At 41.4% G+C, this 576,716-nt stretch overlaps 1 protein-coding gene across 2 annotated transcripts; it reads right to left on the bottom strand.

Annotated features, from left to right (window-relative positions):
* Positions 1-144,188: 144,188 nt before the first annotated feature.
* CDH7 (cadherin 7) lies at positions 144,189-378,527 on the bottom strand. Of its 2 annotated transcripts, none has more exons than XM_075270715.1 (12): positions 378,502-378,527; positions 338,254-338,609; positions 201,888-202,182; positions 200,751-200,870; positions 192,617-192,784; positions 186,356-186,543; positions 175,526-175,779; positions 164,673-164,809; positions 160,672-160,793; positions 159,577-159,691; positions 153,258-153,509; positions 144,189-144,884 (listed from the first exon to the last, which is right to left on the bottom strand). In XM_075270715.1, the coding sequence occupies exons 2-12, from the start codon at positions 338,461-338,463 to the stop codon at positions 144,391-144,393; spliced, it is 2,355 nt and encodes a 784-aa protein (XP_075126816.1). In that variant the 5' UTR covers positions 338,464-338,609; positions 378,502-378,527; the 3' UTR covers positions 144,189-144,390. The 2 variants fall into 2 exon arrangements, with proteins under 2 accessions (XP_075126816.1, XP_075126815.1); XM_075270714.1 differs by lacking the exon at positions 378,502-378,527 and adding an exon at positions 378,121-378,226.
* Between the last annotated feature and the right edge of the window lie 198,189 nt (positions 378,528-576,716).

The following is a 576,716-nucleotide window of genomic DNA, read 5'->3' as shown; positions in this document are numbered from 1 at the left end:
TCGGAATAGTTAGCAGGCGATCCAAGTGCATGTGTCAGAAAGATTATGAAGGTTTCCATTGTAGCAAGTGCAATAAGTGGAGGGTAGCCAAAAATGCTATAATTGAGGGAGAAATTCACGGCACCTCACAGGATGATCAGTTGAGTTTGTTTTTTGCCACAGTCACAGCAGACGGCAAGTCCCACACCAAGGTTTCAATCAAAGCTGAGCTTGACATAATTTACCTTTGGGCTAAAAATCTCTCTGTGAAGTATGTCAACATCATAAATGGTCGGCCGAACTTTTACTTCAGCATTATTGATAGGTGCCTACTGTTTATTATATAAAACAATAATGCATGTTGGCAGGGTGGAGACATGCTAGAGACATGCTAGAGTGCTTTTACCAAGGTGGAGACATGCTAGAGTGCTTTTACCCAGGTGGAGACATGCTAGAGTACTTTTGCCAAGGTGGAGACATGCTAGAGTAATACCTGATGGGAGTTATAGTAGGGCAAGGAGTTCTGACAGGGATCTGGTTACCTGGAGACTAGGCCTGAATAAGTTTCTCCTGTCAGTTCCTCCATTGCTCCTCTTGGCGCGGCTGGAAAATGTTCTCACAGAGACGCAGCAACGGATTCGCTGTCTTTGGATGAGCCTGGGGTGATAAGCAGTCGTCCAAGGGTTTTAATGGCCGACTGTTGACCCAGAATCCAGCTGAGGTGCAGGACAACTCTGCACACCTTCAACTCCAATACTCAACTGCTAATTCTGAACCAAGGAGACAGGTCTCCTACAACCTGTGATTGGCCAGGGCTGAACCAATGTACTGGTTTGAACTTCAGAGGGGGAAATCCAGGGAAAAGCTGCATTATATTTACCATAGAACATATAAGACAGGACATACCAACATAGCCCAGAAGCACAATATACAAACACAGAAACAGCAGATCCTTCTGGGATGCTGCATATAGTGGAAGGTTACCTTATTCTGTGCTTGTTTTATAGTCACAGCTGGTCGTGTATACATTGATGGGTAAGGGTCACTGCATTTTGACAAGTCAATGGAGAAATGATTCTGAGTATAGTATGCCAGTGGTGCTCTGGTGCTACTTTTATTTCTTCTGTTGATAAATTTGTAAATAGCTGTGCACAACCTCTACCCCTAAAAACAAAAATGACTGGATGTATATATTTATTTTGTTTGATCGGACCGTACTCTGACATATTGTATTTGCTGATGGTTTAGTATTTTGTGCAGAATATCAAAATAAGACAATGTCGTATTCCCTGACACATTTCATTAATGTGTCAGAATGTAATAAATTAATGAAAATGTCCACTGCTAGATTGCATTCTGACACTTGCTGTAAAAATATATCAAGAATTCTGTCACAGAGGTTTTAGACATATGACATATTTGATTCTTCAGTCAAATATTTAAATAACTATTGTAAAAATAAGGTTTTTGATTGATCTTTTTGTTGTTTAATCACTAATTTTGTTTCATCTCGAATGAAGGTATGAAAAAAAGCTTAAAATAAATAATATACATTGTTTTCCTCAAGTGACAAATTTCGGAAACATACTGCTGTTTTTCAGTCAATGTGGCAGTCACTAGTCGCGTCATTCAGTAGAGGAGATCATAAAACCGTCTCTGTTAGGCCTTCGAGTCGTGGACAGTTAGTGACTACTTATCTATTCATTTTGATAGTAAAGATTTGCCTGCAAAAATGTGTCAAAATAGCTTTCGTTTGATGAAACACATTTAAGGTACTGAAAAAAAAGATAGTGGTGGGATTGTCACTGTGAGTGAATGGTAATAAAAAATGGACATATAAATATACATTATTGAAGATATACCTAATTCAGTTAGCCAATGCATTCCATCTCTAGACATTAGTATAACATAGAAGTGATATAGTAAGTTGTATAGTGGGCCCCCAGAATGAATTCCACTGGTGGGCTCTAGGTGGGCTTCCCAGTCTGACACTTGTTGTAGTACAGTGCCTTACAAAAGTATTCATACCCCTTGAACTTTTTCACATTTTGTCACCTTACATCCACAAACATAAATGTATCTTATTGAGATTTTAAGTGATAGACCAACATAAAGTAGCGTTGATGCCAGCGTTGATTGGCCAGTATGCAGAATCAGTATACAGAATCAGCAGAGCTGAGTGTGTGCCGAGCTTGCACAGCAGAGCCGACCGGCACACGGCGTAGTTGAGCAGAACTGGCTCAACACTGCTGAGTCTGCACAGCAGAGGTGAGTGTGTGCACTCGCTCAGCACGGTTGCATCACCACATACTCATAGGAATGCATTGGCCAGGCGGAGTCTAAGGTCGGACCTGAATGGAGACTGGTGTGGAGCGATCTTAGACTCCGCCTCCTCCGGTAGAGCCAGCGCTGATTGGCCGAATTCTGAAGACTGGCCAATCAACGCTGGCCAATGCATTCCTATGGGTATGCGGTGATGCAGCATAGCTGAGCGAGTGCACACACTCACCTCTACTGTGCAGAGACTCAGCAGTGTTGATTCAGTTCTGTTCAACTACACCATGTGCCGGTCGGCTCTGCTGTGCGAGCTCGGCACACACTCAGCTCTGCATCACCGCTGGCATTGGCCAGCGTTGATTGGCCAGTATACAGAATCAGTATACAGAATCAGCAGAGCTGAGTGTGTGCCGAGCTCACACAGCAGATCCGACCGGCACACGGTGTAGTTGAGCAGAACTGGCTCGACCCTGCTGAGTCTCTGCACAGCAGAGGTGAGTGTGTGCACTCGCTCATTTCAGCTGCATCGCCACATACCCATAGGAATGCATTGGCCAGCGTTGATTGGCCAGTCTTCAGAATTAGGCCAATCAGCGCTGGCTCTGCCAGAGGAGGCGGAGTCTAAGGTCGGACCTGAATGGAGACTGGTGTGGAGCGATCTTAGACTCCACCTCCTCCGGCAGAGCCAGCGCTGATTGGCCGAATTCTGAAGACTGGCCAATCAATGCTGGCCAATGCATTCCTATGGGAAAAAGTTAGCTTGCGAAAATCGCAAGCTGACAGGGATTTCCATGTAATAAAGTGACTTATATGCCCCCAGACATGCTTCCCCTGCTGTCCCAGTGTCATTCCAGGGTGTTGGTATCATTTCCTGGGGTGTCATAGTGGACTTGGTGACCCTCCTGAGACGGATTTGGGTTTCCTCCTTAACGAGTATATGTTCCCCATAGACTATAATGGGTTTCGAAACCCGTTCGAACAGTCGAACAGTGAATCGGATTTCGAACTTCGAACATTTGGGTGTTCGCTCATCTCTAGTCCTTCATCCTTGTCCATCACATTATGCCCTTCCGTACTGCCACACATATTGATACGATTACCACCACTGCCATCACTCAGACATACATGCCATGTGGCCTAGTTCATCACTGCCACACATGTTGCCACAGCAGACATCAATTTCCCGGGAGTCACATGGTTTTTGATCCCTTGCAGCTGGTCACATGACCACTGATGCCATTTCCCCCGTTTTTAAACCGTGCACCCGGCAGAAGCACATTACAAGAGTAAGCATCGCTCTCAGAAGCACATTCTCCTTCACATAACATGCTACACAAAGGCAGCTTTCTCAGGCTACCAATCAACATGTTCTAAGAAGAGGACAGCTTCAGCAACTCTGCTTCTGCCTGGGAGAAATCAGTGGGGACTCAGAGAGCAGCAGTCCCTTAGTGCATTATATGTGGTAATACAGAAGAGGTTAGATAAGCTCAACATACACTGGAGCGCAGAAGAGAAGCTTTAAGCTCGGTGTCTGCTAAGGGTCAGTGAACTGCTTCAGTGAAGATGATTGATATCAAGCACTGGTAAGTAAAAGCTTCAGAAAGGTGCTGGATATCAATCACCATCAGTGATATATCTGTGTGCAGAGTTGTAATGACTATGAAGCTGTGATGGAAGTGAGGATTATTTTGACAACTATTGTAATGTCAGACATATTAATACAGCTATCTGTATATGCCTCATGGACACATTTATATTGGACACACATAGCAAACTGACACATACGTTTCATAATTAAACCCCTTCCCCATATTCACTGCAACTCCTCCCACTAAACAGGCAACAACCATTCTCCTATCCTCCATAATGGCATACAGAGTGTCTCCATCTGGCAACAAGGGATCATACGGTCACAGCAAGTTGCCCCCCATCCACAGGATAGAGGGTAACTTGTTGATCTGTGAGGTCCTCACTGCTGAGACTCCCAATGATCACTAGAACTGCTGGGACCTTCACCGATCATCCCAGTTTAAATGAAGCACCTAGTCTGACAGCAAACTCAGTTCCATTCAGTTCAATAGGAGTGCTGGAGCTTGTCGAAACACTGCACTCATCATCAACAGCAGTCCCATTGAAAGAAAAGATGTCCTACTGTTCCAGGTATATTCCATATGACCCTGCGTCACTGTGTGTAGGTTCAAAATGAGCTCTAGGTCCATAGAGGTGGATGTCCTGTGTCTCTCATTGTCAGTGTCATTTTCACTACTCTCAGGTCTACAGCTTTAGGGTTATGCATGTAGTATTCCCAAATCATCATGATATAGATATGTTGAGGTCTGAATATATTTAAATATCTAATAGCAATTTAAGGGTCTTGTCTTGTGTCATAATATAGGGGATCTGAATATATTTAACCATGCCCTTTTATATAAGCAGTGAAGAGGAAGCGAGCCAGCTGGGGCACCACACGGGAGGAAGGCGCCTTTCTCTGCCCAGACGACAGACCATCGCGGGAGAGAGGAGAGGTGAGTGATGGAGATTGGGTTTGGCCCCGATAAACTAGGTAAATACTACTGGGGTCCGGGAACTCTGCAAAGATGCTGCTTTACACCGCCATGCCTAGGCCATGCCCCAAATGCACACATTTTTCTATGTTTTTGCACAACAGTAGTCACTGTTGTATGAACGTAGCCTTAGGGCTAAGATACTGCAGGCAAACACCTTTTTGCCTAATAAATGATCTATTTTGGAGCATTTTAAATGTTATAATTCCTAAAAATAGGTAGCAGCACAGAGTATGGTTAAACTAGGAGTTTATATCCACTGCTTTCCACCTTTTTTTTTATATAGATATACATGTCACGTTCACTTTGACATAACTTTGCTTTTGTTTGCCTTAGAAAGCCTTAATGGACATCATACAGCAGCATTCATTTCACTGTCAGTTATTGGGGGCTACTCACATGACCGTTATTTTGTGGTATCCTATTATTCATACACTTACCAAACACACTGGCAAGCGGTGTGCAGTGAAAGCACATGGACCCCATGGACTATAATGGTGTCGGTGTGCTTGCCACGAGATCTCCACAGGGAACATGCGGATAGGAAAGTACTTCAAAATCTACTTTCCTGTCGTATGTTCCGTATGGAGACTTCAAGGCAAGCACACGGACCCCATTATAGTCTATGGGGTCCGTGTGCTTTCACTGCACACTGCTTGCAAATGCGTTCGGTAGTCCGTTCGGGTGGTCCCCATGCAGACTCCCCGAACGGATTACTGAACGCAGATGTGAAACAAGGATGAGAGTGTTCTACACTATGTTTTAAGCAAGTTTAAAATATGGTTCATGCCAAACTTGTTCAACTCGAAACAAACCTTGAACCTGAAATAAAATGAGAGGTTCACTCATCTCTATCTGAGACATATAGATCTGATACACCTATGTCTTGCTATATGCTTTTACTGTGCATATTGTATACTTTTTTCATATCACAATACACAGATTTTTTTTTCTTCTAACAACATTTTGTAGAATATTACCAAGTTCCAAACCATGCCACATTGCAGATAAATATTATGGAGTATTACTTCCAGCCAGGTAATGTATGTCTCACGGAGGCGATATATTATGTTACTTCATTTTCATAATGTTATATTTTCTATAAATGTATTATATGCATGTTGCATTATCATGTTACACATCAGTTCAGCAACATCTCTATGAGTTGTGGAAAAATGATCTATTTCTCCAGCCTATGAAAAAACTGGGAGAAATTTAGTCCCATTTGGTTAACCTCCTTACTTATTTTAATCTATCTTATTTTATTCATTTTCTTTGAGGATGTTCGCTGCTTTCATACCTTAATTGAGACACTTTTTGTTCCTTCATTCAAAAGGAAGAGCTCCTTTGGAGAAAAAGGCAAAGATTGCTTGTGTTGTTAGTATAATTATCTATAGAAATATTTTCTATGTCCTCTAAAGGTTAAGATGAACATTACCTTGGAATGTACAGAAGAAAAAAGCTGATAGAAGATGAATTCCTCTTTTGCATGCACTACAGTAAAGAACATCATTGCCTAAAATCAATGTGCTACATTGTGAGAAGAAAATGTGAAAAAATGTAGCAAGATGTTACAATGTTACATTTTCTATGAATGTCATAATAACATTCTTTTACTATACAGGCAAAACTAGCCATAAAAATCATCACCTTTTGTCATAGGTCAGGGGCTATTATACTATTCAGTGACACCATACACAGTAAGAAAATGTATTTACTGACATACTGTACTGTATCTATTCCACCCTACATTGTATACAATATTCATGCTTATACAATCACTATAAAGGTAGATTTATATGTGTATGTCCTTGTGATGCTCAATAGAGTTCAATGTTTTCCTGATCATGGCAAGTTTGTACATTTGTAGAACAAGTAACATAAAGTGCAACTGTTCTGCTAGGGATATGAGTTTTAACTTGAAGAGGTTGTCCAGGATAAACTTTTTTCTTCTTTTTTTTTAATATCAGGATGGGGAAGGTGTTTTCTTGCGGCGTGTTCCTGCCGCACCCTGAAGTCCTGGGTTCCTTTTCTTAGGCCACTGATTAGCCAATCAGTAGCCTCGGAGGCCTAAAGAAAGGGACTCAGGACATCACAGGTAATGTGTCCAGAGAAGACTTTTTTTTACTATCATTCATAATGTTATGTCAGTCCAGGTAGCTGCAACGGGGCTAAGGAATAGCAGTAGGGAATCTCGCCTTGCACTACTGCCACTAGCTATCCCGGTCCCTGCCTCACGGGTGTAGGTCGGCTGTTCTCAGGCTAAGCCTGACCCCGACAGCTCCTCTCTCACTGATACCGTAGGCCTAGAGGGAAGTGGGAGAAGGAATGCCCTATAAGATCTCTAGGGACTGGAGACTAAAGGGGGTCACCCCTAACGAACAAGTGAAGCTGCTACTGACAGGGATGGACAAGGGTGTGCGCTGACTAACAACAGAAGCAGCACACAGGAAAAATGTGGGAAAGGATTTCCCCAAACCAATATGGGAAGGTACCTTACACTAGGAAACAAACACAGGGAAACTGAGTAGAAATCAAAGGATAAGGCAATTCACTCACACAGTCAATTATACACAGAGGTAGGGATGGTGAACACAGAAGGGAAAACTCTCACACCAACTAGTTCACCCAAACCTCCCAAAAACCAACCACGGAACTTCCTCTTCCTTCCGTTTGTTACAGCTCCCAGAAAAAGAAGCGAAATGCTTATTCTTTAAGGCGGATTCTCCTCTTGACATCCGCCTGAAGACACTCCCTCCCGACTAGGCCCATTAATTTGGGCCTAAGCCGGAGCGGACTGTGCGACTGGATGCCAGTGCAGTCCACTGGCATCTAGTCGCAGCTACCTGTATTTCATTCCAGAACCTGAGGCGGCCTCAGCCTCAGGTTCCCGACCAAAAAACCCCATATGAATGTACCCTAAGACCTATGTATTCTTTCAGCTCTGCTAGCGTGCAGAAAGCCATTCCTGGACTTTTCGAACTACAGACTTATAGATGCAATATGTTTTCCTTACATAGCAATATATGGAAGTATATTGTAATAATATATATAATAAATGGAGAGACCTCTTTCAACTACAAAAAAAATGACAGCAAAATTATACAAACTTTTAAGAAATGTACCCCTACGTGAAAACCATAAAGACCATACAGATAAAGTTTGCCCTGCCATTTGGAATTGAGCGATCTAACAAGTAGTAAAAATGCATGTTGTTCTAAGAGCAAAGACAGATTTTTTATTTTTTTTTAATCAGCTGTGATTTATAAGCTACGCCGCGCGTATTTATAGGTATGTGCTTTTAATTACATAGCAAAAATAATGGCATGGCTAGAGACATGTTCTGTGAATTAATGACTCTCAAAGGATTTTCCATTTATAGCACTATATCACAGAACATTTCGAAGGTTTTCTACCCAATCGAAACAATGTGGCTCAATGTGTATGCAACAAGCTCCATTCGAAGAAATAATGTTTCTATAGTAACCATATCATTATACATTGCAGAATGTTCTTACGATTCACATGCCATTTTGTCATTTTACAACTGTTACTGAAAGTGGCTATAATGTGTATGATTATAAATATAGTGCCTTTTTCCGTGTGGCTCACAATTTGTATGCATATTCAATGAAATCAATAGATGATCCAGACTCTCATAAACAGCGTGCTTTTTATTCATGGGTTAGCGCATCAAAGACAGGATCTTGTGATAGAGTTAGAGTTTGCTATGTAAAACGGTTACTATTTCCGGCTCATGACACATTTTAATATGTACCTTAGAACTTAATATTGGTTTTGATGGGTTCAGACAGTAAAACCAATTTTATTCGGTAATGAGAATGTGTGTAAAATAATACAGTTAATTGAGACGGGGAAGCTGCTTAGTATCGGAGAGGAGAAGGTAGAATATGGCGATGGCTGATCCTCGCAGCCTTGATTAGCACATTAATTAGAAGGCAGGTGTTCCTGGACTGTGTAAATTGCCTGTGTAAAAGGTCAGGAATGTGGAGCTGTCATTTCTCCACTGAGTATTGATTATTTCACAGCTACTCACATTTTTAATGTCTTTGCCCAAGGAAATTTACTTTTCTTCTGCATATCATCCACTTCACACCATCACCACCTAAGACAATATATCACAGCCCAATCATTTCTGTATAAGCGTTCATTGTTTTGTGCACCAGGATGCTATCGCAAGGGCTGTTTTGATGAAGTTTTTGATGCAGCGGCTGAACATGTTCGAATACGTGTATCTCAAGTTAAGCTGATTTTCTGAACACAAAAAGGTTTAATGACATGCTATCACAAAGCGATATGCTAACTATCCTATTTGTGTGAATGTTCGACCACCCAGGGAGGGAAGGTGAATTGCTTCCCTATATATTTAATAAGAGAAGAAAGAACACCGCAAAAGTCAATGAAAAATGCTGTGGAAAAAAATAATTGCATTATTTCCCACAGCAGTTTTTAACTGTGTTTCGCTACATGGTACCTTAGCCTTAATATGACATTGGAATAAGGACCCTTTGGGTAAATCCACGAGTTGCAAATTTTCTGTCATAGATTTTGCTGTAATTTGAAAATTGATTATTCCTCATTTTTAAAGGGATTCAATCATTAAAATGCAATTTTTTCTTCCTAACACATTGGAATAGCCTTAAGAAGGGCTATTCTTCTCCTACCTTTAGATGTCTTCTCTGTGCCGCGTTCTGTTTTCTTCTGTATGCAAATGATTTCTCTTGCAGCACTGGGGGACGGTCCCCTGCACTCAAACAGCACTGGGGGCGTCCCCAATGCTACGAGAGAACGCTCCAGCGCCGCCTCTATCTTTGCCTGGAACGGTCTCTCCCTGCTTCTTCTTCCACAAGAAAACTGCCACGGGCATGCGCATTCGGCTCTGCCCGAGGTCTGATGGCAGAGCCGACTGTGCATGCCTAGAAGTTTGAAGCCAGTGCTGAAAGAAGACGCAGGGAGAGGTCATTCCAGGCGAAGATAGAGTTGGTGCTGGAGATTACTCTCGCAGCATTGGGGATGTCCCCAGTGCTGTTTGAGTGCAGGGGACTGCCCCCCCCCCCAGTGCTGCAAGAGAACTCATTTGCATACATATGAACACCCGGATTTCTACCGAACAGCACCTCGGAGAAGACATCTGAAGGTATGAGAAAAATAGCCTTTCTTAAGGCCATTCCTATGTGTTAGGGAGAAAAAAATTGCATTTTAATGATTGAATCCCTTTAAGTTTTTTTTTTTTTTTTTTCATAGAACCATTATTATTTTTACATGAACTTCACTGCAGATTTCATTGCAGATTTTAGGTTTCCCATGCAAATCCTATTGGAAAAATAATATGAAATGAAATATGTGACATACAGGTATCAAAATTTAACTTCACCATCTGACAAGAAAAGCCAATGAAAGAGTTGTGTTCACACTCTGTGCCACAGTATTGTGCTGCATCCTGTTGGAGGGAATCAGAGAATGGAAATAGTAGCACTTGTCAGCAATGGCCATACACAGTCCTCCAGCTCGGCTCCTTACTCGGTGTAGTGATGTGGGCACCTGCAGGGTACCTGATGGTGGTGGTGGTTTTCCCCAAGTCACTTCCAGTTGGTGTTAATCTTCAACCTCAGAGTCAGTTCATGGTGGTCAGAGGGGTCCATGTTGGTAGCTGAAGGAATGACTCAGAAGAGAGGAGTTGCAGTTTAAAAACTAAAATAACTTTACTGAAGAAATGTAAAAGCATTGTAGTGGAAAATCTACCACAGGATGTAGTTATAAACCAGGTAACAGTTCTCAGCAAGGGATGCCTGGTATGTGTGTGTCCAAGTCTATTGCCTGTTATTTCCATCTTCTGTATACCTTTGTTCTGGCCTCTACCACTATATGGTGACTGAATAAATAAGTCTCAATGATTCCTAGTCTTCCTGTGGGGATGCAGGGTCCAGTCTATGAGGCTATTTGATAGCCTTCACTTCTCCTTTTTGCAGCACTTCTCTCTTGGCTGCAACAATAAGAATGATGAGCAATGGTTTCCACTGACTTCAGTGGGAGGCTTTTTTTCAGAGCTGATTCTGACGCGGATTCCACACCAAATTCTACGCCATTTTCCTCCATGTGAATGTACCTAATGGTAAAATATATTACAAATAACAAAGATATGCATACATACCAGTATGTTAACGGGTGACATTTAAAATTTTAGGTGCACATTTGACATGAACACCAAATTTGTTGTAGTTTATGCATATTAATCCAAGGGTATAGCTATAGGGAATATTTAGGCCTCTGGGTCACATATGTGTTCTGGATATTGAATCTGGCATATATTTAGACTGTCTAAACTAGAGGTGCCAAGTTTCACCAAGATGGGTCAAAGATTCACCAATGTCCAGTTGTAACTATTATAGTAAATCTGACCCACAGTTATTACTTTTTTTTCATCTAATTTATTTTCCTTAGAGCAAAATCAAAGAGTAGATCAAAACCATAAAAGATATATACTTTTTTCGTAGCATTTTTAATTTAACAGGCAACTTGCTAAATAAATAAGACTAACCTTTAAAAAAGTTGCTTCCAAACACAGAACAGTATACATGAAGTTTTGATGCAGTTTTCTTGACCACCCAAGACACTACACCACATGACACAAGATGGCTGCTTATAATGTAGGGTGTTGTAATGTTAACCATTTGTGGCGTTTTGCCATTTTGAGGTGGAAGTTGGAAGGTGGAAGTTATTTGTTGACTGATTATACTAAGTAGATATTGGTTGGGAATGTATCAAAGTCCATCAGTTTGTGTACCTGAACCGTTGCCTTGTCTACTGTTTCCTTTGCTAAAGCCACCTTATACAAACTTGATAGCTCCTATCTGCTGTATATTTCATATTCTGGCACATAGACTAGCTGAGATGCTGCAAAATGTCATACACATCATAATAATCTTCATGCATATCAGGCCGGCACAGGTGATGATTAAAATGGGCAGTCTTAATATATCAGCCCCATAGTTAAACTGCAAGGTGTTACATAGGTTGATCTTTGGAAGTGGTGAGTCTTAAGATTCTGGTAATGGCATCAAAGCTTTTTTATCTCAAGCATTGTTAGAGCATAATCTTATTTTTCATTTCCTGATAAAACCTAAACAGTTTCTGCACGTCTGTAGGTCTGTTCAGTTTCTTGTTGAACTGCAGGTCCAAATTATTATTAGTTTGTGCAGTGTACTCGAGGGAAGGTAACACACAAGTATATGAGCTTGTGTATATTGGGACTTTTTTGTTAATTAAAGACAATATGAAGTCTTTATAGTTAGAAAAGAGGAGATGTCTACTAACCAGAAAATATCAGATCCAACTCATATCGATATATATCATCAGGAGACATTCCACCGAAAAAATCATATAATGCCTGGTGTGGGGGATGTAGCTCGGTATAAACAGTGGTGCGGACCCAAACAGCCAAGACAGGGACACAAAATGTCTAGCAAACTGGTTTATTTAGAAAAAAACACAGAAATAAATAAACCTTGACTTCAGGCACAAAATGAGCAAAACAAAATACAGCCTTAACTTCAGCAAAAACAAAATATAAACCTGCTCATCTGAGCGGCTTACTTCCAGCCACACAAACAAAACAGGAGCAATATTGTCTCACTAGACTCGGGGTTACAGGACAGACCCACACACCTCCTTTCACTCCATGAATCTGCATTGGAGTGCAGGATCTTCAGCCTTTTCTGGCCCAGTAATGAGCCAAGGGATCACACGTGAGCTGAGCCTACTCCAGATCTGCCCTGGGCCACACATATGTCAGAAACCTGGGGGAGATATAGTGAGATCCCAGCACCCTGCCTGTCAACTTCTCACATTGGGAAGACACAATATGCACAGGTTTGGATTACTAAATAGAAATATTGTTTTACTGAATACAAAATGGAGCCGGTGTACAAAAGTCACAGTTCATGCATACTTTAACAACGTGCCCATTAAGTGCACTAGCTCTGCTAGTATGCCTGGACAAACAATGTTGCTTATCCTTTGCTGTTTGATCCATGTGATGTGTCTTGCAGTATCTATGAATCTCAATATATGCCTAGTACTTATACTTTTTAAATGCTTTGCAAATTTATGAATTTTGGATTCTCTGTTTTCTGTAGTTTGGGTCACTTTGTTAAGGAATGAAGATCCATGCCATATCTTAAAATCAAGACATTTTTACACTTAGTGTTTAGTAAGTGTTTCTATCAGCTCTTGTATCAATTTATTGATGTAGTTGACAATAATGTTTTACTCCTCTGATTTTTACATCACCACATTGCATAAAATGGCTCCATGTGGTGAACCAATGCAATGCATATGAGTGAATAAAAGATAACAGTACGATCTATTCATGAACTATACCAGGGTTATGCCTATCTTCTTACTTTCAGATGTGATTTACAAATGTGAAAAACAGAGGATGATTTATTTTACTACTATTCACAGCTCTCTGTATTTGCTTTCCTACTGCACAATGTGGTGTCCTGAGAGCATACACTGCTTTGTAGTGCAGGGCAATGAGACATGTGGCAGGGCAGCAGAGGGCACACAGCAGAGCACCGTCTGTGCACTAAAATATAAATGATTGAAAATGGGATTAAAATACTTACTATTACCAAGAAAACCACATTTACTTATACAAAGATAGGATAAGATGCCAGTTCCCATTAGAATGCACTCCTATAATTTGTAATATACAGGAATTATCAATAAATTCACAGCACAATATTTGCAACACACAAGATATTTCCTGGACCACTGTATATATATATATATATATATATATATATATATATATATATATATATATATATATTTTTAAATCCAGTGTTCCAGGCCCTACATTACATAACACATGGAGTTGAATAGATGCCACAGTATGCGTACCAGAGTGCTGCCAGTTTCCCTTCTCATCGCCTGCGGCTGTAGAGAAAACTGTTTCGGCAAACTGACTTTTAACAGACTAGGTTTTGCTGTGCAATGTCATACTGCAGCAAGTTACTAGATTTAAAGGGATTCTACCATTAAAATCACATTTTTAGTCGATCACACGTAGGAATAGCCTTAAGAAAGGCTATTCTTCTCCTACCTTTAGATGTCTTCTCCGCACCATTGTTCGGTAGAAATCCCGGTTTTCGTCTGTATGCAAATGAGTTCTCTTGCAGCACTGGGGGCGGTCCCCAGTGCTCAAACAGCACTGGGGGCGTCCTGAATGCCGCAAGAGAAATCTCCAGCGCTGCCTCCATCTTCTTCAGGAACGGCTTCTCTGCGCGTCTTCTTCCAGAGCTGGGTTCAAACTTCTAGGCCTCGGGCAGAGCCGACTGCACATACCTGCAGCCACAAGAAAAATGGCAGCTTACACAGTAAGTAAGCGGCCATTTTCTTGTGGCCTGTGGTTGAGATGACCGTCTTATGAGCACACACATGCTATTGCTTTTTACTGCCATTTTTACTGCTTTAGACATAATGGTACATTTATTATCAAACTTGGGGAACTACTATGGACTACTGTATATTGACAGCTGCCAGAGGGTTAAGGCAATGTACTGGAAACTCACTGGGGATTGTATTTACAGACTGTCCACACTATTAGTGATTGTGTTGAAGAAAACATAGAAAATTTTAAAAAGCGAAATAATATATTTTCTGGGACAGAAAAAATACAAAATCTTTCAAACAGTGGTTGAGGACCTTTTTGAACCTTTATAGGAATATAACTCGTGACAACCCCACTTGTGTTATATGACAGCCAAATAACATTGGTTCTTCTCAAAGCTCAAATACTTTTTGAAAGACATAAAAATAAATTTACAAACATGAAAAATGACAAATAAATAAATAAATAAATTCCCAGAGAAAAGAACAGATCCCATTTACCCTTCATATGATTGAAATGGACACATAACAATTTGCGTTCAATCTATGCTAGTGAAGTGTTCCGCCTCCTGTCATCTCTTAGAATCCGCGAATATGCACTGCAACAATAGATGATAGTATAGCAGTTTATTTAGGTTTATTTCACATTTTGTGTGCCCAGTTGATTGCAAAGGACGGCTTGTTTACTTCCTGGTGTCTCAATCAGGTCAATTGCAGAACAGTAGCCGAGTGATTATTAGATGACAGACAAGCCAGCCTGTGGGAAACCAGTCAACATAAAAGCAGATTGGTGAAGAAGTTTTCAATTAATATGACTGAGAAGCCACACAACTTTCTTTGTATATTACTAACTAAAATGTGAATGGAAATAACTGAAGAAATGTTCAGACAAACAGAATATCCGCCAAATGAATCCAAAACAATCATCCAGACGTAATTTATATTTCCATAAGCCTGATTATGGAGCGGGTTTTGCTTGCAGTAGGTTTCCTTAGAATTGTGTCTCTTGGGTATCGTATTTGATGGCCTTGAAAAAAATCTGTTCATACAAGGTTAAAACAGCATTTGCAAGCTATAAAAGGCATTCTGACATTGTATTCTCATTTATTTCTCCTTATTAGCTTGAAAAAGGCAAGATATAGATATGGCAATTATATTAATCCCCCAAGGGAGAATAAAACAAATGATAATTTATATTAGTAAATTATGATGCAGAGGATGTTACAGTTATATATCTAAGCAGCAGTCAGTGCATATGGTTATTTATACAAGGTTTTGGAGGAAAACAATTTTAGAATAATGTTGTGTCTGTCTAGTTCCAGGGTATTTTATGTATTATTAGAACTTTATTAGATTTTTTTCAAATGTGTTTTTTCCCCATCACTAAAACTACTTAAAAAAAAGTTTAGGACTCCTCTTGTTATTGAGCTTTTATTTCCATTGATGTTTATTGTAAGAGAATACAGCACAGTGCATGGTGACAATGTAAGATAAAAAGCTAAAATAAATACTGTATTCTGCTTACAACTTGCTTTTCTTTGAAGTCTATTTTTGACGTCGACCCCACACGGGTGCATTACAAAAAACATTAGCTCATGCATCCAGTGTTGCTGGTGAATTTGCAGGGTTGATCATTTTACTAAAACTTATAATTCTTATGCTCTTGTTAAACTATAACTCTTAATATGCCATGATATTCACAGATTGAATGTTGTAATATCACTGTTTGACTTCTAGCAGATAATGGTCACATTGAACTTTGCATATAATAAATTGTGCAGAGGAAATACATAGGTCTCCTTATTAGTATGCATATGTATCTATTTCTGTCCTGTTTAATAAAGTATCAAATATGTGATATTCCACTCTAGTCCAGCAGCAATTAAATTATCTTCCTGGTTGCAGCAATAATAAGCCCTTATATGGCAGACCCATACAGTCAATGGGAACGTTTTATTTTAGATTTTATATTAGTTTCTATTTTATATCTGTGGTTTTCTTTTTTTCTTTTGTATTTTATTTTTTTTTTTTATTGTGAAAATTTTAAGAAATATGAGTTAAAAAGAAAACACAGTCAAAGCCTGTTCACCAGCTTGCTGAAGAATACAGGAAGTGAGACAGTAGGCAAATTGCTGAGAGAAGGAGAATGGAGATGGGAAAACATCTTTGAGTATAAGATGGGTGGTTTACTTTCTGTGATTACAAACTATCAAAGAAAATCCATAACAATATTGTAATGTGCAAGTTGGAAGTGAGACTCTTATGGGGAAGGATAGTGTTGAGGTCCAGGGTGCTGAGAAGCTTGGGGAGTACTGGATAATTTAAGTTAGGGGTCAGGACCAGACAACTATAGGTACTACAGCAGTGGCCTTATCACCCCAACTACTTAATTCAGTCACACTGTTATGTCACGTGAAGAGGTGCAGAAGGATGTACCCTGAGGCCTCAGAGCCTTTCAGAGTTTGTACAGAGTGAAGAACCAGAGAACTAGTGTGGAAAAGTACCATGAATTAAGTCTTTTTCCTAGGCCAAGCCTCTTATTTTGGGCCCTCTAAAGTAGCCCAGGCCCACGGAACAGAAGTTCATATGCAAAGGAAGAGGACTGAAGTAGGACTACTTGCTGTTGAACTCTTGGGCTGGAGGATTATTATCAAGTTGACAAAGACTGTTAAGTGTATTTGTTAAGTTCAGAAACAGGAAGGGGCAATGTGGTAGGCCAGTTGTTTTAAGGGTCTGGCAGCCTTGTCAAAATGCCTGGGTGGAGCAGTCAGTGGTGAGAAGTCTCCTGTGCTTCATGAGGAAGGTACAATGAGTACATACAGTTGTTAGTAAGCTGGAGGTGGCCAACATAGTTAAGCCTTGTTTGTGGTTTGTAGGCAAGTCTCTGTTTGGCAACCCAATTCAGATCTGAATTGCCCCAAGTGCAGAACTGTTTATTAGATAGGGAATTAAATCCTATATTAGCAGTTTTTTCTGCTTTCCAGCAGTTTAAAATACTGACTTAATTTAACTGGCTGTATACCTGAAAATCCCGAGGGTGAAGTGACCTGCAAGTAGAAGTTATGTTTAAGTCTGGTGCTCCTCTATAGTCAGATTTGAGTTTGGCATTGTTGAAGGCAACATAGGAGTATAATAGGTGTATACCCAAGGGAGGTGTAAAAAATTAAAGACACAGATCACCAGGTGCCTCAAGGAGGCCCAAAAGAGGTATAAATATATATATATATATATATATATATATATATATATATATATATATATATATTTATATATATACCGTATTTTTCGGACTATAAGACGCACTTTTTTTCCCCCAAATTTGGGGGGAAAAGAAGGGTGCGTCTTATAGGCTGAATGTGGCGCCTGGCATCCGCTGTAATAGAGAGGCGAAAGCCGGCAAGTGATAGACGCCATTACAGGTGCCGGGGCCTGCGACATCGCTGCCCTGCCCTGCATGAAGCCAGCAGCGGGAGGAGTGATGCTATTCCGCTCCTCCGTCCCCCCGCCGCTGGCTTCATGCAGGGCAGGGCAGTGATGTCTCAGGCCCCGGCACCTGTGATAGCGTCTATCCCTCCCCGGCATCCGCCTCTCTAGTACAGCGGATGCCGGGTCAGTATCGGCGGCCCCTTCTCCCCCGGGGCCGGTCCCCACCGGCCCCGTACCTGTGAAGTTGCAGGCCGGCTCCTGCGCGGCGATATCGCAGGAGCCGACCTGTTCGGGTGACAGCCGGGAGCCTAATGAGGCTCCCAGGCCTGTCACTGCTATATATTAGTATTGCGGCTGGGTCTATGACCAGCCGTAATACTAATACACAGAATGTCCCATAGACGGCAATACAGTTGTATTGCCGTCTATGGGACTTGCAATCAAGTGACCGCAGGTTCAAGCCCCCGGGGGGGGGGGGGGGGAATAAAATAGTAAAAAAAAAAAAAAAAAAAGCTTTAAAAATATGAAATAAATAAAAGTTCTAAATCACCTCCTGTCCCTAGAATATATATATATAAAAGTAGAAAATCATATATCATAAACCACTGGGTTTTTTTTTTCAATAAAAGGTGATCTAAGCAATAGATATTCCCCAAAATGGTATAACTAAATTAGATACGCACCTCTTCACACAATACCACACAGGGGAGGATTAGATACACGTGTCTTCACACAGTTGTACACGCCATAGGATTAGATACACGCGTCTGCACACATTACCATATGCCGTAGGATTAGATACGCACCTCTTCACACAATACCACACAGGGGAGGATTAGATACACGTGTCTTCACACAGTTGTACACGCCATAGGATTAGATACACGCGTCTGCACACATTACCATATGCCGTAGGATTAGATACGCACCTCTTCACACAATACCACACAGGGGAGGATTAGATACACGTGTCTTCACACAGTTGTACACACCATAGGATTAGATACACACGTCCGCACACAGTACCACATGCCGTAGAATTAGATACACAGATCAGCACACAGTACCACATGCCGTAGAATTAGATACACGGGTCTGCACACAGTCCCACACACCAGAGGATTAAATACGCACTTCTGCACACAGTTCCACACACTGAAGGATTTGATACGTGTGTCTGCACACAGTTCCACATGCCGAAGGATTAGATACAGGCGTCTACACACAGTTCCACACTCCAGAGGATTAGATACGCGCATCTGCACATATTTGTACACGCCATAGGATTAGATACACGCGTCTGCACAGAGTACCACAGGCCTTAGGATTAGATACACGCGTCTACACACAGTTCCACACTCCAGAGGATTAGATATGCACGTCTGCACACAGTACCACATGCCGTGGGATTGCATACACGTGTCTGCACACAGTTCCACACGCCGTAGGATTAGATACGCGCCTCTTCACACAATACCACACAGGGGAGGATTAGATACATGTGTCTTCACACAGCTGTACACGCCATAGGATTAGATACACGCGTATGCACACAGTACCACATGCCGTAGGATTAGATACGCGCCTCTTCACACAATACCACACAGGGGAGGATTAGATACATATGTCTTCACACAGTTGTACACGCCATAGGATTAGATACGCACGTCTGCACACAGTACCACATGCCGTAGGATTAGATACGTGCCTTTTCACACAATACCATAAAGGGGAGGATTAGATACACGTGTCTTCACACAGTTGTACACGCCATAGGATTAGATACGCGCATCTACACATAGTTCCACACGCCGAAGGATTAGATACGCGCCTCTTCACACAATACCACACAGGGGAGGATTAGATACGTGTGTGTGCACACAGTACCACACTTTGGAGGATTAGATACATGCCTCTGCAAACAGTACCACAAGTCAGAGAATTAGATACGTGTCTCCGCACACAGTACCACATGGGGGAGGATTAGATACGCGCGTCTGCACACAGTACCACACGGGGGAGGATTAGATACGCGCATCTGCACACAGTACCACACGGGGGAGGATTAGATACGCGCATCTACACACAGTTCCACACGCCGTAGGATTAGATACTTGCATCTAAACACAGTACTACATGGGGAAGGATTAGATACAGCTTTACTCCAGGTATCCATAACAACTGATCACAGGTTTTTCACTGACATTCAAAATGAGATACACATAATCACATGATGCTTATGGACATACACACAAACCACATACAAAATACACCAATGCAAAATTGGACAATTCTTATGGGGCCACTACACAAACATAAAATGTAATATATCCGTGCGAAGCCGGGTCCTCCCTCTAGTATATATATATATATATATATATATATATATATATATATATTTTTTTTTTTTCACACTTCCCTTAAGCCTAAAACTATTATAATCATGGGTCTGAAGTGACCCCAGAGTATAATAATTTACTGCAAATCATGTTGTGGCAGCCATTTTAGTTAGACCAAGATGAATTTCAAATTGTTTGCTTTGGTTATGTCCTTTGTTAAAAAAACTAACAATTTGGAATATTCAGGTCAAATCCAGTTTCCAATTCGCCCAACACTAATCTTGAGTATGCCAATTAATTTCTGTTTCAGTCAATCAAAATCAATGACTCATGGTTCAAGTAATCTTTTTCTAAGTTTATTTTTTCTCCCACTAGGCTACAGTTAACAAGCAATTACCTCCTTCTTACCACTGTTCTTACTGAATTTCACAGCATGAATGGCCACCACCTGTAGAGATGACTAAGATCTGCACAACATCTTTGCAGACAACGCAAGGTTTAGGATCCTACAATGCACAAACAAAAGGATATAGGGACAAAAAAATGCTCATTAAACTGTCAACATTCTTAGAGTTCTTAGTATGTATGGCATGGAAAAGCTAAACTGAAGATAGAAAATGTTCCTGTATAAGGAGATATTTAGTCCACAAGATACTGTAACACTGGTGCTCTGCTCTCACAGACCTCCCAACTTTCAATGCGCCTCTAGCTCATCCTCCATAGAATTAGCGACATACAAAAGTTCATTATGGGTAGTAATTAAATCTGCCATTTTATTTTCAATGTGGGACGTGTGGTCTCCTAAGGATGCAACCTCCTTTTCTATTATTCCTAAGACTATATAAAGGAAACTAAATTCAACAAGAGTCTCATAGTGGCTTGTATGATAGAGGCAGCTGTGTTAGCCTCATTGTTACAGGAGCGGCATTAGGAAGAGTCTAGGAACAGAAAAAGGGGAAGGTCTCCTTTAGCAGCCCCAATACTGTGTAGATGGTAATGAACGAGTTAACACATAAGGTAAGTCAAACAATTCTCATGTAGGAGTAAACATGGTCCGCAAGGATAGATGGATACTTGTGTTGATCCATTGTGCCTTCCACAATGATGAGTGCACTCAGATGGCTGATGACACATGCCTTCTGTGATTGGTTATTTAAAGTTGACGTCAAAAGTAGGCAGTGGTCACATTAATATGACTGGACTATGTATGATTAATGATTGGTCATGGGTGTCCACTATGGGGCATAATACTGTGTGCAGGGGCCACTATGGGGCATAATACTGTGTGCAGGGGCCACTATGGGGCATAATAGTGTATATAGGGGCCACTATGGGGCATAATACTGTGTGGAGGGGCCAATATGGGGCATAATACTGTGTGCAGGGGCCGCTATGGGGCATAATAGTGCATGCAGGAATGCGGGGAGGATGGGGTCGGTCAGTCAGGAGCTTCGGCATTGGTGTGGGGGGCCCATGTCAAAAGTTTGCCATGGGGTCTCGCCATTCCTAGTTATGCCACTGGCCCTGATACTACTGGACACATCTTCCAGTAGTTTTTCTCCTACTACTTGTGCATGTGCAGGCAATACCCCTTTGTCTCGCAGCAAAAGCTCATGTTCCCACTGTGCAGGGAAGCAAAGCGTGCACAATTATCCCAGTTTAAAATTTCATCCTATCGACATATATAAAAAGTCTACATCTAAGAAAACAATTGTAATGTGATCCTACAGCATAGCTTTCATAATGAAGATAATATTGAAATGGGTGAACCCCCAAAAATACAATGAAATAAGCTTATAATAAAGATAATAGCCTAGAAGACATAGCAGAAAGCTTTTTTTGCCTATTGCAAAATGTTAGTGAAAGCAAAGTTCATATTAGGGATGGTCCTTGGAACAGCATATATACACAAGTGTTGATTTTTTTTTTCCATGGATGAGATGTTTCCAAGACAATACAATCAATCCTCAAGCCTATACACTTTAATGTTTCACCTTCTACACCCTGAAAACTTTCAACCATTGGATGCTTCAAGATCCATTGGGAATAAAAGCCCTAAATGACGATTAAGTCCCACAATATGAGCAAATGAAGGATTATATAAATAGAGTTTTCAATAAAATTGAATAATGTTCTGTTTTCCAACTCTGAACAATGCACAACTAAAATCTATTTTCATGATCAATATTGTAGTGAATTGCATTATTTCTTATGAAAGTGAAACAGTTACGAAACCCTCGCCATAAATAATTTATGAAATGTCCTTACAAATTTGTGTATTTTAAATAGCTGTGCCCTTGACAATTTTTTTCTCGTACCTTGTATCCACTTTGATGTGTGACTTCCTTGTCATGGGCAATAATGTTTCCATAGTAACAAAATTGAAATTTGCTATGGTTTATTGACAGATATTGTTTGTGTTTTACAATGTATCTCTAGGAGGAATTGGAGGTGAAACCATTTAACATTTGCAATTTATTATTAGATTTATTACTTAGTGTATACCCATCCCATTTGTTGACTTGTTTGCTTTGTAGGTGTTTACTTTTACAATCTTGTAAGACAAGTTTACAGGGTTAATTGCTGACAATCTAATTAGCTATTTTAGTCATCTTCCATTGTTTTAGTATATACACTAACAAATCCCCGAAGCCCATGAACATTGATATTCACTCTTTTGCCTTCGTCTCTGATATACGTTCCTCATTGTGCAGTGCTGTGCACTTCTGTATTCTCCTTCAATACTTTAGCAGGATCATAGACATTTTGCGTTCCAATTGTCTTCTAAAACTGTTTTGTCATTGCAGTCTGTGCCCTATTTCTAAAGATTATTTATTGGCTCAGATTTTGGTCGGATGGAGCCAAAGGCCTTCCAAGTCATATTCATTTAGTGGAGAAATCAATGGCGTTGACATTATTTAAAGAGACATAAGTGATATTCATTTTCAGCACTTCATGGCGTGTTCACATGGAATTATCTGGCTCATGCCAGTGAACAATGTTTCATTTTTGCAGATTAAAAAAGTAAAATAATGTTCAATATATTTCAAAAGTGCAGACACTGTACAGTAAGGGGGGGGGGGGGGTCATAGTACTGTTGGATATCCATTATGATAGCATGATAAAAAAACAGACACCTATCATAACAGACATTAATGGACGCTAACTAATGTTAATGTGTCTGTTTTTTTATCAGATCCATTTAATGGATCAGTTATAATAAAGAACACATTATCAACAGTTAGTGTCTGTTAGAATCCACTTTTAGTTTGTGGTTTTTGATATTGCAACATGTCTGATGCATGCAGAAGACGGAAACCTGATAATGGACTGCCGAACGCAACTGTGAACCTAGTGTAAGTTAGTACTTAGTTTAAAAGGGTATTCTAATGATAGAATCCCTTTAATAAATAACTATATTTCACATTAAATTAAAAAAAAATCAGAACAGATTTTTAGAAATCTATGTTGTGCCATTTCTACTATTATCCTACCAAATAGCATAAATAATTTGACAATTGGGTGTTGCCACTTAAGGGTGTGCCTTGTGTCTGAACACTCTGACCCAGTCAAGTCAGTGCTGACTATGTCAGACTGTGAAGGACATGCAACATTGGCAAGGTATTGTATCACCAATGTTCTCAATGTATACATAGAGAGGTGGAATGACACAACACAGAGCTTTATGATGCTATTTAATAGGAGACAAAACATTAGCTAAGACATGTATGTAAAGAGTGGTGACATTTTGTGTAGGCAGTGAATTAGAAGAATTCAGAGAAAACAAATTCAGTTACCATGAACAAAGTGCAAATATATTTTCTATTATATGTATAAAATACAGTCATGGCCAAAAGCTTTGAGAATGACACAAATATTATATTTTCACATGATCTGCTGCCCTCTGGTTTTTATGTGTGTTTGTCAGATGTTTTTTATCACATACAGAAATATAATTGCAATCATATTATGAGTAACAAAAGCTTATATTGACAGTTAGAATGAGTTAATTCAGCAAGCCAATGTTTGCAGTGTTGACCCTTCTTCTTCAGGACCTCTGCAATTCTCCCTGGCATGCTCTCAATCAACTTCTGGACCAAATCCTGACTGATAGAAGTTCATTCTTGCACAATCAATGCTTGCATTTTGTCAGAATTTGTAGGTTTGTGTTTGTCCATCCGTCTCTTGATGATTGACCACAAGTTCTCAATGGGATTAAGATCTGGGGAGTTCCCAGGCCATGGACCCAAAATCTCTATGTTCTGTTCCCTGAGCCATTTAGTTATCACCTTTTCTTTATGGCAAGGTGCTCCATCATGCTGGAAAAGGCATTGTTGATTGCCAAACTGCTCTTGGGCGGTTGGGAGAAGTTGATCTTGGAGGACATTCTGGTACCATTCTTTATTCATGGCTGTGTTTTTAGGCAAGACTGTGAGAGAGCCGATTCCCTTGGCTGAGAAGCAACCCCACACATGAATGGTTTCAGGATGCTTTACAATTGGCATGAGACAAGACTGATGGTAGCACTCACCTCGTCTTCTCCGAATAATGACTTTACCCCAGATCTCAGCAGTCCACTCCCTGTACCTTTTGCAGAATATCTGTAACATCTCTGCCTGTTCGGGTCACTGCACCACCCTCTGCTCGCATGCTGTGGCGCAGGAGGCGGGTGCAGTTTGGTTCTTGGATTAAAGTTTTTGGTCGCGCTGTGTGAACTCGGCTCTAGTTCTGTGATTGCATTTGCACCATACCCGTCTTCTGCCTATGTTGCCTCTGTCCATTAAGTGGTTAATCTGGCCTTGCCCTGTGATTGACAGCTGCCTTTCTGTGAACTCCATGGGTGGGTTCTTCCTCCCTATTTAGCCTTGGTTCCCATTCACACCAATGCTTGTTATTGCCGTGTGCATACCTGCTCTTACTGTCCCTGTTTTGCTTATACTATTATACTTGACCTTTGGCTTTCCTCATTGACTATTCTCTTGACTCCGATTTGGCACTGCATCGCTCTCCTGTTACCGAACCCTGGCTAGCTGACCTTCCTTTGTTGTTGTTCGTCTTGTCTGCGTTTTGTGTTTCATGTATTCAGGGAGGGACTGTCCTCGTGGTTGTCGCCTATTACCTAGGATAGGGCCTGGCAATAGGAAGGGAAAGCGGGGGGCTTCAGCTTAGGGCTCACTGTCTCTTGTGCCCCTCCCAGGGTTTAACAGTTCTGGGAATTGCTGTCTTAGCAATTCCCTTACAATATCAGTCTGACCCTGATGTTTTTTCTGGAGAGAAGTGGCTTCTTTGCTGCCCTCCTTGAGACCAGGCCTTGCTCCAAGAGTCTCCGCCTCACAATGCGTGCAGATGCACTCACACCTGCCTGCTGCCATTCCTCAGCAAGCTCTGCTGGTAGCCCGATCCCGCTGCTGAAACACTTTTAAGAGACGGTCCTGGCGCTTGCTGGTCTTTCTTGGGTGCCCTAGAGCCTTTTATCCAACAATGGAACCTCTCTCCTTGAAGTTCTTGATGATGCGATAGATTGTTGACTGAGGTGCAGTCTTTCTAGCTGCGATACTCTTCCCTGTTAGGCCATTTTTGTGCAGTGCAATGATGACTGCACATGTTTCTTTAGAGATAACCATGGTTAACAGAAGAGAAACAATGATGCCAAGCACCAACCTCCTTTTAAAGTGTCCAGTGGTGTCATTCTTACTTAATCATGACAGATTGATCTCCAGCCCTGTCCTCATCAACACCCACACCTGTGTTAATGGAGCAATCACTGAAACGATGTTAGCTGGTCCTTTTAAGGCAGGGCTGCAATGATGTTGAAATGTGTTTTGGGGGATAAAGTTCATTTTCTAGGCAAATATTGACTTTGCAAGTAATTGCTGTTAAGCTGATCACTCTTTATAACAATCTGGAGTTTATACAAATTGCCATTAGAAAAACTGAAGCAGTAGACTTTGTAAAAATTTATATTTGTATCATTCTCAAAACTTTTGGCCATGACTGGACATCTACCGCACACCGTGCAGTTCAGAACTGGGCATACACAAGCACAAATCTTACAAATCTGGATTTTAATATATTAAAACAAATGTGTCATATTGTTAACATGATTGTATTAGAGTTAATTTTGCATTTTTTTTAAAAAAACTTTTTATTTCACCATTCACAGAGCTATATGAAGGCTTGTTCATGTACTTTGTACTTTGTAATGGTACTATTTAATATTTTGCACCAATGTAAATATTTTGCACCACTTTATTGTAGTATATTGGGAATTGTTCGCTTATATTACAGGCTGCCCATGGCAGCCTATGATAGAAATATAGTGACAACAAGTCTGAAAGCCCTCAATATGCTCCCGACTGTCATAAAAATGGATCACTAGCCTCAGGCTCCACGGGGCAGTTATCTAATGCACTATGGCAGCACACACATGCCACTGTTCTTCAGATGCCTTTGTTACATTTAACTGAATCATCTAAAGGGTCAATGTCTTTGATCAGAGTAGAATCTGATCATGAGAGTTGCTGTCATTTCTCTAAGTCCCTGTTCACACGGGGCAAGAGGGGGCGGATTATGGTGCTGAATCCACGTCATAATCCGCCCCCTCACAATAGAGGTCTATGTAGACCGCTAGTTTACTTTTTTCTGTGAGCAGCACGTTGCCCTTTCTTCAGGCGGACTCTGTGGCTGATTCAGCCCCGGCGTCTGTCTCGTGGCAGCACCCCCTAGGCTAGGCCCATTCATTTGAGCCTACTCTGGAGGGGGAAGCCGCGACTGTCGGAAGCCACGACAATCGTGGCAGGTGCATTTTGGCCTGAGAGTGATGCGGTTTCCCACATCACTCTCGAGGCCAAGATCCGCCAATCCACTCCCTGTGTGAACGGGGCCTTATATGTTTAGTTTTGCACCTATGTGTTTATTGTTTTGGTCCATCAGAGGACCAGAAAAAAAGAAACATGTGCCAGTAAAGCAGCAGACACCAGTGGTGCCTGTCAGACCCCATTGCCTATAATGGGATTTGGCGAGTGTTCATTCTTTTAAACTGAAACTGTTCCAACAAAGTTGTGAACCCAGCCAATGTCGAGTTGGCGCCATATTTAAACTTTTGATATCTGCCGTACTATATTGTATTAGTTGAATATTCACCATTTACATAAAGGTTAATTCTGCTAATGTTCCAATAGATTTTTTTGGACATGTTACGTCTTTGGTTGATCTGTTTCTTATGTCAGTAAAAAATGTGAAGATTGTGTTACTTTCTTACATTGTTTTATGTTGTATTATCAACACTACACCCTGAATTTGTTAATACATATTTGTTAATATTGTATTTGAGCGATCCCTTGGAATTTTGGGGAAGATTTATAACTAGGGTTGAGCGATCGTGTTCGGAAAAGATCGGATTCCGATCGGCGATCGAGAAAATTTCACGATCGCGATCGGAATTCCGAACACGATCTATTTAGGTGGGATTGAGATCGAGGATTATTTCCCCACTATTTCCCCTTAGCCTTAGCCACACTGAGTATATAGTGTATACTCAGTGTGAAGGCTCCGCTGCGGTTCCATAGGAATGAATGGAAGCCTCTGGCACACAGCCTTAACCCCCTGTGCGCCGGCTGCCTTCATTCATTTTAAAGGGAGACTAAACTAACATATCTCGTAGCTACTTACCTCCAGAGATGGCTGCTCCGCTGCTTTTCTCGCTGCCACTCCATGCTGCAGTCTTCTTTGCCTCACTGCCCCACCTCCCAAGTTAGTGTTTAAAGAGCTAGGAAGACGGGGCTTGTGGCTTAGGAGAGTGTGGGCGGGTACAGGGCGGGGAGACGTGAAGTCTCCCCTCCCAGTACCCGCCCACACTCTCTTAACCCGCCCACACTCTCCTAACCTGGCAGGGAGGGGGCAGCGAAGGGAGAAGACAGCAGCATGGAGCGGCAGCGAGGACAAGAAGAAGGAAGGCACCGGGCACCGGACCAGCCATCTCTGGAGGTAAGTGGACACCAGGGGGGACTAAGTAGCCAGAGGATTTAAAAAAAATCCTCTGGCTACTTTAGTGATTCACTACACAGCGTGGATTCTAACAATTGTTAGATTCCATGCTGTATAGTGAATAGGATTGCTTTTAATATCTGATCTCCGATTAATAAAAAAAAATCCCATTGACTTGCATTGGGATCGGAATTGGGATCGAGATCGGGTTCGATTGAAAAATGATCGGAAATCGGATTTTAAAATAGATTCTGAAAAGTCAAGATCAGCTCAACCCTATTTATAATATTTTTTACAATGTCAGCACAGAATATATTACAGCAAGGTTTTTAGGGGATGAGTTACTGGTGATGCATAGTAATTTTAGAGAAAGTTATTAAGAATTCCGTGATAATTTAGTACATTATGATAATAATGACAACTTTGCTCTCATAATTGATTTTGTTCATTAGAACATGCGCCTTTCTTTGTACTCACATCTTCAGCTTCATGTCTAGTGTAACATTGAGCCAGGTTGATACATCTTTAGAGTCATGTGTAAAAATGGAAATGTCACGGTAGTGCCTATATATTTAAGGGTAGCATAGAGGAATAAATTGTGCATGAAATAAAAAAGATAACTTCATTACTGAAAGGCGGAAAATAGAACACATGAAAATGTACCATGAAAAGATGTTGTGCTTCATCTGTCAGTACTTATGGAAGAAAAAGATAAAATGTGCTCTTCAATTTAATGTTCGGTTTTGTGCATATCGTTTTCTATGCAACTACATTGGATATAGCACAGTATATTTTCTAGAAACTGAATTAACAAAATAGAGACGTGTTTCAGTATTTTTACAGTGTCATGTAGGGTAAAGTTATTGACATATTCAGATAAATGAAATCTATGGTTATTGTAATAATAAAAGAATAAATGTTATATTATATAAACTGAAAATACACCTAATTCTGTCCAGAAATGTATAATAGATTTACAGAACAATACTACTACTATTACTAATAAAAATAATAAAAGAACAGTGATAATATGCATTCTGGTACTGTCATCCTTGGGCGATAATGTGGGTGACACCTGTGCTAATGGGATTGTCTCAATGATCAGATGATTGTCATGGCTCTGGCTTCAGAAACAATGGACAATCAATGTCTATCACCAGTGAATTCTACGATCTGCCATGTGTTTCATCTGCTTTGAGAATTATGTGATACATGCTCTGCCTCAATATTTCAAGTTATGACAAACAGGGCATATGGAAATGGTCTTCATGAAACAACCTTTTTCATTTCTGATACTGAATAATCACTCTTTATGTGGCACACAATAGGAATTGATGGGTCCGCTGTACAATATGTCTCTAACTTTGTATCTGTGAATATGTAAGAATATGGGAGACTTCTGGCGCATTTCTTCCTATTTTATGCCTTTTTTGGTCTGTGTCTGAGTTGTTAGGAAGCATGTTCCATTTTTCTATTGCTTTCCAAGTAATACACCTTATTTTTTAAAAAATGTACTTGTAATGTGGACCCAGTTTAGATGGTGCATAGTTGTTCGTAGTGGCATAACTAGGAATGGCAGGGCCCCGTGGCTAACTTTTGACATGGCCCCCCTTCCTGACCGACACCAAAAACCTCGACCGACCGACCCCTGATTCCTCTGCGCTCTATTATGCCCCATAGTGGCCCCTGTACACAGTATTAAGCCCCATAGTGGACCCTACACGCTGTATTATGCCCCATTGTGGCCCCTTCATCGAGTATTATTCCCCTTTGTGGTCAACCATGAACAATTATTATACTCTGGGGTCTTTTCAGACCTATAATAATTGGAGACCCGGGGGGGATACAAACATAAAAAAACACTATTACTTACCTATCTCCCACACGGCTGTAGTCTTCAGTCGGCCTTCTTTAATGACGTACTCACGTCACATGACCGGGGATGCAGGCCCCGGTCATGTGACATCAGGGACGTCACACAACTAGGCCCAAAGCCTGCCCGGAGCATGGAAAGGTAAGTAACAGAGTTTATTATGTTCCCTTACCTCTCCCGGACCTTCGATCATTATACTCTGGGGTCTGAAAAGACCCCTGAGTATAATGATAGTGCTTGTGAGGCCCGCGGTGTCACTTACCGATCCCGGGTCCTGCCAGGATAGGTAACTAAATAGGGCCTGTTACTGGCTAGCATAACTCCAGCCGGTAACGGCCTATTAAAAAAAGTAAAAAAAGGAGGGGTAGCAGCTGTCGCCGGCCCCTAATGTCCTGGGCCCTGTGGCAGCCGCTACCCCTGCTACCCCGGTAGTTACGCCACTGGTTGTCTGACCAATTTACTATTTGCAACTTTTTAAAAACCAAGTTCAGAAAATGTCAGTCTACTCATAAAAATACCCTCATAATAAATCAACCTCAGAGAACCTACAGATCTGTTTTACAGAACAATACAGGCATTTTCGGACCACCAGTGAGGAGCCAAAGAGCCCTAAAAAAGCTTAATAGGGTATGCTCCAGCAACTGAGATAAGGTGTAAGGACAAAAACGAGACGGAACTTTGAATTACATGAATTATGTGTGATTACTTGAGAGAGGCCTGATTGAAGTCTCACCAGGGGGATCACATTTTTAGAAAGGAGTCATGAGTCCTGTTTGAATAACTAATCTGTTCTTCAAATCTCATTATCTGATTTGCCTTAGCAACCCATTCTTGTAGTGTCGGGGGATCTTGCTTTAAGTATGATGGTAATATTGGTACAATTGGATATGTTTGTACCCACTCTGCTGAAATCCCAACTATGTTCACGGCCTCTGCTTACGGCCAATTCTGTGAGTTTTATACTCAGTTATCTTCATTATTCCCATAGAGATTGAATGAAAGGGAAACACACAAGAACACCTGCTGCTCCATCCAAATGGGATCTATGTGTATGTGTATATGTACAGATATAGGGGAAACTAATGTAATAGACATGAATATACACCTTAGTGTTCCTTGACTGGATATGAACAGGAATCTAATATCCTCTCATAGGAGCTTTGGCCAGTCTTTGTATCTACAGTGATGATGTGCTCATTTACACAAGTGACTGTTGCAAACCATCCTTGAGCTGATGTTTTATCCAGTAAGTAACGAATCCTTTGCTATTTTATGTTACAGATGTAGCAAAATTGAATATTACAGATAATACTCTAACTACATATGGCACAAGCTGTTATGGGTTTTGTTTTTGTGTTATTTATGTAGATTGTGAGCCCCACATAGAGCTCACAATGTACATTTTTCCCTATCAGTATGTTTTTTTGGAATATATATCCATGCAAACACGGGGAGAACATACAAACTCCTTGCAGATGGTTTTTTGCCCTTGGCGGGATTTGAACTCCAGGACTCCAGCGCTGCAAGGCTGCAGTGCTAACCACTGAGCCACCGTGTGGCCCCATTGTTTTTGTGTTATATAACAGCACAGCATGTTACTAGTGTGTAGTGTTAGACTTACCTACAACTGTATTTCCCCTAGTTAACTTGAGCAACTCTTTCAAGCAGGCTATACACTACACACGCTATGCCATCTGATGTCTCAGAATTCAAACCCATCCAAGTAAATTCATGAATAGCTTGGTCAAATGTGGAAATGTTCTGAATGGGCTGGCTGTATACTATACTCATTTTGCGATCAATTATATCATATAATGTCCCAGATTTCCAACCCACCAAAGAGCATGCATACAGAGCTTGTTCATACATGAACATATTTTCAATGGGTTTCAAAGGTAAACAAAAATAATCTGCTATGTTGAAGTTCAATTACCAGATCCTTTCCCCTACCCTTAAATTAAGTAATTCTTAATACATCTAATGACATGGAACAAATAAAATAAGATCACTAAAAAATGGTCATCCAAAAAATTTGATGCAAGCAATAATGTAGATGATTCTTTGAGAATACATTATTCTTATCTTATGGCTGTCAGAGGTGTATAGAAAAGTTCTAACTTCATTATTGAGCTGGCAGAGTCCTTTAAACCCTATATGTTTCCAATCTGCCTATGTTGCTCTATCTGATGATCTGATGCCCAGTGCTGCAGTCATGTTGCACACTTGTGATTCACATCTGATCCTCTACAACAGGGGTCTCAAACTCGCGGCCCCCGAACAATTTTGTGCAGCCCGCACAAGCCTAGGGACGCCGAATCCGAGTTGAATACATTGCGAGATGATTATATCCACTAGCCGCTACATTCCGGCTAGTGGGCATATAGGTGCGATGTGATGACGTCACATCATCACATCACGCCTACAGGTCTATTAGTGAAACTGCAGAGCGCGGCGGCAGAGCGTTGGATGGTGAGTATAAGTGTTTTTTTAGTGTGTTAAAGAGGACCTTTCACCATTTTGCCCACAGGCAGTTCTATATACTGCTGGAAAGCTGACAGTGCGCTGAGTTCAGCGCACTGTCGGCTTTCCCGATGTGGGCCCAGTGTGAAGAGCTTACGGTCCGGTACCGTAGCCCTTCTATGGTCAGAAGGGAGTTTCTGACACTCGCGCTGTACTGTGGAGCGGGGAGGAAGCGGCGTTCCTCCCGGCTCTCACAGCACAGCGCGATTGGCTGTGCTGTGAAGAAGGACGTCTCTGACTGAGTGTCATAAACTCCCTTCTGACCATAGAAGAGCTACGGTACCAGACCGTAAGCTCTTCACACTGGGCCCAGATCGGGAAAGCCGACAGTGCGCTGAACTCAGCACACTGTCAGCTTTCCGGCAGTATACAGAACTGCCTGTGGACAAAATGGTGAAAGGTCCTCTTTAAACATTGAGGTGGAATGAAGGGGCTCATGACACTGGAGGCAGACGAAGGGAGGGGGGAGAACGGCATGACACTGGGGCAGAAATAGAGGGACATGAATCTGGGGGAAGAGATGGAGGGACATGAATCTGGGGGCAGAGATGGGGGGACATGAATCTGGGGGCAGAGATGGAGGGGACATGAATCTGGGGGCAGAGATGGAGGGGACATGAATCTGGGGGCAGAGATGGAGGGGACATGAATCTGGGGGCAGAGATGGAGGGGACATGAATCTGGGGGCAGAGATGGGGGGACATGAATCTGGGGGCAGAGATGGGGGGACACGAATCTGGGGGCAGAGATGGAGGGACATGAATCTGGGGGCAGATGAAGGGTGTATATGTAACTGGGGGAAAGATGGAGGGGGGACATATGAAAAATGAATGGGCGGAGTCAACATAAAAGTGAATGGAGCTAAATTTGCCGCGGTGCGGCCCGCCAACTGGCTGGGATCTTGCTCTGCGGCCCACATGCTGAGTTGAGTTTGAGACCCCTGCTCTACAAGTAATAATTGCCAGCATTTCCATGCTGAAGTTACTGTCCAGAAGTTATGCTGTGATAAGGGAAGCTTTTAGGACTTTTATCATAACTTTTACCTACAAAATTTAACTCTTTATAGTGATGACAGTAAATTGCTAGCAGAACTTGCTCGCAGAACTCCCTCCCCTGCCATCCCCTTAAATCCCCTACTTCCTAGGTTTTCTCTGTCTCAGCAGCGAGCCTAGCTAGACATAACTCAAGCAGTTTACAGCCCTCTACTACACTAAGCTACTGGATAATTTACACATGCACCAGGGGTCCAGAAAATAAGACATGCTGACTATAAAACCATATAAAACCTAATGTTTTGTTGAAAAACCATATAACTGTGTAGCCCTTGTGATCAGAAGAACTAGGAAAGCAAATTTTAATATGTTTACGTGTATATATAAAAAACTACTTTGTTTTAGGGAAAAGAAGAAACATTTACAATTTTGTTTTGCACTTTTTATACCATTCTTCAACTTCTAGCAAAAAAAAATATTCAACTTAATTAACAAATAAGACTAGTTATTTCAAGTCTTATGTCTCCTGAAGACATGGTAAAACAGTTGGGATTTGCAAAGCCATTAAAAAGATATTGCTGTATATAACAATGCATACAAAAGTGCTAAATTTGGCCTGAGCATTGGGGCATCAATGGCTCTTGATTCTGAAACGGTTAAAAGTTAAAACTCTATACACAGATGCAACACACAAAAAAAAACTGTATTTTATATTTAGAAGAAAATAACTTTTTTTTTTTTCCTTCTAACAACAACCTACAAACACATTTCAACATTTCTGTCAATTATCCAGCAGCCACAAAACCTGGCCTCAACTGGTTTCCCTCCACTACATCTACATCTATGTTCATTTTACTTTGTTGGCAATGACTACACCGAAATACAGTATAGCAGGTGTACACAATTAAAATATATACAGAGGAAAGATTATGGTATATGCCATAAATACACTGTGCATGGGCTAAATTGCCTACTAGAGCAATAGATTCACATCTTTACACGAGTTTTGTATGAGGTCTGAGTCATTAAAAGCACATTATGGTAGGTCATGCTGTGTTGGCTGAGAATCTACAGCATTTCTTGACTACTCGTAATGGCTATATCATGCAAGCTACAAAACTGCAACTGTGCAACTAGCTACCCTGAATACAACATACATATATTATCTTTAGACTCCCTGGTTTATATCATACGCGCTGTATAAATGTAGCCCGCTATATCTTCAGCTGCAAAACTACAGCTTATTCTTTGACTGCCATCACTATGGGAGGCTTATTTAATGAAAATACATCTTTTAAATAGCTCTCGGATTCAATGGCCCTCTTTATTACAGTCATCTTTACACTGTGTTAGTGAGGCAGAATTGGAAAGTTATTACATATTCCAGTAAACTATTAAAATGATTGCAATTTTCAGCTGTATAAGTATAATATAGGCTCAAAACAAATAGCGTGTAATTGCAACCAGTTTGCATTGCACATGCACAAACATACACGTACACATACACACATATCCACATACACGCACACACAGTTACATTTTCCTATTTGACTTCAATAAATCAATAATAATAGCAATTATGATAATAACAACAAGTATAATAATAGCACTGTGTAAATATATACTGAATCATGAAAAGAAATCCAGCTCTAGATTTTTGGCTGAAGAAAATTGGAGCCATTGCTTTTTGTATATAATTTATTGGGAAGTGACATTTTGACAGTATGCCAATCATCAAGAAGTAAGAATGAAAATAACTGTTAGATTGGCATAGTCCAGGTCACAAGAGACTACTGTAAATGTCATGAACTGGTGGAAATAATAATCTTCAAACTGATGTGGATCTTGTTGCATTAACTAGCACTGGGACATAACATTTCATACCAAAAATATTGTGGCAAAATACTAATTAATGCTTACTCTTCCCCATAGACTGACATTAGAACAGGAGTGTAATGGTTAATAGGCGAGGATGACTATTTTATAGAAATACATTTTAATACAAATTTACCATGAACCATTATAACTGGTGAATTCACACTATATGCAGCATATATTCTAATTACATTGTTCTTATAGATAGTCGGCCTTAGTTGACATATATACAGTAGATAGAAAAATTGTAATAAAAACAGAACTGAGGTGTCTCACAGATGAATTTGTTATTTAACTCTTTTGGCTATAAAGTATAAAGCGTTAAATCAACTGCTATAAAAGCACTGCAGGGTCCCTAATACTAATAGGCGAACCTTGTGAGTTTTGTTTTGCGAATTTATTTCAGACCAAACCAGGAATAATGGAAACGTATGTTTGTTTGTTTGTTTGTTTTAAATATAGTCTGGGGTCTGTTTAGGCTCTATAGTATAATACAGGCCCTATAGTATTTTTTTGTATTGCAAAGAAGGTGGATCACAGATGCTCCATCACAGAATCCTCCCCTGCTCTTGTTCTTTTATTGGGCCATCCGTCATCTTTATTTGGGTCTCATCAGACACATGGTGATGACAATGTCATCCTACTTTAATGCTGCATCATCATGTATGCTATAGTGTCAAAGTCACCTCTCACATGACCTCTGACACTGAATCACAGGCCCTTGCAGTGACCTGATGGATGAAAAAGAAGGTGGGTGACCTATAAGATGACCAGAGTGGTAGGGTACAGTCAAGAAAATGTGAGAATTTTTTTGTTATATTTTACACACTGTCCTCTAAAATGGACAGCTGGTTGGCAGTGATTTTGCAGGATTCATGGAAGGGGAATCTAAAAAAAAATCTCAGGATTGGTAGAACCAAGAAGTTTTGGAAAATATATAATAAACTGGCTCATTGAAAACTGTTTTGCCAATCAATAGTCTGTACCATGCTTTAATAACCCATAAATACTCCATGTGCCCCTCTATGGTGCCTTTAAAGGGGCTCTATCATTAGGAAAAGTCATTTTTAGATAAGCAAATCCTTCCATAGCCTTTAGAAAGGCCATTCCATACCTACCTTTTGTATGTGAATTGCCTCAGTGATTTTTGAATGAGCCTGTTTTTGTTCATATGCTAATTAGCCTCTTGGTGCACCCCGGAAGTCTCCTCGTGCACCCTCTGCTATTCTTTCCTATGTATGTGTACATCACAGGCTGCTGATGATGACTTCCTGTTTCCTGTTTGCACACACAAATAGGAGAGACTAGCAGTGAGGAGTGCTGCTGGGAACTTCCTGTGCTGGAAGCTAATTAGCATATGAATAAAAACCACTGAGGCGATTTACGTACAAAAGGTAAATCTGGAATAAATAGACTCCAAACAGTAAAAGAAAGGCCAGCTACATCCAGATTGACTTCAATTGTCTCGGTACTCCAATACATATAAAATATAACTTTTATTCCATTTTCGTTAAAAAGTTACATAGTAACTAAATACATGTTCACAGAAGACGGCGACGCGTTTCGGGTGTGTCACCCTTCTTCCCAGCTCAACTGCTTCTACTAACACTCTTCCCTATATACTATAAAATCCACATGAACACGCCTACCACATTACATGTTTAACCCACTATGAACCATACATAATAATATGCATACATCATAACGCACATGCATTAACAGATGAACAATAGGTTATCCATATATGTGTATAATACATAATATCAAAAAACATTTGGAATATTCAACATTTAATAATCTTAAGTACCGTATCACTACCGCATATTCTCTATTTCATGGTATCTACCACACATCTCGTATACTATGTGTCCATACTCACCAAAAACGCACTTCCGCTAAGAGCTTCCATTGAATACTATGCTCCTCATTATTCCGGGATAACCTGACATGTGCAGATATTCCAACAAGAAACTTATTGTGGAACAGGAGAAAGTTAAAATTGATGAGATCAAAGTGGAGTTAACTAATATTGAAATACAACTCAAAGAGTATGAACGGGACTCTAATTATGCTGTGTTGAAAGATAATATTGTTAAAAAATTGGATAATATGGAAAAACAGATTATGATGGTGAAAAAAAGAAAATTTAAACGGGACACGGATGATTACACTACAGGTTATGTGTACCCGATGAGAATGAATAATAATACACCTAAATCTATACTAAAAAAGAGGCATAACTTTGATTATCAAAGGAGGCGTGTTTCATTTAGCTCCTCAGAAGTTGGTTCAGATGTGTCTACTTCAACTTATAATGACAGCACCGGTACCAACTCTTCGGAACCTCTATCCAATATATCTACTCCTTATAGGGAAAAACGGAAATTTACCAGGTATAACAGCGGAGCAAAAAACGAGTTAGGAGAGCTGGACGCAAACACAGGACAAAGAAAAATGTATATGACCCGGTCGAACAGGTGGTCACGACACAATCAGTAGTACAGTCGGATAATGTTTTGAATTTGTCATCACAAGTTTTTTCCAGGGAAGAGCTATCCATACTTGCTCGAGGTCTGAATTTTGTTCCTACACAGAACTTTGACATTTTTTCTACAATTTTGGACGTTAATAGGTTTATTAGATCCCTGACAATTAAAAGACATTTTTTTGATAAAGAATGTTATGAGGAATCAAATGTGGTTAAGGATGATGTGAGTGTAGAAGATGGGGCTGGTAATAATATGTTTAGCAACATGTCATTTCAAGAACAAGTTGCATTGCTTAATCTGACACATTTACAGGAGGAGAATGGTCCTTTCAACGATCAGTCAATACATACGGTGGGGGCCCGGGGAGTTAATTCTAATTTTTATCCCTTGGATTCTCGGGCTCCCGTCTACAGTCTTTTCCAACAAGCTGTGGAACGGGACCTCGAGAATCTCAGGGATAGTATGGTCAGACAAGTGAGAAATAGAAAATGGGACAATTTATCCGTCACTGAGAGAATTGTGTTGTCCAAACTTAAGTCACGTGAGGGAGTAGTATATAAACAATCTGATAAAGATGGTAAGGTCGTTATTCTTGATGAACAACATTATGTGGAGGGATGTATGAAAATTTTGAATGATAAGAAGGTGTATAAAGTACTTGATCGTAATCCGACTGAAGAAATAAAAATGAAATTGACAGGGATAGTGGAGGAAGGGATTAGATTAGGTATCTTTACAAAGGAACAAGCTAAACATCTTATTCCTGATTATCCAATAATGGCTATCCTTCATGGCCTTCCTAAGACCCATAAAAGTATTTTCCCTCCCCCCTTACGCCCCATTGTAGCGGGTATTGATTCACTTAATTCTAAACTCTGTACGTGGGTTGATAGACTTCTACAACCCTTGGTACAGAGAACACCTGGTTTCTTAAGGGATTCTAAGTCAGTTTTGAATGAATTTCGAGACTTTAGTTGGGAATCGGACTATGTTTGGCTTACATGTGACATTGAACAGTTATACCCCAGTATTCCACACGATGCTGCCATAAGGGCGTTGCAACATCATTTATTTAAGTACAGTTGTTTTTCCGATGTACTTTGTGAGTATATAGTACGGGTCACGTTATTTTTGTTGGAACATAATTTTTTTGAGTTTAATGGGAAATATTATTTGCAGATTAGGGGAGCACCCATGGGTGCCCCCTTTTCACCGACCATTGCTAATCTTTTTTTGCATGGTGGGAGGAAGAATTTATTTTTTCAGTATGCAACCCGTATTATGGCAGCATCGTGTGGATGGGGCGTTATATTGATGACCTCTTGGTGGTCTGGAAAGGAACCAAAGAGAGTATACCCCAATTTATTGAATATCTTAATGATAACTGTATTAATCTGAAATTTACATATGCATATGATACGCATAGTGTCTCTTTTTTGGATATACAGTTATTTGGTGACATGAATACGGGTAAGGTACAAACCAGCCTTTATCGTAAACCTACAGCTGGCAATGGGGTTCTTTTAGCCAGTAGTCAACACCCCAAACATACTTTGATGGCAGTGCCGGTTGGTGAATTGGTCAGAACTCGAAGGGCATGTTCTACTGAAGCCCACTATGTACATCATAAAAATATTACTATAAATCGTTTGAGGAACAGGGGTTATCCTTTATGGAGTGTAAAAAGAGCAGAAAAAATTGTTGAGGCTAGAGATAGAAATTCTCTGTTGAGTGAGACCAATAATAAGAACTACAAGTATAAATCTAGTCAGGTTGTGTTTTCTACACCTTACAGTAGACAGTTTACAGATATTAAGTCCATTTTCTATCGGAATTTACCTATTCTCCTACAAGATAATATCACGAGTAGCATCCTGAGCGAAGGAGTACATGTAGTGGCCAAAAAAGGGTGTACATTGGGTAATAGGTTGTCACCCAGTTTATATCGGAATAATGAAATGAGGGCCACTACATGGTTGGACATCTATGGCTTTTACAAATGTGGAGGAGCAAGATGCAACATGTGTCGGTATGCTCATAAAACAAAAAAGTTTAGCAGCTCCGATGGTTCAGATGAATTTAGTATTAAATCATTTTTGAATTGTGCTTCTGATCATGTCGTATATATAGTAGAATGTACCGCATGTAATCTTTTATATGTTGGTTGCACAATAAGACCTGTGAAAAATAGAATTTCAGAGCACATTGCACAAAGTAATGGTAGTCGAGACAACATCTCCGGAGTGTCACGTCATTTTTTTGATGTGCACAAGGGAGATATCAGGCACTTGCGGTTTTATGCAGTGGAGCACGTTACCCGTCCCTTGAGGGGGGGTAACTGGCGTAAAAAACTCCTTCTGCGGGAAGCCTATTGGATCATGAGGCTGAAGACACGTCAGCCTCATGGTCTAAATATCCGATCAGACTTAGCGTACATTTATTAAGATTTGAATACATAAATTATACTTTGGTAGGATTTGAGTTAAAGTGTAATGTCTCTTTAGGAGAGATTAATATGTTATAAGTCTATATTTATGAGATAGGGATGCCGATTTTGGAGTTGAGATTTATTCTGTAGGATAAGTGTGTAGATAGTACACTATGCAGCTCTAGATTTCAAACTTTACCGGGCTGTGTATCATGTGATAGGTCATGTGACTTGTTGGAATATCTGCGCATGTCAGGTTATCCCGGAATAATGAGGAGCATAGTATTCAATGGAAGCTCTTAGCGGAAGTGCGTTTTTGGTGAGTATGGACACATAGTATACGAGATGTGTGGTAGATACCATGAAATAGAGAATATGCGGTAGTGATACGGTACTTAAGATTATTAAATGTTGAATATTCCAAATGTTTTTTGATATTATGTATTATACACATATATGGATAACCTATTGTTCATCTGTTAATGCATGTGCGTTGTGATGTATGCATATTATTATGTATGGTTCATAGTGGGTTAAACATGTAATGTGGTAGGCGTGTTCATGTGGATTTTATAGTATATAGGGAAGAGTGTTAGTAGAAGCAGTTGAGCTGGGAAGAAGGGTGACACACCCGAAACGCGTCGCCGTCTTCTGTGAACATGTATTTAGTTACTATGTAACTTTTTAACGAAAATGGAATAAAAGTTATATTTTATATGTATTGGAGTACCGAGATAATTGAAGTCAATCTGGATGTAGCTGGCCTTTCTTTTACTGTTTGGAGTCTATTGATACTGACGGGAGGAGTCCACCTGTTTGCCTAAGCTCTTCAGAGGACTTTTGTATCGGGAGATATATGGTGAGCTGGATATTTCTATTTCTTTCTATTGTAAATCTGGAATAGCCTTCCTAAAGGCTATGCATGTATGTGCTTAGTTAAAAATGACTTTTCCCAATGATAGCGCCCCTTTAAAAGAGTATATTCACATATGGTAGATTTTTTTTATAAACATTTATGTGGCTGACCTATTCAACAAATCTGTTGTGTATATATATATATATACCTTTAAGGCCCCAGGGCCATACCTAGAAACAAATGCCTCAATGAGGAAGGAGCCATGCAAGAGCTCCGAAACGCGTAGCCATGCTATACTGATTTTTTCCTTATGGATATGAGAAATATTTTTATGGGAACTAAATAAAAGCTTGATTTTATTCATTATCACTTGTCTAATGCTGGATCTATACCTTTCAACATCTGTGCATTGCTTCAACTGGTTGGAGTCCACCTGCGATCCGTGCATCTGGAGGCGGCACCAGAGAGTTCTCTGGCAGCATTGGGGACACCCCCAGTGCTGTTAGAGCAATGCATACCGGCGAAAACCGGTATTTCTATGGAACGGCGGTGTGGAGAAGACATCTAAAGGTAGGAGACAAATAGCCTTTCTTAAGGCTATTCCAACATGTTAGGGACAAACAATTACTTCTGAATGATAGGATCCCTTTAACTATATTATACCTGCGGTAAGAATGGAGACATCTTGTGTCATGCTCCGACTGAGGAGGGAAATAGGACTGAGCCTGTATAGCAGTGCTAGGAGGTTGAGCAGCTCTATAGCTCATAGTGTATGTTCCCAACATATTACCAAACAGGTTCTATGCAAGAATTACATATGAAAGATAAGATACATAATGCTTTATATTGGAATCAGTTTTCCAATAAAAGCACTCAAATCTTAATTCATTATTTATCTGTAATTTTATATATGTATTGTGAGGAAAGTAGCTCAGTAGAAGCAGTGGTGTGGACCCAACCAGTCAGAGACAGGGACACAAGTCTTGCAGCAAAGCAGTTTATAAAAAAAACTGCAAAATAAATAAATCTTTACTTCAGGCACAAAAATGCAAAATAAACTTCCTGCTCATCTGAGCGCTAACTAATCAGAAAAATACTAACTGTATGTGTGGCTTCCTACCAGCCACTTGAATCAACCAAAAAAACACTGTACCATATAACAAGGTTTTCAGTGACAGGACAGACCCAGTCACTTCCTATCCTCTCAGGATCTGCCCTGAAGTGCAGGCTCTGCACCCTTTTATGGCCCAGTAGTGAGCCTATGACCCACACCTGGGGCTGAAACCTATTCCAGATCCGCACTGGACCACATATAAATCAGGAATCTTGGGCTAGTAAGGGAATTGTTAGAGCAGCAATTTCCCGGTAGCTGCTGATGAACCCTGGGGGGAGGGGCACAAGAGACAGTAAGACCTAAGCTGAAACCCCCTGCTGTCCCTTCAGCTTGCCGGTCCTATCCTAAGCAATAGACGGCAACTGGTCAACGGGCCCTTCATATATATGACAACACAGAACGAAGATAAGGCAAACAACAAAGGGGGGTCAGCTAGCCAAGGGTCCAGTAACAGTCAAGCAATACAGTACAGAATCAAAATCCAAAACAATAGTCACAAGGGTAATCCAGATGTCAGAGGTCAGTAATAATGGAAGAAGAAGAGGAGTTTAGCAGGGACAAAGTCACAGGACAGAGTCTCAATAGCCAGCGAGTCTGTGCGGGTGGATGGCATGTATAGAGAAAGCCCTAGACTTGATTGGAAGACAGGCTGTCAATCACAAAGGCAAGGCTAAAGTTAACCATTTGATAAACAGAGAGGAAAGGGTGCAGGAGTCGGGTGTGGTGGAAATTCAATTACAGAGGAGGGGAAATAGAGCAGTATTCACACAGTGCAATGAAAAATTCTAAGCAAAGAATCAAAATTAGCTCGCCTCCTGCGCAGCAGCGTGGACGCAGAGGGTCGCGTAGACACCTGAACAGGCAGAGGTGTTACAATACCATTTGCATTTGGATACAATTCCACATAAGATAGTTACATGAAACAGTACGTTACCAACTTGCAATGTTACTTGCTGTAGCTTCTAAGCACATTCCTTCATGTCAGTTCTTAATGTACAAAGCAACATATTTATTCCTGAAACACAATACTCTTCACAGACATAATGTAAGCACTTTGTCACCCAGTCATTAATAAAGTAAAATAGACTTATATGAAATCTATAAAGCCATGTTTACTAACCAATGTGTTACAAGCTGTGACCAGGCTTCAAGCAACTGCAATCATTATTGTGTGCTCATGGCAATCTGTAGCTGCAGAAGCTCGTGTAGTCTTATTCCAGGTTGTAGTCTGAATTATCCCCATTGCATTAACTTGCAGAAACATAAAACAGACTAGCTGCATAAATCATGTACTTTGTAGTCATGTGCAATGACTAGTCAAAAACCAGTAGCAAAATCAGAAGCATACATTTCCCTATAACCAAAAGAGTCCAAAAACAAGACACAATACATGGACAGGATAGTATCTATCTTCACCTCTTCTAATTTCTTTCTAGCTTCTTATATCTAACTTACATTATAGTCATGAGCTACATTCTTATTTTTGCAGGATGTGGACCTGTGGTGAGATTTATTTAATGTATACAGTAGCACTCAGAAGGGAGCATTACTGCGCATGCCCAGTATGTGTATGGTTGAGATTACAGGTGCTGGAGTCGGTTACTCATACAGAGGAGGAGGACTTCTTGGAGCACAAGCTACAGATGGGGTGTTATCAAGGTATGACGCAGGGGGGTGCACGGAGGCTTGGGGAAACGCCCAGGGTGCACAGAGAGGCTCATTTACATATCAGTTTTACTGATACGTAATAAAAACTGGGGGGTCTTTTCACAATCGAGTAGTAGCACCTGAATAGCCTTTTTAAAGGCTATTCAGGCATATGAATATCTCAAATCACAAAATGTGAATGATAGTCCATAGCCATAGTCCAAAGTCCATAGCCTTTAAACTCATCAAAGGCTATGGACTTTGCTGTTGGAGAATCCCCAGGTCATAGTCTCCAGAATAGTTACAGATCAGCAGCAAACCACTTATGCAGATGTTGTACAGTCAGTAACATAGCCATGTTTCAAAGACATGTATTCTGCATTGTATTATTAACAATGGAACATGGAAACCTATGCCACAGCTCATATTGCAGGAAACCACAAGTGTCACATTGTATGGGGCTAACTAGCATGAGGAACCAGGGCAGAATAAATATATTTTTCAAATCAAAGCTTCTGAGGTTCTCCCATATGTACCAAACAGATAATAGTTGATGTAGACTCTTGCATGACACTATATAAATAATTACATTAGATAACAGATTAGTCTATTCTGTAATGTTATAATCTATTTGGTCCCCATGTCGAGTTCTACAATAACGACAAAAATAATTTATGGGGTGCAATAATTTCTTCATCTCAGTATTTAGGTATTGATGTTCGCTATAAGTTGTTGTAGTTGTTTGTATAGGACCTTGTGTAAGGGTTGATAAGATAATGAAATTAACTTTATGCAAACAAGAAGCCACAAGAACACGTATACTACTCTTCCCTAAGACCATCAGATTAGTGTTGCGACAATCTGCTATAGGACTGTTTTTGATGATATTGAACAAAAGAACTGGTAGATCTGTTTTGCATTGAATAGCGGTATATTTATTGCTATTGTTTGGCACAAAAGTTTACAAAAGTAAAGACAAACAATTTTTGCGAACCTTGGCTGTGACATGTTCCGTGTGTATAATAAATTCACCAATGTTTTCAATTCTCTGATCAGTTTGTCTTTTGACTGCAATAAAAATGCCAACATTTTCCAAGAGCAAGCACACTGACATTCTGCTGCTAAATAGAAGCATATTAAAATATTTCTTTGAACAGAATTTGTTGTGTCAGCATCCATCTTGTTTTGTAATTCACCTTGGTATATTCAGATATGCCTACAATACTTTTACTTTGTCTATGCTTCCAATGATTGAGTGTGACATGCAAACCTGATTAAATGCATTAACCTCTGGTTTCCCTGCTCACTTCTTATCATCCGAAAACAAAAGAGACATTTATGGACATATAACATAATTAAGTTGAAAGACATCTAGAGTATATCATTTAAGACTCCAAATATAAAGTTTATATGGTGTGTTGTCCTATGAAATCCTTGTAAAATTCTTACAATTCATCAGTGTTGTTTTAATTCTAAAGTAATGAATACATGTACAACACAATGTCGCCTTTAATGAAAAAATGTATGCAAAAAATAAATTACTTGTATTAAGTATATATTCCAATTCATATAATATGTATGTCAGTCACTGTTTCCCCAGAGTCACATCAAGAAAACAAGCTGCCTTTTAATGTAATTTCTATAATTATGTCTCACCACAAACATGTTTCAACCTATCAAAATATCCAATTATTATTAATTATATTTGTTTCATTAACTTGCTGGGTTATTTTAATAAACAAATTAATTTGTTCCTTGGCTTATTAATTGTGTTATAACATAAACATTCATGACTGATGTCTCTTATAAAGAGACATTTTTATTGAGTTACTCGGCAACATGGAATCGGTGTCATCTTGCTAAAGTGGTGCAAAAAGAGCTTCCCTGTAAAGAGTTCTCGCGGGCCACTTACAAGGCAATTATATGGAAAAATGGCTGCAGATACGTTCATTCCTTCATTACATTTTACTGCTACACTACAAATGTATGTGCTGCTTCAATTCACTATATGAAAAAGCAATGAGGAAGTTTTAGGACTTATTCATAGTAATTCAGTAAAAATATCCAGGTGAGCGAAGTGTTAAACAACAATGGGAGTGAATGTGTGTATTCACATGTTTTTTTGTAGACAGAAAAAGGAACTAACACATTGTTAGAATTGCTCGGAGGTAATTCCCAATAATAGCTGCTAGAGAAAGGGAAGACAGAGATAGTGAGCCCTAAACCTAGGCCCACCCCATGTCCCTACCTATTTACAGCAACCGTCCTAATGACAGGGACAACTGGATGACAAACCCTACTCTAAATAAGTGATATACAGAACAGGACAAACAGAGGAGGAGTCAGCAAGCAAAAACAGTACCAAATCGCAATCCAAAAGAGCAGTCAAAAAGCCAAAAAGCAAAGGTCATTAAATACAATACAAGAGCAAGGTAAACACTTAGCAAGGTCAGAGACACAATAGCCAACAACCATGCTGCTGGCAAGTTTAAGGAAGTCCAGTACCCGCCCAAGGCTTGATTGGCTGATAAGCTGTCAATAACAAGCACACAAACGTTAACCCTAACACTGTCTACACAGAATGACAAGAGTCCGGGAGTAGGTAATCATGAGTGGACACACCTCCTATGCCATATAATAAAGCCAGAGAATGGTGCAGAAGTTCGACCAGGTGAGGACGTAACACACATTCTATATTTGTCTGTTTCTTTAGGCACATGGACCCAATGGAAATGAATGGGACAAATTTAACAGATGTAAAACGGATTGATGTCTGAGTTATGTCCAGTAAAATGCATCAGTGGGTTGGGTGAAAAAACTCTGACCAGTGAATTTCATCCGTTTTTTAAACTGTCCATTAAAAACTCATGGAAAATTAATGACAACATAAAAAAAAGTACAAATGGACATGGAATAAGTGCAAAATGAATGCACATTGGCCACAAAAAATAAACTAATGTGTCAATTTTTTCATGGCCAAAAAAGCTTACAGTCATATGAATATCTGCTTACTCAGCTTGTCTCATATAGCATTTACACAGTGTAAACGTAAATCAGGCACTGTGATGTTTTTGATTCCCCAATTTCCAAACCTCCATAACTTAAAAAAAAAAAAAAATTCTGATCACAGAGGCATGTGAAATCTTAATGTTTACATGACAGATTGTTCTTCATAATAGTATTATTTATTATTCTGTACAATGTATGGGGAAGTTAGAAAAAAATTCTGAATGGTGTGTAATTGGAGAAAAAGGGCATTTGTGTGTCTTTCATACGGGCTTTGTTTTTACTGCATTCACTTTCACCTGTAATCTATGTTTTGGTATAATTCTGAGAATACCACATTTTTATAGTCTTATTTACATGCACAGTCGGCTCTGCCTAGGCCGGATGCCTAGGCAGAGTGAATTCCACCTGGAAGAAGACGCAGGGACGCAGCGCGGAGAAGACTTCGGAAAGGTAAGAGAAGAACCAGCGTTGATTGGCAGAATGTATAGCATTCTGCTAATCAACGCTGGTTCTGCATCGAACATTAAACTTCGAACAGCTAGCAGTGTTCGATCGAGTACGAGTATTTCGAATACCGTAGTATTCGATCGAACACCTACTCGATCGAAAACTACTCGCTCATCTCTAGTCGCCATATTCTGACACCCGTAATGTCTTACAGGGTTGCATAGAGCATTTTTTAAAAATATTTTTTGTGGGGCCTGGTGTCCTTTTTAGCTACACCATTTTGGGTAAAAAATATGCAAATCTATTCTCCAGGATGTAATTAGGATAACAGTGCCTCTGTATGCTGCCCTCTAGGGACAGGCCCCTTAACATCATGCATGACTCAGTTAAAAAGCCTACCAATCATGATGCGGAGTTTATTGCCATGATTAGTTTATTGCATAATTTATTGCATGATTAGTAGGCTTTTTAACTGCGTCATGCATGATGTTAAGGATGTTGCCCTCTAGAGGGCAGCATACAGAGTGCACTGTTCCCCTAATTACATCCTGGAGAATAGATTTGCATATTTTTTACCCAGAATCCCTAGCGGAGCAGGAATGACTTGTAAGTCTCCGTACGCCTATGTAGGCACACACTCTCCCTAATGTGTATCATTTTGGGTAATGAATATTGCTTTGATCACTTTTTATTTATGTTTTCATCAGAGGCGAAATAGCGAATAAATGGCGGTTCGGCACATTTGATTTTTTTTTTCTTTACTGCGATAAGTTTGTAGACCAGACATTTTCAGGCAAAGGGATACCTAATGTGCTTCAGAGTAATTTTCTACTTTTATATATATTCTAGGGAAAAGGGGGGGAGCCTTAATATCCACAATCATTTGTGCTGGGTCTATGCTGTATAATACAGCAAAGACCCGGTGGCTATTTTAGCGGCTCAGCTCCTGAACAGCCGCCATATTTAAAAACCCAACATCCTCCACACTATTATAGCACATGTAAGGAAGGGGTTAAAGTGTAAGTAAAAAGTGAAAAACATAAGTGTGGTTCAATGCAGGTTTTGGTGCAAAATTAGATTGGTAAAATTACTCTTATGTAGTTAAGAACTTGTAAGAGGATCTACAGTCTACAGCAGCCATTGTATAGTTCAGCATGATAGGTATGTATAGAGTATACAGGCATGTACTGATCGAATTCCTTTCATGTAAATTCCAGCAGTTAAAAATTGACAAAAAGATCTATCATTAAGCAAATCAGTGCAAATGACTGCAACACATTTTCCAATTAATATATCAAAGTTGACTGAAAAGAGAATGTCACATTGAATGGGAATAAGGAAAAAGGGGAATAAGGAAAAAAGGCATTGTTCTTCATTTGACTTTATACTGAAAAAATGTTGAAATAAACAAATAAATGATACGTTGAATAGAAAGCGAGACAGTTGTCTTGGAAAACTGTCATGTAACAGAATCTACTATATACTCTCACTGTATCTGCATCCTGCTTTTGCCCTTCTGTAATATTATTACAGCCACATTGCAGAGATGCATCAAATGTGACTAAAAAAAATTACATGACTTATCACTTCATCTCATATTAAAAAATAAAAATAAAAAATGCAAATTAAGACAAATTCATCAATTAGTCGCAAATGCTATGGAAACCTGGTATAATTTATCATTTTCGTTTATCTTTTGACTCAACTCTTTTTAGACAAAATGAGGCAGATTTATTATGTCTTATACACCAGTTTTCATAAAGCTAAATAATCATCATCATATACATCAGTAATCTGGTAGAAATTATGCAGGAAATTTACGCCAGTTATGATCTAGCATAGATTTTTCCTGCAGCTGCACAACCCAGCGGAGGGGGCACCTCATGTATAAGGAGCTGTGCCAGTCTTCGTTACCCTATCCCAATGAGTGTATGATGCAACGTTAGAAGTTTTACCTGGGTTGAGTCATTTAAACTATTCTCATCTGCTTCATTTCTGAACATTCTGTGCATCTTGACTCATTCTAGTATTGATTTGATGTGCTGACTATCTGAACTTGCAATTTTAGCTCTACCTAAATACACCTAGGAGTTCCTCTTCTTGTTACCATTGGATTTCTATTGAAAACTGTTCAGGTATGTCCTAGGGATACCTTGCATCAATTTCAACCAAACAATTGACCCAAAAACTGCCTGGCAAGTTCAGTTCACTCTGCCATCCCATGTATTATCTGTTGCACTACAAAACAGACCCCTTTTTACGCATGGCTGTGAAGATTGGCAAATAAAGTAGATAGACTACAAGCTTCATTGTATTTACAGGTATATGACTAAGGTGGTCCTATCCATGACCAGTTTTACAGGGGAAAATATATATACATATATATATATATATATATATATATATATATATATATATATGTGCCTAAATACACATACAACAACCAGCCAACAAACGTATAAAATAATTTTTTTGCCGTATAGTGACCGCCATTTTTTCACTATTTTGCTTTGATAAAAAATTTAAATAAAAAGTGATCAAAGTAATGGACATTCCCCAAAATGGTGTAACTAAAAACTGCACCAGGCCCCACAAAAAAAGAAGCCCTATGCATTCCCAAATACAGAAATATGAAAAAGGTATGGGTGTCAGAAGAACAACATTATTTTGCAAAGATTTGGATTTTTATTAAGGGGTTAAAATGTAAATAATATTATATAAATTTGGCATCCTTGGAATCGATATAAAACATAAAATATAGGTGAGATGCCATTTTGGCTTAACCACCGTAAAAACAAAGTTGGCAAATAAGTCACAGAAATTTTTTCTTTTTCTTCAATTCCATCCTATTCTGAATGTTTTTCAACTTTCTGGTACATTGTACAGAATAATAAATGGTACCATTATGAAGAATAGTTTGTCCCATATGGCTCTACAAACTGAAAAATCAAAAGTTTGGGGCTTTTGAAGGCTGAGGGGGTTAAAAATGAAAATCTGCCTCTAGCAGAAAGTAGTTTAAAGGGTACCTAGCCAGGTTAAAGGTTACCAGGGGTTAAAAGGTTACCGGTCATATTAACTGTTGCCAGTTGAACTGTTAGGTCTGTGACCACAAGAAAAGACACTTGTCTTCTTTGTATTGACCTGTAAATTAGTGTGGCTTTCTACATTTGATTTAACATCCTGAACCAAATAATTACCTGGGTAATGGAACTAATTAACTCAAATTAACAGTCACAAAAGAAAAATGTTTAGCACATAGGTGGTTAATATGTGTCAGTGTGATCATTTTAACTGTGTATAAAGCTGATTATGGAATAATGTACCGGGAGTACGTCTAGATTTTTTTGTGTATTATTGATCCCATATTTCAATAGTGTAGGCATAATAATGGAGCCTGTCATGGTTGCTTAGTCTTGATCTTTTCTCTAAAGTGACTCTGGTATTGTCAATCATTGGTTTAACATGGATTCCAATTGTTTAAACCCTGCTTGAAGTTGTTGGCCTGTCTTGTACATGACATGTTTAACACTATTGTTGATTGATTTCTGTTGGTGTCCCAGTTGGTATGACCATAACAAAATTTATCATCCCTGACCTTTTACTTAGTCACTCTCAACCATTTCCCAGCTTGCCATATTGAAGACATAATTGACAACTGTTTGTATGTTTAGTCTATTTCACAGTGATATAGCGCTGAAAAGTTTCCTGTTCAGTATCTGTAAGCTACTATTTCTAAAGGAAAGAGATTCTGTAAGTGGTGATCATACACACCCTAGCTATTTTGTCTTAACCTGGAATCATGTCTACACTATGCATCTGTTCATACTGTAGCATACAACCTACTTTTTATCAAATGGTTTTGCTATTATGTATCTTAACTAAAACATTTTTTTTCTTTTAAAAATGTGGCCTTAAATTGTGTCTGAGAAATCTTATTGTGAAGAGTAATGTAATAACTAGCATAATTTCTTTAAATGTTTTCTTTTTATATATGTGTCTATCCTTAAATGGGTTCTCCCATCTCAGTCTTTCTCCAGGCTGCATGCAGTGTATGCTTCTCACTTGCTATAATTCTCACCCCCCTTCCTCCCTCTTGCTAAACGGGCTGGAGAAGTCTCACAACACTTATACAGATGAAATAATATGCAGATTCTTGTACAGAAGGCCCCTGTGTTACCTGTGTGTTTACATAGAGACATAACAGACTTGGCTTTATCAGCAAACTGCAACTAGCTGAACTGATTGTCCTGCCTTCACTGAGTAAGTGACGTCACTTGTCCTATCTCCCAGGTCCGTGATTATAGCAACGCATTGTAAACTGGGAGAAATAAGGTCACATAGCAGGCAAACAAAGCAGAATTTCTAAAGCAATATATATTGGAAAAGTCTTCAATTTACATAAGCTATCAGTATAGATAGGATTCTTGAGATGGGACAACTCCTTTAACTTTGCTTGGTCAAGGATTTCAATTTCTTATGAAGTACAATCAAATTTCTCAGTTTGATATAATATTTAGAGATGAGCGAACAGTGTTCTATCGAACTCATGTTCGATCGGATATTAGGCTGTTCGCCATGTTAGAATCGAATCGAACACCGCGTGGTAAAGTGCGCCATTCCTCGATTCCCCTCCCACCTTCCCTGGCGCCTTTTTTGCTCCAATAACAGCGCAGGGTAGGTGGGACAGGAACTACGACACCGGTGACGTTGAAAAAAGTAGGAAAAACCAATTGGCTGCCGAAAACATGTGACCTCTGATTTAAAAGAACAGCGCCGCCCAGGTTCGCGTCATTCTGAGCTTGCAATTCATCGGGGACGGAGGTTTCCGTCCATTTAGCTAGGGCTTAGATTCTGGGTAGGCAGGGACAGGCTAGGATAGGAAGGAGAAGACAACCAACAGCTCTTGTAAGAGCTAAATTCCAGGGAGAAGCTTGTCAGTGTAACGTGGCACTGACGGGCTCAATCGCCGCAACCCAGCTTTCCCAGGATCCTGAATGGAATACACTGACAGTGTATTCCCGTATACCCTATATATACCCCCGATCCCCGTTCCAACGGTGTGCCCCCCCCCTTCACCCCAGAAATAAGCTGCAAGTCCCCTAGCAATAGAATTGGGGCTATATACACCCACTATGTTTGCTACTGCCATATAGTGCCATTGTCTGACTGGGAATTCAAAGAATATATTGGGGTTAAAAATACCTTCAAGTCCTGCCACTGCCATATAGTGCCATTGTCTGACTGGGAATGCAAAGAATATATTGGGGTTACAAATACCTTCAAGTCCTGCCACTGCCATATAGTGCCAGTTTCTGACTGGGAATGCAAAGAATATATTGGGGTTACAAATACACTCAAGTCCTGAAACTGCCATATAGTGCCATTGTCTGACTGGGAATTCAAAGAATATATTGGTGTTACAAATACCTTCAAGTCCTGCCACTGCCATATAGTGCCAGTTTCTGACTGGGAATTCAAAGAATATATTGGTGTTACAAATACACTCAAGTCCTGCCACTGCCATAAAGTGCCAGTTTCTGACTGGGAATTCAAAGAATATATTGGGGTTACAAATACCCTCATTTCTTGCTACTGACATATAGTGCCAGTTTCTGACTGGGAATTCAAAGAATATATTGGTGTTACAAATACCTTCAAGTCCTGCCACTGCCATATAGTGCCATTGTCTGACTGGGAATTCCAAGAATATATTGGGGTTACAAATACCTTCAAGTCCTGCCACTGCGATATAGTGCCAGTTTCTGACTGGGAATTCAAAGAATATATTGGTGTTACAAATACCTTCAAATCCTGCCACTGCCATATAGTGCCAGTTTCTGACTGGGAATTCAAAGAATATATTGGTGTTACAAATACACTCAAGTCCTGCCACTGCCATATAGTGCCAGTTTCTGACTGGGAATTCAAAGAATATATTGGTGTTACAAATACCTTCAAGTCCTGCCACTGCCATATAGTGCCAGTTTCTGAGTGGAAATTCCCCAAATAATTTGGGGATTCATTCACCCTACATCTCAGGCTCTTGCCATATTCACCCAGGTTGTCAGTCCTGCACCAGCTTGTTCCCAGACAGCTCGGCCCGAAAAACACATTACCTATATAGAGGATTTGGACAATGAAGACAACATGTTCTAAATCTAAAGTCTGCACCTTCTCCTGAATTAAGTCCCCTAGCAATAGAATTGGGGCTATATACACCCACTATGTTTGCTACTGCCATATAGTGCCATTGTCTGACTGGGAATTCAAAGAATATATTGGGGTTAAAAATACCTTCAAGTCCTGCCACTGCCATATAGTGCCATTGTCTGACTGGGAATGCAAAGAATATATTGGGGTTACAAATACCTTCAAGTCCTGCCACTGCCATATAGTGCCAGTTTCTGACTGGGAATGCAAAGAATATATTGGGGTTACAAATACACTCAAGTCCTGAAAATGCCATATAGTGCCATTGTCTGACTGGGAATTCAAAGAATATATTGGTGTTACAAATACCTTCAAGTCCTGCCACTGCCATATAGTGCCAGTTTCTGACTGGGAATTCAAAGAATATATTGGTGTTACAAATACACTCAAGTCCTGCCACTGCCATAAAGTGCCAGTTTCTGACTGAGAATTCAAAGAATATATTGGGGTTACAAATACCCTCATTTCTTGCTACTGACATATAGTGCCAGTTTCTGACTGGGAATTCAAAGAATATATTGGTGTTACAAATACCTTCAAGTCCTGCCACTGCCATATATTGCCATTGTCTGACTGGGAATTCAAAGAATATATTGGTGTTACAAACACCTTCAAGTCCTGCCACTGCCATATAGTGCCAGTTTCTGACTGGGAATTCAAAGGATATATTGGGGTTACAAATACACTCAAGTACTGCCACTGCCATATAGTGCCATTGTCTGACTGGGAATTCCAAGAATATATTGGGGTTACAAATACACTCAAGTCCTGCCACTTCCATATAGTGTCATTGTCTGACTGGGAATGCAAAGAATATATTGGGGTTACAAATACCTTCAAGTCCTGCCACTGCCATATAGTGCCAGTTTCTGACTGGGAATGCAAAGAATATATTGGGGTTACAAATACACTCAAGTCCTGCCACTGCCATATAGTGCCATTGTCTGACTGGGAATTCAAAGAATATATTGGGGTTACAAATACCCTCATTTCTTGCTACTGACATATAGTGCCAGTTTCTGACTGGGAATTCAAAGAATATATTGGTGTTACAAATACCTTCAAGTCCTGCCACTGCCATATAGTGCCAGTTTCTGACTGGGAATTCAAAGAATATATTGGGGTTATAAATACACTCAAGTCCTGCCACTGCCATATAGTGCCAGTTTCTGACTGGGAATTCAAAGAATATATTGGTGTTACAAATACCTTCAAGTCCTGCCACTGCCATATAGTGCCAGTTTCTGACTGGGAATTCAAAGAATATATTGGGGTTACAAATACCCTCATTTCTTGCTACTGACATATAGTGCCAGTTTCTGACTGGGAATTCAAAGAATATATTGGTGTTACAAATACCTTCAAGTCCTGCCACTGCCATATAGTGCCATTGTCTGACTGGGAATTCCAAGAATATATTGGGGTTACAAATACCTTCAAGTCCTGCCACTGCGATATAGTGCCAGTTTCTGACTGGGAATTCAAAGAATATATTGGTGTTACAAATACCTTCAAATCCTGCCACTGCCATATAGTGCCAGTTTCTGACTGGGAATTCAAAGAATATATTGGTGTTACAAATACACTCAAGTCCTGCCACTGCCATATAGTGCCAGTTTCTGACTGGGAATTCAAAGAATATATTGGTGTTACAAATACCTTCAAGTCCTGCCACTGCCATATAGTGCCAGTTTCTGAGTGGAAATTCCCCAAATAATTTGGGGATTCATTCACCCTACATCTCATGCTCTTGCCATATTCACCCAGGTTGTCAGTGCTGCACCAGCTCGTTCCCAGACAGCTCGGCCCGAAAAACACATTACCTATATAGAGGATTTGGACAATGAAGACAACATGTTCTAAATCTAAAGTCTGCACCTTCTCCTGAATTAAAATGAAGGCAGCGTTTAACTTTCAAATAGCACTGCACAAAGGAAGATCTTATCAGCTTGTCTCATGACATGCTACTAAAAAGTGTCATTTGTGTATCTTAATGTAAATATAGTTGTATAAGCTTTTTGGGTTTTAGGCACTGCCAAGTTATTTATTACCACCCGCTCCCTTATAATGATGATGACGCCAAAGTCACTGTGGGTGTTCAGAGCTCACAGCTTTGGTTGACATTTGTCTTGCTCTCTGTCGGTACCAGCTGTCTTTTTGGATACCGTAAAGTTATGTTGACTTTATTAACAGCTATAGAAGCTTTAGCCAGGTTGTGACGGTGTGTAACCCTAACAACACTAAGTGGGATACACATTAATAGTCAGTCTATGTACGCTAAACGTATCACTGAAGTAATTTTTTTCCCTCTCCCCTAATATAAGAAAGGAACAGACATTAGACCTAGACCGGGGTTCGAGGCTTGTAAAAATCCAGTATTATTTGTTCTCCATGATGTGAAATATGTGTTAGACTCTTGAAAAGCAACCTAAGATGAAGTCAGCCATGTGTGCCAGTGTGTTACTTGGCATGCCTTTGCTGGCCCCAACTGTAAGGGTCACTCCATTTCCTCCATTTTCCACTCCCCTTCACACCATTTGTGGTGAAGCAATGGGATGCACTGAAGTGCACCCTCTAGCCTCGTGTGGGACAGGGACATAAGATGCCACTCCAACCCCCTCGTCTTCCTCCGCCAGCCAACGGTACGAAGATGAGAGGAGTGTGCTCTGAATGTTTTCTGCCTAGCAGAGGCTAGTTCTCACTTACGAAAATGGCCCCACTTTGACCTGTATATCAGGCACAATGGTGTAGGTTTCAAAGAAACATGGCACCAACAAGTTGAAAAACGTGGGCCATGCGTGGACCGTGTTTGAGTCTGGCAAGCTCCAGATCTGCTACCAGGTTCCAGCCATTATCACAGGCGCAAAAATGCCAGGCCCCAGGTGTAGCAGGGAAAAAAAAAATGCCATCTCAGCCAGGATGGCATCCCTGACCTCGGAGGCACTGTGCTGTCTGTCCCCCAAGCTGATCAGCTTCAGCACGGCCTGCTGACATCTCCCCACACCAGTGTTACAGCGTTTGCCGCTAGTAGCTGGGGTGGAGGTTGCAGCATCGTAGGGTTTCAGTCTACTCCTGCCATGAATTTTGGCCTGGGAGAGGAGATAGGCCACCCCAGTTTGCACCCGGGGACCAGACTCCACCACATTCACCCTGCCTGTCATTAAAGATAAGCACTGCAGAATCCCTGACCACAGGCGCTTGTCCATGTGTCGGTGGTCAAGTGGACCTTGCAGCAAAGCGCAGAGCTCTGGGCCCGACTGATGTTATGGGACACATGCAGGTGCAAGGCAGGGACAGCACACCAAGAGAAGTAGTAACGGCTAGGCCCAGCATAGGGAGGTACCCCAGCTGCCATCTGCTGACGGAAGGCCTGGGTATCCAGAAGCATAAACAAACACCAACATCTCCAGGGCCAGCAGTTTATCGATGAGGCTGTTAAAGGCTTGGGCATGGGGGTGGGTTGTGTTGTACTTCTGCCTGCAATGAAAAGCTTGGGAGATGTGGAGTGGCTGGGAAGAGGCGCATGATGGTGCAGGCCAAAAGGGCGCATGAGGGTGAACTCCCCAATGTGTCAGAGATAGGTGTGTAGGTGTCCTTGCATCATATACTTGCACCATATTTGGCTTTGGAAGTTAATTTTGTACCAAAAAGTGGTTAAGACAGCGATCCCTCAGCTACTCCCGTTACACTGTCTATTGACAACTCCAGCACTGAAGTTACCATCTGTGGAAGTGGACCACCACTTCTAAGATCCCAAAGGAAGTAGGCAAGAGATGTGCAGTGCAGAAAAAAGATGAGAAAATAAGTGTAGGCTGTAGAGCACAGAGGGATCGGAGAGGACAGAGCTGGTGTCGGCCAGGTATTCCCACAACATGCGCCTATACTTGTCCTGGTGACACTAGGCCCCTGAGTGGCAGTAATTTGTCCAGGGGGCCATTAACGTGTTCCAGACCTAGGAATAAGTCTTCCAACAGGGTAGAGTTTTGCATGCCTTTGCTTGTACCCACTGTTTTTGCTGCTTAGCTTCCCTCCACATCTACACTGCTTTCACCCCTAAACATCACCCCAGTTTATGCATCTGCTTCTACCCTGTTTTTTTGTTGAATTAGCTTCCCTCCACATCTACACTGCTTTCGCCCCTAAACATCACCCCAGTTTATGCCTTTGCTTCTACCCTGTTTTTTTGTTGAATTAGCTTCCCTCCACATCTACACTGCTTTAGCCCCTAAACATCACCCCAGTTTATGCCTTTGCTTCTACCCAGGTTTTTTGTTGATTTAGCTTCCCTCTACATCTACACTGCTTTAGCCCCTAGACATCACCCCTGTCCATGTGGGGTCGGTGGCCTCGTCATCCACCAACTCCTCTTCCAATTGCGCACTGCCCCCTTACTGCAAACCGCACAAAACCACAGCTTGCCCTGATGACAACTGTGTCTCATGATCCCCACTGAGGTCCAGACAAGTCGGTGGCGGGTCCAAAACCCCAAAATTGGAAGGAAATGGCGGATGCTGCAGTATTTCTAACACCTGTTCCTGATGCTCGGGCCTGGTCTGTGTTGTACCCTGCACCCTGCTTAACGCAGCTGCCATATCCGGAGTTGTGATGAGCGCATGCTAATGTTTCGTGTCCAGTGCAATGGATGGGATGGGATTTCACATAAGTCTGCCACCCATGGCCACTCATGGTTGAGCAACTGAGGGAGTTGACTTTGACGAACCCGAGGGTTTTGGAGTTGGAACTACATCAAAGGTCTGTGCTGCTCACACACTCTGCTCAACACATGATATGTTTAGTGCCAGCAGTGTGGAGACGTCGCACAATGTTAAATATCTTGTATTCGCCGGTGAGACTTGTGTCCACTGTTAAATATCCGTACCTGGCCTTGAAATTGTGGGATAGACTTGTGTCACGTGTTGTAGGCCATATCCACGATAGGAAGAAGTCAGCTTGTTATAAATCAGTGTAGAGGTTTATTAATATCTTGAAGGAAAACACAGGAACAGGGAAAATGTCCAAATAACACAAATATCAGTCAATTGTCAATAGCTTACATCTTCAGAGAAGTTAAATCATCTGGATATCTTGTAGTTACAGCTTTGTTCATGCTTGTCATCTGGTTGGTGGACTTGGGCTGGTTACGACGTCCATGGATGTCCATCTGCCTGGACCACCCACCCTGGTGTTCCCAAAGACAGACCTCCTGGTCTTCCCCTGGTCTTCCCAAAGACAGACCCAGACATGTGTATTTCTTACTCATTTATATTCATGAGAGTGGGTGTTACCTTCCATCTTGTAGCTATGTAAGGAGATTTCTAAAATAGTGTACTCTAACCGCACCCATGTTCCAAGAATATAAGACTATGATGTCAGTAGAGTGTTAACCCCATGTCTGCTAGAGAATATTGTAAATATATAATATTTAACATTTCCCCCTTTTGAGAGTGAAATATCTGTTTGAACTCTCAAGATATACCATACGACAATATTCATACAATTAGATTATATCTTCTTTCTTCTTTGCTGAATACTGGAACTTAATTTTCATTAATTGTCCATATAACAATAATTTCATCAATTTGCGATACATTTTGACATTAATAAACGTTATGGTATGTTATGGTAAACTGTGATCAAAGATGTAAACAATTTGATCCACTATCTAACCTACACCTGATGAAGGCTCTTCTTTCATCGTCTGGTCTTCTGGTCATCTCTTTTTCCGTCATAATAGAAGGCTTATTACCACAAATGTAGTTCTTGACTTAAAGTCCTTTAGATTTCCTCCGTGTTGTGCAGATATTATAACAATGTCCATTAAAGTTCATATTATGAAGATATTGATATAACAACAAAGTCCATATGTTATGTTTCACTTTACCAAGACATAGACTGTAGAGGAGTTTCCTTCTGTAATTCCCTTGACCACCTGTCACTGTACAATCATGTGACACTTCTGGAGCAATACTGCAAAAGCAAGGCAAGTGTGAATTCTGACATCATCCCTGCTGCTTGTCAGTAAGGTTCAGTCCTGGAATCTCAGTCTCTTGGATACACAATATCTGTGTTCGGGTTCTATCATTCACAACCCTTTTGCTCACCAAACAACCTGAAGTCTTGAAATAGAAAGGATTCCACCAAACATTGATGAGGACGTCTTTATATCTGTCCAATCATCAGCTGATCAAAGGTTCCAACCTCCAGTAATAATTTTTAAACACAGTCCTTGGCATAAGCTTAAGCATATAGCATCATACCTTCAGATTTTGTCTTTTCCCGCACATCTTCTTCTTGTAACTGTTAAAGTCTTTTTTATTAACATTTGATATCAAACTTTCTCATAATCTTGGACTTGATTGAAGAAAAGTTTTCTTTCCCTAATAACTAAGCCAAACTAGGCAATTTACTAAACTATAATATCACAGTGTACCATACCATTCATTTATATATCATACTTCTCTTTATATTGTATCAATATTTATATTCGACTTACAGAAATATTGATATTCAATACATTTATCAAACTATCTGATAATAGTACTTTGGATACAATAATCTATATAAACATCATATATCAACATATATATCTTTATATCTATATGTATGAATATATATGTGTACTTTACTTGTGATGACAAATTGCAACATGACTTTGAAATATAATGTGATTTCATTATTAACTACCATTCTATAGACAATCACTATATTTATTCTTCAGTTAGAACTTTTCACCAATTATACTAAACATATATTCCTATATGAATGTGTTATCATACTTATCATACATTTTCTAAAGTTTAGTCACTTTATTTACCTTTTTTAATAAGAAATAATTTTATTTTGAACATTACTTTATTAAATATCATTGTGTTCTTTATCTGAGACACAATATTAACCCTTTATTCATAAAACGTATGTGCCTAAAGTTTCCTCTTAACACCTCGTCTCTTCACAGACTCCTGTGACCTTTTTCACCTTTCAGATACCTCCAATACCAAGAATAGAGACAAGACTTAACTCACTTGACTCTGTCTTAACTTAACTGTATATATTCTTGTGTACTGGCTGTATGTGAACACCATATATATGAAATAAGTATATAAACATAAACTTTTCAAAATATGTCACATCCTATAATCAGAAGTTTAAAGAATAAACCAGAGACTATCTCTCTTGATATCCCATATCCTTTGATGATATTATGCTTCTCCTTTCATGAAGATGATTAGCTTATCTCATTTGCATATAAGACATATTTTTCCCAATGTTTGTTTTCCCAATGTTTGTTTTCCCAATGTTTGTTTTCCCAATGTTTGTAGATGTTGATGTGTGTAAGTGTATGCAAGTGTGTGTGTACATGTAAGAATACATAATGAATAATAATACAATAAATCAATACTGGCTATAGCTAACTAGATTTTCCACCATAACTAATATATTTATTATCCCATGATCCAATTACCCCAATAAACCTTTATTGTTTGTCAGGTTTGAACAAATATATTGAAGAGCTATCAATATCTTAGTCAAAAGCTTCTTCTTTTGCTACAAAATATTCACAAACTAAAATAACCTTCACCCTAGTGCATCTGTCACCTTTCCTCAGCTCATGTGACTTAAACACTTGGTATAAACATATGAGGTTCCTTTCAATGGATTTCAAATATATTTGCTGATTTCCCAATTTAATATAGAGGATCACATAAGATAAAAAATAGAAAATAGAAATAGACGTCTTTGCTGGATAGATGTTTCTTTTTCCTTGTTGGATGCATCCTGATTTTCTTAGGCCTATTTGTGATGTCACAGATCTGTTGTATACACCAGTCGACACATAACACTTAGCACTTATACTGACCAGCCCATCAGGGTCACAGGTCACAGTGTGTTGCTGTCAATCAACTGACCACATGAACGGACATTGATTCACAATAAGTAAGAGCTCCATGCCTAGTTGCATGCCTTTAAACAAAATGGATTATAACTTGAAAATCCTAAAAACATGGACTTTACATGAAACTATTGAAAAACATGCTTAAGGTAAGTTATAACTTCTATCACTTATCATGCATTGTTATTAGTCACACCATGTTAATCTCTTTACTCATTAATAGTTAGACACTCCATGCATTCTTTTGGCTAGAAGGAAAGAATGATGAATGAATGGACATCACTGATTGAACTGATCCATTTTTCCATATATCTATATCTGAAGAGAAAAAATAGATAAACTTTAGCAAAAAAACAAAATTATATAATAATGATTTTAACCAATGGACAGTTTAATAACTTTATGGATTCCTAATACTATTTGATCATATTCATATATTGTACATATATTCATATACATGTCATATATTCATATATTGTACATAACATGTTCCTCCTCTCTCTGCTTCCAGAGAGTGGGCTATGACAAAAAGTCTTCACCACACATCAGGCTCTCCTCCTGTGTGTAAATATATATTATGATTATGATCCAAAGTATTATTCACAATAGCATAATTATGATTATTTATAAACATTATCACATAATCATGTGGATTATACCTGATCATTGGACTTCTCCTCATATAAAAGGGATTTCTCTTTACATAGCCAAATAGTACGTAAGTAAATCTCAATAGACAGTCATTCCTTCAGAGATACTTTTAAATTTGACCCCTGACCTCCTTTCAGATATATATTTTTAAGTTAAACCCATGAACTTCCTGTCAACACGTCCATCCATAATAGCCTCGCCAGGTCATGAGAGAATGCCAAGCTTGCCCTTTTCCTAAGAATATAAGACAGGTCAGATGCCATTGGGTTACTGAAAAGATCTGACATTTTGGAGACAACTGGTACATTCCCAGATACAATCTTTTGACTATCAATAGATTTGGTTGGCTGCAATTCTTTAATTTCAGTTAATACTGGAATTTCAATTTGTGGATTTTCCTGCATGGCATATGGTTTATATGCAACATGTAATTTCCTACGTTTCTCATAGATTTTGTCACTTTGGCCAATACCTTTCCTCCTACAAATAGGGGACACTATAACCGGATTTGACAGATGCCTTTTAATAGGCTTTGCTTTTTGCTTTGGACATACTTGGTTTGCTTTTGCCATTTGTCTCTCATGTGTTCTGGCCATGTCCAATAAACTAGCAGCTTCAAATAAAGTCTTCTTATCTGAGGCACTGGCAAGGGTGACTGCATCCAAGAATTTGAACTTTTTAACAAAACTTTTCACCATAGATGAAGAGTTCACCTTTTGAATGACAGTTTTGCATGTCCTTTCAAATTTAGACATGAATGCATATGTACATTCTTTTCTGCCAATCTTTATCTCATTCAGTATGTCAGATGTCGGCATGCTGTCACCTCTAGTGCACCAGATTAGTTTCTTTAATCTCTCCACATCACTGTCTTTTAACCATTCATTTGACTCATTATCATAAAACATTTAAGCAGACAAACGTTCTGTAAAATCAATAGGAAGCCATAATTTAAACATTTTGTTTTTTTGTTCATTAGATAGATCAAATTTCTCTGCATGGCTTTCAAAAATTTCTGAGTTTCTACACACATGGATCTTTACATCATATGTGGGAATGGCTTTACTCAGATTGATCAAATATTCCTGAGATTTTAATTTCAATTCAGTTTCTTGTATCTGTAATTGCTTTTCATTTGCTGACATATCTATATCTGTGCCGTTACGAAGGTCACCTTGGATATTAGGACTGGAGATGACCTCTGCTACAGACTCTATTTCTTCCACCTCACCATCTATGGCCATTACTGCCACGTGGTGCTCTTTGTCAACATGTTGAGATTTCTCATTATCTGTCTGAACAGATTTATGCATACTATTACTTAATTTCTTTTCTGTTACCATGTCATTAAAAATCTTTACCAAAGAAGCTATATTCCTAAATACCTGCTTCTCTTTTGTAGAACAAATTCTATTTTCAATCTTAGAATTTGCCTGCTCACATTGTGTATACAAATCTTGCCATATACTCTCTATACTGTCACTAGACACAATTTTAAACTCAACGTTACACTTCTTAGACAATGACTCTAATTTTTCCATACTTTAAAAGTAAAATCTTTACTCACCACTGTAGAAAGCTTCACCTTTAGCTTGTCCTTGGAACAACTGGTCCCTGTCATCAGAACGTCTCAGTACGTCTGGCACTTGTGGTCCTTCTGTATTTCCTCACAGGCTTTCCTCACACAGGCTTCCGTATCATATAACACGTACAACAGTCATCTGTATCTCACCAATATAAGTTCTTTTTCGAAAGTCTTCCTGAATCTTGCAATTCATACAACTTGCAAAATACTCCTCTCTTCCCCCTTAATTGCAAGTGAACGGAACGAGAAAAACAGGAAAAAAAACGACCGTGCTTGGCTCGCCACTGTTAAATATCTTGTATTCGCCGGTGAGACTTGTGTCCACTGTTAAATATCCGTACCTGGCCTTGAAATTGTGGGATAGACTTGTGTCACGTGTTGTAGGCCATATCCACGATAGGAAGAAGTCAGCTTGTTATAAATCAGTGTAGAGGTTTATTAATATCTTGAAGGAAAACACAGGAACAGGGAAAATGTCCAAATAACACAAATATCAGTCAATTGTCAATAGCTTACATCTTCAGAGAAGTTACATCATCTGGATATCTTGTAGTTACAGCTTTGTTCATGCTTGTCATCTGGTTGGTGGACTTGGGCTGGTTACGACGTCCATGGATGTCCATCTGCCTGGACCACCCACCCTGGTGTTCCCAAAGACAGACCTCCTGGTCTTCCCCTGGTCTTCCCAAAGACAGACCCAGACATGTGTATTTCTTACTCATTTATATTCATGAGAGTGGGTGTTACCTTCCATCTTGTAGCTATGTAAGGAGATTTCTAAAATAGTGTACTCTAACCGCACCCATGTTCCAAGAATATAAGACTATGATGTCAGTAGAGTGTTAACCCCATGTCTGCTAGAGAATATTGTAAATATATAATATTTAACACACAACAGCCGTTGTTCCAGCAGGTACAAGCGTTGTAGGAGTGCATAGAGGCTAGCAGCGGCAACTATAGACTTTAAAAACTATCCGCACAAGCGCCACACTTTCACCAGTAGCTCAGGAACATTGGGGTACCTTTTTAAAAAGATTAGCAGCAATGAGTTAAAAACGTGGCCCAGGCATGGAATATGTTGCAGGCTGCCAAGCTACAGAGCCGATCCCAGGTTATGGCTATTATCACACATGACAACATGCCTGGGCCCAGGTGCAGTGGCAAAAACCACATTGCCGTCTCATCGAGGATGGCATGACTCACTTTGTAGGCAGTGTGCTGTCTGGCCCCCAAGCTGATGAGCTTTAGCACGGCCCGCTGACGTCTCCCCACACCAGTGTTGCAGCGTTTCCAGCTCGTAGCTGGGGTCAATCTAACAGCAGAGGAGGGTGGTGTTTCAGCCCTCCTCCCAGGAATGTTGTGTTGGGAGACAAGTCAGGCCACCACATTTTGCAACCCGGTCCACGCCTCAACTACATTCAACCACTGTGCCAAAATTGAAAGGTAGCGTCCCTGTCCGCATGCACTTGTCCATTCGTACCTGGTCAAGTGGAACTTTAGGGCTAAGCGCTGAATTTAGGGGCCGCCTCATGTTTGGGGGAAAGTGCTGGTGGCCAAAAAGGGCAGAGTGTCCCCCAGCCGGGACTCCAACATCTCCTGGGCCAGATTTCTTGAGATGAGGCCGTTGAAGCCTTGGGCATGTGGGTGGGTTGCGCTGTACTTTAGCATGAAATGAAAGGCCTGGGACATGGGGAGTTGCTGGGAAGAGACGCATGATGGCGCGGGCAAAAGGAGAAGTGGCAGGAAAAGGTGAGAATGAGGGTGAACTCCCCAAAGTGTCAGAGGCAGATGTGGAGGTGTCCTGGCTGCTGGTCTGGACTGCAGCGCCAGCCCTGTCAACAGTGGAAGAGGCAGTGGCCGCAAGGCCAAACGACGATTATCCTGCGCTTGCTCTCACCCACTGAGCCCAGGGCTTGCCATCCAAATGATGGCACCTGCAAGAGGTGGTGAGATTCCTCTCTGCAGATTTCCAACCCATCTTGGACTTGTAAATTGCACTAAATTTGTCATGTAACTGACATGTATATGATGAGTCTATCCATTGTCTGTTCATTTTGGTGAAAGTCAGCCTGTCAGCTGACAGACAGCTGTGCTTGTCAGTGATGATGCCACCGGCTGCTTGTACCCCCAGTTTTTGCTGCTTAGCTTGCCTCCACATCCACACTGCTTTTGCCCCTACACGTTACCCCTATCCATGCCTGTGCCTCTAGCCATAAGTCTGCCAGCCATGGAAACTCATGGTGCAGAAAGTGTTGGAGCTGACTCTGAGGAACCCTTGGGTTTTGTAGCTGGTACTCCATCAAAGGTCTCTGCTGCTCACACACCCTGCTCAACATACGGTATCTAGGGTTAGAGCGTGTGGTGACCTCGCACAACAGTAGGTGCTTCAGGCAGATGTAGGCCTTGCTGGAGTGTATTGCGGCTAGCTCCAGGTACTGTAGACTTGGGAAAGTGGGTGTCCAAGTGCCGCACTTTCACCCTTAGCTCAGCTAATTTGGGGTATGTTTTTAAAAATCGTTGCACCACTACATTGAACACGTGGGCCAGGCATGGAACATGTTGGAGGCTGGCAAGCTCCAGAGCCCTCCAACATGACAAAAAAGCCTGGCCCCAGGGGCAGCGGGGATAAACAAATTGCCATCTCATCCAGGATGGCATCCCTGACCTCAGAGGCAGTGTGCTGTCCGTCCCCCAAGCTGATGAGCTTCAGCCCAGCCTGCTGACGTCTCCCCACACCAGTGTTGCAGCGTTTCCAGCTCGTAGCTGGGGTCAATCTAACAGCGGATGAGGAGGGTGGTGTTTCAGCCCTCCTCCCAGGAATGTTGTGTGGGGAGACAAGTCAGTCCACCACATTTTGCGACCCGGTCCATGCCTCAAGTACATTCAACCACTGTGCCAAGATTGAAAGGTAGCGTCCCTGTCCGCATGCACTTGTCCATTCGTACCTGGTCACGTGGATCTTTTGGGAAAAGCGCTGAACTTAGGGACCGCCTCATGTTTGGGGAAAAGTGCTGGTGTGGACGGCACAGTGAGGTGGCGCAGTAGCCAGCAGGCCCAAAAAGGGCAGAGTGTCCACAAGCCGGGACCCCAACATCTCCTGGGCCAGAATTTTTGAGATGAGGCCGTTGAAGCCTTGGGCATGTGGGTGGGTTGTGCTGTACTTTAGCCTGGAATGAAAGGCCGCATTGCAAAGTGTGTCAACCACACTCAGTTTGTCCTCGACCTATACATTTAGAAATTATCTCCCCCAGCGAGGAACGTGGCCTCGATGGGGAAATTTTTGTAAGGAAGCTAGAAAAGAGGGCATCTTGGGCCTTGCTGGCTCAGGTCTAGCTTCTGTCATGCAGCTGTCTTCTGCCTCTGGACATCCCTTTGCCTCTAGCCACCTTTTTCCCTGCTTAGCTTGCCTCCACATCCACACTGCTTTTGCCCCTAGACATCACCCCAGTCCATGCCTTAGCTTGTACCCCCAGTTTTTGCTGCTTAACTTGCCTCCACATCCACACTGCTTTTGCCCCTAGATATCACCCCAGTCCATGCCTCTGCTTGTACCCCCATTTTTTTCTGCTTAGCTTGCCTCCACAGCCACACTGCTTTTGCCCCTAGACATCATCCCTATCCATGCCTCTGCCCCTAGCCATAGCTCTGCCACCCCTGGAAACTCATGGTGCAGAAACTTTGGGAGCTGACTTTGAGGAACCCTTGGGTTTTGTAGATGGAACTCCATCAAAGGTCTGTGCAGCTCACACACCCTGCTCAAAATATGGTATTGTAGGGTTTCAGCGTGTGTGAATGACGGACAACAGCCTGTGTTTGGACAGATGTAGGCCTTGTTAGAGTGTTTTTAGGCTAGCAGCGACTCCTGTACACTTGCAAAAGTGGGCGCACAAGCGCCGCATTTTCAACAGTAGCTTCGGTACATTTGGGTATGTTTTCAAAAAACGTTGCACCACTAAGTTAGACGTGGGCCAAACATGGAACGTGTTGGAGGCTGGCAAGCTCCAGAGCCGCTACCAGGTTCCAGCCATTATCACAGGCGTAAAAATGCCAGGCCCCAGGTGTAGCAGGGAAAAAAAAATGCCATCTCAGCCAGGATGGCATCCCTGACCTCGGAGGTACTGTGCTGTCTGTCCCCCAAGCTGATGAGCTTCAGCACTGCCTGCTGACGTCTCCCCACACCAGTGTTTTAGCGTTTGCCGCTAGTAGCTGGGGTGGAGGTTGCAGCGTTTTAGGGTTTCAGTCTACTCCTGCCATGAATTTTGGCCTGGGAGAGGAGATAGGGTACCTCAGTTTGCACCCCGGGACCAGACTCCACCACATTCACCCTGCCTGTCCTTAAAGATAAGCAGCATCCCTGACCACAGGTGCTTGTCCAAGTGTCGGTGGTCAAGTGGACCTTGCAGCAAAGCGCGGAACTTTGGGCCCACCTGATGTTGAGTGACACGTGCTGGTGCAAGGTGGGGACGCCACACCGGGAGAAGCTTTCCTGAGCCTCCAGCTATTTATACTCTTGGGTCTGAAGAGACTCCGAAGTATAATTTCCCTTCCAGTTCTATCCAAACAAGTTTGGACTGAATCTTCCAAATCTTGCTCCAAGGTTGGTCTTCCAAGGTTAAAAGCCTTGATAGGTTAGTGATGGGCATGTTGTTAAACTACTTTATTGATGATATTATATTTTTGTGTCTGCAAAATCTATAGAATTCACAAATAAAGTGAATAATTGTACAGATAAGGGATCACAGCTGATAACTGGAGACCAAATAAATCAACTGGATATAAAGTGTTTTCTTTTTCTTTCAATTAAAATGTTTCATACATTTTTGTATATTTTTGTTTAATTATTTATGATTACAATATGTAATTTGTAATTCTGTGGTATTTTAGTGATCCAGGGTTGGAGTGCTAGAGATAGATAGATAGATAGATAGATAGATAGATAGATAGATAGATAGATAGATAGATAGATATTTTATTCCAAGGAAATAAAAAACTAAAAATGGTATTCACCTTTAATTACTCACGTCCTTATGTCAGGACAGTAGTCATCCAGAGGACATGAAGATTGAAGATGTAAAATTGAAGCCACACATTAAAAGCCAGATAATTACCTTTTGCTTTTCAAGTGCTGCAGGAGAATGATAGACAGTACTTGGGGGACATCATTTATACAACTTGGATGTACGTTGGCTGGCTAAAAATACAATGGGAGAAGAATAAAAATAAAGCATGCATATGCTAGCACTATATCTTCAATAATGATTTCTCAGTGTAGAGAACATAAATCAAGGAATTCTAAATCTTAATTGTTTTGAAGTATGTCACAGAGCCTTAACATTTTTATTAAACCTAATAGCTATTATGCCATACATTGAAAGGACCTTCAAGCAAAAGATAGATCATAAAATACATTTCTTCCTTGACAGGTAAAAAAATTAAGGCAAGCCATTTTACACATACCTTTCACCATTATGTTAAAGTCATTGAGCTTGACGGATGTACAATGTGAAATAATGAAATAATAAAAACAATGATGAAATTACTTTTTCATGCAAATTCATTCTTTAGAAGGTGGGAGTTAACCTTTGTATACATGCAGTATAAGCCATAAGCAACTTGTACTAAGGCGGGTTATATTAAATGTTTGCATATTTATTTATAGGTATGTGTCATGTACTGTGAATGTTATTTCCTAACGTAATATGATCTGCAATCCTATGGCCACCAGTCACCAAGGTCAATTCTTAGCAAATTCTGAATTTGTAGGTTAGTGGGAACAAAGAGCAGTAGTAAACAGGAAAATCTTTTTGTGTTAAGGCTACACATTCATGGCAAAATTGCAGTTTAGGCCAGGGCCCAATGCACCAGAAACACCGCGATTTGCCCACTGTGGTAGCAATATTATTTATGCAATAGAGCAGAGGGAGAAATCTGCTGTAGTTCTCAAGAAAACCACTCCATAGAATAAGGGTTATTTACCTATCCTGGTTCCAGTAATACATCATCTCTAAAGGTGCCATGAGCAATTCTTTATTCTTCCTATTTAAGAGACCAGCACCCAGAAAATCATCAGCAACTCGTTCCTCCCTTTCAGAAAGTTCCATCCTGACTCTCTTTCTGATTGTTTGGGGACCAACTGGCGGCCCCCACACTAATCAACTGTATGGGTCCACCTCCAGTGTCCATTCTATAAACAATACAGGGCTGAAAATGGGCCGGACAAAAGTATTGGCACCCTCAGCATAATACTTGGTAGCACAACCTTTAGACAAAATAACTGCGCACAACCGCTTCTGGTAACCATCAATGAGTTTCTTACTATGCTCTGCTGGAATTTTAGACCATTCTTCTTTGGCAAACTGCTCCAGGTCCCTGAGATTTGAAGAGGGCCTTCTCCAAACTGCTATTTTGAGATCTCTCCACATGTGTTCTATGGGATTCAGGTCTGGACTCATTGCTGGCCACTTTAGAAGTCTCCAGTGCTTTCTCTCAAACCATTTTCTAGTGCTTTTGAAGTGTGTTTTGGGTCATTGTCCTGCTGGAAGACCCATGACCTCTGAGGGAGACCAAGCTTTCTCACATTGGGAACTACATTATGCTGCAAAATTTGTTGGTAGTCTTCAGCCTTCATAATGCCATGCACATGGTCAAGCAGTCCAGTGCCGGAGGCAGCAAAGCAACCCCAAAACATCAGGGAACCTCCGCCATGTTTGACTGTAGAGACCGTGTTATTTTCTTTGAAGGCCTCTTTTTTTCCCCCTGTAAACTCTATGTTGATGCCTTTTCCCAAAAAGCTCTACTTTTGTCTCATCTGACCAGAAAACATTTTTCCAAAACGTTTTTATCTTTCTCAGGTAAGTTTTGGCAAACTCCAGCCTGGCTTTTTAATGTCTCTGGATAAGAAGTGGGGTCTTCCTGGGTATCCTATCATACAGTCCCTTTTCATTCAGACGGATAGTACAGGTTGACACTGTTGTACCCTCGGACTGCAGGGCAGCTTGAACTTGTTTGGATATTAGTCGAGGTTCTTTATCCACCATCCGCACAATCTTGCGTTGAAATCTCTCGTCAATTTTTCTTTTCCATCCATATCTAGGGAGGTTAGCCACAGTGCCATGGGCTTTAAACTTCTTGATGACTCTGCGCACGGTAGACACAGGAACATTCAGGTCTTTGGAGATGGACTTGTAGCCTTGAGATTGCTCATGATTCCTCACAATTTTGCTTCTCAAGTCCTCAGACAGTTCTTTGGTCTTCTTTCTTTTCTCCATGCTCAATGTGGTACACACAAGAACACAGGACAGAGGTTGAGTCAACTTTAATCCATTTCAACTGGCTGCGAGTGTGATTTAGTTATTGCCACCACCTGTTAGGTGCCTCAGGTAAGTAACAGGTGTTGTTAATTACATAAATTAGAGAAGCATCACATGATTTTTCAAACAGTGCCAATACTTTTGTCCACCCCCTTTTTTATGTTTGGTGTGGAATTATATCCAATTTGGCTTTTTGACAATTCTTTTTGTGGTTTTCCATTGAAGACAAATTAAATGAAGATAATAATACCAAAGAATTTGTGATTGCAAACATTTTCTGGAAGAAAATGAGTATTATCTGACAGAATTGCAGGGGTGCCAATACTTTTGAAAAATATATATATAAAACCTGGACAACCTCTTTTGGGTATGTCCACTTGGTGGAAAATGAAGAGGAATTCCTCTTCATTTTCCACCGCTGGTATTTTCACAGCTGTCTAAGTGTGAGGGGATGCCAATGTAGTGCATCCCATTCCTGATTAGGCCTGGATAAATGGGCTTAATCAGGAGGGAACCTCGAGCTGCGGACTCTGCGCCAAGATAGAGCAGGATGGTTCTTTTTTCCATGTCTTGCTGGAAGTGGAATGTGGATTCCGGGAGGAATCTGCTCTGAATTCAGGAGCGAAATCTGCGGCAAATTCCTTCGTGTGAACACAGCCTTAATGTTTGACTACATGACTACCTCTCTGTCTATCCAATAAAACAATAGATAGATAGAAAGTTGATTGATAGATAAATAGATAGATAGATCATTTAAAACAAATACCGTACTTTGATCCTTAATTTAATTAGATTTACTCTATCAGCAGAAAAATTCAACTATATTATATAAAATATTCATTTGTTATGCAGTACATTATGTGCTGCTGTAAATATTCTCATTATCTCATTGGAAGGCAAATAGTGCTGGGCTTTTTAATCTTTGAATTGGCGTAGAACAGATCGCTCCATTATGCTTTCCTTTCATATACAAGAAATGTACACACTCAGCCCATGAGCTTCGAGCATCTGGATAGCAAAACTATTACAGAAAGTAAGTGCTAATGTTATGTTGTACAAAATAAAATCAATGTCACTCTTCATACTTTGGAAATGAAACAAAAATCGAATACATAGCATGAGCTGCAGTCTTGTATATCAAGTTCAGTATGTCTGTGCCTTTACTACAGATTCCCCATAGCTACAGAAAGATATTTTAACAGATGTTAAAATATGAAAGTTTCTAAAGACAACTTATTCGGTGCTGAAAGTGATATTGTTATGTATTTGGCATAATAAACTGCTCTCATTTAAGCTAATGGGCAGCACAACATAAAAAACTGTTCAATAATTGGAATTCAGAGAGAGCAATCTCTATTGTTTCTGCCCAACAGCATAGCACATCAATTTCTTTCTTCTTGTTATTGAATATTGATGGGAGACTTTCCTTCTGACAGGCAACAAAAAATTAAGTCAGCACTTAGCCAGTCAAATCTGTTGAATACATAAGAAGGTTAATGCCTGAAACTAAGTTTAAATTACTTCACTTTCCCATAGTAATTACATTTTTTGCATTACATTTTGTTTTAGAATGAATATGTTTGATTTCCAGCTCTTGAAGGCCGGTGGGTATGAGATGGAATTCCACCTTACTCTTAACTACAGAAAATTCAGATCAAATCAGCTGTAAGTTAGGAAAGGTGAAAAAGACTGAAAAGTTGCATGGCAGCGACTATAGCCGGAGGTGACACGGAAACAATTAATATGGCGATCAATAAGGAGTTTGTAATGGATTGAGCTCCTATAGGTTCAAAAGAGCAAAGGAGATAATCTTGTTTAAGTGGAACAACACAGAATTCCTTCATTAGCACAGATAACATAGGACAGACAAGCATTTCATTGTACAAAGGAATCTTCTGCATGTTTATAGACATATAGAAGAAAACATTGCTGCCAAACATTGAAATGTCATGTACGAATGTAAATCCTTTGGCCGCAATGTTTTTCCATAAAGAGATTTTACAGATATCCCTCAGGGTCAAGGACCAATCAGGTGGTAGAAGAGTGGGGTCACCCTACTCCTCTACCACCTGATTGGTCCTTGACCCTGAGGGATATCTGTACATTGTGTATTGCGAGCTTTGGCTGACGCAAGGGGATTATCTGCTGCCACCACGTTTGCATATCCACGTGTTTTTGTTGTTGTGCCCTATCACAACTTAACAAGGTAAGAGGCTTTAATTTTTGCCTATTACCGTATCAGTACTGGGATTACTACACTATTGGCACTCAGTGTCTCTCTCTTTTTTTGTTTATTTTCATAAAGAGATTGTGCTAGATTTGGTATTGATATCCTATTCTTAGGCCTTCAATATCAGAGCAGTGGAGATCCAACACCCGGTATTCCCACTGGACCTCTGCCAGGGCCACCACATGTACAGAGTTGAAAGCAGACAACTTCAAACACTGTATAGTGGTCATGCACATATTAAATGCTGCCAGGTGGCGGCATGTTTTAACTTTATTTATAATGGATTTAGCATATATTGGATTTCCACTTTGCTATTGGGTGCATCTGCTGCATTATTTCAATATTAATCTTTTATTTACCCCCCCCCCCAAAAAAAAAAAGTACTTTTTTACAGTACATTTTGCTTCTTTTACCTACACGAAAATTGTTTTTATAGATACTATTACACTTAATCATATTAAAATTAGATTTTCTAGTTCTTCTGGTTACAGGTATTACACACACATATATATTTTTTTAACTATAAATTAGATATCATATGGTTTTATATACAGCATGTCTCAACTTCTGGATCTCTAGTCCATGTGTAAATTACCCAGTAGTTTAGTATAGTAGAGGGCTGTAACACTGCTTGAGTTATCTCTAGCTGCGCTACCTGCTAAGACAGAGCAGATATAGGTGAAGAAAGTAAAGGGACTGACTGGCAGGGGAGCAAGTTCTATTACCCCAATGTGAATAGGAAGATTCTTTCACTTTACTGTGGTCACCTTAAAGAGTTACATTTTGTGATAAAAGTAATGAGAAAGGTCCTAAAATCTTCCCTTATCACAGTGTAACTCCAGACAATGATTTTAGCATGGAGATGTCCATGCTTATCATTCCTACAGGAGCTATTGTAAATCACAGGTATGCAGCTTTAGTTAATGTAACTGTAGCATCGGGTATCAGATAGAGTGATGTAAATAGTCAAAATACCATTAGGAATTAACAAGCTTGTCTACTTTCTAACATTGATGTCCTGACTTTTGGATAGGCCATGAATATCAGATCTGCAAGGCTTTAAGTCCTGAAACCCCTGCAGATCAGCTGCTCTAGGACAGTGTGGCTTCCAGTAATGTTTACACATTGTTCAATCTCCATAGCAGCAGTTTTAAAGGGAGTCTGTCAGCAGGAAAATAATTTTCAGACTAATGACTGATAATCTTGTTATCTGTATTGCATCTCTATTCTTATGAAAATCAGTGTTTAATTCTTAGGCAAAATAGTTGAAAAGGGCTTTAGTGGTATTTCTTCTTCTGCCAGGGATTTACTTTCTGCTTCAACTAACCTCCCTAACTGCACACAAAATGGAAGATGCGGGGCAACATTGTGGCTTAGTGGTTAGTGCTGCAGCCTTGCAGCATGGGAGTTCTGGGATCAAATCCTGCCAAGGACAACATCTGCAAGGAGTTCGTATGTTCTTCCCATGTTTGCGTGGATTTCCTCCAATACTCCAAAGGCATACTGATAGGAAAAAAATATATATTGTGAGCCCTAAATGGGGCTCACAATCTACATAAAAAACAATCAAAGTGGGTGTTGTCACTCAAGCAATGGGGAAGTAGCTGGGCAGCTGTTAGGGGATGATTATCTAGAAGATGGTGAAGCATAAAATGCTGGTTTTCTTGAAAATGGAGCTGCAATGTAGAATAAGAAAGGCATCTTTGCAAAGTGCAGAATCATTTTTACAAGTTACCACCATTAGTTTGATACCAAGTTTCCTGCTGTCAGACTCCCGTTAAGTACTATAGCTCTAGCCCTGGGGAGTCTATATTAAAAAGTGGACAACCCCTTTAACTTGACTTTGTCAATGGATTTCAATGGCTTATGTTGTATGATATCACACTGCAGTATATCATATTCAAGTTAAAGATGTAAATCAAAAACTTACAAGATAAAAGCTTTGTTTCTTACAATGTCATAACTCCGTATCAGAATGGACCCTGGATCATGCCTAACTAGTCTTGTCTAGAGATGAGCGAACACTAAAATGTTCGAGGTTCGAAATTCGATTCGAACAGCCGCTCACTGTTCGAGTGTTCGAATGGGTTTCGAACCCCATTATAGTCTATGGGGAACATAAACTCGTTAAGGGGGAAACCCAAATTCGTGTCTGGAGGGTCACCAAGTCCACTATGACACCCCAGGAAATGATACCAACACCCTGGAATGACACTGGGACAGCAGGGGAAGCATGTCTGGGGGCATAAAAGTCACTTTATTTCATGGAAATCCCTGTCAGTTTGCGATTTTCGCAAGCTAACTTTTCCCCATAGAAATGCATTGGCCAGTGCTGATTGGCCAGAGTACGGAACTCGACCAATCAGCGCTGGCTCTGCTGGAGGAGGCGGAGTCTAAGATAGCTCCACACCAGTCTCCATTCAGGTCCGACCTTAGACTCCGCCTCCTCCGGCAGAGCCAGCGCTGATTGGCCGAAGGCTGGCCAATGCATTCCTATGCGAATGCAGACTTAGCAGTGCTGAGTCAGTTTTGCTCAACTACACATCTGATGCACACTCGGCACTGCTACATCAGATGTAGCAATCTGATGTAGCAGAGCCGAGGGTGCACTAGAACCCCTGTGCAAACTCAGTTCACGCTAATAGAATGCATTGGCCAGCGCTGATTGGCCAATGCATTCTATTAGCCCGATGAAGTAGAGCTGAATGTGTGTGCTAAGCACACACATTCAGCACTGCTTCATCAAGCCAATACAATGCATTAGCCAGTGCTGATTGGCCAGAGTACGGAATTCGGCCAATCAGCGCTGGCCAATGCATTCTATTAGCCCGATGAAGTAGAGCTGAATGTGTGTGCTAAGCACACACATTCAGCACTGCTTCATCAAGCCAATACAATGCATTAGCCAGTGCTGATTGGCCAGAGTACGGAATTCGGCCAATCAGCGCTGGCTCTGCTGGAGGAGGCGGAGTCTAAGGTCGCTCCACACCAGTCTCCATTCAGGTCCGACCTTAGACTCCGCCTCCTCCGGCAGAGCCAGCGCTGATTGGCCGAAGGCTGGCCAATGCATTCCTATGCGAATGCAGACTTAGCAGTGCTGAGTCAGTTTTGCTCAACTACACATCTGATGCACACTCGGCACTGCTACATCAGATGTAGCAATCTGATGTAGCAGAGCCGAGGGTGCACTAGAACCCCTGTGCAAACTCAGTTCACGCTAATAGAATGCATTGGCCAGCGCTGATTGGCCAATGCATTCTATTAGCCCGATGAAGTAGAGCTGAATGTGTGTGCTAAGCACACACATTCAGCACTGCTTCATCAAGCCAATACAATGCATTAGCCAGTGCTGATTGGCCAGAGTACGGAATTCGGCCAATCAGCGCTGGCCAATGCATTCTATTAGCCCGATGAAGTAGAGCTGAATGTGTGTGCTAAGCACACACATTCAGCTCTACTTCATCGGGCTAATAGAATGCATTGGCCAGCGCTGATTGGCCAGAGTACGGAACTCGACCAATCAGCGCTGGCTCTGCTGGAGGAGGCGGAGTCTAAGGTCGGACCTGAATGGAGACTGGTGTGGAGCGATCTTAGACTCCGCCTCCTCCAGCAGAGCCAGCGCTGATTGGCCGAATTCCGTACTCTGGCCAATCAGTGCTGGCCAATGCATTCTATTAGCTTGATGAAGCAGAGTGTGCACAAGGGTTCAAGCGCACCCTCGGCTCTGATGTAGGAGAGCCGAGGGTGCACTTGAACCCTTGTGCACCCTCAGCTCTGCTACATCAGAGCCGAGGGTGCGCTTGAACCCTTGTGCACACTCTGCTTCATCAAGCTAATAGAATGCATTGGCCAGCGCTGATTGGCCAATGTATTCTATTAGCCTGATGAAGTAGAGCTGAATGTGTGTGCTAAGCACACACATTCAGCTCTACTTCATCGGGCTAATAGAATGCATTGGCCAGCGCTGATTGGCCAGAGTACGGAACTCGACCAATCAGCGCTGGCTCTGCTGGAGGAGGCGGAGTCTAAGATCGCTCCACACCAGTCTCCATTCAGGTCCGACCTTAGACTCCGCCTCCTCCAGCAGAGCCAGCGCTGATTGGCCGAATTCCGTACTCTGGCCAATCAGCACTGGCTAATGCATTGTATTGGCTTGATGAAGCAGTGCTGAATGTGTGTGCTTAGCACACACATTCAGCTCTACTTCATCGGGCTAATAGAATGCATTGGCCAATCAGCGCTGGCCAATGCATTCTATTAGCGTGAACTGAGTTTGCACAGGGGTTCTAGTGCACCCTCGGCTCTGCTACATCAGATTGCTACATCTGATGTAGCAGTGCCGAGTGTGCATCAGATGTGTAGTTGAGCAAAACTGACTCAGCACTGCTAAGTATGCATTCGCATAGGAATGCATTGGCCAGCCTTCGGCCAATCAGCGCTGGCTCTGCCGGAGGAGGCGGAGTCTAAGGTCGGACCTGAATGGAGACTGGTGTGGAGCGACCTTAGACTCCGCCTCCTCCAGCAGAGCCAGCGCTGATTGGCCGAATTCCGTACTCTGGCCAATCAGCACTGGCTAATGCATTGTATTGGCTTGATGAAGCAGTGCTGAATGTGTGTGCTTAGCACACACATTCAGCTCTACTTCATCGGGCTAATAGAATGCATTGGCCAATCAGCGCTGGCCAATGCATTCTATTAGCGTGAACTGAGTTTGCACAGGGGTTCTAGTGCACCCTCGGCTCTGCTACATCAGATTGCTACATCTGATGTAGCAGTGCCGAGTGTGCATCAGATGTGTAGTTGAGCAAAACTGACTCAGCACTGCTAAGTCTCTGCATTCGCATAGGAATGCATTGGCCAGCCTTCGGCCAATCAGCGCTGGCTCTGCCGGAGGAGGCGGAGTCTAAGGTCGGACCTGAATGGAGACTGGTGTGGAGCGATCTTAGACTCCGCCTCCTCCAGCAGAGCCAGCGCTGATTGGTCGAGTTCCGTACTCTGGCCAATCAGCGCTGGCCAATGCATTCTATTAGCCCGATGAAGTAGAGCTGAATGTGTGTGCTTAGCACACACATTCAGCTCTACTTCATCAGGCTAATAGAATACATTGGCCAATCAGCGCTGGCCAATGCATTCTATTAGCTTGATGAAGCAGAGTGTGCACAAGGGTTCAAGCGCACCCTCGGCTCTGATGTAGCAGAGCTGAGGGTGCACAAGGGTTCAAGTGCACCCTCGGCTCTCCTACATCAGAGCCGAGGGTGCGCTTGAACCCTTGTGCAGCCTCGGCTCTGCTACATCAGAGCCGAGGGTGCGCTTGAACCCTTGTGCACACTCTGCTTCATCAAGCTAATAGAATGCATTGGCCAGCACTGATTGGCCAGAGTACGGAATTCGGCCAATCAGCGCTGGCCAATGCATCCCTATGGGAAAAAGTTTATCTCACAAAAATCACAATTACACACCCGATAGAGCCCCAAAAAGTTATTTTTAATAACATTCCCCCCTAAATAAAGGTTATCCCTAGCTATCCCTGCCTGTACAGCTATCCCTGTCTCATAGTCACAAAGTTCACATTCTCATATGACCCGGATTTGAAATCCACTATTCGTCTAAAATGGAGGTCACCTGATTTCGGCAGCCAATGACTTTTTCCAATTTTTTTCAATGCCCCCAGTGTCGTAGTTCCTGTCCCACCTCCCCTGCGCTGTTATTGGTGCAAAAAAGGCGCCAGGGAAGGTGGGAGGGGAATCGAATTTTGGCGCACTTTACCACGTGGTGTTCGATTCGATTCGAACATGGCGAACACCCTGATATCCGATCGAACATGTGTTCGATAGAACACTGTTCGCTCATCTCTAGTCTTGTCCATTCAGGCTTTGTCAGGGACCTCCACAGAATAACACTAAGGGCTTGTTCACATCTGCGCCCCGGGTCTCCTTTATGCCGGTTTCCGTTTCCTGCCCGAAGCTGGACAGGAGACAGAAACCTGCAGTCAGTTTTCAAACCCATTCAAATGAGCGCTTTGTGCTCTCCACGGCGAAACAGTTTTTTTTTTTTTTTTTTTATAACCGGGCACAAAGTCGGACATGCAGGACTTTGTGTCCGGTTAAAAAAAAAAAATGGAGCACAAAACGCTCACTGGCGCTCACGGCCGGACATGGTCTGCCAGGTTTTCGTCTTTTGTCAGCAGAAGACGGAAACCTGAAAACGTAGATCGAGCGCTGGTGTGAACCCAGCATAAGCTGCTTTGGAGCCCTACCCTATATACTCTTGTATAGTTTCCCACATTTCTATCTAGCTCTTGATAACAGTTGCTTATTCATTATTTTCATTGTCTGAACCTTGTTTCTACATTTCTCCTGGATTTCTATTTACGTGCTCATTCTCTGTGTGTTTATTTGCATCTTATTCCTGCATTGAGATACCCACTGCTGCACATTTTAGTGCTTTGAAGTTAAAACCTCAGTAAATCCTTTTAAGGTTATTAGAAATATATTGTGTCTGTCAGCAGTGTAATTGTTCACCATTAGGCTGTTCAGCTTGATGGCAATCAAAGGCAAGGTAATAAGTTCAATAAATAAAATTAATAAGATTTACATTTACCTGGGAAGGAAAGCTTCTACTATGTTAAAGCACATCCTTAAGTTGTGGAATAAGAGTTCTTCAAAGAGAAATAGAGGAAGGGTAGTTCAGAGAATTGGTATTATATATATCTTTCACAGTCACTGATGATTATGTTCCATATTTGCTTCATCTGACACTTCCTTATGCGCTGTTATTTCCAGTCTTCATTATTTTCTCTATGCTACAATTGCACTTTTATACAGATTCACTTCCTTTGCATTTCATTACGGCCACTTTCATCACTTACAATTACCTCTACTGGTTTGTCATTTCAGCACTTTCCATATTTGGCTTTTCTATTCAACAGCATAATGATTAAATCCGGTCTATTTATCCGCCTGCCTATCTACTGAACCTATCAATATGTCTTAAATAATGTATATTATTTATCCTTTTATATAAAAAAATGAAAAAACTGATTACAACATATATGTAGTATAATGCAATGGAATAAGAATTTGCTCCCTTCATTACAGGGAATCTATCATTGCCAAAAGTCATTTTACCTAAACACATGTTGGAATAGCCTTTAAAAATCTTTTCTTCTCCTACCTTTCCTTCTTTTCTTCTCCCCAAGGTTTCATCTAAAAATTCTTTCTTTTCTTATGCAAATGAGCAACACAGATCTCCAGGGGCGTTCCTCCAGTGCCCCAAGCACCCCTCGCATCATGCCTTGTACCAGCCCCATTGATGCTTGTGCTTCATATCTCCTCCTCCTTCCCAGAAATTGGGCCAAGCACTAGCCTCTGATGCTACACTGTCAGGCTAAAATCTCCGCCATGCACAATATCACTCTGGGTAGAGTGGACTTATGTTCGAGCGGCCATTTTAATGTGCTTAGTTCTTTTGCAGGCTAAGTACGCTCATGTAGTTGGCCACACCAAAATGGTGTTGTGCATGCCCGGTATTTTAGCTTGAACAGCACGGCATCAGAGACTACTGTCAGTGTATGGTGACTGTGTAATGGTAGATAGCAGCTCTACACCAGTCTGTGAAGACTATTTATGTAAATACAATACAGGAGAAATGTTGTCACTTACAGATGATGTCTTTGTAATTGTTCACGTTTGTCATCTCTTCCATCTACACAGTCATGGCCACTTATACTAGCTATGACTTTTCAACTTGTAAAATTTGTGTCACAGACATCTTTAGCTCTTCACTATTCCAGGCACCCGGCCCATACTGTTCTCACCTACGTAAAATGTCTATATTTTTGCTAGCCCCAATGATAAAGTATGTAATAAAGATATTCCGTGCAACTGAGTAATACCCCATTGTGCCAAGTTATAATGCTCCGATGTACCGTCTTTAATTAATAATATCCCTAGATGAATAATTTCTCCTAATTAATAATGTCCTGTGTACTTCCTTAAATCAATTATGCCAATATGAGCCACCTACAATGAATATTGCCACGTCCCCTATTATTAATGTGTCTTATGTCTCCTTGTATAAATGATGTCCCTGATTCCTGCTTACATAAATTGCACCTTAATGCTCCCCTTGTATTAATAATACCTATTAACAACCTCTTTGTATTAAGAGCATTTTCCAGGCAATGGACAAATCACAGAGGAGGCCAGTAGGTGAAGCATAAAAAAACTAAATCATACTCATCTGTCGCCATTTTCCCGGTGTCTACCATTATTGTCCTTTGAAGTCCTGAAGACGTGACTGCTGAGGCCTATCAGTGGAGCAGGAAGTGAGAGGCTTCCTCCTCCGCTATTCATTTCAACTGTATTGGTGTCATGCAGACACCACACAGAACCAGAAGGGCGCCTCTGATATAAATCTTTAGACATGGTATCACATATGTAATGATCTCATGCAACACTTGTCACAATGCTGTGGCTTTACAAGGAAAGGCTTTGAGAACATATTTGTATTGTACACCTAAATGCAATGGAGATGGAAAAGAGGAGTGCGCACATAAAATATGACTTGCATAGTATGCTATTCTTTTAGATTTAAGGTACCCATATTATGTAGATTAACATGTATGTGCATGAGGATGTCCTGAGCTAATATACAAGCATGAGGATATTTGGAGGAATACCAAACCTTCAAATCCTCAGTATGGTCTGGACTGTCAACAGAAGAACAAAAATTAAAATACTGGACCCCAATGAAAAATGTGTAATAGGTGCCTTCATCAACTATACCATGTGCTATTTATAATACTGGTGTGTGCTTAAATGCCAGAGGGGCTTCAGGCCACCTCATCCCCAGACATCAAATGTGAACTCTTTATGCCCCTATACACCTGGCTGTCAAGGCTTGCTGGGATTTATGGTCGTGCAATAACTGGAGAGTGACAGATTCTAGATGTGCTGTAAGACTGATAACTAAAAGCTTTTAATAGAGCTTCAATTGAATAAAAAGCAAATGCATTTAACAGTGAAGCAGAAGCAAATCTCAATTATTTTCTTCGGAGTTGAATCCACATAACTGTTTGATACATAAGTAACATCTCATGTGATTTAACTCTGCTGAAGGCTTTCATGGTGCAGGTCTAAACCAAATGATTATTCATGTTAATGGTTCTATCAGCGACCTTCTAGATTTTCTTTATGATTATAAAAAGTAAATGCTAATCATTATTCTGTGCTTACAAGACTAGTTATATAGTTTAATAGCTCCTGATATATATATATATATATATATATATATATATATATATATATATATATATATATTGTGTATATATAATATGAATAAGTGGAGAAGGAAATATATTTTCCTTAATAAGATATATTACAAAGTTTCTTATATTCACATGCACTACTCATTTATGAAAAGCTATTGTATAATTGGAGGTCAGTGCATGCACCATTCTTCTATATCACAGCTATTGTTTTGAAACATGAATTACAAGTTTCAGAACTTTTAACTAACTTTCCTAAACACAACATGGTTTTTTGTTATCAAAAAATGATATTTAACTATTATCCTATATGAGGGTGCATTGTAGCCTTCAAGGCTTTTGTTATCATGACATGATATTGTGTTGAATTAGTTTCAAGACAATTCAAAATCTTTACGAAAGTATTAATCAGTTAAGTTCTCGGTTTCTCAGGCCTGGTTCACATCTGCGTTTCGTATTCCATTCAGGGAGTCCACATGGGGACCCCCTGAACGGAATACCGAATGCATTGAGAAGCAGTGAGCAATGAAAGCACACAGACACGATAGACTATATTGGGGTCCGTGCGTTTTCCTTGCGGTGTCCGCATGAGTCAAGCGGAGAGAAAAGTACTTCATGAACTACTTTTCTCTCCTCATATTCAGTGCGGACACGTGCAGAAAACAAACATACCCCATTATAGTCTATGGGGGTCCTTGTGCTTTCATTGCTCACTGCTTGTCAATGTGTTCGGTATACCATTTGGGGGGTCCCTAAGCAGACTCCTCAAACGGAATACTGAACGCAGATGTGAACCAGTCCTGTCCCCGTTTATTAAGGTCAAAAGTTATTTGATTGTTACCTTATGTGAAAGAGTGTTTGGGGGGACTAACAAGGGTAGTTTCTGTATGGGACTTGAGAGCATCACAAATAAATGCATGTTACAAATGTAGCAAACTAAACGGCATCATAGTTGTAAAGAAAATGTATACAATAATACTTGAAATTTTAATTCCTGCCCATTCCTTGCTATCAAAAAAGAAGGCTTTTGGATGGGTACAGATGTGGATAATCTTTTACATAATATAGCACCAGCATATAGGATGTGATTTTTTTTTAAAAATGTGTCTTTCACATGACCATGACTAAATCCAAGACCATTGCATTTCATCGTAGCTCCAGTAAGTAAGCCACTGCAATAATTACTCTATGATGAATTTCCACCACAGGAAAGTCCAACTTTAAGTAGAGTCTATCACCACTAAAGTTGCTTTTCAACCACTTACTGTATGCACTGTTTTAGGGCCATCAGTTGCATAGTGAACTTACGTCAAAGTATGTCTACTCAAATGCAAATAATGAGCTAAAGAGTACACTTGGGCACAGTGATGAAAAAACTGGGGTGGCGCTCTTCTCAATGGCACAAACACAGATGAAGGATGCAAGACACTTTATTGCATCCAATAAAGTGTCTTCCATCCTTCATCTGTGTTTGTGCTATTGAGGAGAGTGCCAGCCCGGTTTTTTCATCACTGTGCCCCAGTGTACTCTTCAGCTCTGCACCACCAACTATCCAGGGCCTCAGTTTGCCAGTCAGTTTGCCAGGGGTGTTTCCGCCCTTCATTTCAGACTAATACGTCTCGTCATTGGACTGTGCACTCCCCAGATATGGGAAGACGGCTATCTTCCAGTCTAACTTGGAAGGGGGTGGACGGAGCTACCGTTTTGATTAATTTACTAGTGACCCAACAGGAGCGCAAACATATCTGTCTTTTTTCTCTCCAATCCACTCATATTCAAATAAGCTTCATGGTAACGGTGTGTAACACAGTTTGCCAGAACACCCATTTTTGCCTGTGGTTACCACCCAGTTCTGCCCACTAATCGGGAGCTACTAGGGGATATTGATAAAACTGCCTAAAAGAAATATTGATCCATCATAGAAAATCACAGCTTTCAATTTGTATTCTGATTTTGAGAAAGGAAAGCTGCGCTGTCATTCATTATTATGGTTGATGATAGATTTCAGCTTCCGGGCCAAATCCTGTCTGATGGCAACCCATTCTTTCCTAACCAGTGCATGGAGATTTTGTTTGCTCACATGATTTTGGGGTTGAACACAGGTTCTCAATGGAATTGAGATACGGGGAATTTCCCGGCTATGAAACCAAAATCCCCCAAAAAACCAATGTGTTGTTCGCTAATCCACTTAGTTTTCAATGTTACCTTGTGACATGGTGCTCAATGCTTCTGCATGGTTGGGGAAAAGTGGTCTTGGAGAAGACTTACATACCAGTCTCTATTCATGGCAATGTTCTAGGGCAAAATTGCGAGTTAGTCAGCCACAGGATTTTTTATTGTTGGTATGACACAGGTCTCTTCCTATGACTATAATTACAGTAGCCACAAGGTGTAACGGAGATAACGTTTGTATACATAACTTTGATTTGTGACATTAATATGAAATCAACCCTTAATAATATAAGAATAAAATACAGAAGTATGTGATAAAGGTAATTAAAGATATGTGATGGGAATGCCCTATTAAGTCCAATCACTCTGCCTGTAGGAGTTATTGAGGCACAAATAAAACATACAGTTGGGATTGTCCACTTTCCACAGTAATGAGCTCAATACATTGTTGTAAAACATATATAAATGAAGTAGAATGGCCAGTATGAGTTATAATCTCCTATTATCACACTGTCTGTAGGCGTTATTAAAGGATAAATAAAACATACAGTAGAGATTGGCCATTCTCTGCTATAAGAAACTAAATACACTGTTGTAAATCATATACTGTATAGTTGAAAAGGAATAGCCAATATGAGTTAGAATATCCTATTATACCACAATGAAAAAGAAACAGCTATTCTCCAATTGTTGAAGGAAAATCAGGAAATCTCTATTGCATGCAGACATGTCAACTCACCCGGGATCCCAAGAGTCTCACGGTTTTCAATTCGCTCACCTGGTCAACCTATGAATAGTCCATTCTCTATATCTCTCTATCTTAAAAAAGTGAATTTGTCTGTCTGTCTGTCTGTTCTTCATGCGCGACCAAACGACTGGACCGATCTTCACCAAATTTGGTACAGAGATACTTCAGGTATCTGGGAAGGTTTAAGATGAGACTCCAACTCGCTCAGAAGTACCGTTGCTGAGATACAGCATTCCCAACACAATGCCCCCCCCCCCCCCTTAGCCAATACAAACCTGCAAGTCTTTCACTCATATTCCAACTGCAATACACACGGTCACTCCACATGTACGATCCAACACTGATATCCAAACTGAGATACATGCATCAGAGGATTAGATACACAGATCAGCACACAGTATCACACGCCAGAGGATTAGATACACACGTCTGCACACAGTTCCACACACTGAATGATTAGATACGTGCGTCTGCACACAGTTCCACATGCCGAAGGATTAGATACATGCATCTGCACACAGTACCACACGTCAGGGGATTGGATACCTGCATCTGCACACTATATCACATGCCAGAGGATTGGATACATGCATCTGCACACAGTTCCACACACCAGAGGATTAGATAGGCGCATCGAGGATTACATACGTACGTCTGCAAACAGTACCACACTTTGGAGGATTAGATACATGCATCTGCACACAGTATCACACACCAGAGAATTGGATATGCGTCTCAGAATTCCAAGAAAATCCAGTAATATAAGAAAAATTGCTCAATACTATATAAACAATTCCAAAAAGGAGCAAAATGGGGAAAGAAAAAATATCTAAAACATAACCTTTAATAAAGTCATTTAAAATATCAAACACAGGTATAAAAGGTGTAGCATTTAGCCAAAATAGCTGATAAACATCTCCACAATGTGGTAAATAGCCACAAAAAGACAAGTCACTACAATATAATTAATTAATGGACACGGCGGTCCCACGTCAGGAAAAGAAACCAGTAATAACTTACCCACTGAGTGTGGTTGACATGGAGACGTGGAGACGTGTATCAAATCCAGGGGGTCAGCATAAAACGTGCTAATAACTAGCAAAGTTGTAAAGAGGCAAGGTATACTATCCCTGAACTGTTACATATCAACAGGGAGGGGACTAATAAGCCCTAATACCTAAACACGGGGTCGCCTCCCTAACTGGCCGGCGCCCCGTCAGGAACCTCACCCTATTACTGGGATCTGTCCCTAATGCGACCCTCCTAGAGTAATATGTGAATAAGAAAAAAGAAGTGTGCGTAGAAATGAAATTACACAATTAGGCATACAATCTCAGCATGCCCAGATAGACATAAATTACTTTAACAAACCCGACATGCATGTTTCGTGGTGCCCAAAGCACCCACTCATCAGGGGTAGTAGTCAATGCCAATAGAAACACGTGAGAATACAAGTACAGATTCACACACACATGCTCACCGTGGGGGAACAATCTACTTTAGTATGTCTAAAAAGTAGCATGCAAACCAACCCTGGTGTAGAGTGGCTAAATAAAGGACAAACTATGTAGCAGAGAATGCACTAATTGAAAAACATTCCCTTCCCACACTCCGGAGTGCCGGACAGTGCGCGTCCTATGTTCCCCTCACCTGGTGAGGTGAGGGGAACATAGGACGCGCACTGTCCGGCACTCCGGAGTGTGGGAAGGGAATGTTTTTCAATTAGTGCATTCTCTGCTACATAGTTTGTCCTTTATTTAGCCACTCTACACCAGGGTTGGTTTGCATGCTACTTTTTAGACATACTAAAGTAGATTGTTCCCCCACGGTGAGCATGTGTGTGTGAATCTGTACTTGTATTCTCACGTGTTTCTATTGGCATTGACTACTACCCCTGATGAGTGGGTGCTTTGGGCACCACGAAACATGCATGTCGGGTTTGTTAAAGTAATTTATGTCTATCTGGGCATGCTGAGATTGTATGCCTAATTGTGTAATTTCATTTCTACGCACACTTCTTTTTTCTTATTCACATATTACTCTAGGAGGGTCGCATTAGGGACAGATCCCAGTAATAGGGTGAGGTTCCTGACGGGGCGCCGGCCAGTTAGGGAGGCGACCCCGTGTTTAGGTATTAGGGCTTATTAGTCCCCTCCCTGTTGATATGTAACAGTTCAGGGATAGTATACCTTGCCTCTTTACAACTTTGCTAGTTATTAGCACGTTTTATGCTGACCCCCTGGATCTGATACACGTCTCCACGTCTCCATGTCAACCACACTCAGTGGGTAAGTTATTACTGGTTTCTTTTCCTGACGTGGGACCGCCGTGTCCATTAATTAATTATATTGTAGTGACTTGTCTTTTTGTGGCTATTTACCACATTGTGGAGATGTTTATCAGCTATTTTGGCTAAATGCTACACCTTTTATACCTGTGTTTGATATTTTAAATGACTTTATTAAAGGTTATGTTTTAGATATTTTTTCTTTCCCCATTTTGCTCCTTTTTGGAATTGTTGATATGCGTCTCAGCACACATTACCACATGCCGTGGGATTGGATACATGCGTCTGCACACAGTATCACATGCCAGAGGATTGGATACGTGCATCTGCACAGAGTTCCACACAACAGAGGATTAAATACGCATGTCTGCACACTGTACCACATGCCGTAGGATTAGATATGCGCATCTGCACATATTTCCACACGCCAAAGGATTAGATACGCGCATCTGCACACAGTTGTACACGCTATAGGATTAGATACATGTGTCTGCACTCAGTACCACATGCCGTAGGATTAGATATGCGCATTTGCACACAGTTCCACACACTGTAGAATTAGATATGTGCCTCTTCACACAATACCACACAGGGGAGTTTTTGATATGCACGTCTACACACAGTTTGAGACGCTGAGAGATTAGATACGTGTGTCTGCACAAAGTACCACATGGGGGAGGATTAGATACGCACCTCTTCACACAATACCACACTGGGGAGGATTAGATACACACATGTGCACACAGTTCAACACGCCAGAGGATTAGATACTCATGTCAACACTGTAGGGGATTGTAGGGTTATAGGTTGGACTTGATGGACTCATGTCTTTATCCAACCTCATCTACTATGTAACTATGTAACTATGTAACTATGTCTTTATACAGTACCACATGCCATAGGATTAGATACTGTGAGGTCAGGTAGTAAAGTGTACAAGCCATGTACAAGCAATCAAGTAAGTGGAAATTGTATCTGATCACCACTTGCATGTCCCTAACCAGACACATCCATAATACTGCTACATATTTGGGGCATGACAAATAAAGAGGCTGCTGAGGCAAATACGGCAAAAGCACCACTATTGCTTCTCTGAGATCCAACGGTGACTGTAACACGTCGACCCGCCACAGACCATGGGAAGGTGGGTGAAACAGAATTTGAAAATAGTAAATATAAAGTGACATATGGAATATCACTTATAGCAAATGGAAAGGAATCAAAGGCAAGCATTACAAGGAAGGATTGAAACAAGAAATGCAGATTCCAACAATTACCCGGAATGTCAGATCTTATAATATTTATAATCATTGTAATTGATATCTATTTTATAACTGTTATCTATTTTATAGGTATTATATATTCTTTTTATTATTATTATTGATATAATTACTTGTGTATAAATGTTACAATCACATTTTTTTTATACAGAAATGGGGGGAGGTAGAGGAGAGGAGACGGACATGATATAGAAACAATCCACATGCTGGCCAGGGCAGGTTGTTCTCTAACTCCTGATATAAATGTTCTATGAGACAATGAGGGCTCATAGGTAAAACGCCTAAGAAAACTGAATACAAAGGAAAGTGTGTTTGGTCAAGTTATATGGACAGATGGCAAGTATTACTTATTTTATTTGTCAATGAAAACATCCAAAATTATAAGACTCATTCATCCCTTTAGGTGCATGTTATCCAAGTCACCTCCTCTAATATCCAGTTTTAGGTGATGGATGCCCCATCCTAACAGCAAGAGATAGTTTAAATTGTGTTTCTCTTTAAAATTTCAACAGCACCCCCAACCTCAAACTATGTTATAATTTCCATGCTCAGGATATGCTCCCTGATACATTCTTTCAATGCCCGATCAGTCTTACAAACATAATGTAAATTGCAGGGGCATCTCAGGACATAGACTGCAGTATTATGTAATATGAATTATGTTCCTGTATTCAGACATCTTGACCTGACCCACCTTATACTGATGCAAAAAAGCCAGAATAATTGTGAGTCAATGATTTCCTCTGAAGCCCTCCATAACAAAAAGCCCCTGCACTTGATGGTTGGAGATATAATATTGTCCTTGTTATAACTGAGAAAAGCTGGATGTATTCTCTCAAATCAGTATTCAAGGTCAATGCGCACCAATGGTGGTTCATTATAGTCATCATATCCTTCCAAATACTTTGTAATGTTGGGATGAACTTTAATTTAGCCTTAGGTTCATTCCTTCTCTCTTTGGGTTGTAACAGGGTAGATCTCTCCATCCTGAGAGCTTGATTGTAATCTTTCCTGATGACGTGCTGAATAGTTCGTTCTTAAAGGAATATTTTCAGCTCTGCCAATCTTTCTTGTAATACTTCAATGTTGAGCAGTTACTGTAGAGGAGTAGGAGTGGAATTGCTCTACAAGATGGGCACTACAGACATCCAGAAGGCTTCTTATGGAATAGATTGGTTTGTATGTTGCTGCTAGAGTCAATTTTAATCATTTGAGGCAGAAAAGGAATCCATTATTCACTGTATTCTAAGGTAAGCTTAAAGGGGTTATCCAAAAATTATCTTGAAATATACCCACAGCAGTGCATGTTTAAAGACCTTGCTTGAACTGTATTATTAACCTAGTTATTGGGAAAGGCTTAAAATGGATTGTCAAAAAATAGATGTGTGACTAACTTAGTTGAAATCAGTGAGGGAGATACTAAGCAATACTGCACCAAATTTATCAAGTGTTTTAGTCACTTTTTATCCAGTTTGCATGAAGTATGACATCAGACAAAGTGGATTTAACTGCAATTGTGACCCCAATGAACAAAGCAAATACCACATTTTGGTGTGTTTTGGGTGTAAATTAAGTCAATAATAGGAGGTGTAAAATTAGACTGTCTAATTATGCGACATATTTATCCAAGAGTATTAGATACTATTGTCGCAACCCAAATGGAGGAATCTGAAGGATGAGAGTTGTAGTGGCGGATGCTGTGCCACCTGCTAGGCCGAGCACACTCCAGCTATCACTTCAGTCCCACTCCTAGGCCAGACATCATCAAGGGTGGTCCTGCAGCTCTACCTGGTGATGGTGGTAGTAGTTTTTGGGAGCTTCCAGTTGGAAAGGGGACCTCTCCTCTCTGAGCCAGTAAGGTGTTGGTCAGAAGAACACTGATGATGAAGGAGGCATGGCTTAGAAGTCCAGAGGTGCAGTGAAACAGGTAACATTTTATTGAGCAACTGGAACAAGGATAATGGCATCTTTCAGATTGGGGAGTAGCCCACTGTCCAATCCCCCAGCCTTGGTTATAGGAGGTTTCCCAGGGATGTTACAGGCTCTGTTATATACTCCATCACTACTCCTCCTCTCATGCCACTCATGAATATAGATGCTGGAGATAGTAGTGAAGCAGAGAGTCCTGACAGGGATATGGTTAGCTTAGTGTTAGGCCCAAGTGAGCTTTTCCTGTCAATATCCTCCACTGCTTTTCCTGCATGGCATGCAAATGTTCAGACAGTGGTATTACCTGTCTCAGGGCTGTCTCTGAATGAGCTTGGAGTAATTAACAATCCTCTTGGGGACTGTGTAGGTGACCGCTGAAATCTAATCCTGGAGCTAGGAGTACCTCTGCACACAGCAGGAAAACTAACTGCTCACTAGCTGAACTGGCACAAGACTGAACTTCAACAGTTACTGTACAGACCTTGGTCTCCCCACAACCCCACTCAGTGGCCTATGAGTGATCATGCTGAACCAAGGCAAAGGTAACACTCTAGCATGCCGCACTTTAATAATTCTGACAAAGTTCAAGGCTGTCTAATCTAAATTGGCACCATCTACCTTTTAGACAGAATTAGGTAATCTGCCTCAAAGTGTTTTAAAAAGGGCAAAAGCATGGCATTTTTTACATTTGTATGAAAAAAGCCTTAAAATCTAGTATTTTAAACACACATGATTCAGGCTTCTCTTAGTGTTGCATATTACCTCATCCATCCAATGAGCAGTTGGAATATTTTAGTTGTACATGTAGTTACACCTCACTGACAAAAGGGGTTATATGAAATTAGAAATGAAGTGCTGCTATTTTTTTAGAAATAGTTCACTTTTGACTATTAGACCTGCTGACCTGCTGATCAGCAACATAGCCTCTGCAGACACCCGTAAACTGCCACATTTGCCCATAGAGTCCGTGCAGTTCCGCAATTCACGGCCATTACGGACCTGTTCTATAAATTACGGACCTTGTTTGGAGCCCGGTACACCATGGATGAAATATCCGCTGGTGTAAGAGACCGCATTGAATATAATTTGTCCGCAAATGATCCGCAATTGAAAATCCTCAATTGCGGACCATTTGCGGATTTACATTACGGCCGTGTAAGACCAGCCTTACAGCCTTAATACATCCCAGTAAGCGCCATTCAAGTGAATGTGCCTAAACTGAAATACCGGACACAGCCTATGCACTACAGAGTTGCTGTTTGGAATTACACAGACTAATTTTAAGTTTACTCTCCTATAGCACCTTCAATATTTGTGGTGAGTATAGTTGTCAGCAACCAGAAAGATATATGGGAGCAGATGGGAAAAAAAAAAAAAAAAATCTACAGCTGGACTACACATTGAAGAAATGTAAGAGAAAACTTGGCACTCAAAGGATTCTTATGCAACATGGTTTCTCATTTATTACATAATCTTGCAATCCATAACAGTAATGTTTTGATTAACTGAACCCATCAACAGATTGCAGTAGGAGCAGAGACAGCAAGTTATAATGGCCAGGTAATCGCTGGTGGCAGGGGAGAAGGCGATAACAATCCTCTGAGTGCCAAGTTTTCTCTTAGGCTCCATTCCCACGGAGTAATGTGCCGCTCATTCTGACACGTAAATACGTGTTACAGTAAGCGCTGTAAAACAGAATCCCATTGACGTCAATGGGTGTCGTCTTACGCGCGCTACACATTGAAATCAATGGGAGACTTACTCCGTGGGAATGGAGCCTTACAATGTACAAAAAGGGTGTGTAACTCTATTTGGGCACCAAAAACCGTGTGGAGTGACTTATATTCCCAAACACTACATATTGAAGAAAAGCTGTGTTTTCTGTTGCATATTTTGCCGTGGCTTTTTGAGCCAAAGCCAAGAGTGGCTTCAAAAGGAATGAGAAATATAAAGCAAGCTCTTATACTTATCCTCAGTGGCGTAACTACCGCCGTAGCAGCAGAGGCAGCTGCCACAGGGCCCGGGACATTAGGGTCTTTTTGGACCCCCGAGTATAATGATCGGCAGCCCGGGAAAGGTAAGCAGGGCCAGCATTAGGGGCAGGGGCCCCCTGTTGGTGGAATACTTTCCCTATTAATATAGGGAAAGTATATGTCCAAAGCTGTAGAAACGGCTGATACACAGGAGCCGATGCAGGAGCTGCAGGTCTAGCTCCACTCAGCGCTCTCAGGACGCTTTCTCTCCCCCCCCCTCCCTTTCTCTGGCTGTCCTCTGCCCACCAATGAGAGGGCTGAGGAGAGCCCAGGAGGCAGGGCTTATCCCTATACAGAAAATGTACCCTGCTGTCCTGCACACAAGAGAAGGAGCAGAAGAAGCTCCAGGAAAGTGAAACTAAAAAAAGAAAACACAGGTACACAGGACATACTGGGGTTACTATGCTTATTAATATCAGGCATTTGGGTTGATTAATTTTGTTTTAGTAACTCCATGTGCCTCATATTAATAGCAATTAACCCCATCATGTCCCTCACATTAACCCCTGTGTGCCTCACCATAAGAGTTACTGATATGTGAGACATATGGGGGAATAATAATGAAGATACTTTATTATTACCTCCATATCTCTCACATATCAGTAACTCTTATGTGAGGTACACAAGGGTTAATGTGAGGGACATGATGGGGTTAACTGCTATTAATATGAGGCACATGGAGTTACTAAATTCAGGTGACGTGATAGTATTAAGTCTTGTAGGGGCCACTGAGGGACATAATACTGTGTGCAGGGGCCACTATAGGGCATAATACTGTGTCTAGGGCCACTGAGTGTCATAATACTGTGTGCAGGGGCCACTATGGGGGATAATACTGTGTGGAGGGGCCACTGAGCGACATAATAGAGTGTGCAGGGGCCTCTAAGGGACATAATAGTGTGTGCAGGGGCCACTAAGGGACATAATAGTGTGTGCAGGGGCCACTAAGGGACATAATACTGTGTTCAGGGGCCACTATGGGTATAATACTGTGTGCAGGGGCCACTATGGGGCATAATAGAGTGCGCAGGAATGCGTAGGAGGGGCTCAGTCGAGATCGCTGGTGTTGGGGGGTCCATGTCAAAAGTTCGCCACGGGGCCCCACCATTCCTAGTTATGCCACTGCTTATCCTTTATGCTAAATATATACTAAATACTCTGGCTAAAAAAACCTTACAAAATCTGTACTAAAAAAACACAGCTTTTCTGTTAGGTGCATCCTCATCTTCAAAACTGTACTTCAATTTCAGTAAAGAAAAGTTATTTTTGTAATACAAAGTTGTACAGTTTTCCAATATACTTTTTCCTACGAACTTTCATTGTTTCAGCACAGTGACAAAAATTCATTCATGGTCATGTGATGGGCACAATATACCATATATCCTATAGTTTCCCCATAGCTGACAACCACATACACCGAAAGAAGTTGTTAAAATAAATTCATTATGTAAAACACTTTGCACATAGATATTCACAAAGAATAAATCGGATATTGAAACAAGACATGGCAAAAGCAAATATAACTTGCTAAAGCAATTATAACCGCATTCAACATAAATGTCAAGGTATAATTAAATAAAGTTTAATTTATTTTTGCCCATTGATTTGCTTGACGAAATTAATTAGTTTCAAAACTAAAAGAGAAATAGGTTACCTATTGCTTTATAGCACCATGTAGACTGCAGTATTATTGCTCCATACAATCCCTCAGCTGTACAGAGCTGTTGTACGGCACCTATAGACTACACGTTGGGCCATGCAATTCATATGCCAACAATTTTATAAGATAGTATACATAAGGTTATTTTTTGCCATATTTGTACAAAATCCAGCATTGCTATAGTATGGAGGAATTCTATTTGCGGTTTCCTGTACATAGGCACTATCCAGTGATACACTAAATACTGTCCTTCTGTACAGCTCTGCCATGTACATGTTGTATAACCATTTCATGTAAAATATAGAACTAAATATTTGACATGCTTTAAGATAATCTACAATTAGAGATGAGCGAGTAGTGTTCGATCGAGTAGGTGTTAGATCGAATACTACGGTATTCGAGATACTCGTACTGGATCGAACACTACTAGCTGTTCGAAGTTTAATGTTCGATGCAGAACCAGCGTTGATTGGCAGAATGCTGTACAATTCTGCCAATCAACGCTGGTTCTTCTCTTACCTTTCTGAAGTCTTCTCCGCGCTGCGTCCCCACGACTTCTTCTGACTGCGCATACACGCGCATGCGCAGTCAGCTCTGCCTAGGCCGGATGCCTAGGCAGAGTGAATTCCACCCGGAAGAGGACGCGGGGACCCTGCGCCGGGAGAAGATTTCAAGCAGAATCCAGCCCGACCGTCACCTGTGGACTTGGTAAGTATGATTTTATCGAATGTTGCCTACCCCTGAAACGAGCATTTCCCCCCATAGACTATAATGGGGTTCGAAATCCGTTCGAACAGTCGAACAGTGTGCGGCTGTTCGAATCGGATTTCGAACCTCGGACACTTTAGTGTTCGCTCATCTCTATCTACGATGAATTAGGAACATTTGCTAAAAATTCCAAACATCCTCCACATGGATTTACAAAGTAAATAGTTTTTACTAAATATACGTTCTTTAGCTATCACTAGACGTTTCTTAGTTAAAGCTGGATAAAGACATAGAATAGTAATAATAGTAATAGTAATAATTAGAGATGAGCGAACAGTGAAATATTCGAGATTCAAGATTCGTTTTGAGTAGAGCCTCAATATTCGACTACTCGATCGAATATCGAATCCCATTATAGTCTATGGGAAAAAATGCTTGTTTCAGGGGAAACCACTATTCAAATAAAGGAGAGTAACCCAGTCCACGAGTAGCAGGAGGAGAGTGTTTAGGAGGAGCGCTGTGCAGTTAAAGCGCACGCACCCCATTATAGTCTATAGACTATTATTATGCTCAGGGTTCAAACGATTATATTGATAATCAATTCTACTTATAGTTTGCAAAGATCTGAGTAATTAACCCTTTACTAATAAACCTATTATATCGTAGGTTGGTGCTGGTTCCAGCTTTAAAGGACCCTAAAATAATATAATCTATCAGTACAGTATACCCAGTCTGTTGGATACTGGATGCAAAGACTAACAACAAGCACATCCCAAAGTATTTACTTCTACATCTAATCTGGTGCAAAAGAAAAGTAATGAAAATCACCAGAGCAACCAAAGTAAGTACTGTCTTTTATCAAAAGTGTCAAAAGTGCTTGTGAATAATGAGAGGCAGAATTGCTCTAAACAAGTATTTCTCTCTTCTTTCTAAAAGTTTTATTTCATTCCTTTTAATTATTTTGAATGCGGTTTATTGACTTAACTTATGTGATGCTGTGAAGTTGTAAAAATACTTATCAGGCATCTGCTCTGTCAAGCTTAAAATATATATTCTAGACTTGCAACTGTCTTCAGCCAATGTTATGAGCTTCATCAGATAAGAACTGTACATGCAAATACTCTCCACTGAGAACTGCAAACGCCTTCAGCTATATTGAAATGTTGTACCATAGTATCATTGGCAACCTATTCATCATGCTCCGGGAAAAATCAGTAACTATAAATTAATCTTCACTTGGTATAACATTGTCTTATCTGTGGATGAAACTTTGTTTTCCAGAATTGATTGTCTTCTGTAGCCTTCTTCACCCTAATTATTTAGCCATGCAGTATCCTGGTTAATATTTATGTCCCTATATACTCTTGACTCTAATCTGAGAGCTGACATACTTGCTGCACTTAAACTAATGATAAAAATGCTCAGAAGTGCATACGTTTTTAATACATTTATTTATGTTTCTAAACCACAAAAACGTAGTTGTAGGGGTGAAAAAAATGACAAAAATGTGACATAAATTTTAAACATACAGAGTACTGAACGTTCCAAAGTTAGTACTTTCTAACCTTTAGGTTATGTTCAAAAGGAAAAAAATGCACTTCAGAAAAACATGAAGTTTATTTTTCCTATTAAGCCTGTATCAAGAGATTCGTTGTGTGCTGCAGATTTTAGTTGTACACTACAGCATTAGATTGCCACTGAAATCACCCCTCTAATAGGGCCAATCAGTGAGTGGCCCCCTGCCACTATTTCAGGGTGGCAAGATGAAACCATGGCAAGATAGGCCCGGATGCTCTTTTTTAAGGATGTTGAACCCTATTGATGGGAACTTAGTGTGATGATATGTATGTGAACATACGCTGTATACAAAATAAAAGTATTATAGTTTATATGTTTTACCATTTTTGTACCTAAAAGAAGGAAAAAATAAATATACTAGGGGGCTTAAAATAACAAACAGCATATACTTACCCATTTGGTTGCGGATCCAGTGGGAAGTTTCAGTTTGGGTCCCTGATCTTCCTGAGCTTTGGCGCCTGCACAGCAGTATATCAGCGGATCGGGGAGCAGTGATACTGTTTTATTTTTATCAGCAGTAATAATATGGAGGAGATGAGTTTTTAAAGATGATGGCCAATCTACAATAGGGCAGGTGCCAAAGGTCTCTGTTGTGTAATACCAATGCCCACAAACAGAGTTAGCATTGTAGTGGCCACAGTACCTTTAGCATTGCAGGGCAGCTTCCGTGTAGCGGGATTGCATTTTATGGAACAAGCAGTCAAAAGATTGCAGGTTCAATTCCCCTAGGAGGGCCGATAAAAATGTTATAAAAATAAAAAAAAGTTTTAAAAAGTTTAAATAAAAAAATGAATAAATGCTCTAGCTCATGTACTAATCTGTCATTATACCTTAGGTACAGATATCCTTAGTATCACCAGGAATAACATGCACTTTACTTCAACACAACTCAATACAATACATAACACACTTATGCTAGGTTCTTATTTGCATTGGAGTCTCCTCCACAGATTCCACCTAGAATTGGTGGAGAGAAAAGTCCTGCAAAGGGTCCGTGGGTGTCTGCAGGTAACCACTTCATATGGGGAGCTAAAGACAGAGAGCCAAATGCTAGTGTAAACCCAGCATTACCGATGTGTCCTGCCTAAAAGTCCTCTTTACTGAACATGACCTGATATATTTGTATCAGGACTATAAACTAGGATATTTGCAGTACTCTGTAATATGACACCAAGGGTCCTAACCCAGTTGTATACATCAGAGGATACTCAGAACTCCCAATAAGATGAATACAAGTCAACAGTTATTTACAGATAAGCAATTCCCAATCAGAGTGATATTTCAGTCCTTGGGACCTTCATCAGACTAGACTTCTACAGAGAATTTGATTGGAGCAGTGTAATGCTGTTGACTGATGGTCAAATGTGCCATTGAGTAGCAATCGAGGCCTTATTCACACATCAGTGTTTTGGTCAGTTATTTGCATCAGTCTACACAGAGGTACGATATCATGAAAAGATTTGCACCTGTTCTTTATTTTCAACCTGCTCACTGATGCAAAACTTTAAACTTCTTTCCTTAATACAACTTGTTTTTGTGATAAGCAATATGCTAGCTATCCTATCTGTATAATAGTACAGCAGATGTTAGGTATTTAAATATGGCAGCCACCTGAGGGCGTGGCCTGGATGCTGAACTGAATGACCAGATAAGTGTGTAGCTCTCGTGTCAGCTGGTTCGACTTAAGAAGCCTGAGGGCACTCAGCCGTCCTCTAGGAAGCAGTCTTATTCCTGGATTACTACCTTCAGAGACAGTTTTGGCCTCTCATGACAGACTCAGTCTTTGCAGTGTGCTGCCCACCTGGTACCACTCTATGCCATGTTCAGACCCTGAGGACATGCCGGTGTCCCCACTGCTAACCTCCTGGGACACTGCTGCTTCTTTCTCCATTCTTCCCTCTCCATCAGGATGCTGGGGATCAAAATTGCTGATGGCCACAGACACACTGCCATCTCCTGATGCCCTGGATTTCTGGTTGTTGGACATCCTTGCAGCCTCCCAGCCTGAACCCCTAAGTATAGCCTCTTTGCCTCTGTGTACAAAAAGATTGTACTCTCTTCTGATGTCTCTCCCCTGGGATCCCTCCTGGTTTTCTGCATACAATATATTCCCCCTTCCCCACAGCACTCTCAAGATTTATCTATGCCTGCCCAGCCTAATCCCTGTCTCCCCTCCAGTCCTCCCCTGGAGCTATCTCTGTTCCCTCTGTCTCCTAGACTGGCTCAGCATGCTGATCTCCCTCTCCCAACTGGAATCTCTGGACCACTTGTTGTCCCCTCCTCTGGCCCAGGGTTAATGGCTGTGGTGGAGAACCCTTGGGATATGCTTACATCATGTCCCACAACTGCCCTCTGTGTCCACCCTCCAAGACTCTTTCTCTCAGTGACAGCACTTTTTGCTGCAACTTCCCACTATGGAAGAATGCAAGTACTTGGTGGATGAGGCAAAACAGATATGCAAAATTGATATAGCTGTGCCATGACTGGAACTATGCCAACATTCTGAGAGTGTGAATACTTACTAGGCAATATATCTTCCACCTGAAAGATGTTGCCTCTTCCCATGCCATCGCTCTCACAGGCACTATTTGACATTTAGAGGACTTGGATAATAGGGGATGCAGGCATAATATTAGAGTGAGGGGTATGCCAGAGGCTATTGGAGAGGAGGACCTTAAAGTTACCCTTGAAGCCATCTTTAATGGAATCCTGGGCAAGCCACAATGTCACTGTATCAAGTTTGACAGAGCGCACAGAGTCTTTCACCCTAAAGGAGTTACACTCCTGCCACTACAAGAAATGTTGCATTCAGGGCATTGAGTTTAAAGAGGTGATTATGACTCAGGCCAGTTCTAAAAGGGACTTTGACAGTGCCCCGACTGTTCTTTGGGATCATCCCTTGCCATACCTTTGGGGCTTCCCTTTTGCTCTGATAGCTAAGATGAATGGCCAATCTGCCGCTCTGAGATCTTCTGCAGGCTTGCCTGACTTTTGTACACTTTGGGTATTCCCCAACCTCCTCTCCAGAACTGGGAGGCTCATGCTTCTCTGCCATCTCCTCCCCGATCTGTAAGACTGCTCTGCAGAAAAAATACAGGCTGCCTTCAACTAACTCCAGACTTCCTTGAGACCCCTCCCTTCCTCCTCCTCGAAGATCACCACATTCATCCATCCTGGACATTCCTGGAGTACTAACATTTTTCCTCATTGTCCTTCCTGGAATTTGCTGAATACATCTGCACCTCTTTACCTCCTTTTTAACTTGACTGTGATTTAGTGATGAGTTCCCCCTCCTCTCCATTCCCGTCCCTGTGGTTACTGTCATGTGTCTCCCCCCACTTCTCATTATTGTCTTCACCTCTTTTTGCGTTTTCTTTTTGCTTTGGGACTTATTTCTCCTCATGTGTTGATGATTGTGCTTTTCCATTTGAGATGTTTGGTTCCTTTGTTATGAGCATACTTGTGTTATAGAATTGGAATTATATTGAAATTTTTAACAAAAATAGAGATCAGCTGAATGTAGACATATCTATAGTTTCAATTAAGTACAGATTTGATTTTACATTTCAATGAGTTACATCTGTTGCTCCAATAAGTTATAACTCCAATATTAAGGTCGTATAACTAAAAATACATTTTTTGTCTTGGCTATAGTTTGACACTAAAGATAAAGTATATGTAGCCTGATGTATTGTTGGCCTTATGCTTCTGTTAAAGGGGTTGTCCAGAAAAAAATGTTTTTGTCCTTGAGGCCAGGGAAGGTGAAAAATAAAAAATAAACATACTCAACTGTCCCTGGCACTCTGGTGTCCTAGGCCTCTCTCTAGTCTCCTGGCACCCTGGGGCTTGTTCCGGTGAAAGTCCTCACTGCACATGATCACCACATACATCACCTGTGATTTCCTGTGTCCTTTACTTAGGCCACTGATTGGTCTCAGCAGTCAGTTCCACCAGAACAAACCCCAGGACTGAACAGTGGCCTGGGACTTCGGAGAACAAGAGACAGGCGAGTATTTTTTTTTCACCTTCCTCAGCCTACACAACCCCTTTTAGTGCCTCACAGGAGGCTGTGTGAGGGCTTGTTTTTTAACAGGGCAAGTTTACATTGGTACCATTTAATAAATATGAGTTTTAAAACATTTTTTGTGGAAGATTACAAAAAAACCCAGGAATTCTACTGTTATTTTACTGCTTCTGATGGTATTCCTTTTTCAGGTGAAATAATGCTTATATCTAGAGATGAGCGAGTACTGTTCGGATCAGCCGATCCGAACAGCACGCTTGCATAGAAATGAATGGACATAGCCATCACGCGGGGGGTTAAGCTCGCCGGCTACGTCCAAGAGGAAGTACCAGGTGCATCCATTCATTTCTATGGAGCGTGCTGTTCGGATCGGCTGATCCGAACAGTACTCACTCATCTCTACTTATATCAATTATATGGACTTTTTGCAATGATTTCTTTATATAATAAACTATTTTAATAAGAAATTGGACATTTTAACCCCTTTGCATCATCTGCTATAAATATACAGAAATTCATTGGAATTTTGTATCCACATGCAATGAGATTTAGGAGTACAAATTAGTTTTCACAGCAACCTACTTGTAGGCTACTTGGCTTTATGCTAGTTGCTGTCAGAACGGCCATTCCGAGATTGTGGAAATCATCGTCCTCGCCTTCTCTAGCATCTTGGCTGCAGGAACTACTCCGCATTCATAGTATGCAGAACTTGCTGGCTGAGGCAAAACACGGTGTTGGAGCCCACCAACAGCCGTGGCTCCTTTGGGATACTTTTTACTGCTTTATTGACTTTTAGTCCGCCTTTGATCCCCCCTCCCTCGTGATACCCTCAGTAACCTTTCCTTTCCTCCCTCCTATATTGTCTCTGTGCCTTCTATTTCTTACTCCTGCTGATTCTTTCCTATACCTCATACTCCAGCAGCTCCCCAGAATTTAAGTCGATGGCTTTGTCTCCTTCCTCCATTCTCCCCTTACTTCTAGTTAAATTACAACCTTCTACTGTTCATCCCTTGTTTGACTGTTTTATTTTTTTATATAAAATATTACTATACTTTAGTTGTGATTTATGTTGTTTTCTCCATTAGTGCAAAACTTTATTAAAAATTTTAAATGAAAAAAAAAGAATGTGTTTTTTTTTTTTTTTTTTCTTTTGTAAAGATGAACATGACTAAAAAGTCACAAAACTTCCAGGGGTGCCACTAGAGAACCAGACCATGCAATTGCTTGGTCACTTCAATGTAGATCTATACTTCATATAATATTTCTGTCCACATACAGTGATTGACATTAGAGATGAGCGAACAGTAAAATGTTCGAGGTTCGATATTCATTTTGAGTAGCCCCTCAATATTCGACTACTCGAATCGAATATCGAACCCTATTATAGTCTATGGGGGGGGGGGAATGCTTGTTTCAGGGGTAGGCAACATTCAATCAAATTATACTTACCAAGTCCACGAGTGAGGGTCGGGCTGGATCCTCCGAGAAGTCTTCTCCTTGCAGCGTCCCCGCGGCATCTTCTGGCTCTGAATTCACTCTGCCAGGCATCGGGCCTACAAGCGGACATGCGCAGTCGGCTCTGCCCAGGCCCAATGCCTGGCAGAGTGAATTCAGAGCTGCACGGAGAAGACTTCTAAAGGTAGGAGAAGAACCAGCGTTGATTGGCTGACTGTATAGCATTCGGCCAATCAATGCTGGTTCTGCATCGAACTTTTACATTCGAATAGCGAGTGGTACTCAATCGAGTACGAGTATTTCGAATACCGTAGTATTCGATCGAATACCTACTCGATTGAGTACTACTCGCTCAACTCTAATTGACATCTGTTTTTGCATGTAAAAACAGTAAGTGTGGGAGGAGAAAATGGGACTCACCAGTTTTCTTTATGAGTCCTCTCATCTTTTAAACCACATTGTGTATAAAAATACTAGGGTGCAACATGGTGGCTCAGTGGTTAGCACTGTAGCCTTGCAGCGCTGAAATCCTGGGTTCAAATCCTGCCAAAGACAACATCTGCAAGGAGTTTGTATGTTGTCCCTGTGGTTGCATGGATTTCCTCCCATACAGCTAAGACATACTGATAGGGGGGAAAAAAGTACATTGGGAGTCAATATGGGGATCAAAATCTACATAAAAAAATAAAATACTATAATAAATTATATAAAGCTATGCTGTAGTTATTAGATGCTACATTTGTATGGATACTTTATGACTTCTGAGTTTTATCAGTCATGTTTTTCTTTCTTCCCACCAAGATGTTGTACAAGACACTGCATGTGCGGTGTGCATTTCTTTGTTTTCTTCTCATCAGTATATCATAAGATGTCATGCCTCTTTACGTGATGTTAATTTTTTCATATTAATAAAAAATGTTCCTTGAATTTCCAAATTACTAATATGTTATTTAGTGTTGTCACCACATGTTCTAAACCTTAAAATATGATCAGTACAGATGGCACTTTAAAGTTCTCCGGGGAGTTTTAAAGCAGATTGCAATTGAATCCTTGACTTTAACCCATTCAGTTATAAAATCATGCAGTGTTACCGCAATATTTACTTCATTTCATGCTCTCATTTAGACAAGCATTTAAACAGATTTTTCTTATTTTTTTTTACACAGCATTAAGAATCTCTGAGTAATAAGAAAACTGGCAGAAATCCCAAAGTTATCAAAATGCGAGAATAAAAACACAAAACTACTATTCTAAATGTCAGCAATTAAAATTAATTAAAAGTCATTAGCTAACACCCTGTTCATTTCTCCCTATTGATGTTTTTTAATTTTCACAGCACAGATTTAGTCATGACTGCAAAGCTCTTGTTATTCTGCTCTAAGAGTACATTTATCTAGCTAAGTAAATATTCTTTTCTCTTAGTTTAAAGGAAGAAATATGCTTTCTTTCATTAAGAGTGCCTTAATATAACACACTATGAATATATGTTTATATAATGAATATACCTTACAAAAATTTTAGGCAGGCAGGGAAAAAATCCTGTAAAGTAAAAATGCGTTTAAAAATAGAAGCTTTAATGGTTTATTTTTTTAATGAGCAAAATTTAAGGAATGAGCAAGAGAGAAATCAAATCAATATTTGGTGCCAGCCTTTAGAGGAGGAGTCCTGGAAGTGATGATATGGCCCCCACAGAGCCCTGACCTCAACATCAAGTCTGTCTGGGATCAAATGAAAAGACAGAAGGATTTGAGCAAACCTACATCTACAGAAGATATAATGTTAGTTCCCCAAGATGTTTGGAACAACTTCCCTGCCAAGTTACTGCAAAAACTGTGCAAGTGTACCTAGAAGAACTGGCAAAGGGTGGTCAGGTCACACCAAATATAGCGGAAGTGTTCATTTTGTTCAATTAACAAATTGAAATGAATGAACAAAAGAGAATCCTAAGTCAAATCAATATTTGATATGACCACCTTTTAAGGAAGGAGTCCTGGAAGAGATGCTATATGGCCCCCACAGACCATGACCATGATCTTAACATCATCAAGTCCATCTTAGATTACATAAAGGGACTGAAGGATTTTAGCAAACCTACATCCACAAATGATCTGTAGTTAGTAAACATACCCTACTTCTTCACCCTATTGTTGGAGAGGTTGTGGATAAATCAACTCACTGTTACATATTTTTTGGAGTTGTCCATGCATTGCTCCATTCTGGCACGCTGTCCTCAATGTACTCAGCATTTATACATGCTATAATATCAGGCCATCTGCCTCACTGGCTCTTCTTGTATTCTCTAGATCTCTCCTCCATCCCATACAATAACCTGTCATTTCCTACACGTGTCTAGACTGCTTATGGCACAACATTAGAAATCATCCTACATCCCCTCTCTTGCTGAACCTCTATCTATAGTTTCTACTAATTTCATGCAGGAACATATGATTGCTTGTCAGAAGGGTAAGCTCAAAGATTTTTACTCCAACTGGTCCTCCTGGCTATCCCACCATCCAATCCCTGGTTCCTAAGGTAGGGGTTCTATCTTCTACTAATATTCTTAGAGCAGCTACTCACCACTCTTCCATCACCTATGCTATACTCCCCATTGTAGAGGTCAAAATATCTAAGAAAAAAAATTATATATATATATATATATATATATATATATATATATATATATGCAAAAGAGCAAAACACAGTGCAGCATTACTAATAGCAGTGTTGCCTCCAACCTTCTCTTCTTCTCATGGGAGGTACAGAACTCCTTTTTCCATCTCTAGCCCATTGGCAACAGGAATCTCTCCAAATTAAATCTCCCAAAACTTGGAAAAACTCTTCCCTCAATCCTACACCTCCCACACTGTGAGGAGCTCCTTTACAACAAAGAGAGCAGATAACAGAAGAGCCTGCTGACTCAAGTGTCAGTTTATGATGTCCCATGTGAAAAACCTGTGGGCTTTTGGTGATGGAGTCATCACATGTCCTACATCCTTCCTAGGCCTGGAGACAGCACTAATAATGCCAGGCTGGTGTTCTCAGCACACTTTTTGCTTTAGAGTCCCTGATTTGTGCTGAAGCTGGCATTGGAAGAGACCTGCTCCTCACTAGACAGTTGAGCATAAGTAAAGTGACACTTTAGGGTATTTTCACATGACTGAGTCATGGATACAATTGATTGGAGGCAGATTGGAGAATTTTTTTTTTTTTTCATGGATTCTTATGTTTCTTTCTTCATATGAATCAGTGTGCAAAACTCAGTATGACCATACCCTTAGCCATTATTCAAATCATGGAACTTAGCAGCCCACCCAAAGCATCAAATTTAGATAAGCGCAAGCATCTGTGGTGAGACCAGTTCTCTGTACATTGCTAGGTACACAAAAGAGGAACCTTGACAATGCAGTGTGATATCTCATTACAGAACACAACTAAAACCATTGAAAAGGCATTAAGAACATTGAGTTAAAGGGTTAAAAATGACAATACTTTACACTATAACCAGGCTAAGCACAGTGGCTCATATCAAGCCTTACAGACAGAAGCCCTGTATAAGACTGCTGACTACAACCATTATGATAATGCTGTATGCCAGCAATAATACATAATTCCATGTATGATACATTCATTTTTCAAATGATCCAATATCTGGAATTGATTCTGGGCAGATTATTAAATAATATATGTGCAGATTATTAAAATTTGATGTATTAACACTATATAACTTAAAATTATGGCTTTAAAATATATCCACTTAAAAATACATTCAGCTAAAGTGATTTTATAGCTGAATGTCGTCCTGGTGTCAAAATGGACTTTGCTACATCTGTGCGTCCAGTATAAAGGAGGTGCCTCATTAAAAGCAACCCTTTGGATCTGGAGTAACCATTGTTGGCGAGGGGTCCAGCTTCTGAAAACCCTGGCAAGCACCTACCATAGCTGAGAGAAACAATGGCTATCTATTGAATTTTTTTAATGGCCACTGAACTGCAGGGTAACTTTATAGCCACTCAAACGAATGGCCATCTACAAGTACAGTCATGGCCAAAAGTTTTGAGAATGACACAAATCTTATATTTTCACATGATCTGCTGCCCTCTGGTTTTTATGTGTGTTTGTCAGATGTTTTTATCACATACAGAAATATAATTGCAATCATATTATGAGTAACAAAAGCTTATATTGGAAGTTAGAATGAGTTAATGCAGCAAGTCAATATTTGCAGTGTTGACCCTTCTTCTTCAGGACCTCTGCAATTCTCCCTGGCATGCTCTCAATCAACTTCTGGACCAAATCCTGACTGTTGGGAGAAGTTGATCTTGGAGGACATTCTGGTACCATTCTTTATTCATGGCTGTGTTTTTAGGCAAGACTGTGAGAGAGCCGATTCCCTTGGCTGAGAAGCAACCCCACACATGAATGGTTTCAAGATGCTTTACAGTTGGCATGAGACAAGACTGGTGGTAGTGCTCACCTCGTCTTCTCCGAATAAGATGTTTTCCAGATGTTCCAAACAATTGAAAAGGGGATTCATCAGAGAAAATGACTTTACCCCAGTCCTCATCAGTCCACTCCCTGTACCTTTTGCAGAATATCAGTCTGTCCCTGATGTTTTTTTCTGGAGAGAAGTGGCTTCTTTGCTGCCCTCCTTGAGACCAGGCCTTGCTCCAAGAGTCTCCGCCTCACAGTGCGTGCAGATGCACTCACACCTGCCTGCTGCCATTCCTGAGCAAGCTCTGCACTGCTGGTAGCCCGATCCAGCAGCTGAAACACTTTTAAGAGACGGTCCTGGCGCTTGCTGGTCTTTCTTGGGCACCCTGGAGCCTTTTTGCCAACAATGGAACCTCTCTCCTTGAAGTTCTTGATGATGCGATAGATTGTTGACTGAGGTGCAATCTTTCTAGCTGCGATACTCATCCCTGTTAGGCCATTTTTGTGCAGTGCAATGATGACTGCACGTGTTTCTTTAGAGCTAACCATGGTTAACAGAAGAGAAATAATGATGCCAAGCACCAGCCTCCTTTTAAAGTGTCCAGTGGTGTCATTCTTACTTAATCATGACAGATTGATCTCCAACCCTGTCCTCATCAACACCCACACCTGTGTTAATGGAGCAATCACTGAAACGCTGTTAGCTGGTCCTTTTAAGGCAGGGCTGCAATGATGTTGAAATGTGTTTTGGGGGATAAAGTTCATTTTCTGGGCAAATATTGACTTTGCAAGTAATTCCTGTTAAGCTGATCACTCTTTATAGCATTCTGGAGTATATGCAAATTGCCATTAGAACAACTGTAGCAGTAGACTTTGTAAAAATTAATATTTGTATCATTGTCAAAACTTTTGGGCATGACTTTATGTAACACATGAGCTGTTCTAGTTCATTAAGACAATAGTAACTAGTACAGAACAGCTCTCATACATGGAAATAAGGGTTTATCCATGTACTCCTAAGCATTGTTTAGCCCCTTAAATATTTTTGTAGCAAAAACTTGAAATAGCATAAAGTAGCAACTAATAGATAATATGTTGCTAATCCCAATAATTTCCACTGCCATTGATCTCTGTATTCTACTTTACAGCAATGATCACCCTGGACACTGACTGCAGCAAACATCTTTGATGATCACTAGAGATGATCAAATTTTACAAAAAATTCGATTCGGCAGCTTTGCCAAATTTTCTGATACGATTCAAACCAGATTGATTTCTGGTGAATTATGTTAAAAAACAGCTGAAGAGAGCCTGTATAGTGGTGTAAAATACTCTGCCTTACAGTGGTCTTTGTCATGTCCTACTAGGGGACCTGAACCAGCGATGCACTGATTGCTGGTTCAGCACTATAGACTGCAATACACATGTATTGCAGTCTGTAGAGGAAATCAGCCTATGTAGATGCATAGACTGACTTCCTCACTTCTGGGCAGGGTCAAACAGGTACTGGGGGCTGATAACAGCTTGAAGTCATTGTCCAGACCACGGCTGCAGAAGATGCATATCGCCCCCCCCCCCCCATCTCACTGTGGGGGGTGCCTAGGGGAACATGTAGCATAGCGGAACCCCTTGGATGTCGCGGTCATGATTGACCTTGGCATCCAAGGGATAAAAACTTGCGATCAGAGCTGTGCTCCAACTGGGGGTTATGGAGCAGGGTGTTAGCTGTCAGTTACAGCTAACACCTGCTCCCGATGCCATGGGAAGGGATTAAATGGCTGTGATATCACAAGGCCAGCTGGCTACTGATTGGCTGCATGCTGGCACTGTGGGTGATTCTTCATTTCCAGAGTTCCTTGTCCCATGTCCTAAAATGCAGCAGCCATTTTATGAAAAAATGTGATTTGTTACCACGAAGCATGAGGAAATCCGGATTTAAAATTAATTGAATATTTCCTGAAATCCGGTCTCAGATAACAGTTCTGTACATGGCCCCTTACAAATAACCAGGGGCTAGTTACATAGATGCACAAAAATATAGAATACATTATATGTATAGGTATGATCATAAATGATTCCTCATTATTTCTGACAGTGAATTACACTAATAACTTCCAGATTTTGCAATTAATCTCCTTTTTCCATAAGTGTAATCTTCATCTAATTGCGGTACAGGTGTGGAACGAACACCTAACAGCAATAAAGACATTTTATTAACTACATTACAGATTTCATAATGACCTTCTCTGTTGTATAGAAAATGAACTAGTAACTGAGCCATATTAAGAACTGATTAATTACTAGTGTTTAGTAAGTGATCCACAAAGGTGCAGAGTCAACAGATCAATTTCTGTGTTGCAGTCAGGATAAATTAGATTAGCATAATTGCATGCACTAAACAAAACATTATTTAACCACTATTCACATTGGAATATACTTTGAATCTCAGGCAAACAGCAAATTTATCTGAATAACAATGAAATATTGTGTTAAATGTGAAGCAATTAAAAATCTGACCGAAATATAAATACGGCATTATCCTTCAAAGTGAACAAAATATTGTGAGCGGCAATTAGTCAAACACAATGCCGTAGAATTATCCTAGCGGAAATAAATGTAATGCAACTTGTACAATGTCTGCTATTAAGATATCTTAACTTCTATGTCGCTAGAAAGTCTACGCAACCAGTAGTGCGTTACCGAGTGATTCTTCTAATTAATGACTATATAAATATTGTGATAAGAAAATGAGGAATATTTACACATTTGCTTTTTTAACAATATAAGGAAAATTAGATGTACGTAGCAACAACAACATGTACCCTATATAAGAATGAAGAGATACCCTCTAGTCTCCTCTCTTTAACCTACGTATGTGTCATCATTTGGTACCTATTGTGGCACCTATAGGAATAAAACAAAGGGAGGGGATTCCAATTGTTCTCTCTCTGTCAGTCCTGGCATCATTAACCATCATAGTTAAAGTGGTTTTCCAGCCCTAAATGGACTTTTCATACTGATGACCTATCCATAGGACAGGTCATCTGTACATGATTTGTGGGAGTCCAACATCCAGACCTTGCACAGATCAGCTGTTCCGGCAGCTTCCAGGCACTGGATGCTGTTGTAGTGGACAAGGAGTGGCTTCAAGTATTAGGAGCAGTGCTGTGGACCATACACTGTATAGTGGTGGTTACAGGCAACTGGAACGATTCTCCTATTACTTGAATAGGAGCAGCCTACATGCACTGCTCATCCACTACAACTGCTCCAGCAATGGGAAGTTGGTGGAACAGCTTATGTGTGCCAGATGTCAGACCCCCACAGATCATATACTGATGACCTAATCTGTGGCTAGGTCAGCAGTATGAAAAATCCATTATGGGGCCAGAAAGTCCCTTTAATGGTTGTATCTGACATTTCAGTTCCTCTTGAGAGTCTCTAGTATTGTCCTATCAGGATTTTTTGGTTTGAAAAGAGAATTCTTCACTTCTTCAGTTTTCAACTAGTCACAGAAAAGCAAATATTTCTCCAAAATTACAAGCCTATAGCCCTGTAGTCACCAAAAAGGGCTAATTTCTATACATAATCATTGCTTTTTGCAATATAACAGCCATGTGTGTATAAAATACCATGGGTAAGCACTAGAGATGAGTGAGTAGTATTCGATCGAGTAGGTATACGATCGAATACTATGGTATTCGAAATACTCGTACTCGATCGAGTACCACTCGCTATTCAAATGAAAAAGTCTGATGCAGAACCAGCATTGATTGGCCGAATGCTATACAGTCAGCCAATCAACGCTGGTTCTTCTCCTACCTTTAGAAGTCTTCTCTGTGCAGCTTCCCCACGGCGTCTTCCGGCTCTGAATTCACGTGCGCTCCCCATATAAATGAATGGGCTGCTTCTTCGCATTCATTTCTATGTGGAGCGTGTGTATGCCGGCTCCCATAGAAAGCAATGGGACTTGCTTTAAACGCTGCTGATTCGGAACGTTCCGAATCAACCAGAGTATCCTCCGTGTGAAGGGGCCCTTAGACAAAAGCAAAAATGCTCTCTATTTAATGTAGTTAAAAAAGTAGATGTAGACCAATGCACACAAGGTACCAATGAACAGGCAAAACCATGTAAAAGGTAATTTTTATTTTCTTTCCTTTGCTTGAGATTTCCAACTGCTCACACTGTGATCCATTGACTATTGCATACGGTATATAGTATTTATTGTCTTATTTATTTATTTTTTCCTTGGTGGGGACACATTTGTCGGTTTGATTTGTCTTATTTTGCCTGTGTGAGTTCTCATTTGTGCATTAGGAGATGTATGACTATATTATACATTCTCATTGGCACCCAAGTAATTTCAGCTCTATTAATATAAGACCATAGAGTCAAGTGTCATTAGCGTGAAGGCTCAGTATTGGTCTTGGCTCAACTCTTGATTGAACAGAAATTGAGATATCAAGACATTAGTTCAGAGACCTAGTGATATAGTTTCCCTTAAACATAGTTAGATTTTTACATACAGTAAATTGAAAAGAAAAACAGATGTCTATCAAGTTCTACATTTCTCAGATCAGTTATGTCTTTTAGCGGTATGCCACACAATATAGGATTGTTCAGCCATATGAATACTACACACCATAAAAAACATTTTTAACGTTATTTGTGATAAAAGGTTTTCACAATATGTCCTTATGCATTGATGGTTTAATGTTCCAAATCTGTCTATTCTGCAGTTCCACAACAGCCTTTGGAATCTTCTCTGGTGTATCTGGCACATGCATGAGCACATCCTGGGTTAACTGCAAATGTGCACAATGTGCAGCGCATATACAGTAAAGCTAGTGTGTACTAACTTCAGTCTCATTGGGATATGTAACTCAGGGCTCCTCTCAGTAAGTATTAACATTTTTATCTAAACACCTCCAGGGAGTATAGACGTGACTGAGAAGGTATAGGACACTAAACAACCAGTACAGAAGGACATGCTGCTGGCATAGTGTCCCCAATCCTACTAATAGATTGTTTTATGCCCCTCTCCACTGTTCTAACCATGTGCCTTAACAAATCCAATAGTATGTTTGCACACAAACATGTACAACATAGAGTCCTTGTAAAAATAGCCTGGACAGTACATTAATTATACCCAACAGATATCTATACAAATGTTATATGTAATGTTTGTCAAAAAGTCTACAGAATGAAAGAGCCCAAACATGACGTGCATGTAATCTAACAAAAGTTATCTACAGTGCTGTACTTTGGTGTACAAGTATATTCTTTTTATAACTTACACTACTTATTTATAATCTATATTGTAAAATTAGAAAAAGTAATCCATTACCTAAAAACCAAGCAATCATGGAGTAAAAATCATATCATATTGTATAGTATTTAGGTATTAAACCGAAGAGATTGTTTAAAAACAGAACAAATCCCAAGTAAAACTGAACATCTGCCAAGATGTTTTGCAGATAAACTAGAGGTTACTGATTCAGGTCAGTGCACAATGCCTTACTTATGTGGCATATAGTCTCTTGAAACCATCTTTTATATTGCCTGCTTCCTTTAATCATCCAGTAAGGTCAGACATCACAAACAAAGTGCAGGTAGAAAAACAAGCTGTTACATGTGATATGCTCTTAGATGTAATGAGCCATTGGCCTCCTGTTTCCAAAGAAGATTGCCAATGTTTTATTAATATAAAGCCAGAGAACAAGGAAGAAATATATACTAACATGTCATAAGGCTTTCCATATTGTGAAGTTGACTTCTAGGTAAGAGCAATGCATGGACCCATCACTGCAAGATAAAATCTTGGCAGGGAGCTAATTTGACAGAGCCCTGACATGGCTGAGCTCTCACTTTCTGGAACATAAACTTGGCAAGAGAATGATTCTACACAGTGAACCTGCAGAGAACACATTGTAATTCCTTGATAAATTGCCATGATTGCTTAGTGCTTCTCTTCGCTGATATATCTGCCCCAAATATATTTTACAATTTTTGTTTCACAGTCTGTAAATTTCCCAAGCTCTGCTCATAAAATGACAGGAAAAAAAAAATCTAACATTTTTTGACTATAAAGCATTTTTAAGGCATATTAAATAATAATGATTTCTGCAAGGTAATCACAGTCTGTAATAATTATGTATTTCCATGTCTTGTGGATTTATGTTAAACCTTTCCACGAATATGATTTCTCCATAATTGGAGCACAAATACATCTCTGAACACCAATTAGCCAAAATACATGATACCTATCCTGAAATAATTACTTAAATATACAACAGCTGTCAGTGACAAGAAAAGAAACCGCACTGTAAGGTGCAAATGAATAATTACAGGGCTTTATGTGAAGAAAAACAATAACAACTAATAAACACAGCTACATGGAGAACTTTTGGGTGTCATTGTCCATCACCCTGACCCGTTCCCGATGGTCAAACTCCATTACCTTCGCATCATTCTCTATGGCCAGGGTTAGACACCATATGACTGATGGATTATACTTTCTCTATATTTATCCAACAAAATGTCACTCACCTAGAAAACAATGGAGTGTTTTATCCATTACTGCAATAAAATTGGACATCTTTGGCTTACGACCAGACTGCTAGAAGGAAACAGCATCCTCCATACAGAAAATAGACTTTATTGATGATAGGAATTTCCTTTATTTCCACTGAACGCTTTCTGCATTCTTGTTCACTGTGAAACATAAGAATTGCTACATTATTTTTAATGATTTTTTTTAAAATCAATATTGTGATGAATATTATTTCACTATATTTGCTGTCTGAGGTGTAGACTACATAGTTTGGTGCAACGTGTGGCCAAAACCTTAACTTTCAGTTCAATAACCTTCACAATCGTACAGCCTTTGACCACCATTGGTGACCAGGTTATAGCTGTTTGCAGCATTGGACAATTTGGTCTTCCCCTTCGTATGTTAAAAGTAATAAATGTTTTCTTATTCATTATTCTTTTATTTATACCCACTTTATGGTGGCTTTTTATTCTTATGCTCTTTACATTTTTCTTTTGTGGTTTCTGTTCTACTGTTATCAATGTTTTTTAGACCGTACAGATATCACTATTTTAATTTGAGGAAAAATGTTGGAAATAGATGGAGAGGATTTGACTTGATATTAATTTTTCCTCAATATAACAGCAGCATTTTTATAGTTATTCAGACATTTATTTTAACCTCTTGCCAACTATCCACTGACTATATATGCCCAGGTTTAAGGGGAGAGACCACCATATAGGTGTAGGACATACTGGTACTGTACTAGCCAGACATCAGTGACTCTACAAAGAGAAGGCAGGGATAGTTTAATACTAGAGATGAGCGAGTAGTATTCAATCGAGTGGGTATTCGATCGAATACTACTGTATTCAAAATACTCGTACTCGATCGAGTACCGCTCGCTATTCGCATGGAAAAGTTCGATGCAGAACCAGCATTGATTGGCCGAATGCTATACAGTCGGCCAATCAACGCTGGTTCTTCTCCTACCTTTTGATGTCTTCTCCGTGCAGCTTCCCCGCAGCGTCTTCCGGCTCTGAATTCACTCTGCCAGGCATCAGGCCTGGGCAAAGCCGACTGCGCATGCCCGCTTGTAGTGCGGGCATGCGCAGTCGGCTCTGCCCAGGCCCGATGCCTGGCATAGTGAATTCAGAGCTGGAAGATGCCGCGGGGACGCTGAACGGAGAAGATTTCTCGGAGGATACAGCCCGACCCTCACTCGTGGACTTGGTAAGTGTAATTTGATCGAACGTTGCCTACCCCTGAAACGAGCATTTTTCCCCCATAGACTATAATAGGGTTCGATATTCGATTCGAGTAGTCGAATATTGAGGGGGCTACTTGAAACGAATATTGATTCTCGAACATTTTACTGTTCGCTCATCTCTATTTAATACCTTTATTGCCTTCCCAAAATCTATGAGCACTCTGTATACAGCTATGGAATCGGCCTTCTTTTTAGCTTGCGCCTAGCTTGACAGTAATGGAATTGCAGAATGTCGGACCCAGATCACCTCTGCAGTGTATAGACGGAATCTGTATTCTTCCTGTAACTAGGGCTAATGCATCAGCTCCAGCTACAAGAGAAATCAGCAGTAAAACAGTAAGGTTAAAATGTCCACCAAAGACGTGAAGACACAGAGGAGGAATAAACATATTGCCAGAATTTCTGCACTCTGCTATATGACTGCAGTTTTCACTCTTTCATTGGCAATATTTATAATTAATTAAGTCTTTTTTTGCAACAGGGCAAATTTTTTTCTTATTGCATTTTAGTGTCAGATTTGGCATTCCTTTAAGGTATAGCTTGCTGCACAGTGATCTGACTGGCCACAGAATGTCTTACATTGTTAAGGATATGTTGGCAATAGGTTCACAACCTACATTTTTCATTATCAGTATGTCTTTAGATTATGGGAGGAAATCCACGCAAACATAGGAAGAACATGCAAACTCCTTGCAAATGTTGTTCTTGGCAGGATTTGAACCCAGGACTCCAGTGCTGCAAACAAACAAAAAAAGATGCTGTGCAGTATGTTTTGGAATCTATAGTATATAATAACATTTTGTTAAGGTTTTTTTTTTTTTTTTTTTTTACAATGGTGGGTGTGTTTTTGTTAACACATATAGATAAAAATGCCATTGTCATGGCAAAAAATTACAAGCTCGCACATGCAGTGTGTTGTAGCCTATAATGCAAAATCTCATTCTCGTAAGATTTTTTTTTGTGGGGGCAATAGTGTTTTTCATTAACAGGACAACATTTAGATTAAATTTCATCTTCTTGTTTTGCATTTTTTTTAAAAGTATTTTTTTGTTAACACATACAGAAAAAAAACAAAAAACAGTCATTATTTATCACTGCAAAACTCCAAGCTGACACATGCACTGTTATGACCCGGTCTCGGCCTGTTAGGTTCAGGCGCAGAGTGTCCAGACGGCATTCAGCGCGTGAATCACCTGATGCATGGCAGGGGAATGTTCACACCAGACATGCTGTTTCTGCTCTGGCACTCGGGCGTGGATCACGTGGTGAGTGGCCTGGTGGATCAGTGCCTGGTGTGTCTTGGCCTCTGAAGGGGTTAAGTTCTCTGCAGTGCTGAATACTTGACAGGCCATGGGCGAGGCCTTCTCTTACTATATAAGGCTGTTGTGCATGCTATCTGATGCCGTCTTAAACTTCTGTTCCTGTTCTCCAGTAATGGTCTGTTGCCTGAAGCTGCTACCATCTGCATCCTGGCCCATCCAGTTTCTTGCTCCTGTTCACACAGTACTGGTTCATTAAGTATTGAGCTCCTATCCAGACATAGTGTTCCAGGCACAGCGAGCCCTAGGTATTTTTCTGTTTGGAGGTTTGGAATTTTTTTGGTAGGGTTTTTTTTGGGTGTGTGATACTCAGTTCTGTTTTTTCCTATCCCTTGCTTAGTTCAGTTATTCTGTGTCTCACGTTTATTTTCTCCCTATGCTTTGCGTTACTCATGTTCACTGTTAGTCCAAGTCTGGACATCTGTGGGGGGCTTGTTCTGTATCTGCCTCTCCTTCGTAAACGTGAAGCTAGACAGGGGCTCTATTTCCCTTTGTAGGTTAGCTACTTCTCCGGCTGTGCTCGTGCCCATTCAGGCAAGTTAGTCGGGCCCACGGCTACTTCTAGTTGTGCGTGGCAGGGTGTAGGAGTATCCACACTAGAAGTCCAAACTGCTCATACTTATTATTATTTTAAATTTGATTTTTATTGAAAAGAAAGAAACTTTTACAATGTAATAGAAAAACAGTTACAAACATAAGAAGAATCGGCATAAGTCCAATCAGTGAAACAGGAATTGCAAGTTGGAACTTCGGGTTGCAACCCAAACACATGGATGACACAAACATGACCAAAGAAACAAATACCAAAGAACCAGATATACAAACTCTACAAAAACACCAATTCTACGAGAAGGAATGAAAGAATGAAGAAGGGAACACAACTAGAGAGGTACAAGAAGAGAAAAGGTAAAAGAAAAAGTAGAAGAGATGGAATAGAGACAGAAGAGAACAAGAAAACCAAACAATGACATAAACAACATAACCACATACCTGAATACAATACTGAAAAAAAAAATAAAAAAATAACACATGATACATCCAAAATAGAAAATAAAATAAAATAAAGCCACCTGGGATAACAACATAGTAGGTAAATAGTGATCAAGGGGTCCCCACGGGAGTAGCCTAAGGCCGAGGAGAAAGAACTCCCTTATTAGACTCCACATACGAAATCCAGAGGGACCACTGGGATTGAAACTTGGCGTAAGTATGGTTTTTGTTGGACAACAGACGTTCCAAAGTGCATGCCAAGTTCACATGGTGAAATAATTCAGCTACGGTCAAGCAGAGAGCAGACTTCCACTGACGAGCGATCATGGCCCGAGCTGCGAGCACGATCTGACCCAGAACGACCTGCGTCTCTATGGGAAAACCACCAACGTCTAAGAAGCATAGGGCAAGACCAGGAGAAGGACTGATATCAAAACCGGCTATGGTGGACATGAAGTGAAATACCGCTATCCAGAAGGCTCGAACCGGAGGGCAGTCCCACCACAAGTGCAAGAAGGAACCTACTTAGCCGCATCCCCTCCAGCAGAGTCTGGAACAAGAAGAATCAATGTGCGCCATTTGGGTCGGGGTCCTATACCACCTCAGCATAATTTTCAAGGCCGTTTCCCAATGAGACGCTCCTCTAGATACACGCTTAACAAACCCAGCTGCCGTATACCAGTCAGACAGAGGGATGGTTCTGGCAAGATCCGTTTCCCAACGGAGCAGATGAAGAGGCTTGACCCGCTCCGGAGGGACAGAGAAAAAGCCATAAAACACAGATAACCCACCTCTAACAGGCGAGGAACGATTCCACAGCTTTAAAGCTAGTCTGGGAAAGGTCAATCTAGAAGGCTCGTAGGAATGAAGAAAATGATGCAACTGCAAATATTTAAAGAAGTCTGTTTTAGGGAGCTGAAACTCTTCTTGTAACATGGCGAACGACTTAAACCCATCATCAGAGTACAGATGGGCCACTTTATAGAGACCCCTAGAGACCCATCCACGGAGTCGCAGCTGGGGGAGAAAAGAGGTCAAATATAATAGAGGTAACTTCGACAAAGGGACCAGGTCTTCCCTAGAGGTATATGACAAGAAGTAACGCCAAGCAGACACTGAGGCCCTAATACTTAGCAAGGGAGGGGAAGTGATGGGGGGGCCCAAATCCTTAGGACGTAAAATACTCAAAAGTGGGGCATCTAGAAGGCTTTCCTCAATTTCAGCCCAACGCCATTTAGAGGTTTCATCCCACCCAACCTTAAGTTGATCAAGAATAGACGCCATATAATATTTTCTAACATCTGGGACACCCGCACCTCCATGGGACCAAGGGCGTGTCATCACCTTAAGTCGGACCCTGGATCTCTTACCCTTCCATATATAATTGGAAAGAATAGACTGAAGCTTAGTAAAATATGAGTCAGGGAGGGGATGGCAACTGTACGAAACACATACAAAATTGGAGGTAACACCATCATTTTGATAATGGCGATTCTGCTAGCCCAAGACAACATCGGTCGTGAAAAGGAGGCAAGGAGAGAAGTAATTTTGGTCAGAAGGGGGATATAATTGGCAGAGAACAGATCCGAACTAGGGGCCGTCAGAGAGATGCCAAGATAAGCTATACGGGAATCATTCCATTGGTAGGGGAATTGAACACTAAGGTCCCGTCTCAACGAGGGAGAGATGATAACAGGCAAGATTTGTGATTTGGAGGAATTTACCTTATAGTACGAAACTTTACCAAATCTCTTTAGGGCCTCCGTAGCAGCACTCAAGGAGGGACCAGGGGAGGTCAGGGCCAGTATGACATCATCAGCATATAGGCCAATCTTGTGCTGTTGGCGGCCCACAGTAATACCCTCGATATTTTCCGCCGACCGAACGGACTCCGCCAGGGGCTCCATCACTAGCGCAAAGATAATAGGGGAAAGAGGACAACCCTGGCGGGTACCATTCGAGATCCGAAAGGGCTCAGACAAAAAGCCCGATGAGAGCACACGAGCTGACGGGTGGGAGTACAGAGCTAGAATAGCAGATTTAAAGACTGGCCCCATACCAAACTTATCCAAAAGGCAGTCAAGGTATTCCCAGTGGACCCTATCAAAAGCCTTCTCGGCATCCAAAGCCAGAAGCAAAGAAGGCGCACCATCTCTTTCGGCTTTTTGAATAAGGTCTATGAACCTCCGTGTGCCGTCTGGAGCCTGCCTACCAAATACAAAACCTACCTGGTCAGGACTAACCAACTGGGGGAGTAGGAGGAGCAACCGCTCAGCAAGAATTTTAGCGTACAATTTAATATCTGTGTTCAGAAGGGAAATAGGTCTAAAATTAGCCAGGACAGTGGGAGATTTGCCGGGTTTAGGGATGGTCACTATAGTGGCTGACAACATTTCTTCCGGGAAGCATTGCTCCTCCGCCGCCTTCCTGAACACAGCTAAAAGATGAGGGGATAAAATATCTGCGTATTTCTTGTAGTAGATCCCCGAGAAGCCGTCAGGGCCAGGAGATTTTAGTGGTTTCAGCGAGGCTATAGCTTCCGTAACCTCAAACAGGGTGATAGGCGAGGCTAGGGAGGCAGACTGCGCAGGGGAAAGGCGGGGCAGGGCCACAGAATCTAAGAATCTATCAATTTCCTCCTTAGATGGCTGGTATGTCTGGGGATCATCCCTAAGATTATATAGTGACTTGTAATATAGGCGAAACTGCTCTGCAATAAGGCGGGGGTCAATTACTTTAGTACCCGAGTCATCCACAAGGTGAGCAATACGGGTTTTAGGGCGTGACTGTTTGACTTTTTTGGACAAAAAGGCACTAGCCCTACTGTTATGCACATAGGCCTGACATTGAAAACGCTTAAAAGCTAATTCCTGTTGGCAAGCCAGAAGGCTCTGCAATCGGAGTTGACATTGCCTAATCTCCGCAGAGACAATAGGAGTGGGATTAAGCTTATTAATAGCAGAGAGGGAGGATAGGGAGCGGAGTGCAGCATCTATGTCCTTAGATCGTTCTTTTTTAGCTCTTGCGCAGGCCTGAATAAGCATCCCTCGCATATAAGCCTTATGGGCATTCCAGAGCACATGAGGATCAGACACGGAGGGGGAGTTGAGGGAAAAATATTCCCTCAGGGCCTCACGGAGGTGTTCACCATAGGAGGGATGATCTAAGATATACTCATTCAATCGCCACTGGGTAGGCATAGCAGTGGAGAACTTCTCATGTAGAGAGAGGGACACCGGAGCATGATCAGTCCAAGTGATCAGCCCAATATCCGTAGATTCTGCCTGCATCAGCCCGATTTTATCAGTAAGAAAAAAGTCAATACGGGAATAAGAGGAGGACGAAGAAGAGAAATAACTATAATCTCATTCCCCGCCATGTTGACAACGCCAGACGTCATAAAGGCCCTGGTCAATCAAAGAGGAAGACAATATGGGTGAGCGTCTCTTGGGGTTGGAAGAGTCTAGAGAATTATCTACCAAGCAATTAAAGTCCCCACCAATAATCAACATACCAGTAGCAAAAGTTCGGATCTTGGAGAGCACAGATTTCCAATATTGCGCCTGGGAGCGATTCGGGAGATAAACAGTTACCAAAGTATATTTTACATTATTAATAAGGCAATTAAGCCCCAGAAACCGACCCCCGGGATCAACTAAAGTGGATTCAAGGGAAAAGGCCACTGAGTCTCGCACAGCAATAAGAACACCCTTACGCTTAGCATTGCAAGAAGCCTGATATATATGAGGGAAAGAGGAGTTAGAGAACTTAGGACTCTTGCCAGCACAAAAATGAGTCTCCTGGAGAAAAAGCACATCGCAGCGAAGGCGACGGGCCTCTCTCCAGATAGAACTCCGCTTACAGGGGCTATTTAGACCTCTAACATTAAGTGAAGATATACGGAGTACCATAATAACAGACTAAGGAGAAATGACGGAGGACCCAGGTGGCTACACCAAAAGACAAGGATGCATAAAGTGTGTATGAACAGGCATAAAAACCATACAGGATTCCAGGTATGAAACAAAAACAAAGAATGCAAACAAAATAGCATAGTGTCAAAAAACACCGAATAACCAAGATTAATCAGTGTGTGTGTGGGGGGGGAACAGGTCAGTAACACTCAGTGAGAGTGAGTATTAGAAAGGCACACAGGTCACCTAAATCAAGCAAAAAAAGTCATATCAACATTAGGCAAGGCGACTCAGTCCGCCGAAGCGGATAAAGGATTCACTTACGACCGCCCACCACAGTCCATTCCTTAGCAAGATGGGAAGGCCGCACTGAGGATTCAGGAACAGATGAGTGAGAGTCAACAGGGGCAAGTTTCCATTTACGGAGGAGGGACATGCCCGCCTCCACATCAGGGACAGAGTAGAAAACCCCATTGCGGGGAATCAGCAGTTTAGTAGGAAAGCCCCAATGATATCGTATGCCCCGGTCTCTGAGGATCTTGGTAATGGGAGCCAGTTCACGCCTAGCCTGCATAGTAGCTGCGGATAAATCGGGGAACAGGGAAATGGATGCAAACGGAGCTGGTAAGGTACCACATTTTCTGGCTTCCGCAAGAATCGAGTCCTTAACTTGATAGAAATGGACCCTCGTTAACACATCTCTCGGGACATCCACAGGAGCAGAGTTCGCTTTTGGAATACGATGGGTCCGATCGAGGGTGAGCTCCAGTTCAGTGAGTCGCAGGAGGATTTTCTTGAAGAGACGCTGGACATAGGCCACCAAGTCCTCCGATGCCACATCCTCGGGGACACCACGGATCTTAATATTGTTGCGTCTAGACCGATCCTCAGCGTCAGCAGCTTTAATTTTGAGCCATCTGACCTCCGCTTGCAGGGTGTTGTGAGCGTCAACCAAGTCATTATGAGCAGATGAGAATTCCTCCATTTTATTTTCAAGATGGTCAGTCCGCTCTCCCAAAGCATCGATATCCTGTCGCAATTTGCCCACCGCAGAGGAGACAGTCTTATTAATCCCCGCCTGTAGCAGAACAAGCATCCCCTTCAATGTATCACACGTTACCGGGTCTGAGGAAGCCGGGAAATCAGAAATGTCCGAATGAACAAAATCAGAGGGAGTAGCAGAGGCAGGTAGGACATCAGCGACCCGTTTACACAGCGGCTCCTTTCCAGATGGAGAACCCTGAGGAGACACAACAAAACTTCTCTTACCGCCATCAACCAGCAGGGGAGGACGCTCAGCTGAAAGAGAGCCCTCTTCAGGTAAAGAGTCCATCAATTCAGACCGTGGAGGCGACTTTGCTGGGGAGCAGGAACCTGATGGTGTGGAAGGCAAAGAATGCGACATGGTGCTCGAGAAGAAGTCAGAAAGCTTCTTAGGGGTTTTGGAGGAGGATGGTTTCTTCCGAGGCATAATAGAAGCAGCAGGGAAGGTCAGAGATGCAACTGAAGCTGGTAGTGCAGGAAGGTAGCTCTATGCGGCAGGAGCAAAGTTCGTAGAGCAGTGCAGGAGGTCAGACAGCAGCAAATTCCAACAGGGCTGTGGGGGCCATATAACAAGAGGCCTAACAATCAGCTGCGAGCTGCCAGAGGTGACACTGTCAACGATTTAGTCTAGCATGGTAAAACAAGTGGCCTGCAGCAGGGACACACAGGCAAATGCAGTTCCACGGGAGCCCAGTGTGAGGAGCCCCCCCTGGTGGTGGAGTAGGGGCTCTGCACTCACAAAGGGCTCAACCAGAATAGGCAGGGAGTAGGCCTAGTAATATATAAAGTCCAGTCCAGGTGGAAGGTGAGGAGCCCCCCCTGATGGTGGTGTAGGGGCTCAGCACTCACTCAAAGTAAAAGCACTCAAACAGGGGAGCAGGAGGCAATGTCCAATAAAGTCCAGGGGGAGAGAGAGGAGCCCCCCTGATGGTAGTGTAGGGGCTCAACACTCTCTCAACCCCCCCTGAGGCTGTAGAACACTAGTGCGTCACAAAATGGCCGCCTTTACCGCCAGATCCGATGCAGGTGTATACAGGACGTACAACAGGTTCCCCACAGGCCAGGAGCAGACGCAGGACACTGGAGGCAGCGTGCAGGGGGCCAGGAGAAACACCACTCACCTCTACACACCAGCCGTAGCAGCAGTACAGGGAAGAAGAACGGGATCCAGCCGCCGCGATCCACAAGAGGGAGCCGGAAGTGGAGAAGGCGCAGCAGGACAGGCCGGTGAGTAGGCCGCTGAGTAGGCCGCAAAGCCTCCGAACCCACCAGGTCCTGGGGGAGCAGGAGAAAACAGCCTAAAACGTTCCGCCAGGGTCCGAGGGTATCCCGCCGGGTGCCACCGACCTGAATCGGGTAAGTAAGATTCGGATGCCGAAGGGAGAAGGCCGCAGATGCCGGGAGCTCCAGCAGACGCGTCCTCTCTCCTTGCCGGCTAGCCACGCCCCCCTGCTCATACTTATTATTGTTTTTTATATATGTCTTCCCTTTACTGGACTGAGAAGTTATCAGTCAGGGGCCAGTCCGTGGTCAGGGATCCCCAGACCATAACATGCACTGTTTACTGTTTCACAAATTGTCAGAATTGGCATCAATCACTATTATATAAACAGTGATGCGAAATGACTGGAAAAAAGAGTAGGGGACAGGCTAAAGTAGTAGTAGGAAACACTTGTACTATTGTCACACCATCCATTAGTGCAAGTACAAATACTAGCGGTAAAATGTGGGGGGCAACATCTACACAACTTCTGGTGTTGGCAGCCCCAAATGTAGCAGAAAGGTTGTTGCACATCTGAATCAGGGTTCTGTGTGTTTCTCTTCTGTAATTTACCATGTTACCTTTCTGCACCTTTCAACCTGGTCTTTGTCATCTTCATTGATACAGATCCCATCCCCTAGTAGTAATTTGGCATCTGCTAAGAGAGATAGTCTTCCTAGAAATACTCCTCTATATACTCTTCATGATCTTCTTGATGAGTTGAATGAGAACAGAGATTGTTTTCTGGGTGTGGAAAAGACAGAGGTTGAAGACATGTAATAGTGAGAGGTGGTGTGAAATTGTGAGATTATAGAGGAATCCCATTGTCATGCTGAGTCCAAAAAAGTGAGGAAAATGATGAAATTCCTGAATCTAATGATGATTCTATAGCAGAACAGACCTGGCCTGGCAATCAGCTCGGGGAGAAAAGTTAAAACCAGAGGAAGAAGGTGGTGGCAGCTGCAATAGTAACCATTTCTTCTGGTGTGCAGCACTGACATTAAAAAAAACCTGCCTAGGGTAAGTCTAAGTCAAGCCTGGTAGTGTTGGTACTGGCAGACACACTTTCACTGCTACTGGTGTTGGTGGCAGCAGCTACCTAGGGCCATCTTCTGTATGGGAATGTTTTATGTACAATACCTGCAAACCAAAATCTATCTTTGGCCATGCAGGCACATATATAGGAACCATACAGGAACTAAGTCTCCCTGTAGTCACATAAAGGGTATCACCAGCTAATTTGACAAAATAGAATTGATAATGATACTGATTGGCAAAGTAAGCAAAACATACTCCTCTCCATGACCTTCTTTGTATTCCGTCCATATCTATACCAAGCACATGGTCATCATAAATATCATTATGATCTCTGCTTCTCCTCCTACTTCACACCAACCTCAGACAGCCATAAGGGAATGTGTGCCAAATAAATAGCAATATTTCTGCAGCCATCCAGCTGGTCCGCAACTTTAATATGCCCCTAGTCAAGCTACTGGCTGTGCAATTGCTGGATTCCACTAAATTTCTGATATCTTGCACATAGTGTTAATGGAGAATACCTAGCTACCATTATTTCTCTTACAAATCTGATCTTGCTTGATATTGCCATGTGGTCCTCTCCTTGGATATGTCCATGTGGGGAAAAATGAACTGCAGTTATAGCTAGGGACAGTACACAGCTTTCATAGACCATTCGGTCAATGTTTTGAGCATCAAGTACCCACCTTGTGGGTGCAGGTCCAGTTTGAACATTAGGCAGGATCCATCCATCTCCTCCAGTACCTCCTCACTGGACCATTTCTTGCCCCCAACTTCACCAGGACAAGCAATTGCTTCAACTCTCCCACCCTCAGTTCATGATTGTAAGGTGAAATGTACATTGCATGGCAAAGTGGCACATGGTAGAGCGCCTTTCTGAGCAGCAGACAGTGGTAAATGATTACTGCATGCGGCAAACCTGCGGGACAATGTGTTATTTAAAAAGAATAAGTGATGTAATCCCTTTTATACATAACATACAGGAAACATTTAGGAAAAGAGGAAAAAGAATAGCAACTTCTACATCTTGGTCACTCTTGGAAGGTAGTCTTTTTCAGCTGGCAGTCAAGGCACACCATCATGACCACTTTGATTGGAGATTACGTGAAGTGTTTGAGGTGACTTGATGACCAATACAGAAACACCTGAAATTTCCAAACAATTAACGCTTTCCCGAAATCTGCAGCAATAGTATGGAAGATGTTGGGAGTATTTAAATATGCTGGCCATTCATTTGCAAACTTGTGTATTTACCCCAAATTTCTCTGACAAGGGGGCATGGCTTATCTAAACAGCTTTGCATTAAGCTGCAACATGGTGCACTGAAATGTGGACCTTGTGGACTTCCTAACTTATGCTGTCCTAGTCACCCAACTAAGTGGCATTAGAAATCCTTGATGCTTATAACACCAAGAGAAACTAAGTTACCCAGTGGGGACTACTTAAAGGAAATATATCATCTGATCCTACCATATCAACCCTGTCAAGCAGATATATAGCAATGTTTAAAACGGTATTCCCATCTCAAGGATCCTATCTATACTGGTAGCTTATGCAAATTGAAGACTTTTCCTAAGTACATTGCTTTTGCAATGCTGCTTTTTTTCCTGGTAGGTGAATTTTTTCCTCCCAGTGCTTACACAAGGTTTCCATAACGCTGAACCTGTGTGATAGGACAAGTAACATCACTCACTCACTGCTCTCACTGTTATCTCCAGCTCTGCCAGCAGGGCAATCAGTTCAGCTAATTGCAGTTTGCTCATAAAGCCCTGTCTGTTATCTCTCTATGTAAACACACAGATAAAACAGCTCTTCTCTACAAGCTTGTGCATATTATTTGATCTGCACTGAGCAGTGCATAGCGTAACACTGAGAACAATTAGTGATGGTATTAGGTAAGATATAAATGGACTTTCACCTTAGAGGGTTGTGTGCTTGAAACAACAACCTGCCACATATTTAATCTCCAAATAATCGAGGTACATGTCAACAGCTGGAGTCAGGACATGCCTCACACAGAGAGAACGCTCAGAAGATACTACAGAAGACCAATTTGAAATCCAAATTTCCACAAAGAGAAAACAAGATCCAGAAGGAAACAGGGCACTGCACAAATGTTGAAAGAAATCCACCATCCTTTATTCGAGATCAATAAAAGTAGAAAACTCCTGTAGGTAATCGCTCAGGTAGATGCTCGGTAGCAGTGCAGGAAACAGGGACACAGACAATGGGTTACACACAAGTTCAGTCTTTAAGCACTTGTAGTGCATTCACTGCCTTTGCAAAGGCACAAAGAAACAAAACAAAAACCTTCTCGGCTGAGAGCTAACTAAACATAAGAAAATTGTCCCCTGACTATACAGGGGCCTGGCTACCAGACTCCCACCTTGGCAACAACAACTAGTGGCACAGTACCTGTGTACTTTGTGCTTTGTAGGTCTGGACAGGTCAGCTCTGTCAGTGTGGTGCCACACTCCTAGTCCTCACACACAGACTATATCAGGCCTTGATTACACAGCTGACCTCCCAAAAGGAGGGTCTTACCAAACACCCTTTAGCTACCTAGCTGGAATATACCTGTCATCCCACACCACACCCTTCACTCTCTCACACACCATAAAAAAATCATTTGGTGAGTGCTGTGCTTTCTTTTTTTCTGGATCTTGTTTTCTCTTTGTGGGAATTCAAATTTGAAATTAGTCTTATGCAGATATATAGGTTAGGGTCACCTGACTCAAACAATATTTTCCTCCTTGTAAATCAGTACCTCTGATGCCTTTATACAGTATTGCTGCTTTGCACTGTTGCTCCAAATATGAAAGTGGCATTGCCCTCATGGATCCAATTGCATCAACAGGGGCACTAACTCCCAAGATGACCCTAACCTATATATCTGTGGAGCTAAAGATGACTTTTCATGTTCTCTGACATTAGCAGTGTTATAGAAAGATGACAGTGTGCAGATGCTGAGTTGTAAGGCCATCCCTTCTGACAGTGCAGGGATATTGGTGCCAAAGCTAATGGCACTGATATCTATAGCACCTGGGAACATAGAAACAAAGCTAACTCTGTGTTGAATTCAATGCACTGTCGACTTTCTAGCAATGTATAATACTACCAATGTCAGAGAATATGTAAGGTCTAGAGATGAGCGAACACTAAAATGTTCGAGGTTCGAAATTCGATTCGAACAGCCGCTCACTGTTCGAGTGTTCGAATGGGTTTCGAACCCCATTATAGTCTATGGGGGACATATACTCGTTAAGGGGGAAACCCAAATCCGTGTCTGGAGGGTCACCAAGTCCACTATCACACCCCAGGAAATGATACCAACACCCTGGAATGACACTGGGACAGCAGGGGAAGCATGTCTGGGGGCATAAAAGTCACTTTATTTCATGGAAATCCCTGTCAGTTTGCGATTTTCGCAAGCTAACTTTTCCCCATAGAAATGCATTGGCCAGTGCTGATTGGCCAGAGTACGGAATTCGACCAATCAGCGCTGGCTCTGCTGGAGGAGGCAGAGTCTAATATCGCTCCACAACAGTCTCCATTCAGGTCCGACCTTAGACTCCGCCTCCTCCGGCAGAGACAGCGCTGATTGGCCGAAGGCTGGCCAATGCATTCCTATGCGAATGCAGAGACTTAGCAGTGCTGAGCCAGTTCTGCTCAACTACACATCTGATGCACACTCGGCTCTGCTACATCAGATGATGTAAATCTGATGTAGCAGAGCCGAGGGTGCACTAGAACCCCTGTGCAAACTCAGCTCACGCTAATAGAATGCATTGGCCAGCGCTGATTGGCCAATGCATTCTATTAGCCCGATGAAGTAGAGCTGAATGTGTGTGCTAAGCACACACATTCAGCTCTACTTCATCCGGCTAATAGAATGCATTGGCCAGCGCTGATTGGCCAGAGTACGGAACTCGACCAATCAGCGCTGGCTCTGCTGGAGGAGGCAGAGTCTAAGATCGCTCCACACCAGTCTCCATTCAGGTCCGACCTTAGACTCCGCCTCCTCCGGCAGAGCCAGCGCTGATTGGCCGAAGGCTGGCCAATGCATTCCTATGCGAATGCAGAGACTTAGCAGTGCTGAGCCAGTTCTGCTCAACTACACATCTGATGCACACTCGGCTCTGCTACATCAGATGATGTACATCTGATGTAGCAGAGCCAAGGGTGCACTAGAACCCCTGTGCAATCTCAGCTCATGCTAATAGAATGCATTGGCCAGCGCTGATTGACCAATGCATTCTATTAGCCCGATGAAGTAGAGCTGAATGTGTGTGCTAAGCACACACATTCAGCTCAACTTCATCGGGCTAATAGAATGCATTGGCCAGCGCTGATTGATCAGAGTACGGAACTCGACCAATCAGCGCTGGCTCTGCTGGAGGAGGCGGAGTCTAAGATCGCTCCACACCAGTCTCCATTCAGGTCCGACCTTAGACTCCGCCTCCTCCAGCAGAGCCAGCACTGATTGGTTGAGTTCCGTACTCTGGCCAATCAGCGCTGGCCAATGCATTCTATTAGCGTGAGCTGAGTTTGCACAGGGGTTCTAGTGAACCCTCGGCTCTGCTACATCAGATGTACATCATCTGATGTAGCAGAGCCGAGTGTGCATCAGATGTGTAGTTGAGCAGAACTGGCTTAGCACTGCTAAGTCTCTGCATTCGCATAGGAATGCATTGGCCAGCCTTCGGCCAATCAGCGCTGGCTCTGCCGGAGGAGGCGGAGTCTAAGGTCGGACCTGAATGGAGACTGGTGTGGAGCGATCTTAGACTCCGCCTCCTCCAGCAGAGCCAGCGCTGATTGGTCGAGTTCCGTACTCTGGCCAATCAGCGCTGTCCAATGCATTTCTATTGGAAAAAGTTTATGTCACAAAAATCACAATTACACCCCCGATAGAGCCCCAAAAAGTTATTTTTAATAACATTCCTACCTAAATAAAGGTTATCCCTAGCTATCCCTGCCTGTACAGCTATCCCTGTCTCTTAGTCACAAAGTTCACATTCTCATATGACCCGAATTTGAAATCCACTATTCGTCTAAAATGGAGGTCACCTGATTTCGGCAGCCAATGACTTTTTCCGATTTTTTTCGATGCCTCCGGTGTCGTAGTTCCTGTCCCACCTCCCCTGCGCTGTTATTGGTGCAAAAAAAGCGCCAGGGAAGGTCGGAGGGGAATCAAATTTTTTGGGAGTTTGCCACGTGATGTTCGATTCGAATCGAACACATCGAACAGCCTGATATCCGATCGAACATGTGTTCGATAGAACACTGTTCGCTCATCTCTAGTAAGGTCCTCTTTAATATGCTTGTGACAGCATCTCTATAAACCCTTCAAACAGGTACCATTTACAAGTAAGAAATGGAATACTGGTACCAGAAATCAAATGGAGATAAAATAAACCAAGCAAAGGCAACTCTAGAGTAAAAAATGTGATAGCACTTAAACTCATCCTATAGATAAAGTACTGGTTTTCTCAAAAAGAAAATGATCCCCTTACCTGGATGGCAGGTTTTTAGTTCCATCGTATTTTGTAAAGGTTTCTTTAAATGTATACAAGTTTGTTCTCTCTTACATGTCCTATAGTCAGGACATGTGTAATACAAGTTAAACAGCTTTTCTCAATACAGCATAACAAGACATCACACAGCATATGCCAAAATATCAGAGTTTGTGTCCGTGTCACCACGCAGTAGGGGAGGGTGAATCGCAGCCTTTCAAATTTTTTGTTAGTTTGTTGAGAAAAACTATCTTTGTATTGAATTTTTTTCAAGACATATTGTCATCTTTAAATCTGAAATCAGATGCATGTGGACATATCCGTACATTAGGAGGAAAAATGCACAAAGCTGTCAGTGTTGCCCATTTATTTTTAATAGTCCTCTTGAAAATTTAAAGCTGTGCTGTCATTGGTTACAATGGGTGATAAACTTAGTATACTATACATGTAACCCCCTCACAGGAGTTACTAATGGTTATTTGGCCATAAGAGTGCCTTACATGTTCTGATTGTTTGTATATGTTGTTATGTTCTTACTAGAGATGAGCGAACAGTAAAATGTTCGATATTCGATATTCGTTTCGAATAGTCGCTCAATATTTGACTATTTGAACGAATATGGAACCCCATTATAGTCTATGGGAAAAAATGCTTCGTTTCAGGGGATCCCATCATTCGACTCAGGAGAGTCACCAAGTCCACTATCACACCCCAGGAAGTCATGCCAACACCCTGGAATGCAACTGGGACAGCAGGGGAAGCATGTCTGGGGGCATCTAACATGCCCAAGTCACTGTATTATGTCGGGATCCCTGACAGCTTGCGATATGCGCAAACTGACTTTTTGCCATAGGAATGCATTGACCAGCATTGATTGGCCGAATGCCATACAGAGTATGGCATTCGGCCAATCAACGTTGGTTCTGCCGAAGGCTGGTCTGTGAGGAGGCAGAGTCTAAGATCGGACCAGAATGGAGACTGCTGTGGACCGCTCTTAGACTCCTCCTCCACCGGCAGAACCAGCGTTGATTGGCTGAATGCTATAACATTCGGCCAATCAACGCTGGTCAATGCAATCCTATGCCGAGATGTAGCAGTGCTGGCACTGCTACACCGGAGATGAAGTAGAGCTGAGTGTGCGCTGAATCCACGGCCAGCACTGCTACATCGGGCCGTGCACTCAGCTGGACTACTCCAAAGTAGCCAAGCTCAGCGAACGGCCAGCTGTGCTTCATCTCTGATGTAGCAGTGCTGGGCGTGCACTCTGCTTGGCTGCATCTCCGGATTAGTCGAGCTGAGTGCATGGCCCGATGTAGAAGGGTTAACCGATGTAGCAGTGTCCGATGTTGCAGTCCGATGCAGCAGAGCTGAGTGTGCAACAGGGTTCAGCTGAACCTGCTGCACATTCAGCTCTGCTGAATCTGATGTAGCAGTGTTGAGTGTGCATTGAACCATGCTGCACACTCAGCTCTGCTGCATCTGATGTAGCAGTGCTGAGTGTGCGCTGATCCATGCTGCACACTCAGCTCTGCCGCTTCTCCATGTAGCAGTGCTGTGTCAGCACTCCTACATCTGAAATCGGACCACAATGGAAACTGCTGTGGACGGATCTTAGACTCCGCCTCCTCCAGCAGAACCAGTGTTGATTGGCCGAATGCTGTACACTGGCCAATCAACGCTGGTCAATGCATTCCTATGGGAAAAAGTCAGCTCGCGCATATCGCAAGCTGACAGGGATCCTGACCAGATAGAGCCCCAAAGAGCTGGGTGAGTAAAATCCCCCCCTAAATAAAGGTAATCCCTAGCTAACCCTTCCTGTAGATCTGTCCCTGTTTCACAGTCACATAGTTCACATTCTCAAATTAATCGAATGTTAAACTCACCATTCATCTAAATTGAAGGTCACCTGATTTCGGCTGCCAATTCCTTTTTCCGTTTTTTTTTTTAACTGCCTCCGTTGTCGTAGTTCCTGTCCAACTTCCCATTCGCAGTTATTGGAGCAAAAAACGGGCCAGGGAAGGTGGGAGGGGATACAAATTTTTACTGCGTTTGCCTCGTGGTATTCGATTGGAATTGAATACCTCAAATGGCCTGATATACGATCGAACAGTGTTTGCTCATCTCTAGTTCTTACTGTATTCATATGTGTTCATTTGTATTCATGTTAAAGCTGTTGTTCTCTGGTTTCACTTGTCCTAGTGAGCTGTGGTCTCCATAGCAACACAAAGTATATTGGGTGTATCTGTAGCTGGAACAGAAAATAGTAATAGCAGAGAGAGGAAGTAGTATTCTGTAAGCAGCCAGGGAAGAAGAAGCAAGTAGTAGTGTGGCAGTGGCCGCCATCTTGTGTTTAAGACACTGTGTGCTGTGATGAAATGCCACAGCAGCAGCAGGGCAGAGAAGTTGTGTGGCAGCGCCCTGCATTACTATCAGTAAGAGGACAGGATTATATCAGGCTAAGCAGAGCTACAACCCTGGTAGCCTACACCGACCTCTACAAGGTAACTGAACTCCTGCAGTAAACCAGAAGTTGGCCCTGCAGACATCTTAGACTCTCTGCTAATGCATGGCAAGGTTTTAGTCAGATACAAGCCACTGTGCCACAGCTCACTGCTACAGGACAAGTGAACCAGCAGATGCCTGTTACAATAAAGCAGTGAGTACTTCAACTGATCTTGACCTGGACATTGCCTTCCTTACAGCTAAGCCCTAGGCAAAAGCTCCTTGTTGGAGGGAGCACTGGCACCCACATCACCATCTCCAGCCCAGGGACCAGCGGGAGTCTCAATACTCCAACTAGAGTCACATATGACTGGCTTTGCCTATTACTCTGTGCACCTCTCCTGGGAGTTCTGGTGCCTATAAGGTTACCGTGACAGTCCAGCTTCCTGCACGGTTCTCCCGGGGTGGTCGCAGTTGGTGTCACAAACAGGATCGCTGTGCCATTGAAAAAGAAGGGAGGCACTTGAGTTGCTGGCAGGAAAAAGTATCTGTGACTGCGAGACTGTACAACATCGCAATCTTGGCCCTGCATCGCACGCTATACCAGAATCTACGGTGCAGGCAAAAACAAGTGAGCCACGTACCGCCAGTATGTTTAGAAACAAAGAAAAAGGGGATTTTGTCAGTTTTAATCACCAAGGGTCCAGTAGTGAGGATGAGGAAGTGGGGTGCAGTGTTTCAACCCCCACAGCTGCAGTAATACCAATCACAATGCCACAATGCCGCTCTACATAGGTGAGCCAAATACCCTAAAGGACTTTAAAGAAAAGATGCAAGAAACTTTCAAAGCTTATCCCCTCACAGCTGAGAAGAAGGTTGCCATGTTAATGGGTCAGATGGAAGGAGCAGCCCTCCGTGAAGTTAAGTCCTGGGATGTTAAGGAGAAACGAACTGTTAAGGAAATATTTGATAAACTGCGCACCATATTTGAAACTAAGACTCTATCAGAACTAAAAGCTCGGTTCATTAGCCGCAAGCAGACTGCAGGTGAAATTCTTAGAGACTATGTGTAACATCTCTGCCTGTTCGGGCCTCTGCACCACCCTCTGCTCGCGTGCTGCGGTGCAGGAGGCGTGTGTAGTTTGATAATCTGCTTAAAGTTTTTAGTCGCACTGTGTGAACTCAGCTCTAGTTCTGTGATTGCATTTGCACCACACCCATCTTCTGCCAATGTTGCCTCTGTCCATTTAGTGTGTGAGTTTGTCTTGCCTGTGATTGACAGCTTTCCTTCCTATCAGGTTCAGGGCAGGTCCTTAATCCCCTATTTAGTCTTGGCTCACAGTTACACTGGTGTCGGTTATTGCCTCTTGCTTGCTGGTATCTCTTGCTGTTTAATTACTTGTATTCTCATCCTTGACCTCTGGCTTCCCTACTGATTATTCTTTTGGACTCTGATTTGGCACTGCATCGCTCTACTGTTGCCGAACCCTGGCTAGCTGACCTCCCTTTGTTGTTGTTTGTCTTGTCTGCATTTTGTGTTTCACGTATTCAGGGAGGGACTGTCTTCGTGGTTGTCGCCTATTACCTAGAATAGGGTCTGGCAATAGGAAGGGAAAGTTGGGGGCTTCAGCTTAGGGCTCACTGTCCCTTGTGCCCCTTCCTCCAGGGTTCACCAGCAGCTTCTGGGGAATTATTATTATCTATTCCCTAACAGAATAACCGGCCTGAAAAATCCTATATCCATTGCTTCCCTACAGATAAGCATGGATCCTATTCAGTGCCTTGCAGCCAAGTTGGAGGGATTGACAGGCCTGGTAGCTGAGCTAGCAAAACAGGTTCAGACCCTTACTGAGCCTGCTGAATCATCCCCAGCTGTTTCTTCCCTTCCTAGGGTTAAGATGTTACGCCCGGATCATTTCTCAGGGGACCGTGAAAAATTTGAGACGGTCAGGGAGTCTTGTGGCTAGTATTTTCGGATTAATCCACATGTTTCTCAGGCCCAAATGGTGGGAGTGGTTATATCTCTTTTACAGGGGGACCCACAAGCTTGGGCCCTTAAACTGCCTGCTGAGGCTGAGGAGTGGGTTGATGTGGAATTTTTTTTTAAGTCCCTGGGCTCTATTTATGCTGAACCAGACCACATTGCGCTTGCGGAATCTCAACTCCTCACCATGCGGCAGGGCAATCGCTCTGCAGAGGAGTATTACTCTGAGTTCCGTAAGTACAGTTTAATGGCAGGTTGGTGTGAGTCCGCTCTTAAGGCTCACTTTAAACAAGGGCTATGTGATCGTGTTAAGGAGCTCTGGGTTGGTCACCCAGATCCCCCTACTCTTGACAAGACCATGACTTTGGCGGTCCGTATTGACCGTAAGATTTGGGAAAATTTGAAAGAGAGAGTAGGGCTTGTTTCCTCCAAATTTTCTGTCTCTTCTTCTCTCTCTCCTGAAAAACTCACTTTTCCTCCCATCATTTCTGGTGAGGAACCCATGCAACTGGGAGCTATGGATGCCAAGACACGACGAGAGCATCGTCTTAGGAATAACCTGTGCCTATACTGTGGTTCTCCAGATCATATCATCCGTGACTGCTCAATCAAACCCCTGACACCAGCGAAAAAACGTCAGTGCCTGAGTGGTAATCAGAAGAACCACTCAGGCAACCAGGTATTTGGTGGAAATAACAATAAAATGATGTTATCTGTGTCTTTGTCCTCTGGAGACAGATCTGTTTCTGGCCAGGCCCTAGTTGACTCTGGGTCTGCAGCAAACTTTATTAAATATTCAGTTGTTGCATCTTTGGGCATTGACCTTTTGCCACTTGACTCGCCTATGACTATTACTGGAGCAGATTCTACTCCACTGGCCAGGGGTAAAGTCCGTTTTAAAAACCCCTTAATCTCTTTGCAAGTGGGTTCTACACAGTCAGAGGTCATAAGCCTTTTTGTTATGGAGAATCTCTCTGCTGATGTTATTTTGGGGTTCCCCTGGCTGAAGCTCCATAACCCTATTTTTGATTGGGGTAAAAAGGAGTTGGTAAAGTGGGAAGATCAGTGCTCATCCCACTGTATTGCTTTACATTCTGTAGATTGTGTCACTGAGGAGAAAGTCTCAGCTACTAAAAGTTGGGAATGCCCCTCCGGTATTAAAACCTGGTGGTATAAGAAATGCCGGAAGAATAAAAAATGTTTGCCTGGTTCTCAAGCATCTGTGGTTCAAGCAGAACCAAAATACAAGGCAGGGAAAACTCAGAATCCCTCTAGAACTGGTTTGTCTGGTGAGGGTCCGGTGGCCTCTCATAAAAGGGGGGTACTGTAACATCTCTGCCTGTTCGGGCCTCTGCGCCACCCTCTGCTCGCGTGCTGCGGTGCAGGAGGCGTGTGTAGTTTGATAATCTGCTTAAAGTTTTTAGTCGCACTGTGTGAACTCAGCTCTAGTTCTGTGATTGCATTTGCACCACACCCATCTTCTGCCAATGTTGCCTCTGTCCATTTAGTGTGTGAGTTTGTCTTGCCTGTGATTGACAGCTTTCCTTCCTATCAGGTTCAGGGCGGGTCCTTCCTCCCCTATTTAGTCTTGGCTCACAGTCACACTGGTGCCGGTTATTGCCTCTTGCTTGCTGGTATCTCTTGCTGTTTAATTACTTGTATTCTCATCCTTGACCTCTGGCTTCCCTACTGATTATTCTTTTGGACTCTGATTTGGCACTGCATCACTCTACTGTTACCGAACCCTGGCTAGCTGACCTCCCTTTGTTGTTCGTCTTGTCTGCATTTTGTGTTTCACATATTCAGGGAGGGACTGTCTTCGTGGTTGTCGCCTATTACCTAGAATAGGGTCTGGCAATAGGAAGGGAAAGTTGGGGGCTTCAGCTTAGGGCTCACTGTCCCTTGTGCCCCTTCCTCCAGGGTTCACCAGCAGCTTCTGGGGAATTATCATCTGGCTATTCCTCACACTATGCTCTGAGCTTGGATGAAGCTGTTTGCGCAATTAGATCCTCATGAGCTGCACAATTATGATCGCACACTGAGGGAGCAATTCATTGAGGGTGCTACACCTGATGCAGTTAAAATGCAACTACATATGCTTAACTCTCAAGACCCTGACCGACCCTTCAACCTATTTAAAGAGATAGCCAGTGGACACAATGCCAGTGGAGCAGCATAATGTGTCCTCAGCTTCTAAAGCACGCCAGCCCTGTGTAATCCAACAACCCATTGCTCAGTGTACACAGATCCAACCTTCTGACTCCAGCATTGAACTCCAAGGACAAATCGCTGAACTTTCCAAAAATCTCATTAAGCTTTGCAAAAAAGTGGATGACCTTCATCTAACACCACCAAGGTCTCCCTCATCCCAGCACTGGCAGGAACCTTTTCGATGTCAGTATTCACGCAGACAGTTATTCAGACCTGATCGCAGGGTCACGGACCAGTTTGATTTGTCTGCAAGGCCCATCTGAAAACGTTGTCATCTACCTGGACATGTTGAACGAGAATGCCAGTCTTTAAATTAGGCCGTCCTTGGACAGAGGACCTATCCCCAGGAGACAACTATCACCATGGTCCACTATCACCTGAATGGGGCCGACATTTCATTGGAGACCGTCCTATCCTTTCCATCAATATGAACAACATCCCACTGACTTCTCTCTTGGATACGGGATCACAGGTGACCACCATGCCCCTATCCCAGTTTGCAAAATATTGGTCTCGAGATCAGCTACAACCATGTAACCCTCATAAGCATGTGACTCTAATTGGCAGCAACGAACAAGAACTTAAACAGGTGGAATACTTCCTAGCCACCCTTAAGATCGGCAAAACTGAACTGAAGGACCAGGGGATTGTCGTTGTAGACGTTGACAAAGACAGAGACACTTCCTCCATCATCATTGGGACCGGCGTCCTAGTTAATTGCTTTGATGAAGCCATTGCTGCCTTGTCTGACACCCTTCAGATTGCCGCTCAAAAAGAGAGACACATCTACCACAAGGCCATTAAGTTTCTCGTCCAACAGCAATAGGTTCAACTTTCCCAAGGTGAGATCGGAAAAGCTAGGGTGACTGACGCTAGACCCATCATATTACCACCCCGCCATGTGATGATGGTCTGGTGCCGGGCCAGGTTTGGTGTCAAAGGCAGGGATTACTCCGTGCTTGTAGACTCAATGCCTCTGGATCGTACAGTTATTGCTGCACGTAGTTTAGCTAAGGTGACCCATGGACGAGTCCCTGTACAACTGTTAAATTTTGGGGATTCTGAAGTTACACTACCTCGGTATACAGTGGTTGCCAAATTATCCAGAGTTCAGTATGCCGATTGTCTCCAGAAAGTCCATTGTGAAGCTCAGATCACCAATTTGCAGCTCACAGATAAAACCATTGGGGAGCGAAAAGAATGATGGAAGGAGATTCACCTTGGAACCCCTGAGATGCCTTAATTTCAGCTGGAAGGAGTATTGAGGGTAGTTCACGAATTTGAACACATTTTCAGCAAGTCCCCTATAGGCTTTGGGCATGTCACTGCAGTGGAACACACAATTCAAACTGGTGATCATCCTCCCATCAAGGAAAGACATAGACCCATTCCCCCAGCACAATACCAACAAGTAAAAGGCTTACTCCAAAACATGAAGGATTCTGGTGTCATAAGGGACTCTGAGGACCTCATCTTTGATTTTTTAATCTAAATCATCACGCTGAACAAAAAGGTTATCTACCCCTGATCTAAAAGATTAACTATAATTTACGGTAGAAATTAGAATAAATCATAGTTTTTCATTTCTGGAATATGGACAGGGAAATATGTAACACATTTCTTAAAAGGCATGTACTTAATAAATTTGGCACATTTTACTCGAACATACTTTGGTTTAAGAGTGGTATATGGAAAGTCAGTCTCAGCTAATCTTTCCCTATGTCTTTCTTTAGAAAGTGAGCCTCCAGAAGGTTGGAAAGTATTTTCATTTAATTTATGAAAATAATATAATGAGTAAAACATATAAACTCACTCCAGATTGAATACATAATGGATCTAAAGTAGGCTATTGAAAAAAGACTAAATTCTGTAGTCTCCAAAACTCATGGGTATATTTAGTACAAGCCTCATTAGCTCAAAGAAGGGTAGTTTCTACCAAACAGATCTGCTGAGAAGTGTCTTGGTCTTTTCTGCATATGGTAAGTTTAACAAACACTGAAAGTTATTGGGTTCCTCCAATGATGTGTCACGCCCGATTCCATTGTCATAGCTTTGATCCATGCTCATCTTCTTCCATTATACATAGTTACATAGTAGATGAGGTTGGATGAAGACATCTGTCCATCAAGTCCAACCTATAACCCTACAATCCCCTACAGTGTTGATCCAGAGGAAGCCAAAAAACCCATGAGGCTCATAGCTGTATAATAATACTGTCAGGATACAGAGTCGCCGCGGTCTCCTTGCTGCGTGGCGTCTCCCTGGGAGACGTGTTAGGAGTTCTATTGGGTGTGCTTAGGTCATTAAGGGTTAATCTTTTCCTTGCTTTCAGTCTCCATGTCATTAGCCATCAGGTGTGTTCTCTGCTGCTATTTAAACCCCACCCAGGCATGGATCCTTGCCAGCCATTCACTTTGGGTTTCCTGGTTCCCCTGCTCAGTCTGTTTCCCTGTCTGTTTGTATTCCATATGTCTCTTGGTTTTTAGACCCGGCTTGTATTTTTGACTCTCCCTTGTCTTTTGATTCGGTACCTTTATTATATCTCCTGGCTTGACCTCTTGCTCGTCTGACCTCGCCTTCTCTTCTGTGTCTTGCTGGGACTTGTGGTCCTCCCTGGTTCCATGCTGTTTAGTCTTTTGTTTTGCATTGTATTTACACTGTGCTTTCTGTTTAGGTGTGACCCCCGTGACTCCAGTCCCTAGGACTTTCAGGGCCTCCTCTTCCCTAATCCTAGCCGCCGGGATAGAAGCGTAAGGAGTCATGGTAGGCGCACTTCAATTAGGAAGTGCATGGGTCTGCCTCATCTCAGATATTACAGCATAGTTATAGCTGCAGGGCCTACGACCCCTTTTGTCATTAGTTGCACAGTGTTGCTTTCCCAGCTGTGTCACTTTGCACTGCCTGACCCTGACTCCAGTCCTTACAAATACGTACTTGTGTAGATTTTTCTTTCTTTTTTTGCTTTGCATAAAAAAACATAATGACTTATATGCCAAATAAAATGATGAAACAATTATGCTCTGCGGTTTGTGTGCCATACAAGGAAAATGGGCCCTCAAGTTTCCATAACAGATTATATTATATATGTTAAAAATATGAAATAACTAGCTTTTACCCGCGACTTCGTCCGCGGAACCCTGACCCCCTGCGGGACGCACCTGGAGCGGAGCGCAGGCTTGTTCCTTTGTCTTGTGTCCGCAGCGGGCGCTTCCTACACTTGAGGGTCCATGGACCCTCGGGGCCAACCTTGCGGCCCGCTGGAACTGTTTACCTTCTCTCCTTCCTGGCGCCCGCAACCCCCCTTTCTCCCTACCCGCTTCCCCTTGGGGTTACTTCTTCCAGCTACCCCGTGCCCCTTTGTTCCCCAGGAACAGGCCCCCTTCCCCCTTCTTCCGTGTTACCTACTCTGGGCCCCCTTTTTCCCCCTTCCTCATGCCGCCTGTCCCCGTGTTACCGACCCCGTGCGGCCCGCTGGAAGTGTTTACCTCCTCTCCTTCCTGGCAGCCGCCACCCCCCTTTCTCTATACCCGCTTCCCCTTGTGGTTACTCCTTCCACCTACCCCGTGCCCCTTTGCCCCCCAGGAACATGCCCTCTTCCCCCTAGTACCCGCGACTTCCTCCGCGGCAGGGTTCCTGGTTTGCGCGACCCACCTTCAGCGCAGGCTGTGGCTCCCCCATGGTGTCCCTTTTGTAACCCCCTCCTCCCTTTGTTTTTCCAGCCCCCCCCCCTCCGACCCCCTCTCTCTTCTGCGGCACCCCAGATTAACTTTGCCCCCCCCTTTTTCATGCAGTCCCCCCCTCCTATGACCCCGCACCTGTGAGGCACTCCTTGTGCCCCCAACCCCCCCCCGTTTAGCAGGCCCCCCTCCCTAAAATAGCCTAACTCCACTGGCATGACATGTAGTGCCCTGGTGTGGAATGATGGTGTGCGAACGCAGACATAGTGTGGCTTAGCGCTAGACACCCGACTGACCTGCAGACTCTGTAGGCCGCAGGCGGTGCGGGACAGCAGGCTTTCTTGACATCGGCGCAGGCGAGCCTGTCCCTGTCCGCGGCAGCATAGGGTGATCTGGCGGTGAACCCTGCATGTCTCCCTGGTGCACAGCCGTTACGGAGCGCACAGCGACGCCATATTGGTTTGTTTGCTGTGCGCCCGATAGCTCCGCCCACACAGAGCAGCGCCAGCCAATGGAGTGAGCGGATGAAGGGCCTGGGATGACGTCATCTCAGGTCCTGCAGCTGAAGTGTCTGGGATGACATCTCTCAGGTCCTTGAGCGAACGCTGAATTGAGAATCACCGTCGGCGGACGTGAATTCCGGTGGAGTACGGGAATACGAAGTAGCCTATCGTTCAATCTGGGACCCAAGGTATGTATGTGTTAAATTTCAGGTAAATTTGTTTGCCTCTTTAGGCGTGATTGAGGAACAAACATCCAAACATCCAAACATCCAAACACACAAACATCCAAACACACATACTTTCACCTTTATAATATTATTAAGATTTACCAAGAAAATTCAAATAATATTAAATAAAAATACATTTAATCCATCATATAGAATGAAAACACCCAAATGCTTAATATCTGAGTCTTGCAAAAGTTATCGAATTAAAAAAATGCATTTTAGAAGTTGAAAGTATTTTTACTATTTGTCCAGTAGTAACCAGTATACAAAGTATGTTTTCCAAAATCAACATGAGAAGGTGCGAAAACAGGGTCAACTCAATAGCAAAACAACAGATAGGATTTGAATGGGAAACAGCCATCACCGTATGTCATTAACAACACAAAAAGTTCCGATTTCAGTGATCGTAAATTAGTAACAGATCTAACAGGTATTTTGGAAAATCATATTTCAATTCATAGTCATCGTCTATAGTTTCTTCTTTTCCAAGGGAAAATAGCGTACAATTATTTGATTTGAATGTCTCATAAATATTAATGGCTCAAAATCAAATGTCCTTGTAAGCGATTTCTTTCTGTATCAATGCCGTTCGATTGCTTTACAGTTCCTTCTCATTTTCCATGCTTCATTTCATTCACATAGGAGTACAGAGGAAAATCAGCACGTTCTGTTGAGACTTATACAGCAAGGCAGCAAAATGGACCTGAATTTTATGTAGATCAGTGCTCCAAAAATGTAACGCAACACTACACATCAAGTAAAAAGGTAAATGTCCTTTATAAATTAGAGGATAAAGGAAAACAAAAAATGCAACTATTAAAGTTACTGCCTGAGGAACCAGCACTCTAAATTTATCATTGTTACATAACTCGGGTATTATTTTTTTCTGATTCTTTAAATAAGGCAATCACAAAATATATACTGCAAAGAGCGTCTTCTCCTAAGCCTAATGTAGGCAATTATAGTACACAAGCTTGCTGAAACATTTATGTAACCAACAAAAAATGATGTAATGTTCATCATGATATTTACAGTCAATATACAAGAATCTGGTACAGAATTGCACACTGGTCCAACAAGTATTTCATTGTTGCCTGCTAATAAAAGAAGTTGACCCGTACAGTACATAGAATGGAAATCAAAAATTTCATTGTGAATTTTAAAGTTATCATAGTCCACAAACAATGCAGGATATAATGTTTGAATTCTTTCATATCATTTTAATACTACTGTATATACAGTGTTTGCAGAGAATATCCGCCATAATGTCTGTCTAATACCTCTGAGATTGTGTACAGCTTTCTGCTGGTAAATGGGGTGTCTGGTTAGCATTCACAGTTAGTAGAAAGGGTAACATATTAAGAAGAAGCAAATATTAGGAAAAGGGGGAGATGCTACCACTTGTAATTTTTCCCTATAGGACCCAGTATGTCCAAGAATCGCAAAGATTGCAAAAGGACGGCAATCTCAGCTATTTTCAAGTGAATAGAGACATGTACAGTCATTTCTCCCTTCATTGCAGCCAGAAGTGACACTTATATCTATCAGGGATTTATGGCTTATCTTATGGATATAGCTATAAATGTTCAGGAGGGAACACCCTTTAAATTTTCTTTATCGAGGAATTTCAGGGGAAATTAACGCTTTTAGTCATTCTTAGCTTCATCGACAGATTACAGCTGGTCAATGGGGATCATAGTAGTGCGATACATTACAATCAGTTTATTAAGAGAGGATTCTTCTCATGAAAAAGGAGTAATAAAAGTAATCAACCCCTTAAAGCTTCCAATGTGGCACTGAACTAAATAAACGTTTAGCCCAGAGTATGTCAATGGCAAGGAAAAGTTATGATCCTAAGCTACAAAATGGAAGGACCAACTTTTAAAACATGAGAAATAAAGATGAAAACCTTTTAATGGACTTAATGAATGACATCACTTTGGGAACGACAGAATTTTGTGCATTGCAAGAAACACAGAAACGTTGGTCAGCATTGTCTTTCGTTATTAGTTTTTTAAAAGTTCTTAAGGGTTATTGGCTTTTTCCTTTGAAAATTGTTCAACGGAATGATCAAAAAAAAGTGTAACAAAAAATGATATCTGAAAAATGTCACATTCACACCATTATATATATATATATATATATATATATATATATATATATATATATATATATATATATATGGACAAATTAATGAGGGAGATTTCAGTTGCAAACACAATGTACACCCATAATTGGTACTTTAGGCAGCATCTGCAGTACAGTATCTTAGAACGTGAGATGTTACTATTCATCAAGAAATATATTACAAGCAGAGTACTAGAGGGGCTTCTGATGGGCCAGGGCTTGAACACAAAGATAGACCCTAAAGGTTGAACAGAAGATGACCACTTATGGAGTGTCATCTTTCATATTCTAGCCTCTTGATCACTCCTGTCCTCCAAAGTTTCAGTTAGTTTTTAATCTGTGAAGACACACTTAAATACACTGCATACATTAGATAGATAGAAAAAACTCAAAGTACCTTGCACATAAAATAAAGTCTACTTTGAAATGACGTCTCTTTAAATGACTTTAGGCTCATACAGAACTTGAATTACTCTGCTTAGACTATAACCTTCTAGTTTTAGAGCCATATATTAGTGCAGTTTACTGCTGTACCAGCACAAGCGAATAATTCTGAGGCTCTGTCATTTTATGCACACCTTTTGCTAGAGCTTATGTAGCTTAAAACATGATGTTCTAGATTTTGGGTCTAGGAGGGTTGTATAATCTAAAATAAGCTTCTTTATACATGACTGAGCAATCTCAAATCAAGAAAGTTGTGGCTTGACCTATAAACTAAAGTCAATATTTCTTTAATTCCCTTTATGGGTAGGGGGTATCTTGATAGCTTGACTTTTATTTTCTACCTATTACAATGATATACCAAATATAATAGAAATTCTATTACCAGGAAAAACAATCTTTTCATTTTTGACCTCACTGTAATTTTGCACAAACCATATACTTTTACATAACTTAACAGTTACCAGAGACGGGAGGGCTGGGAACTGGATCATGTATGGAGAACTATGGTGTGTAATAACAAAACAGTTTATATCTAACAAAAAGACACAGATTAAATGGTATGCACCATGTTCAATTGTTCCAAAGCCACTAAAATAAAATAAAAATTAAATAACTTTCCAAATGTTCTTCATTAAAAGTATATAACCATTTTGTATATAGACCTGATAAGGACATATATAGGTCTCTCCATAGTGTAGACAAGGTCAGATCCTGCAGTCTTTTGTTTCCATCTTGTTAGATAGAAGAGTATGACTACACAGGAATTATTTGTAGTCTGTTAACATGGAGACACATAGGTCTACATAGGAGCAGTGGACATAACTTGGTCGTTTTTGAATCAAGACTTATTCCAGAGTTGCTTCATTTTATATTTTAGATGCATTGCAAAGAATGGTTACCGAAGTACATGAACCATTCTTGTAAAAAAATCAATCAGAACTTTATTTGGATTGGCTTCTGCACAATCATATCTCGAATACATTAGCACTGATATTTTAACAGGGGGATATAAAATTTGTAGGTATTGGTGAAATTCATTTTATACAAAAGTAAATTAATTAAACCGGATTCAGGTCAATGTAGTGCCTCAAGCAGGAGGGGAAAAAAATCCACAAAATTAAAATTCTCTAATGATACATTGAGCACGAATGTACATTTTAGCAGTCAATACTGAGTTTGTTAAGTGCCTTAGATGCATGTATTCCAGTGCTAAGAGTACAAGCTATCTTCAACAGTGCCATACATGTCGGCAAGTCTTTTAAATCGAGGACCCCAGTCACTAAGGTAGTCATAGTTATGTTCAGAGTTTGAGCTGACCGACTCTAAAGAACTGAGAGACTCAGCAACTGAGCCGTTCCCTTCAAATGCATATGTTTGCAAGGAGTCATAAGGTGGAGCACAAGGATCCACATCAGCTTCCTTAAGTCTTTCCCAAATAAATTCCCTAAAGATCAAGTTGTCTGGAGCACTTCGTAGAGATGGTCTGCTTAAGAACTGTATTTCTGGTGTTACATCCCTCCTGCTTTTGTTGTCTCGGATGATATTAAGGTTCCTTAATGTTGTCATGTCAAAGGCTTCCGTGTCTTCTTCACCTCCTCCTTCATCATCATACCTTACGATGTTCTCTCTAACATCTCTTTCTTCATCAAAAATTAAAGGCTCCTTTTTTCTTCTTCTCATAGTGACAATAAGAAGAACAAGCACTAAATAAAAAAAAGAAGACGAGTTAACTTCGAATAGACACTTTCAAAGAAATACATAAAGTCGCTTTAAAATAGCTATCTAAGCTTTGATGCCGTCTACCCCTCATCTGTCTCATAGGATTAGACTGAAACCTTTCAGGATGATGCTCCTGTGTATGAACAAAATTGCCGATGGGTGCTCCATCAAGCAGCAAAACTATGTGAGCCCAAGGTGACATTGAAGCTGTATAGACAGCCCCTAGCAGCAGGGCTGGAGACATTTGCCCAGTTCATAGCGTAGAAGGCAAGAAGACTATTATGCTCGTAAGCCACAATGCCGGGCAAAAATAGTAACAAGAACCATGTGAAAATAATTGGTTTTGTTTACTGCACTTAAATATTTAACAGGACACATACTGTTAAAATATAAGAAAATAGGATTTAATTTATAATGTAATAGCATGCTCGGATAGCTATCATTTCTAGGTGAATTCCTCTATGCTGAATTATTGCTTGGGTTAATATGTGTTTTCACATTTATTTTACACTTTGGGAGATAAATGATCTTAATTTACAATACTTATCTCCTGTATCCTCCTTTGAAAGATTTTCCTTTCTATGTTTAAGCCTATGGGGAAAACTGTTAAAAGTCGGTCTCTGTCTCCATAACAGGGTGAAGCACATTTTTTCCTGCAGCCTCCCTTGACACATATAACAAGCAATAAATTACTTGTCATGTAGTAGCTACCAGGCTTTCCTCTAATGATCCATATATTAGGACATGTCTTGCAAATGTAGAATATTGCTAGATCAGCCTTAATATTTGCTTGAAAAATAATGTAAACACTAGTTCACTTTTAAATTAAATAGAGGAGACAGCGGTTTCAGGCGTATTAGCGGAAAATTTCTGAGATGCTTTGAAGAAATTTCTGTGACCTTTTAAAATGGCATTTAAATGGTTTTATATTGTCTAAATAAGCAGAGGCAGTATCATTTATAATTAAAGAATAAGGTAATTTTCCATGAACATCTCGCCAATTACTTCGACGGAATTGGAATCACAACAAATGCTTAAGACAGTATGTACTCTTTATTTGTCCCAATATGTTACACGCGTTTTGGTGATGGCTAAAATTTAACTTTATAATACAGTATATAAATATTATATTAATATATTCGGCACTAGAATATGAAATACACGGGATGGTGAAATACAGTATCCTGTTTATATTGTCGAAAATTAGCTAAGAACATTATTCAACCATATTTTAAATATTAATCTGCAAATATTTCGACAATAGGGCATGCATTTCTAATTGCAATGTCCTCGTGCTAATCTGCATCACAGTTGATCACCTCTGTATCCGAGAGATAACCTCAATAATCCTCTTACTAAAATGCAAGGATCGCAAAATCAGCATAGACAGTAATGGATTAAATCTGCAATGTTCCAAGGAGGAAATCTAGGCATGGGTCTCTTCCTTTTCTGCCAACAATATTTTCCCTCAAGACTGTACTATAGTAACAAAATCTTTTCATCCTTCCATAATTAATAATAATAATAATAATAATAATAATAATAAAACACTACATCAATATATCATCATCTGACAAAGGTCAGAAGGGGTAATGTGTCACATTAGGAAATAGTACAAGGGCTTATTCGGCCATTCATGAGCTTTTTCACCAATAAAGTCTTACTTGCAAATTTCTTACCCAGAATTCTTAGCATGATCTAATACGTCCTTGTACCATCTCTTCCCAATGAGACATTTTATCACTTCTGATCCACGTCTAGATCTCACACACAGCCAGCCAGCAGCTTGTTCTGCACTAATAGAGGCAACAACCTCAAAACAGCTGTCTGCAGATGGGATCCGCTTCCTTTTGGTGGATGGGGAGCAATTCTAGCTTGGCTATTATTCCCAGATTATGCCTTAAGTTTCGTTGAAAACCATGCATTAATCTATAGGGAGCTACCTTCCGAAAGGTGACACTAGAGCTAATCCCTCATTATTGAGGTCTTATTTGCATATAAAGATACTAATATGTATAATGAAAATCCCTGGTATCCATGTGGAATAGTTTTTAAGCCTACCTGATAATACCGGAAAAAGCAAATAGTAACAAACTATATCCGCTTTATGTAACACTGCTGACTGCAATGGTTCAGTAACTACAGTGGGTTATTCAAGACCTACAATGATCTATTGTTAGGACAGATTATTTATGAAAACAATTAATGGGGTATCTGACACCCAGCTACTATGCATTGTGCGGTGTTGGCAGTAGATGACTCAATACTCTGTGTGGTGGCTGGGCCTACAATGGCATGGCCTAGATACTGCTGAGTTTAAGAAGCTGTCTCCACTGTATGGAGAACAGTTGATCTGTGTGGATTCTGGATGTCAGATCCACCAGCAATCGTATATTGATGATCTAGCTAAAAAATAGGTAATTAATATATCTCTTAATATCATGACTAGCACCGCAGAAAATGTGATTATGTCTGCGCTTCCTGTAGAGTTGCTAGCTGCACAGTGTGATCAAAGACGTGTTGTTACAAACTGTAGTTTAATAAAACCATGGATAATGGGATCTCACTATACTATACAGCAGTGCCGTGGATCTGTGAGGTGAATCTCTTTGGTGAATGATCACTGGCTGCCAATTTCAGGTTCCTGCTAGTTTCACCTTTAGCACAAAGCAGGGACTTGAAACAAGAAACTGCACTGATAATGCCAGTGTTATAGCTGAGTAGACTGTAGCTAGAAAGACTGAGGGACCAGTGCTGACATCTAGAGATGAGCGAGTAGTACTCGACCGAGTAGGTGTTCGATCGAATACTACGGTATTCGAAATACTCGTTCTCGATCGAATACTACTAGCTATTCGAAGTTAAGATTCGATGCAGAACCAGCGTTGATTGGCAGAATGCTATACATTGCCAATCAACGCTGGTTCTTCTCTTACCTTTAGAAGTCTTTTCTCCCTGCGCAGCGTCCTCACGTCCTCTTCTGGCTCTGCATTCACTCTGCTTAGGCATCGGGCCTGGGCAGTGCCGACTGCATGTCCGCGTGGGCGCGGACATGCGCAGTCGGCTCTGCCTAGGTCCAATGCCTAGCAGAGTGAATTCAAGGCCGGAAGAGGACGCGGGGACGCTGCGCAGGGAGAAGAATCCAGCCCGACCCTCACTCGTGGACTCGGTAAGTAGAATTTGATCGAATTCTGCGTACCCCTGAAACGAGCATTTCCCCCCATAGACTATAATGGGGTTTGAAAGCCGTTCGAACAGTTGAACAGTGTGCAGCTGTTCGAATCAGCTTTCGAACCTTGAACATTTTAGTGTTCGCTCATCTCTACTGACATCATCACCAAGAGTCCACATGTTCCTCACCCAGGAGAACTTCAGCTGGAATCTGCAGGATAAATGTTCTAATCTGAATGCTAGTGTATCATAGACTAATACTGGAACTAGGAGGCTCTAATGTCCTTTCTTAGTTGTGGGGATCACCTGCCAGTGTAAGGGGGGTGGAATTGGAAAATAATTTGCTGCAAGTATGGAAAGTTTTATTTGGGAAGACTACTTCTGATACTAATGAGGGGATATTAGGGGACCAATGCTGGTGCCATTGATGCTACACTGTGGTGTTTGACACTTCTACTTAGGTATTTTCTTCTTAATAGTAATATTTGTCTGGCATTGCTATGGTGAGATCTTGTGTTGCACTGTGGTGTTTAGTGAGATATTTTCTACTGTATGCTGAGTTTTGTTGACCCTGGCAAGGCATTTTGCACAGCAATGTGGTATTTGCTTGCCATAGGTGAGATATATTATGTTATCTGTACAGTGGCATTTGTTTGGCACTCCATGGTAGAATTTCTTTGCTAGGTGACAAAAGACAGACTAGTGAAGCCAGGGTCAAAAAGGTTTGAGAAACCCTACTGTACAGATTGGGAGGAGATAGAGATGGTGTTTTCTACTATCTTACTTTACATTGGCACAAATTTGGCCCAATTTTCTTGCAATTTGTTATGTATTCACACTCTTCTAAGTCACACTCCTATTCTTGACACCTTTCAATGCTGTCTATCGAGGCCCATAAAGCATTGATATATAATAATAAACCTGGCATAAGGCTTGTACATCTGTTTTTTTGGTGTAAACTGATCAAGAATACTTATACATTTAGCGCAGTAAATATCCTGCGTCTACAATACTTTGCTAAATGTGAAAAGTATAGAAGAAATAGTAAGTTAATAAATAATAAAGGAAGTTAACAATTTGCTTACAGTGCAAGAAATGACAGATAAATGCATGTTTGACATTTTTCTATATATGTAAATTAGTGATCCAAAACCCAAGTATACACTTCACTACAGTACCCAGGTTTACACCAGCGATAACATTGCTCAGTGCTGAGCTGCATCAACAGACACAGCCATAGTTTGGGTCTTTATGATGTCAAGTAACACAAAGAAGGGGCTGATGACCTTTCCAGAATTAATTATTCTACTTATCAAAGGATCATCAATATAAAACTCTGGAAAATCCCTTTAAGTAGAATGTAAAGAACTACAAAGAGAAACACAAGTGATACTGTAATGTGACAGTGGGAAAATACCGATTACATTCCCTGCTATAGCAGAGTAATCCATTTGTATTGTACATCACTTTGAATTCACTAAATGGAAATCTGATTTATAGAATACTGTATGTATATAAATAGCATATGTACAATATCTTGGTACTAGGTACTAGACTAGAACTATGTGATTGCAAACAATATGATAAAAATTATTAGAAATATCTTGACACTCAGTCTAGAGATTTTTTCACTTGTCTTTTTGTGGTAGCTTCTCCCGCCGTATAACTACTGTCATTGCCTATGACAGGGTAAGTGAATCATCACTCCTGCTGCATTGCCTATAGTCGTAGATAAAAGCTAAAATGGTGATGTTATTGAACACTGGTGTAAAAAGATGTGGCAGGCTGTGGGTGAATTGGATGACTAGCTGACAGGAGCTTTCTGACCAAAGACGATAACATAGCATATACAGTATGGTACTCAACTTTACTGTTAGCATAACACATACTGTAGAGCTCAGAGAAGCAAACGTTCAATGAAATTTTTATTATATGAATTATATGAGTGACTTGGGCTTCTTATATTCGGTGAATCAATGTTTAGCAATGTTTTAGTTGTTTATTTAATAGTAGCCCTAAATGATTTAAAGGGGTTGTCCAATCTCAAGGATCCTATCTATAGGGTTAGTTTATGTGCATTTAAGACTTTTCATAAATACATTGCTTAACAAAACTGCTTTGTTTGGCCGCTATCTTAATTTATTCACTTCATTGTTTACACTGTGTTTCCATGACCACGGGCCTGGTGCTGAGCTTATCTGCTCGGTCCACAAGTGATGTAGCTACCTGCTCTCAGGGAGGTGGGGGGGAGGGGCTGATCCTGTATTTCTGAGCTGTTTGTGTCTCTGCCACAGACAAGTAACTGAGTTCCTGCTCTCAGATAGGGGAGGGGGGAGGTGAGCGCTCCTGCTAGTATTGCTGAGCTGTTTATCTTCGGCTCTTCCATTTATCAGTCGGTTTAATTGAATTTGGCTGATAATGGCTGAGATAGGGAGTCTGTTACCTCTGTATGTAAGCACAGACCTAAAACGAGTTAATGGCAATCAAGTCTAGCTCTGCTATATCAGAAAACTGACTGCAAACATACTGCTATGAAGAGGAGCTAAGCAGAGCAAGTGAAACCCCGCCCACCAATGTACTGAGAAAACCAGAAAGTGAAAAGAGTACACAGCATGCAGGTTGCAGAACAAGCCAGTTGGGAATACCCCTTTAATTCACCGCCACTACTAGGGTGATATTTGGGCCTCTTGCAGATGACCATGGCTGAGATCAGTGTGCTATCTGTGTTTTTACTAGATAGCACACTGACCCAACATTTCTATGGGCCTGAACACATGACCATGAATTACACAGTCATGTGTGTGGGATGATAGTCTGGATCGCAAAATATAGCAGGTCCTATTCCTTCCCTATTTTGTGGTCCTGCTTTCATGGTTCCCATTCATTTAATTAAATCAGAAGCACGGCCGGTGAATGGGAGGCACACAGGAGATATCTGTGCGTCCCCCATGCACTACCCGTGCCTTTAATTTACAGATGGCACAGAAGCACAGGGTCCCCTGCAACAGGCCTAAAATGGAGGTTGGACTCATAGGACCTAAGGCAAGTAAACAAAAGTAAGATTCAGGCTGTTACGGAAATAAAGTTTCTTTAGTTGTAGACTTCGCTGGGTCTTTTTTTGAGCCTCAAAGAATGGCTTAAAAGGAATGGGAGATATATAGGCATATATGTAAATAAATAATTTTTAAAAAAGTATATATCTCCTGGCTTTGGTTCAAAAAACTGCAGCTAAATCTGCAACAAGAATCTGTGTTCCCGCAATGTGGGGCCTCAACCTCACACTCACATCCAGCCATTTATTCTAGAAATTGAATTAGACAGACAATAGACAGATGCCTTACTAAGCATTGTCAGTGTATAAAATACTTAGATATTTGCGCAAGTTTGCAAGTGACAATACAAGTCGTATGGCATGATGTACCTGAGGATACTTATTGGATGCAGTAGTCACGTAGCAGCCACTTATAAAAAATTGGGAGGATTTCTGTAGAGCCTGCACTGAAATAGCGAGGGATTAAGAGATAAACAGTGGGTGGTTTATGTTTTCACTTTTTTTTCAAAGGTTGGATAACTTCCTTCTATAGCCAGTTTGCATTAAGAAATCCCTTAAAGGGATTCTACCATTAAAACCTCTTCTTTTGAGGATAAGACGTTGGAATAGCCTTTAGAAAGTCTATCTGTCTCTTACCTTTAGATGTGATCTCCGTCGCGCGGTTCCTTAGAAGTACCATTTACCGGTATGTAAATTAGTTCTCTCACAGCGATGGGGGCGGGCCCCAGCGCTCAAAATGCGATAGGGGCATCCCCACTGCTGCTCGAGAACATGATCCTGTTACGCCTCAATCTTCGGCTGAATCCTCCCCTTCTCTGTCGTCTTCCTCCTGCATCACCGCCGACGCCTGTGCAGTTGGCTCTGCCAGTGAGACACTAGTAGAGCCAACTAGAGTTCAATGCAGGAGCGGCCTCCTAAAAATGGCCGCCGGCCGGCATTCGCACTCTTCTCTGCTGGTGTCTCACTGGCAGAGCCAACTGCGCAGGCGTCGGAGGTGACGCAGGAGAAAGACGACAGAGAAGGGGAGGATCCAGCCGAAGATAGAGGCGTGACAGGATTGTGTTCTCGAGCTTCAGTGGGGACGCCCCCATCGCATTTTCAGCACTGGGCCCGCCTCCATCGCTGTGAGAAAACTAATTTGCATACCGGTAAAAAACGGTATTTCTAAGGTACGGCGCAACGGAGACCACATCTAAAGGTAAGAGACGAATAGCCTTTCTAAAGGCTATTCCAACGTCTCAGCCACAAAAAAAGATGTTTTAATGGTAGAATCCCTTTAAGGCTGGGACCTGGCATGGCGTAGACCTTACAGTCACTGCAACGTGGAAGTGATTCTAGTGAATTCCATTTACACTTTGCAGAAAAATACATGCTGCGGACAAATTGCAATTTCCAAAACTGTTGCAGTTTTGTCTAAAAAACAAAGCATTTCACATTTTGAAAATTGCGATTTTTTCCAAATTATCATCAAATTTCCATTTTTTTAAGAATAAATGCAGAAAATATTGATTTACTACTAGTATGAAGTCCTGTGTGTCTCGAAAAAACAATCTCAAAATGACTTGAGTTAGTTAAAGCAATTAAGTTAATACACATGTCAATTTTGAAAAATGGGGCTGAGCCCTTAAGGTTTTTTAGTCTGTGTTGTTAAGGGGTTAAACATGGTTATGTTCAATGCAAAACCCATGTAAACAGCTTCAGAAGCAATATAGTACACTGGGATTTGTTGAATCAACTATGAATAATATGTTACTAATAAAGATGAGCGAGTAGTGTTCGATCAAATAGCGAATACCAGTATAGTCTATGGGAGAAAACGGGAATGTTGTTCCGGTTTCCATGAAAACCAAAGTTCGACACATTGGATCCTCCAAGTTCAGGAAGTAGCAGGATGAGGGGCACGAGGAGGTTTTTGAATTGAATTCAATGGAATTTTCCTGCATGGTATTCGACCGATATGAGTATTCGATCGAATAGTAGCATTCGATCGAATACTATTCGCTCATCTGTAGTTACTAACACACTAGACACCGACAACATCTCTGTTATACATACAATCAGGGATTTGGCATTTGATGCAAGAGCAAGTTACAATATATTTCTGATGGTAATGATATGCAAATCAAACACTTACCTAATAAAGTCAATACACAGGCTAATATAGCAATGAGCGCTCCTGTACTTAGTCCTGCTGGTAATGTGTAGGCCTCAGCATTGCAGGTCTGAGCAATCCCATCTGCATCACAATCACAAACCCTGATAGTGAGGGTATTGGTACTACTAAGTGATGGAGAGCCACTGTCCACAATAACTACTGGTAAATAAAACACAGACTGTTCTTGCCTCCGAAATCCATTCCTCTTTGTAAGAATTGATGCTGTATTATCTGCAGTGATATAAATATATATATATATATATATATATATAGTTAGCAAATTCATTTTGTTCAGTACAAGGTTTATGCAATTCATCAATAATACTTAAGAAATTGGCTCCATAAGAAAGGTGTTCACTTTATGTTAAATGTTCTGAGTCTGTGGTGATCCAAAAATCCAATTTTACTGGTAATTCAGAGATTCTTTATTTTGCAGGCATTATCATTGTAAGCAACTTTTCTGATAACTGTATTTATTGTAGAGAGGAGTAATAACAATATGAATTCTTATGATATTATTCAAAGCTTTCATCGCTACTACTGATATATGATTCTAAATAAAAATTTATATATGTTAAAATAGTTATTTAATTATTATTATTACTATTTATAATAATAGTTATTGTTATTATATTGTATTGTTATTGTGATTATTACTGTCATTATTGTCAATATACAAATGTGTATATTTATACAAGTATATGTATTATTTATACAAGTAGTAATAATGATTTTGATGTTGTAATAATAATAATAATAATAATAATAATAATAATAATAATTATTATTATTATTATTATTATTATTATTATTATTATTATTATTATTATTATTATTATTATTTCCACATTACAAATCAGAGGCATGATATATAGAAAAAATAAGACATTATAAAGCATCAAACTAAGCATTCAACAGTAGGATTATGAGCCAAGCTTGTAAGGCCTTACAATCTCGGAGGAAACGACGGTGATATAAGAAGTATTCTTAAATTAGTATTATTACAGTACATTATTATTGAATTTATATTGAGATATTGTTAGTAGTGATATTAATAACTATTTCAGCTATTACCACTATCCAGCTTGCTGTTTAAGGTAAAATGTAAATATCTAAGACATGAGATATTATATACTTGACATTATAGCATAAAATATAGCGCACTAACTTATTTGTCTTAGTCAGTTGATACAATACATTTTGTACAATTGTAGGTGAATATAACATAAACATTAGCCTAAATTAGCATCTACATACTGTTTATAAACATGATATACAGTGTATATATATATAACTTTCATTTGGATGCATTAGGCTTACTGTCACAATCCAGACATGATACAAAGTCAAGCAAATGTCACATTGCAGATCTTCAATCAACAGTGAGGGTGAAGAGGGACAGGCAATTTAGCATTACTTTTGATTTCTCACTTTTTCTCAGCGATGTATTACCCTTTGGCAATGCCAGAATTAATCAAACAGTCTACAGTACAAGAAAAAGAAATATGTGCTCATGTCTTATGAAAACAACAAATCTTATCTGGATATCTATGGAAATTTGGTCCAAAAAAAAAAACCTAATGAAACAGCACAATGGATTCTTCGAGTGGTTAAACAACTTCACATGTTACAAATGTATACTATATGCTCAATAAAAAGAAGAATGCAGAATAGCATTGTGAAGAAAGCCTCAAAGAAAAAAAATATTTATGTGTCTTTCATAATAAAGAGAACCTCGAGCACACAAATATTATCCCGAGCCGGAGAAAAGAAAAAATAAATTGTACTGACAAGAAAAAAAGAGTGATGACTTTTTTCAAAATGATGTCCTTGAAGATGTAATATACTACAGTTGATCTGTGGTTGCACAGAAAACAGTTACCATGACATTTCTTTATTATATGGCCGAGCGGACTGCTGTTTGTAAGAAAAAAAAGTATTAAAAAAAAGAAAGAAAAACCGTTGGAGAGGTTAGAAAAGCAGCAAAACACTAAGAGAAAAAGATTGTACTTTTGATTAAATAATTTTAGGCTGTCATAGTTATTTTGTGTCTAGAAGTCACTTCCATAGAAATGAACATAAAACGTGTCCTTGGATGTCATTATAATGAGTATTCCCCTTTGTCAATACAAGACAACATAATAATTACAGTGGTCGCCAATTAATACTCGGCACAAATTATACTCCAAAAAGATTTTTTTTTTATAAAAGTTGCCTTTATTTCAGTCCATCAATTGGTCATGTCTATAACCTTCATCTTATCTTATGTAAATTCATGTGCAATGATTTTACCTATAGGATATCTAACGCATGAGGTTGATCTGCTGTAGGGTGTTTTACAATTGGGAAAAAAAAAATTATCATTCCTTTCTTCTTTAGAGAAATTTCCATACTTGACATTCCAGGCTGTCTTGTACAAGTATTTCTAATGCAGGTCTACGGTTCATCGGTATTGTAATGAGGACATAGTGTGAAAGTAATGCACAAAGCACACAGGTGTCCACACCAAAAAGAAGTCGCTGGAATATGGATGACAATGTGCGCGGCATAAGAACCAACAATACACCTTGTCTTACAGAGAGCATCATCATAGTCCATGACCCTATAACAAAGTGTCATTGTCATAAACATTGACATAACATAGTGGCAGCAACCTAAACAATATGACTTTTTTTTGTACATTTAAAGGTTATTCTGGTTTTCTAAATCAATTCATAAATTTTAATATCATGTAGATATTTTATATTAGGAATATCCGGAAATTTTCTTACATCAACTCTATGCAAGGCCTTTGCTTGTAGTCTTTAGATGGAAACCGTGACTGTTTACTTGCAGAGGTTGGAAAGGTATTGTAGGAATATGATTATAGGTGGAAAAAGAAGCAACAAAGGTATTATTCATGTATTTAATACCATATAGCAGGTTGATGTATAGCTAATAATAAGGTTCCAGTATAATTTGTCAATTATTGATTAAAATATCTGCATATTCTCGAATTTAATTGTTCAGTGGGTGGAATTACCAGTGATTAGTATGCACATAGATAACTGTGAAAAATTAATGTCATGATTAAGAAAGGGAGTTAGAAACATGTCCACTGCTGCCACCCTCACATGAATGGTGTTACTGCATTGATAAAGTAGAAGATGTCTTGTTACAAGCGCTTAATGTTCGTTCCTTCTCTATGTGACCGATAGACATGACATCTCTGGTGTATGAAGGTCACCCAATAGCTGTTTGAACAACTCATTGTGAAATTCTTAGGCGTCAAACCCCAGTGATCTGGTATGGGATAGGATAGATAATTAATATTTAAGGGGCATCTACCACCAACCCCAAACATATCCAATTGGCACCACCACATTTTCGAGCACATTACCGTGATAAACACCATACCTTTGTTATATATATATATATATATATATATATATATATATATATATGTACAAAAAAAGGTGAAACAACTGAAAATCTGTCTTATAGTCTAGGTTCTTCAAAGTAGCCACCTTTTGCTTTGATTCCTGCTTTGCACACTCTTGGCATTCTCTTGATGAGCTTCAAGAGGTAGTCACCTGAAATGGTCTTCCAACAGTCTTGAAGGAGTTCTCAGAGATGCTTAGCACTTGTTGGCCCTTTTGCCTTCACTCTGCGGTCCAGCTCACCCCAAACCATCTCGATTGGATTCAGGTCTGGTGACTGTGGAGGCCAGGTCATCTGGCGTAGCACCCCATCATTCTCCTTCTTGGTCAAATAGCCCTTACACAGCTTGAAGGTGTGTTTGGGATCATTTTCCTGTTGAAAAATAAATGATGGTCCTACTAAACGCAAATCGGATTGAATAGCATGCTGCTGCAAGATGCTGTGGTACCCATGCTGGTTCAATATGCCTTCAGTTTTGAATAACTCCCCAACAGTGTCATCAGCAAAGCACCCCCACACCATCACACCTCCTCCTCCATGCTTCACGGTGGGAACCAGGCATGTAGAGTCCATCCATTCACCTTTTCTACGTCGCACAAAGGCATAGTAGTTGGAACCAAAGATCTCAAATTTGGACTCATCAGATCAAAGCACAAATTTCCAGTCGTCTAATGTCCATTTCTTGTGTTCTTTAGCCCAAACAAGTCTCTTCTGTTTGTTGCCTGTCCTTAGCAGTGGTTTTCTAGCAGCTGTTTTACCATAAACGTCTGCTGCACAAAGTCTCCTCTTAACAGTTGTTGTAGAGATGTGTCTGCTGCTAGAACTCTGTGTGGCATTGACCTGGTCTCTAATCTGAGCTGTTGTTAACCTGCGATTTCTGAGGCTGGTGACTTGGATGAACTTATCCTCCTCAGCAGAGATAACTCTTGGTCTTCCTTTCCTGGGGCAGTCCTCGTGTGAGCCAGTTTCTTTGTAGCGCTTGATGGTTTTTACAACTGCACTTGGGGACACTTTCAAAGTTTTCCCAATTTTTCAGACTGACTGACCTTGATTTCTCAAAGTAATGATGGCCACTCGTTTTTCTTTACTTAGCTGCTTTTTTCGTGCCATAATACAAATTCTAACAGTCCATTCAGTAGGACTATCAGCTGTGCATCCACCTGACTTCTGCACAACACAACTGATGGTCCCAAACCCATTTATAAGGAAAGAAATCCTGCTTATTAAACCTGACAGGGCACACCTGAAATATAAGGATTGAGAGTTCTTAGTAGTTGATACCTTTTTAATGGCTAACAAAAAAATAATGACATATTGCGAGCTTTCAGAATAACTGATTCCAGGGCACACCTGTGAAGTGAAAACCATTTCAGGTGACTACCTCTTGAAGCTCATCAAGAGAATGCCAAGAGTTTGCAAAAGCAGTAATCAAAGCAAAAGGTGGCTACATTGAATAACCTAGAATATAAGACATATTTTCAGTTGTTTCACACTTTTTTGTTAAGTATATAATTCCACATGTGTTAATTCATAGTTTTGATGCCTTCAGTGTGAATCTACAATTTTCATAGTCATGAAAATACAGAAAACTCTTGAATGAGAAAGTGTGTCCAAACTTTTGGTCTGTACTGTATATGTCACATTTTTAGATTTGGAGGCAAACAACTTGAAGTCTTATGCAAATGAGTCAGTTATTGCACTGAGAGTGGGCCTTCAGCCTTGTGATCACTCATGTCACTGCTCAAGTTGGTGTTGTCATTGTAGAACAATCAACTTTCACAGCACAATGTTGCACAAGCAAGGGTTGTTAGGCGTCAGAGTGACAAAAGCATTGCTCCAGGGAGCTGACAGCCCACACCCCCACCCGGTATACCAAATGACTCATCTGCATAAGACATCTAATATATTATTCTCCAAATCTACAGAAGAGACATACATATCAAAGGTATGTTACTTATCACTGTACTGTGCCCTGTAACACGGTGGTGACAAATTAATATGCTTGAGTTAGGTAGTAGATTACCTTTACATGCTGTAAATCCCCTTTAAATAAGAATATGTACATAGGCAGTTTGAAAAATGTGAGATAGCAAACCCATGTGTTGAACACTGAATATCACTTCAATATTTTGTACAAATATGATCTTATTGAAAGTATCATTTGTTTTTTTCATAAATACAAATTTGTAATTTATTGCTACATTAGTTTTTAATACATGCAGCATTATATTGTGAATTTGTTCAAAGAAATCATCAAGCAAACCATGAAGAATTTATTTAAAAGTTGCCATCACATATGAATTACTCCAGTTCATAGTGATTACACTGAAATTGTTTAAGAATCATTTGCCTAGTGGCTGCTTCAGATGACTCATATTTCATCAACAGATGAAGGCTTGGAGTTTGCCTACTTCTGTTTTAAAGATAAATTGATACACTGCACGGTTGATAGTATTTCCTTAAGGACTCGTTGGAGAAATGATTATCTAAATATTCCACAAAGATGACTTTTTTTTTTGTGATGTTAGAACCTAAGGTCATTTTCAGCATGTAAAATAATCTGTAGCACACACAAAATTAATAAATGAAAGAAAATTCTTAGTATAATATAGTGATGAGACATAAATAGCACAACTGAATGGTGGACCTCTACATCTATTTAAAATCTAAAATATAAATTACAAGTAGAATACAAGCCCTTAAACTATTAAATACAAGCTGATTGAAGAGTCCACTAGAGGGAGCTAACAGGTACCACTTTACTGTTACTAATAGTACAGGGAAAATACAGAACAAGCAGACCACTTTTTATACACCACCTTCAATGAACTGATGTAGTGCAACAAAGTTTTCTTTGTTATTTTACCAACATTATTACCTTTATTGTCTTGTAATGTGAAATTGATGTTACTTGCATCAGGGGGCAAACTAAAGTAAAACCAATGGCCATTTGATGGTTCATCTTTATCTACTGCACTTATTTCTTGAATAACCTGTAAAAAGAAACACACAAAAATTTTAGGGTTTTTTTTGTTCTCATTTATTTAGCTATATCATAAAAAATAACAGACTAACATCCACTGTTATCAGACCATCCCACTCCTACTGTATATCCAAGACTTCTCTCGAGTTGCACCACTTCTCTGGAATGTACTACTTCAGATTCAGAACGCACAACTTCTATAGCTTCAAGTACTACTTCCTAATGACACATCTCTTCAGGCAGGCCTATCACAATTCCTAATCTAAGGGAGCCTTCACACGGAGTGTACGCTCCGCTCATTCTGAACGTAAAAGTCGTTCAGAATGAGCGCATAAAAACCAGCACCCATTGACTTGAATGGGTGCCAACATACGAGTGCTACCCATTGAAATCAATGGGAGGCTTTTTTCCCTATTGCTTTCAATGTGATACGTGCATATACTCTGTGTAAACCCTTTGGCTTACTAAAGTGAACCCTCCTCTGTTGGCACTCCCCAATTATCCCATAAGACATGAGGCCTAATCGGACTATAACCTTGTATTTTCTGGTACCTTGTATCTGTACATTAAAGGATACTGGATGGTGATCGCTCATTCAAGTAATATAACCTTTATCATAAAAATGCCTGGTCAACTGTATAAGCAATGCTACATCCTATGCTGCCTCTGCTACCTATTGTATAACACCTCTACTTAATAAATTGTAAGGCCTTGCAAGCAGAGCCCTCACTCCTATTGTGTGAATTAATTTAATATTATGTAATATCTCATTTTAGCTGTACTTTAACATTACGATTTATAAATTGTTGCGGAATATGTTGGTGCTATATAAACTGTATTGAAAAATATGTCATTAATACATAGAAAAAAAAGAAGTCCTAGGAGAAGAATGGCGCAAGTTGCACATATTGTGCTTTCCCAGAAGGTATATATGGGTATAAAAGTCAGCATGCATCTATATTAATATACTCTAGGTATCAATTGACTTACCTGTCCTGGAGGTGCATTCTCACAAACATTGGTCTCATATTCCATAGCAAATTCAGGAGCATTATCATTGATATCTAGAATGCTAATAGCAACATAGCCTTTTCCAATCTGTGCAGGATTTTCTGTGTAAAATTACAAAAACAATTTATCAGGACAAAGTTTATTGTTTGTTATCCCTATTTGAAAAGACCTCGATTAAGAATTTATCAGCTCACAGAAAAATGTCCTCACTATATCGTAAAATAATCAATGAACCTACAGTGTCTAAACCAATGTTTATCTATACATGGGAGAAGGAATTGGGGGTCACTCTGTCACACAAAGACGTTCACGTCGGGGGCCACACGGTGGCTCAGTGGTTAGCACTGCAGCCCTGCAGCGCTGGAGTCCTGGTGTTCAAATCCCGCCAAGGGCACAAAACCATCTGCAAGGAGTTTGTGTGTTCTCCCCGTGTTTGCATGGATTTCCATCCCATATTTCAAAAAACATACTGATAGGGAAAAATGTACATTGTAAGCTCTATGTGGGGCTCACAATCTACATAAAAAAAAAAAAAAAAAGACGTTCACTTCATCCTAAAACATTCACATTGCCTCTCGACCTTTGTAAAACCTCGATAGAGCCATTATAAATTATTAATCCAATGGTATAAAACTCCTCAACCTCTGTCTCTGTATAAGTTGCGAAACCCATTCAGGTTCATACTCCCACATTTGGTGGAACTGCCACCAAATCTGACCATTTTGGATGAAAATAACATCAAGGAAGTCACCTCCCCAGCTTTCTGACTTAATATTGACTTAGTAGTTTGTACAAGACCAAACAAATTCCTTAAATCTAATCCTTTGTCTAAAAATCTGGATACTCATCTAATAACAGGTATAAAAATCTCTAGAATTTAGCCCCCCCTGGCTTATACAATAAAACCTGGTCCATCATCACCCCCCACTTCTGACCATACCCCATCATTTTACTTTGTTTCTTGTACATATTGTTTATGTGAGTGTTGCTGATACAACCACCCCCCTCCTTTCATGTACATAACCTGATACTTGCTTTCTTTACTCAGCTTACTATGTCATGATTTTGCAAATATGTTTTCTGTTATACTTTATTGGGAAAATCCCAAACATTTTTGAATATCAATCTACATACATATATATTTTTGTCTTAAAGGGGTTGTCCAGTTTCAGACCAATATTAAGAGACAAATGTTATTGTTTATTGTCTGTAATAAGAAATTATACTATTTTCCAATATACTTTTTGTATCAGTTCCTCACCTTTATCTATGCTTGCTGTCAGTCCATGGTCATGTGATATATAGTCCATGGTCATGTGATATACAATCCAGGGTTAGGTGATGGACACACAGGGGCACATTCATTACCAGGCAGATTACTGTACTGTGACTATAATGAGCTGTGTACCTGTGTGTCCATCACCTGACCATGGACTGATCTTTATGCACTGAGAGTAAGCAGAATGAATGACAGCAAGCAGAGATCTAGAAAATAGTCAGAAATTGATAAAGAAAATGTTCGAAATTTTTATTATGCAAACAATAACATTTGTTTCTTAATATTAGTTTGCAACTGGAAAACCCCTATAACCCTTTATTGACATATGATGTAATAGTATATCACAACCAACAAATTATCAAGGTAACTTGCTATGATAGTACGGCATGAGCCTTCTCCCCACTGAAAAACATGCAGCTAAAATTCTGCTCCAACATACTCAATCCAAACTGAGATTGTGGGTGTAAGCCCCTTAAATGTCACTGTCTGCCATCAGCCCCCCTTCCTCCTTCACGGAATGTTAAGGGGGGTTTGCTGATATGTTTTTTAGACAGCCAGGGCTATGACCATTGACCCTGGGATGCCAGAGCAATGTACTTAACCCCTTAACGCTAAATCAAGTACAATGTACATCAGGGAATGTGGTTAGTTCCCGCATTCCCACGTGCATGTACGTGATTGAGATTGCACGGGCTCAGAAGCAGAGCCTGTGCGATCTCCATGGGAGGCCGGCTGTATCTGACAGCCAGGCTTCCCCTGTAGCAGCAGGGACGGTGATTGCACCGACCCCCGCTGTTTAACCCTTAAGGTGCCATGATCCATAGTGATCATGGCACCCTAGGGGTTTGGCCGGCTATAAAGCATGCTGCCGACTGCATAAGGAGTCTGTGTGAGCTGTAATTTACAGCTACATGCTGCTCCTTAATCCCTCCCCCCATCAGAGCGAGCTCCAATGGGGGGAGGGTTAACCCCTTGGATGCTGGGACGAGAGAAAGCTAGTCTATGCATCTGCATATCTAGCTTCCTCTATAGACTTCAATACACGTGTATTGCAAGTCTATAGTTAGTATAGAACCAGTGATCCTCTCTGATCGCTGGTTCTAGTGTGCTTACAGCACAAATGTAAAAAAGTTTTTTTAAAAAAAAAAAGTGTGTAAAACAAACAAAAAAACAAACATAGTTACATTTCTTGTAAATCTGGAAAATCGCTGTTACACTTGTAAGCCTTGTAACGTCCAAAATAAATTAAAATACAATCAAAAGATGATGCTGATATAAAGCAGAGATATGGGAGATAATATTTATTACTATATTTGGGTGGTATAACTATCTGCATGAAAAGCAGAGAATTTCACATTTTGAAAATTGCATTTTTTTTCCAAATTTCCATCAAATTTCCTATTTTTTTAAAAAATAAATAAATACAAAAATATTGATTAGTGTTTACCACTAACATGAAGTATAATGTGTTACGAGAAAACAGTCTCAAAATCACTTGTGTAAGTTAAAGCGTCTCAAAGTTATTGCCATTTAAAGTGACACATGTCAATTTTGAAAAAATAGGCCTGGTCCTTAACATACTTTTGGGCTGTGTCCTTAAGGGGTTAATTGATCCTGCCAATATAACAGGAGGTCAGCCTACCCTTCTACATGGTCTGAATTCCTGTATGCAACTGCAGCACACATTTATTTACACATGCTTTATTAGTTTAGTTTTAGTATTAGTTATACCATTCACATAGTAGATTGAAAAAAAAAAAACATATGTCCATCAAGTTCAACCTTTTTTTCCCATATTTATCAATTGTATGTGAATAATGGTGATCTACAGAGCACAAAAAAAAGCAAAAAATCCCTTAAAAGTGTCTCTGTACGAGGCTAATTCCTTTCTGACCTTCTAAATTAAATGGCAATTGGATAAACCACTGGATCAATATTCTAAATAGTGAAAACCAATAACCCTGTATATTCTGCTTCTAAAGAAAAATGTCCAGTTCTTTCTTAACTGTATCAATACTTTCCACCTTTACCGGTTCCTGTGGGAACATATGTTATATGTTTGTTGATCTAATAGGAAAGTAACACTTCCACATTTTTATATTCTCAAGATTTCAGCATATTTTTTTTCTTAGATTTAAGGACAATCTACACAATCTGTTTAAGAAGCAATGGAAAGTCAAACTAGTGTCTTAAATATAAATAGTAATATCTCAAGTTGTTCCATTTGTGTTCAGATCATTTCATTGTAGCACAATAAACAAGTAAAAAGATATTATATATTATTTCCGTCTGATTATATGTAAAATCAATATATGTGAGCCTTGTAGTCTGTTTATAAGGGACTATCGGACACCTGAAGTACAAGCAGAGCAAGTGCAAAGAAGTCTTACAGTTTATTTTATCAACCTGACTTAGACTTGTTAGAAGAAAAAGAGGAATTACACATTTTTCTCCTTAAACTCGGACCTTCGATACTGAAATGAAATATTTCACACAGAGGCTTTCCAAATGAAATTTTATGCACTAGTTGTCATTTTCTATTAATGCACAATGCATAGTATAATTTAATCTAGCTAATACTATTGTAGCATAGGTAACACAGTCTCTATTACTTGCATTACTAATCACAATAATCAACCAGTAATAAACATTTCAGCGAATTATCATATCTGAATGAATCAATCATAACACATTTACTTACGGCTCTCGATTGCCAGAACTGTAATGTTGTGCACGGCATTGGTCTCTCTGTCCAGGGGCTTAGCAATAGTAATGAGTCCACTGTTGGCATCAATGTTAAAATATCTCTCCAGATCTGTATTACGATCAATTGAGTATCTATTTTAAGGTAAAATAACAAAAATGGAACATTCAATAGTGAAAAAAATTGATCTTTTTGTTACAGCATCAAGCAAGTGACATCATATTAAACATCTGTACTTGCAGGTATAGGGAATAGCTACCAGCTACTTATTTTCCTCAGAACTTGCTGCTTTGGTGCTTCAGCTTAGCTTCTTTATGAGAGAGTTGTAATCTATGACTACAAGTCATAGATTACAACTAAAACCCTGGATCAACGTGTCCTTAAAATCTAGAGTCCATAACTAGAGATGAGCGAACAGTAAAATGTCCGAGGTTCGATATTCGTTTCGAGTAGCCCCTCAATATTCGACTACTCGAATCGAATATCGAACCCTATTATAGTCTATGGGGGGAAAATGCTCGTTTCAGGGGTAGGCAACGTTCGATCAAATTATACTTACCAAGTCCATGAGTGAGGGTCGGGCTGGATCCTCCGAGCAGTCTTCTCGTTGCAGCGTCCCCGCGGCGTCTTCCGGCTCTGAATTCACTCTGCCAGGCATCGGGCCTGGGCAGAGCCGACTGCGCATGCCCGCACTACAGAGCTGGAAGACGCCACGGGGAAGCTGCACGGAGAAGACTTCTAAAGGTAGGAGAAGAACCAGCATTGATTGGCCAACTGTATAGCATTCGGCCAATCAATGCTGGTTCTGCATCGAACTTTTACATTCGAACAGCGAGTGGTACTCGATCGAGTACGAGTATTTTGAATACCGTAGTATTTGATCGAATACCTACTCGCTCATCTCTATCCATAACCCGTAATATTGTTCTGTTTGAGGAAGACATGCAGTCCGTATTTGAACTTGCACAATGAATCCACCATCACCACTTCCTGGGGCAGAGAGTTCCATAGCCTCGCTGTTCTTACTGTGAAGAATCTCCTTCTATGTTACTGGTGAAACTTTCTCTCCTCCAGATGTAGAGGATGTATCAACACAAGTCTATCATAAGTTCACCAGGAATATCATTGCATGGGCTATTTACTATTAGAGCAAGAATACAATGATTATATGTTGTTATGTTTGTGACTACCTAAGTCTCTCCATCTGGCATGGTATACAGAATTATCTCAGAAAACACAAATTTATGTACAAAAGACTAAAGAAGTGATGCAATAATATGCAGTAAATAAACATAGGAGAGTGATCTCGGAGGTTGAGTCTTTAATCTGTTTACAGATAAGCAGTGTATAAGTTTTATTGTCTGCGATGCTAGCTCAAATAGCTGACCTGATCCCCGATATAAAGATCTCCAATAGAGGATTTAGTGCTCAGATTCAATGGAATACAGAGCATGTGAATGTCCCAGGAATCTTAGTTTTGAAACAGAGGAGAAAGCTCAGTGCTCAGACCTTCAGTTGTGTTTTTACAATGACTAGAGCCAGATACAAATAAACAGGGATCCATCTGCATTTGTCATTCTATCACTTGTAAAGTCCACTATTCTGACCCTATGACGAATTAGAACAAGGGACAAAAGAGCGATAGTGTGAATCCACGCTAAACCTAAATTAAGAAACATAAATTCCAAATAAATTAACACAAACTATGTGTGGCCAGTCTGTTGGATTGGTAGAAAGTGTGATTTGCAAACGTTTAAGGCTTTGTTAACACATTTTAATATTGTGTCAGATTAGTTTCATGACAAAACACATAAGGTAACTAAACTCATGATGCGTCTGTTTCAGTCCTGTCACATGTGTGTGCATTGAGCTCCTTGAAAATAGCGCATTCTGATCTTTATAAAGCTTTAAAGAAACGTACAATCAATAGGTCTATGCAGAACATGCTATTCTGCTATGGTTCATTGTCTATAATCTATAGGTAATTAAAGTAAACTTTCAACCTGTATCTTTTAATTAGTACACTTCCAACCTCATTATCAGATGTACTTTATGTAACCATGCAATGAATGGTCAGTACAATTTTATTCTTTTGTTCCAATAGCTGCTTTTAATTTAATCTTAGCTTCTTGTAACAAGTATACAAGCCTTTGTTTTTGGATAATAATATATTTTACATACAAATATCAAAACAGATCAAATAGAACATGTTGATAATACTTATGGCAGAATCATATTAAAGGGATTCTACCACTAAATCGCTTTTCTTGTGCTTTAGACGTCGAAATAGCATTTAGAAAGGCTATTCATCTCTTACCTTTAGACGTGGTCTCCGTGGCGCAGTTCCTTAGAAATACCGGTTTTAACCGGTATGCAAATGAGTTCTCCGCAGCAATAGAAGTGGGCCCCAGCGCTCAAACGGCGATGGGGTCATCCCCACTGCTGGCAGAGAGCTCTCTCCAGCGACGCCTCCATCTTCAGCTGCAACCCCGCCTCTTCTGTCTTCCGTGTCGGTCCAACCTCCGATACCTGCACAGTACGCTCCTGTATTGAACTACAAGAGCAAGAACTGCCTCCCAAAAATGTCCAACGGCACCGCGGAGACCACGTCTAAAGGTAAGAGATGAATAGCCTTTCTAAAGGCTATTCTGATGTCTAAAGCAAAAAATAAATTAGTGGTAGAATCCCTTTAAAATCATTAAAGGTGTCCTACTATCTCATAAAAGGGTGGCTTCATAAAATAACTTTATATTGACTGATCAGCTGTGTAGCTGGCGAAAAATTGGAGCATGTGCCACAAGTGCAGGAAATATTGACAAAGGGGGCACTGGTCCAAGCTTACTGTCTCTTTAAGATGTTAGGTAATGCTAAAATCTTCTGGAGCAGTTATAAATGTATATGTGAAAAGCTACATCATTTACAAATCAGTAACTTGTCAATACACTGGTGACTCCAGCATTATCTGATATCTTAAAGTATCAGAGCTACCAAGAGTTACAGCAGCTGCAGTTGGATTCAGATTCTATGTCAATCCATCCTCCTTCCATTTTGCTGTGACCTCTGCCCACTTACGGCATGCCTGTCCTCCTCCACTTCCTGTGCTGAAGCTTCCTTGAGGAGTATAAGTAACTTATAGAAATCATATCTATCTATTTAACAATCTGGACAGTGATAGATAATAGTTAACATCTTATTTTTATCAATCAAAAAAAATAAGTAAATGAACAAAGGAGAAATCTAAATCAAACCAATATTTGGTGTGGCCACCCTTTGTAGGAGGGGTTCTGGAAGTGATGTTATGGCCTCCACAGACTCTTGATCTCAACATTAGAGATGAGCGAGTAGTATTCGATCGAGTAGGTATTCGATCGAATAATACGGTATTCTAAATACTCGTACTCGATCGAGTACCACTCACTATTCGAATGGAAAAATTAGTTGCAGAACCAGCTTTGATTGGCCGAATGCTATACAGTCGGCCAATCAATGCTGGTTCTTCTCCTACCTTTAGAAGTCTTCTCCTCGCTGTGTCCCTGCGGCGTCTTTCGGCTCTGAATTCACTCTGCTAGGCATCGGGCCTGGGCAGAGCCGACTGCGCATGCCTGCGCTACAAGAAAATGGCCTCTTTGACTGTAAGCGGCCATTTTCTTGTAGTGCGGGCATGCGCAGTCGTCTATGCCCAGGCCCGATGCCTAGCAGAGTGAATTCATTGCTGGATGACGACGCGGGGACGCTGCGCGGAGAAGACTTCTCAGAAAATCGAGTGTTGCCCACCCCTGAAATGAGCATTTCCCCCCATAGAGTATAATAGGATTCGATACTCGATTCGAGTAGTCGAATATTGAGGAGCTACTCGAAACAAATATCGAATATTGAGTATTTAACTACTCGCTCATCTCTACTCAACATCATCGCGCCTGGCTGAGATCACATGAAGAGACAGAAGGATTTGAGCAAGGATAAATCCTTTATGAGAGACATCCAGGAGCAGGTCTACATCTGACTTTCTCTTACCCCTTCCTTTGTGGCTGGCCCAACTTTCAATCTTTGCATTGCAAAGGCTAAAAACTGTGGCAAACCTTCCAGCAATAATTGACATAATGCAGGTTTTTTTTTTTCTGCAGTGTTGAAAGGACTTGTTTAACTGTCATCCACTGCACTACTAATGTACATCACAGCGGGTTAGCTGTAGTATACTAAGCTTTGACTCCGACTCTCGCGTCCCTAATATATTATGGTAACATGGCACTTCTATAGGTATGGGTGCTAGAGGAAGAAGTCACTCCTGATGACCTCAGCACTCCAGTGGATCCAATTGAAGCAAATGACTTTTATTTTACAGCATAGCAATCCATACAAAATGTAACATGTAAAGCTTTGGTCCATCTGGACCTTTATCAGACAATCTGAATAAAAAGCATATTCAGATATGTTCATTGTTCATTTTATTGCATCCGAGCAACATTACAATACAATCTGTAGGATATGCTATACCATATAATAAATAAAAAATGCAATAGAAGAGAATGTCATAACCAGCACAGGATTACATGAAAGTAAGAGGTGCATGATAATAATTAATACAAATAAATATTATCTACACTATTTACTGTAGGAGAACAATCAGGCTGCATTGTTGTACTGTAAAATAAAAGTCTCTTGCTTCACTTGGAGCCACTGGAGTACTGAGGTTCTTATCTGTTTATGATCTTGCGTCCCTGGCATTAAAGAAGTTTTCCCATCTCAGATATCTTTACTGTTATACTCTGTGATCTCTTCGGAGTATAATAAATGGAATCCCATGTGAGGTGCCATCAAATAATAAACACTTATGCTCATCTCATCTTATCTCTCGAGAGGTGAGGTAAGATGAGGTGAGTATAAATGTTTATTATTTAACTGTTCCTCCCCTTGGCCTCTACTTACTATACTCTGGAGGGGGAGGAAGTTCTCTGGTAAGTTGCTCCATTGATACAAAGAAACAGATTTATGCCATGGCCTCATTACATCTAAGTACCCTGTCCTACCATCTAGGGCAGGGGAACAGCGATTGTTATCACAAATCCGGCGGACATTAATCCATTTGAAACTCCCCCTGGTGAACAGCCCATAATAGGGCTAGGGAAACATATTGATGGGAGAAAAGGATGTAGGGCAAACTCTGTATAACCATTTTATTAAGAATAGCGATTGAGTCTAGGTGCACACAATATCAATGAGCCTGGTCCCGTTTGCTTTTAAGTCAGGGTTCTCATTTAATCTATGGGACTCTGATTAGATGTCTTGGTATTGAAGGAGCCTTGGAGTTTTTGTATTGAGGCTTCTATTTGATGTGAGGTTGGGCAGAGACCTGTGGGAGGATTTAAAGTGGTGTATATTTAGACCACACACACTATTGAAAGGTCCAGCCACCCACATTTTGGTGTTTTTAGGACTTAATTTATCCTTGAAATAATTGTTTTAATGGATCCAATAAAAGTTACATTTTAGTTACTCCTTCAGTGAACTAGATTTATGAAATTGTTTTAAAAAAAACCTAGTGTCCCATGGAAAACAATCATAGATCAACTTTTATTTCTTAGGGCACCAAAGTTTCCATATTTATCTGATCTCCAGTTTGTTATAAATTCCAATTTCTTATTTAACCAATTCAACATAATATCACAATAGACAATATCCTTGAAAGACCAAGACTCAACTTCTTCCACTGGGTGTTCACAGAATAGGTTTATATAGGATTATTACTTTGTGATAATGTGTTATATTTAGAAAAGTTGCTTAACTTGTGATATATGTATCCAGAAATGTCCAGCCAATAGGGCAGTCAATGTGGGACATATCTGTATGAACACAAGGCAGAATTTTTATACAGATCTTCCATACCCTGAGTTCTACATTCCATTGCTTTGAATTACATTTCATGTTGATGTTTCTATGGTCAAAACATTTTCTATCACTGATGTGAAATCTGCATAATAGACAATAAGACGTGCCTTGAATAAGGCTTATCTACATGCAGATCTGCTGAAGCTTAATTGACAGATCCCTGGCAGAATTCTGGGTGCTTTTGTGGATTTCTTCCATGAATTCCACTGCAAATATTTCTTTGATGTGTATTTTACTCGTGCAAACATAACCTCATAGTGTATTTAAGCTGCTGCTGTTTTCCTAAATCTGCCTATTGTCTCCAACCTGTTGTTCTTCACCTGTTACAAAGCAGTTGGAGTTTGTCAGAGAGTGCTGAGAATAGAAGTTTAGTAACAGCTGGGTTAGAGATCACTATCCTACTCCCTGGAGTCTTAGCTTTAATAATTTATTATGAGCAAGGAATAAAATCCCAAACAGCTACATGGTATTAGGTATAAATGACTTCAGAATGAATGTTTCGCATATATTGGGTAGCCATCATATTTCATTAATGTTAGCATTATATCCCAATATTTACTTTGCTGTTAAGAAGATCTGATGCGCGGGAATGAAAAACTTAAGATCATATTAAGGGATAGGCTTTCTAAATTGACTTTAATACCTTGCACTTGAAAAAAATGTGTACATACAGTAACACTGTAAGCTGTAATGTATGTTTTAGACTCAATATAATCCATTCCCTGCTAATTCCTTTGTTCATTATGCTGTCATTTCTTGTCCCATGTCAAACAGTAAAAGCAAAAGATAATATATAGTGATTTCACACTATGTAGAACGTTTGCACAGTTGATGCCTTTCTCAATTTCACATGTCAATGTGTCTGCCATTTTGTGGGGAGAAACCTTTTACAAATGAGAAATAATTTAATTTTCTACATGAGCACACGATCAATGAGGCAAAAATTAACGTTTTGAGCCTGAAACATAGATTGTGACCCAAATGTTAAGGCGTGAGCAATGTCTACAATGCTATAAAATGCCTGTTGATGGGTTTTCATTTTCGGCGGTGGTGGTTTATTTTTAGACATTTTATTATAGAATGGTTATTCATAGTCTTATGTGAAAAATTAAATTGTCAACGTAAAAATGAGACCGCTAAATTGGGGAAAAGTTTATTTAACTATACAAAATGGTGATTCAAAATCATAAGGAAAGACATTTTTGGGGGAGGAGTTCCCAAAGATGTCCAGCTGCACAATTGTACATGAAAATCCTACTGGGGCCGTAGGTGTCTATTTTCTCTCTTGTCCTTCCCGCTGGTAGATGACAATGTATGCAGCCTGGTTTATGATTGTCCTTCAGACAGACTGAAAATGGTGGACTTATCTAGGTTCAGCGGAAACAGGGAAAAATACGTTCAGCAATTGGATAATCTCATCTATGGATGATTTTCTAATGGACCTTTATTAAAATTCATAAATAATATAATAATTTCTAAATTATTTCCTGAGATAATCTAGAATATGCATACAGTGCTACAATCCCTGACAATAACTGGAATTAGGGTTGTGATTCAACAATCTTATTACCTATTTTTATCTATAGATTCGCTGTTGAGAAGCTAAAAGAGAGAGCTGACCTTGTTTATGTCATTATAAGCATAGAACTAAATATAAATGCTAGATTATAACAATAACAGTGTAACTTAAACGTTACACCCTTTAATAGAGCAAAGTATATAAAACTTCCTATAAAGAGGTTCCCACAAACATCACTTATTCATATAAGTGATGTCATGAGTGTAGGGAACCCTATTTCCCATGTGTAAATGAAGCAGTAGTGAGAACCTGGTCATTCCTATAGCACTACTGCTCCATTCACATAGAGGATTCAGTGACTCACATCCTTGTGATCACTGGGGGGAGGGGGTGAATCCACCAGCAAAGACATATTTATACCCATCTGCCTTAGTAAATAATTGCATACAATAACGGTATAAAACCATTGGTCATGTGCATCTTTTCTAGTAACTTCATGTTGTACCTCTACCCTGTAATTCCTACTAGCAAAGTAGAATTAAATTGAGCAGATGATATTAATTGGTGGTTTGTTCCTACACAGTCAGTGCTGACAACATTAGGGATACACCTTTTTGACAAAGGAAATGGAATTACTTAGTTGTCAATTTATTCCTAAATCTTTAGGAGAAATAACAGAAATGGCATAATGCTTAAGGATTGTTATTTCATGGGAAATAGAAGCTTTTACTAAAATAGACATGTCAGAAGAGCTGATGAGTCCTTTGTAAGCCATATAACCAGCATGCCCCCTTAACATTTCTTAAGGTTACTTTTTAAGGCCAGGTGGAAAATATCAATTTCTATGGTTTCTTGTTATTTTAGATATATATTTATAGCTGTTTTCCAGTTAGAGTAAGAATTATAGCAAAATAACACATAAAGAGATAAAGTTACAATGAATATAGAACAAAGAACATTCCATTTCATAAACAGGTCCTGTGAGATTAAAAAAATGATGGTATATGTCAATATTTCAGGGATTTTTTTATTTATTTTTTAACAGGTTTATAACTAAAAACTAAACAAAAATTTGGTGTGGGTATTTTTATTTAATTAGAGATGAGTAGTTAAATACTCGATATTCGTTTTGAGTAGCCCCTCAATATTCGACTACTCGAATCGAATATCGAATCCTATTATACTCTATGGGGGAAAAATGCTCGTTTCAGGGGTAGGAAACATTCAATCAAACTGAACTTACCAAGTCCACGAGTGAGGGTCAGGCTGGATTCTCCGAGAAGTCTTCTCCACGCAGCATCCCCGCGTCGTCATCCGGCAATGAATTCACTCTGTTAGGCATCGGGCCTGGGCAGAGACGACTGCGCATGCCCGCACTACAAGAAAATGGCCGCTTACATGCGCAGTCGGCTCTGCCCAGGCCCGATGCCTAACAGAGTGAATTCAGAGCCGGAAGATGCCACGGGGGCGCAGCACGGAGAAGACTTCTAAAGGTAGGAGAAGAACCAGCGTTGATTGCCCGACTGTATAGCATTCGGCCAATCAACGCTGTTTCTGCATCAAATGTTTCCATTTGAATAGCGAGTGGTACTCGATCGAGTATGAGTATTTTGAATACTGTAGTATTCGATCGAATACCTACTCGATCGAATACTACTCGCTCATCCCTATATTTCATGTATAATGTTATGAAAGTTTCTCTTAGTATTAGTATGTTTTCCATGTTTTGATCTATATTTTCAGCTATGTGTTTTATTTCAATACAGATACAAGTATGAAAGTAAAAGAGGTATGTAAAACCTGAGCAAAGATTCATCTCCTCCCGAAACCACCCTAAAATTTAACTAAAGGCCTGTTCCAAACTTACAGTGTATGTAAATACTTTAACCAAGGTAGAGTAACATGACTAGAGAAAGATGGGATGGAAAGACCATAGCTTTTTCATTTACCAATGATTAAGCTTCTGCTCCTTATCTTCAATCTGACTATTATCTTTATATTATATCCATCTCCATACCCAGCCTCACATGTGCAACTCTATGCCAGAAGGGGCTGAGAATAATTCTCCTGCTGAAAGGTTAATTGATTTATTGCCTCATTCTGTGCATTATCAGCTTCTTATCTACAACCTACCAGTGTTAAAAAAGCAAAGAACATCAGAGTATAACAGCAGAAATTATCTCAGTGTCTTTTCTAATCCCCCTCCACTTTTCATAGACTAATATGGAGAAAGTAACTGTTTGAAAAGTGAAGAAGAAAACATATTTCTTTAATATATTTTACAAAGTTTCTTATTTTCACCGATACTATTCATGTATGAAAAGTTATTTATAATTGGAGGTACACTTTAAACGTTATGAGCTATGAGTAAGGGACATATCTTATTGTCCCGAAACGCGTAAGCAGTGTTTGCATTTGGAATATGGATCTATTTTTGTAAAGATTTTTTAATATGATTCAGTAAAAGTCAAGTTTTATCTATTTTTTGGCACTGGAATTTTTATTACGGAACTTGTCTACACTTTAAACGTAGTCTGTTAACACAATTCAGTCCCGCAGATAGATAGGTTAGGGTCACCTGAATCAAACAGTGTTTTCCCTTAGTATAGGGGCTTTGGTTGAGCTCATGAGAAAAATAACACAATCTTGGCAAAAAAGCTACCTATTCACTAAGGGGTTAGATGACCCTAACCTGCTTACCTATTTGTAGGATTGGGTTGACATGCTGGATTCTGGTGACAAACTCCCTTTAAGCTACGCTAAGGATGCCCACTTATGACTGCTTTGCTGTATAGGTCAGCTCCTAATAGCAAAGTCGTAACTATAGATGTTTTTTCTGCTGCAACCCAAATGCCCATCTGTCACATGAGAGGATACCCGTATCATAAATAACACATTATAGGTGTTACATATTTGGATCAGACCCATGAGCTCAAGCTATTCCTTTCCAAGTTTAAGCAATTCATCTTATAAAAGTATTATTGCATATAGTGGACTTCACAAAGATATTACTCTGTCAACATAGCTACACTTTAAATATTCTAATAAATATATTTCTGCATCTTGTGAATGAAGGACTAAGACTTTGCATACCAATAATATGAATACATTTACTGTATATAGTCTATTATCAATTTCTTAATAAGTCAGAAATATCCTATATCCAGAAAGATTGATGATTTAAATCTGCTGCTAACAACAATTGTAATGCAAACATATATGACAAATGGATGTCACAAAGAGAACATTCACACAGGAGGAACATTTATAAAACATTCATGGGCGCCGAGACTTAATAAACATTTTGTATGCTGAGTGTGGTCTGTTGCAGTGATACAGATGACTGCTCTGCTGATGCTGATTAGAAATTAGGGTCGGGGTCTGCAGTATTGCCAATCACTTCAGAAATGGAAAAATAATGAAAAATAGTCCCAAATATCCATACCTCACAGGGCTGTGCGAAGAATCTGGGTCATGTGCTGTTACTGTTCCGATGTTGCTGCCTATTTTTGCTTCTTCAGACTCCACCATTGTATAAAGCTGTTGAGAAAATACAGGAGGTTCATCCACATCTTCCACAGTAATTTTCACTGTTGTTGTATCCATAAATGGACCGACGCTAAGAAATCGATTGTCCACATGTTTGTTTGAGGCTTCTATTCTTAGTGTATAGCTGGATCTTGTCTCATAGTCCAGCTCCTGTAAGACACAGCAAACAAAGAGAAGCGTGAGGAACACAATGTTAAAATAAATAAATAAATATATATATATAATATATATATATATATATATATATATATATATATATATATATACATATATATATATATATATATATATATATATATATATATATATAATCACATACAGAAACAATTTTTAGAGATAAGACTGTATTTTGATATAGAATGGGCAAGTCTGAAAATACACATTATCTTATTTAATAACATCACAAATGTTTTCATATTGTCAATGTTAAACAAGCATTAGTATAAGATATTACCATCAAATGCAAGACCAGATCCAAGTAGTCTTCTGCAATAATATGCAGCAAAGTGACAAGGAAAGGACTTGATCACTGAAACCCATATTATACTGTTTAAAGAATATAAAATTTACAGCTTTTAAAAGTATGCTAATATGTTGCATGAAATATTAATATATTCTGAAATTATATTACATTATCATATATATGAAGAATGAAATATTAACTTACCTTGACAGTATTTTATGTTAAAAAGGCAAAGTGCTTTGAATACACACACACAGACACACACACACACGCACACATACATACACATATACACACACACACATACAGACACACATACACACACACATACACACACACACAGACACATACATACACACACTATAGAGATAAACCATAGACCATTGTTGACCAGTTAAGAGGTGTATTTATGATACCTGCATCTGCTATATCTGATTCCTGTCATAGAGTTACTGTATAATTTATTTTATAGAGTTACAAAATAAGAGGTAATAAATGCACTATATACAAATTAACCAAACCCAATAATTTCAGCAGCAATAGACAACTATTTAATGTATGGCGGTGTACCAACTCTCTGCCATCTGCAGTAAAAAAAAAAAAGGACCATACATGTTGGAGTTACACATGCTTGACCTTGGTAAATAAATCATTACCAGATAAGTATTTATTTCCCAACTGAAAACACATGTATGTTTGACTTGTCATGTCTATGGTAGCGAGAAGAGGAATAGCTGTTGGACACACAATACAAATGCATGAGTGTATGGCAAAGCGTTCATGGTAGTTAATATCAGAAACAGCTAATCTTATCCCTGTATCTTGCTGCCAGCATGTATGTCCTGTTATATACTATTAGTCTGTCACACCTTAGTGACCGTCTGCCTTTTGGGTTACTGCATATAGTCTCTAAACTACTGTCCTACATATGACATATAGCTTTATAGCCCTGTTACCTGTACAAACCTGTTTATTCTGCTGGACTTCTCAACTGGACTTCCATCTGTTAACCACTTGTGGGTATAAGGTTCCAGAATTCTGTAAAATACATTACTTCTATATTTTCACTGACTCTAAAACGTAGTCATTTTATGTATTCTGCTTAGAAAATAATATAACTATAACAGTGGCCATAATCCTGCATACTAGTAACCTCAGCAATACATTAGATCTACAGATATGTTCCAGCAATGGTGCAAAGCAATGGAGAGCTTGGACAACATACCCCATAGGATAATGCACTTCACAACACAAAAACATTTCATATACATTGCTGTATCTTACTTAGAAATATATCCCCCTTATTGTTCCAATTGGCTGAACCTCTGTGAAAGCAACATGATCCAGTGATATGTTAATAGCAATTGATATATGTGGCCATGCTGTGGTGGGGGCTGGGGTTGTGTGTGTGTGTGTGAGGGGAAGGGGGGGTTGAGGAAAGTTTGAATTGCAAACTTTCTTTTTTTCTAACTGTTTATTTAAAGAGTTTTGTCATATAAGGAGGGCAACAAGACTAGGCAAAGGTTGAGATAGTAAAAAAAAAAAAAAAAAGAAATGATAGATCCACGAAAGGAACAGGGTAAAACATAATAATAATACTAATAATAATGATAATAATAAAAACACAAGAAAATCAGGTAAGTAAATAATGTGGTGCGCAAACAAATGGGTCAACCAGGGCCCAAGGTAAACCAATAGAATCAGCAAACTTTCTAAAGTTCTGTTAGTATGTTGTAACATTGTGTTGAATAATTTTTATGAGAATTTACATTGATCAACCAAACTGAAGATCTGCCTCACCACTAACATTTTATAAGTTGCCATCATACAGATATCTTTTCTTACCTCTCCTCTTGCTGGACATGTCCTATGTGTATCACAAGTTAAGCAGCTTTTCTAAATACAACATGGTTTTGTGACAATTTATTATAAAGTGATATGCTAACTATCCTATTTGTGGCTGTGTGTGACTCAGTCAGGGAGTCTTTTGTGACTATGTTGTGACATTTTGTTGAATTATCTTCAAAACAAACTGGTATCTTTAGCTGCGGAAGCAATTTCACCATGTGTTTCATGTATTGTGTTTTTTTCTTTATTCCATATTTATTCATTTCTCAGTGAAGTATGTTATGATCTCCCGCTGCAGATGTTTATTTCTTTTGTATCCAACAATATTTGATCTACAATTTTGTGTATTAAGAAACGTAAGCACAGAGTTTATCATCTCCATACATGTTGGAAACTATTCCAATGAAAGCCAAAAAATGCTGACCTCTATTGTCAGAGGTAAACATGATACAGTCTTCCTTTGATAGTACTTACTCTGGATAGGTAAGTCATGTTTATTCGTATATATGCTCGTTTGTTCGTAATTTGTAATGTATGTTATGTAGGAATTTGGTTATATTGGTTACAAACTTAGCAGCTTCAGCCCAACTGCTAAAGGGTCTCATCTAGACTTAGAGGTATATACTAGTTATGGAGCATTGTGAATGTAATGATGCCACATGTTACTTTAGGTTATGTTTAGTTGGATCACCAATTGACATAACAGCTATTACTGACATTGGTATCTGGAAGGTATTAAGTAGCAAATTACTACCCCCAAAACCGAAAACAGTAGAGGTCTGGAGCACAAACTGGATTTTCAAGGGGAATACAGTACAAGACATAATGTTTCAGGAGTACAATCAGGTCTTAATTCTTAGCTTGAGGTCAAAGGTTTTGCCTTTAAAGCAGTAGTATATTTATAACACAATTGTGTTTCTGTCTGAAAAAAATCTAAAAAAAACTATGATCTTATGTTTCAATAATCACAACAACTCCTTTACTAATATTCAACACTAGACTTTTGTTCATATAATCCCCGTCCAGTAGAAAATATTGCTACATAATAAAACCATTTATAACTATACATACCTATAGAGAGCAATTAGTATATTTTCTTTGCATTCTTTTCTATTATAATATCATTATTATAAGAATGGCATATTCACTTTTCTTTATCCATTAACCTTTATTTCAATCTTTTGCTTGTCATTAGAACTGACAGAGTTTCCCGTTATGAGCTGAATAATGTATATAAATCTATGTGGCCTTATCAGTAGAGAATAGTTTGCCATCTGCCAATGTCCTAAAGTCTATTTTCTACAGAGAGTTGGATATTAGCTGTACAATGTAACTGCCTATAAGATATTAAAGGGGTTGTCCAGTTTCAGACCAATATTAAGAGACAAAGTTATTGGTTGTATAATGAAAAGTTTCCAAAAGTTAAAAAATTTCAATATACTTTCTGTATCAATTAGTCATGGTTTTCAAGAATTCTGCTAGTTTTCAATTATTCTGTTTACTTCCAGAAGATAAAAATCAGTCCATGGTTATGTGTTCATGGTCATGTAATATACAGTCCATGGTCATGTGGTATACAGTCCATGGTCATGTGATATACAGTCCATGGTCATGTGGCAGCTACATAGGAGCTCAGCTTGTAATAGTTACAGCACAGTAATCAGACATCTGTCTGGTAATGAGCTCTGCACCTGTGAATCCATCACATGATCATGGACTGTATATCATATGACCATGGACTGTATATCACATGACCATGGAACATATATCACATGACCATGGATTGATTTTTATCCACTGCAAGTAAGAAGAATGAATGACAGCAAGCAGAGCACTAGAAAATCACAAGTAAATGATACAGAAAGTATATTGGAAAATTGAACAACTTTCCATTATACAAACAATAATATTTGTCTTTCAATATTGGTCTGAAACTGGACAACCCCTATAATGCCTAGAATCTGGTGAAGCTCTCCAACTAGAGCAGAATATTTCCATTTTCTGCTTCTATTTCTATACTATCTTTCTTTATAAGTATTTCCTCTTGTCAGATTAGCAGCCACAATTTTCAAACTCCACAATAGTAACCTCTGAAAGGGGCTATTAGAGTGGCGACATATGGTATACCTGGGGTGTGGTTATAGATGCATTCCCTCATTGGATGGCGGTGTTTTACTTCTGTGCAAGCAAAACTCCAACTGATTTCACATACATATCAGTACAGGCTGTGCAGTTTTTCTGTTACCCCACAGTCTATAAAGATAACCAGCTGAAATAAATTGCTCAGGAATGGCGGGGACTAGAGAAAACATACAATCTGGGCCTGAATCATTGGAGCAGCAACTGCTGAAGGATGAAAAGTTTTGGAGATGATGTCAGTGGTGAAAGGCCCTTTTTAAGCAGTCCATATTACATTAGCTGCTGTATATTATAAACCATGACTGACCATCTAAGGTTTATGGGCCCTCCATACTCTTTTAATAGCAGGTGTTGTAAGATATAAGGATCAGGTTGACCTATGAGCTAGCGTGTGTAAGGGGGTGTCAAGAAAGATAGCTATCAGCAAAACAATTGTTTTTGTGTGTATGGCCGACTGGATGACCAATTGGACCTGGTTTACTGCTTTACTGTTGTATTAAATAAGATATGTGCAAAGTTGTATTATACAACAGATATACAGATTTTATTATATAAGAGATATACATTACTGTATATCATGAGTCACTAGACAATTATTAAAATTAGTCATACGTAGCATCAAAATATGTCCCAACAAAATGAATAATTCATGTAATCCTATTATGTTTTTGCCATTATAGTTTGTCGTGACGTCTAGCACTTAAGCAAAACTGAATGTTTTACATTCTACACTATACGTAATGCTGAAATAGTTTAATCCTGTGAATTTTTGAATCCCCTAGGACACTTTGAGAATTCATTGCCTGAATCAATTTGAATGCAAAAATAAGAATATCCTACTCCATATTGATTGTGTGAATTATGTGTAAACACAGCTTGTTACTGATATAATACGACTGGAGATGATATTCGGTAGAGAAGGTCATCATTTTGATTTACAACCTAATCATTTTGTCACTCAAGTCAAGAATGACAAACAAACTCAAGAAACAACCTGGCCTTGTATGGTTTATGAACTGCAAAATTTACTTGGCTGCAATAATGTAAAGTTTTCTCGTCAACTGCAGTTGTTTGTAAATAAAGTTTAATGAAAGTGCCGTTTTTACTATGGCTAATACAAGGAAGCAATAACAGTAAATTGATAGCTCTTACAGCAATGTTCCTCTCAGGTTGTCAATTAAACATTAAATCTACTCCAAACAATAGGGTTTGTATTACCAGCGAGATTTCATCAGTCTACCGATACTTACATTATCTTCATAGCTGGGCGTAAATTAAAGCTTCAAAGTATAGATTTTTTTTGTTCGGAGTGTCAAAGTAAAGTATAACTTACAAACTACATTAGTGATAATAATTGATTAGATTGTAGAAACTAATTACAGGTGATATCTAGAGGGGAAAAATATTCTTATCCTATCATTCTGTTTAATCTACTGTGAAAAATTAATGTCTCAAATGCAAAATAGAAATGATCTTTAAAAAAACCTCTCTATTCCTATTGAGATTTAGCTGAAAGATGGAAAGGGGAGCACAGTGCATTCAATAATATGGCATAAGCAAAAATTATCCAATAGTCAAAATAATTCAGTAACAATACAAATTCTATGCATATTATCAAATAATATCAAATTAACTTTTCAAACTTTTGGAAAAATATAGAAAACAATATTAAGGTTGGGTTCACATCTGCGCCTCCACTTTCAGGTTTTTGTCTTCTGGCAGACAGTGTCCAGCCAAGAGCGCCTGTGAGTGTTTTCTGCTCTCCCCTGCGAAACAATTTTTTTAACCGGACACAAAGTCCTGTTTGTCAGGCTTTGTGTCCGGTTAAAAAAAAAAAAAAAAAAAAAAAAAAGGTTTCGCCAGAGAGAGCACATAACGCTCACGGTGCTCACGGCCGGACACTTTCCAAACCCATTCAAATGAATGAGTTTGAAAACTGACTGCAGGTTTCCGTCTCCTGTCCAGTTTCTCAGGCAGGAAATGGAAACCTGCAAAACGGAGATCGGGAGCTGGTGTGAACCTGCAATCAGCTGAACAAGTTTCTGCTCTGGCATAAAACTATTATCTTTTGTGAGCTCAATAAGAAAACCCTGCAGAATAAAGTAGGGGAAACTACTCTCATTATGACTCAAATCCCAACATTGTAAAATGAAAATACCTTATTCATCCACAGACAGAGGAGAGACTTTATAGGTCTAGCGAAATATCCAATAGATTTAAAAATGAGTGTTCCTCTGAATATAATCTGAGGCTTGACCCCTTTTCCCACGCACCTCGATAGAGGACATTCATGCTTTTCTATCTTCTGTATAACAGCCAGTTCTTCCAGATGAGCAACTCACACTTCTTAACACAGCAATTCTGTCCCTGATGTCCTGATTAATGAATATTATAAAATCTGCTCCATGTTTCAGTTAGTGTTTCTTACAGGTTCCATCCCAGAAGAAAATCAACAAGCCCTTATGTCACCCTCCCTAAGCCAAGGAAGCCCCCTGAGGTCTCCTAGAATTTTCATCCTATATCACTACTTATTGCAAATATTAAAGGGTACTCCCATCTAAAGGATTCTATCTATAATGCTAGTGTATGCAAATTCAAGGCTTTATTCTATATACATTGCTTTACAAATTGCTGCTTGTGTGATGTGTGGGATCATTCCTCTCATTGTTTACACATATTTGTCAAAACACCCATCCTATGTAATTTACATTTACTGTGCATATTATTTGATCTGCATTTACATTAGATATCTAGAAATGATAATAAATAATCTCTCATGGTAAAAGCAATGTTTATATCTAGTGAGTTGCTTCATATTGTCCTGTTCATCAAACAATCAAAGCCAACCTACCAGCTTGACGAAGAATACAGAAAGTGAAAAGAAGAGACAGCAGGCAAAATAGTGAGAGAGGGAGATGGCAATAGATATATGCTAAGACAGTTGACTTAAGTGTAGGACTCTTCCAAACTCTAATTTCTCTACTATTAACTGTATGGTAACTCAATTTATTTGGATGGAGAAAAAAGCCAGATTAGTGAAACAATTAATATGTAAACAGAAACTTGCAGAAGGGCTGGAGCTCTCAGATATCAAAGGCTATCAGATGACGAGGGGAAGTCTATTGGAATTTCAAATGCAGAAATAGAAGGGACTCTCCACTTAACACTAATGACTTTGACATTCTGGAATATTCCTTCCCAGCATCAATTATTCCCTCTCACTCAGACAATACTTAAATACTGGAAGGGATTTTACTCATTAGCCAATCCCTCTTGTCCATTTACGGTGGAGAAATTGCCTCCATCCCTTATTCAAATGGGTATACCCAAGCTAAATCTTGAGCCCTGGCTAGCCAGGGGTATCCTATCAACCATAGCTGATGTGCTATGTGCTAATGTGACTGGTAGATTTGACCCCCCCTGTTGGAGCGTCTTACAAGGATTTAGAAATTACATTTCCTAGCTTAATTAGACACCTCAGCAACAACACACTGTATGTAATACTATTGATAAATAACCAAGTTAAGATGTATATTTGCACAATTACAATAACTTTCACACGTCATACCCTTATAGATTAAGGGAACAAGATATAGGTATGCATTTCACTGCCCAATGGGAATCGGCTTTTACTTTCCTTCATAGAGCCTCAAGATGTAGTGCTGATGTTGAGTTGAGCATGAAAATCTCAGTCAGTATTCATTTGATATATCCCACCTCTTCAGCATCATGCTGGAGGAATTGTGGCTGTAGGGGGTCTTTATTGCATATTTTATAGGACTGCATGCTCATTACTACATACTGGAAAGAGGTGTATTTCTGCTGCTATCTGAAACAGTTAGCACTAGTATTTGTCCATCCCCAGCAGTTGCTCTTTTATTATTTAATGTACCTTAATTACTAATGTTGCTCTCACTTTGACAAGCAAGGTAGCTAGGTTATTGTTACATCGACAATGGAAGTCCATTCCCACAAAGGACTAAGTTGTAAAGACTATAAACTTCACTAATAATAATAGGTATTAGGATAATCTTGGCTGTTATGGTAAGATTGGGAATTGCATCAATAATATGTACGTGTAATAGCTTACTCATGTAATATGTTCACATGCATGCATACATACATGTATATATTCACCTGGGAGAATAGAGATCCATAATAAAGTTTTTGGAAGGCTATTTGGTCACATTGGGATACTTCTTGTATATTGAGAGGTCTCTAATACCTATCCTCCCCTACTCTCCCATGTTTTATGTTTTCTCCCCATCTATTGCTTTTCATGATTATTCATATACTGAATTATATCTGGATGCGGCAGCAAAAAACAGTCCCGTTTGACAGTCCCTGCAGAAAAATACGTACAGCGGATATGCTGTGATTTCCAAAACTGATGCGATTTTAGAAACGGCAGCATGTCAATTATGAATTCGTTCCAAAGTGAAATCCAGCAGGCTGCAGCTTCTTAAAATCCACAAAATTTATTTGAAAGTTTCCATTTAAAAATACACAATGAAATCCGTGTGGCACATACTCCTTAGGTACAGAGGAAGTATAGCTATACTTCCTCTGTACCTAAGGCGTATGTGCCACACAGATTTCATTGTGTATTTTTAAATGGAAACTTTCAAATAAATTTTGTGGATTTTAAGAAGCTGCAGCCTGCTGGATTTCACTTTGGAACGAATTCATGCTTGGAGCGCCAGATACCGAAGGGCTATATCCGTGCAGCATTGCAGATCTTACAAGGAATGTGAGTGTATTCCGGTTTTTGTCTATATAATTGAAGACATTTTCTATATTTGACCTGGACAATGGGCTGTACATTTTCCTTTTTCCCTCTCCCCTCTTGAATGCATGTCAATTATACCTACGGAATTGCTGGCAATTTATCTATAGGTATAATTGAAGCAGAAAGTCCACAGAGGAAACTTCTGCGGAATTTCTGTGAAACCACTGTGGGAAAAACAGCAATGTGTTTCTACCACAGTTTTTCCCACAGCGCTATTTTTGTTGTTGTGGCCCATATGTGGAGCGTAAGCAGGACATACATTGCAGCAGAGTAGTCACCATGGACTTGCTGGTGTTTCTCACACTGCAATGAAACAGTACCAGCATAATGGATGAGATTTCACCATCTCTTATCCATATTCTTCAAAATATGCAATACAATGTAACCTTTGATTCAAGTTTTGACCCAGCAGTGTGGCCATCCCTTTATTAGTATGCTATTACATCCATGTATACAAGCAGACTAATACAACATATAGAATCCATGTAGTGCACCCCTGGGAAGCGCTGGTTTACATGTTTCGGACTTACTGGTTTTCAAACTACCATGCTGACCTTACCTTGCATTATGAAGTTTTAGGCTGGAGCCCCATGTTTTCATTCTTTGAAGTGAATCCCATCCACGCATTTTATAAAAAATACACACAATGGACACACTGCGATTTGCAAAACCATTGCGGTTTTGCAAATCGTAGCATGTTAATTATACATATGGAAATGCTGGTGGTTTCCCTATAGCAATAACGGAAGCAGAAAGTCCGCAGATGAAACCTCTGTGGACTTTGTGAAATGCTGGAAAAAAAAATGATACAGTGCTTTTTTTTTGCAATGGCCCAATAGGTGAGGCCCAATAGGCCTTAGTGAGATTTTGTCTTTTGTGTATTTGTATTTGTGTATTGAGTATTTTTTATATACATTTTCTTAAAATTTTGCACAGTGCACTGTTATGCCCATGTACAGGGGTGTGGTTTATATGTGCCTTGGTATATGTGCTTCCTGTCCTGATAATAATACATGGTTAAGACTAAAGACCAGTAGGCCCGACACGCATAAACTGGCACTCCCCAGTGGTGCACTGCAAGGATTTTATATGTCTGTGTTAATCTGTTTCTATAAATGGATTTTAATAGTTTACTAATAAAATGATGGACTGGATTTCTGCTGTCTTTGGACTGTGCATTAGAGGTTGGACCCTATGCACACTTTCAGGGGAGCAAATGCTTTGCTTCTACACGTCAATTTATAAAGCAGATTAAAAACAGAGATTCTCCACAATTACTGTAGGTATGCCACTGGAAAATACATCCATTTGGCATGTCTGATGTTTGTGACTACAGTATAAATTTGGTATTGTCATAGTATCCCACTGCAGCTACAAGTCAGAAAGAAAAAGTAAGATTAAAAAAAATATATCACTTTAATAATACATAAGACTAACATGGTTCTCTATATGGCATCTCTGTTAAAACACAAAACTAGGAAAATTACCTTCTGAATTGCAACAATTCCTTCTTGTGTTTCTTTATCTACAGATATTTTAAAAATCCCTTCCCCATCACCATCGACAATCTTATATTCCATCTCTGCATTTTGTCCAATATCGGCATCTGCTGCTTTGATCCTTGCCACGGTTGAGCCAACAGGCAAGGATTCAGGCACATAATACTGTTCAGACTCTGGAGAAGGAAAGAGATAAATCATAAGTAAACATTTATACACATGTTAATGCCGCGTGACATGTAGAATCAGGATTCTGGAGATATGGGAATAATGCTTCTACTGAAAGAAGATCTCTCATTTCTAAAACTTAATTATTTTGTCTGGCCTTCGCAATGTCTTATATATTCCCTGTTTAAACAGGAAAAATATTCACTACATGAAAATATCATCAAGGATTTAGTTATAGAAAAAATATTCAGGTTTTCAGAACGCGAATTACCATTGAAAATAATGACAAATTCTAGAGTCATTGCAATATATATGAGGGATGTTCTTGAGAATAATAATAAAAAACTGTTGAAAAACCTTTGTATACTTACAATGCCAGCCACAATACCTGTTTGCCACCTACATCAATGACATGTCCCCTAGAGTAACATTATTATGGCACTGGCAGCAAAGCAACAGGAAGGCAACAGGCTTGGCAAGTAAATGTCTTTCTTTTTGCCAAAAATAGGTTCAAAACCAATTTTCAGGACATGGAGTTTATATATATATATACTTTTTTTTTTTTTTTTTTAAGACTCAATAAAAACACTTAAAAGGTCATCTATTTTTCCCATATCCTGAGACCAAAAACATTTTTATTTTTCTGTTCTTGGAGCTGTGCGAGGGTTTGGTTTTGTTGGGCAAGCTGTATTTTTGTATCATGTTTGGATACATATGAATTTTTGATGACTTTTAAGTAGGTTTTTGGGTGGCTGTAGAAACAAACATGCAATTCTGACATTTGTGTAACTTGGATTTTTTTTGTACAGTTTTTACTATATAGGGAAAATAACTTGATAAATTTATAGTTTTGGTTGATACAAGTGGTGATATCAAACATGTGCATGTCTTAATTTTTAAGCCATAAAAAGGGAAAAGGCATTTTTTCACTTAATCTCACCATGGGACTTAGCTGTGTGGTCATTTCATAATTTTTCATTTCAGCCTATTATGCCTGTAAGTGAAAATTGACAGGCATCCTCTTAGGTTCAATAGAAGTTCCAAAGACAAAATACCTTGGGCCTTTATTAATGCCACAGATACCCATTGCAGGATGGCAATGGGGTACTAGAAGGAACTCCCTACCTTTGTCTGGTCATTTAAGTGCCATAGTCGCTACCAACCGTGTCTCCTAATAAGGTGAACAAATGATATCAGAGCTTCAATTCTGTCTATGGCGCAGAATCTGTTACTTCTGACACCTGCTTCTGATGGCACAGTTTTAGTTCCTTTGTATTGAAATCTATCCACCAGGGCTAAAAAATTATAGCGCTGGCTGGCAAGGGGTTTGTTAAACCCTATATTGTTTACTGACAGTGTATGGATATCCGGTGGTGAAGGCACAGGTGCAGGAGATTAGTTTGGCCATAACATGAAACTTTTAGAAATGTGTTTTAGAATGTTACAAGATGCATTTCTATAGCACAGGATACAATGCCGAACATTATAAAAATGCTATGTAAGAGCTGTCATTAAATACCAAACAGTACCTACTTTTCTAATTATTTCAGTTGTTAGGAATTGAATAGTCTTCATAAAATCTAGTGCTTCAGCACACTTTCTAGCACTGCATTAACATTAATTTCCATCCATATTTTAATATTCTATGCTCTCATTGTTAGCACTGTCTCTTTTATTTCCAATCCTTGCAAGTGTGCGCTTTATCAAGGATTATTTCAAAAGCATATGCAGACTTCAGTATTTTCATCTTGACCTTTCAGTGACAGCTAAGTCCATTATCCATTCTAACAAAAAAATGTATCCAACAATAGCATACCAAGGCTAAATTGTAACTTCTCACAGATGTATCTGCCCTTATCTTTGCTCAGATTGGTTAAGAACTGTGATTTCTAATGCACCAAACTCAACACAATATTGTGACATACTAGCAAAACCCTTGGCCTATAACTATTGGGTTGCCACGCTTAGATACGTATTGATGGAAGCCACATGATGGAGAATCATGATTTTTCTTCTTCAAATCTGGTCATCTCATGACATCTCAGACATATATTGAGCCAAGAGGAAAGTTTAAAGGGGTTGTCCCATCACAAGGATCCTATCTATACTGCTTGTTAATATGGATGTAAGACTTTTCCTAAATACATTGCTTCAGCAAAACTGCTTTGTTTGTCCACTATCTTACTTTATTCAATTCTTTGTGGCCACAGCCCTGACTTAGCTGCTCATGAGTCAAGTGATTGCTCTCAGGGGGGAGGGAGGAGGGGCTAAGTGCAGGGAGTGAGCCTGTGTATCTAGCTATTCCTGTGTCTACTCCACGTGACCTAGGCCCTGCTCTCAGATAGAGGAGAGGAGCTGCTTTCATTTCTTCTGTTCTCCCAGTTATCAGGCTAACTAATACAATTGTGTTCATTATGGCAGAGACAGGCAGTCTCTGTATGTAACACAGAATGGAGTTGCTGCTGCTTGTACTTCATAGTCCAATGTGGGTGGGCGGAGCTACACGCTAATATGGGTGCGGAGCTAAACGGCAGGTTGCATGTGAAACCCTGCCCACTAAATGATGCAAGAAACCAGGAAGAAAGAAGATTTTACAGCAGTAAAGACTGATGAGTATGTGAGGTGGGAATACCCCTTTAAGAAGGACACAAACTACATTTTTAGATCTTGCGGACATGTGAAATAGTTTATGCCCCTACAATGCATTTCCTTCTTGATTTTCATCAGTTAGTCTTATTGTTTAGGGTTTATAAGTAGAGATGAGCGAGTAGTACTCGATCGAGTAGGTATTTGATCGAATACTACGGTATTCGAAATACTCGTACTCGATCGAGTACCACCCGCTGTTCAAATGTAAAAATTTGATGCAGAACCAGCATTGATTGGCTGAATGCTATACAGTCGGCCAATCAACGCTGGTTCTTCTCCTACCTTTAGAAGTATTCTCCGTGCAGCTTCCCCGCAGCGTCTTCCGGCTCTTCATTCACTCTGCCAGGCATTGGGCCTGTGCAGAGCCAACTGCGCATGTCCGCTTGTAGTGCGGGCATGCGCAGTCGGCTCTGCCCAGGCCCGAGGCCTGGCCGAGTGAATGAAGAGCCGGAAGACGCCGTGGGGATGCTGCAAGAAGAAGACTGCTCGGAGGATCCAGCCCGACCCTCACTCATGGACTTGGTAAGTTTAATTTGATCGAACGTTGCCTACCCCTGAAACGAGCATTTTCCCCCCATAGACTATAATAGGCTTCGATATTCGATTAGAGTAGTCGAATATTGAGGGGCTACTCGAAACGAATATCGAACCTCGGACATTTTACTGTTCGCTCATCTCTATTTATCAGTAAAGAGATATGAAATGATTCCAAAGAAAGAGTTAAAATTCTGCATCGAAGATACAGTAGCTGACAATACACATTAGAATACATAGCAGGGAAAATCACAAGCAAGTTCATCAAGGTGTTGAGTGGCATGGTAATGAAGGTAATCCAAGACACCTGTACATATGTTATTAAAATTATTCTTGCTACTTTTCCATAAAAGTAAATGCTTTTTGTTTACAAAGATTATGTTTTTCACTTGACTGAAAATTTATTCATCAAATCTAGTTTTAAGATGCAAAAGTTCCCAAGGTGGCCCAACTTTTACTTAAGCAGGAGAGGCAGTTTCACAAAGCATAACATATCAAGGAGTTACATTTTATATCACAATTACATCCTGCCTCTCCATCATGTGACCCTCCAGTCCTTCTCTGGCAATATTAGTGATGACACTTAAAACATTCTGAGAAGTCATTGTACACACTTCTTAATCATTGAATTCTGATGCCACCTTCAGTCTCCTTGCCACAGATAGAGAGAATCAAGCACCCAGGCAAGCAGTCTGCCATTACAAACATTTGTTGTTTTAAAGAACTTCAATTTGGTAAAGTAATAGGATGCCACAAGTTAGTTTGTGAACTTCTGTTACTCCTATAAATACCACAATCAACTTTTGTGCCAGTTAGGTTTAGAGTTTATGTTCTTTGACTCTAGTAGGGGACCCAAAAAAACAGAAACCCTTTAAGTTTAGGCTGGGTTCACTCTACCGCTGCTCTCCGCCCCAGGGTTTCTGTCATAAACCCTGAAGAAACTGTACAGGGTTTGAATGGGTTTTTAAAGGTGACCGCCAGTGTCTGTATGCGGCCTCTCCGCCTGGAAACCATTTTTTTTTTTTTTTTTCATGGACACAAAGTCCTACATGCAAAAAAACAAACAAACAAAAAAAAAAACGGTTTCCAGGCTGTATACGGACACCGACGTTCACCTTTAAAAACTCATTCAAATGTATGGGTTTTAAAGCTGACTGCCGGCAAGCCGTCCCCTCTCCAGTTTCTCCGGGATTTATGACATAAATTCCGGGGTAGACAGCGGCAGTAGTGTGAACCCAGCCTTAGAAAAAACTAGAATGGGATTCCGCCAGGTTTGCACACAGTATCTGTCGATTTAATTCTGAAATCAGCAGACAGAAATCGGCAGGGGGTCGCTCCCCCTGTGGGCACTACATTGTGGTGGTGGTGGTCATTGTGCGGTGCCATACTCAGTAGAATAGGGACCCACTATACAGAGGTCGCAGTTAAGTGGTCAGTGGACATATGCACCATGATCAATATGTATACTATAAAACTCTTGTTGATTTTTGTAGATTTTTTGGAAAACGATTAGATCAATGTATAAGATTGGGATGTGCGGTCCATATATTTTTTTCTCCATAAGTATAAAATAATATATATTTGCACCTTGCCCTTCATTTAAGTTGCAAGCTGAGAAGACTTTTCAACATCTGAAATGTCTGTTCATCTATTTCTTTGTCTTTCAGGGCCTTGCTATTTTTACCTTATCTGACAGACTTGCAGATGTGTAAGCCTTTTATTGATCATTACACAGAACCATTTGTGCAAGAAGTTGCTTAGCGAACATCATTTTCTTCACTTCTTAGCTTCAAAATTGAATCCCTTCCCTTTCTCTATTAAGTTCACAATATTGCTTTAAATTATATTTTAATGGACATATCTAAAATGTATAGAACATCTTTATACTTCCCATGAACATGTTATGCTGTTAATACTGAATCACAACTTTTATAAGGTTCTTTAATTCTTAAGTCATTTTCTTAGAAAACAAATATTTACAAAGTCAAACCACATTATATCTTCTAGATTTTCATTCTCCCACCCCTTAGGCTGGACTTACACGACCGTAATGATTCTACGGTCCGCATGTTGCTGATCAGCAACACTAGTTGCTGATTGGCAACATACACTCCACAGATGTCCGTGTCCTGCCGCACTCGCTCATAGAGTTCTATGGGCGAGTCTGTGCAGTGCCGCAATTCACGGGCATTACAGACATACTCTATAAATTGCAGACCACGGTTGCGGCCCGGCCACACCACAGATAAAATATCCGGTGGTGTAAGAGGCTGCATTGAGTATAATGTGTCCGAAAATGGTCCGCAATTGAAAACCCTCAATTGTGGACCATTTGCGGACTTACATTACGGTAGTGTAAGACCAGCCTTAGAATTAGAATATAGGTTGCAAATAGACATGGGTTCAATTGTTATATAAAGTACACTGATATAATCTAAGAAAGTGATACCCACTGTTTGCCAAGACTTTTGTTCGGCACCCCCCCCCCCCAACTACCATCCTTAGACTTATTTGAAAAAAATATCCCCATGTTCTGCTTTTCAGCTGTATTCTGCCTCTATTCTGTTCCTAAAACTAATAATTTCAAGTTCCATTCTGCCAGTTGCGTTTTCTTAGATGCAGCTTTGCAATGGTTTTACTAGCATATCAAAAAAATTGTACTGAATAAGTTGTATGAAAGACGGAAGTCTATTACCAATTTCAAGCTACTGTCAGTTAATAACATCCGTCTATTCAAACAAGATTGTCTGCATTCTCTAAAAAAAAAAAAAAAAAGCGAAAAACCTACATTCAAAGTAGTCAGCCCTAATTTTCAACATGTTACAGACCAAGCATTTTACTAAGAAAAAAATATTTTCGATTTAATTCACATCAACCAGACACATTACAGAAACTTACTGCGAGGAAACCTTGGAGGGTTGTCATTGACATCTGTAAGCGTGACTGTGACAGAGGTTGTGCCCGACAATCCTCCCATTAGTCCAACCATATCTTTTGCTTGTATTACTAGAAGATATTGGTCTTTGGCTTCTCTGTCCATGTTAGGTAAGGCTGTTCGAATAATACCTGTAAAAAAAAAAAACGACCAAAATAAATGTATAAAATGATCCATAAGAACAAACATTATGATACGTACATAATAAAACATGTTGCTAGAACTAATACAACCTTCAGCAATGTATTATACTCATTGTTTACTTGACCATTTTAAGTGAAAGGTTCTAAAACCTTGGGAGGGTTATTTGTAAAAAATTTGTTGTAGCTTGTTTTTATTCCCTGATTTTTGGAATTTTAAAAGTAAAAAAAAAAAAAAAAAAAAAAAATTAATCATCTAGATTTTTTTTATAGTTGACATACACATGAGTTTCCTACAGTTTTACGATCATTAGATCTCTTCATCAATTGAAAGGGGTTTTCCCATTTCTATGTTTCAGCAGCTTTACCTGCTGTCTCTTCTTCTCACTTCCTATATACTTCATCAAATGGTTCCCCCCAACTTGCTGAACAGGACACTGAAATTTTACAATATTGACTTTGTCTTTACAAAGAGAGATTTATGAAATCTAATATAAATGCAGATCAAGTGATATGCACGGTAAATGCATATTACATTACACAGATTTGTATAGAACACTCACTATGCTTCTTTGTGTTTACACAGAGAGATAACAAACAAGGCAATTAGCTGAACTGATTGTCCTGTGGCAGAGCTGTAAATAACAATGAGAACTGTCACCCCCCCCCCTCCCCAGAGAACAGTGACTGGCATCATCTTTCCTGCTTATCAAACAGGCCCAGCTCCATGGAAACAGTGTATAAACAATGGGGGGGGGTAATTTCAAATAAAAGGCATACAAAGCAGCATTGGTAAAGTGATGTATTTAGGAAAAACTCAATTTACATAAGATAGCAATATAGAGAGGATCCTTGAGATGGAAATACCCCTTTAAACTAAAACTGACCCTCATAACAATCAGCTTAAAAATATGTCATGAGTTTTGCTAAGCATTTTTTTTCAATGTTGGGGGCAACATATTTTTGAAAAATATATTTCTACAATTCCAATGATTTCCTGATTATTTTTATTGTGATGTGCCCCATACCACAGTCCTCCTGGAAGCAATACTTGGGTGGAAGAATATTGAACTGTAGCATGCAATGCCAATTGACACATTTTTTGAGAATACATTGAGAATGCCTGTGTAGAATTTTTGAGAAGAAAAACTCCATGATGTATATTACTATATAAAGTAATTGAACACAGAGTCAAAGTTTGGCCATTAGCAATCTATGGGCACCACTCAATGGGATAGGATCAGTTCACATCTGCATTCGGGGATTCTGTTCCCTTCTCTGCATAAAAACTGTGAAGAGAAAAGGGCTGTAAGCAGTCCTGGGGATGTGAAACAAACCTTAGCATTACAATGTGACTAATACTGATTTAATAACTGTAAAGTATTTCTCATGTTCTCAGATCCAAACCCCGAAGTTCTTAAGAGTTCTGATCGAATTACATGCTTAGCAGAAAATCTAAGTATTTCCTTCAATAATAACTGCATTGTCTTGGATTGTATGGTGTACATAATTTGAGAACTGTATAACACTGTATCAGAGTAGATTTATTTCTAGACTTTATTGTTTTTGTCTTCCTCTATATAATTGCTCTCATATTTAGAATTGTTGATTTCTGACACTTTGTCTTCTGGGATTTTGTCGGTCAAACGTATTGATGGCTTACCCTTAGGTTTGTCCATCAATAATTGATCAGATGGGGTCCAACACTTGGAGCCCCTATAGATCAACAAGTTGAAGTGGCAGAAATGTTTGTATGTGTTCTGCAAGTTCTTAAATTAAAGCCATTCCCGGAAACATACAATGCACATGGACTATGCTTGGTATTGCAGCTCAGTCCCCTACAATTCAATGGGAATAAGCTGCTGCTGTACTCAGTGATTATTGAATGTGCTGTCATGTGCAGAGGGAAGAGGGTGTAAAGCTCATTAGTGTGGCGGCCTCTTCAACCTCCTGTACTGGACACCCACAGACAACATATTGATGACCTATCCTAAGGACAGACCATCAATATATAAGTCCCGGAAAACACCTTTAATAATAATAACTTCTGAGCTGACTTGAATAATTATTACGGAGTAACTTGAATTATTATTTCACATATGTTCATACAACCTATCATAGTGACTTCTGATCTTTTACTGCAAAGACTGCATTTTATTTGCGAGGTTGGCTCACATTTGAAGAGACACAGGCATTTCTATATACCTCATGTGTATTCTGTACAGCCAGGACCTTTGCACGCTAACAGGAAAGTACACAAGCTCCCTTGAGAACTAACAAGCGATACTTAGAAGGAGAAAGTTTCTTTTAGACAAATTGTATGACAGAGTCGTTGGAAAACTTTATCACAGCCCTCTATGATATCAGATGTTTATCTCAGTAGAGACATTCCTAAAATATAAACCCTGGAGGTTAACAGAATTACAATAATTGAAGATAAGATGAATTTCAAGATATTCTCAACCTTGCTTAGGCACAGTGTGAATTTATATCTACCTAAATAATCTTCATTTTCACTGAAAAATAAAATATATAATATAAGATACATAAAAGTTATTCCACTTTTGGTCATATACAATGAACAGTTTTCATTGTGGTAGAGTGAAATGTATACACACTTGGAGCACAATTTAATGCATTTGATTGATTTTTATTTTTGTTTTAGGTAATGAATCCCATTTGGCCTAAGCTATGATAAATCACTTTAAATAGGCAATATTGATAATTTCTACCCTGGGTATTGTTTGTTCTTGATGTGATTAATTTTACTTTATGCTTGTGAAGTGAACTGTGTCACTGCAGAATGGAAGCGTGTGAATGAGAAATGCAAATGAAATCTTCTCTACTGTATGTAAGAATTCTATGATATGCTAAATGGACAAGGGAAAAATGACTCTGGATATGACAAACTGCAAATCAGTGACTTTTTAAAAGCATTGCTATTACATAATTACCATATTTTAATCAAATAGAAAGCCAATTAAAAACAAAAAAATCTCAGAAATACATATACAATATTAGACTCTTAGGTCCAACTAAAATGAAAAGGACATCATGATCCTTTAAAAATATATTGTGATATGGTTTGCCTATAGGGAACATTATATTTGCAATAGCTACCAAATATATATATATATATATATATATATATATATATATATATATATATATATGAGACTTAGGGTGCTGTACATTAAAATGTTTGAAGGGATTCTACCATTAAAACAACTTTTTTTCTAATTACCACGTCGGAATAGCTTTAAGAAAGGCTATTCGTCTCCTACCTTTAGATGTGGTCTCCGTTGCACCGTTCCTTAGAAATACTGGTACTGGTATGCTAATGAGGTCTCGGCAGCAATGGGGGCATCCTTTTTCTTCATCTGCCTCCTCCCCTTGTCTGTCGTCTTCTTTCTTCATCATGTCTGGCGCCTGTGCAGTCGGCTCTGACAGCAGAGACCCTGATAGAGCCAACTGTGCATGCGCAGTAAGGTCTGTACAGCCCTCCGACGCCTGGATGAGTTCACTCGCGCATCGGAGGGCTGTACGGACCTTACTGAGCTTGCGCAGTCGGCTCTAACAGGGTCTCTGCTGTCAGAGCCGACTGCGCAGGCATCAGACATGACAAAAAAAGAAGACGACAGACAAGGGAAGGAGGCAGATGAAGAAGAAGGACGCTCCCATTGCTGCCGAGACCTCATTAGCATACCGGTAAGTACCAGTATTTCTAAGGAACGGCACGACAGAGACCACATCTAAACGTAGGAGATGAATAGCCTTTCTTAAGGCTATTCCGACGTGGTAATTAGAAAAAAACTTGTTTTAATGGTAGAATCCCTTTAACTTCTTTTACTAAAGCATACATCCATGTTTACTCTCTTATATCCTTCCTATTGCTAACCTAAATACAGTAGATGCAAACGACAGATGGAGGGAATATCAGAATAAAAAATGTACAAATGACCTCTAACAAAAGATACTGTTTTGTGATAGAGCGCTAGGGTCCTGGCATGAGTATGGTATAAATAATCTCACAGGGCATTTCTATTCCATGATCACAGGGGAATCGTCTTTTGTTCCCTCTTGTATATTGTTAACTACAGAAATGAAATGTTTCTCTAATCTATGTCATTAGAATCAGACAGCGGCTGTGTATGACATGGGCATTGTACGGGCGTATTAGGCGTATTCACAGATCAGAAAGGATATCTTGTCTCCATAGGTTCACAATATTCACTGAAGAAAGTGGATTGGAGACATTGATACAAAGTCTAAAACTTTACTTTTGAAAAAATATATAAAATGTAGAAAGAAACAAAAACTAGAAGGGCAAAACAAAAAACAACATATTCCACTAATACCGCCTGATCACAACAGTGTATAATAGGTATGTATGGGTCCAACCTGCCGGCATCAGAGCGGTCCTGCTGCCACCACACATCGATAATGCGTTAAAAACAGTGTTTTTCACTGCTATTTTCTCCTACTTTAAGAGCCCCTGATGAATCTAATAGAGGAAACGCATAGGACTAACCAGTTTAGTCAGTTATATATGTCAATTGCTGTGCAGAGGTGGCTTATACCCATTTGTATTGGGCTTTGTTTCCTTTCATAGTCCTGTTGGTGTGCCATTAGGCCAGTAGCACAGGACAGGAGAGGATACATTGTTCCTACAAGAACATATCACAATATATGGGTTACCATCTCAGAGGTCAGAACCGGTGAGAACATTTGGCTGAGGGAGTCCAAGCAGTTTTAGGAGGAGAACTACTATTATCACCTCTCAGACATAGGCTCGACCCATACATGCCTCTTATACCCTGTTCTGACCAGGCGCTATTAGTGGAATATTTTGCTTTTCTTTTCTACATTGTTTTTAATACTTTTTCAATAAAAGTTACGTTTTATATGTTGTATCAATGTCTCCCATCAGCTTTCTTCATACTAAGATCAGTATCAGTGTGAAGAATAGTATACTGCAGGTTCTCTGCCTATGATGTATTATTTTAGCAGTTTTTAGATTTTTTTGAAAGTATCTTTTTATGTAAATTCTTTATATTCAATGAAAACTCATTGACATGACCATTCAAAAATGTATTAAAAGGTGGTTTTCTAGGGGGTGTTTAAAAAAAAAAAAAAGTTGCTATTATGGAAAACTGAAAATCCTGTGAAGTCCTCCATGCTGTTGTGAGTGAGCTGCAATCATCTCACCCCCATGCTCTGCTCCTAGTGTCTGGAGACTTCAACCATGTCTCAGCATCCACTCTACCAGGCTTCACACAGTATGTAACCTGCCATACAAGAGACAACAAGACGCTGGACTTGCTCTTTGCCAATGTAAGGGATGCATATAACTCATCTGCCCTACCACCCCTAGGCAGATCAGATCACAACCTGGTACATCTGCGACCCACATACATTCCACTGGTGCGCAGAGAACCGGCGGTTACCCGTACCGTGAAGATTTGGTCAGAGGGAAGTGTCGAGTCTCTAAGGGACTGCTTTGATATAACTTTATGGGAAGTGTTTCAAGACTCATTTCCAGAGGACATTGAGGGACTCACACATTGCATAACGGACTACATTAATTTCTGTGTGGACAGCACGGTACCAACTAGGAAGGTGAGGTGTTTCTCCAATAACAAACCATGGATTAACTCTGAGATTAAAACTCTCCTCAAGCAAAAAAAGAGAATTTTTAGGTCTGGGGACAAAGATGGCCTGGGGGCGGTTCAGAAACAGCTGAGACAATTGATCAGGGAAGGGAAAGCCAACTACAGACGGAAGATGGAGCTACAGATGGGGGAGGGTAGAATCTCTGAGGTGTGGGACAGCCTTAAGGCAATTTCAGGACACAAGGAAAAGACAGGGCACCGAACAGTAGGGGACAGGAAGTGGCTTAATGAGCTTAATCTATTCTTCAATAGATTCGACTCCAAGCAAATGCTCCCTCCACCAGCATGTCAGCCAACCGCCCTCCCCTCACACACCAAGACCCAACCCCCACCGACCTGCGGTCAACTGCAATCTGACTATCTGATCCTGCAGGAGTCTCAGGTGTGTAAGGAAATGAAGAACATTAGAGCGAACAAAGCGGGGGGACCAGATGGTATAAGCGCAAGAGTTCTTAAAATGTGCAGTGACCAGCTGTGTGGTATTATAACGCACATGTACAATATGAGCCTGAAGCTGGGGGTGGTACCTCAACTGTGGAAAACATCTTGCGTGGTACCAGTCCCAAAGAAACCCAACCCGATGGGCTACAATGACTACCGACCTGTAGCACTGACATCCCACCTGATGAAGGTCCTAGAGAGACTGGTCCTGACACACCTACGCCCCCTAGTGAGCTTCGCTCTGGACCCCCTCCAGTTTGCCTACCGGCCAGGCATTGGGGTAGATGATGCCATCATCCACCTTCTTCATAGAGCTCTCTCTCACCTGGAGAAACCCGGGAACACTGTGAGAATAATGTTCTTTGATTTCTCCAGTGCGTTCAACACCATTCAGCCAGGGCTACTGAGGGAGAAGCTGAACCTTGGTGGTGTGGACCATCACCTGTCCAACTGGATCCTAGACTACCTGACAAACCGCCCTCAGTATGTGAGAGCCCAGGACTGTGTGTCTGACACTGTGATCTGTAGTACGGGGGCACCTCAAGGTACAGTTCTTGCCCCATTCCTCTTCACACTGTACACTGCTGACTTCAGGCACAACTCATCCAGCTGTTACTTACAGAAGTACTCCGATGACTCTGCTATAGTCGGTCTTATCACTGATGGCGATGATAGGGAATACAGAGACTTAAACCGGGATTTTGTTGAATGGTGCCAGCAGAACCAGCTCAGGATTAATGCTGGGAAGACCAAGGAGATGGTGGTGGACTTTAGTAAACGGAGAGGAGATCCAAGGAACATGTATTGAGATAGTCAGGACCTATAAGTACCTGGGTGTGCTCCTCAATAATAAACTAGACTGGGCTGATCACCTGGAGGCGCTGCACAGAAAGGGCCACAGCAGACTCTACCTGCTCAGGAGGCTGAGGGCCTTCGGAGTCCGGGGGACACTTCTTAGGGCCTTCTTCAACTCTGTGGTTGCCTCAGCCATCTTTTTCGGTGTGGCCTGCTGGGGAAGCAGTATATCAACCAGGGACAGAAATAGACTTGACAGGCTGATCAGGAGGGCCAGCTCTGTCCTGGGGAGCCCCTTGGACCCAGTACAGGTGGTGGGTGACAGAAGGATACTGTCTGTGGTGACCTCCATGCGGGAGAACAAATCCCACCCCATGTATGGGACCCTGATGGGACTTGGCAGCACTGTAAGCGACCGTCTGCTTCACCCCAAGTGTGAGAAGGAGCGCTATCGCAGGTCCTTCCTTCCAACCGCGACCAGGCTGTATAATCTACATCAGACCAAACGAAGAGCTCTCCGCACAGAGAACTAATGATTATGAGGATGACCATGAGGTCTTCCTCTTTCTCTTCTGTTTTTCCTTAGCTGCCATGGACTCCTAGTATATCTTCTCTTCTCAGCTTATCTGTGTCTACGTCTGTAACATATTACTCTGTATTATCCTGCATCTGTATTACTATGCTGCTGTAACACGCTGAAATTTCCCCAAGGTGGGACTATTAAAGGATTATATTATCTTATCTTATCTTAAGATAATGTGGCCTGGGTAAGGGGCTGATTTTCTGAGAGAGTTGGCCTTTTGGAGAGGTTCCACTGTTATATTTTGTATTTTATGTATAGTTTGTATCATTGCAGTGGCATGGCTTTCATGGTAATGGATCTGAGCCAATTACTGCCCATACTAAAAGGTTATTTACTCTCAGACAATGTCCTTACAGAATAGTACAGTGGATTAATGAATTGGATACCTTTATCAACTAGGTCCAGGAATGGGTTATTTATGCACAAGTCTAATGTCTTTCATAGGATAAACATCACTATTGCTTACCTGTCTTTGGCTCCACAGAAAAGTACGGCTGACCTTGAAGAATGCTATAGACAACTCGAGCACTATTTCCATAAGTAGGATCATCGGCGTCTGTTGCAGTTACTTGCATCACTGATGTTCCTTAATAAAATGGTATTGGCTTTCAGTTAAGCAGATTTCAACCTACAGCAGTACATTGTGAAACATTTATCATATTGTAATTCTAGAAAACATTACTGGCAGATGTACATGTTATTTGTTCATTTAGGTACTGTACATGAACCAATATAAATCACCGTTTAAAACCAATTAAATCACTTTAATTATTTACAAAACGAATTCAACCATAACCCGTATTGTAATTCTGAGCTTAGCTTGAAATACATGTTTCAGAAAGTGAGATTAAAATGAAATGGAATACGGAGATTTTGTGCTCTAGATATTCATGAGAAGCAGGCTGTTAATTCATTAATTTCTAGCTATATCACTAAGCTATATGCCTTTAATAATGTATCTCGTTTCCACTAAATGTGCTTCTGGTAAAGTTTTATTTCTATGAATACAAAATGGTTCCCTCCAAAATACATATGCATGAGAAGAGGTGCATATTAATCACATTTTAATAGTACATATTCATGAGTCTATAAAAGAAAGCAACTTGAACATAGGAAACAAAATAAATTTAGCATACAAATTGTATTATGCCTATATTTATGGAACAAGAACTGTATGCCTAATGCAGTACACATTAATTTCTTAAAATATACACTGCTAACATTACCTCTAAGCTGGCAATACATAGAGCTGAACTTCACAGGACTGGCTTTAACCGCGAGCAGTGCTTGCATACCAGTGTATGTCTGAATATGGTATTAGTAGAACGGGGAACACTGACTAGGAAAGGTGTAGTGTGGGATTGTCAGGGGTTTATTGGACAAGTCATAGCCTTGTCCAATCAGATTTTCTTTGACAGCTTCATGCTGCTTAGTTTGTACATACAATTCTCTGGGGGAAGTATGTCTAGTGAACCAGTCAATGCCTGGGAGGTCTGCAGTATTGCTTGTTATGGGAGGAAAGGTGAAAAACAAAAGATATTAGCAAAAGAAGAGCAAGAAAACTTTTAGCGTATTAGATGTTAGAATATTTTCTCTTTCTTACCGACAGGGGACATTTCGGGGATACCAGCAGTGTAGGGTCCATCCAGAAATTTTGGCTCATTGTCATTTATATCTTGTACTTTAATGACAAATTCAGATTCGGGCTCCACTGGTTTATTTGTTTGCCTGTCGATAGCTTGTGCCCGTAACGTATAGTAGGCTTGTTCTTCTCGGTCCAACCTCTTTGAGGCATGAATGTCCCCAGTATTTTCATCAATATTGAAAATGGAACCAGCCCCTTCACCCGTCAAAACATATTTGATGCTGTTTTCTCCGGTGTCCACATCAGAGTGAAGCTGTTGGAAAATAGGAAAGGATTGTGAAGTTAAAAAGGCTGAGTGACATGGAGAAAATCAAGAAATATCCATTGCCTCCTAGAGAATACAGGAATTGTCATTGTTTTGAAAATGATCTGAAAAAGTTTCTTGTTCACTGAAAAATATGATGAAGATCTGTCAAATGCTTTGGGAAACAAACCAATTTTTATACCTCCCAATAAACAATTTGGATGCACTCTGTATTTCACACTGTGCTGAAAATCACATTCATACCGCAGAGTTTAAAGCACTGTCACATTCATTGTGTAGGAAAATATGACTTGTAAATACTTTAGAATTTATTTTCTCTAGTGCGCTGGGTCACTGCCGAGCATCTACGATAAAGTTATCTTGGCTGATTTTTTATACAAATTGGCAATGTTTTCATGTATATTGCAAAATATTTAGCATATTCTGTTCTGCATATTTTCAGCCTAATAATATTTGTAACTATAAGTGTTAAATTCCACTGCCAAACTGAGAGGGCTGAGAAAACTGAAAATGTATGGATTGGACTGGTCCTATATTCTATTTATTATATTATTTATATTTACTATACAGGGTGTCCGGAAAGTAAGTACACAAAATGAAAGGGTGGACTTTAGCCGGTATATGAAGTTGTTTTTTTTTTATTAATGAACATGTGAATGGAAACGCACCGTTGTGGAGCTGCAGGTAGACCGAGATGTGAAAGGAGAAACGAAGAAGAGAAAGCACTTTAATGGGAAATCCGGGTTCCGCACTGATTAAGGACTGCCCATGTGATCAGGTGCCTGAAATGTTTTGCACTCATGAAGCTGGCGGTCAGTGGTGACGAATGTACATTGATTCGGCAGACGATGGTTAGGGAACCTCTCTGCATAAATCCTCCTTGCCGCGTTAAGGTTTCCATCTGTGGCACCATAGGCCAGATGCATGTCTGCTCGCTCCATCCATGTGAATCGATGCATGGCTTATGTCAACAAAATGCCTGAAAGTGAATACGCTTACATTCACTGTGTTGGTCTACCTGCAGAGCCCCAGTGGTGCATATCCGGTTACATGTTAATTAATAAAAAAAAACTGCTTCATATATCATTTTGTGTACTTACTTTCAGGACACCCTGTATTATATTTATATTTATTTATTATTTATTTATACAATTATATAGAATCATATGGTATTTTTTGCTTTTATCTTTCATTTAAGTTAGGATACGTTCACACCACTGTTATGACGTCCACTACATGTCCACTTCTATGTCCTATGATGGATATGATAAACCTACTTTATTGGGAGTAGAGTGATTAATGCAGAAAATCATTTGTAGCCTTATAGTGTTCATTTGTATACACGTGTAGTATTTCCAATTTTAGTAACATTTGTATCTTTGATTTGGAACAAATCATAAATTGTCGATCAAAATTTTACACAAATCCTCCATTTTTTTTTTATTACCCACACTTGTTCTAAAAATATGGACAACCCCTACTGACAATTTTAGAGCTGTCCATTTTCCACTACCCAGTCACTGATTTAGTCAACACATATTCTCCAAAGGGAATAGAGCAGTAGTTGGATGACATCTTACTCTATTCTCCGTTTCTTGAAATGATGACAGAATTTCAGATGTCAGAAGCCTGTGTAAGAAGCTACACAAGAGTAGCATGTAATATGCTGCCAACTCCAAGTGCTTGGAATGCCTGTATCATTTGGGAGCTGCACTGATCTTTACACTGCCAGTTTCTTTCCTCAGTCTCTAGTTCTCTTTTAGTGCTTCATATTGCCATGCCAGAAGAGGAAACTACTGTGTATGCAATGCTGTATTTATAGCTCGTGCTGCCCTAGGCACCGAGATGGAATTTGTCACCTTTAAAGTTATTGCATGTTTGGCATTTAAATGTGCCTTTAAGAGACCTGAATTCTAATCTAGATAACCTGTACAATATTGGAAGGCTTCCCTGAACAGTTTCTAGTTTCTTGTTAACACATGTTCATACAGGTTTTATTCAACTTTAGAACTGAAAATGAAGAAGTTAGGTCTTCCAAATTAATTCAGACCCCAGACCACAACACTAATTCACACCATCAAATTAATTCAGGACCCAGACCACAGAATTAATTTAGACTCCTATTCTAGATCCTTAGCCATTAATATGGAGTTGGTGTTTCCTTTGAAGTTAATACAGCTTTTAGTTCTCTGGGAAGGCTTTCTATATGATTTTGGACTTTCTCTAAGGGAATTTTTGACCATTCAGACAGAAAAGTATCTGTGATGTTTTAGTTAATCTCAAATGTATTCCATAAAGTTCACATCAGGGCTCTGTGCAGGAAGTCCTCACTAAACTTACTAAACCATGTCCTTATGGACTTTGCTTTGTGCACTGTGGCACAGTCACGCTGGAACATAAAAAGGAGAGTCTCGAAATTGTTCTCACAAGGTTAAAAATATACAACTAACTAAGTCCAATCCTCCAAAACAACCACATCCCTCTTTCACCAAAGTTTAGAGAAGACTAATTTGTAGATTTGTAGCTTTGCAGCTTGTTTCTAATGCTCCAGGGTCCAGTGACCACATGTTTTATATCACTGAATCTAGAGCATGGTATTGTGCTAAGCAGTATAAAACATGTAAGGGAAAATATTCCAGTAGGCTTCTGGACAAATTTTTGAGCTGATGTTAAAATGAGTCTATTACCTCACCAAGTATGGTCAACTGCTCCTGTAGCACTGCTTTTGTCACTCAAACCCCTAAAATATTCTGCCTGAAGCACCCAATGCATTGTTATGACTTTTCCTACTTGAGCAGCAAAAGCAGTACTTCCAGAGCTGAAGATCTGAGTCATTTGAACAAGACTTCAAAGTGTTGTTTTGTTTTTTGTTTTTTTGTTTTTTTACAAATCTACAAAAGTGACATACATAACAAAAGTATATTACTTATCACTGCAATGTGCACCCTGGTGGAGGTTGAAGATGCTTTGAAGACTCCCGTTAACCCTCTCTCACCTCAGCTATTTTTTGATTTTTGATTTTGATTTTTGACTCCCAGCCTTCCAAAGGCCATACCTTTCTTACTTTTCCATTCAGAGAGCCATATAAGGGCTTAATGTTTTCAGGAAATAAAAAAAAATGTAATTAGCAATGAAACAATTTAATATTCCCCACAATGTACTGGGAAAAAATTCAAAATGAGATGGAATTGCAAAAAACTTTCTTATGAGCTATGTTTTTACAGTGTCCACAGTAAAGTTAAAACTAACAGCATTCTATAGGTCATTTCAATTTCAGGAATACCAAATCTATATAGTTTTTTTTTTTTTTAGTTTAAACGCTTAAAAAAATCCAAAACTTCATAAGGGGTCTTTTTTGTGGGGCAATATACACTTTTTATTTATACCAATTGGGAAATATCTATTGCTTTAATCACTTCTTATCCAAATTTTATGGGAGGCGAAGCAGAAAAAAAATGGCCGTTGGGCTTTTTTTTTCACCGCTCTCACATCCCCCATATGAGAAAAATATTATTGTAAATTTTTTCACACTGGACTTCCTTAAACTGGCCATCAGTCCACACATAGTTGTTGGCTATTGTGTTTCTGACCTTGCTAACTATTTTCCCTTGCTATTGTATTGCATTCACTGACCTCTGCGTTTTTATTTTTTTTTACTACTCTTTTGGATTTCGATTTGGTACTGGTTATCTCTCTGGATTGATCCTTGGCTTGCTGACGCCTGTTCTGTGTTGTACTGTCTTCTCCTGTTCTGTGTACCATTTATCTAGAGTAGGGTTTGTCATCCAGTTGTCCCAATCACTGCAACAGTTGCGGAAAATAGGTAAGGACACAGGATGGGTCAAGGTTTAGGACTCACCTTCTCTGTTTTCCCTTCCCCTAGCAGCTGTTATTTGGAATTACCTGTAGGCAATTTTAACACAATGTAGCATAATCACACCTGTCTATAATAGTATAATAGTAATGTTTTTGTGTTTCACTTTACTTTTATAAATGTTCTAGGGTTAGAGGGGTGATTTGTATTTTTAGTTTTTTTAAATTTTTTTAATGTTTTTAAAATCTTATATTTCTGTCATTTTATACCCCCCAAGTGGTCTTAAGAATTTAGTGCCAGACAAGCCTGGAATCCTTAAATACATTCTTGGATGTCAGGAAATGGATCACTGACCCTGGGTCTTGTTCTGTGGGCAGCAGTCCATCCCAAAATGGGGTGTGGCAAAATAGTGCCTCATTTAACTTTGACTGAGGCACTGTGGGGATGATTCCTGCAATCAGTATGGATACTGATTGCTGGCGTTGCTGTTGGGGCTCTGCAGTTTAAAACATCAGAGACCCGGTGGCTATGGTGAAACCTCAGCTTTCAAGCTGCGCCATATTTACATAACTGACATCAACTGTACTATTACGGCAGATATCAGGAAGGGGTTTATACCATAGAAGGTTTGTAACTTTGAATTTAATGAGTCAGCAGAAAACTTGCTTAATTTTAAACACTTATAATGCTTACATTTATTGATTATGATGTGTGACATAACACTTTTGTTCATATAGTGTAAATAATATGGTTCCTAACCCAAACAAGTAAAAAATGTCTATTGTCCACAGTCAAGCTATTCGATTTGGCTGCATATGTTATAATTCTACAGACAAGGACAAGCACATTGACCTATTTATGAAGGCATTTTTGGATCAAGAATACCATGTAAAAAGATCTGGAAATTCCAAAAAGAAAAGTTCTACAAGCCTAAAAATGTGGTATCTCTAGTAGTCACCTACAATCCACATTTAAGATGCTACGGAGAACTGTGCAGAGACTACATTGAACAATACAAAATAAATATTTCCAGAATCCTCTCTTTGTGTGATATAGCCCTATAATCTGTGAAACTACATTATCAGTTTACAGTCACATTATAGTCAGCAGCTCACAGTTCTCTGTAACAACAACAGCAACATTTCTCTGCAATCATATATAATGAGCACGGATAAGGTTAAGATTCCCAACACACATCAGGATGACAAGATTCTGGGCAACTTTGCGTGCACCAAATGGGGTCTACTTAATTGGATATACTAAATGTCCTACTGTGGATCTCTTTAACAGGGCAGACGTCTAGAACAAGAATGAACTTTCAGTGTCACACAATAAAATTAAAAGAGGTCAGATATACCTGTGGTAAAACATAAGAACATTTTTGTATTAAAGGAAACCTGAAATCTCAAAGAGACAGCAAAGTCTGGAGATCAAACTTTTCACAAACCCAAACCAAGAATTTTCTTGGGGGGATTTATAACATTCTCTATCACTTAAGGAATTACCATTTACATCTTTTGGAGCATCAAAATTAGGGAAAATCTTTCAAAGGGCAATAAAACCTTTAGGTTCCTTTTGTATGAACTGCTACTATTTACTACACTATTTCTTGGCACTTTAGTGTATAAATTTAGTATGTTACTACAGATTTTATGTTAACCACTTTAGTACCGGGCCAATTTGTGGTTCAGGACCAGAAACATTTTTGGGGTTTTTGTATGTGCGGTTTTGAGGGCTGTAACATTTTTATCATTTGGGTTATTCAACTCATTTTTGTGTCTTTGTTTCAGTGACACATAGGGCTTTATTTGTATGTTGTTTTTATTGTTACATGTGTTTTAATTTTTTTTATATCAGGGAAAATATAAACAAAAGAGGAGGGAAAATGTGTGCTTTTTACTTTTCTTTTTTTTAAATTTAATAACACAAAGTGCTACTAAAAAACATTTTAAAATAGTTTTTACTCTCCATTACCATATTTTTTTTTATTTTCAATGGTGTTGTTGAGGGTATGTTAGAAACTTTTGTAAAGGTGTTTTACTAACATATTATTTTAGTTATTTTTTAATTATTTTATTTCATTTTTTTTTTTTTTTACTTTTCGATAAATTTTTTATTCTTTTTTTCACATTGTGTCCACATAAGGTCATAATAGACCTTATGGGGACATCTGATCAGTATTTATGTAATGGAGAGGCTGATTTCACCTGTAACTGGGGCTGGTACATTTAGCCCCAATGGCAGTAGGAATACAAACTCCTGCCCATTCTATAGAGCTGATCTGGGTCTTGTAGGAACCAGCAGCTCTAACACACGCTGCTCACAGGACCACTGTGGTACTGGTGAATCCCTTTTGGGAACCCTACCAGATCCCCTCCCCCCCCCATTGCCTTTAAAAAAAGGCCCCATCACATTTTCACAGTTTATAGTGTTCATATCTACTAGAGATGGGCGAATCTGTTTGAAACAAACCAGATTCAAATATTCCAAGTTGTTCTATAATGTCAGGCACCCGGAGTCACTGCTGAGACCTGTGATTAGGTCCCAGTGGTGACATGGGCATGCCAAACATCATGATGTTTGGTGTACGCCTGTCACCACTGAGGACCAATCACAGGCCTCAATGGTGACCCCAGACACATGATATCACAGAAGGGCACCAGATACCACAAAGAGGAAGACATAGAGTGCTGGATGCTGCAAGTAGACCCAGAAGAGGTAAAGGAAGCTGAATTTTTTTTTTTTTTTTTTGTCACCTTCCCTGGGCCTCCAGTCTCTTTAGACTCCAGAATACAAGAATTTTCCTTCCGGTTCTATCTAAACAAGTTTGGAATCTGAATACAGAATATATAAACACATATTCTAGGGTTTGACCATCTTTAATATTTACCATAAGGGCTGAATGATCACATCTCCAGTAAGTTTGACAGTGTGGGGTTGACCAAACTCAATAGAAGTCTATTCATGATGAATATTCCTTTATCTTTTAATCACAAGCAGTATAGAACTGGATCAATGACAGATTAGTTTATTTAACTTTATATCACAAAATTCAATCAACAACAAAGTGTACTGTGTGCCAAAGAAGCTTAGCAAATTCTCTATAAGGAGTGAATAATAGACTAGAAAAATAAAAGAAAAGCAGTCTTAATCTAGATGGCATGCACCCAACATTTTCTTTTTTAAATCAAGTATTGTACAGTTCTAGCGAGGCCATTTTTTTAATCTTCAAAGACATAAGATTTGTAGAAAGCCAAGGGAGCGTCTCAACCTGAGACTTCTAGATCAGCAACCATGACATCTAAAGTCAGGGAGCTTGTTCTCCAGAATATATTGTTGTTAAAATGTTAGACTAGCTGAATATAGTTCAGGCCTTCCTAGACCTTATGAGATCATTGTTGAAAACAGTCAGACACTTAAAACAACCAAGGCTTATACATGTTAATACTGTAAATAAGTCACTGATACATAGTCAATAAATAAAACAATGCCTGCTTTCTATTGGCACATAATATGTTGGAAAATGTTGATCCTGAATATTAGTTTTATAACGCAGTTCAACACACTGTAATGTCACAGTAGAGACAATAATCATGGTAATTTCCCAAATGTAACTAACAGTTCCATTAAAGTTGGAAAAACCCTTCCAAAAATGTCACTTTTCCATATTAAATTTAGAATTGACGTCTCATGTAAATATAGTCAACACATAACTCCAGTGCCATAAGTGCATTATAACACCTTACAGACACTTCTGACTTTAGCCTTAACCCCTTCCTGACATCCACCAGAATAGTACAAGCAGGGAAGGACTTGCATGCCATCGTACCATTATCACAAATTTTTCTAGAAATATGCAGTTTCAGTGCACACAATGTTTTACCCAGCTACTATCAGAGACAAACACTCAAAAAGCTTGATAACCCACTTAAAAATGTTTGACGTTTTTGGAGTGTTCTGTTACAAGCTAGGAGCAGCATACTGGGCACTGAAATGGTATATCACTGCACATCTGTTCCTTCCTCTTGATACATTCCTTGAAAGGAGTAGTTCCTAAAATAGGGGACACATTTTTTATTTTAAAGCTTCAAATGTGCATGGTGATTCTTCATTTCTGTGCACTAATGCCTTTCTAGGCAAAAAATTAGGGCCACATGTAGTATGTTTCCAAAATCAGGAAAGAGAGCATAATATCTGGAGAGCTATGATATGGGCATTACATATTGGGTTTTTAAAAAGCCTATCTGGGAAATGTCAATTTTGATTCTTCACCATATGCTGCATATTTCTTTTTGGAAAGCATCTGGTCAAAATTATAACTATACTCTTTGAAGGATGCAGTTTCCAAAATGAAGTCACTTCTTGGTACTCAACAATGCATTAGCACCTTAGGGGCAAATGTGTCACGGCACTAGAAAATGATTTTGTTCCTTTGCTCCCTGCCTTCTGTGCCATACCGTCTGCAAAAACAGCAGTTTTCCTCCACATATGGGGTATTTCCATAGTCAGGAGAAATTCCGTAACAAATTGTGGGATACATTGTCTCCTTTAACCTCTTGTAAAAATGAAAATTTTGTGGCTGAAGCAACATTTTATTCCAAAACAATATTTGTCATTTCCCCTGCCCAATGCTAACAAAATATAAGAAACAGCTGTGGGGTCAAAATGCTCAGTATAGCTCTTGACAAGTTCCTTAACATTTTCCATGTCATATTTTGTGTTTTTTCTGTTCTATTGGTATTTTAGGGGTCAGTAAATGAAATATGGCACCCAAAAACTATACCAGCACAATTTTCCCTCTAAAAGCCAAATAGTGCTATTTCTGTTCCAAGCTTTGACATGTACCCATACAGCAGTTTACAACCACCTCTCGATATTATTGTGTTCAGGAAAAATTGTGTGGAAAACTTTGGTGTCCTTTTTCTCCTTTAACTTTTTGTGAAAGTGAGAAATTTGAGCCTAACAGAACATTTGATTGGAAAAAAAAAGTAATTTTTCATTTTCACATCCGATGGCTAGTAAATTCAGTGAAACAACTGTGGGTTGCAAATTCTGAATATATCCCTAGATAAATTCCTTAAGAGATCTAGTTTCTAAAATGTGGTATTGGCTAGGGCTTTCTTCTGTGCTGATATCTCTCTGCAAATGTGATATGGCGTCTGAAACCAATACCAAAAAAATCTGCCCTCTGAAAAGCTCAATGGTGCTTCTTTATATGTTGCAATACAGAAATTTACATTCACATGTGGGACATTTCCATAATTGGGAAAATTTTCTTAACACATTGTAGGGTACATTTTCTCCATTAACCCTTGTAAAAATGAAAAATTTTAGGTTAAAGCAACATTTTATAGATAAGAATGCCATTTTCATAGACCAATTTAGTGAAAGACCTGTAAGTTCTCACTACACTACTTAATAAATTCCTTGATAGTTCTAGTTTCCAAAATGGGTTCACTTTCTGGCTCATACACCAGTGTACCAGCACATATTGGGGACTGTTTTGTTCAGGAGAAAAAATGTTAATTGATTATTCTCCTTTATCCTATTGAGAAGGTGAAAAATGTGATGCTAAAGCAATGTTTTGTTGGAAAAAAGTAATTTTTAATATTCCTGCAATATTTATAAATTCAGTAAAAAACCTATATGGTCAACATACTAATTTTACCCCTTGATAAATTCATTGAAGGGTGTAAGCAAAATCCGAGCTCCAAAAGCTCATTGGTGCTCCTTCCTTTCTGTGTCTTGCTGTTTGCCCATATATAAGTTTAGATTCACAAGTGGAATATTATGGTAGTCAGGAGAACTTGCATAACAAATTGTGTGATACATTTTCATCTTTAACCCCTTGTGAATGTGTAAATTTTAACACTAAATGAACATATTAGTAAAGGAAATTGAAACCTGTAAATTTCAACTCCATTTCATCTTAATCCCTGTTAAATGCATATGGGGTAAAGATACTTTGTATATGCAGTTTTGACTTATTTAAATTTTCGTTATTTTTTTATTTTTAATTAAAAAAAAATATAATTCCTCAATTTTGGGATTTAATTTTATGATATTCACCCCACACTATAAATAACATGTTAATTTTTTTTCTGCAGATTGTTACTATTAGAAAATTTCAGCTAAGACCCCCATATTTTTTTTTTGTTGTTGTTTATTTGGCTACAGTCTTTTGAGCCAAAGTCAATTGTGGCTGGAAAAGGAATAGGAAATATAAAGTAAACACTTAAACCTTTTCCTTCTGTTAAATTCATTCCTGGCTTTAGTTAAAAAAACACAGCAAAATCTACAACAAACACAGCTTTTAGGCAACATGGGTCCTTAGCTTTATATGATTTGTTTTGTTTTTACTTCTTTTGCATAGTTGTTCAACTATAAAATAATTAACATTCTAAGACCTACAACTTTTGTCCCCTGTCATCATAGCTATATGAGGCCTTTTTTGCAATAGTAACTGTGTGAGCTAAATCATATGTTTATCTTATAGCACACGTTCTTACAAATATGGTGGTCAGAATATGTGTATTTTTTTAAATTACAATTTTAAAAATTTCATTTGACTTGAAAATATCAAGCTATATCGGCATCTGAGGAGTTATCCTTTAGGGAATATAACTCAGGGTCCATTCAGACGGAGTTTTTTGGTGCTGATTTTGACACTGAATCACACTCAGAATCCAGAATTGCTAGCGGAAAAAGGAACCCATTGAAGTCAATTGGAGGCTTTTTTTCCACGTGAATTCTGACGCGGATTCATCATTAATATCTGGGCCAAAAAACTCTGTGTGAATGGACCCTCAAGAGGATACTGACAGTCAGAACAGAGGCAATAAAAGATGTCAAAGAGTAGAGGAACAAAGTGTGTTCAGCCCTTACCTCTCTTAATATACAGCATGGCACACTCAAGGTAAACCCAAGGTATATTTTGGACGACCCTAAAGATGCTTTATTACACCCTGCTGATCTCTGAATTCCAGGATTAAATAGTTGCAGCATAGGAATTAAGTGTACAGTAATGTAACAGAAGAGACAGAGATAACAGCACACAAATTATGCAAACTATGATGTCATAGCACAGGGTTAATGCACAAAGACATGTCACAGCAGTCAGAAGCCTCTGAACCAGCCAAGTAGTACTCTACTCTGCACTGATGAGATGAGTCTGTAGATGAAAGTTACATAAATTCATAATGATCTCACCATGTGTTTAATGCACACATTGATATTACACTAAATGGATAAGGTACTGTACAAATTGATATTACAGTAGGTGGATAGTGAAACAGCATAATGAAACTAGTAACTAAACCACTTTATAGCAAAACTTGGTATGAGGACCCTGTCAATTTTCCACGCCTCCATTAATCATCCTTAGTAATGACTAGCTTTACCGCTATAACATATAAACTGCATTTCATGAAATTATAGACTCCAATTCCATACCACCTTTGTTCTTGTGAATGGTGGACTTCCCACCGATCAGATCCCTACCGATTAGCTGTTTATCCCTTAAACTATGGATAAGGGATAATTACATTTTTGTGGTATAACACCTTTAATGAGAATAGAGGATGAAATGGTAGATCTTGAGTCAGTGAATGATGTGTGCTACTACAAGGTATACAGCTGCATTTCATAACAATAATAGTAATTAGAGATGAGCGCATCATAGTTAATGAAGTTGAGTTTGATCCAAATTTCAAAAAATATTCAATTTGCATTGAATCTGGATTTCCTCAAGCTTCATAGTAACAAAACACATCTTTTCATAAAATGGCTGCTGCACGTTAGGACATGGGGCAATAAAGTTTGGGAAGGCGGGATCACCCACAATGCCATGTGTGCAGCCAATCAACAGCAAGCCAGCCCACAACATCAGGAGTGGGTGTTAGCTATAACTGACAGCGAACACCCTGGTCCTTAATCCCCAGTCGGAGCACAGCTTCAATAGAGGGTATTAACTCCCTGGATGCCACAGTAAAACATAACCATGGCATCCAGAGGTTCCACCATGTTATATGTCCCCCTCGGCACCCCCTGTGGTGAGTTGGGGGGTTGCTGATATGCATCTTCTGCAGCCCGAGCTCTGGCTAGTGACCTCAAGCTGCTAGTTGCCCCAGTACATGGTTGATTCTGCCCAGAAGTGAGGAAGTCAGCCTATGCATCTGCATAGGTTGAATTCCTCTATAGACTGCAATACATGTGTATTTCAGTGTATACAGTAGTGCTGAACCAGTGATCGGTGTATTGCTGGTTCAGGTCCCCTAGTGGAACATCACTAAAAACCACAGCAGACCCCCTATGCATGTTCTACACAACTATACAAGCTCTCTACAGCCATAAAATAGCTTTTTTTTATGCAATTCGCCAGTAATTAATTCAGATTGAATCAAATCATATCAGAAAATTTAGCAAAGCTGGCGATTTGAATTTTTGAAAAATCACTCAACTCTAATAATAATTATGAGAAAATTTGGGACTTATCAAAATTAAAACCACAATTAAATTAAATTTAATTAAAATAAGCATTGATAAGGTTACTTTTGTCGTGTTATACGAATTTAAGTTTCAACCACAATACATTTGTCCCATTCTACATCACAACTATGGCTAGAAGAAAGAATAATTACCATCATAAAGTACTTCCAAACGCTAAAAGGTGAAGATGTAAACCAGCTAAACCAATAACTGTGACTAACTGTCACTATATAACACTATAAACTACTGGACCATAACCAGTTTAATGCTAGACTGTAACTATTCTTAATGCTTTGTGCGGCAAGGACATTTACATTTTAGTAGATTTATTGAATATGAAGAGAGGACTTAACTACAGATGCAGAATTTTTAATTTACAAAATAAAAGGTTAAATATAATCATTTCTGATTTAATTCAAAAAGTTTTGGGACATATCTGTCACATTAAAACCTGACCAACTAGGCAAAAACATTCTGGAAAATCTGATGATCAACATTATTGTTCTTTTTATAATTATTAACAGCAAGTAACTAAAAGGTCTTATCTGTAGGCTGCACTTATGACCTTCATCTTGGAACTACATTACATTACATTACATTATTTTAAAAACTCCCATTCTTAGGCTTGGTTCACAACAGTGTTTGGCTCTCCACGCGAAATCAGTTTTTGAAATTGTCTCAAAATCCTCAAAAATTAATTTTGAACGGTTCGTATTGAAACCTGTGATTTTAATGGATTGTAAATACCAATCACAGGTGTCAATTTGCACCATTTCTGTCTGGTTTCCGCTCTTTTTGGCGGAGAGAGACACTCCCCCATCCAAAAAATAAGGATATCAGACGGACAGCAACAAATCCGTTGTTTTAATATTGAGGTCTCTGAAAGGCGTACAAAAATGAATTACAAACAAATAGTAATCTCTGTCCATTTTACAATCCATTATTCCCTCTGCACTCTGCAATGAAAAAAAAAATGGATTTGTCAAAAACTAACACAAATTGGCCGTTTATTTGATAGACGTATGTTGACTAATCTGTGTAAAAAGACAGATTTGGGTATCTGATGTGTAACAGTTTTGAATAATTTTTTGGACCAATCCATTTTTTATTTATTTTATTTTATTTTTTTTAACAGTGATATGATATGTCCAGATATATGTTTTTAGATGTGAGCTGAACAGAAACCATCAATTCAGTCATCTGAGTTTTAAGGGTTATAATTAGAGATGAGTGAACACTAAAATGTCCGAGGTTCGAAATCCGATTCGAAGGGCCGCACACTGTTCGGCTGTTCGAATAGATTTCGAACCCCATTATAGTCTATGGGGGGAAATGCTGGTTTCTGGGGTAGGCAACATTCGATAAAATTATACTTACCAAGTCCACGAGTGACGTTCGGGCTGGATTCTCCTTGAAGTCTTCTCCCGACGCGGCGTCCCTGCATCTTCTTCTGGCTGGAATTCACTCTGCCTAGGCATTGGGGCCTAGGCAGAGCCGACTGTGCATGCGCAGCCCGACGCCTGAGCAGAGCCTAGATGCCTAGGCAGAGTGAATTCCAGCCGGAAGATGCCGCGGGGATGCTGCACGGAGAAGACTTCTAAAGGTAAGAGAAGAACCAGCGTTGATTGGCAGAATGTATAGCATTCTGCCAATCAACGCTGGTTCCGCATCGAACCTTAAACTTCGAACAGCTAGTAGTGTTCGATCGAGTACGAGTATTTCGAATATCGTAGTATTCGATCGAACACCTACTCGCTCGAACACTACTCGCTCATCTCTAGTTATAATATATATCATGTAGAATAAATAATGTACTAATTTTATATTAAGGATTGTTATGGAGATGGCAATATCAATTGTATGTTTTGTTTTTTTCATTAAGGGGGAAAAAGTCTATTGTTACTGTTTTCTGAAAAACGACTGCAGCACATAAGGTGTTAAATAGCAAATATGTTTTCTGATTTATAACAAGGAGGTGATATCATGAACAAAATCCATGGCACCTCCTCCCCTGGGGTTATCTGAAGTGACAGGGAGAGGAGAATAATAAAAATACTTCTCTCCCCGCAGACTGGTTAAAGTGAGGCTATGAGAATATGAAACTTCACTTTAACCAGTGAAATCTGAACATTCAGGTGGGCTACAGACATGATCATGGTCTAATTTTAAAGCCATTTAAATGCTGATTCTTAAAGCCATTAGAGCTGATTAAAGTGACTTCCTGCTCTGCAGTCTCCCTGAACATATCAAGCTTGGGGTACCCTGCAATGTACTTTGCTCAACCCAAGAAAAGTGTTTTCAGACCTGTGGGAGGTTAAAGGAAGCATCAATGCAGAACACCAACCTGTCAGCAAATTCTTCCTCTATCAGAACTGCAAGAGTCCCAGCCTTTCAGCTTGATGTCTTCAGCTCCTGAACTCGATATTATCTGTACATCTAACATACACCATGCTATGGTTTGTGACATCTGGAGTTCCATACTAACCAGCCTGATCAACTTTCTGGGGCTCTTCTAACATCTTTGAGACTTTGGACTTTTGCCATGACATAAACACCCAGTGGTATTGAATTGCATCATCTGCCACAAAGTGCAGTTTCTACGGAGAGCAGATTTACCAATTTTTTTTGTAATAGTTTTTCTGACTGTCACAATAGATCCTGTTCTTGCAAATCCCAACACACAAAAAGCTTTTTCTTGCATTGATGTCACCATCTTATATCTCACTATATAAGGACATTGTTTGCTATGGACATTAAGCCAGTTTAGTCTTATTTTCAATCTCAGGCCATTTACTGATGTTACTTTATTTACAGTTTTTTGGCCCATCTTTGAATGACTCTATATTTTGATCCATTTTGTGTTCACTGCCCACTTTTATTTGTGCAATAGGATTATTCATTTTGCATTGCCCTTATAGATGTTACTCCAGGGGTCTGCTGAGGTATGTGACTATCTGGTTTGGATAGCTGCATAGACAGACAATGAAACATACTGCAGACACATCTCTACAAGCTTTAGCAAGATTGGCCACTTGTCCTTTGATCCTGCAGGGGCTTTTAACTCTAAGTGTAAAGGAATACATGTACAAAGCAACTAAGAGGCCCTTCTACGTCTTTGTCACAGACCGCATCCTTGTGCACTTTTTTATTGGCACTTACATTACATAAAGCATACACTTAAGATTCATTGATGTATATTAATGTGCTAGCCTTGATGCCGTGAAACACAACCAACCTGTAACAGCAGGGATGGAAGGGAAGTTTCTGATGTTGTAGCATTTTAACACAATGGTAATACATAAAGGTAAGATTCATTGGCTTTTATTGTAGCTTCTAGGCACACAAAGGATGTGTTACTGACGTAAACCACATATGTGAAGCAGCAGGGAGGCAATACAACATACTAACATAAAATACTGTGTTAGCCACAGGTTGTTGTCACAGCACAAGTCTTAGAAAAAAAAAAAAGTTGGAATTGTTTTTCGGCATAAAATAAATCCATGTCTATTTATTTGTACCTCAAAATTCTAAAATGCGGAACGTGCCATGAGAAACGACATCATGGGTATGTAGCATATGGAAAGTACAGATACTATATGATAAGATATGCTGTTTTATGCAACATATTCATCAATCAGGGACGTAACTGTAGAGGGTGCGGTGGTCGCAGTCTCTATCACCCCCTCTGCCACGTAAACTATACCACTACTTTACATGGAACATAGTACTCAGGGGCCCCATTACAAATTTTACACGGGGGCCTCTGACATCACCATTGTTCTTATTGCACCATATCAATCATAACAGGGAGGGATAGAGCGATGGAGGGAATTGAAGACAGTGGCCATTGTGTCTAAATGGGGCACAATGTACAATACTGTCAGTCAACATTTGTTACATACACATAGTGAAGATATAAATTTGCTATTTGAGCAAGAAAGATCAAACTATAAATTTAATTTGCAATGCTATACTGCCATATAATCTACAACCAGCCAAAAAAATCTGATTTATGAATGTGGTCTAAAAATGCTTTTAATTGATAATTCAGCAATTCTCTTAGTCCATGAAATTCTTTTAGTCCTTAACCATGACCCATAAATGCCAGATGACAGAAATCTAATTACTTTCCGTTACTGTATTTCAAAATTGCCCTTTTTTAGCTTTCAACTCCTTAATATTGGCAGCAAATGAAAAAGAAAAAAATCTCGGTATCTAGATGGAAGTCATCAGCAAGCATTTAAGTACATGATGATAGATCCACCTATCAGCAGGCACGACTATGTTTTTGCTGACACTGGGAGGATGGAGAATGGGTGAGATAATTGGTTAATCAATTTTCTGCCTGGTTGGTACCTGCTCAGATCGAACTAAATACACAACAAAATCTTATGTTTTTTGAGATTTGTTTTTAGGGGTAAGAATAATTGTATCCAAGGCAAACAGACAATTGTTCTCAAAATAACTTAGTTACTTAACCACTTGCTTACCACTAAGTGGTGGTATATGTTGTACCAGTAAGCTCTTAATAACACAATGGTGTTTTTATTGCCATCTGCTAAATCCTTGTGGCTACTACACAGCAGCAGTCACATGGAAGACCCCAGAGGCCAGATCTCTGGGTCAGTGATCACCATGATATCAGTTAACATCATAAGAACTGGCATGATCTATCCATCCACAGAGATTGTTGTTTCTGTGTGAGAGAGAGGGATTTTCCTCGCTACTAGTAGCAGAAATACCCAATTTGTCCCCTATTTTTATTTTTTTTTAATTAAACTCTTGCCTGTCCACTCTGTACATTATACAACTCTGCCTTCCAGGATGGCCATATGTAGGCACACATAGGATATCACTTCGAGTTAATCTAATGGAATTGATAGTTGTGCTATTCCCTAGTGATGCTGCTGGAACAATGGAAGCCTTAAATTCAACCCAGCCCTGTCCCTACCTGATTGCCACACCATCCTAATGACAGGAGCAACTGGGCAGCAGTCCCTACTCTGAATAAATGTCACACAGAACAGGACAAAACAACACAAAAGCTAAATCAGCAAGCCAAGGGTCAAAGCCAGAAAGACAAAGCAGTACAAAATTGTAATCCAAAAGAGTAGTCACAAGAGAAGCCAAAGGTATGTAATACAATAGTAAGAGCAAGTAGGAAGCTAGTGAGAACAAAATCATAGGACAGAGTCAAAATAGCCAGCAAACCTGTGTGGGCTGATGACCTGTTTATAGGAAGTCTGCCTCAGACTTGATTGGTAGACAGGCTGTCAATCACACAGGCAAGGCTAAGATTAACTATTTGATGAACAGAGGGAAACAAGGTGCAGGAGATTGGTGTGGTGGAAATTCAATTACAGAGGATAGGAAAAAGAGCAGTGTTCACACAGAGCAAAAAAAATAAAAATGAAAAAAACTGTAAGCAAGGAATCAAACTATGCTCAACTCCTGCACCTCAGCATGTGAGTGTAAGGTGGCACAGAGACCCAAACAGGCAGAGACATTATAGATAACCTATAATGAAATCATGTTTTTAGAAGAAATGCTTAACCTGTGATACAGATATCTGGACATGTCCAGTTAAATAGAAAGAAGGACATATCTGTATCTATATTTAATGTGTATGGTCATTAATGACTTTAACATGAAGATACTGTAATTCATTATATCTTCACATCTTATTAAGGAATTACATATTTATGTGGAATCCTAGACTAAAATCCAAATTAGATCCCACTTCTAAAAATAGTTTTTTTCTTGATATGCATTTGCAATAATAAATCTAATCCCCCCCCCTTCATATATTAAAGATAATTCCAGTATCAACCAGATAATCGATGGCAAACATCATGTTCCAAGTTATAAACCCTGGACATTCTAGACACTTTCAAAATTCTCACCCTTAACTCATCCTTCTTAGTCACTGTCAACTACTTGGTTCTCCTGTGGCTGCATGTTTGGAAGTTTCAAATCCACAGTCCAAGGTAATGGGAGTCGATCATAAGCATCCAGATGTGTTTCCCCCACATTATAGGGCTCCTTAGGGCTCATAAATCTGGTTCAGGGATGTTGGTTTTATCAGGATGTTGCTGGGAATGGAGGTATTACCAGTTTTATGTCATCTGAGGAGCCTATGTCATAGTTAAGGGAGATGTGTCTGGACACTTATGGACGCCTCCAGTAAACATGGACTGTTGATTTAATACATCCAAAGCAGCAACCTAGGAAGTCTAAAGTAGGTGAAAGAGTAGGGTGAGCTAAGGCTGAGAATTCTGAAGGTGCCTTCATACTCTGTACCTAGAACTACAGTAAGTGTATGTGGCTATAGCACCCATATTATGGTTTTATATTACTTGGAAAATTGTGTTTGGTATTGATTATCTGGTTATTACTGAAATTATCTTTAATATATTGAGGTGCAATTGTTGTTTTTAATGCTTACCAAGAAAATATACTTTTTAGAAAATGGATCTATTGTTGCAGTGAATTTAGTTCATCGTCTAGTTGTGCTGTGATATGTGCAGCTGCATTGCTTTGTATGAGATGTCCTTATAATGGCTTTATAATAAGGTGAGAGCGTGTACTGGGGTGTCCCGGAGAGGACACACACATTCATGTAATGGCACTAGGATTAGTAAGAAGTGGAGCAGGTGGTAGCACTCATCTCCTTAATAAGACCATGTGACTCACTAGAGATTATCACAATCAATCCCAATTGCCTAATTAATATGCTTGCAGGCACAATGCATCACCTACATGGGTAATTTCTGCACAAATTAACTTAATTAACTATTCCGAGACATCTTATATGTAAGTATTTAATTAACGTAGCACAGTGCCTAGCTAGGTGACTGTCCCAGGCTGAGCGGCTACCAAGCCATCACATAATAAATGGACAAGTCTATCTCTCCTGAATACAGAATTATCTGTATTTCATGCATCTGACATGAACTAGGCTCCAGTAGTCTGTTCTCTAACTGCAGTTAACATATTTGTAGAGGTGGCAGAGCATGCTGGCACCTTCCTGTACACCACCGAGAAGGAGCCTGACAAAATAATAGCATCTAACCTTCAAAGAGTGTTAAAGAAAATTGTTCTCTGTTTCCTTCCACTCTTGAGAAAAAACGAACATATGCATTGTACTATACATAATCACAGACAGTCATAAAAAATACTTAGAATTGCCTTCAAGTCTGAAACGTGACAAATGACATTAGAATAAATGTAAAGTAGCATACATTTATTGATATATATTGTAGAGATAAGTTCTTTAATTTGTTCTTGCCTGTTATCTGTACATATAAGGTCTTCAGGGTCATGAGTGATGACCGTACAAGGCTGCAATTGCTTCTTTATCAGGATTCTCTTTATTTTAATGACAGGTCTTAGTGATATGGTCATGTTCTATTACAGTTGGATAAAGGCATCAATTGATGAGCACAGTCTCCAGGGTGAAAAGCTAAGTCTTAAGCTTATGGTAACACTGCTACCTATTTTCCTTAATCCATTCCATCTTCACTGCACTATCCACTCTTATTTCCTATATGTATGTATTGTATGTTTAGAGACGTAGCATACACAACTGTGATATTATCAGTGGTGGAAATTTCCACATTATCTCTGAATTGCTTTTCTATTTCCACTTTCATAAATCGCTTATCTTTAACCATTAATGTTTCCCAGTAGATTGTCAAAGAGGGATATAAGGTATATTGTGTAAGAAATCCATATCCTTAGCAGTTTATTCTTTATTGTACTTTGTACCACTAATAATAAGCTATACCTGCAATTTAATGGGAATTTAGAAATTTAGAATGTACAAAGCAAATTTGAAGTTACTTTAGGTTGGTTTCACACAACCATTTTTTTTGTAAAATGCAACTGAATATTTAATCCAGATTCTGGCCTGAAAAGTGAATGCAACAGAAAGGAGAAAAATTCCTTTACATTTCCAATTTCTTTTCAAATCCAGTTCTGACTTTTGTTATAAAAAACTTTACCACAATTTAAAGCGATTCTATCAATAGAATTCCTTTTTTCAGTACTACCACGTCGCAATAGCCTTAAGAAAGGCTATTCTTCCCCTACCTTTAGAATTCTTCTCTGTGCCGCCCTACTGGTGATATTCCCGGTTTTCTTCATGTGCAAATGAGTCTCCAGACAGCAAAGGGGATAGTCCCCCTGCACTCAAACAGCACGGGGGGTATCCCCTGTGCTGCTTGAAGACTCTGCAGCAACACCCTGCATCTTCTCCTTGAGACCGCCTCTTCACCGCATCTTCATCCAAAAGTGCCAACTGCACATGTCCGACGGTCATTTTCCTGTGGCCAAACAGACAATTGTGTAAGAGGCCATAGGAATATGGCCATTGGACATGCGCAGTCAGCGCTTTTGGATGAGGTCGCAGTGAAGAGGTGGTCTCAAAAAGAAGATGGAGGGCATCGCTGGAGAGTCTTCAGAAAGCACAGGGAATGCCCTCTGTGCTGTCTGGACACTCATTTGCATACTGAGATAACCAGGAATATCACCAGAACGATGGCGTGGAGAAGAATTCTAAAGATAGGGGAAGAATAGCCTTTCTGAAGGCTATTCCAACATGGTAGTACTGAAATAAGGGATTCTAATGATAGAATCCCTTTAAGGTTGTCTTTTTGACTAGACAATGTGGCATCTAGTTTGAGCTAAATATTTTCAACTTGCGAGCTAAACATGTGGGTGCACACTAAGAAAAAGGGGTGTAGTTTAAATACACAAGGTTGCACCAAAGGATCACCAAAATTCTGTCTCAAATAAAGAAAGCTAAATGATGATCTAAACTTAGTCAGATTTATCATCCAGAATCAGTCATTGTGATATAGATCTGGCATATTTTCAGGCATACTAGCTTTCCACTGTCAAAATATTAGTAAATCTGAGACTCTGTTTGTGAAACCACTCTTGTTCTTAAGCCCCATGTTGTGAAACTTCAGCATTTTTGGCTGCTACTGAATCGCATTGGGAGAAAAAGCTGCATTTTATAGTATCAGCAAAGTGAATGAGGTTTTGTTTAATCTCAACCACACATTGCAAAGGAAAGAAAGCTGCAGGAAAAAGGTACATGTTCCTTTTATCTTGTGAGTTTTTTTCCTATGTATTGAAATGGGGAGCAAAAGTGCAGAGAAAATTGAGCAAATATTCAATTAAGGCTGGGGCCCCTTGGAACGTAAATGCTGCGATCTCCCCGCGCATGGAAATTCTGCTGGAAAATTCGTGGTGTTTTATAGTCAGAGTAAAGTGGATGGGATTCTAGCGAATCCCATGCCCACTTTGCGGTGTGGTTTTGAAAATCGCAGCATGTCAATTACACATACGGAAATGCCAGCGGTTTCCCTATAGGTATAATTGTAGCAAAAAAGTCAATGGTACCGCACACTCTAAGATTTTATGTGGTGCTAGCTAAAAAAAAGTCCTTCGATCCAAATATACTAGTGAAAATAGATTTTGCTGCACACACTTTTTTGTGATCAAAGGAATATAGAGATTTATTTTACAATATAGTTAACACCTTTTGACACAATGCAAAATATTGGTATAGAAAGACAGGCTAGATCAATTGGATATGATGTTTTGGTCCTTAGATTTTCATCAGAAGCGATCTAGTGTGGTAGCAGGATCAGTATAAGTGTCTTTAGGTATAATTGTAACAGAAAATCCACAGAGAAAAGCTCTGCAAACTTTCTGTCTAAAATGCTGCAGGAAAAACATTGATGCGTTGACACGGCGGTTTTTCCCGCAGTGCTTTTTTGCTGCAGGACGTCCCATAAGGCTTTAGCCTTAAAATACTGTGAAAAAAAAATCAGAACATTTTCAGTGTGTTTTTCCACAGTATTTTTTGGTTGTGTTTTGCATGAGGTCTTAGTCTTAGGAATCGTACAGACACTTGATCAATATAGTAAATGTATTAATGGTATTGATCAGTTATAAGTGGGAAATCTAAAGGGGGAGGAAAATTTATAATCAAGTAGTGACTCATCAAAAGACAGATACTTGAGAACACATTGTCTGGCTGTTGCAAGTATCTGAAATCTCACATCCATGATGGCCAATAGCTGCACAATGTTATGAACAAGTGACCGTTAGCAGACAGCATAGTCTTACACTAAAGTATTTTGGTCCCACGTAGCCCCAATTTCATAAATAGGGTGTATGTACAGGTAGTATGGTGTGCAGTACAGTTTTACTGCAAAATATAGGAGTATTGCAAAATTGTACTTTGGCTTGCACCACATGGTTTTCACCAGTTGGTTTGTACAGGCAAGACTCTTTAAAATCATGTACTTCACCTGTACAAGTGAAACAACTAAAAACCTCATTGCAAAATGATGGTTTTACAGGGTAAATTGACCACTGGTTCTCATGAGCCCAGAGTTTTCATTTGTTGGCACTAATGGGAGATCACTGCATACTAATGCCGCTATAGACAGGCAGAATTTTATGATTTTACTAGCTGACAATGTTAAATGAAACAGAGGACTTGACAGATATTGTGGGATATTCCATGTATGGAACGGTTAATGGAAGGTTTAGCAATGAACAGGTCAGGGTCAGTGTTCAAGACTGCATAAGGAAATCCAGCATCCAGTTACTCCATTAAAATGTAACTTTTAATATGTCAAGTCAATATTTACACAATATTTTTTTAAAAAAAATGCACGAGGTCCTATAAACCTCCATATGATGCCAAGAAAGGTGTTTCGGAGAATAAATACAATCTCCTTAATCATAGGCTATGATTAAGTATGATAGCAGCTGGAAAGCAGGACCCAGGTGGCAGCACTTGGAGGCTGACTCAGGAGGCGGGAGGCAGAACATGGGAGTGGGTGAGCAAATTTTACCCTGCCGTGGCGGTAGGCAGCGGGACACATGTCCAGTATGGTTGGAAGCTATGGTATGCCTATTCTTCATGTGACAGGACATAACCTAGTGCTGAATGCGCTGGCTTATTTTTGGAGTAGGCTTATTTTTCACACCTATTATAAAAACCCTTCAAAATAAAGCTAGGGCTTATTTTCAGGGTAGGGCTTGTTTTTTGAGAAACAGGGTACTGTGTCAAAATTTAAGGATGAAGGTTTGGCTATGGGAGCTTTGACTCCTAAACTTGGCCCCAGTCTTTCATTCATTATCTAAAATTCATGAGCAAGTTTTTCTACCTCCAATGATGCCTATATTCTATAGAATGGGGTCACTGAATGAGAGATTGGGGTCCTGGGTGGGTGAGCAGCTTCAACCACTGGTTAAAGATATACATGGTTATCTTCAGGGACTAAGTATGTGCTTCAGTGTCTAGAGATAGTGAGATGGCACAGTCACTGGTTTTCACTGGCTCACTTGTGATCTTTCCTTATAATTACTATTATTTTAATCAGAAATGTTATTTTCAGATGAAGAGTGTATTGTGTATAGTATTAGTAATGCAAATATCAAGCCCATGGCAGGCAGTACAATATTGCATTTGCATTCGTGTCATCTCTGTCATTTGATCAAGAACATCCCTAAGGGTGAATTTGTCCTGGCTAAAAGAAATTGTTCAGAAAAGAATCAATTGGCTGTTGAAGCAGACAATATAAACAGAAGATTGTCTGAAGGAGAACATCCGTTGTGAGCTTTGTCTAGGGCCGAAACATGTGTTAAAAATTTGGATAGGGAAGTGTTGTTGAGGGACAAGACAAGATATAATCAAAGTCAGAGAAAGACAGTAGAGATGAGCGAGTAGTATTCGATCGAATACGACTGTTCGATCGAATACTCATATTGGTCGAATACCACTCGTGAAAAATCCATTGAATTCAATGCAAAAACCTCCTCGTGCTCCTCATCCTGCTACTTCCGGAACTTGGGGGATCCAAGGTGTCGAACTTTGATTTCCATGGAAACTGGAACAACATTCCTGTTTTTTCCCATAGACTATAATAGGATTCGATATTTGAATGAATACTACTCGCTCATCTCTAAAAGACAGTTTTTTCTACCGTTTATAGTCAGGAATTCAGTAAGATATCCTCAATAGTGAATACATATATTCTCCTACTTTCAAGATAAGACTTTTGCAAGGAGTCACTTGTCACAAAGAGTGGTAGAGCTCAAACTTTGAGGAATTATATTCCCCCCCCCCCATTTATTTCTAAAGAAGGTGGATAATGAAACATGGCTGAAATAAAAAGATTACTACAAATGTGGACACAAAAAAGCGTATTACATGCATATATGTGCAGTTTACTAATCCTCCAGTCAGGGAGAAATATACAAAACAAAAACGTATATTAATAATATCTCTTAGGCCTCGTTCACATCTGCATTGGTAATCTGTTCGGGGGAGTCCACATAGGAACCCCCCTGAACGGAATATGAACGTACTGGTAAGTGGTGTGTCAGTGAAAGCACATAAACTTTAATGGGGTCCATATGCTTGATGCAAGATCTCCACACGAATCATGCGGACAGGAAAGTTCTTCACAATCTACTTTCCTGTCCACATGACTCATGCGGAAATCTCGCGGCAAGCACACGGACCCCATTATAGTCTATGGAGTCCATGTACTTTCACTGCACACCGCTTGCAAATCCATTCGGTACTCCATTTGGGGCGTCCCCATGCGGACTCCCTAAATGGAATACCAACGCAGATGTGAACCAAGGGTTATGTATCTCATATACTGTGAGCGTTGTCATGTGCAGTATGTGGGGTGCACTACTTGTCCTCTGAAAGTAAGAATTTTTAAACACTTGTTACATATAGGCAACCCTCAGGCCAGTAATCCATCTGTGGTCTCCAGACATTTTAGAGAGGTACATGGATGAGATACTACAGCCTTTAAATTCAAGGGCTATGGAAAAGATTTTTAGACCCTTGCGCTGCAGAGATTACAGGCGTAGATTACATAATCTTTTTGGATCTTCATGTTATCTACAATACAGCTACAGGGGTTAAATACACACCAAGATATCAGATATTACTATTAGGCCGAGGCCCCACATTGTGTAAACTCAGCTGAAAATAATGCAGTGTTTTACAGTCCTTGCAAAGTGGACTAACAAATACCTTTCCTACTTTGCAGGAAAATACATGTTGCAGTATTGGAAATAACAGCATGTCCATTATACCTACTGAAATGTCCTATAGGTATGATTGAAGCAGAAAGTCCGCAGAGACAACCTCTGCCCACTGCGGCCTGCTACGTTTGGCTTCAGACTTAAACTGTTTATACACTTGATCCTATTTTTGGTCTGAATTTTTTTTCTCCTGCTTTTTATTCTGGGATTTTTCTCATGCCCTGATAGTCATAGAAGATAATTCCTAATAAGATATAATATATCAGTACTGAACTATAGTCACATTTTGGTCCTGTTTCTGAGCCAGTTTTTCCTTTTTCCCCTTTACAGCTTCTTCACATGGTGAGCTGGATAACAGTAGAGATCTCTATGTACTGCTAACAGTGAAAGTGCCTATAAAGGGCATATGAGCATAGAACTGGACCATAAAAGAAGGTAAAAAGGTGACATGATCTCATAAATCAAATTATATCATGTTGATGACTGGGTGCATGTGTAATAAGAGATGGCATTAGGAAGCATTATGGTAGGAATGCAAGTTGTGGAGTAAGTAGGATTCTCTAAGCAATGTCCTGCTGGTAAAGTGTAGGGAGTGGAATTTATGTGGATGTTACTCTGACACATGCCACCTAACTTAACATCATTACAAAGGTAGTGGTAGGTAGGTATTACCTCAAAGCAGCAAAAGTGCCAATTTACACTGTAAAAAAAATTGCTCAGGAATGATTTGGAGTCCATAACTGAGAATTCAAGATGTTGACCTGACTTCCAATATCCCAAGAGCTCTATGTGATTGAGATTCTATAAGTTGAACGCCCAAATTCTGAAGCCATTGCTTGGCGGCTTTTCTTCCCTGAGAGCAAAAGGATTTGACATGTTGAAATATGATTGTCCTATATGACAACTGTCATAGGAGACAAATTGGGGACCCCACCCATATGCATTACATTGTCAGCTGGATGCACTGAAGTCAGCGAATTTGGTCAACATTAATGAAGATGAATGATGAAGATTTTCCATTATATGACTGTACATATAGATCAGGGGTAGGCAACCTTCGGCACTCCAGCTGTTGTAAGACTACAAATCCCAGTGTTAGGGTGCATGCACACTACGTAACGCCGGGCGTGTATGAGAGCCGTACACGCCGGCATTACAGCAGACTGCCGAACACTTCCCATTCACTTCAATGGGAGCGCTCGTAACAGCGGCGTTTACAAGCGCTCCCATTGAAGTGAATGGGAAGTGTTCGGCAGCCCTGCTGTAACGCCGGCGTGTACAGCTCTCATACACGCCCGGCGTTACGTAGTGTGAATGCACCCTTAGAGATTTATGAAACTTGCTCATATTAACAAATCACAAAGCTGATTTCTTTTCTTACACTTTCAGAAATATGCCTTGTTACTATCTTTAAGAATGCTAAAAGTATCATTAGGAAATCTGTTTTGCTCAGGACTTCATTTAGACATGAATTTTTCTGTGACTTTTGTGTAATGCATAAGGTTTTCCTATTCATATTCCAATAGGCTCAGTGTTAGTGAGTCCCAAACTTTTTCCAATTTTATGTTTTATTCACATTCTGGTCTCCAAGTAAAGACTATGCAACTTATAACTTACAGAAGTTTTACAACAAATAATATCAAAAGCCTTAAAACTCTGCCTAATTTTTTTTTTGCAGAAACAATCATCATTGCTTATTTTAATCCCTCCCTGATATTCGCCATACTATTATGGCAGATGTCAGGTATTTAAATATGGCAGCCGCCCAGGAACTGTATTAAACAGCAAAGACCCGACACTAATGCCCACGATCAATGCCCACCCTGATAGAGAACATTGGGGCCCCCGGCGCCTTAGTTGGCATTGACACATGGTTGCTGCCATTTTGGCCAGACCACCAGTACCGAGATCCAAGGTCAGTGATCCTTTGCCATGACAACAAGGAGCCGAGGCTTGTCTGGCATGAATTTGTATGACAGATTGCTTTAGGCAATGACAATATCTTGCAATGCAGTGCAATGTATGCTCATTGTAGTGCACTGTATTAGTGATCAGAGTGTCTAATAATTACAGTATGAAAAAAAATATAAAAAATATTAAAAAGAATTAAAAATTCAAATCACCTCCCCTTTCCCTAGAATACATGTAAAAGAAAAAATTACTGTGAAACACATACACATTAGGTATCCCTATGGGGGTCGTCAATGACAGAATTCACACAGGCAGTGGGTTTTAAAGTCTAAGGGTGCTTATATTTAAAAGGGCTCTTTTCTTCCCATTTTTTCTGATGGATTCAAAAATGTTTGTATTCTTACGAAAAATGGACAGAAATTTATCTTTTTTTTAATTCATACTGATCTCTATATAAACCGATGCCCATCTGCATTAGTTATGGATAAATGAATAAATGGATCAGCTGAACGGGTGTAAAAATGTGATCTGAACAGACACTAACATCTAGATCGTTTTCATTATTGGTATAGTCCACAAAACAGAGTAACAATGGCGAAAAAAACAAATTAGAATAAGTTGTAGCCTATTACAACGCCTAGACAACAAGGGAAACAGTAATGGCATAATGCAGTTATGTGTTAATATTGTGATTTTTCACTTCGCCTTCTATTACAGATTACGTTAGAAACCAATCATATCAGAATACAATAAATTAATTAACAGTTTGCATTTCTTATGCACAAACCTGGTGGGGATGATAATTTTGACAATAATAATCATGTATAATAAATTCATCATGCCTATTAGGAATTCATGTATGCTCTTCATTAAACGGTAATTATAACGGGCAGAGTGTTTTCTCTGTCAGGAGGCAATGGCCCACATTTACTAAGCAGTTTAAGGCTAAGGCCCTACATAGTAAAACTCAGCTAAAAAATGGTGCCCCAAAAAAAGTTGTTTTTTTTTCTCAGTTTTTTCTTGAGTTTTTGATGATTTTTTTGTTTGTTTTATCTTTCACTATTAAATATGTAGGGAAAATGCCTGTGACGCAACGGCTAAAATTAAGATGCTGCGTTTTTCAAAAATGCACAAGTTTTTGAAAATGCCGTTTTTGTGCAGCTTTTTCCCCCACCAGAGTGTGATGATGATTTGAGCAAATTTTTTGACTTCTCTCTTTGCTTGCAAATTTTGAAAAGTGATTAGAAGAACAAAGTCAATGTTATTAAGAACAAAGTCTGAATGTGGCAGGAAGAAATTTTGCTCATAGAAGTTGCTTTTTTTCCGGAATTGTCAATGCACCACAATTATTAACAGATAGGAAGAGATTCTCCCATCTCAGCCAGGCTGCATGCAGAGTCTGCTTCTCACTTCCTGTATTTCTCTCCCCCTTCCTCCCTCCTTCTGAACAGGACACACAACACTTCTGCAGATTAGATAATATGCAGATTCTTGTACAGAAGGGACTCAGTGTTATCTGTGTGTTTACATAGAGAGATAAGAGACTTGGCTTTATCAGCAAACTGCAATTAGCTGAACAGATTGTTCTGCCAACACTGAGTAAGTGACGTCACTTGTTTTATCTCCCAGGCCTGTGGTTATAGCAACACTGTGTCAACAATGGGAGAAATAAGATCACATTTCAGAATTTCTAAAGCAATATATTTAGGAAAAGTCTTCAATTTACATAAGCTACCAGTATAGATAGGATCCTTGAGGTGGGACAACCCCTTTAAAGCCTCTAGAAACAACTTTTCATGCGCAAATAGTGTATTTTGATATAAGAAACTTTGTGATATATTTTATTAAGGAGATATGTTTCCTTCACTACTTATTAAGCTGCATTCCTCTTCCTTATCTTCAATCAGACTGTTGTTTACATAGAATTCCATCTCTGTATCCAGACTCACACACAGAACTCTATGTAGAAAGGAAAGGGAGCAGGAGGCGGCAGACTGCTAGTTAACTGTGCTGTCATCCAAAGTGTAAAATTTTAAATCTGTTGACAAGTTCCATGTAAGAAACATAAATAAGCAAATAATAACCAAAATGAGTAATAAGTATTTAAAAAAAGAAATGAGTGGTGCAACCAAAGTTAGTCAAACATGGCTACTAGGGTTGAGCCGATCTTGAGATTTCAGGATCGTTTTTAAAATCCAATTTCCAATCATTTTCCATCTGAACCCCATCTCAATCCCAATTCCGATTTTTTAATGATCAAAGATCGGATTTTAAAAACGATCCTATTCACTACACAGCATGGAGTCCAAAAATTGAATGCTTCAATTTTTGGACTCCACGCTGTGTAGTGAGTAAAAATTCCCTGGTAACTTAGTCCCCTTCACTTACCTGCACAGAAGCGCTGCCGCTCCCCATTCTTCTCGCTCCTCTTCACTCTAATTCACAGGTGTTCAGAGCGCTGTGCAGGCCCCCGCCTCCCAAGCTAGTGTTACCGATGCTGGGAGTAGGCGGGGCTTGTTGTGCATCACTCACGTCTCCCCTCCAAGTACCCGCCCACACTTTCCTAAGCCACAAGCCCCACCTTCTCCCAGCATCTCTAACACTAGCCTGGGAGGCGGAGACGCGCACGGCACTCTGAAGGCCTGTGAATGAGAGAGAAGACGAACGAGAAGAATGGGAAGCAGCAATGGCAGTGATTCTGTGCAGGTAAGTTGATCGATCGGGATCAGAATTCCGTTCCCTATCTTTTTTAGGCAGCATCGGAAACCGATCGCGATCGTGAAATGTACTCGATCGCCGATCAGGATCCAAACTTTTCCGATTCCGATCGCTCAACCCTAATGTCTACACATCTCATAGCTCTATTATAATGAGATGCAAAGTGTAAGTTACTGTGTAGTGCAGAGATACAATAGGACATAGTTGAATAGATGAGCAAACATTGCCCTGCCTCAATACCATCCAGTATAAGACCTAAACAATTGAGAGAGTGGGGTCACAGGTCAAACGGCCAGTCTAATATAACTGTTTATAAATGTATTTATGCCTTCTATTTGTCCCTAGTCATTGCTCTCAAAGAGGCATTTTCCTATAGATAATGTATGCACTAATAGGGGTTTTTAAATTCACTCTATTGAGGGTGCGCTCTGAAAACAGCATACTCCAAAGTGCATTGGCTCTTGAAAGGTTCCTATTAAGTACAGTAATCCATAAGGTTCCACCACCCCTGCTATGAATATAGCAGTTCCCAACACATTCCCCCAGCGTGTGCTAGTTCATCAGCTTTAAATTGCCTTACTTAAAACACTGTCAATTGATGAACCAGTACACACTTGAGAAACCTGTCCCAAAGTTGCTATATTCATAGCAGGGATGTATTCAACCAGTTATTTATCCTGTCCCCCCACTCCCTCACTTGTTATGGTCTAATACTGGATGGCATTGGATAAGATTAATGTCTGCTCAGTTTGGGGTTGAATATATTACCACTAATTGATATTTTTTTGTTTATTACAAGTTAAGTTTTGATTATATTTTTGGAGACCTCTTGAATAGTACTAGTGGATTAACGACAGTGTCTTTATATTGCATCCGGTGATACCATTAGATCACAACTTAAGTGCCCTGCACTTCTTGCTCTATAACATACCATTGGTTGATTGAATTGCATGTGATAGACTCTCTTTACATTAAGGGTGAACAATCACTTTACTGAGTGACAAACAAATCTATTTTTTTTATTTATTTTTTATTTCTTGAGTCACTGACTCTAGAAAACTACCCTGTATTGCACCTTTGGTGCATTAAGCTTTCCGGTTTTTTTGCAGATACTGAAGCACGGCATTTTTTCGATTTCTCTTATTTCTATAAACACATCAGTACACATTTCACTTGCAAATGAAAAAATTCATGTTAGTACTTTTAGTACAAGCAGTTAAAATTTCAGAGATTCTGCATGGCTGAACATTATCCATACAAAAGTAAATAACATCTCAAGTTTAATCTGCTATAAAAGCAACCAACTAGCAACATAATAAAGCAACAGAAAATATTAACTTTCCTTATACTGTGTGTGTAAATTGCTATTTGCTTAACCCATTCCCACCACAGTAACTTTGCATTTTTTCAGTTTTGTTTTTTCCCCTCTGCCTTCCAAAAGTCATTACTTTTTAAAACATTTTACATACATAGTCATATGAGGAATGTTTTCTAAATATGTTTTAATTTTTAATTGAATTATGTAATGGTTCTATACAATATATTACACTACAGTAAAAAAAAAAAAAAAAAAAACATATTTTGTTAGGTGAAATGGGAAGACAAACATAATGGCATTTTTTTTTAGTTTTGTTTTTACAATGTTAACTCTGCAGTAAAAAAAAAAAAAATACAGTTACACATTTCTATTGATCTGGAGGTCAGTATGATCACAGAGATCACCAACTCTACATTTTTCTTGTTTCCATGCTGTGAATAATAAAAAAAATACACTATTTTTCAAAAAACAAACAAAAAAAACCCAACAACATTTGTCTTGTAATGTGATTTGATATATATGTGTCTATGAGGTGCTTATTTTATGGGATGAACTGTTATTTTCATTGGTACTAATAAGGGGGATATACTACTTTTTGTTAATTTTATTCATCAATTTGCATATACCAATATGAGTCAGGCTTGTTGTTATGATAAGTGATTGGACACCTCTATGATATTGCGGGGTGTTAATAGAATGTGAGTGGCTGGCGCCAACAAACCAGAATGTTTTACTTGCCCCAGTCATAACTGAATGACATCCATGTACTGTGATTTTCACAGACCTATAGATTTACATTGGTATGACTTCACAAATCACAGACAAAAATAGGACATCCATTTTTTCCCAACACACTTAAAGTCGATGAAAATAAGATAAAAAGGATGAATAAATGAAATAAATTTAATAGATCTGTGTGCCATCCACGTTGAATGCAGACGGCACATGTCTTTGAACAGTAAATATGTGTATAAACCTTCGAGAAGGGGTCAGCAACCTTTGGTTCTCCAGCTGCTGTGAAATTATGTCTCCTAGCATGCTCTATTCAACTCCATGGGAGTTCCAAGAACATCAGACCCCTGCCTAGAGCTACATGTACAAGAACATATCCACAAAAACAGATTCTTATTTGACAAAAAACATGTCCGTATTGGGTATGTCAACTGTAATCTCAGATCCTGAAAAAAATGTACGATCCCATACACTTGTATAAGTGAGTCAGTTCTGTAAATATAGACAGGAATAGGGTCATATTTTGCAGATGGGTTCTTCAGTGAAGATGCTAATCTATAAAAACTATGGAGGAGTATTTGGGGTCATAGAAATGAATGGCTCTATATACTATCCATAATTACAGATTCACAATTGCAGATATTATAAGGAAAATTACTTTGGTCTTGTGGATTGGGCTTTATGGTATTAGGGTAAGTTCACACGGTTTTTGGTCAGGATTTTGAAGCGGTATTTGCCTCAAAATCCTGACCAAAAAGACGGCTCCCATTGATTTCAATGGGAGCTGGTCAGGTGCTTGCTCTGGCTCCCGGAAAAAGAACATGCTCATTCTTCAGGCCGTTTCACCTCGTGATTCAGCCTAAAGACACTCCCTCCTCCTGTCTAGGCCCATTCATTACAACAGGAGGAGAAGAAGATCCGCACTCAGAGGTCGTGCAAAAAAGTCGGAGAGAGATCATATAGATGAGAGAAGCTTTATTGAAGTAAACAGAGTACAGCACAATGTGTTTTGGGTTAAAAGGAACCCTTTTTCAAGTGCAAAATCACTGTTACTTCACACAATCCTCTAGAGCTGGGCAGCCGCTTTGTGTATTACAGAAAGTTCCCCGGGGTGACGGGCGCAGCCGCTGGTGCCGTGCAGATGTGGAGATAGGAATATGCCTATATCTAATCTATGCCCATGCCATATACACTGTACACAACTGTCCTGTCTCCCACAACTGCGCCCGTCACCCCGGGGAACTTTCTGTAATACACAAAGCGGTTGCCCAGCTCTAGAGGATTGTGTGAAGTAAGAGTGATTTTGCACTTGAAAAAGGGTTCCTTTTAACCCAAAACGCGTTGTGCTGTACTGTGTTTACTTCAATAAAGCTTCTCTCATCTACATGATCTCTCTATGACTTTTTTGCATGACCTCTGAGCGCGGATCCTCTTCTCCTCCTGTTGTCATGTTTGCTTCCCGGTTCTCCGGTGTCTGCTGAAGGAGCCGCTGCCACTCTTGCCTGTACCACCTACTATATAATCAAGATTTTGGGTGTTGTGATCTGTCAAGGCCCGATCAGGTGAGAGGCCAATTGGTCGTTTTCATTTAATTCAAGACCTGCCCTATCCTGACAGTGTAATACTGCACTTAGTGCGCTCAGTGTCTCTCTCTTTCTCTTTTACATGGGCCCATTCATTGGGCCTAATATGGAGCAGAGTGCACGACTGTATGCCGATGCAGTGCACTGGCATTCAGTCGTGACTACCCATTTTTTGGACCGGAACCTGAGGCGGCCTCCGCCTCAGGTTCCTGTCCAAAAAACCCTGTGTAAACATACCTTTAAGGTACTTGTGCTATATTTGTTGCAGAAATTTCCACAACTGAACATGAGTTCCATTCATCTAAATGTGACCAGGTGCTTTGATGGCTAGCACATGGGTTTCTGCAAACCCCACTATATGCTATCCATAATTCCGGATTCACAAATTCAGATATTATATGGAAAATAGCTTTGGTCTTCTGTATGGGGTCTCATGATATTAAGGTACTTATGATATTTTTATTGCAGAAAATTCCACAACTGAAAACAAATTTGTCTGAATTTCTATCTTGTGTATACAGAGTATTCCCTTCTTGTTCATGTGAGTCTACTTATAAAAATAAATCCAGGCGCTCAAGTTAAGGGTAACAAGATCATTACAATAAAAGAAGGGTCACTGATGGAATATACAGTACTTATCTAAACGTTACTGCTCTAATAAAGATGTCAGAAATTTATAGTGCTAAATGTTCCACAAAGCTGTCTTGTACCATAAATTGTGAACTGTAAACTTTAGATCAATATTGGTTATATAGATACCATAGTCCCGCTAGTATGTATAGCATACTACTAATTATATAGATAACACGGTACTGCTAGTATGTATAATATATTACTGGCTATATGGATAACATGGTACTGATATTATGTATATAATTAGTTATATATATATAACATGGTCCTGCTAGTATGTATGGTATATTACTGGTTATATACTATAAATTATGGTACTGCTAGCATTATAGTATATTACTGGTTATATAGATAACCTGGTACTGCTAGTATGTATAGTATATTACTGGCTATATAGATAATATGGTACTGCTATTATGTATGGTATATTACTGGTTATATAGATAACATGGTCCTGCTATTAAGTATAGCATATAACTTATTATATAGATAACATGGTACTGCTAGTATTATAGTATATTACTAGAGATGAGCGAACAGTGTTCTATCGAACACATGTTCGATCGGATATCAGGGTGTTCGCCATGTTCGAATCGAATCGAACACCACGTGGTAAAGTGCGCCAAAATTCGATTCCCCTCCCACCTTCCCTGGCGCCTTTTTTGCACCAATAACAGCGCAGGGGAGGTGGGACAGGAACTACGACACCGGGGGCATTGAAAAAAATTGGAAAAAGTCATTGGCTGCCGAAATCAGGTGACCTCCTTTTTAGACGAATAGTGGATTTCAAATCCGGGTCATATGAGAATGTGAACTTTGTGACTATGAGACAGGGATAGCTGTACAGGCAGGGATAGCTAGGGATAACCTTTATTTAGGGGGGAATGTTATTAAAAATAACTTTTTGGGGCTCTATCGGGTGTGTAATTGTGATTTTTGTGAGATAAACTTTTTCCCATAGGGATGCATTGGCCAGCGCTGATTGGCCGAATTCCGTACTCTGGCCAATCAGTGCTGGCCAATGCATTCTATTAGCTTGATGAAGCAGAGTGTGCACAAGGGTTCAAGCGCACCCTCGGCTCTGATGTAGCAGAGCCGAGGCTGCACAAGGGTTCAAGCGCACCCTCGGCTCTGATGTAGGAGAGCCGAGGGTGCACTTGAACCCTTGTGCACCCTCAGCTCTGCTACATCAGAGCCGAGGGTGCGCTTGAACCCTTGTGCACACTCTGCTTCATCAAGCTAATAGAATGCATTGGCCAGCGCTGATTGGCCAATGTATTCTATTAGCCTGATGAAGTAGAGCTGAATGTGTGTGCTAAGCACACACATTCAGCTCTACTTCATCGGGCTAATAGAATGCATTGGCCAGCGCTGATTGGCCAGAGTACGGAACTCGACCAATCAGCGCTGGCTCTGCTGGAGGAGGCGGAGTCTAAGATCGCTCCACACCAGTCTCCATTCAGGTCCGACCTTAGACTCCGCCTCCTCCGGCAGAGCCAGCGCTGATTGGCCGAAGGCTGGCCAATGCATTCCTATGCGAATGCAGACTTAGCAGTGCTGAGTCAGTTTTGCTCAACTACACATCTGATGCACACTCGGCACTGCTACATCAGATGTAGCAATCTGATGTAGCAGAGCCGAGGGTGCACTAGAACCCCTGTGCAAACTCAGTTCACGCTAATAGAATGCATTGGCCAGCGCTGATTGGCCAATGCATTCTATTAGCCCGATGAAGTAGAGCTGAATGTGTGTGCTAAGCACACACATTCAGCACTGCTTCATCACGCCAATACAATGCATTAGCCAGTGCTGATTGGCCAGAGTACGGAATTCGGCCAATCAGCGCTGGCTCTGCTGGAGGAGGCGGAGTCTAAGGTCGGACCTGAATGGAGACTGGTGTGGAGCGATCTTAGACTCCGCCTCCTCCAGCAGAGCCAGCGCTGATTGGTCGAGTTCCGTACTCTGGCCAATCAGCGCTGGCCAATGCATTCTATTAGCCCGATGAAGTAGAGCTGAATGTGTGTGCTTAGCACACACATTCAGCTCTACTTCATCAGGCTAATAGAATACATTGGCCAATCAGCGCTGGCCAATGCATTCTATTAGCTTGATGAAGCAGAGTGTGCACAAGGGTTCAAGCGCACCCTCGGCTCTGATGTAGCAGAGCTGAGGGTGCACAAGGGTTCAAGTGCACCCTCGGCTCTCCTACATCAGAGCCGAGGGTGCGCTTGAACCCTTGTGCAGCCTCAGCTCTGCTACATCAGAGCCGAGGGTGCGCTTGAACCCTTGTGCACACTCTGCTTCATCAAGCTAATAGAATGCATTGGCCAGCGCTGATTGGCCAGAGTACGGAACTCGACCAATCAGCGCTGGCTCTGCTGGAGGAGGCGGAGTCTAAGATCGCTCCACACCAGTCTCCATTCAGGTCCGACCTTAGACTCCGCCTCCTCCAGCAGAGCCAGCGCTGATTGGCCGAATTCCGTACTCTGGCCAATCAGCACTGGCTAATGCATTGTATTGGCGTGATGAAGCAGTGCTGAATGTGTGTGCTTAGCACACACATTCAGCTCTACTTCATCGGGCTAATAGAATGCATTGGCCAATCAGCGCTGGCCAATGCATTCTATTAGCGTGAACTGAGTTTGCACAGGGGTTCTAGTGCACCCTCGGCTCTGCTACATCAGATTGCTACATCTGATGTAGCAGTGCCGAGTGTGCATCAGATGTGTAGTTGAGCAAAACTGACTCAGCACTGCTAAGTCTGCATTCGCATAGGAATGCATTGGCCAGCCTTCGGCCAATCAGCGCTGGCTCTGCCGGAGGAGGCGGAGTCTAAGGTCGGACCTGAATGGAGACTGGTGTGGAGCGATCTTAGACTCCGCCTCCTCCAGCAGAGCCAGCGCTGATTGGCCGAATTCCGTACTCTGGCCAATCAGCACTGGCTAATGCATTGTATTGGCGTGATGAAGCAGTGCTGAATGTGTGTGCTTAGCACACACATTCAGCTCTACTTCATCGGGCTAATAGAATGCATTGGCCAGCGCTGATTGGCCAGAGTACGGAATTCGGCCAATCAGCGCTGGCTCTGCTGGAGGAGGCGGAGTCTAAGATCGCTCCACACCAGTCTCCATTCAGGTCCGACCTTAGACTCCGCCTCCTCCAGCAGAGCCAGCGCTGATTGGCCGAATTCCGTACTCTGGCCAATCAGCACTGGCTAATGCATTGTATTGGCGTGATGAAGCAGTGCTGAATGTGTGTGCTTAGCACACACATTCAGCTCTACTTCATCGGGCTAATAGAATGCATTGGCCAATCAGCGCTGGCCAATGCATTCTATTAGCGTGAACTGAGTTTGCACAGGGGTTCTAGTGCACCCTCGGCTCTGCTACATCAGATTGCTACATCTGATGTAGCAGTGCCGAGTGTGCATCAGATGTGTAGTTGAGCAAAACTGACTCAGCACTGCTAAGTCTGCATTCGCATAGGAATGCATTGGCCAGCCTTCGGCCAATCAGCGCTGGCTCTGCCGGAGGAGGCGGAGTCTAAGGTCGGACCTGAATGGAGACTGGTGTGGAGCTATCTTAGACTCCGCCTCCTCCAGCAGAGCCAGCGCTGATTGGTCGAGTTCCGTACTCTGGCCAATCAGCACTGGCCAATGCATTTCTATGGGGAAAAGTTAGCTTGCGAAAATCGCAAACTGACAGGGATTTCCATGAAATAAAGTGACTTTTATGCCCCCAGACATGCTTCCCCTGCTGTCCCAGTGTCATTCCAGGGTGTTGGTATCATTTCCTGGGGTGTCATAGTGGACTTGGTGACCCTCCAGACACGAATTTGGGTTTCCCCCTTAACGAGTTTATGTTCCCCATAGACTATAATGGGGTTCGAAACCCATTCGAACACTCGAACAGTGAGCGGCTGTTCGAATCGAATTTCGAACCTCGAACATTTTAGTGTTCGCTCATCTCTATATATTACTGATTATATAGATAACACGGTACTGCTAGTATGTATAATATATTACTGGCTATATAGATAACATGGTACTGATATTAGGTATATACCGTATTTTTCGGACTATAAGACGCACCTAGGTTTTAGAGGAGGAAAATAGGGAAAAAAAATTTTGAAGCAAAAACTGGTAAAATATTTAATGTATGGGAGTTGTAGTTTTGCAACAGCTGCAAGGCCACATTGACCGTTGACCCTGCAGCTGTACGGGGATGCATAGAGCGTTTTTTTTGCGGGGCCAGCTGTAATTTTTAGTTATACCATTTTGGGGGATATCTATTGCTTATATCACCTTGTATTGAAAAAAAAACAGGAGGTGATTTAGAACTTTTATTTATTTCATATTTTTAAAGGTTTTTTTTTTTTCTATTTTATTCCCCCCCCGGGGGCTTGAGCCTACGGTCACTTGATCGCAAGTCCCATAGATGGCAATACAACTGTATTGCCGTCTATGGGACATTCTGTCTATTAGTATTACGGCTGGTCATAGAGACCAGCCGCAATACTAATATAGCCGTGACAGGCCGGGGAGCCTCATTAGGCTCCCGGCTGTCACCCGAACAGGTCGGCTCCTGCGATATCGCCGCGCAGGAGCCGGCCTGCAACTTTACAGGTACGGGGCCGGTGGGGACCGGCCCCGGGGGAGAAGACATCGCTACGATCCTCTGCCCTGCATGAAGCCAGCGGCGGGGGCACGGAGGAGCGGAATAGCATCACTCCTCCCGCTGCTGGCTTCATGCATGGCAGAGGAGCGCAGCGATGTCTCAGGCCCCAGCACCTGTAATGGTGTCTATCACTTGCCGGCTTCCACCTCTCTATTACAGCGGATGCCAGGCGCCACCTTCAGACTATAAGACGCACCCTTCTTTTCCCCCAAAATTTTGGGGAAAAAAAGTGCGTCTTATAGTCCGAAAAATACAGTAACTGCTTATATAGATAACATGGTCCTGCAAGTATGTATGGTATATTACTGGTTGTATAGATAACATGATACCTCTAGTATGTAAAGTATAATACTGGTTATATAGATAACATGGTACTGCTAGTATGTACAATGAAGTTAATAAGTATAAATCAAGTATAAGGCTCCCACTATGGCTCATCATGCAGAAGAGGGCACTATCATTCTGGGCACACATTCAGGGCAACAGCCCCGGCTCTTATCACCACCAAGCCTGGCTAAGCCTCAGAGCCCTAATCAAACCTGACGACCTACAATCAAGTGTTAGCCACCTGCCAAGCCAAAACCCCCAAAATGCCCTGAACAAGGCTCAAATAAAGGGGGCCATAGAAAGCAGCAAAGAGCTGTACATTGAAGAATGCAGAAACGCAATAAACAACTCCAAGAAACTCACCATGTACCAGTCACTGCAAAGTGACTACACTATGGCCACCTATCCGGAGAAGATACGCCATCCCAAACACAGACAGACTCTGAGCCTGTACAGACTGAGCGCCCCCAGCCTGGAGATGGAGATGGAACGGCACAGACAGACGTACAAGCCACAAGAGAACAGACTTTGCCAACACTGTGACCAGGGGGCCCTAGTAGACGAGGTCCACTTCCTGCTACACTACACCAAATACTCAGCTGTAAGGGCCATCTACTTCCAAAGACTCTCTGCCCACATCCCAGACTTCACATCTGCAGATGAGAAGAGGAAACTCTACATCCTACTGGAAGAAGAGGAGTCCATTGTGGAGATCGCCAAAGAAATACGTGCCCACCTGCCACCAGCTGAGGGGAAGATTATACCTTGAGACCCCATGGGCTGAGATACCATTGCGGCCCCAACTAATCACCCACCACCCCATCCACCTCACGTATGCCTCAACCCGACCCCCTCCATACCCACCACTACCTCCGCCATCCCAACCCCCCACAACAACAACCACCACCCTATTTGCTTTGGTAATGCCGAATGTCTATTCAGACGTACCAATAAAGCTTTTTTGATTTGATTTGATTCCTTGCTGATTTTGTATGTTTGCCACTGGCAAAGACATGAACAGTCTATAATTTTAAGGGTAGGTTAATTTCAACAGTGATAGATAGAATATTAAAAATAAAATCCAGAAAATCACATTGTATAAATTTTATAAATTTATTTGCATTTTGCATAGAGAAATAACTATTTGATCCCTCTGGCAAACAAGACTTAATACTTGGTGCAAAACCCTTGTTGGCGCGCACAGCAGTCAGACGTTTTTTATAGCTGAAGATTAAATCATCCTGTTTCCCTAGATCACATATAATTATAGATAAATAAAAGTGAACATTAACACATTAGGCAACCCCAAGTCCAAAAATGCCCAGAATATTACAATATAAAAACATTTGTCCCATACGGTAAACTGCGTAGAAGGTAAAAGAATCAAAATGGCTGATTTGGTTTTTTTTTTTGCCAAATTTCCTTCCTAAAACAATAGAATAAAAAGTTATCATATAACTTACATTACCCATCATGGTACCAATAAAAACTACATATTATCCCGCAAAAAAAGATGCCATACACAGCTCCGTACATTGAAATATAAAAAAGTGACAGGGGTCAGAATATGGTGATTAAAATAATTTTTTTGGGAAAATTTAGAATTTTTGTAAAGTTATTAAAACGTGAAAATGCTATACAAATTTTGCATCCCTGTTATTGTACTGACCTGAAGAATAAATCTAACATAGCATTTTTATCGCAGAGTGGAATCCGTAAAAACAAAGCCCATAAGAAAACATCAACACTGCATTTTTATCTCAATTCCACCTCATTCTGATTTTTTTTTCCCGCTTACCAGTACATTGTACAAAATAATAAATGGTACCACTTTAAAGTACAACTTGTCACGCAAAAAACAAGCCCTCATTGGACTACGTATGCAGAAAAATTAGAAAGTCATGGCTTTTGGAGGGTAAGGAGTAAAAAAACAAAACACAAAGAAATGTCTGCGTCTCCTAAGGGTTAATAAGAATCACAGTTTTAATGGTATAATTGAGTAAGTTATTGTTGATAGCTGGAATTATCAACATACATTTTTGACAAACTTTTCATAATATACATGTACTTTCCTATTCAATGGCCCATACATACTAATAGTTTTGCCCACATTTAATCTCAGTTTGATGCATTTTGGCAAATTTATTCCACACCACTTTCACAAGAAGCTTGTTGAGCAAGTCGAAAAAAATTGATCTTAAACTACTGAAGCTGTGCCAAGATTATGTTCCACATTTTGTTCTATTTTACAAGTTGGGTGTTCTAATGACAAAGTGAAGAATTATCAGCAAGTATGCAAATCTGATGTTGTTTACTGAGAATTTTTCCAACAAATGTGTCAGATAAAAAGTGGCACCGAGACCTTTATAGATCTGGCATTCAGCCCAAACACCACATTTCATAATTAGAGATGAGCGAACAGTGTTCTATCGAACTCATGTTCGATCGGATATTAGGCTGTTCGGCATGTTCGAATCGAATCGAACACCGCGTGGTAAAGTGCGCCATTACTCGATTCCCCTCCCACCTTCCCTGGCGCCTTTTTTGCTCCAATAACAGCGCAGGGTAGGTGGGACAGGAACTACGACACCGGTGACGTTGAAAAAAGTAGGCAAAACCCATTGGCTGCCGAATACATGTGACCTCTAATTTAAAAGAACAGCGCCGCCCAGGTTCGCGTCATTCTGAGCTTGCAATTCACCGAGGACGGAGGTTTCCGTCCAGCTAGCTAGGGCTTAGATTCTGGGTAGGCAGGGACAGGCTAGGATAGGAAGGAGAAGACAACCAACAGCTCTTATAAGAGCTAAATTCCAGGGAGAAGCTTGTCAGTGTAACGTGGCACTGACGGGCTCAATCGCCGCAACCCAGCTTTCCCAGGATCCTGAATGGAATACACTGTCAGTGTATTCCCGTATACCCGATATATACCCCGATACCCGTTCCAACGGTGTGCCCCCCCACCTTCACCCCAGAAATACCCTGCAAGTCCCCTAGCAATAGAATTGGGGCTATATACACCCACAATTTTTACTACTGGTATACAGTGCCATTGTCTGACTGGGAAATCAAAGAATATATTGGGAATACAAATACCCTCATTTCTTGCTACTGCCATATAGTGCCAGTGTCTGACTGGGAATTCAAAGAATATATTGGGGTTACGTGCACCCACAATTTTTACTACTGGTATACAGTGCCATTGTCTGACTGGGAATTCAAAGAATATATTGGGAATACAAATACCCTCATTTCTTGCTACTGCCATATAGTGCCAGTTTCTGACTGGTAATTCAAAGAATATATTGGGGTTACGTGCACCCACAATTTTTACTACTGGTATACAGTGCCATTGTCTGACTGGGAATTCAAAGAATATATTGGGAATACAAATACCCTCATTTCTTGCTACTGCCATATAGTGCCAGTGTCTGACTGGGAATTCAAAGAATATATTGGGGTTACGTGCACCCACAATTTTTACTACTGGTATACAGTGCCATTGTCTGACTGGGAATTCAAAGAATATATTGGGAATACAAATACCCTCATTTCTTGCTACTGCCATATAGTGCCAGTGTCTGACTGGGAATTCAAAGAATATATTGGGGTTACGTGCACCCACAATTTTTACTACTGGTATACAGTGCCATTGTCTGACTGGGAATTCAAAGAATATATTGGGGTTATAAATACCCTCATTTCTTGCTACTGCCATATAGTGCCAGTTTCTGACTGGTAATTCAAAGAATATATTGGGGTTACGTGCACCCACAATTTTTACTACTGGTGTACAGTGCCATTGTCTGACTGGGAATTCAAAGAGTATATTGGGAATACAAATACCCTCATTTCTTGCTACTGCCATATAGTGCCAGTTTCTGACTGGTAATTCAAAGAATATATTGGGGTTACGTGCACCCACAATTTTTACTACTGGTATACAGTGCCATTGTCTGACTGGGAATTCAAAGAATATATTGGGGTTATAAATACCCTCATTTCTTGCTACTGCCATATAGTGCCAGTTTCTGACTGGTAATTCAAAGAATATATTGGGGTTACGTGCACCCACAATTTTTACTACTGGTATACAGTGCCATTGTCTGACTGGGAATTCAAAGAATATATTGGGGTTATAAATACCCTCATTTCTTGCTACTGCCATATAGTGCCAGTTTCTGACTGGTAATTCAAAGAATATATTGGGGTTACGTGCACCCACAATTTTTACTACTGGTATACAGTGCCATTGTCTGACTGGGAATTCAAAGAGTATATTGGGAATACAAATACCCTCATTTCTTGCTACTGCCATATAGTGCCAGTTTCTGACTGGGAATTCAAAGAATATATTGGGGTTACGTGCACCCACAATTTTTACTACTGGTATACAGTGCCATTGTCTGACTGGGAATTCAAAGAATATATTGGGGTTATAAATACCCTAATTTCTTGCTACTGCCATATAGTGCCAGTTTCTGACTGGTAATTCAAAGAATATATTGGGGTTACGTGCACCCACAATTTTTACTACTGGTATACAGTGCCATTGTCTGACTGGGAATTCAAAGAGTATATTGGGAATACAAATACCCTCATTTCTTGCTACTGCCATATAGTGCCAGTTTCTGACTGGGAATTCAAAGAATATATTGGGGTTACGTGCACCCACAATTTTTACTACTGGTATACAGTGCCATTGTCTGACTGGGAATTCAAAGAATATATTGGGGTTATAAATACCCTCATTTCTTGCTACTGCCATATAGTGCCAGTTTCTGACTGGTAATTCAAAGAATATATTGGGGTTACGTGCACCCACAATTTTTACTACTGGTATACAGTGCCATTGTCTGACTGGGAATTCAAAGAGTATATTGGGAATACAAATACCCTCATTTCTTGCTACTGCCATATAGTGCCAGTTTCTGACTGGGAATTCAAAGAATATATTGGGGTTACGTGCACCCACAATTTTTACTACTGGTATACAGTGCCATTGTCTGACTGGGAATTCAAAGAATATATTGGGGTTATAAATACCCTCATTTCTTGCTACTGCCATATAGTGCCAGTTTCTGACTGGTAATTCAAAGAATATATTGGGGTTACGTGCACCCACAATTTTTACTACTGGTATACAGTGCCATTGTCTGACTGGGAATTCAAAGAGTATATTGGGAATACAAATACCCTCATTTCTTGCTACTGCCATATAGTGCCAGTTTCTGACTGGGAATTCAAAGAATATATTGGGGTTACGTGCACCCACAATTTTTACTACTGGTATACAGTGCCATTGTCTGACTGGGAATTTAAAGAGTATATTGGGAATACAAATACCCTCATTTCTTGCTACTGCCATATAGTGCCAGTGTCTGACTGGGAATTCAAAGAATATATTGGGGTTACGTGCACCCACAATTTTTACTACTGGTATACAGTGCCATTGTCTGACTGGGAATTTAAAGAGTATATTGGGAATACAAATACCCTCATTTCTTGCTACTGCCATATAGTGCCAGTTTCTGACTGGGAATTCAAAGAATATATTGGGGTTACGTGCACCCACAATTTTTACTACTGGTATACAGTGCCATTGTCTGACTGGGAATTCAAAGAATATATTGGGGTTATAAATACCCTCATTTCTTGCTACTGCCATATAGTGCCAGTTTCTGACTGGTAATTCAAAGAATATATTGGGGTTACGTGCACCCACAATTTTTACTACTGGTATACAGTGCCATTGTCTGACTGGGAATTCAAAGAGTATATTGGGAATACAAATACCCTCATTTCTTGCTACTGCCATATAGTGCCAGTTTCTGACTGGGAATTCAAAGAATATATTGGGGTTACGTGCACCCACAATTTTTACTACTGGTATACAGTGCCATTGTCTGACTGGGAATTCAAAGAATATATTGGGGTTATAAATACCCTCATTTCTTGCTACTGCCATATAGTGCCAGTTTCTGACTGGTAATTCAAAGAATATATTGGGGTTACGTGCACCCACAATTTTTACTACTGGTATACAGTGCCATTGTCTGACTGGGAATTCAAAGAGTATATTGGGAATACAAATACCCTCATTTCTTGCTACTGCCATATAGTGCCAGTTTCTGACTGGTAATTCAAAGAATATATTGGGGTTACGTGCACCCACAATTTTTACTACTGGTATACAGTGCCATTGTCTGACTGGGAATTCAAAGAATATATTGGGGTTATAAATACCCTCATTTCTTGCTACTGCCATATAGTGCCAGTTTCTGACTGGTAATTCAAAGAATATATTGGGGTTACGTGCACCCACAATTTTTACTACTGGTATACAGTGCCATTGTCTGACTGGGAATTCAAAGAGTATATTGGGAATACAAATACCCTCATTTCTTGCTACTGCCATATAGTGCCAGTTTCTGACTGGGAATTCAAAGAATATATTGGGGTTACGTGCACCCACAATTTTTACTACTGGTATACAGTGCCATTGTCTGACTGGGAATTCAAAGAATATATTGGGGTTATAAATACCCTCATTTCTTGCTACTGCCATATAGTGCCAGTTTCTGACTGGTAATTCAAAGAATATATTGGGGTTACGTGCACCCACAATTTTTACTACTGGTATACAGTGCCATTGTCTGACTGGGAATTCAAAGAGTATATTGGGAATACAAATACCCTCATTTCTTGCTACTGCCATATAGTGCCAGTTTCTGACTGGTAATTCAAAGAATATATTGGGGTTACGTGCACCCACAATTTTTACTACTGGTATACAGTGCCATTGTCTGACTGGGAATTCAAAGAATATATTGGGGTTATAAATACCCTCATTTCTTGCTACTGCCATATAGTGCCAGTTTCTGACTGGTAATTCAAAGAATATATTGGGGTTACGTGCACCCACAATTTTTACTACTGGTATACAGTGCCATTGTCTGACTGGGAATTCAAAGAATATATTGGGGTTATAAATACCCTCATTTCTTGCTACTGCCATATAGTGCCAGTTTCTGACTGGTAATTCAAAGAATATATTGGGGTTACGTGCACCCACAATTTTTACTACTGGTATACAGTGCCATTGTCTGACTGGGAATTCAAAGAGTATATTGGGAATACAAATACCCTCATTTCTTGCTACTGCCATATAGTGCCAGTTTCTGACTGGGAATTCAAAGAATATATTGGGGTTACGTGCACCCACAATTTTTACTACTGGTATACAGTGCCATTGTCTGACTGGGAATTCAAAGAATATATTGGGGTTATAAATACCCTCATTTCTTGCTACTGCCATATAGTGCCAGTTTCTGACTGGTAATTCAAAGAATATATTGGGGTTACGTGCACCCACAATTTTTACTACTGGTATACAGTGCCATTGTCTGACTGGGAATTCAAAGAGTATATTGGGAATACAAATACCCTCATTTCTTGCTACTGCCATATAGTGCCAGTTTCTGACTGGTAATTCAAAGAATATATTGGGGTTACGTGCACCCACAATTTTTACTACTGGTATACAGTGCCATTGTCTGACTGGGAATTCAAAGAATATATTGGGGTTATAAATACCCTCATTTCTTGCTACTGCCATATAGTGCCAGTTTCTGACTGGTAATTCAAAGAATATATTGGGGTTACGTGCACCCACAATTTTTACTACTGGTATACAGTGCCATTGTCTGACTGGGAATTCAAAGAATATATTGGGGTTATAAATACCCTCATTTCTTGCTACTGCCATATAGTGCCAGTTTCTGACTGGTAATTCAAAGAATATATTGGGGTTACGTGCACCCACAATTTTTACTACTGGTATACAGTGCCATTGTCTGACTGGGAATTCAAAGAGTATATTGGGAATACAAATACCCTCATTTCTTGCTACTGCCATATAGTGCCAGTTTCTGACTGGGAATTCAAAGAATATATTGGGGTTACGTGCACCCACAATTTTTACTACTGGTATACAGTGCCATTGTCTGACTGGGAATTCAAAGAATATATTGGGGTTATAAATACCCTCATTTCTTGCTACTGCCATATAGTGCCAGTTTCTGACTGGTAATTCAAAGAATATATTGGGGTTACGTGCACCCACAATTTTTACTACTGGTATACAGTGCCATTGTCTGACTGGGAATTCAAAGAGTATATTGGGAATACAAATACCCTCATTTCTTGCTACTGCCATATAGTGCCAGTTTCTGACTGGGAATTCAAAGAATATATTGGGGTTACGTGCACCCACAATTTTTACTACTGGTATACAGTGCCATTGTCTGACTGGGAATTCAAAGAATATATTGGGGTTATAAATACCCTCATTTCTTGCTACTGCCATATAGTGCCAGTTTCTGACTGGTAATTCAAAGAATATATTGGGGTTACGTGCACCCACAATTTTTACTACTGGTATATAGTGCCATTGTCTGACTGGGAATTCAAAGAGTATATTGGGAATACAAATACCCTCATTTCTTGCTACTGCCATATAGTGCCAGTTTCTGACTGGGAATTCAAAGAATATATTGGGGTTACTTGCACCCACAATTTTTACTACTGGTATACAGTGCCATTGTCTGACTGGGAATTCAAAGAATATATTGGGGTTATAAATACCCTCATTTCTTGCTACTGCCATATAGTGCCAGTTTCTGACTGGTAATTCAAAGAATATATTGGGGTTACGTGCACCCACAATTTTTACTACTGGTATACAGTGCCATTGTCTGACTGGGAATTCAAAGAGTATATTGGGAATACAAATACCCTCATTTCTTGCTACTGCCATATAGTGCCAGTTTCTGACTGGTAATTCAAAGAATATATTGGGGTTACGTGCACCCACAATTTTTACTACTGGTATACAGTGCCATTGTCTGACTGGGAATTCAAAGAGTATATTGGGAATACAAATACCCTCATTTCTTGCTACTGCCATATAGTGCCAGTTTCTGACTGGGAATTCAAAGAATATATTGGGGTTACGTGCACCCACAATTTTTACTACTGGTATACAGTGCCATTGTCTGACTGGGAATTTAAAGAGTATATTGGGAATACAAATACCCTCATTTCTTGCTACTGCCATATAGTGCCAGTTTCTGACTGGTAATTCAAAGAATATATTGGGGTTACGTGCACCCACAATTTTTACTACTGGTATACAGTGCCATTGTCTGACTGGGAATTCAAAGAATATATTGGGGTTATAAATACCCTCATTTCTTGCTACTGCCATATAGTGCCAGTTTCTGACTGGTAATTCAAAGAATATATTGGGGTTACGTGCACCCACAATTTTTACTACTGGTATACAGTGCCATTGTCTGACTGGGAATTCAAAGAGTATATTGGGAATACAAATACCCTCATTTCTTGCTACTGCCATATAGTGCCAGTTTCTGACTGGGAATTCAAAGAATATATTGGGGTTACGTGCACCCACAATTTTTACTACTGGTATACAGTGCCATTGTCTGACTGGGAATTCAAAGAATATATTGGGGTTATAAATACCCTCATTTCTTGCTACTGCCATATAGTGCCAGTTTCTGACTGGTAATTCAAAGAATATATTGGGGTTACGTGCACCCACAATTTTTACTACTGGTATATAGTGCCATTGTCTGACTGGGAATTCAAAGAGTATATTGGGAATACAAATACCCTCATTTCTTGCTACTGCCATATAGTGCCAGTTTCTGACTGGGAATTCAAAGAATATATTGGGGTTACGTGCACCCACAATTTTTACTACTGGTATACAGTGCCATTGTCTGACTGGGAATTCAAAGAATATATTGGGGTTATAAATACCCTCATTTCTTGCTACTGCCATATAGTGCCAGTTTCTGACTGGTAATTCAAAGAATATATTGGGGTTACGTGCACCCACAATTTTTACTACTGGTATACAGTGCCATTGTCTGACTGGGAATTCAAAGAGTATATTGGGAATACAAATACCCTCATTTCTTGCTACTGCCATATAGTGCCAGTTTCTGACTGGGAATTCAAAGAATATATTGGGGTTACGTGCACCCACAATTTTTACTACTGGTATACAGTGCCATTGTCTGACTGGGAATTCAAAGAATATATTGGGGTTATAAATACCCTCATTTCTTGCTACTGCCATATAGTGCCAGTTTCTGACTGGTAATTCAAAGAATATATTGGGGTTACGTGCACCCACAATTTTTACTACTGGTATACAGTGCCATTGTCTGACTGGGAATTCAAAGAGTATATTGGGAATACAAATACCCTCATTTCTTGCTACTGCCATATAGTGCCAGTTTCTGACTGGGAATTCAAAGAATATATTGGGGTTACGTGCACCCACAATTTTTACTACTGGTATACAGTGCCATTGTCTGACTGGGAATTCAAAGAATATATTGGGGTTATAAATACCCTCATTTCTTGCTACTGCCATATAGTGCCAGTTTCTGACTGGTAATTCAAAGAATATATTGGGGTTACGTGCACCCACAATTTTTACTACTGGTATACAGTGCCATTGTCTGACTGGGAATTCAAAGAGTATATTGGGAATACAAATACCCTCATTTCTTGCTACTGCCATATAGTGCCAGTTTCTGACTGGGAATTCAAAGAATATATTGGGGTTACGTGCACCCACAATTTTTACTACTGGTATACAGTGCCATTGTCTGACTGGGAATTTAAAGAGTATATTGGGAATACAAATACCCTCATTTCTTGCTACTGCCATATAGTGCCAGTGTCTGACTGGGAATTCAAAGAATATATTGGGGTTACGTGCACCCACAATTTTTACTACTGGTATACAGTGCCATTGTCTGACTGGGAATTTAAAGAGTATATTGGGAATACAAATACCCTCATTTCTTGCTACTGCCATATAGTGCCAGTTTCTGACTGGGAATTCAAAGAATATATTGGGGTTACGTGCACCCACAATTTTTACTACTGGTATACAGTGCCATTGTCTGACTGGGAATTCAAAGAATATATTGGGGTTATAAATACCCTCATTTCTTGCTACTGCCATATAGTGCCAGTTTCTGACTGGTAATTCAAAGAATATATTGGGGTTACGTGCACCCACAATTTTTACTACTGGTATACAGTGCCATTGTCTGACTGGGAATTCAAAGAGTATATTGGGAATACAAATACCCTCATTTCTTGCTACTGCCATATAGTGCCAGTTTCTGACTGGGAATTCAAAGAATATATTGGGGTTACGTGCACCCACAATTTTTACTACTGGTATACAGTGCCATTGTCTGACTGGGAATTTAAAGAGTATATTGGGAATACAAATACCCTCATTTCTTGCTACTGCCATATAGTGCCAGTGTCTGACTGGGAATTCAAAGAATATATTGGGGTTACGTGCACCCACAATTTTTACTACTGGTATACAGTGCCAATTTCTAACTAGGAATTCAAAATGCGCAAGGCTCCCGGAAAGGGACATGGACGAGGCCGTGGGCGAGGTCGGGGGAATGGTTCTGGGGAGCAAGGTAGCAGTGAAGCCACAGGGCGTCCCGTGCCTACTCCTGTGGGGCAGCAAGCATTGCGCCACTCCACAGTGCCAGGGTTGCTTGCCACATTAACTAAACTGCAGGGTACAAACCTTAGTAGGCCCGAGAACCAGGAACAGGTCTTGCAATGGCTGTCAGAGAACGCTTACAGCACATTGTCCAGCAGCCAGTCAGACTCTGCCTCCTCTCCTCCTATTACCCAACAGTCTTGTCTTCCTTCCTCCCAAAATTCCGAAGCTTTACAGAACAATAACCCAAACTGTCCCTGCTCCCCAGAGCTGTTCTCCGCTCCTTTCATTGTCCCTCAACCTGCCTCTCCACGTCACGATTCCACGAACCTAACAGAGGAGCATCTGTGTCCAGATGCTCAAACACTAGAGTCTCCTCCATCTCCGTTCGATTTGGTGGTGGATGACCAGCAACCCACCCTCATCGACGATGATGTGACGCAGTTGCCGTCAGGGCATCCAGTTGACCGGCGCATTGTGCGGGAGGAGGAGATGAGACAGGAGTTGGAAGAGGAAGTGGTGGATGATGAGGACACTGACCCGACCTGGACAGGGGGGATGTCAAGCGGGGAAAGTAGTGTGGATGTTGAGGCAGGTGCAGCACCAAAAAGGGTAGCTAGAGGCAGAGGCAGAGGTCAGCAGCTTAGGCGAAGCCAGGCCACACCCGGAATCTCCCAAGATGTTCCAGTTCGTACCCAGCCCCGAAAAACTCCCACCTCGAGGGCACGTTTCTCGAAGGTGTGGAGTTTTTTCAAGGAATGCGCCGAGGACAGATATAGTGTTGTCTGCACAATTTGCCTCTCGAAATTGATTAGGGGCTCTGAGAAGAGCAACCTGTCCACCACTTCAATGCGCCGTCATTTGGAATCCAAGCACTGGAATCAGTGGCAGGCAGCAACGGCAGGACAAAGGCCGCCTGCCGTTCACGCCACTGCCACTGCCTCTGCCACTGCCTCTGCCTCTGCCACTGCCACTGCTGACTGTGCTGGCGATGCACTCCAGAGGACGAGCCAGGACACCACTTCATCTGCCTCCGCCACTTTGTTGACTTCTACCTCATCCTCCCCTGGTCCTGTCTTATCTCCTTCTCCTGCACCATCAAAGGCACCATCAGGCGTTTCTTTACAACAACCCACCATCTCTCAGACATTGGAGCGGCGGCAGAAATACACTGCTAACCACCCACACGCGCAAGCCTTGAACGCCAACATCGCTAAACTGCTGGCCCAGGAGATGTTGGCGTTCCGGCTTGTTGAAACTCCCGCCTTCCTGGACCTGATGGCAACTGCGGCACCTCGCTATGCCGTCCCTAGCCGTCACTACTTCTCCCGGTGTGCCGTCCCCGCCTTGCACCAGCACGTGTCACTCAACATCAGGCGGGCCCTTAGTTCCGCGCTTTGCACAAAGGTCCACTTGACCACCGACGCGTGGACAAGTGCATGCGGACAGGGACGCTACATTTCACTGACGGCACACTGGGTGAATGTAGTTGAGGCTGGGACTGCTTCCCAAACTGGCCCGGTGTACCTCGTCTCCCCGCCTAACATTCCTGGCAGGGACACGAGAAGAACACCCCCCTCCTCCTCCTCCTCTACCGCCTCCTCCTCCGCCACCGCCTCCTCCTCCGCCACCGCCTCCTCCTCCGCTGTTAGATTGACCCCAGCTACGAGTTGGAAACGTTGCAGCACTGGCGTTGGTAGACGTCAGCAGGCTGTGCTGAAGCTGATCAGCTTGGGGGACAGACAGCACACTGCCTCCGAGGTGAGGGATGCCCTCCTCGATGAGACGGCAATATGGTTTGAGCCGCTGCACCTGGGCCCAGGCATGGTCGTTTGTGATAACGGCTGGAACCTGGTAGCAGCTCTGGAGCTTGCCGGACTCCAACATGTTCCATGCCTGGCCCACGTCTTCAACCTAGTGGTGCAACGTTTCCTAAAGAGCTACCCCAATGTTCCAGAGCTACTGGTGAAAGTGCGGCGCATGTGCGCCCACTTTCGCAAGTCGACAGTAGCCGCTGCTAGCTTAAAATCTCTCCAGCAACGCCTGCATGTGCCACAACACCGGCTTTTGTGCGACGTCCCCACACGCTGGAACTCAACGTTTCAGATGTTGAATAGAGTGGTTGAGCAGCAGAGACCTTTGATGGAATACCAGCTACAAAACCCTAGGGTGCCACAAAGTCAGCTGCCTCAGTTTCACATCCATGAGTGGCCATGGATGAGAGACCTTTGTGACATCCTACGGGTCTTTGAGGAGTCCACAAGGAGGGTGAGCTCTGAGGATGCGATGGTGAGCCTTACAATCCCGCTCTTGTGTGTTCTGAGAGAATCCCTGATTGACATCAGGGATAACTCAGATCACACAGAGGAGTTAGGGATAGCATCCGATCCGTCACAGCTGGAGAGTAGGTCCACACATCTGTCCGCTTCACTGCGTTTAATGGAGGAGGAGGAGGAGGAGGAGGAAGAAGAGTTGTCCGATGATGTGATGGTGATACAGGAGGCTTCCGGGCAACTTCGAATCGTCCCATTGTTGCAGCGCGGATGGGTAGACATGGAGGATGAGGAGGAAATGGAGATTGAACTTTCCGGTGGGGCCAGAGGAGTCATGCCAACTAACACTGTGGCAGACATGGCTGAGTTCATGTTGGGGTGCTTTACAACCGACAAGCGTATTGTCAAAATCATGGAGGACAACCAGTACTGGATCTTTGCTATCCTTGACCCCCGGTATAAAAACAACATCTCGTCTTTTATTCCGGTAGAGGGGAGGGCCAATCGCATCAATGCTTGCCACAGGCAATTGGTGCAGAATATGATGGAGATGTTTCCAGCATGTGACGTTGGCGGCAGGGAGGGCAGTTCCTCCAGTAGGCAACCAAGTTCTCACCGGTCCACACAAACGAGGGGCACACTGTCTAAGGTCTGGGACACCTTGATGGCACCCCCTCGCCAAAGTGCCGCCACGGAGGGTCCTAGTGTCACCAGGCGTGAGAAGTATAGGCGCATGTTGCGGGAATACCTTTCCGACCACAGCCCTGTCCTCTCCGACCCCTCTGCGCCCTACACGTATTGGGTGTCGAAGTTGGACCTGTGGCTTGAACTTGCCCTATATGCCTTGGAGGTGCTGTCCTGTCCTGCCGCCAGCGTCCTATCTGAGAGGGTGTTCAGTGCAGCCGGTGGCATCATCACTGACAAGCGCACCCGTCTGTCAGCTGAGAGTGCCGACCGGCTCACTTTGATAAAAATGAACCACCACTGGATAGAGCCTTCATTTTTGTGCCCACCTGTGTAAAGCACCCCAACATGAAACTCCATGTCTGTACTCAACCTCTCCAATTCCTCCGCATCCTCATACTCATCCACCATAAGCGTTGCACAATTCTGCTAATACTAGGCTCCCTCCAACATGATTTCCCCCAACTCTGCTGGTTAGAGGCTCCCTCCACCCTGATTTCCACCAACTCTGCTGGTTAGAGGCTCCCTCCACCCTGCTTTCCCACAACTCTGCTGGTTAGAGGCTCCTTCCACCATGAATTTGCCAAAACTGGGCTGTTTAGAGGCTCCCTCCACCATGAATTGGTCCAAACTGGGCTGGTTAGAGGCTCCCTCCACCATTAATTGGTCCAAACTGGGCTGGTTAGAGGCTCCCTCCACCATGAATTTGCCCAAACTGGGCTGTTAAGAGGCTCCCTCCACCATGAATTTGCCCAAACTGGGCTGTTTAGAGGCTCCCTCCACCATGAATTGGTCCAAACTGGGTTTTTTAGAGGCTCCCTCCACCATGAATTGGTCCAAACTGGGCTGGTTAGAGGCTCCCTCCACCATGAATTGATCCAAACTGGGGTGGTTAGAGGCTCCCTCCACCATTAATTGGTCCAAACTGGGCTGGTTAGAGGCTCCCTCCACCATTAATTGGTCCAAACTGGGCTGGTTAGAGGCTCCCTCCACCATTAATTGGTCCAAACTGGGCTGGTTAGAGGCTCCCTCCACCATGAATTTGCCCAAACTGGGCTGTTTAGAGGCTCCCTCCACCATGAATTTGCCCAAACTGGGCTGGTTAGAGGCTCCCTCCACCATGAATTGGTCCAAACTGGGGTTTTTAGAGGCTCCCTCCACCATGAATTGGTCCAAACTTGGCTGTTTAGAGGCTCCCTCCACCATTAATTGGTCCAAACTGGGCTGGTTAGAGGCTCCCTCCACCATGAATTGGTCCAAACTGGGTTTTTTAGAGGCTCCCTCCACCATGAATTTGCCCAAACTGGGCTGTTTAGAGGCTCCCTCCACCATGAATTGGTCCAAACTGGGCTGGTTAGAGGCTCCCTCCACCATGAATTTCCCAAAACTTGGCTGTTTAGAGGCTCCCTCTACCATTAATTGGTCCAAACTGGGCTGGTTAGAGGCTCCCTCCACCATGAATTGGTCCAAACTGGGGTTTTTAGAGGCTCCCTCCACCATGAATTGGTCCAAACTTGGCTGTTTAGAGGCTCCCTCCACCATGAATTGGTCCAAACTGGGGTGGTTAGAGGCTCCCTCCACCATTAATTGGTCCAAACTGGGCTGGTTAGAGGCTCCCTCCACCATTAATTGGTCCAAACTGGGCTGGTTAGAGGCTCCCTCCACCATGAATTTGCCCAAACTGGGCTGTTTAGAGGCTCCCTCCACCATGAATTTGCCCAAACTGGGCTGGTTAGAGGCTCCCTCCACCATGAATTGGTCCAAACGGGTTTTTAGAGGCTCCCTTCACCATGAATTGGTCCAAACTTGGCTGTTTAGAGGCTCCCTCCACCATGAATTGGTCCAAACTGGGGTGGTTAGAGGCTCCCTCCACCATTAATTGGTCCAAACTGGGCTGGTTAGAGGCTCCCTCCACCATTAATTGGTCCAAACTGGGCTGGTTAGAGGCTCCCTCCACCATGAATTGGTCCAAACTGGGGTTTTTAGAGGCTCCCTCCACCATGAATTGGTCCAAACTTGGCTGTTTAGAGGCTCCCTCCACCATTAATTGGTCCAAACTGGGCTGGTTAGAGGCTCCCTCCACCATGAATTGGTCCAAACTGGGTTTTTTAGAGGCTCCCTCCACCATGAATTTGCCCAAACTGGGCTGTTTAGAGGCTCCCTCCACCATGAATTGGTCCAAACTGGGTTTTTTAGAGGCTCCCTCCACCATGAATTGGTCCAAACTGGGCTGGTTAGAGGCTCCCTCCACCATGAATTGGTCCAAACTGGGGTGGTTAGAGGCTCCCTCCACCATTAATTGGTCCAAACTGGGCTGGTTAGAGGCTCCCTCCACCATGAATTGGTCCAAACTGGGCTGGTTAGAGGCTCCCTCCACCATTAATTGGTCCAAACTGGGCTGGTTAGAGGCTCCCTCCACCATGAATTTGCCCAAACTGGGCTGTTTAGAGGCTCCCTCCACCATGAATTTGCCCAAACTGGGCTGGTTAGAGGCTCCCTCCACCATGAATTGGTCCAAACTGGGGTTTTTAGAGGCTCCCTCCACCATGAATTGGTCCAAACTTGGCTGTTTAGAGGCTCCCTCCACCATTAATTGGTCCAAACTGGGCTGGTTAGAGGCTCCCTCCACCATGAATTGGTCCAAACTGGGTTTTTTAGAGGCTCCATCCACCATGAATTTGCCCAAACTGGGCTGTTTAGAGGCTCCCTCCACCATGAATTGGTCCAAACTGGGGTGGTTAGAGGCTCCCTCCACCATTAATTGGTCCAAACTGGGCTGGTTAGAGGCTCCCTCCACCATTAATTGGTCCAAACTGGGCTGGTTAGAGGCTCCCTCCACCATGAATTGGTCCAAACTGGGGTTTTTAGAGGCTCCCTCCACCATGAATTGGTCCAAACTTGGCTGTTTAGAGGCTCCCTCCACCATTAATTGGTCCAAACTGGGCTGGTTAGAGGCTCCCTCCACCATGAATTGGTCCAAACTGGGTTTTTTAGAGGCTCCCTCCACCATGAATTTGCCCAAACTGGGCTGTTTAGAGGCTCCCTCCACCATGAATTGGTCCAAACTGGGGTGGTTAGAGGCTCCCTCCACCATTAATTGGTCCAAACTGGGCTGGTTAGAGGCTCCCTCCACCATTAATTGGTCCAAACTGGGCTGGTTAGAGGCTCCCTCCACCATGAATTGGTCCAAACTGGGGTTTTTAGAGGCTCCCTCCACCATGAATTGGTCCAAACTTGGCTGTTTAGAGGCTCCCTCCACCATTAATTGGTCCAAACTGGGCTGGTTAGAGGCTCCCTCCACCATGAATTGGTCCAAACTGGGTTTTTTAGAGGCTCCCTCCACCATGTATTTGCCCAAACTGGGCTGTTTAGAGGCTCCCTCCACCATGAATTGGTCCAAACTGGGTTTTTTTAGAGGCTCCCTCCACCATGAATTGGTCCAAACTGGGCTGGTTAGAGGCTCCCTCCACCATGAATTGGTCCAAACTGGGGTGGTTAGAGGCTCCCTCCACCATTAATTGGTCCAAACTGGGCTGGTTAGAGGCTCCCTCCACCATGAATTGGTCCAAACTTGGCTGTTTAGAGGCTCCCTCCACCATTAATTGGTCCAAACTGGGCTGGTTAGAGGCTCCCTCCACCATGAATTGGTCCAAACTGGGTTTTTTAGAGGCTCCCTCCACCATGAATTTGCCCAAACTGGGCTGGTTAGAGGCTCCCTCCACCATGAATTGGTCCAAACTGGGGTTTTTAGAGGCTCCCTCCACCATGAATTTGCCCAAACTGGGCTGTTTAGAGGCTCCCTCCACCATGAATTGGTCCAAACTGGGTTTTTTAGAGGCTCCCTCCACCATGAATTGGTCCAAACTGGGCTGGTTAGAGGCTCCCTCCACCATGAATTGGTCCAAACTGGGGTGGTTAGAGGCTCCCTCCACCATTAATTGGTCCAAACTGGGCTGGTTAGAGGCTCCCTCCACCATTAATTGGTCCAAACTGGGCTGGTTAGAGGCTCCCTCCACCATGAATTTGCCCAAACTGGGCTGTTTAGAGGCTCCCTCCACCATGAATTTGCCCAAACTGGGCTGGTTAGAGGCTCCCTCCACCATGAATTGGTCCAAACTGGGGTTTTTAGAGGCTCCCTCCACCATGAATTGGTCCAAACTTGGCTGTTTAGAGGCTCCCTCCACCATTAATTGGTCCAAACTGGGCTGGTTAGAGGCTCCCTCCACCATGAATTGGTCCAAACTGGGTTTTTTAGAGGCTCCCTCCACCATGAATTTGCCCAAACTGGGCTGTTTAGAGGCTCCCTCCACCATGAATTGGTCCAAACTGGGGTGGTTAGAGGCTCCCTCCACCATTAATTGGTCCAAACTGGGCTGGTTAGAGGCTCCCTCCACCATTAATTGGTCCAAACTGGGCTGGTTAGAGGCTCCCTCCACCATGAATTTGCCCAAACTGGGCTGGTTAGAGGCTCCCTCCACCATGAATTGGTCCAAACTGGGTTTTTTAGAGGCTCCCTCCACCATGAATTTGCCCAAACTGGGCTGGTTAGAGGCTCCCTCCACCATGAATTGGTCCAAACTGGGGTTTTTAGAGGCTCCCTCCACCATGAATTTGCCCAAACTCTGCTGGTTAGAGGCTCCCTCCACCCTGATTTTCAAAACAAATGTTGGTGCCAACCTCAACTTACTACAAGGGCCAAATTCACTGCTGGTGACAAGCTCTCCTCACTGCAAGTGCCAAATACACATGTTTCAAGGTGTTTTCCTACTGTCAGAGAGGTGGTATTGAGTGTGTAAAGTGTGTAGTTGTTAGGCTGTGATGTTGGGGTAATAGAGGGTCTTTGGTGTGTTAGATGCCCCCAGACATGCTTCCCCTGCTGTCCCAGTGTCATTCCAGAGGTGTTGGCATCATTTCCTGGGGTGTCATAGTGGACTTGGTGACCCTCCAGACACGGATTTGGGTTTCCCCCTTAACGAGTATCTGTTCCCCATAGACTATAATGGGGTTCGAAACCCGTTCGAACACACGAACATTGAGCGGCTGTTCGAATCGAATTTCGAACCTCGAACATTTTAGTGTTCGCTCATCTCTATTCATGATGTTTCAGTGCCAGGAAACTTAGATAAATACATCGATTAATCTGCCACATTCGTTAGGACAGTCATTTCTATCTTTGTTTACTACACAATGCTATAAGATTTCTATGGAGTGTTTTTTGTAAACTGCAGCATGTTCACTATCTGGCATTGTGCCAATTTTATCAGGGACTAATGTGTGAGAGAAATCTAGAAATGAAAAACAAAATTTGGAGCATTTCCTAGAATTATTTCTATAAAGAAGCATGGTATGGCGCACACACACACACACACACACACACACACACACACACACACGATGTTATGAGGACAGGGGCACCACAGGTGGACCAGTACAAAAGGATCAAAACTTGCAACTGGAGAGATCATTGCCTTTTCTGTATACTACAGCAGAGACTTTGTTCATATTCAAACACCCATTTTCCACCGTAATAGTATGGCAGATGACAGGCGAGTGTTACTCATATAGTCCTACATTTAGTGTTAGGAAAGAGATGTAATCTAGCTATGAAAGACTTTAGAATGCCAGTCCTGTCCCGGCCACTACATGTACAGTTTCAATTATTACCTGCACAATATCAATACCTGCTATGCTATAAATTTGAGAAATTCTTCAAAAGGGGCTATTTTAGAATATGGTTAAACTCTGGAGTTAGGGAACCCCCAAATAGTGAAGGCTCCAAAGCAGCTAGCACTTTCATCCTACCATAATCTAAATGACAATATGGTTAAACTGCGGAGATAATGTTAGGGGACCCCAAAATAGCGAGGCCACAAGGCAGCTGACCACTTTGATCCTAATACAATCCAATTCCAGAAGTGCATATGTAGAAAGCAATTCTACCAAATATCTCTTATTCTGACGGAGGAATTTCACAAGCATATAATGTAAGCCTTGTGGGTTTAGCTGAATGTATACAACAGCATTACTGATAACAAGCAAGCTGCTTACCCCTTTCATTTACATTCTACAACATGGTTTGTCTTTTGTAGACACTCGGCATACGCAGACACAACATAAGATACCATAGCATATGGCCAATTAACCCTTTGTTACTACTAATTATGTGAGGAAATTAAAATCATGTCATAGATATCCAACACATGCTATAAATTAGTAACACGCATATATGTAAATATTTTGATGAATAGCAAGAGTGGAATCTAACAATTATTCCCGAAAAGTGGTTTGAGTAATCCTATGAGCAGATGTAGGTGACTATTACGCACATGCTGCTCTATTTATCATTGTACTCAGGATACAGAATATTGAATATGAGAAATACTGTGAAAATAAAGCTTGTCCTTATGATGTGATTATTCAGAAGTGTCCCTTCATGTCCCTAGACCTCAGTGTGATGTCTATAACTGGGAACCATCCCACATGTACATTTTATAATGGTGTTCTATTGTTTTATGGCAGAGGGACATTTGATCGTACTCAAGTAACATGACCTGGGTGCTACTGCTACCTCTGCACCCCCGTACTTTAGTCTGTGTTACTTATATTGACATTACATATTATCCCTCGGACAATACTATGCCTTATATTTATATGGGCAACAATTATTTGTGACATTTACGGTATATATTATACAGACCCGGGTGGGTGGGTCACAGGCAAAATTAAAAAAATAGAGGGAAATGTATCAAGTTCTGCATTCCAAAATTCTTGTGCAGCTTTTAATATAGATAATATAAATAGATAGATAGATAGATAGATAGATAGATAGATAGATAGATAGATAGAGATACTTTGTGCAAAAATCTTGTGAGTTAGCATTCTTACACCACTTGAGAAAGTGAGCATGGCTAGCTTGTCTACCCGCCTGTACTCCAGATTAGAGATGAGCGAACACTAAAATGTTCGGGGTTCGAAATCCGATTCGAACAGCCGCACACTGTTCAACTGTTCGAACGGGTTTCGAACCCCATTATAGTCTATGGGAGGAAATGCTCGCACTACAAGCGGACATGCACAGTCGGCTCTGCCCAGGCCCGATGCCTGGCAGAGTGAATTCAGAGCTGGAAGAGGACACGGGGACGCTGCACAGGGAGAAGACTTCTAAAGGTAAGAGAAGAACCAGCGTTGATTGGCAATGTATAGCATTCTGCCAATCAACGCTGGTTCTGCATCGAATCTTAACTTTTAACAGCTAGTAGTACTCGATCGAGTATGAGTATTTCGAATACCGTAGTATTCGATCGAATACCTACTCGATCGAGTACTACTCGCTCATCTCTACTCCAGATTTATCAATTGTGACTTTTTGATACTGAAATTATTGCAATCTCAAACAGTTAGTGAGAGTAGAAAGTGGATTAACATCTCAGGACAGAAGAGGAAGATTTGGAGGTGCACCAAATTTATCAAACATCACGTAACATTTTATAGAGTGAGCACAAACTACAACACAGATTTCAGCAAAGCTGACTTTAAAAATTTCCCTGTTGATAAATCTCCCTCAAAATTGATATTTGTGAATTTTCCACAACCGTGTAATCCTCGCTAACGTTGAATATCCAGATAAAGTTTTTTGATTTTTATATATTATCATGATGGCAAGTTTGGATAGTGATATGGAAAGCTTACGTAATGAAAGACTCAAAGAAGTTTTTAATGACACATCCACAAAAGACATTTCAGCAACCAATGTGGACTGTCAAAGTTTACTCTCGAAATTATTTAAATCCTGGCAACAGGAAACAAAAGTATGGTGGGACTGTAAATCACTAAAGTCGTACTTAGACAAACAGATGGTACCAAGGGGATTGAGAATTTCTAAATTCCCAACAACATTATATGATGAACAATTTAAAATTGATTGGGAAAATACCCTTACAGAGTGTTCTTTGAAGCTTATAAAAATTATCGTAAAATACGAAGAAGCCAAATTGGTCTCTTTAGAACAAGAAATGGATAATATAAAATTGGATTTAGATAAATATAAGGATGGACCTGAATTTGAATGCAACTTCAAAAAGATGGAAGAAAAAATTAAACTATTAGAAGATGACATAATAAAGGTTAAAAAAAACAAATTTCAAAGAGACAAGGAGGATTACGACACGGGGGAGGTTTACAGATGGAATAAACAAGGATTTACCTCAACACCGAGGTCCATCTTAAAATCCTATAAAAACAAAAGAAATAATAGACGCAACTATAGGAATCCTCAGACCTACAGGAGGGTATCTTTTAGTTCAGCTGACAAAGAGACTGACTTTTCGGATGTTGATGCGGATTCAACTAAATCCAACAGTTTTTTACACATGGAGGACATAAACAAACACAGATACAAAAACAAACAGGAAAAACATCCGACAGAATGAAGGAGTTGCAGAGACGCGAAAACACAAACCGCACAGAGGAGGACGAAAACATAAACATAAGACCACGCTATTTCACTCGGAGGCATCGAGAGTGATTGCGGCTTCTGAAACTCAAGCTCTTGAAGATGGGTCATCAATAATAAAAAATCTGACATCAGTGTTAGATACCAATACTAATTTTCCAAATGTTTTGAATTTATCTCATGAAGTTCTTTCTGTTCATAGCATGACATTGCTTTCACGTGGGTTGAACTTTGCACCCAGTCAGAGATTTAATCTCTTTGACACATTATTAGATTTAAATAAATTTACCAGATTGTTAGCAATAAAAAAACATTTTTCAGATATGCCTAATGCTAATGACACTTCGGAGAAAGAATTTATATCTAATGAATTTGAAAATTTAAATTTTAGGGAACAATGTTGCCTTACAGAATTACAAAATTTACAGGAAGATTTTCCCAAGGTTTGTGACACCAGTAATATGCAAATACAGGTTTTGAATCCACACTTTTACCCATTATCCTCCAGAACTCCAATTTTGGAACAATTTAGAACAGTAGTGGAAAAAGAACTCATAAGACTACAAAACACTCCCATTAAATATAAAAATAATTTAAGCAAACAAGAAAAAATAGAGCTCAACCGACTTGAAAAAAATGACAAAATCATAATCAAGATGGCTGACAAGGGGGGGAAAGTAGTCATTCTTAATAAAGATGACTATTTGAGTTCCATGTTGGATATTCTGGAGGATAATACCATATACAAGCCTTTATCTAGGGATCCCACGGAGCAGTTTGCTGGATCTTTGAACAACATAATTTCTGAGGGATTAAATATGGGCATTTTTACATCGAGGGAAGCAAAATATCTTGTCCCTGAATGCCCTATAACTCCAATTATGCATGGATTGCCAAAAATTCATAAAAAAGTCTTCCCCCCTCCACTCAGACCCATAGTATCAGGCATAGGGTCTCTAAATGAAAATCTTTGTGATTGGATAGATCAGATCCTACAGCCTTTAGTAACTCGTACACCAGGATACATCAGAGACTCGAAAGAGGTCCTGAGGTTGTTTGATGGGTTTGAGTGGAGGGGGGAATACACATGGCTCACATGCGCTGTAGTTTCTTTATATCCCTCCGTATTACATGAAATAGCTTTGATCGCGCTAGGAGAACATCTGTGCAAGTTTTCATCCTTTTCAATAGAAACCAACCAATATATAGTAGATGTGGTGGAGTATTTACTCCACCACAATTTTTTCATGTTCAATGATAAGTTTTACCTCCAGGTGCGGGGGGTGCCAATGGGGGCGAGGTTCTCGCCCTCATTGGCAAACCTCGTTATGGCCTGGTGGGAGGAAAAGGTTATTTTTCATTCAGACAATCCTTTCAGACAAAACATCTATCAATATGGCAGGTACATAGATGACCTGCTTATTGTCTGGAAGGGAGACACTTCAGAAATACCCAATTTCATTGAGTTCATCAATAATAATCATTAGAGATGAGCGAACAGTGTTCTATCGAACTCATGTTCGATCGGATATTAGGCTGTTCGGCATGTTCGAATCGAATCGAACACCGCGTGGTAAAGTGCGCCATTACTCGATTCCCCTCCCACCTTCCCTGGCGCCTTTTTTTCTCCAATAACAGCGCAGGGTAGGTGGGACAGGAACTACGACACCGGTGACGTTGAAAAAAGTAGGCAAAACCCATTGGCTGCCGAAAACATGTGACCTCTAATTTAAAAGAACAGCGACGCCCAGCTTCGCGTCATTCTGAGCTTGCAATTCACCGGGGACGGAGGTTTCCGTCCAGTTAGCTAGGGCTTAGATTCTGGGTAGGCAGGGACAGGCTAGGATAGGAAGGAGAAGACAACCAACAGCTCTTATAAGAGCTAAATTCCAGGGAGAAGCTTGTCAGTGTAACGTGGCACTGACGGGCTCAATCGCCGCAACCCAGCTTTCCCAGGATCCTGAATGGAATACACTGTCAGTGTATTCCCGTATACCCGATATATACCCCCGATACCCGTTCCAATGGTGTGCCCCCCCACCTTCACCCCAGAAATACCCTGCAAGACCCCTAGCAATAGAATTGGGGCTATATACACCCACTATTTTTGCTACTGCCATATAGTGCCATTGTCTGACTGGGAATTCAAAGAATATATTGGGGTTACGTGCACCCACAATTTTTGCTACTGGTATATAGTGCCATTGTCTGACTGGGAATTCAAAGAATATATTGGGGTTATAAATACCCTCATTTCTTGCTACTGCCATATAGTGCCAGTTTCTGACTGGTAATTCAAAGAATATATTGGAGTTATAAATACCCTCATTTCTTGCTACTGGTATATAGTGCCATTGTCTGACTGGGAATTCAAAGAATATATTGGGGTTACAAATACCCTCATTTCTTGCTACTGCCATACAGTGCCAGTTTCTGACTGGTAATTCAAAGAATATATTGGGGATACGTGCACCCACAATTTTTGCTACTGGTATATAGTGCCATTGTCTCACTGGGAATTCAAAGAATATATTGGGGTTACAAATACCCTCATTTCTTGCTACTGGTATATAGTGCCATTGTCTGACTGGGAATTCAAAGAATATATTGGGGTTACAAATACCCTCATTTCTTGCTACTGGTATATAGTGCCATTGTCTGACTGGGAATTCAAAGAATATATTGGGGTTACAAATACCCTCATTTCTTGCTACTGGTATATAGTGCCATTGTCTGACTGGGAATTCAAAGAATATATTGGGGTTACAAATACCCTCATTTCTTGCTACTGCCATATAGTGCCAGTTTCTGACTGGTAATTCAAAGAATATATTGGGGTTACGTGCACCCACAATTTTTGCTACTGGTATATAGTGCCATTGTCTCACTGGGAATTCAAAGAATATATTGGGGTTACAAATACCCTCATTTCTTGCTACTGGTATATAGTGCCATTGTCTGACTGGGAATTCAAAGAATTTATTGGGGTTATAAATACCCTCATTTCTTGCTACTGGTATATAGTGCCATTGTCTGACTGGGAATTCAAAGAATATATTGGGGTTACAAATACCCTCATTTCTTGCTACTGCCATATAGTGCCAGTTTCTGACAGGTAATTCAAAGAATATATTGGGGTTACGTGCACCCACAATTTTTGCTACTGGTATATAGTGCCATTGTCTGACTGGGAATTCAAAGAATATATTGGGGTTACAAATACCCTCATTTCTTGCAACTGGTATATAGTGCCATTGTCTGACTGGGAATTCAAAGAATATATTGGGGTTACAAATACCCTCATTTCTTGCTACTGCCATATAGTGCCAGTTTCTGACTGGTAATTCAAAGAATATATTGGGGTTATAAATACCCACATTTCTTGCTACTGCCATATAGTGCCAGTTTCTGACTGGTAATTCAAAGAATATATTGGGGTTACGTGCACCCACAATTTTTGCTACTGGTATATAGTGCCATTGTCTGACTGGGAATTCAAAGAATATATTGGGGTTACAAATACCCTCATTTCTTGCTACTGGTATATAGTGCCATTGTCTGACTGGGAATTCAAAGAATATATTGGGGTTACAAATACCCTCATTTCTTGCTACTGCCATATAGTGCCAGTTTCTGACTGGTAATTCAAAGAATATATTGGGGTTACGTGCACCCACAATTTTTGCTACTGGTATATAGTGCCATTGTCTGACTGGGAATTCAAAGAATATATTGGGGTTACAAATACCCTCATTTCTTGCTACTGGTATATAGTGCCATTGTCTGACTGGGAATTCAAAGAATATATTGGGGTTACAAATACCCTCATTTCTTGCTACTGCCATATAGTGCCAGTTTCTGACTGGTAATTCAAAGAATATATTAGGGTTATAAATACCCTCATTTCTTGCTACTGGTATATAGTGCCATTGTCTGACTGGGAATTCAAAGAATATATTGGGGTTATAAATACCCTAATTTCTTGCTACTGGTATATAGTGCCAGTTTCTGACTGGGAATTCAAAGAATATATTGGGGTTACAAATACCCTCATTTCTTGCTACTGCCATATAGTGCCAGTTTCTGACTGGTAATTCAAAGAATATATTGGGGTTATAAATACCCTAATTTCTTGCTAATGGTATATAGTGCCATTGTCTGACTGGGAATTCAAAGAATATATTGGGGTTATAAATACCCTCATTTCTTGCTACTGCCATATAGTGCCAGTTTCTGACTGGTAATTCAAAGAATATATTGGGGTTATAAATACCCTCATTTCTTGCTACTGGTATATAGTGCCATTGTCTGACTGGGAATTCAAAGAATATATTGGGGTTACAAATACCCTCATTTCTTGCTACTGGTATATAGTGCCATTGTCTGACTGGGAATTCAAAGAATATATGGGGTTACAAATACCCTCATTTCTTGCTACTGGTATATAGTGCCATTGTCTGACTGGGAATTCAAAGAATATATTGGGGTTACAAAAACCCTCATTCCTTGCTACTGCCATATAGTGCCAGTTTCTGACAGGTAATTCAAAGAATATATTGGGGTTATAAATACCCTCATTTCTTGCTACTGGTATATAGTGCCATTGTCTGACTGGGAATTCAAAGAATATATTGGGGTTATAAATACCCTCATTTCTTGCTACTGCCATATAGTGCCAGTTTCTGACTGGTAATTCAAAGAATATATTGGGGTTATAAATACCCTCATTTCTTGCTACTGGTATATAGTGCCATTGTCTGACTGGGAATTCAAAGAATATATTGGGGTTACAAAAACCCTCATTCCTTGCTACTGCCATATAGTGCCAGTTTCTGACAGGTAATTCAAAGAATATATTGGGGTTATAAATACCCTCATTTCTTGCTACTGGTATATAGTGCCATTGTTTGACTGGGAATTCAAAGAATATATTGGGGTTACGTGCACCCACAATTTTTGCTACTGGTATATAGTGCCAATTTCTAACTGGGAATTCAAAATGCGCAAGGCTCCCAGAAAGGGACGTGGACGAGGCCGTGGGCGAGGTCGGGGGAATGGTTCTGGGGAGCAAGGTAGCAGTGAAGCCACAGGGCGTCCCGTGCCTACTCCTGTGGGGCAGCAAGCATTGCGCCACTCCACAGTGCCAGGGTTGCTTGTCACATTAACTAAACTGCAGGGTACAAACCTTAGTAGGCCCGAGAACCAGGAACAGGTCTTGCAATGGCTGTCAGAGAACGCTTACAGCACATTGTCCAGCAGCCAGTCAGACTCTGCCTCCTCTCCTCCTATTACCCAACAGTCTTGTCCTCCTTCCTCCCAAAATTCCCAAGCTTCACAGAACAATAACTCCAACTGTCCCTGCTCCCCAGAGCTGTTCTCCACTCCTTTCATTGTCCCTCAGCCTGCCTCTCCACGTCACGATTCCACGAACCTAACAGAGGAGCATCTGTGTCCAGATGCTCAAACACTAGAGTCTCCTCCATCTCCGTTCGATTTGGTGGTGGATGACCAGCAACCCACCCTCATCGACGATGATGTGACGCAGTTGCCGTCAGGGCACCAGTTGACCGGTGCATTGTGCGGGAGGAGGAGATGAGACAGGAGTTGGAAGAGGAAGTGGTGGATGATGAGGACACTGACCCGACCTGGACAGGGGGGATGTCAATCGGGGAAAGTAGTGTGGATGTTGAGGCAGGTGCAGCACCAAAAAGGGTAGCTAGAGGCAGAGGCAGAGGTCAGCAGCTTAGGCGAAGCCAGGCCACACCCGGAATCTCCCAAGATGTTCCAGTTCGTACCCAGCCCCGAAAAACTCCCACCTCGAGGGCACGTTTCTCGAAGGTGTGGAGTTTTTTCAAGGAATGCGCCGAGGACAGATATAGTGTTGTCTGCACAATTTGCCTCTCGAAATTGATTAGGGGCTCTGAGAAGAGCAACCTGTCCACCACTTCAATGCGCCGTCATTTGGAATCCAAGCACTGGAATCAGTGGCAGGCAGCAACGGCAGGACAAAGGCCGCCTGCCGTTCACGCCACTGCCACTGTCTCTGCCACTGCCTCTGCTGACTGTGCTGGCGATGCACTCCAGAGGACGAGCCAGGACACCACTTCATCTGCCTCCGCCACTTTGTTGACTTCTCCCTCATCCTCCCCTGTTCCTGTCTTATCTCCTTCTCCTGCACCATCAAAGGCACCATCAGGCGCTTCTTTACAACAACCCACCATCTCTCAGACATTGGAGCGGCGGCAGAAATACACTGCTAACCACCCACACGCGCAAGCCTTGAACGCCAACATCGCTAAACTGCTGGCCCAGGAGATGTTGGCGTTCCGGCTTGTTGAAACTCCCGCCTTCCTGGACCTGATGGCAACTGCGGCACCTCGCTATGCCGTCCCTAGCCGTCACTACTTCTCCCGGTGTGCCGTCCCCGCCTTGCACCAGCACGTGTCACTCAACATCAGGCGGGCCCTTAGTTCCGCACTTTGCACAAAGGTCCACTTGACCACCGACGCGTGGACAAGTGCATGCGGACAGGGACGCTACATTTCACTGACGGCACATTGGGTGAATGTAGTTGAGGCTGGGACTGCTTCCCAAACTGGCCCGGTGTACCTCGTCTCCCCGCCTAACATTCCTGGCAGGGACACGAGAAGAACACCCCCCTCCTCCTCCTCCTCTACCGCCTCCTCCTCCGCCACCGCCTCCTCCTCCGCCACCGCCTCCTCCTCCGCTGTTAGATTGACCCCAGCTACGAGTTGGAAACGTTGCAGCACTGGCGTTGGTAGACGTCAGCAGGCTGTGCTGAAGCTGATCAGCTTGGGGGACAGACAGCACACTGCCTCCGAGGTGAGGGATGCCCTCCTCGATGAGACGGCAATATGGTTTGAGCCGCTGCACCTGGGCCCAGGCATGGTCGTTTGTGATAACGGCCGGAACCTGGTAGCAGCTCTGGAGCTTGCCGGACTCCAACATGTTCCATGCCTGGCCCACGTCTTCAACCTAGTGGTGCAACGTTTCCTAAAGAGCTGCCCCAATGTTCCAGAGCTACTGGTGAAAGTGCGGCGCATGTGCGCCCACTTTCGCAAGTCAACAGTAGCCGCTGCTAGCTTAAAATCTCTCCAGCAACGCCTGCATGTGCCACAACACCGGCTTTTGTGCGACGTCCCCACACGCTGGAACTCAACGATTCAGATGTTGAATAGAGTGGTTGAGCAGCAGAGACCTTTGATGGAATACCAGCTACAAAACCCTAGGGTGCCACAAAGTCAGCTGCCTCAGTTTCACATCCATGAGTGGCCATGGATGAGAGACCTTTGTGACATCCTACGGGTCTTTGAGGAGTCCACAAGGAGGGTGAGCTCTGAGGATGCGATGGTGAGCCTTACAATCCCGCTCTTGTGTGTTCTGAGAGAATCCCTGATTGACATCAGGGATAACTCAGATCACACAGAGGAGTTAGGGATAGCATCCGATCCATCACAGCTGGAGAGTAGGTCCACACATCTGTCCGCTTCACTGCGTTTAATGGAGGAGGAGGAGGAGGAGGAGGAGGAAGAAGAGTTGTCCGATGATGTGATGGTGATACAGGAGGCTTCCGGGCAACTTCGAATCGTCCCATTGTTGCAGCGCGGATGGGTAGACATGGAGGATGAGGAGGAAATGGAGATTGAACTTTCCGGTGGGGCCAGAGGAGTCATGCCAACTAACACTGTGGCAGACATGGCTGAGTTCATGTTGGGGTGCTTTACAACCGACAAGCGTATTGTCAAAATCATGGAGGACAACCAGTACTGGATCTTTGTTATCCTTGACCCCCGGTATAAAAACAACATCTCGTCTTTTATTCCGGTAGAGGGGAGGGCCAATCGCATCAATGCTTGCCACAGGCAATTGGTGCAGAATATGATGGAGATGTTTCCAGCATGTGACGTTGGCGGCAGGGAGGGCAGTTCCTCCAGTAGGCAACCAAGTTCTTACCGGTCCACACAAACGAGAGGCACACTGTCTAAGGTCTGGGACACCTTGATGGCACCCCCTCGCCAAAGTGCCGCCACGGAGGGTCCTAGTGTCACCAGGCGTGAGAAGTATAGGCGCATGTTGCGGGAATACCTTTCCGACCACAGCCCTGTCCTCTCCGACCCCTCTGCGCCCTACACGTATTGGGTGTCGAAGTTGGACCTGTGGCTTGAACTTGCCCTATATGCCTTGGAGGTGCTGTCCTGTCCTGCCGCCAGCGTCCTATCTGAGAGGGTGTTCAGTGCAGCCGGTGGCATCATCACTGACAAGCGCACCCGTCTGTCAGCTGAGAGTGCCGACCGGCTCACTTTGATAAAAATGAACCACCACTGGATAGAGCCTTCATTTTTGTGCCCACCTGTGTAAAGCACCCCAACATGAAACTCCATGTCTGTACTCAACCTCTCCAATTCCTCCGCATCCTCATACTCATCCACCATAAGCGTTGCACAATTCTGCTAATACTAGGCTCCCTCCACCCTGATTTCTCCCAACTCTGCTGGTTAGAGGCTCCCTCCACCCTGATTTCCACCAACTCTGCTGGTTAGAGGCTCCCTCCACCCTGCTTTCCCACAACTCTGCTGGTTAGAGGCTCCCTCCACCCTGCTTTCCCACAACTCTGCTGGTTAGAGGCTCCCTCCACCCTGCTTTCCCACAACTCTGCTGGTTAGAGGCTCCCTCCACCCTGATTTCCACCAACTCTGCTGGTTAGAGGCTCCCTCCACCCTGCTTTCCCACAACTCTGCTGGTTAGAGGCTCCCTCCACCCTGATTTCCACCAACTCTGCTGGTTAGAGGCTCCCTCCACCATGAATTGGTCCAAACTGGGCTGTTTAGCGGCTCCCTCCACCATGAATTGGTCCAAACTGGGGTTTTTAGAGGCTCCCTCCACCATGAATTGGTCCAAACTGGGCTGTTTAGAGGCTCCCTCCACCATGAATTGGTCCAAACTGGGGTTTTTAGAGGCTCCCTCCACCATGAATTGGTCCAAACTGGGCTGTTTAGAGGCTCCCTCCACCATGAATTGGTCCAAACTGGGGTTTTTAGAGGCTCCCTCCACCATGAATTGGTCCAAACTGGGGTTTTTAGAGGCTCCCTCCACCATGAATTTGCCCAAACTGGGCTGTTTAGAGGCTCCCTCCACCATGAATTTGCCCAAACTGGGCTGTTTAGAGGCTCCCTCCATCATGAATTGGTCCAAACTGGGGTTTTTAGAGGCTCCCTCCACCATGAATTGGTCCAAATGGGGTTTTTAGAGGCTCCCTCCACCATGAATTGGTCCAAACTGGGCTGTTTAGAGGCTCCCTCCACCATGAATTGGTCCAAACTGGGGTTTTTAGAGGCTCCCTCCACCATGAATTTGCCCAAACTGGCCTGTTTAGAGGCTCCCTCCACCATGAATTGGTCCAAACTGGGGTTTTTAGAGGCTCCCTCCACCATGAATTGGTCCAAACTGGGGTTTTTAGAGGCTCCCTCCACCATGAATTGGTCCAAACTGGGCTGTTTAGAGGCTCCCTCCACCATGAATTGGTCCAAACTGGGGTTTTTAGAGGCTCCCTCCACCATGAATTGGTCCAAACTGGGCTGTTTAGAGGCTCCCTCCACCATGAATTGGTCCAAACTGGGGTTTTTAGAGGCTCCCTCCACCATGAATTGGTCCAAACTGGGGTTTTTAGAGGCTCCCTCCACCATGAATTTGCCCAAACTGGGCTGTTTAGAGGCTCCCTCCACCATGAATTTGCCCAAACTGGGCTGTTTAGAGGCTCCCTCCATCATGAATTGGTCCAAACTGGGGTTTTTAGAGGCTCCCTCCACCATGGATTGGTCCAAACTGGGCTGGTTAGAGGCTCCCTCCACCATGAATTTGCCCAAACTGGGCTGTTTAGAGGCTCCCTCCACCATGAATTGGTCCAAACTGGGGTTTTTAGAGGCTCCCTCCACCATGAATTGGTCCAAACTGGGCTGTTTAGAGGCTCCCTCCACCATGAATTGGTCCAAACTGGGGTTTTTAGAGGCTCCCTCCACCATGAATTGGTCCAAACTGGGGTTTTTAGAGGCTCCCTCCACCATGAATTTGCCCAAACTGGGCTGTTTAGAGGCTCCCTCCACCATGAATTTGCCCAAACTGAGCTGTTTAGAGGCTCCCTCCACCATGAATTGGTCCAAACTGGGGTTTTAAGAGGCTCCCTCCACCATGAATTGGTCCAAACTGGGGGTTTTTAGAGGCTCCCTCCACCATGAATTTGCCCAAACTGGGCTGTTTAGAGGCTCCCTCCACCATGAATTGGTCCAAACTGGGGTTTTTAGAGGCTCCCTCCACCATGAATTGGTCCAAACTGGGGGTTTTTAGAGGCTCCCTCCACCATGAATTGGTCCAAACTGGGCTGTTTAGCGGCTCCCTCCACCATGAATTGGTCCAAACTGGGGTTTTTAGAGGCTCCCTCCACCATGAATTGGTCCAAACTGGGCTGTTTAGAGGCTCCCTCCACCATGAATTGGTCCAAACTGGGCTGTTTAGAGGCTCCCTCCACCATGAATTGGTCCAAACTGGGCTGTTTAGAGGCTCCCTCCACCATGAATTGGTCCAAACTGGGGTTTTTAGAGGCTCCCTCCACCATGAATTGGTCCAAACTGGGGTTTTTAGAGGCTCCCTCCACCATGAATTTGCCCAAACTGGGCTGTTTAGAGGCTCCCTCCACCATGAATTTGCCCAAACTGAGCTGTTTAGAGGCTCCCTCCACCATGAATTGGTCCAAACTGGGGTTTTAAGAGGCTCCCTCCACCATGAATTGGTCCAAACTGGGGGTTTTTAGAGGCTCCCTCCACCATGAATTTGCCCAAACTGGGCTGTTTAGAGGCTCCCTCCACCATGAATTGGTCCAAACTGGGGTTTTTAGAGGCTCCCTCCACCATGAATTGGTCCAAACTGGGGGTTTTTAGAGGCTCCCTCCACCATGAATTGGTCCAAACTGGGCTGTTTAGCGGCTCCCTCCACCATGAATTGGTCCAAACTGGGGTTTTTAGAGGCTCCCTCCACCATGAATTGGTCCAAACTGGGCTGTTTAGAGGCTCCCTCCACCATGAATTGGTCCAAACTGGGGTTTTTAGAGGCTCCCTCCACCATGAATTGGTCCAAACTGGGCTGTTTAGAGGCTCCCTCCACCATGAATTGGTCCAAACTGGGGTTTTTAGAGGCTCCCTCCACCATGAATTGGTCCAAACTGGGGTTTTTAGAGGCTCCCTCCACCATGAATTTGCCCAAACTGGGCTGTTTAGAGGCTCCCTCCACCATGAATTTGCCCAAACTGGGCTGTTTAGAGGCTCCCTCCATCATGAATTGGTCCAAACTGGGGTTTTTAGAGGCTCCCTCCACCATGGATTGGTCCAAACTGGGCTGGTTAGAGGCTCCCTCCACCATGAATTTGCCCAAACTGGGCTGTTTAGAGGCTCCCTCCACCATGAATTGGTCCAAACTGGGGTTTTTAGAGGCTCCCTCCACCATGAATTGGTCCAAACTGGGCTGTTTAGAGGCTCCCTCCACCATGAATTGGTCCAAACTGGGGTTTTTAGAGGCTCCCTCCACCATGAATTGGTCCAAACTGGGGTTTTTAGAGGCTCCCTCCACCATGAATTTGCCCAAACTGGGCTGTTTAGAGGCTCCCTCCACCATGAATTTGCCCAAACTGAGCTGTTTAGAGGCTCCCTCCACCATGAATTGGTCCAAACTGGGGTTTTAAGAGGCTCCCTCCACCATGAATTGGTCCAAACTGGGGATTTTTAGAGGCTCCCTCCACCATGAATTTGCCCAAACTGGGCTGTTTAGAGGCTCCCTCCACCATGAATTGGTCCAAACTGGGGTTTTTAGAGGCTCCCTCCACCATGAATTGGTCCAAACTGGGGGTTTTTAGAGCCTCCCTCCACCATGAATTGGTCCAAACTGGGGGTTTTTAGAGGCTCCCTCCACCATGAATTTGCCCAAACTGGGCTGTTTAGAGGCTCCCTCCACCATGAATTGGTCCAAACTGGGGTTTTTAGAGGCTCCCTCCACCATGAATTTGCCCAAACTGGGCTGTTTAGAGGCTCCCTCCACCATGAATTTGCCCAAACTGAGCTGTTTAGAGGCTCCCTCCACCATGAATTGGTCCAAACTGGGGTTTTTAGAGGCTCCCTCCACCATGAATTGGTCCAAACTGGGGTTTTTAGAGGCTCCCTCCACCATGAATTTGCCCAAACTGGGCTGTTTAGAGGCTCCCTCCACCATGAATTGGTCCAAACTGGGGTTTTTAGAGGCTCCCTCCACCATGAATTGGTCCAAACTGGGGTTTTTTAGAGGCTCCCTCCACCATGAATTTGCCCAAACTGGGCTGTTTAGAGGCTCCCTCCATCATGAATTGGTCCAAACTGGGGTTTTTAGAGGCTCCCTCCACCATGAATTGGTCCAAACTGGGCTGGTTAGAGGCTCCCTCCACCCTGATTTCCACCAACTCTGCTGGTTAGAGGCTCCCTCCACCATGAATTGGTCCAAACTGGGCTGTTTAGAGGCTCCCTCCACCATGCATTGGTCCAAACTGAGGTTTTTAGAGGCTCCCTCCACCATGAATTGGTCCAAACTGGGCTGTTTAGAGGCTCCCTCCACCATGAATTGGTCCAAACTGGGGTTTTTAGAGGCTCCCTCCACCATGAATTGGTCCAAACTGGGGTTTTTAGAGGCTCCCTCCACCATGAATTTGCCCAAACTGGGCTGTTTAGAGGCTCCCTCCACCATGAATTTGCCCAAACTGGGCTGTTTAGAGGCTCCCTCCACCATGAATTGGTCCAAACTGGGGTTTTTAGAGGCTCCCTCCACCATGAATTGGTCCAAACTGGGCTGTTTAGAGGCTCCCTCCATCATGAATTGGTCCAAACTGGGGTTTTTAGAGGCTCCCTCCACCATGAATTGGTCCAAACTGGGGTTTTTAGAGGCTCCCTCCACCATGAATTGGTCCAAACTGGGGTTTTTAGAGGCTCCCTCCACCATGAATTTGCCCAAACTGGGCTGTTTAGAGGCTCCCTCCACCATGAATTGGTCCAAACTGAGGTTTTTAGAGGCTCCCTCCACCATGAATTGGTCCAAACTGGGGGTTTTTAGAGGCTCCCTCCACCATGAATTTGCCCAAACTGGGCTGTTTAGAGGCTCCCTCCATCATGAATTGGTCCAAACTGGGGTTTTTAGAGGCTCCCTCCACCATGAATTGGTCCAAACTGGGCTGGTTAGAGGCTCCCTCCACCCTGATTTCCACCAACTCTGCTGGTTAGAGGCTCCCTCCACCATGAATTGGTCCAAACTGGGCTGTTTAGAGGCTCCCTCCACCATGCATTGGTCCAAACTGAGGTTTTTAGAGGCTCCCTCCACCATGAATTGGTCCAAACTGGGCTGTTTAGAGGCTCCCTCCACCATGAATTGGTCCAAACTGGGGTTTTTAGAGGCTCCCTCCACCATGAATTGGTCCAAACTGGGGTTTTTAGAGGCTCCCTCCACCATGAATTTGCCCAAACTGGGCTGTTTAGAGGCTCCCTCCACCATGAATTTGCCCAAACTGGGCTGTTTAGAGGCTCCCTCCACCATGAATTGGTCCAAACTGGGGTTTTTAGAGGCTCCCTCCACCATGAATTGGTTCAAACTGGGGGGTTTTAGAGGCTCCCTCCACCATGAATTTGCCCAAACTGGGCTGTTTAGAGGCTCCGTCCATCATGAATTGGTCCAAACTGGGGTTTTTAGAGGCTCCCTCCACCATGAATTGGTCCAAACTGGGGTTTTTAGAGGCTCCCTCCACCATGAATTTGCCCAAACTCTGCTGGTTAGAGGCTCAATCCACCCTGATTTTCAAAACAAATGTTGGTGCCAACCTCAACTTACTACAAGGGCCAAATTCACTGCTGGTGACAAGCTCTCCTCACTGCAAGTGCCAAATACACATGTTTCAAGGTGTTTTCCTACTGTCAGAGAGGTGGTATTGAGTGTGTAAAGTGTGTAGTTGTTAGGCTGTGATGTTGGGGGTAATAGAGGGTCTTTGGTGTGTTAGATGCCCCCAGACATGCTTCCCCTGCTGTCCCAGTGTCATTCCAGAGGTGTTGGCATCATTTCCTGGGTTGTCTTAGTGGACTTGGTGACCCTCCAGACACGGATTTGGGTTTCCCCCTTAACGAGTATCTGTTCCCCATAGACTATAATGGGGTTCGAAACCCGTTCGAACACACGAACATTGAGCGGCTGTTCGAATCGAATTTCGAACCTCGAACATTTTAGTGTTCGCTCATCTCTAATAATCATATCAATCTAAAATTTACACATGAATATAATAAAAATAAAATTGATTTTCTGGATATCTCTTTGGTTGGCAATATTGAAAGAGGATGTGTGGAAACTTGTCTGTTTAGAAAAAAGGAAGCAGGGAACACATTATTACATTTTAATAGTTCCCATCCACAACACACTAAACGTGCCCTCCCTACAGGTGAATTAATGCGGTTGAAAAGAGCCTGCAGCTCTAATGATTTATACATGGCTCAAAGAGATGACATGTGTGGTCGTTTCTTAGAAAGAGGATATTCGAAACAATCTATCTGTAGGTCTTTGAATATTGTCGATAACATCGACAGGAAATCACTTTTGACCCCAAAAAAACGAAAAAACATGAAGAGACAAATGGGAGGATTACATTTTTCTACAAATTACAGTTTGGATTACAGCAATATTGTTGAAATCATCAAAAACAATATAGGGATATTAAAACAGGACGATACTTTCTGCTCTTTAATCTCAGGAGGGATTAATTTTGTTTCCAAAAAGGGCAAAACTTTAGCCAATTATCTCTCTCCAAGTCTTATCAGTGATGGTCGCACTGTATCAGAAACCTGGCTTTATATCAAAGGGTTTTACAAGTGTGGCACCGCAAGGTGTCAAACTTGCAAATATGTGGATAAAACCTCCACTTTTTCTAATGCTTTACAGGATCATTCTTATAATATCAATGGTCACATAAATTGCAGTACAGATCACGTTATTTACATTATTTCTTGTACCTCATGCAAATTACAATACATTGGAAGTACAATCAGACCTCTGAGATTGAGAGTCTCTGAACACTTATATTCGATCTGCAATGAGAAATCAACCAAAGTAACTGGTGTTACTAAACATTTCAGAGATGTACATAGTGGCAACCTCTCTACATTTACCTTTAAAGGCATAGAGAGGGTACTCAAACCAAAGAGAAATGGCAATTGGGAACAACAGGTTCGGATAAGGGAAGCCTTTTGGATCTTAAAGTTAGATACCCGTTTTCCAAAGGGATTAAACTTTAACCCTGCTGTTCTGTTCGCATTTGCTATACACTTGTACTGTTCCCGGGTCAATATGACCCGACCTATTAATTCTTGATTTTTAGCTACTCTAATTGATTTATTTGAATACTTTTTTCATTGAAATACTGTATGTGAACATGTTTGATCATAAACAAAAGAAAAATTTAAATTTAAACTTAATTATTATTATTATTTTTCATAAAAAGGTTACACAGGCTTTTTGCAATTATCTTTGATTGTTGACATTCTGCACACAAATAATAAAGAAGCTTTACATTACTATTACTAAAACATGAAATTTAACTTTTTGAAAACAAATTTTATAAATCAACAAATGAAAAATCATAAAAACTTCAACCATTTTAGAAAGAAAAAAGAAAAAAACTGAACATGTTCATGCGTTTTTACACTGAGCACAATAATAAGACACATGTCCTTTACACAGATATTTTGAACATCCAGCACATGTCAGATTAGTCTTATTGTCACAGGAAGATGGACAGAAGCTCCATCTCTTCCTTTTTTTGCTGGTAGCTGTGCTGGTGGAGGCCGTGGATGTGGAGTCTCTTTCTTCAGCATGCTGGACACTTTTTACAATGGCTGCTGCTCCCTCACTTCTGGGGGCCACTTTTCTGCTCTCAATATATGGCCTCACCAGGGATTTTCCCAATTCCTCAAGAAATAATCTTCTTTTATGCAGCTTATTCCGGTTCCAATCGGGGTCGATTTCTCTCCATAAGACAAATGCATTGTATGCAGAAACGTCCAGTATGTTATAAAATAAAATCATTGGCCACCGATTGGTTTTGCGTTTGCATGTATATGTTGATATTACTTGGTCTAAAGTATCACCTGCTCCCTTTGTGGCATTATAATCCAAAATAATGTCAGGCTTTCTGTCTTCTCTATCACTTACGGCATTGTCATGGTGCATTGTGGCCATTAGAATTACCTGTTTGTTTTTTTTCGGAACATAAGAAACAGTTGTATTTCCAGAAAAATAAAAAGTTGAACTGTACACCTCTCTCTTGCTAAGGATACCTTGCGGTAGTTCAGGTTTGTTTTTTTCTCATAGTACCCAGCATGGTAAGTGGTTTTTTCTTCAACATCTGGCCTAGTTGATAGGATGTAAAAAAGTTGTCTCTTGTGACATTTTGTCCTTTCAGTTCATGAGTCAAATCTAGAACAACACGCATACCCTGATTTTTTTCAGGTCTCTCATCAGGGGCTTTTCCTGTATACACTTGAACATTTAGAGCATATGAACTTTTGCTGTCGCAAAGTGTCCAGATCTTGATGCCATATTTTGCTGGCTTACTTGGTATATATTGTCTGAATGGGCACCTACCTCGGAATGCCACCAGTTGCTCATCAACAGTTACATTTTCACCACTGTTATACAATTTTGATAATTAATTTTAGATAATTACTTGCTTACTGATAAGAAAAGTGAAACCACCACCATTTGGAGATGAAGAACACATAAAAAAACATAACTTTTGCAGTCAGAAGTAATCAGAGACCTGTAGAACAGTATAAAATGCTATCGGGTCATATTGACCCGAACAGTACAAGTGTAACAATCAGCGTGTAGCAAAAAGTAAACAAAAAAACAGAACAAAAACAAAAAAAATGTAGAGCTCCACAAATGAGGAAAAGTCAAGGAACCACTAGTTTCAAATCCTCATTTGAAAAAATCTGCAGGGTCTCAAAAATCATTTCGGGTCATATTGACCCGAACAGAACAGCAGGGTTAAAAATGATCTCTCTTACATTTACAAAACATAAGCATGATTTAGTTTTCTTTCTTTCTCTTTTTAATATGAGTTTTTTTGACTATGGTTACCCCAATCACTAAGTGATCATGCATCATTCTGTTTTTCATATGAACTATTAGGACTAAACATGAAATAGGATATCATTTTATCATACCTAAACATACTTACCTACTGTAGTTAATACTTTTTCTCTTGCTGATCAGTAGTTTTCGCTTTAGTAATTTTCCTCTCAGCAAACATACAAGTCACGTGATCGGGACCCAAAACTTGCGCATGAGCAATGAGTCACAATTCGGCCATCTTTAGTAAGGGCAAGTATCCTTTTGGATTCGGGCACTTGATGGTCATTTGCCAGTTCAACAAATAGTTTTCGCTTTATCTTCCCCTCAGTAAACATATCAGTTACATATCCTAAACTTGCGCATGAGCAATGAGCCTTAATTCGGCCATTTTCAGTAAGGGCAATCTTTCCCTTAGATCTTAGACATATGATCGTCACTCACCAGTCTGAACAAACCAGGAACTTCATAAATGATTTTCGTGTGAAACAATTCATTATCAAGTTGCGTTTTGTGTCAACATTTTAAATTTATGTTTTTTTAATGGGTATGGTGAATGTTTGTTTTTAATTTATATGTGTTTTTTGTGGGTTTTGTACGTTATATCATCAGTCTTTGTATTTCTGGTGTTTTGCAGCTGCTCAATCAGGAATCCCTGACATATAAATGAGCACTTGCATTACTTTCGTCAGGCTATGAGTAAGGAGCCCCCATAGAGCTCCGAAACGCGTCAGCCAGACGTCGTCTTTTTCCCCTTGTCATCATGGACATTTTTGAATATTGACATTGACGCATATTTTATTCTGGATTTATGAAATAAATGCTACGTTTTATTCAAGTCTGTTTGCTGGATTCATCGTGTGGCTATTCAAGTTTACCTCGAGCTGGGAGGCTGGTTTCCGTGCATGCACACTTACTCTGGAGGACTACAACACGGCATAATCAAAGTGGTTTCCATAATCAGTAACTGACTGAAGACACGTGAGTGAGCTGACACGCTTTTTGCCTTTTGTTTTTGTGAATTTCTGCTTACTTTTATTTTATTAACAAAAACTCAACCTTTTTTTTTTTTTTTAACCCAGATATACATTTTTCTTTTTGATAATCTTACTTTTTTCTCTTGTTATTCACTTACAGTACAGTACTGTTTCAAACATGTTACAGGATGTACAGCGGGGTCAAGACCAAATTTTGACAAGAGCTGCTATTCACAAGAGAAATTCTACTGTAGTAGATTATTGACATTCTTCAGATACTGTTTGACATTTATGCAGTAACTAAACTTTGCCTGCCACAGAAAATCTAGATAATATAATGCTGTATGTAAATCAATATGAGACAGTCTGTGGACCCGAAAATGCTCTTTACATTCTTTTTTTTTTTTTTTGTAGAGAACTACAGTGAAAATTAAATATCAGGTTTGTCAACTTGATTATTTCTTTTTTTTTTTTCTAGGCATAATAATTTTTATTTTTATAGCCTCAATATATTCTGCCACACAAACTAGCTGGTGCATGTACAGTCAGAAATGAATCATAAGCGAAAATCATAGGAGTGAGGTCCCTGCTCACAAGAGCTTACAATCTTAGGAAATAGAGGTTGGTGTAAGTGGTAAAAGTTCTTGCTTAGTAGAATGGTCCAAAGTTCTTTTAAAAAACAAGGTAGTACAAATAATGCAGCATGAGCTGGTCATGAGCCAGTAAATAGGTAGTATCTATGTATTTACATATACAAAGTATATGGGGTGTGGGGCTACTTTTAGATGAAGCAATCAGACTCTGAGGAATAATGTAGAAGGGATGGGATGAGTACCATGCTGGAGAACAACTCCCATCCCATGTATGAGACCGTGATAGCACTGGGCAGCACTGTCAGTGACCGACTGTTTCACCCAAAGTGTGAGAAGGAGCGATATTGGAGACCCTTACTCGCGGTCAGGCTGTATAATCAAGATCAGGCAAAGCGAAGATCACTCTGCACAGAGAACTAAATGATCCTGAGTCTTTCATTTCTTCTTAGTTGCTATGATTCCTAGTATCTTTTCTATCTGCTATTCTGAGCTTGTATGTGTTCTTTCTTGTAATATATTACTGTATTATCCATGTTGCCGTAAGACACTGAATTTCCCCATGGTGGAACTATTAAAGGATTATCTTATCTTATAAACAGAGAGGGACAGTTTAGGGAGTGCATTACAAAATGTCATAAGCATGCTTAAAAAGTTATGTTTACAGGGCACGTTTGAGACTGTAGAAGTTGGGTATTATTCTGATGGTCTGCGGTATAAAACTGTAGACAAATATCACAACTTGATAAAATGCTAAGAGATAGGTGTAGAGGAGTTTAGATAATACAAATGCTAGTTATAGACCATTGGCAGAATGGAGAACGTGGCTTCAGTGATAGGCAGAAGAGCATGAGCATGTGAATACACCCTAGTAGTGGATAGATAATACATGCACCTTGTCAAGGAAATGCAATATCAAACCATAGTACATGTTGGGGACCCTATGCTGAGCACCACTATACCTGCAGATAGATGCTTCATTTCCTTGAAAAAGAAATTGTAGACATAAGCAAATAAGACTCAAGTGCAATGGGAAAAGCAAATACTGAAATAGCTCCATATTCTAGTTAAAAACCTGAGGCTCTGGCAACCCCCACTGCACTCTAGTCTTATTAATATATTTCTAACAATGACTTTATCAAGGAAATAATGCAACCATTGGATTATCTAAAGGTATGCAGGGGCTCAGTATAAGGTCCCCTACAAAACAACATGGCTAGATTAATATAGAGGTGTCCATGACAGACTCACAGAATGGGATAAGTTACATTACAGTGGTGACCCTTTGGCGAAACTGGAAGCAATAATGAATGAACTAACACAAAAACTGATATTTTGTGCACTATTGGGAGATAGTTGTCCGTTTAGCAATGTCTTACCTGAACTGTATAAACGGTTGTTTTATTGGTTATATTTTTACACTATATTTATTTTCTTAACTAAAACTAAAAGTCATAAAAGTCAATAAAAAGGCATCAGTGTTACTGTGAAATTTCGGACTTTCTCAAATGGCATTTAATAGGTGATAGCCATCAGCTGTATAGGTTACACTGTAACACTAAGGGACCAATTAACTATATCTACTGACACTTATTCCCTCAAGTGAAAAATAAAATAAAAAGATGTCTTTTCTTTAACCTACTTTTCTAAAATAATAAATGTATTTAATTTTGATAGACATCAATCCTTCAATGGGAAAAAAGTAATGGCTTTGTAATTCCACAAAGCCATTGTTCAAGAAATATTGCAAGTTAAAAGAGAGCATATTAACTGGTTTACAAACGTTGGTATCATAGCATGAAATGAGGGAGTGCATTTAATATTATTATACACCTTGAAATTGTAAGAAGCTAATTACTATGCTTGAATAGTTGCAGAATAGATGCATCTCCCCCTGGATTCCATAAATTATTTCAACCTAAATGCACTCTCATTAAATTGCCGTTACTTTCGAATCTACTATGAATTGCTATTAAGCCTATTTAAAAGTTTTAAATCTTTTTAAAATGTGCAATATATATATAAACTAAATCATTGCAAATGTATCGTTATTGAGATAAAAAATAAAATAACCTTGAGTCTTCTATCAGAAGTGGGTTTGCTTTTTCCAGGGACAATGCCACTCTTCCCTTGGGCTGTGTTCAGTATTGCAGCCCATTAAAGTGTATATGGCTGAGATACAACTCAAGACAAAGTACCTTAGACATCAGTGGCACAGTGTCAGGAAAACTATCATCTTAAATGTATTTTTTGTTTTATTAATATAGTACCAACATATTCTACAATACTGTACAGATTACAGATGAGCGAGTAGCACTCGATCGAGTAGGTATTCGATCGAATACTATGGTATTCGAAATACTCGTACTCGATTGAGTACCACTCGCTATTCGAATGGAAAAATTCGATGCAGAACCAGCGTTGATTGGCCGAATGCTATACAGTCGGCCAATCAATGCTGGTTCTTCTCCTACCTTTAGAAGTCTTCTCCTCGCTGCGTCCCCGTGGCATCTTCCGGCTCTGAATTCACTCTGCTAGGCAGCAGGCATGGGCAGAGCCAACTGCGCATGCCTGCACTACAAGAAAATGACCGCTTTGACTGTAAGCGGCCATTTTCTTGTAGTGCAGGCATGAGCAGTCATCTCTGCCAGGCCCGATGCCTAGCAGAGTGAATTCATTGCCGAATGATGACGCGGGGATGCGCGGAGAATACTTCTCGGAGAATCCAGCCTGACCCTCACTCATAGACTTGGTAAGTTCAGTTTGATCAAATGTTGCCTACCCCTGAAACGAGCATTTTTCTCCCATAGAGTCTAATAGGATTCGATATTTGATTCGAGTAATCGAATATTGAGGGGCTACTCGAAACGAATATTGAATATCGAGTATTTAACTACTCGCTCATCTCTAGTACAGATATCATTACACGTATCATTTTTTTGTCCTCCGTGATGCTCACAATCTTAACTCCGCCTTATTCATATGACTATTTAAATAATAATAACAATGAACAAGTGTGTACAATCTACCAGTAGTTTTAGTGTGAGTAATGCTAGTTTCAGGGCGTAACTATTGGAGTAGCAGCCGTAGCGGCTGCCACAGGACCCTGGACATTAGTGGTCCCGGTGACAGCCACTATCGCTGTGTATTTTTTTAATATATTCTTAATAGGCTTTTACCTGCTGGAGTAACTCCAGTAGGTAACAGACTCTATTTATTTACCGATCCTGGATCCTGCTCATAGCGCCTGCTCTTCCCCTTCTGCGGAGGCAGCTGTGAGCAGGAGCCGGGATCAGTAAGTAAAGCTGTGGGCCCGCAAACCCCACAAACAGTATCATTATACTCGGGGGTCTTTTCAGACCCCCAAGTATAATGATCGGAGGCCCAAGAGAGGTGAGGGAACATAAAAAAAACCCTTGTTACTTACCTCTCCTGGCTCCAGAAGGCTTCAGGCCTACTTGGGTAACGTCCCAGATGTCATGTGGACCAGATCTGCTTTATTATGCATTGTGACGCAAGCCCCGGCTCACCTGATGTCTCGTACATCATTGAAGATGGCCGACATCAGCGGGGAGTGAACCGGAGCCAGGGAGAGTTAAGTAATATTGTTTTTTATCTCTGTATCCTCCCCTGGGTCTCGGATTATTATACTCTAGGGTCTGAAAAGACCCCAACGTATAATAATTGTACATGAGTGTCCACAATGGGCCATAATACTGTGTGCGGAGGTCACTATGGGGCATAATAGTGTGTGCAGGAGCCACTATGGGGCATAATACTGTGTACAAGGGCCACCATGGGGCATAATACTGTGTACAAGGGTCACTATGGGGCATAATACTGTGTACAAGGGCCACTATGGGGCATAATACTGTGTACAGGAGCCACTATGGGAGATAACAGTGCGTGCAGGAATGCAGGAGGGAGGGGGACCATGTCAAAAGTTCACCACGGGGCCCTGAGAGTGCATTTCGGTTGAAATAATTTATGGAATCCAGGGGGAGATGCATCTATTCTGCAAATATTCAAGCATAGTAATTAGCTTCTTACAAGTTTAAGGTGTATAATATTATTAGTAGAATACTTGCAGCTTCGCTCGCGGAAAATATGTTAAATTGTTGGTTATGCTAAAATAAAATTTTCAGTGTCACAGACAAATTGACATTTTCAGAGTGATACAGTAAATCTTTTTTTCCACTTAAAATTTTTATTATTTTGGCATTTTACTAATTTGTCGTAACATTGATGTGAACAACTTTTTTTCATTTCAACATTTTTATTGATTTTACATATTCAATGCATATTATGTATTATAAACTATTACAACTATTTTTTTAACTATTCTTTTTATCAATAATTCAAATTTATGCACCTTACACAAACATATAAAACATTTACACCGGGGGTGTAACCACCGGGGTAGCAGCGGTAGCAGCTGCTACAGGGCCCCAGACATTAGGGGGCCTGGCAACAACTGCTACTGCTGCGTTTTTTTTTTTTTTAATAGGCTGTTACCGGCTGGAGTTACTTCAGATGGTAACGTGCCCTATTTACTTACCAGCGGCCAGGAAGGTATGTGACGCCACGGGCACCACAAACAGTATTATTATACTCTAAGGTATGAAAAGACCCCTGAGTATTATGATCAGAGGCCAAGGAGAGGTAAGAAAACGTAAAAAACAGTTACTTAACTCTCCGTTTGGCTTCGGGCCTACTTGTGTGACGTCCCTGACGTCACATGACCAGGACCTGCGTTCTTTGCATTGCGACCCAGGCCCCCTCCCGGTCACTTGACGTCCTGGATGTCATTGAAGATGGCCACCCTCAGCAGCAAGTACAGCGGATCCAGGGATAGGTAAGTAACAGTGTTTTTTCATGTTTGTATCCCTCCTGGGTGTCAGATTATACTCTGGGGGTCTGAAAAGCCCCCAGAGTATAATTGTTCATGGGTGTTCACAATGGGGTATAATGCTGGGTGAAGGGGCCACAACGGGGCATAATGCTGGGTGAAGGGGCCACTATGAGGTATAATTCTGTGTGCAGGGGCAACTATGGGGTATAATAATGTGCTTAGAAATGTGGGGGGGGGGGAGGTGGGGTGATCAGGGTCTTCGGCATTGGGGGGGGGCATGTCAAAAGTTTGCCACGGGGCCCCACCATTCCAAGTTATGCCACTGATTTACACCCAGTTAACAACATATTGCAACCCTTCCCCCATCCCTCCAGTGTAATTTATATGTAGTTTACGGACAAAAGAGTAAAATTGGTTTACAGTTAAACAACAACCTATTGTCATGCTTCAGTGATGACAGCTCCCTGTATAGTAAGCAATAATTACAATCTTACTATGAGGTAGTTTTCGCCTGACCAATATGGCTGCTCAGTAAGGCTGTTTGCACACTACAGTATTTTTCACAGGTCTTTGGGCTGTGCTCTGTTCGTCCGCATACATAGTGTGCATCCATCTGAGTGTGTTATTGTGCGTGTGTGGTATTTGTGGGGTGGTGTTGTGGTCTGGTATTTGAGTGGAGTGTTGTGGTATTTGTGTGGTGTTGTGCTTGTGGGATGGTGTATGTGTGCTGTCTGTGTGATGTTTATATGGTGTTTGTGAAATGTTTGTGTGTTGTATGTGGTGGTGCAGCCCCTTTAGCAGCGACTCTTTGGCGCCGTCGCTATATTCCATCCCTGTCAGTCACATCTGGTTTTTTTTCCCCTCATTGCTTTCACTTTCACATTTCCCCATTATATGAATAGGGTCTAACTTTAGGGGCCCCAATCTCATGATGGGGGGATGCTAGCGAGATGTAACGTACGCAGTATTCTGCTCCTGTGGGTGGAGAGGGGGCGTGCCAAATTTCATCCAAATCGGGCGAGAACTGTGGATTTGTATAGAGCAGACTACTACAGATTCTGAGTTTTCTATATATAGAGTAGTAAAATACCTGCAGCTTCGCTCGCGTAAAATATGTTAAATTGTTGGTTATGCTAAAGTAAAATTTTCAGTGTCACAGAGAAATTGACATTTTCAGAGTGCTACAGTAAATCTTTTTTTTTACACTTTAAATTTTTATTATTTGGCATTTTCCTAATTTGTTGTAACATTGATGTGAACAACAACTGTTTCTTTAATTTCAACGTTTTTATTGATTTTACATATTCAATACATATTATGTAGTATAAACTATTACAACTATTTTTTTAACTATTTTGTTTATTAAAAATTAAAATTTCCGCCCCTTACACAAACATATAAAACCTTTGCACCCAATTAACAACATAGTGCACCGCCCCCCCCCCCCTCCTTCCAGTGTCATCTATAAGTAGTTCATGGACCAAAGAGTAAAATTGGTTTCCACTTACTCAACTATCTATTGTAGGGCCTTTTGGTAAATAATGTTTTTTGTTTTACCTTCAGATGCATACATGTATATGAAAAGATTTTTGGGGTTACCCACTCAAGAGCAAACATCGTACAAATGTCCATGTAAAAAACTCTCTAAATTAATACCGGCTATTTTAAGTGATTGACCTTGTGTTTTGTTTAGGATAAGTTCACACAGGTTTTTTTGGACCTTTTTTTTTTCACTTTCACATTTCCCCATTATATGTATAGGGCCTAACTTCGGGGGCCAAAATCTCATGGTGGGGGACGCTAGCGAGATGTAATGTCCGCAGTATTCTGCTCCTGTGGGTGGAGAGGTGCCGTGCCAAATTTCACCCAAATCGGGTGAGAACTGTGAATTTGCATAGAGCAGACTACTACAGAATTTGATATATATATATATATATATATATATATATATATATAGATTAAATGCACTCACTCATTTCATGCTATGATGCCAATGTTCTCTTTTGACTTGCAATATTTCCTGAACAATGACTTTGTGAAATTACAAAGGCATTACTTTTTCCTGTTGAAGGACTGACTAGGTTCACACCTGCGTTCGTGTTTCTGTTCAGTGAGCCCACTTTGGGACCCCTTAACAGAAACCAAGTCCACTTAAAAAAGCGGTTACCTTCCAAAACCCACGGACCCCGAGAAGGGCAGAAACAGATGCTGCTTGCAGATCTTTTCTCTCTGCATTTTTAAAGCAAATGGGAAACAGAATCCTCAGGCGGAGAAAGGTCTGAACATAGCCTAAGAAATGCAGAGGAAGGTCACTCAAACACTGGAATAAAATGCCATCTCCATTCAGACAGTGCCCTTGGTCAGATGCACACACACAAACTCAGAATTGCAATATAAGAATGCAAACCACTGTACAAGAAAAGGATTGTAGTTGTGATTTGATACATCACTTATAGCAAATTGTTGCTTAACTAATCATCATTTTCTCTTCTCTTCTATTTGAACTCGCAGCACAATTTCTGTTATGGCAGCCGTAATAGCAGTTTTACTGGTTTGCAACGTACTTTTAGAGAAACAGAAACAACTCCGTGACATACATATAAAATATACATGTGTCAGTATTATTCATAAAGAAATTCAGGCTGTAAATAGACAGTGAAATGAATGAAAAACCCTTCTTTCTGTAAGCTATAATTTACTGCAGACCTTTATCTGACCAGCATAAATATGTCTAGATAAATCCAGTATGCCGTATAGAGGGAAGAATATATAGCTTACAAGATGCAGCTTATGTTCTGATAGCTGGCACGCACTATTATTTATTTCAGTTTTATTATTTATTTAAGAAATGATTAGTTTAACAATACTTTATATCCAAGCTATTAAAACTAGTAGAGATGAGCGAACAGTGTTCTATCGAACTCATGTTCGATCGGATATTAGGCTGTTCGGCATGTTCGAATCGAATCGAACACCGCGTGGTAAAGTGCGCCATTACTCGATTCCCCTCCCACCTTCCCTGGTGCCTTTTTTGCTCCAATAACAGCGCAGGGTAGGTAGGACAGGAACTACGACACCGGTGACGTTGAGAAAAGTAGGCAAAACCCATTGGCTGCCGAAAACATGTGACCTCTAATTTAAAAGAACAGCGCCGCCCAGGTTCGCGTCATTCTGAGCTTGCAATTCACCGAGGACGGAGGTTTCCGTCCAGCTAGCTAGGGCTTAGATTCTGGGTAGGCAGGGACAGGCTAGGATAGGAAGGAGAAGACAACCACAACAGCTCTTGTAAGAGCTAAATTCCAGGGAGAAGCTTGTCAGTGTAACGTGGCACTGACGGGCTCAATCGCCGCAACCCAGCTTTCCCAGGATCCTGAATGGAATACACTGTCAGTGTATTCCCGTATACCCGATATATACCCCCGATACCCGTTCCAACGGTGTGCCCCCCCACCTTCACCCCAGAAATACCCTGCAAGTCCCCTAGCAATAGAATTGGGGCTATATACACCCACTATTTTTGCTACTGCCATATAGTGCCAGTTTCTCACTGGGAATTCAAAGAATATATTGGGCTTACATATAACTTCAATTCCAGGGAGAAGCTTGTCAGTGTAACGTGGCACTGACGGGCTCAATCGCCGCAACCCAGATTTCCCAGGATCCTGAATGGAATACACTGTCAGTGTATTCCCGTATACCCGATATATACCCCCGATACCCGTTCCAACGGTGTGCCCCCCCACCTTCACCCCAGAAATACCCTGCAAGTCCCCTAGCAATAGAATTGGGGCTATATACACCCACAATTTTTACTACTGGTATATAGTGCCATTGTCTGACTGGGAATTCAAAGAATATATTGGGAATACAAATACCCTCATTTCTTGCTACTGCCATATAGTGCCAGTTTCTGACTGGTAATTCAAAGAATATATTGGGGTTACGTGCACCCACAATTTTTACTACTGGTATACAGTGCCATTGTCTGACTGGGAATTCAAAGAATATATTGGGAATACAAATACCCTCATTTCTTGCTACTGCCATATAGTGCCAGTTTCTGACTGGTAATTCAAAGAATATATTGGGGTTACGTGCACCCACAATTTTTACTACTGGTATACAGTGCCATTGTCTGACTGGGAATTCAAAGAATATATTGGGAATACAAATACCCTCATTTCTTGCTACTGCCATATAGTGCCAGTTTCTGACTGGTAATTCAAAGAATATATTGGGGTTACGTGCACCCACAATTTTTACTACTGGTATACAGTGCCATTGTCTGACTGGGAATTCAAAGAATATATTGGGAATACAAATACTCTCATTTCTTGCTACTGCCATATAGTGCCAGTTTCTGACTGGTAATTCAAAGAATATATTGGGGTTACGTGCACCCACAATTTTTACTACTGGTATACAGTGCCATTGTCTGACTGGGAATTCAAAGAATATATTGGGAATACAAATACCCTCATTTCTTGCTACTGCCATATAGTGCCAGTTTCTGACTGGTAATTCAAAGAATATACTGGGGTTACGTGCACCCACAATTTTTACTACTGGTATACAGTGCCATTGTCTGACTGGGAATTCAAAGAATATATTGGGAATACAAATACCCTCATTTCTTGCTACTGCCATATAGTGCCAGTTTCTGACTGGTAATTCAAAGAATATATTGGGGTTACGTGCACCCACAATTTTTACTACTGGTATACAGTGCCATTGTCTGACTGGGAATTCAAAGAATATATTGGGAATACAAATACCCTCATTTCTTGCTACTGCCATATAGTGCCAGTTTCTGACTGGTAATTCAAAGAATATATTGGGGTTACGTGCACCCACAATTTTTACTACTGGTATACAGTGCCAATTTCTAACTAGGAATTCAAAATGCGCAAGGCTCCCGGAAAGGGACGTGGACGAGGCCGTGGGCGAGGTCGGGGGAATGGTTCTGGGGAGCAAGGTAGCAGTGAAGCCACAGGGCGTCCCGTGCCTACTCCTGTGGGGCAGCAAGCATTGCGCCACTCCACAGTGCCAGGGTTGCTTGCCACATTAACTAAACTGCAGGGTACAAACCTTAGTAGGCCCGAGAACCAGGAACAGGTCTTGCAATGGCTGTCAGAGAACGCTTACAGCACATTGTCCAGCAGCCAGTCAGACTCTGCCTCCTCTCCTCCTATTACCCAACAGTCTTGTCTTCCTTCCTCCCAAAATTCCGAAGCTTTACAGAACAATAACCCAAACTGTCCCTGCTCCCCAGAGCTGTTCTCCGCTCCTTTCATTGTCCCTCAACCTGCCTCTCCACGTCACGATTCCACGAACCTAACAGAGGAGCATCTGTGTCCAGATGCTCAAACACTAGAGTCTCCTCCATCTCCGTTCGATTTGGTGGTGGATGACCAGCAACCCACCCTCATCGACGATGATGTGACGCAGTTGCCGTCAGGGCATCCAGTTGACCGGCGCATTGTGCGGGAGGAGGAGATGAGACAGGAGTTGGAAGAGGAAGTGGTGGATGATGAGGACACTGACCCGACCTGGACAGGGGGGATGTCAAGCGGGGAAAGTAGTGTGGATGTTGAGGCAGGTGCAGCACCAAAAAGGGTAGCTAGAGGCAGAGGCAGAGGTCAGCAGCTTAGGCGAAGCCAGGCCACACCCGGAATCTCCCAAGATGTTCCAGTTCGTACCCAGCCCCGAAAAACTCCCACCTCGAGGGCACGTTTCTCGAAGGTGTGGAGTTTTTTCAAGGAATGCGCCGAGGACAGATATAGTGTTGTCTGCACAATTTGCCTCTCGAAATTGATTAGGGGCTCTGAGAAGAGCAACCTGTCCACCACTTCAATGCGCCGTCATTTGGAATCCAAGCACTGGAATCAGTGGCAGGCAGCAACGGCAGGACAAAGGCCGCCTGCCGTTCACGCCACTGCCACTGCCTCTGCCACTGCCTCTGCCTCTGCCACTGCCACTGCTGACTGTGCTGGCGATGCACTCCAGAGGACGAGCCAGGACACCACTTCATCTGCCTCCGCCACTTTGTTGACTTCTCCCTCATCCTCCCCTGTTCCTGTCTTATCTCCTTCTCCTGCACCATCAAAGGCACCATCAGGCGCTTCTTTACAACAACCCACCATCTCTCAGACATTGGAGCGGCGGCAGAAATACACTGCTAACCACCCACACGCGCAAGCCTTGAACGCCAACATCGCTAAACTGCTGGCCCAGGAGATGTTGGCGTTCCGGCTTGTTGAAACTCCCGCCTTCCTGGACCTGATGGCAACTGCGGCACCTCGCTATGCCGTCCCTAGCCGTCACTACTTCTCCCGGTGTGCTGTCCCCGCCTTGCACCAGCACGTGTCACTCAACATCAGGCGGGCCCTTAGTTCCGCGCTTTGCACAAAGGTCCACTTGACCACCGACGCGTGGACAAGTGCATGCGGACAGGGACGCTACATTTCACTGACGGCACACTGGGTGAATGTAGTTGAGGCTGGGACTGCTTCCCAAACTGGCCCGGTGTACCTCGTCTCCCCGCCTAACATTCCTGGCAGGGACACGAGAAGAACACCCCCCTCCTCCTCCTCCTCTACCGCCTCCTCCTCCGCCACCGCCTCCTCCTCCGCTGTTAGATTGACCCCAGCTACGAGTTGGAAACGTTGCAGCACTGGCGTTGGTAGACGTCAGCAGGCTGTGCTGAAGCTGATCAGCTTGGGGGACAGACAGCACACTGCCTCCGAGGTGAGGGATGCCCTCCTCGATGAGACGGCAATATGGTTTGAGCCGCTGCACCTGGGCCCAGGCATGGTCGTTTGTGATAACGGCCGGAACCTGGTAGCAGCTCTGGAGCTTGCCGGACTCCAACATGTTCCATGCCTGGCCCACGTCTTCAACCTAGTGGTGCAACGTTTCCTAAAGAGCTACCCCAATGTTCCAGAGCTACTGGTGAAAGTGCGGCGCATGTGCGCCCACTTTCGCAAGTCGACAGTAGCCGCTGCTAGCTTAAAATCTCTCCAGCAACGCCTGCATGTGCCACAACACCGGCTTTTGTGCGACGTCCCCACACGCTGGAACTCAACGTTTCAGATGTTGAATAGAGTGGTTGAGCAGCAGAGACCTTTGATGGAATACCAGCTACAAAACCCTAGGGTGCCACAAAGTCAGCTGCCTCAGTTTCACATCCATGAGTGGCCATGGATGAGAGACCTTTGTGACATCCTACGGGTCTTTGAGGAGTCCACAAGGAGGGTGAGCTCTGAGGATGCGATGGTGAGCCTTACAATCCCGCTCTTGTGTGTTCTGAGAGAATCCCTGATTGACATCAGGGATAACTCAGATCACACAGAGGAGTTAGGGATAGCATCCGATCCGTCACAGCTGGAGAGTAGGTCCACACATCTGTCCGCTTCACTGCGTTTAATGGAGGAGGAGGAGGAGGAGGAGGAGGAGGAGGAAGAAGAGTTGTCCGATGATGTGATGGTGATACAGGAGGCTTCCGGGCAACTTCGAATCGTCCCATTGTTGCAGCGCGGATGGGTAGACATGGAGGATGAGGAGGAAATGGAGATTGAACTTTCCGGTGGGGCCAGAGGAGTCATGCCAACTAACACTGTGGCAGACATGGCTGAGTTCATGTTGGGGTGCTTTACAACCGCCAAGCGTATTGTCAAAATCATGGAGGACAACCAGTACTGGATCTTTGCTATCCTTGACCCCCGGTATAAAAACAACATCTCGTCTTTTATTCCGGTAGAGGGGAGGGCCAATCGCATCAATGCTTGCCACAGGCAATTGGTGCAGAATATGATGGAGATGTTTCCAGCATGTGACGTTGGCGGCAGGGAGGGCAGTTCCTCCAGTAGGCAACCAAGTTCTCACCGGTCCACACAAATGAGGGGCACACTGTCTAAGGTCTGGGACACCTTTATGGCACCCCCTCGCCAAAGTGCCGCCACGGAGGGTCCTAGTGTCACCAGGCGTGAGAAGTATAGGCGCATGTTGCGGGAATACCTTTCCGACCACAGCCCTGTCCTCTCCGACCCCTCTGCGCCCTACACGTATTGGGTGTCGAAGTTGGACCTGTGGCTTGAACTTGCCCTATATGCCTTGGAGGTGCTGTCCTGTCCTGCCGCCAGCGTCCTATCTGAGAGGGTGTTCAGTGCAGCCGGTGGCATCATCACTGACAAGCGCACCCGTCTGTCAGCTGAGAGTGCCGACCGGCTCACTTTGATAAAAATGAACCACCACTGGGTAGAGCCGTCATTTTTGTGCCCACCTGTGTAAAGCACCCCAACATGAAACTCCATGTCTGTACTCAACCTCTCCAATTCCTCCGCATCCTCATACTCATCCACCATAAGCGTTGCACAATTCTGCTAATACTAGGCTCCCTCCAACATGATTTCCCCCAACTCTGCTGGTTAGAGGCTCCCTCCACCCTGATTTCCCCCAACTCTGCTGGTTAGAGGCTCCCTCCACCCTGATTTCCCCCAACTCTGCTGGTTAGAGGCTCCCTCCACCCTGATTTTCACCAACTCTGCTGGTTAGAGGCTCCCTCCACCATGAATTGGTCCAAACTGGGCTGTTTAGCGGCTCCCTCCACCATGAATTGGTCCAAACTGGGGTTTTTAGAGGCTCCCTCCACCATGAATTGGTCCAAACTGGGGTTTTTAGAGGCTCCCTCCACCATTAATTGGTCCAAACTGGGCTGGTTAGAGGCTCCCTCCACCATGAATTTGCCCAAACTGGGCTGTTTAGAGGCTCCCTCCACCATGAATTGGTCCAAACTGGGGTTTTTAGAGGCTCCCTCCACCATGAATTGGTCCAAACTGGGCTGGTTAGAGGCTCCCTCCACCATGAATTTGCCCAAACTGGGCTGTTTAGAGGCTCCCTCCACCATGAATTGGTCCAAACTGGGGTTTTTAGGGGCTCCCTCCACCATGAATTTCCCAAAACTTGGCTGTTTAGAGGCTCCCTCCACCATTAATTGGTCCAAACTGGGCTGGTTAGAGGCTCCCTCCACCATGAATTTGCCCAAACTGGGCTGTTTAGAGGCTCCCTCCACCATGAATTGGTCCAAACTGGGCTGTTTAGCGGCTCCCTCCACCATGAATTTCCCAAAACTTGGCTGTTTAGAGGCTCCCTCCACCATTAATTGGTCCAAACTGGGCTGGTTAGAGGCTCCCTCCACCATGAATTTGCCCAAACTGGGCTGTTTAGAGGCTCCCTCCACCATGAATTGGTCCAAACTGGGGTTTTTAGAGGCTCCCTCCACCATGAATTGGTCCAAACTGGGCTGGTTAGAGGCTCCCTCCACCATGAATTTCCCAAAACTTGGCTGTTTAGAGGCTCCCTCCACCATTAATTGGTCCAAACTGGGCTGGTTAGAGGCTCCCTCCACCTTGAATTTGCCCAAACTGGGCTGTTTAGAGGCTCCCTCCACCATGAATTTCCCAAAACTTGGCTGTTTAGAGGCTCCCTCCACCATTAATTGGTCCAAACTGGGCTGGTTAGAGGCTCCCTCCACCATGAATTTGCCCAAACTGGGCTGTTTAGAGGCTCCCTCCACCATGAATTTGCCCAAACTGGGCTGTTTAGAGGCTCCCTCCACCATGAATTGGTCCAAACTGGGGTTTTTAGGGGCTCCCTCCACCATGAATTTCCCAAAACTTGGCTGTTTAGAGGCTCCCTCCACCATTAATTGGTCCAAACTGGGCTGGTTAGAGGCTCCCTCCACCATGAATTTGCCCAAACTGGCCTGTTTAGAGGCTCCCTCCACCATGAATTGGTCCAAACTGGGGTTTTTAGGGGCTCCCTCCACCATGAATTTCCCAAAACTTGGCTGTTTAGAGGCTCCCTCCACCATTAATTGGTCCAAACTGGGCTGGTTAGAGGCTCCCTCCACCATGAATTTGCCCAAACTGGGCTGGTTAGAGGCTCCCTCCACCATGAATTGGTCCAAACTGGGGTTTTTAGAGGCTCCCTCCACCATGAATTTGCCCAAACTGGGGTGTTTAGAGGCTCCCTCCACCATGAATTTGCCCAAACTCTGCTGGTTAGAGGCTCAATCCACCCTGATTTTCAAAACAAATGTTGGTGCCAACCTCAACTTACTACAAGGGCCAAATTCACTGCTGGTGACAAGCTCTCCTCACTGCAAGTGCCAAATACACATGTTTCAAGGTGTTTTCCTACTGTCAGAGAGGTGGTATTGAGTGTGTAAAGTGTGTAGTTGTTAGGCTGTGATGTTGGGGTAATAGAGGGTCTTTGGTGTGTTAGATGCCCCCAGACATGCTTCCCCTGCTGTCCCAGTGTCATTCCAGAGGTGTTGGCATCATTTCCTGGGGTGTCATAGTGGACTTGGTGACCCTCCAGACACGGATTTGGGTTTCCCCCTTAACGAGTATCTGTTCCCCATAGACTATAATGGGGTTCGAAACCCGTTCGAACACACGAACATTGAGCGGCTGTTCGAATCGAATTTCGAACCTCGAACATTTTAGTGTTCGCTCATCTCTAAAAACTAGCATGGATGTGATGAGATATCATAATTTATATTTCATATAAGAAAAAAACTTTGCATGAAAATAAACCCCAAATACCTTGAATTGCTATGTGATGCTAGATACACTGTATATTATAATAGTGGGTATTCATTAAGAACACTGTTTTATATGGTGGTCTTAAACTTCTGCTGGCACCAGATGCCCTACAAATAAAGAGGTTGGGCCCCTTCCCTCTTGATTCTTTTTTTGATTCTTTCTCTTCCAAACCCTTTACCAAACTGTTTATTATTCTATACAATGTACTGGGAATCTGGAATGGGGTGAAATTGGAGAAAAAGTGCATTTGTGTGACTTTCTATTCTATGTTTTGGTATGGGGATTCATCGGACCCAGCGAATCCCATTCACACCTTGATGAAAAATACAATACATACATGAGAACAAGCTGCAATTTCCAATACTGTTGCATTTTTGGAAATCACAGAATGTCAATTATACCTGTGGAAACATCAACAATTTCTCTATAGATATAACTGAGCCAGAAAGTGTGCAGGGAAACCGTGTTTTTTCCCACAGTGCTTTTTTGCCGTGGGACGCCTTAGCCTTAAGGACTATTTTCTTCTACATAATACCTGTTCTGATTCCTTGACTAATCAATGTTATTAAATGTCGAATAGCACCCATAAATATATTGGATAGTAATGGACTTGCCCAATAAATGTATCTTAATTTTATTTATTTTGCTTTGCTTATTGGATCCACATCCTGACCAAAATCATTTACCCCATATAACTTTATTAAAAATTTCCTATGGTTTGTCTCAGACAGCTTGCATGTCTTTGTAAACAATGTTAGTCTAGTTATGTCTGTGGCTCTGTACAAGCTTGCTGCATTGAGTGGGTAACAAGTGGAGAGCCAAGAGCGCTGTGGGAGGGAGGTTTGATAAATAAATTGTTTTAATTGATATGGCACAGGTAGTGTGCGGGAGAATAATAATGTGTGAAGGGATACCGAGAAGCATAATAATGTGTGCGTGTATACTGGGGAGCATAATAAGGTTTTGGGGGACACTGGGGAGTAATACTAATGTTGGGAGGCAAGATATACAAGATAAAGACATATTGATAAACAGTTATTAGTATACCTCTCCGCTGACGGTGGAAAAAGAGTGAGATGCTAGCTGTGTAGCCGAGTGTGCACATGGTTATGTAAATGAGACAATGATAGAAAGGGAGGGAAAGAGCAGAGCTAAAGCTGTGCTCATGTAGATGAAAACAAAAAGCAAATCATGTGACCAGTGCTAGGACACGCCCCGACAGACAAAAGCCTGAAAATGTAAAAGATGATGCAAATTAGAAATGAGGGTTGCAAGAAACCACTAAGTGCAACATTGTAACATTTTGCATTATTGATGTCTAATGCACAAAGATCTTATTAGCTATAAGTACTATTATTACTTATCAAAACACGCAGCTCACATTTACTATTATGTGTCATCTCATAATTGTATATTTCTAGTACAAAATGTTGCATTTAGTTTTAAGCCAAATTTTTGTAATAGTTCAGTTATGGGGCACTGTTTGTCAGGATTGAACTGCAACAGAAGTGCGGCACAAAGTAACACATGCTCCAAATTTATCACAAATTTATCACCAAATTTATATGGTCTGCTCCAGCACTATTCACTAACATTAAAGAGGACCTTTCATGTCATTGGGCACATGCGGATTTATATACGGCTAGAAAGCTGGCTGTCGGCTTTCCCGTTATGTGCCCCAGGGCAAGAGATATTGGTGCCGTTACCGATACCTCTTCACTGTCAGAAGGGTGATTGTGACAGTCTAGTTGGGCTGTGAGGAACGCCACCCCTGACAGTACAGTCATGGCCAAAAGTTTTGAGAATCACACAAATATTATATTTTCACATGATCTGCTGCCCTCTGGTTTTTATGTGTGTTTGTCAGATGTTTTATCACATACAGAAATATAATTGAAATCATATTATGAGTAACAACAGCTTATATTGACAGTTAGAATGAGTTAATGCAGCAAGTCAATATTTGCAGTGTTGACCTTTCTTCTTCAGGGCCTCTGCAATTCTCCCTGGCATGCTCTCAATCAACTTCTGGATCAAATCCTGACTGATAGCAGTCCATTCTTGCACAATCAATGCTTGCATTTTGTCAGAATTTGTAAGTTTTTGTTTGTCCACCCGTCTCTTGATGATTGACCACAAGTTCTCAATGAGATTAAGATCTGGGGAGTTTCCAGGCCATGGACCCAAAATCTCTATGTTTTGTTCCCTGAGCCATTTAGTTATCACCTTTGCTTTATGGCAAGGTGTTCCATCATGCTGGAAAAGGCATTGTTGATCGCCAAACTGCTCTTGGACGGTTGGGAGAAGTTGATCTTGGAGGACATTCTGTTACCATTCTTTATTCATGGCTGTGTTTTTAGGCAAGACTGTGAGAGAGACGATTCCCTTGGCTGAGAAGCAACCCCACACATGAATGGTTTCAGGATGCTTTACAGTTGGCATGAGACAAGACTGGTTGTAGCGCTCTCTAGCGTTTTCCAGATGTCTCAAACAATTGAAAAGGGGATTCATCAGAGAAAATGACTTTACCCCAGTCCTCAGCAGTCCACTCCCTGTACCTTTTGCAGAATATCAGTCTGTCCCTGAAGTTTTTTCTGGAGAGAAGTGGCTTCTTTGCTGCCCTCCTTGAGAGCAGGCCTTGCTCCAAGAGTCTCTGCCTCACAGTGCGTGCAGATGCACTCACACCTGCCTGCTGCCATTCCTGAGCAAGCTCTGCACTGCTGGTAGCCCGATCCCGCAGCTGAAACACTTTTAAGAGACGGTCCTGGCACTTGCTGGTCTTTCTTGGGTGCCCTGGAGCCTTTTTGCCAACAATGGAACCTCTCTCCTTGAAGTTCTTGATGATGCGATAGATTGTTGACTGAGGTGCAATTTTTCTAGCTGCGATACTCTTCCCTGTTAGGCCATTTTTGTGCAGTGCAATGATGACTGCATGTGTTTCTTTAGAGATAACCATGGTTAACAGAAGAGAAACAATGATGCCAAGCACCAGCCTCCTTTTAAAGTGTCCAGTGGTGTCATTCTTACTTAATCATGACAGATTGATCTCCAGCCCTGTCCTCATCAACACCCACACAATGTTATCTGGTCCTTTTAAGGCAGGGCTACAATGATGTTGAAATGTGTTTTGGGGGATAAAGTTCATTTTCTAGGCAAATATTGACTTTGAAAGTAATTGCTGTTAAGCTGATCACTCTTTATAACATTCTGGAGTATATGCAAATTGCCATTAGAAAAACTGAAGTAGTAGACTTTGTAAAAATTAATATTTGTATAATCCTCAAAACTTTTGGTCATGACTGTACACGCCCATAGATCTGTAGAAGGAACTTTGAGGAACACCCCCTCCCCAACTATACTTGTCCATAGACAAGTACTGGGGGGGTGTTCTTCACAGCCTAATGTCGTGGCTAGGCAGTAAAGAACACCCCCTCTGCCTGTCCAGAGCTATGGACAAGTACTGTCAGGAGGGGCGTTCCTCACAGCCAAGCTAGACTATCAGGAATAGTCTTCTGACAGTGAAGCGATAATGGTAACGGCACTGATCTCTCTTGCCCCTGGGCACACAGCGGGAAAGCCAACAGTGCACTGCATTCAGCGCACTGTAAGCTTTCTAGCGATATATAAAACTGTATGTGCCCGAGAACATGAGAGGTCCTTTTTAAAACAGTGTGCATAATTTTACTTTATAACTAATATAGACATCAGTTACGTCTTCTATCACAGAGGTCAATTGTAAAAATACCCAAAAAGCAGACTCTTATAAGGAAAGGATAGTAAAACATATATTCACATTTCCTTTAGAAGTGAATGATCTATTTAATTGAGTACACACAGAAAGTTATTATCTATGTGGCAGCCTTTTTTTTATAAACATACTGTAGTTTTAAAAAAAATACAAATTACAATACTTTGCGGCAATGGACATCATAAGGAACACTGCTGTATAAGAAATATATAAGGAAATCAAATATAACTACTGATCCAATATAGCTACCCATCAAATACTGCCCCACCTGCAAAGCAGAATTTTCCCAGAGAATGTGGTCTATTCCCATTTACTGTATACCAAACATTGTCACGCACTAAAACAGACCTTTGAAGGTAAATAAGCCATGTCAAATTATTCGCAACATACCGTATTTTTCGGACTATAAGACGCACCGGACCATAAGACGCACTAAGGTTTTAGAGGAGGAAAATAGGGAAAAAAAAATTTTAAGGAAAAAAAATTGGTGAAATATTTAATAACCTAATAATATAATATTTCACCAATGTAAATAGAACCGGGGGCTTTCGGACACAGGGATACCAAATGTGTATGTGTTTCACAGTAATGTTTTTGTTTTATATGTATTCTAGGGATATGGGGGTGATTTGAACATATATCTATATCTATCTGTCTATCTATCTATCTATCTATCTATCTATCTATCTATCTATCTATCCATCTATCCATCTATCTGTGTCTGTCTGTCTTTCTATCTATCTATCTATCTATCTATCCATCTATCTATCTATCTATCTATCTACCTATCTCCTATCTATCCATCTATCTGTCTGTGTCTGTCTGTCTTTCTATCCATCTATATCTAATCTATCTCATCCATGGAAGTGAAGCTATGCAACAAGAGAAAAAGGGGCGGGCCAGACGGGTGAAGGAGGTGTGGTTTTCTAAGCAAACTTGAAAACACACCTCCTTCTCCCATCTGGCCCGCCCCTCCTTCACTGCCTCTCAGATCTGGCTCTTGCAATGAAGCCACACAGGCAGGGAAGTAGGGGCGGGCCAGACGGGTGAAGGAGGAGTGGTTTCAAGCTTGCCGAGAAAACCACGCCTCCTCCTCCCGTTTGGCCCGCCCCTCCTTCCCTGTCTGTGTGGCATCATTGCCGGAGCCAGATCTGAGAGGCAGTGAAGGAGGGGCGGGCCAGATGGGAGAAGGAGGCGTGGTTTTCTCGGCAAGCTTGAAACCAGGCTTCCTTCACCTGTCTGGCCCGCCCCTACTTCGCTGCCTCTCATATCTCGCTCCTGCAAACATGCGACACAGACAGGGAAGGAGGGGCAGAGCAGGCAGGCACCGTGCTGCTCTCCGTGCTGCTCCTCATAGACAGGACACAGACGCTGCACACGCTGCATTCGGTCTATAAGACGCACACACATTTTCCTCCCATATTGGGAGGAAAAAAAGTGCGTCTTATAGTCCGAAAAATACGGTAACTTACATTCATGCTTCTTCCTTGCATGTCTCAAGGTGATAGTCTACGGCACATCAACCATATAGATTTATCCAGCTGACATTCACCGTACTATATTTGTTCAGTTTTTCACTGAAAATGTTGTAATGGATCAATGCAACTGTGTTACAACAAATTAAGGTTAAACACTGCCAAATATGGTATAAAGTGTATTGTGAATACACATATGTATGATAAGAAGATAATATTAAGAAGATACATAATAAGAACTGTAAGCCGTTTTGACTGACAGGCATCTAGATACAGAATAAACCTATCATGCCTCTGGATTAGATTTATGCCTAAACTACAGATGGTAACCTAAGGGGTTCTTTAGTTTTCAATTGATACAAGAAGTTATTTGCATGCTGCTCACTTTTCTAAAAGGGGAAAATGGAAGGGCACAGATATTCAAATCCAAAGTTAGGGCTGGTAGAGTTCGTGCAATTTGGGGACATAGATACAGGTCAGGACAGGAAAAAAAATTAAAAACAGGGCCAATCCCAAAATAGCAAACAATATATATATATATATATATATATATATATATATATATATATATATGTATATATATTTTTTTTTTAACAGAAAAGATTAAACTGTTTTAAACCTTGTGATTTATCCCATGTTTACTCCACATTTTGATTTACTTTTGGACATATGTAAGTTTTGTATTTGTGCAGATATACTCCCCTTACCTGTCCTATTGTCTGCACATGTCCAGATATGTGTATCAAAGTTAAACGGTTAATTCAATTTCAGAAAACTGTTGCCAATATTGAAATTACTATGCCAAAGTTCTGAGCTCTCGGGCAGGACTTACAGAGACAGCCAAGCAGTCTTGCCACAAGAATACTACAGCACAGTGTCAGGATTGGGTCCCGCAGGGTTCTCGCTCAGCGCACAGCCCCACCTGCATGTCAATCTAACTCTCGCCCTCGGCCTCGGATAGTGAGGTGTCTGGAGTGTATGTCCAGCTGTCGGCCTACTGAGCATGCTCAGACATATTGGAGCTGCTCGTAAGCTAAGTGCCATTTCGTCCCTACTGAGCATGAGCGGTGAGGTCATGACCACCGCCCCTATTGGGTGGGGACTTGCCTTTAAATAGTGTGATCCGACGCCCACCCGGTGCTCACACTTTGAATCAGAATGACTGAAGTTTGTTAAAGGACAGTAGTTCAGGGCTAGGCTCCAGTATCCAGGCAGGGGTTCAGACTAGGCCTGTAGTTAGTACCCTGTAATTCCTGAACTGTAAGCTCTACACCAGGGTTAGGAGCAGTAGACTCTGTTCCAGCCCATAGAGTTGCACCAGGTTTAGGCTCTCAGTTAGCCTCTTTACTGTCAAACTTCCTTTACTTTCCTGGCTGTTGCAGGAGAATGTTTAGTTGCGTACCTGGGGTGACTATTAACCCTTGGCAGTCTTGCTGTGTTAGCTGTACCGTGCACCTGTCCAGTGAAGTTAACTGGCAGGGCTTTCTTGCAGCGTGTTCACATTAAGTATCGCGTCACATATCTGCCAGTGCAGCTTAACTGGTAGAGGACTATTCAGACATACAGCCGCCCACCATTTGGGCCTGTGGACTTCGCTGCAGTGTCTTGCAGACTAGAGGTTCTGTTGCTTAAAATATTATTTATATATATATACACAGAACCGTAACACACAGCTGAGCGACTCACTGCCAGTTACAGGAACAGGGTTGGTGAAGGTGCTACCCTCTTTCCTTCATTCCCAGTCACCTTTATAGGTGTCATGGAATAGCATAGTGTAGTAGCGTGCAACTGTTTCTTTATACTGTGCCCTAGGAATTGGGACTGTAGGGGCCATTATACTCAACTGAATGGCAATTTACCAAGATGGGACTTATCCTTTAAGCCACCTTTCTAAGCACAAGATGGTTTTTGATATTTTATCACAAAGTAAAAACTAGTAATGCTAACTATCCTATTTGTGTCTATGTGTGACCATGCACTGGTCACTACCATGCAGACTCACTACCAGCACTGCAGCCCACCACCAGGGCTGCAGGAATTGTGGTTTTCACCACAGCTCTTTATTATTTTATGTACTACTCCACTCTGCTATTAAGTATCGCTCTCCTGATGAACCTTTTTGAGGCGAAACACGTCGAGAGATAGAGAGATAAATGAGAAATATGATGTATTGATAGACAACTGTAGCACTGTTAGACTGGCCAGGAATTAGCTGGGCTGCATGAATATTGGGTTTTTTGTCTAGTCCTGCATATAAACAGGCCACTTGTGTTACTGACCCACAAGAGACACTATGGGTGTTGCCCCCATTGCAGTTAACCCTTAGCAACTAACCCTTTGTTGGCCATACAGTGCTGTTTGTCTGGTTTTACATGGTGTGGTATTAGGAAGGGGTCACATTGAAAGGGGTTTCTTGACAGTTAAAATAATCCAGTGAAACCACCAACTGGATTCTAAACCCTTGAACTGACAGGAACCAACCCCCTCCTAAGTTATTTTCACTTATAGGGACCAGGTGGAATATAGGGTCCTGGGTGTGTATGTGTTTGTGTAGTGGGAATATTTAGAGTGAATTTTAGCAAATTATTTAATAAAAGTTAGGTTTTAGCCATCAAGTAAGGGGTACCCTCTATGTGTGACCACCCAATAGGGAAGGGAAGTTTGCAGTCATTCGCATATTGAGTCAAACTGATTGACAAATCTGCCAAACTAGAAATGACTTAAATGTGGATACTGTTGAGATGTTAGAAAAAGAAGCTGAAATTATACTTTGTGTGATTGTCTGCAGAAATATGTGAAATAAACTCATATATATATATATATATATATATATATATATATATATATATATCTATTATAAGAAATAAGGAGATAATTAAAAAGTGAATGTGACGGGTGGTGGTTACAAAACTTAAGACATGAATGACTAAGCCGGTGACAAGGATGTGATTAATGAATAGGGACATTACTAAATACTGAGGTTCATTAAGGAATTATTGATGAATCACTACAGATAATTAGAATAATGAAACAACATTAACATTAGAGCACAATATTAGTTCAATTGGTTTCTTTCATTGCGGTGCCTAATTGGCAATTGATTTGCACAGAACTTGGAGTAGTGTCTAGGTCCCTGCTTGGTGAACCTCATGTAAGTTCAATACTTTTAAGATTGGTACTAAGTGTTTAAAGGTGTATTAATGAATAATAATGCAACAATGTACTTACAGTAAATGGGAGTCTCTAGACTAGTAAGCAATTAAAATAAGCTGTATGCATATTTTAGGGTTCATTAATCACTGTATGCAAATATTGTCCCCTTGATGCCCCTATACCAAAATATTTCAGAGGTGTACAAAAGAAGAGTACATTAGTATACCAATTTATGGAAGCTTTATTACTGCTCCATACAAAAAGAAGCCTTTATTTAAAACTTTCAACATACCAAAAAAAACAAAAAACAGACAAAGCTTTAACCAAAGGCTACTAAAGGCTCTAGCCCAAGTTAGGCTACCTCCAAGCCTGAACGCAAGAAAACGGGAGTTGGAAATGCACAAAATGACAGCCCGCACAGCTGTTTGTAAGAGAAGCAGATAAGAAGACCAGCAGGGGATGTGCTGGCAGTATACAGGGAGAGGAGAAAGCTCTGTGACTTTAAATGAGCATATGTGTTCTCTTATGCAATGTGTAGTATATATGTATGCCTCACAATTAATGAGAGTATATCTATATGGGGTCGCTGGAGTGAGAATTTAGCTGAATTTCTACACTACTATCGTATATAGTCACTAGTGCAATATTGGTTGAAGGTGGTAATGGCCCTGTACTATTAAGTCAGAGTTTTGGCTCTCTCAAAATATTGTATGGCCTGTGTTTTTCCAAATTTTTGAGTTTATAAGCTTTTGTTCTAGATTCTTGTTCCCAATATAAAACTTGCCTATAAAGAACAAAAAAAAAACCAAAGTTATCACTAGGCTATATTATAAGAAAATTTACAGCAGACTCAGTTATCATGGAGAGTAATCCCTGTATTTGATGAATTATTTTTTCCATTTCCATCTTAAATCCAGATTTCTAGAATATTCAGTTCTAGTCTTTTTTATAAATCTATTTGTATATAAACATGACTGCTGTATTTACATGCAATTTTGTATTATTTATGTTTATACATTTGATGACACAAATATTTATTACTGCACAATACCTGATTTTAGACGTCTTTGTTCTACATAAAAAGTTGTTTTGTAGGAAGGGTAACACTTCCCTTGCTCAATGCCAGACAATATATAGTACTTGTGTAACAGAACATAACCATGAAACACATAAATCAGGTCAATTCCTAAGCTGAGTACACTCCGGCCTGCCACATTACCTTTTATAGTACATCTTCCTTTAGGCATTATCCAGCTAGGATGGAAATTTGCCAGTAAATTGATTTTAATGGAGGCAGACATATCAGACAAATTCCGCCCCCAACTTCCAGTGAAGTAAATGGGAATAGGAAATTTTTCTGCCACCGACAAAAAATTTCCAGACTAGGATTTTGCATGGCGGATCACATCGAAAAATTGGCTGTGTAAACCTAAACTATTAAGTTGTATACTTAAATTTAGCCATTAAAAAAACTTAATTTTTAGGAGGTGCTGCATATCTAATATGATTTTTGAAAGAAAAATTACACATTAATGCAAAATCACATTAACAATGTGTATATGAGGGTTCTTTTGATAATGTACCAGGAGTTTACAGTACTATCAGAAAATACATAGTACATTTAGCGTGATGGCATCCAGGGGAAGAAACATCTTGTTTAGAAACATTCTGCACTGTTGGATTTTTAATACTTTTTAAAATTAAATGACTTTTATATAGCAAAAACTGAATTATAAGACAGTCACACAGTGTATAACTTTACTATCCCTTGAAAATTTTGTAAAGTCTTATAAAACAAAAATGTAATTATAACATATAAGAGCATCATACTATTGTTACTATAGCCATTGCATAGCATCACTATCCCTAGGAATTTGGGGTTGTCACTTGCATATAACCAAAGTCTGTCAATTTTTTTTGATACAAATGTTGTACACATCACAAACAAACTGTGTCTGAAATGTACTCCTGCAGCTCTAACAGTGTTGTGATGAGACAGTCACCTTCACTCAGTCTTTCTCTCTCTTTTAATGAATTAATTAAGACTTGGTTCACACCAGCACTTGAACTCAGTTTGAGGTTGTCATCCCTGAAACCGTTTAAAAAATGTGAAGGGAAAAGATCTCCAAACATGACTTTTCTCTCCACATTTTTCCCACATTTTTCCCTGTTGGATCCCATTATAGTCTATGGGGTCCATGGGGTTCTGCAGGTAACCGCTTTTCAAGAGTGTTAGCTGTCCATTTTTCGGGGGCCCCAAGTGGATCCAAAGATGAGAAACACTGTGACAGTCACACTGTCTACCAATAAGTATTTGGACACCTGTGGTTGAATAGAAAAGAACACTTTTATTCATATTCAATAGTTGGTAGAACCCAGCAGATGCTTCCTTACAGATGATATTGATCAACACAATACTCCCGGATGCCTGGTGAAACTCCTGGTGTATTTGAGCCATCAGTTGGGTGCGGTTTCTCTGTCCAGCACTCGTCGGTCTCTATCTCCCAGTTTTGGGGGTCTGCCGACTGGGGGCACATTACAACAATCACCGTTCACCTTCCATTTTTTAATCACATTGACCACTATTGATTTTAGGTAATTCAGTTTGCTTGCTATTTCCCTTAAGGATTGACCATTTCTGTGGTACCCCACAATTACCTCTTTCTGGAAATCGGGCAACTCTGCACTTCATGGTATCTTGCATGCACTAATGCCAATGCTGTTTCCTATTTAATGGCAGAAGGCGTGACGTACATCATGACTGCAGATATCTACATTTGCACGGATGTCCAAATACTTATTGGTAGACAGTGTATAAGTGTATAAGTCATCAGTGACTTTAGATTTATAATGCCTCATGAATGGCTGTCTGTATTTGCTTGAATCAGAAATTCACAACAAAATTGGTTCAAAATAACCAGTTAAATTATCTTTACTATTTACTCCATTGGCTAATGTCTTGTACCTATTCCTATTCCCTTTACATTGTTAATTCCTATGAACTGGACTGCTACTAGAACTATTTTACAAACAATTGTTTATTTGTACTCTTTTTTTTTTTTTGTAATTGTTACATATGCTATCCCAATACTATGAGAACAAATATAGAACATGAGAACATAGTTACTCTAGATTAAGTTATTTACCTACATATATATATATATATATATATATATATATATATATATATATAATGATTTTTTTATGTATTTTTTTGACAGTGTTTCTAACCATCATGTTTCAATGTGTTGAGAATCATGATTGACACAGTTTAAGTGAAGGCAAATTGGGACTGGGCAATTGAGACCTAAATAAAAATCCCCATTAATTGAACAATTTTCCTCAATTATGATTAATGAACAGTTACATGAGGACACTCTCCTTTTTACATGCCTCACCCCCACATATATGTCATGCCATGATACTGAAATTCAGTTTCGGCTATGCACATATCAGTAATCCTTATTGGATAGCTTTCAGGGTGGCATAGATGCAAAGTAATTGAAATAATCAATGTAAACTAATTCTCATTGATTAATTGAGCTGACTTTCCATTAGGGTTCTCTGGTGCAGAATTGTATAGTCCTACGTCAGGATAATTTATAAACTGTCCTTCAAAAAATAATAAAAAATCTGCACATGACAATAGTGAAAAGAAACTTTCAAACTAGAAAACATTCTGTATATTGTCATTTAGAGATTTATGTTGTGAATTTATGTTGATATGAAGTTAAAAATAAGTTTAGGTTCTGTTAATATATAATATAGTTTACATTCAAAAGTGGACAAAAGTTGACTAGCACAGATCAGCCTGTCCCATGGGGTACGCTGACAACATTGCCTAAGGCAAAACAACAGTAGAGACAGCTGAAACATGGTTCTCATGATCTGACTGCTTTATAGAGGATCTCCTACTCCCAATATTCTACTCTTTCAGTCATAATTGATTGTAGAAAAATGTGCTTAGTGACAGCCATCCCTGCAATGACTGGGACAATATTCTTTTCCTTTACTAAAAATTGTTGTTTAAAGATGCATAGATGGATAGATAGATAGATAGATAGATAGATAGATAGATAGATAGATAGATAGATAGATAGACAGATAGGAGATAGATAGACAGATAGGAGATAGATAATAAGATAGAGAGATAGATAGATAATAAGATAGATAGATAGATAGATAGATAGATAGATAGATAGATAGATAGATAGATTTTTCCTTCCTTACGTGGGTGCTTGGCTGTATATGTGTATACATTTAAATATAGACACATAAATATAGATTTATAATTTTGTCATTTAAATGCAATGTTTATATCCTGAAAACAGAATGGAAGAAGAAAACATCAAATCAGGGACACAGCACAGTATAAATAATGTATATATGTGATTTTCTGAAACCCTGATTATATAGTGAGACATGATGACGAAGAATAAAAAGCATGACATTCAACAATCTGGACGGATTCATATACAGTAGCTCATCATGTATAATGTCACTTTCAGCAGACAGATGTTTCCAAGGATATAGAAATAAAATAACAAAAGATTACTTTCGTCATCATGAATACTGAATATTATTTAAAGCAGTCAATTCAGACATTTCATTCCTTATACTATGTGTCATCCCATATTAAATATATGAACCAGTGTAAAACTTGGTAGCTTAATTGTATATTTAAAATCTAAATTAAATTAAATCTCTGTAGGAGACTTCATCGTAAACTGGCGGAGAGAAAAGAACTGCACAGAGGACTCTTCTCTGCCGGTTTTAATATAAAAATGGCAGAAACCCAACAGACATCCAGCAGACCCCATTATAGTCTAAGGGGTCTGTGGGGGTCCACAGGTAATCGCTGTTTTAACGGGTGGTCTATCTGTCATTTGTGTCCACCTGCAGATCGCAACAATGGAGAGACCAGCACAAGAATGAATCTAAGTAAAATAAAGAAAATTCTTTAAATGTATAAATACAAAACCAAACAGGGTCAGAACAGGTAATTCTCCTAAATAAAGCCGAGCTACTAAATTAGTTCTTTAGCTCTGTGTATACATAAGAACAGGGAGAAGCTGACGGAGATGGTACCAGAGTTGGTAATATATCAACTAATATACTAAATTCAATACACATAGAAATGGCCCAAGCTAAGCTAAAAAGCTAGATATGGAGCAAGGATCCAGGTTTTAGATGGATTGAACCCATAGGCATGTAAAGGGGGTTGCCAGGACCCTTAGGGTAAGCCATAAATATCTGATCAGTAGGGGGCCAACAGTCATCCACATGGATCATCTGCTCAGGATCCCTTACTATACAATGCACATATTCAGAACACTTTTATTGCAGCTCTGCTCCCATTGACGTCAAGATAGAAAGAAAATAGTCTTTGCAAACAGCACAAACTGAAATGCTAGCAGTAGGGTATGACAAGGATTAATGTAAGGCTGGCCTTACACGACTGTAATGATTCTACGGTCCGCATGTTGCTAATCAGCAACACTACTTGCTGAACAGCAACATACACTCCGCAGATGTCCGTGTCCTGTTATAGTATTACAAAAAGACCTTGATAAACTGGCAAAATGGTCAAGAACTTGGTAGAAGAAATTTAATATTGACAAATGAAAAGTAATGCATCTAATGGAATAACACAGGGAAAAATAGTACAAGGGAAGGACTTCTGGTATTCTGGTTACTAGAGATGAGTGAACACTATTCGAAACAGCCATTTCGAATAGCACGGTCCCATAGAAATGAATGGACGTAGCTGGCACGCAGGGGGTTAAGCGGCCGGCTGCCGGCAAAGTCTGCATGCCGGCTGCTTCCATTCATTTCTATGAGAGCGTGCTATTCGAAACAGCTGATTCAAATAGTGTTCGCTCATCTCTACTGGTTACAAGTAAGCTAAGTAGCAGGACTCAGTGTCAATCAGCAGATGCAAAATCTAATACAATATTTAATTTGACCCTTCTATAAATCCGTTGTCAGACCATATTTAGAACACAGAATTTGATTCTGGGCTCTAAATTCAAAAAGGAATGTAGGAAAGCTACAAGATTATTACATGTGATGGAGGGTCTCTCCTGATGAGAGGCTATAATAATTTGACTTATTTGGATTTTAACCCCTTCCCGACATGCGCCGTAATAGTACGGCGCATGTCGGGTCTGTAACTATGGCGACCGCCCGGGAGCGATCAGAGGCATTAACCCCTCCGGCGCCGCGGTCAAAGGCGCCTCCGGCGTCATTTTCCTGGCGGCGCATGGGCGCCACCATTTTGCCTGGGATCGCCGGCTCCTGGAGCATGCTCCAGGGTTGACCTCCCGTTGCCATGACGGCCGGGAGCCTGTATTAGGCTCCCAGGCTTGTCTGCAAATCCTCTCTTTTGCAGGCTGGTCTATGCAGCCTGCAAAAGAAAGGATGATTTTTTGCAATGCATTGCAATGCATTAGCATTGTAATGCATTGCATTAGTGATCAGACCCCCTGGGGTTCAACACCCCTAGGGGGTCTAATAAATGCAAAAAAAAAAATATAAAAAAATATAAAAAGGATTAAAAGTTCAAATCACCCCCCTTTCCCTAGAACACATATAAAAGTAGTTAAAAACTGTGAAACATATACATGTTAGCTATCCCCGCGTCCAAAATCGCCCGCTCTACAAATCTATAAAAATATTTTTCCTGTTCGGTAAACGCCGTAGCGGGAAAAATAGTCAAAAGTGCCAAACCGCCGTTTTTTCACAGTTTTGATTCTGATAAAAATTTGATAACAAATTTCCCGAATAACATTAACAATAACATTTCCTGAAAATGGTAGAACTAAAAAGTACACCCGGCCCCGCAAAAAAAGACGCCCTATGCATCCCCGTACACTTACGTATAAAAAAGTTACGGCCGTCGGAATATGGCAACTTTTAGAAAAAAAAATTTTTAACACAGTTTTGGAATTTTTTTTAGGGGTCAAAATGTAAATAAAACCATATAAATTTGGTATCCCTGGAACTGTACCGAAACACAGAATATAGGGGACATGTCATTTTGGCTGCACAGTGAATGCCGTAAAACCAAAGCCCGTAAGAAAGTCGCAGAAATGCATTTTTTCTTCAAATCCAACCCATTCTGAATTTTTTTCCTGCTTCCCAGTACATTATATAGAATAATTAATGGTGGCATCATGAAGAAAAATTTGTCCCGCAAAAATTAAGACCTCATATGGCTCTGGGAGCAGAGAAATAAAAAAGTTATGGGGTTTAGAAGGAGGGGAGTCAAAAACGAAAAACGAAAATCAAAAAATGCCATCGGCGGGAAGGGGTTAAAAAAAGAGGCCTCCAAGGCCAAATGGTGGAACGATTGACCCATTTGATTTTCCCATTGGAGATGGCTGCTTCTTGGAAAAACACAAATAAAATGGTAAGCATTTTACAGCATTTTGATACATGGAATACCAATAAGAAAGGTTTAATTTCTTCTTTTAACTTACAAAATAGTTTCAAAAAAGAATTTCTACTTATATCAGATTTGAAGCAGTAAATAACATGTTATCTTTTCCAACCTAGAAGCATCCTACGGCATCCTATGGTCCCGAGGTCATCAGGTTATTGCATGGTATCCATGGTACCCTACAATTCTGAGTCTATTAGATGGTATTCATGGTATTCATCACTTAAAAAAAAATAGTTCTACATGCTGTACTAATTTTTCCAGCAAACATGACAGAATCTGCAATAGAGTTTCTCAACAGAGCCTACAGCGCAGATGGGAACTGAGCCTAAAAGATACAAAATTGTTGCTGTTGTAAACTACAACATCTGCTGAGATAATATTGCCAAACAGCATAAAGCAAAACTGCTACACAGAATAAAACAAAGTAAAATAAGTGAAGGGTAGTTATAATCACCTGCAAGGAGTATAAGAAAAGGTTGCCATATCGAATCACTAAAAATCAATGTGGCAATTAAAAATATTGCCATATATAAGTATTACTTTTCACCCAATACCAATTATTTCCACCATAGGAAAACCAACACCTTGAGATTGGGAAATCAAGGTCACATTATTCTTGAAAAGTCCTTAATAGAAACATAATTTCCTAAATTAGCACCACCTTAGTTATCATCCAATGTAAGTGTATTGGGTTTCTCTGGGTTTTTTCAAAGATTCGTCATCGTAGGTTTATCCACCCTTCTCTCCTATAGCAGAGAAGAATTGTCTACAATTGCTTTGTCTACTGAAGCTTGAAACTTTGCCAACCACTTTTGAAAAGTTGTAGAAAACTTTGGTTGGTACTTATAGCTATTTGCATAGAAAAGACAAAAGAACCCACTAAGCCATTACCCAAACCAACAGATTGCTTTCCTAACAACTGAAGGAAAAATAATCTCAGAAGTTAATTATATTGCTAAGGAATGTAATCACTTGTTTGCATCTGTTGGTACTTAGATTGTTCACCAGTTTAGCAGGACTTTTTTCACATTTTGATGAACCGAATCACCGCATTTTGTGTCTTAAAAAGGAATCAATGTGGGGTTTACTACATTTTATGTCATCAACAGCAATTGCAACTAAAACAATTGTTCAGAAGAAATTTACATGAAATGAAACTAGCTTTCAGGTTATTCGGTGTAGGAATATGAATGCAACAATATGCCATAATATACAGTGCATATGAGTAAGGTAACAAAGCAATTTCAAATCTAAGAATCAATCTCCGGATTTAGCAAACACATTGTGTTTCAGCGTTAACATGACTTATTCAATGGCAACGGGATACTTTTTTTGTGTTAAGTGTCAAGTTATGATTTGCTTCAACAGTGCATACAAGTGTTGCATATTAAGTTAAACTTTCCTATATTTTTACACAATGGATCAAATTCATTAAGGCCAGCCATATTGTACACCAGTCTTAATAATTTGTAACCTCCACCCCACCATGTTCTCTTATCACAAAAGTGACACTGGAATTGAAAAAATTACAAAGTAATGCAGCTTTGGTGCAAATATAAGTGTATAACCAAATCTGAGCTGGAAACAACTGCATTTCGTCACATGCATTTGGCTTGTATAAATGACTCCTTAATATACTTGTTTTCTTGGAGTCTTTGCTAACAAAAGAATAAAATGGGTCCACAGCAGACTATCTACACTGTCTCACGGGTCTCCACAACATGGATCTGCAATGAGGCTGCATATTGTTATGATTGGCAGGATATATTAAAAATAAATAAAAAATAATAATAATAATAATAATAATAATAATAATAATAATGATATCCTGCGGACCCTACTGGGCTCTTGACTGCAGGGCACACTGTTGTGAACAAGGCCCAACAATTAACTTCACAAACATGGACACAATACAGAAAAGGTTTGTGGTTTGAGGCTAGAGCATCTGGCGTCCAAACCAGCCTCCTTAAATGGAGAGAAGGCGGGAACGATCAGCCAACCCAGGTGCTTCAAGATGCCAGATGCCGATAGGCTGACACGAGTGTCAGTCAGCAGACCGACCACGCCTATTGGCTGCAAGGGGATTAACCCCATGCATGCTGGACTGAACAGTTACAGCAGAAGAGGCTTCGACCCTGATATCATGGCCGCACCTGCTGCACAGCCCTAACACATATACAGACATTAATAATGTTGAATTGTTCTTTACTTTTAAATTATTATTATTTTTTTTAATGTAGATTATGAGCCCCACATAGAAATCACAATGTAATTTTTTCCCTATCAGTATGTCTTTGGAATATGGGATGGAAATCCATGCGAACATGGGGAGAACATACAAACTCCTTGCAGGTGTTTTGGGGTTTTTTTGCCCTTGGCGGGATATGAACACCAGGACTCCAGCACTGCAAGGCTGCAGTGCTAACCACTGAGCCACCGTGTGGCCCCTTACTTTTAAATTATTGAAACATTTTTTTTTACCAAAAAAGACTGTAGAAATTTTTTCAGGATGCAAACAGATTTCCTGCCATTTCTGGAAAGGGAAGCACAACCTTCATTTAAATCAAACCGATGAGATCCATGACTTTATTATATCATAAAAAAAACATCAATTTCCAGAACCACAGATATATCTCCTTTAAACACATAAACAACATTATACTGTGAAATGTATTACTTCACCTTTCCTTGAAAATAGGAACTGTTCGTTCAGAATATCACTTCTCATCCTGTTTTCTCCTCCAGAGCAAATACTGTCATAACAGAGAGGAAGATTACATTCTGCCTATTGTTTCAGCAGTAGCTTCACTGCCGACTGTCAACTAGTCTGAAGTATTCTCTATCTCATCACAGCGAGGATAGGCAGGAGCAGAGTGCAGCCACTTATAAGCACAATATAACTCAGAACACAATATAAATAAAATGTGCGCTGCAATCCTCTGCCAAGAGTTGACGCATCAAGAGAGATGCGAAGAGTCCGTATCCTCTTAGTGCATAACAAATAAGAATCTACTGTGCAAACACAGGTCTTTAAATTAAATCTTTCAATGTTGTCAGCAGATTCCAGAACTCCAACAGTTCCTTGTCGCCTCACCTTCCTACCACCAGGAATATGGAATATGTGTTGTCTTTTGTACACTGCTTTTAATCATCGGTGCTTTTAAAGCACTTACTAAAAAATAGCTATTATCTAGAACTAACCCTAAAAAGGTAGTAGCCAATATATCAATATATAAGCAAAGGTAAATATATTAAAGGGGTATTCCATTTTTTAATTTGGCTATAGATACGGATAGCATACAATTTTCTAATATATACTACCATTCAAATGTTTGGGGTCACTCAGAAAATTTTGTGTTTTCCATGAAAACTCACACTTTTATTTATCAAATGAGTTGCAAAATGAATAGAAGATATAGTCAAGACACTGATAAGGTTAGAAATAATGATTTTTATTTGAAATAATAATTTTCCCCTTCAAATTTTGCTTTCGTCAAAGAATGTTCCATTTGCAGCAATTAAAGTCTTGCAGACCTTTGGCATTTTTTCTGTTAATTTGCCGAGGTAAATTGTAAGAAATTTCACCCCATGCTTCCAGAAGCCCCTCCCACAAGTTGGATTGGCTTGATGGGCACTTTTTACGTACCATACAGTCAAGCTACTCCCACAACAGCTCAATAGGGTTGAGATCTAGTGACTCTGCTGGCCACTCCATTACAGATGCATTACAGAAGAAGCTGCCTGCTTCTTCTCTAAATAGTTATTGCATAATTTGGAGGTGTGTTTTGGATCATTGTCCTGTTGTAGGACGAAATTGGCTCCAACCAAGTGCTGTCCACAGGGTATGGTATGGCGTTGCAAAATGGAGTGATAGCCTTCCTTATTCAAAATCCCTTTTACCTTGTACAAATCTCCCACTTTACCAGCACCAAAGCAACCCCAGACCATCAAATTACCTCCATCATGTTTGAGAAATGGCGTCAGGCTCTTCCAGCATCTTTTCAGTTGTTGCGTCTCACAAATGTTCTTCTGTGTGTTCCAAACACCTCAAATTTCAATTTGTCTGTCCATAACACTTTTTTCCAATCTTCCTCTGTCTAATGTCTGTGTTCTTTTGCCCATATTAATCTTTTCCTTTTATTAGCCTGTCTCAGATATGGCTTTTTTCTTTGCCACTCTTCCCTGAAGGCCAGCAACCCGGAGTCGCCTCTTCACTGTAGACACTGGCGTTTTGCGGGGATTATTTAATGAAGCTGCCAGCTGAGGACCTGTGAGGTGTTGATTTCTGAAACTAGAGACTCTAATGTACTTGTCTTGTTGCTCACTTGTGCAGCGGGGCATCCCACTTCTCTTTCTACTCTGTTTAGAGCCTGTTTGTGCTGTCCTCTGAAGGGAGTAGTACACACCGTTGTTGGAGATCTTCAGTTTCTTGGCAATTTCTCGCATAGAATAGCCTTCATTTAGAAGAACGGGAATAGACTGTCGAGTTTCACATGAAAGTTCTCTCTTTTTGAGAGTTTAATGAAACCAACGAATGTAATGCTCTATATTCTCAACTAGCTCAAAGGAAGGTCAGTTTTATAGCTTCTCTAACCAGCAAAACTGTTTTCAGCTGTGCTCACATACTTGCACAAAGTTTTCTAAACCTCCATTACCCTTCTTACACAATTAGCAAACACAATGTACTATTAGAACACTGGAGTGATGGTTGCTGGAAATGGGCTTCTATACACCTATGCAGATATTGCATTAAAAACCAGATGTTTGACGCTAGAATAGTCATTTACCACATTAGCAATGTATAGAGTGTATTTCTGATTAATTTAATGTTATCTTTATTTGGAAAAAAAACTGTGCCTTTCTTTCAAAAATAAGGAAATTTCTAAGTGACCCTAAACTTTTGAATGATAGTGTACATGCTTTTTTCCCTGCTCAGACCCATGTATTACATCAGGAAAGGCATAGCCCATGAATCAGTTACGTGTAATATATCTATGGGCTAAAAAATGAAGACTAAACATTGTATTGTTCCCCAATGGATACATTTCACACAATGGGCCAGATCATTATATTATTTAGAGAATTTGAGCAATAAAAATGTAAGTAACATTTATACATTTATAATACATATTAAAGAACTACGATATCCTGCGTTTTATATAAATAAGTTATAAAAAACTGAATATTTCTTAATTTTTTCCATATCTGGAGACACATGATAAGCATTTGCCTCGGATCCCTGGAATACATTTTTAGAATAACAAATGTAGAGCATCTATTCTTCATATTCTGCTTTCTGAGATTTCTCTAATATTTTTCCTAGAAATGCAGGAATACATTGACAACTGAGTGTTATCATGCAATATGTCAGAGGGATATGTGCCTAAACAGTCTGGTATTGTCACATTGTACAGGGACACCCCCATGTAGTGACAGTAAATTATAGGGGGAATAACAGGGGAGCAGCACAATGTTGAGATGTAACAAAAATGAATTCAGAATTATTATTCCATTTCACTAAGGCTCTTGGTCCAGTTTGGTTCTCATTATAGTATAAAACGCTGGGTAATAGATATGGCTAATGTCCTAAAAAACAGTTTCATTTAGCTGCATTATCCCTATGATAAAAGCCAATGGTTTTCATTTACTAATATGTAGAAATCAGAAACATCTATCTATAGTCCAAACTACCTAATGGTCAGCTTAATATGTGTCAGCTATTGTATACCAAAACTTTGGTTCAATTTTGGCACAAAATGTTGCATTTCAAACAAGATTTCGGTTTATCGAGATCAGTATAATATTTAGCAAATGCAAACCTTATGTTCATGTTTACGGACTCATAATCAAGCATCCAACACTTATCATTTCTATATGTATTAAATGCTAATGGCTGCAAACAACAGCAATAGTAAGAAGCACAAAAGGAAACAAATCAATATCATTGATTTCTGAATATTAATTTAGTTCAGGAAAGTGGTGCAGAATATCCAAGCATTCTGTGTTGATGCTGTCAGTGAAGCTTCTAGTCTTATTTGCATACATTCTGCACACTTCATTGCTATAGCCTAATTGCTTTTCTGAAAACCTCCTTGTTTATAAACTCCGTATTCCAAATATATTTTCCTAGAGGCCTAAACACACTGCTTGAGCATAGGTAGCATTGACTCTTACAACATTGAACCATGCAAAGCCATAAATACAGCAGCGGTCTCAAACTGGAAATAGTATGCAATATTTATATGTTGTTGCATTTTATCAATATATAATAGTATTAAGATATACTGTAAGATAGTGATGGGGAAAATCAGAGAGGGAAGATATATTTCCCCTAGGTTTGTTTTATATATACTAGGAATATGGTGTCAGTAGTGGTAAGCCCCGATTCTTAGTCCATTTCTGTTATTAGGACCAGGGTGCTGGTTAGTCGACAAACCTGTAGTATTTTTTATTAAAAGGGGCCTTCACAGGGGTTGAGGAGCTCAACCAGTATGGGACTCAGTATTGGAAGTGCACTGGAGCTGTAAAGGATCTCTGTACTCTGCCTATGAGTGATAATTTACTTATCAGTGTTGTGTGTCCAGTGCCTAATAGAATGGCACTTGGTCTAGAAAGGAACATCTATGTTAGAGCTCAGACGAGCAGGATTTGTTTTCCTTATTTCCGAAGAAGGACATTCTTTTCTATTGGTTTTGGAGTATAAAAACAAAGATACCCCCATTTTCACCCTACTATCAGTTTCACTATTTCTGTCTCTTTTTTTACCCTTTTTGCTTACCACTATGGACAGTAATCTCTGCAATACCTTGATTTCCCTTTAACCATTTTCCCTTGATGGAAACAACAGATTTTAAAAAAATTATTATTACTTATTTGTCCATGTTCATGTCTATGTGTTCACAGTACTGTTATCTATTCATTTACAGCACATTACTGAAACCTTTCTATTCAAAACCTACTCAATTGCAAATGTTGCGGAACACAGCCCCATCGTGATTTGTGGATGCACTGATAGCACCCATGAGATCAGTGTAATGAAACTCAGAGTTGAAGGCTGCAAGCTAGCAGTCAATTGTGACATACATTTTCATCTCTGGATGGGAATCAGTTAAAGTAGGGGATAAATAAACTGGTATCTTGGAATTGTTTTGTTCTAAGAATTGTAATGTTTTTAACATCAAACACCATTTTATCAGAACTTAACAAACTTCAAACCACTTCAATATCAACATAGATTTCCTCAGCCGCTTTGTCCTTATGCAGTCTATACTGCCAACTGCTTTTTCTTTTGAACACAGTGGATGCTATCTTGTTTTTTACCTAGGTGCAAAAAAATCATTACATAGATTTCTGTGTTACCTTACATGAACATAGCAAATGGGTCAACTTTAAGATGATTTTTTTCACTATAGTAAGCAACGTAAATTTATGTTTACACCTTTATACATGTTTTTTTTTTTTTTTAATTTATCTCAAAATCTCAATTTAGCATAACAATAATAAGCAAAATCCTAATAGATCTCACAATACAATATGACAAAATATTATTGTTTTGAAAGGCTATTGAATGGACATATAGACATGGTTTTACTTTAGGCTAAGTGGTTCTCTGATTTTCACTCTTTAACCCCTATACAGACATATTGACTTTGCTGCAGGGAATCATCAGGTCTTTACTTCTAGCAGTAGTCCTTACCCAGATGACTCAGGTTTTTTGAGATGCATATCATGGATGTATCATACAAGAAACTTGAAAGTTATGGGCTCAGGTCATGACTGGCAGTTTTTTTTTTTGTAAAGTAAGAGGTAGATACAGACAGCAGGTCAGGTAGATTAGGTTCAGCAGGTGGAAGTGAGCAGGTGGAAGTTGGATATGTGCAACACAGTGAAGAACAGAACAGACAAGGTCTAGAAACAAGCCAGGGTTAAAACACAGGTAGTGAGGAAGAATATATAGACTGGGTCAGGCTTGCACTGGTTGTAGACAGTAATAATGGTGCACACAGGTTTTTTTTTAAAATAAGAGAATAAGGGCATTCACACACTCTATGAGCAGAGGAAGAGGGAACAGAGTGAGGCCCAGTTCACATTTGTGTTCGGTATTCCATTTGGAATACCAAATGCATTAAAAAGCAGTGAGCAATGAAAACACACAGACCCCATAGACTATAATGATGAATCATGCGGAGAGAAAAGTACTTCAAGCAGCACTTTTCTCTCCGCATGATTTGTGCAGACACCGTGCAGACAACTCCTTAGACTATAATAGGGTCTATGTGAATTCATTGATCACCCCTTTTTAATGCATTCGGTCTTCCATTTAGGGGGTCCCCAACCGTAGTCGCCAAATGGAATACCGAACGCAGATGTGAACTGGGCCTAAGGGACAAGACCAGCACAGTAGTGGGAAGGAGATTTTTTTTTTTTAGCAAGTAAGGGGGTGAGAAATTGGCCTAAGGGCATGGAATAAAAAATATCAGGCCCTTCTATCCTTGGTGTCACAACGTGGCACAATAAAGGGAAGTTTAGTTTGGTTTTAGGGCTTTTTCTGTGTGTGCCACAGTAGTATTTTAATTTCTTGCCTCTACAATATTCTATTTTCATTATATTTTCTACATTTCATAGTGATATTCTTTATATATATTATGAAATAGATAGGAAATATATTATTGCATTTAATAGAAACAAATTATGGATTTTAAGGAATACAAATAGCTTGGGATTATATTAGTACAACAACAATGAACAGTGGTTCATGGGCCTAGAATTATTGTTGACTGGATTTCACTTGATTTTTATAGATCAGGAGTAAAACTCATTGCTAAATTTTTACCAATCTTAACCAACTGTGACAATTACATCTACATGCAGGTTTTCAAGAATATGTATGCTGTGCACTCAGGTTCTTCCTATATTATCTAACACCGCATATCAAAGTCATGCCAACACCATATTAATTCTTATTTTCTTTTCTCAATGTGAGAGTAGAAATGTATGTAGCATTTGTGCTACAAAGTCACAGCAGGAAAATGAACACTGTGAAGTGAACTTTCTTGTGATTCCTCCCTAGCACTCTTGGTATCAAAGACAGTCGAATTATCTGTTCAGTTTCCACTTTTAAATAGTTCTATTGAAATTCTAAACTGCTTGTGTTAAAATTCAGCCTGGCCACATGAGAGTTCAAGATTCTACTTGTTAATGGACTGCGAGACTCAAGTATTTACAAACAAAGGTAGGAAGTTCAGCTCCGTCTTAAAGTATAAAAGTGTGCAAAGCCGCAAGCAATCTGTTACATTAAAATTAAAACATTAGGGAAATGGGCATTTCTTCTTAAAAACATAAATCAAAAGTTTGTTCACAAAACTTTATATTTTTAAAATATGTAAATGAAAGCATTTACAGTACTCAGACAAAAATAATGTCTTCTCAAACGTCTAATACACACTAACAAATTGTAACTGCATGCAACCTGAGTCTAAGGCCCCATGGGACGATACGCAGCGCTAAAGCGCTTCAGGAGAAACCGTGGCGGAAACACATCGCATTTCGGTATTCCATTCGGGGGTCCCCAAGCAGACTTCCCTAATGGAATACTGAACACAGATGTGAACCAGGCCTCACAATGACATGATATGGTGTTCTAATTACTTTAAAGGGGTTATCCAGCTTCCAAAAATGATCTGTAAAAATATCCACACCAGTGCTTTATTTTTCTCCTTGTATCACAATTGTTTATCTGCACTGTATCTGTGAATAAACTACATTTACTATGATTTATCACTCACTGTGTACCCCATCACTCTCTGCTGCAATGAAGTCACAGATAATAAATCACTCCCACATATGAAGTCATCTGTCTGTCCTGTGATGTTTCATTCAAGATCATTCCCCCCCTTCCCTCCTGTGAGCAGCAAACACAGTGAATGAGAGCAGGGAGGAAATGGGTACTGTAGTTTCTTCACATGTTCACGGCATATAAATAATAGGGATACAAGGAGTCTCAAGTCAAATAAAGACAAGAAAAGTCTGCACAAGGGAACAGAATTTAGCACTGCTATTGATGTATTTGCAGATAGTTTTGGAAGCTACATGACCCCTTTAAATGTTCTAGTAATTTTATCATGAAGGATATTTATACACAAAGATGTAAAATGAACATTTGTTGTATCAAATGAATGTCCAATGCCAGGCAGTGATATGCTAAAGTGAATGGATGGCCACACTAAGCAAAGAGATAAGAGTCAAACGATTGTTAATTAAAATGATTATCCACTAGAATAAAGCATGGGTGTTCCTGAAAATACAATTACGGGACATAGATCTGTCTAGTGTCTATGCCATTATGTTGTACCTTTAATGTACTGCTTGTTTTATTACTGGCAGCAAAACAAATTGAACAATATACATAAGAAAATTAAATACACTTTAATATAAATATATAACAAACTAATGATAAAACATTAACTTCTACCATCAAGTTTGTCTGCTACAACCAGCAGCAGGGGATACAGTGGCATTGAGAAGCGGCAGAGGATACAGAGGCGCCGAAGAGAGGCAAGTATGATTTTTTTTTTAAAATTATATATCATTTATTAGCAATAAGCAGAGGAGCCATTAATAATAATGGCTTGTGTTATATCCTACTAAATGATGGGGGTCTGATCTCCTGTGATGGTCCATTTGACCATCCAGAAATAAGTTCCTGAGATAAAAGCCCCAAGTCTCAGGGGAAAAAAGTAATTCCTCCCTGACCCCAAATATTGTCAGTCGGCGATATAACCCTGGATCATGTCTGTCCATCTGCCTAATTCTATTCCATACCGGAACGAACTTACAGACTAGAAATACTACCGGGAGGTTCACAATGTACAATGTAAATGTGTATAATAATACATAATACCAACCCATGTAATGATGCGGGTTATCCTGCTACGGAGCGCTTACAATCTTCAGTAAGGAAGCCTCTCTATGATGATACATAACAAATAATAACCATGATGGAAGCCCATGTCAATGGCAGAGGCCACATGGCCACTTCAACCACAACACACATCACACAGCTAAAGATCTATGTGTAGTGCATCTGGCATCTCTGCCAGTGAACATGAATATGATTGCGTCTCGATGACTCACAAGGGAGTATGATTTATTTATTTTTTTGTATGTCTCGCCTTCCCCGGTCTCCTGCCAGTTGTAAGATGGCAGTTTTTTTTCTTAATTTCCTCCTAGACAGAGTTAATAAGATAATAAGATATACAGTATGTACTCCAAAATGATGTCATTAAATGCTACAACCTGTCCTGCAAAAAGCAAGTCCCTATACAGTTTCAAAGCTATGTAATAGAACATTATTATAAGAAAAATACTAATGACTACTTTCTTTGTAATTGGTACCTAGCAAGTTTTGTCCCTGAGCACAACTAAAACCATAGAAGCTAAATTGTAGATTTAGTTTGTGTTAGTGAGAAAATTCCCTTGTATTAGTCCTTTGCTTTTAACTGTAATACTGTAAGAATTTTTCGTCAATTTGAAGTTTTAAATGGACTTCAAATTAGACAAAGTATTCTTAGAAATGTTCACTTTGTTTAATTAGGAATGTAATGAGGCCATTTGCAAGAACACTACTCCTATAATAAAACTATTAGACCAAATAATAATTGGTTTATATTGAGGCAAATGGAGATGACAAGATTGACTGGAAAAGTTATTTGTATGCCGCATTAAAGTTAGCAGATGACTATGTTAAATTAAACTATACTGGTCTCTTAATATGAGTCTCTACTGATCTATATGTAACCGAGGCAATATGCCTATTAATATATGTTAAATGGAAAGTGTGCTGTAAAATGATTAGCGATGTATAAGACTGTAGCCGAAATGGCACAAGTGGATAGATATGAACATTTCAACGTAAATGACTGTAGACATAGTCATAGCACTACATTTGTAGCTGAATATTACATTCAAGCTTAAGTCAAGCCTGAACATTAAAATTTCAATGTAATTAAGCACAAAGCCATAGACACGGAAACCAGGGATCCTGTTTGCAGGGTTTTAGTAATAAATGGCTGCTTCAGCTTCCCTGTGCTTGCCTGTAACATAAAGTCATCACTATTATCACTGATAAAGTATTCCCCGATTACCAAATAGTCAAGAAAGACTTAGAAAACCCATCTCTTTTATAGTTTGTCAAGGGAAAGAGTTTACTGAGGACCACAATAAAATCTCGATTTTATAGACATGCTCAGAAACGTTTAAATCAGCTCTCTATGGCGGGGACCTTACAAATAGAAGCGCCAATCTCGGCTTCCTTGACCTCTATGAGGCTAGGCACAGTGGCATTACATTTTAAAGCATATTCATTTCTGAGTAATTTATTAGTTAGCTGGTGAATAATTATGCACAAATTGATTGTAGATAAGGAATATGATCTGGGTGCTGCATACAAGACAAAGGGAACAAAACACTCAGCATATTTAGATATAAGGCTGAGGTAGCAAACTGAATGTTTTCTCCAAGAAAACAGTGCCTCAGTCATGCAGCCCAATAGAGGGTCATGCATGACCTTCCCAGAAGCCTTTGCTGCAAATGATGTGGGATTTTACCAAGCCAGTCTTCTCAGCCAAGGACAGCTGTTTCGATCTGATTGGATCTCATCAGCCGCTGCAGAGAAGACTGACTTGGCACAGGTGAGAGGCTTCTAGACAGGGTTAAGGGGATATCGTCACTCCTTAGGGAGAGACCACCATTTAGTTGTGTGAAGTCTTAGGAAGCCCTATATGTAAATAGGAAGCCCTATATTGGGCTGCATGACTGAGGTACTGTCTTCCTATTTATATCATTGAAGAAAGATTTGCATATTCTTTCCATGATCCTCTTCACAGTGGAGCATCTATGGCTTAATAAGACTCCACACACCTAAATGGTGGTCTCTCCCTAAGGAGTGACAATATCCCCTTCTCCAAGAAAATAAAGCATACAACTTTGTTATCTAAACAATAGAAGCTATATTGTAAAGTTAGTTTGTGTTAGTGGGAAAATTCCCTTCTATTAGTCTTTTACTTTTAACTGTAATACTGTTAAAGTAAAGAGAGCATACAACTCTGCTATGTAAAGAAAGTATACAATTCTGCTATTGTTAAATCCACACCTGTTCGAACTTCTGCACCATCCGTGCTCATGCTGCAGTGCAGAAGGCATGTTCAGTTTTGGTTCCTTGCTTATGGTTCTTCTTGTGTTGTCTGAACACCGTCCTATTCCCTTACCTTGGTAATTGACTTCCCACCACACCAAACTCCTTCAACCTTGGTTTCCCTCTGCTCCTCTAATAGTTAATGTTAGCCTTATCTATTTATTGTTTGCTCACATTCACATTGGTGCATTGCTATTTCCTTGTGCTTGCTGGCTGTTACTCATATTATTGACATCTGGCTTTACCTTTGACTATTCTCTCAGATTTTGATTTTGTACTGTGTTGATTGACTTACTGTACTGTGTTACCGACCCTTGGCTAGCTCCCTTTGTTGTTATTTTTCTTGTCTGTATTCTGTGTCATCACCTATATCTAGGTAGGGTTTTGCCACCCAGTTGTCGCCTGTCACTTAGTACAAGACAGGCAAGTAGACACAAGTGACACAAGTTATGACAGGTCCACACCTGCACCTGGGTTTCTGTTCTTCGCATAACTGCGGAAACCCGTAGACCCTATAGCCAATAATGGGGTCTGCTGGCTTTCCGCCTGAAAGATGCGACAAAATGCAGAGTTAATAGTCTTACTTACAGGACTTTTCTCTCATCATTCTTTAAAGTAGTTTCAGGAACAGAAACTCCAAAAAGAATCCAGGTGCGGTTGTGAACCTAACCTTAATTTATTCTACAAACAATATTATGCAACTACAGATGCAGCAAACTTTAAGCAGAGGTGTTTAATACACTTTATATAACTTACTGATTTCATTTTAAAAATTCATGCATCTAGAAGATGTATATAAAAATATTTTTTTTATATTATAATAGTATTTCAAGTCTGAAAGAAGGATAACAAATACAGATATGCCCACACTCCACTGAGCTACAATTTTGTTAAAGATTAGAGATGAGCGAACACTAAAATGTTCGAGGTTCGAAATTCGATTCGAACAGCCGCTCACTGTTCGAGTGTTCGAATGGGTTTCGAACCCCATTATAGTCTATGGGGAACATAAACTCGTTAAGGGGGAAACCCAAATTCGTGTCTGGAGGGTCACCAAGTCCACTATGACACCCCAGGAAATGATGCCAACACCTCTGGAATGACACTGGGACAGCAGGGGAAGCATGTCTGGGGGCATAAAAGTCACTTTATTTCATGGAAATCCCTGTCAGTTTGCGATTTTCGCAAGCTAACTTTTCCCCATAGAAATGCATTGGCCAGTGCTGATTGGCCAGAGTACGGAACTCGACCAATCAGCGCTGGCTCTGCTGGAGGAGGCGGAGTCTAAGATAGCTCCACACCAGTCTCCATTCAGGTCCGACCTTAGACTCCGCCTCCTCCGGCAGAGCCAGCGCTGATTGGCCGAAGGCTGGCCAATGCATTCCTATGCGAATGCAGAGACTTAGCAGTGCTGAGTCAGTTTTGCTCAACTACACATCTGATGCACACTCGGCACTGCTACATCAGATGTAGCAATCTGATGTAGCAGAGCCGAGGGTGCACTAGAACCCCTGTGCAAACTCAGTTCACGCTAATAGAATGCATTGGCCAGCGCTGATTGGCCAATGCATTCTATTAGCCCGATGAAGTAGAGCTGAATGTGTGTGCTAAGCACACTCATTCAGCACTGCTTCATCACGCCAATACAATGCATTAGCCAGTGCTGATTGGCCAGAGTACGGAATTCGGCCAATCAGCGCTGGCTCTGCTGGAGGAGGCGGAGTCTAAGATCGCTCCACACCAGTCTCCATTCAGGTCCGACCTTAGACTCCGCCTCCTCCGGCAGAGCCAGCGCTGATTGGCCGAAGGCTGGCCAATGCATTCCTATGCGAATGCAGACTTAGCAGTGCTGAGTCAGTTTTGCTCAACTACACATCTGATGCACACTCGGCACTGCTACATCAGATGTAGCAATCTGATGTAGCAGAGCCGAGGGTGCACTAGAACCCCTGTGCAAACTCAGTTCACGCTAATAGAATGCATTGGCCAGCGCTGATTGGCCAATGCATTCTATTAGCCCGATGAAGTAGAGCTGAATGTGTGTGCTAAGCACACACATTCAGCACTGCTTCATCACGCCAATACAATGCATTAGCCAGTGCTGATTGGCCAGAGTACGGAATTCGGCCAATCAGCGCTGGCTCTGCTGGAGGAGGCGGAGTCTAAGGTCGGACCTGAATGGAGACTGGTGTGGAGCGATCTTAGACTCCGCCTCCTCCAGCAGAGCCAGCGCTGATTGGCCGAATTCCGTACTCTGGCCAATCAGCGCTGGCCAATGCATTCTATTAGCTTGATGAAGCAGAGTGTGCACAAGGGTTCAAGCGCACCCTCGGCTCTGATGTAGCAGAGCTGAGGGTGCACAAGGGTTCAAGCGCACCCTCGGCTCTGATGTAGGAGAGCCGAGGGTGCACTTGAACCCTTGTGCACCCTCAGCTCTGCTACATCAGAGCCGAGGGTGCGCTTGAACCCTTGTGCACACTCTGCTTCATCAAGCTAATAGAATGCATTGGCCAGCGCTGATTGGCCAATGTATTCTATTAGCCTGATGAAGTAGAGCTGAATGTGTGTGCTAAGCACACACATTCAGCTCTACTTCATCGGGCTAATAGAATGCATTGGCCAGCGCTGATTGGCCAGAGTACGGAACTCGACCAATCAGCGCTGGCTCTGCTGGAGGAGGCGGAGTCTAAGATCGCTCCACACCAGTCTCCATTCAGGTCCGACCTTAGACTCCGCCTCCTCCAGCAGAGCCAGCGCTGATTGGCCGAATTCCGTACTCTGGCCAATCAGCACTGGCTAATGCATTGTATTGGCGTGATGAAGCAGTGCTGAATGTGTGTGCTTAGCACACACATTCAGCTCTACTTCATCGGGCTAATAGAATGCATTGGCCAATCAGCGCTGGCCAATGCATTCTATTAGCGTGAACTGAGTTTGCACAGGGGTTCTAGTGCACCCTCGGCTCTGCTACATCAGATTGCTACATCTGATGTAGCAGTGCCGAGTGTGCATCAGATGTGTAGTTGAGCAAAACTGACTCAGCACTGCTAAGTCTGCATTCGCATAGGAATGCATTGGCCAGCCTTCGGCCAATCAGCGCTGGCTCTGCCGGAGGAGGCGGAGTCTAAGGTCGGACCTGAATGGAGACTGGTGTGGAGCGATCTTAGACTCCGCCTCCTCCAGCAGAGCCAGCGCTGATTGGTCGAGTTCCGTACTCTGGCCAATCAGCGCTGGCCAATGCATTCTATTAGCCCGATGAAGTAGAGCTGAATGTGTGTGCTTAGCACACACATTCAGCTCTACTTCATCAGGCTAATAGAATACATTGGCCAATCAGCGCTGGCCAATGCATTCTATTAGCTTGATGAAGCAGAGTGTGCACAAGGGTTCAAGCGCACCCTCGGCTCTGATGTAGCAGAGCCGAGGGTGCACAAGGGTTCAAGTGCACCCTCGGCTCTCCTACATCAGAGCCGAGGGTGCGCTTGAACCCTTGTGCAGCCTCGGCTCTGCTACATCAGAGCCGAGGGTGCGCTTGAACCCTTGTGCACACTCTGCTTCATCAAGCTAATAGAATGCATTGGCCAGCACTGATTGGCCAGAGTACGGAATTCGGCCAATCAGCGCTGGCCAATGCATCCCTATGGGAAAAAGTTTATCTCACAAAAATCACAATTACACACCCGATAGAGCCCCAAAAAGTTATTTTTAATAACATTCCCCCCTAAATAAAGGTTATCCCTAGCTATCCCTGCCTGTACAGCTATCCCTGTCTCATAGTCACAAAGTTCACATTCTCATATGACCCGGATTTGAAATCCACTATTCGTCTAAAATGGAGGTCACCTGATTTCGGCAGCCAATGACTTTTTCCAATTTTTTTCAATGCCCCCGGTGTCGTAGTTCCTGTCCCACCTCCCCTGCGCTGTTATTGGTGCAAAAAAGGCGCCAGGGAAGGTGGGAGGGGAATCGAATTTTGGCGCACTTTACCACGTGGTGTTCGATTCGATTCGAACATGGCGAACACCCTGATATCCGATCGAACATGTGTTCGATAGAACACTGTTCGCTCATCTCTATTAAAGATCCCACTTTTTCTTGAACCCAATTCAACACAATATTGCAATGTGCTAGCGAATGCCTTAAAAGGCTGCAATTCACCTACACCATTGGGTGGTTACACCTAGACAGACACAAATAGAATAGTTAGCATGTCATTGTGTGATAACTTGTCATGAAACTATGTTGTTATGTGAAAAACAACGTAACTTGTGATACAGATATCTGGACATGTTCAACTAAGAGGACAATTGAAGAAGGACAAATCCGTAAAATAAGATGTGTGAAAATAGCATTAAAGCACCGACACATTGGCAAATATGTGAAATCGTGTAGAAAAACGTTTCAGTAAACAACCCAGTTTTGCAATGAGCAGAAAAAACAGCTAACAAAAAAAGTCAGTAGACACATTTCAGCAAGCAAGCAAGCTCAGATTAAGATATGAGAAGTGAGGAGACATGTTTAGACAAGCTATACAGTATGCTAGACAAGATGTAAATAACAATATACAGTTTTCACTAGCTATTATGTGTACCTTGTTAACATACCTACATATGTTTTTGTAACTAGACAGTATCAATGAAATCTCAAGTCATAGCTAAGTAAAATAGATGGAGTTTTTTATAACTATGTTTGTATGCTATGCTTCACATTAATGAAGTCTATTTAATCTCTAGTAAATAAATAAAGTCTATCATCCATGCACTCTATAGCACTCTAAATATTCATTATTTAATCATATGCTAAAATATTTAATTATTTATTTTATATATATTACAATGTAATTGATCTGAATGAATCTATAGCTTTATGGACAGAAATACTGTAAGTCTAGTGTTATATGTTATATATGTCGCTCATGTTAATCTGCTACATTTACAACGAGAACGACAAAAAAAATCACTTATCACCTTATGGAGATAACTCGCTCTGAACATACGTTTACATAGAAGGATATATGGCACTATGATGGAAATACAGATAGCAGCGCATAACAAAATGGAGAGCTATCAAAATAAATGCCAAAGTGAGAAGCTATATATAAGAAATACTCATCTCAGGGGATGTATTTTCCAAAGGGAATTATGGAAAAAAGACTTCGTTCACATCTATGTAGGAGTCTCTGTAAGACTCTGTCGCAAATTCAGCCGAAAAGAGAAAAGACCTGCACAGAGGACTCTTCTCTCTGATGGTTTTATACTGCCCGCGGGTAACCACTGCTTTAGCAGGCAGGCTTTCCAGCATTCAGGTCCCACAACACTGTGTTCACCTTGATTTAGAGTATATGATAAGATATATACTGTATATATATATGTATATATATATATATATATATATATATATATATATATATATATATTTGTATATGATAAGTTATTTGGCCTTGTTATGGTTGCTAGGCTACTGGTTATTATGCACCAGTTTGATAACTCCTCATCTTCATGATATGATATATACCTTTATTATATCTCTCTAAACCTAGAAGAATTCATGGTGTCATGCATTGAGGATTTTTTTGAGTTTCTCATCACAAGTCTTTTTTTCATAGAACAATTTAATCAGACTTTCGGACAATATTTCTTATAACATGCTGAAGAAAATGCAAGGTACAGTACACCAAGTAAAGCTAAGGTCCCATGTAGTGGGCTGCAGCAAAAAAAATGCTGCTGGAAAAACTGCAATGCATTGTGGTCTATCCTGCAGTGCATTTCACAGAAAGTCCACAGAGAAAACCTCTAGGGACTTTCTACTTCCGTTATAGGGAAACTGCTGGTGTTTCCGTAGATAGAAAAGGCATGCTGCAATTTCCAAAACTGAGCCGATTTTGGGAATGGCAGCATGTCAGCTGCTCTTATTTTTCACAAAGTGACTTTGCTGTGGCTCTGAAATGCCACATTTATGTCACGTGGGGCTCCGATCTAAAAGGGAAATTGGATAATTAGATCTATCACCCAAGAATAATGGGTCATTTAAAATTGAAATTGAAGTCTATAGATATTTTAAATCAATCTATCTATATATACACATATTTACAACCACACCAGTATAAGCATAGGGTGCTCACCAATGGGAAAAGGAACTGACCCGTTCAATATAACTCCAAAAAGCATGGCTTGATACAGGCTATTTGAGCCAAAACGTCACAGCATGAGGCAATAAACCTCTTTTACTTTTTTTCGCCACATACTCTTTGGTGTACCATCTGCTTTTTGGATATATATATATATATATATATATATATATATATATATATATATACAGTCCTATGAAAAAGTTTGGGCACCCCTATTAATCTTAATCATTTTTTGTTCTAAATATTTTGGTGTTTGCAACAGCCATTTCAGTTTGATATATCTAATAACTGATGGACACAGTAATATTTCAGGATTGAAATGAGGTTTATTGTACTAACAGAAAATGTGCAAGATGCATTAAACCAAAATTTGACCGGTGCAAAAGTATGGGCACCCTTATCATTTTATTGATTTGAATTCCCCTAACTACTTTTTACTGACTTACTGAAGCACAAAATTGGTTTTGTAACCTCAGTGAGCTTTGAACTTCATAGCCAGATGTATCCAATCATAAGAAAAGGTATTTAAGGTGGCCAATTGCAAGTTGATCTCCTATTTGAATCTCCTCTGAAGAGTGGCATCATGGGCTACTCAAAACAACTCTCAAATGATCTGAAAACAAAGATTGTTCAACATAGTTGTTCAGGGGAAGGATACAAAAAGTTGTCTCAGAGATTTAACCTGTCAGTTTCCACTGTGAGGAACATAGTAAGGAAATGGAAGACCACAGGGACAGTTCTTGTTAAGCCCAGAAGTGGCAGGCCAAGAAAAATATCAGAAAGGCAGAGAAGAAGAATGGTGAGAACAGTCAAGGACAATCCACAGACCACCTCCAAAGAGCTGCAGCATCATCTTGCTGCAGATGGTGTCACTGTGCATCGGTCAACTATACAGCGCACTTTGCACAAATAGAAGCTGTATGGGAGAGTGATGAGAAAGAAGCCGTTTCTGCACGTACGCCACAAATAGAGTTGCCTGAGGTATGAAAAAGCACATTTGGACAAGGCAGCTTCATTTTGGAAACAAAAATTGAGTTGTTTGGTTATAAAAAAAGGCGTTATGCATGGCGTCCAAAAAGAAACAGCATTCCAAGAAAAACACATGCTACCCACTGTAAAATTTGGTGGAGGTTCCATCATGCTTTGGGGCTGTGTGGCCAATGCCGGCATCGGGAATCTTGTTAAAGTTGAGAGTCGCATGGATTCCACTCAGTATCAGCAGATTCTTGAGAATAATGTTCAAGAATCAGTGACGAAGTTGAAGTTACGCCGGGGATGGATATTTCTGCAAGACAATGATCCAAAACACCGCTCCAAATCCTCAGGCATTCATGCAGAGGAACAATTACAATGTTCTGGAATGGCCATCCCAGTCCCCAGACCTGAATATCATTGAACATCTGTGGGATGATTTGAAGCGGGCTGTCCATGCTCGGCGACCATCTAACTTAACTGAACTTGAATTGTTTGTCCAAAATACCTTTATCCAGGATCCAGGAACTGATTAAAAGCTACAGGAAGCGACTAGAGGCTGTTATCTTTGCAAAAGGAGGATCTACTAAATATTAATGTCACTTTTCTGTTGAGGTGCCCATACTTTTGCACCGGTCAAATTTTGGTTTAATGCATATTGCACATTTTCTGTTAGTACAATAAACCTCATTTCAATCCTGAAATATTACTGTGTCCATCAGTTATTAGATATATCAAACTGAAATGGCTGTTATAAACACCAAAATATTTAGAACTAAAAATGATTAAGATTAATAGGGGTGCCCAAACTTTTTCATAGGACTGTATATATACCTTACAATTACTAGTTTACAAGGAGTTATATTTCATATTCAAACTAGACTTATTTGAATGGCCTCACAAATACGTAAGAGATGATACATTGACAGAAATGAACACTGTTGATTATATGACCATAACTTAAAGGGGTTGGCTACTTTCAGACCAATGTTGAGAAACAAATGCTATTGTTTGTACAATAAAAAGATATACAATTTTCCAATATACTTTCTGTATCAATTCCTCACAGTTTTCTACATCTCTGCTTGTTGTCATTCATTCTGTTACTTCTAGGAGATAAAAGTCTGACCATGGTCATGTGATTTACGGTCCATGGTCATGTGATGAGCACACAGGTGCACAGCTGATTACCAGGCATACACGCGTATCACATTGAAAGCAATAGGTAAAAAAAAGCCTCCCGTTGAGTTCAGTGTGCAGTGCACGTAAGACTGAACCCTTTGAAGTCAATGGGATTCTGTTTCACTGTGCTCACTCTGACACATGTTTACATGTCAGAATGAGCGGTGCATTACTCCGTGTGAATGGAGCCTTAGCTATACTGTGGTTAAAAATATCAGGAATATTAAAATTCAGCTGCCCTATCCTTTATTTCCCTGATAACTACCATCAGGACCAGTCGGGATACCCCCATACACATTAGATGGTCAAGCAGAACTTCCACAATTGGCAGGCTCAGCCAACAATACTTGAATGAGTGACCATCTTTAAGAACCTGCAAAATTGTGGTGGATAAAGATCCTGTCTAATTCCTCGACTATTTTATATTGTCCATCATTCATTTACTATTAATTATTTTGAATATCCACTTTATTAGAGCTTTATTGAATATAAATTGCATACAGATCTCGGAGAGTGTATCATTACACTGATAACATATTGCACTTAGTTAAAGCATTATTGGTATGCTTGCTTCAGCTATATGAGGCAATACAAATAGCATATGTCAATAATGAAGAGAACAAACTAATAGCATCAGCAACAATGGCTAAACGATCTCACTAGCTATAGGATTAAAGAGCAAGATACAGAAAGATTACAATTCCACCTTTAGGCTAAGGCCCCACATTGTGGAAATGGGGAATGGTAAATATATTGGACGCTCTCAACTTCCCTCTCCTGCTTAATCCACACCAGGCTTTGTCTCAAAAAAATGCAGCTAAATGTGCAACAAAAAAGCTGTTTTTCCACAACATGGAGCTTTAGCCTTACAGGGATTATCCAGATTGTAAAATCCTTAAGATAGGCCATCAATTTTAGGTTGGTTGAGGTCCAATAGACAGGGCCTCAGCAGACCAGCTGTTTCTTGAAGCATGTAATTCCTGACATTGTTTATATGCTAGGCACAGTGCTTCTCAGTTTCTGTACCTTAAGTGGTGGCGGTTATTGGTACGGCAATGGTGTCCCTTGATGTGATCAGCACAGATACCATCATTAAAAATGCTGGGAGTTGCCCATTTCTGGAAACAGACAACTTTTAGGAGTTTGACTAGTTAAACTCCCACTAATCTAAAATTGATGACCTATCTTAATGGATTGTCTACTTTCAGACCAATACTAAGAGACCAATGTTATTGTTTGCATACTAACAAGTTATACAATTTTCTCATGTACTTTCTATATCTATTCCTCACAGTTTTCTAGATCTCTGCTTGCTGCCATTCATTCTGCTTACCTCTAGTGGATAAATATCAGTCCATGGTCATGTGATATATGGTCCATGGTCATGTGATATACGGTCCATTGTCATGTGATATATGGTCCATGGTCATGTGATATAAAGTCCATGGTCATATGGTGGACACACAGGTGCACACATCGTTACTAGGCAAACATCTGATTATTGTGTCTAGACTATTATGAGTTGCACATCTGTGTATTCACCACATGACCACGGACTGATATTTATCCACTAGAAGTAAGAAGAATGAATGAAATTAATCAAAAATCTAGAAAACCATGAGGAACTGATAGAGAAACTATATTGGAGGATTGTACAACTTTTTATTACACAAACAATACAATTTGTCTCTCAATCTTGGTCTGAAAGTGGTCAACCCCTTTAAGCACATTCTATACATTTTTACATGCTGAATCACCCCTTTAAACTAGACTAAATGACATGACTTCTAAGAGCAGCCCTGCCAAGTAGGAGATGTGATTTTAAAGAGAATCTGTGACTAGATTTGGGGGTCACCAAATCACCAGACTGTCTTAGACGCTGGGGTTCTGCATTTCAAACTGGTTGTTTAGACATAATGTAGTTAAAGACCTAGTAAATTTGTACTTTTCTTGGTTTCATCTGTAAAATGTGTATTCACATGAAGCTACTGAAAATTAATCCTAGACTCCCCTCTAGTTCGTATTGTACACAATGCCAATATGACTAGATATGGCCCCTAAACTCCAGTTGCCTAATAAAATGCTGCTGTTAGTGACCTAAAGCCTAGAGACTGATTCCCTTTAAAAGTACGGTACCAAAATATCTTTATTTGCCAAGTACTTATACTCAGTATTCATTTCCATTTGCATTTGTGTACAATATACAGTAAGTTTACATTATGAAGTTTGAAAACATAATGTATGGGATAGTACATGCATGAATAGTACTTACTTTGCCAACATACAGAGGTTCTGTACCAGTATATTCCTCAAGGACAAAGAACTGGTTCCACACCCAACTCCGCTTTGTCCTTGATTTTCCAGACTGAATATAAGGCTTGGATGTAGACATTGAAAGTTCAGCTTGGCTTATTCCAGACAGACAGAAGAAAATAGCTATTAGCTGAAGATAGTGACACATTTCATGTTTGCCCATCTTCATTTTCTCACTTTTAATAAAAATATTACAATGAAAGAAACTGTTCCCAAATGTATTCTTAGAAAATCCAGTCTTGATCCAGGCAGTGTTTAGTTGTTAAGGGTTGAAGGTTACTTGAAGTATATATCCACAGAGAAGTGCTTAAGTACCTATGGGAAAAAGGGAAAGAACAGTTGGCTTGGTCAAAAGGAAAAAGTTCTTCTGCTTTTTGTACTTGATCAAAACGTTTTACAACTCTACATACATTATGGTATGATACACTTATCAGAGAGGTTATTGTAGAGGTGAATACCGTACAAATTATTGTATGAAGGTAATAAAAAGGGCTTATTCTCCCTCCAATATTGAATTATGGTATTCATTATACATTGGGCAATAAATGTACATTATTTTCTCTCCGATGTGTGCTACATATTACAAATAATCAAAAGATAAGAAAATGATGTAAATTTATCAGACGATCACCCAAAATTGCATTGTAAAGTGGATTTCTAAGCTAATGGCCCAATTAGCACGTTGTCACACACATTTATACACAAACGCACAGTTTATATATTTATACTGTATATAATCAATTATAAAAATTCAAGGGTACCAACACGTACGTCCATGACTATAAGGGATAAGTCATTGAACCTAGTCATTGCATTAGCACTTAACTGACCTCTAATTTGGTCGAGGAGTTCAATTGGATCCAATTCAACACAATATAATAACATGCTAATAAAAGGCTATAATTCACCCTCCTACACTGCCTGGTTACACACAGACACAAATAAGATACTGCAGTTAACTTATCACTTCACATCTGAACATTTAGAGAACTAGAAAAAGTAGAATTCCTTGAAGTTTCAAACTTTCTTATGTTGAAAGCGATGGATTTTACAAATACACTCCTTCCGAATGGTTTTCTATAATAATTGAAGCTAAATTTCCAAGAGGCTGACACACATAGTAATGATGGCTGTGGAGGTCTGGTAATGGGTAACAAATTACTGTAGATGAGATTAAGCAGAGAAATGCTGAGTTGTGGTTAATGATCGCAGAATTTCAGCACCATAAAAGTTAATGGAATTTACTTTTCAAACTGATTTTTTTTTTTTTTTTTTTATCAATGCTGTCATAGGGTTTTACTTGTCACCAATGTTCTGGAACTTTTGAGGTATGGAATACTGTAGCTAAACCCAATGGTCTGTCAATCAACTAAAAAAAACAATGTTAGGCTAATAGATATGCTAGTATGGATCTAGTTTTCTAGCACTGCAGTAAGTAAACATAAACTGCAATAAAGTGGTAGCCATGCCGTTTATATGAACCTTACAATTTGGAATATATGACAAAAACTGACAGCAATAAATTTGCACACATCACTGGAGAAAGAATTGAAAGAATGATGAAGGTGGTGGCCATATTATATGTCAACTATATGGAGTGAAACCAAAGAAAAGAATGGTTAAAATGCAATTTATTAACAATGAAATAATAAATTATAAGCCTATTAGTTCACAACTAACTAGAACAGGCATTATGACATTGCATTGTATGTTATATGATCATATACCAGGCTGGTAACAAAGTAGCCATGAGAATATGGTGGGAGAAGACAATGCATTGTCCATTTATGTTCTGATAGATCTGGTTAGGTAACATTTTAGTAAGTGTGCATGTTTGGAAACACAATTTAGAACTGTTCCTGGCATTCAGTTTGTAACACCGAGCTGGTTAAACAGATAGCACTCGCTTCCATTAGAAGGCTTACTATAGCCACTGAACACAGCTCATATATAATGTTGAGCTAACAAAACACCTTTTAACTCCCCCCCCCCATACTTCAAATTCCAAACCCTTTGGTAGAGCGAAAACTAATCCTGCCATTGTATAAAATAGCAACCCCATATGTTTCCACTGATTATTGTTTCTGTTTCATCAGGGTTTGGTTTTTTGTTGTTGTTTTTTTTTAGAGACAGCAATGCTGCAGTGCATAACAGCAACGCCCCCTCACCAACATTATTGGAGGACCACTCAACTAGATTTTGGGACGTGACAAAACCATGCCACATGATCAGTGCTACAGACTTCTTTGGATCAAGCCATTCTAGACACACGAGATAAGAGGTCATTGGCTGTTAATAAATTGCATTTTAATGGTTCTATTCTTTGGTGAAACAATTGTGTATTTTAGAGCGGACTGCCTTTTGGTTGAACTTTTAATATTTGTTTTGCTTTTAGATGTCAACTTTAAAATTCAGAAATTTATGTACCTTATACATGTAAAGATTAGATATGAGTGAGTAGTGTTCGATCGAGTTGGTGTTCGAACGAATACTATGGTATTCGAAATACTCATACTCAATCAAACACTACTAGCTGTTCGAAGTTTAATGTTCAATGCAGAACCAGCGTTGATTGGCAGAATGCTATACATTCTGCCAATCAACGCTGGTTCTTCTCTTACCTTTAGAAGTCTTCTCCATGCAGCGTCCCTGCAGCGTCTTCCGGCTGGAATTCACTATGCCTAGGCATCGGGCCTAGGCAGAGCCGACTGCGCATGCGCGGGCATGCCCTCGCATGCGCAGTCGGCTCTGCTCAGGCGTCAGGGTGGGCAGAGCCGACCGCGCATGCGCAGTTGGCTCTGCCTAGGCCCCGATGCCTAGGCAGAGTGAATTCCAGCCGGAAGACGCCGCGGTGGCGCTGCGCCGGGAGAAGACTTCAAGGGGAATCCAGCCCAACCGTCACTCATGGACTTGGTAAATATAATTTTATCGAATTTTGCGAACCCCTGAAACGAGCATTTCCCCCCATAGACTATAATGGGGTTCGAATTCCGTTCGAACAGTCGAACAGTGTGCGGCTGTTCGAATCGGATTTCGAACCTCGGGCATTTTAGTGTTCGCTCATCTCTAGTAAAGATGTAGCAAATTTTAACATGACGCTTATTGTCATGATTTGTATTCATGCGTTTAGAAAAATGGATATGTTGTTACATAAATGAAAACAGAAGTTATTAGATTAAAGTATTTTTGAACCGAGGGACCCCAATATTGAATTACTGTAGATGTGTCCAAACTTTTTACTGATACTGTATATAATATTTACATGATAAAATTGCCTTTGAAATGTAAATTCAATTATCATGTTTAACATCATCAATATAATGAAACAAACATATCATTTGTATCTTACTGTGGTTTTTGATTAACACAATAATAATCTTCAAATCTATTACAATCAACTAATTTTTAATATTAATTATAAAAGCATGGCAACAAGAGATTCACAACAATTGTCTCTAGCTGATTAAAATAATGGGATTTTTTTTTTCAAGAAATTGTAGTTCCCTGTTTAACCATGAACATCCTATCTAGCTGTTACTGACAGATCTTATTTGCTAAAATTCAGCCAATGAAGAGAGGTACTGAAAATATGGAGGAACCACAGTAGCCCAGATTTACTATCCGGGACACACCTAGAAAGTGGGCAAAAATCAACTTGGTGCATTTTTGGGTCATGATGACGCATCTTCTGCATCCGACTGAAACTTTTTTAGATAGTGGTTGGAGCAGAAATCAAGGTGGACAGGACCAGGGTCGCCCCTGTCCTCCAGATTTACTATAACTTCCACAAGAAAACTGGCATGAGTTATACAACTAATCTAGGCCAGTTCCTGACTGGTGTAGATTTTAGTGCAGGGGCACCTACATGCAATTAATAGGAGGCCAGAGGCTCTTAGTAATTCTGAAGCATCTTGGAATGAATTTAGACTGGTGAAAGAATTCTGGCACACATACAGTGCTCCACATTTAGTATTGTATAGTACCTCACCAAATAAGGACAATGTTAAGGGCAACTTCAAAAATATTTTTGGAGTTGAAAGGAAGCAAAACTCAATTCTGACAATGTTTTTAGAATTTTATGACATTAAGGCCGGGGCCCCACGTACCGGAAACGCCGCGATTTGCCCGCATCGGAGATGCTGCGGGAAAAATCGCGGCGTTGTACAGTGCTGGCAAAGTGGATGGGATTCATGCGAATCCCATGCCCACTTTGTGGGAAAAAAAAACGCAGCCGGGGGCTTTCCCGTAGATATGATGTTAAGAGAAAGTCTACGGAGGAAAACTCTGTGAACTTTCTCTTAAAAGCGCTGCAGAAAGAACCACAATGCGATTATGCAGCAGTTCTTCCCACAGCGCTTTAGTGCTGCGAATATGGCCCGTGGGGCCTTAGCCTAACTATGCACAAATAAAAATATTAACTTTACTCTATGGATCAATATTATTTTATCTATACTACGTTACATACTTTTTAATGTTTTACACATTTAAAAAAAATAAAGTGAAAAATCTGAAATAAAAAAATGAATTGCTTTTCATAACCATATTTTGACCCATCTACAGAGCTGTAAAATTAGATTAGTATCATGATTGGCTAAATAAAAGGTCTTAATTATTTTTTATTACATTCTTGGGGGGACTACGACATGGGGATTTAGGCTTCTTTATTTTATTTTTTTTTAAAGGGGGTAATATAACAATTTTGTTTCTTTAATATTTAAAATCTCATTCTATTGTTTTTTTTTTTGTTTTTTTTTAATAATGTTTATTCCCGTTGAAGGGGTAGAACATGTGAGCGTTTGATCACTCATACAATACACAGATTTGTATTGTATGTATTGTCAGTACAATGCTAACCATCCTATATGTGTCTGTGTGTGGCCACCCAGTATTAGGGGGTGAACTGCAGTTTTCCAAGGCTTGTTAGCTTGTTGTGATCTTGTGTTGATTTGGTTTCAGCGCAAATTACAAACCTTAACCAAATTAAATACCCTTCCCTATATAATTTCCTATCTACTGTGTTCACTATTGATCATGGCATCTAGGAGGTTAAACATCTAGAATTGGCCCTCTTGTCGTCCATGGCTACTACTGCTCGGTGTAAGCTTTATAGATTAGTATTGTTAGGATTGAATCAAAGAGTAAATAAATTGTTCCCATTGAGCGAACTGGTGGAAAGTAAGTAGAGGTTTAGATTGTTCCTATTATGGAATGAGGAACAGAAGCAATTCTCTAAGAATACAGTGATTAAAACATGAAAAATAGGAAACTACTGTACTTTATAAAAATTGGAAACAATTTTTGCATTACACCTCCACCAGAATATGAAAAGAAAAATGCACTGAAAATTCTGTCCGAGGTTCAAAATCCGATTCGAACAGCCGTACACTGTTTGACTGTTCGAATGGATTTCGAACCCCATTATAGTCTATGGGGGGAAATGCTCGTTTCAGGCGTATGCAAAATTCGATAAAATTATACTTACCAAGTCCACAAGTGACGGTCGGGCTGGATTCTCCTTGAAGTCTTCTCCCGATGCAGCATTCCCACGTCTTCTTCCGGCTGGAATTCACTCTGCCTAGGCATCGTGGGCCTAGGCAGAGCCAATGCCTGAGCAGAGCCGTCTGCGCATGCAAGGGCATGCCCGCGCATTCGCAATCGGCTCTGCCTAGGCCGGATGCCTAGGCAGAGTGAATTCCACCCGGAAGATGCCGCGGGGACGCTGCATGGAGAAGACTTCTAAAGGTAGGAGAAGAACCAGCGTTGATTGGCAGAATGTATAGCATTCTGCCAATCAATGCTGGTTCTGCATCGAACCTTAAACTTCGAACAGCTAGTAGTGTTCGATTGAGTACGAGTATTTCGAATACCGTAGTATTCGATCGAAAACCTACTTGATAGAACACTACTCGCTCATCTCTAATTGTTAATAGTATAATATAGTGTCAAAAATAAATTAAAAAATTATATATTTTTATTTCTGAAAAAAATAAATCAAGGCCTTGGTCCCATGTAGTGTAAACGCCACAATTTCCCCATACAGTAAACTTCACAGCACCTGCAAAGTGGATGGAATTCTGGCTAATCCCGCCACATATTCCAGAAAAATATCTGCAGGAGACCTTTTGCATCTCCAAAAAAACATTGCATTATTCAAAATATTAGCATGTCAATTATAACTATGGAAACAGTAGCGTTTTTCGATAGGGTATAATTGAAGCAGAATGTCCATATAGGAACTTTTGTAACATTTTTTTCCGCAGCACTTTTTGGCTTCAGCTCACTACATGGGGCCCTAGCCTTAAGCTGTTTTTGTTGCAGATTTTGCTGTGTTTTTTTAGCTTAAGTGCATTTTTTATATTCCTATTTCCTTTTGAAGGCACTGTTGGCTTTTTTTGCAACCTGTGCCCACAGCAGGCTAAGGGTACATTCACATGGAGGGAAATGCTGAGGAATTTGGTGTGGAATTTCAGCGCTGAATAAGAGCCTCCCATTGACTTCAATGGGTTCCTTTTTCTGCTAGTAGAAAAAAAGAACCCATTGAAGTCAATGGGAGGCTAACCTAACAAGGGTTGTTTCAAATATTATATTTTGGTGGGAAAAAACACCATTGTTGATTTTTATGCAGTCTTGTGCGTGAAAGCCAGAGGAAGATGCAGCATCAAAGAGAAGTGATGGGTCTTTCTCTATATTTCCCTTTTCTTTAGAATCTTGGGTTTAAATCAAAAGACGGAATAAAAATCTGCTATAAAATCTGGAGGGTTTTTCCAAAAAATGTGTGTGAAACCCTGAAATTAACAATATTATATTAATAATCCTTTTGAAAAACTACAATATGGCAGATTTATTAAGACTGGCGTTTCACAAGCCAGTCTTAATAAAAGCTTCATCAAGTACAGGGCTTGGCTGATTCATGAAGATGCTCCATCCAAAATGGATACCTACTAGAGATGAGCGAACACTAAAATGTTCATGGTTCGAAATCCGATTCGAACAGCCGCACACTGTTCAACTGTTCGAACGGGTTTCAAACCCCATTATAGTCTATGGGGGGAAATGCTCGTTTCAGGGGTACGTATCATTCGATCAAATTCTACTTACCAAGTCCATGAGTGAGGGTCGGGCTGGATTCTTCTCCCTGCGCAGCGTCCCCGCGTCCTCTTTCGGCCTTGAATTCACTCTGCTAGGCATCGGGCCTGGGCAGAGCCGACTGCGCATGCCCGCACTACAAGCGACAATGCGCAGTCGGTTCTGCCCAGGCCCGATGCCTGGCAGAGTGAATTCAGAGCCGGAAGAGGACGCGGGGACGCTGCACAGGGAGAAGACTTCTAAAGGTAAGAGAAGAACCAGCGTTGATTGGCAATGTATAGCATTCTGCCAATCAACGCTGGTTCTGCATCAAATCTTAACTTCAAACAGCAAGTGGTACTCGATCGAGTATTTCGAATATCGTAGTATTCGATCGAGTACTACTCACTCATCTCTAATACCTACCCATTATTTCTAATAAATATGCCAGGTTGAGGCTCTTCCACCCTGGTCCACCCACATATGCACATGTGGCAAGTGAGACACAGTACATGGGTTGCAGTGCATGTTTGTCACAAAAAAGGGCATTGTGCCATATTTACACGCCAATATCACACCTTCAATCCAGGAAACTGGCAAAGAGGGATCCACCTCCATCCTTTTATTTCATCGCTGTTAATCAATAAAACATGATTGACAATTAATTATATCATAAACATATTTCTGGCTAGGTACATAGGTGTTTACGTGATGCAGAACATGCAAAACATAAGACCCAAAACATAAGATTGATCTATTTCTGTTGGAAGTCGCTTCTCTTCTGCTCACTGAATTAACCCAGGTTCAATTAATTAACTTCTGTGACGGCTTTTTTATTTGTCTGGCAATTACAGGAAAGCAGACAATTCACAAGATTGATGATAAATATGAAAGCAGACAAATATCTCCCAAATGAAATTTGGTCAAGTTGGAATCTATGCTAATATCAGCTCCACACTTCAAATGCAAGCTGTCAGTGTAGGCAGCAGGTGAAGAACATATTAATATTATCAGTTTATAGGTCAGGACAGACAGAAGAATATGATGGCTATATGAAAATAAAGGGGAAATTGAAGACTAATTATCAGAAGTGGACCAATTAAAATCCTCCATAAAGGCTTCAATTCTACATTATTATTTATAGTATATACAGTATAATCTATTCATCTTTTTGAGTTATTATTCTTCAAATAAAAGCAGAAATAATCTGATATACAAATTCTCATAACAATTGATGAATTATTGATGAATGGTAGCTCATCTATCTATCTATCTATCTATCTATCTATCTATCTATCTATCTATCTATCTGCAGTACAGACCAAAAGTTTGGACACACCTTCTCATTCAAAGAGTTTTCTGTATTTTCATGACTATGAAAATTGTAGGTTCACACTGAAGGCATCAAAACTATGTAGAATTATATACTTACTAGAGATCAGCGAATATTGTTCGGATCAGCCGATCCGAACAGCACGCTCGCATAGAAATGAATGGACGTAGCCCGCACGCAGGGGGTTAAGCAGCCGGCCGCCGTCAAAGCGGAAGTATCAGGTGCATCCATTCATTTCTATGGAGTGTGCTGTTCGGATCGGCTGATCTGAACAGTACTCGCTCATCTCTAATACTTACCAAAAAAGTGTGAAACAACTGAAAATATGTCTTATATTCTAGATTCTTCAAAGTAGCCAACTTTTACTTTGATTACTGCTTTGCACACTCTTGGCATTCTGTTGATGAGATTCAAGAGGTAGTCACCGGAAATGGTCTTCCAACAGTCTTGAAGGAGTTCCCAGAGATGCTTAGCACTTGTTGGCCCTTTTGCCTTCACTCTGCGGTCCAGCTCACCCCAAACCATCTCGATTGGGTACAGGTCTGGTGACTGTGGAGGCCAGGTCTTTTGGTGTAGCTCCCCATCACTCTCCTTCTTGGTCAAATAGCCCTTACACAGCCTGGAGGTGTGTTTAGGGTCATTGTCCTGTTGAAATATAAATGATGGTCCAACTAAACGCAAACCAGATGGAATAGCATGCCGCTGTGAGATGGTGTGCTAGCCATGCTGGTTCAGTATGCCTTCAATTTTGAATAAATCCCCAACAGTGTCACCAGAAAAGCACCATCACACCTCCTCCTCCAAGCTTCACGGTGGGAACCAGGCATGTTGAGTCCATCCGGTCGCACAAAGACATGGTGGTTGGAACCAAGTTTCTCAAATTTGGACTCATCAGACCAAAGCACAGATTTCCACTGATCTAATGTCCATTCCTTGTGTTCTTTAGCCCAAACAAGTCTCTTCTGCTTGTTGCCTGTCCTTAGCAGTGGTTTTCTAGCAGCTATTTTACCATGAAGGCCTGCTGCACAAAGTCTCCTCTTAACAGTTGTTGTAGAGATGTGTCTGCTGCTAGAATTCTGTGTGGCATTGACCTGGTCTCTAATCTGAGCTGCTGTTAACCTGCAATTTCTGAGGCTGGTGATTAGGATGAATTTATCCTCCGCAGTAGAGGTGACTCTTGGTCTTCCTTTCCTGAGGTGGTCCCGCTTATTAAACCTGACAGGGCACAACAGTGAAGTGAAAACCATTTCAGGTGACTACTAGAGATGAGCGAACACTAAAATGTTCGAGGTTCGAAATTCGATTCGAACAGCCGCTCAATGTTCGTGTGTTCGAACGGGTTTCGAACCCCATTATAGTCTATGGGGAACAGATACTCGTTAAGGGGGAAACCCAAATCCGTGTCTGGAGGGTCACCAAGTCCACTATGACACCCCAGGAAATGATGCCAACACCTCTGGAATCACACTGGGACAGCAGGGGAAGCATGTCTGGGGGCATCTAACACACCAAAGACCCTCTATTACCCCAACATCACAGCCTAACAACTACACACTTTACACACTCAATACCACCTCTCTGACAGTAGGAAAACACCTTGAAACATGTGTATTTGGCACTTGCAGTGAGGAGAGCTTGTCACCAGCAGTGAATTTGGCCCTTGTAGTAAGTTGAGGTTGGCACCAACATTTGTTTTGAAAATCAGGGTGGATTGAGCCTCTAACCAGCAGAGTTTGGGCAAATTCATGGTGGAGGGAGCCTCTAAAAACCCCAGTTTGGACCAATTCATGGTGGAGGGAGACTCTAAAAACCCCAGTTTGGACCAATTCATGATGGAGGGAGCCTCTAAAAACCCCAGTTTGGACCAATTCATGGTGGAGGGAGCCTCTAACCAGCCCAGTTTGGGCAAATTCATGGTGGAGGGAGCCTCTAACCAGCCCAGTTTGGACCAATTAATGGTGGAGGGAGCCTCTAACCAGCCCAGTTTGGACCAATTAATGGTGGAGGGAGCCTCTAACCACCCCAGTTTGGACCAATTCATGGTGGAGGGAGCCTCTAACCAGCCCAGTTTGGACCAATTCATGGTGGAGGGAGCCTCTAAAAAACCCAGTTTGGACCAATTCATGGTGGAGGGAGCCTCTAAACAGCCCAGTTTGGGCAAATTCATGGTGGAGGGAGCCTCTAACCACCCCAGTTTGGACCAATTCATGGTGGAGGGAGCCTCTAAACAGCCAAGTTTGGACCAATTCATGGTGAAGGGAGCCTCTAAAAACCCGTTTGGACCAATTCATGGTGGAGGGAGCCTCTAACCAGCCCAGTTTGGGCAAATTCATGGTGGAGGGAGCCTCTAAACAGCCCAGTTTGGGCAAATTCATGGTGGAGGGAGCCTCTAACCAGCCCAGTTTGGACCAATTCATGGTGGAGGGAGCCTCTAACCAGCCCAGTTTGGGCAAATTCATGGTGGAGGGAGCCTCTAAACAGCCCAGTTTGGGCAAATTCATGGTGGAGGGAGCCTCTAACCAGCCCAGTTTGGACCAATTCATGGTGGAGGGAGCCTCTAACCAGCCCAGTTTGGGCAAATTCATGGTGGAGGGAGCCTCTAAACAGCCCAGTTTGGGCAAATTCATGGTGGAGGGAGCCTCTAACCAGCCCAGTTTGGACCAATTAATGGTGGAGGGAGCCTCTAAACAGCCAAGTTTTGGGAAATTCATGGTGGAGGGAGCCTCTAACCAGCCCAGTTTGGACCAATTCATGGTGGAGGGAGCCTCTAACCAGCCCAGTTTGGACCAATTCATGGTGGAGGGAGCCTCTAAACAGCCCAGTTTGGGCAAATTCATGGTGGAGGGAGCCTCTAAAAAACCCAGTTTGGACCAATTCATGGTGGAGGGAGCCTCTAATTAGCCCAGTTTGGACCAATTAATTGTGGAGGGAGCCTCTAACCAGCCCAGTTTGGACCAATTAATGGTGGAGGGAGCCTCTAACCACCCCAGTTTGGGCAAATTCATGGTGGAGGGAGCCTCTAACCAGCCCAGTTTGGACCAATTAATGGTGGAGGGAGCCTCTAAACAGCCAAGTTTTGGGAAATTCATGGTGGAGGGAGCCTCTAACCAGCCCAGTTTGGACCAATTCATGGTGGAGGGAGCCTCTAAACAGCCCAGTTTGGGCAAATTCATGGTGGAGGGAGCCTCTAACCAGCCAAGTTTGGACCAATTCATGGTGAAGGGAGCCTCTAAAAACCCGTTTGGACCAATTCATGGTGGAGGGAGCCTCTAACCAGCCCAGTTTGGGCAAATTCATGGTGGAGGGAGCCTCTAAACAGCCCAGTTTGGGCAAATTCATGGTGGAGGGAGCCTCTAACCAGCCCAGTTTGGACCAATTCATGGTGGAGGGAGCCTCTAACCAGCCCAGTTTGGGCAAATTCATGGTGGAGGGAGCCTCTAAACAGCCCAGTTTGGGCAAATTCATGGTGGAGGGAGCCTCTAACCAGCCCAGTTTGGACCAATTAATGGTGGAGGGAGCCTCTAACCAGCCCAGTTTGGGCAAATTCATGGTGGAGGGAGCCTCTAAACAGCCCAGTTTGGGCAAATTCATGGTGGAGGGAGCCTCTAACCAGCCCAGTTTGGACCAATTCATGGTGGAGGGAGCCTCTAACCAGCCCAGTTTGGGCAAATTCATGGTGGAGGGAGCCTCTAAACAGCCCAGTTTGGGCAAATTCATGGTGGAGGGAGCCTCTAACCAGCCCAGTTTGGACCAATTAATGGTGGAGGGAGCCTCTAAACAGCCAAGTTTTGGGAAATTCATGGTGGAGGGAGCCTCTAACCAGCCCAGTTTGGACCAATTCATGGTGGAGGGAGCCTCTAAACAGCCCAGTTTGGGCAAATTCATGGTGGAGGGAGCCTCTAAACAGCCAAGTTTGGACCAATTCATGGTGAAGGGAGCCTCTAAAAACCCGTTTGGACCAATTCATGGTGGAGGGAGCCTCTAACCAGCCCAGTTTGGGCAAATTCATGGTGGAGGGAGCCTCTAAACAGCCCAGTTTGGGCAAATTCATGGTGGAGGGAGCCTCTAACCAGCCCAGTTTGGACCAATTCATGGTGGAGGGAGCCTCTAACCAGCCCAGTTTGGGCAAATTCATGGTGGAGGGAGCCTCTAAACAGCCCAGTTTGGGCAAATTCATGGTGGAGGGAGCCTCTAACCAGCCCAGTTTGGACCAATTAATGGTGGAGGGAGCCTCTAAACAGCCAAGTTTTGGGAAATTCATGGTGGAGGGAGCCTCTAACCAGCCCAGTTTGGACCAATTCATGGTGGAGGGAGCCTCTAACCAGCCCAGTTTGGACCAATTCATGGTGGAGGGAGCCTCTAAACAGCCCAGTTTGGGCAAATTCATGGTGGAGGGAGCCTCTAAAAAACCCAGTTTGGACCAATTCATGGTGGAGGGAGCCTCTAATTAGCCCAGTTTGGACCAATTAATTGTGGAGGGAGCCTCTAACCAGCCCAGTTTGGACCAATTAATGGTGGAGGGAGCCTCTAACCACCCCAGTTTGGGCAAATTCATGGTGGAGGGAGCCTCTAACCAGCCCAGTTTGGACCAATTAATGGTGGAGGGAGCCTCTAAACAGCCAAGTTTTGGGAAATTCATGGTGGAGGGAGCCTCTAACCAGCCCAGTTTGGACCAATTCATGGTGGAGGGAGCCTCTAAACAGCCCAGTTTGGGCAAATTCATGGTGGAGGGAGCCTCTAAAAAACCCAGTTTGGACCAATTCATGGTGGAGGGAGCCTCTAATTAGCCCAGTTTGGACCAATTAATTGTGGAGGGAGCCTCTAACCAGCCCAGTTTGGACCAATTCATGGTGGAGGGAGCCTCTAACCAGCCCAGTTTGGGCAAATTCATGGTGGAGGGAGCCTCTAAACAGCCCAGTTTGGGCAAATTCATGGTGGAGGGAGCCTCTAAAAAACCCAGTTTGGACCAATTCATGGTGGAGGGAGCCTCTAATTAGCCCAGTTTGGACCAATTAATTGTGGAGGGAGCCTCTAACCAGCCCAGTTTGGGCAAATTCATGGTGGAGGGAGCCTCTAACCAGCCCAGTTTGGACCAATTCATGGTGGAGGGAGCCTCTAACCAGCCCAGTTTGGACCAATTCATGGTGGAGGGAGCCTCTAAAAAACCCAGTTTGGACCAATTCATGGTGGAGGGAGCCTCTAAACAGCCCAGTTTGGGCAAATTCATGGTGGAAGGAGCCTCTAACCAGCAGAGTTGTGGGAAAGCAGGGTGGAGGGAGCCTCTAACCAGCAGAGTTGGTGGAAATCAGGGTGGAGGGAGCCTCTAACCAGCAGAGTTGGGGGAAATCATGTTGGAGGGAGCCTAGTATTAGCAGAATTGTGCAACGCTTATGGTGGATGAGTATGAGGATGCGGAGGAATTGGAGAGGTTGAGTACAGACATGGAGTTTCATGTTGGGGTGCTTTACACAGGTGGGCACAAAAATGAAGGCTCTATCCAGTGGTGGTTCATTTTTATCAAAGTGAGCCGGTCGGCACTCTCAGCTGACAGACGGGTGCGCTTGTCAGTGATGATGCCACCGGCTGCACTGAACACCCTCTCAGATAGGACGCTGGCGGCAGGACAGGACAGCACCTCCAAGGCATATAGGGCAAGTTCAAGCCACAGGTCCAACTTCGACACCCAATACGTGTAGGGCGCAGAGGGGTCGGAGAGGACAGGGCTGTGGTCGGAAAGGTATTCCCGCAACATGCGCCTATACTTCTCACGCCTGGTGACACTAGGACCCTCCGTGGCGGCACTTTGGCGAGGGGGTGCCATCAAGGTGTCCCAGACCTTAGACAGTGTGCCCCTCGTTTGTGTGGACCGGTGAGAACTTGGTTGCCTACTGGAGGAACTGCCCTCCCTGCCGCCAACGTCACATGCTGGAAACATCTCCATCATATTCTGCACCAATTGCCTGTGGCAAGCATTGATGCGATTGGCCCTCCCCTCTACCGGAATAAAAGACGAGATGTTGTTTTTATACCGGGGGTCAAGGATAGCAAAGATCCAGTACTGGTTGTCCTCCATGATTTTGACAATACGCTTGTCGGTTGTAAAGCACCCCAACATGAACTCAGCCATGTCTGCCACAGTGTTAGTTGGCATGACTCCTCTGGCCCCACCGGAAAGTTCAATCTCCATTTCCTCCTCATCCTCCATGTCTACCCATCCGCGCTGCAACAATGGGACGATTCGAAGTTGCCCGGAAGCCTCCTGTATCACCATCACATCATCGGACAACTCTTCTTCCTCCTCCTCCTCCTCCTCCTCCTCCATTAAACGCAGTGAAGCGGACAGATGTGTGGACCTACTCTCCAGCTGTGACGGATCGGATGCTATCCCTAACTCCTCTGTGTGATCTGAGTTATCCCTGATGTCAATCAGGGATTCTCTCAGAACACACAAGAGCGGGATTGTAAGGCTCACCATCGCATCCTCAGAGCTCACCCTCCTTGTGGACTCCTCAAAGACCCGTAGGATGTCACAAAGGTCTCTCATCCATGGCCACTCATGGATGTGAAACTGAGGCAGCTGACTTTGTGGCACCCTAGGGTTTTGTAGCTGGTATTCCATCAAAGGTCTCTGCTGCTCAACCACTCTATTCAACATCTGAAACGTTGAGTTCCAGCGTGTGGGGACGTCGCACAAAAGCCGGTGTTGTGGCACATGCAGGCGTTGCTGGAGAGATTTTAAGCTAGCAGCGGCTACTGTCGACTTGCGAAAGTGGGCGCACATGCGCCGCACTTTCACCAGTAGCTCTGGAACATTGGGGTAGCTCTTTAGGAAACGTTGCACCACTAGGTTGAAGACGTGGGCCAGGCATGGAACATGTTGGAGTCCGGCAAGCTCCAGAGCTGCTACCAGGTTCCGGCCGTTATCACAAACGACCATGCCTGGGCCCAGGTGCAGCGGCTCAAACCATATTGCCGTCTCATCGAGGAGGGCATCCCTCACCTCGGAGGCAGTGTGCTGTCTGTCCCCCAAGCTGATCAGCTTCAGCACAGCCTGCTGACGTCTACCAACGCCAGTGCTGCAACGTTTCCAACTCGTAGCTGGGGTCAATCTAACAGCGGAGGAGGAGGCGGTGGCGGAGGAGGAGGCGGTGGCGGAGGAGGAGGCGGTAGAGGAGGAGGAGGAGGGGGGTGTTCTTCTCGTGTCCCTGCCAGGAATGTTAGGCGGGGAGACGAGGTACACCGGGCCAGTTTGGGAAGCAGTCCCAGCCTCAACTACATTCACCCAGTGTGCCGTCAGTGAAATGTAGCGTCCCTGTCCGCATGCACTTGTCCACGCGTCGGTGGTCAAGTGGACCTTTGTGCAAAGCGCGGAACTAAGGGCCCGCCTGATGTTGAGTGACACGTGCTGGTGCAAGGCGGGGACGGCACACCGGGAGAAGTAGTGACGGCTAGGGACGGCATAGCGAGGTGCCGCAGTTGCCATCAGGTCCAGGAAGGCGGGAGTTTCAACAAGCCGGAACGCCAACATCTCCTGGGCCAGCAGTTTAGCGATGTTGGCGTTCAAGGCTTGCGCGTGTGGGTGGTTAGCAGTGTATTTCTGCCGCCGCTCCAATGTCTGAGAGATGGTGGGTTGTTGTAAAGAAACGCCTGATGGTGCCTTTGATGGTGCAGGAGAAGGAGATAAGACAGGACCAGGGGAGGATGAGGTAGAAGTCAACAAAGTGGCGGAGGCAGATGAAGTGGTGTCCTGGCTCGTCCTCTGGAGTGCATCGCCAGCACAGTCAGCAGTGGCAGTGGCAGAGGCAGAGGCAGTGGCAGTGGCGTGAACGGCAGGCGGCCTTTGTCCTGCCGTTGCTGCCTGCCACTGATTCCAGTGCTTGGATTCCAAATGACGGCGCATTGAAGTGGTGGACAGGTTGCTCTTCTCAGAGCCCCTAATCAATTTCGAGAGGCAAATTGTGCAGACAACACTATATCTGTCCTCGGCGCATTCCTTGAAAAAACTCCACACCTTCGAGAAACGTGCCCTCGAGGTGGGAGTTTTTCGGGGCTGGGTACGAACTGGAACATCTTGGGAGATTCCGGGTGTGGCCTGGCTTCGCCTAAGCTGCTGACCTCTGCCTCTGCCTCTAGCTACCCTTTTTGGTGCTGCACCTGCCTCAACATCCACACTACTTTCCCCGCTTGACATCCCCCCTGTCCAGGTCGGGTCAGTGTCCTCATCATCCACCACTTCCTCTTCCAACTCCTGTCTCATCTCCTCCTCCCGCACAATGCGCCGGTCAACTGGATGCCCTGACGGCAACTGCGTCACATCATCGTCGATGAGGGTGGGTTGCTGGTCATCCACCACCAAATCGAACGGAGATGGAGGAGACTCTAGTGTTTGAGCATCTGGACACAGATGCTCCTCTGTTAGGTTCGTGGAATCGTGACGTGGAGAGGCAGGTTGAGGGACAATGAAAGGAGCGGAGAACAGCTCTGGGGAGCAGGGACAGTTTGGGTTATTGTTCTGTAAAGCTTCGGAATTTTGGGAGGAAGGAAGACAAGACTGTTGGGTAATAGGAGGAGAGGAGGCAGAGTCTGACTGGCTGCTGGACAATGTGCTGTAAGCGTTCTCTGACAGCCATTGCAAGACCTGTTCCTGGTTCTCGGGCCTACTAAGGTTTGTACCCTGCAGTTTAGTTAATGTGGCAAGCAACCCTGGCACTGTGGAGTGGCGCAATGCTTGCTGCCCCACAGGAGTAGGCACGGGACGCCCTGTGGCTTCACTGCTACCTTGCTCCCCAGAACCATTCCCCCGACCTCGCCCACGGCCTCGTCCACGTCCCTTTCCGGGAGCCTTGCGCATTTTGAATTCCTAGTTAGAAATTGGCACTGTATACCAGTAGTAAAAATTGTGGGTGCACGTAACCCCAATATATTCTTTGAATTCCCAGTCAGAAACTGGCACTATATGGCAGTAGCAAGAAATGAGGGTATTTGTATTCCCAATATACTCTTTGAATTCCCAGTCAGACAATGGCACTGTATACCAGTAGTAAAAATTGTGGGTGCACGTAACCCCAATATATTCTTTGAATTCCCAGTCAGAAACTGGCACTATATGGCAGTAGCAAGAAATGAGGGTATTTGTATTCCCAATATACTCTTTGAATTCCCAGTCAGACAATGGCACTGTATACCAGTAGTAAAAATTGTGGGTGCACGTAACCCCAATATATTCTTTGAATTCCCAGTCAGAAACTGGCACTATATGGCAGTAGCAAGAAATGAGGGTATTTGTATTCCCAATATACTCTTTGAATTCCCAGTCAGACAATGGCACTGTATACCAGTAGTAAAAATTGTGGGTGCACGTAACCCCAATATATTCTTTGAATTCCCAGTCAGAAACTGGCACTATATGGCAGTAGCAAGAAATGAGGGTATTTGTATTCCCAATATACTCTTTGAATTCCCAGTCAGACAATGGCACTGTATACCAGTAGTAAAAATTGTGGGTGCACGTAACCCCAATATATTCTTTGAATTCCCAGTCAGAAACTGGCACTATATGGCAGTAGCAAGAAATGAGGGTATTTGTATTCCCAATATACTCTTTGAATTCCCAGTCAGACAATGGCACTGTATACCAGTAGTAAAAATTGTGGGTGCACGTAACCCCAATATATTCTTTGAATTACCAGTCAGAAACTGGCACTATATGGCAGTAGCAAGAAATGAGGGTATTTGTATTCCCAATATACTCTTTGAATTCCCAGTCAGACAATGGCACTGTATACCAGTAGTAAAAATTGTGGGTGCACGTAACCCCAATATATTCTTTGAATTCCCAGTCAGAAACTGGCACTATATGGCAGTAGCAAGAAATGAGGGTATTTGTATTCCCAATATACTCTTTGAATTCCCAGTCAGACAATGGCACTGTATACCAGTAGTAAAAATTGTGGGTGCACGTAACCCCAATATATTCTTTGAATTCCCAGTCAGAAACTGGCACTATATGGCAGTAGCAAGAAATGAGGGTATTTGTATTCCCAATATACTCTTTGAATTCCCAGTCAGACAATGGCACTGTATACCAGTAGTAAAAATTGTGGGTGCACGTAACCCCAATATATTCTTTGAATTCCCAGTCAGAAACTGGCACTATATGGCAGTAGCAAGAAATGAGGGTATTTGTATTCCCAATATACTCTTTGAATTCCCAGTCAGACAATGGCACTGTATACCAGTAGTAAAAATTGTGGGTGCACGTAACCCCAATATATTCTTTGAATTCCCAGTCAGAAACTGGCACTATATGGCAGTAGCAAGAAATGAGGGTATTTGTATTCCCAATATACTCTTTGAATTCCCAGTCAGACAATGGCACTGTATACCAGTAGTAAAAATTGTGGGTGCACGTAACCCCAATATATTCTTTGAATTCCCAGTCAGAAACTGGCACTATATGGCAGTAGCAAGAAATGAGGGTATTTGTATTCCCAATATACTCTTTGAATTCCCAGTCAGACAATGGCACTGTATACCAGTAGTAAAAATTGTGGGTGCACGTAACCCCAATATATTCTTTGAATTCCCAGTCAGAAACTGGCACTATATGGCAGTAGCAAGAAATGAGGGTATTTATAACCCCAATATATTCTTTGAATTCCCAGTCAGACAATGGCACTGTATACCAGTAGTAAAAATTGTGGGTGCACGTAACCCCAATATATTCTTTGAATTCCCAGTCAGAAACTGGCACTATATGGCAGTAGCAAGAAATGAGGGTATTTGTATTCCCAATATACTCTTTGAATTCCCAGTCAGACAATGGCACTGTATACCAGTAGTAAAAATTGTGGGTGCACGTAACCCCAATATATTCTTTGAATTCCCAGTCAGAAACTGGCACTATATGGCAGTAGCAAGAAATGAGGGTATTTGTATTCCCAATATACTCTTTGAATTCCCAGTCAGACAATGGCACTGTATACCAGTAGTAAAAATTGTGGGTGCACGTAACCCCAATATATTCTTTGAATTCCCAGTCAGAAACTGGCACTATATGGCAGTAGCAAGAAATGAGGGTATTTGTATTCCCAATATACTCTTTGAATTCCCAGTCAGACAATGGCACTGTATACCAGTAGTAAAAATTGTGGGTGCACGTAACCCCAATATATTCTTTGAATTCCCAGTCAGAAACTGGCACTATATGGCAGTAGCAAGAAATGAGGGTATTTGTATTCCCAATATACTCTTTGAATTCCCAGTCAGACAATGGCACTGTATACCAGTAGTAAAAATTGTGGGTGCACGTAACCCCAATATATTCTTTGAATTCCCAGTCAGAAACTGGCACTATATGGCAGTAGCAAGAAATGAGGGTATTTGTATTCCCAATATACTCTTTGAATTCCCAGTCAGACAATGGCACTGTATACCAGTAGTAAAAATTGTGGGTGCACGTAACCCCAATATATTCTTTGAATTACCAGTCAGAAACTGGCACTATATGGCAGTAGCAAGAAATGAGGGTATTTATAACCCCAATATATTCTTTGAATTCCCAGTCAGACAATGGCACTGTATACCAGTAGTAAAAATTGTGGGTGCACGTAACCCCAATATATTCTTTGAATTCCCAGTCAGAAACTGGCACTATATGGCAGTAGCAAGAAATGAGGGTATTTGTATTCCCAATATACTCTTTGAATTCCCAGTCAGACAATGGCACTGTATACCAGTAGTAAAAATTGTGGGTGCACGTAACCCCAATATATTCTTTGAATTCCCAGTCAGAAACTGGCACTATATGGCAGTAGCAAGAAATGAGGGTATTTGTATTCCCAATATACTCTTTGAATTCCCAGTCAGACAATGGCACTGTATACCAGTAGTAAAAATTGTGGGTGCACGTAACCCCAATATATTCTTTGAATTCCCAGTCAGAAACTGGCACTATATGGCAGTAGCAAGAAATGAGGGTATTTGTATTCCCAATATACTCTTTGAATTCCCAGTCAGACAATGGCACTGTATACCAGTAGTAAAAATTGTGGGTGCACGTAACCCCAATATATTCTTTGAATTCCCAGTCAGAAACTGGCACTATATGGCAGTAGCAAGAAATGAGGGTATTTGTATTCCCAATATACTCTTTGAATTCCCAGTCAGACAATGGCACTGTATACCAGTAGTAAAAATTGTGGGTGCACGTAACCCCAATATATTCTTTGAATTCCCAGTCAGAAACTGGCACTATATGGCAGTAGCAAGAAATGAGGGTATTTGTATTCCCAATATACTCTTTGAATTCCCAGTCAGACAATGGCACTGTATACCAGTAGTAAAAATTGTGGGTGCACGTAACCCCAATATATTCTTTGAATTCCCAGTCAGAAACTGGCACTATATGGCAGTAGCAAGAAATGAGGGTATTTGTATTCCCAATATACTCTTTGAATTCCCAGTCAGACAATGGCACTGTATACCAGTAGTAAAAATTGTGGGTGCACGTAACCCCAATATATTCTTTGAATTCCCAGTCAGAAACTGGCACTATATGGCAGTAGCAAGAAATGAGGGTATTTGTATTCCCAATATACTCTTTGAATTCCCAGTCAGACAATGGCACTGTATACCAGTAGTAAAAATTGTGGGTGCACGTAACCCCAATATATTCTTTGAATTCCCAGTCAGAAACTGGCACTATATGGCAGTAGCAAGAAATGAGGGTATTTGTATTCCCAATATACTCTTTGAATTCCCAGTCAGACAATGGCACTGTATACCAGTAGTAAAAATTGTGGGTGCACGTAACCCCAATATATTCTTTGAATTACCAGTCAGAAACTGGCACTATATGGCAGTAGCAAGAAATGAGGGTATTTATAACCCCAATATATTCTTTGAATTCCCAGTCAGACAATGGCACTGTATACCAGTAGTAAAAATTGTGGGTGCACGTAACCCCAATATATTCTTTGAATTACCAGTCAGAAACTGGCACTATATGGCAGTAGCAAGAAATGAGGGTATTTATAACCCCAATATATTCTTTGAATTCCCAGTCAGACAATGGCACTGTATACCAGTAGTAAAAATTGTGGGTGCACGTAACCCCAATATATTCTTTGAATTCCCAGTCAGAAACTGGCACTATATGGCAGTAGCAAGAAATGAGGGTATTTGTATTCCCAATATACTCTTTGAATTCCCAGTCAGACAATGGCACTGTATACCAGTAGTAAAAATTGTGGGTGCACGTAACCCCAATATATTCTTTGAATTCCCAGTCAGAAACTGGCACTCTATGGCAGTAGCAAGAAATGAGGGTATTTGTATTCCCAATATACTCTTTGAATTCCCAGTCAGACAATGGCACTGTATACCAGTAGTAAAAATTGTGGGTGCACGTAACCCCAATATATTCTTTGAATTCCCAGTCAGAAACTGGCACTATATGGCAGTAGCAAGAAATGAGGGTATTTGTATTCCCAATATACTCTTTGAATTCCCAGTCAGACAATGGCACTGTATACCAGTAATAAAAATTGTGGGTGCACGTAACCCCAATATATTCTTTGAATTCCCAGTCAGAAACTGGCACTATATGGCAGTAGCAAGAAATGAGGGTATTTGTATTCCCAATATACTCTTTGAATTCCCAGTCAGACAATGGCACTGTATACCAGTAGTAAAAATTGTGGGTGCACGTAACCCCAATATATTCTTTGAATTCCCAGTCAGAAACTGGCACTATATGGCAGTAGCAAGAAATGAGGGTATTTGTATTCCCAATATACTCTTTGAATTCCCAGTCAGACAATGGCACTGTATACCAGTAGTAAAAATTGTGGGTGCACGTAACCCCAATATATTCTTTGAATTCCCAGTCAGAAACTGGCACTATATGGCAGTAGCAAGAAATGAGGGTATTTGTATTCCCAATATACTCTTTGAATTCCCAGTCAGACAATGGCACTGTATACCAGTAGTAAAAATTGTGGGTGCACGTAACCCCAATATATTCTTTGAATTCCCAGTCAGAAACTGGCACTATATGGCAGTAGCAAGAAATGAGGGTATTTGTATTCCCAATATACTCTTTGAATTCCCAGTCAGACAATGGCACTGTATACCAGTAGTAAAAATTGTGGGTGCACGTAACCCCAATATATTCTTTGAATTCCCAGTCAGAAACTGGCACTATATGGCAGTAGCAAGAAATGAGGGTATTTGTATTCCCAATATACTCTTTGAATTCCCAGTCAGACAATGGCACTGTATACCAGTAGTAAAAATTGTGGGTGCACGTAACCCCAATATATTCTTTGAATTACCAGTCAGAAACTGGCACTATATGGCAGTAGCAAGAAATGAGGGTATTTATAACCCCAATATATTCTTTGAATTCCCAGTCAGACAATGGCACTGTATACCAGTAGTAAAAATTGTGGGTGCACGTAACCCCAATATATTCTTTGAATTCCCAGTCAGAAACTGGCACTATATGGCAGTAGCAAGAAATGAGGGTATTTGTATTCCCAATATACTCTTTGAATTCCCAGTCAGACAATGGCACTGTATACCAGTAGTAAAAATTGTGGGTGCACGTAACCCCAATATATTCTTTGAATTCCCAGTCAGACAATGGCACTGTATACCAGTAGTAAAAATTTTGGGTGTATATAGCCCCAATTCTATTGCTAGGGGACTTGCAGGGTATTTCTGGGGTGAAGGTGGGGGGGCACACCGTTGGAACGGGTATCGGGGTATATATCGGGTATACGGGAATACACTGACAGTGTATTCCATTCAGGATCCTGGGAAAGCTGGGTTGCGGCGATTGAGCCCGTCAGTGCCACGTTACACTGACAAGCTTCTCCCTGGAATTTAGCTCTTACAAGAGCTGTTGGTTGTCTTCTCCTTCCTATCCTAGCCTGTCCCTGCCTACCCAGAATCTAAGCCCTAGCTAGCTGGACGGAAACCTCCGTCCTCGGTGAATTGCAAGCTCAGAATGACGCGAAGCTGGGCGTCGCTGTTCTTTTAAATTAGAGGTCACATGTTTTCGGCAGCCAATGGGTTTTGCCTACTTTTTTCAACGTCACCGGTGTCGTAGTTCCTGTCCCACCTACCCTGCGCTGTTATTGGAGCAAAAAAGGCGCCAGGGAAGGTGGGAGGGGAATCGAGTAATGGCGCACTTTACCACGCGGTGTTCGATTCGATTCGAACATGCCGAACAGCCTAATATCCGATCGAACATGAGTTCGATAGAACACTGTTCGCTCATCTCTAGTGACTACCTCTTGAAGCTCATCAAGAGAATACCAAGAGTGTGCAAAGCAGGAATCAAACCAACAGATGGCTACTTTGAAGAACCTAGAATATAAGACATATTTTTACTTGTTTCACACTTTTTTCTTAAGTATATAACTCCACATGTGTTGATTCATAGTTTTGATGCTTTCAGTGTAAATATACAATTTTCATAGTCATGAAAATACAGAAAACTCTTTGAATGAGAAGGTGTGTCCAAACTTTTGGTGTGTATCTATCTATCTATCTATCTATCTATCTATCTATCTATCTATCTATCTATCTATCTATCTATCTATCTAGATGCTTTTATTAAGTGTTCTCATTCTTTTTAACATAAACAATGCTCCAATCTATAAAAAAACAAAGTATACATATAGAATTCTTAATCTATATGTGAAATCTGAAATATCAGTCCATATTTAGCTGTTTTGCAACTTGATAGAAATACAAGTCATCAAATATAAAATAGAATGAACAGAAATCTGGAGAAAATGAACTTGACTACCAGTGTCTAGAAGCAATTCCCAAATGAGCTACCAAAGATAGTCCCCTCAAATATATATCTATTTCCAGAGCTAACAATCTTTTTTTCCACACATATTCAATATTGGTGTCTAGCTGACTTTGCGGGCCATAGAAAATATTCTATGTCCACATAATCTGTTCTGTAGGTCAATTTTCTCAAAATTTTGCTGCAGACTAGAGATGAGCGAACAGTAAAATATTCAATATTCGATATTCGATTAGAAAAGTCCATCAATATTCGACTATTCAAACGAATATCGAACCCCATTATAGTCTATGGGAAAAAATGCTCGTTTCAGGGGATCCCACTCTTCGACTCAGGAGTGTCACCAAGTCCACTATGACATCCCAGGAAATTATGCCAACACCCTGGAATGCAACTGGGACAGCAGGGGAAGCATACCTGGGGGCATCTAACATGCCCAAGTCACTGTATTACGTTGGGATCCCTGTCAGCTTGCGATATGCGGGAGCTGACTTTTTCCCATAGGAATGCATTAACCAGTGTTGATTAACCAAATGCCATACAGAGTACAGCATTCGGCCAATCAACGCTGGTTCTGTCGGAAACTCATCTAAGTTCAGACCAGAATGGAGACTGCTGTGGACCGATCTTAGACTCCACCTCCTCCGGCAGAACCAGCATTGATTGGCTGAATGCTGTACTCTGTATGGCATTCGGCCAATCAATGCTGGTCAATGCATTCCTATGCCGAGATGTAGCAGTGCTGGCCATGTGCTCAGCTTATCTATTCCGGAGATGCAGCTAAGCTGAGCGCACGGCCAGCACTGCTACACCAGAGAACCGCTGCTACACTGGAGAACCACTGAACCCTGCTACCCACTCAGCTCTGCTGCATCAGAGATGCGCTGAACCCTGCTGCACACTTAGCTCTGCTGCATCAGAGATGCGCTGAACCCTGCTGCACACTCAGCTCTGCTGCATAAGAGATGTAGCAGAGCTGAGTTGCGCTGAACCCTGCTGCACACTCAGATCTGCTGCATCTCAGCAGAGCTGAGTGTGCAGCAGGGTTCAGCGCACACTCAGCTCTGCTACATCTCTGATGCAGCAGAGCTGAGTGTGCAGCAGGGTTCAGCATACACTCAGCTCTGCTACATCTCTAATGCAGCAGAGCTGAGTGCGCAGCAGGGCTCAGCGCATCTCTGATGCAGCAGAGTTGAGTGTGCAGCATGGTTCAGCGGTTCTCTGGTTTAGCAGCGGTTCTCCGGTGTAGCAGTGCTGGCCGTGTGCTCAGCTCGGCTGCATCTCTGGAGTAGCTGAGCTGACCGCACGGCCAGCTCTGCTTCATCTCTGGTGTAGCAGTGCTGGCCGTGCACTCAGCTCGGCTGCATCTCTGGAGTAGCCGAGCTGAGTGTACAGGCAGTACTGCTACATCTCGGCATAGGAATGCATTGACCAGCACTGATTGGCCGAATGCCATATGGAGTACAGCATTCAGCCAATCAACGCTGGTTCTGTCGGAGGAGGCGGAGTCTAAGATCGGTCCACAGCAGTCTCCATTCTGGTCCGATCTCAGACTCTGCCTCCTCACAGATGAGTCTCCGGCAGAACCAGCGTTGATTGGACGAATGCTGTACTCTGTATGGCATTCGGCCAATCAACGCTGGTCAATGCATTCCTATGGGAAAAAGTCAGCTTGCGATATGCGCATATCTCAAGCTGACAGGGATCCTGACCAGATAGAGCCCCAAAGAGCTGTGTGAGTGACATTCTCACCTAAATAAAGGTAGTCCCTAGCTAACTCTGCCTGTACATCTATCCCTGTCTAGTTCACAGTCTCAAATTAACCAAATGTTAAGTCCACCATTCATATAAATTGGAGGTCACCTGATTTAGCCAAAAAATTACTTTTTCTGATTTTTTTTCAATGCCTCCATTGTCGTAGTTCCTGTCCCACCTCCCCTGCACAGTTATTGGTGCAAAAAAAGCGCCAGGGAAGGTGGGAGGGGAGTCGAATTTTTGGTGTGTTTGCCTCATGTTATTCGATTGGAATCGAATACCTCGAGTGGCCTGATATTCGATCGAATATCTATTCAATTGAACAGTGTTCGCTCATCTCTACTGCAGACCTGTAAAAGACAGCAAAGAACCGTTGTAGCCATTTACCAATAATGGCAAGCCATAGGAATTAGGAGCCACCATTATTGCTTGCATTCTAACAGTAGAAAGGAAAGTATTCTTCCACCCACACAGACTATGCATATGCTATGCTTTGCCCTGTTACTCAACAATAAAAATAAATTTTGTGGCTATGTATTACTGTAATGTTTTTAATTGCAAATGTACAAAAAAGTGTTTTTAAAAATTTATTTCAAGAAGGTTGCACTTTGAAAACATAGTACATAAACTACTATATGTTTCAAAAAGTAAACCAGCAAAGTAGAAAATATAGATTATTTAAGATAAGATAGGATAAGATAATCCTTTAATAGTCCCACCATGGGGAAATTCAGTGTGTTACATAGATAGATAATAGGATAAAAATACAAGATACAAATACAAAAAGCTCAGATAGAAAGAGAAAAAGATAAAGTAAAGAAGATAGTAGGAGCCATATCACAACTTCAGGATCATTTAGTTCTCTGTGCGGAGTGATCTTTGCTTAGCCTGACTGTGATTGGGGGGAAGGCTCTCCGATAGTGCTCCTTCTCACACTTGGGGTGAAGCAGTCGGTCACTGACAGTACTGCCCAGTGCTATCACGGTCTCATACATGGGATGGGAGTTGTTCTCCAGCATGGAGCTCACCACGGACAGTATCCTTCTGTCCACCATCTGCAACGGTATCTTTGTTTATCAACATACTTGACTACAAGTTCATAAGAAAAATTTGACTTTTTGTCTTGTTTTGGAATGGTGGAGTCGTAGTAGAAAAAACTTGAGAATTGTTATATTATACCTTTAAAACACACAGTACTTGAATGTCAAATACTCTGAATTTCACATACAGTTCTGTATATAAAGTAAACACGAAAATGTCATCTTTGTGAGTAATAATATTATGGATTGCAATACAGGTGCTTCTCATTATGCTGATTTATTTCAATTAGCTTTCATTAACTATTCTTTTTTGCTTTGATTGTTTCCTCCAGGGTACATGAGTATATTGTGTACTTCCTCTCAATATCAGTTTGAGTTGCCAGTTTTGACAGGCAAGAATTATAAATTTGCTCATTTTCATAAAACAATTTGCATATTGCAGTATCTGCATCTTTGTAACAGTTGTAAGTATTATGGGTATATTTTAGGAAAGAAATTAGATAAAACAAGATAATTTAATTTTACTTTATGATAGGGATCTAACAGAGACAGCTACAGTATATTCTATACAGTTATTTTCAGTAAGACAGATTAAACATTTGTAAAGTGTTAGGCCACATATTTTCATCATTAAATTCAGGATTTTCAATCAGTCCCATTGCCACAGGTATATAAAACTGTCGTAGGCCGCGGACCCACGTGGGGTAAACACAATTTTCCTGCAGTAGAAACGTCATGGGAAAAACCGAGGCGTTTTACAGTCAATGCAAAGTGGATGTGATTCTAGCAAATCTCATGTCCATTTTGTAGTAAAAATTCTAGTGTAGACACAATGCAATTTCCAAAACCGGCGGGGTTTTGGAAGTCACAGCCTGTCAACCATATCTACAGAAACGCTGGGGGTTTCCCCATACGTATAATCGAAACCTCTGCAAACTTTCTGTCTAAAGCGATGCTTTGCTGCCATGTTTTTTCCCGCAGCTCTTTTTTGCTGCGGGAAGCCCCGTGGGGCCTTAGCCTTAAGCTAAGGCCCCACTTTGTGGAGACTAAGCTTTTTTGTTGCAGATTTTGTTGCATTTTTTTGAGCCAAAGTCAGGAGTGGATTGAGCAGAAGGGAGAAGTATATAGGTCCATTCAGACAGAGAAAAATGGTGAGGAATTTGGTGTGGAATTTCCGCGCTAGAAAAAAGCCTGCCATTGACTTCAATGGGTTCCTTTTTCCACTAGCAGAAAAAGGAACCTATTGAAGTCAATGGGAGGCTTTTTTTTCAGCACTGAAATTCCACACCAAATTCCTCACCATTTTCCTCCGTGTGAATGGACCCAAGAGATTCCTATATATTTATTATTCCTTTTGCAGCCATTCTTGGTTTTGGCTAAAAAATAAACGCAGCAAAATCTGCAACAACAAAAAAAGCTGCATTTCTGCAACGTGGGGCCTTAGCCTTAAAGAGGTCACTGAACCATAATAGGCTACTACTATTGCAACAAGTCAATTTGTGAAATTTCTTTCCTCCATGATCAATTGATAGGGGTAGTATTGAAAAGTGGTAGCTTTTTTGTAACCTTAGCAACAAGGATGACCATGTAAAATTACAGAGCAGCAACAAGTGCATAAAAAGTCACCAATTCCCTGATGAATAAATGACTTTAGAGTTCCAAATCTCCTTTGGCAGTAACATCAGCATAAAAGCTGCATCAGGAGCTCCATAGCATGGATTGTCATGGCCAAGAACCCGCCTTCAAGTCTTCCTTCACCAAGTAAAACAAGATAACTTGAAGGAGTACAGAGGGTACAGTAGCATACAGGCCCAGGAACCCCAGAGGGTCCATAAGGTCTCTTCTCAATATAAGTAGACTATTACTATAAACAATTCTTTGTAATTTGGGGGCTTTGTACAAATGCTGCATTTTGGTCCAGGAGCTACATGCTAGCCTAGATGTTTCGGACAAAACTGGTTAGTTCTGAACTGCTTCATCATTTCTTCCTCTTGCAATTTTTGACTGAATTGAATGGTTGCAAATACTTAAAAGGGGAGTATATATGGTGAATTATTCTTATTTACTGTCGCTGGGTGTTGTGTTATTATATAGTCGTAAAATACGAAGAAGTCTTTTTACATCACATTGCAATACCCTAATGACTATAACATGAAAGACTCCTCGAGGTACAGCAAATTACTAACATTTGCTATTGCTGTGTGTATATCTTGCATTTCGACATTGTGAGAAAACATAAAATTACAAAAATTCATGTTGGTTGGGAAGAGTGAACTGACCCCTAGAGATTACTTTCTTTGTTGTGTGCCTATGTGCGCGCTTTAATAAATCAGTAGTTGTTTGCACAGATTCTTTGAAGCTGAAGCATGTCCAGCATTAGTAACACAATTCTAGTAATGCACCTCAGGTGCATTGAATATTCCTCATTTGCCATATACTCCACATGAGTACATTTGTAATAATGACCTAAATTAATTTTTAAAGACCCTCTTGCAAAACTTTGAAAAATGTATGTACTGAAGAATAAAAAAAAAAAAGAAACCTCTATATGACCAATGGCTTCCACTTTTTACTCACGGCCAAGTTATTTTTATTAACTCTTGGAAAGCACTAAGATTAAACTTATTTTTCCAAAGTATGGCTAAGGCCCCAAGTTGTGGAAATGCAGCAGAAAAAAAATTCTGCAATTTACAGTGCCAGTGAAATCAATGAAATTCTGGCTAATCCCATCTAAACATTGCAGAAAAAAAACGCTGCAGAAAAGCCTCAGTTTTAAAAACATAGTCTGAAAATTTTTCCTACGGATTTAATAATGGAAGAAAAACCAGATAAATGCAGAAAAAATGCAATGAAAAATGCTATGGAAACAAAATCGATGCATTTACGCTTCCATTTTTTAGCTTCATTCTACAATTACTAATAAATTCTAGGAAGGAATTGCCGAGAAGTAAATTAAACATTATACACAAACCCCATTCATATTTCTTCATTGTTAAAATAGATAAAACCTATGCCACGATTTGCCCACGGCGGAAATTCCTTTGAAAAAGTGGCGGCGTTTTACAGTCAGAGCAAAATGTATGGGATTCTATCGAATCCCATGCCCACCATTATTTCCAAAACCATAGTGGTTTTGGAAATCGCAGGTTCCAATTATACCTACAGAAACACCGGCGGATTCCCAATAGGTATAATTGAAAAAGAAAGTCGGCATAGGAATCCTCCATGAACTTTCTGTCTAAAGCGCTACAGGAAGAACCATGGTTTTTCCCACAAAACTTTTTTGCTGCTGGACACCATGTGGGGCCTTAGCCTAAAGAATAATTTATTAGCTTATGCAAAACACTGATACATACAGTAACATTTTGGAAAAAAAGACATGAATCACACTTTCCAGTGTTTTACATTGATCTATGTTTCCCAGCATAACCACTTCAAAGTGACCTCTGCTGCACAGTAACCACAGGAGGTGTGACTCAGCAGCCCGATAGCCCCCTGCTACCAGGCTAAGTCCCACTGGCTCTGGACCACTCCACCACACAGGCATAGCACCACTGCAATGGCATCAATTATGTAGCACCACACCATGTTGACCCTACTATAAGGTCTTAATGAAAGGACTGAAACCTTTTAGGTAGATCCTACTGTATCTGCTAAAGGAGCATAACAGTTTTATTAAATAAAGGGTGAAAAATAATTGAGCTATATATTCCTGTTTTCTGCTATAACAACAATTGCAACTTTTGTGATTTTCCACCTTTCATCTGTCAATCAGACAGGATCCTCCTATTGAACGTGCAGGCACAGTGTCTGTGCCCGTACAATTATCATATGGTACCTTTATATCATGGTGTCTCTGTGTAAGAAAATCTATAATGTACCTATATGGATGAAAGTTAAGACCTCAGATGTTATAGGGGCTCTATCATTGGCAATCACATCCTTGCATAGCCTTTAGAAAGGCTATTCCACACCTACCTTTTGTATGTAGATTGCCTCAGTAGTGTTTGAATAAGTCTGTTTTCATTCATATGCTAATTAGCTTCTCCCCGTGCACAAGAAGTAGTCAGCCAGCTCTCCTCTCTATGCTGTGTGCTATGTGTGAGAGCAGGGAGAAGGAGTCAGTAGCAGCAGCCTGTGCTGTATATACAGAATCCAGTGCTAATTAGCATATGAATAAAAACGGACTTATTCAAAATCTACTGAGGCAATTTACATACAAAAGTTAGGTGTGGAATAGACTTTCTAAAGGCTATGCAAGGATGTGATTAGTTAATGACTTTTTCCAATCATAGAGCCCCTTTAACCTAATATACTTACTGTATTGTAATGGAACAGCTCTGGTGCAAAGGACAATGTCAACCTTCTTTCTAATTTCTAACTTTTTATGACACCATCTGCTATGCTTTTTGTTTCCTTCAGAACATCTTGAACGCCTTGGTGGTCAGTTACTGGTCACACTTGCTCAGCTTCGCCATCACCCAAATTCTTTTGTGCACATGTAACAGAATGACTCCTGCCATTGTACAGGCCAGAAAATAAGAATCAGACCAGTAACTTCTTTTAACAGTACTAGACCCTTTACAACTGGTGAAGGTTTGAGAAGTAAAAAAAAAAAAAAAAAAAAAAACAGCAGAAGGCACCATGACCCTCATGACCCTAACAGAAAAGGGCTGTACTTGTAAACCAGTGTTACATAGCAGTTTATTTTGTGTGGAGTTGAGTTCCAATAAATTCTGTAAGTCACTGTATGATCAGCAAACAGTATAATCATACAGTACAGTCTTTGCTAGCTACGATTACTATGTTTACAGTTATATTCACACTACAGACACAAATGGACATTTCTATGTCTTCTGTGATGCTATCATTTCAAAGACCCAAAATTCACATTTTGCCACAAGACCGTTTCACAAACCTCTTTGAACTTATCTAAAGACAAAATAAAAGGCTTCCCTATTGTGTAGTATGATACAAGCACTTACTGACCCCCAATACATGACAAATAGAATAAAAAAAAAACATCTCTACTCAGCCCAATATATCACAGATTAAGCAGTTAACTTATAAAAGTTTAATTCCTGGTATTTCTCTTGGTTTTGCCTCTGCAAATTCACTAAAACTTGTGCTAGAGGAACAAAGCATACAATCTTTTGGCATCTATTGTTTATGCTCGGAAGATGCCTGCAGTTGGCTGACTGGAATTTCTTTTCCTATGGCCATGTGGAGATCCTTCAGGCTTCTTCAGGTGCATAGAACACATGACAGTGGTAAGGTGAACGGAGGATGGCTTGCGATGAATGATGGTGCACTCTTGGGGCAATTTTGTGGTTAAGGAACAATAGTGCTGATGCAAGATATCGAACTATCAGCTGTGAAGCATGAGATTCTACCTACCAAAGGAACTACCATATGTTATTGTGATAGCTGCATATGTCCCCCACCTCTGCAAAAAAAAAAAAAGCTGATTCTGCCTGTTATGGCTACATGCTGTGACTCCCTTCTCGTGTCCTCCAACCAATGTCAGGCTGTATCATCAACATCACTTTGCACAGAGAACTAAATGATCCTGAAGTTTTTTCTTTCCTGTTTAGTTGCGATGACTCCTAGTATCTCTTTATCTGCTATAAGCTTGTATGTGTTCTCTCTTGCTATATACTATTGTTCTGTCCATGATGCAGTGTCACACTGAATAGTGGGACTATTAAAGGATTATCTTATTTTATCTAAAGCATTGCATCATGATCCTAATGGCTTTCTCTGCAATCCAATGTAACAAAATAGTGAGTTTCTTTTATACAGAGTTACAATGAAGTCTACAAATCACTGTTTGATCAGCAAACAGTATAATCATAAAGTATTATCTAGCTAAGATTACTATATTTACAGTCATATTTAACAGACAGAAGTGGACATTTCCATGTCTTCTGTGGTGCTTTCACCTCCAAGAGCAAAATATACCTTTTGCCACAAGATTGTTTTACATTTGCTTTTTTTGCTAGCATGTTGTGATATTGCAATGACGCTTATTCATGAAACATGAAGACCCTCACCAAATTCCTGAAAAGGACAGATACATAAAAATAGTTTTCTCCATCAATAACAATTCCAATTAAAATCAGAATGTAAAACAAACACTAACAATTCCAAAACATATTTACCTCTTCCTCCTCCGTTATATATCTTTGAAATTTATGAATAAGTTGTCAACTTGGTGTAACCCCAAGTCAAAGTGTGTCCCTACACAGTCTGATACAGTCAGCAAGCAATATGGATGGCATGGTGTCAAAATGTGTAAGGATTTACTGCCAATTAGTAACATTGTCAACAGATTCATAACTGTTTAGGAGGGTTGTCACTACATAGAATTCTAAGAAAAGATGATCTGGATTTGATGTTTCATGAAGAATACAAGTAAATAGTAAAACAAACATGATGGAGACAGGTCATTTTAACACTCTACAAATACAGTGTGACTCCTAGAGGATTTTGTTGGTTAACTATGCATCCAAAGTATTCTAAATACAAAGCCAAGTATAGCTATCAAAGGAATGGGAGATTTCTACCTTCTACTATGGAAAGGCCAGCTCAAAAAACCGCAACAAAATATGCAACAAAAGCTGCATTTTGCAACATGGGACCTTAAACCTAAGACATTCTTGGCTTTGGTTCAAAAATCTTAAGAAAGATCTGCAACAAAAAAAGCCGCATTTCCGCAATATGGGCTCTTAACCTTAGGCCGGGGCCCCACGTGATGGAAATGCTGGGATTTGCCCACAGCGGAAATGCTGCGGAAAAAATTGTGGTATTTTACAGTCAGAACAAATTGGATGGGATTCTAGCGAATCCCATGCCCACTTTGCAGTAAAAACCATGCTGCAGATACACCATGATTTCCAAAACCAGCACAGTTTTGGAAATCGACGCATGCCAAGTATACCTACGGAAATGCCATTGGTTTCCCCATAGGTATAATTGAAACAGAAAGTTTGCAGAGGAAAACTCTGCAAACTTATTGTCTAAAGTGCTGCGGGAAGAACCGTGATATATTGCTACCACATTTTTTTTCTGCAGTGGTTTTTTGCTGCGGGGCGCCACGTGGGGCCTTAGCCTTAGTGTTTTTCAGGATGGAATTTGACACTAGAGGAAAGTCAATTATAGACATGACAGGCAAAATGTGAATGAGAAGCAGAAAGAAACAGTGATCCTGGAGCAGATTATAGTAAGACCTCTCTCTCCCCCAGAGTTATATTCACATCTGTACTGCTCACTCCTGCACAGACCTGCTGAAGGACTGCTACATATAGTGCTATAAGTACTAGAAATCTTACTGTTGCCTTACTTCTTGTTCTCACTCACTGCTCCTCCTTCTCCTCCCTTCATATAGATCTCTATGTGATCTGATCTGTGAGTGAGATGTACCTGTCTTCACCCTGATCACAGATCTCTGAATGAATTGAGCAGTTTACCAGGCAGGAGAGGAGCTGATATCAGGTGATTGAAGCAGTTTCCTCCAAAGAGATATATTACAAAGTGTCCTATATCCAACTACTCATTTACAAAAACAAGTTTATACTACAGTTACTCTTTAACTCGGTGAAATTTTTCGATTTTCGTTTTTGACACCCGACCTTTCAAACTCCATAACTTTTTTGTTTTGGGAAATGTCTATGCTTTGACTATATCTGTAACTCTAAGGCCAAGCGGAAATGCAGCATTAACTGAGTAACAGCTTCCATTTTGTAACACTTTGTCTCCAGTTAGGGGTGGTTATCTAGAATGGAGAGATAAGAAATGCCCTTAAAGCTGGGGCCTATGTGTAAATGCTGCAATTTTGCTGTGGCAGAAACACAGCTGCAAAAACCTTCAGCATTTTACAGTAACTGCAAAATGGACAGAATCCTGCCTAATCCCATCCACCCATCTGTACATTGCATAAAATAATCCCCAGCGGAAATTCCTCAATTTGAAAACTGTTATGTTTTTGCAAACTGCATCATGTCAATTATACCTACCGAAATCCCGGACAATTTCCCTATAGATATAATTGAAGCAGAAAGTCCGCAGAGGAAAACTCTGTTGACTTTCTGTGAAAAGTACTGCAAGAAAAAAAACACTAAACGTTTCCAGCGCAGTTTTTCCCGCAGTGATTTCATGATAATGGAGCTGCAATGCAGAATAATAAAGACATTTTTGGAAAGTTTGCCCAATAAGGTACAGTCATAAGAGAGATAAAATAAGATAATCCTTTAATAGTCCCACAGTGGGGAAATTTCAGATTAGTTCGATACCGATTTTCCTGCAGGCAGACAATGATAGGACAATTCTGACGCATCTTTTTTCTTATAGTTATAATTTCATTGTTTCTTTATTTTATTCCTCTTAAAACTGCGTGAAATTTACAGCTGAGTGTTACCAGTTGGGGTTGTATCCATGTGTAATATTCACACTTTCCGAGCAGTGCTGCCTTTATCACACTGTGTGGGAAACACCCCATTGACATTGAAAAACACCCAGTGGAGGAGAAAAGAGAGGAACAGCACAATGAAGTGCTAAGTTAAGAGTGTTGAAGAAGTGTTATTTCAAGGGGAACACAAGTATTTCCTAAAACAGACATGTCAGAAGCGATAACAGCTATCCGATAGAACCTGTACACTGCATATAGCTGCAATTTCTTATACTATCCATAAGAATGGGAAAAAATGGTTCACCATTAACATTTTTCAAAACTGAAATCTTTCATCCGACAGTGTACACAATAATGTGTTATCCCCTGTGTCATAGTATTTGCTCACAAGTAATACAGTCTCTGGTTTCCATTGCATTACTCTAATAGCCATGTCCTAGTTCTTTCTTCCGAGAATCATTGTTTAAACTTGTTCTTCACACATGTTGGAACAAAGTAATACTGTATGAAAGCAACATAATATACGGCACAGCTACATTTTCACATTTCTATAGTTTGCTCTGCCAGGTACACACAATTCACTGCATTAAAGGCAAGACTGGTATTTGTATTATATAGATTTTTACCTGAAACAAGAACGTTTTGTAGAAAAAGATTTTTTTTCCCAATAAAACCTTTATCCAATAAGATATTTTCAGCTGCTGAATTGAGCTCTGAGGAAAAGGAGAGTTAAGCTGAGAAACAAAAAATACTAAAAGAGCCAATAGCTTCTTACATAGACGGGGAAACTTTCATTATTCCCTGGCTCCCTCTATCCGCTCAATTAGTGTCTCCTTTGTCAGTACTACAGTGACACCCACTGGTTAACACTGACAGTCCTGATCCTATGATGTCTCCCTGCACTCACTAGCTACGACAAATCCTTCTAATGCAGTTGTTTATGGGGAAAGATAGATAGATGGATAGATAGATAGATAGATAGATAGATAAGATAGATGATAGATAGATAGATGATAGATAGATAGATAGATAGTATAACTATTCTAAACTTTACATAGATTTCATTAACTATTGTAACAGTTACCTCCTATTGAACTTTAAATTGAACTTAAATTGAAATTTAAGATCTAAAGAAATCTATGAAAAAAGTATATAATAATATAGCTAATTATAAGAGTTAAGAATATTGTAAGCGAGATGTTTTATGCAAGATAAGTCGCTAATAACGGGACAGATATTTTTATGGAACTCCACTGGCATATGCTATATTCAGCCTCTATCTGGAATATAACTAAAGGGGGTGTCCATATTTTTTTTTTTAAACAAGGAGATGTGATAAAATAAAAGAAATAAATATAAATAAAGTAACAGTATTATCTTCTAGCTGACCTTTGTTTATTTGTTCAGCAGTTGTGATGTAATGCATAGTACATCCATATGACCACTGTAGGCAATCGCTGGAGGTAACGCCTGTAGGCACAGCAAGAGACAGCTGAGGCCAGGGATTGGTTACAGGGCCACGTGGATGTAGATGACATCATAGCTACAGGACAAGTAATAAATGGCAGAGCTGGAGTACCTGAGGATTGTTTAGGTGACTGTTTAGGTGCTGACCTATTTTTAGCAATTTTCCCACATTTCTTAGAGGATAATGACAGGCTTTAATTTAACTAATATTTGAACAAATATTGAAACACCTCTCACTCCACTTTTAACAGGGATGGTGTTCCCCTTTATTACCATTGGCTCCCTTTCTCATTACCAACCAAAACTCTTGCAATAAAGTACAAAGAAGAACAGTAAAAAGTCCAAGACCACTGGAACGAAACTTGTGTTAGAATTGTCCATTGTGCAAAGCGTTCCCCTGAACCAGCTAAAGAGGATAGTCTATTTTAATATATATTTCCTATGCAAATGTGGGGCGTTATTAAAGTCATATATATCATAAAAAGCCACTTAAAGAAGTGACAGCCATAAACAGGGCTGCCATGTGATTCTATTTTACATCAATGACCCCTCTGCCTTGGAGTTCTGGGACATAGAGGGCTATGCTGCTTCCTCTGTTCCTCTTACATTCAGAGGATTTGGGCTATCGGATGACTATGCAGCATGGCATTTCTTATCCATACGGTTATTTTTAAAACAATACATTTAGTCTCCTGAAGACAGAGACACATTATCTAAAGCCTGGGCATAGCAGGTTTTATTATATCTGGGAATAAAGTCATTGAGCGCATATCCAAAAACAAATGAGATCCTGAAACTCCCAGATGAAATCGGAATTAAATTCCCATTCAGCAGCAGAGCAAATGTTCTGTGAATTCTGGAGATAAAATTCCTGTCTATGTATTGTTGTTTACCGTATAGATAATTAAAGAGACATAGAGAGTCACAGGCCAGGATAATTAGCAAGGTAAGCTTGTAATCTCCAACCAGCACATAGGGTAGCTGCGAAGAAGGAGAATGCATGTGATGCATGGCATGCCAGCTGGCCAGCAGCTCCCTATTGTTTCTAGTATAAATATAGCATCCTTCCAAGATGCTTAAAATATCTGTCTACCTGTATAGTGCACTGCTACAGGAGAAAACGGGAGGTATGAACCGATGCACCACAAGCACATGATAGCTGACATCTGCTGCCAGTACTAGGAGCATGATCTTCTACACATCACATAGGCTTCTAAGAATATTCCTTTAATCAGGTTAATACTTTCACATTAATCACTGAGGATTAATAGGTTATGACACTCAGCAGTTCTGTCTCTGTCAATTACTACATGACAAATTGACATTCACATTAGCAAGAGGTAATGAGCATCAAAATGTCATAATGCAGTTGTTTGGAAATGTTTTTACCTTTGTAGCCTATAAGTATAATATTGCACCCCTATAGATACAATACCAATCGTTGCAATCAGTCAGGGCAATATGATGAGCACAAGCATAGATATATCTATATGTATATTTGCAATGAACTGTTCTGGAGGAAGTTTTGCTACAGTATAACAAAGCTGAGAGATGAATATGACCAACTCCCTCAGCTTAACCTTTAATGCAACACTGAAGGTTATACGACGTTGCATTGTCTTAAAAATATAAATGTGCTTTTTGTGATCCATGCATCACCCTTCTGGAATATGACTGTGCACTATGTCTTTGCAGAGCACCCGCTCATAGCTGCACTATAGAAGTGCCATTGTCATTTAACTCTGTCCTGCAACTGGACGACACTACTGAGCAACAGTTGCAAGACAATATCCAATTAAGCAACGTAGTGCATAGTATATAAAAGTAAAGCAGGAGGCGGTGGATGTCGGACAGCCATTAGGAAATGCTACACACTGTAATTTACTAGCTTCTACAGTAACTAGCTAATTATCTCTGCTCCACATTGTTGACGCCTTGTTTCCCATGATTTACTTTGGCTAGAGAAGAGAACCGCGGACACACATAGATCTATAATTCTAACATTGGCTCTCCTAAGGATTCATTATGAGAAATGCAGAATTCTGGATAAAGTTAGCAGTTCAGTAAATGCAGGCACAGAACAAGTTTAGATCATGTGACCAATAGACAAGTTGTTACTTGGGAACTCTACCTCTTTGTGGTTTGTCAATTAGTAGCAAAAAGTCAGATAAGGCTTAATGCATTCCCTATTGATCCGCCCAGTAACAGAAAGCTTGGAAACATCATTTTTTGACCTGATCTAGGTGTTTTACTACTAAGCATCTTCTGCAGCGACTCCAAATATGAGATGGCACTGATAATAAATAGCCAATCTGATGAAACACAACACCTTGGGTATGGTGGATGCAAATCTAGCACATTCTGCTTAAAAAATAGAAAGTAAATGGACTTGACCTTTCTAATCTGCCAGGACAGGTAATTTGTATTCTTAACAAGTTTGCCAGCAAAGCATTTTTTGCACTCTCCTGTTACATCCATTACCTGAATGTTATACAGTGTATGCACATGTGCACTTGTCTATGCTGCTATAGGGCAGCCAGCTATACATATAGAGAAAGCCATATAGATAGGCATACTCTGACTAGTGCCAGCATCAACATAATAATTTCACATTACACTGAATTGCCTGTATCCTGACATTGCGCCTGGTGAATTCATGCTCAACATAACCCTCTGTGACCTTAGCCTCAGCGTGAATTGCCAGGAACACAGTGATAAAGTGCCATACTGTACACTCTGGCAGTCAGAACACTTACAAGAACACGAGTCATCAAGCTTTTAACCTCACCTATGTTAGACAAGCAATGCACTTTAACAGGAACATTTATATCTAGACATCAGTAAGGACAAGTGTACACAACACAGTTACAAGAGAATATGGTAGTAGTCACATAAGGTCTGACCAGCACACACACACACATACGCTTACTTACCTTACTCCAAATTTTGGATCCCTGTAAGTCCTGTCTAAATTGTCTGCTGTGCCTGAGAGGCATTCTCCTGCTCTCCCTATTCCCGTCTATCCCTCCTTCCCTTCTGTGCCTTCTCATTTGAAGCATGCTTTTTTTTTTTTTTTTTTTTTTTTTTGCAGACTTGCCTTTTTATATGCTTACTGGCAGCAGGTCTTTTTTATCTCTTTTCAAAGCAACCTCAGATTAGAATGGAAGTAACTTCTAAATGTCATTGATGCTGCATGCAAATGATCCAGCTATCTGTGGCACTAAACAGAAACCTAGGCTACAATTCCCTGGAATGAAATGCTTACAAATAATCCAGGGCACAAAAGAGAGTCCAAAATAGCAGAAGCATCTTACCTTCCTCTTCTTCTTCTTCTTCTTCTTCTTCTTCTTCTTCTTCTTCTTCTTGCTCTTGTAGTGTAGCCAAAGAAAGAAATATGTAAATCCTCAGTGCCTTATGTTAAAGCTGCTGCTACCTGCTCCTGGAGGAGACATGTGCCTGCTCTGTCACAAGGAGAACTTAGTGGAGCTGAGCTTTGGGCAGACTGTGCAGTAGTAGCAGCAGCTCAGTGATATGAGGGTCTCTGGGGCTCTGAACTGCTGCGAGAACATGCTCTGTGGCCTCTGACTAGTTCACTTCTTCATCTCAGGATCTGAAAAGGCAGCACAGTGACTTCTCCCTCTCCCTCTCCCTCTCTCTCTTTTCCTTTCTTCTCTTTTTGTTCCTCTTGGATACAGCAGTTGCTATTAAAAAAGCATCCAAAGCAGGAACATCCTTCTTGACAGGAGGTGCAGATGGAGTCCTCACTAGAAAATCAGAGAAGGTCTATGAGATGGAGACGTGGTAGCTCCCAATCTATCTCCTGTGAACTATTTGCATTTAAAAGAGCTTCAGGAGAGACTTTAAGATTTCGCTTTTTTTCCGCTTGTCATTAGGAGCCATGATCAATTGAGCTCCCGAGGCATCAAGCCAAAGTCATAAAAGCCAATCACAACTTTAGAGTTTTCTTGCTTTATAGTTTTGCCCTTTCAATCTCTCAAGCCTGCCCTAGTTCTCCACTCTTTACTTCAGTATATTCTCCACCTGCTGTGTTATCTGGTGTAAAATCCCAGTGTATGATTTAGTCTCAGTGTGAAACTCATCTTCCAGAGAGGGGCCTGTGTCTAAACACTTCGGAACAATAGAGTCAGGTTAGAAATATTGTGTTGCTTGAAACGTCGTGCCTATTGCTCTCGTTTCTATTGTCTTGCTATTGTTAGAACCATGTAAATTCACAAGTGACGCTCTGCAGGCTGATTCACACCTGGATTTCTTCTTTTTTAATATGTACGAGGACCATTTTGCTACAATATATATATATATATATATATATATATATATATATATATATATATATAATATTTTAAGGGTTAAACAAAATATTTTGTTTATTCATTTTTTCTTAAGAAGACACATGCTGCAATATGTTAGGAACAAAAATATCTATAGTTCTATAATGCATATATAGCGTGATCTAAAAAAAGTTGAACACTCCAAAAATTATCCAGGGTAAGAAAATACGGTATCTTTATTCACTCATTTTAAAGGGAGATGTTTCAGTGTTTCTCTGAGATATAGAAATGTTGTACGATGAATATAAGTGAATAAAAACACATTTTTTTAATGATTGGCACCCATGCTTGTTCTCTTTTCTGGATTGCATATAGATGAGTATAGTAGATAAATGAGTCAAGATCAATCTTGACGTGAGAAGGTGAAGTGAGTAACATTGATGTTTTCATCAAATCACTGTTCACTCCTTGCACTACTGCAATGGAGGACTCAGATCTACCTATATGTAAACTCGCCATATTTTCCCCTTTCCCTCTGCTGCTGATTGACAGCTTTCTCCCAATGCACAGAAACAGGGAGAAAGCAACTGGTGGTTGAGAATAGTCTGAATTTATGAACATACTAGCCTCTGCCCACAACTTTGTCTGCATGTTGTTGATGTCAATGATCACCTATATTCAGCAAATTGCTGCCGTCGATGGTTTGCCTGCTCCGGTGTTTCGGCAGCTCTTAAGCTGTCCTGCTGCTGAACTTGTTCCTCGCGCTGTACCTGTGATTGTTCCGGCATCTCAGCAGCTCGCTGGGACACCATATAATGAGCGTGTTGTTGATGTTGATGATCCGCCTGCTGTTCGGCATTTCATCACCTGTCAAGCTTGCCTGCCGTTGAACTTATTCCTCGCACTGTTCCCGGGATTGTTCCAGCATCTCAGCAACTCATTGGGACACCTTATCATGAGTGTGTTGTTGGCGCCAATGATCCCCCTCAGCTCTGCTTGAGGAGAACTCTGTTGACTTCTGGCTGCCTTCATAGCTGTCATTGTTTTAGAATTTTGCAACTAATTATATTTTCTTTTTCCAAGCATGTTTAAAAGTAGCAAACTGCCAATTTGGATTAAAGGGGTTTTCCCATCCAGTGTGTCAGCATGTTGCCTGGAGCAGATCAGATAATATGCAAATGCATGTACAGAATGAACTGAGGGTTAGCTGAGTGTTTATATAGAGAGTAGAGATGAGTGAGTAGTTAAATATTCGATATTCGATATTTGTTTCGAGTAGGCCCTCAATATTCGACTATTCAACCAAATATCAAATCCCATTATAGTCTATGGGGAAAAAAATTGCTCGTTTCAGGGGAAACCCAAATTTGACTAAGGAGAGTCACCAAGTCCGCAATGACACCCCAGGAAATGATGCCAACACATCTGGAATGAAACTGGGACAGCAGGGGAAGCATGCCTGGGGGCATCTAACGCGCCCAAGTCCCAGAATTACCCCACTATCACAGCCTATCAACTAGATACTCCAAACTCAATATGGAAATTGGAAAAATATTAGGACACCTTCTTTCCTCCACAATAGTATGGACAGAAACACAAATTTAAAGCTAAAGAAACATTAATATGCACCCCTTTAAATTACATTGCTCATGACATCCACAGATGGCATAGGCAATGGGAAATCCAACAGCCCCCACCCTTAACTGTCATTGTTTATGTGTGTATGTGATGTGGTGAGACCTCCAAAAATTACTTTTCTGGCCCTTCACATGAGCCCTTCCAAACTAAGTTAGAAGCCCTTAAACTGAGCTACTAACAGAGATTGAGGCCCTTGAGGCGACCTCAGACTTTTACCAGCATAGTTTTAGGCCCTTTAAGTTAGTTCAGCCTTGCACCAGTGGAGTGTTAGGCCCTTTAAGTTAGTTGCGTCTTGTACCAGCAGAGTTTTTGGCCCTTTGGGTGAGTTGAGCCTTTAACCAGCAGAGATTTATTGGCCCTTTGGGTGAGTTGAGCCTTGCAGCAGCAGAGTGTTAGCCCCTAAAACGGTGGTTCCAAAACCATCACTCTTATTGTGTGCGATTGATGCAGTGGATTGGAGTGAGGACCCAGATATTGACCTTGATTTTGATTGTGAAATTGATACCATTATAGCCCTTGAGGTGAGTTGAGTCTTTAAACAGCAGTGTTTTTGGCCCTTGGGGTGAACTGAGGCTTTAAACAGCAGAGTTTTAGTTTTTGACTCTTAGGATAAATTGAGGATTGTATGAATAGAGCCTTGTCGGAGAATAATATTAGGCCCTTATGGTGAGGGCTGTTTAAATTTTGTTTTTCAACTGTCATGGTGGAAGAGGAGGAGGAACTGAAGACCTAGAGCACACACATCCAACTTCATGTTGGGATTCTTGACACTGGTGGACATACAAATGATGGGTCAATCCAGTGGCAGTTCATTTTGATCAGCATCAACCAGTCAGCACTGTCAGTTGACAGACGGTTGCGCTTATCTGTGAGGATGCCACCAGCTGCGCTGAAGACCCTTTCTGATAGAATGCTGGCGGCAGAGAGTTGATGGAAACTTTTCCACCATATTTTGTACAAGTTGCTTGTAGCAATCATTAATGCGATTGGCCCTCCCCTCTACCGGAATGAAACATGATATGTTATTTTTATACCGGGGGTCGAGGATTGCAAAAATCCAGTATTGGTTGCTCTCCAGGATTTTGGCAATGCGTTTGTCACTGGAAAAGCAGCCCAACATGAAGTCAGCCATGTTTGCCAGGGTGTTAGTTGGCATGACTTCACTGCCCCCATGTTATGACCCGGTCTCAGCAGTCTCGGCCTGTTAGGTTCAGGCGCAGAGTGTCCGGACGGCATTCAGCGCGTGAACCACCTGAAGCACGGCAGGGGAATGTTCACACCAGACATGCTGTTTCTGCTCTGGCACTCGGGCGTGGATCACGTGGTGAGTGGCGTGGTGGATCAGTGCCTGGTGTGTCTTGGCCTCTGAAGGGGTTAAGTTCTCTGCAGTGCTGAATACTTTACAGGCCATAGGTGAGGCCTTCTCTTTACTATATAAGGCTGTTGCACACGCTATCTGATGCCGGTCTTAAACTTCTGTACCTGTGCTCCAGTAATGGTCTGTTGTCTGAAGCTGCTACCATCTGCATCCCGGCCCATCCAGTTTCTTGCTCCTGTTCACACAGGACTGGTTCGTTAAGTATTGAGCTCCTATCCAGACATAGTCTTCCGGGCACAGCGAGCCCTAGGTATTTTTTCTGTTTGGAGGTTTGGAATTTTTTTTGGTAGGGGTTTTTATAGTGTGTGATACTCAGTTCTGTTTTTTCCTAACCCTTGCTTAGTTCAGTTATTCTGTGTTTCACGTTTATTTTCTCCCTATGCTTTTGTGTTCTCATGTTCACCGTTAGTCCAAGTCTGGACATCCGTGGGGGGCTTGTTCTGTATCTGCCTCTCCTTCGTAAACGTGAAGCTAGACAGGGGCTCTGTTTCCCTTTGTAGGTTAGCTACTTCTCCAGCTGTGCTTGTGCCCCTTCAGGCAAGTTAGTCGGGCCCACAGCTGCTAGTTGTGCGAGGCAGGGTGTAGGAGGATCCACACTAGAACTCCAAACTGCTCATACTTATTATTGTTTTTTTTATATATGTTTTTCCTTTACTAGACTGAGAAGTTATCAGTCAGGGGCCAGTCCGTGATCAGGGATCCCCAGACCATAACACCCCACCGTGAGGGTCACTGTCCATTTCCTCCTCCTCCTCATCCCCTTCACCCCATCCGCGCTGAAGTAATGGAACGCACTGCACTTCCCCGCTAGCCTCGTGTGTGACAATTATTTCATCTGCCACTTCATCCTCCTCCTCCTCTTCCTCTATCATTACAGGCTGAGAAGCTGACAGGAGTGTGCAGTGACTATCCTGCTGGGATGGGTCAGCTCCTATCCCCGACTCCTCAGCGTGCAATGCGTTATCCCTGATGGCGATGAGGGATTCTCGCATCACACACAGGGGCGGGTGTGTTACGCTCACTAGTGAGTTGTCACAGCTGACCCTCTTGGTGGACTCCTCAAAGACGCGTAAGATCTTGCATAAGTCTGCCGTCCATGGCCACTCATGGTGCAGAAACTGCGGGAGTTGACTTTGAGAAACCCTTGGGTTTTGGAGATGGTACTCCATCAAGGGTCTCTGCTGCTCACACACCCTGCTCAACACGTGATACATCGAGTTCCAGCGTGTGGAGATGTTGCACAACAGTCAGTGTTTGGGCAGATGTAGGAGTTGCTGGAGGCTTCGGAGGCCAGCAGTGGCTACTGTCGACTTACAAAAGTGGGCGCACAAGCGCCACACTTTCACCAGTAGCTCATGAACGTTGGGGTACATTTTTAAAAACCGTTGCACCACTAAGTTGAAAACGTGGGCCAGGCATGGAACGTTTTTTGAGGCTAGCAGCGGCTACTGTAGACTTGCGAAAGTGGGCGCACAAGCGCCGTACTTTCATCAGTAGCTTGTGTATATTTGGGTATGTCTTTAAAAAATGTAGCACCACTAGGTTAAAGACGTGGGCCAGGCATGGAACATGTTGGAGGCTGGCAAGCTCCAGAGCTGCTACCAGGTTTCGGCCGTTATCGCACACGAGCATGCCTGGGCCCAGGTGCAGCTGCGCAAACCAAATTGCTGTCTTATCGAGGATGGCATCCCTCACCTGGGAGGCTGTGTGCTGTCTGTTCCCCAAGCTGATGAGCTTTAGCACGGCCTATGTACAAATACTCTGGTATAAAGTCACTTAAGACCCCTCAAACAGTTTTCCCACAATAGGTCTGGAATTACCTGGGGTAGACCTAGAGCCCTTTTCAAAAATAGGCACCACATTTTCCTTGTATCCCTAAAAATTAAGAATAGGGTAAAGCAATGACTGGACTGAGCTCTTTAAGTACTCATGGGTGTAATCCATCTGGATTAGAAGTCTTGCTCATGTTTAATTTATTTAACTTGTCTGGACCCATTTCTATGTTTATCCAGTTTAGTGTATTGGCTGATGTATTACCATCATTGGTGACACGTACATCAGCTACTGACTGTTCCTCTGTATATACAGAACTAAAGAACCCATTTAGTAGCTCTGCTTTTCTTGGTCCCTGGTGACCAACTCTCCATTACCAATATTTAGGGGACCCACTTGATCTTACCTTGCTGATTTAATTTCCTTTTAAACTCTTATCCTTATTAAACGCTTCAGAATTCTCAAAATCTACAGCTAACTCTTTGGATTTATATTTTTAAATGCGCATTTTTGTATTGTTTATCACCCTTTTATTAAAGGTGTTAGGGCCGGGGGAGGGGAGGTAATTTAGCATGGTTATACTTGTTCTCTGTGGGGATACATGTCGTATGTCCGTCTCACAGCGGGGCGAGGTAGGACATAGTGTATATGAGTTCTTGGATATTAGAGAGCTCAGACGAAGGGACAATCCCAGACAGCAGTTGTTGTTAAGGTTTTACTTCTCTTCACACAGTCTCCACAGCTATCACATACAGTACATGAGTCTTTCATAACAGATATCACTGTATACTGGCAGTTGTACTTATCACTGGGAAAGATGGATGTCTCAATCAGTTCTGGCCTTCAGCTGCTCAGCTAAACTCCCTTCTGTTCTCACTGTTCTGTGCTACAGTCCAGAGTTTCTAGCTTTGCTTCAGGACCAACATGGTGTCTCTTCCCTTTTCCTATTTACTCTCCTGGATCACTGTCTCCCTCCCAGCACACCCTGCTGTGTCAGTGACCACTTCCTGTGTCTCTTGTTAGAGCTTTAACTCCACAGGTGCTGGATGATTTTACATCATGGCTGCAGTCTGTCTCTACCTGTCACACTCTCCCCCGCTAATTTCATGTCGTCCCTGACATTGGCCCAAAAATATGGCCTACGTATGGTTAATTTGGACCCAATTGGAACTGTCCTTACTCAAAGGTCAACACCCCTTTTTCCTGATTGTAGGACGTCTCCCACATCCAGGATCCCAGTATCTAACTGGTGGATGTCTCCATTGTCCCTTCTACTATCCTTAGTGAAAAGATGTGAGACAGTGTCCATAGTACTTCCCTTAACATTAACACATCAACGATAACCATAACCTGACTAAACATAACATTAACAATAACCTTCTTTTCATTCTTCAGCTGGAGCTCTTCCTCCGTCTTCAACCAGCTCTGAACAACTATCCTGAAAGTAGGTTGATTCTATTCAAGATAACCAAACCAGTCTATTCATCACAGTTAAAGTCCTCAGTAAAGTAGATTGTGGGTAGATACCACTCTGGTTGGTTTACCTGACCTTTAGGTGTCCACACCTGTCTGAACTGGACAGTTCTTGGTACTTCTCTTGGTTCTCCTAGAGTGTCATACGTCAGGATCACCGGTTTTCTTACTTCTCTACTTGATACTTTCCTGCTGGGTAGTTCTCTTGATGATTCAGTCCTAGCAGCTTCAATGGTCTCTGCTTCCATGTCGCTTGTTAGTTCATTCTCTGATGTGTTCGGAACTGCATCTGTAGGTCCTTGCTCTTCCATTGGACAACCTATTTCTGCATCCTCTAGGGGTTCCTCTGCTCTTACCTCTTCAACCATTTCTTCAGTAACTGGTGACGGATCATCTGAGACCATACAGTTATTGGGTGCATTTCGAGGTACAAACTCAGGAGCCTCAGGACATAACTCACTTTGTTGAGGAATGTTGGTTCCGCGTCTGTTCGGTATATGGAATACAAGGGATTGATTTTCCTCATCTGAACTCTCACTGTCATCACTTCCATCAATAACTTCCTTCCTAGGTCGTTGTCTGAGAGGTTTTGATCGACGTTTATCAACTTCCTGAATAGCTTGCTGTGGTGGTAGGTAATCACATGGTAGGAGTAGATTTCGGTGCAATATTCTTGTTTTATTATCTCCTATTTCTGTTCTTACTTCATAAACAGGGCTGTCATCAGATTTTCTCCTCACAACCACATAAACCTTCTCTTCCCAATATGATCGAAGTTTTCCTGGACCCCCTTTCTCTCGTAGGTTTCTGACTAACACACGACTTCCCGGTGTCAATTCTGCTCCATGACATCTTCTGTCATAGTATTCTTTGCTCTTTTTCTGCTCTTCCGCATTCACTTTTGATGCTATGTTGTAGGCTTCATTCATACGTTCCCTCCATACCCGGACATACTCAGGATACGTCTTGTATGTTTCTGAAACTGGGGTATCGAACATAATATCAATGGGTAGCCTTGGGGATCGACCAAACAAAAGGAAGAATGGCGAGTAACCTGTTGCTTCACTCTTGGTGCAGTTATAGGCATGTACCATTTTTGTTAAGGAATTCTTCCAATCTCTTTTCTCAGCAGTTGTCAGAGTCCTCAACATTGACAGTAATGTCCTATTGAAGCGTTCTACTTGTCCGTTTCCTTCTGGGTGATAGGGCGTAGTGTGCGATCTTTGGATTCTACAGTATTTCCCTAACTTGGCAAAGAGTTGGTTCTCAAACTCTCTTCCTTGGTCATGATGTAGTTTGGTAGGAAATCCAAACTTCAGAGCAAAATCATTGAAGATCTTTTCTGCTGCTGTCCTGCCTGATTTATTAGTAGTGGCATACGCTTGAGCAAATCGAGTAAAATGGTCCATTACCACTAGGATGTATTCATATCCACCCTTGCACTGCTCCAGGTGTAGGAAGTCTATTGAAACCATTTCAAACGGGTAAGTAGTTTGGATGTGGCCCATGGGCGCTCTGGTCGCCTTGTTAGGATGTTTGTCTTTCAAACACCCACATTCTCTGGTCACATATCTTTCGATATCTCTTTGCATATAGGGCCAGAAGAACCGTTCACGAATTAGGTTCACTGTTCTTTCTACCCCCAGGTGTCCCATCTCTTCATGGAGTTCTTTGAAAACCAATCTGTGGTATACCCTGGGTAACACTAACTGTTGGTTCGGTCCTCTCTGACGGTATAAGATATCGTCTGAGCTGAAGTATAACTTTGACCATTCTCTCAGTAAAGTAGTTACTTCTGGTGATTCCGACTCCCTCTCTCGTCTTCCTGGAACCCTGTTCTGGTCCATATACTGGAGGACTCTTCCAATTGTTTCATCTTCTTGTTGCGCTTTCCTGATAGATTCTTTTGACAGTTGTTGGATGGACATGGGGGTATAATCTTGTTCCCTCACTTCCATAACGCTTGCTACTGTCAATGGACACCACAGTGGTGTATATTCCTGCTTCTGAATTTCTATCGCCTGAGTGGTGCTCCTAATGGTTCCCAGGCAGATTTCCTCTGAGCAAGCTTGCATAAATTCTTCAGGCTCTAACGGCATCCTAGACAATCCATCTGCGTCAGCATTGCATCTTCCTGGCCTGTACTTAATACTGAAGTTGAAGTCAGCCAGTTCTGCTACCCACCTCTGACCAGTCGCGTTCAGTTTTGCTGTCGTGAGGACATAGGTCAAAGGATTATTATCAGTGTAGACCTCAAACTCTTGACTGTAATACAGATAATCCCTAAATCGTTCGCAGATAGCCCACTTCATTGCAAGGAACTCGAGTTTCCCAGAATGTAGATGATAGTTTTTCTCAGCGGCTGTCAATGTTCTGGAACCATAGCCGATGACTCTTAGCTTGCCATTCTGTCGTTGATACAGGGCAGCTCCCAGCCCCACCTGAGAAGCATCACAGTGAAGGACGAAAGGGAGGTTAAAATCTGGATATCCCATGATGGGCGGTTTCACAAGATAATTCACTAGTTCTTCTAGTACTTCCTGGTGTCCTGCAGTCCAATTGATTGGTTGCTGCGCAGAAACAGTGTTTCTTTTCTTTGACTGTGATCCGCCTCTGGTCTTTTTCCTATTTACTGATGTGGGTGAGCTGATTGGCACGCCCAAGAGGGTATATAGCGGAGCTGCAATCCGGGAAAAGTTCTTGATATATGTTCTGTAGTAGGAGAGGAATCCCAAGATCTTCCTCAACTCTCCCACTGTAGATGGAGGCTTGTCTTTCAATGACATTACTGGAGCGATCTCTGCTGGGTCCATGGTATAACCATCTCCAGACACGATTTTTCCCAGAAATCGAACCTGTCTCTTGAAGAGTTCACACTTCTTTGGTGTCAACTTTACTCCATGTTGCTGGTAACGTTGGAGTACTGATCTCACATGTTCGACATGTTCAGCAAAGGTCTTGCTGTGTACCACCGTATCGTCTAAGTAAGGCTGGCAAATGTCATCTCTTAATCCTTCTAAACATGTTTCCATACTTCTCTGGAATTCTGCAGGAGCAGAACTAAGTCCAAACGGTATACGGATCCACTCATACAGTCCCCATGGTGTGATGAAGGCTGTTAAATGTCGGCTGGATTCTTCCACAAAACCTTGGTGATAGGCCTTCCCTTGGTCAAGAACAGAGAACCAGGTACTTCCTGACAAGTTATCCAGCATGTCTTGGATTTTAGGGATTGGGTGCCGGTCAGGGATTGACTTCCTATTCAGTTCCCTGTAGTCACAACAGAGTCTCAATGTACCATCTTTCTTCCTGACACATACGATCGGGGAGGAATAGGATGATTTAGACTTTTGGATCCATCCCCTGTTGATTAGATCCTGCAGATATTCTTTCACTTCTTGGTGTAATGGTTTAGGTATAGACATATAACTTTTAGTTACTGGGGTAGTGTCTCTCAAATTGATCTTCAGGTTCAATGAGGGTATACAGCCTATGTCAGAGTCATCTTTAGAGAATGCATGGCATTCTTCCCTCAGCATCTGTTTCACTACCGGCAGTTCTTCAGCACTCAGCTGTTCCAGAGGTACTGGGGGATCCCACAGTTCTGGTGTAGTTTGTACAGGTCTTTCGACTGGACCATCATTGTTACTGGGTTGTATCACCGAATTCATGGAAGAGAACTGCACTGGTCTCACATTGGCAGGATACACAGTCTTAATGGTTTCTAGATGGCCTAACACAGTCTTAGGGTTCAGCCTCACTTCATGCTTTGTCGTATTTCTCACTAACACAGCCACCCGAGCAAAACCACCAGTAGGTATAGTCAATACGGTCTCACCTTGGATAATGCCCTCAGGAAGATCTGAAGAGTCTTTCGGTACGAACAGTCTCTCTTGTGGTTTTCTTCCTGGTTCCATTCGTACACCACACTTCACTCTCACCGTTCTATTCGCAGGAATGATGGTTGGACGCGAGCCGAGCTTGACTTCCTTCAACCTCACTGTGTTCTGTGCTTCCTTTATCCTGCTGACCACCTTCTCCGCTTCCCTGCTAGATATGGTAAACGAGGTGGCTATAGCATCTATTAACGGTGTCAAGGAATTAGTTCGCTGAATGACCTCATTGATCACATTGTACCCAAGGATCGGTTCTTCAGCCACCTTTGGATCACTTGTGACTAGAAAGGGTACGAGTAACTCAATAGCATTGTTCCTCTTAGCTTTCAGCTGAAACATCACTTCCACCCAACCTAGAAAAGGAATTTCAGTTTGGTTCACCGCTCGACCACAGAGTTCTACCGGACCCATGAGTTCTGCAACTGGATGAAGACAAGTTTGCGGCAAATGACTTCTTCTCCAATCTTCATTTATAATGCTGGCTTGAGCTCCTGTGTCCCACAAAGCTTTCACTAGGAGTCCATTTAGCTTACATTGAATCAAGCACCTCTCACCAATTAGGCTAATGAGTCTGTCTTCACTACCTGAGAACTGTCCTTGGTCCTGGGGATGCCTGATCAGACCATCACACTGATCGCAGAGTGGTTGATTCCCCTGTCCGCCTTGCTGTAACTGTTGAAGACGATCACACACCTGGGGATAAGACTGATACAACTTCTGTATATCTGAAGCTGTTCTGGGGAGGGGTGGTGTTTGTGTTTGGGACTTCATCTGCTTAGAGGTTACCAGCCGCCCCGCACCAGCAACCTTTTGTCTTTTAAACTCTGGGATCGTGACTTTGGACATCCACTGGCATAATGCCCTTCTTCACCACACCCCCAACAATGGACACAGGCGGCACTTCTATTTGACACTCGACATGCTTCACAAGTAGGTCGTCTTCTGTTCTGAAAACCCCCTCCAGGTCTAACTGGTCTTGGCTCTGGTTTAGCGCGAATCAACTTTTTCACTTCCGCTAATTCAGCTCGGAGTTCCCCAAATGCTTTCTCCCAATTAGTGTTGGCTGTTCTCTCTGTCAAAGATGATTTGGTGTGCACCGCATGTGTAGGAGAATCTTCTCGCCTACCTTCCGGCTGATCACTAGACATATTCATTTTCAGCTGGCTCAGCTTGGTCATTTTAGTTATAGAGCCCTTCTTTAACTTTTGTTCACTCTCTGACTCTAAGCTAGCTGCCTCGTTCATCTTCTCAATTAAGATTTCATCTGGAATGTTAGGATCTTCCAGGTACTGCTTCATTTGCAACTTTATGTCTTTACTTATTAACCCGGTTCCTAAAGATCTCAAAAACTTCTTCTGTACTAGTCCTGCATCAAACCTTTCCTCTGCATCTACTTCGCTGGATGCAAACAACAGCTTGTCTTTGAGTTCTATGGCTCTGAACAAGAAACTTTGAGGAGATTCCTTGGTATCTTGAGAGATGTTGATGAGTCTATGGAACAGCTCTGAGGTGTTTTCTTCTTTGTAGTGCCCTTTTAAGATCATTTTCAGTTGTGGTAAGGTCAAGTGACTTTTCATTTCTAGCATGTTCCGCAAATTCAGTCCTGGGCTGATAGCTTTTACCACTGCCTCGATAATTTCTTCCGGCAGATAGCCTTTCTGCAATCCTGCCTCTATCTGGTGCATCAGGTTTGTGTAAGACAGTTTCTCTTTTTGTTCACGTTCTCCAATCTGTCCCAGGATCTTGAAATCTTTCCTGATGGTGATTTGTGATGCTAGAGAGGTCTGTTGTCTTGACTTCCCTAACCTGGGTGGGCTAAGAGTTCTACTGGGTTCTGCTGCTTGTTCAGGGGTTTTGGTCGATTCTTGCACAGCTCTCTTTAATGCTACCAATTGCTCTTTCAATTCCTGCAGCTCAGTCTGTGGGAGGGATTTCTCACTCTCAGTGTCTCGCACTGCCTCTTTACACCCTGGTCTCAAGCTGGTGATGAACTTCATTAAATCATTAAGGAATGTGCACAAGACATCCTCCTCCTCACTATCCCCTAGCTCATCCATCTGCTTGTTGATGGCTGTTAAGAGCTGTCTGTGGTTGCATGTCTTAGAGACCTGTTCTTCTGACACTTTCACATGTGCAGCTACAGCACCCAGTTCCTCATAAGTCAATTGAAGGAGCAACGTACTGATGCTGTTAAGCCGTGTCTCAACAGCCATAGCTGTCTGTTTGATACTGTGTCTTTAATTGCTGTGGCAGTCTTTACCCAGAATCTCACCGCTGGCAGTCTGATCTTGTCTCTAAATATCCCCGTACGGGCCACCAATGTCGTATGTCCGTCTCACAGCGGGGCGAGGTAGGACATAGTGTATATGAGTTCTTGGATATTAGAGAGCTCAGACGAAGGGACAATCCCAGACATCAGTTGTTCTTAAGGTTTTACTTCTCTTCTCTTCACACAGTCTCCACAGCTATCACATACAGTACATGAGTCTTTCATAACAGATATCACTGTATACTGGCAGTTGTACTTATCACTGGGAAAGATGGATGTCTCAATCAGTTCTGGCCTTCAGCTGCTCAGCTAAACTCCCTTCTGTTATCACTGTTCTGTTCTACAGTCCAGAGTTTCTAGCTTTGCTTCAGGACCAACATGGTGTCTCTTCCCTTTTCCTATTTACTCTCCTGGATCACTGTCTCCCTCCCAGCACACCCTGCTGTGTCAGTGACCACTTCCTGTGTCTCTTGTTAGAGCTTTAACTCCACAGGTGCTGGATGATTTTACATCATGGCTGCAGTCTGTCTCTACCTGTCACATACATTTTGCTATATTCTTATTCAACATAAATTTCAATGTCTAACACAGAGGTTACTATATACCAATATTTTACAATTATTGTTCCATGTTTATTTTTTAATGGTTAGCACACTATTGTTTTTTTTTTTTTTTTAATGTAGATTGTGAGCCCCACATAGAGCTCACAATGTACATTTTTCCCTATCAGTATGTCTTTTTTTGGAATAAGGGATGGAAATCCATGCAAACACGGGGAGAACATACAAACTCCTTGCAGATGGTTTTTTGCCCATGGCGGGATTTGAACACCAGGACTCCAGCACTGCAAGGCTGCGGTGCTAACCACTGAGCCACCGTGTGGCCCCTGCTCCATGTTTATATCCTGTAGTGCAGCCCATAACTTGGGAAAAAAATTTAAAACTGAGGGATTTTTTTTTTTTTTTTTAACTTTAGGTGGATAACAGTGATATGTCCAAAATGTCCCATATTATTAGAAATGATCAGATCCAGAAGAGCATCCCCTCTAGCTGGATCTTCTACAAGCTGGATTATAAAATTGTACTGCAATAAGATGATGAATTTCCTCTATTTTTCAGATGATGCAGAACCATGACCCAAGTCAATATCCTAGTAGTTAAAAAAATCCATCAAGACCACAATCTTCACCCACATTTGGCTCTTTCACACTCACTTTCATGCCACGTCTGACATAGATACACTCCACCTCCCCTTATTTTAGCTCTGTGCTGGTGAAAGAGTGTGACGCCCTAAGGTTTACAGCCCAATCATGTGAGGAATCTAGCCATGGCTCAGCTATACCAATTACATTAATGTATTCTTACCTGGACCAGGGCCTGGAGCCCCCACAGTTGGCTTGCTAGGTTTCTAGCATTTGTGAACATGTATTTTAACTTGCTATCCAAGTTCACACATTTATTTCCAGAAATGTACATTCTTGAAGTTTTATGGCCAGATTTGGTTGTAATAAATTGATATCCCAATCAACTGTTCTAATCCCTCTACCACAATCTACTTCCCCATGCACAACTACAGTCTATCCCTTCCCTGACCTATCTACCCCTATATCTGCCTGACCCTCGTTCCTAGTTTAAATTTCCTGTCACCACTCCTATAGCAAAGCAGACTCTCTTCCTTTCAGATGCATGTTATTTGGGTTAAACAGTTTGTACCCCAATGAAAAATCAGCCCAGTGCTCTAGAAAACCAAACCCTTCTTTCATGCACCAAGAGTTGATCCATGCATTGAACTCCCTATCAATGCCACCTTGGAGGTCCGTCCATTCAACTCGGAGCCTAATTCTCTAAAGTTATTCTTAAGGATATCCCACCTACCATTTATTCTGTCATTGGTACCCACATGACAGCTAGGTCTTCCCCTGCCCCTCCACCCTACAATTTGTCCACCTATTCCACTAGAAGCTGAACAATGGAACCCAGAGAGATGACAACTATTTAATCATCTTCCTGATTATAGAGTTAACAATAACCACTAACTGATTTGGCCTAACTGCACTAATGTCCTATCCCCAACTACTTGTTGGACTGTCCTCCTGGCTTTGACGCAAAACAGTATCCATTAGGCCTGCCTTTTCAGACACCGATAACCTCACATCATCACCCAACTTGGTAATTTTGTTCGATGAACAGAAACAGGAGGGATCTTCCTTTTTTTTGGAGCCCCCTCTATCTATATTCATCCTGCTCCTTACCTGATCTGATCTTCCTGATGTTCCTCCATCTCTCAAACCTCCATATCTAACATTTCAGCTAGTAAGATCTGAGAATTTTAACCTAAACCCTGGGAATATTTGTGAACTGGCAATGTCAAACAGTTGGCAAGTATGGGGAACTTTTAAGTATTTTTTATTATAAAAGAATGTTCTACAGTATATCTTTTTTCTTTGTAGACATACTGTATTGTAAAGTACAACATAAAAAGTAAGATGTTAGGATCGGAATGTATGTTATTTAATGACGAGTTCTGTATGGCGCTAAAGAATATGGTGGCACAATAAAAGCAAAATGAAGTCATTATTACTGGAATTACCACTTTGTACCGAATGCACATTTTTTCAAGCAAGGTCAAACAGTTATTCCAATAATTCCAATATCCTTTATGAACAAGGTAAAAGAGATGTCCATTAGCTATGGCGCATACAGCAGTCTTTTCTATTGAAGTCTCACAAGCCAGAACATGATGGGCCTATATATTGGTAGAAGCAAATAGCAAAGTAAAAATACATATCAATTTCGCTTTCGTTTGCTTTCGGACCCAAATGTAACTTTGAAACAAGCACAAAAGTTGCAAAACCAAGCAGCAAACGGTTGTGTATAGCATATGACCACCAACTTCACCCCTTGTAGCACCTCTCCAACAGCAGGTAGTCACTAACAAAACCCACTTCATAGACAGAGTAGCAATGCTCCATAGTGGTTATGGGATAATATTTAAAGGGGTTAAAAGATTAAAGGAATTCAAGTCATCCAATTACATAAGAGGAGGCTTAGTTATATAGTAGTGCTCACCATAAAATGTCTTTACTATTATTAATAATCTTATAAAGTCATTGTGCTAGATTTACTATCACTAGACCTCAAGCAGCTTGGATTGTGTACAGACTCCCCACTCTTCCTCCAGACTCTGGGACCTTGATTTCCAAATGAAATGCAAAATTTTCTTTCATCTGAAAACACCTTTAACCACTGAGCAACAGTCCATAACTTTTTGATGATATTGTAATTTATTGAGATGCACTAGTACTGTATGTGTTAGTGATTATATGTAATACATATACCCCACTGTTTTATGCTCTTTATTGTTAAAAGGGTTTCCCTCCAAGAACATAAATTTGTAAAATTTGTCCCATTACCTTATTTCACTGCAACAACCCCCCCCCCCACATTCCTCTTATACAATTACACCTTGACAAATGATATCCTTGCTGCAATTTCAGATTGCCTTCATGCACAAATTCCAGATCTATGCATTTCCTGCTGTAGCATCTATGTATATGAATCACATGCTGTAGCAGAGAACACAGGCTATAATACCATCCTTCTCCCCAGTGCCGCACCTCCCATGAGGCGAGCGCTTCAGGCGGCACTATGCCAGGGCCTCAGGGAGGGCGGCATTTTTGCTAACCTAAGCCAGTCCACGACAAGCTGTCCTGGACTGGCTTATCACCGAGCGGTGGTTTGGGGAGGCCACTGGAGCAGCGCTGCTCCAGCAGCCTCCCCTCACGCTCAGGCAGAGAGCAGGCAGTCTCCGGGCCTACTCTCTGCCGGCGAATGGGGCTAAGCCCCGCCCCTTCACTCGACCACGCCCCGATCCACCTGACCACGCCCCCGATCCGCCCCCTCCTCCCGGTGGGGGGGGGGCGGCTTTCTGCACCTAGCCTCGGGCGGCGAAAGGAGCAGGCTCACCCCTGCTTCTCCCTCCACAGTCTCGCAGCTCTGCCTAAAATGATACCCTCGTCCCTCAACAGCCCCTCCCAGCTACCTTTACAGAGATGCAGAGATTCTTTCACCGCAGTTTCATTAGCAGCCTGCACAGCGCCCTCTACAGACTGTCCCAGCTCTTTTCACTGTCAGCCCCAGCTCCATCCACAATCTCACGCCCCAGCCTCCTTCACAATCCACCCCAGAAACCTTGATGTCTCAAATGTAGGAAGGGGTGAGGCTGTAAAGGAGTTGGAGAGCATGTGCTTTTCATACATAGAAGCGGGCTAGAACGGACTAGAGGTGGGACTTACAAAGAGATTAAAATCCGGGCATCCTACTTAATGAACCCGTTTCTTGGTCAGCTCAGCAGGAAGTGTCCCCTGAGCTGAGACCCTGAAACGTCACCATAGGTTATAAAATTGCACATGGTGTAAAAAAATAGTGGCAGACAGCTAAACTGATGCAAAATTTATTTAGGGTTATATGGGAGACAGAATATAAATATATAGGAATTCCTGGACAAAACCTTCAATTGCCATTTCCCATAATGCATTATACATATTTGCTGGTATCACTAGCTTTACTGTTTGCAAAAAGTGCTTTAGAACAGAAATTTTGCATATTTGGGCTAACAAAAGTTTTATTTTTTTTTATCTGCTGACAATTTCCTTTTTTCATGTGCAAATGGTTAATTTACCATTGTCCATACACTGTGCACCCACTGTTTTTTTTTTTTATCTTGTGATGTTTTTTCTCTTTGATGCATACAGTATAAGCTTAAGATACAGCGTGGCCTAAATGCAGACAGGAGTAGCAGCATAAGCTGAGAGCTCCAAGACCAAAGGCTGGTTAGCTGCTCAGAAACATCTTGGTTTCTTTTTCTGCTTTCCCTGGTTTACCTGCATTACAACATCACCTGCTGCCAAGTTCTGCTAAACTCACAGCTTTCCTCCAAAGTGCAGCAGCAATCCAAAATGGCACCAGAGCACATGGAATTGTATCTCCTCCATCCTCTCTGCAAACCTCCTCTCATGCTGGTCCCTCCAGTTTGTTCTGTGGAGGGGTTCTTATATGGGGAAAGCAATAAGTGACTATTCTGCCACCTACTCCCCCAAAATTGATATGCATCAATCTCTGAACAACTTATAACTATATCTACCATGAGAAACTTCATAGCTTATCTAACATTAGGTTCACACTAGCGTTCAGGTTTTAGTTCTTCTGCTTGGGGACCCGAAAAATGGAAACCCTATCTGCTTAGAAAGCAGTTACAATGGAAACCTGCGGACCCCATAGAATATAACGGGGTCCAGTGGGTCTCCACTAATTGAAATGGGGAATGGGGGATGGAGACCATATGTACTGAGATTGAAAATGCTGTTGCTTCAGTCCACACTGATGTAAATGCAAATGTTGAGCATTGCCCTTACCTGGAGATCAAAATGGAGGAATTCACAGCAGCTCACAATATCATATCAAATTCACATAATGAGGATAAGACAATATTTCTTCCATTAGAGTTAAACTGACTGTTTCATAGGACCGCTGTAAATGGAATAACATTAGATTTCGTAACAATTCTGAAACCGTTTCAGATGAAAAATTTTTAAAATTCCTTACAAAATTTTTTGTGTTTATTCCCCTAATATTCCAAAGAGAGACTTGTTAATTGACAGGCACTTTGGGTGGTGAAGCCCTAAAAACCTCCCTCCATCAGTACCATAAGACGTCCTCACTTCTTAAAGTAGCTTCTAGTAAAATAGATCTCCAAGAGTGATTTCAACAAATCTCCCTATATGTGGATCTTTCCTTTACTACTCTGGCACGGAAATGGAAATTCACTAAAGCTACCCAAATTTTTTTCAGAAAATGGGATTTTCTACAAATGGGATTTTCTTGTTAAACTGATCATACATAGGAATGGAATTGCCCATGTTCCTACTTCACCTTCACTGCATTATTCTGCAAACAGGACCTGACTTCAGCTTCAGAAAGTATCCGGTCCCCTCTCAAGAAAAATCCTTCTGATTTATTGTGATTTTACATTCACGCTTACCCTTTATGGTTAACTCATAAGCTTATACATACTACACTATAATTTCATATCATCTTTCAACATGTTTCTCACTACCTGTTTGTTATAATATTACATATTCAAGCTGAACTTCACTTTTACTAATCCCGAATGTCGTACCACTCTTACCAAATACAGATTCCCTTAGAACCAGAACTGGACTATCAGAACTTACTTTTGTTATTGTTTGTTTTGATCTTGAACTCTATATATATTGCTGATCTCAAACTTTAGTTTGACTGTTCTAGTTCTTATACATTGTCCTTGGCTCACTTATTATTCTGTGGTATTGTATCACAGTGTTGCCTTATCTGGCATCATATTGCTTTTTGCCTTACTACAGCATTGATAATGTACAATCCCAATGGCATTTAAAGCTACTTTAAATGTAAAGGGTCTCAACAGCCCTATCAAATGATCTTTATTCTGAAAAGGTGTCAGAAACAAAGATGTGACATTATATGTGCTCAGGAAACCCACCTGAAAGAAGATGGTTGCTTCACACTTACAAATAAGCATTTTCCTTGCATCTTTTTCTTACTTTGCTCAGAAGTGAGATGTCTTTATGGATTTTAAGGACTTCCTCTCTTTCTAATCACAGTCATCGGTCTCTGACCCAGAAGGCAGATATGTAATAATAATTTTCCATATTCATATTAACAACTCATCCTTAACTATTGTTTCAGTGTATGCTCCAATGCAAATTTCTTAAAAATTCCTTAAAAATGTTCTTGAGTTACTGCACACTATTAAATTTGACAGTCTTTTAATTTGCAGAGACTGTAATAAAATAATTGATCCAAAATTTGATAAATTCCTTGTTAATAGTCGGATAATAATTATGACCTATGTGACCTTCTACATAAAGAAGTGCTGTATGATTTTAGAACTCCCAAAATTGACTTGAGTATCAACATTACCTTGGTTGATAAATGGCTACTTCAAATGTCTCCATGACCATTTAGGAATCTCATAACCTGTAAAAATCCCCCGATTCCCCTTTCCCAGCAAAAAATCAATAACTTTTTACTTAATAATAAAACATACACTACCTATATTGAAAATACTTCCAACATACCCTATGTATCTAAAGTCAACCATTTGGTGAACCCCCAAGGCTGCTGTCAGAGGTCACTTAGCCTCCATTGAAAAAAAAAACAAAAACAGACTCTCCAAAATAAAAGACTCAAACGAACAAAATTAAAACCCTGGAAGAGATAAACAATATAAACACCAATAACTTCACATATAACAAAATAATTAGCTTTATTTGCTAATGCAAGATACATACAAATTGTACGTCCGTAAAAAGAATGCAGCTGAATCTAGAATGCCACACCCCCTTAAGAAACAAAAGCATTAAGTAATAAATCCTAAACAGCCAATGAATTTACAGACTACTATACCCCATATATAACCTAAATAATGATTTCAGTACCCCCAACCCACCTCAGTGGCTGTTTTGCAAAACAATTGAGAATTCGTAATAGGGATTTTTCAACTAGTGACATGCAAAAATTCATTAGAACACAACACAAGCCATTAGAACAAAACAAAAGCTGCCAGCTCTCCCGACTAGCAAAGACGAGCCTGCTGCAGAACCAACGTTGATTTGCTGAATGCTATACAATGTATAGCATTCGGCAAATCAACGCTGGTTCTGCAGCAGGCTCGTCCTATGTTTGCAGTCAGTAATTAGGGATTGGTTGTAAATGAATTACCACAGAAGGCTGAGTAAGTTTGTAATACATACAGAGGTAACCTTCTCACTATTTCAGCCTTTATCAGCCAAATTCAATTAAGCCGACTGATAAGTGGAAAAGCAGGAGATAAGAGCTCAGAAGTCCCGGAGCTCTCACCTCCCCCCTCCCCTATCTGAGGAGTTCCGTTGCTTGTCTGTGGCAGAGACATACACAGCTCAGAGCTGCTCACGAGAGCTGATTCCCCCAAACTCTGCTGGTTTGAGTCTCAATCCACCCTGATTCCCCCAACTCTGCTGGTTTGAGTCTCAATCCACCCTGATTCCCCCTAACTCTGCTGGTTATAGTCTCAATCCACCCTGATTCACCCAAACTTTGCTGGTTAGAGTCTCAATCTACCCTGATTCCCCCCAACTCTGCTGGTTAAAGTCTCAATCCACCCTGATTCCCCCCAACTTTGTGTCATGACCTGATTGCGTGTGTGTGTTGGTGTATGTTTCTGTCGGGGATTTGATCCGGGCTCCTATGATCTGCTGGTGGGTTCCCTACCATTGAGCCATCAGTGTGTACATAGTGTTCTGGCCTTCTGAACACACTTGAGGTTATAAGAGTAAACTTCAGGTGTTATGTATTGCTATCATCCTATGGAAGGAGTCTGGGGCCTTTATTAGGAAGAGGGCTGTCTCCACCAGTTGCCGGTTTTTGTGGTCCCAACCTAGAATTCTTGGCCTTAGGAGGAGGAGGAGGAGGAGTGGTTTGCTTGTGCTTACTGACTAGAAAGGAGTTTGAGTGTGGTTTGTGTGTGAGTTTGGTTTTTTTCCTCCACACTTCTACTCTGCCCTACCCTTTACGTCTGTTTGTTTGGCACTATCTAGTTGTTCGAGGTGGGTTCCAGTTTATTTTACCCCAGTCTTGTGTTTACCCTTTCCTCACCTCTCCACTGTCCCTCTCCTCATTTTCTCTGGTTTTGTATTGTGTTGTGCTGCGTGTCCATTGTCCAGCACATCCCGTCCAGTTTGTTTATCTGCAGCTGCACCTTTATTTCTGTAGGGGTCACCACCATAGTATCCCCAGTCCCTAGCTCTCTTGCAGCTCTTGTCCTATCTGTCTGTTAGGTCTTCGTGCTAGAGAGCCAGGAGTTGTCGGGGCCAAGGCTAGCTTGGGGACAGCTGACCACCACCCGTAGGCAGGGCCTAGATAGCCACCGTAGTGCCAGGGATAGTCTCCTTCCCCTGTTTCCTTAGCGGTGCAATCTGCAGCCCGGAATCTGTGTCTGGACTCTGACACAAACGTGACACTTTGCCGGTGCAAGGGTCTACTCACTCCAAGGGCCAAAAACACTGCTGGTGCAAGGCTCTACTCACTCCAAGGGCCAAAAACAATGCTTATTAAAGGCTCTACTCACTCCAAGGGCCAAAAACACTGCCGGTACAAGGGTCTACTCACTCCAAGGGCCAAAAACACTGCCGGTTCAAGGGTCTACTCACTCCAAGGGCCAAAAACACTGCCGGTGCAAGGGTCTACTCACTCCAAGGGCCAAAAACAATGCTATTTAAATGCTCTACTCAATCCAAGGGCCAAAAACACTGCCGGTGCAAGGCTCTACTCACTCCAAGGGCTAAAAACACTGCCAGTGCAAGGCTCCACTCACTCCAAGGGCCAAAAACACTGCTGTTTACAGGCTCAACTCACCCAAAGGGCCAAAAACTAAATCTCTAATCTTTAATGGCTCAAATCACCCAAAGGACCAACAAATCTCTGCTGGTGCAAGACTGAACTAAGTTAAAAGGCCTAAAACTCTGCAGGTAAAAGGCTGAAGTCACCTGAAGGGCCTCAATCTCTGCTGGTAGCTTAGCTTAAGGGCCTCTAAATTAATTTGTTAAGTGCCAGAAAAGTGAATTTTTGAAGGTCTCACCACATCACACACATAAACAATGACAGTTAAGGGTGGGGGCTTTTGGATTTCCCATTGCCTATTCCATTTGTGGTTGTCATGGGCAATGTGATTTAAAGGGGTGCTTGTTAATGTTTCTTTAGCTTTAAATTTGGGTTTCTGTCCATCCAATTGTGGAGGAGAGGAGGTTTCCAGGTATTTCCCCACTTTGATCGTTTTTTTTTTGGAGTGTGGAAAGTTTTTAGTTGATAGGCTGTGATGGTGGAGTAAAACTGTGACTTGGGCTTGTTAGATGCCCCCAGGCATGCTTCTTCTGCTGTCCCAGTTACATTGCAAAGGTGTTGGCATCATTTCCTGAGGTGTCATAGTGGACTTGGTGACCCTCCACAGTCGAATGGTGGGTTCCCATGAATTTAAGCATTTCTCCCCATAGATTATATTCGATAGTTCGATATTCGATCAAATAGTCGAATATTGAGCGGCTATTCGAAACGAAGAACGAATATCGAATATTTTACTGTTCGCTCATCTCTAGTATTAAACACTTCATGGGGGACTCTGGCATATTCCCATTCCAAAACCTCGAATTTAGGTTTTCCCTGCCTCTCGAAGACTACTTTGCATACGCCTAAATCAAACATTATATTTATATTTTTTAAACGACCCCAGTTCTCACATACTCTATAATATTTTTACTAATGACCCAACCAAAGAAAGGGCTGTCTCTTTTATACATTAATGAGGAAGTATGACATTTTAGATAAAATATATCCCATTAGACTGTGGGAAAGAGACCTATAAACCATATGGTCAGATAGGGTTTGGTCCAAAGCTTTACAGATGATCCACAAAATGTTTAAATAGAAGGAACAACGAAATCTATCTTCTGCTAGTATTACATACCGATCAACTACATCTAGCATACACTAATAGTTCCGATCACTGCTGGCGTAACTGTGGCAGCAAAAGTACTTAGCTCCATTTTTTATGGTAATGCACATTTATAACTTAATTTTGTACTATGATATTTAAATTCCTCACATCCTGGGAAACAGATTTGCATATTCCCCATAATCCCGTAGTGAAGCAAAAATGGCTTTGTAAGTCTCCATATGCTTGCAAAGGTGCCCACTCCTTAAGGAGTGTTATTATCCCTTGATCAAGGATGCCACTCAATTTCAAGGACCACAGACCCCTAAATAAGCATTATTGTTCCTGAATATGTCCCACATTTCCCTCCAGTTGAGATTTTTCACTTCTATGGTGCTGATTATAGCAAAAGGAGATATCACAAAAAATTAGAATTGTCCCAAAATACCATCTATCAATGAGTTCATATTCTGTCTAAATACTACATATAGCTATGAAAAAACCTTATCCAGGGACCCCATGTTGTTTTTAAATTTCAATCTAAATGCACAGTCTGGTCATCACACCCACATCACACAGCCTAAAGATTTGATGTAATATCCAGGTCTTTTCCAGGCTTGAACACATCATGCTGATTTTTAACATAACTGATTTATGTGTTTATGGCACCATATTTGTTATATTTCTTGGTTCTTTCTTTGTTTGCTTACCTTACCTTTTGTTAATAGGTTGATTGACATCCTTAAAGTTTATCATGTCATGACTCACATATCTTTTTAGATAAGTTCTTCCAGGATAAAAGGTAAAGTAGGACACACAAAATCAGGGTTAAGAGAAGCCATGAAACAAAGAAAGGGATCAAAAATGAGGGACAAGTAACAGTTCACGTCATGTCTAAAAACATCAGATATTCACAAATGAACTGGAACCTAAGAACCTTGTAGATCAGTGTCACCTATTAGAAGGTATCAATAGAAGTGAGGAGAAGGATTTTGGCCAAACCGGTGTGTTATACTGTGTACTAAACTGTAGCAGAAATTCTACTCAACAAAGACAATTGTCCATATATGTTAGTATAGTGAACATACAGCAGACTATAAAAAAGTTTTTAATAGCTTTCTGTAACATAAAATATCTTTAAAGTATTTTAGGAGTTCCGGTGTAGCTATTTTCGAAAGATAGTATGGCAGGAGTTCATTCTTAGGCTTTTGTCTGCATTACCCTATGAATCATTTGGCAATGACTGTAACAATACATATGTGTCTGAGCTTAGTAATGACGTCATAATGCTTAGCACAACCTTTGGTACAATACAATAGAAAATCTAGATATTAAACTAGACAGGAAATGTCTATTTCTGCTCAGAAAAGTAGACTCTAATGTCACTGAAGTCTAGAAGGACAAGTAATAGTTCCAGTTCTATTACTTCCTTTAAGCAGTAAATCACATGAAATCTTTGAATCATTTAATTGTTTATCAATACAATTGTGCTCTAGAAAGATATAGATCAGACCTCCAATATTACTAGTCCCTGGGGATCAGGTAATGCAAAATCACTAAAGCACTATTGTGTGTCCAGAACAGTTTATAAAGGTCATACAGAGTCTACCAATGCCTGTAATTTAGTGGGAGAGATTGCTTAGCCACTGGACAAGACAACAAGCTCCATTTGACATGAAAAGTGCTTTGGTATCAAGATGTCAGAAAATTAGAGTTATAGTGAAACTGGCATATTTCATTTTTGCCATATTTCACCTTAAATGGGTCTTCAGAGATTTTTACATTGACTACTTTTCCTCTGGATAATAACAATAACAAACGATTATAATGTGTTTTTTTTCACAGTGGAATCAAAGTACAGTCCAATGGTTAACTAAACAGTATTTTACAATATTCTAGGCATAGCGAGGGCGTTATGTGCCCTCAAATGCCAAAATGAGCAGATACATTTTTGGTTCTTGATTTAAAAGTGTCCAATTATGAGATCTCTCTGATTCATCCAGGTAGTGAATTCCATAAAGTTGGGACTCAGAGTAGGAACATAGAGCTTTTATTGATTTTTTCTTTTTGCCAAACAACAAAATACTAATTAGGATTGAATTGGAAAGGTGGCAGCAGAAAGCACAGAGTATAGGGATGTGGGGGGGGGGGGGCTGTACCTAGCAAAAGCATAATAAAATTGGGGCAGTTCAGTACTACCATCCCAACATGATGAGCAGCTAGCCAACAAATAGGATTTAGTTTGTCAAGGGCTTATGGGGTGTGATACCACAGCATGGGCTTAATTTGGTTTGCCCAATATTGAACACATCTTTTCTTAGCCTGGGACCATATTTCAAACCATAACACAGTTAAAAGAAAACGTAAGATCTATTGATAGCTATAAGCCAAGTGGAGGACAAATCATATAGAAACAGTAGAACTGTGAATGGGAAAACATGGTGGATCATTTGATCTGCCAGGTCTCCCAGACAGAAGAGGGTGCAAAAAGACCAAGGTCTCACCATCCCTGCCTGGGTACTGGCTGGAATGTGTGGGGAAAATAGAAAGGGAGTTAGAGGAAAGGTCATAGTAGCTAGTTAGTAGCAAACACATGTCAACCGAATTTCTGGAGAAGGCCAAAGGACTCAAGAATCTTCAAGGTTTCAACTTTCCTGGAGTGCCCCAGATAAGGATGCCTAGGTGTAATGTGTGAGCCACAGTTTCTCCACCTTCATGCAGTGGTTGTAAGCCACCAATATTGACTAGGAGACCAAGTGAGTGGCATGGTAGCACAGTACAATATCGGGGAATGCTTCTGCAGTTACATAGTAGATGAGGTTGGATAAATACACTGGTCCTTCAAGTCCAAACTATAACCCTTTAGTGTTTATTCAGAGGATGGCAAAATAAAACCCATGAGGCTGATGCCAATTGCCCCCCAAAAAATCCTTCCCGAGTCTAATCTTGCAATCAGTATAAAACAATGGATCAACTTGTCCTTAACAGAATCTAGAACTCTTAACCCATAATATTTTTCTGTTGGAGAAAGGCAACCAGGCCCTCATTGATTTTGCTCAATGAATCCTCCATCACCACTTTCTGGGGCAGAGAATTCCATAGCCTCGCTGTTCTTACTGTGAAGAACCTCCTATGTTGCTGGTGAAACTTTCTCTCCTCCAGATGTAGAGGATGTCCCCTTGTCACTGTCACTGGCCTAGGAGTAAAAAAAATAATTAGAAAGTGTTTTGTGTTGTCCCTTCATGTATTTGCACATTGTTATTAGATCTCCCCATAAACTTTTTTTTTTCCTTAGCTGAATATGCTGAAGTTTATCAATCTATCATTGTACTCCAGTACACCCATTCCCCTAATAATTTTGGTCACCCTTCTCTGCACTCTCTCTAGTTCATTTATGTCCTTTTTGCAAACTAGGCTCAAAATTGCGCACAATATTCTAAGTGTGGCCATACCAGTGATTTGTATAGAGGCATAACTATGTCCTTGTCATGAGACTCTAGACCTCTTTTGATGCATCCAACAATTTTATTTTCTTTGGCAGCAGCTGCCTGGCACTGGTCATCATTAAAGGTAAGCTTACTTTCCACCAAAATCCCTAAGTCTTTTTCATTGGCAGGTCTACTCAGTAATTTACTATTAAGTACATTTTAATCATACATTTTATTAAATAAAGTGCATAACCTTACATTTGTATACATCAAACTTAATTTGCCTAGTCTCCCCCCATTATTCCAGCTTCCCTATATCCCCTTTTAATATTCTACTATCTCACAAATAGTTAGTGATTGAGAGGTCACTTGATCCTGAAGGGCATGGACTACTGTGTGGGCAGCATTATGACCCTCCTCTTGTACCTGCATAAGCTTTCAATAGGAGGGTGCTGGCTAATCGAGTCCTCTGAATCTGAGGAAACAGAACCACAGTTATAAGGAACCCTATAGACTAGAATGAGAAGGACTTCAGCATAGTCCATCTGTGGTCAGTGGCAGTTGATCCCTGACCTCCATGATGTCCACAAAGGCACATATCTCGTGGTAGCAATGCAGTATTAGGGGCCAGAGAGCCACAGTGAAGGCAGATTGAGGAGCCAAATCACATGAAGGGGGCTTTAAGGTTGACAGGGGAGGGGAGATGGGATCCAGCATTGACACAGGGCTAGGAGGCATGGGAGATCCTGTCATGAAGAGCAACTGAGGGTGGGCAGGGGGCTCCACAAAAAGTACAGGACTGAGGAGAGGAGGGGAGGGATTCACCCCAGCATGCACACATGGGAGCTCTGAATTCCAGGGATACAAATCAGCTAATGGCAAAAGTGACATGTAGAATGATCCAAAGAAAGTGTGAGGCACAATGTAAGTCAGTGAAGGCTCCAGGGGACATTCAGTGGAGCCATATAGACCTGATGATATTGAGATCACAGCTTTGTGTGCACCATATCATTATTTCCAGGCATAGGGTTAGATTTCTTTTTTTGGTTATTCACTTTAAATGTACCTCCAGTTATAAAACATTTCAATAATGTATAGTACAGGTGAATATAAGAAACTTTGTAATATGTCATATCAAAGAAATGTGCTTCTTTCTCCATGTATCAGAATGAGATAGTTTTTACATAATATAGAGGGGGTGGACGAGGCTGCTAGAAAACACATATAAATTACTACCGCACCTACACCCTTCTATTCTGTAAGGGAACTTTTCTTGCTATGCTGAATGTTCAAGATAAGACTTTATCCCTCCAGTGAATGAGGAGATAAATCAATTACCTCGCAGGCAGTTTCCACCTCCTAACCCCCTCCACAAAGTTCTGCATGTGAGGTGAATATATAAAGAGGGATCTCTATGTAAACACAAAATCTGGATGAAGAGAAGGAGGAAAGAAACTTAATAATTAGATAAGGAAACTGATTTCTTTAATACAATATGTTACAAAGTTTCTTATATTCACCTGTACCATTCATCTATGGAAAGTGGGTTTATAGCTGGAGGTATGCTTTAATTTTATTAACTGACAGAAAAATCTATTACGTATCTAATTTTGAAAGAATTCTTACCTGGCAGCGTTTTTTCACACCTGCCTAAAACTTTTAGAAAGCAATAGATTTTTTTTGGAGGCAATGTGACTGAAAATAACAACTTAAAGGGGTATTCCCACCTCAAATACTCAGCAGTCTTCACTCTTGTAAAATCTTCTTTCTTCCTGGTTGCTTGCATCATTTGGTGGGCGGGGTTTCACAGGCAACCTGCCGTTTAGCTCCGCCCCCAAAGTCACGTGTAGCTCCGCCCACCCATATTGGACTATGAAGTACAGGCAGCAGCAACTCCATTCTGTGTTACATACAGAGACTGCCTGTCTCTGCCATAATGAACACAATTGAATTAGCAGGCTAGCTAATCAGGCTAGATAACTGGGAGAACAGAAGAAATGAAAGCAGTTCCTCTATCTGAGTGCAGGACCTAGGTCACATGGTGTAGACACAGGAATAGCTAGATACACAGGCTCGCTCCCTGCACTTAGCCCCTCCTCCCTCCCCCCTGAGAGCAGCAGATACATCATTTGACTGAAGTAAGATAGTGGACAAACAAAGCAGTTTTGCTGAAGCAATGTATTTAGGAAAAGTCTTACATCCACATTAACCAGCAGTATAGATAGGATCCTTGTGATGGGACAACCCCTTTAAGCATTTTCTTTTCTTTTTTTTATGTCTCCTACTTTGTGGGACAAATATGTAATTTTATACCATAGTTCATTACTAGGGTTGAGCCAATCTTGACTTTTCAGGATCAATTTTGAAATCTGATTTCCAATCATTTTTCATTCGAACCCGATCTCGATGCCAATTCCGATCCCAATGCAAGTCAATGGGTTTTTTTTTTACTAATCGGAGATCAGATTTTAAAAACGTTCTTATTCACTATACAGTATGGAATCTAAAAATTAAACGCTTTAATTGTTAGAATTCACGCTGTGTAGTGATTTTTTTAAATCACTAAGTAGCCAGAGGATTTTTATTTTTTTTTTTAATCCTCTGGCTACTTAGTCCCCCCTGGTGTCCACTTACCTGCAGAGATGACTGGTCCAGTGTCTTCTCATTCTTCTTCACCTCGCTGCCCCCGCCTCCCAGGTTAGGAGAGTGTGGACGGGTACTGGGAGGGGAGACGTCATGTCTCCCAGCCCTGTACCCGCTCACACTCTCCTAAGCCACAAGCCCCGCCTTCTTTCTAGGTCTTCCTAGGCAGCGAGGCGAAGAAGACTAGAGATGTTAGCTATTCTCCCATGGAAAGCAATAGGTTAAAAAGCCTCCCATTGATTTCAATGGGGAGCACACATATGCCGGCACCCATAGAAATGAATGGGATCTGTTTTAATGGCGCTCATTCTGAACGAGATTACGTTCAGAATGAGCAGAGTGTATACTCAGTGTGAAGGCTAACATTGTTAGCTTTTCCCACAATGCTTGGCCAGTAGCAAAGCATTGTGGAAAATATCCCACCTAAAAAGATCATGTTCAGAACTCCAATTGCGATCTTGAAATTTTCTCGATTGCAGATCAGAATCTGATCTTATCAGAACACGATCGCTCAACCCTACTCATTGCAAATGCATCAATAGCAAATGCAAATGTGTGATTTGGGCGGGGGAAAAGCACATGGGCGCGAAAGCGGGGGAAGTGGCCAGGTGCGCGCGGGGGGGGGGGGGGAGAGCCCAGGTGAGCAGGGGAGTAGTTTTTTTGTTTCTTGCCAGGGTGGTTTCATGTAACCACTCTATTTTCAAGCTTATGGTTTCCTTTTTTCTGTGTAGTCAATTACATCAATTCTTCCCCCTACAGAGTAAGAGCTGAGTCAATGTATATTCTTGTGTACATTGGCATTTTCAATTTGCAGCCAAAGTCTCTTCCACCAATGTTCAAAATACATTGCATGTTCCTTCCATTGGCTGTCTACCATGTTGTCTCCAAACAACTGTGAACACAAGTGGGATTGGGCACAAGAGCTTATACCTACTGGTAAATGCAGTAATTCAAGGCACTAAGTGGTTTTGAAAGTCTTTTCTTCATTCTTATCCACATACAAGTCCCACCAGTGAAGAGATATGAGACCTCCAGAAATGATTTTTTAATACAAAAAGTATGCTAGTAGTTTCACTTATGACCCACTTAAATTTTTCTGTTTTTAACTTAGAAATAAAAAGCCACATTTTAGCTTTTGTAACTCAATCTAAATGCATCATATTAGTCATTCACAGTCTTAAGATTATATAATCTAACTCAAAAATGGACATTGAGAAATATACTGTATACTTGCTTTACAGCACAGTGTCTCAATGTCCATTGCAAGAATCATATCTGCAAAGAAGAGGACTTTAATAATGTTACATTAATTCTAGGCTGATTGTAATGGAATTGCTAAGACAGCAATTCCCAGAACGGTTAAACCCTGGGAGGGGCACAAGAGACAGTGAGCCCTAAGCTGAAGCCCCCCGCTTTCCCTTCCTATTGCCAGGCCCTATCCTAGGTAATAGGCGACAACCACGAGGACAAACCCTCCCTGAATACGTGAAACACAAAACGCAGAGAAGACGAACAACAACAAAGGGAGGTCAGCTAGCCAGGGTTCGGTAACAGGAGAGCGATGCAGTGCCAAATCGGAGTAAAGAGAATAGTCAATGAGAAAAGCCAAAGGTCAGGTATAATAGTATAAGCAACAGGTACAGTAAGAGCAGGTATGCGCACGGCAATAACAAGCACTGGTGTGAATGGGAACCAAGGCTAAATAGGGAGGAAGAACCCGCCCATGGAGTTCACAGGAAGGCAGGCTGTCAATCAAAGGGCAAGGCCAGATTAACCACTAAATGGACAGAGGCAACCTAGGCAGAAGACGGGTGTGGTGCAAATCCAATTAACGACTAGAGCCATGTTCACACAGTGCAACTAAAAACTTTACGCAGATTATCAAACTGCACGCGCCTCCTGCGCCGCAGCACACGAGCAGAGGGTGGCGCAGGGGCCCGAACAGGCAGAGATGTTACACTGATATAATTAACATAAGGAGAGTTTCCTTTAAAGGTCAAGAGCATATTACATTTACTAATTTACATTTACTAATATCTGTAGTATTAATTATTGTAAAGTTTCTCTGACATACCCAGTGTTGAACAGAGAGAGCCAAAACTGTTGGTATCACTTTGATGTGAGCATTTTCATGTTATCTAAATAAGGTTGATCCCATTGGTAGCCATCCCATGAGCATCCTTTGTGTCTTATTACCTTTCTTCAAGAAAGTCATGGCTCAGATACAGTACAGCAGATGGTTGAAAGAGGTCACTGATGATGTCACCTTAGACCTTGAGAATACAGCAAATTGAAACTGGCATGACCCGAATCTTTATTGTGTTGTTGAACTCTGTCTCCTTTCAACTGAGCTGATAAACATCACTAGCCTGTGTCATTCCTGAGTGTCAGTCAGAGCTGTCTCATTTTTTAGGTATCTAGGGTGTCTTTATCACTTTGTACCCTCTAGAAGTTCTCAGACACTTCAGGCAGTAAGTGTTTGAAAAGAGTTAAAGTTTACTGTCAATACTATAAAATAATAGGAAAATATGTTGGCTTTTATTATTAAAGGGGTTTTCTAGGCTTATCAAGTGGTGATCTGTGATACATTGTTTATTCACTGTGCTTGGTCTCACACTCCTGTCCTTAAGCATTGGTATGACAGTTGGATGCCTGATGATCTTTAGAGATGAGTGAACAGTGAAATGTTTGAAGTTCAATTCGAGTAGCTGATCAATACTCGACTGTTCGATCGAACATCGAACCCCATTATAGTCTATGGGGAAAAAATACTCATTTAGGGAGAAACCAATATTCGACTCAGGAGGGTCACCAAGTCCACTATGACACCTCAGCAAATAAGATAAGATAAGATAATCCTTTAATAGTCCCACCTTGGGGAAATTTCAGCGTGTTACAGCAGCATAGTAATACAGATACAGGATAATACAGAGTAATATGTTACAGACGTAGACACAGATAAGCTGAGAAGAGAAGATATACTAGGAGTCCATGGCAGCTAAGGAAAAACAGAAGAGAAAGAGGAAGACCTCATGGTCATCCTCATAATCATTAGTTCTCTGTGCGGAGAGCTCTTCGTTTGGTCTGATGTAGATTATACAGCCTGGTCGCGGTTGGAAGGAAGGACCTGCGATAGCGCTCCTTCTCACACTTGGGGTGAAGCAGACGGTCGCTTACAGTGCTGCCAAGTCCCATCAGGGTCCCATACATGGGGTGGGATTTGTTCTCCCGCATGGAGGTCACCACAGACAGTATCCTTCTGTCACCCACCACCTGTACTGGGTCCAAGGGGCTCCCCAGGACAGAGCTGGCCCTCCTGATCAGCCTGTCAAGTCTATTTCTGTCCCTGGTTGATATACTGCTTCCCCAGCAGGCCACACCGAAAAAGATGGCTGAGGCAACCACAGAGTTGAAGAAGGCCCTAAGAAGTGTCCCCTGGACTCCGAAGGCCCTCAGCCTCCTGAGCAGGTAGAGTCTGCTGTGGCCCTTTCTGTGCAGCGCCTCCAGGTGGTCAGCCCAGTCTAGTTTATTATTGAGGAGCACACCCAGATACTTATAGGTCCTGACTATCTCAATACATGTTCCTTGGATCTCCACCGGGGTCGGAGCACCTCTCCGTTTACTAAAGTCCACCACCATCTCCTTGGTCTTCCCAGCATTAATCCTGAGCTGGTTCTGCTGGCACCATTCAACAAAATCCCGGTTTAAGTCTCTGTATTCCCTATCATCGCCATCAGTGATAAGGCCGACTATAGCAGAGTCATCGGAGTACTTCTGTAAGTAACAGCTGGATGAGTTGTGCCTGAAGTCAGCAGTGTACAGTGTGAAGAGGAATGGGGCAAGAACTGTACCTTGAGGTGCCCCCGTACTACAGATCACAGTGTCAGACACACAGTCCTGGGCTCTCACATACTGAGGGCGGTTTGTCAGGTAGTCTAGGATCCAGTTGGACAGGTGATGGTCCACACCACCAAGGTTCAGCTTCTCCCTCAGTAGCCCTGGCTGAATGGTGTTGAACGCACTGGAGAAATCAAAGAACATTATTCTCACAGTGTTCCCGGGTTTCTCCAGGTGAGAGAGAGCTCTGTGAAGAAGGTGGATGATGGCGTCATCTACCCCAATGCCTGGCCGGTAGGCAAACTGGAGGGGGTCCAGAGCGGAGCTCACTAGGGGGCGTAGGTGTGTCAGGACCAGTCTCTCTAGGACCTTCATTAGGTGTGATGTCAGTGCTACAGGTCGGTAGTCATTGTAGCCCATCGGGTTGGGTTTCTTTGGGACTGGTACCACTGTTTTCCACAGTTGAGGTACCACCCCCAGCTTCAGGCTCATATTGTACATGTGCGTTATAATACCACACAGCTGGTCACTGCACATTTTAAGAACTCTTGCGCTTATACCATCAGGTCCCCCTGCTTGATGACAACACCTCTGGAATGCAACTGAGACAGCAGGGGAAGCATGTCTGGGGGCATCTAACAAGCCCAAGTCACAGTTTTACCCCACCATCACAGCCTATCAACTACACACTTTCCACACTCAAAAAAAAACCCTATGAAAGTGGAAAAATACCTGGAAACCTTTTTTTCTCCACAATTGTTTGGACAGAAACCCAAATTTTACTCTAATGAAACCTTAACAAGAACCCCTTTAAATCACATTGCCCATGACAACCACAGATGGAATAGGCAATGGGAAATCCAACAGTACCCACCCTTAACTGTCATTGTGGATGTGTGTGTGTGTGATGTGGTAAGACCTTCCAAAATTCACTTTTATGGCCCTTAACGTGAGCCCTTCCAAATTAAGTTAGAAGCCCATAAGCTGAGCTACCAGCAGAGATTGAGGCCCTTTAGGTGACTTCAGCCTCTTACCAGCAGAGTTTTAGGCCCTATAACTTAGTTGTGCCTTGCACCAGCAGTGTTTTTGACCCCTTGGGGTTAGTTGAGCCTTGCACCAGCAGTGTTTTTGGCCCTTGGAGTGAGTTGAGCCTCTAACCAGCAGAGTTTGGGGAAATCAGGGTGGATTCAGCCTCTAACCAGCAGAGTTTGGGGAAATCAGGGTGGGTTCAGCCTCTAACCAGCAGAATTTGGAGAAATCACGGTAGATTCATCTTCTAACAAGCTGAGTTTGGGGAAATCAGGGTGGATTCAGCCTCTAACCAGCAGAGTTTGGGGAAATCAGGGTGGATTCATCCTCTAACCAGCAGAGTTTGGGGAAATCAGGGTGGATTCATCCTCTAACCAGCTGAGTTTGGGGAAATCAGGCTGGATTGAGCCTAGAAGGATCAGAATTGTGCAACGCAGATGGTGGAGGAATATGAGAAGGAATTGTACAGGTTGAGCGTAGACATGAAAATTCATGTTGGGGTGCTTGACACTGGTGGGCATGAAAATGATGGGTCTATCTAGTGGCTGTTCATTTTGATGAAAGTCAGCCAGTCGGCACTCTCAGCTGACAGCCAGCTGCGCTTATTCGTGATGATACTATCGGCTGCGCTGAAAACCCTTTCAGATAACATGCTGGCGGCAGGACAGGACAGCACCTCCAAGGCGTATAGGGCAAGTTCAAGCCACAGGTCCAACTTCGACACCCAATATGTGTAGGGCACAGAGGGATCGGAGAGGACAGGGCTGTGGTCGGACAGGTATTCCAGCAACATGCGCCTATACTTTTCCCGCCTGGTGACACTAGACCCCTCAGTGGCGGGAGTTTGGCGAGGGGGTGCAATTAACATGTCCCAGAGCTTAGACAGTGTACCCTTTGTGGGTGTGGACCGGATGACACTTGTTCGCCTCATGGAGGAACTGTCCTCTCTGCCGCCAATGACACTTGATGGAAACATCTCCATCATGTTCTGCACCAATTGCTTGTGGCAGTCATTAATGTGAATGCCTCTACCGGAATACAAGACGAGATGTTATTTTTATACCAGGGGTCAAGGATTGCAAATATCCAGTATTGGTTGCTCACCATTATTTTGACTACGCACTTGTCACTTGAAAAGCACCCCATCATGAAGTCAGCCTTGTGTGCCAGAGTGTTACTTGGCATGAGTTCGCTGTCCCCACCGGAAAGGTCACTCTCCATTTCCTCCTCTTCCTCCTCCTCCTCCCTTTCGCCCCATCCATGCTGCAAGAATGGGACACATTGAACTTCCCCGGTAGCCTCCTGTGTCACAATCATATCATCTGCCACGTCTTCATCCTCCTCCTCCTCCTCCTCCGTCGTCATTAACCTGTGAAGTGGACAGGTGTGTGGAACTACTCTCCTGCTGTGACGGTTCTGCTGCCATCCCTGACTCCTCAGTGTGATCTGCGTTATCCCTGATGGCAATGAGGGATTCTCGCATCACACACAAGAGCGGGATTGTTAAGCTCACTAGTGCGTCATCACAGCTGACCCTCTTGGTGGACTCCTCAAACACCTGTAGGATTTCACATAGGTCTCCCATCCATGGCCACTCATAGTTGAGAAACTGAAGGAGCTGACATTGTGGCACCCTAGGGTTTTGGAGATGGTACTCCATTAAAGGTCTCTGCTGCTCAACCACTCTGCTCAACATATGATATGTTGAGTTCCAGCGTGCGGGGACATCACACAACAGCTGGTGTTTGGGCAGATGTAGGCGTTGCTGGAGTTTTTTGAGGCTAGCAGCGGCTACTGTAGACTTGCTAAAGTGGGCGCACAAGCGCCGCACCTTCACCAGTAGCTTGTGCACATTTGGGTATGTCTTTAAAAAGCGTTGCACCACTAGGTTAAAGACGTGGGCCAGGCATGGAACATGTTGGAGGCTGGCAAGCTCCAGAGCTGCTACCAGGTTCCTGCTGTTATCAGACAAGACCATGCCTGGGCCCAGGTGCAGCGGCTCAAACCATATTGCTGTCTCATCGAGGAGGGAATCCCTCACCTCGGAGGCAGTGTGCTGTCTGTCTCCCAAGCTGATGAGCTTCAGCACGGCCTGCTGACGTCTACCCACGCCAGTGCTGCAATCTTTTCAGCTCGTAGCTGGAGTCAATTTATCGGCAGCGGAGGAGGAGGAGGGTGTTGTTTCAGAGCCACTGCCAGGAATGATAGGCGGGTACACCGGCCCAGTTTGTGACCCAGTCCCAGCCTCAACTACATTCACCCAGTGTGCAGTCAGTGAAATGTAGCATCCCTGTCTGCATGCACTTGTCGTTAGTGCTCAAGTGGACCTTTGTGCAAATCGCGGAACTTAGGGCCCGCCTGATATTGAGTGACACGTGCTGGTGCAAGGCGGGGATGGCACACCGGGAGAAGTATTGATGGCTAGGGATGGCATAGCAAGGTGCCGCACTTGCCATCAGGTCCCGGAAGGCTGGAGTTTCCACAAGCGGGAACGCCAACATCTCCTGGGCCAAGAGTTTGGAGATGTGCACGTTCAAGGCTTGCGCATGTGGGTGGTTAGCGCTGTATTTTTGTCTGTGCTGAAATGTCTGAGAGATGGTGGGTTGCTTGGCGGAGGCGCATGATGGTGCAGGAGAAGGAGCTGAGACAGGAACAGGGGAGGATGAGGTAGAAGTCCCCAAAGTGGCGGAGAGATTGTGAGGACTGGCGGTGTCCTGGCTGATGCTCTGGACTGCAGCGCCAGCACTGGCAACAGTGGGAGAGGCAGTAGATTGTCCTGTGTTTGCTATCTCCCACTGAGCCCAGTGCTTGGATTCCAAATGACGGCGCATGGAAGTGGTCGAAACGTTGCTCTTTTCAAAGCCCGTACTCAGTTTCGAGTGGCAAATTGTGCAAACTGCACTATATTTGTGCTCCGCGCATTCCTTGAAAAATCTCCACACCATCGAGGAACGTGCCTTCGATGGGGGAGTTTTTCTGGGCTGGCTATAATAAGGAACATCTTGAGCCATTCTGGGTGTGGCCTGGCTTAGGCGAAGCAGCTGACCTCTGCCTCTGGAGACGCCTCTGCCTCTAGCTACTCTCTTTGGTGCTGCACCTCCCACAACACCGACACTGCTTCCCCCGCTTGACATCCCCCTTGTCTAGGTCGGGTCAGTGTTCTCGTCGTCCACCACCTCCTCTGCCAATTCCTCTGTCACCTCCTCCTCCTGCACACTGCACATGGCAACAGGCTGCCCTGATGGCAACTGTGTCTCGTCATCGTCACTGAGGGTGGGTTGCTGGTCATCCACCACAAAATCAGCAGGAGATGGAGGAGACTCCAGTGTTTGGGAATCTGGACACAGAAAGTCGTCTGGTAGCTCTGTGGAATTGGGAAATGAAGGGACAGGGAGAGGGACAGTTAAAGGACCAGAGAACAGCTCCTGGGAGCAGGGAAAGTTGGGATTACTCTGCTGGGAAGATTGGGCATTTTGAGAGGAAGGCTGACCAGAATGTTGTGTAGGAGGAGGAGTTGAGGTAGAGGGTGACTGGCTGGTGGATAATGTGGTGGAAGCAGGTCAGGCAAGTTGGGTTCAGTTTAGGGCTCACTGTTTCAGCAGCAGCACTAGGGAACTGCACAACCAGCAGTTACCTTAAACTGTAAATCTAGTAATATTGGAATATGTGTAAAAAAGAGCAGGGGGGGGGGGGAATGTAAAAGGGTACAATGTGAATAGCGGATAGATCCTGCCTGAGTAACGGGGGAGGAAAATATATCCAATCTTATTGCCAAATCATACTCCTTGTTTTTAATTGGACTCAGCCAATAATGAGTGGCAGGTGGAGACCTTTCTGATGTCAGAGAGAGAATATAATTCTCTTTGCAAATAGAAGTGTCATTTTGTAATTCACAAATCAGGGGACTGAGCAGATAAGGTCCTAAAAGCCCTTATGGTGTCATACACTGTTTTAAGCCAATTCACACTTTGGTTCGTACCAAACTTATATGACCTGAAAAAAAAAAAAAATCCTTGGACCAAACCATCCAAACCTGAAACAAAACAAATCTTCAAAGGTTTACCCATCTCTCATTGGTAAGGCTGATGCAGAACCATGGAGAGGTGGTGAAGGAAAATGAATCAAATCCCTCTTCATTTTCTGAAGTCAGAACAAGATTTCAAGGGTCACAGCCCTTTTCTCTTTTTATGGAGTGCAAGAGAAAGGTGGAGATATGTGACTTCATGACAGCCCAGGTTCAGTTTTTTTCCAAATTGAATAAATTATCAGGCATGACAATCTAACACGTGACTGAATGCAGGCCAGAAAGTGAATGTTCTTAAGCATATTATATACAATTTGCTGACATCATCATATTTTGTTACTGTAAAGGAACATCCATCAAAATGTTTGCCTAGGGGCTTCCAATCACATCGATCTGTTCTGGGAAAGTATACAGTCCTATGAAAAAGCTTGGGCACCCCTATTAATCTTAATCATTTTTAGTTCTAAATATTTTGGTGTTTGCAACAGCCATTTCAGTTTGATATATCTAATAACTGATGGACACAGTAATATTTCAGGATTGAAATGAGGTTTATTGTACTAACAGAAAATGCGCAATATGCATTAAACCAAAATTTAGCCGGTGCAAAAGTATGGGCACCTCAACAGAAAAGTGACATTAATATTTAGTACATCCTCCTTTTGCAAAGATAACAGCCTCTGGTCGCTTCCCGTAGCCTTTAATCAGTTCCTGGATCCTGGATAAAGGTATTTTGGACCATTTCTTTCTATAAAACAATTCAAGTTCAGTTAAGTTTGATGGTCGCCGAACATGGACAGCCCGCTCTCAAATGATCTGAAAACAAAGATTGTTCAACATAGTTGTTCAGGGGAAGGATACAAAAAGTTGTCTCAGAGATTTAACCTGTCAGTTTCCACTGTGAGGAACATAGTAAGGAAATGGAAGACCACATGGACAGTTCTTGTTAAGCCCAGAAGTGGCAGGCCAAGAAAAATATCAGAAAGGCAGAGAAGAAGAATGGTGAGAACAGTCAAGGACAATCCACAGACCACCTCCAAAGAGCTGCAGCATCATCTTGCTGCAGATGGGGTCACTGTGCATCAGTCAGCAATACAGCGCACTTTGCACAAGGAGAAGCTGTATGGGAGAGTGATGAGAAAGAAGCCGTTTCTGCACGTACGCCACAAATAGAGTTGCCTGAGGTATGCAAAAGCACATTTGGAGAAGCCAACTTCATTTTGGAAACAAAGATTGAGTTGTTTGGTTATAAAAAAAGGCGTTATGCATGGCGTCCAAAAAGAAACAGCATTCCAAGAAAAACACTTGCTACCCACTGTAAAATTTGGTGGAGGTTCCATCATGCTTTGGGGCTGTGTGGCCAATGCCGGCATCGGAAATCTTGTTAAAGTTGAGGGTCGCATGGATTCCACTCAGTATCAGCAGATTCTTGAGAAAAATGTTAAAGAATCAGTGACGAAGTTGAAGTTACGCCGGGGATGGATATTTCAGCAAGACAATGATCCAAAACACTACTCCAAATCAACTCAGGCATTCATGCAGAGGAACAATTATAATGTTCTGGAATGGCCATCCCAGTCCCCAGACCTGAATATCATTGAACATCTGTGGGATGATTTGAAGCGGGCTGTCCATGCTCGGCGACCATCAAACTTAACTGAACTTGAACTGTTTGTCCAAAATACCTTTATCCAGGATCCAGGAACTGATTAAAAGCTACAGGAAGCGACTAGAGGCTGTTATCTTTGCAAAAGGAGGATCTACTAAATATTAATGTCACTTTTCTGTTGAGGTGCCCATACTTTTGCACCGGTCAAATTTTGGTTTAATGCATATTGCACATTTTCTGTTAGTACAATAAACCTCATTTCAATCCTGAAATATTACTGTGTCCATCAGTTATTAGATATATCAAACTGAAATGGCTGTTGCAAATACCAAAATATTTAGAACTAAAAATGATTAAGATTAATAGGGGTGCCCAAACTTTTTCATAGGACTGTATTAGGTAGAAGGTCTATGTTTGATACCTGTATCCTTGGCAAAAATAGAGAATATTATTTTGTTCTTTGTTTATTTCTACCATTAGTTCATGGTCAGTACGGTGAGATAACCGAATCTAAAATATCCATGTATACATTATGTACATAACTTTCATGTAAAGCTGAGTGACAATTAGGTTATGAATAGAGATGAGCGAACAGTGTTCTATCGAACTCATGTTCGATCGGATATTAGGCTGTTCGGCATGTTCGAATCGAATCGAACACCGCGTGGTAAAGTGCGCCATTACTCGATTCCCCTCCCACCTTCCCTGGCGCCTTTTTTGCTCCAATAACAGCGCAGGGGAGGTGGGACAGGAACTACGACACCGGTGACGTTGAAAAAAGTAGGCAAAACCCATTGGCTGCCGAAAACATGTGACCTCTAATTTAAAAGAACAGCGCCGCCCAGGTTCGCGTCATTCTGAGCTTGCAATTCACCGAGGACGGAGGTTTCCGTCCAGCTAGCTAGGGCTTAGATTCTGGGTAGGCAGGGACAGGCTAGGATAGGAAGGAGAAGACAACCACAACAGCTCTTATAAGAGCTAAATTCCAGGGAGAAGCTTGTCAGTGTAACGTGGCACTGACGGGCTCAATCGCCGCAACCCAGCTTTCCCAGGATCCTGAATGGAATACACTGTCAGTGTATTCCCGTATACCCGATATATACCCCCGATACCCGTTCCAACGGTGTGCCCCCCCACCTTCACCCCAGAAATACCCTGCAAGTCCCCTAGCAATAGAATTGGGGCTATATACACCCACTATTTTTGCTACTGCCATATAGTGCCATTGTCTGACTGGGAATTCAAAGAATATATTGGGCTTACATATAACTTCAATTCCAGGGAGAAGCTTGTCAGTGTAACGTGGCACTGACGGGCTCAATCGCCGCAACCCAGCTTTCCCAGGATCCTGAATGGAACACACTGACAGTGTATTCCCGTATACCCCATATATACACCCCAAATCACCGTTCCAACGGTGTGCCCCCCCACCTTCACCTCAGAAATACCCTGCAAGTCCCCTAGCAATAGAATTGGGGCTATATACACCCACAATTTTTGCTACTGGTATATAGTGCCATTGTCTGACTGGGAATTCAAAGAATATATTGGGGTTACGTGCACCCACAATTTTTACTACTGGTATACAGTGCCATTGTCTGACTGGGAATTCAAAGAATATATTGGGGTTACGTGCACCCACAATTTTTACTACTGGTATACAGTGCCATTGTCTGACTGGGAATTCAAAGAATATATTGGGGTTATAAATACCCTCATTTCTTGCTACTGGTATATAGTGCCATTGTCTGACTGGGAATTCAAAGAATATATTGGGGTTACGTGCACCCACAATTTTTACTACTGGTATACAGTGCCAGTTTCTGACTGGGAATTCAAAGAATATATTGGGGTTACAAATACCCTCATTTCTTGCTACTGCCATATAGTGCCAGTTTCTGACTGGTAATTCAAAGAATATATTGGGGTTACGTGCACCCACAATTTTTACTACTGGTATACAGTGCCAGTTTCTGACTGGGAATTCAAAGAATATATTGGGGTTACAAATACCCTCATTTCTTGCTACTGCCATAAAGTGCCAGTTTCTGACTGGTAATTCAAAGAATATATTGGGGTTACGTGCACCCACAATTTTTACTACTGGTATACAGTGCCATTGTCTGACTGGGAATTCAAAGAATATATTGGGGTTATAAATACCCTCATTTCTTGCTACTGCCATATAGTGCCAGTTTCTGACTGGGAATTCAAAGAATATATTGGGGTTACGTGCACCCACAATTTTTACTACTGGTATACAGTGCCATTGTCTGACTGGGAATTCAAAGAATATATTGGGGTTATAAATAACCTCATTTCTTGCTACTGGTATATAGTGCCATTGTCTGACTGGGAATTCAAAGAATATATTGGGGTTACGTGCACCCACAATTTTTACTACTGGTATACAGTGCCAGTTTCTGACTGGGAATTCAAAGAATATATTGGGGTTACAAATACCCTCATTTCTTGCTACTGCCATATAGTGCCAGTTTCTGACTGGTAATTCAAAGAATATATTGGGGTTACATGCACCCACAATTTTTACTACTGGTATACAGTGCCATTGTCTGACTGGGAATTCAAAGAATATATTGGGGTTACGTGCACCCACAATTTTTACTACTGGTATACAGTGCCATTGTCTGACTGGGAATTCAAAGAATATATTGGGGTTATAAATACCCTCATTTCTTGCTACTGGTATATAGTGCCATTGTCTGACTGGGAATTCAAAGAATATATTGGGGTTACGTGCACCCACAATTTTTACTACTGGTATACAGTGCCAGTTTCTGACTGGGAATTCAAAGAATATATTGGGGTTACGTGCACGCACAATTTTTACTACTGATATATAGTGCCATTGTCTGACTGGGAATTCAAAGAATATATTGGGGTTACGTGCACCCACAATTTTTACTACTGGTATACAGTGCCATTGTCTGACTGGGAATTCAAAGAATATATTGGAGTTACGTGCACCCACAATTTTTACTACTGGTATACAGTGCCAGTTTCTGACTGGGAATTCAAAGAATATATTGGGGTTACAAATACCCTCATTTCTTGCTACTGCCATATAGTGCCAGTTTCTGACTGGTAATTCAAAGAATATATTGGGGTTACGTGCACCCACAATTTTTACTACTGGTATACAGTGCCATTGTCTGACTGGGAATTCAAAGAATATATTGGGGTTATAAATACCCTCATTTCTTGCTACTGGTATATAGTGCCATTGTCTGACTGGGAATTCAAAGAATATATTGGGGTTACGTGCACCCACAATTTTTACTACTGGTATACAGTGCCAGTTTCTGACTGGGAATTCAAAGAATATATTGGGGTTACAAATACCCTCATTTCTTGCTACTGCCATATAGTGCCAGTTTCTGACTGGTAATTCAAAGAATATATTGGGGTTACGTGCACCCACAATTTTTACTACTGGTATACAGTGCCAGTTTCTGACTGGGAATTCAAAGAATATATTGGGGTTACAAATACCCTTATTTCTTGCTACTGCCATATAGTGCCAGTTTCTGACTGGTAATTCAAAGAATATATTGGGCTTACGTGCACCCACAATTTTTACTACTGGTATACAGTGCCATTGTCTGACTGGGAATTCAAAGAATATATTGGGGTTACGTGCACCCACAATTTTTACTACTGGTATACAGTGCCATTGTCTGACTGGGAATTCAAAGAATATATTGGGGTTATAAATACCCTCATTTCTTGCTACTGGTATATAGTGCCATTGTCTGACTGGGAATTCAAAGAATATATTGGGGTTACGTGCACCCACAATTTTTACTACTGGTATACAGTGCCAGTTTCTGACTGGGAATTCAAAGAATATATTGGGATTACAAATACCCTCATTTCTTGCTACTGCCATATAGTGCCAGTTTCTGACTGGTAATTCAAAGAATATATTGGGGTTACGTGCACCCACAATTTTTACTACTGGTATACAGTGCCAGTTTCTGACTGGGAATTCAAAGAATATATTGGGGTTACAAATACCCTCATTTCTTGCTACTGCCATATAGTGCCAGTTTCTGACTGGTAATTCAAAGAATATATTGGGGTTACGTGCACCCACAATTTTTACTACTGGTATACAGTGCCATTGTCTGACTGGGAATTCAAAGAATATATTGGGGTTACGTGCACCCACAATTTTTACTACTGGTATACAGTGCCATTGTCTGACTGGGAATTCAAAGAATATATTGGGGTTATAAATACCCTCATTTCTTGCTACTGGTATATAGTGCCATTGTCTGACTGGGAATTCAAAGAATATATTGGGGTTACGTGCACCCACAATTTTTACTACTGGTATACAGTGCCATTGTCTGACTGGGAATTCAAAGAATATATTGGGGTTACGTGCACCCACAATTTTTACTACTGGTATACAGTGCCATTGTCTGACTGGGAATTCAAAGAATATATTGGGGTTATAAATACCCTCATTTCTTGCTACTGCCATATAGTGCCAGTTTCTGACTGGGAATTCAAAGAATATATTGGGGTTACGTGCACCCACAAATTTTACTACTGGTATACAGTGCCATTGTCTGACTGGGAATTCAAAGTTTATATTGGGGTTACGTGCACCCACAATTTTTACTACTGATATATAGTGCCATTGTCTGACTGGTAATTCAAAGAATATATTGGGGTTACGTGCACCCACAATTTTTACTACTGGTATACAGTGCCATTGTCTGACTGGGAATTCAAAGAATATATTGGGGTTACGTGCACCCACAATTTTTACTACTGGTATACAGTGCCATTGTCTGACTGGGAATTCAAAGAATATATTGGGGTTATAAATACCCTCATTTCTTGCTACTGGTATATAGTGCCATTGTCTGACTGGGAATTCAAAGAATATATTGGGGTTACGTGCACCCACAATTTTTACTACTGGTATACAGTGCCAGTTTCTGACTGGGAATTCAAAGAATATATTGGGGTTACGTGCACGCACAATTTTTACTACTGATATATAGTGCCATTGTCTGACTGGGAATTCAAAGAATATATTGGGGTTACGTGCACCCACAATTTTTACTACTGGTATACAGTGCCATTGTCTGACTGGGAATTCAAAGAATATATTGGAGTTACGTGCACCCACAATTTTTACTACTGGTATACAGTGCCAGTTTCTGACTGGGAATTCAAAGAATATATTGGGGTTACAAATACCCTCATTTCTTGCTACTGCCATATAGTGCCAGTTTCTGACTGGTAATTCAAAGAATATATTGGGGTTACGTGCACCCACAATTTTTACTACTGGTATACAGTGCCATTGTCTGACTGGGAATTCAAAGAATATATTGGGGTTATAAATACCCTCATTTCTTGCTACTGGTATATAGTGCCATTGTCTGACTGGGAATTCAAAGAATATATTGGGGTTACGTGCACCCACAATTTTTACTACTGGTATACAGTGCCAGTTTCTGACTGGGAATTCAAAGAATATATTGGGGTTACAAATACCCTCATTTCTTGCTACTGCCATATAGTGCCAGTTTCTGACTGGTAATTCAAAGAATATATTGGGGTTACGTGCACCCACAATTTTTACTACTGGTATACAGTGCCAGTTTCTGACTGGGAATTCAAAGAATATATTGGGGTTACAAATACCCTTATTTCTTGCTACTGCCATATAGTGCCAGTTTCTGACTGGTAATTCAAAGAATATATTGGGCTTACGTGCACCCACAATTTTTACTACTGGTATACAGTGCCATTGTCTGACTGGGAATTCAAAGAATATATTGGGGTTACGTGCACCCACAATTTTTACTACTGGTATACAGTGCCATTGTCTGACTGGGAATTCAAAGAATATATTGGGGTTACGTGCACCCACAATTTTTACTACTGGTATACAGTGCCAGTTTCTGACTGGGAATTCAAAGAATATATTGGGATTACAAATACCCTCATTTCTTGCTACTGCCATATAGTGCCAGTTTCTGACTGGTAATTCAAAGAATATATTGGGGTTACGTGCACCCACAATTTTTACTACTGGTATACAGTGCCAGTTTCTGACTGGGAATTCAAAGAATATATTGGGGTTACAAATACCCTCATTTCTTGCTACTGCCATATAGTGCCAGTTTCTGACTGGTAATTCAAAGAATATATTGGGGTTACGTGCACCCACAATTTTTACTACTGGTATACAGTGCCATTGTCTGACTGGGAATTCAAAGAATATATTGGGGTTACGTGCACCCACAATTTTTACTACTGGTATACAGTGCCATTGTCTGACTGGGAATTCAAAGAATATATTGGGGTTATAAATACCCTCATTTCTTGCTACTGGTATATAGTGCCATTGTCTGACTGGGAATTCAAAGAATATATTGGGGTTACGTGCACCCACAATTTTTACTACTGGTATACAGTGCCATTGTCTGACTGGGAATTCAAAGAATATATTGGGGTTACGTGCACCCACAATTTTTACTACTGGTATACAGTGCCATTGTCTGACTGGGAATTCAAAGAATATATTGGGGTTATAAATACCCTCATTTCTTGCTACTGCCATATAGTGCCAGTTTCTGACTGGGAATTCAAAGAATATATTGGGGTTACGTGCACCCACAAATTTTACTACTGGTATACAGTGCCATTGTCTGACTGGGAATTCAAAGTTTATATTGGGGTTACGTGCACCCACAATTTTTACTACTGATATATAGTGCCATTGTCTGACTGGTAATTCAAAGAATATATTGGGGTTACGTGCACCCACAATTTTTACTACTGGTATACAGTGCCATTGTCTGACTGGGAATTCAAAGAATATATTGGGGTTACGTGCACCCACAATTTTTACTACTGGTATACAGTGCCATTGTCTGACTGGGAATTCAAAGAATATATTGGGGTTATAAATACCCTCATTTCTTGCTACTGGTATATAGTGCCGTTGTCTGACTGGGAATTCAAAGAATATATTGGGGTTACGTGCACCCACAATTTTTACTACTGGTATACAGTGCCAGTTTCTGACTGGGAATTCAAAGAATATATTGGGGTTACGTGCACGCACAATTTTTACTACTGATATATAGTGCCATTGTCTGACTGGGAATTCAAAGAATATATTGGGGTTACGTGCACCCACAATTTTTACTACTGGTATACAGTGCCATTGTCTGACTGGGAATTCAAAGAATATATTGGGGTTACGTGCACCCACAATTTTTACTACTGGTATACAGTGCCAGTTTCTGACTGGGAATTCAAAGAATATATTGGGGTTACAAATACCCTCATTTCTTGCTACTGCCATATAGTGCCAGTTTCTGACTGGTAATTCAAAGAATATATTGGGGTTACGTGCACCCACAATTTTTACTACTGGTATACAGTGCCAGTTTCTGACTGGGAATTCAAAGAATATATTGGGGTTACAAATACCCTCATTTCTTGCTACTGCCATATAGTGCCAGTTTCTGACTGGTAATTCAAAGAATATATTGGGGTTACGTGCACCCACAATTTTTACTACTGGTATACAGTGCCATTGTCTGACTGGGAATTCAAAGAATATATTGGGGTTACATGCACCCACAATTTTTACTACTGGTATACAGTGCCATTGTCTGACTGGGAATTCAAAGAATATATTGGGGTTATAAATACCCTCATTTCTTGCTACTGGTATATAGTGCCATTGTCTGACTGGGAATTCAAAGAATATATTGGGGTTACGTGCACCCACAATTTTTACTACTGGTATACAGTGCCATTGTCTGACTGGGAATTCAAAGAATATATTGGGGTTACGTGCACCCACAATTTTTACTACTGATATATAGTGCCATTGTCTGACTGGGAATTCAAAGAATATATTGGGGTTATAAATACCCTCATTTCTTGCTACTGGTATATAGTGCCATTGTCTGACTGGGAATTCAAAGAATATATTGGGGTTACGTGCACCCACAATTTTTACTACTGGTATACAGTGCCATTGTCTGACTGGGAATTCAAAGAATATATTGGGGTTACGTGCACCCACAATTTTTACTACTGGTATACAGTGCCATTGTCTGACTGGGAATTCAAAGAATATATTGGGGTTATAAATACCCTCATTTCTTGCTACTGGTATATAGTGCCATTGTCTGACTGGGAATTCAAAGAATACATTGGGGTTACGTGCACCCACAATTTTTACTACTGGTATACAGTGCCAGTTTCTGACTGGGAATTCAAAGAATATATTGGGGTTACGTGCACCCACAATTTTTACTACTGGTATATAGTGCCAATTTCTAACTGGGAATTCAAAATGCGCAAGGCTCCCGGAAAGGGACGTGGACGAGGCCGTGGGCGAGGTCGGGGGAATGGTTCTGGGGAGCAAGGTAGCAGTGAAGCCACAGGGCTTCCCGTGCCTACTCCTGTGGGGCAGCAAGCATTGCGCCACTCCACAGTGCCAGGGTTGCTTGCCACATTAACTAAACTGCAGGGTACAAACCTTAGTAGGCCCAAGAACCAGGAACAGGTCTTGCAATGGCTGTCAGAGAATGCTTACAGCACATTGTCCAGCAGCCAGTCAGACTCTGCCTCCTCTCCTCCGATTACCCAACAGTCTTGTCCTCCTTCCTCCCAAAATTCCCAAGCTTCACAGAACAATAACCCCAAATGTCCCTGCTCCCCAGAGCTGTTCTCCGCTCCTTTCATTGTCCCTCAACCTGCCTCTCCACGTCACGATTCCACGAACCTAACAGAGGAGCATCTGTGTCCAGATGCTCAAACACTAGAGTCTCCTCCATCTCCGTTCGATTTGGTGGTGGATGACCAGCAACCCACCCTCATCGACGATGATGTGACGCAGTTGCCGTCAGGGCATCCAGTTGACCGGCGCATTGTGCGGGAGGAGGAGATGAGACAGGAGTTGGAAGAGGAAGTGGTGGATGATGAGGACACTGACCCGACCTGGACAGGGGGGATGTCAAGCGGGGAAAGTAGTGTGGATGTTGAGGCAAGTGCAGCACCAAAAAGGGTAGCTAGAGGCAGAGGCAGAGGTCAGCAGCTTAGGCGAAGCCAGGCCACACCCGGAATCTCCCAAGATGTTCCAGTTCGTACCCAGCCCCGAAAAACTCCCACCTCGAGGGCACGTTTCTCGAAGGTGTGGAGTTTTTTCAAGGAATGCGCCGAGGACAGATATAGTGTTGTCTGCACAATTTGCCTCTCGAAATTGATTAGGGGCTCTGAGAAGAGCAACCTGTCCACCACTTCAATGCGCCGTCATTTGGAATCCAAGCACTGGAATCAGTGGCAGGCAGCAACGGCAGGACAAAGGCCGCCTGCCGTTCACGCCACTGCCTCTGCCACTGCCTCTGCCTCTGCCTCTGCCACTGCCACTGCTGACTGTGCTGGCGATGCACTCCAGAGGACGAGCCAGGACACCACTTCATCTGCCTCCGCCACTTTGTTGACTTCTCCCTCATCCTCCCCTGTTCCTGTCTTATCTCCTTCTCCTGCACCATCAAAGGCACCATCAGGCGCTTCTTTACAACAACCCACCATCTCTCAGACATTGGAGCGGCGGCAGAAATACACTGCTAACCACCCACACGCGCAAGCCTTGAACGCCAACATCGCTAAACTGCTGGCCCAGGAGATGTTGGCGTTCCGGCTTGTTGAAACTCCCGCCTTCCTGGACCTGATGGCAACTGCGGCACCTCGCTATGCCGTCCCTAGCCGTCACTACTTCTCCCGGTGTGCCGTCCCCGCCTTGCACCAGCACGTGTCACTCAACATCAGGCGGGCCCTTAGTTCCGCGCTTTGCACAAAGGTCCACTTGACCACCGACGCGTGGACAAGTGCATGCGGACAGGGACGCTACATTTCACTGACGGCACACTGGGTGAATGTAGTTGAGGCTGGGACTGCTTCCCAAACTGGCCCGGTGTACCTCGTCTCCCCGCCTAACATTCCTGGCAGGGACACGAGAAGAACACCCCCCTCCTCCTCCTCCTCTACCGCCTCCTCCTCCGCCACCGCCTCCTCCTCCGCCACCGCCTCCTCCTCCGCTGTTAGATTGACCCCAGCTACGAGTTGGAAACGTTGCAGCACTGGCGTTGGTAGACGTCAGCAGGCTGTGCTGAAGCTGATCAGCTTGGGGGACAGACAGCACACTGCCTCCGAGGTGAGGGATGCCCTCCTCGATGAGACGGCAATATGGTTTGAGCCGCTGCACCTGGGCCCAGGCATGGTCGTTTGTGATAACGGCCGGAACCTGGTAGCAGCTCTGGAGCTTGCCGGACTCCAACATGTTCCATGCCTGGCCCACGTCTTCAACCTAGTGGTGCAACGTTTCCTAAAGAGCTACCCCAATGTTCCAGAGCTACTGGTGAAAGTGCGGCGCATGTGCGCCCACTTTCGCAAGTCGACAGTAGCCGCTGCTAGCTTAAAATCTCTCCAGCAACGCCTGCATGTGCCACAACACCGGCTTTTGTGCGACGTCCCCACACGCTGGAACTCAACGTTTCAGATGTTGAATAGAGTGGTTGAGCAGCAGAGACCTTTGATGGAATACCAGCTACAAAACCCTAGGGTGCCACAAAGTCAGCTGCCTCAGTTTCACATCCATGAGTGGCCATGGATGAGAGACCTTTGTGACATCCTACGGGTGTTTGAGGAGTCCACAAGGAGGGTGAGCTCTGAGGATGCGATGGTGAGCCTTACAATCCCGCTCTTGTGTGTTCTGAGAGAATCCCTGATTGACATCAGGGATAACTCAGATCACACAGAGGAGTTAGGGATAGCATCCGATCCGTCACAGCTGGAGAGTAGGTCCACACATCTGTCCGCTTCACTGCGTTTAATGGAGGAGGAGGAGGAGGAGGAGGAGGAGGAAGAAGAGTTGTCCGATGATGTGATGGTGATACAGGAGGCTTCCGGGCAACTTCGAATCGTCCCATTGTTGCAGCGCGGATGGGTAGACATGGAGGATGAGGAGGAAATGGAGATTGAACTTTCCGGTGGGGCCAGAGGAGTCATGCCAACTAACACTGTGGCAGACATGGCTGAGTTCATGTTGGGGTGCTTTACAACCGACAAGCGTATTGTCAAAATCATGGAGGACAACCAGTACTGGATCTTTGCTATCCTTGACCCCCGGTATAAAAACAACATCTCGTCTTTTATTCCGGTAGAGGGGAGGGCCAATCGCATCAATGCTTGCCACAGGCAATTGGTGCAGAATATGATGGAGATGTTTCCAGCATGTGACGTTGGCGGCAGGGAGGGCAGTTCCTCCAGTAGGCAACCAAGTTCTCACCGGTCCACACAAACGAGGGGCACACTGTCTAAGGTCTGGGACACCTTGATGGCACCCCCTCGCCAAAGTGCCGCCACGGAGGGTCCTAGTGTCACCAGGCGTGAGAAGTATAGGCGCATGTTGCGGGAATACCTTTCCGACCACAGCCCTGTCCTCTCCGACCCCTCTGCGCCCTACACGTATTGGGTGTCGAAGTTGGACCTGTGGCTTGAACTTGCCCTATATGCCTTGGAGGTGCTGTCCTGTCCTGCCGCCAGCGTCCTATCTGAGAGGGTGTTCAGTGCAGCCGGTGGCATCATCACTGACAAGCGCACCCGTCTGTCAGCTGAGAGTGTCGACCGGCTCACTTTGATAAAAATGAACCACCACTGGATAGAGCCTTCATTTTTGGGCCCACCTGTGTAAAGCACCCCAACATGAAACTCCATGTCTGTACTCAACCTCTCCAATTCCTCCGCATCCTCATACTCATCCACCATAAGCGTTGCACAATTCTGCTAATACTAGGCTCCCTCCACCCTGATTTCCCCCAACTCTGCTGGTTAGAGGCTCCCTCCACCCTGCTTTCCCACAACTCTGCTGGTTAGAGGCTCCCTCCACCCTGATTTCCACCAACTCTGCTGGTTAGAGGCTCCCTCCACCATGAATTGGTCCAAACTGGGCTGTTTAGCGGCTCCCTCCACCATGAATTGGTCCAAACTGGGGTTTTTAGAGGCTCCCTCCACCATGAATTGGTCCAAACTGGGGTTTTTAGAGGCTCCCTCCACCATGAATTGGTCCAAACTGGGCTGTTTAGAGGCTCCCTCCACCATGAATTGGTCCAAACTGGGGTTTTTAGAGGCTCCCTCCACCATGAATTTGCCCAAACTGGCCTGTTTAGAGGCTCCCTCCATCATGAATTGGTCCAAACTGGGGTTTTTAGAGGCTCCCTCCACCATGAATTGGTCCAAACTGGGGTTTTTAGAGGCTCCCTCCACCATGAATTGGTCCAAACTGGGCTGTTTAGAGGCTCCCTCCACCATGAATTGGTCCAAACTGGGGTTTTTAGAGGCTCTCTCCACCATGAATTGGTCCAAACTGGGCTGTTTAGAGGCTCCCTCCATCATGAATTGGTCCAAACTGGGGTTTTTAGAGGCTCCCTCCACCATGAATTGGTCCAAACTGGGGTTTTTAGAGGCTCCCTCCACCATGAATTGGTCCAAACTGGGCTGTTTAGAGGCTCCCTCCACCATGAATTGGTCCAAACTGGGGTTTTTAGAGGCTCCCTCCACCATGAATTTGCCCAAACTGGCCTGTTTAGAGGCTCCCTCCACCATGAATTGGTCCAAACTGGGGTTTTTAGAGGCTCCCTCCACCATGAATTGGTCCAAACTGGGGTTTTTAGAGGCTCCCTCCACCATGAATTGGTCCAAACTGGGCTGTTTAGAGGCTCCCTCCACCATGAATTGGTCCAAACTGGGGTTTTTAGAGGCTCCCTCCACCATGAATTTGCCCAAACTGGCCTGTTTAGAGGCTCCCTCCATCATGAATTGGTCCAAACTGGGGTTTTTAGAGGCTCCCTCCACCATGAATTGGTCCAAACTGGGGTTTTTAGAGGCTCCCTCCACCATGAATTGGTCCAAACTGGGCTGTTTAGAGGCTCCCTCCACCATGAATTGGTCCAAACTGGGGTTTTTAGAGGCTCTCTCCACCATGAATTGGTCCAAACTGGGCTGTTTAGAGGCTCCCTCCATCATGAATTGGTCCAAACTGGGGTTTTTAGAGGCTCCCTCCACCATGAATTGGTCCAAACTGGGGTTTTTAGAGGCTCCCTCCACCATGAATTGGTCCAAACTGGGCTGTTTAGAGGCTCCCTCCACCATGAATTGGTCCAAACTGGGGTTTTTAGAGGCTCCCTCCACCATGAATTTGCCCAAACTGGCCTGTTTAGAGGCTCCCTCCACCATGAATTGGTCCAAACTGGGGTTTTTAGAGGCTCTCTCCACCATGAATTGGTCCAAACTGGGCTGTTTAGAGGCTCCCTCCACCATGAATTGGTCCAAACTGGGGTTTTTAGAGGCTCCCTCCACCATGAATTGGTCCAAACTGGGCTGTTTAGAGGCTCCCTCCACCATGAATTTGCCCAAACTGGCCTGTTTAGAGGCTCCCTCCACCATGAATTGGTCCAAACTGGGGTTTTTAGAGGCTCTCTCCACCATGAATTGGTCCAAACTGGGCTGTTTAGAGGCTCCCTCCATCATGAATTGGTCCAAACTGGGGTTTTTAGAGGCTCCCTCCACCATGAATTGGTCCAAACTGGGGTTTTTAGAGGCTCCCTCCACCATGAATTGGTCCAAACTGGGGTTTTTAGAGGCTCCCTCCACCATGAATTTGCCCAAACTGGGCTGTTTAGAGGCTCCCTCCACCATGAATTTGCCCAAACTGGGCTGTTTAGAGGCTCCCTCCATCATGAATTGGTCCAAACTGGGGTTTTTAGAGGCTCCCTCCACCATGAATTGGTCCAAACTGGGGTGTTTAGAGGCTCCCTCCACCATGAATTTGCCCAAACTGGCCTGTTTAGAGGCTCCCTCCACCATGAATTGGTCCAAACTGGGGTTTTTAGAGGCTCTCTCCACCATGAATTGGTCCAAACTGGGCTGTTTAGAGGCTCCCTCCACCATGAATTGGTCCAAACTGGGGTTTTTAGAGGCTCCCTCCACCATGAATTGGTCCAAACTGGGCTGTTTAGAGGCTCCCTCCACCATGAATTTGCCCAAACTGGCCTGTTTAGAGGCTCCCTCCACCATGAATTGGTCCAAACTGGGGTTTTTAGAGGCTCTCTCCACCATGAATTGGTCCAAACTGGGCTGTTTAGAGGCTCCCTCCATCATGAATTGGTCCAAACTGGGGTTTTTAGAGGCTCCCTCCACCATGAATTGGTCCAAACTGGGGTTTTTAGAGGCTCCCTCCACCATGAATTGGTCCAAACTGGGGTTTTTAGAGGCTCCCTCCACCATGAATTTGCCCAAACTGGGCTGTTTAGAGGCTCCCTCCACCATGAATTTGCCCAAACTGGGCTGTTTAGAGGCTCCCTCCATCATGAATTGGTCCAAACTGGGGTTTTTAGAGGCTCCCTCCACCATGAATTGGTCCAAACTGGGGTTTTTAGAGGCTCCCTCCACCATGAATTTGCCCAAACTGGCCTGTTTAGAGGCTCCCTCCACCATGAATTGGTCCAAACTGGGGTTTTTAGAGGCTCCCTCCACCATGAATTGGTCCAAACTGGGGTTTTTAGAGGCTCCCTCCACCATGAATTTGCCCAAACTGGGCTGTTTAGAGGCTCCCTCCACCATGAATTTGCCCAAACTGGGCTGTTTAGAGGCTCCCTCCATCATGAATTGGTCCAAACTGGGGTTTTTAGAGGCTCCCTCCACCATGAATTGGTCCAAACTGGGGTTTTTAGAGGCTCCCTCCACCATGAATTTGCCCAAACTGGCCTGTTTAGAGGCTCCCTCCACCATGAATTGGTCCAAACTGGGGTTTTTAGAGGCTCCCTCCACCATGAATTGGTCCAAACTGGGGTTTTTAGAGGCTCCCTCCACCATGAATTTGCCCAAACTGGCCTGTTTAGAGGCTCCCTCCATCATGAATTGGTCCAAACTGGGGTTTTTAGAGGCTCCCTCCACCATGAATTGGTCCAAACTGGGGTTTTTAGAGGCTCCCTCCACCATGAATTGGTCCAAACTGGGCTGTTTAGAGGCTCCCTCCACCATGAATTGGTCCAAACTGGGGTTTTTAGAGGCTCTCTCCACCATGAATTGGTCCAAACTGGGCTGTTTAGAGGCTCCCTCCATCATGAATTGGTCCAAACTGGGGTTTTTAGAGGCTCCCTCCACCATGAATTGGTCCAAACTGGGGTTTTTAGAGGCTCCCTCCACCATGAATTGGTCCAAACTGGGCTGTTTAGAGGCTCCCTCCACCATGAATTGGTCCAAACTGGGGTTTTTAGAGGCTCCCTCCACCATGAATTTGCCCAAACTGGCCTGTTTAGAGGCTCCCTCCACCATGAATTGGTCCAAACTGGGGTTTTTAGAGGCTCTCTCCACCATGAATTGGTCCAAACTGGGCTGTTTAGAGGCTCCCTCCACCATGAATTGGTCCAAACTGGGGTTTTTAGAGGCTCCCTCCACCATGAATTGGTCCAAACTGGGCTGTTTAGAGGCTCCCTCCACCATGAATTGGTCCAAACTGGGGTTTTTAGAGGCTCCCTCCACCATGAATTTGCCCAAACTGGCCTGTTTAGAGGCTCCCTCCACCATGAATTGGTCCAAACTGGGGTTTTTAGAGGCTCTCTCCACCATGAATTGGTCCAAACTGGGCTGGTTAGAGGCTCCCTCCACCATGAATTTGCCCAAACTGGCCTGTTTAGAGGCTCCCTCCACCATGAATTTGCCCAAACTGGCCTGTTTAGAGGCTCCCTCCACCATGAATTGGTCCAAACTGGGGTTTTTAGAGGCTCCCTCCACCATGAATTGGTCCAAACTGGGCTGTTTAGAGGCTCCCTCCATCATGAATTGGTCCAAACTGGGGTTTTTAGAGGCTCCCTCCACCATGAATTGGTCCAAACTGGGGTTTTTAGAGGCTCCTTCCACCATGAATTGGTCCAAACTGGGGTTTTTAGAGGCTCCCTCCACCATGAATTTGCCCAAACTCTGCTGGTTAGAGGCTCAATCCACCCTGATTTTCAAAACAAATGTTGGTGCCAACCTCAACTTACTACAAGGGCCAAATTCACTGCTGGTGACAAGCTCTCCTCACTGCAAGTGCCAAATACACATGTTTCAAGGTGTTTTCCTACTGTCAGAGAGGTGGTATTGAGTGTGTAAAGTGTGTAGTTGTTAGGCTGTGATGTTGGGGTAATAGAGGGTCTTTGGTGTGTTAGATGCCCCCAGACATGCTTCCCCTGCTGTCCCAGTGTCATTCCAGAGGTGTTGGCATCATTTCCTGGGTTGTCTTAGTGGACTTGGTGACCCTCCAGACACGGATTTGGGTTTCCCCCTTAACGAGTATCTGTTCCCCATAGACTATAATGGGGTTCGAAACCCGTTTGAACACACGAACATTGAGCGGCTGTTCGAATCGAATTTCGAACCTCGAACATTTTAGTGTTCGCTCATCTCTAGTTATGAATATAAAATTTTCTAAATAATGAAGAAATAAGAAATCAGATTTTTATTAATTACTACACCTAGAGAGGAACTTGCCATTCAAGAGCCTGGGAACGTTGTTGGGGAACATGACTTATTGATTACTATTGGACTTACCATAGAACAGATCATTAGGAACAAATCTAATTAGACTCAAAGATGATTTTTTGAATGTCATTACATCTGCTCTTTAACCTGGATGTTCGGACAAGCAACGGCATGAGGAGTGTTGGATTACAACCAAATGAAGACTTAGTATTATTTAGTATCGACTACAATATGCAGACACATATTATTTAATATAAAAAACAAAAAAAACTTTGCAAGTCTTCAGTAGGTGATACCTTTTTTAATGGCTAACTCATAATGATGACAGAATATGACGTTTCGAAGCTTTCCTCTGAGCTTCTTCTTCAGATATAACTAAAAAACACTTTCTAGAGGCTGCATATTTACACATAATTGCACACATATTTGTACATAAATATGCAGCCTCTAGAAAGTGTTTTTTAGTTATATCTGAAGAAGAAGCTCAGAGGAAAGCTTCGAAACGTCATATTCTGTCATCATTATGAGTTAGCCATTAAAAAAGGTATCACCTACTGAAGACTTGCAAAGTTTTTTTTGTTTTTTATATTTTATAACCACTGGCTAACACGGTACCAAAACAAACATTTTCCTTTTACATATTATTTACTCATTCTATTTGTTGCTTTATTTAATTTCCTGCTGTGACTCTTACAACTACAACTTGACATACAATCCCATAGAACCTTGTCTCCCAAGGCTGAATTTTTCATGCATGTGCAATGGATATGGATGAGTGTGTTGCTTCAGATCGAGCAATATCCGTCCTGAATTTTGCAAAAGTTTTGGGTTTGACCCAAATCAAAAACTTTTGAAGTTTATCATCCATGAAACATTATACTTTGGGGTCTCTTCATGCTTCAGTGTGTAATAAGTGGAGGTCCAGGAGAGATGAGCAAACATGCCCTATCCTAGGCATCCTTGTAGCATAATGGGGTCTCCCAGCGTCCTCTTCCAGTCCTTGATTGTCATCTTGTGCCCTGGGGTCACCACTGAAGCCTGTGTTTTGCCCTGGGCAGTCAAGTGTGGCTCTCTGATGTCATTATGCTTTTACCAAGTGCCATAACATTGGTGCATCATGATGTGAGACAGAGGATAAAAGAGGAAGCAGGTTGCCTCCGGACACCATGAGGTTACCCAGAAGAGCTCAGGCAAGACTGTTTTTTTTTAACATTTTAGAGAGAAAGACTTGGAGCTCACATTCCAATATTATACAATGACCTTATGCTTCTCTGCAAAATTAATAAAAATGACTACAAGATTCTTAGTATAAATATTGATCAAGATGTGATCAATATTTACGATGACCTTTGTGTGGTGGTACCCTTCTCTCCTGGGTGTGGTGCTGCACAATGGCTACCACCTCTGCAACACAGAACCCAGAGGGAGAATGACCCAGCAGCCCAGTAACACCCCAGCAACAGTTCCTTATATCTATTTATTATAAACAGAGTTCTGAAGAGACCCCAGAGCATAATAATGACACTGCCCCTTTGGCCCAAACAAGTTCAGCCCCAAAACAAACACTTACTATGCCCTTAACCAAAAAAATATGTCAGTTTATTGTGGATTCAATCTGGTTGGTTTTTCACATAACCATGTGTATCAGGCGTAGAGCCCATAAAACACTTCAAATAATGATTTTTAGAGAAAGATATATTGATTTAAGATAGTTAGAGAAAATAGGAGCAAACTAATACCAGTATATCAGTGAGCTAAGGGCTTATTCACATCTGCGTCCGGGTCTCCGTTCTGCAGGTTTCCGTTTCCTGCAGTATGGGTATTCATTTGAATGAGTTTGAAAGATGTCCAACCGTGAGCGGCGGTAAGTGTTTTATGCTCTCTGCTCCGAAACCGTTTTTTTTTAAAATCGGACACAGAGTCGGACATGCAGTATTCTGTGTCCGGTTTAAAAAACCGGTTTCGCGGGAGATAGCATAAAACGCTCACCGCCACTCACGGATGGACCCGCTCTGACAGCTTTCCATCTTCTGCCGGCAGAAGACGGAAAGCTGAGAATGGAGACCCGAACACTAGTGTGAACCTAGCGTAAGTAGTTGGTGATCACAAGTAAATGCTCTGGGCACATTGTTAATGCATGTGCAGCAGAAAGCTCCAAAACAAAACAGGATTTCAGATTGTCCCATTAAATTTAAATCCTAAGGCAGGGGTCCTCAAACTACGGCCCGCGGGCCACATGCGGCCCACCGAGGACATTTATCTGGCCCGCGTGCCATAGCCTGTATCGCTCACTAACAGGGAATCTGATTCCCCGATAGTGAGTGGATCGCTCCACATACAATTGAAAGCTGTCAGTGTAGGCCGTGCAACCACAACCTACACTGACTGCAGAGAGTGAGCTCTGTCTTGACGCAAGCACGATGATGTCACCGCACTTGCAGTCTGAAGGAGAAGGACGCTCTTCATGGGTAAGTATAATGGATTGAGTGTGTGATTTTATGTGTTTGTTGTACTGAGGAGCATATAATACAGTGGGGGGTGTACTGAGGAGCATATAATACAGTGTGTGGGGGTGTGTGCTGAGGAGCATATAATACTGTGTGGGGGGGCGCTACTGTGGAGTATATAATCTTAAATTTATTTTTAAACTATATTTCGGCCCTCTACTGGTTTGAGGGACAGTGAACTGGCCCCTTATTTGAAAAGTTTGAGGACCCCTGTCCTAAGGGATCCCGCACTCTGCACTGTTATATGCATGAGGCATTACTGGTTGAACATAAAATTCCTATTCTGTATTATGGAACCATCAACACTCCAAGTACTGCCCTAAGGTGTCCCTGTGCGAATTGAAAGGGCAATATCAGATAATAGACATGTGCCTTATTACAGCCCCCAAAAAGTTGGAACATGACTGTATGAATGTTAGATTACATTTTAGGCAGATGTGAAAAAATGTTGCAAAGTAAGAACAGTTTCAAAAATAGAAGTGATAATGGTTTATTTTTGTCAATTAGCAAAAATCTATCTTTGAAGAAAAGAGAAAGCTAAATCAGATCAATATTTGGCGTGACCGAACCTTCACTGTAGAGTATTGGTTTTTCTAGGTATATTTACACACTTCTATTTTTGATAGCACATATTTTGCAGAATGGTTTTCACACTTGCCTAAAACTTTTTACACAGTACTGTAGGTGTAGTTTTGGGAAGAGGGTTGGTAAAATGACAGGAGGAATCGCCAATTATTGTCAAGAATGTTTCTATTATTTTTTGAATTACTGAGCATGATGAAAAATATGACCTGAAACAACCAATCTGTTCAAAGACAACAAGGTACAATGAACCAAATCTATGTTGATATGTGGACAAAATAAGCGATAAACCACATTACAGTCAATACTGTATGCCGTTTGCCTGATTTTTTTGATTGTTTACTTAGTGCTAAGTAGTTTAATAGTCATATAGTATCACATTTTCAAACTACTGCACTCTCTTTCTGTGCTATTAAACTATCAGTACATACTGTACCTGGCGTCAACCCAAATTGGCCTGAATTGGTTTTGCCAAAATATAGTTGTAAGAGAGACAGCAGGGAATTAGATAAAGTAGCAAACAGAATATTTAAAAAAAAAACATACAAAAAAAACAAGTTTTATGCGAAAGTACTTTTATCCTGCATCTCACTTCACTATCATTGCAGAAAGGAAATTACTGCTTTAGCAGAAAATTGTTCCAATCTTCCCAATTAATATAATGTCGGTATTTCAACAGCATCTTGTTTCTTCAAAACGCATATAGTATGATTCATATGTCATTATAAGATGCAGTCAGATACCTGGATACTTTTTACAGAAATTATGTAAATTCATAGTAATTTTCAATCAATAAAGTGCTATTAGAGGCATCTGCACCTGAAGTGATTATATGCAATAAATGTATACATTCTTTGCCACTTCAGTAACCGTGTGGGTCATATTTAGTCAACAGATGTTCACTGTAAATACAAATTTGTTATATACTGGTATAGATTCATGATATTGAACTTTTTAATGACCACAGTGCTAAATGTTTGACATGGGCTTAATGATATAATATAGTGTGATTTTGATTATTTTGCTTTTACATTGTGCAAAGTAACTTCTCATTCATTGGGGTGGCATTTCCTACTGACCAGCGAAGATGCAAAAATGTAAGGCCCATCCTTCTGACAGTGGAGAGATATTAGTACTAGAGATGAGCGAGTAGTATTCGATCGAGTAGGTATTCGATCGAATACTACGGTATTCGAAATATTCGTACTCGATCAAATACTACTAGCTATTCACAGTAAATATTCGATTCAGAGCCAGCATTGATTGGCTGAATGCTATACAGTGTATAGCATTTGGCAAATCAACGCTGATTCTGCAGCAGGCTCATCCTTGCTAGTCAGGAGAGATGGCAGCTTGCTGTTACGAGGGAGCTTACTTTTTCTCATAGGAACGAATTGACCAACGTTGATTGGCCAGTGTACAGCATTCGGCCAATCAACACTGGTTCTGCCGGAGGCTCGTCTGTGAGGAGGCGGAGTCTAAGATCTGTTCACAGCAGTCTCCTATGAGAAAAAGTAAGCTCCCTCATAACACCAAGCTGCCAGCTCTGACTAGCAAGGACAAGCCTGTGGCAAATCAACGCTGGTTCTGCAGCAGGCTATAATGGGGTCCGTGTGCTTTAACTGCACAGCGCTCCTCCTAAACACTCTCATCCTGCTATTCGTGGACTTGGTGACTGGAATAGTGGTTGCTCCTGAAACGAGCATTTTTTCCCATAGACTATAATGGAAATCGATATTCGATTGAGTAGTTGAATATTGAGGCTCTACTCGAAACGAATCTCGAATCTCGAATATTTCACTATTCGCTCATCTCTACATTTTCACCATGGATGAACTCCAAAAATGCTACATAATACAGCAAAATAAAGTGATAAGTGAAAGATAAATTCAAAATAGAAAAGAGAGGAAACATTAAAAAAGGGACAGAAGAAATAATGTAGATACTAGAGATGAGCGAACAGTGTTCTATCGAACACGTTCGATCGGATATCAGGCTGTTCGATGTGTTCGATTCGAATCGAACATCACGTGGCAAACTCCAAAAAAATTTGATTCCCCTCCCACCTTCCCTGGCGCTTTTTTTGCACCAATAACAGTGCAGGGGAGGTGGGACAGGAACTACGACACCGGAGGCATCGAAAAAAATCGGAAAAAGTCATTGGCTGCCGAAATCAGGTGACCTCCATTTTAGACGAATAGTGGATTTCAAATCCGGGTCATAAGAGAATGTGAACTTTGTGACTAAGAGACAGGGATAGCTGTACAGGCAGGGATAGCTAGGGATAACCTTTATTTAGGTAGGAATGTTATTAAAAATAACTTTTTGGGGCTCTATCGGGTGTGTAATTGTGATTTTTGTGGCATAAACTTTTTCCAATAGGAATGCATTGGACAGCGCTGATTGGCCAGAGTACGGAACTCGACCAATCAGCGCTGGCTCTGCTGGAGGAGGCGGAGTCTAAGATCGCTCCACACCAGTCTCCATTCAGGTCCGACCTTAGACTCCGCCTCCTCCGGCAGAGCCAGCGCTGATTGGCCGAAGGCTGGCCAATGCATTCCTATTGGTAGCAGTGCTGAGCCAGTTCTGCTCAACTACACCGTGTGCCGGTCAGCCCATCTGATATAGCAGAGCCGAGTGTGCACACTCAGCTCTGCTACATCTGATGTGCCGGTCAGCCCATCTGATATAGCAGAGCCGAGTGTGTGATGTAGCAGAGCCGAGTGGGGTTCGAAACACGTTCGAACACACGAACAGTGAGCGGCTGTTCGAATCGAATTTCGAACCTCGAACATTTTAGTGTTCGCTCATCTCTAGTAGATACACATCGTAAAGAGACAATGTGGACTGCCAATTATTGAATAAAGGACAGTTTGGGGCTATCACAGTCTTAGAAGCTGAGAAATACCAGTTATAGTGATTGGAAAAATAGTCCAACCATTAGCCATAAGGGGCCTCTCCATACAACCATATATGAGGTAGTAGGATAATAAACTGGATATAGAGATACAATCACTCCTCTAATGCCAGGGGATTGAAGAGTCTATTCATGATCTGCAGAGAGGTTGGTTATTTCATTGGAGGTCACGACCTAGAAACTTAGGAGGTCAAAAGGTCTTTCTGCTTCATTTTAAAAGACCAATCCAATGAAATGAGTTATAGTTAGGAGGTCCTCTAATTATTAGTATTATTACTATTGGGATTCAGAAGCTTTAAGTTATGCTACCACCATACAGACAAACAGCAATATTTCTGAAAATCCCCAAGTATGAGCAGTGTCATGCAAAGTGCCATTGAGTACCAAAGCCCCCCCCCTGTCAGTAACATAAAACATCTGATTGAGGATCTCTGTGTGTCAAGCAGCCACTGCAGGAAGATAATAATAATAATAATAATAATAATAATAATAATAATAATAATAATAATAATAATAATAATAATAAGTAGTATTATTATTATTAACAATAGTAATACATTATTATTATTATTATTATTATTATTATTATTACCTTTTTTTCTGCAGTGTGTGGATGTTGGATATTTTTTTTTCTTACGGGGGAGGGGGTAGGTTCTTAGTCTAAAACACATAAGAAATGTTTTGAACAGCATGTAGTTCTCTTTTGTGGCACAAACCAAGCTAGAATTCTGGCACATTTAGTTTAGTAAATCTCTCCCCTGTTGACTCTCCTATTTTTTTTTTTATGCCAGGGGACATCACCTACCACAAGTTAGACTCAATATGTATCTGGTAATGGTGATCTCTAATGAGTCAGATTATTATCTTACTGTTTATCTACAGTATCTGACATAACTATGGTTGCTATGGAGGGAAATATATATCTAATGTGTTATGCAATATATATTTAGTCGGTAATGAGAACTTGGCAGCTCAGTGTTCATGGATGAACAGCAAATTCTCAAGTTGTTGATTTTCGAAGTGATAATTCTGAATGATTTGTGTTTATGTTCCTCCTGTAAAGTAGACCGGACAGTCTCTAGTTTGTGTTTCACACACAGCATTTTGCTGCATTTTTATGGCGCTTTCTTTGGTATTTATCACTGCATTTTTTAAATCAATAATAGTGTAGACAGATAACATTCTTTTTTCTAAAAGAGTTGGTATGAGAAATATACACTTTAATGGTGAATATCATGACTATTGTCACAAAATCTGCAATTGTGCTGGTGGATAATAATAAATGCTTACTGTATAGTATTAACAAATAAGAAATTAGAGGCAGTAAATATTGGGGGAGGCTTCCTTATTGATGAAGGGTCTCACAATTCATCCTACAACCAGCAAAAAATATTTTAAGATAGATTTATGAAAACCGTCTTAAATATAAACTTAGCTGCTAAGACTAATAGACAAAAGAGCAAAAAAGAAGGGAGTAACAAAGTAACAAAACAAATGAAATAAGGGCCCCTTCACATGGAGTAAATGCGCGTGTATTTTGGCAAAATACAAGTGTAAAAAAAAGACTCCCATTGACTTCAATGCCATTTTTGTACACATAAAAAAACACGTCAAAATACACGTCAAAATACACATGTAAAATGTCATTGAAGTCAATGGGAGTCTTATTTTTACACGTGTATTTTGCCAAAATACACGCATGTTTACTCAGTGTGAAGGGGCCCTAAGTATATCAGTATCAAAATGTATTAAGGCGTAATTACAAACAGTAATAAAGACAAAACAAAAATGAAGATGAAACACTTATTTCATGTGTTTTGTACTATTAGGGCCTATTCACACGGAGTAAATGCGGCATGCAATGCGCCGCGTTTACGGGACATTTGCGCTGCAATTTTGACGTTGCATGTTTGCGGTCGCGTTAACGCCACGTTAACGCTCGTTTACGCGGCGCCAACGCGACCGCAAACATGCACCGTCAAAATCGTGGCGCAAACGTCCCGTAAACGCGGCACATTGCGCGCCCGTTTACTCCGTGTGAATAGGCCCTTATTCTGGGTTCACACCAGCGGCTCATTTCCATTTCCAGGTTTCCGTCTTCTGCCAACAGAAGACGGAAACCTGCAGACCATGTCCAGCCGTAAGCGCCGGTGAGTGTTTTTTGTGCTCTCCACGGTGAAACCATTTTTTTTAACCGGACACATAGTCCTGCATGTCTGACTTTGTGTCCGGTTAAAAAAAAAAACGGTTTTGCCATGGAGAGCACAAAACGCTCATCGGCGTTCATGGCTGGACACTTTTCAAACCCATTCAAATGAATGGGTTTGAAAAATGATTGCAGGTTTCCATCTCCCGTCCAGTTTCGGGCAGATGTGAACGAGTCCTTAGTTGTGCTCCCTTCTTTTTGTTCTTTGTTTTATAGTCTTTTGAGGACTATTCTTTGTGCATCGAGTCGTACTCTTAGTTGGCACCATTTTGGCACACATATAACATTTTGATTATAGCATTTTCTGGGGCAGGTGAGGAGATCAAAAAACAATAATTTGCCTATTTTCAGCATTTATTTTTATTATGGCGTTCAGAGTATACACAACATTATTTTTGGATAGTGCAGAATTATACTCGCAGGCCAATACCAAATATATTTGTTTGTATTTTTTACTTAAATAATGTACTTTAAAATACATACAGTGGGGCAAAAAAGTATTTAGCCAGTCACCAATAGTGCAAGTTCCACCACTTAAAAAGATGAGAGGCGTCTGTAATTTACATCATAGGTAGTCCTCAACTATGAGAGACAAAATGAGAAAACAAATCCAGAAAATCACATTGTCTGATTTTGTAAGAATTTATTTGCAAATAGTGGTGGAAAATAAGTATTTGGTCAGTAACAAAATGTCATCTCAATACTTTGTTATATATCCTTTATTGGCAATGACAGAGGTCAAACGTTTTCTGTAAGTCTTCACAAGGTTGGCACACACTGTTGATGATATGTTGGCCCATTCCTCCATGCAGATCTCCTCTAGAGCAGTGATGTTTTGGGGCTGTCGCTTGGCAACACGGACTTTCAACTCCCTCCAAAGGTTTTCTATAGGGTTGAGATCTGGAGACTGGCTAGGCCACTCCAGGACCTTGAAATGCTTCTTACAAAGCCACTTCTTCTTTGCCCTGGCGGTGTGCTTTGGATCATTGTCATGTTGAAAGACCCAGCCACGTTTCATCTTCAGTGCCCTTGCTGATGGAAGGAGGTTTGCACTCAAAATCTCACGATACATGGCCCCATTCATTCTTTCATGTACCCGGATCAGTCGTCCTGGCCCCTTTGCAGAGAAACAGCCCCAAAGCATGATGTTTCCACCCCCATGCTTTACAGTAGGTATGGTGTTTGATGGATGCAACTCACTATTCTTTTTCCTCCAAACATGAAAAGTTGTGTTTCTACCAAACAGTTCCAGTTTGGTTTCATCAGACCATAGGACATCCTCCCAATACTCTTCTGGATCATCCAAATGCTCTCTAGCAAACTTCAGACGGGCCCGGACATGTACTGGCTTAAGCAGTGGGACACGTCTGGCACTGCAGGATCTGAGTCCCTGGCGGCGTAGTGTGTTACTGATGGTAGGCTTTGTTACATTGGTCCCAGCTCTCTGCAGTTCATTCACTAGGTCCCCCCGCGTTGTTCTGGGATTTTTGCTCACCGTTCTTGTGATCATTTTGACCCCACGGGGTGAGATTTTGCATGGAGCCCCAGATCGAGGGAGATTATCAGTGGTCTTGTATGTCTTCCATTTTCTAATTATTGCTCCCACAGTTGATTTCTTCAATCCAAGCTGGTTGCCTATTGCAGATTCAGTCTTCCCAGCCTGGTGCAGGGCTACAATTTTGTTTCTGGTGTCCTTTGACAGCTCTTTGGTCTTCACCATAGTGGAGTTTGGAGTCTGACTGTTTGAGGGTGTGCACAGGTGTCTTTTTATACTGATAACAAGTTTAAACAGGTGCCATTACTACAGTTAATGAGTGGAGGAAAGAGGAGACTCTTAAAGAAGAAGTTACAGGTCTGTGAGAGCCAGAAATCTTGATTGTTTGTAGATGACCAAATACTTATTTTCCACCATAATTTGAAAAGTAATTCTTACAAAATCAGACAATGTGATTTTCTGGATTTGTTTTCTCATTCTGTCTCTCATAGTTGAGGTCTACCTATGATGTAAATTACAGACGCCTCTCATCTTTTTAAGTGGTGGAACTTGCACTATTGGTGACTGACTAAATACTTTTTTGCCCCACTGTACATGGCATATAGTCTCCCTATGTGTAATAGTGAACGGTTAATTACCATGGCAACCCCATGACACTGTCATCATCCTGATGGGGTATAAGGGGGGGGGTGCTCTTATCCTTAAGCACAAAAGATGCTTTGATCACTTTGGACCATGAGATCTAAGGATTTAATACGCCAGAGTTGGAGCAATTTCTGACTTTGGCAACTAGTCCTGGAACCCAGAAGCCATGTAGTGGGGTTTAAAATAATGGATGGAATGTCAACAATGTGGCAGGTGCTTACTTTTAAATTTCATAATTTATGTTTTATTTATTTATGATACATGCTTGAAAATTGTTGTGAAACCTTTTTTTTAAACTATGTAAGGTAGACATAGAAGTAGCTTCAAAATGAAGTTTCCATAAGGCTGGGTTCACACGATGTATTTTGGCTCGTAATGTGGCACGTAGATGGCGCGGGAGCTTTTGCGGGCCGTATACGCTCCCATTGATTTCAATGGGAGCTGGGACGGTATACGCGGCGCTATTTTGTGGCCGCCGCAAAATCACGGCCGCAAAATAGCGCCGCGTATACGGTCCCGGCTCTCATTGAAATCAATGGGAGCGTATACGGCCCGCAAAAGCTCCAGGCAACAAAGAAAGGTCTACTGTTTACACAGCAATCCATACTAGAAAAAGAGGTCACTAGCATGAATTACTAACTAAACATTTAGGGTACAGCTGATGTGGATATCTCTCATTGGAAAGATAAGATAAGATAAGATAATCCTTTAATAGTCCCACAATGGGGAAATTTCAGTGATACAGTTTCATAGCTGGTACAGTAGTATATAACAAGAGAGAAAAATACATACAAGCTCATGGCAGATAGAGAAATCCTAGAAATCATAGCAACTAAAAAGAAAGAAACACATACACACTGCAGGATCATTTAGTTCTCTGTGTGGATTGATGTTAATAATACAGCCCGACCGTGGTTGGAGGACACGAGGAGGGGGGTCAAAGCATGTAGATATAACAGGCAAAAAAAACACGTTTTTTGCAGAGGTGGGGGACATATGCAGCTATCATGATAACATGTGGCAGTTCCTTTGGTAGGTGGTGAGAACTCATGCTCACAGCTGATAGTTCGGTATCTTGCATCAGCACTATTGTCCATTAACCACAAAAAAATGCCCCAAATGACCTTCATCACAAGCCCTCCTCTTCCTTTCTTCTTACCACTGTGTTCTACTGCTCAGAGAGGTCTGAAGCCACCCAGGTAGACAGGGTGCTGCTCTCTTGCCAAGCTTCCATAAACACATGGGTAGGTGGGTGATGTTAGGTTCCCAGGTTGTAACAGAGTGCCACGTGTCCACAGTAAAAGAAAGAAATACCAGTCAGCTGTAGCATCTTCACACATCAGCAATAGACTCCAAAAATCATCTCCTTGAGAGAAGAAGTCCACACTTCCATGCAGGTTTCTCCTTCATGCCACATGGTGTCCATGCTGTCCTTAGCTCCTGGGGGGATGGTAACAGGCACATGTGCACATGTCCAGGTCTTGAGTCATTGTCCATGCTTAACAATAGAAACAAAAGGAACAAAATACTCCACAGGATCTTCCATTCGATTTATAGTTGCTAATTCATAGTGCTAGTTTGCTTCGTTACAGGATTCTTGAAGATACAGAGAAAAAGAGTGAAAAAGGAAAGATAAAAAGTTGCTCCCAGCTTGGAGCACTGTATCAGGCAGCCAGCCACTCAGGGGGAAAGTGTATAATTGCTACATCGGTGGAGATCCGTCTGCTGGGACTCCTCACCAATCAATAAAGCAGGAATCCTGGGATCTCCTGTTAAATGGCACCATGGTTGCACATATGTAGTGTTATTCCATTCAGTTTTATAGGACTGCTGAAGGTAAGTGCTGTATTTGACTTTGGTTGTTGCAAAATGATGAATGGATTGGTAGCACTGTTCCATTCCAATCACCCATTCCTATGATCATTGGGGTCACACAGATGGACCTCCATTGACCTAGAAGTTACACCCGTTATTGCAGCTAGTTAGTAACTTGTACAGAAATATCCCATACAAATTTAGAGCCAAGTATTCAATTTTGTGGTTTTTGAAAGCTTTATTGTTGTTCGCAGTCAGGTATTTATTTTGTGATTTTAAAAGATGGGAAGAATGTGGTACTTAAAGAGATAGTGGCATTCAATGTTCTACAAGTAGAAATGTTATTAGGAAAAGGTTTTTGCAGTAGAATGTACATAGGAATTTCAATGTATATGTAATATCAACTCTAGCATAGTGAAGTTAGTTTCAAGGTCATTGTTAAACAGGAAATTTGTACATTTAGATTAAATAGCCAGTAAACAAGCAATTTTCTTGAAAGCTTGAAAGGGGAATAGGTTATAGGAGAAAGGACACAACAGTCTCCAGGGTTCTAAAGCTGACATTTGTGTGTTTGTTTTCTAAGACACTTTGACATGATAATGTCACCTAACCATTGACAGCTATGAAATGTTTTCCAGCCTTTATGACTATTTTGGTGATGCTTTCTGTGATCTTATGTAGCTGTTTATTACTAGAGTTGTTTCTAGTGATATATCTTTCACAGACGATACAGAACTGTAAATATCACATTATATTGTTATGTAGAAAGTGTCACAGTGTATTACTCAGAAGCAATCTAAACTTGATCAATGATACATTTAGGGCACATTTAAAGTTGTTTGTTTATACTGTGAGTTATCTTCCTCCAAGTTTATTAGGGTTATTTTAAAACTCATATATGAACTACTTGCCAAGTTACATATGAGGACTAGGGTTGAGCGATCGGGATCAGAAAAGATCGGATTCCGATCGTCGATCGAGTAAATTTCACGATCACAATCGGAATTCCAACCCAATCTTTTCCAGCAGGATCGAGGTTGGAGATTATTTCAAGATCGGCTCAACTCTCAAGTGACTTTTCTATAGAGAAGCAATGACTAGGGTTGAGGATCGGGATTGGAAAAGATCAGATTGTGATCGGCGATTGAGCAAATTTCACGATCGCGATCGAGATCGGCTGGAAAATGAGCAGAAATTGGATTTTGAAATTGATCCTGAAATCTCAAGATTGGCTCAACCCTAATGAGGACTTAGATCATGTGTTGCTTATGTATAATTGAAATCCTTGCCAGCGCCAACATAAACAAGCAAGGACTAATTTACTTATGAGGCCAAAGCATTCTCAATCAATCCAAGTTGAGATGATTTATATAACCTATTTGTCATTAATCTCTTTATGCCTTTTGTTTTTATGGTATTCACGTACACTCAAAATGTCATGTTACCTATATTCTTTGGGTAGCTATGATTATGGCAATATCAAATTTATATGATTTTTTTAAAGTTTTAACAAAAATCCAAGAATTTTAAAAATTTGTAAAGTTAAAATTTCTTAACACCCCTAACCCGTTATTTATATTTTTCTACATGAGACTGTGTAAGACATATTTTCTTCTAGGGTCAATTGTACTTTTTTTTTCTGCTGTTGTGCCAATGTCTGACATTTTGGTAGCCTTTTATTCCAATATTTTGGGAGGCAAATCAGCTGAAAAAATGCTGGTTTAGCAATTTTGATTTTGTCATATTTTATATATTTGCAGTTTATTTTTAGATGTGGGGATACCATTTGTTTGTCTGTTTATTTATTTGTAAACACAGTATTAAGAAACAGGATCTGAAAATTTATAAAAATCTAATATTAATAGTATTTGATAATGGTAATAAACCTAATTCATTTGTTTAGAATCTAATCAGTAAACTACAATAGACATTGGGGGGTATTTTCTATTTCCTCTGTCATAAAATGGGCATAGTTGGGAATAGTTGTGTTCCATTTTTAGGTACCCTTTTCTGTCCCATTCTGTATCATTCTGCACCTCATTTGCCACTGTTAACAAAAGTGGGCAGAATAGGACGGATGCCAAGACAGGCCCAGAGACATTTTACTGAACAAATTTACTATAACTCATACCAGAATACTGAGTTATATAGGAAATCTATGCCAGTTCTTGACTACTGTAGATTACCATACTGGTGCATGGGAGTGCTTATGAATTATAAAAAAAGCTGGGGCCCCTTAATAATTTAGGCATGGTTAGTAAGGCCTGCAGAACAACATTTTTATTAAATTCCACCCATTGAAACTTTTTTCTGGTGGATCCGACATGTCCTGGCATTGCTTAGAAAGCCCATTCATTCCAACGGGCTTCATTTGTTGTGTGTTGGAACTGCCAAATGATAAATTGGGGGTCATATCAGATCATTACTAGAGATGAGAGAGTAGTACTCGATCGAGTAGGTATTCGATCGAATACTACGGTATTCGAAATACTCGTACTCGATCAAGTACCACTCGCTATTCGAATGTAAAAGTTCGATGCAGAACCAGCATTGATTGGCCGAATGCTATACAGTCAGCCAATCAATGCTGGTTCTTCTCCTACCTTTAGAAGTCTTCTCCACGCAGCTTCCCCGTGGCGTCTTCCGGCTCTTCACTCTGCCAGGCATCGGGCCTGGGCAGAGCCGACTGCGCATGTCTGCTTGTAGTGCGGGCATGCGCAGTCGGCTCTGCCTGGCAGAGTGAATTCAGAGCCGGAAGATGCCGTGGGGACGCTGAAAGGAGAAGACTTCTCGGAGGATCCAGCCCGACCCTCACTAGTGAACTTGGTAAGTATAATTTGATCGAATGTTGCCTACCCCTGAAACCAGCATTTTCCCCCCATAGACTATAATAGGGTTCGATATTCGATTTGAGTAGTCGAATATTGAGGGGCTACTTGAAACAAATATCAAACCTCGAACATTTTACTGTTCGCTCATCTCTAATCATTACCATAAATTAATTGTCAGGGAGTCATTGTAACAAAAAGGAATAGTCTAAAGTGGTCATTACATTTTAGCTATTCCTGCAGTGGTAATTCGGAAAAGGTAAGTTACGCAAAAATCTCAACTTATAAAATAAAACAGAACCTTCTACTTTATTTTACTTCTTTGTTTTATTCATAGACGGAAATGTATTGACCAGTCCTTTATTTATATTTTTTTATGTTATTTTATTTTAAGTACCAAAGTCAGATCACCATGGCGCAGTATTCTGGTAATATGAAGTCAATTATAAAAATTAACTTGTAGTTCAAATAGAATACATAAATTATGCACCTTGAACTTTAGAGAAGCTAGATTTTCTGAAAAGATGATGAATGCTAAACTCAGTAAAGTCCACAGATAGCCAGAAGGCAATTACGTGTCTCAGTCACTTGTTATCCTCAGTAGGTTTATAACAGGTATTTCCTTAGAATTCTAACATACTCAGAATCAGATCTTATGTTATGCAGTGAAACAGCAAGTCCTGAATAAATAAATTAAAAAAAAATCAAGAAGGGCAACAGCAGCTAAATCTCATTTACCATAATCTGTATATTGGTGTATAGAAAATAGCATGCAGTACAAAAAAGACACATCCCTGAAAAAAATTCCAAGACAGAATACCCCAGATAGATATAACCCAGGACAGCTCTGACTGCTAAATAGCATAGGCTGGCAATGTAGACCAGCTCACAGTAACACATTACACTAAGTCCTGGGATAAGATACAAGATAGTTCTGTTCAGTATCTCTGCTCTACATGTTTTTCTTAGCAAAGGGTCAGTGTACACAGAGTTTTTTTGGCACTGATTTTGACACTGAATGTGCCTCAATATCAGCCTGCAAAAAAAGCCCCCCCAAAAATCAGCCTCCAAAAAAACCTCCCAATACAGTTCTATTGGGATGCTTTGTGTTAGGATTGGGTCCCGCAGGGTTCTCTCCCAGCGCACAGCGCCACCTGCGGGTCAATCTAACTCTCGCCCTCGGCCTTGGGCAGTGAGGTGTCTGGAGTGTAAGTCCAGCTTTCGGCCTACTGAACATGCTCAAACTTTTTGGAGCCGCTCAGAAGCTAAGTCCCTTGTTACCCATACTGAGCATGAGCGGTGAGGTCATCACCACCGCCCTATTGGGCGGGGACTTGCCTTTAAATAGTGTGAGCCAACGCCCACCCGGTGCTCACACTTTATCTAGAATTGTTTATGACAGTAGTTCTGGGCTAGGTTCCTCTGTTAGTAAGACCTGTAAATTCCTGAACTGGCAGCTCTACACTAGGGCTTGGAGCCGTGGTCTCTGTTCCAGCCCGTGGCGCTGTCAGCAGCTTTGGTCTCAGGTTAGCCTGTGCCCTGGCCCTCTAACCCTGTCAAGTTCTAATACTAGGGTTCTGTCAGCCGTTGACCTCTGTGTGTCTGACCAGGAGTAACATTTAACCCCTGGCAGCCTGCACATGTAGCATCTACTCACAGGTGCGTTTATCCAGTGCAACTAACTGATGTATGCTTGTTTGCAGTATGTTCACACTGTAGCACAAGACTCTGCTTCCCAGTGCTATTAACTGGTGTATGTTTGTCTGCTGTCTGTTCACAATGAATCTTCCGGACTGTCCAGTGCAGCCAACTGGCAGTCGTGACTTGGGCCTGGTTCAAACATACGGCTGCCCATCTGGGCTTGTGGACCTCGCTGCAGTGTTCTGCAGTTTAGAGGTTCTGTTTGTGTTAATTATTATATATATATATATATATATATATATATATATATATATATATATATATATATACACAGAACCGTAACACTTTGTTGGAGGCTGATTTTGAGGCAGATTCAGTGTCAAAATCAGCGCCAAAAGAATCTGTGTGCACTGACCCAAATAGCGTTAGGTTCATCAAGAGCAGGACAATTAAATATAGATCAGGGATAGATGACAAAATAGTCAGTGTCATTTTAGTGATTGCATTTACACTCATTACTAGAGATGAGCGAACACTAAAATGTTCGAACAGGTTTGGAACCCCATTATAGTCTATGGGGGAAAATGCTCGTCTCAGGGGTACGCAACATTCGATCAAATTCTACTTACCAAGTCCATGAGTGAGCGTCGGGCTGGATTCTTCTCCCTGCGCAGCATCCCCGCGTCCTCTTCCAGCCTTGAATTCACTCTGCTAGGCATCGGGACTGGGCAGAGCCGACTGCGCTTGCCCGCACTACAGGCGGACATGCGCAGTCGGCTCTGCCCAGGCCCGATGCCTGGCAGAGTGAATTCAGAGCCGGAAGAGGACGCTGGAGCGCTGCGCAGGGAGAAGACTTCTAAAGGTAAGAGAAGAACCAGCGTTGATTGGCAATATATAGCATTCTGCCAATCAACGCTGGTTCTGTATCGAATCTTAACTTCGAACAGCTAGTAGTACTCGATCGAGTATGAGTATTTTGAATACCGTAGTATTCGATCGAAAACCTACTCGATCGAGTACTACTCACGCATTACAATTTTATTTAATTACCAAATAAAAGTTCTCTCTCTATATTATAAAAATAAATTTCTGTCTGTCTGTCTGTCTGTCTGTCTGTTCTCCATTGCAAATCAAACGACTGTACCGATCTTCACAAAATTTGGTACAGAGACATTTCAGGTATCCGGGAAGGTTTAAGATGAGATTCCAACTTGCTCGGACATACCGTTGCTGAGATAAAGCATTCCAAACACAATGCCCCCCCCCCCCCCCATTACAAACCTGCAAGTCTTTCACTCATATTCCAACTGCAATACACACGGTCACTCAACATGCGCAATACAACACTGATATCCAAACTGAGATACACGCATCAGAGGATTAGATACACAGATCAGCTCACATTATCACACGCCATAGGATTAGATACACGCGTCTGCACACAGTCCCACACTCCAGAGAATTAAATACATGCTTCTGCACACAGTACCACACACGTAAGGATTAGATACATGCATCTGCACACGGTTCCACATGCCGAAGGATTAGATACATGTGTCTGCACACAGTTCCACATGCCAAAGGATTGGATACGTGCATCTGCACACAGTTGCACACACCAGAGCATACGATAAGCACATCTGCACACAGTACCACATGCAGTAGGATTAGATACGCATGTCTACACACAGTTCCACACTCCAGAGGATTAAATACGTGCGTCTGCACACAGTTGTACACGCCATAGGATTAGATACACACATCTGCACACAGTACCACATGCCGTAGGATTAGATACGTGCGTCTACACACAGTTTCACACGCCGTAGGATTAGATATGCACCTCTTCACACAATACCACACAGGGGAGGATTAGATATGTGTGTCTGCACACAGTACCACAAGACAGAGAATTAGATACCTGCGTCTCAGTACACAGTATCACATGGGGGAGGATTAGATACACGCGTCTGCACACAGTACCACATGCCGTAAGATTATATACGCACGTCTGCACACAGTTTCACTTGCCGTAGGATTAGATACATGCCTCTTCACACAATGCCACACGGGGGAGGATTAGATACACACATCTGCACACAGTACCACATGCTGTAAGATTATATACGCACGTCTGCACACAGTTTTACTTGCCGTAGGATTAGATACGTGCCTCTTCACACAATACCACATGGACCACACACCGGAGGATTAGATATATGCATCTGCACACAGTACCACACCAACAAGGATCAAATACTTGCGTCTAAACACAGTACTGCATGGGGAAGGATTAGATACAGCTTTACTCCAGGTATCCATAACAACTGATCATAGGTTTTTCACTGATATCCAAAATGAGATACACATAATCACATGACGCTTATGGACATACACACAAACAACATACAAAATACACCAGTGCAAAATTGGACAATTCTTATGGGGCTTTATACAAACATAAAATGTAATATACCCATGTGAAGCCGGGTCCTCCTGCTAGTGTTTTATATATTTTTCTTTCAAGTGACAATTTTCTCTGTGATTTATGTAAATTATAACATTCATATAATATATATGATATGCAATATTTTGCACAGGGATGCTCCTGCTAGGAGTAAGAACCCTCTTCTTTCGTTATACAGGATTGCCGGCTATCCCTACATACTTTACACAAAACTGCAGCTTCTGCCTGCGTATTTTATGCAAGACTGCAGTCTGAGTCCTGATTAAAGTTCTGAGGGGGAATCAGCAGACCTGTATAAAGAGCCTCTTGTATCATCTCCCCCTGAGACCTGACACTGGCTGCTGACCAGCTGCTGTCATTGTGAGCAGTCAGTACAGTGCAGTGTCAGGTTAAACTCATAAGATGTCATAATGAATTCACAAAGAATGGGAAAAATGTAACTATAACTGTTAATGACCTGTATTAAAAGAAAGGGCCCTTAGCCAGTATAGTGACCTAGTACATACTGTAGTTACCAGTCACATAAAAAAGTATGTCTCAAGGACGCAGTTACAGTAATGTACAGCCTGTCTACCGGAGAGGATATCATTTGTGTTCTCCCTCTAGGTAAACCAGGTCACAAATCTGTAACATGGATTCTCTATTAGTGAAACTAAGAGAGCTACCCCTTATAGTAGAGGGATAGAAATAAACCTCAAGTATAAGAAAAAGGCTGCATTAAACCTCCATCTACAGAATAAACTGTAGGACAGTGCACAAAAGTACCGGAGTCCACCATCAGGACTTGGGGAACTTCAGTTTGTAATGCAACATCTGATCACTAGAGGATATCCATTCTATTTCAATGCACTTAAGATTCTACTGAGGAACCCCTGATACCGGGGAGAAACGCGTAGAGAATTAGACTAAATTGTGAGAAATAAACTGCATTGTTAAGAGAGGATAGAGCCTTTCTTGAGCTAGATATCTGCAAGGGATCTCTTTATAGTTCAGCAGACGATCATCTCTTATCTCAGCAGTATCTTAGCTTACAGGTTAAGCAGTAATAGTAGGGTTTCTACTTCCTAGTAGAGATGAGCGAACACTAAAATGTCCGAGGTTCGAAATCCGATTCGAAAAGCCGCACACTGTTCGACTGTTCGAACAGATTTCGAACCCCATTATAGTCTATGGGGGGAAATGCTCGTTTCAGGGGTACGCAAAATTCGATAAAATTATACTTACCAAGTCCACGAGTGACGGTCAGGTTGGATTCTCCTTGAAGTCTTCTCCCGACGCAGCATCCCCGCGTCTTCTTCTGGCTGGAATTCACTCTGCCCGGCCCGACGCCTGAGCAGAGCTGACTGTGCATGCGAGGGCATGCCCGCGCATGCGCAGTCGGCTCTGCCTAGGCCGGATGCCTAGGCAGAGTGAATTCCAGCCAGAAGACGCCGCGGGAACGCTGCACGGAGAAGACTTCTAAAGGTAGGAGAAAAACCTGCGTTGATTGGCAGAATGTATAGCATTCTGCCAATCAACGCTGATTCTGCATCGAACCTTAAACTTCAAACAGCTAGTAGTGTTCGATCGAGTACGAGTATTTCGAATACCGTAGTATTCGATCGAACACCTACTCGATTGAACACTACTTGCTCATCTCTACTCCCTAGTCTTTTTGTGGAGAGCCTGCCACCAAGTCTCATACACAGTATAGATGCGTCATATGTTCCCTTTGCATTATGTGATAACATCTGTGGAGTGGATCAGTTTCTCTGTAGGTTATTCTGTAGATAGTGGTTTAATACAACGTTTCTATTATACTTGAGGTTTGAGGGAGATTCTTGTCTATGAGGGAAAGTCATATTTAGGGTCATTCCCCATGAGTAAACCAGCTGGGATGGGATATTTGGTTTCCCTAAAGTTGGTATATATGATTACTGTCATTGAGTGGATACACTACATTTTTTATTTAATAGCTTATTAAAAGTTACATTTTAACTTATTATACTGTCATATTTAGTGTCCAATTTTGCTATATACTTTTATATGTGAGCTTTTTCTAAGTAATAGGCAAGCATCATTAGCCGTCTGTTAGCCCCAGGAGTATCAAATAACCTGGTCCCAGGGATGCTTTTAATGGGCCACTGGGTTAAGTGATGTGAGGCAGAGTTCATCTCCTTGGGTCACTCCACCCCCTGGTTACTGTACCCCATCTTTCCTTTCCCGATCTCACAGGTAATTAATCACATGCCTGATCACATGACGCAGAACCCCTGAGTCCATTACAAATCATCCCCAGGAGCAGGTAAGTGATTTTCTACTCCCTGATAATCCCCTTTTAGAACCGCTACCCTTTGCCCTATTCCTGCTAGAACATTGTTTTCACCTTTGTGTAGCCATATTACTATAAACCTATGGGATCCATTTACGGTTTTATTTTAAACTGCAATCTAATATTCAATTTTGTGTCCCAAAACATTGCTTGTTAGACTATGAGACACATTAAGTAGCTGTAAATGCATTAGCAGGTGTTATCTTTCACATTATTTGATTAGCAGGTTATTATATTGATGTGATGCCATTAGTATACAAATGTCTATTAAATTTATTCTGAGCGAATGTAAAACTATGTCTTAACAGTTTATGTTGGAAAACATGCCCAAACTTTGCTCTATTTAAATCACATTTCTTTTTTTGGATAAAATGTCACTTTGTTTCTCAAAAGATATTGTCCTCTATAGAGAATCTGAAAAAAGAACAGATGTTTGCTGGATGGCGTGTGGTCTTCCTTTTATCTTATTTTATTCCAGTTCAAAATAGTACACATTGAAAATGCAGAAAAGAAGCAAGCAAACTTTCAATTGCTGGACCAATTTCGACTTCAGAAAAAATCTGTTTACATATGCTCGAATGGCCTTGCTGAATAGACTGTGTCTATTGCATTCAGCCTGAGGTCAGCCCTAATGCTCTGCTCACTGGTCCAGACTCCTTTCATAGGGAGCAGCTGGCTCTAATTGCCATCACAAATTGATATGATGTAGACCCCTAGCAGAGTGTCAGCGGATGTTTTGTTCTTCAGAAGAGAAGGAAAGCCTTAGAAAACGACCAACTGGGGCTTATTACAATATACCATAAGATCTGATTTGATACACTTTAGACGAAAAAACATGTTCTTATTGAAAAGTACCACTGATAAAAGAGGAACTACATGGCTGTTAAAACCACATGAAGGAAGCAAAGGCGCTCAAACATTTATTAAGTTACACTAAATTAATTTATGAAACACAAGTATAAATAAATCACGGCAACGTGAACATGGCAGAAAATGAATTATTTCAATAAACTATGCAATGAGGTTTGAACAGGCAATATTAAGCCTGTGGAATAATATGTAATAGAATTCCAACTCTGAAAGATTAATATATGTAATAGCATTCAATAACTACACATGCATTACTTATCCCCGCACAGCTACTACAACACAAAGATTTTCTCTTGTTTTGACACATAAGTTATTATCATTATCCTTTATTTATCAAAAACAGCAATCTCTATTCTAAGAGACAAATACTTTATTTAGCCATGGCTGGAGGTATGCCACACACACACACACACACACACACACACACACACACACACACACATATTATAATAGTATATTAATATATAAATATATATATACATACACACACAAATATGCACAGACATAATAATAATAATAATAATAATAATAATAATAATAATAATAATAATAATTAATTATTATTATTATTATTATTATTATAAATATATCATTTAAATATAATAATACATATATATACAGTATATATATATATATATATATATATATATATATAGCATTGAAGTGTTCTATTTAAAAAAGAAGACAAATACTTACAAATAAATGAGGTTGACACTTCGCATTGCACTAAACTGCTGTAACATAAAGGCAAGTACAAGGGAGAATCGGTTCATATATTGTACTATTGATACGCACTAGGCAAATCTTACATAGCACAAGTCTAAGAAAGCAATTTTGTAGTAAATTTAGTCAGAAGGCCAATTCTGTACAAATGTAATGGCAGATGTGCTGTCTTGAAATAAGAAATTCTGTTCCATGTGAATTGTGCTTCCATATCATCTAAGCTCTTTAAAATCAAACCTATTTCCTTTTAAAACTCTATTAAAAATACGACTATGGTCAAGGTACATTGTGTGGTTAACACAATAGAAGCATCCGGAAGTGTCACAATGTTTCAGAAAATAAATCTGTTAACAAATGATGTTGCATAACAGTTACAAGGTGTGCATTTGCATTTTATGGATATCAAAATGTTATATAAATTGTATTTTAGTCCTTACAGGACACTTTTCCATTTTTCATTTTTTGTGTTTTTTTTTTTCTTTTAATTACTCCCTGCCTTCCAAAAACAATAACATTTTTCATTCTTCTGTTTACATAGTCATGCGGAGGCTCTTTTCTGCGAGACAATTTGTACTTTGATTAGTACCTTTTAATATTCTTTACAATGTCCTGGGAAGCTGCAAAAAAACAGAATGGGCTTAAACTGAAAAAGAAAATGCTCATCGGCATTTTCTTCAGTATAGTATAACTTGCTCTACAGTGGTCCCCACACAGAATTTACTCCACAGTAGCCCTCAGTATAATATGCTCCACAGTTGTCCCCACATAGTATAATATGCTCCACAATAGCCCTCACACAGTATAATGTGCTCCACAGCAGCCCCCACATAATATAATATAGTCCACAGTGACCTCACACAGTATAAAATGCTTCACAGTGGCTCCACTTAGTATAACATGCTCCCACAGTGGCCCCAAACAGTATAAACTGCTCCCAAGAGTCACCCTTAACACACTTCAGGTGAATCCCACAAAATATGACCAATATTTGTGAGGTTCGGCATGCCAATTCGTTTTATTGTTGTTATTAAACATTAGGGTCTCTTCAGACCTCAGAGTGTAATAACTGGATGCTCTGGGGAGGTGATGGAAAATAACAAACAGTTATAATCACTTCACCTCACTTCTCCTGGGCATTTATCTGGCTGTCTTCAGCATCTTATTTGGTCTTATTTTGAGTGCGAAAGAGGTCAAGCACCCCAGACTCCACTGTTGGGGCCAGTGATTGGTCCTCAGTGTCATTTCTGTCCACATGACTGCTGGGCGCATAACATCAGTTACAGGCTGAGAGGAGAATTTCAGTATTTGTTATATTTAACCACCTTCCCTAAGCCGGCTACTATTGGAAGGTGGCCCGGCATGTACAGACATCACATAATGCTAGGCCCTTTTCCATTAACAATGTGTAGTGATCTGAGAACCAGACTTTCCACGATAATTATCACAGTTCTGTGGGCCTCCAGCCATCTCTAGAGGGCCCTGTACCACTATGAAGGCTGGACCCATGTTTTGCAATCCTTTCTACATCTCTATCTGACTGAATTATTGGAATGAAAACTTTGTTGACATATTTTTGTTAGATTCACAGGCATTCAAAAGAAAAAATGTGTTTCATAAGATGTTATGGAGGTAATCCACCCTAGATAACTCCTCTAATATCACATTCCTGGAAACCACTTTAGGCCAAGACCTCACATAGCAAAAACACAACACATTTGTTGCTGTGGAAACACAGTGGCAAAATTCTCAGTGCTTTACAGCACCTGCAAAAAGGATGAGATTCTGGCTAAACCATCCACACATTGCAGAAAAATATCTGCAGCAGGCATGCTGCGATTTCAAAAATCGTTGCGTTTTTGTAATTTGCAGCAAGTCAATTATACCTATGGAATTTCTGCAGACGTTCTGTGAAAAAAAAAAAAAAAACATCAATGCATTTCTGCTGTGGTTTGTCCTGCAGCACTTTTTCGCTGAAGCTTGCTACATGGGGTCTTAACCTTAAGGTATTCTTAGGTCTCCTGAACATGACCATATTGGTTTTTACAGTCCCCAAATACTGATACTCAACCTGTAAAAAACATGGTCGAATATCATCCAGAGTCACGGATTCACCGAAAGACTTGTATAATTCCCTACACTTGTCTGTGCCCCCAAATGTGGGCAAAAATAGGACATGCTTAAAGAGGTTGTCCCATCACAAGGATCCTATCTATACTGCTAGTTTATGTGGATTTAAGACTTTCCCTAAATACATTGCTTTATCAAAACTGCTTTGTTTGGCCGCTATCTTAATTTATTCACTTCATTGTTTACACTCCGTTTCTATGGCGCTTGGTATTATCTGCTCATTTGTCAAGTGATGTAGCTGCCTACTCTCAGAGGGGGAGGGAGGGGCTAGGGCAGCTCTGAGCTGTTTGAGAAGCTCCGCTACTTAAATGACACAGATAGGGGAGGTGAGAATTTCTGAGCTCTTATCAGTCGGTTTAATTGAATTTGGCTGATAAGAGCTGAGATAGGGAGTACATTACCTCTGTATGTAATGCAAATCCAGCTCTGCTACATCAGCTTCACACTATGGTAATTCATTTACAACCAATCCCGTGCAAGTGAAACCCCGCCCACCTATGTGCCGAGAGAAGCAGGAAGTGAAGAGAGCACAACAGCCTGCAGGTTAGTGAACAAGCATCATGGGAATACCCCTTTAATAACTTGTGGTCCTTGTATGCAGCATGGACACACAAAAATGATGGCTGTGTGTATAGGCCCATAGAAGTGAATGTACTGTATTTCATAATTGCAGATAAAAACTAGGGTCCTGTGCATGAGTTAGTATGGATTTTTTGAGAATGCAAATTGGTAAAACTGAGAAGGAGGACATATGATCTAAATATTTTTAATGATTTTTAAGAAAAAAAGGAAAGAGAGTCGAGAAATCACTTAAATTAATCATATATGCCTTTCAACCAAAATTGTTGTGATCCTTTGCATTCTTTCATGATTCAGTTCATGTAAGTTGAAACATTTCTAAACCTTCAAAACTGCTTCAAAGGTACAAATGTTTCTTTTTTTAAAAAAATATCCTTTTAGAAGTCTATGGGTTGATTGAACCTTCAGAACTTTTTCAATTTATCTCCTACGTTCAAGGGCAAAAAAACTACTAAAACAGAAGACAATAAGTAAATGGTTAGTGCCTTTTTATAGATACAAGAGACTGGCACAATTCCAAGAAACCTGGATCCTAATAGAGGATAGAACAGCAGCTTACCTTCACATGAATATATGTATATTATTCTTCAGAAAAATAAGACTGTTAATTTATAATAAATGTAAATTCATGGTCTTTATCTGACAGAACTTTTACCTTGAACTCATATGATTGACAATGCTCAGAATATCTCAAGAAGGGAGTCTACCACCTCTCCCAAGAACAATCAACTGTCACCATCTTGATGCAAAGCGCATTACAGTGATAAACTACTTACCTCTATTATTTATGTCAGTTTTATAATTTTGAAGAGAAAAAAATTTGGAATCTTAAGCAAATGAGGCAGTAGGTGCGGAGGGGTGGGGGCTTCAGCTCCCTTGAGCCACTCGACTACACCAACTGCTTCATTTGCATAAAATTTCACCATTATTTTTCTTCAAATCTACATTAGAGATGAGCGAACACTGTTCGGAACAGCCGTTCCAAACAGCACGCTCACAGCACGCTCCCATAGAAATGAATGGAAACGGCCGGCACGCGGGGGGGTTAAGCGACCGTCCGCAGGCAAAGCGTACGTGCCAGGTGCTTCCATTCATTTCTATGGGAGTGTGCTGTTCGGATTGGCTGATCCGAACAGTGTTCGCTCATCTCTAATCTACATGTGACGTACATGACAAAAGTATGATGTTTATCACTGTAATGAGATTGTACCAGCAGAAAATGCATAGGGAAGATGGTATATTCGGTTTAATATAACATGCAAGGTAATAGATTAAACACTTAGGCTGCATGCACACGGAGTTACACCGGGCTTGTAAAAATACTCAGCATTACGAGCGCTCCCATTGAAGTGAAAGGGAAGTGTTCGGGAGCCGTCCGCAGCGCTCGCGTGTACGGCTGTGAATGAGTATTTTTACAAGCCCGGCGTAACTCCGTGTGCATGCAGCCTAAGTAAGTCTTAAAGCAAATAGTAACAGTGACAATTAGTAGATTAATTAGGAACAAACCAAAGTTGATGGAAATGACTACAATACAGATAAGTGCCTGCTACATATTGTGGTAAGTGCCACACTGAGATTTCCTCTAGGTTTTAGCAAAGAGTCAAGTGCTGTCCTTTGAAAATACTTAATGTTGAGATATAGGATTCTATACTTGTCCTTCCTTACTTTTTCAGGTTTACACTAAGGAACCCCAAAAATTAAAACCCTATGGTTAAAAATGGGGTCTGCTTGGTTTCTGCCCGAAATCGGTGGAGAAAAAGGTCCTTGTTGACTTTTTTTCTCTGAATATTTTAAGCGGCATGGAATACGGAGTCCCCGAACGCTCATCCAATTCTATTGTGACTGGAGCCTTAATTGGATATGTGAAGAATTGTATAAGATATGCATTGCTTCCATGTGTGGAAACCCAGCGCTTGCATTGTGCATAGCAGCCTTTCAAGGGTTCTGTTAGCATGTTGTGATATTGTATTGAATCAGTTTCATAAAGCATTGTCATACTTCCTCAAATACATGTCAGGATAAGATGCATATTTCTAGGGTTGGTTGGACTTAGTAAGGTTAAGGGCTGACATTTTTTATCCTACATATATTCACTATATAGCTATGCAGTGGTCCTGCAATGGTTTATGTCAAAGTACAGCTCATGTCCACCATTGATTTCAATAGCAACATTGGCTGTTCATTGAATGTAGAGCCAACACCATGTGTCTAGGCACAAAATTCAAATGGTCACATGACCATGTTATAGCAGGGCCCCTTCTGCTAATAATACTGGGAGGTCTGTAATTATTTTTATTTTTTATCACTGTGCCATCGATATTTTATATAACCCTCTACCACAAAAACTTATATAATCAGGACAGTTAGCGCTGATACAGATGGCAGCTCTGTTATTGGTTACTATTAGAGATGAGCGAACAGTGAAATATTCGAGATTCGATATTCATTTTGAGTAGAGCCTCAATATTCGACTACTCGACTGAATATTGAATCCCATTATAGTCTATGGGAAAATATGCTCGTTTCAGGGGAAACCACTATTCGACTAAAGGAGAGTCACCAAGTCCATGAGTAGCAGGAGGAGAGTGTTTAGGAGGAGCGCTGTGCAGTTAAAGCACACGGACCCCATTATAGGCTATGAGGTCTGTGCGCTTTAACTGCACAGCGCTTGCAGTTGCTCTGATAAAAAGTCAGCTCCCTCGTAACTGCAAGCTGCCAGCTCTCCTGACTAGCAAGGACGATCCTGCGGCAAATCAACGCTGGTTCTGCAGCAGGCTCGTACTTGCTAGTCAGGAGAGTTGGCATCTTGCGGTTACGACGAAGCTGACTTTTTTGTTATAGGAATGCATTGACCAACGTTGATTGGCCAGTGTACAGCATTCAGAGTCTAAGATAGGACCACAATGGAGACTGCTGTGACTGAATGGTCTAGTCCAGAGAAGGGAGTTTCTTCAGGCTGAATCGTGAGGTGACTCGGCCTGAAGAATGAGCATCTCGCTTCTTTTTTCCAGGAGCCGTAGGAGTGGGGTGGGGGGTTTGTTTGGTGACCACATTTGTACTATACTTTATTAAGCTATCTAACTTCCTTTTTATTATAAAGCAGGCTATAACATACTTCTTAGCACTTGAAAAGCTGTATGATCAGTTTTATACCACCTAGAAAAATGGTTCTTGTATTATAAGAAAGCTAAGATTCTAGCAAGTAAGTATTACCTATAACAGAACCTAATTCTTTTATAGCTAGTACTTTAATCTTAGCAGCTTGAAAGCTACTTATTGTACCAGAACCATTTTATAGGTGGTATTAAACCGAATATACTGTCATTTGAAGTGACCATCCCCTTTTGGTAAATGCTTCAGGTCTACATGCTGCATTGAGTATAGATGTACAGATCTCCCTGGTAATGCTTAGACCATTGCTAATGGGAACTTTCTATTCCACTTTCTATTAAAAAGAAGTTTGATAAATTAATAAACTATATTACAAAAATATTCACCCCATGAACATACACCCCAACATAGTAGCAAAAAAACCCCAAAAACAAATAAAATGTGACCCGTTACCCGTTACCCGTTAAACTTAATGTGAATGTAGCCTTATTTTTGGATGAGTAAAAACAACCAAAACAAAAATTAATGTTAGATATTAAAAATAAAAGCAGTAATACACTACAAAAGATTTGGCAAAGCAGTTTCAATAACTTGGAGAAAATGGTTAGATATAACAAAAACTTATGAAATAGATGTGTTTATTGTTACATCATAATAATATTGGTATGAACATGTTCTGGAAAAAAATTGGACGGATAAGGAAATTAGACAGTAGCTGTGATATAAATTGTTACTTTCCATAAATCACATTATATACAGATAAATGTAAAACCTTTTCATGTTTTTAGGAACATGTTGTGAGCATAAAATGATTATTATTATCATAAATATGAAATATCCATAGGAGCACAAATATGGAATTGTATGTACTTCTAAGAACCCTAGCCTGCAAATATTTTTTTTTATTTTCCGGTGCTATTTGGTAACCATATATATAATACAGTACATAATTAGTATTGTGTACCTGCAGGCCTCTTTATATCCTCCTGAGCTTTAATGGCACATATTTGCAGCTAGTAAATTCTGTGTAATATCTAAAATAAAAGTAAAAACAAAAAAATCTGTGGTTAAACATGGCCATCATAATTCAATAAGAAAATTACTAGTTCCATTATTGTGTTCTTGAGTACACTTCTTCTCACAGTATTTATAAGTATAAATATTGAAAAACATTAATTTTTCTCATTACTAAATTCTGCTTTATATTTTAGAGATGAAAATAACAGAGTGAACCCTCCTTAAAGTGCACCTACCATTTATATGTTTATTCCAGACATGTTTAGAACATTAACCCTTAAAGGGTACCTGAGTTTATCAGTAGAGATGAGCGAACAGTGTTCTATCGAACACATGTTCGATCGGATATCAGGGTGTTCGCCATGTTCGAATCGAATCGAACACCACGTGGTAAAGTGCGCCAAAATTCGATTCCCCTCCCACCTTCCCTGGCGCCTTTTTTGCACCAATAACAGCGCAGGGGAGGTGGGACAGGAACTACGACACCGGGGGCATTGAAAAAAATTGGAAAAAGTCATTGGCTGCCGAAATCAGGTGACCTCCATTTTAGACGAATAGTGGATTTCAAATCCGGGTCATATGAGAATGTGAACTTTGTGACTATGAGACAGGGATAGCTGTACAGGCAGGGATAGCTAGGGATAACCTTTATTTAGGGGGGAATGTTATTAAAAATAACTTTTTGAGGCTCTATCGGGTGTGTAATTGTGATTTTTGTGAGATAAACTTTTTCCCATAGGGATGCATTGGCCAGCGCTGATTGGCCGAATTCCGTACTCTGGCCAATCAGTGCTGGCCAATGCATTCTATTAGCTTGATGAAGCAGAGTGTGCACAAGGGTTCAAGCGCACCCTCGGCTCTGATGTAGCAGAGCCGAGGCTGCACAAGGGTTCAAGCGCACCCTCGGCTCTGATGTAGGAGAGCCGAGGGTGCACTTGAACCCTTGTGCACCCTCAGCTCTGCTACATCAGAGCCGAGGGTGCGCTTGAACCCTTGTGCACACTCTGCTTCATCAAGCTAATAGAATGCATTGGCCAGCGCTGATTGGCCAATGTATTCTATTAGCCTGATGAAGTAGAGCTGAATGTGTGTGCTAAGCACACACATTCAGCTCTACTTCATCGGGCTAATAGAATGCATTGGCCAGCGCTGATTGGCCAGAGTACGGAACTCGACCAATCAGCGCTGGCTCTGCTGGAAGAGGCGGAGTCTAAGATCGCTCCACACCAGTCTCCATTCAGGTCCGACCTTAGACTCCGCCTCCTCCGGCAGAGCCAGCGCTGATTGGCCGAAGGCTGGCCAATGCATTCCTATGCGAATGCAGAGACTTAGCAGTGCTGAGTCAGTTTTGCTCAACTACACATCTGATGCACACTCGGCACTGCTACATCAGATGTAGCAATCTGATGTAGCAGAGCCGAGGGTGCACTAGAACCCCTGTGCAAACTCAGTTCACGCTAATAGAATGCATTGGCCAGCGCTGATTGGCCAATGCATTCTATTAGCCCGATGAAGTAGAGCTGAATGTGTGTGCTAAGCACACACATTCAGCACTGCTTCATCACGCCAATACAATGCATTAGCCAGTGCTGATTGGCCAGAGTACGGAATTCGGCCAATCAGCGCTGGCCAATGCATTCTATTAGCCCGATGAAGTAGAGCTGAATGTGTGTGCTAAGCACACACATTCAGCACTGCTTCATCACGCCAATACAATGCATTAGCCAGTGCTGATTGGCCAGAGTACGGAATTCGGCCAATCAGCGCTGGCTCTGCTGGAGGAGGCGGAGTCTAAGGTCGGACCTGAATGGAGACTGGTGTGGAGCGATCTTAGACTCCGCCTCCTCCAGCAGAGCCAGCGCTGATTGGTCGAGTTCCGTACTCTGGCCAATCAGCGCTGGCCAATGCATTCTATTAGCCCGATGAAGTAGAGCTGAATGTGTGTGCTTAGCACACACATTCAGCTCTACTTCATCAGGCTAATAGAATACATTGGCCAATCAGCGCTGGCCAATGCATTCTATTAGCTTGATGAAGCAGAGTGTGCACTAGGGTTCAAGCGCACCCTCGGCTCTGATGTAGCAGAGCCGAGGGTGCACAAGGGTTCAAGTGCACCCTCGGCTCTCCTACACCAGAGCCGAGGGTGCGCTTGAACCCTTGTGCAGCCTCGGCTCTGCTACATCAGAGCCGAGGGTGCGCTTGAACCCTTGTGCACACTCTGCTTCATCAAGCTAATAGAATGCATTGGCCAGCACTGATTGGCCAGAGTACGGAATTCGGCCAATCAGCGCTGGCCAATGCATTCTATTAGCCCAATGAAGTAGAGCTGAATGTGTGTGCTAAGCACACACATTCAGCACTGCTTCATCACGCCAATACAATGCATTAGCCAGTGCTGATTGGCCAGAGTACGGAATTCGGCCAATCAGCGCTGGCTCTGCTGGAGGAGGCGGAGTCTAAGATCGCTCCACACCAGTCTCCATTCAGGTCCGACCTTAGACTCCGCCTCCTCCAGCAGAGCCAGCGCTGATTGGCCGAATTCCGTACTCTGGCCAATCAGCACTGGCTAATGCATTGTATTGGCGTGATGAAGCAGTGCTGAATGTGTGTGCTTAGCACACACATTCAGCTCTACTTCATCGGGCTAATAGAATGCATTGGCCAGCGCTGATTGTCCGAATTCCGTACTCTGGCCAATCAGCACTGGCTAATGCATTGTATTGGCGTGATGAAGCAGTGCTGAATGAGTGTGCTTAGCACACACATTCAGCTCTACTTCATCGGGCTAATAGAATGCATTGGCCAATCAGCGCTGGCCAATGCATTCTATTAGCGTGAACTGAGTTTGCACAGGGGTTCTAGTGCACCCTCGGCTCTGCTACATCAGATTGCTACATCTGATGTAGCAGTGCCGAGTGTGCATCAGATGTGTAGTTGAGCAAAACTGACTCAGCACTGCTAAGTCTGCATTCGCATAGGAATGCATTGGCCAGCCTTCGGCCAATCAGCGCTGGCTCTGCCGGAGGAGGCGGAGTCTAAGGTCGGACCTGAATGGAGACTGGTGTGGAGCGATCTTAGACTCCGCCTCCTCCAGCAGAGCCAGCGCTGATTGGCCGAATTCCGTACTCTGGCCAATCAGCACTGGCTAATGCATTGTATTGGCTTGATGAAGCAGTGCTGAATGTGTGTGCTTAGCACACACATTCAGCTCTACTTCATCGGGCTAATAGAATGCATTGGCCAATCAGCGCTGGCCAATGCATTCTATTAGCGTGAACTGAGTTTGCACAGGGGTTCTAGTGCACCCTCGGCTCTGCTACATCAGATTGCTACATCTGATGTAGCAGTGCCGAGTGTGCATCAGATGTGTAGTTGAGCAAAACTGACTCAGCACTGCTAAGTCTCTGCATTCGCATAGGAATGCATTGGCCAGCCTTCGGCCAATCAGCGCTGGCTCTGCCGGAGGAGGCGGAGTCTAAGGTCGGACCTGAATGGAGACTGGTGTGGAGCGATCTTAGACTCCGCCTCCTCCAGCAGAGCCAGCGCTGATTGGTCGAGTTCCGTACTCTGGCCAATCAGCGCTGGCCAATGCATTCTATTAGCCCGATGAAGTAGAGCTGAATGTGTGTGCTTAGCACACACATTCAGCTCTACTTCATCAGGCTAATAGAATACATTGGCCAATCAGCGCTGGCCAATGCATTCTATTAGCTTGATGAAGCAGAGTGTGCACTAGGGTTCAAGCGCACCCTCGGCTCTGATGTAGCAGAGCTGAGGGTGCACAAGGGTTCAAGTGCACCCTCGGCTCTCCTACATCAGAGCCGAGGGTGCGCTTGAACCCTTGTGCACCCTCAGCTCTGCTACATCAGAGCCGAGGGTGCGCTTGAACCCTTGTGCACACTCTGCTTCATCAAGCTAATAGAATGCATTGGCCAGCGCTGATTGGCCAATGTATTCTATTAGCCTGATGAAGTAGAGCTGAATGTGTGTGCTAAGCACACACATTCAGCTCTACTTCATCGGGCTAATAGAATGCATTGGCCAGCGCTGATTGGCCAGAGTACGGAACTCGACCAATCAGCGCTGGCTCTGCTGGAGGAGGCGGAGTCTAAGATCGCTCCACACCAGTCTCCATTCAGGTCCGACCTTAGACTCCGCCTCCTCCGGCAGAGCCAGCGCTGATTGGCCGAAGGCTGGCCAATGCATTCCTATGCGAATGCAGAGACTTAGCAGTGCTGAGTCAGTTTTGCTCAACTACACATCTGATGCACACTCGGCACTGCTACATCAGATGTAGCAATCTGATGTAGCAGAGCCGAGGGTGCACTAGAACCCCTGTGCAAACTCAGTTCACGCTAATAGAATGCATTGGCCAGCGCTGATTGGCCAATGCATTCTATTAGCCCGATGAAGTAGAGCTGAATGTGTGTGCTAAGCACACACATTCAGCACTGCTTCATCAAGCCAATACAATGCATTAGCCAGTGCTGATTGGCCAGAGTACGGAATTCGGCCAATCAGCGCTGGCTCTGCTGGAGGAGGCGGAGTCTAAGATCGCTCCACACCAGTCTCCATTCAGGTCCGACCTTAGACTCCGCCTCCTCCGGCAGAGCCAGCGCTGATTGGCCGAAGGCTGGCCAATGCATTCCTATGCGAATGCAGACTTAGCAGTGCTGAGTCAGTTTTGCTCAACTACACATCTGATGCACACTCGGCACTGCTACATCAGATGTAGCAATCTGATGTAGCAGAGCCGAGGGTGCACTAGAACCCCTGTGCAAACTCAGTTCACGCTAATAGAATGCATTGGCCAGCGCTGATTGGCCAATGCATTCTATTAGCCCGATGAAGTAGAGCTGAATGTGTGTGCTAAGCACACTCATTCAGCACTGCTTCATCACGCCAATACAATGCATTAGCCAGTGCTGATTGGCCAGAGTACGGAATTCGGACAATCAGCGCTGGCCAATGCATTCTATTAGCCCGATGAAGTAGAGCTGAATGTGTGTGCTAAGCACACACATTCAGCACTGCTTCATCACGCCAATACAATGCATTAGCCAGTGCTGATTGGCCAGAGTACGGAATTCGGCCAATCAGCGCTGGCTCTGCTGGAGGAGGCGGAGTCTAAGATCGCTCCACACCAGTCTCCATTCAGGTCCGACCTTAGACTCCGCCTCCTCCAGCAGAGCCAGCGCTGATTGGCCGAATTCCGTACTCTGGCCAATCAGCACTGGCTAATGCATTGTATTGGCGTGATGAAGCAGTGCTGAATGTGTGTGCTTAGCACACACATTCAGCTCTACTTCATCGGGCTAATAGAATGCATTGGCCAGCGCTGATTGTCCGAATTCCGTACTCTGGCCAATCAGCACTGGCTAATGCATTGTATTGGCGTGATGAAGCAGTGCTGAATGAGTGTGCTTAGCACACACATTCAGCTCTACTTCATCGGGCTAATAGAATGCATTGGCCAATCAGCGCTGGCCAATGCATTCTATTAGCGTGAACTGAGTTTGCACAGGGGTTCTAGTGCACCCTCGGCTCTGCTACATCAGATTGCTACATCTGATGTAGCAGTGCCGAGTGTGCATCAGATGTGTAGTTGAGCAAAACTGACTCAGCACTGCTAAGTCTGCATTCGCATAGGAATGCATTGGCCAGCCTTCGGCCAATCAGCGCTGGCTCTGCCGGAGGAGGCGGAGTCTAAGGTCGGACCTGAATGGAGACTGGTGTGGAGCGATCTTAGACTCCGCCTCCTCCAGCAGAGCCAGCGCTGATTGGCCGAATTCCGTACTCTGGCCAATCAGCACTGGCTAATGCATTGTATTGGCTTGATGAAGCAGTGCTGAATGTGTGTGCTTAGCACACACATTCAGCTCTACTTCATCGGGCTAATAGAATGCATTGGCCAATCAGCGCTGGCCAATGCATTCTATTAGCGTGAACTGAGTTTGCACAGGGGTTCTAGTGCACCCTCGGCTCTGCTACATCAGATTGCTACATCTGATGTAGCAGTGCCGAGTGTGCATCAGATGTGTAGTTGAGCAAAACTGACTCAGCACTGCTAAGTCTCTGCATTCGCATAGGAATGCATTGGCCAGCCTTCGGCCAATCAGCGCTGGCTCTGCCGGAGGAGGCGGAGTCTAAGGTCGGACCTGAATGGAGACTGGTGTGGAGCGATCTTAGACTCCGCCTCCTCCAGCAGAGCCAGCGCTGATTGGTCGAGTTCCGTACTCTGGCCAATCAGCGCTGGCCAATGCATTCTATTAGCCCGATGAAGTAGAGCTGAATGTGTGTGCTTAGCACACACATTCAGCTCTACTTCATCAGGCTAATAGAATACATTGGCCAATCAGCGCTGGCCAATGCATTCTATTAGCTTGATGAAGCAGAGTGTGCACAAGGGTTCAAGCGCACCCTCGGCTCTGATGTAGCAGAGCTGAGGGTGCACAAGGGTTCAAGTGCACCCTCGGCTCTCCTACATCAGAGCCGAGGGTGCGCTTGAACCCTTGTGCAGCCTCGGCTCTGCTACACCAGAGCCGAGGGTGCGCTTGAACCCTTGTGCAGCCTCGGCTCTGCTACATCAGAGCCGAGGGTGCGCTTGAACCCTTGTGCACACTCTGCTTCATCAAGCTAATAGAATGCATTGGCCAGCACTGATTGGCCAGAGTACGGAATTCGGCCAATCAGCGCTGGCCAATGCATTCTATTAGCCCAATGAAGTAGAGCTGAATGTGTGTGCTAAGCACACACATTCAGCACTGCTTCATCACGCCAATACAATGCATTAGCCAGTGCTGATTGGCCAGAGTACGGAATTCGGCCAATCAGCGCTGGCTCTGCTGGAGGAGGCGGAGTCTAAGATCGCTCCACACCAGTCTCCATTCAGGTCCGACCTTAGACTCCGCCTCCTCCAGCAGAGCCAGCGCTGATTGGCCGAATTCCGTACTCTGGCCAATCAGCACTGGCTAATGCATTGTATTGGCGTGATGAAGCAGTGCTGAATGTGTGTGCTTAGCACACACATTCAGCTCTACTTCATCGGGCTAATAGAATGCATTGGCCAGCGCTGATTGTCCGAATTCCGTACTCTGGCCAATCAGCACTGGCTAATGCATTGTATTGGCGTGATGAAGCAGTGCTGAATGAGTGTGCTTAGCACACACATTCAGCTCTACTTCATCGGGCTAATAGAATGCATTGGCCAATCAGCGCTGGCCAATGCATTCTATTAGCGTGAACTGAGTTTGCACAGGGGTTCTAGTGCACCCTCGGCTCTGCTACATCAGATTGCTACATCTGATGTAGCAGTGCCGAGTGTGCATCAGATGTGTAGTTGAGCAAAACTGACTCAGCACTGCTAAGTCTGCATTCGCATAGGAATGCATTGGCCAGCCTTCGGCCAATCAGCGCTGGCTCTGCCGGAGGAGGCGGAGTCTAAGGTCGGACCTGAATGGAGACTGGTGTGGAGCGATCTTAGACTCCGCCTCCTCCAGCAGAGCCAGCGCTGATTGGCCGAATTCCGTACTCTGGCCAATCAGCACTGGCTAATGCATTGTATTGGCTTGATGAAGCAGTGCTGAATGTGTGTGCTTAGCACACACATTCAGCTCTACTTCATCGGGCTAATAGAATGCATTGGCCAATCAGCGCTGGCCAATGCATTCTATTAGCGTGAACTGAGTTTGCACAGGGGTTCTAGTGCACCCTCGGCTCTGCTACATCAGATTGCTACATCTGATGTAGCAGTGCCGAGTGTGCATCAGATGTGTAGTTGAGCAAAACTGACTCAGCACTGCTAAGTCTCTGCATTCGCATAGGAATGCATTGGCCAGCCTTCGGCCAATCAGCGCTGGCTCTGCCTCTGACCTGAATGGAGACTGGTGTGGAGCGATCTTAGACTCCGCCTCCTCCAGCAGAGCCAGCGCTGATTGGTCGAGTTCCGTACTCTGGCCAATCAGCGCTGGCCAATGCATTCTATTAGCCCGATGAAGTAGAGCTGAATGTGTGTGCTTAGCACACACATTCAGCTCTACTTCATCAGGCTAATAGAATACATTGGCCAATCAGCGCTGGCCAATGCATTCTATTAGCTTGATGAAGCAGAGTGTGCACAAGGGTTCAAGCGCACCCTCGGCTCTGATGTAGCAGAGCTGAGGGTGCACAAGGGTTCAAGTGCACCCTCGGCTCTCCTACATCAGAGCCGAGGGTGCGCTTGAACCCTTGTGCACACTCTGCTTCATCAAGCTAATAGAATGCATTGGCCAGCACTGATTGGCCAGAGTACGGAATTCGGCCAATCAGCGCTGGCCAATGCATCCCTATGGGAAAAAGTTTATCTCACAAAAATCACAATTACACACCCGATAGAGCCCCAAAAAGTTATTTTTAATAACATTCCCCCCTAAATAAAGGTTATCCCTAGCTATCCCTGCCTGTACAGCTATCCCTGTCTCATAGTCACAAAGTTCACATTCTCATATGACCCGGATTTGAAATCCACTATTCGTCTAAAATGGAGGTCACCTGATTTCGGCAGCCAATGACTTTTTCCAATTTTTTTCAATGCCCCCGGTGTCGTAGTTCCTGTCCCACCTCCCCTTCGCTGTTATTGGTGCAAAAAAGGCGCCAGGGAAGGTGGGAGGGGAATCGAATTTTGGCGCACTTTACCACGCGGTGTTCGATTCGATTCGAACATGGCGAACACCCTGATATCCGATCGAACATGTGTTCGATAGAACACTGTTCGCTCATCTCTAGTGGTAACCAATACCAGTACTGGAGCAACAGTGTCACCTGGTAATAGAGACAATTTTGAAGCTTACGATCATGTCACTTGTGCAGACAGTGGTCAGTTTTAATACGTTGGTACTGTCCTGGCAATGAGGTGGGGATTTCTCATGCACATGATTCTAGTATAAATGAATGTCAGGACTCTGAGGGATCTGCTGATAACATGGATGTTGAAGTTGCTGAGAAAGATGCTTCTAGTGAAAAGGCATACTTGGAGGACATTAATGATATAGTAACCTGAAGCTTCTAGACCTGAGCCTGAAGCTTCTAGACCAGATAACTAATCTGTATTGGAAGAAGGTGACACAAGTTTAGGCATTTCTGAAGAAAATTCAATATGCTTTACACATGCTGTGCCACAGTAAGCCCTGATAGTAGCAATGTCATGAGCAGACCTGCAAGCAAAGATTCTCGAGTTACTACTGAAGATGATGAAAGTGCCATCATAAGTACTGGAGCTACAGAAAATAAAGAGGAACAATAGAAAGATTTGCTCTTAAAGGTTAATAAAGTGTTATTTTTCAGGACAAATGTTTCATTTCTCTTAGACGGTAAAAATGTTATCATGATGTAAGAAATCAGATCAATTAACCTAAACCATTGTCTTATACAATACATGATGCATATGGTAGGGGTGACCCCAAGTGTAATTACCCAGTGTAGGAACTTTGACCCTGGAAAAAGGATTGTAATGAGTCCCATGGCCTTTGTCACAGGGGGAAGGTTGTGTGGCAGTGTAGCTGCCTCAGAAGTACATATGTGTTTTTTGTGTGAAATGTCTCATTCCGAGAAATCTCGGTGTTCTCTATAGTTGTCATACAGACTGTGTAATGAAATGTTACTGGCAATCAGCTGGGAATGGTCAGTAAGGCAGATGAAAAGCCTTCCCACAATGCTACAACTCTGGGAAAACAGGGTGAGCCAAGGGCCTGGGGAACCACGGCCAAGAGTTCTGGCTTGTACTGTCTAAGACAAGTTTCGGTGGTAGTGGCACTGGAAGACAAGTTTCCACAGCTCAAGGTGTTGGTGTTAGCAGTTATATGCAATTATCTACCTTCTAGAAATGTTTTTGTACATTACCAAATAACAAATCTTTGTCAAATTACAAGATTTGAAAGCAGAAAATTAGAGTAATGTCTCTGCCTGTTACTGTCTCTGTGCCACACTCCGCTTGTATGCTGTGGTGCAGGAGGTGTGTACAGTTTGATTCCTTGTTTGGAGTTTTTCATTGCACTGTGTAAACACTGCTCTATTGACTTTCTCTGTAATTGTACGAGTTTCCACCACACCCTCCCCTGCACCTTGTTTCTGTCTGTTCATCAAATGGTTAATTCTAGCCTTGCCTGTGCAATTGACAGCCTGTCTTCTAATCAAGCCTAGGGTGGGTCTTTGGCTTCCTATATACAGGCCATCAGCCCACATAGACTTGCTGGCTATCATGACGCTGTCCTTAGACTTTTTCCCTGCTAAGTTCCTCTTCTGCTACTATTGTATTTCTGACCTCTGATCTCTGGCTTCCCCTATTGACTATTCTCTTGGATTAGATTCTGTACTGCATTGCTCAACTGCTACTGGACCCTTAGATCGCTGACCTCCCTTTTGTGTTGTTTGTCTTGTCTGCGTTCTGTGTTGTCACCTATACAGGAAGGGCTTTGACGACCAGTTGTCCTCTGCCGCCTAGGGCAAGCAGGTAGGGGCAGCAGTGGGTTCAGCTTAGGGCTCACTGTCTTGTTGTGCCCCTCCCTCCTAGGTTTTCTTGCAGCTACTGGGGAATTGCTCCTCTAGCTATTCCCTTACAATAAGCCATAGGCATGATGTGTAGGAACTAGGTCGCTCCATACTCACATGAAATGGCATCACCAGATAATTTGGTAAAATAGATTTAGCAGTGGCACTGGCAAGCAAGGTGAGCAAGATTGTTCTACTCCTTCTCCCCATGATCTTATTTGTAGGCAAGCCATATACACACCTAGAACATTGTCATTGTTATCATCATCATCTATCATTACCCCTTCTCCTCCACACTGCTGCCCATAATCCTTAAGGGAATGTGTGTTCAGTAAACAGCAATCTTCTTCTTTCATGAAATTCGGTATGTAATCACTCTTAGGTGCCGCATGTGCTCCCAAGGAATTTTGTTTTGTTTTTTTCTACCCTCAAGTCTTTATCACTTTTCAGCTGGAAGGCACAATGACAGTGTACCAGAAATTTTTCTTGAAATTCTGTTATTTGTCACCATTTATTTATTAGTTTTCAACTGTCATGGAAACTGACTTTCTGTCACAAATTCTTCATGAAATTCTGTAAATTGTCACTCCGCCAATGCTATATTGCTGTGGCATGTGCTCCCATACAGGGATAACCAGGTGGATCATCCAGGTTCTTTTCTGCCTCTTGGTGATAGAATCCTTTCCATTTCAGAAAATGTTTTAGGTTTTTCAGCTGGCATGCCAGGCATGCTGACAGTGTGCCACAATTTTTTTAATTTTTTTTTTTTTATATAATTATCATTCCTTGGTGTTCCCATAAAAGGATAATTTTGGTGGCATTTCTATAAAGTCAATTCTTTATCATTTAATTTTTCAACTGGAATTTGTGGAGTGCACCACAAATTTGTATTTAAATTCTGTAGTTGCCAGGTCCACTTGTCCCCACCATACTGTTTGCATGATAACAACAAAATAAAAAATAAAATAAAAACACAAAACCCGCCTTCTTTTTTTTTTTTAATTCAAAAACACATTTAAAAAAAAAAAAGCCTTTGGACCGAAGTACTGAAACCTGAAATGAAATTAATTTTCATCTCTAGTCAACATATCTGTAGATCGCTAACATATAGATGGTGTCCCAATGAATAGTGTAAATTTTCAGAACTTCTCTATCCTCATTTCCATGCATCTACTCATCCTTGACCAGGCAATCTGAAGTTTTGAATGCAGTACACAAGTTAGAATACAGCAAGGCATCACACTGCATAGTTCTTAGTCTGAAGAAGAATATTATACTAAAAATTAAATTCACATACATGTATATGTTCACTATATTTGTTCAGTGAACAAATGGAAAGCTCATTACAGGCTAAATTAATAATAATAAAAATCATTAACCAAATAATATCATAAATAAAAGTTTTTAATTACTTTCAAAATCGTCAGTGTATCAAATACTTATTTTCCCCATATAGCCTCTAATAAATTATTATAATAACATAGGTAAAAAAAACCTGGGGTGTAAATGATTTGGCAAATGCATACATTATATTGGCTAGCATACATACAGTGTTGGCCAAAAGTATTGGCACCCCTGCAATTCTGTCAGATAATTCTCATTTTCTTCCAGAAAATGATTGCAAGCACAAACTCTTTGGTATTAATATCTTCATTTATTTTGCTTGCAATGAAAAAACACAAGAGAGAATGAAAAAAAAGTCAAATCATTGATCATTTTACCTGAAACTCCAAAAATGGGTCGAACAAAAGTATTGGCAACCTCAGGCTAATACTTGGTAGCACAACCTTTAGATAAAATAACTGCGAACAACCGCTTCTGGTAACCATCAATGAGTTTCTTACAATGCTCTGCTGGAATTTTAGACCATTCTTCTTTGGCAAACTGCTCCAGGTCCCTGAGATGTGAAGGGGGCCTTCTCCAAACTGCCATTTTGAGATCTCTCCACAGGTGTTCTATGGGATTCAGGGCTGGACTCATTGCTGGCCACTTTAGAAGTCTCCAGTGCTTTCTCTCAAACCATTTTCTAGTGCTTTTTGAAGTGTGTTTTGGGTCATTGTCCTGCTGGAAGACCCATGACCTCTGAGGGAGACCCAGCTTTCTCACACTGGGCCCAACATTATGCTGCAACATTTGTTTGTAGTCTTCAGACTTCATAATGCCATGCACACGGTCAAGCAGTCCAGTGCCAGAGGCAACAAAGCAACCCCAAAACATCAGGGAACCTCCACCATGTTTGACTGTAGGGACCGTGTTCTTTTCTTTGATGGCCTCTTTTTTTTCCTGTTAACTCTATGTTGATGCCTTTTCCCAAAAAGGTCTACTTTTGTCTCATCTGACCAGAGAACATTCTTCCAAAACATTTTTGGCTCTCTCAGGTAAGTTTTTACAAACTCCAGCCTGGCTTTTTTATGTCTCTGGGTAAGAAGTGGGGTCTTCCTGGGTATCCTACAATACAGTCCCTTTTCATTCAGACGCCGATGCATAGTATAGGTTGACACTGTTGTACCCTCGGACTGCAGGGCAGCTTGAACTTGTTTGGATATTAGTCAAGGTTCTTTATCCATCATCCGCACAATCATGCGTTGAAATCTCTCGTCAATTTTTCTTTTCCATACACATCTAGGGAGGTTAGCCACAGTGCCATGGGCTTTAAACTTCTTGATGACACTGCGCACGGTAGACACAGGAACATTCAGGTCTTTGGAGATGGACTTGTAGCCTTGAGATTGCTCATGCTTCCTCACAATTTTGCTTCTCAAGTCCTCAGACAGTTCTTTGGTCTTCTTTCTTTTCTCCATGCTCAATGTATTACACACAAGGACACAGGACAGAGGTTGAGTCAACTTTAATCCATTTCAACTGGCTGCAAGTGTGATTTAGTTATTGCCACCACCTGTTAGGTGCCTCAGGTAAGTAACAGGTGTTGTTAATTACACAAATTAGGGAAGCATCACATGATTTTTCAAACAGTGCAAATACTTTTGTCCATCCCCTTTTTTATGTTTGGTGTGGAATTATATCTAATTTGGCTTTTTGACAATTCTTTTTGTGGTTTTCCATTGAAGACAAATTAAATGAAGATAATAATACCAAAGAATTTGTGATTGCAATCATTTTCTGGAAGAAAATGAGTATTATCTGACAGAATTTCAGGGGTGCCAATACCTTTTGCCAACACTGTATATATATTGCTCAAAAAAATAAAGGGAACACTCAACACATCCTAGATCTAAATGAATAAAGTATTCTCATTCAATACTTTGTTCTGTACAAAGTTGAATGTGATGGAAACAAAATCACACAAAAATCAACAATGGAAATCAAATTTATTAACCAATGGAGGCCTGGATTTGGATTCCTCCCCAAAATTAAAGTGGAAAAATATACTACAGACTTATCCAACTTTGATGTAATGTCATTAAAACATGTCAAAATGAGGCTCAGTAGTGTGTGTGGCCTCCACGAGCCTGTATGACCTCCCTACAATGTCTGGGCATGCTCCTGATGAGGTTGCGGATGGTCTCCTGAGGGATCTCCTCCCAGACCTGAACTAAAGCATCTGCCAACTCCTGGACAGTCTGTGGTGCAACGTGACGTTGATGGATGGAGTGAGACATGATTTCCCAGATGTGCTCAATCGGATTCAGGTCTGGGGAACAAGCTTCAATGCCTTCATGTTGCAGGAACTGCTTACACTCTCCAGCCACATGAGGTGTGGCATTGTCCTGCATTAGGAGGAACCCAGAGTCATCCACACCAGCATATGTTTGAGGATCTCATTTCAGTACCTAATGGCAGTCAGGCTACCTCTGGTGAGTACATGGAGGGCTATGCAGGCCTCCAAAGAAATGACATCCCACACCAATACTGACCCATTGCCAAACCGATCATGCTGAGGGATGTTGCAGGCACCATATTGCTCTCCATGGCATCCCCAGAACAAAAACAAAACAAAATGAGCAATTCACTTTATGTAAGAGTGCACTGGGGAAAAATATAAGGAAAGTGCAGTGGGTTGTGGATAAAATGCTAGGAGGTTAAGAGGACAGATGCTGGTAAGGACTGCTTGAAGAAGCAATGACACTATGACGACCAGAAATCATAGACATTAGCAATGTTAAAAATGGTCAAGACACAGATAAAGGTTATCATGTAGTAAGCATTTCCTGTCTTTAATCACTTATTGCATTGAATTAAATTATATGAGAAATTGAAGTATTTAACCGAATTCAACCCACGGTAAGATTGGACATGACGGTTTAGTAGAAGATGCATAAATCATCTTGGTATAAATTAATCAAGTTATGTCAGATATTTCAACTAAAATTCAATGTACAACCTGCAGTAAAGGCTATGCTAGTCCTGTAATCGAAAATACTGTACATTAACAGAACAGAGCAATGTTATTGTTAGGTGTCCTACCTTTATAGTGACTGGTGTTAGACAAACATTTATCAATGACAGTAAGTTTGTTGTTTTATTCTAAACCGAACCTCATTAAGACCTACAAATATGACCACACTTATCTGATCTCCAGTTTGCTCCAATCCGATATATTTTGATATACTATAAATCAGGGGTCCTCAAACTTTTTAAACAGTGGGCCGGAGGCAGAGCAGGTCGCACAGACATCGGGAGCGGTGCCCTCCAATAGGTAAAGTGAAATGCGCTCCATGGCCTGGCCCGAGCTCCCCAGGAGCTTCATTATAAATGCACGCCTGCCGGCGTTGTCGGCAGGGCCAGACAGAAATGCTTGGTGGGCCGCATGTGGCCCGCGGGCTGCAGTTTGAGGACCCCTGCTATAAATACTCGCACACGTTCAACTACTTTCAGTCAAGGGGGCACCAATAGCTGTGGGCTGCTTAGTGCCTGAAACATTTAGCAGATGCCAATGGTGTTCTCTTCTCCCAATCTTTATTCCTCATAGTAGAGAACATATACCACTGGCAGGAGGCCCCCATGGAAATGGGAGCCCTGGCCAATTGCCCAGTACCCCCCCCCACACACACACACACACACACACACACACACACACCATAACATAACATTCTGACAACTTGTCATAATACCATGTTGGGTTTAGTAAGGAAGCATTTGGTTTGATATACTTATCAGTACATGTCCAGTCAAGAGGACAGGATACACTGGTAATATATCAATATATATTTCTTTTACAACTTGACAATTAATATGTATGTTAATGTTAAATCAAACACTGAGAATTATATAAACTATAATCCATAATAACCAGTCAGCCATGTTCCTTTTCATTTTACAAACCTGAAGCATCACATTCGCATATAAGCTTTTATAGTGATCTTGACACTACAGTTCCATTTCCATAAGGGTCTAGTAAATTTAAGTTTAGTGATATGAAATCCATGTCTCCTCTCCTTATCTGCAGCAATAGTAAACCAGCTATCATTAAATCACTATTATAAGTTATGTAACACTGCTGCGTGTCTAGCCACTTTACTGCCCGAGGCAAATGTTGAAATGACATTCTCGTCTTCTATACAAATTTACATAAACATGCTGGAAGACTGTCTGAATTTTAAAATACAAATATTGTCATTTAATGCATTATTACACTACAGAATAAATTACATTATTTTGTCTATCAAGACAATCAGCATTCTCTGTATTTTATTATTAAACATTGCTCAATCTTTTTGCAGCTAAAAGTCAGAGCTATGGCACCCTCTGGGTCACAACTCAACTCTTTGCCAATAGCATTAGTGAAGGAGTCACAGGGTGACATGGTGATCTTTGTTTGATGGGAATTGGTGCCAAATTCTCTGTGTCACCCATGCCTTATAATCAATTCAGTGAAAGTTACTTCCATGCCAAAGAGTTTTGAAGGCAGTTGCCCTTGTGTCCTTTGAGATATGGGACAGCTTCTCTAATGAGGTGTTCAGTGATAACGTTAAACCAGTGGTTCTTAACCAGGGTTCAATCGAACCCTAGGCCATATGCACGGTTCATTTTGTGTACCAGTAAAAAACATATACCTATGTCTTGAATTTGGAAAAAAATAATATTTGATTTATCACTAAAGAAGGGTTCGGTGAATGTGCATATGAAACTGGTGGGTTCGGTACCTCAAACAAGGTTAAGAACCACTGCATTAGATGAATAAACCAGCTTTACGATAACTGTTTTCATTATGAATTTTCAAAAATTTTAGACGCACCATCCACATAACAGCATTTAATTGGCTAAGGCATTTATGGCCATCCTTTGAAGATGCAAGCACCCATGAATTGCTAGGAAAAAGCTTATTTTCCATAGAGTTATTATGCCACATATTAGATTATGATGGAGTAGACTTAGTCATGGTCCTTGATGGAACTGCTACACACACTTCTCTCACATCCCAAGACATCTGATTAGGTATATCATGGTTGCCTGGAAATGAAGATGGGAACACTACTTTCTATCCATTTTACTGTCCAAACATATGTCCTTTACATTGTGAGTTTACCTTAGAGCCTTGTGCTGGAGTGATATGAGGATCTAGTTAGTTGGATATCTCACTCATCCCACAGTACTTCAGTACTACTCTTAGCCTTCACACGGAGTTTACGCTTCGCTCATTCTAAATGTAAACTCGTTCAGAATGAGCGGCGTTAAAACAGATCCCACTGATTTCTATGGATGCCAGCATACGCACACTACCCATTGAAATCAATGGGAGGCTTTTTTACATATTGCTTTCAATGTGATACGCGCGTATCACATTGAAAGCAATAGGTAAAAAAGCATTCCTTTGATTTCAATGGGTAGCGCGCGTATGCTGACACCCATAGAAATCATAGGGATCTGTTTTATTTTGTTTTTTAAGGGCCCCTTCACACGGAGGATACTCTGGCTGATTCGGAACGTGTAAACATTCCGAATCAGCAGCGTTTAAAGCAGGTCCCATTGCTTTCTATGGGAGCTGGCATATGCTCGCTCCCCATAGAAATGAATGGGAAAAAGCAGCCCATTCATTTCTATGGGGAGCGCACGTATGCCGGCTCCCATAGAAAGCAATGGGACCTGCTTTAAACGCTTCTGATTCAGAACGTTTACACATTCCGAATCAGCCAGAGTATCCTCCGTGTGAAGGGGTCCTAAATGTAGATTGTGATCCCACATAGAGCTCACAATGTACATTTTTCCCTATCAGTATGTGTTTGGAATATGGGATGGAAATCCATGCAAACACAGGGAGAACATCCAAATTCCTTGCAGATAGTTTTTTTGCCCTTGGCAGGATTTGTACACCAGGACTCCAGCGCTGCAAGGCTGCAGTGCTAACCACTGAGCCACCGTGTGGCCCCTAATGGGATCTGTTTTAACGCCACTCATTCTGAACGAGTTTACATTCAGAATGAGCGGAGCATAAACTCCATGTGAAGACTCCCTTATGGTGAATTGCAATTTCTTCACCAACTGCCCACATTCTTATCTTTTGCCAGATCAGCAGCCTTAAGGAGTAGGCCGAGGGACTTGTTCTTTTATTTATCCCTCACTGTTCTGTCTCTCTATAACAACAAACAGTTTCAAGAATTGCATTGTCCCTTTTCTGCCAACACATTACAACATGTGGGCAGATGTTTTTGGGTGGGTAAGGTAGTTGGGAATCCATCCATCATTTGATTATAAGTGAAAAATTAAAAGACACCTGTTTTAATATCAACTATTGAGGCATATATAGCTTTAAGTTGCCATCTACATTACAGGCATCAGACTGACTCGCGATATGCCCAAAGTGTCATTAGAGATTTGACACATGGTCTATGGACATGTATTGCGCCACAGACATTGGCACCAGGAGGAAATAAATGCTAAATGGTGGATGGTGATTTCTGACTGTCATAGATTTCCATTCTAGTGCATGAATGTACACCTCATTTATTGAAAGAAAACATTCCTAAGTGATATATTTTATCCTCCCTAAGTAGTGTATCAAGGGAATTAAAATTAACCATAAAGATAAAAAAATATGTGAAAATAATAAAAAAAAACACTTCACAGTCAATGTTTAAACTTTATGGCTTTAGGATTTTAGGATACATATATCCAGCAATTCTGACATTGACTGTTATTTTTTTAAAGTTCCATAATTAGGGTTTAGCCGATCTTGAGATTTCAGGATTGTTTTTAAAATCCGATTAAAACAACCGGCTCAACCGGCTCTACCGATCGGAGGCATTAACCCCTCCGCCGCCATTTTGGCCGGGATTGCCGGCTCCTGGAGCATGCTCCAGGGCTGACGTCCCGTTGCCATGACAGCTGGGAGCCTTGTACAGGCTCCCAGGCTTGTCTGCAAATCCTCTCTTTTGCAGGCTGGTCTATGCAGCCTGCAAAAGAAAGGATGTTTTTTTGCAATGCATTGCATTATAAATATAAAAATATTTTTCCTGTTCGGTAAATGCCGTAGCAGGAAAAATAGACGAAAGTGCCAAACCGCCGTTTTTTCACTGTTTTGATTCTGATAAAAATTTGAATAAAAAGTGATCAAAGCAATAACATTTCCCGAAAATGGTAGAACTAAAAAGTACACCCGACCCCGCAAAAAAAAAAAAAAAAATGCATCCCCGTACACTTACATATAAAAAAGTTAAGGCCGTCGGAATATGGCGACTTTTAGAAAAAAAAATTTGTAACTCAGTTTTGGAATTTTTTTTAGGGGTCAAAATGTAAATAAAACCATATAAATTTGGTATCCCTGGAACCGTACCAAAACACAGAATATAGGGGACATGTCATTTTGGCTGCACAGTGAACGCCGTAAAACCAAAGCCCGTAAGAAAGTCGCAGAAATGCGTTTTTTCTTCAAATCCACCCCATTCTGAATTTTTTTCCTGCTTCCCAGTACATTATATAGAATAATTAATGGTAGCATCATGAAGAAAAATTTGTCCCGCAAAAATTAAGACCTCATATGGCTCTGGGAGTGGAGAAATAAAAAAGTTATGGGGTTTAGAAGGAGGGGAGTCAAAAACGAAAATCAAAAAATGCCATCGGCGGGAAGGGGTTAATATGTGTAGAGTAATCTTTCTATTATATACATTTTATAACTTTTAGATTCTCTGCAGACTTTACACTTACACATGGAAAATAAGCCTGTATGATTTTTATTTCTCGATCATGTGGATCTAATACAACCTTGGACTAATTTTTATCTTAAATAATTTGTCCCTTAAAGTATTTGAGGTGACAAAAAAAATGCTGTATTTCTGCAATGCGTGGCCCAAAGCGCTATTTGCACTTTCCATCCATAGCTATTACCAGAACCATTAATTCAGTCTAAGTCTAGTTGTTAACGTGTTTTGTATCTGGTCATTTTGAGCCAAGAGGAAAGATAGGGAGGACCTTATGGGTTTCTCACCCAGGGGGCCTAGAGGACCCCTAGACCCCAACCCTTGCAACAGTGGTGCACAAATGCTGCACTATATGTAGCCTATGTGCCCATGTAATAATCTTTGTATAATATGTAATAAACTACCCATATTATTATATATAGATGGTGGCTGAGATTACATCTAAGCACAGAAGCAGGTCTACCACTACCCTACCACTACCATTACTGCTCCTGGGCCCCTTTCCATACTTGCACTACATGGCCCCACTCATTCATCAATCATGTTGCACATAGAGGGCCCTAGTCTAAGGAAAGGGCCATTTTTTTTTCATTCACCTGCTTTCTTATTTTTAGGTCGACATGTTGCAGGGCTTGCTATTCTTAGATTTTTTTTTTGTTCATATACATTAATGTTTAATATACCCAGGGTTAATTAGCCAAATTGTAGGAAAACTAAAAAAAATTTACTTTTCATCTTCTTACTTATTTTTTATGCAATCGTCATAAATTAAGTTATAGATGTGAGGGTACCAAACATATAGTTAAAAAATTTCATTTATTGCATTTTATTAATTTATTGTGTGCATTTTTTATTCCCAAGGAATATATCTTTTTCTTTTTATCTTTATCGTTTACAACACTGTGCTGACATATATCCTGAGTATATGTCAATGTACATTAGTTGTTTGTATTACCAGCATTCCTGCAGTAGGTATGCCATAACCCTGTGATGCCTGTTATACAAACCTTAGCCTATATTTGTTTTACAGGGATACTTCCATATCATATTGAGTTTGTATCACAATCATATTTATTGCCATAATGAGTCTTACATCTGATTTACAACAAGTAATATTGTTTTCAGAACTTTGTAGATATAAGTTACTGGTAATTATACAACTGTAGGTCTGAAGATGATTCATAACTGTTGCTAGAAATAGAGTTTGCTGCATATGATCTAGTATATTAATTTGCCCTTATATCTCTATATTTATTGTCCATTGGAAGGATAGTTCTTTATAACAAAACAAAGAGAGCATCTGTCTACAATTGCAAATGTAATAGAATATCAGAACTCCATTATCAACGATGACACAGCCAGCTCTAATATGCTTTGGGCAAAACACAAATATGTGCCAGCAGTTTCAGTATAACTGGCAGATGCTTTATCATGCAGGAAGATGTATGAAACAAGAATACACTGAACATGAGTTTAGAAGCTTCAGGGAAAAAAAAAAGAAACATCCAAGTGTATATAATATACTATATATCATAGCAGTGGAGAGTGAATCTGCTCAGTTGTAAAAATTCCAAAAACATTCATCAAAATAGATATATTGGTAAATTGTTTCTAATATGTGAAACACATATCGTGATGGTTCTTTAGGTACAATCAATATAAGCCAGCAAAAAGTAAAGAATATCCAGCGTCTCCAGAAGGTAAAAATTAACTTTTATTTCCGCATTAAAAAAATATAAGCATCTCAGGTAAGTACACCCAGCGTACAGAGATTGTTTAAGCTACGCGTTTCAGAACCTTGCTGGTTCCTTCATCATGGCTGAAGGAACCAGCAAGGTTCTGAAATGCGTAGCTTAAACAATCTCTGTACGCTGGGTGTACTTACCTGTGATGCTTATATTTTTTTAATGCGGAAATAAAAGTTAATTTTTACCTTCTGGAGACGCTGGATATTCTTTACTTTTTGCTGGCTTTACAAGTGGAACAAAAACAACATCCGTGCGGCCCAGGATCAGGTGTTCATGATTAAGGGGTGAGCTGAATATACATTGTTTTTTACAATCAATATAAGGATTGGATAGCATTAGAGATGAGCAAGTAGTGAAATATTCGAGATTCAATATTCGTTTCGAGTAGCCCCTCAATATTCGACTACTCGAATTGAATATTGAATCCTATTATACTCTATGGGGGAAAAATTCTCATTTCAGGGGTAGGCAACATTCGATCAAATTGAACTTACCAAGTCCACGAGTGAGGGTCGGGCTGGATTCTCCGAGAAGTCTTCTCCGTGCAGCGTCCCTGCAGCGTCTTCCGGCTCTGAATTCACTCTGCCAGGCATCGGGCCTGGGCAGAGCCAACTGCGCATCCCGCACTACAAGAAAATGGCCGCTTACAGTCAAAGCGCGGGCATGCGCGGGCATCTTGAAGTGCGGGCATGCGCAGTCGGCTCTGCCCAGGCCCGATGCCTGGCAGAGTGAATTCAAAGCCGGAAGACGCCACGGGGACGCTGCACGTAGAAGACTTCTAAAGGTAGAAGAAGAACCAGCGTTGATTGGCCGACTGTATAGCATTCGGCCAATCAACGCTGATTCTGCATCAAATTTTTCCATTCAAATAGCAAGTAGTATTCGATCAAGTATGAATATTTCGAATACCGTAGTATTCGATCAAATACCTACTCGATCGAATACTACTCACTCATCTGTAGATAGCATGTACAAACTAGAGTATATACACACATATAGTGTGTATATAAATTGTTTGGCAATTTAACCACATACGAAGATATCTTCCAAACCATAACAACTATATTAGATCTGTAATAACTGAAAACACCCTTATGTCAGTTCAATGGAATAACAATTTCAATAGGTAGTGGGAAATACTGTCATAATCAATCCAACTAGTAGAGACAAGATGTGACAAAGAAGCAGAGGGACCATCATTATATAGCAAAGTGTGAAGTCCTATGCTATTTTTGGCCTATGGTAATACAAAACCTAAAATATAATTGAAAAATCACTAAAATCACATTATTAGATACCTTATTAGAGCCCAAGAGGGAAGTGTCATTCCTTCTCACTAACAATATAAAAAATAAGGTACAGTTAAAAAAAAAATATATATATATATATATATATATATATATATATATATATATATATAGTGCAAAAACAAATAAAAATAATAATTATGCTGTCACAGCAAAATGCCTGCATGGTTTGTTTTGTAGCTGTCTTCAACCTTTTGTTTTAAGTCTTGATTTTACAGTGAACATTTGCAACAATGGCATGCAAGAGAATAATACAGATGTGCCAAAGGATAGCCTGATATCAATTCCAATATAAAATTGTCCATCTTCAGTAATGAGAACCAAATACACCTCCGTTCTACATAAACCAAGTCAAGAAGGGAATTAATATGTCTGTACAATAGTCTCTGATTCTCTTAATGATTCACAGTTTCAAGAAAAAGTTCACTAAAGTGTTAAAAAAACACAATAGCAATCCTGCACTTATGACACAACAATACTGCATTTATTAACCTTTTAATGCGAAAAAGTAGCAGCCTATCAGTAACATGTAATAAGAGGAGGCTGTGGAGCAAAAGGGGATATGATGACAGTGAATGGGAAGCTTGTGCACATAGGTATGATGCCATCAAGTCTTTATGGCGGTCTTGACCCAGATAGTCAAGGAATGGTAGATATAAGTACCGCTAAAATTAATGAAGTTGTGCTGGGGGCCCAAGCTGAACTTTGGCAAACATGAGCCTTTAGTCATGCTCTTGCTAGGTACTGAATGATTTTGTGAGCAATTGAAGTCCTTAAGGTAGCCAAATTTAAATAGAGTCTGGTAGGTTCAAAATATTCTCCAAATCAATATTAATCCATGTGGGGGCCTTTAGTAGGATCAGAATCATTCCTATATGGCCATAATTCAATGAAGCAATGTAAAATAATCATATTTTATGGATACAGAAATCAGTCTACAAGTGCATGGTGGTGTGTGCATGATTTTCCATATTTACCTGAAGAAAGCTGTAACAGTTCCAGAGGCTGAAAGAGTTAATCACAACTAAAAGGACTAAAAGAGAGACAGCACAGGCCTCTACACTATACTATTATATTATTATATATTATATTATAATTATCATAATATTATAATTATATAATTATATTATATTAATGTTTTGAAAGACATTTCAAGCTGAATTAAGATGTACTCCCACCAAACGTAATACTAAAACACAATGTGGACCTTTGCATGTGCGGTTTTATATATCACTTGAAAGCAGTGTGCTAAATTCAGCGCACTGTTGGTTTTCCCATGATGTGCCCTGGGGCTGGAGATATAGGTGCCGTTAGTTTCAACTCCGATATCTCCCCACTGTCAGAAGAGCATTCTTGACAGTTTAGTTTCATCACTTGGCTGTGAGAAACGCTCCCTCCCTGACAGTACTATAACATAGCCTTGTACTGTCAGTGGACAAGGTTGGAGGGGGGTTGGAGGGGTTTTCCTCACACCCAGCGATGACACTAGACTGAATTCAGTACACTGTCTGCTTTATAGCGGTATATAAAACAGCATATGCATGTGGATGTGAAAGTTCCTCTTTAATAATAGGGTTATTTCTTCTATTCATAACACAGGAGCAGTTCTTATCTATATTACTCTATTTTATTTTACAATATATAATCAATACATAGCAAAATATTTCAACAGCATTATCCTTCTACAGTGAAGGACTAAAGTAAAGTATAATTATCACATAATATACTTGTGTATTAAATGAAATAATGATCAGACATTATCTATAGAGATAAAAAACACATGCTATATTGTCCTATAAATACAGTATATCAACCTAATGGCCAGTCTTTATGAAAGAGATAAAATATCTAGATTACTATTCCCTGTACAGCCAAATGGAAGAAAGTAATTTAAGCTGCCACAATGAGTGGTAAATGAGACATAAACCTCTTTATTACACACAACAACCAATAAATAATCTAGTGTCCATGACTCTGACTTACACCTGAAGATCGAAGTACCGAGCAAAATATCTAAGGACCCGCAATCAATCCTGTGTTGTTTGAAGGATCTTTTTTCATATCAACCTCAACTTTCTATCAGACATTGTTCTAATTGGAAAAATGTAATTTTCATCAGTTTAACCCCTTGGAGGCTAAAGATGTGGGAAAGCTAAACTCAAGAATGTTCTTGAATTTTGTTGAAATTAAAAAATATATATAATGAACTATTCCATTTGTAGAATGACAATTTGCAGGTGAAAATTTTCTATAAACATGTATTAAGAATTGTAACGCTCGCAATGAATTCTAGAGACAATTTATCATTTTTGCTGAAAGTCTATTTATACAACTTTTGAAAGATGGTTAGAAAAATGGGTGGGGAAAAGGAGAAGGGACAAGACCTTCCATCTGCATACTGCCCCATACGTTATTCACTATGGGACAGTAGGTCACTGGGACTCCTAGCCTTATACATAACTATAATACTAGGAGTCCCTCTCACAGAATAATGTACAGTCTGGGAAACCTGGCCGAGTCTCAAGTCTGAGACCCAGTAGTGTTAAAGCATAAGAGAGCCGCTGAGACCACATCGCCGGTCCCCCCCCCCCCCTTCCATCCTGCTCCCCTACACCTATCCAATGGTAGTGACATTAAATCTGAATTGCTCTATGGACCAATTCCTCATGGAACTGGTCTATGGGGAAACAAAGCACCCTACCAGAGTTACACTTCATCATAGATGTGACCAAGCCTATAACAGCAATTTTCTGTTTATGCTTTTCCTAAAAAAATACATATTTTCCTGACCAAAAACTGCCAATGATATTGTTTTTAATCTATTGCCAAGTTTCAATAAACATAATCGACATGTACTATTAACTTTATAGCAATTATAAGTAAGTGGCATTGAAGAGTCTCATGTGGCTCTTGTTCCAGTGGTTGGGAACACAGCATTATACCAACATAAAGCAACAAACAATCATGTGCATAGGTACAATACAGATATAGCAAAGCTGCTGATACTTTATGTGACACTTAACAACTGTATACCACAAAGTATTGGCTTGACACTATCAATGCCTTTTTCGATGACTTTTTTATGTTCTGTGATAAAATTTCACACTGTAGCAAATTTTGCCAGTGTCAGATAAAAATTAATACATCTATACATCTGCATTACTTTCTAAAGATGACTGCATACATTGATGTACATGAGATGTAACTATTGCCAAAGGAATGCTTGGACGCCTAGTCTATGGCCCAATGGCGGGGAAGAGGATTCAAAGCACCATTAGCTTGCCTGCAGACAATTATGACCCCCATTTTTATCATCCTTATAGTATTATATCACTGTATTACTGTATGGGAAGAATATGCAAATCTGCCTTCCATGATGTAATTAGGAAGACAGTTGCTGCCTCAGTATTGCAAACCAATAGAGGGCGCTCACTGGAATGTGCAAGTCTGTCTTATGACAGGATTCCAGTGAAATAACCCAATAATGGCTGCTCCCTTTAGCATCATGCCCGACCTTCCAAGAGGCCTTTGTTTTGCAATGACGCTGGGATTATTACCAGGTATAGTCTCCCAATCGAGGACAGCTGTTTTGATCTACTTGGATCTCTTCAGCCCGATGTAGAGAGGACTATAACCTGGTAGAGGTGAGAGGCTTAGACAGGGTTAAGGGGATATTGTCACTCCTTAGGGAGAGACCACCATATAGGTGTGTGGAGACTTGTTAAGCCTTTAGCACTCCACTTTGCAAGGAACTATGGGAAGAATATGCAAATCTGCCTTCCATGATGTAATTAGGAAGACAGTTTGCTGCCTCAGTGTTGCAAAGCAATAGAGGGTGCTCACTGGAATGTGCAAGCCTGTCTTATGACAGAATTCCAGTGAAATAACCCAATAATGGCTACTCCCTTTAGCATCATGCCCGACCTTCCAAGAGGCCTTTATTTTGCAATGACGCTGGGATTATTGCATTATTAAGCATGATGCTAAAGGGAGCAGCCATTATTGGGTTATTTCACTGGAATCCTGTCATAAGACAGACTTGCACATTCCAGTGAGCGCCCTCTATTGGTTTGCAACACTGAGGCAGCAACTGTCTTCCTAATTACATCATGGAAGGCAGATTTGCATATTCTTCCCATAGTTCCTTGCAAAGTGGAGTGCTAAAGGCTTAACAAGTCTCCACACACCTACATGGTGCTCTCTCCCTAAGGAGTGACAATATCCCCTTAACCCTGTATTACTGTATTAATAGTGGTGCTGTTCTGCTATGATTATTTATGATTTAACACTGCCCACCAGTGTACTTACTATCCCTGGACAGTGACATTACTGTCTCACGATATAAGGATATCAGTCAGTTCTTTGAATTTTGCATCAAACATCAGGCAGGCACTTAAGATCCTCTCCCACATCCCACTCACTAAGGGAGCGCTGTCCGCCCTCCGTGATTCCACCGAAATTGCAGGAAAAACAGCTTGGGGATGGCTTGCCTGTGGTCAGTTTAAAAACCCATTCATTTCTATGGGTTTTTAAAGCAAACCGCTGGTGTCCATATGACTCCTCTCCACCGTGAAACAGCTTTTTTTTTGCATGGACACAAAGTCCTACATGTCCTGCATGTCTATAAATTTCTTTTCATTTTCCACTGCCGGTATTTTCACCGTGATCTAGCCGTGACGGGATACCGATGCAGTACATTAGCATTCCGTCATGTTATCTAATCAGGAGGGCGTCTTGAGCAGATCACAAGATCGAGCAAGATGCTGCTTTTTTCTACGTCCTGCTGCGATTTCTGCCTCCCACTGAAAATGATAGGAAACGGATTCCAGGAGGAATCTGCTCTGCATTCGGGGGCTAAATCTGCCAGAAATCCATGGCAAATTCCTCCATGTGAACAGACCAAAATAAGGGTGGTAATAGATATTTTTTTGCATATGACAAGCGCCAAGGTAGAGTTTGTGTGGCACGGGAACACACCTCACCGACCAAGTTAAATCTATACAGTATTATGCTTGCATGTATGTTATCAAATACAGCACATCTACACAGTATAGTCAATACTAATTAAACAAATACATGTCGTAGAGATAAGGGGACATTTATTTTTCCTTGTACACAAACCTTCTTTGTAGAAAATGAGGAATTTATTTGTATTACTAGTCGTGTTTTAACCCTTACAGTTAGTATTTATTTAAGGAAAAAACAAATACGTTACAACATGAACACAAAGTAAATACTGCACATGAGCCGTGCAAAGTAAAAATATCATTCTGCTGGAAAAGTTCAACTTAATTAAAAGTTGTCCAATAATTTATAAAACAATTGCACTCCCTCTACATCTAAATTATCAATACAAATGTGCTCAATAGCTTCTCAAGCATATAAATATGCTACACTCTGGATTCCTACAATACTTAATTTGTATCCCTAAGCAATTTAATTCTAGTCATAAATTGGCTCTTATAACTTAAAAAATACATTTCTTTTACAAAATCCTTCTTGCAAAGATGAATTTTGTAATTAGGAGCAAAGTTCTAACTTGAAGCCATTTTTGCTTTTTACATAATTCTCCTAGTTTACATCAAATTATACAGCATATGATATGATCAGAGGAAATGGGAGAAGAAAAGAATATCATAACCTACACGAGGCCGTAAAAGCACACAACAATAGGAAGAATATGTGTTAGTTAGTTTTAGTTATATCTGTTTTTCTTATAGAACTGACCCCTCGTGAGCTGAAATGACTGATGCAAATTTTAAGGTACTAAAAAATTAGAAATACAAATCTACTTTTCATTTATTTTCAGCACCAGCACAACCAGTGGCATATAAGGAGAAACAGCGAAGAACAAATTCCAATTACTTAGAAGATTGGGCTTTGTGTTCTGAGGTATAGAGAATATCAATTGTTTTTGTTTTGTTTTTTGTTTTTTTTATCTATCAATATAAAACAGTATCAGAAGCTTTTCCCTGTTTTGTAACTGAGAATAGGCTGAATAGATTTGTGTTGTGTTGTAGTATACAATGGGGTCCTGTACGCAGAATTCTGGTCTTAAAAAGTTACATAAGAGAAAGTTTGAAACTTTTCGGGGTGGTTTGCACAAAAATGTTCCCCTTTTAACACCACTCATGCCACATTTGAAATGTTAATGGGGAAGGGGTTGTGGTTAGCCTGCAGAGCACTATGTCCACCAAATGTGACTATCTAAAAAGTCCCGTGAGTAGTTAGCATGGAAATGTGAAGTTTCATCTCTAACAGAAGTGTTAGGGGGCTGGTCAGGGCTGGCATGGGTTAATCTCTGTATGTCTGGATGCTCTGCTTTCGGGTGGGGTTTTTCCCTGAGATTCTGTCCCACCCTCTGTTGTGCTGTTTAAGCTGGGTCCTTTCAGCACTCCAATGCTGGCTATTGAGTTGAGCTCCATATCCTGATAGTAAGCATTCTCTGACCTGATTACCTGTGTTCCTGACCCTTTTGCCTTGACTTTTGACCTTGTCTACACCTCCTGATTCCATATTCTGTCTGTTCCTGTTAATGGCCTCGGCTTGCCTCTAGATCTCTGCTCCCTGAACTCTGCTTTGTACAATGCTACCATTCCTGTTACCGACTCGGCCTGCCCGATGTTCCACTTGCATCTCCCTCTATACTGCACAGTGGCGTAACTACCACCATAGCAGCGGTAGCAGCTGCCACAGGGCCCGGGACATTAGGGGCCCGGTGACAGCTGCTACCGCTGCTATCATTATTCTCGGAGGTCTTTTCGGACCCCCGAGTACAATGATCGGGGCCCCCTGTTGGTGGAATACTTTCCACCAACAGGGGGCCCCGAAGCTGCAGCAACGGCTGAGACACAGGAGCTGCAGCTCTGGCTCCTGTCAGCGCTTCAGGACGCTCTCCCTCTCTCCCCCCTCCCTTTCTCTGCTGTCCTCTGCCCACCAATGAGAGGAGGAGGCGGGGCTTATCTCCGCCGAGTTCCTGCCGTCTGCACTGGAGGAAGAAAGGAAGAAGGAAAATGAAACTAAAGCTACACAGGTACGTACTGGGGTTACTTATTAATGTCAGGCATATGGGGTGATTACTTGTGTTTTAGTAACTCCATGTGCCTCATATTAATAGCAGTTAACCCCATCATCTCCCTGACATTAACCCCTGTGTGCCTCACCATAAGGGTTACTGATATGTGAGACATATGGGGGTAATAATAATGAAGATACTTTATTATTACCTCCATGTCTCTCACATATCAGTAACCCTTATGGTGAGGCACACAGGGGTTAATGTCAGGGAGATGATGGGGTTAACTGCTATTAATATGAGGCACATGGAGTTACTAAATTGTAATGCACATGACCAGATTTTTTATCTACAATTGTCCTGGTATAGCGGTCAGCGGGTGACGTGACAGTATTTAGTCCTGTAGGGGCCACTATTGGGTATAATACTGTGTGCAGGGGCCACTATTGGGTATAATACTGTGTGCAGGGGCCACTATTGGGTATAATACTGTGTGCAGGGGCCACTATTGGGTATAATACTGTGTGCAGGGGCCACTATTGGGTATAATACTGTGTACAGGGGCCACTATGGAACATAATAGAGCGCGCAGGAATGCGTAGAAGGGACTCGGTCGAGATCTTCGGTGTTGGGGGGGCCCCATGTCAAAAGTTCGCCACGGGGCCCCGCCATTCCTAGTTACGCCACTGATACTGCACTTCCCTCTTATTAACGACTCAGACTGTATGACTATGAATTACTCTCTGCTGCCACCTGCTGACCATCTGCTTCAGCCTTCTGGATCCCTGGACCAACGCTGCAACCTGAAACGTCTGCTGTTGGGAGTCTCAGTGTCTGGTTGCTGTGGTTTGTGGTGCGCTGTGTGTTTGGCGTTTCCTGACCTGTACCGCTCTGCCCGTGAGCATTTTCAGAATCTCTTCCTGGTGTCCGTTTTTTCTTCTGCGGACACAAAATCCTATATGGAGGACTTTGTGTCCACGGAAAAAAACGGACACCAGGTGGAGAAGCTGAAAATGCTCACGGGCGGTCACGTTTGAAAACCCATTCAAAATAATGCGTTTTAAAGCCGATCGCTTGCAAGCCGTCTGCTGTCCGGTTTCCCCGGGGATTTCCATGGACACCCCAGGGTGGACAGCAGTGACAGTGTGAACGCTGCTTAAGAGGTTTTAGAGTCATGGGTATTGGTTCAGTTTTGCATTTTTTTCTTGCATTCACACACTGCAGAAAAAAAGAGTTGTGGAAAAGCTGCTTTTTGAAAAAACATCCATTGTTGAAAAACTCAGCATGTTAATAGCTACAGAATAGCAAGTATTTATCCTATAACAATCCTCCTTTTCATACATTGAGAGACTGCTATGGGACTGCTAACGTCTGCTGCATTGTGATGGCTGAGCGAAGCGCTGCGACCTGCAGCATGTGTATGTTTGGATGGAATGAGCCTCCGTTGACATATGCAAGAAGTTGGCTTGGTATTTATTCTCAGTGTTCTATGAGTTCTGAGTCCTGCTAATATTAAATATGGACTGTGTACAGCACAGTAATATGCAGACTCTTTCATTGACCCTTGAAGCATATGGTCCTCTTAGTTTGAGATAAGTCTGCTAGTTGTGCCTGTCCATGTTGGTGGTGTGAGGTTCATTCTCCTGGTGTGGCATTAGGCCAGTAACCTTGAGGTACGTTCCTCTCTTTATGGACCCCACTGGGACAGCTTCTTTGGACACAGCATTATAGCAGCCCTATCTCCCCGGTTATCATCAGGTAGTCAGTCCCTATGAATGTACTTAGTGGGGGCTACCTTTTATCTTTCTTTTATTCATCTTTTTTGATCTCTGCAATAAACTTTTAAAGTAATGTATAAAAAGTTAAGTATATATATATATATATATATATATATATATATATATATATATCACAAACCTTTCAAGTTATCTGATTGTGTATCTTTCAGTAATTTGTGAAGAAGGTTTACATCTGTTAACAGTGAATTGTTTTTCTATAGGTTTAATAAAAGATTTAAAAAGCAGAGTAATATACAGCAAAAATTTATTGCAAACCCTCCCCCCCCCCAAAAAAAAAAAACAAAAAACAAAAAAAAAAACAATACATCTTTGCATTTTGTTACGTGGAGCTTTAACCTTAGACAGGAACACCAGAACCACTTGCCTACCCTTTTTTTCAAAAGTGGAATGAATGATGTAAAAATTCAAAAAGTTTGTTCTATAAATTTGAACAGTCTCCATCTCCGGGGTGCAAGGCTTGTTAAATATCCCACAATATTTATTCATATTCTTGTTTCTTCACAGTTTTATAGTGTGTAAATAGGTTGAGAGAGTTTTCAGAAGTATACTGAATATTGTACATTTTAGGATTTAACATTTTAATGAGATTATGAAGACCTGCCAGTTGTCTAATTGCAGTACCCAATCTACAGCCAACTGCCTAGTAAAAGCATTGCCATGTACAAAATGACTGCCTGCCAGGAGCCAGAAGACTGCAGCAAAGGCTTCACTATACACAGCTACATTGTAGTAATGTTCATGTAATGGTCAATCCTGGTGTCTTTCTTTTTGCTGATTTGCTTATAATACTGTAAGTGTAACTCTCTGATCCTTAGGAAAATAATCTTCATTTAAGAAGAGCTATTATCCATTAGTAGAGATGAGCAAACACTAAAATGTTCGAGGTTCGAAATTCGATTCGAACAGCCGCTCACTGTTCGAGTGTTCGAATGGGTTTCGAACCCCATTATAGTCTATGGGGAACATAAACTCGTTAAGGGGGAAACCCAAATTCGTGTCTGGAGGGTCACCAAGTCCACTATGACACCCCAGGAAATGATACCAACACCTCTGGAATGACACTGGGACAGCAGGGGAAGCATGTCTGGGGGCATAAAAGTCACTTTATTTCATGGAAATCCCTGTCAGTTTGCGATTTTCGCAAGCTAACTTTTCCCCATAGAAATGCATTAGCCAGTGCTGATTGGCCAGAGTACGGAATTCGGCCAATCAGCGCTGGCTCTGCTGGAGGAGGCGGAGTCTAAGATCGCTCCACACCAGTCTCCATTCAGGTCCGACCTTAGACTCCGCCTCCTCCGGCAGAGCCAGCGCTGATTGGCCGAAGGCTGGCCAATGCATTCCTATGCGAATGCAGAGACTTAGCAGTGCTGAGTCAGTTTTGCTCAACTACACATCTGATGCACACTCGGCACTGCTACATCAGATGTAGCAATCTAGAACCCCTGTGCAATCTCAGTTCACGCTAATAGAATGCATTGGCCAGCGCTGATTGGCCAATGCATTCTATTAGCCCGATGAAGTAGAGCTGAATGTGTGTGTTAAGCACACACATTCAGCACTGCTTCATCACGCCAATACAATGCATTAGCCAGTGCTGATTGGCCAGAGTACGGAATTCGGCCAATCAGCGCTGGCTCTGCTGGAGGAGGCGGAGTCTAAGGTCGGACCTGAATGGAGACTGGTGTGGAGCGATCTTAGACTCCGCCTCCTCCAGCAGAGCCAGCGCTGATTGGCCGAATTCCGTACTCTGGCCAATCAGCGCTGGCCAATGCATTCTATTAGCCCGATGAAGTAGAGCTGAATGTGTGTGCTAAGCACACACATTCAGCACTGCTTCATCACGCCAATACAATGCATTAGCCAGTGCTGATTGGCCAGAGTACGGAATTCGGCCAATCAGCGCTGGCTCTGCTGGAGGAGGCGGAGTCTAAGGTCGGACCTGAATGGAGACTGGTGTGGAGCGATCTTAGACTCCGCCTCCTCCAGCAGAGCCAGCGCTGATTGGCCGAATTCCGTACTCTGGCCAATCAGCGCTGGCCAATGCATTCTATTAGCCCGATGAAGTAGAGCTGAATGTGTGTGCTTAGCACACACATTCAGCTCTACTTCATCGGGCTAATAGAATGCATTGGCCAATCAGCGCTGGCCAATGCATTCTATTAGCTTGATGAAGCAGAGTGTGCACAAGGGTTCAAGCGCACCCTCGGCTCTGATGTAGCAGAGCCGAGGGTGCACAAGGGTTCAAGCGCACCCTCGGCTCTGATGTAGCAGAGCCGAGGGTGCACAAGGGTTCAAGTGCACCCTCGGCTCTCCTACATCAGAGCCGAGGGTGCGCTTGAACCCTTGTGCACACTCTGCTTCATCAAGCTAATAGAATGCATTGGCCAGCACTGATTGGCCAGAGTACGGAATTCGGCCAATCAGCGCTGGCCAATGCATCCCTATGGGAAAAAGTTTATCTCACAAAAATCACAATTACACACCCGATAGAGCCCCAAAAAGTTATTTTTAATAACATTCCCCCCTAAATAAAGGTTATCCCTAGCTATCCCTGCCTGTACAGCTATCCCTGTCTCATAGTCACAAAGTTCACATTCTCATATGACCCGGATTTGAAATCCACTATTCGTCTAAAATGGAGGTCACCTGATTTCGGCAGCCAATGACTTTTTCCAATTTTTTTCAATGCCCCCAGTGTCGTAGTTCCTGTCCCACCTCCCCTGCGCTGTTATTGGTGCAAAAAAGGCGCCAGGGAAGGTGGGAGGGGAATCGAATTTTGGCGCACTTTACCACGCGGTGTTCGATTCGATTCGAACATGGCGAACACCCTGATATCCGATCGAACATGTGTTCGATAGAACACTGTTCGCTCATCTCTATCCATTAGCACAATAGAGGAACCCAACTTCTGTGTGTTTTAGAGCACCAAACCTATAGCAGCTACATTGGCTCCGAGATCTGTAGTTTCAGTGTAAGTAGAACTTAACATTTAGATATAGATAGATAGATAGATAGATAGATAGATAGATAGATAGATAGATAGCTTTGTCTTTGCTTTTAACCTTGATTTTCTGTGGATTGTGAATGCAGTACACATTTCCTGAAGGATATTGAGCATTTCCATTTTAGTATTTTTACATTTTTAGGAGATTACAAATACCTGCCAGTTGTCTAATTGCAATGCTCACACTGATGCCAACTGCCTAGTAAAAACATAACCATTTACACAATGACTGCATGTCATGAGGGAGATTATTGTAGCTAAGGCTTCATATATACCAGTTTGTGTGCCAGTGCCTATATTAGTGCCAATTGCTTGGCAGAACAGTCACATGTCCACTTGCTTTGTGGAGTTATTGACTGAACTGTATTCTTTTTATGCCAACAGAGAGAAACATCTCTATCATTTTGTTAAAAGTTATTATTTATAATAGGTGGTTATTGATTAAAGCAATGTAATAAAATATAAGATTTTGCAATACAATTAAAGCATTGGTTAAGTTTTATTGTTATACAATTAGTTACCCTGAAACATGTTCTTACAGTATGTCATTTTTATTTATTTATTTTTAATAATACATGTATTTTACACTTTAATGGGAGCATGACCGTAGTAAAATTGTTATAAACCTAGTCACAGTACAGTACAAAGTACCGTCATCATTAGCCTCAGAGGTCTTAATTTTCAACCATTTAACCTCCTCCTCCAGTGCTTTGTGGGCATCCACAAGTTCATGGTGGAACCCAGTGTAAGCAGATTTCTTCTTAGTCATGTTGGAATACAGAGTAAAAGATGAGGAAAATCCAATAACACCGCCAGTAGACGGTAGGTAGGTAGGTAGGTAGGAGGTCAGATCCAAGTAAACAGAATTGCGTGGTTGGGTCAGGGATGCAGTGAGCTGCTGTAGGCAAACAGAGTTAGTTAAACATGGTAGTTTCAGGCCATACTGTAGAGTTTGGTGCAACAAGCAGATAGTGATCTACATAACAACCTCTAAGGCATTGGGAGCAAGTAGATTCTTCCAAAATGGAGTGCCAGGATGTAAAGAGTTGTGACAAAATATGTTAAGACACCACAAAATCATCTTCTCCAGCTGTCTCCCTGATGGATGGGTAGAGTCTCTACACTCACTGTGGGAATTGTGTGGTCTAAGTATGAGTCTTGTCAGAAGGAGTAGCCATGGAGCTAAGCTCACAGGTGTCAAGGCTAGAACTTCAGTAGTGATACAACCTGACAGAATGTCTCAGAGTGGGGGCCACACGGTGGCTCAGTGGTTAGCACTGCTGCCTTGCAGCGCTGGAGTCCTCGTGTTCAAATCCCGCCAAGGGAAAAAACCATCTGCAAGGAGTTTGTATGTTCTCCCCATGTTTGCATGGATTTCCATCCCATATTCTAAAGACATACTGATAGGGAAAAATGTACATTGTGAGCTCTATGTGGGGCTCACAATCTACATTTAAAAAAAAAAAAAAGTCTCAGAGTGGACATATAAAAAAGTGACGAGTCTCCCGAGGCATGATAGAGGGTCTTTGTGATAAGTATCTCAGTAGGTCTGCGCTGAGGTGATCTAGGGCTCATTATAGAGAACCATTCAGCACCTTGTTAGTATAATCTGGAGTACCTAGATCCATGTGCAGGATGGTGTAAGGATGCCAATGGTTACAGATGCAGGGCACCATGGTCCAAACTTGGGGCATTGCTTCAGTGCAGAGTTGCGGGTGAATCTTGGATTGTGCGGAGGGGTTTTATTCCAGCCAGAGTCTGACTTTGCTAGCCTTCCAGCATAATTGCGGACTCAAGGTGAGTATGCCTGGTGAATCTATGAAGGTTCTCTGAGATCTGTGAAGCAGATAGGGTTCACTTCCTTTTCTCACCAAGCCAAATGAAGCTAAGGCAGAGTAGTTGTGAGCCAGGAAGGGAAACTGTAGCAGTAATAAAGAAAAAACCCAGTAATTACAGGCAGTCTGTCAGATGAAGATGGACTGCCTCATGGTAGAACATGGTCAAATTAGTAGGAAGAACATGGTCACCACAGAGTACCGGGAGGTCAGGTAACTCACCCCTAAAAACAAACACTTGAGCATGGGGAAGGGTCCTGGGGTAAATAGAGTCAGGTGATAGCCAGTAGAACAACAGATATGCTGATATTGTAGGATTTTCTCAGGAACTAATACTGAACATGCCTGTCTTTGCAGCCAGCTAGCCACGTTCTTTTATATACCAGTGTCTTGATTTGTGCAACACTAAATATGGCCTCATCATTGCAGTCAATTGCACCATATATTTGTTGCAGTCCTTCAAAGCACAATAATGTATAAAGTGTTATTATAATAAAATTTTAATACTAAATAAATACAGTAAAGCCACAACAATGCATAGAGTGCTAATGCACAAAATTCCAAGCAGCCTCATATATGCAATAATATGACACTAATAAATTGAAAAATATCAATACATAGGGCAATATTGCACTGATATTACAAAATCTAAAACAAACTTATGCTTGTACATAGTCCACAATACCAGATAACAAATGGCAATAGTTAGTTTGCATTAATTGAAAATCCTAAAGTAGGGATCGTTCTGAAATGTGTTATGGGGCCCCTGATATTTTTTATAATCCTGATAAGTGGTATTTTTATTGGATCATTAATCAATCTAAAAATAAGAACAAGTAGTTTTGTAATAGATTTCAAGTACATAAGCAACTAAAACTTGAGGACAAAGTTTCCTTTCCATAAATGTATTCTGAGGACTATTAGGGTCAATGCATTGAACTTGATGTTCATATTTTTAATTTACATTATTTTCCAACAGTTTTTTCCCATTAAACCTAAGTGCAAGTCATGTAGAATAATCTTTTATCTTCAAGCTTTTAACAATTACTTTGAAGGTTTTCAATGGACAGAGAAACATAACATTTAACAATGTGCATGTGTAGCTTAAAATAATGCATTGCATAAACCTTGAAGCAAATAAATTAAAAATTACACTCCATCTCCAACATACAGAGGTTAAAGGTATTTGTAACCCCATAAATATTCTTTTTTTTTTCAGTCAAGTTTAATATACAGTCAAGTTTAACGTATCAATCTCATATGAAGTTGAACATGCAGAATATAATTGCAACACAATTATTTAGCATACACATGTGAAAGTAGTTGCAAGTAAATGTAAATTATATGGCCAAATCCTCAAACTATAGATTCACCCTTTAAGCTGCCAGGACATTTTGCACCTCTAGTACCAGGGAAATTTTCAAACTTTTAACATGTACAAATAAAACCTGAATTATAAAATTAGATTTAAAAAAATCATACCATATAAATATATAGACACATTGTCAAAATGCCCAGCAGCACTTTATATTTGCGGCACCTTCATGCAATTTTGTATCAAATTGTACTTTCCTTCAATAAAATGTTTGTGATTTAAAGCATATTTCCTTTGTTCTTTTAAGAATAAACATTTTCACATACAGAGTTCATACAAATTGCTTCTTGCTATCCTGTCCTCTTGAATGGAGATGTCCAGATATGTGCACCACATGTTAAGTAGCTTTTCCAATACAACAAGTTATCCAATACAACCAGCTACACCTACCTGGGGCTAGAGCTCAACCAATCAGGAAGCTTCAAAGCAGCAATAGAAACCCTGAAAGGAAAACCCTGCAGAACCTTTTATGCCATCAGAAGACAACTGTACCACCTCAAACCACCGGTGAGGGTCTGGCTTTGTAATGTCAGGCTGACAGTGATTGTTGAAACAGCGGGGGAGAGGGGTAGATCTAGCATTAATCCTGGGCAATAAATATGTATATTGTCAAGAATTAACCCCCCCCCCATCTCCCTTGCATTCAACATTAAGTGCCAAATAAGCAAATGTATTCATGTCATTGATGAATTATGGTGATCACAATCCTAATCACAGAGAAATTCTGGACAAGTGTCTGCAAACACAGTGGTAGCATTCTGCGGGGATAAAGTAAATCCCCATATCAATATCCCAGATGGAGTCACAGAACCCCTATCCAAGTCCTAATAGAAACATTCTACTAGGATGTGAATAGGCAGTGCATTGATGGGAAGTGGTTTACACCTAGAGACAGTTGTGTGTCTTTTTTACAGCTCATTTTATTAAAAAAAAATCATGTTATGCCAATGTTTTACTGTGTATGGAAATTCATCAGTAGAGATGGACAAACTTATTTTTCATGAATTGGGTTTGACCCGAATATTTCAAACTGTGTGGTTTTTATAGAAATCAAATAAATGGCGATTCATCTTGGACAAACTGTACTGTATAGAAGTATGAGCCTGAGTGCAGCAGTAATACAGACAGACAAAGGGCAGTTAAACTGTTCATTTCCCATAATCTAATTTTAGCTACATCTGTTTTGCAAAAGACAAGGTAATTTTGGAGCATTTTACATGTTAGATTACATAAAAGTGTGGTATATAATTAAATTTGGTGTTTATATCCAATACTAACCATCTGAAAAAAATCTTGGTCCCAAAACCAAAATTAAATAAATCTTGAAAGGTTTGCCCATCTCATTATTGCAAAACCATTATAATAATTATGATTTCAGCATGACACTAGTATTGTAATGTTCATTGTTCTGATCTGACAAAAGGAGAGATAGATAGATAGATGATAGATAGATAGATAGATAGATAGATAGATAGATAGATGATAGATAGATAGATAGATAGATAGATAGATAGATAGATAGATAGATATTACTTTTATTTTTCATTTTTATTGGTGCTAAATTCTTTCTAGTTTGTGGGCTCTAGATTATAATTTCAGGAAATATACAGTACTTACTGTATATTGATGACAGACAGATTCGTTCTTAAATAATTTTAGCAATTTATTGTCAACTTTTGTTATAACTTTGTGGTATTTTAATATATAATCTTTTCTGTTGTAAATGTTGGAACAATTTGGATTCTGGGTAACAGAATGAATACGGCCAGCAGTCAGTTGTTATTGACAGGGCTAAGGCCATAATATTCGCAGGAGTTCTCAGTTTGAAGCTTTTGGACTTGATAGACCACTGGGCTCCATTAGGATTATTGAACATTTGAAAAAAGAAGTCTGTTACATTCATATGGGATACATTAGTGAGAATAAAATAAGGCGCCTATGTCCAAACAGGATAAAAAACAAAATATCTACAAAAAATAATTTCATGTCTATTGTGCTTTTTTATTTTCTTATGAAAACTGTATTATTTGAAAACTATTTTTAGAGCTAAGGAAATTGATATGTTGCAAAATTTTTTAAAATTGTTCCAAAAGTATTGGCTACACTGAATATAAAACTGCATTTTTCCTGCACAAATCGCTCAAAATGATTGCCATCATATTACAGATCTGTGGCACATAGGACTTCCCCATAATGTCTTGCAGGCAAGCCTCCCTCTGGTGAGTCATACCTGTCAGAAGACTTCCCGACCCAGAAATTGGACTGCTTTGTGGGGAGAGACAGAGAGAGGAGACTGGATGTCAGATAGAGAATGATAGTAAATCAGTGAATGCCAGTGGGGGAAAAATGGGCGTAGTAGCGGTAGCAGCTTCCACAGGGCCCGGGACATTAGGGAACCTGGCTACCCCTGATGTTATTTTAGTTTTTTTAATAGGCTGTTACCTGCTGGAGAAAATCGAGCAGGTAAGGGGCCATATTGAATTATCGATCCCCACTCCTGCTCATGACCACCTGTGCTTCCTCTTAAGCAGTTTTGAGCTGGAACGGGATCAGTAAGTGAGGCTGTGGGCCCGTGAACCCCCAACGTACACTGCTATAATTATACTCTGGGGTCTTTTCAGACCCTGGAGTATAATGATCGGAGGCCCATAGGAAGTTATGTAACATAAAAAACAGTGTTACCTACTTCTTCTGCACTCTGGCAGTCTTTCAGTCTCTTTGATGACATCCTAGACATTAAGCAGTCCAGGCTGACCTTATTATGCATCAGGACACCGGTTTGGCTCACGTGACATCTGGTCCAACATTGAAGAGGACCGAAATCAGCGGAAGTGCACTGGAGCCAGGGAGAGGTAATTAACACAGTTTTTTTGTTGTTGTATCCTCCCTGGGTCTTTGATTGTTATACTCAGGGGTCTGACGGCTGCCCTGGGCTACCCCAGGGCCACCATTAATACATGCTTTACTTTAACTTGATCAGTATCTTCAGACACCAATCTAGTTAGAACACATTCTGCAACTAAGTGTTTTACACTGACACTAGAGACAGAAAATGCCTGCTTCTAGGCACAGATGGGTGTGATGAGGGTATAGCATCACACCTTCTGCGCTGAGACATAGACATCCTGTGCCTGGTAACTTATATTTTTTGCTTTTTTAGCGCTATTGTTGGTATTTTAATGGTATAAGGGGGTCGTTAGGAGGGGGAATTATAACTATAAGGGAAGATTCATTAAGGGGCATTAGGACAATAGGGAGGGTCATTTATATAAGGGGGAATTATGAATAAAAGTCAGGAGGTTATTTGTATAAGGGGCCATTAGGAGGCATCATTTATATAAGGGATCATTAGAATTGAGAATCACAAGGGGGAGAAGGAGCCCATGACTTACTAAAGTCTCAAAAAAAGTGTCAGAGATGATGATGATTATTGTGTTGAACAGGACCTAAGATCTGTATCAGGTAGATGAGTACATGAATATGACATTGGAAGAGGAAATTGGTGGTGGCGATCAATAACAAAGCTGACTTTTAGATAAAACATCAAAACCCATCTGGTTCTACTGCATTTAGCGTGGTAGTAGGTGAGAGGACAGGCTCAATAGCTGTCAGAACAATAGAACGCTTGGCTGGAGGTGGTGGCACAAATGTTGTCAGTGTTGCTGTTGGTGGCTTTATGCAGGTCATCTCCTATATCGGAATTCTTCACTAAATTTCTAAAAAATAAATCATAGTATTAAAGCTTTTCAAGCAAATAGTAAGCTGTGGCTGTTCAGAGACAAATGTTTGAACTATGGCTTTCGTTCAGTGCATAAACTGGCTCACTTGAGAAAAATCAAACTGTTCAGCAATGTAAGCAAGACAGTTCTCCTCCTTCTTATCCTTAACATTATTCTAATAGCCAGGACACATCCACAAGTCGTATATGGACTTTATTGTCATCATGAATTCCGTCATCATCGTCAACATGTCCTACTTCTCTTCCACTGTTTTCTCCGATGCATTGTCAACCATTCATAACAAAATCTGTGGGCAAGAAACAACTTTATGTACCCATTTATCCACTCGGGCCAACTTAAACTCCCACCTGGTTAAGTTACTAGGAGTGCAGTCATGCTGTACCACTTAGTGGATTCCACTATCTTTGGGCAACTGATGCATGCACTCATCGTCAATGGAGAAAATCTAGTAATCATTATTTCTAAAAGCAAGCTTCTGCTGCCTTGTATTCTTACAGGGCGGAGAATGTGGACCATTCCTTGAAATTATCATGCGCTTTGAGTCTATTGTGAGTGTAACACCCTCACAGGAGTTAATAATGGTTATTTGGCCATAAAAGTGCCTTACATGTTATGGTTGTTTATAAATGTTGTCATGTTCATACTGTATTCATTTGTGAAATGTTTTCAAGCTGTTGTTCTCTGGTATCACTTATCCGGTGAGTTGTGGTCTCTATTAGGTTAATCATACCACCACACAGTATAGTTGCCAGATCTGTAGCTGGAACAAGAAACAGTCATATCAGGGAGATAAAGTAGTATTATGTAAGCAGCCAGGGAAGAAGAAACAAGTAGTAGTGTGGCAGTAGCCATTTTGTGTTTTCACACAATGTGTGCTGTGAGGAAGTGCCACAGCAGCAGCAGGGCAGAGAAGCTGTGACAGCGCCCTCCATCACTATCAGTAAGAGGAAAGGATTACATCAGGCTAAGCAGAGCTACAACCCAGGCAGCCTGAACCTACCTCTACAAGGTAACTGAACTCCTACAAAGGACCAGAACCTGGACCTGCAGACTGTAGTGTTGTAGTGAGGACTTGCTCCTCTGCATAGTGTAACATGGCTTTCTTTCTTGCATTGTGAGTAATGTTCATTGCTGACAGGAATATCTCAAAGTGTTTCAGCCATTTATTCCAGCATGCTTCCAAGTTTGCTTGGGGCTGGTTCACATCAAATGCAGCAAAGGAGGGTAAGCAGGCCATGGCTAGTGCTAGTATTGCAGTCTTGTACACAATTTTCTGTAGCAGTGAAATACCTTTAGCTGATGATTCTTAATCCTCGTCGCCAATTGTAGTGTTGTAGTGAGGATGCAGTTCTTCTGCAATAAGTCCACCATGCAATAGTTGCTGTTATAAATTAGAACACTTTAGTCCATGCTTCCATCGTGGTTCCCTGTCTAACAACTCCTCCATATAAGCTCAGCTCCTCCTCCCTTACTACCTCACTATTGCTAGGCAGACAAAGCAGAACAAGTAAGCAGAACAGAACATACAAAACATACTTATAACTACATCATACAGACATCTTAGACTCTCTGCTAATACATGGGAAGGTTTCAGCCAACTACAAGCCACTGTACCACAGCTCATTGCTACAGGACAAGTAAATAGCAGATGCCTGTTACAATAAAGCATCGAGTATTTCTACTGATCCTGGCCTGGACATTGCCTTCCTTGCAGCTAATCCCTGGGCTCCTAGTTGGAGAGGAGTACTGATATCAACCCACCAACTCAACCCAGGGAACTGTGGGTGTCTCATTACTCCAACTGGCGCCACATCTAACTGACTTTACATATTATCCTGTGCACCTTTCCTGGGAGTTCTGGTGCCTATAAGGTCACCGTGACAGTCCAGCTTCCTTCACGGTTCTCCCAGGTGGGTCGCATGAGAAAAGCACATTACAAATGTTTTTTTTTGTTGTTGTTGTTATCTTTGTGAGGCAAAGTAATCAAAACCATCAATGCAAGAAGCAGCAATTATAACCAAGGACAGTATGTTTCTCCTATGTCTTATTCAGTCAATATTTCGTGTGATACCAGTGACAATGCACCACTGCAACAAGGCCAGGTGGAAGTGAAAGCTCTATAGTTGTGCAGGTCTGGTTCCAGGAGTTCATCCAGTTCCATGATCCTTAATCGACCTATACCTGTGTCTAACAACAAAAGGACAGAGCATTTCTTTAATTCCTCCTCCCTCCTATCATTTATGTAAGCTGAGACATGCTGAAAAAGTATCAGCATGCTTCTTTGCTTATATGCTGACAAGTAAACAAGCAAAGGGATAACTTTTAGACATCCATGCTCTAATACTCTCACTATACAAGCAAAATTGGATAATTATTTTGTTTCCAAATGGGAGGTAAAATTGTCATATTACCAGGATATGCTCTTTACCCAGCTTGTTGTAGCCTCTCTGCTCCCCACTGAGTCACCAATCCAACACCTCTGAGAGTGCTATTGCCACAACAAGTAGAAGAAGCAGCAGGTGCAAATACAGTTTGTTGAACATGATAGAATGTTTTTTTCTAGACCAACCTGATTCACCACCTAAACAATCACATCAGTCATACCTAGACTGTGCCCTGTTTCCAACTAATACCCCGAGTCTTAACCCCTTGGACTTCAGGTTAAGTAGATGGGAATGGCAAGAGCTGACCAGTTTGCCATTGCTGTACTGTCTTATCCACTCTGCAAGGTACCGTCACTGCTGCAAGGGGCGTTGTTTCACAAAAGCATAGAAAACTGCTCCACAAGTATAGAAAGCATTACATTTGTGAAAATAAATCAGACATGGAACTTTTAGGGTTTTTGCACACCTCTACTTGATTCCGGTAAAGAAATCCCCTGGTCTTGCCAGGACTAATAGTGTGTTACGTGCCTGAAACATTCAGGTTTCTTTGATTTTAATGTTATTGGATTTTATCCCTGAGTGTTGAATGCCCTTCATTTCTATAGCTATCTTTGCATCTGAGATCCAACCCTCTTTGTCCTGCACAAAGAGGATTTCTCTCAATCTAGGAATGCCTAGGTGATCTGATCCACAAACTGTATACCCGATTTATATACTGTAATTCTTTTATTAGACACCTTCAAAGGTATAGTTAGTGCTTAAATTCTGTAAACAGTTTTACCTAATGTTGTGATGTTTTTTACAGAAGCTAAGATTTCTTACTTTTATCACATAGCACAGGACTATATTGTGTTTGTAGATCTTCTGATCCAGACATACAGTATACTATGCAATAACACAGAACACACACAGTAATCATATGATGAACTATGTCTGCCATTGACATTTTTGAGAATTGACTAAAGGAGTCACTTTTGTTTTACTGTACTGTATTGCATAAAGTTGACAGGACATCTACAGAGTTTCATATAAAATAACATTGCATTTTAGTTATGTCCAGTCACTGGCAACTGACAAAAAACAGCAATTCTGACAATGTGTTTTTCACTTATTCCTTTCTGTTCCTTTTCTGTGTCTAACATTTCTGCTGCATATACAGCCCAGCTACTGCAGGTAAGAGTAACCTAGTAAAAATATTCCAATAACCACTTTCCCTAACAAAAATATGTTCATGTCTGACTATCACTTAAGTAAATTTTATTCAAATTATATGTAACAGCTTCCTTTTTACTGTGTAGCATATATTGGAAATTCAATGCTGTCCTTACTTTGCTTTTTATTACAAAGTGAATGCTAGAAAGTCAAAGCTGTATTTTACATTTTACTCTCTTCATGGAGCATAAATGAAGTGACATAACTGGATCTGTGAATTGCTTGAGGGTATTAAAGACAAAGGTATTGCTGCCTTATATGTTAGGTTGATTTGGTGACCTGATCCGTCGCTGCTAGATAATGTCCAAATCCTGGTCTACAAAATGAATCTATTGTAATGTTTCTGGACTGTGAATTTTAGGCTTACTTTTTTCTACTATTTTGTTTTTATGAAGCATGCTTACATATCTTACATGGAATTCACAGAACTAATGTCTTATAGTAAAATAACATATGTAAGTAGTAATAATTAGATCAGAATCATGATAGGGAACATAAAGGGGTTGTCCCATTTCAAGGATCCTATCTATACTGCTAGCTTATGTAAATTGAAGACTTTTCCTAAATAAATATATATATATATATATATATATATATATATATATATATATATATATATCTTTAGCAATGCTGCTTTGTTTGCCTGTTATGTGACCTTCTTCCTTCCATTGTTTACACAGCATTTCCATAACCACAGACCTATAGGACAAGCGACATCACTCACTGCTCTTGCCGGCAGGACAATCGTTCACCTAATTGCAGTTTGCTCATAAAGCCCAGTGTGTTATCTCTTTATGTAAACACACAGATAACACTGATTTCATTCTGTACAAACAGCTTCATATTATCTGATATGCATTTATTTGATTTCTAATAACCATAAGTATTGTGATACTTCATAGTGTTCTAGTCAGCGAGCTCTTTGTCAATGTTGTCAACACTATCCCTTATAGGGATTACAATCTAAATTCCCTATCAGTAGGTCTTTGGAGTATTGAAGGAAACTGGAATTACTTGGAGGAAACCCATACAAACACAAGGAGAACATGTAAATTTCATGCAGATGTTATCCTTGGCTGGATTTCAACCTAAGACTCCACCAATGTTCTTGAAAGAAAATAAATTTTTGAGAGAAGTCCTCAGTAGTTGATACCTTTTGTAATGGCTAACTTAAAAAGTTTTTTGATGACATATCGAGCTTTCGGGACTACTATAAAGGTCCCTTCATCAGGATGGTATAACACAATTTCTGAAGGTAGGCATATATATACACAGAGAAATGGAGTGTTAGATGCAACATAGATGGAGAACAGAACACCATGTAAATAAACAATGAAAAAACATATATATCAGTTTACAGGAAAGTTCTCTGGGTTCATGGCTTCTTTGATCAGTGACGTGGTGTCTAGTGGTTGTAAAACGTCATAAAACCCTGGGCCTGGTTTAAACCCCTCTGAAGCGTGTTAAAGGTCATCATGAGTTTAATCTGAACAACAGCTGAAAACCTTCCATGAACAATTCAACCAGTTCCATCCCACCATCAACCTGACGCTCAATTACTTCTTCTCTGAAATAAACTTCCTAGACACAGTCATCAAGATACAGGACAACAAAATTGAGACATCACTGTATCGGAAGCCGATTGACTGCCCTACCTACCTAAGATGGGATAGCTTTCATCCGAAACACATAAAGAATTCCATTGTCTACAGCCAAGCCATCAGATACCAACGCATATGTTCAGACCCGGTGGACAGAGACAAGCACATTGTGGGCCTCAAAAACACATTCTTGAGGCAGGGTTACCATCCAAGAACAGTTGAAAACCAAATCAACAGGGCCACCAGAATACCAAGATCGGAGTTATTAAAATACAACACCAAACAGGAGAACAGTCGGGTGCCCCTGGTTGTCACATATAACCCACACCTGGAAATGCTTAGAGGAATTACACGCAAACTACATCCACTACTGCAAAAAAGACCACCACCTAAAATCCATATTTCCAGACCCCCCTCTCCTATGCTACAGACAGCCACCAAACCTCAGGAATATGATTATTAGCAGCTCTCTGTCACCTCCAACTAACAAAGGAACATTTCCATGTGGAAATAAGAGGTGCAAGACCTGCCCTCACATACTGACTACGGACAAAATAAAGATCCCGAACTCTGATCAACACTACAAGATCCCAGGTAACTTCACCTGCAGCACACCTAATGTAGTATATTTGATATTGTGTACTAAGTGTCCTGAGGGCCTGTATGTAGGTGAGACAGGACAGTCACTGAGGATGAGGATGAACTCACGCAGACATACGATTAGAGAGCAGAGACTGGACCTCCCTGTGCCAAAACACTTCTGCAATGAAAGTCATAAAATGACCCAGGATATGAAGATCCTGGTACTGAGAGGGAATTTCAAGAGCAGAAAAGATCGCCTCATATGGGAGATTAAACTCATGATGACCTTTAACACGCTTCAGAGGGGTTTAAACCAGGCCCAGGGTTTTATGACGTTTTACAACCACTAGACACCACGTCACTGATCAAAGAAGCCATAAACCCAGAAAACTTTCCTGTGAACTGATATATATATGTTTTTTCATTGTTTATTTACATGGTGTTCTGTTCTCCATCTATTTTGCATCTAACACTCCATTTCTCTGTGTATATATATATGCCTACCTTCAGAAATTGTGTTATACCATCCTGATGAAGGGACCTTTATAGTAGTCCCGAAAGCTCGATATGTCATCAAAAAACTTTTTAAGTTAGCCATTAAAAAAGGTATCAACTACTGAGGACTTCTCTCAAAAATTTCTTTCATATCCACTGGCTAACACAGTACAAGGATATATTTTTTCTTTTACTTGAAAGAAAAGTCATAGGACAGGTAGCACAGTGCCTTGGTGGTTAACACTGCAGCCTTGAAGCACTGGAGTCCTGGATTGAAATCCTGACAAAGACAAAATCTACAAGGCATTTGTATGTTTTCCCCATGGGTTTCCTCCCATGCTTCAAAAAGACATAGTGATAGGGATTGTAAATGGTGATCCCTATATGGGACAGTGACTGTCAGTATCTGTAAAGCGCTGTGGAATATGATGGTGCTATACAATGGCGCTGATTGGCCAATGCATTCTATTAGCCCGATGAAGTAGAGCTGAATGTGTGTGCTAAGCACACACATTCAGCACTGCTTCATCACGCCAATACAATGCATTAGCCAGTGCTGATTGGCCTGAGTACGGAATTCGGCCAATCAGCGCTGGCTCTGCTGGAGGAGGCGGAGTCTAAGGTCGGACCTGAATGGAGACTGGTGTGGAGCGATCTTAGACTCCGCCTCCTCCAGCAGAGCCAGCGCTGATTGGTCGAGTTCCGTACTCTGGCCAATCAGCGCTGGCCAATGCATTCTATTAGCGTGAACTGAGTTTGCACAGGGGTTCTAGTGCACCCTCGGCTCTGCTACATCAGATTGCTACATCTGATGTAGCAGTGCCGAGTGTGCATCAGATGTGTAGTTGAGCAAAACTGACTCAGCACTGCTAAGTCTCTGCATTCGCATAGGAATGCATTGGCCAGCCTTCGGCCAATCAGCGCTGGCTCTGCCGGAGGAGGCGGAGTCTAAGGTCGGACCTGAATGGAGACTGGTGTGGAGCGATCTTAGACTCCGCCTCCTCCAGCAGAGCCAGCGCTGATTGGTCGAGTTCCGTACTCTGGCCAATCAGCACTGGCCAATGCATTTCTATGGGGAAAAGTTAGCTTGCGAAAATCGCAAACTGACAGGGATTTCCATGAAATAAAGTGACTTTTATGCCCCCAGACATGCTTCCCCTGCTGTCCCAGTGTCATTCCAGAGGTGTTGGTATAATTTCCTGGGGTGTCATAGTGGACTTGGTGACCCTCCAGACACGAATTTGGGTTTCCCCCTTAACGAGTTTATGTTCCCCATAGACTATAATGGGGTTCGAAACCCATTCGAACACTCGAACAGTGAGCGGCTGTTCGAATCGAATTTCGAACCTCGAACATTTTAGTGTTCGCTCATCTCTACTAATCGCGCAAACAGACTGGTGCTACATTCACAAGGAAACTTTAGGCATGGTTCACATCTGCGTTCAGTAATTCATTCGGGGAGTTTGCATGGAGACCCCCCCCCCCCCCAAATGGAATACTGAATGCATTGGCAAACGGAGAGCTTATGAAAGCACACAGACTATAATAGGGTCCATGTGCTTTACGCGCGGTGTCGGCATGGAAAAGTACAGAAAAGTACTTCACGATCTACTTTCATGTTCACATGACTCATGTGGACAGCACACAGAAAGCACACAGTGTTATGTCAGTCCAGGTAGCTGCAACGGGGCTAAGGAATAGCAGTAGGAAATCTCGCCCTGCACTACTCCCACTAGCTATCCCGGTCCCTGCCTCACGGGTGTGGGTCGGCTGTACTCAGGCTAAGCCTGACCCCGACAGCTCCTCTCTCACTGATTCCGTAGGCCTAGAGGGAAGTGGGAGAAGGAATGCCCTATAAGATCTCTAGGGACTGGAGACTAAAGGGGGTCACCCCTAACGAACAAGTGAAGCTGCTACTGACAGGGACTGACAAGGGTGTGCGCTGACTAACAACACAAGCAGCACACAGGAAAAATGTGGGAAAGGATTCCCCCAAACCAATATGGGAAGGAACCTTACACTAGGAAACAAACACAGGGAAACTGAGTAGAAATCAAAGGATAAGGCAATTCACTCACACAGTCAATTATACACAGAGGGAGGATTGGTGAACACAGAAGGGGAAACACACAAACCAACTCGTTCACCCAAACCTCCCAAAAACCAACCACGGAACTTCCTCTATCCAAGATAACCACCTACTCCTCCTGCTAAGGCCTAGCACTGTAAAAGAGACATGGGAGGGAGGCATGGGTTTAAATACAGAGTAGAGACCACTCCTCCCAGGTGCAAATGGGAGGACAGACTAATAAACCAGGAAATAAAGCTGCCTACCAGCAGTGCGCGCGTGCAAGTCAGAAGGTGTGCACCAATACCCACGACAGGACAACCCCGCAGCGCCAGGATGCCACCCCAGACACCGCGCAGCCAAAAACTCCCCAGGTAAGAAAAATAGAAAGCAATGAACCTAAATACTCCTAACACACAGACCCCATTATAGTCTATGGGGTCCATGTGTTTTCACTACTCACCACTTGCCAATGTGTTCAGTATTCCATTTGGGGGTAACCATGCGGACTCCCCGAATGGATTACTGAACACAGATGTGAACCAGACCTTAGGGGGCATATAGCCATATGCACATATGGCCCTGTCTTCCTGACCCCAGCAACTGGACACTTTCCCTGACCTGTGGATTGAGAATAACTGTTCATAACAGCACAACCCCTTTAAAGGGGTATTCCCAAGGATGCTATCTATACTGGTAGCTTATGTAAATTGAAGACTTTTCCTAAACATATTGTTTTAGAAATGCTGTTTTGACTGGTATGTGAATTTATTCTTCCCATTGTTTACACAGTATTTCCATAATACCTAACCGGTGTGAAAGGACAAGTGATGTCACTCACTGCTCTCAATGCTATCTACAGTCAGTTCAGTTAATTACAGTTTGCTGACAAAGCCCTGTCTGTTATCTCTCTATGTAAACACACAGATAACACTGAGTCTGTTTTCTACAAGAATGCACATTTTATCAGATCTGCATTTATATCAGATTTCTAGTAATTATAAGTATTGTGATACTTCATAGTGTCCTGTTCAGCAACCTGGGAGGGGGAATATAGGAAGTGAGAAGGAGACAGCAGGCAGACTGCTGAACCAAGGACATGTGAAACCTCTTTAAAGCATATAATGTCTTACAGAAAATAACAAGCAATCTGCAATCTGTAACATCTTTAGGGTGTGTACGTAGGGATACAGATAATGTTCCAGGCTGTGAAGTTAGGGTCCCAACCCGTCTTGCATAACAGAGATGAACTTCATGCTTTTTAGTGTCTAATCAATCACCATTTATTTGTAAAGTTAAGTGTGAACATTCTCGGTCCTATGAACCTTCATCAGACTCTACATGCAGAATATAGAAAAAAAACAAAACACAGTGTTAAACACAAAATCACATTATAATGTCCATGTATCACATTGAAACCAGTAGGGAAAAAAGCAGCCCATTCATTTCAATGGGGAGCGCTCGTATGCCAGCTCCCATTGAAATGAATGGGATCTGCTTTGTAGGCGCTGATTCTGAACGTGTTTTACGTTCAGAATCAGCTCAGCGTATACTTAGTGTGAATGTACCCTAAGGGTGTGTTCACATGGCAGAAATTGCTGAGGGATTTGAGGGACTTCTACCTCTAATTCCTCTTTCATTTCTGCCCTTACGACTTCCTACTGTGGAAAGCTAAAACAGATCTTTTTCTTTCTGCCATGACTTCACTTTCTTATTAGTCCCAGATGAATGCCCCGAATCAGCAGCAAGATAGAACAAGACATTTATTTTTATAACATCCTGCTTCAATTTCTGCTTCCCTTTGAAAACAATGGAGGAAAGATTGAGCACAAAATTTGATGCTGATGTTGAGACAAAATGTGCCTCAAAAACCACGCAGAATTCTGCCATGTAAACATACCCTAAGTCATATTTGAAAATATGGCATAAATATGGCACAAATATAGCATAGAAAATGCTAAAGGATTAATTGCAAGGCTAAGGCCCCATGTAGCAAGCTGCAGCAAAAAAAGCGCAGTAGGAAAATCTGGCATGGCAATGCTTCGTAGTTTTTCCTGCAGTGCTTTTATCAGAAAATCCGCAGAGGATCCCTCTGCGGACTTTCTGCTTCCATTGTATGTATAGTGAAACCGCTGGTATTTCCATGTGTATATTGGACATCGCTCCATTTCCATAGCACATATTTTTTTGCAATGTGTAGATTGGATTCACTAAAATCCCACTCACTTTGCAGTGACTGTAAAATGAGGCATTTGTTTCTGCAGTCTTTTAGCCGTGACCAAACCACGGCATTTTATCCACATGATGCCCTGGCCTAAAGGAGACATTTTTACACTTTGTTGTCATGATTTTTACTGTTCAAGCAAAATCCTAAGATGTTAGCTTGAAAGGTTATTTTTTATTATGTGTTTTTATTAAAAAGATTACTTAGTTTTGCAAAAACACCTCCTTCTTCCAAGGTTATTATAAAAATGCAGTATTACACATAATTCGGCTTCTTTCTCACCACCTCCGTGGGAATGATTCTAGAGTTCTTTGGCTCATCAAGCAATGAATGGGATACAAAAGTAAGGCTCCGTTCTGACGGAGTAACGCGCCGCTCATTTAGACATGTATACACGTGTCAGAGTGTGGCTACACATTGAAATCAATGGGTTACAAAGCCTCCCATTGATTTCAATGTGTAATGCGCATATGCCGGCACCCTTTGAAATCAATGGGATCTGTTTTGAAGCGCCGCACTCTGATACGTGTATACGTGTCTAAATGAGCAGCGCGTTACTCCGTGAGAATGGAGCCTAAAGGAGTACATGTCTCTTCACGAATTACAACAGTCATACCTTTGGTAGTATAATGAGATGATAGCAATGATAAAATGTTTGACCAAATTAAAAGGTACTCTATATTGGTGCAACGTCAAACAGCTGCATAAAGCCCTCTGTTGCGTAAACACTGTGGTTTGGTCATGGTGGAAATGGTGCAGCAAAAACTGCTGCAATACAAACTGCATTTACAGTCACTGCAAAGTAGCAAATTCCTTCCTCACATTGCGGAATAATATGCACAGCAGACTCACAGCAAGTCAGTTATAGCTACGGAAATGTTGGCAGTTTCCCTGTAGGTATAATGGACTTAGGGATAGTAGGGCTAATCTTTCTGTGGGAAAGACTGCAATGTTTAGTTTCTTGGATAGCGCTATTGTGCTGTGCGCACTATGTGGGGCCTTAGCCTAAGCCACAGTGTATGGATCAGAAGCTGATCCATTTGGGGTTTCAGGTGTTAGACCCCAACCAGCCTGATACTGATGACCTATACTATGTACATCTGTGTCAAAAATGTTCAGATCCTAGACAACTCTTTTAAGCACCTCAAAGTAACGTGGTCCTATTATAAGTTAATAGTTAAAGCAATATGTCAGCTTTCCAAATTCTGTTTGTAACCGTTTTTTCCTGCAACGCTTTTTTGCTGCGGGACGCGATATGGGGCCTTAGCCTAGGCGTGGAAACAATTTATTAAGACTAGTGTTTTATACCGCAGTCTTAATAACAAGATGAGTCATAGCCTCTCAATGCATTAGGTACTCTTTATGACATACAGTGTCTGTCCATGTGCCAGAACATGAACTGGAGTAGATTTATGAGCATTTTCATCAGTTTCTGGTGTAAATTATTGTACCGTATATACTCAAGTATAAGCCGACCCGAATATAAGCCGAGAGCCCTAATTTACCACAAAAAACTGGGAAAATGTAACATCTCTGCCTGTTCGGGTCACTGCACCACCCTCAGCTCGCATGCTGAGGCGCAGGAGGCGGGTGCAGTTTGGTTCTTGGATTAAAGTTTTTGGTCGCACTGTGTGAACTCGGCTCTAGTTCTGTGATTGCATTTGCACCACATCCGTCTTCTGCCAAGGTTGCCTCTGTCCATTAAGTGGTTAATCTGGCCTTGCCCTATGATTGACAGCTGCCTTTCTGTGAACTCCATGGGCGGGTTCTTCCTCCCTATTTAGCCTTGGTTCCCATTCACACCAGTGCTTGTTATTGCCGTGTGCATACCTGCTCTTACTGTCCCTGTTTTGCTTATACTATTATACTTGACCTTTGGCTTTCCTCATTGACTATTCTCTTGACTCCGATTTGGCACTGCATCACTCTCCTGTTACCGAACCCTGGCTAGCTGACCTCCCTTTGTTGTTGTTCGTCTTGTCTGCGTTTTGTGTTTCACGTATTTAGGGAGGGACTGTCCTCGTGGTTGTCGCCTATTACCTAGGATAGGGCCTGGCAATAGGATGGGAAAGCGGGGGGCTTCAGCTTAGGGCTCACTGTCTCTTGTGCCCCTCCCAGGGTTTAACAGTTCTGGGAATTGCTGTCTTAGCAATTGCCTTATAGAAAACTTATTGACTCGAGTATAAGCCAAGGGGGGGGGGGATCCTCCATTGCAGATAAAAAGTCTGGTCATGTCATATGTGGGGATCATAGTAATAGCAGGTAACCCCATCATGTCCCTCACATTAACCCCCTGTGTGCCTCACATAAGAGTTACTGATATGTGGTACATATAGAGGTAATAATTAGGCATCTTCATAATTAAGGTCCTTCATTAGTACCCTCATGTGTCTCACATATTAGTAATCCTTATATGGGGCACACAGGGGTTAATATGAGGGGCATGATGGGGTTAACTGTTACTAATGTGAGGCGCATGGAGTTACTGACACTAAATTAGTAACCCCAAATGCCTGATATTAATAGGCAGAGTAACTAAAGGAAGGTCCCTGTGTGTGTCACTTTACTGTAGCTTCCTCTCCACCATACAGCAGACATCTTCCATAAGACACAATGAATCCTGGTCACTCATCTGCAGGGTAGATGCTAAATGCTAGTGTGCTAAAGGACCTCTGATGACGTCATGACCATGTGATCGGACTCTGGTGTGAGCGGAGCTACTAGGATTTAGACTCAACCTTATCTGCAGATGTTACATACCAGTGGCTACAGGACCTTTGATGACATCACAGTTGTGTGACCTCATGACAAGCCAATCACAGAGCAGTAGCACTAAAGGACCTCCTCCTTCCAGGTCCTTCCAGTTTTCTGTGCTCCGTGGACCCTAACTTGTGTATAAGCCGAGGAGAGCTTTTTCAGCATGAAAAGTGTGCTGGAAAAGTTGGCTTATACTCGAGTATATACGGTAAATCTCTGGGCTGCACAAGGCTATGACCACCAAATGGCGAAAAGAAAAATGTTGTTTTCCAAAACAAACATATAACTTATTTGCATAAATTCTCACATTTGTTAAGGAATCTACAAAGTGTTTCGGTGTAAAAATCATAAGGTTTGACTTGTGACATTTAATGGTGTTAAAAATGTATCTTTTTTGTCACTTAGAAATGGTAAAAACTTATAAGAAATGGGGTCATGGTCTCCCTAGTTTAGGTTAACTTTATTCAAAAGAAGAGGAAAGAATGCTTCAAATTACAATATAAATCTTCACTTCTTTGCTTATTTTACTGTGATTTTCTGGCTATCAGACAGCTTAAAATGTATCAGATTTATTAAGAGACCTGGAACAACTTACTCAAACTACAGTACCTTCCTCCTTTTTTTAGATGATGCTAGTTATTACTAATTGTGGACCAATATGTGTATTTATAACAAGAATCTGATAATAAAACAACATTATTGTAGGACTGAACTTACAATCTTTTGTAGTATAGTATACTACTGTATATGTGGTGGTTATTAGAGATGAGCGAACAGTGTTCTATCGAACACATGTTCGATCGGATATCAGGGTGTTCGCCATGTTCGAATCGAATCGAACACCACGTGGTAAAGTGCGCCAAAATTCGATTCCCCTCCCACCTTCCCTGGCGCCTTTTTTGCACCAATAACAGCGCAGGGGAGGTGGGACAGGAACTACGACACTGGGGGCATTGAAAAAAATTGGAAAAAGTCATTGGCTGCCGAAATCAGGTGACCTCCATTTTAGACGAATAGTGGATTTCAAATCCGGGTCATATGAGAATGTGAACTTTGTGACTATGAGACAGGGATAGCTGTACAGGCAGGGATAGCTAGGGATAACCTTTATTTAGGGGGGAATGTTATTAAAAATAACTTTTTGGGGCTCTATCGGGTGTGTAATTGTGATTTTTGTGAGATAAACTTTTTCCCATAGGGATGCATTGGCCAGCGCTGATTGGCCGAATTCCGTACTCTGGCCAATCAGTGCTGGCCAATGCATTCTATTAGCTTGATGAAGCAGAGTGTGCACAAGGGTTCAAGCGCACCCTCGGCTCTGATGTAGCAGAGCCGAGGCTGCACAAGGGTTCAAGCGCACCCTCGGCTCTGATGTAGGAGAGCCGAGGGTGCACTTGAACCCTTGTGCACCCTCAGCTCTGCTACATCAGAGCCGAGGGTGCGCTTGAACCCTTGTGCACACTCTGCTTCATCAAGCTAATAGAATGCATTGGCCAGCGCTGATTGGCCAATGTATTCTATTAGCCTGATGAAGTAGAGCTGAATGTGTGTGCTAAGCACACACATTCAGCTCTACTTCATCGGGCTAATAGAATGCATTGGCCAGCGCTGATTGGCCAGAGTACGGAACTCGACCAATCAGCGCTGGCTCTGCTGGAGGAGGCGGAGTCTAAGATCGCTCCACACCAGTCTCCATTCAGGTCCGACCTTAGACTCCGCCTCCTCCGGCAGAGCCAGCGCTGATTGGCCGAAGGCTGGCCAATGCATTCCTATGCGAATGCAGAGACTTAGCAGTGCTGAGTCAGTTTTGCTCAACTACACATCTGATGCACACTCGGCACTGCTACATCAGATGTAGCAATCTGATGTAGCAGAGCCGAGGGTGCACTAGAACCCCTGTGCAAACTCAGTTCACGCTAATAGAATGCATTGGCCAGCGCTGATTGGCCAATGCATTCTATTAGCCCGATGAAGTAGAGCTGAATGTGTGTGCTAAGCACACACATTCAGCACTGCTTCATCAAGCCAATACAATGCATTAGCCAGTGCTGATTGGCCAGAGTACGGAATTCGGCCAATCAGCGCTGGCTCTGCTGGAGGAGGCGGAGTCTAAGGTCGCTCCACACCAGTCTCCATTCAGGTCCGACCTTAGACTCCGCCTCCTCCGGCAGAGCCAGCGCTGATTGGCCGAAGGCTGGCCAATGCATTCCTATGCGAATGCATACTTAGCAGTGCTGAGTCAGTTTTGCTCAACTACACATCTGATGCACACTCGGCACTGCTACATCAGATGTAGCAATCTGATGTAGCAGAGCCGAGGGTGCACTAGAACCCCTGTGCAAACTCAGTTCACGCTAATAGAATGCATTGGCCAGCGCTGATTGGCCAATGCATTCTATTAGCCCGATGAAGTAGAGCTGAATGTGTGTGCTAAGCACACACATTCAGCACTGCTTCATCAAGCCAATACAATGCATTAGCCAGTGCTGATTGGCCAGAGTACGGAATTCGGCCAATCAGCGCTGGCTCTGCTGGAGGAGGCGGAGTCTAAGGTCGGACCTGAATGGAGACTGGTGTGGAGCGATCTTAGACTCCGCCTCCTCCAGCAGAGCCAGCGCTGATTGGTCGAGTTCCGTACTCTGGCCAATCAGCGCTGGCCAATGCATTCTATTAGCCCGATGAAGTAGAGCTGAATGTGTGTGCTTAGCACACACATTCAGCTCTACTTCATCGGGCTAATAGAATGCATTGGCCAGCGCTGATTGGCCGAATTCCGTACTCTGGCCAATCAGCACTGGCTAATGCATTGTATTGGCTTGATGAAGCAGTGCTGAATGTGTGTGCTTAGCACACACATTCAGCTCTACTTCATCGGGCTAATAGAATGCATTGGCCAATCAGCGCTGGCCAATGCATTCTATTAGCGTGAACTGAGTTTGCACAGGGGTTCTAGTGCACCCTCGGCTCTGCTACATCAGATTGCTACATCTGATGTAGCAGTGCCGAGTGTGCATCAGATGTGTAGTTGAGCAAAACTGACTCAGCACTGCTAAGTCTGCATTCGCATAGGAATGCATTGGCCAGCCTTCGGCCAATCAGCGCTGGCTCTGCCGGAGGAGGCGGAGTCTAAGGTCGGACCTGAATGGAGACTGGTGTGGAGCGACCTTAGACTCCGCCTCCTCCAGCAGAGCCAGCGCTGATTGGCCGAATTCCGTACTCTGGCCAATCAGCACTGGCTAATGCATTGTATTGGCTTGATGAAGCAGTGCTGAATGTGTGTGCTTAGCACACACATTCAGCTCTACTTCATCGGGCTAATAGAATGCATTGGCCAGCGCTGATTGGCCGAATTCCGTACTCTGGCCAATCAGCACTGGCTAATGCATTGTATTGGCTTGATGAAGCAGTGCTGAATGTGTGTGCTTAGCACACACATTCAGCTCTACTTCATCGGGCTAATAGAATGCATTGGCCAATCAGCGCTGGCCAATGCATTCTATTAGCGTGAACTGAGTTTGCACAGGGGTTCTAGTGCACCCTCGGCTCTGCTACATCAGATTGCTACATCTGATGTAGCAGTGCCGAGTGTGCATCAGATGTGTAGTTGAGCAAAACTGACTCAGCACTGCTAAGTCTGCATTCGCATAGGAATGCATTGGCCAGCCTTCGGCCAATCAGCGCTGGCTCTGCCGGAGGAGGCGGAGTCTAAGGTCGGACCTGAATGGAGACTGGTGTGGAGCGACCTTAGACTCCGCCTCCTCCAGCAGAGCCAGCGCTGATTGGCCGAATTCCGTACTCTGGCCAATCAGCACTGGCTAATGCATTGTATTGGCTTGATGAAGCAGTGCTGAATGTGTGTGCTTAGCACACACATTCAGCTCTACTTCATCGGGCTAATAGAATGCATTGGCCAATCAGCGCTGGCCAATGCATTCTATTAGCGTGAACTGAGTTTGCACAGGGGTTCTAGTGCACCCTCGGCTCTGCTACATCAGATTGCTACATCTGATGTAGCAGTGCCGAGTGTGCATCAGATGTGTAGTTGAGCAAAACTGACTCAGCACTGCTAAGTCTGCATTCGCATAGGAATGCATTGGCCAGCCTTCGGCCAATCAGCGCTGGCTCTGCCGGAGGAGGCGGAGTCTAAGGTCGGACCTGAATGGAGACTGGTGTGGAGCTATCTTAGACTCCGCCTCCTCCAGCAGAGCCAGCGCTGATTGGTCGAGTTCCGTACTCTGGCCAATCAGCACTGGCCAATGCATTTCTATGGGGAAAAGTTAGCTTGCGAAAATCGCAAACTGACAGGGATTTCCATGAAATAAAGTGACTTTTATGCCCCCAGACATGCTTCCCCTGCTGTCCCAGTGTCATTCCAGGGTGTTGGTATCATTTCCTGGGGTGTCATAGTGGACTTGGTGACCCTCCAGACACGAATTTGGGTTTCCCCCTTAACGAGTTTATGTTCCCCATAGACTATAATGGGGTTCGAAACCCATTCGAACACTCGAACAGTGAGCGGCTGTTCGAATCGAATTTCGAACCTCGAACATTTTAGTGTTCGCTCATCTCTAGTGGTTATAACTGTATTTACGTCAAACATTTTCCTGCTTGAGGAGGTAACAGCTCGTGACCCACGTGGTGCAAAAAATGCATCGTTCTACAGTCCCTGAAAAACAGATAGGATTCTGGGTAATCTCATTCACACATTGCAGAAAAAATACCTGCAGTAGAAATGCTACCATTTCCAAACCTGTTGCATTTTTGGATATCACTTCATGTCAATTATATCTATCGTATGGCTGGTTGTTTCTGTATGGGCATATTTGAAACAGAGCAGAAATCTTTGAGGACTTTTTGTGAAAATCACAATGTGTTTCCACGATGGATTTTCTCTCTACGCTTTTTTGCTGCAGCCCACTATATGGGACCTTAGACTTAGGCCGGGTTTACATGATGTATTTTGGCATGTAATGTGGCACGTAGACGCCACGGGAGGTTTTACGGGCCGTATACGCTCCCATTGTTTTCAATGGGAGCCGGTACCATATACACGGCGCTATTTTGCGGCCGCCGCAAAATCACGGCCGCAAAATAGCGCTGCATATATGTACCGGCTCCCATTGAAAACAATGGGAGCATATACGGCCGCAAAACCTCCCGCGGCGTCTACGTGCCACATTACGTGCCAAAATACATCATGTGAACCCGACCTAAAGGTGTATTCGGGTCACAAGAATGCACAGGATAAGGGATCACTTGAAGACGGCTAGGACCTACACTGATCATGAGAACTAGAGAAGCTGAATGGAATAGCTCAATTCATTTCTATGGGAACTGCTGGAGATAGCCAGAGTACAGTCCTCGGCTATCTCCCAGGTGAGTGTGGATCATATTCTGCCATTTCCTTCTTCATTTATGGAATCCATACATCAGAAACTGCCATAGTGAATGAATATAAATAATTCACATCTGTAGTAAAGTTTCCTTCTGGCCACAATATACATTGAAATAAATACAGAAGCATTCAGACTGGTTAGTCAATCTGTAGTGAAATTATCTTGCTCTTGTCAGCTGGTTGTTAGTGTGCTTTCAGGTAATCATTCCACTACATAGTTGAATATCTTATGGAAGGTGACTGATTTATCTATTATTTGCTTTTTCTCCCAGTAGAATAAAACGCTATGTGTTTTCGAAAGCTGAGTTATCACATCAGCCTCATACTGGAACTGTACCTGTAAGTGACTTGAAACATTCTGTGAGACAAAATTGAATCTGTCAAGCATAGTAACATTTACAGCTCTTGAAAGCACTATCCATTAATTTATATGGGTGAATGATGATGACATGGCAGTGCTGATCACACTTTTCACGGACTGCTTTAACACTGTATGCTTCCAATATCAGCTCATAACAAAAGGGCTCCGATGCGACTTTTCTTAAACCTTCACTAGACCTATAGAAGCCAACAACTGTTATATTACATTCACAAAATTAAATGAATACAAATATTCATAAACATGATGCAGGAAAGCCCGGTGACATGAATTACGCTGTCAAAGACAAAGAAAATGGGTCCCAAGTGCGGTGTAAAAATACACAAGACTGAAGTAAGAAAATATATATACAATACAGCTTTAACTTCAAAGTCACCGAACACTTTCAAAGACAGATTCACTCTGCCAATTCCCAAGGCAAGCCAGTTTTAGCAAGAGAATTGAATCTCCCAAGAGTAAAGCCAGACAAGAGAAAACTCATTGTTTAAGTCAAGCGGCACTGCTCAAAGCTTTAAAATAAAATAAGAAAAAATCTCCAGCAAAAACAGAGGTCTATGTTCTCAAAAGAATCATATTCTTGACAACAGTTGTGAAGTTGCTTGTGTTATTATCTAGAGCTAAAATAGCATCTCACTGTTCTTGCGAACCGTATGAAACATTAACAACAGTTACTATCCCTGAATACTATAGTGTCCATGTGTACAGGCTTCCAAAATTCGCCCTAGCTGTTCATGGCCCTTCTATTTACGTCTGGAATCCAACAAAATTTAAGAAATAAGTTTTTTTGTTTTTTTTTACTACAATATGGTCTAGATATTGCTGTTTTACAGATAAACAGAGAAAGTTTAATATTACAGATAACACATTCAAATGGTTGGCTAGTTTCAGTAAATTAATGTTGTATTAATTGTTTTTGTGTAATAAATAAGTGGCCAATATACTTTCTAGATTAATTACTCACAGTTTCCTAGCCCACTGCTAGTTTTCATATAAAAATATATGACCATAGACTGTCCAGTACATGACCATAGACTTTCCCTTACATGACCATAGATTGTTCATTGCATGACTATGAACTTTCCATTACGTGACCATATACTGTCCATTACATGACCATGGACTGTCCAGTACATGACCATAGACCAGGGGTGGGCAATTAATTTTCCCATGGGGCCACATGAGAAATTGTAACGGTTCTAGAGGGCCATGCGCGTTGCGGCAAATTTAACTCCACCCACTTCTCCGCTGACTCCACCCATTCTCAATCATTTTTCCATGTGCCCCACAAAGTAAAATCCTCCTACAGTCACCCTAACATTATACCCCCCCCCCACCACATTATAATGTATCCCTCCAAATGTCCCACAGTATTAAGTCCCTCTCCTGGTGCCCCAGTATAAACCAGCAGAAAGTAGAGGGGACATTAAACTGGGGCAGCTGGAGGGGGACATTAAACTGGGGGCAACTAGAGGCAGACATGTCCTGCTCCAGCTACCCCCATGGTTTAATATCCTCCTCCAGCTGCCCCAATTTAATGTCACCCTCCATCTGCCCCCTAGTTTAATGTCCCCCCTTAAGTTAATGGGCATTAAGTTTAACTGCCCCTAGTTCCCCCCTCTTGCTTAGACATGCTGTCTCTTCTCTCTTTATCATCCAGCAGCCTCCATTGCCGGCAGCTTGCAGCAAGCACACAGTCCCGTGTGGCCCCGCCCACTAACGAGTCATAGTCTATCCTGGTGATAGGCTGTGATGACATCATCACAGATCCTTGAAAAACCTTCCACTAGCTATGCGGGCCGGATAGAAGCAGTCAGAGGGCCGAATGTGGCCCGCGGGCCAGACATTGCCCAGGTCTGCCATAGACTGTTCATTACATGACCTTAGACTTTCCATTACATGACCATAGACTGTCCATTACATGACCATGGACTGATTTTTATCCAATAGAAGTAAACAAAGAATAACAGCAAACAGAGCTAGGAAACCCTCAGGTCTTAATATAGATTATATTGGAAGACTGTATAACTTTGTACTATACAAACAACATATATTCAATGAAACTAGGCACCCCCTTTACCAACACTTTGGCACAACTTTCATCAGCATTATGATACGTTATTGCAGCATCTGTACGTCATGCCAAATATTCAGAAAGATAATGAAAAGAAATATATAGAATGTGTTATGGTCGAAGGGAACTTGTCATGCTAACAATACAATCCAATCTGCAGACAGCTTGTTATAGACCCGAAGGTATTGATCGTATCGACATACATTATAGTGGGTAACAATATAGGGGAGATTTATTAAGCAGAATGAGCCCAAATTCTGAAATTTTAAATATTTTATCACGTGTATGAATATTGGGTTGGCTTTTCAGGAAAAGGGCATGGCATCATGGGAAGTGAGTGCAGTCTCAGTTGTGACTCCATGCATCAAACATGTTTTTTGGCCATTTCTGGCATACATGAAGCCTACTATTAAGTGGTAGAAAATTAGACTAGACTGCCTAATAATTAAACTAATAATTAAGGGGTAAATCTGAGGCTTGGAACGGCAGATGTGAATGGGAATCTACAGTAGCTGAATTTAAGCATATCTGATGTAAACAAATATTACCACTTTTTATCTTAAGATAGACAAATGCAAACTAGATGGACCATGTAGTGTTTTCCTGCTAGCAGTCTTCTGTATTTCTATGTCTATAATCTGGCTCAGACTGTCTAGTCTATCTTTGCACTGTCTAATTTTTATACAATATTAGTAAGTCTGCCCCATTGCATTTATTATAAACTCGTCTCTATGATTTGGAGTTCAGTGGGCAGTCAATAGACAGTTCTTTCTGTATTTACCCTCATACAGGGAAGTCTGTCAATCACAGATTCTGACTAGAGATGAGCGAGTACTGTTCGGATCAGCCGATCCGAACAGCACGTACGCATTGAAATGAATGGACGTAGCCGGCACGCGGGGGGGTTAAGCGGCCGGCCGGCGTCAAAGCGGAAGTACCAGGTGCTTCCATTCATTTCAATGCGTGTGTGCTGTTCGGATCGGCTGATCCGAACAGTACTCGCTCATCTCTAATTCTGACCTCTCGCTGGACACTGTTTAGAATGAACATTCTGTTCTATTCCATTCTGTCTGCACATTGGATTGTACTTGCAATGTATTATTGATACATAAAGCATAATTGTATTTAACTCATATACTACACGGACTGCAAAACTGCTTCACAATAATATAATTTTCAGTAAATTTGTAATATCCAGGATAAAGACTGATCTATGAATTTTTAACATCTGTTGCTAGTTAGAATTTTATTGTCATATGAATCTGAATATTATATATTAAATTCTAGAGCTGGTAAATTACATAGGAATGATTTTATTTCATCTCTTTTCTCATTACCGCACCTTTTCCTTGTAACCTATTCTGCATTAGAAATATATAAGTTATACAATTGCTATTGGATATAATGGCTCTGCGCAATTTTGTTACTACTTAATAAACAGAGTATGCAATGTTCAATGAAATAATGCAGATCGCTTCACAATACATATTATATTTTCATAGAAAAAGTAGAAAGATTTCTTTATGTCGCCATATTCTGATATCAGTTTGCAAATTTGCATGTACAGAGCTAGATAAAGCATTTTCGCAGTACCAGATAAAGCTTTTACTGTTATCATTTTAGGGATTGTCTGATGGGTTGATGATTTTTTATGCAATTTTTTTTTAGGAGTGTTAAAAAAAAAGTGTTGTTTTTTTTTCCCCCTGCAGTGGCAATCACCGCATGGGATAAATATATTTCTATTTTAATAATTTGGGCATTTTTGAATGTGGAGATATCTAAAGTGTTCATTTTAATCTTTTGTTTATTTCTAGATGTGATTTATGGGAAATAGGGGTGATTTTAATTTTTCTTCAAATTCTTATTCTTTAGTTGCCAGTGCTATTTGCCACTACTTTTGGTGTAATGACAAGTAAATAAGACAAACATAAAGGGATATATATATATATATATATATATATATATATATATTTATTTATTTATTTATTTAATCTAGTTGAATCCAATTAGACACACAGCCACAAATTTGTCTCCCAAATAAAAACAAGCCTGTAGCACTTGCAAGCCATCATAATGAGCAATTTCTTGCATGAAACCATTGCTTTTTGCAATATATCCGCCATGTGTGTCTAAAAACCACAGCAAGCACCTTCCCTGAAAACATTTTTGGAGCGTTTTAAATGTTAAAATGCATTAAAGTAAGTGTCAGCGCAATGTGTGATTAAAGAGGACCTTTCACCTCCTGGGGCACATACAGTGTAATACACCGCAACAATTCAGTGTACTATCAGCTTTCACGTTCTGTGCCCCCGGTGAAGAGCTATCAGTGCCAGTACCGAAGCTCTTCACTATCAGAAGGGTGTTTCTGATAGTCACAGTAGTGTCTTACAAAGTCTCCCGTTTAAATACCTTCTAGGATGGACACACTCGGACATGTGTTATGGACTTGCACTATTCATCTGTTAACAATTACTTAATTATGCCATGATTTATCTTCATTTCACATGTTCAAATAAAGTTTTTTTATAAAGTTATTTTCTAAACTCCTATTCAGACTCCTGTCTTTATTCAAGTTGCTTTTCCACAACATTTTAACACAAAAGATGAACACTAACACACAATTAATGTATTGTGAAACAAGCCCCATAAACAAAGACACTTCACAATGTAACAGTGTGGACTATATACATTAAACACCTTTCATTCAATAGCTTACACTTGGTGTATTGCTTCTTATAATTTCCCTTTGCATGAGAAACAAATACTAGATCCATATTAATTTGATGTCTTTTCAGAAACCCGTTTTTATACGAATTTTCCATGTTATCAGTTTCCTACATTATACCGGGACCCATTAAACAAAATACAAAACTTGTTCGCTGTTTTTATAAAACTTTTTCAGTTCATTCCTATCTATATGGTTCATCCAATCAAATAACAGTCAAGTGACTGAATTGAACAATGAACTTTTACTATCATCTGTTTTGAAATAAGGGGAATTCATGAATGAATGAAGCACCACTAAAACAAGCCCCAAAAGATCACATGGCAAAATGCTCCAATCAGAACAAAAGACCTCTAATTCCATTTTGACAGCAATTCACACACACAGGACATCGGATAAACTTCTGCAGAGACATCCATCGGGACCACAAGTAACAAACAACTTCCGAAATGGCATTTCTCCAGGACCATAAACATACAACGTAAGTAAATGTTGCTGTCCTGTCTAAATGATTTTGTGATTTTATATCAAAGTTAAAACTTCAGAATATATAAGAAATATCAGTTTTAACATTCATCCCATTAGGGGACCTGCTGTTAAATTTCATAATGTACCATGCCTCCCTAATTAGAAGATTTTTCTTACGATCACCACCTCTCGCCGTTATATTTACTTGTTCTAACCCAAAGAAACGCAAGGTGTGAACACTTCCTTCATGTTTAGTCAGAAAGTGTCTAGAGTCTCCAGACATGTTATCACATAGATCTTTATTACTATCATTTATATGTTCCATTATATGTTGTTTTAAAGGGATTCTACCATTAAAACCTTTTTTTTTGTGGATAAGACGTCGGAATAGCCTTTAGAAAGGCTATTTGTGTCTTACCTTTAGATGTGGTCCCCGATGCGCGTGCCTTAGAAATACCGTTTTTTACCGGTATGCAAATGAGTTCTCAAACAGAGCAGACTGCACAGGCCATGGGAAAATGGCCGCTTGCACAGTATTGTTAACGGCCATTTTCCTGTGGCCTGTGCGCCTGCGCAGTCTGCTCTGCTCAAGGCCTAACGCCTAGAAGTTACAAGCCTGCGCCGGAAGAAAACATTGAAGATGACACTGCAGACGAAGAAGGAGGCGGCGCTGGAGACAATTCTCTGGCAGTGGTGGGGACGCCCCCATCGCTGTTTGAGCGCTGGGGCCCGCACCCATCGCTGTGAGAGAACTCATTTGCATACCGGTAAAACGGTATATCTAAGGAATGGCACAGCGGAGACCACGTCTAAAGGTAAGAGACGAATAGCCTTTCTAAAGGCTATTCTGACGTGTTATCCACAAAAAAAAAAGTTTTAATTGTAGAATCCCTTTAAGTTTTTTGACGTGCACCCTATATAATCCACTCGGCACAATATGCATTTGATATTGAAAGATGACATAATTAGTATTGCAATCAATGCTGGTTTTAACTAAATGGTTGAAGTTTGCTGCAAAACTAGTTATTTCATTAATGTTATAAGTGTATTTACACACTTTACACTTTGGTAACCCACACTTGCGAAAACCTTTATTTTTAAATGTTGAATTTTCTTTAATTGTTATCGGCGGGAGATAACTCGGGGAAACTATGTTACCTATCGTTTTAGCTTGTTTTGCAACAAAACCAACCCCTTCCTTTAATATTTCATTAGTGATCTCATCTACTTGTAAAATATGTAGATTTCTTTTGATAATTTCAAAAATTCTTTTAAATTGGGACTGAACTCTGTAGAAAAAACTATCTTATTTGGTTTATCGGATTTATGATCCATAGTAGATAACAAATCATTTTGTTCTTTCTTTTCAGCCTTTGATAGGGCTCTTTTCAACATCCAGTCTGGATAACCTCTACTTTGTAAGAGCTAGTACGCTATGACTAGGGGGTGCAATACCCACGAAACGCGTTAGCGTTAGTTTTAATTGCACTTTTTTGTATGTTTTTTCTTACCTTTTTCACTTTGTCTGAAGATTATATATTTTAATGGAAGTATAATAAAGTAACAAGATTTGTAAGATTCGCTGTGATGCCGATTCCTTCCTCTTCCCATACAAATCACTGAAGTATTTATTGAGACTTTTCCTTTTCAGTAGACTTTTTCAGGAAAAAGAGCAAGTAATTATAACTTTTATCATCGCTATAATAGTTTCATTTAGAACATCAAGGGACACTACAAAACTTAGGGAGATTATAGAACCAAAGAGCTTCATCTTGTTGTGATCTTTTTTCTGCAATCTACCTTTTTATTCAGCAAGTCAACCAACAAAAGAACAAGCAGCTGTATAACGAAAACATGTTGCAGATGTCCGTATTATAGCCCAAAGTCAGCAATTTACATGTTCATCTTTATGGTAATATTCCAATGCAATACATGAATGTGAAGAAAAGATTGCCTTCAGTTTATTAAGCAAAATACATATAGAACATACAGAACATACAGATGAATGACAGTTTTCTCAATATATATGCACATACCAATAAAAAAAATACTGTATATTCTAATCAAATCTATTTTCTGCAGCAATGACGTATTTTACTTTTTTAAAAATTACATAATTTCCTAAATAAATAAGACAAAAAAACAAAAAACAGCACCGAGCTGCATATGGTGAAGCACTGTGCGAAAATTTGAAATATTAATAGTAAGGTAAGATGGCCTCTTACCTCAGATGGTTGTGTATACAACCATTTGTTTGGGTTTTTGAACCACTTAGAGAGGGGTTTCTGCCCTTGATGGTGAGACTGCAGGATCCTGTGCCACCTTTGGTGTCAGTCGAATATAGGAAGAGGACCAGATTACAAAGAGGATCACCGCGCTCAATTGATGGATAATAAGAAGACTTTTATTCCGGTAAAAGAAACACAACGCGTTTCGGGCATCAGTGCCCTTTCTCAAGTGTATGTACAGTGACACGAAGAAGACTTGCTTCAATTCTGTGTGGAATTCGTGGTGGAATTTTCGTAGATACTCGAAGCTGGTAAAACCCTCTTTGGAACAGATCCACATTATAAAACTTCTGGAGTTCCACTGAAAATTCCACAGTTGCCTGAACATCACCCATTTTGATTTCAGATGACAATTCACTATTTACTCTGATGAAGGAGTTTCCATTGCAGCTCATTTCCAATTATCCATGCTTGCTGCCATAAGCACACGGTCTGCACCTCCCACTGCACAATGCCCACTGCTGGCATCAATCCTATACCTACCAGGTTCTCAATAGCCACAGTACTGGGAACAATTGGGAGCTGGGCACCAGCTAGGTATATATCTACGAAAATTCCACCACGAATTCCACACAGAATTGAAGCAAGTCTTCTTCGTGTCACTGTACATACACTTGAGAAAGGGCACTGATGCCCGAAACGCATTGTGTTTCTTTTACCGGAATAAAAGTCTTCTTATTATCCATCAACTGAGCGCGGTGATCCTCTTTGTAATCCGGTCCTCTTCCTATAATTTCCTAAATGGTTCTTTTGCAATTTTTCAAATGATACTATGAAACTTTATACACATACACATCTGCCTGTGTCGCTTTCATTGCCATTCCCAATCCATCCTATTGCTGAGGCCACACGTTGCGGAAACGCATCTTATTTTGTTGCAGATTTTGCTGCGGTTTTTTGAGCCAAAGTCAGGAGTGGATTGAGCAGAAGGTAGAAGTATAAGAGCTTCCTATATATTTCACATTCCTTTTGTAGCCACTCCTATGTTTGGCTGAAAAATAATGGAGCAAAATCTGCAACAAAAGAAGCTGCGTTTCCACAATGTGGAACGTTGTGGAAACACAGCTTTTTTTGTTGCAGATTTTATTATGTTTTTTTGAGCCAAAGCCAAGAATGGAAAAAGGAATGGAAGCATTTAGGAAGCTCATACTTCTACCCTCTGCTCAATCTACTCCGGCCTTTGGCTCAAAAAAATGCAGCAAAATCTGCAATAAAAAAAGCTGCATTTCTGCAATGTGGGACTTTAGCCTAAAACAGATTCTAATGGTGCTTGTAAACTCATTGACTTACAATGGGGCCTGCTGGGGTTATATAATGCTTGGTCCAACTTCTCACCCATTCCCTTCACACATTGCTGGTCTATACCTACAATTGCTTATTAACATGTTATCTCCAAAATACCTTTATACTGAGACCTATAACTAAATAAAGCACGAAATTGCTTTAGAAATGCGGCTTGTTAAATTATTTCCCTTCTTTATACTGTATCTATGGTAACATAAGTATCTTTGTTACGTATTTGGTATACAATTACATTAATGTAATGTCATTTATTGCTACAATATTACATGGATTTATTATTTGCTATATTATTTTTATAGCTGTATATTATTCAGCCAACGTATACATCCTCAACGCACATATTTACCGTTTGTTACGGAAGGGCTTGAACATGTTGAAACTGCTTGTTAAATAATCTAGCTCAACTTTACTCAAATAAAACTTGTTACATTAACTGGCATGTTTGAAGAAAATGTATGGTGTGTTCATCTGAATAAATGTTTCACTTCATCATCCTCCATCTGGACTTTTGTTATTTCACAGAAGACCAATTTTGGATTCTTGTCGGCTTTGATTATGATATTGCCATAAAGTCTCTAAATAGGTTTAATTTAAAATAAATGCTCATTAGCCCTATTGTCTATCTAGACACTTGTGTTAGCCTATACAGATTTTCCACATTAACATCTGAAATAAACTAAAAGAAAAAAGCATATTAAAAATGCTTCATAATGCCAGTAAATCACATGCTACATGATCATGTTAGTTAAACTCAGTCTATTTATACAACAGCTTGGAATAAATCGTTCTCGTATTTGCGTCTGTGTTATTATATAGAATTATTTCAATTTATAGAAAAAAATATGTAGATGCTTATGGAAATGTTATACATTTTGGCTGTACTGCTGTTTACATTGGAATTTTTAGAGTCAAGAGGCATTCAATTTCCTATTTACACTTGTTTTCTGGCATAGAGGTAAATGCAGCACATCTTTGGTACGCAAATTTTTTTAGCGTCAAATACAGTGGCGGATCCAGGGTTTGCGGGGCCCTGGGCAATTGACTTTGGCGGGGCCCTACTTACTGGGGGGTCTCGCACTTCTAACCTGTACTTCCCAACTGTTGAAGACTAGATAGAGGGAACAAAACGTGCCGCAGCAAATTAGGCCCCGCCCACTTTTATGTTGACTCCACCCATTCTCATTCAATTTTCATGTGATTCCACACAGTATAATCCTCCTACAGTCACCCGTAAATTATATGTCCCCCCCTCCATCTCTCCCCCATTTTCATATACACCCTTCATCTACCCCTAGTTTCATGTCCCCCCCTCTATCTCTGTCCCCAGTTTCATGCCATTCTCCCCCTTTATCTGCCCACAGTTTCATTTCCCCCGTCTCTGCCCCAGTGTCATGCCGTTCTCCCCCTTCATCTGCCCCAATGTCATGCCATTCTCCCCCCCTTCATCTGCCCCAGTGTCATGCCATCCCCCCTTCATCTGCTTCAGTGTCATGCCATTCCCCCCCTTCATTTGCCCCAGTGTCATGCCATTCTCCCCCTCCATCTGCCCCAGTGTCATGTCGTTCTCCCCCCTTCATCTGCCCCAGTGTCATGCCATTCTCCCCCCTTCATCTGCCCCAGTGTCATGCCGTTCTCCCCCCTTCATCTGCCCCAGTGTCATGCCATTCTCCCCCTTCATCTGCCCCAGTGTCATGCTGTTCTCCCCCCTTCATCTGCCCCAGTGTCATGCCGTTCTCCCCCTTCATCTGCCCCAGTGTCATGCTGTTCTCTCCCCCTCTATCTGCCCCAGTGTCATGCCATTCTCCCCCCTTCATCTGCCCCAGTGTCATGCCGTTCTCCCCCCTTCATCTGCCCCAGTGTCATGCCATTCTCCCCCCTTCATCTGCCCCAGTGTCATGCCATTCTCCCCCCTTCATCTGCCCCAGTGTCATGCTGTTCTCCCCCCCTTCATCTGCCCCAGTGTCATGCCATTCCCCCCCTTCATCTGCCCCAGTGTCATGCTGTTCTCTCCCCCTCTATCTGTCCCAGTGCCATGCCGTTCTCCTCCTCCATCTGCCCCAGTGTCATGCTGTTCGTCCCCCCTCCATCTGCCCCAGTGTCATGCCATTCTCCCCCCTTCATCTGCCCCAGTGTCATGCCGTTCTCCCCCTCCATCTGCCCCAGTGTCATGCTGTTCTCTCCCCCTCTATCTGTCCCAGTGCCATGCCGTTCTCCTCCTCCATCTGCCCCAGTGTCATGCTGTTCGTCCCCCCTCCATCTGCCCCAGTGTCATGCCATTCTCCCCCCTTCATCTGCCCCAGTGTCATGCCGTTCTCCCCCTCCATCTGCCCCAGTGTCATGCTGTTCTCCCCCCCTCCATCTGCCCCAGTGTCATGCCGTTCTCCCCCCTCCATCTGCCCCAGTGTCATGCTGTTCCCCCCCCTCCATCTGCCCCAGTGTCATGCCGTTCTCACGTTCTCAAACACACACACACACACACACACTCACCATTCCTCGTTCCCCCGCAGCTCTCTCCCTCATACACATATTGTAGCCGCGATGTGATGACGTCATCACATCGCGGCTACAAATGCCGAAGCTCAGCGTTAAAGCAGGAGCTGAGCTGTGACAGCTCTGGCTTTAAACGCCTATGCATTCAGCTCATCGGCGTCCTACCGCCGATAAGCTGAAGACATAGGCGTTTAAAGCAGGAGCTGTCAGCTCCTGCTTTAACGCTGAGCTCAGTTGGAATTGGGACATGCCGACCAGGACCATTTTGTTAGGTCCCGGCAGCGCCGCGGGGCCCCGCTAAGCGCGGGGCCCCGGGCGGTTGCCCGGCTCACCCGGCCCAGAATCCGCCCCTGGTCAAATATGTGCCATTTGCCTCTGCTCCCCGCTCACCACTTTTTACGAAACTGTGTCAGATGTGTAATAGCACCTGAGTCACCCGATGAGAAGGTGCTGACCTATAATGAATGATCTTTATGTCTTTAATGTTGTGATATCCCTTCTACTACCTTTTTTTACCTTTACCTTTTTTTTTTTTTTTTCTCTGTATTTGCTGTCTCTGCAATGCCTCTGCTTTGGAGCTTTTTTATAGGGTGACCCACTCAGGAGTACAACTTTAAAAATGCAAATTATTCACAAATGTGTGAATGTAAAGGCGAGCTATAGGAACTGAACATACCTTTGGAAAACAAGTCCACATTACAAAAGGTGCTGAAAATGTTCTCCCCCAATGTCCGCATGCAAGGAAACGAGACGCTCCATATTTGAGAATGTCCTCTGCAACATGTTACTATTAGAGATGAGCGAGTAGTACTCGATCGAGTAGGTATTCAATCGAATACTACGGTATTCGAAATACTCGTACTCGATCGAGTACCACTCGCTATTCGAATGGAAAAGTTTGATGCAGAACCAGCATTGATTGGCGGAATGCTATACAGTCGGCCAATCAACACTGGTTCTTCTCCTACCTTTAGAAGTCTTCTCCGTGCAGCTTCCCCACGGCGTCTTCCGGCTCTGAATTCACTCTGCCAGGCATCGAGCATGGGCAGAGCTGACTGCGTATGTCCGCTTGTAGTGCGGGCATGCGCAGTCGGCTCTGCCCAGGCCCGATGCCTGGCAGAGTGAATACAGAGCCGGATGATGCCGTGGGGACGCTGCAAGGAGAAGACTTCTCGGAGGATCCAGCCTGACCCTCACTCGTGGACTTGGTAAGTATAATTTCAAATGTTGGAGACCATTCGGAATTTTTGGCTAGACCATGCTCTTGATCCCACTTCTCTCCCTATGCAATGGGAGGCTATGAAGTGCGTGGTGAGGGGGGTTCTTATCCAACACGGCGCTCGTCTTAAGAGAGAGCGAGCCGCTGGGGTTGCCGCCCTTTTAGACCGTATTCATGGCCTGGAGCTGTCTCACAAACAGTCTGGCTCCCGTTCAACCTTTACGGAGCTTCTTAATGCGAGGGAGGAACTTCGCGCCCTCTTGGACGGGAAATATCTGCGCTTTAGGGACCGCGTTAAGAAACACTACTATGAGTTTGCTGATAAATGTGGTCGCTCGCTGGCTCGTCGTCTTCATCCGCGAGATTCCCCTGCGTATGTTCCGCGCCTGCGTACTGGGTCGGGTGGTCTTGTTCATAACCCCACTGATATTGCTGCGGAGTTCCGCTCGTTTTATTCAAACTTGTATGATATTCACGGTCATTATGCGGATTTGGACCCGTGCTTAGAGACAAGATCCGACAGTATGTAGCCGACACTGCTCTTCCCTCTCTTTCTAGCTCTGACGCGGAAGCCCTTGAGTCGCCATTTACGTTAGAAGAAGTCGCCGCGGTAATCCAGTCTACACCCGCGGGTAAAGCACCGGGACCGGACGGGTTCTCTGCTCGCTTTTATAAATGTTTCAGTTCCCTCCTTTCCCCGGATCTGGCGCGGGTGTTTAATAGTGTGGGGGATTCGTCTCCGTTCTCTGCGCAATCCTTGTCTGCCCTGATCACTGTGCTTCCTAAGCCTGGTAAGGACCCTGTATGCCCGGGGAGTTACCGGCCTATTTCCTTAATCAATATTGATGTGAAATTATATGCAAAATTGTTGGCCAATCGCCTCTCTTCCTTCATGCCTGCTTTGGTTCATAGTGATCAGGTCGGCTTTATCCCAGGTCGGGAAGCGCGTGATAACGTTTGCAAAACTGTTCTGGCCATCTCTATAGCCCGCTCCTCTAAGGTTCCTCTTTGTTTGCTCTCAATCGATGCCGAGAAGGCGTTTGATCGCATTCATTGGGGTTTTCTTCGGGAGACCCTTGCACAGATCGGGGTTGGCTCCGGTTTCCTGGGCAAGATTTTAGCTCTTTATGGGAATGCGTCGGCGCGTGTTCGGGTGAACGGAGTGATCTCAGATTTTTTTCCGGTCCGCAATGGTACCCGCCAAGGTTGCCCCCTCTCGCCTTTGCTCTTTGCCTTGGTGATGGAGCATCTGGCAGTGGCGTTGCGTCGTTGCCCGGATGTCCACGGTATACAGTTGGGTTCCCTTATGGTCAAGGCGGCACTATATGCGGATGATCTTCTGCTGTATGTCTCTGAACCACGGGTTTCGTTTCCGGCTGTCTTACGTGAATTCTCCTGCTTTGGTGCCCTTAGCAATTTTAAGGTCAATTTATCTAAGAGCGAGGCTCTTAATGTCTCACTTCCCCCTACTGAGGCTGAGTTCCTGTCTCGGTCTTTTCCGTTTCGGTGGCAACCCTCTTCCTTCAAATACTTGGGGATCCGTATTTCTCCTGATCCTGCTTCCTTGTTCCAACTTAATTATCTCCCGCTTTTGGATACTATTACCTCTGATCTACGTTCCTATGGAGCTCGTCTCCCCTCTTGGTTTAGTCGCATTCATGCCCTTAAGATGGATGTCCTCCCTCGGTTCCTGTACCTATTCCAGGCCTTGCCCATCCCTCTTCCCCGCGCTTTTTTAGCCAGGGTACAGTCGTTGTTCGGGAAGTTTGTGTGGGGTTCCTCTCGGAGCAGACTGGGGTTCAGTACTCTTGTCCGGCGTAAATATAAGGGTGGAGTTGGTCTCCCGGATGTGCGCCTTTACTATCGTGCCTCGGTTTTGCTTCGTCTGTTCGATTGGCAGTTCCGTCGCCATGATAAGCAGTGGGTTTCCATCGAATTTGATCTGATTTCGTCTTCGCTTTCCTCTTGGCCATGGATCCCTCCGCACTTTCGTCCTAAATCCCCTGGCCTCTACGTTCTCCCTTCGCATTTTCTGAAAGTATGGGATCTGGTCTGTTCTTCTGGCCGCTTGGCCCGTGTCCCGGGCCCTTTGACTCCCCTCTTCGACAACCCTATGTTCCCTCCTGGTTGCTCGGTTGACCGGTTCCTCTGCTGGGACCGAGCGGATTCTACTTGTCTTCAGGAGGTGGCGGGTGATTCTCCGCTCCTTCCGTTCGCCCAGCTGTGTAGTTCTCACCCTGACCTGCGCCTCGCGTGGTTGGAGTATGCTCAACTCCAGTCCTTTCTGAAGCAGTTTTCGCTCACTCCTCGCCTCTCTTCTCCTCCATTAGCCCTTGAATCCTATGTCGGGCGTCAGACCTCCCCCTCTCGTGCCCTTTCACTTCTGTATGATGTTCTCCTCTCGGATGTCACTGCGGAACTCCCTCCCTACGTCGCCGCTTGGCACGCCGACCTTCCTGTGGGTTTGTCATCTGCGGATTGGGACCGGTCCTTTTTGCTCTCTCACAAGCTGGCCCTCCCTTGTAGTGCTCAGGAGAGGAATTATAAGATTCTGTCCCGGTGGTATAGGTGTCCAGTGCTTCTCCATAGGATTTTTCCCGCTGTTCCGGACTTATGTTGGCGCTGTGGCTCCGCTAGGGGTACTATGTTGCACATATGGTGGGACTGTGATGTTCTGTGCCCCTTTTAGGACGCGGTGTTTTCTTTGTATTCCAGGGTCAGTGGGCGCTCGGTGACTGTCTCTCCCCAGCTGGCACTTCTGTCGGTTATCCCTGGTAAGCTGTCGGAGATTAAGAAGGACCTCCTGGGGCACTTTCTCGTGGCCGCCAGGACCGTCATCCCCAGACACTGGCGCAGCCCTACCCCTCCCTCCTTGATTGAGTTCCTCCAGGAGTTCCTTCTTATTCAGCGGATGGAGACCTTGGTGGCGGAAGATTCCCCTGACTATTCCAAGTTTGAACTTCGTTGGCGTCCCTGGGTTATGTTCCAGGAGTCGTCTGCCTTCTCTTCTGCCTTTGCTTGAGTGTGACATGGCCGTCTGTTTTCTTCTCCTTTTCTTCTTTTGCTTCCGTTGTGGTTCTTTTAGTCTTCGTCTTGTGTTTGTTTGTTTGTTTCTTGTCTATTCCTTTTCCCTTTTTCCCTTTCTCGTTGGGCTGTATTTGATTTGTGCGGAGGGGGGTCTTTTTGGCCTCCCTGTCCGCGGACTGTTATGTTCTTTCATTATTGCTCGACTTCATGTTTGTTGTTTGTTCTGTATTATTTTGAAAAATCTTTAATAAAACCCGTTTAAGCATAATTTCAAATGTTGCCTACCCCTGAAACGAGCATTTTCCCCCCATAAACTATAATAGGGTTCGATATTGATTCGAGTAGCCGAATATTGAGGGGCTACTTGAAACAAATATCGAACCTCGAACATTTTACTGTTCGCTCATCTCTAGTTACTATCAATGGCAGCAATTTCAGAGGTAACGCGGTATGGCTTGATTTTACCTTTCTTGGCGGCTCATTGACAGGTCGACTTTCAGTACCCGGTTTCTTGAGCTAACCAATGTAATGATTTTGTTGGGGAATTTTTCAAACGGTCTGTACCATCTTGCACAGTCTCATTCGACATCCGAGGTCGTCCTCCAGAATGCTGATCAACCAGGCTTCCCATCACCTCCAACTTTTTGGCCAATTTTTTAATGGTTTTGAAGTTAGTTAGTTCTCCCTACAAAATTCTTTGAATATTCTCTTTGACACTGTTTTGCTGACCTGGTGACTCAGTAGGTGTTCACAATGAACACTCTTTGTGGTATGGTATACTACATGCTTGCTTTCGCCACTCTGAGCCACTACATAGCTGTGCAAGCTATAGTTCCCACGTCTTTATGACATAGAATAAATTCTTCACTTAATAAGGAATATTTTGAACCTTTTTGTATGATGATACATGCATGCCTTGCAGTGTAATTCACATTTTTAAAATTTTACTTCCGTGTGGGACACCCTGGTATTTGTATATTGTATTATCTATGCTGTAACACACTGAATTTCTCCATGGTGAGACTATTAAAAGATTATCTTGTCTTGTCTTATCTTAATGAAAGTAAAGGAAAACTGTCGTGGTCTATTTAAACTAAAGTATTCCAAAAAATGGCTAGAATAGTTTGTACAAAGATATAAAACTCATCTGTTATTGAGTCTATTTAACACCATATATAGTGGTGTCACCACAAGTGGATATAAAAGTACAAAAGTCCCTTCCATTCACATAAACCAGCGCAAAAATAATGACAGCACTGGATAGGAAGGGAAATGTCACGACTTCCGTCACTGTTAATGTCTTGCAGTGGTAGGAACAATGATTAGTCGCTCTGTGCTAGACATCAATTATATCAAATTGGAGGAAAATATGGACATAATTCTCTTACAAGCCCCCTCGATATAAAGATGAGAGCCTGAAATAAACCACTCCATATGATATGCCTGACACACTTTGGCTGTGCCTTTGTTTGTAGGTTTGAGTACAGAGATTAGCATAAGCTGGTGCACATGGGTGACCCATAGCCACTCACGAGTCAAATATATAGAATTTGTGGACAAGGACAAATATTTTGTAGTTCTAGCACAAAATTTTTACGTACAGATAAATGATTTCCCCTACAACCAAGGATGTTCCTAACCTTCTAATGTAAGGGGTGGAACTGTGGGAGGCCTCCACATACACACTAGTCAGAAAAAATCCTGGGAGGAAAGTGATATCCTTCAGCCTTTTGAGGACAAGCATAGTGTCTCTCACAAGATGGTAACGTGAGGACAAAAAGCTGGAGGATCTCATCAATATACAGAGATGCATTTTGTGTCACACTATCAATGCCTGCCACAAGAGTAGAACACAACCTTAGTGGGATGCTAAAGCAATAAAAACTGTACTCACCTTCACTAAATAAATGTCTTTGGCCCCCAGATACATCTTTGTTGGATTGCTAGGTAGGACCTCGTAATAATTCCCATAATGTAAGGTGGTATGACATATCTTTATATGCATCTCTGGGCCAAAACAACTAAATTTCCTCCCTTATCAGAAGGCTTAACTATTGTTATGATGTCTTAACACTGGGATAATTCCAGTGTTGATTGAAAACAAAACTGAAGCGTCAATTTCTTTGCAAGAGAGAATATAGCACAGTGGGAATTACTTGGAAAAAAGCCATTTTTTGTGACTGTTTTCAATTAAATTTTTTTGAACCAAAGTCAGAAAAAAGATTCAAATGGAATGGTAAATATAAAGGAAAAATTTATATGTCTCCTTCTTACTGCATTCATTTCTGGCTTTGAATCAAAATGCTAGATCAAAAACTGTAGTGTGTTTTTTTCCAAATAGTGCTCTTTGTGAAATTTCCCTCAAGAATTTGAAAAGTCAACAGTGACCTAAGCAAGCACAATAAATTGTCTGGACTATAGCATTCTTTATAATATAACTTTTTATAACACGCTTTAAACCTAATACCATTGATAAACCTTTATTAACAGGGGAATCCCCCAATTATACTTTGAGGATTAGGTATTGTGTAGGCTGCAATATAAATGGGTTTGTGAAAGGGTAGACAGAGTTATTACCTGTACTATCGGCTTGTATTTCCCTTTAAGTTTGGTGTCCCCCCTTATATGAGGTATTTTGTAATATGAGGGTTATTACAGGGTTGCATTCCTAAGATGCATTCAGATAACAGTAATATCTCCTATACTTCCTCACATAAGTGATGAATTACAAACAGTAGCCCTTACATCTTCATATTAGTAACCATTACATGAGGCATTTTGGGGTTCATAATGTGAGGGACATGATAAGGATGATTATAATGTGCCCGATATCAACTGTATGTAGGTCCATCATGTCCCACCCATTATTAACAAAACTGAAAACCGCAAAGAGCCTGATCAAAGACTCAGAGGAAGAGGGAGGAGAAGACTTTGCCATAGATTTCCTATGGCAAACTGTTTCCGCCGCACAGAAGTGTGAAGGTTGTAAATATATGATCACAAAAACCTTGTTATCTTTAAAATTAAATGCACTATAACAATTTATGTTTCAAACTGAATATGATATTATGTGACAAGATAACGCCAGCAATATCTAGATATAGCTATAATATGCCTTTTTGTCCCAGGTTGAAACTAAAATCATATGTCCCTGCTGGCATCTTGTAATCCATTGTTGTCTGTGGAGACTGTAGTCCCACTCCAGCTGATTTGAGCAGTCTTCATTTGGTTGGAGACAATGGACATCTATTACAAAGAGCCATCTCTAAGCAATGGTGGAAAAACCAGTTAGGCTGTCAAAACATGAACAGATAAAATTCAATTAACCCCCAGCCCCTCACACACCTAGTGGCCTAGTGGGGTGGATGGAGTTCAGAGCTAAGCCAAGGATTAATGTTAGGATTGGGTCCCGCAGGCTTCCCGTCCAGCGCATAGCGCCACCTGCGGGCCAATCCAAACCTCGCCCTCAGCGTTGTGCAGTGAGGTGTCTGGAGTCTAAGTCCAGCTTTCGGCCCACTGAGCATGCTCAGACATTTTGGAGCCACTCAGAGGCTAAGTGCCATTCTTTCCCTACTTAGCATGCTCAGACATTTTGGGTCCGCTCAGAGGCTAAGTTCCATTTTAGCCAAACTGAGCATGATCGGTGACGTCATGCTACCGCCCCTGTTGGGCAGGGACTAGCCTTTATATACTGTGAGCCGATGCCGGCCCGCTGCTCACACTTTAACTAAAATTGAGTCAGGAGGTCAGGGCTAGGTTCCTGTTAATGGCAGGTTGTCAGGTGAGGGATCTAAGCTAGGATACCTTGGCTCTGCCAGTGGGAATCAGACAGCCTATTGGAACTGTCCATTGTCGCTCCAAGCTGTGTAGGAGCCCTTTGTGTTACTGACCAGGGGTGATGTTTAACCCCTGGCAGCCTTTCTTGTGTAGCAGGCTGAAGCTTGTACTAGTGCCTATCCCTCTGCTGTGTTTTAGTAGAGGTCTTGTGCAAGGCTTCATTCATCTTCACCCAGCAGCCTTCCACAGGTGTACTCTCCCAGTGAGGTTAACTGGTGAGAGTGTGTTTGCAGTTAGTTCACACCAGAACCGCACAAACACCACTGCCAGTGCAGTTAACTGGTGGTTAGCCTTTCAGGCACACGGCTGCCCCTCCCCCTGGGGCTTGTGGACCTCACTGCAGTGTCTGCAGTCCAGCGGTTCTGTCATTGTTAAAATATTATTTTCATATATATATAGACAGAACCGTAACAATTATGCCCATATGTATACTGTAATACACGCATGGGATTGTGAATATTGAGGCTGCAAAGACATTCCTGTGTGTTATGGGCTATTGACAATGCACCAGACATCATGACAAAATGGCCTCTATACTGTGCTCAGGTGTAGGCCTGAACATGTGGACACAAGGAGATTATACAGGGTTTTCCATGAGAGCATGGGAGGACCTGGCACACCAACAGAAAGTGACATCACAAGAAGCAACATCACAGGAAGCCACATCACAGGAGGCGGATACCTCAACCAACCAATCAGACTCATGATAAAACATAAAGCCGTTGTTCACTTCCTGTGTTTGGATATAAAAACTTGCATGTATGTAATAAAGGCCTCTTTGTGTGCACTGCTGAGACTAAGAAAGAAGTTCTTATATCAAACTCTTGTGTGATGTGGAACCAGGGCCGACTCCAGGTTTTTATGGGCCCTTGGGCGACAGAGCCTCAGTGGGCCCCCTTGTAAAGGAGGTGGGGGAGTCAAGACACTGTGTGTTGCAGATGAAGCGAGTGACGTCACACAGGAGTGTGGCATCACCAACGCCATACTTCCCAATTTTTAAAGAGTAGAAAGAGGGGCAAAATGTGCGGCGCGCTCTGCGCGCCGCGGCAAATTTGGCTCCACCCACTTATGTTGACTCTGCCCATTCTCATTAATTTATCATGTGCTCCCACACAGTATAATCCTCCTACAGTCACTCGTAAATTATATGCCCCCCCCTCCATCTCTCCCCCAGTTTCATATACACCCTTCCTCTGCCCCCAGTTTCATGTCCCCCTCCATCTCTGTCCCCAGTTTCATCACGTTCTCCCCTTCATCTGCCCCAGTTTCATGTCCCCCGTCTCTGCCCCAGTGTCATGCTGTTCCACCCCCCCATCTTCCCCAGTGTCATGCTGTCCCTCCCTCCATCTCTGTCCCCAGTTTCATGCCATTCTCTCCCCATCCCCTTCATCTTCCCCAGTGTCATGCCATTCCCACCCTCCCCTAGTTTCATGGGCCCCCTTCATTATTTTCCACCTTAATAATTAATAAGAAAAAAACACTTACACTCACCTTCCATCGCTCCCCTGCCGCTCCTCTCTCCGCTCTCACTCCATTCACATAAGCGATTAAAGCAGGAGCTGTGTGTGAGATCAGTTCCTGCTTTAAAGCTGCGGCCCTACTTGCGTCTGTAGGCGCAATGTGATGACGTCATCGCGCCTACACACACACACCGGGCCACAGCTTTAAAGCAGGAGCTGAGCTCACACACAGCTCCTGCTTTAATCGCTTATGTATTTAATTCAGCTCATCGGTGTCCGTCCAACGCCGATGAGCTGATATTGGGACAGGCAAGTGCCGGGGGGCCCCCAGAGGCTCTTTGGGCCCCGGCACTTGCCCGACTATGCCGTGCGCTGATGCCGGCCCTGTGTGGAACCTTCATTAATGCTAGCACTTAGTCTTTGAATTTGGCCAGCTATAGTCACTCACATTTGATGAACAGGTGACCACAAAGGCCCCTTTTTATGACAGAAGCACTGTGGTACTTATCATCTGAAGTAATGTAGAGAGGCAGGGTAGGCAATGGAGTGTCAACCAACAATGGAGACAGGCAATGGAGGCAGTCAACCAACAACCAAAACACTCATTCAGAAACTGACAGTAGGAAGCAAGGCAAGAAATGTATACTTATCTACTATTGCCATGTTCCTGTTACCCCAATCTCCTTATGTTTCATTTCAGTTGGATTCCTATTGAAACCTCCTCTCCTACCCCTCCCATTTCTCATTGTGCCAGAGGTCATGAAGATGGAGCAATATTTATTCTCCACATGTAAATTGAAAGAAAAATTGCCTGGGTGTTGGGGCTTTAAAGTTTAGTGAGCCGTGCGAGTATCAAAGAAGGACAGCTGAAAACAACTCCGATGGCTCCATCTATCGGAAATTTGTTTCTGAGCAATTATTATAAGAACTAATTAGACGAAGCCTGCGGTGAGGCGGGCGAAACGCGCGTTGGGCGCTTTGTGTGATTAGGTAGGTGTGGGTAGCAGTCTATGGCATTCTTTATTCATTTTTAGTATGATGGGTGTTTCTTACTCTGGATATGTAATGCTTACTCCCTGGGAGAATGTATGTCTCCATTAGGTGTGGCTCTGAAGTATTTAATTATATTAACCCCATGTACTGATCTTTCCTTATGCCTGAACATTGTGTTACCCTACCACCTCACACTATAACTGGTCTCCAGTACTAATGGAGTATTGTATCCCCCAATATCGCATTGTGATTATTGTATTGTTATTTTGTTTATGCTTTTAATAAGTATTTAATAAAATTTAATATTTTAGTATTAATTGAGTGTGTAGGAGTATTTTTCGGGTAATTAGAAATGAGAAATTAAGTTTAAGAAATATACATGTATGAGATTTATTCATACATGGTGTAATCATAGTATGGTCTGAGTATTATTAGTATATATAGTTAATGTTTTTTTCAACTACTAGGTAGCCTTTTGAACTTGAATCTGAGTTTTTTTCTATCGAATTCACAGCTTTTGCTCACACTAATATTGCACCCTGCAAGTCACAGATTTGGCGAACATTGGTTTGCTTTATTCTGTTTTACTCATATGAAATTCCTAATAAATCGTCTTTAAATGTATCACTCATTTATTAAGAATCACAACAAATCAGTAATTAGTAATTTTCTTTAGACAAGTGAAATTAAATTGTAAGATAGTAAAAAACAAACAAACCCCCACACACAGACTGTTGTTTCTGAAATACAATATTGGATATATACAATTTTCACTACTATATGTTTTTTATATTCTCAATTTAGCTCCATAACAACAGAATTTTGAACTTGACTAATTAAGATTATTTTATTTTAATTGCAATTCTCGTATTATGTCATGAAATATGCCACTCGCATCACAAAACACCATTGCTTTTTAAATAATTACTCCTATAACAGTTTAGACAATGTTTATTATATAGGACCAATATTTTATTTAGGTTTAATATTTATTTGTTCTAATATAATAAAATAATATAGGTCCACTGTCACAAATGTAGTTGCAGCAGCTGAAATAGCATTTCATTTCTGACCATTGTAAAAATTCATTGTCTAATAGATAACTGGTCTAAAAATTCTAGAAAGACTTACTGTTTTATTCTATAAAATTCTGCATTTCACTCATAGTCATCTAGTAGGAACTAGAGATGAGCGAGTAGTTAGATATTCGATATTCGATATTTGTTTCGAGTAGCCCCTCAATATTCGACTACTCGAATCGAATATCGAATCCTATTATACTCTATGGGGGAAAAAAGCTCGTTTCAGGGGTAGGCAACATTCGATCAAATTATACTTACCAAGTCCATGAGTGAGGGTCGGGCTGGATTCTCTGAGAAGTCTTCTCCATGCAGCGTCCCCGCGGCGTCTTCCGGCTCTGAATTCACTCTGCCAGGCATCGGGCCTGCGCAGAGCCGACTGCGCAGGCCCGCACTACAAGAAAATGGCTGTTTACAGTTTCAGATCCCTGAAACAAGCATTTTTCCCCCATAGAGTATAATAGGCTTCTAAAGGTAGGAGAAGAACCAGCGTTGATTCTGCATCGAATTTTTCCATTCGAATAGCGAGTGGTACTTGATCGAGTACGAGTATTTCGAATACCGTAGTAATCGATTGAATACCTACTCGATCAAATACTACTCGCTCATCTCTAGTAGGAACGAGATTGTTTGACTACATCAAATTAGGTGAAAAAAATGGACATTAAAAATGGACCCAAGAAAAAACACACAAAAAAGAGTAATTTCCAGCTCTTGAACTTGAAAAGTTGGGAATCCTGAACATCACATGATGTAAAAGTTCCACCGTCGAAGAATAGACAAATCCTTATATATAAAAATTAACTTTTAAACCATGCAATCTAAAAAGGTTAACAATAGAGATGAGCGAGTACTATTCGAAACTCCCGTTTCGAATAGCACGCACCCTTAGGAATGAATGGACGCATCTGGTACGCAGGGGGTTAAGCGGCTGGCCGCCGGCAAAGTCTGTGTGCCGGCCGCTTCCATTCATTCCAATGGGTGCATGCTATTCGAAATGGCCATTTGGAATACTATTCGCTCATCTCTAGATAAAAACATCCTAAACTGTCCATATAACGTAGCTGCTTATGCGTTTCAGGGCTCAACCACCCCTTACCCATAGCATGCTAACAATAGATAACACAGAGTATTTAAAACAAAAGTTGGACCACATCCAATCCAAAGATAAGATAAGATAAAATAATCCTTTAATAGTCCCACCATGGGGAAATTCAGTGTGTTACAGCATCATGGATAATACAGTAATATATTTCAAGAAAGAACACATACAAGCTCATAGCAGATAGACAAGATACTAGGGATCATAGCAACTAAAAGAAAAGAAAGACAAAGGATCATTTAATTCTCTGTTCTCTGACCTCCTTTTAGCCTGGTGTTGAATTATACAGCTTGACCACAGTTGGGAGGAAGGATCTCCGATAGCGCTCCTTCTCATACTTGGGGTGAAGCAGTCGGTCACTTACAGTGCTGCCAAGCACCATCAAGGTCTTATACATGGGGTGGGATTTATTCTCCCACATGGAGCTCACCACAGACAGTATCCTTCTGTCACCCACCACCTGTACTGCGTTCAGGGGGCTCCCCAAGACAGAACTGGCCTTTCTAATCCACCGGTCAAGTCTATTTCTGTCCCTGGCTGGTATGTACTCCCCCAGCAGGTCACTCCAAAGAAGATGGCTGATGGTACCACAGATGGCTGATGCTACACTATAATCACCAAGTAGTGCATCAAACCACACATGTGCGCTGCTGAGTATAATAAAGTAATAACAAATGACATAACAATCTCAGATTACATAAAGACAAGACATATAATAAAAACACTGGGTATATTCCTGGAAGAATATCAAAGGTACAATAAATGAACCCATAATGCAATGCATAAATACACTGTGCCCAATATTCATACTCAACATATCCTCAATAACTCACTTATGTTCTTGCGGTTGTATTTGCAAAAATACACATACATAAGGGAATAAAGAAGGTGCAAAAATATGTTTATACCAAATCATTAGGTGATAGATATACTAGTACAATCATACCTTATCCTAATCTCTGTTCTTCAGGGAATATTTTGTCTCCCAGTTTGCTTAGATCTAATTCACATACATCTACAATATGGTTGGATATTAAGGTTTATTTAAGTGTGGTTCTCCTAAATGTTCCAATTGCAAGTATGCAAAGAAGACTGAACTTTCATTATATCACGCATACACGTGTTTTTGCAATTGGGAGTTTTCTCAACTTTAACAGTCTTCATATTGTGTAAATAATGAGATGTAATCTCTGCAATCTGATTTATGAGGAATGTTCAATCCGAGCAGTCAAAATACGTATTTTGGAGAATCTGGCTCACTGCCAATGAAAGGATGTCCAATGCCTCAAAATATTTGATTTCTTCACATCCTGGCAATATATCTTCACTTTGGTTTTTCTCCACAGAATGTGTATCCTAACCACCTGGAGGTGGAGATTGGTGACAATTATTTCTTAAAATAGGCGTTCTTGTTCTTGAAATTTAATTCAAGATATCTAGATGTTCTGAATGTAACCGTGGGGGTGGCATACTGAGAAGCCTATAATACAGTGGGGATGGCATACTGAGGAGCATATAATACTGTCAGGGGGCCTGCTGAGGAGCGTTTAATACTGTGGGGGGAGCTAATGTGGATGGTATAATCTTAATTTTTTTTTTTTAACTATATTTCAGCCCTCCAGTGGTCTGAGGGACAGTGAACTGGCCCCCTGTTTATAAAGTTTGGAGACCACTAATCTAGGACATGTGATCTATAACATAATTTTGATGAACGGAAGGGAACAATGAATTCCATTTTTTTGGGTTTGGAAGCCCTAGTGTGAATTTTTTGTATTATTGGATTTGACATCTCCCTTTGTGGATACCGTATTTTTCGGACTATAAGACGCACTTTTTTTCCCCAAAATTTTGGGGGAAAAGAAGGGTGCGTCTTATAGTCTGAATGTGGCGCCTGGCATCCGCTGTAATAGAGAGGCGGAAGCCGGCAAGGGATAGACGCCGGGGCCTGAGACATCGCTGCGCTCCTCTGTCCTGCATGAAGCCAGCAGCGGGAGGAGTGATGCTGCAATTCCGCTCCTCCGTCCCCCCGCCGCTGGCTTCATGCAGGACAGTGGAGCGCAGCGATGTCTCAGGCCCCGGCACCTGTGATGGCTTCTATCCCTCCCCGGCATCCGCCTCTCTAGTACAGCGGATGCCGGGTCAGTATCGGTGGCCTCTTCTCCCCCGGGGCCGGTCCCCACCGGCCCCGTACCTGTGACGTTGCAGGCCGGCTCCTGCGCGGCGATATCGCAGGAGCCGACCTGTTCGGGTGACAGCCGGGAGCCTAATGAGGCTCCCCGGCCTGTCACGGCTATATTAGTATTGCGGCTGGTCTCTATGACCAGCCGTAATACTAATAGACAGAATGTCCCATAGACGGCAATACAGTTGTATTGCCGTCTATGGGACTTGCAATCAAGTGACCGCAGGTTCAAGCCCCCGGGGGGGAATAAAATAGTAAAAAAAAAAAAAAAAAAAAGCTTTAAAATATATAATAAAAATATAAAATAAATAAAAGTTCTAAATCACCTCCTGTTTTTTTTTCAATACAAGGTGATCTAAGAAATAGATATCCCCCAAAATGGTATAACTAAAAAGTACATCTGGCCCCGCAAAAAAAAACGCCCTATACATCCCCGTACAGCTGCAGGGTCACCTGTCAATGTGGCCTTGCAGCTGTTGCAAAACTACAACTCCCATATATTAAATATTTTACCAGTTTTTGCTTCAAATTTTTTTCCCCCTATTTTCCTCCTCTAAAAGCTAGGTGCGTCTTATAGTCCGAAAAATACGGTACATTAGTTATTTCTCTTAGAGATGGTATTTAGATCAGTAGGACATTTTGTTTGTATTTCGGAATTTTTTTCATAATATCTGAATAAAGTAGCATTTGTGAGTTAAGATCTGATCCGATATATACCTACTGATTTTTTTGAAGATCATATTGGTTTGTTCTTTCAGGATGCTTAATATTAATTACGTCATAAGGTTCATTCTATAAATGGATATACTTTACTTGTAGTGGATATTTAATCTATACTTAGGAATTTATGGTATAGTTTTGTAGGACTTAAAACCATATTGGAAGTGATAAATCCTCTTTACTTACTTGAGGCTTGTATTCCCTTGGGCATTATTCAGATTAAGCAGATTTTACGACCTATATAATGCTACTGAGGTATCATACAAATGTAAAGTGGATTGTAATTGGTTTTAATTAGCCTCATACGATTGGTATTGATACATATTACATTCCATTATCTTATATGCTCCATGTTATGATGTGTACTTATGTCACATTATACAATATGAATCAAAGAAACGTATTAGGAATTATGCAGAGATTTTGTATATGGGACAAAATAATTATGGCACAGAACCTGCATATCCCATTAAGATATGAAGTAGTTTATATATAATATGTTCATGAATATTTTTTGTTTACATTGATATTGAATTTATATTTATTCAGTGATATACTATGATCGACTGTGCTCTAATTCCAGTTGGTAATGGGAAGTGCCCAGACATACACAACAACACATTCCCTTTGATATTTTTCCAGGTATATCCCAGGTGTTTTATTTTATGCCTTGCTATTATTTAATCTGGGATCTTTGTTATGTAATTTGTTAATAATAATAATAATAATAATAATAATAATAATAAATATTTATATAGCGCCAACATATTCCGCAGCGCTGTACAATTTGTAGGGTTCAAATACAGACAGGAAGATACATTACAAAGAAAGTCATTTCACACAATGGGACTGAGGGCCCTGCTCGCAAGAGCTTACAATCTATGAGGTAGAGGGGGTGACACAAGAGGTAGCAGGGTATTAATGTATTACATTCTGCAGGGTCCATTGTTAACATGCTATAAGTAAGGGATGGTTGAGCCCTGAAACATGTACACTTTTAAAAATGTCAACTTTTTTATACCATATGGATTAAGATATTTTTTTATATATATGAGGATTTGTCTATTTTTCAATGGTGGAACTTTTACTACATTTGTTGTTTATTAAAAATGAATGAAACCGTCAGTTTTTTATGTTCATTTTCTATTAGTGCGTTTGGTCATTTTTCATCAGTTTTCTCGGAGCCTTTTTTCTATCTGTTTTTAATGTCCATTTTGGATTAGTTTGTCATTAGTTTTGGAGAAGTGGATTGCGGTGAAGAAATCCATTTATTAACCCCTATGCTATAGGAGCATTAACCCATAATAGCCCCTATGCAACGAGCATTAACCCCTCTATAGGGGGATACTGCTCATTCCTAGGGGATACTGCTCGTTGCTTAGGGGCTATAAGGGTTATTGCTAGTTGCCTAGGGGCTATAGGGGTTAATGCTCGTTGTATAGGGGCTAGACCTAGGTCCACAGGGTGTTCTGGGCACTTATGCACATTGCTTAGGGGTTTCTTTACCTACCTGTAGCAATGTCAGTGAAGTTCTCCTTCATTCACTTAAATACTCAGCCTGGATCGCTTCTCCGGGTCTTCTGTGCAGCCCTCTGAAGAGACGTTTGCCTGATCTCACGAGAACTCCCGAGATCACGCAGCAGAAACAGCTTGGACACTGTCCACTGCTAATTGGACAGTGTTAGACTGACGTACCTGCTTTCTTCATTGTGAGAAACGCCCTTCTGACAGTGAAGCCCTTAATTAACATACAGGGCGCCAGAATTAACGGGGCTCAGAGCTCAAAAACAAGGGGGGCTACAGACATAATTCAAAGTGCACCAGCGTCTGTGCAGCAGCGCCTATAACATGGGGCAGAAAGCTGCACAGGCTTGGAGTGGTGAAAGGTCCTCTTTAAGGGGAGATGTGAAAAACCTGTATAAATATATAAATGGCACATACAAGAAATATCGGGAAAAGTTCTCCCTCAAAAGACAAGAGGCCCTCCCTCCATCTGAAGTAAAAAAGACTTAATCTAAAGGTGTTAGGCCGGGGCCCCACAGAACGTAATCGCAGCGCTAAAGCGCTTTGGAAAGAAGAGCGACGCGAACGCACTGTGGTTCTTTCTGCAGCACTTTTAAGAGAAAGTTCACAGAGTTTTCCTCCGCGGACTTTCTCTTAACATTATATCTACGGGAAAGCCGCCGGCATTTCTGTAGATATAATTGACATGCTGCCATTTGCAAAGCCACAATGGCTTTGCAAATCGAAGCGTGTCCGCTTTGCGATTTCTTCCGCAAAGTGGGCATGGGATTCGTATGAATTCCATCCCCTTTGCTTTCACTGTAAAACGACGCAATTTTTCCCGCAGCGTCTCCGCTGCAGGCAAATCGCGGCGTTTACAAGGCTTTTTAAGGGTAAAGACTGTGATTCTGTAGAATAATCTATCCGAGCTGGTAGCAGAAGTCACATCTGACAGCCTCAGAAAAGGCTTAGATGCCCCTATAGAGCAAAATAGTATTGATGCTTATGGAAATGTGTAGAATGCTTATTTCCGTCAGTCATGCCTTCTCCCATCCCCTGGTTGGTGGACATTTGTCTTTCTGTACTTTGTAACTATGTAAATAAACAAAGACATACATGATACAGTGCTATGGAATGAATGAAGCGCAGGTCAATATATCTGAGCCCATTCTGTGTGATATGACAGCGTCTTATAATACACAAAGATGTTGTGGAGCTTAAAATTAACCTGTTGTGATTTCTGCTGCCTACCCACCAGCAGCATGTAATAAAGGGATAGAAGCTGAGCTGTCTGATGTACTCATCTTAGATTTGGTTAATGATTCTAATGTGTCTTGAAACCAATTCAACACAATATTACAGCATGCTAACAAAAGGTCTGACAGGCTGCAATTCACCTTCCACTACCGTGTGGTCACACATGGAGTCAAATTGGATAGTTAACATATCACTTTGTGATAATTTGCCACATAATCATGTTGTGATGACAGAAGCATTTCAGTTTATGATACACATGATGTATCTGGGCATATCCAGTAAACAGATAAGGTAATAGATTATGTGATTTAAAGTACGTTTTCTGATTAAATAGCAGATTACATCCTGATTCCTAGGTATGGTCTTATTATGCACATGACCATAGTATATTTCACGGTGGCTCAGGGCTCGTTGACATCTGCGCCCGGTCTCTGTTCATACAAGTTTCCGTTTCCTGCACAAAACAGAGCAGGACGCGGAAAGCTGCAGGACTCTTTCATACCCATTCATTTGAATGGGTTTGAAAGATGTCCAGCTGTGAGTGCCGGTGAGCGCTTTATGCTCTCCGCCGCGAAACCGTTTTTTTTTTAAACCGGACACAGAGTCGGACATGCAGTACTCTGTGTCAGTTTTAAAAAAAACAGTTTCGCGGCGGAGAGCATAAAACGCTCTCGGGTGCTCAAGGCCGGACACGGTCTGAAAATGGAGTCCGGGCACTGATGTGAACCCAGCGTCAGTGGTTAGCACTACATCCCGGTAGCGCTGGAGTCTTGGTTTGAATCCCGCCAGGAACAACATCTGCAAGGAGTTTGTATGTTTTCTCCATGTTTGAGTGGATTTCCTCCCATTCTACAAAGTCATACTGATAAGAAAAAAATGTACATTGTGATCCCTATATGGGTCCCACAATCTACATAAAAAAAAATAAATAATAATAATATACAGACTCATTATTTTCCAGTGGCCCATACACATCAGTAGTTTTTGAGGCTGTGTGTATGGGCAGTAGAAAAGAGATATAACATATGGAATGGCTCCTATACCTGTGCATTTTTGTGGTTCTGCCCACTCATTCATGGGTCAGTGAAAGTCACAGCTGGTACAGGAACACGTAGTTGTTTGCATGAGAGCTGAGAACTTAGAAAGTGAGAGTCCTGCGTACCCTGCTCACAACTAGTAATTGACAGTCTTTATTCAGTGTCTATAGAGGAATTGCTGTCAATCATCCTGTGAGAGTGTCACATGCTATTAGAAGTCCTTCCTGGATTTACTCTGTTTTTCACTCAGAAATTCTGCTCTAAACCATATAAATCTACTTCAGAGCTTCTCTCCTTCTACAATGTTCTGTTTTTATATAGGGTAGCGGATATCAGCTGACAGGTTCATTGTAACATACACAATTATACGTCTCTTCCGTTCAGCTTGTGTGGGCTTAATTGATTAATTCTTACAATGGAAAAATGAACGTTCAGGTAGTGAACATGGAGCACAAGAAGGAATCATCAAGGATATATAACCTTTTCTTCCGCGCTGACAATAGGCTAGTGCTAAAATAAAATCGCCAGTTGTCCAAGGAGAGAGGAAATATTTCCTATTTGTATGAGTAGTGATGTTTCCCCACACACAGTTTTTCAGACCTGAGTCATTGAAGTCTTACATCCCTTAGGGTTCAAAGCATGTTTGTTCACTCAAAGAAATCTCAGCAGTATAAGAGTAAACAGGAATGACAAGAAGAAACAATCATGCAGTATGAGACTGAGGTAGTGATATAGAGTATTCTCTGCACTTGTAAAAGTTTCAGAGCAAGCTTATCAAGTTCCAATATTCAATCATCTATACCAAATTTGAAGGTTTTTTCTGGCCCAAATGGATTTTTCATACCGATGACCGGTCCATGAGATAAGTCTTCAGCATATATTACCTGTAGAGTACGACACCGACACTTGTCAGATCAGCTGTTCTAGCAATCTCCAGGCAAGGAAGCCGCTGCAGTGGACAAGGAGCAATTTCCATCTGTTCCTATTCTTGTCATAAGAATGGCACTGCTACCCCATTCACTCTTGTGAACTGCAGCTTTGCTCCTATTACTTTGATAGGACCTGAGTGTAAGGGACCCTGGGACCCTGGGACCCTGGGACGGGGCACAAGAGACAGTGAGCCCTAAGCTGAAGCCCCCAACTTTCCCTTCCTATTGCCAGACCCTATGGTAATAGGCGACAACCACGAAGACAGTCCCTCCCTAAATACGTGAAACACAAAATGCAGACAAGACGAACAACAACAAAGGGAGGTCAGCTAGCCAGGGTTCGGTAACAGGAGAGCGATGAAGTGCCAAATCGGAGTAAAAAAGAATAGTCAATGAGGAAAGCCAAAGGTCAAGGATAATAGTATAAGCAAAACAGGGACAGTAAGAGCAAGTATGCACATGGCAATAGCAAGCACTGGTGTGAATGGGAGCCAAGGCTATATAGGGAGGAAGAACCCGCCCATGGAGTTGACTGGAAGGCAGGCTGTCAATCACCGGCAGACAAAATTAACCACTTAATGGACAGAGGCAACAAGGGCAGAAGACGGGTGTGGTGCAATCACAATCACAGCAGTAGAGCCATGTTCACACAGTGTGACCAAAAACCCTAAGGCATGAACCAAACTGCACACGCCTCCTGCGTCACAGCACGCGAGCAGAGGGCGGTGCAGAGACCCGAACAGGCAGAGATGTTACACTGAGTGTAAGAAACCACAGAACAATGGCCGACAGAGCATGTGCAGTTGGCTCTGCCTGAACTCAAAGTGGCAGAGTCAACTGCGCATGTGCAGGATCTCTATCGTGAAGAGAACAACATTGGATGCTTACACAAGAGAGCGGAAGACCAGAAGATGAAGAGGGCAGTGAGTGAGATGCACTAGGGAGTGGTGAGCGGGGGATGACGCTGGTGTGTCGGAGCACAGGGGGAACATCTCCTATGCTCCCTGAGCATAATTTGCATATGATAAGAAATGTTTTTTCGTAGAAACGGCAGCGAGCTGAAAACAAAGGAAGGTATGACTAGAATACCCTTTATAAAGACTATTTCAATGCCTTTTGCTAATGATAGACTCCCTTTGATATCTCTGTTTATCAGTTTTGTTACTAGTTTTTTTCAGTAGAATATGTTTTACTGTTTATATATTTGAAACATTTTGAAAACATAATTGCTTATCCTAACGCTTTGGGCTTTGTAGTGGTTCTTCTTATACAACTAAATATTCCAAATACAGTATTTTGGAAATAAAATATTAAAGAGAATGGGACAAAAAATGAGCCGAGCATCGGGCCCCTTCACACGGCGAGCTGTACACGCGAGCGCTTCCCATTCACTTCAATGGGAGCGCTCGTAGAAAAAAAAGTAGCCCATTCATTTCAATGGGGAGCGCTCGTATGCCGGCTCCCATTGAAATGAATGGGATCTGCTTTATTCACGCTGATTCTGAACGTGTTTCCACATTCAGAATCAGTCACCGTATCCGTAGTGTGAATGCACCCTTACAGGTATTTTGTTCTAATTGTATTATTTAGGATAACCCAAGAATGTGTCGCTTTGTGACTCTTTCACTCACGTTAGTAAATAGAGTTGCAATATGATACCATGTGTGCTACGACTGCAACTTCTAGTCATTAAAAGATCACACATTTGCTTGTTTTGTTTTTTTTGTTTGTTTGTTTTTTTGCTACTATTAGTCAGTTCCTACACTTTTGGAGTTGCACTGTGACTCCATTCAGTAACATGAGTGAAAGAGTTGCAAAGGTGCATGGCTAACTTATAGGAGTTATAGGATTTATAGTTATAGGAGTTATAGGATTCCATAAGTGACGCATGTCAAATTTTTAAAATAGGGCTGTGTCCTTCAGGTGATTTTCGACCATGTCCTGAAGGAGTTAAAAAAAAAGGATGTGTATGATTTCCATCACAAATCTCTATATAAGGCGAGCATCAGCTTCCTGTATAAAAGTGAGTGTCCTCTAGTTGAATTCATTGTAGCAAGAGTATAGTCTTTCTCTAATGTACTTGCACTTACTGAGCCATCCGAGTGTTTCGCTAAGGACTTTTCCTCTCTCGTATTTATGACTCAGCTGTTTCTTTGTTTGCATTTTACATAAATAGTCATTGTTCTTTGCTAATAATAACTTTATCCACTCCAGCGCACTCTAAAGAAGCCAACTCTTTAAAACACAATTTGTGCATGTCTTGAATTTTGTTTTCTGCTACATATAAGATAAAATATGGAATTGAGATTTATGCATACTTTTAGGCACTCACTTCAAATGAATGATCCCATTTAAAAATTAACACTTGAGAACTACTCCTTGATTCTATGATGTATTCAATTGAACTATGTTTCAAGAAGCTTTTTGCTTACAGAAAAACAAAGCATAAATACAAATTTAACTTGCATTGATTTTTATGCAGCACCGAACTTCCTTGACAATAGAAACAAATTCATAAGACATCCACAATTTACTTTTCAATGATATACTACATGTAACAAAATATACAGATAGCAAAAATCTAAATGTAGTACAGTATGCTATACAATCCCAAATCAGCATTTTTATTTTTTTTTTATCTAGGGCATTATTTAATTTTCAAAGAAATGCTAAAATATGTTTACAATTTTTTTATTTTTATTCAGAATCCAAAAGTAAAAACTAAAAAGCAAAACACAGAAAAAGAGAAAACAAAAGTGTGTTATTGACTGCCTGTGTGAAATGGGTTGTCCAGGATAAAATGTTTATTTACCCATATCATGTATCCACCCCAGGCACATTTTTTATTATCCTGTGAAGTTTCGTTTCCCCGTTTCTGTAAATGGAACATCACCAATAATCCCCTCAACCCTATCATACTTACCTGATTTTATGTGATCTTCTGGACACGGATCATCACTTCCTTCACTTCTGCCATAGCCTGCAGACGGCTCTATTGCACAGGTGTGCAAGTGAACAAAGATGCAAGACACCGGAAGGAGTGAAGAGGAGAAGGAGCCAGCCTCCTAGACCTGCTCTATTGTGTTGACAAAGGAAAAGAACAGAAGGATCTCCCATGCCCTGAACATGAAAGAGAGAGAGAGAGAGAGAGAGGGAGAGAGGGAGACAGGGAGAGAGGGAGAAGATCTGAGTGAAGAGCAATGCATCATGATAGTTGTAAAGGAGAAAGCTACAAAGCAGGAAGCTACACCCAGTAAACAAATGCAGAGGATGCCAGGAACTCCCAGAGAATCCCAGAAATCACTGAAAACACTGCCAAAGGTATTTGGGTGCACTCATTAATCCATTAATAGCACTGACAGACTTTTTTTTTTTTTTTGAAAAATTTTTTTTGCCCCCCCCAAAAACTTTAATTGTAAATAATGCAAATGCTTTTATTTTCCATTAGAAAGCAAGCCATCCTTGGGCAAAAAAACACAGATAATGTATATATATATATATATATATATATATATATATATATATATATAGTGTTTACACACTTTAATATACAGCATTTTAGAATTTGCAGAGAGCCATTTACACGTAAAGCCAGGTAATACCGTATTTTGAAAAAAAAATAAACTGTGTAACAAAAACAAAATGATGATGATTTATTCATTTTGGTGCTCCATAGTATTAAATTACAGCAAACAAGTGCCTTGCCTGCAGCCATATTATAATGGCATTGTGATGACGCTGAATCAGAAGCTGTGCCAGCCCTTTTGCGGCTAGATGTCGACCATATTATACAGCTGATAATTAGCTTTCTCAACTGGGGTCACATATATAGATGTGTCCAAATGTAATTGATTTTCAACTTGGTTAACCCTTTAAGGACATGGATGATTTTGACCTTGATGCTTATTTTTTAAATCTGACATTTTCCACTTTATGGAAGAATAGCTTCTTCGTTTATTTATCAATCCAAGTTATTTTTTTAAATATATTGTGCTTCAGGTCATCTGTAAAATTTTAGCCCATATGTTTTATATTTATATATGAAAACTAATAAATTTACAAAAAATTTTGAAAATTTTAAATTTAAAAATGTTCTCCTGTTTAGACAGTTATACCACCAAAATAAGTTCATAAATATTATTTTCCATATCTTTGCTATATGTAGACATCACACTTTAGAAGTCCTTTAACATGTCTGGTTACATTTGCAGAGCCCCTGAGGTATCAGAATGATGGAAACCCCAAGAAAGTGCAGATGTAGAAATTGATAAGAATACAGTCATATCACAATTTCATGGGGCTTCTTGATGGAGTAACTTAGAAACTTGATAACATAACCTATAACCCAGATATTATAATGTTAATACCTGCTACATCTGTAACCCCATTCTAGAAACTATAACTGTCAAGGAATTTGGCAAAGGTTATAGTGAGCATCTTACCGAGCGGGCCATGAAAATCACAAATGATAATAGGAGAAAAGCACCTCAAAATTTCTTTTGACTATTTACATACCCCATATGTGATTGTAAGCTGATGCATGGACACATGAAGAGGCACAGAAGGGAAGACAGACTATTTCACTTTTGTAGGGCATCCCTTCTGGAATTCTTTTTCAGGCTTCATGACTCATTTTTAGAGCCCCTAAGGGGCTGGTGCAGAGAGAACACCAAGAAGTGACAGCATTTTAAAAACTAGACCCCTCATATAATTTTTTAAAGGGGTATTTGTACGTCACATAATCACCAGTCTTCACTGCTGTAAAATATTTCTTCCTGCTTTGTTGCGTCATTGGTGGGCGGGGTTACATATGCAAAGCCAGTGGCGAGATGACGTCGCTTCTATGCCGCTGGCCCTGCGTGCGCACTCATAGATGATGAGACCAGTCAGTTCTCCAGCCTTCACAATGCCAATACAGACCCAGAATCTGCTGTAATAGAAAGGCGGATGCCGGGAAGGGTTAGACGCCGGCACAGGTGCCTGCGACATCGCTACACTCCTATCCTGCATGAAGCCAGCAGCGGCAGGAGCGATGCTGCTATTCCGCTCCTCCGCCCCCCCCTCCAGAATAGCAGCATTGCTCCTGCCGCTGCTGGCTTCATGCAGGGCAGGAGTGTAGGGATGTCGCAGGCACCTGTGCTGGCGTCTAACCCTCCCCGGCATCTGCCTCTCTATTACAGCGGATGCTGGGTCTGTATTGGCGACCCCTTCCCCGAAAGTGTAAACCACCCCACCCCCCCTCTCCAGGCTCGCTCCTGTGCACTCCTCCCTCCCCCCTGGCAGCAGGCAGATACATCACTTGACTTTTGACCAGATAAGTCAAGGGATGTGTCAACAAAGAAATGAATAAAGTAATATAGCGGCCAAACAAAGCAGTTCTGCTGAAGCAATGTATTTAGGAAAAGTCTTACATTCACATTAACAAGCAGTATAGATAGGATCCTTGTGATGGGACATCCCCTTTAAGAGAAGTAGTGATATTTTTGACCCCAGATATACTTTCCAAATTTTAATGAACAGCGCATGGTGAAAAACTTAAAATTGAAATTTCTGCAACCACATTGTATGCTGATCCACAATTACTGTACTACATTTTCTAGCCTGCGAGATAAATGATGCTGTTTACAGATAACAATGTGATCATTACCAGTGATACACTACTAATAAAATGCTTTCATGTACTTTTTCATGTGGTAAAGCATTGAATGCACCTAGAGTTTATTATCAGGTATACAAATATGTCTATGTATGTGTAGATAGATAACTAGAGTGAAACCATGCATTAAAGTTAATGTGCTACCGACACCGAGTCAAAAACCACAAGAAGTAAAAATGTCATTTAGTTGGACCACTCCAATGAGCGTTATCAAAGCTTTTGCCCTTAAACCCCACATATACGTATCTGGTCTTTGCTGTGGAGTGGTCCCATTGTAAGTGACAACTGGACAGAGCGATGTTGGTGCAAAACACCAGCAGGTCAGGCAAAGGATAGTCAAGCACAGCCCAAAGGTCTAGGACAGGCAGAAGGAGAGCAAGGTCATACATAAAAGGCAGACGTTATACATAGGCAGAGAGCAGAATAGGATTTGGATCAATAATGAAGTTGTTAAACTGGCCAAGGTGTAAATAACAGGAATCCAACAGCAGCATAGTAGCAACGTAGAAGAGAACAGGGAAGACTAAAATAGACTGTTTGTGAATGGCTAGAGAGAGTTCACAGGTATACTGATTAACCATACAAATTGTGGGGAAGGTGGGACAGGCTCCCACTATGGGCTGGTCCAGCCGCAGGAGTATACAGAACCTTCAGAAACAGGAACCGTATAGTATAAATCAGAGGTAAGCTAGATGGTGGTAGTCTGAAAGCACTGTAGCACTGAAAAAACCCTCAAAACTAGAGATGGATGAATCGGTAAGTAACAAGGAGGAATTGACCCAAATATTCAAAATTGTTTGTTTTTTATTAATATGGGATTCATCTTAGAATGAAGGAAGATGGCTGCCGTGACATGTATTGCGGTATATTATTTTACTCTGGGCATCCAATTCACCACTGTATCCCAATCGCAGGCCTCAGTGGTAACCCTGGGAGCATAATGTCAAAGAAGAGCCATGAGGAGGCATACATAGATTGCCGGACGCAACAGAGAGGCCCTAAAGAGGTAATGGAAGGAGAGCATAATTGTTTTAATTGTAAGTATAATTGTTTTTTGTCATTTCCCATGGGCCTCCGCTTATTATATTCTAGGGACTAAAGAGACCCCAGGGTATAATAATTTCACTACCAGTTCTTTCTATACAAGTTCAGACTGAAATGAACTAAAGGATTGCTATGTCCAAACATTGGATGACACAAAACTCCATTATAGCGTATGCATAGTTTCGACAGGTAACCCATTTTTAAGCAGACCAGGTCTCTGTCTTTCTGGACCCCAGATGGACCCTAACACAAGTGTATTTAGCATACCTTCCAGTTTTTGAAGGTTTTGTTATCATGTTGTGATATTGTATTTAATCAGTTTCGAGACCAACTAATTGGAATCCTTAACCAAACCCTCAGTTATTTGTAGACATATCTATAGATAGATGAATACATTTTGCCCATGTATCTGACTCTGGGTCTGTCCTAGCAGTCTAACATGCACAGATGGCATGCAGCTATACAGAGCAGTAAACCAACACACACAGACTTCTATAAGGCCATATAGTACTTCCATGTCTCTTCAATTTCCAGAAAGACACTTATAGAACTATTCATTTTACATGCTCCATCTGTTGGAGCATTTAATACATTCAACTTCCATCTTGCTGTATTGTTTGGCTGACATTATACAGGATGTGCTCAGGGCTGTTTTAACACATTGGAGGTTTTAATGCAAAGTGGCCCCCCCATCACTACCACGTATACATAATTGACCTGCACAAAATACAGTGACCCCTTCAGAGACCCTCACATAGTATAATACATCCTTAGTGGGTCAATACAATACATTGCCCATTGGTGGCCCATCACACAGTCAAATGCCCCTGTGGTTGGGCTATATAATATAAAAGGCCATCACACATTAACCTGCCTCCCCCCAGGAGTCCCTCAGACATTAATCTGTTCCTCCAGTTGCCCTGTTTCAGTTCCCATTTGTCCAGTTGCATGTCCCCTTCCGAGTTCTGACAGTTTCATGTCCCTCCCCAGTTGCCCCTTCAGTATCATGCCCCCTCCATAGCCCCTTCAGTTTTATGTCACTCTCCAATTGCCACCACAGTTTAATATTCTCTTTTAGTTTCCCCCACAGTTTCCTATCCTTTCCTGGTGCGCACTGTATAATGGATCAAACAAAGAAAAAATGAAATCTAATTCTCACCTTTCCCCATTCGCTTCTGTCTCTGCTGTTGGAGGCAAGAGACAACAGGTGCAATGTAAGTGGCATCACTATATTGTGCCTATTGCTCCCAATTCATCAGGCACAGAGACAGGGGGCAAATGGTAAAGCAGGGAATGTCCCCCTGATTAACCATTGTATTCAACAAAGATGTGTTGGAGTCATATTGGCATGGACCCACTGTCTGAAAAACCTAGACAGTACTCTAAATGTCCCATTGTTCAGTGGCATAACTAAGAATGGTGGGGCCCCGTGGCAAACTTTTGACATGGGCCCCCCACGACCGATGCCAAAGACCCCTCATCCCATTGTGGCCCCTGCATACAATATTATGCCCCAAAGTGGCCCTTGCTCACAGTATTATACCCCATAGTGGCCCCTGCACACAGTATTATGCCCCATAGTGGCCCCTGCACACAGTATCATGCTCCATTTTGGACAACCATGAACAATTATTATACTGTGGGATCTTTTCGGACCTCAGACTATAATAATCAGAGACCCAGGGGCAATAAAAATATTTTAAAAAAACACTGTTACTTACCTATCCCCGGCTCCACTGTACTCTCTGCCACTGTCGGCCATCTTCACTGATGTCTGGGATGTCATTTGACCGGGGGGCCTGTGTCGTGACGTATATGGATGCAGGCCCCGGTAATGTAACATCAGGGACATCACGCAAGTAGGCCCGAAGCCTGCCCGGAGAGGTAATTAATAGAGATGAGCGAACAGTGTTCTATCGAACTCATGTTCGATCGGATATTAGGCTGTTCGGCATGTTCGAATCGAATCGAACACTGCGTGGTAAAGTGCGCCATTACTCGATTCCCCTCCCACCTTCCCTGGCGCCTTTTTTGCTCCAATAACAGCGCAGGGTAGGTGGGACAGGAACTACGACACCGGTGACGTTGAAAAAAGTAGGAAAAACCCATTGGCTGCCGAAAACATGTGACCTCTAATTTAAAAGAACAGCGACGCCCAGCTTCGCGTCATTCTGAGCTTGCAATTCACCGGGGACGGAGGTTTCCGTCCAGTTAGCTAGGGCTTAGATTCTGGGTAGGCAGGGACAGGCTAGGATAGGAAGGAGAAGACAACCACAACAGCTCTTGTAAGAGCTAAATTCCAGGGAGAAGCTTGTCAGTGTAACGTGGCACTGACGGGCTCAATCGCCGCAACCCAGCTTTCCCAGGATCCTGAATGGAATACACTGTCAGTGTATTCCCGTATACCCGATATATACCCCCGATACCCGTTCCAACGGTGTGCCCCCCCACCTTCACCCCAGAAATACCCTGCAAGTCCCCTAGCAATAGAATTGGGGCTATATACACCCACTATTTTTGCTACTGCCATATGGTGCCATTGTCTTACTGGGAATTCAAAGAATATATTGGGCTTACATATAACTTCAATTCCAGGGAGAAGCTTGTCAGTGTAACGTGGCACTGACGGGCTCAATCGCCGCAACCCAGCTTTCCCAGGATCCTGAATGGAACACACTGACAGTGTATTCCCGTATACCCCATATATACACCCCAAATCCCCGTTCCAACGGTGTGCCCCCCCACCTTCACCTCAGAAATACCCTGCAAGTCCCCTAGCAATAGAATTGGGGCTATATACACCCACAATTTTTGCTACTGGTATATAGTGCCATTGTCTGACTGGGAATTCAAAGAATATATTGGGGTGACGTGCACCCACAATTTTTGCTACTGCTATACAGTGCCATTGTCTCACTGGGAATTCAAAGAATATATTGGGGTTATGTGCACCCACAATTTTTAGTACTGGTATACAGTGCCATTGTCTGACTGGGAATTCAAAGAATATATGGGGGTTACGTGCACCCACAATTTTTGCTACTGGTATACAGTGCCATTGTCTGACTGGGAATTCAAAGAATATATGGGGGTTACGTGCACCCACAATTTTTGCTACTGCTATACAGTGCCATTGTCTGACTGGGAATTCAAAGAATATATTGGGGTTATGTGCACCCACTATTTTTAATACTGGTATACAGTGCCATTGTCTGACTGGGAATTCAAAGAATATATGGGGGTTATGTGCACCCACAATTTTTACTACTGGTATACAGTGCCATTGTCTGACTGGGAATTCAAAGAATATATGGGGGTTATGTGCACCCACAATTTTTACTACTGGTATATAGTGCCATTGTCTGACTGGGAATTCAAAGAATATATGGGGGTTATGTGCACCCACAATTTTTAATACTGGTATACAGTGCCATTGTCTGACTGGGAATTCAAAGAATATATTGGGGTTACGTGCACCCACAATTTTTACTACTGGTATACAGTGCCATTGTCTGACTGGGAATTCAAAGAATATATGGGGGTTATGTGCACCCACAATTTTTACTACTGGTATACAGTGCCATTGTCTGACTGGGAATTCAAAGAATATATGGGGGTTATGTGCACCCACAATTTTTACTACTGGTATACAGTGCCATTGTCTGACTGGGAATTCAAAGAATATATGGGGGTTATGTGCACCCACAATTTTTGCTACTGCTATACAGTGCCATTGTCTCACTGGGAATTCAAAGAATATATTGGGGTTATGTGCACCCACAATTTTTACTACTGGTATACAGTGCCATTGTCTGACTGGGAATTCAAAGAATATATGGGGGTTATGTGCACCCACAATTTTTGCTACTGCTATACAGTGCCATTGTCTCACTGGGAATTCAAAGAATATATTGGGGTTATGTGCACACACAATTTTTACTACTGGTATATAGTGCCATTGTCTGACTGGGAATTCAAAGAATATATGGGGGTTACGTGCACCCACAATTTTTGCTACTGCTATACAGTTCCATTGTCTCACTGGGAATTCAAAGAATATATGGGGGTTATGTGCACCCACAATTTTTACTACTGGTATATAGTGCCATTGTCTGACTGGGAATTCAAAGAATATATGGGGGTTACGTGCACCCACAATTTTTGCTACTGCTATACAGTGCCATTGTCTGACTGGGAATTCAAAGAATATATTGGGGATATGTGCACCCACAATTTTTACTACTGGTATATAGTGCCATTGTCTGACTGGGAATTCAAAGAATATATGGGGGTTATGTGCACCCACAATTTTTAATACTGGTATACAGTGCCATTGTCTGACTGGGAATTCAAAGAATATATTGGGGTTATGTGCACCCACAATTTTTACTACTGGTATACAGTGCCATTGTCTGACTGGGAATTCAAAGAATATATGGGGGTTATGTGCACCCACAATTTTTACTACTGGTATATAGTGCCATTGTCTGACTGGGAATTCAAAGAATATATGGGGGTTATGTGCACCCACAATTTTTAATACTGGTATACAGTGCCATTGTCTGACTGGGAATTCAAAGAATATATGGGGGTTATGTGCACCCACAATTTTTACTACTGGTATACAGTGCCATTGTCTGACTGGGAATTCAAAGAATATATGGGGGTTACGTGCACCCACAATGTTTGCTACTGCTATACAGTTCCATTGTCTCACTGGGAATTCAAAGAATATATGGGGGTTATGTGCACCCACAATTTTTACTACTGGTATATAGTGCCATTGTCTGACTGGGAATTCAAAGAATATATGGGGGTTACGTGCACCCACAATTTTTGCTACTGCTATACAGTGCCATTGTCTGACTGGGAATTCAAAGAATATATTGGGGTTATGTGCACCCACTATTTTTAATACTGGTATACAGTGCCATTTTCTGACTGGGAATTCAAAGAATATATGGGGGTTATGTGCACCCACAATTTTTACTACTGGTATACAGTGCCATTGTCTGACTGGGAATTCAAAGAATATATGGGGGTTATGTGCACCCACAATTTTTACTACTGGTATATAGTGCCATTGTCTGACTGGGAATTCAAAGAATATATGGGGGTTATGTGCACCCACAATTTTTACTACTGGTATATAGTGCCATTGTCTGACTGGGAATTCAAAGAATATATGGGGGTTATGTGCACCCACAATTTTTAATACTGGTATACAGTGCCATTGTCTGACTGGGAATTCAAAGAATATATTGGGGTTACGTGCACCCACAATTTTTACTACTGGTATACAGTGCCATTGTCTGACTGGGAATTCAAAGAATATATGGGGGTTATGTGCACCCACAATTTTTACTACTGGTATACAGTGCCATTGTCTGACTGGGAATTCAAAGAATATATGGGGGTTATGTGCACCCACAATTTTTGCTACTGCTATACAGTGCCATTGTCTCACTGGGAATTCAAAGAATATATTGGGGTTATGTGCACCCACAATTTTTACTACTGGTATACAGTGCCATTGTCTGACTGGGAATTCAAAGAATATATGGGGGTTATGTGCACCCACAATTTTTGCTACTGCTATACAGTGCCATTGTCTCACTGGGAATTCAAAGAATATATTGGGGTTATGTGCACCCACAATTTTTACTACTGGTATACAGTGCCATTGTCTGACTGGGAATTCAAAGAATATATGGGGGTTACGTGCACCCACAATTTTTGCTACTGCTATACAGTTCCATTGTCTCACTGGGAATTCAAAGAATATATGGGGGTTATGTGCACCCACAATTTTTACTACTGGTATATAGTGCCATTGTCTGACTGGGAATTCAAAGAATATATGGGGGTTACGTGCACCCACAATTTTTGCTACTGCTATACAGTGCCATTGTCTCACTGGGAATTCAAAGAATATATTGGGGTTATGTGCACACACAATTTTTACTACTGGTATATAGTGCCATTGTCTGACTGGGAATTCAAAGAATATATGGGGGTTATGTGCACCCACAATTTTTAATACTGGTATACAGTGCCATTGTCTGACTGGGAATTCAAAGAATATATTGGGGTTATGTGCACCCACAATTTTTACTACTGGTATACAGTGCCATTGTCTGACTGGGAATTCAAAGAATATATGGGGGTTATGTGCACCCACAATTTTTACTACTGGTATACAGTGCCATTGTCTGACTGGGAATTCAAAGAATATATGGGGGTTACGTGCACCCACAATTTTTGCTACTGCTATACAGTTCCATTGTCTCACTGGGAATTCAAAGAATATATGGGGGTTATGTGCACCCACAATTTTTACTACTGGTATATAGTGCCATTGTCTGACTGGAAATTCAAAGAATATATGGGGGTTACGTGCACCCACAATTTTTGCTACTGCTATACAGTGCCATTGTCTGACTGGGAATTCAAAGAATATATTGGGGTTATGTGCACCCACAATTTTTACTACTGGTATACAGTGCCATTGTCTGACTGGGAATTCAAAGAATATATGGGGGTTATGTGCACCCACAATTTTTACTACTGGTATATAGTGCCATTGTCTGACTGGGAATTCAAAGAATATATGGGGGTGATGTGCACCCACAATTTTTAATACTGGTATACAGTGCCATTGTCTGACTGGGAATTCAAAGAATATATGGGGGTTATGTGCACCCACAATTTTTACTACTGGTATACAGTGCCATTGTCTGACTGGGAATTCAAAGAATATATGGGGGTTATGTGCACCCACAATTTTTACTACTGGTATACAGTGCCATTGTCTGACTGGGAATTCAAAGAATATATGGGGGTTACGTGCACCCACAATTTTTGCTACTGCTATACAGTTCCATTGTCTCACTGGGAATTCAAAGAATATATGGGGGTTATGTGCACCCACAATTTTTAATACTGGTATACAGTGCCATTATCTGACTGGGAATTCAAAGAATATATGGGGGTTATGTGCACCCACAATTTTTACTACTGGTATATAGTGCCATTGTCTGACTGGGAATTCAAAGAATATATGGGGGTTATGTGCACCCACAATTTTGAATACTGGTATACAGTGCCATTGTCTGACTGGGAATTCAAAGAATATATGGGGGTTATGTGCACCCACAATTTTTACTACTGGTATATAGTGCCATTGTCTGACTGGGAATTCAAAGAATATATGGGGGTTATGTGCACCCACAATTTTTAATACTGGTATACAGTGCCATTGTCTGACTGGGAATTCAAAGAATATATTGGGGTTATGTGCACCCACAATTTTTACTACTGGTATACAGTGCCATTGTCTGACTGGGAATTCAAAGAATATATGGGGGTTATGTGCACCCACAATTTTTGCTACTGCTATACAGTGCCATTGTCTGACTGGGAATTCAAAGAATATATTGGGGTTATGTGCACCCACAATTTTTACTACTGGTATACAGTGCCATTGTCTGACTGGGAATTCAAAGAATATATGGGGGTTACGTGCACCCACAATTTTTGCTACTGCTATACAGTTCCATTGTCTCACTGGGAATTCAAAGAATATATGGGGGTTATGTGCACCCACAATTTTTACTACTGGTATTATAGTGCCATTGTCTGACTGGGAATTCAAAGAATATATGGGGGTTACGTGCACCCACAATTTTTGCTACTGCTATACAGTGCCATTGTCTGACTGGGAATTCAAAGAATATATTGGGGTTATGTGCACCCACTATTTTTAATACTGGTATACAGTGCCATTGTCTGACTGGGAATTCAAAGAATATATGGGGGTTATGTGCACCCACAATTTTTACTACTGGTATATAGTGCCATTGTCTGACTGGGAATTCAAAGAATATATGGGGGTTATGTGCACCCACAATTTTTACTACTGGTATATAGTGCCATTGTCTGACTGAGAATTCAAAGAATATATGGGGGTTATGTGCACCCACAATTTTTACTACTGGTATATAGTGCCATTGTCTGACTGGGAATTCAAAGAATATATGGGGGTTATGTGCACCCACTATTTTTAATACTGGTATATAGTGCCATTGTCTGACTGAGAATTCAAAGAATATATGGGGGTTATGTGCACCCACAATTTTTGCTACTGCTATACAGTTCCATTGTCTCACTGGGAATTCAAAGAATATATGGGGGTTATGTGCACCCACAATTTTTACTACTGGTATTATAGTGCCATTGTCTGACTGGGAATTCAAAGAATATATGGGGGTTACGTGCACCCACAATTTTTGCTACTGCTATACAGTGCCATTGTCTGACTGGGAATTCAAAGAATATATTGGGGTTATGTGCACCCACTATTTTTAATACTGGTATACAGTGCCATTGTCTGACTGGGAATTCAAAGAATATATGGGGGTTATGTGCACCCACAATTTTTACTACTGGTATATAGTGCCATTGTCTGACTGGGAATTCAAAGAATATATGGGGGTTATGTGCACCCACAATTTTTACTACTGGTATATAGTGCCATTGTCTGACTGAGAATTCAAAGAATATATGGGGGTTATGTGCACCCACAATTTTTACTACTGGTATATAGTGCCATTGTCTGACTGGGAATTCAAAGAATATATGGGGGTTATGTGCACCCACTATTTTTAATACTGGTATACAGTGCCATTGTCTGACTGGGAATTCAAAGAATATATGGGGGTTATGTGCACCCACAATTTTTACTACTGGTATACAGTGCTATTGTCTGACTGGGAATTCAAAGAATATATGGGGGTTATGTGCACCCACAATTTTTACTACTGGTATATAGTGCCATTGTCTGACTGGGAATTCAAAGAATATATGGGGGTTATGTGCACCCACAATTTTTACTACTGGTATATAGTGCCATTGTCTGACTGGGAATTCAAAGAATATATGGGGGTTATGTGCACCCACAATTTTTACTACTGGTATATAGTGCCATTGTCTGACTGGGAATTCAAAGAATATATGGGGGTTATGTGCACCCACAATTTTTAATACTGGTATACAGTGCCATTGTCTGACTGGGAATTCAAAGAATATATTGGGGTTATGTGCACCCACTTTTTTTTAATACTGGTATACAGTGCCATTGTCTGACTGGGAATTCAAAGAATATATGGGGGTTATGTGCACCCACAATTTTTACTACTGGTATACAGTGCCATTGTCTGACTGGGAATTCAAAGAATATATGGGGGTTATGTGCACCCACAATTTTTACTACTGGTATATAGTGCCATTGTCTGACTGGGAATTCAAAGAATATATGGGGGTTATGTGCACCCACAATTTTTAATACTGGTATACAGTGCCATTGTCTGACTGGGAATTCAAAGAATATATTGGGGTTATGTGCACCCACTTTTTTTTAATACTGGTATACAGTGCCATTGTCTGACTGGGAATTCAAAGAATATATTGGGGTTATGTGCACCCACAATTTTTACTACTGGTATACAGTGCCATTGTCTGACTGGGAATTCAAAGAATATATGGGGGTTATGTGCACCCACAATTTTTACTACTGGTATACAGTGCCATTGTCTGACTGGGAATTCAAAGAATATATGGGGGTTACGTGCACCCACAATTTTTGCTACTGCTATACAGTTCCATTGTCTCACTGGGAATTCAAAGAATATATGGGGGTTATGTGCACCCACAATTTTTAATACTGGTATACAGTGCCATTGTCTGACTGGGAATTCAAAGAATATATGGGGGTTATGTGCACCCACAATTTTTACTACTGGTATATAGTGCCATTGTCTGACTGGGAATTCAAAGAATATATGGGGGTTATGTGCACCCACAATTTTTAATACTGGTATACAGTGCCATTGTCTGACTGGGAATTCAAAGAATATATGGGGGTTATGTGCACCCACAATTTTTACTACTGGTATATAGTGCCATTGTCTGACTGGGAATTCAAAGAATATATGGGGGTTATGTGCACCCACAATTTTTAATACTGGTATACAGTGCCATTGTCTGACTGGGAATTCAAAGAATATATTGGGGTTATGTGCACCCACAATTTTTACTACTGGTATACAGTGCCATTGTCTGACTGGGAATTCAAAGAATATATGGGGGTTATGTGCACCCACAATTTTTGCTACTGCTATACAGTGCCATTGTCTGACTGGGAATTCAAAGAATATATTGGGGTTATGTGCACCCACAATTTTTACTACTGGTATACAGTGCCATTGTCTGACTGGGAATTCAAAGAATATATGGGGGTTACGTGCACCCACAATTTTTGCTACTGCTATACAGTTCCATTGTCTCACTGGGAATTCAAAGAATATATGGGGGTTATGTGCACCCACAATTTTTACTACTGGTATTATAGTGCCATTGTCTGACTGGGAATTCAAAGAATATATGGGGGTTACGTGCACCCACAATTTTTGCTACTGCTATACAGTGCCATTGTCTGACTGGGAATTCAAAGAATATATTGGGGTTATGTGCACCCACTATTTTTAATACTGGTATACAGTGCCATTGTCTGACTGGGAATTCAAAGAATATATGGGGGTTATATGCACCCACAATTTTTAATACTGGTATACAGTGCCATTGTCTCACTGGGAATTCAAAGAATATATTGGGGTTATGTGCACCCACTATTTTTAATACTGGTATACAGTGCCATTGTCTGACTGGGAATTCAAAGAATATATGGAGTTATGTGCACCCACAATTTTTACTACTGGTATACAGTGCCATTGTCTGACTGAGAATTCAAAGAATATATGGGGGTTATGTGCACCCACAATTTTTACTACTGGTATATAGTGCCATTGTCTGACTGGGAATTCAAAGAATATATGGGGGTTATGTGCACCCACTATTTTTAATACTGGTATACAGTGCCATTGTCTGACTGGGAATTCAAAGAATATATGGGGGTTATGTGCACCCACAATTTTTACTACTGGTATACAGTGCCATTGTCTGACTGGGAATTCAAAGAATATATGGGGGTTATGTGCACCCACAATTTTTACTACTGGTATATAGTGCCATTGTCTGACTGGGAATTCAAAGAATATATGGGGGTTATGTGCACCCACAATTTTTACTACTGGTATATAGTGCCATTGTCTGACTGGGAATTCAAAGAATATATGGGGGTTATGTGCACCCACAATTTTTACTACTGGTATATAGTGCCATTGTCTGACTGGGAATTCAAAGAATATATGGGGGTTATGTGCACCCACAATTTTTAATACTGGTATACAGTGCCATTGTCTGACTGGGAATTCAAAGAATATATTGGGGTTATGTGCACCCACTTTTTTTTAATACTGGTATACAGTGCCATTGTCTGACTGGGAATTCAAAGAATATATGGGGGTTATGTGCACCCACAATTTTTACTACTGGTATACAGTGCCATTGTCTGACTGGGAATTCAAAGAATATATGGGGGTTATGTGCACCCACAATTTTTACTACTGGTATATAGTGCCATTGTCTGACTGGGAATTCAAAGAATATATGGGGGTTATGTGCACCCACAATTTTTACTACTGGTATATAGTGCCATTGTCTGACTGGGAATTCAAAGAATATATGGGGGTTATGTGCACCCACAATTTTGCTACTGGTATATAGTGCCATTGTCTGACTGGGAATTCAAAGAATATATGGGGGTTATGTGCACCCACAATTTTTAATACTGGTATACAGTGCCATTGTCTGACTGGGAATTCAAAGAATATATGGGGGTTATGTGCACCCACAATTTTTACTACTGGTATATAGTGCCATTGTCTGACTGGGAATTCAAAGAATATATGGGGGTTATGTGCACCCACAATTTTTAATACTGGTATACAGTGCCATTGTCTGACTGGGAATTCAAAGAATATATTGGGGTTATGTGCACCCACAATTTTTACTACTGGTATACAGTGCCATTGTCTGACTGGGAATTCAAAGAATATATGGGGGTTATGTGCACCCACAATTTTTGCTACTGCTATACAGTGCCATTGTCTGACTGGGAATTCAAAGAATATATTGGGGTTATGTGCACCCACAATTTTTACTACTGGTATACAGTGCCATTGTCTGACTGGGAATTCAAAGAATATATGGGGGTTACGTGCACCCACAATTTTTGCTACTGCTATACAGTTCCATTGTCTCACTGGGAATTCAAAGAATATATGGGGGTTATGTGCACCCACAATTTTTACTACTGGTATTATAGTGCCATTGTCTGACTGGGAATTCAAAGAATATATGGGGGTTACGTGCACCCACAATTTTTGCTACTGCTATACA

The sequence above is a fragment of the Leptodactylus fuscus genome, chromosome 4 (assembly GCF_031893055.1).
Source record: "Leptodactylus fuscus isolate aLepFus1 chromosome 4, aLepFus1.hap2, whole genome shotgun sequence".
Lineage (NCBI taxonomy): Eukaryota > Metazoa > Chordata > Amphibia > Anura > Leptodactylidae > Leptodactylus > Leptodactylus fuscus.
This window is presented reverse-complemented; position numbering and strand designations above follow the sequence as displayed.

Coding starts and splice junctions, on each gene's coding strand:
- CDH7 (XM_075270715.1), bottom strand. CDS start 338,463: ATGAAGATGGGCAAACATGAAATGTGTCACTATCTTCAGCTAATAGCT. Junction 159,692..160,671: donor AGAATGCACCTCCAGGACAG/GTAAGTCAATTG, acceptor TTCTTTTTACAG/GTTATTCAAGAAATAAGTGC. Junction 153,510..159,576: donor CACATTACAAGACAATAAAG/GTAATAATGTTG, acceptor ATATCACTGCAG/ATAATACAGCATCAATTCTT.